General features: G+C 39.7%; 22 protein-coding genes and 1 long non-coding RNA gene across 46 annotated transcripts in view; 12 read left to right on the top strand and 11 right to left on the bottom strand.

The window, feature by feature from the left end:
• Window positions 1-1,004: 1,004 nt before the first annotated feature.
• On the bottom strand, window positions 1,005-42,593 carry LOC131130709 (transcriptional enhancer factor TEF-1-like). Its single transcript, XM_058074558.1, has 12 exons — window positions 42,307-42,593; window positions 24,443-24,798; window positions 15,533-15,597; window positions 13,495-13,557; window positions 12,013-12,144; window positions 10,615-10,664; window positions 10,172-10,233; window positions 8,452-8,579; window positions 7,909-8,082; window positions 5,456-5,596; window positions 4,509-4,661; window positions 1,005-2,686 (listed from the first exon to the last, which is right to left on the bottom strand). The coding sequence occupies exons 2-12, from the start codon at window positions 24,645-24,647 to the stop codon at window positions 2,573-2,575; spliced, it is 1,287 nt and encodes a 428-aa protein (XP_057930541.1). The 5' UTR covers window positions 24,648-24,798; window positions 42,307-42,593; the 3' UTR covers window positions 1,005-2,572.
• On the top strand, window positions 41,672-75,294 carry LOC131130712 (uncharacterized). The gene is made up of 5 exons (XR_009130072.1): window positions 41,672-41,985; window positions 70,675-70,778; window positions 71,059-71,134; window positions 71,351-71,457; window positions 74,506-75,294. It is a non-coding gene; the product is annotated as an uncharacterized LOC131130712 (long non-coding RNA).
• parvaa (parvin, alpha a) lies at window positions 51,264-69,319 on the bottom strand. The gene is made up of 13 exons (XM_058074559.1): window positions 68,989-69,319; window positions 66,746-66,835; window positions 65,205-65,275; window positions 65,017-65,119; window positions 63,331-63,471; window positions 62,095-62,210; window positions 61,909-61,967; window positions 60,015-60,034; window positions 59,845-59,906; window positions 58,161-58,229; window positions 57,803-57,904; window positions 54,676-54,748; window positions 51,264-53,780 (listed from the first exon to the last, which is right to left on the bottom strand). The coding sequence occupies exons 1-13, from the start codon at window positions 69,125-69,127 to the stop codon at window positions 53,704-53,706; spliced, it is 1,122 nt and encodes a 373-aa protein (XP_057930542.1). The 5' UTR covers window positions 69,128-69,319; the 3' UTR covers window positions 51,264-53,703.
• On the bottom strand, window positions 69,621-104,044 carry mical2b (microtubule associated monooxygenase, calponin and LIM domain containing 2b). 8 transcript variants are annotated; one of them, XM_058074551.1, is made up of 32 exons: window positions 103,845-104,044; window positions 96,473-96,826; window positions 96,117-96,324; window positions 92,977-93,093; window positions 92,392-92,493; window positions 92,061-92,216; window positions 91,825-91,925; window positions 90,928-91,185; window positions 90,740-90,855; window positions 90,401-90,527; window positions 89,940-90,024; window positions 89,089-89,236; window positions 87,936-88,135; window positions 86,743-86,822; window positions 86,604-86,672; window positions 86,348-86,473; window positions 85,868-86,032; window positions 82,207-82,378; window positions 81,983-82,056; window positions 79,269-79,350; window positions 74,871-75,032; window positions 74,652-74,702; window positions 74,060-74,172; window positions 73,781-73,969; window positions 73,512-73,690; window positions 73,105-73,436; window positions 72,772-72,845; window positions 72,608-72,691; window positions 71,321-71,414; window positions 71,006-71,114; window positions 70,650-70,723; window positions 69,621-70,575 (listed from the first exon to the last, which is right to left on the bottom strand). In XM_058074551.1, exons 2-32 carry the CDS (start codon window positions 96,734-96,736, stop codon window positions 70,352-70,354), a joined length of 4,335 nt encoding a protein of 1,444 aa, XP_057930534.1. In that variant the 5' UTR covers window positions 96,737-96,826; window positions 103,845-104,044; the 3' UTR covers window positions 69,621-70,351. The 8 variants fall into 8 exon arrangements, 6 of the variants coding, with proteins under 6 accessions (XP_057930534.1, XP_057930535.1, XP_057930536.1 ...); XM_058074552.1 differs by lacking the exon at window positions 74,652-74,702; XM_058074553.1 differs by lacking the exon at window positions 85,868-86,032 and having other exon boundaries at window positions 69,622-70,575.
• An 895-nt stretch (window positions 104,045-104,939) lies between these two features.
• LOC131131451 (dual specificity tyrosine-phosphorylation-regulated kinase 4-like) lies at window positions 104,940-111,488 on the top strand. The gene is made up of 8 exons (XM_058076168.1): window positions 104,940-105,111; window positions 106,642-106,836; window positions 106,912-106,975; window positions 107,058-107,227; window positions 109,280-109,416; window positions 109,723-109,863; window positions 109,974-110,112; window positions 111,405-111,488. The coding sequence occupies exons 1-8, from the start codon at window positions 104,980-104,982 to the stop codon at window positions 111,486-111,488; spliced, it is 1,062 nt and encodes a 353-aa protein (XP_057932151.1). The 5' UTR covers window positions 104,940-104,979.
• A 674-nt stretch (window positions 111,489-112,162) lies between these two features.
• On the top strand, window positions 112,163-116,611 carry LOC131131450 (dual specificity tyrosine-phosphorylation-regulated kinase 2-like). Its single transcript, XM_058076167.1, has 4 exons — window positions 112,163-112,265; window positions 112,985-113,087; window positions 114,657-114,757; window positions 116,207-116,611. The coding sequence occupies exons 1-4, from the start codon at window positions 112,163-112,165 to the stop codon at window positions 116,287-116,289; spliced, it is 390 nt and encodes a 129-aa protein (XP_057932150.1). The 3' UTR covers window positions 116,290-116,611.
• Window positions 116,612-124,303: 7,692 nt separating this feature from the next.
• On the top strand, window positions 124,304-151,839 carry LOC131130998 (synaptic vesicle glycoprotein 2B-like). Its single transcript, XM_058075245.1, has 17 exons — window positions 124,304-124,621; window positions 133,000-133,542; window positions 133,615-133,838; window positions 135,689-135,869; window positions 137,843-137,994; window positions 138,083-138,216; window positions 138,313-138,402; window positions 139,970-140,083; window positions 140,339-140,427; window positions 140,503-140,578; window positions 140,692-140,780; window positions 141,710-141,843; window positions 143,099-143,296; window positions 144,271-144,430; window positions 145,240-148,684; window positions 149,611-149,718; window positions 151,137-151,839. The coding sequence occupies exons 2-15, from the start codon at window positions 133,289-133,291 to the stop codon at window positions 145,421-145,423; spliced, it is 2,079 nt and encodes a 692-aa protein (XP_057931228.1). The 5' UTR covers window positions 124,304-124,621; window positions 133,000-133,288; the 3' UTR covers window positions 145,424-148,684; window positions 149,611-149,718; window positions 151,137-151,839.
• Window positions 151,840-151,969: 130 nt separating this feature from the next.
• LOC131130997 (aminopeptidase Ey-like) lies at window positions 151,970-205,715 on the bottom strand. Of its 6 annotated transcripts, none has more exons than XM_058075242.1 (25): window positions 205,501-205,715; window positions 202,923-203,706; window positions 201,821-201,875; window positions 196,431-196,539; window positions 192,442-192,637; window positions 164,290-164,596; window positions 164,002-164,144; window positions 163,780-163,916; window positions 162,944-163,070; window positions 161,998-162,152; window positions 161,788-161,901; window positions 160,517-160,660; window positions 160,361-160,426; window positions 159,936-160,001; window positions 158,719-158,891; window positions 157,568-157,644; window positions 157,314-157,447; window positions 157,178-157,233; window positions 155,674-155,821; window positions 155,425-155,516; window positions 154,161-154,268; window positions 153,911-154,078; window positions 153,691-153,831; window positions 153,400-153,481; window positions 151,974-152,509 (listed from the first exon to the last, which is right to left on the bottom strand). In XM_058075242.1, the coding sequence occupies exons 6-25, from the start codon at window positions 164,493-164,495 to the stop codon at window positions 152,357-152,359; spliced, it is 2,490 nt and encodes an 829-aa protein (XP_057931225.1). In that variant the 5' UTR covers window positions 164,496-164,596; window positions 192,442-192,637; window positions 196,431-196,539; window positions 201,821-201,875; window positions 202,923-203,706; window positions 205,501-205,715; the 3' UTR covers window positions 151,974-152,356. The 6 variants fall into 6 exon arrangements, with proteins under 6 accessions (XP_057931221.1, XP_057931225.1, XP_057931226.1 ...); XM_058075243.1 differs by having other exon boundaries at window positions 192,442-192,640; window positions 202,923-203,059; XM_058075240.1 differs by having other exon boundaries at window positions 202,923-203,059.
• dnaaf4 (dynein axonemal assembly factor 4) lies at window positions 168,996-175,816 on the top strand. 3 transcript variants are annotated; one of them, XM_058075248.1, is made up of 11 exons: window positions 168,996-169,144; window positions 169,264-169,393; window positions 170,217-170,364; window positions 171,442-171,575; window positions 171,669-171,885; window positions 172,650-172,795; window positions 172,867-172,976; window positions 173,053-173,206; window positions 173,313-173,418; window positions 174,250-174,362; window positions 175,660-175,814. In XM_058075248.1, the coding sequence occupies exons 2-10, from the start codon at window positions 169,277-169,279 to the stop codon at window positions 174,351-174,353; spliced, it is 1,236 nt and encodes a 411-aa protein (XP_057931231.1). In that variant the 5' UTR covers window positions 168,996-169,144; window positions 169,264-169,276; the 3' UTR covers window positions 174,354-174,362; window positions 175,660-175,814. The 3 variants fall into 3 exon arrangements, with proteins under 3 accessions (XP_057931231.1, XP_057931229.1, XP_057931230.1); XM_058075246.1 differs by having other exon boundaries at window positions 169,261-169,393; XM_058075247.1 differs by having other exon boundaries at window positions 169,261-169,393; window positions 174,250-175,816.
• LOC131131000 (homeobox protein DBX1-B-like) lies at window positions 198,840-204,978 on the top strand. The gene is made up of 4 exons (XM_058075250.1): window positions 198,840-199,209; window positions 199,960-200,061; window positions 202,931-203,136; window positions 204,157-204,978. The coding sequence occupies exons 1-4, from the start codon at window positions 198,840-198,842 to the stop codon at window positions 204,430-204,432; spliced, it is 954 nt and encodes a 317-aa protein (XP_057931233.1). The 3' UTR covers window positions 204,433-204,978.
• Window positions 205,716-208,311: 2,596 nt separating the features above from the next.
• ckap5 (cytoskeleton associated protein 5) lies at window positions 208,312-240,388 on the bottom strand. 3 transcript variants are annotated; one of them, XM_058075099.1, is made up of 45 exons: window positions 240,367-240,388; window positions 237,801-237,898; window positions 237,012-237,205; window positions 236,629-236,835; window positions 236,326-236,497; window positions 235,313-235,442; window positions 234,558-234,658; window positions 234,301-234,414; window positions 233,563-233,667; window positions 232,798-232,887; window positions 232,168-232,332; window positions 231,961-232,089; window positions 231,722-231,886; window positions 231,401-231,499; window positions 230,463-230,573; window positions 230,150-230,242; window positions 229,661-229,846; window positions 229,458-229,552; window positions 227,135-227,318; window positions 226,871-227,013; window positions 226,407-226,581; window positions 226,194-226,307; window positions 225,409-225,537; window positions 225,123-225,317; window positions 224,920-225,040; window positions 224,110-224,195; window positions 223,798-223,908; window positions 223,130-223,252; window positions 222,137-222,286; window positions 221,799-222,002; window positions 221,581-221,716; window positions 221,298-221,491; window positions 219,527-219,702; window positions 218,103-218,126; window positions 216,614-216,787; window positions 216,419-216,539; window positions 214,650-214,829; window positions 214,376-214,563; window positions 212,725-212,800; window positions 212,451-212,639; window positions 212,048-212,185; window positions 210,767-210,850; window positions 210,517-210,676; window positions 210,322-210,443; window positions 208,312-209,610 (listed from the first exon to the last, which is right to left on the bottom strand). In XM_058075099.1, the coding sequence occupies exons 2-45, from the start codon at window positions 237,855-237,857 to the stop codon at window positions 209,350-209,352; spliced, it is 6,171 nt and encodes a 2,056-aa protein (XP_057931082.1). In that variant the 5' UTR covers window positions 237,858-237,898; window positions 240,367-240,388; the 3' UTR covers window positions 208,312-209,349. The 3 variants fall into 3 exon arrangements, with proteins under 3 accessions (XP_057931082.1, XP_057931084.1, XP_057931083.1); XM_058075101.1 differs by lacking the exon at window positions 240,367-240,388 and adding an exon at window positions 239,273-239,413; XM_058075100.1 differs by lacking the exon at window positions 218,103-218,126.
• cstpp1 (centriolar satellite-associated tubulin polyglutamylase complex regulator 1) lies at window positions 239,948-247,791 on the top strand. Its single transcript, XM_058075102.1, has 9 exons — window positions 239,948-240,269; window positions 240,344-240,446; window positions 240,633-240,763; window positions 241,250-241,334; window positions 241,851-241,936; window positions 242,057-242,264; window positions 244,168-244,277; window positions 244,647-244,710; window positions 245,699-247,791. Exons 1-9 carry the CDS (start codon window positions 240,215-240,217, stop codon window positions 245,865-245,867), a joined length of 1,011 nt encoding a protein of 336 aa, XP_057931085.1. The 5' UTR covers window positions 239,948-240,214; the 3' UTR covers window positions 245,868-247,791.
• A 1,585-nt stretch (window positions 247,792-249,376) lies between these two features.
• LOC131131645 (C-Jun-amino-terminal kinase-interacting protein 1-like) lies at window positions 249,377-263,200 on the bottom strand. The gene is made up of 12 exons (XM_058076521.1): window positions 263,019-263,200; window positions 259,884-259,959; window positions 258,031-258,624; window positions 257,028-257,612; window positions 255,380-255,625; window positions 254,456-254,531; window positions 254,206-254,372; window positions 253,787-253,890; window positions 253,169-253,279; window positions 252,067-252,137; window positions 251,902-252,000; window positions 249,377-251,819 (listed from the first exon to the last, which is right to left on the bottom strand). Exons 1-12 carry the CDS (start codon window positions 263,088-263,090, stop codon window positions 251,747-251,749), a joined length of 2,274 nt encoding a protein of 757 aa, XP_057932504.1. The 5' UTR covers window positions 263,091-263,200; the 3' UTR covers window positions 249,377-251,746.
• Window positions 263,201-269,042: 5,842 nt separating this feature from the next.
• Window positions 269,043-284,771, top strand: cry2 (cryptochrome circadian regulator 2). Of its 2 annotated transcripts, XM_058075748.1 has the most exons (12): window positions 269,043-269,333; window positions 270,566-270,674; window positions 273,553-273,695; window positions 274,999-275,183; window positions 277,072-277,160; window positions 277,372-277,512; window positions 278,115-278,240; window positions 279,350-279,535; window positions 279,654-279,805; window positions 279,961-280,163; window positions 282,694-282,774; window positions 282,880-284,771. In XM_058075748.1, the coding sequence occupies exons 1-12, from the start codon at window positions 269,176-269,178 to the stop codon at window positions 283,443-283,445; spliced, it is 2,139 nt and encodes a 712-aa protein (XP_057931731.1). In that variant the 5' UTR covers window positions 269,043-269,175; the 3' UTR covers window positions 283,446-284,771. The 2 variants fall into 2 exon arrangements, with proteins under 2 accessions (XP_057931731.1, XP_057931732.1); XM_058075749.1 differs by lacking the exon at window positions 282,694-282,774.
• Window positions 284,772-285,480: 709 nt separating this feature from the next.
• Window positions 285,481-301,419, top strand: tango6 (transport and golgi organization 6 homolog (Drosophila)). Of its 3 annotated transcripts, none has more exons than XM_058075299.1 (19): window positions 285,481-285,600; window positions 285,835-286,493; window positions 287,023-287,139; window positions 287,864-288,011; window positions 288,089-288,195; window positions 288,301-288,463; window positions 289,132-289,196; window positions 289,328-289,440; window positions 289,642-289,815; window positions 289,893-290,019; window positions 290,761-290,967; window positions 291,070-291,213; window positions 291,759-292,202; window positions 293,980-294,037; window positions 294,216-294,374; window positions 295,749-295,900; window positions 296,073-296,186; window positions 298,061-298,242; window positions 301,401-301,419. In XM_058075299.1, the coding sequence occupies exons 1-18, from the start codon at window positions 285,549-285,551 to the stop codon at window positions 298,235-298,237; spliced, it is 3,180 nt and encodes a 1,059-aa protein (XP_057931282.1). In that variant the 5' UTR covers window positions 285,481-285,548; the 3' UTR covers window positions 298,238-298,242; window positions 301,401-301,419. The 3 variants fall into 3 exon arrangements, with proteins under 3 accessions (XP_057931282.1, XP_057931281.1, XP_057931280.1); XM_058075298.1 differs by lacking the exon at window positions 301,401-301,419 and adding an exon at window positions 298,373-299,515; XM_058075297.1 differs by lacking the exon at window positions 301,401-301,419 and having other exon boundaries at window positions 298,061-299,515.
• Window positions 301,420-303,821: 2,402 nt separating this feature from the next.
• Window positions 303,822-307,631, top strand: has3 (hyaluronan synthase 3). The gene is made up of 4 exons (XM_058075786.1): window positions 303,822-303,915; window positions 303,994-304,538; window positions 305,946-306,047; window positions 306,120-307,631. Exons 1-4 carry the CDS (start codon window positions 303,822-303,824, stop codon window positions 307,047-307,049), a joined length of 1,671 nt encoding a protein of 556 aa, XP_057931769.1. The 3' UTR covers window positions 307,050-307,631.
• Window positions 307,632-310,167: 2,536 nt separating this feature from the next.
• Window positions 310,168-312,121, bottom strand: tmem170a (transmembrane protein 170A). The gene is made up of 3 exons (XM_058075604.1): window positions 311,680-312,121; window positions 311,251-311,421; window positions 310,168-310,922 (listed from the first exon to the last, which is right to left on the bottom strand). Exons 1-3 carry the CDS (start codon window positions 311,789-311,791, stop codon window positions 310,792-310,794), a joined length of 414 nt encoding a protein of 137 aa, XP_057931587.1. The 5' UTR covers window positions 311,792-312,121; the 3' UTR covers window positions 310,168-310,791.
• Window positions 312,122-312,884: 763 nt separating this feature from the next.
• Window positions 312,885-313,885, bottom strand: chtf8 (CTF8, chromosome transmission fidelity factor 8 homolog (S. cerevisiae)). The gene is made up of 3 exons (XM_058075605.1): window positions 313,783-313,885; window positions 313,447-313,570; window positions 312,885-313,284 (listed from the first exon to the last, which is right to left on the bottom strand). The coding sequence occupies exons 1-3, from the start codon at window positions 313,800-313,802 to the stop codon at window positions 313,042-313,044; spliced, it is 387 nt and encodes a 128-aa protein (XP_057931588.1). The 5' UTR covers window positions 313,803-313,885; the 3' UTR covers window positions 312,885-313,041.
• A 544-nt stretch (window positions 313,886-314,429) lies between these two features.
• On the top strand, window positions 314,430-323,385 carry utp4 (UTP4 small subunit processome component). Its single transcript, XM_058075394.1, has 16 exons — window positions 314,430-314,854; window positions 315,642-315,830; window positions 315,927-316,011; window positions 316,968-317,057; window positions 317,151-317,365; window positions 317,452-317,623; window positions 317,874-317,965; window positions 318,481-318,577; window positions 319,482-319,546; window positions 320,584-320,703; window positions 320,800-320,956; window positions 321,213-321,319; window positions 321,407-321,502; window positions 321,589-321,774; window positions 321,869-321,979; window positions 323,040-323,385. Exons 1-16 carry the CDS (start codon window positions 314,696-314,698, stop codon window positions 323,154-323,156), a joined length of 2,058 nt encoding a protein of 685 aa, XP_057931377.1. The 5' UTR covers window positions 314,430-314,695; the 3' UTR covers window positions 323,157-323,385.
• Window positions 323,386-323,934: 549 nt separating this feature from the next.
• On the bottom strand, window positions 323,935-331,449 carry il17c (interleukin 17c). Its single transcript, XM_058075395.1, has 3 exons — window positions 331,289-331,449; window positions 330,950-331,206; window positions 323,935-324,590 (listed from the first exon to the last, which is right to left on the bottom strand). The coding sequence occupies exons 1-3, from the start codon at window positions 331,370-331,372 to the stop codon at window positions 324,344-324,346; spliced, it is 588 nt and encodes a 195-aa protein (XP_057931378.1). The 5' UTR covers window positions 331,373-331,449; the 3' UTR covers window positions 323,935-324,343.
• Window positions 331,450-336,342: 4,893 nt separating this feature from the next.
• Window positions 336,343-356,553, bottom strand: zc3h18 (zinc finger CCCH-type containing 18). Of its 4 annotated transcripts, none has more exons than XM_058076129.1 (21): window positions 356,365-356,553; window positions 354,665-355,615; window positions 352,443-352,527; window positions 351,938-352,086; window positions 351,567-351,662; window positions 350,835-350,977; window positions 350,531-350,560; window positions 350,275-350,389; window positions 349,673-349,944; window positions 347,779-347,961; window positions 347,420-347,545; window positions 346,530-346,622; window positions 345,358-345,630; window positions 345,070-345,111; window positions 343,611-343,727; window positions 342,787-342,795; window positions 342,176-342,396; window positions 341,828-342,090; window positions 341,661-341,751; window positions 339,004-339,100; window positions 336,343-337,388 (listed from the first exon to the last, which is right to left on the bottom strand). In XM_058076129.1, the coding sequence occupies exons 2-21, from the start codon at window positions 355,601-355,603 to the stop codon at window positions 337,184-337,186; spliced, it is 3,549 nt and encodes a 1,182-aa protein (XP_057932112.1). In that variant the 5' UTR covers window positions 355,604-355,615; window positions 356,365-356,553; the 3' UTR covers window positions 336,343-337,183. The 4 variants fall into 4 exon arrangements, with proteins under 4 accessions (XP_057932112.1, XP_057932114.1, XP_057932113.1 ...); XM_058076131.1 differs by having other exon boundaries at window positions 347,779-347,958; XM_058076130.1 differs by lacking the exon at window positions 356,365-356,553 and adding an exon at window positions 356,020-356,335.
• Window positions 356,554-357,668: 1,115 nt separating this feature from the next.
• trhr2 (thyrotropin releasing hormone receptor 2) overlaps window positions 357,669-412,733 on the top strand; it is an 89,851-nt gene continuing 34,786 nt past the window's right edge. The window contains exons 1-6 of one of the 2 annotated variants that reach the window (XM_058074594.1): window positions 357,669-358,475; window positions 362,157-362,937; window positions 364,764-364,896; window positions 365,315-365,466; window positions 366,652-366,772; window positions 371,966-375,620. In XM_058074594.1, coding sequence (XP_057930577.1) covers window positions 362,555-362,937; window positions 364,764-364,896; window positions 365,315-365,466; window positions 366,652-366,772; window positions 371,966-372,553 — 1,377 coding nt within the window. In that variant the 5' untranslated portion in view covers window positions 357,669-358,475; window positions 362,157-362,554 and the 3' untranslated portion in view covers window positions 372,554-375,620. Of the gene's footprint in view, window positions 358,476-362,156; window positions 362,938-364,763; window positions 364,897-365,314; window positions 365,467-366,651; window positions 366,773-371,965; window positions 375,621-412,733 lie in introns of those variants that run through there. The other variant, XM_058074595.1, reaches the window with a different exon arrangement.
• zfpm1 (zinc finger protein, FOG family member 1) overlaps window positions 394,706-412,733 on the bottom strand; it is a 92,139-nt gene continuing 74,111 nt past the window's right edge. Inside the window, exons 5-9 of the mRNA XM_058074593.1 lie at window positions 405,240-405,342; window positions 403,932-404,177; window positions 402,558-402,791; window positions 402,230-402,472; window positions 394,706-400,745 (exon numbers count right to left, since the gene is read on the bottom strand). Coding sequence (XP_057930576.1) covers window positions 398,191-400,745; window positions 402,230-402,472; window positions 402,558-402,791; window positions 403,932-404,177; window positions 405,240-405,342 — 3,381 coding nt within the window. The 3' untranslated portion in view covers window positions 394,706-398,190. The remainder of the gene's footprint in view (window positions 400,746-402,229; window positions 402,473-402,557; window positions 402,792-403,931; window positions 404,178-405,239; window positions 405,343-412,733) is intronic.

Here is a 412,733-nt window from a genome sequence, read left to right as displayed (position 1 = left end):
CTGCACGGTGGAGCAGGCCACACAGCTAAGAAACCTGGGTTCGATTCCACACTCTCTGTGTGGAGTTTGCATGTTCTCCCCATCCGTCTTACTCCCACATTCCAAAAAAATTCATTCATTTTCTACCGCTTATCCTCACAAGGGTCGCAGGGGTGCTGGAGCCTATCCCAGCTGTCTTCGGGCAAGAAGCGGGGTACACCCTGGACTGGTCGCCATATAGACAAACAACCATTCACACTCAGATGGCTGAGGGTGGAATTGAACTCGGGTCTCCTAGCTGTGAGGCCTGCTCGCTAACCACTTGACCAAAAATATGCTAGGTTAATTATTCATTCATTCATTTTCTACCTCTTATCCTCACGAGGGTCGCGGGGAGTGCTGGAGCCTATCCCAGTTGTCTTCGTGCGAGAAGCGGGGTATACTCTGGACTGGTCGCCAGCCAATCACAGGGCACATAGAGACAAACAACCATTCACACTCACATTCATACCTATGGACAATTTGAAGTCGCCAATTAACCTAGCATGTTTTTGGAATGGAGCTGCACGGTGATCGAATGGTTAGTGCGTAGGCCTCACAGCTAGGAGACCCGAGTTCAATTCCACCCTCAGCCATCTCTGAGTGTGAATGGTTGTTTGTCTATATGGCGACCAGTCCAGGGTGTACCCCGCTTCTTGCCCAAAGACAGCTGGGATAGGCTCCAGCACCAACCATTCACACTCACATTCATACCTATGGACAATTTGGAGTCGCCAATTAACCTAGCATGTTTTCGGAATGTGGGAGGAAACCGGAGTACCCGGGCAAAAACCCACGCATGCACGGGGGGGAACATGAAAACTCCACACAGAGATGGCCGAGTGTGGAATTGAACTCGGGTCTCCTAGCTGTGAGGAATGCGCGCTAACCACTTGACCAAAAACATGCTAGGTTAATTGGCGACTCCAAATTGTCCATAGGTATGAATGTGAGTGTGAATGGTTGTTTGTCTATATGTGCCCTGTGATTGGCTGGCCACCAGTCCAGGGTGTACCCCGCCTCCTGCCTGAAGACGGCTGGGATAGGCTCCAGCATGCCTACGAACCTCGTGAGGATAAGCGGTATAGAAAATGGATGGATGATTTGAAAAAAATTTGATCTGATATCACATTTATCACATTATGCTGACTTTATGCTAATAATTATCGGACATCCCTAATTAAAACACATCTTTTCACCTTAGATAAGGATGAGATCCCTTTACAAATCATGTAATAGTGAAAATGTATTACAGTATTTATATCTGTAATAACTCACAAGTTATTAGTTAATGTTAGGGGTCAACAACACATTAGTTAGAACAATGATGTGCATTGTTTTCAATGAGGTTTAGTCCCACATACGTGTAGTACACAGACTCAAACACATGCCAAATGACTCAACTTTTCATTTACATTCTGTGGGAACCAATTAAAAAAAATACAACAAATTACAACAAGACATTAAACGTTAAACATTAGTCCAGTATCGGAACGTGTGCAATTATCATTTTCAAACATTGACAAATAAGATGGTGAATTTGACAGGTGGGGGATTTGAGTAAAAGAGAGAAGACACTTGTTGTTTCCAGACAAAGGCACTTCATGCTGCCAAGCATGACACGGACAAACCAGAGAACGTCACCTGCTACAGTGCACAACGTTATTATTATTATTTTTATTTTTTTTTGGTATTTACTTCATTGATAATGGGTAACCGAAAAGAAAAAGTACTGTATTTCGCCTTTTTCAATGTGTTCCGCTCAACAAGTCGGAAACACAAAACACAGACTGTCAACTAAAGGAAACTTCATTTCTTAGAGTTCTCCCCTTTTTATTTTGCACTATGGTTCCGTTTATACAATTCACAGTGCTTTCACATACATCAAAATGAACATTGTTGCACATAAATGTACCTGAAATATTTGTACTTTTTGCGTATAACTTCTTATTAACATACATTTTAGATTGTGTTCCTGGAATTAAAATAGAGAATATATGTTATTAATAGTATTTTTTATTTTTTTTCCAAAATGTAGAGATATTTTTTTAAATTCTTGAATTGTACAAAAATGTTAAAAAAAAAAAAAAAAAGATTATTTTCTTTGGGAGACAAGTTTTTTTGTGCGCAAGACTACCACTCATACAATGAAAGCATTGCTATGAAGATACAAGTACAAGACCACTTCTGTATTGTACTGCTAAGTACTTAATCCAGTGTTTCTCTGCTTGTTGATGATACACAGGGTCTGACCTTTAGTGTGAATATGAATTTGACTTTGTTTTGAGTTCAAATAGCAATGCAACACAAAAAAAAAACATCAGAGCTGCAAATAAGAATTAAATGAAAGGTGACATCAGGTGTCAACATTTTGTTTTTCTTTTTTGGTGTTTTGGAGGTCTTATATGAAGTATGAATTTAAAAAAAAAACATCAGTGCCATAGTTGTGACCGTGCTGTTTTCTTCCTCATGTTGTTTGGTTGAAAGACACTTTTCTAGACATTTCAAAAAAAGGCCATAATTATGTGTATATGTGTGTGTATGTGTGTGTGTGTTATTCCTTGATAAGACGATAGATGTGGTGCTGTGCTCCGTGCTCATTGTTTGACACCTCAAACACGCAGGCCATGCACAGCAAGGTCTCCTGAGTGTCTCTGTTGCTCACCACCTGAAATACCAAAATATTCAGAATCATAATTATGATAATATGTATTTAACCCTCCTCTTGTGTTAGGGGTCGGCACTGACCCGTTTTATATTTTAATGCATAAAAAGAACATTTGTTTATTGCATCAAGGCTTTTTGACTTTGTCAGGAAACTCTATTTCAACAAAATAAAACAAAAAAAAAAGGTTTTACTACATTTTAAAATGCTCTTGTTACTGTATTGTTAGGGTCGGTATCGACCCGGTTATAATAATATGATTATAAAGCAATATTTTGAGCCATAATTGAAATCATAAGTGTACAATTAACCAACACATTGACAACCAGCTCCTTTTCTCATTATGTAAGCTTCTGGGGATTCTAATTTTGACCGTTTTTTTTTTCCCAGTATACATGTGAGGTGAATTCACTCATTTGTTTGGCTGATTTCACATTTACAATTTGGATCATGGAAAGAATGGCAAGAAGTACAGTGAACCAAGATCTGGACCTGTTCTGTTTTTTTTTTATTTCAGTTTATACTAAAAGTTCTGTAACTGAAAACAATAACTTTTTCTACCTTTTCTTGACATTAATATATATATGGGTCAAAATTGACCCAAACACCATAGATCAGGGGTCTCAAACACGCGGCCCGTGGGCCAAATGTGGCCCGCAGGACACTAGTTTGAGGCCCCCGCCTTGATATGAAAGTTTAATGTTAGTGCAGGCCCGCGCAAGTTTGATATGGATGCTGTATGGTATCATGTACCCAGAAAAAAATATTACCATTTGATTAATGTTCATGTTAAAGGTTAAATATCTGTTAATAGTTATCCTCCCTATCCGTGTGGAAGTGGTAAGTTTTTGGCTATTTAAGTTTAAAGGAAATAACTTGAAGGCTACCGTTTAGGTCGCTAGCTCTCTAGTTTGCGAGTTAGCATGTGTCTCAAGACCTTGCAGTTGCGCAATATGTTGTAAATAAAAAAAGTATAAATGTGACTATAGTCGTGTTTTGTCATGTCTACAGGGCTCTAATAATGCTTTGTTCATTTTAATCTGAAAAAAATAATTTGTCTACCCACCAACTATATGTGGTTTCTTAAGTTTTTATTATTTGCAGTTTTATTATTATTATTATATTTATTTATTACTGATTGATTTTCTTTATTCTTGATTTGTTTATTTATTTTTCATCTTATTTTGTGCAGAAAAATACAAATTAAGATATTTGAGAACAGTGGAATGTTTTATCAGAGCTTTTATTGTAGAAAATCGGAACCAAAGCACTGAAAAAGTTTGTATATTTTTCTGTTTTTAATAAATGCGTTTTTTTTTTTTGGAAAACCTGATGCAGCCCAGCCTTGCCCAGACCCTAGCTCCAGTGGCCCCCAGGTAAATTGAGTTTGAGACCCCTGCCATAGATGTTTCTTAAGTGATTAATACTAAAATTGATTTAAAAGATATGTTCTATATCCCTCAGTAATAGCCAGGTAACAAAAGAACCTTCAAATTATGAATATGATTCTTTTGAGGTTCAGTTTATCATTTTTGGAAATTTAAATTGAGGGGTATAGTGACAAAAAAAGGCCTACATGCCCACACCAAAAGTATTAAAAACAACATTTTCATGGATGGGGAAGCCTAAGAAGGTAACCAAGACATGAGAAGCAAATTTAATGGTAACTTATTGTTTTTAGTGTATTTTATAGCTGATTTAATACACGGGTCAAAACCGACCTGTTAACATAAGAGATGATACCAGAAAACTAACACAAGAGGAAGGTTAACAGCACACACACACACACACACATATATAGACTCAGACTATCTGACGTCCTCACCAGCAGAATAGTGAAGTTCTCTAGGACGCTGTTCATCATGTATTTCTCTGGCAGGTGCTTCAGCTTGTGGATGAAGTTGATCATGTATTCACACATCGGAGAACGACTGATTCTGTACACAAAACGTCCATTTTCAAACCTGGCATACTCCGTCTGAAGGAGAAGAGAAAAAAAACAGTATTACTTTACATCCGTAATGACTGATGGAATGATGACACCGCATCATACTAAGAATGCCTCATTGTGTTCAGGGTGGCCAGCCAATCCCAGGGCACATATAGACAAACAACCATTCACACTCACATTCATACCTATGGACAATTTGGGTGTCGCCAATTAACCTAGCATGTTTTTGGAATGTGGGAGGAAACCGGAGTACCCGGAGAAAACCCACGCATGCACGGGGAGAACATGCAAACTCCACACAGAGATGGCCGAGGGTGGAATTGAACTCCCATCTTTTAGCTGTGAGGCCTGCGTGCTAACATGACCTTAAGTTATCACAAACAAATTGAAACAAATTGAAATCAAACAAATTGAAATATTACTCAATGACAACACAATTGAACACAAAAGGGAGAAACCCATAGCAGCAACAACTGCAATCAAACGTTTGTGATAACTTGCAATGAGTGTCCTATAGCGCTGTGGAGGAATTATGGCCCACTCATCTTTGCAGAATTGTTGTAATTCAGTCACATTGTAGGCTTTTCTAGCATGAAGCGCCTTTTGTTTTTGGAATGTGGGAGGAAACCGGAGTCTCCAGAGAAAACCCACGCATGTACGACGGAGAACATGCAAACTCCACACAGAGATAGCCGAGGGTGGAATTGAACTCGGATCTCCTAGCTGTGTGGCCAATCAGAAGCCGTGCAGCTTATGAACGATTATTACCTTGAGTAAGACAAAACAAAGTAAGACATGAATCAAACTTCCATTCTACTTACCTCCACCTTCTCGACGACCTGCTTGCCAAAGGAGCACACCTTGGTAGAGCAGGTGATGGTCATGTTCTCTGAGCTCTCATACTGACTGGTGACCCCGTAGAAAGCAGCTGGGTCTTCCTGTATGTTGTAATTTAGATCCGCCTAGTGAGAAAATGCACAATTAATATATAAACACATTGACTTACAGTATGCATAATGCATTTTCCAAACCCATTTCCTATGCTTAATCATTGATGTCTATGTGGTCAAACGGATCATTTAGACTGGTCAAACTGTTACTGTTACACGTCTGCATTGTTGTTCTTTCCTAGAAAGAAACATTGGACATTATTATTATTGAAGTTATTTTATTTGAGAATTTTGTTTAATTTTTACAAAAAATTAACGGTATTATATATACCCCTAACTGTTTGAAAATATTTGCCCCCAATGAAAAACTGCATTAAAATGTGTTATATGTGTGTTTATCACATACTACAGTATTAATTGGCCCTGTACCCTAGAAACCGCCCCATGAACGATACGGGAAAAGGCCAAAAATGATACTGTGTCAAAGCCCAGGGCAGTGATACTGATAAAATATAGAGTTTAACCATGGCCAGTATCAGCCCCGGTATAGCTGTCCACTCAGAGCGCGCTGCTCTGGTATCGTGCCCGTGAAACAACCAATCAGAGAACAGCGCACGAGTGCTTAGTGCCTAGTGCTTCTCCAGTCACCAAAAAACCCAAACTTGATTAATGGAACTTTAATTGTCAGACATTGATAAGATAAGACTGTTGATAAAATATTATTGTTGAAATATTTTTGCAATTATTGTGTTTACACTGTTTAGATATAATACATGTAATAAACTGAACATTTTATGGAAACAAAATGGTCTTTTGATTAAATAGTACGTGATAATAAGCTCATGATTAAATAGTATGTGATAATAATAAGATCATCATATGGTTTGTCTGGTATCAGGCCCAGTATCATGCCTGAGACCGAAGGTCATGGGGGGCATGATACCTGGCCTGATACCAGACAAACCATGTGATAACCTATAAATATTAAATATTTTGTTTACAATTAGCCATAGAGTGATAGCTTTGAGAAAATGGGTGTTCTCTGAAAAATGTAATTGTTCAAATCTACAAGTCATATATAAGCAGTACTATTGGACATACCATGTACAATTCCCGTTCAATATCATTGGAATGTACCATTTTCAGTTGGGTACTATACATACAAATGTCTCAATATCACACATTCTGCCAAACAAGTCATGCAATAATGAAAAAAAATACTTTTTAACTGTATTTTTACTCAGTTAAATTGTAAATGGATAATTAGAACAGTGACACCCTGAGGTGCCGGAGATGTTTAAATTTAGACATTTTGCTATGTGGAAATGGTGTAATATATGACATAGTGGGCAGGTGTTCAAACAAAGCAAATGTGTGTTCATCACTCCGCCACTTCCATATCCCAGGTGGAACGACAGCACACAACGACACATGCACACATACACACTCGCAGCTGTCAACACAAAGACATGGTGTCAGTGGAAAAGTACAGGTTGATTTACAGGGTAGTGTGGATTTTTTTGACATGAAGTAGTAGTATGACAGCCCCCCCCGTCAGTACTGTAGGGCATCAGTAGTGACTTTTCCATCACTGTGAGCATTTTGGTCAGCAACTTTGAGGTATGTAATGCTTTGTAAGGCCAACTACTACAATTACTCATTTGAACGCATATTGTTTTGAGAAGCAATCTAGCTTTCTTCAACACCAAAAACTGACCAGACGAAATAGGAGAAAGGTCACTTTTGATGCACTACACTCAGGGTGATCCCTGGGATTTCTTAAAGCTGCATGGGAGGGCAGAACTGGTTCCTCATGAAAATGTGATTAATCATTCTGTTTCATTTCAAAATGTGCTGATTTGGATGAGCAAATGTGCCATATTTACATGCAAAAAATGATTTCTGGTTCTTTTGCCTTTATTGTCTTTGAAAATAGAGTCAAGAATGCTCCTACCACCCCTAATGCACAAATGGTTTGGTCTGATTAAGATGTTAAAAAACACAAAACACGACACTATTAGATCATCAAATAATAAGCTACATATGTATCTAGGCTGCACGGTGACCGAGTGGTGAGCACGTACGCCTCACAGCCAGGAGACCCGTGTTCAATTCCACCCTCGGCCATCTCTGTGTGGAGTTTGCATGTTCTCCCCGTGCATGCGTGGGTTTTATATATATACCCATTTATGCAATACATCACTCATTTTTAAGGTGTAGCGTCGCATTGCCACCATCAATTTCATGTAGCGGAAACACTAACACTGCTAATGGGAATGTCATTCGACTTCATGTAAAAAAAAAAAATCAGAACTATCCCTTTAACCATTTCCACCATATGTAACTTGAATTAAAATTGACGTCCAATTCCGCCATGTGCTCACCCAGAACTTGATGAGATAGAAAGCATTTTGAGGCCCCTTTCCAAAGAGCTCTTTGAGGCCACCCTTCTTCTCTGGGAACTTGTCGTAGATCTGCCTGATGTCCACACACTCCAGCAGGGGGTCGCTGTAGCTCGGATTGCTCTGACTGATGTGCACAAACAGGTGCTTGTTGTACTGGAGGGAGAAACATTTAAAGTTTGTTCATTAAAGATGATTTGGAGCAAAGCACACATATGAATGATATAGTAGTGAAATTATTATTCAATTAATCTTAAGCTTTATTACTCATATACATGGATTTGTGTGCTTATTGTTACTGACAAAATATATTATATGCAGTAAATAGTATTTGAGCACGAAAAAAAAACAACAAGATGAATGTCTGCTGTCTGTGTGTGCACGGCAGAAAAATGGCACTGAATGTATACTGTGGCAGTATGACGGATAGACTGAAGAGACGACGCTTCACCAAGGTTAGTCATACTTGTGAGACACACAACACGGGTTGTCTGCTGTTGTGTAGTATGTTTGTGTGATACTGACCGCCTCTTGGTCCCTTTGTGTTTCCAGGAAAGATGAGAACTCCACCAGTCGTAGTTTGGTGGTGCCGATGGAGCGGCCCTGCCATGCTGGCTCTCGGTGGGACTGGGCGGCTGGAGGACGCTCATAGCCTGGAAAACACACATAAAACTGTTGACCTAATGCCATTGTATTTAACTGTATTATATACAGGGGCTGCATGGCGGTCGAGTGGTTAGCGCACAGACCTCACAGCAAGGAGACCAGGGTTCAATTCCACCCTCGGCCATCTCTGTGTGGAGTTTGCATGCGTGAGTTTTCTCCGGATACTCCGGTTTCCTCCCACATTCCAAAAACATGCAAATTAATTGCCGACTCCAAATTGTCCATAGGTATGAATGTGAGTGTGAATGGTTCTTTGTCTATATGTGCCCTGTGATTGGCTGGCGACCAGTCCAGGGTGTACCCCGCCTCTCGCCCAAAGACTGCTGGGATAGGCTCCAGCAGTCCTTGCGACACTCGTGAGGATAACTGACCACTGTAATGGCATGTATAAACGCATCATACTTGCAGTGTTGATTTATATTGATTTATCATTAATGACAGACTTATATATTTTTTTACAAAAGGTATGATAATTTCAAAATCAATGAGCATCTGAAACACACATTTATAATGGTTTTAATGTTGTAACTGTTATAACTGCGCGTCACACTGCGGAGGAGCAGTCATCACATCGATGCTAAATAAAACTTCTTTTGAAAATGTTTGTTTTTAAAAATGTTTTGCGCATGGTTGAATATTTACTCCTTTTAAAATTGATAACGCTGTTTAAATGTGTGTTTAAGAAAGCTGAATCCTACTGTGTTCAGTGTTATCATTGTCATTTTTTCATGTAAATTGAAGGATCAAAAGCAGTATCGGCCACAAATATCGGTCCAAGCAAAATCGGCCATCGGCTGAAGGTGATGGAAAAAAAAATCGGTATCGGCATCGGCCCCAAAAAAACCATATCAGTCGATCCCTAGTCGTTATGTTATAGTTATGCAGTCGTTATGTTAGTTGTTATGTGGTAGAAGAGTTAGCTAAAATCAAAGGAAAGGTACACAAAGCTGTGGTCTAGACAGGAAGCAGAGATGAGGATGCTTAGGTTCTCATTGGGAGTGACCAGGATGGATAGGATCAGGAAGGAGTACATCAGAGGGACATTACATGTTAGAGGCCTTGGAGATAAAGTCAGAGAAGCCAGATTGAGATGGTTTGCACACGTCTCTCGGACATGAGAGATAGTGAATATATTGGTAGGAGGCGTAGAGGAAGACCAAAGAGGAGGTTTATGGATGTAGTGAAGGAGGACATGAGGGTAGTTGGTGTCAGAGAAGACAGGTTTGGATGGAGGAGATTGATTTGAGGGGACTGTGGCGACCCCTGAACGGAAATATGTTATTTACCGCCTCTGTTTAATTAATGTGATGGCAATTTGATAAAACCAAGCTTCTGGTGAATTACAATTCTATCCCTTTTTCACACATTAAAAGGTTAGAAAAAGAGTCTGTGGTGTCAGAACACCTTAAACCCCCATTTTTCTGCATAGGACCACCCCACAAGTCAAGCCTCATAGTGCCTCTGCCCAATCATAAATTAAAAAAAAAACTCTACAGAGAAGCTGCAGCCTAAAAGGCAAGAAAGAGGACCACCTGTTCGTTCCGAAGAAAAGAGATAATTGCCGTGTGGTCCCTCTCACCTGTGATTGTGGTGGTCCCTGCTGTCTGCACCGAGTAGGCTTGCTGCGAGAATGGCTTGATGCTGAGAGAAACAGGCAGACAGAAAAGGGCAGTATTAAAAAAGGATGAAAGGACCCACAGTATTGCCAGTCACATTGTACCTGCACTGTACTGAAAGGGATTACAGTGTGTTCTGTGACTTAACGGAACAACGACACACGCAAAGAGGTCAAGAGTGTCTAAAAGCTATAAGGGGGCCTCATTTTATTTCCACATTACAATCACATAGTCATGTGACTGACTCAAAAAAATTTTTTTAGCTGCAATATTTGTCAGGTTGCACATAGAGGTGTGAAGCAGAATGTCTGTGGTTGCAGTGTCTTAATAATTTCATTATTTCATTCGACCTTTCGACATATTGGAATCAATAACGAAGCTTAAAAGAGTACATCATGTGACTCACTCTTCTGAGGCGGAGCTGGACTGTCCTCCGGGGATCATCCCTTGCCAAAGCTGAAAATAAAGCACTCATTAATAAGCTGGAAAAGGGAGGCATGAAGACTCTACTGTCTTATGTTTACCAAATATACACAGTATACTTATATACAGTGCATGGTACTGTATGACAACCTTGTGCAAAAATATCAAGTTTCATAGTATGTGCTATATTATAAAATGTGCTATTTTGAAATATCTTTATTGAAAAGAAGACACTTGAACAGTCCTTTTTAAACAAGATAATAGAACATGATGGAAGTAGAACATATGTATGTTTGCATAAATAACAAAAAATAACAATTATTTACAATTTTTAAAAAAGTTTCTTAGTTCTTAATGCAATTAATCCTAGTTAGTCCTGCAATGCAACTCATTTCACAATTAATATTGCAATATTAATATTTTAATATAATTAAAAATAGTAGTTTTTATGACATTAATATTAATTAATACGAATACTAATATTTTATTAATAATATAAAATATTACCATTTATTGATATTAATATTTTGTTGATATTAATATGTTTTAATTATTTAATTAATATTTTTACAACAAAATATATATTAATAAGAAAAATATTAATAATAACAATACACAAAAAAGGTCACAAAAAAAATAAAACAATTGTAATATGAATGTGAGTGTGATTTTTTTTGTCTATATGTGCCCTGTGATTGGTTGGCAACCAGCCCAGGGTGTACCCCGCCTCTTGCCCGAAAACAGCTGGGATAGGCTCCAGCACCCGCTGCGACCCTCGTGAGGATAAGCGGTAGAAAATGAATGAATGAATGTTTTAATTATTTAATATTTTTACAACAAAAAATATATAATAATAAGAAAATAATATTGAAAAAATAATAATAATAACAATACACAACCGGTGGCTAAAAAGGTCACAAAAATAATAATAATAAAACAATTGTAATTTGAATGTGAGTGTGAATTTTTTTTGTCTATATGTGCCCTGTGATTGGTTGGCGATCAGTCCAGGGTGTACCCCGCCTCTAGTCCAAAGTCAGGTGGGATAGGCTCCAGCACCCGCCACGACCCTCGTGAGGATAAGCGGTAGAAAATTAATGAATAAATGTAATATTATTGTATATTCCACAAGCTGCGAGATGCAAAACTATACACATCGCACCGGCGCTGCTTGATACTACCAAGGCAGGAAACATCAATTCTGTCAATACGTCTCATTCCCGTGGTTTCAGCACATCCAGGCCCAGTTACAACTGCGATGAATAACGAGTATTCCAGGTATTTCCACACTGGCTGGACCTCCACTTTTTCTCACACCGTAGGATGGTATTGCGGACTATTTTTTACAAGGAGTAGATATGATTTGTGGTATGCATTTTACCTGTGTGTTACCAGGAAAGTTGGCCCGCACTATTCCAGGCAGCAGTTTGCTGTGTATAGCAGTGGCTGAGACAATCTGAGAAGAGGACATGGACGAAATGCTCTGCAAAGCTTTCTCCTTGGCATTATGATCCTATCAGGAAAGAAAAATAGATATTACTACTGCAGTGCCATTACAGGAGAACACAACAACAAACTATGTAATGGTAAGATCACACTTTGAAAGTAAAAAGCTTTGTTTGTACATCTCAATGGGTAAAAGGTAGACCTGGCTGTCCATAAATGAAAGCAGCTGAAGAGCTTAATGGTAAAGGACCAGACCAGATAGAAAAGACATTTTTTCAGTGAATGAAAACAAATGTATATATCTTATTTTGCCTTTTTTGTTTTGATTAAAGAAGACTGTATGAGTTTCAATGTGATATGTTTGTGCTTATTTGTTGTTTGTTTGTTGTATTCACACCATTAACACAAGATATATTTATCTCTAAGCTACTACTACTACAACTACTGTAGTTGTTATTGGATGCCCATCCTGTCTTATAATTTAGGACTGAATGAACACAATTAAAATCTGACTCAAAGAATGCTGGAAATCAATAAAATGTCATTTCTTTACAACAAAAGTGGGGCGGTCGAGCGGTTAGCATGCAGACCTCACAGCTAGGAGACCAGAGTTCAATTCCACGCTTGGCCATCTCTGTGTGGAGTTTGCATGTTCTCCCCGTGCATGTGTGGGTTTTCTACTCCGGTTTCCTCCCACATTCCAAAAACATGCTAGGTTAATTGGCGACTCCAAATTGTCCATAGGTATGAATGTGAGTGTGAATGGTTGTTTGTCTATATGTGCCCTGTGATTGGCTGGCGACCAGTCCAGGGTGTACCCCGCCTCTCGCCCAAAGACAGCTGGGATAGGCTCCAGCACCCCCCACAACCCTCGTGAGGAAAAAGCGGTAGAAAATGAATGAATGAACAACAAAAGTGTTGGTCTTGTTAATGTTACTAAATGAAATAATAATAATAATAATAATAATACATTTTATTTGTATAGTGCTTTTCAAAATACTCTAAGACACTTTACAGAAGAATGAAGTTGAATAAAGCAAGTAAACAGAATAGAAGACACACCAAAATACAACATTCATTGGTTAATACACAGTTAAAACGAATTTGAAAAAAATGAAGTTAAACTTAGCTTCTCTAAATGTGACATTATGGGTGGCTTTGCTGGAAATTATATTTAAATTATATTTACATTTGCTGGAAATTATATTTACTTACAAATTCAGTCAGAATAAAAATGAGCGTATAAGAGGATGTAAGTATGTGGATACCAAATCACCGTCACTTTATTTCACTATAAAAAGTTAACGTCCGAATGCATCAACATTATGATATGCTACTTGTGATATTAGTATGAAAAGCGGGGTCATACAACACAATGAATTTATTGTGCACCTCACAGCCCATTATTGATTCCTACCTTTATCTTGGACTGAAACTCCCTTGATTTTCTTCTGGCTAAGACTTGGATATGACTGGATACCTGGAGAAAGACAGTAGAGGCGAGGAGAGTAAATACAAGCAGAGCGGAGGAGATGACACGAGGGTAGTAGAACAGAGTAGCGTACAGCAGAGAGAGAGTGGAGTGCATCGACGAGAACAGAAAGATGGAAAGACGGGAGCAAACATCCAACGGCAGGTTACCATGGTTATGAAAGGACTCTTTACATGCATGCACACACATACTACTCGCACAGTACATCATGTGAAAATAGCAGAAATACACCAGGGGACAATGGGGAAATGACTGGGGGATTAATATAATATTGTCATCCCTCACTTCGAATTCCACGGTCTGTCGTGGTTTTTCAAAAATATTAATAAATCATGGTAGTTTGTGGTTGAAAGAAAATATGCATATTCAAGCAAATGTATTAAATTAAGAATTTTCAAGCATAAAAATATGTATATAAGGCATTCACAAGACGTATTCAAGGACGCTGTCATTATAAGCAGTATTCTACACTGGTCTCCAAGTGTAAGTGATGGTATTGTAATGTTCGGTGGGACACACAAGCACCAGACTCGATTGCTTTTACCAAACTAAAACTTAACTCTGAACTCCACAACATCACTTCCTGTCCACGCTACCGGAACACATTTACAGCAACAGACATGCGTACAAGTCTTATTTTCTGTTATTATGTCTGCTAGATTGGGTAATACGATCGCTGCAGGACGACCAGGTTCGGAGACAGCTACTTCCCCCTGGCCATCAGACTGCTGAATGCCAAATAAGCCCCTCTACCTTTACTTACATTATTATTATTTATTTAATTATTTAAATTATTTGGGCAATTTACTGTTCACGCTGCACTTTACATTACGTTGTTCATATTTGGTGTCTATTCTATCTATTTATTCTCCACATTATTATTATTATTATTTATTATTACTTATCTTCTTTTGTGTCTGTTATTATATGGGAGCCAGGCAACGACATTTCGTTGGCAATTTCACTACTGTGTTTTTGTGCAATGACAATAAAGGGAGTCTATCTAAAAAAAAAAAAAAAAAAAGGTGACTACATACGTGTCATTTCTTGTCTGGAGGGATCTAATAATATTAACAACCAGGTTTTCTACATTACAACTATGAATATATTTGATTTATGAATTAAGAATTCAATGGGTATGGACCCAATGAACCGCAATAAATCAGGGATTATTGTACATCTATACTGTACAGTATACAAAAACAAGCTACGTGCAATTTTACCAGATCGTTCATGAACTCATCCAATACCAAAGATGTAACTATATGTTTTTATGAACCCAAATGCACAATCCCAACAACATATTTAATAAGTCTTTAATACATATTTATATGATTTTTTTGCAAAATGAGGTGATGATGCAACTCCCCACTAATGGATTTCTCATCAAAGCATTTCAAAGACATAAAAACGGCTACAAAGTGGCAGAAGTGCATTTGATAAGCGTTTGGACGAAATCGTGGATGAAAAAAAACACGCATGACAGGAAGGTGGAAGTGATTTTAGTGATTTTAACACACACAGTTCAGTTTCCAAATGTGAAAATGATAAATAGTTCATGATGCTATATTTGTAAATAAAATATTTTGACGTAAAACAGCCCTTTTTGTGTTGTTTATGTTGGTTGTTTACATACTTCAGCTCTCACAAAAGCAACAAGTATCAAAGTGAAAGGTTTTCTTTGAATGTAGCTTTGAGCTAGTTTTCTCAATTTTTTTTAGTTGGGAGCTGATATTTCCCTGAAACTTACATATGTTCTACTGCTGATTACTTCAGAACAAAAAAAGGTAGAAGCAAACTTTTTTTTTGTGATGACATACAAGAGTCTAACCTTTCTTTTGTTATGTATTGTTATTGTAGCAATATATAATATAAACAATATTCTTGGTGATGTGAAAAATTTGTCAAAATTGTCTTTTCGAGTTAATATCATACAAATACATATGTATAACACCATTCATACCTGTTTTCTTGTCCGTGTTTTTCCTGTGCGGAGTTTGATGTATCTGGCTATCAACTCATTTCGACCTACACAGCAAAGACAAAACAAAGCACTTTGATGAAATGTCTTACAGGCTCAATTTGTCTGTATGCAAAAAAAAAAAAACACACGATCACATTTCAACTGTCTTTATTTCCCCCGATCAGAAATCACACGACTCTGGCAATGAATAACGCAATTTAGTACTATTGACCTAGTGACCTTGTGACATACCGCCTCACATAGTAGCCCTGTGATTACCGTACCCCTGTTGAGTCCTACACACACACACACACACTCACAATCAAACACGCCGTGGTTCTGAATACACATGACCCAACAATACAGGCATTCATGCAGACTGGCCATCTCCTGATTAAAGAAAGCAGCAGGCCAGCTGTAACCATGCTTACATGGGTGCACATGTGCGTACACACACACACACACACACACACACAGACACAGACACACACTCTTGACAATGCTGAATAATTCAACCCATTGAATAGGGAGCACAGCATGACCTGGCTAGTATAGATTAGTGCAGCCTAAAGAGCCAGAGACAATAAAGCATGTGTTCACATAGACGACACCTTTTAAAAAGTTCCCTTTTTTTTTAAATGGGGTGCTTAGATGTCATTTGTCACATAGTTTGCATGCTAGTCTTGTGTGTGGGTGTTTGCATGTCGTTTGGTCCGGTGTCCTAGTGTTCTTTTTTTTTATTCCAATCAAGTCGAAAACCAAAGTCAGGCCAGCTGGCTAACTGGTGGTCAAGATCAGCACAAAGCCAAACCTCAACACACAACCCAAATGGTACACAACAATAGGCCTAACTAACTAGCAGATGGTGTGTGTGCATGTGTGTGTGTGTGTGTGTGTGTGCATGTGTGTGTGTTCTGACCAATCACACTCTCACTGAGATAGGCAGCTTAGACTGATAAAATCTACAGCTCTCCATGCAGGTGTTTTCCTTCCAGCAGTCAAACGCTGCTGCCACTGACAACAACACCCACACACATACACATGTACATACATGCATGATTGCCAACACACACACATTCACACATACACGCGTGTGCACGTAGATACACACAGAGCAAGTCCTGGCCGTGGAGTCTGACATCTGACTCCAGAGGGGCCAGCTGGTCTTTCTAGGAGGCTTAACGGTGAATTATCATCCTTCACTAACCCTGCAGCATACATCTTTCTCTCTAGCCCCCCCCCCCCCCCCCCCCTTTTTTTTTAAAAACTCTCCAACACACACACACTCCCACCCTCGGTCCATCCATTCTCTGGTCTTGACTGTTCCCTTTCCCCTCCTATGTCCCTCTTGGAGTGAATAGGCTTCCCTTCTGCTCCCTCCCCTCTCCGTGTCTCTGCCTCCCGCTCTACTTGCCCAGTGAAAGACTTCAAGGCCAAAGTCAGATGGTCATTAACGGTGACAAACAGAAGCCCTGCAAGACACACACACACACACACACACACTATGTCCAACGACTGAGCAAGTATTTGAGAGCAAAGGAGACGTATGACTTTTAATGCTCTGATACAATCAAGAATATCATTTATAATTTGTATTTGTTGTTTACTGTAAGGGGGCTGCACAGTGATTAGTGTGCAGGCCTCACAGCTGGGAGACCCGAGATCGATTCCACCCTCGGCCATCTCTGTGTGGAGTTTGCATGTTCTCCCGGGAATTTCTCCGGGTACTCCGGTTTCCTCCCACATTCCAAAAACATGCAAGGTTAATTGGCGACTCCAAATTGTCCATAGGTATGAATGTGAGTGTGAATGGTTGTTTGTCTATATGTGCCCTGTGATTGGCTGGCGACCAGTCCAGGGTGTACCCCGCCTCTGTCCCGAAGACAGCTGGGATAGCACCCCTGCGACCCTCGTGAGGATAAGCGGTAGAAAATGAATGAATTATTGTTTACTGTAAGGGGGCTGCACAATGGACGAGTGGTTAGCGTGCAGGGCTCGCAGCTAGGAGACCCGAGATCGATTCCACCCTCGGCCATATCTGTGTGGAGTTTGCATGTTCTCCCCGTGCATGCGTGGGTTTTCTCCGGGTACTCCGGTTTCCTCCCACATTCCAAAAACATGCTAGGTTAATTGGCGACTCCAAATTGTCCATAGGTATGAATGTGAGTGTGAATGGTTGGTGCTGGAGCCTATCCCAGCTGTCTTTGGGCAAGAAGAGGGGTACACCCTGGACTGGTCGCCATATAGACAAACAACTATTCACACTCAGAGATGGCTGAGGGTGGAATTGAACTCGGGTCTCCTAGCTGTGAGGCTTGCGCACTAACCATTCGCCCACCGTGCAGCCCCATTCCAAAAACATGCTAGGTTAATTAGCGACTCCAAATTGTCCATAAGTATGAATGTGAGTGTGAATGGTTTGTCTATATGTGCCCTGTGATTGGCTGGCAACCAGTCCAGGGTGTATCCCGCCTCTCGCCCTAAGACATATGGGATAGGCTCCAGCACCCCCAATAACCCTTATGAGAATAAATGGTAGAAAATGAATATATGAATGAATTTTTACTGTAAGGTTCAATGGCGATTCAAATGCCTCTCATAATAAAAGCTACCAGCCGCAAAATCTGTTACTGTTAAATGAGAGCAAAGAAGTACCTGTCACATTTGCAGCTTTATTTACCGAGTAACTGAGTGCCTTCTACAAACTACACTTTGCACGTCGTCACCACCTTGACTGGACACTGCTTAAGGGCTTCAGCTGCTTCACAGAAGAGGTCTCAAACAAAAAGGTCAGAGCCTCAATGAACCTCTCTAACAAGCAGGCGCTACAGACATGTTTCTGTCCAGCGGGATCTACTGTTGACTTACATCCAAGAGGTCGACTTCACTCATGGGAATTTCTGCCCGTTTCGTACACACACGTTAATATGTTGAGATTTAGGCCATGTGAACACAGCTTTACCATGTATTTACATATAGACATGAATTTTTTTTCTATTTGACTTCTCTTGTGTTTACTAGTAATTATTTTGATAGCTTTGTCTTCAAGTGAAATGCATGTCCTCTAGGGCTCCAACTACCGATTAATCGGTCGATTATTTTGCCAATTTATCGATTAATCCGATTTAAAATCACAAAACACAAACATACTACAGAGGCACTTTTGCCAACTTTTCGGTAATAAAAGTAGCTATAGGCTGTCCTAGAAGTCGCTTTATTATGTAATTGTCTAATTTGCATATCAATTCAATATGATGTTGTAAAATGTTGTTGAAAAAAAAGCATTAAAAATGAGTAGAAACACCTTAATTCCGTTTAGAGCCACAAATGAACTTGATTCTTGGTTTAACTTAAAATTGTCCATAATTTCATAAAAAATAAAGTAACTCATTCATTCATACATCGCGGGGTGCTGGAGCCTATCCCAGCTGTCTTCGGGCGAGAGGCGGGGTACACCCTGGACTGGTCGCCAAGCCAATCACAGGGCACATATAGACAAACAACCATTCACACTCACATTCATACCTATGGACAATTTGGAGTCGCCAATTAACCTAGCATGTTTTTGGAATGTGGGAGGAAACCGGAGTACCCGGAGAAAACCCACGCATGCACGGGGGGAGAACATGGAAACTCCACACAGAGATGGCCGAGGGTGAAGCGTGGAATTGAACCCTGGTCTCCTAGCTTAAAGTAACTCATAACTAATAAAAAACACAGGTAGTACTATGTAATACCAATTGATTTGCACTTTCAATAGGTATTGAATATTCCACTGCTTCTGCTCAATGAGACCAACAAATACAGAACAATACGTCCTTTCACCATACTAGAAAACTCAACGTCAGAAAAAGTCGCAAGATATAGGTTGGAATGTCGCCAGATCCAGTGACAAAATAGCCAAATTGGCGACACTGTATAATGGACTGAAACCGTAACGTTTTCCTTCGATATACCTTGAAACTGGTAACTGTTTACATTATATTGAAAATTGTTGAATTCTACCAAAAATGTCTGGTGGAGGTGTGGATAATATACTGTGCAACGTTTATTTTTTGGTATTTTGTCAAAATTGTGTACCTGTGTACATGTGATAGCTTAATTTTTTAATTTCACTATATTTCTAAACATTAAAAATTAAAAAAAATTTCATGTTGTCATTATAAAAAATGAACCGTTCTGAATACTTTTCAGATGCAATCTGTGCTTTGAGCATATATGTGAGATTTATATGTAAAATGTCACACCATTTTTTTCAACAGTACTGTAAAGATGGGAAAAATGTATTATTGCTATAATATGTTGATGGTAAACGAATATGCAATTAATACAATTAATACTGTCCCTGATTTCTTGGGATTTTCTACTGCACAATAAGCCACGGTGTAAACCACATCGTGAGCATACTCCATTCACATATCGATCCATAGGATGTGTGTTAAACACGGTAAGCCTGCTGGTCATTACATCGAATCTCTGCAGGATAATGACACCATTATACACCTCCTTATTCTCTCCCCCCCTTTTACACACATCCATTTCTAATTTTTCCTGCACTTCTTCAACAAGTACATCGCCATCCTTGCACATCTTCTTCTTTTCTATTGCAGCCAATTTTCATGCAACCAGTGGGGGGTATCTTTTAGGCCCAGATACATCCGTCGCAGTAAGACATTATCTCTTTCATTTTTGCTCACCTGCAGCTTATTCTACTTTTACTGTGACACACATAAAAGCACCATTAATGGCAGTAAGGTGTGAAGAAAAATGTTTTTAAGTAGTCCCCAGATGGGATTCTTCATGATTTTTGCTTATGCAAAGCATTACAAATACAGTGTGTTTTGTGCTTGGGAAATTATCAATATGAATGTTTCTTTATGATGTGGCACCACCTGTGTGTGACTGAGGAGTAAATTAATAATCACTTTATTGTCATGCACTTTGGGTGCCTTGAAAATCGAATCCATTATTATAATGGTGAGCGTTCAATCATTAAACACATTTTAAATTCAGTTTTACAAAGGCATACAGTGTACAGTATCATACACTCAACATATTTATCATAGACAGTTATGCTGCACATTTTGGAGTGGCCTTTTATTGTGGCCAACATAAGGGACACCTGTGCAATAATCTTGTTGTCTAATCAGCTTGCCATACCTGTCAGGCGGATGGATTATCTTGCCAGAAAATAGACATTTTCTAATATCATAAGGTCACCAGAATTAACAAACGTGTTGGAATTTTATTATCAGCATCCGTGTAAGCATTTCAGACCTGTTGAGGCATACATTATTTATGCTGCTAGCTAAAACAACATTTGCATATTATCGCTATTGCAGTGAAAGGTGCAAAACTGACATATTGGAATAGCCACGTTTATTTGGATTGAGCAGATAAATGTGAGCGAGACATTCTATTCACGACCAGCTGCTAGCTGACGGTGTCTGGTGTTGAGCAGGTGGTATGCATTGGATTTATCACAGCATTTCAGTAAAACAGCTGGCTGCAGGGTTCACAGTTGAGAAGGGGAAGGGAACAAACCAAAAATAAAGCACGCTGGGTCCAAAATAACAAAAGAGAAATGGTAAAAGAGGGAGAAAAAAAATCCAAACAATAACCCTGTGTAAAAAGGGATAGAATTGGGTTTCGAGACAAACGTTTAGCCTTATGGAAGGTGTGTGTCCCATTTCATCTGCTGTAAAAGTAACGTTGCATTACAGAAAAAGAACATCACAACAGTAAAATATGGTGGAGGTAGTGTGATGGTCTGGGGCTGTTTTGCTGCTTGGTTCATAGAACCATGAATTCTGCTGTCTACCAAACCATCCTGAAGGAAAATGTGTCATGTGTGACCTCAAAATGAAACCAACTTTCAGTTGAAAAAAACCCCAAAATGAAGACTTTGGAGTGGCCTAGTCACAAGTCCTGACCCGAAACCTGTTGAGGTGCTTTGGCATCACCTTAAAAAATGCGATTCATGCTGGGAAACCATCGATGAAAACAACGATGAGTGGGCCAAATTCCTCAACAGTACTGTAAGAGACTCATTGCAAGTTATCACAAACCCTTGATTGTAGCTGATGGCCCAACCGGTTATTAGGTTTGGGGCATGAAGGGGCCTTAATCATGAAAAGTTTCATTAAAAAATGCATTTTGGGTTCAGTTGTGTTGAATTGAATAAAATGCTAATTTGTCTGATGATCTGAAACATAATGGAAATGGTAATGGTTTAATTTCATTTGAACATGCATCAGATTACAATTGAATGCATCACATAATCAGTTCACAGTTCCACATGTCCTAAAGGAGTAGGAAGAAGCAAAGCTTATTAAATCCTACCCCTCCATGTGGTACTTTTACAATCAGTAACTGTTACATTTGTTCACTTCCTGCTTTCCATAATACAGTTTACTTTTACAATCAGTAACTGTTTCATTTGTTCACTTCCTGCTTTCCATAATACAGTTTACTTCTACAATCAGTAACTGTTTCATTTGTTCACTTCCTGCTTTCCATAATACAGTTTACTTTTACGATCAGTAACTGTTTCATTTGTTCACTTCCTACTTTCCATAATACAGTTTACTTTTACAATCAGTAACTGTTTCATTTGTTCACTTCCTGCTTTCCATAATACAGTTAGTTTTTGTTTTTTTTTAATTTTCAATAATGTACCTCGTACCGAAGTGTGACAAATGTGCAAAAACTAACTGTAACTAAGGGTCGGTCTTGCACAATGGTCTTCATGACCAATGCATTTTAGCCATTTCCGTAGCGCTACATATGAGGGTCCCAAAGCAAGACTTCCTCAACTGAGTCATAGAAAAGTATTGTAGAATCAGGAATTCTAATTTATTACTCACAGGCCCCAAACTCAAGCAGTATCATAAAGAATTCACTAGAGAGCACTCTGCATGCAGAGAGAGCGGCAAGAGTGAGGCACAGCTGGTGGCAGCCAGAGGACCATCTGCTCATCATTTTATTAGTCACACACAAACACACAACCAAACACACGTACACGCATGCACACTGACAGTATTAAAGCCATTGTCACATCTTTAGTCTGCAAGTCTGCGAGATCCCATGCCCTCTAAAATAATCTGAGACAGACAGTCGACTGGTTTTGTTTTGAACACAAAACCTCTGGGTTCAGTTTTCATTTTCGGCTCATTTAAATGAAATACCGTTGTCCATTCCATCCCTGATAAATAATTCATCTGCTGGTAAACTTTTTCTGAATATAACTTATAACTAATTCTTGTCAAAGAACTTTAAAAGTAAAAATATTAAAAGGTTGATCTGTAAACGTTTATAACTTATTCAGCGGCTAAACAACATCTGGGATTTGAATGGAAACTTCAAAAGGAAATATGTTCAGGAAAAAAAATGTGAAATGAAATAACTGGATTATGGATAAAATGCAAAAGAACCGCAAAAACCTAGGATGGGTGGACGGTGGCAGATGGGGTGGAACTAATCAGAACATGAAAATGGATGGACACGACACTGCGGCGTGTGCACAGTGGGGACTTGAATGCTAATCGCCAAAATTTCCACCTAGCCTAAGATCATCTTTAATACTCCACAGATAAATTGTTTATGCCATCTAAAGAGGCAGCCAGTAAGACTCCTCCTTTGTACTGGACTATAAGTCACATTAACAACAGAATTATTAAGTATTGGATGACGATTACAATTACTCAGTCGCTGTAAAAGTCTACAGGTGAATACAAACTCAAATATATGAATATCATATATTAAAGACATAATATGTCATGCATTTTCAAGGTCTGATAGACCTGGATGTAAATATCATTCATTTATTTATTTTCTACCGCTTATCCTCATGTAGGTCGCGGGGGTGCTGGAGCCTATCCCAGCTGTCTTCGGGCGAGAGGCGGGGTACACCCGAGGGGGGAATCGAACCTGGGTCTCCTAGCTGTGTGGCCTGCACGCTATACACACTTCCACTGTGCAGCCTGGATGTAAATAACTACATCAAAATATGGAAATGTGGGCGGCACGGCGGTCGAGTGGTTAGCGCACAGATCTCACAGCTAGGAGACCAGGGTTCAATTCCACCCTCGGCCATCTCTGTGTGCATGCGTGGGTTTTCTCCGGGTACTCCGGTTTCCTCCCACATTCCAAAAACATGCTAGGTTAATTGGCGACTCCAAATTGTCCATAGGTATGAATGTGAGTGTGAATGGTTGTTTGTCTATATGTGCCCTGTGATTGGCTGGAGACCAGTCGAAAATGAAAATGAAATGAAAATATGTAAATGTGTATCAATTAGAGAGATTATGGACCATTTATTCATTCATTTTATACCGCTTATCCTCACAAGGGTTGCAGGGGTGCTGGAGCCTATCCCAGCAGGGTACACCCTGGACTGGCCGCCAGCCAATCACAGGAACAATTAACCTAGCATGTTTTTGGAATGTGGGAGGAAACCGGAGTACCCGGAGAAAACCCACACATGCACGGGAAGAACATGCAAACTCCACACAGAGATGCCAAGGGTGGAATCGAACTCAGGTCTCCTAGCTGTGTGGCCTGCGCTAACCACTCCTCCACCATGCAGCCTGGGCCATTATTATATTTAAAAAATCAATACAGTTATGTGTTTATGTTGTTCATTTAAAGGTCCTTGAACACACCATTGTTGTTGTGTATAGACTAATATACTGTATTTTTGGGAAGTATCTGGGAAATTTTGATGATGTTATTGTGCTACTGTGCATATTTGTTGGTTGTTTCATCAAGTTGATTCATGCGAGCACACACACCAAACAACAACATAATAACCTTCTTTCTGAAAAACAAAGGTTTCAAATAAAATCAAAAAATGTTGTCGTCGTCTTCGCGGACGGAAGCAAAACTGTGAATAAGAACGTTAACACTCACCGTACATCTTCCCTTCGTCCGACAATATAATCTTCCTTCTTCCACAGGGTGGGTAGATGGCAAGGGCTTCTTGGAAGCTCTGCTCGATGTCAGGGCTCCACACCCCTTCGGGGTCCCCTTCCATGGTCTTGTCTCCTCCAGAGTCACTCAATCTGTCCATGTCCTCCCCAGGACTCTCACTGCCGCTCCAGCTGCTACGCTCCATACTTGCAGCTAAAAGTTGACGACGTGTGTGTGATCAACACACAACTAGTTTGCTTTCTGGTAGGCCAAAAAATGCTAAATATTACCAAAAAAAATGGTTGGTAAAACGTAGAAAAGGTTGGACAGAAATCCCAAGGCAGTTGTCAGGAACCCTGTGGATGCAAAACAAAAGTGTTTAAGTCTGGGGTCTCAAACTCAATTTACTTGGGGGCCACTGGAGCTAGGGTCTGGGTGAGACTGGGCTGCATCAGGTTTTCCAAAAAAAAAAATAATGCATTTATTAAAAACTGAAAAATGAATAAACTTTGCTTTGGTTTCGATTTTCTACAAGAAAAGCTCTGATAAAACATTCCGCTGTTCTCAAATATCTTACTTTTTATTTTTCTACACAAAATAAGATGAAAAATAAATAAACAAATCAAGAATAAAGAAAATCAATCAATCAGTAATAAATAAATATAATAATAATAATAAAACGGCAAATAATAAAAACTTAAACCACATATAGTTGGTGGGTAGACAAATTATTTTTTTCAGATTAAAATGAACAAAGCATTATTAGAGCCCTGTAGACATGACAAAACACGACTATAGTCACATTTATACTCTTTATACTCTTTATTTACAACATATTGCGCAACTGCAGGGTCTTGAGACACATGCTAACTCGCAAACTAGAGAGCTAGCGACCTAAACGGTAGCCTTGAAGTTAGTTCCTTATAACTAAATAGCCAAAAACTTACCACTTCCACACGGCTGGGGAGGATAACTATTAACAGTTATTTAACCTTTAACATGAACATGAATAAAACGTAATAATTTTTTCTGAGTACATGATACCATACAGCATCCATATCAAACTTGCGCGGGCCGCACTAACATTAAACTTTCATATCATGGTGGGGGCCTCAAACTAGTGTCCTGCGTGCCACATTTAGCCCGCGGGCCTCGTGTTTGAGACCCCTGGTTTAAGTTGATAGCCCAGATCCTAATACACAAGATTATTTTCAAATTTTGGTGACAGTGAAGGGGTCATGGACACATCTGGTTTGAGTCACTGAAACATTCAAGTTCAAAATAAAAGGTTAGCTGTCGACATGGGTGTAGTCTCTGAGCCATAACTACAACATAATAATAATAATAATAATAATAACAGAGCTGACTCGTTGCAGTATGTTTTTGATTGTTCTCGAGTGTTATGGGATTGAATAAACACAATGTCACAACTTAACATGACGACAAAAAGCCATTTAACACAATCGCTGTGTTGTTGTTTTAAGGTCGTTATACTAAATCTGAATAAGAATAATCACGGCTGTTTTGGCTTGTCAAATCATAGGCATAAAGACACATATCGACAATGGCGCCATTCCTATTAAACGTCTCAGTAAAACTCCGCATGCACAACGCAGACCTTGGATCTGATTTTAGAATTCATTGCAGCCATAACTGATGCAATTACTATTATACAAATATGGGCTTCATATTTGGCTTTGTGGTTATTCTTCCCACTTAATGGGCTAACATATGGTTCATAGGGGTTCATAAAGAACTCATTTCATAGTAGAGGCCTGTCTGGTCACTGCTGGAGGCATATTATTGCTTCCTTTCATGAACACAAACAAATTGCTTCATTTTTTTTTTTTTAAGTAGAGCAACAAACACTCCACACAGCAACAAGCAGATTAAGGAGGCAGAGAAAAATTAAAAGGGGGTTGCCAGCTGCCTACAATTCTTCTAAAATCCCCTATGGTAAACAGCAGGGTTGGCATAATACATATCACACACACATGCAGACACACACAAAAAATCCAGTGCCAGTTCCTTAGGCAAACACATGTCATTTTGTTTGGGCTCACAACTGTTCACACTTCTCATGTCATGTACTGGCCCTTGACACTGCCTGAACAAACCTGTGATGTTGTTTAGGTGTGTGTGTTTATGCACACACATGCAACAGGAGCATGCAACAGATCAAGCTAAATTTGGCTGTATTATTACATCGTCTACACACTTGAGAACAGCGTAATATAACAACAAACAAAGCCACAAGGAGACATTAGCCATGTTTACATGAGGAGTTTTTCTCTTTCCGAATGAAATCTTTCCGAATGACGTTTCCGAAAGCAATGGTATACATGGAAAGGAATATTCCAATCGCGTGTCTACATGCGCCGCTATAATCAACCAGAATAGTCAATGGGGCATGCGCAGTAAAGCGTAAACACCAACATCACATGACTTCCTCGAGTTTTTCTTTCACTTGTTGGAATAACTCCGTATTGCCAGTTTTTCCTTCGTCCAGTCTTGACATTTAGTTTGAATCAAAAACAAACTTTCCGTAGCAGTCCAGTGCCGATTGGTGGCTTCCATTTTTTTAAATCATTTTTTTTAAGAACGTCTCGAGCTGCGTGTTACGTCATATGTCAGCATTCGCTGAAAGAACGCACCCGGGAACAGGAAAAGATAAAGTTCAATCTTGCTAATATTTTATAATTAAGCTCGGCACATGTTTTATATAGATATGTATTTTCTTTTTTAATAAAACTGGATTTGAGAATGACATATAGAAGCTTTAGATTCTGGTAATGCACACGAAAGCTGCTTGAAGAAAAACACCACGAAGAAGAACGCAGTCTGACAACTTTCCGATTGAGCGGGTACAAGATACCTCAATCGGATCGGGGAAAGGAATATTCCACCCCTGTGAACCTGATTATATATTCATTCGGATTGGCACGAGGTGTATACAAAGGTTATATTCTTTCAGTTTGAGCAAATAACCCGAATGGAATTGGAATATTTGGGTCCATGTATACGTGGCTATTGGCACAGGAAATATTCCTGTCCATGAACACTAAGGGCATACTTATCATACTAATCCTGATAGGCGTTTTCAAATAAACACAAACAGAAACACAAATGGATGCAAGGCTGAAACTGTAAAACCCTAAAAACATTTCCATGTGAAGAGGTCCTGAGACTCCCCACAACGTTCAATAAACAAGATGTGCTGTTTTTTACGAGTGTTTTCTCCTCGGGTGCCCCTTCCGTGCTCATTCTGTTCACTTCCATTTATGTTTCCTCTCTAAATTCCTGACCTTTACTTCCATCCTCGCTGCCCTCACTGCCCTAGTATTCCATTCAATCAACAATCCATTCATTCAGCTGCGTGCGAGTTGGAGCACCTTATTTCTGGTGCACTTACAGTGTGAATGACGCTGGGAACATACAGCTGCATGTCTTCAAGGGATAATACACCCAGTGGACATCATTTACCTACAGTGGTTCACAAATTCAACTAGTGTTGTCACAAGAATCAATGCTGGGATGCTAAGTCGATGCAACACACAATTTTTATTTTTTTTTACATATCAATATTGACTACACAGGGCCATGCAGTCAGCTTATTGTAAGCAACTTTGGACTAGGGCTGGGTTAAACGATTATTTCTGATTATTTCGATTAATCTAGAAAATCTTTTTTGCGAACAAATGAACCGCCCATAAAATACCCGTTCAGTCCGCCGGCCTTCTTGTTCATGACCGACACAGCACTAGTTGGTGAGCTGTTGAGTCGGAACGAACGTGAACATAAGTGAACGGACTGACTCGACAGGACTGACCGAATCTATGCACAGGGGGGAGAGCACAAGCTAACGACCAATTGACTGAAATGAACGGCACACCCTGGACTGGTCTCCAGCCAATCACAGGGCACATATAGACAAACAACCATTCACACTCACATTCATACCTATGGACAATTTGGAGTCGATAATTAACCTAGCATGTTTTTGGAATGTGGGAGGAAACCGGAGTACCCGGAGAAAACCCACGCATGCACGGGGAGAACATGCAAACTCTACACAGAGATGCCTGAGGGGGAATCGAACCTAGGTTTAGGTCTCCTAGCTGTGTGGCCTGCACGCTAAACACCCTACCACTGTGCAGCCTGGATGTAAATAACAACATCAAAATATGTAAATGTGGGCGGCAGGGCGGTCTAGTGGTTAGCGCACAGACCTCACAGCTAGGAGACCAGGGTTCAATTCCACCCTCGGCCATCTCTGTGTGGATGCGTGGGTTTTCTCCGGGTACTCCGGTTTCCTCCCACATTCCAAAAACATGCTAGGTTAATTGGCGACTCCAAATTGTCCATAGGTATGAATGTGAGTGTGAATGGTTGTTTGTCTATATGTGCCCTGTGATTGGCTGGTGACCAGTCCAGGGTGTACGCGACCCTCATGAGGATAAGCGGTAGAAAATGAATCAAAAGTTAGTAACTGTTGGTAACTGGCATGTTGAAAATAAAATACTGTTTAAAATGCTACACATCCGGTTGAGCTTTGATGCGGTTTTGTGTTTTGCAGTGAATATGGACTTGCTCATCATAACAGACGTCAGGGGTGAGTCGGTGAAGGGGACGAAAATAGTTTTCATGAGATGCTCACATGAGAGGGGCCCAGTAACAGATGGATGCTGGAGAGAAACATTAGTCACACCACAATCAACTCCGACTACTGGGCTCCGTAACCCTGAGTTACCCCTCCTTCCTTGTGCGGTGTGTATGCCGTCAGGCAGGCCCAGGCCACTCCAGCCAGGACAGCAGGCTCCGTGGTGTCAGTGCCAACCCTTCAGAACACACACAGGGCATCCAGCCACAATCCTCCAGCTGCTTTTGGACCCACATGATCCCCCTTGGTGTTTCTTTCCTTCCTTGTGTGCTACTTTCTTGCAGCATCCCTACACGCCAACTACACGTGTGTGTGTGTGCGCGCGTGTAATAGACATCGCTTAAACCCTCCACGGTCTCAAAAGCAAGCCAATGTTGTTTAAACTATGTGAAATTGGGCTTGTTTGCGCCTCACCGGAGGGTATAAACATATGAATTGCAGTGGGGGGTCTTAGTTGGTACTTGTATTATCACAAGCGAGTTGTTTCCCTCCACTAATTCTTTTTATTGGGCCATTCGATGGCATTTGTTTTAACTGATTCCAACATTTACACACACACACACACACACACACACACACACACTATGAAGACAGATTTTCACATAATCCACAAAGAAAACATTGTTCTGCTTTTGACATGCTTTAGGATAAAACCGAATTATCCTGCATATGTACTATTCTGTCCATATTCAAATCAAGGACACAATTATCTTCATTTTTACTGTGACTGAATATTTCAGTATGTGAGGTAGGTCAGGTGAACTTTCATTTCTCACATATAAAGAGTAGCAGGCTTCCTAACAGACTTGCAAGGCATAACTGCACCACTGCAGCTCATATTATGTATTTTATTTTAACTGATTTATTGGAGAATATTATCTTTGTCAAAAGCTAGTGTAGCTTCTGTCCCTGAACCTTATATTTGTCTCTATGGGAAGACATAATGTAAATTTCTCCTTTTTCTACAGCATGTGAAAATCTATTTTATTTCTCGAGACATTGTATTAAAAGATTACAAGGATGAAATAGTTACAATATTGCAATTAAATAGTCAATCAAAGCATCACAATTACTTTTACTGGAACTTTGAACATAAATGCATCATTGTTAAAATTTCGTCTTTGGTTGTGACACACTTGCATTTAATGGAGATTATTGTGGAGGAGAGAGGAATAATGTGGCGAAAGTAACTCATAAGGTACCAGTTGCCCCTAAACACTTTTCAATTAGCTCTCCAAAGGCTTTATTCATTTATTATCAACTCCTATATACATAAAATTAGAAAGTGGGTTTCGGCAGTAGTCTAGAAGTCCTCAGTAGCACTTGGGAATGTGACCAATCACAGCGGAGTGAGCGTGCTCGGAATGGCTCACAATGCCGCAGGCGCTATAAGGCACTTAAAAGCCTTATCCAAAATCTGTCTGATTTTTTAAAAGTTTAAAAAAATATCGTTATATCATCCAGCCATACTGCATTGTTAGCTGCCTCACAACACACAGAAAAGAGACACGTGTTCATGCCTTGTCTCAGAATTGTAGATAAAAGGCCAAAATTCCTAAAAGGGTTGCTTTCCTTTAAGGTAACTTGAGGCTAACTGCAATTTGCACCCCCCCCCCCCCCTTGTTATGGGTCAGACAGCAGCCATTAGCAATGGACATAAAACACATTATAAACCACACACTGAAAGAAGAAAACGTGTTGTTGCTGCTGGTAGTCTTGCATCAACACTACATCATTGGAAGGTGTGTGAAGTAAGAACAGGGTCATATGATGACATATGTCCTGGAAAACTGAAAGCGGAGAAGCCAAAATACAGGTAGTGTTCGGACTATTTTGTGCTATATAACAATTGTCTTGACTGCACGGTGGTTGAGTGGTTAGCGCGCAGACCTCACAGCTGGGAGACCAGGGTTCAATTCTACCCTCGACCATCTCTGTGTGGAGTTTGAATTGGCAGGTTAGTTGGCAACTCCAAATTGTCCATCGGTATGAATGTGAGTGTGAATGGTTGTTTGTCTATATCTGCCCTGTGATTGGCTCGCGACCAGTCCAGGGTGTACCCCACCTCTCTCAGTATGTGGAATCAAACTATGGAATGGATTGAGTAAGACCCTCAAACAATGCACAACGATGAGCCAATTCAAGAAACAATACAAGCAGTTGATGTTTGCTAAATACAAGGATGAAGAGTCTTGAACCAGTCATGATGTGCTATATATAGTATCACTATATTGACACTTACTATGGTACACATTATGTCGTTGGATGGTCATATCACCAAGTACTTCGGTATGAGGTACATTATTAAAAACAAAACAAACAAAAAAAACTTAAACTGTATTATGGAAAGCAGGAAGTGAACAAATGTAACAGTTACTGATTGTAAAAGTACCAGATGGAGGGGTAGGATTTAATAAGCTTGGCTTCTTCCTACTCCTTTTGGACATGTGGAACTGTGAACTGATTATGTGATGCATGAAATTAAATTGTTCAAATGAAATTAAACCGTTACCATTACCAAATAGTTAGGATCTTGGCTACACACAATAGACCAAATAGTTAGGATTTTGGAGAAACCCTTTTCACAATAGAAGATCTACTAACTTCCAAGTAGAGACCAACTCCATGTTTCTTAGATTTAATTTCCGGATGTCGTGGGCTGTGCTTAACAATATTTTTCCAATTACACAGTAGTTGCGTATATTTTGTTTTCAACCGTATGGGGTATAGCAATTTTTTTTCATCCTCCATGTCAGTGTTAGCCTGAACTTGTGAGGGAGATGTTTATTGGTGGTGTAGAGGCTTAGAGTCATAGCATACACTCATTATTCCACTATGTTTTCGTTAGCTTTGAAACATGGCAATTTCTCCAAGCCTTCACACTGATGAAGGACATTTTGTTGGAAAAATGTGGCGGGAAGTTTTAACTTTTTTTCTCTGCTCAACATCAAGAGTTTTGCGGAGTCATGGGAAGCCATTATCTGGCCGTTTCCTAATGGGTGGAGTGGAGGTGAACATGATGTCTCTCACACAGAGCCCCGCATGTACACACACACACACGCACACAGGCCAATATCTTCCTACAGATGAACGGGAGGCCAGGGGTGGTATACCAACACCATTTAATAAGTGTGAATTTAGGACTGTTGTCGAGTGTATGTGTGTGTCTGTGTGTGTACATAGAATATTTTTATCTCCATAACTACAACAGTGGCTGCACGGCTAGGAGACCAGAGTTCAATTCCACCCTCGGCCATCTCTGTGTGGAGTTTGCATGTTCTCCCCGTGCATGCGTGGGTTTTCTCCGGGGACTCCGGTTTCCTCCCACATTCCAAAAACATGCTAGGTTAATTGGCGACTCCAAATTGTCCATAGGTATGAATGTGAGTGTGAATGGTTGTTTGTCTATATGTGCCCTGTGATTGGCTGGCGACCAGTCTGGGATGTACCCTGCCTTTCCCCCAAGGACAGCTGGGATAGGTTCCAGCACCCCCGCAATAAGCGGTAGAGAATGAATGAATGAATACACACAAAACAATGTGATGATGTTGATTTAGAACAAATAATGTATATTTGGGGGCGGCACGGTGGTCTAGGGGTTAGCGCGCAGACCTCACAGCTAGGAGACTAGGGTTCAATCCCACCCTCGGGCATCTCTGTGTGGAGTTTGCATGTTCTCCCCGTGCATGCGTGGGTTTTCTCCGGGTACTCCGGTTTCCTCCCACATTCCAAAAACATGGTAGGTTAATTGGCGACTCTAAATTGTCCATAGGTATGAATGCGAGTGTGAATGGTTGTTTGTCTATATGTGCCCTGTGATTGGCTGGCGACCAGTCTGGGATGTACCCTGCCTTTCGCCCGAAGACAGCTGGGATAGGCTCCAGCACCCCCCGCGACCCTCGTGAGGAAAAGCGGTAGAAAATGAATGAATGAATGAATGTATCTTTGGGCTGAACGGTGGACGAGTGGTTTGCGTACAGGCCTCACATCTAGGAGACCCAAGTTCAATTCCACCCTCGGCCATCTCTGTGTGGAGTTTGCATGTTCTCCCCGTGCATGCGTGGGTTTTCTCCGGGTACTCCGGTTTCCTCCCACATTCCAAAAACATGCTAGGTTAATTGGCGACTCCAAATTGTCCATAGGTATGAATGTGAGTGTGAATGGTTGTTTGTCCCCCTCGACCTTTGTGAGGATAAGCAGTAGAAAATGAATGAATGAATGAACTACAAGAGAATCTCTATTGGGGTGGCAGACATGTGGTTTGTGACAGTAATTACGTGGTATTGGTATTTTCGTTAGAATGGACATTGAATGAAAATAGTTCAAAGTTGAGAAAATAATTTGTCAAATTCGCTCTGAAAACGTCGGGGATAAAAAAAAATGCACAGTTTACTAGAGTGGGGAAAAGCTCAACGCAAATGGCAAGCCACTCTGCCTTTTGTGTCAGGCGCCTTTATCGCATTTCAAAGCTCTAAATCTTCAGTGACACTTCAGCTCACTCCACACCAGCATCGAAGTGGAATTTACAATAAATCTGGCTGAGCAAAGGTATGTATGTAAGGAGGGAATGATGTCCATGTGTATGATGCGGCTCTTTGCAGCAACACAGTCAAAAATGTGGCTCTTCATCTCTGACTGGCTGACTTCCTCTGATCTATACAGTCGTCCCTAACCACTTTCAGGCTCTATTAGTATGTTACATTCAAAAGGACCTATTATGCTCATTTTAAGTGCTTTGTATTGAGTAGAGAGCAACTACACACGATAACCCGCAGAGAAAGCTTTCTAGATCTTCCAGATTCTGCACCTCTTTCTGCAGTGTTTCCATGGACTTCTGCTTCTGCTTCTAACCCATACGGTTTGTTTAATTTATTCCACCTTCGGCTCTCCTCTAGGTACGCCCACTCCGCTGGAATTGGTCACACTCCCAAGCGCTCCCGAGGACTTCCGGCTACATACTGGAGGTCTGTGTTTACTGTGTGCAGGCCATATAAAGGAGTCCGAATCGCATCGACATCAGTCAATGATGTTCATTCATTTATTCATTAATTTTCTAATGCTTATCTTCACGAGGGTCGCGGAGGGTGCTGGAGCCTATCCCAGCTGTCTTCGGGCGAGAAGCGGGGTACACCCTGGACTGGTCGCACAGCCAATCACAGGACACATATAGACAAACAACCATTCACACTCACATTCATACCTATGGACAATTTGGAGTCGGCAATGAACCTAGCATGTTTTTGGAATGTGGGAGGAAACCGGAGTCCCCGGAGAAAACCCACGCCTGCACAGGGAGAACATGGAAACTCCACACAGAGATGGCTGAGGGTGGAATCGAACTCAGGTCTCCTAGCTGTGTGGCCTGCACACTAGCCCCTCGTGCAGGTATTGCATCATGATGTATTGCATCAATAAATGTGAGGATTTTTGCATAATTGACTGACTTTTTATCACTTTTTTATCAAGTGTAGAAGGTAAAAAAAATAATTTGGGAAAAAATCTAAAATATTTCATAGAGCATGCCCATATTTAGCCTCCAGAAGATGCCATCTGATTTTCTTCCTATCTCATACATCTGACTCCTGAGACTCTTCTGTCTGTCCTCACATTTCAACCAGGTTCTGGGCCTCAATGTTCCTGTGTAATATTCCCATGAGGCATTCTGTTGCTAAGTAATTGCTTAAAAATTCACCTTGTTAGCGATGATTAGCTTGGCTTGCTAACAGCTAGTAGCAATTCTGCTCTTTTTTCCCTCATGAATCAGTACCTCATTACAGATGGTTTTCAGTCATGAGGGTATCAGCAAGCAAATCTGTGATTGTGATCGAGACCTAAGGTCAGTAAAAGCATCCGTACTAGATTCTTTATGTAGTACGGTTTTCCAATTTAATGAAAATACTAGTTTTTGTGGCCAACTTCCGGAATATCCGATATAGGCTTACTTTAACATGTTGCAAAAAAGTAAAATTAAATGTTTTGTTTACAGCATTTGAATTCTAGTAGTTTTTTACAAAGTGAAAACAACAAAAGCAACAAGTGATGCTTCTACTTGGGGTTCTGTCAAGTGTTTATCTTCCCTGCAGCACAAGAAGTCCTTTGTCAGGTGGGCATTGTGAACCGCAGCGTTGAATAACCCCGTCATTACCACACAAACAGTTATGAGAGATGCCCCCGTGCAACATCTGCCGAGCCATTTTACCGTTTGACGCCCCTGCACAACCTGCAGCTCCATTGTCCTAAAAACGTTCCACCTTTCAATATCCCATGTTTTGGTTGTCTTGTGTAAATTCCAAACCGGTAATTTTGTGGTGAGACGAGGCCTTTGAAGACCACTAACAACCTAGGATCATCCAGCATCTGGACAAACAGCCGACTATTCTCTACTGGTGGTTTAAACTGGACATTTTCCTTTCACCAGTTGGACATAGAGACGACACTCAGTAGTCTGGAAGGAATCAATCAACAGAGTAAGCTATTGCTGAGCTCGCACAGGCTCTATCATGGAAGCTCCTCCAGCTGGGAAAGTAAGCAAAATGGAGCTGAAATCCCTACTTCCTGTTCGCCTCCTACTGGGCTCAGGAAACAAGAGGTTGATTCAGGCGTCCCAGTGAGGAGTTAGTCACGCACATTCGTTTCATCTGCTGTCTGGAAGTTAGCAAAGCAACTGACTCGGGGCAATGTTAAGGCAGATAATGATTTAAATCCACAATGATTGAATAAATATGTACCTTATCTAATTGTCAAAACGAAAAGAGGTACTCTATTTTCTGTTAAATGTTAAATTGACAGCAATTATTGAGCAGTTAATTAAGTTATTAAGTCATAATAGCAAATTTGTTTAGCTATATCAAGTGCTTTATTCACTTAATAAGCACAACAGTCATTTCAACTTTAATAATATCACAAAATCAGTAAAACATACTTAGAATAAGTCATTAATTATTCAGGAGCTTTGAATCGTCGGTGACTTCGGCGCCAATAGAACATACAAAGCAAACAGCCAACAGAATAGCATTACAGATTAGAACACACACACACATAAAACATAAATAAACATGGGGAATTCTTAAGAGGCGATGGCCAATTAATCTGTGGCAGTCAAAATGAATGACTAATGTTAATTAATGTATAGAAAGTTTGTAAATTTTCAGTAAAAATGTGTCTGCATTCAAAGTGTTCAACTACCTTGATTGTTATTATGTCATTTCCAGCAAGACAGTATTTTTTTTCCCTTTGAAGCTGCCTCCGTGAATGCACCAATTAACATCCAATCAGATTTTAAGGACAAACAATGAATGTGTGGATTACATTTCTGTGCACTGACTAAATCCTGAATGCTACGTGAGAACTCTTGTTCTGCAGACGTCCGCTCATTTGCATATACAGCTTCACTTTTACCGACACTGTGTATTTCATATTCCAGGTATTCCTAAAAAAACACGTTTTTGATATCATGCCATTCACATTTTTAACTTACCTTTTAAACATTTTAAGAATTTTTTGTTTTTGTGTTACTACCCCAACCTTCCATAAGTGGGTCAAAAATGACCCGGTTAGGTTGTTTTCTTGAAATATCTTTGTAATTAAATTTTTTTATTATTTCATATTCCAGGTATTCCTAAAAAAACACGTTTTTGATATCATACCATTCACATTTTTAACTTACCTTTTATACATTTTAAGAATTTTTAGTTTTTGTGTTACTACCCCAACCTTCCATAAGTGGGGCAAAAATGACCCATATGCATTTTCTATGAAATCCAATAGGAACCTTTGATTCTTATCAACTTATCAACTCCTAATTATAATACTAAATATCATACAAGTGATTATTCCTAACCAAAATGGCAAAATTGGCATAAAAACACATTGATTCTAGTATGGGTCATTTTTGACCCACTTATGGAAGAGTGTAGGGTCCTGTCACTCATGCATCTAAGGGTTAAGAGAGGTGCCTGATCCTCCATATAGTTCCAATGATTGCTAGGTCAAAGTGTATACATGTATGAGGGAACTAGTTTCCAAATGCATAATCTATGTATTTTAAACAGCTCTTTAAAAAGTTGAACACAATCCAATTTTTTTTGCAGCCAAATTTATGCAATCATAAATGTACTGAGTGTCTTTTGTGCAAAATCATCCAAAAGATGCCAGCGTTGATATTGTGAAACTCGATTTTCCAAAGGGAGCCTAACAGAGGTGCATTGTGGGTCAAATTTCATTAGTGGCCATTGGAGACAGACTGAAAGACAGACGACTTACAGCAGAGGAGTGACAGGCTGCCGGAGCAGTCAAGACAAGCCACTACAGGCTCCGCTGGCCTCCTAGAGCCACAAACCACCCCCACCCCTTATCCCACCCAACCCTGGAGGATGCCTATTGTTCCCCCCTTCCCCTAAACAAAGCCTGCCAACCTCCCACACCATAACCCACCCTCTCTTTACTCCCCCCCACCTACTCCGGTTGCCCCTTGGTCCCCTTCAGAACTCAGCCCTCATTCTTTCAACATTGTTACTCTAATAAACTGGCTTTGCTGCTGTTTAAATTTAATTTTATATGCACTTTTGTTTTAAAATACAGTATTTATCCTCTTTCAAACCAGCAACCACAATGACAGCATACTAGGAGGCTCTTCCTGGAAAGCATAGCAAGAAAAGTATTATATTTTTGAAGTAAACAAGGTGATCATCCCAGATTTAAAGAGGACATGTTCTTTTTTTTTTAAATAAAGAGTCTCTAATTGGCACATCAGGGAACACCGGAGAGCACTTTGCTGCCAGAAATGTTAATACCCAGATTTACTGTATCACCTGTTGATTTGTGCTGACACAGAGCCGCACTGGGCACTAATTGAAAATGATTCCGCTCTAAGAGGGAGCTTTTAAAAAAGCAGGGCGGAATAAATCTGACGTCTTTAGAGGAAAATTGCAGAAGTCTGGATGCCAGATTTTTTGTCCTTGTGTCAAGCAATGAGACGACAGATGACACAAAAGGGAGGAAGGCGGCGAGCAGCTTGCAGCGAGCGACTCCACCATACTGACACCACATTGGTTTGGTACATGAACACACACACACACACACATAGAAGTACACACAGCGGTTGTGACTTGAGCACACAGCACACAGAGGCCATATGGTGCGTCCTCATCCACCGGCGCCTGTTGCTGCTGCAACAATAGACCTGCCTGGCCAGGACAGCAAGTGGCTAACACACACACATACACACACATACACACACACACCAAATGGTCGTTAGTCAGCCGGTCTGCATTGCTTAGTCCCGAAACAAACGCCTGGATTTGCATTCTGCGCCTCCCTTTATCGTCCTCCTCCCCTCTCTCGTACGCACACACACACACACACACACACACACTTCCATAGTCTACAGGTGCACACAGCACTCAAAACAGATGTCAACGGACTAAAGAGGGAGGGGGGGGGGGGGCACGAGGGGAGGCTGTTTGCCCAGGGTGATGAAAAGCTTTGTAAACTCCCAAGCCTGGATGCAGCAAAGACAATGACAGCTTACACACAATTACACTTTCATAACTAATGTATCAATTATTAGAGCACAGGAGATAAAAACGGTCCGTTGTTTATAAGTCATTGTGTGTACAAGTAAAGACCAAATGAAGTATTCCCATTAATAGGAATGTGTATCGTAATTTATTAACCAATGAAATTATTGCATTTTACGCATTCTGTTAATTGTGTTGTATTGTTTGCGTCTTGAAGCCATGAAGGTGCAATTTAATGGATTACTTGGCTGCAACCAGCAGAGGCTATTAGCCTATTAGTCAAAAAATATGCATACTTAAGCAAATTTAATGTATTTCTGGCCAAAACCGAGCATTAAAAATAGCTCAATTAACAACAATACAAAAATAAGACATTCAGAAGATGCATTCATATTTGATATGTATTCCACACTAGTCACTATTTATTTAGGTATTTTTTTTCTGTCTTTTGTGAATATTATATTGGGTAATATGAGTGTAAATGTGACTATAGGGGTGTTATTTCTTCCCAAGAGGGCTCTAATTGTAGCAAACAGTATTTAGAAGATCATAAACAGGTTTTCCATTAACTATGAAAATCTTCCATTTATGCCCTGTGCTGGAGCTTGGATAGGCTCCAGCACCCCCCCCCCCACCCTTGTGAGGAAAAGCGGTAGAAAATGAATGAATTAAGCAAATTTTACGTATTTCTGGCCAAAACCGAGCATAAAATTAGCTCAATTAACAACAATACAAAAATAAGACATTCAGAAGATGCATTCATTTTTGATATGTAGCATTCCACACTAGTCACTAGGTGTCAGTAATGTTACATCGCCATTGTACTCTTTTCTATTCCAACATGTATGAGTCTACATTATGTATTATTTAGGTCTTAACCATTTTATTTTCTGTCTTTTGTGAATATTATATTGGGTAATATGAGTGTAAAGGTGACTATAGGGGTGTTATTTTTTCCCCAAGAGGGCTCTAATTGTAGCAAACAGTATATAGAAGGTTATAAACAAGTTTTCTATTAACTATGAAAATCTTCCATTTATGCCCTGTGATTGGCTGGCGAATTTATAGATTTGAATATGGTTCTGAAAATAGCTCTTCAAAGCGTTAAAAATAATGCAACCAAAGTATTGCTGTTGCTGAATTTACTTTTTGATTACACAGCATGACTAACAATATTTTTTGACTTTTATAACAAATGTCTATGAGTCAGGTCCCTCATCCAATAAACGATAAAATTGGAAAATACTTTTAGGGTCGGACTAATCATTTAAGATGATTATTGATCAGTTTGTGGTGTGGCTTTTTTTTTAATTAAAAAACTAGTAATTTAAACATGACACAACTGCCCGGGCACAGTGAGGGGGAACTACCGCTGTACCTACGGAGCGCAAAGTGAAACTAACTTCACCAGCGTACATTGCATTACAATTCTCCATGGTCGTGTTGCGTTTTCTTCTTCTTGCAGGTAGCGGGAGTCAAGTGGCAACCAGATTTGAGGCACATTACCACATCTAACAAGTTAGTGTGTAGACCCATGTTACCAACGTGATACGGCAACCGGAGCAGCCCGATCTCGCGGGGGAAGCCATCTTCAAAAATACAGCGGATTCCTGAAGATCGGCCCAGGACATCCCTAATTTTTAACATGTTTTTTTTTTATATTTTGCAATATATATATATTTTTTTTAATATTTTGCAGCATTGCTTGGAGCGTTTGGATGTTCCTGTGCATATGTTCCTATCAGTCACAGTAAAAATAGCCCCTTTGCCACATTTTGGACACCCCTGATCACACATGAAGGCATCTTTTTATCGACTTTGAAGCACAAAAACATCTCTTTCATCATCGTCATCATGATCAGTTACACATATCACAGTCAGGTCATATCATCTTTTTTTTCACACTAGCGCCTCTGAATCGCAAGAGGTTGGCAGTGGTCATTTCAGCTTGTTTATCTACTGTATGTAGGGGAAAAGGATGCTACATGCTAATAGCTGTCACTTGCAGAAGGCATCAGTCTAACAGATTTACATTCACTTTCTGCAGGACTTCTGTGTTGTTTTCATGTGTGTTTCAATGATATCTGCTTTGGTCCTCGGAGAGGGGGGGGGGGGTGGACATCACCATTGTGATGGATTGCTTTGACTATTTTTATACACATGTTCTGCTACAAAATTGAATATTTTTTACTTATTTTATTACTTAATGTATAATTAAGAAATGTTTTTTTATGTTGTTATCTACCGCTATGTTTACTATCACTAACAACACACGTTTTGGGATTACAATAACGCCTTTTTAATACATTTCTACTCACCGGGGTCATGTCAAATACAGTATAAAAAGTGTCGTCTTCAAGAACAGTTAGGTTTTTATTGTATCCATACACTTTATGAATGAACTAGTTTCCATCCACATCATCATTGTGATGGATTGCTTTGACTATTTTTATACAAATGTTCTGCTACAAAATTGAATATTTTTTACTTAATGTACGATTAAGGATGTTGGATAGAAATGTTTTTTATGTTGTTATCGACTGCTATGTTTACTATCACTAACGACACACGTTTTGGGGTTACAATACACCTTTTTAATACATTTCTACTCACCGAGGTCATGTCAAATACAGTATAAAGTATGTGTCGTCTTCAAGAACAGATACAAAATTGAATATTTTTGATTTAATGTACAATTAAGGATGTTGGAGAGGAATGTTTTTTATGTTGTTTTTTTATCAGTTCACTTTTTCCTGTATGAATGATCTACTGCTATGTTTACTATCGCTAACGACACACGTTTTGGGATTACAGTAACACCTTTTTAATACATTTCTACTCACCGGGGTCATGTCAAATACATTATAAAAAGTGTCACCTTCAAGAACAGTTGGGTTTTTATTGTATCCATACACTTTATGAATGAGAGAACTGGTTTCCATTCATAAACTAGGTATTTTTATTCCAAACTTTAAAAAGTCAAACGCTATTGAAGGTGTTCATGTGTGTTTTCAACACAACACATTTAATTAGTGCATGTAAGTAAGCGTATGGAAGAACATTGTGCTGTAACATGTACTGTAGCTTTAAGGGGATAACTTTATGTGTACAATATGTCGACAAGATGACGGGCCAATTTGCATATCGGTGTTTCACCCTTCAGGTCTTTCTTGTATAGTAGTGTGTAATGTTTACGTGTGTGTGTGTGTTGGCTGTGGCCTATGTGGAGTGCTTGAGGCCTGCCTGCCTGCCTGCCTTCCTTCCACCCTCCTCCCTCCCTACCTCCCAGCCTGCCTGCCTGCCTACAGAGGAAGAGAAAAGCCGCCGATGCAACAAGTCCTCCATTGACTCCGCTTTGTTAAGCGGTATGTATGTTTTCATGCACTCTGCTTCTTCCGTCAATCAATCAGGATAACGCAAACGGATCAGGAAACAGTACTTCCATTTTGGTTGGAAAATGGTTTCTTTTCACGGTATCGTTCAACTAAAAGTGTAACGACAATCACTTATTGTTGTTGGTATTGTTATTTATACATGAAACACTCACGTTAATAGTCTATATTCATTTTCATTTGGACGAAAGTGTTTAAAAGCGGTAGTTAGTTAGCACTTAAAGGTAAAGCGTCCGGCGGTTTTACAAGCGAAAGAGAAGGAAAAGGGGGGTTGTTCCTGTTGGGAGAACTTACCTCGATTCATTCGCTTCTTTCTCGCTTAATTCCCACACTTTGGCGCCCACATGAGCCCTCGTGACATGTGGAAGTCTTCCGGCAACTGGAGAGTGTCCACTCGGCTTTGGTTTTTGATGGAGGACAGGACGCGCTGAGTGAGTAAAATACCCCGCTCTCTCCAAGGATGCGAAATATGCGCGGAATGGGAGCAGGAATGAAATGAACGCGGTGGACTGAGTTGAACGGGGCGGGGTGACTGGCGTCACCCTGGATGGATGAAATGGAGTGAGAGATGGGAGGATGGGTGGCAGAAAAGAAAGAGCTGAGCTGGGGAGGGGGGGAAGGGGGCCAGGCTGACTGGAGTGGAGCCTCACGGCAACAAAAGGAAAAGAGTGCAAACTCTTTTCTATAGGGAAAGAAAATAACTGCTAGCAGCTGACGGCAAATACACGCCGTTTAAGCACAAAAACACCGGAGAGTTGAAAATGAAACGTCGTGTGTATTTAGTCAGCCATTAAACTTAAAAGTAACAAAAAACACACAAAAATGTCAGTTTGTAATAGTGTTTTTAGCTATACTGTATTGGCTGTGATAACAGTCATTTTTATTTGCACTTTTAAATTAAGGCCACACTCAAAATTTTAAAACGATATCTGGTTATCTCAAATTCTTTATTCTTATTCTTTAAGATTATTATTATTTTTTGGATTGGGAAAAAAGTAGCATCCAGACTACATGACAGATGGAACCATGTGACACACCACACCATAGAAGAAGAAAGAACTGATGCACATACAAGTCTGTCTCTTCAGCTTTTCAAGGCTCCTCAAATTAATTACGAGAATGTCAACATCATCGTTTTTTAAAAAGTGGTGCATTTATTTTTCCATAGACAAGCCCGTGTTTTCAGATTTTCCCACTCTGGAAGCCATTTTCGGCTGCATGGCGGTTTCCTCTCACATTCCAAAAACATGCTAGGTTAATTAGCGACTCCAAATTGTCCATAGGTATGAATGTGAGTGTGAATGGTTATCCTCACGAAGGTCGCGGGGGTGCTGGAGCCTATCCCAGCTGTCTTCGGGTGAGAGGCAGGGTACACCCTGGACTGGTCGCCAGCCAATCACAGGGCACATATAGACAAACAACCATTCACACTCACACCTATGGACAATTAACCTAGCATGTTTTTGGAATGTGGGATGAGAACATGAAAACTCCACACAGAGACGGCCAAGAGTGGAATCGAACTCAGGTCTCCTAGCTGTGTGGCCTGCACGCTAACCACTCGTCTACCATGCAGCCGTGATATTAACCCATAAAGTATAAATTTACCACATTATGTATTCTAATACAATCAGATTGTATTATAAATGTATGTATTCCATCTGGTGTGTACATTATGTTCAAGTGCTACACAGCCTGCCAGTTACTGTAAAGAACTTACAATGAAATAAGTACTTATTTCTGTGCCGTGTGTCTATATGCGGCCCCAAACCACCACAGCAGGGAACCACTGCCCTAACCAGAAAATATTTAGTCTGTCTGTCACATCTTTGAATGCAGCAAGCAGCCGCTGCATAAAGGAGTTGTTGTTTACTACTAAGCCCTGCCTATCTCAGGTTTCATCCCCTCAGGCAAGGCTGGACTGTCATCTCCCTATAGGGAGTGGCTGTGACAGAAAACAAACACAGATATGCCAGGGTCACAGCCTGGAACACCCACTGAAACCCTACACCACGGCATACATACGACACACAGCACAGCAGCAGGCTACACTATTGCATTCCGTACTGCGCTGTTTGGAAGAAATATTCCCGCTTACACACATACCCGCGTACAGCTGAGCCACACGTGCACACATGTGTGTGGTGACACGTGCATCTCCTATCCCTTGACTCATAGCCATGCGGACACAAAGCAGGCCACTAAGATATTCAGCACAGTGACCTTAAGGTCACCGGTTTGACCTTAAATCTGACCTCACCTGGTTACTTAATGTTTTAGTAACAAACTTAACAAACCTCAAAGCTTAAACTGTTCATTGGAAGAGCAAAATGAAAGTGAAGGTTATTGCAAACCTGCCAACATGTAAGAATTTGTTGTAGTGACTCGTGAACGCTTCACTGCTCTCCATTTTGTTGCATTTGGTTTCAGTTTCTGGACACTTCTGTTTAATGCAAGGGTGGGCAAACTACGGCCCGGGGGCCCACATGAGGCCCAACAAGTGTTTGAATCCGGCCCGCCAGTTGCTTTCTAAGTATTTCAACTTTTAACATACAAACTGGCAACATGACTTGCAAGTCGGATGCAAGTCTTCATTCATTCATTTTCTACCGCTTTTCCTCACAAGGGTCGCGGGGGTGCTGGAGCCTATCCCAGCTGTCTTCAGGCTAGAGGCGGGGTACACCCTGGACTGGTCGCCAGCCAATCACAGGGCATATATAGACAAACAACCATTCACACAAAGTGTTCAGAAAATTAGAAAGTGGGTTTCGGCAGTAGTCTGGAAGTCCTCAGTAGCACTTGACTGTGACCAATCACAGCGGACTGGGTGTGCCCGGAGATGGGCCGTGAGTGGAATCAATTAAAACAGACTGTTTTGGAAAACAAAGGAAATACAGCTCGAATAGGTGCAGATTCTGGAAGATCTAGAAAGCTTTCTGTGTGTATTACCATGTGTAAGAATACATTTATAAAGAAACACTAGTGAAGTCAACATTGGCAGGATGTACAGTAAGTCTGCCTCAACAATAAAACTATATAATGTAAAACTATAATTATTCTCTGTATATTTTTTTGTTTACATACATTTTTAACTTTTTGGAACTAATTAATGACAAAAACCGAGGTACCACGGTGATTAATACAAGTAGACACGCGAACTGACTCAAATTTGATTCATGCTTTGTTGATACTTCAAGAATGCTGGATGCATCTGCAAATGAAACATAAGTCATTAAAAAAGCTCTTGAGATCATAAATTAATCAAGCTTTCATATTTAACAGAATGTTGGAAACTGGAGGAGAAATAAACTGGAAAAGTAAGGCATTCATAAGCGCTGTGGAGTCGTGTTCTTGTACTTCACTAAAACCTTGAGCTCTAGGACTGTGGAGGGCTTTATTATGTAGGATTATAACCTTCACTTAAGCACTTAGACATGTACAGTCCATGTACGTGTATTATACAAAATTCAGGGTAATTGTATTTGTCATAGTTGCGGCTGTAGTCTTGTCCTTCCAGTGGTAATGAAACATTTTTAGTATTAGCACACTTACGACTTTTTTATTCTCTGCACATTTCATCAGTTGCATGCAGTAATCATGGATGGTTTCATTGAAGAATTCCTTACAGGTTCAATAGCAGCCTAAGCCTCAAGGTCAAGTACGGCTTACCTGAGGACCTCAATTGTATACGTATGTATGTTACTATGTGAGACCTTTTGGGCTGAATGCAGGCATCAAAATGAGCCATATGAAACTGACAATAGTGAGATAATGAAGAGCTGCTGAATGCTCCATTAAGAAGCCTTCAGTTTGCTGTTGTTTACCAGCTGCAGTACCAACGCTTACTTGTTGCTTGTGGTCATCTGCAACTGTCAGAAAATTCTGGTAAGTTATTACATAAGTATGTCCAATCTTTGGGTGTTTGGATACTTTTTAACAGCTTTTTCCCTCCCTTAATTATCATTAATGATCAACATGTATTTGAATACCAATTCATTCATTTTCTACCGTTTATCCTCACGAGGGTCGTGCTGGAGCCTATCCCAGCTGTCTTCGGGTGAGAGGCGGGGTACACCCTGGACTGGTTGCCAGCCAATCACAGGGCACATATAGACAAACAACCATTCACACTCACATTCATACCTATGGACAATTTGGAGTCGCCAATTAACCTAGCATGTTTTTTTTTGGAATGTGGGAGGAAACCGGAGTACCCGGAGAAAACCCACGCATGCACGGGGAGAACATGCAAACTCCACACAGAGATGGCCGAGGGCGGTATTGAACTTGGGTCTCTTAAGTGTGAGGCCTGCATGCTAACTACTCGACCGCCATGTAGTCCTTGAATACCAATTAAAACAATTAAAATAAATGAATTACTTTAAACAGATACTTGGAATTTTTTGACATGACGTTGTATGACATCCCCATCAGCAGTGTAGTCCATCAACGGTAATTTACCCCCCGCCCACATCGTCCCCTGAGCAGAGTTCTGGTCAGATTTTGTTGATGTGGAAAATAGTTGGTGGGGCCACTTAACTCATTCCCAGAGGTGATGATGCAACTCCACAATAAAAGAAAACATGTTTGGTGCAGTTTTAAGCAGAAAATTCCCATTGAAATAAATGCTACATAGCAACCAGGAAGTGAAAAAGCATCTTGTCGTGTTGTGTGAAGGAGATTACGGATTGAAGGGAAATTTTAATGCGTGTAAAAAATTGTAAAAATTTCAAATAGTTCATGGTGTTATATTTGTAAAATCTAAAATATTTGTATGTAAATTAAATTATGTTGTGCCAACATTTTGGCACAATATTCTGTGTGCCAGGCTGCATGGTGACCAAGTGGTTCTCACACATGCCACAGCCAGGAGACCCGGGTTCGATTCCACTCTCGGCCATCTCTGTGTGGAGTTTGCATGTTCGTGGGTTTTCTCCGGGTACTCCGGTTTCCTCCCACATTCCAAAAACATGCTAGGTTAATTGGTGACTCTAAATTGTCCATAGGTATGAATGTGAGTGTGAATGGTTGTTTGTCTATATGTGCCCTGTGATTGGCTGGCGACCAGTCCAGGGTGTACCCCGCCTCTTGCCCATCGACAGCTGGGATAGGCTCCAGCATGCCCGCGACCTTCGTGTGGGTATGAAAAAAATAGGTCCAAATCACCAAAAATGGCCGCTACCAAGAGGGAGAGCTTTTGAAAACTGTCTGGGATTGAATGAGTTCAGTAAAGAGTTTGGCTTCTCATGCGTTCAAAAGAATAATACATTTCTATAAAAAAAAATTCCTCCTTGGAAAAAAAAAGATCGTTCTACGTTTTTTCTCCCTTCGTATCGCTGCCCGTTCAATGTTCTGTATGTGTTCCGTGGCGGTTAAAAAGACTGCGAGACTATCCCGTTGCAATGGCCGCCGCCCACACACCTCTTTTCCTGGACAAATACCATCTCAGTGAATCCTGCAAAGTGGAAAGTATTATAAAAGACGAGTACCACCAGTGGACCTGAAGGTCTACAAAGATTCTTCCAGCTTTTGTTCTCTTAAATGCTGCCTTTTACGGACAGTTCAGAGCAGCTCAGTCTGCTTCAGATTTCTGACATTTATTGAATGATAAAGCGCCATGCAGATGTGAAAGATAGCATTTACAGGATTGGCCTTCAGGCTGCATTTTCATGATGGCCATTGATTAAGCTGCTCGGAGGAGAAGATGGGACTGAATGAACTAGTCAAAAGAGGTCAGAAGATACCTCGCTCTTCTGCTGCGTCTCGGAGAGAACACTGCTGATCTAATCAGCTTTACCTTTCATGGCTTTATGTTCACCATCGGGGCTGCATTTTGTAAAGGGATCCGACCAAAATATTCTGGTCTGAAAGGTTTCAAACTGTAGAACATGTGTACTGGGGATTTGATCATTTAAAAAGATATGGCATGGATATGAAACTTGTTTACAACAGAAGTCATAATCACAGAAGCATTCATTCATTTTCTACCGCTTTTCCTCACGAGGGTCGCGGGGGGTGCTGGAGCCTATCCCAGCTGTCTTCGGGCGAGAGGCGGGGTACACCCTGGACTGGTCACCAGCCAATCACAGGGCACATATAGACAAACAACCATTCACACTCACATTCATGTTAAAAGTAGAAAGACTCAGAAAGCAACTGGCGGGCTGGATTCAAACGCTTGTTGTGCCTCATGTGGACCCCTGGGCCGCAGTTTCATTAAACTGAAGTGTCCAGAAACTGAAACCAAATGCAACAAAATGGAGAGCAGTGAAGCGTTCAAGAGTCACTACAACAAATTCTTACATGTTGCAGTTTCCAAAAAGCTCTCTCTCTCTGTAGCGGCCATTTTTGGTGATTTGGACCTATTTTTCTATACCCTCACGAGGGTCACGGGCATGCTGGAGCCTATCCCAGCAAGGGGTACAGCCAATCACAGGGCACATATAGACAAACAACCATTCACACTCACATTCATACCTATGGACAATTTGGAGTCGCCAATTAACCTAGCATGTTTTTGGAATGTGGGAGGAAACCGGAGTACCCGGAGAAAACCCACGCATGCACGGGGAGAACATGCAAACTCCACACAGAGATGGCCGAGGGTGGAATTGAACCCTGGTCTCCTAGCTGTGAGGTCTGCGCGCTAACCACTAGACCGCCGTGCTGCCTCACAGAAGCATTCATTCATTCATTTTCTACCTGGATGCTGCTGGAGCCTGGGGGTGCTGGAGCCTATCCCAGCTGTTTTCCGGCAACAGGCTGGGTACACCCTGGACTGGTCGCCAGCCAATCACAGGGCACATATAGACAAACAACCATTCACACTCACATTCATACCTATGGACAATTTGGAGTCGTCAAACATGCAAACTCCACACAGAGATGCCCGAGGGTGGAATTGAACCCTGGTCTCCTAGCTGTGAGGTCTGCGCGCTAACCACTAGACCGCCGTGCCACCTCACAGAAGCATAAATGCTGTAAATTAAATTGAAATAGTATCTTTTTTATCATCTCAATACAGAGCTTTTAAAGCTAAATCTGACAGCATTCAGCAACACATTGAAATGCTTGGGAGACCTTGTACAAAGTAATGAGTCTACTGAATGACTTGGCAGCTTATTCAGATACAATGGAGATATAAGTAGTTTAAACAGATCATGAAAAGTGCCCGGGAGAGGATATGAAAGAAGATTATAAGCGTATTCCAATGACAAGGTCTTACTTTTAACGCCCACAAACCGATGAATGGCAGCACATTGGCTGCGTTCAACTCGTTTTATGCAGCCTGTTTAACAAAATCATTGCCATCCTTAGAACGAGTTTGCGCCATTTGTCACAAACGTGGGTGGTTGTGTAGTAAAATAATGCTTTGAAGTCAACCCAGGAGACAATAATGAGTGTCCACTCTTAGGCAGCCACAAATGGAACATAATGGGATATTTTCTCTATGACAGACCCATAAAGTGGATATGTATCCTGTGATGACGTCTTCCTGTGACTTCCGATGAACCTGTTGGTCAATTGGTCAATCAGAAGCTGCATTTGGGTGCAACATGAGAATCATGATCATATGCCAATAGGTTACTTTAGCGTCAAATGTTTAGATTCCGATCATAATTCATGGTTGCCAATACAATATTGGTTCATTTAGTACAATATGATTCAAAACAACGCTGCACAGTGGCCGAGTGGTTAGCATGCAGGCATCACAATTAGGAAACCTAATTTTCAATTCCACCAATGTGAGGAGTTTGCATGTTCTCTCAGTGCATGCGTGGGTTTTCTCCGGGTACTCCGGTTTCCTCCCACATTCCAAAAACATGCTAGGTTAATTGGCGACTCCAAATTGTTCATAGGTATGAATGTGAGTGTGAATGGTTGTTTGTCTATATGTGCCCTGTGATTGGCTGGCGACCAGTCCAGGGTGTACCCCGCCTCTCGGCCGAAGACAGCTGGGATAGGCTCCAGCACCCACCGCGGCCCTTGTGAGGATAAGCGATAGAAAATGAATGAATGATTCAAAACAAGGCTGCACGGCGAACGAGTGGTTAGCGCGCAGGCATCACAACTAGGAAACCAGAGTTCAATTCCACCCTCGGCCATCTCTGTGTGGAGTTTGCATGTTCTCCCCGTGCATGCGTGGGTTTTCTCCGGGTACTCCGGTTTCCTCCCACATTCCAAAAACATGCTAGGTTAATTGGCCACTCCAAATATGTATATCATTATATTGACAGTTACTATGGTACCGATTATGTCATTGTATGGTCATATCACCTCGTACTTCGGTACATGACAAAAAAAAAAAATATATATATATATATATATATATATATATATATATATATATATATATATATATATATATATATATATATATATATATATATATATATATATATATATATATATATATATATATATATATATTGGGAAAGCAGGAAGTGAACAAATGTAACAGTTACTGATTGTAAAAGTACCAGATGGAGGGGTAGGATTTAATAAGCTTTGCTTCTTCCTACTCCTTTTGGACATGTGGAACTGTGAACTGATTATGTGATGCATTCAATTGTAATCTGATGCATGTTCAAATGAAATAAAACCATTACCATTACCCAATTGTCCATAGGTATGAATGTGAGTGTGAATGGGTGTTTGTCTATATGTGCCCTGTGATTGGCTGGCGACCAGTGCAGGGTGTACCCCGCCTCTTGCCCGAAGACAGCTGGGATAGGTTCCAGCAACCCCCCACAACCCTCATGAGGATAAACGGTAATTAAATGAAAATTGAAAATGAATGAAATAAATTGTAAGGGACAAGTTATGGGAGATTTTTCTGTCTCTAATAAAGTGTGTTATGTTTACAGTTAGTCTAATTCTGGTACCAGACCAACTGTTTCCCCGTCCTTGACAAGAAAGAACCATGTATTGCTACATTACTGAGTCTTCGGTCCCCATGTGACTCCCTGCAAAGAGCGCAGATGAAACAATAATGCAATAACATTAATGTAACAAAGTCATAACTAGCACTGCAGAATTGTTCCCCCGGGCGACGGAGAACAGCGGAAATGATCATAACATGGTTTCGAATCCCGGAGGATCCGTTCCATCTGACGTGGAAGCATTTTGAGCATCGGATACTGTTACTCAAGCAAAAATGTTCTCTCTTTGAAATCACTTTCACTATACACACCAATATTAATATATATTAATATTAACTGTGACTTTGACACAGTTTTCCAAACAAGTCACTCACCTGTTTATTTTGTGGATTAAACTATTTATTAAATGCCATAGATTAATACATAAATACAGTAGATACATCATAGACAGCATTGATAAGTTACCTTACCCATTCCATCTTTTGCTTAACATACAGTATATTACAAATTCAATCATTATGTTAAGAAATATGAAATGATGGTCAGATTATGATCAGGCCATGCACTCAGTCAAATGTCTACATCAGGGGTCACCAACGCTGTGCCCGCGGGCATCTTCTAAAAATAGCACCGGCCACAAATTATCATTGTTATTTTGTGCTTAAAATTTTTAATCAGAATTGCTTACATTAATGTATTTTTCTTAATCGTCTTATAACATCAAAAATTAAAACAAAATAAAAAATATATAAAAAAATTAAAAAATATTAAAAAAAAATTAAAATAAAATAAAACATATTTTATAACAAACTCTTACCTCAAGTCAAAGTTCATGTGTGCGCACGCGTCCGCTCACCGCTTTTTCGATATAGTGCAGCGATGATGAGGAGTTAGCTTACTCGAGCAGTTTAGACCCCAAAAACATGACAGAAAAGCAAAAAAAAGGACTTACATTTTCCACAGTGATTGGGAGGAAGAATTTTACTTTACGTATTTTAAAGAAAAATGTATGTGTCTTATTTTCGGGACGACTGTTGCAATATAGCAAAGCAGCACAATGTGGAAAGACACTTAAAAACTTGTCACGAAAGCTTCAATGCGAGCTACCCACCCGGCAGCGCATTAAGGACGGAAAAAGGCCCGTTTGTTAAAGGCAGCATTGGACAAACAAAGGACTTTTTTTCACTAAGCAGGTGAAAAAAAATCACAGAAAGGTGTTCCCTCTGACTTTCAAATATATGAGCACATAAATAAATGTTTCTTGTTAAAAAAAAATATGTTTTTGTTACCATTATTGTGGAAAATAATTAACATTGGAAGTTCACCTCAAACAGGTCATGTGGCCGTTCATACTATCCGTGCTCACAAAGTAGCCCCTTGGCCTCAAAAAGGTTGGTGACCCCTGATCTACATTATTATTTGTGAACATATACATACTGTTCTAGCGAGCGTCTTCACTATGCATGCACAGCTTTCATTGCTGATGGACAGAGCCAAAATAAGCCAGTTTTAAAATGAGACCGCTTCTTCGGTCATCAAATTTAAAAGCAAGGCAGATGTCGATATGTGTCAAAATGCCAGGTCGATAATCGCTCTATCAGGGGGTATGGAAGCAGTCAGAAAGACGTTTTAAGCAACTGCTTTGTAGTAAAGAAGCCCCGATGCAAGTGAACTTTGGTCAAATTTCAACTACTGTAAAAGCAAAGTTTATTTTCTGTTAAAATCCTGGAGTGTGTTCATCACATTATTAAGTAATGGAAGTAGAAACAAAGCAGGCACTTGTGTATCAAAATGTATAATAAATACAATGTGACATATTTATATTTATAGACAATTATTCATTGCTTAGGGTGTTTAGCTCATATTTTAAATTGTATCAGGTCTCTTGGCCACAAAAAAGTGATTTTGGATTTAGAATTTAGGGCAGTGGTGAGCAAACTGCGGCCCGTGGGCCACATCAGGTGCACCGAGTGTCTTTTTTCTAAACCTTTAACAATCAAAACTGTTTCAGGTAACATGACTTGCTGTACTATTGGGGCACGCTTGAGTTGTTTTTTGTACAAAAAAAATATCATCCAAAAACAGAACACGTCAACACATGACGCATAAAGTAACCTACCTATTGCAACATGTGGGCATACAAATGCAGTAAATACCCACATTAAAAAAAACGTTTATTTTGTGCTGCCGCAAGGCATGCTGGGTAGCTTGCGGTAGTCTTTCTCCTAACATTTTCCTTGAGTAGGTCATCAGAGAAATAAAAAAATGAGGAGTTCTGAGTGTACTGTTGTTTCATTGTTCATGGTTCATCGTGTTGTTCCCAGCATGCCTTGTGGGCATTCCGAAATAACAGTTTTAAGTTAAGTGTTATGTTTACTGCTTAGTTGCTGTTTATCACTCACGTAGTTATTGATTTATGTGATGTGGATGTGTAGTGTTTTCCTTTCGTTGCACCGTGAGCAAGTATGTTGTTCTGTTTGCTGGCCCCTCTGCCAAATTTTTTAACCCAATGTGGCCCATAAGTCAAAAAGTTTGCGCATCTCGGATTTGGTGTGTAAGCATTATTAAGTGTGTTGGTTTAGAATCTGCATAGCGTGATCACATTGCGGTCATTGTATGGATGTGCATGGAATCGTGACCAAACAAGTCAAACGTACCGCACAAGTGGCCTAGTGTGAGGATGCTCTAAGATGTATAATGCACAAATTCTGATAAATTTTGACAAAAAATATATATATATTTTTAAGCTTTAGAGTGTGGTCCATGGTTAAAAAGGGAAAAAAAAGTGTCCCTCTTGTTACTTGTGTCCTCAGTCTACATTCCTGTACCTGGTGAAGAGGTTGTAGAGGACACGCAGGGTTGACTTAAGGTCACAGTTCACTATATCTGCAAAGAAAAAAAAAAACACAAATGAATGGTAGAGTACCAGCAAAGGTTCATGTGGTCATTGTCTCCATGCTAAAGCTCACATATGCAGTACGCAGATGTCCAATAACCACTTAACTTAACCCAGTTTTCTGGACAGCCTGCAACATCTGGCACCTAAGCAGCTAATTAGCCCGCTAACTAGGTTGGTTACATCATGCTGATTAAGTATAGCTGTGCAGTGACAACAGATGAGATAATCAGCGGGCACAATAGCGGGTACACCCTGGACTGGTCGCCAGCCAATCACAGGGCACATACAGACAAACAACCATTCACACTCACATTCATACCTATGGACAATTTGGAGTCGCCAATTAACCTAGCATGTTTTTGGAATGTGGGAGGAAACCGGAGTACCCGGAGAAAACCCACGCACGCACGAGGAGAACATGCAAACTCCACATAGAGATGGCCGAGGAATTGAACTCAGGTCTTCTAGCTGTGAGGCCTGCGTGCTAACCACTCTTCCACCGTGCAGGCCCATGTGTTTACATTCATTCATTCATTTTCTACTGCTTATCCTCACGAGTGTCACGGGGGTGCTGGAGCCTATCCCAGCTGTCGTTGGGCAAGAGGCGGGGTACACCCTGGACTGGTCGCCAGCCAATCACAGGGCACATATAGACAAACAACCATTCACACTCACATTCATACCTATGTACAACTATAATTATCCTCTATAAAATGTGTTTTTGTCAATATTTTTGTGTGTGGATGGATTCAATGAAAACATTTCTTCAGTTGTTGTACATTTTTTGTACCAGTTTTCATCGGGTCCTTTGGAATGGGCTAATTACAAAAACATAGGTTCCCACTGTATTAAGTCAAAATGCGCATTGTAACATTGTCGTACCCTCTGGCCTTGGCTTTGGTCGCTCCAGACCTCCATCCTGCATCAGCTCAAAGGAGAAGGACACATTATGTACCTGAGGACAGAGAGAGAGGAGGTTGTTTACTATGTTGGTCTCATACAATAAAATGAACATGGAGCACTGAGCTGTGCCAAACGGGGAAACCTTGTGACCAAATCCCAAAATGCGGCGCTCTCTCCCTGAGATTTCTATTTCTGCCCGTCCACTTTTTTTTGCAAATATAGAACCTGAATCTGACCACAAACACTACTTATCCTTCTGCAGCTGCACAAACACACCACTTCCTCATTCATCATTTCTGTAAATATTAGTGAGGATTTTTGTCAATGATTTTCTTATTATACAGGAAACTGGCAGCGAGGTTGGTTAAAATACATCACTAACACTAACTCCTCTATCCATTTTCTACCGCTTATCCCATTAAGGGTGGCAAAGAACTGGAGCCTGTCCCAGCTAACTTCAGGCAAAAAGGCAGACTAATCCTGAACTGGTTGCCAGTCTTTAAAAGGGCACACATGGGGACAGACGACCATTCCCAATCACATTCACACCGTCGAGCGGGAATGAACACACGCCATCAAGGCCAATAATCGCTGAGATTTGTTGTAAGCTATTTACTGAGCCGGTATACAGAATAACCTCCATACACTAAAAAAGGAAAAAAAATAAATATAAAATATATAATATTTATTTATTCATTCATTCATTTTCTACCGCTTTTTCCTCACGAGGGTCGCAGGGATTGCTGGAGCCTATCCCAGTTGTCTTGTGGCGAGAGGCGGGGTACACCCTGGACTGGTCGCCAGCCAATCACAGGGCACATATAGACAAACAACCATTCACACTCACATTCATACCTATGGACAATTTGGAGTCACCAATTAACCTAGCATGTTTTTGGAATGTGGGAGGAAACCGGAGTACCCGGAGAAAACCCATATAATATTTAAAAATATTTAAATATTTATTAAAAATATTTAAATAATTATCAAAAATATTTAAATATTTAATATTTATTAAATATTTATTTAAATATGTATTTAAATATGTATTTAAATATTTCTTTAAATATTTCTTTAAAATATTTAAATATTTATTTAAAATATTTATTAAAATATTTATTATAAATATTTATTACAAATATTCACATATTAATTCAATATTTATTTAAATATTTATTAAAAATATTTAAATATTTAACCTTAAAAAAATATTTGTACAATTTATAGGCCATACCATTCTATGAATGTATGCAGGTATCCGCATTGTCTCGGTCCACTTGTAAGTGAACTCTGAGGTGATAAATTTCACTTGAGCCCAAATGTGAACGCTTCACGGACCGGCGTTATTACAGCAAACATGAATCAAAAGTGCAGTCTTTAATGCGGCTCTCTCTACTTTTTTTTTCATATAATAAACACAAAAAATTAAACATTGCAAATGTGAAATGTGCCCTTTATGGCCTTTGAAATGTACAATAATCAAAACTAAAGTTCTAAATTGAACATAAATGCATGAAACTACCCGAACAAACAGTGCCACAGTAACGGAAAATGTAATTATATTAAGGTTATACATGCTTTTGAAAACCTTAATGACAGTAAAGGAATAGGACGAGCTCAAAGATGTTTCATTACTATTGTGTATTGTGTGTGTGTGTGTGTGGCCAGCTAGTGCAGTAAAACAAGATTAGCCACATTAAAATGAGCATGTGCGGAGGTAGGGGAGTGGGGGGGTGGGGGGGGGCATGAACACACACACACACACACACACACACACACAAAACTGAGCCTCTAAGCCATCACTCCAGTGTTTCCCTGCGTAGAAGAGATTACAGATGCTATGGGGCTCATGCCTGTTCTTCCAGGCCAGGATTGTGTGTGTTTGTACACAAGAGTTGTGCACGTTGTATCAGGGATGGCCATTCTGCTTCACAGCTTGGCAGGGGTGGCTGGCCAAGACCCAAACAAAAGGCTACTGTGGTGTCTCCGTAGATTGCCTGTTCAGAATGCTGTGCTACTAGAGAGGCCAATGGAGAGGAGAGATGGCTGTGCTGTGAATGGGCTCTGGGGTAAACAGATGGCATTTGTCAAGCTTTGGAGGGCACACTGCTGGCCGTGTGTGCATGATGCTCCTCAGAAAATGGAGTACTGACTTAAAAATGTTCCCTAAATCTATGCCTTCAGAGTCAAAGATATGCGAGGGTTTGGTTGTGAATACACTTTACACTGATTTCAGTCTTACGCAGTCCATCGATGCAAGTTTATGGATTTTTGGTAAGATTTTTTTTTTTAAATAATAATAATTTACCTTTTAGGTTAGCGCGCAGACCTCACAGCTAGGAGACGAGGGTTCAATTCCACCCTCGGCCATCTCTGTGTGGAGTTACATTACAAAGTACTTGTTAAGCTAAGTAATGCTAAGAGTCCACTGGACGGGTACCGGTTGGTGCCGGTTCGCGTCAAGGCACACTATGGCGCCTAGTGTCACCAATAAGGTGCCTAGTGGCATGCAGTGGCTCAAACTACCTCCCAACTGGCTCGTGGTGGTCCGTAACCCGCAGCAAAAAATTGAATTTGGCGGCAAGAAAATTTCAAAATCTTTGTTGGCGACTCCAAATTGTCCATAGGTATGAATGTGAGTGTGAATGGTTGTTAGCCTATATGTGACATTTTATCTTATAAAATGTAGAAACTATCAAAAAAAGTTCAATATAGTAAAATACGGGCTGCACGGTGGTCGAGTGGTTAGCGCGCAGACATCACAGCAAGGAGACCCGAGTTCAATTCCACCCTCGGCCATCTCTGTGTGGAGTTTGCATGTTCTCCCCGTGCATGCGTGGGTTTTCTCCGGGTACTCCGGTTTCCTCCCACATTCCAAAAACATGCTAGGTTAATTGGCGACTCCAAATTGTCCATAGGTATGAATGTGAGTGTGAATGGTTGTTTGTCTATATGTGCCCTGTGATTGGCTGGCGACCAGTCCAGGGTGTACCCCGTCTCTCGCCCAAAGATGGCTGGGATAGGCTCCAGCACCCCCGCTACCCTCGTGAGGATAAGCGGTAGAGAATGAATGAATGAATTAATTTATCTTTTAATAATAACTTACCTTTTGGTCGAAATTTTCAGGTGTGAGGAAGAAGTTGTAGAGTGGCACAAAATATCCCTCCAGCAGCCCCATCAGTAACACCAGATAAACACCGTCTGCAAACTGAGAAAGTGCGCATGTGATTGATGGCATGGTCTTAAACTGCAGGGAGATGAAACAAGAAACAAGCCTTGACCTAATATAAAAATAAACAAGGAGAAAAGGTTAAGATCCTACTCAAGTAAACTCAAAAAGGTACCATAAAATTATACATTGATGCCCAACGATGTCCGATTACAAGAAGGCTGGTTGCTTTTATTTGAGTTTCTCCATTTTTAATAGCAGGATAGCAGTATTTATTTCTATGAGTGTCTCGTACCTGTGTTTCCAATTCCGACACCTCCAAGTTAAGCTTGTTCAAGTGTTTGTTCACAAATGTGATCAGCGTCTAAGAAAACAGAAAGACGCATAAACCACTCAAACACATTTATAAATAATTACACAATCATGGCACAAAATAGCGTGATTGACATAAGAGAGTTCCACAGCAATTGCGAAAATTGCAAACAGTCACAAGAAGTAGTAGTTGGAACAGTATAATTAAGTTATTAGTAAAAAAAAAATAAATTTAAAAGGTGACTGTTATATTAAAAGAATTGTGGAGTGTGATTTCCCGCTGACCCGTAGCTGTGTGCTCTGGTTTGCTCTCCCTCGGCGCCCCCGTACAGACCCGGTCTGTTAGCTTCATTTGGAACAAGGCACTTATCAAATGCCTTATGGGACTGGTTTTCACAGTTCAGGATGCTTTGCTTTGAAGAGATCAGGGATGACGAGCATATATTTGATGGAATGAATTCCAATTCCAATTGAAATATTGAAAATCCAATAAGGCATCTTTACTTGTGTTTAGGCAACTGGCCAAACAAATGTTAATTTTTATGTACGGTTGCAGTCAAATGATTACACCCTGGATCACAGGGCACATATAGACAAACAACCATTCACACTCACATTCATACCTATTGGAAAATTTAGAGTCGCCAATTAACCTAGCATGTTTTTTTTTGGAATGTGGGAGGAAGCCGGAGTCCTTGGAGAAAACCCACGCATGCACGGGGAGAACATGCAAACTCCACACAAAGATGCCAGAGGGTGGAATCGAACTCACGTCTCCTAGCTACGGCCTATACAGTATATGCACAAATCTTTTTTTTCCTCATTAAATTGAGTGGGTGTAGCCTCCACACTGGTGTACTCTAAAGTCTGGAAATGTACGGTATAAACTAAAAATTGCATCTCTGTGTGGAGTTTGCATGTTCTCCCCGTGCATGCGTGGGTTTTCTCCGGGTACTCCGGTTTCCTCCCACATTCCAAAAACATGCTAGGTTAATTGGCGACTCCAAATTGTCCATAGGTATGAATGTGAGTGTGAATGGTTGTTTGTCTATATGTGCCCTGTGATTGGCTGGCGACCAGTCCAGGGTGTACCCCGCCTTCCTCTCGCCCAAAGACAGCTGGGATAGGCTCCAGCACCCAAAGTTCATGTCCGAACCATCTCAGTCTGGCCTCTTTGACTTTATCTCCAAGGTCTCGAACATGTAATGTCCCTCTGATATACTCGTTCCTGATCCTGTCCATCCTGGTCACTCCCAATGAGAACCTCAGCATCCTCATCTCTGCTACCTCCAGTTTCACTTTAATAGTTTTTTGCTATAAATTGCTTGCTGAAATTCCACCCTCGGCCATCTCTGTGTGGAGTTTACATGTTCTCCCCGTGCATGCGTAAGGTTTTCTCCGGGTACTCCGGTTTCCTCCCATATTCCAAAAACATGCTAGGTTAATTGGCGACTCCAAATTGTCCATAGGTATGAATGTGAGTGTGAATGGTTGTTTGTCTATATGTGCCCTGTGATTGGCTGGCGACCAGTAACAGGGTGTACCCCGCCTCTCGCTCAAAGACAGCTGGGATAGGCTCCAGCACCCCCGCGACCCTCGTGAGGAAAGAAGCGGTAGAAAATAAATGAATGAATGAAACCAAGGTCAAAGAAAAAATGGCTGAGTACCTTTTTGACAACATTCAGTTTATCCGGAGCGTGGTCGAACAGGGTGTCGAAAGCATCGCGCTCTGTGGGAAAACATGGAACACATGACGATGACAACCCCAAAAAGGAAAACAATACATGTGGATCACTGGAATTAATGTGTTTGGTAATTTGTTACCCATACAACTTACCATGTCGTCCAGAGAAAGCCCTGAGAAAGAACAAACAATTGAAAAAAAAGGTAAAAAAAGAGGAAGAATAGATGTGTCAGATGTGTCAAAATGAAAAAAAAATCAGGTTATTTCATTTCATTCACAATTTCACACTTGAATCTCCACAGAAAAGAGGCGATAATAAAAGACAAGTGCTTCCAATTCAATCACAGAGGAATGTAGAGAATGATGGGATTAGAAATGATTCAACAATAGACGTATGTACGGCATCATGAGGAGAGAGAATCACAGGTACACCTCAGGTATTCCAATAACCAGGGTGAGAGATCCCCCGGCGACTACATACGATACCACAATGTAAAATCTCAACACCAGAGCGGTACTGCTGGGTATTGATACAATGAATGGCGATACAGCGTGCCATTTTTCTATTGGAAACAGAAGACCTCATGTATTATCACAATGTTAACCCTATGGAGGACAGTGTTGGCTTTGCCCTCCCGCAGTCGTGTGCTATTGGAGAGGAACAACGGAAGGGGTGGGGGGTATTACAACAGGGCAGACCAGCAAAAAATCATTCACATGCGCATATGCGGATAAATCTAATTAATTGTAGCCGTAGTAAACTGCTGGCAGAAGGTAAATTAAAATTCTCAGTCAGCAGCTGTCAAAACCAATAGGTACTAGTCTCTGTACAATGTGAATATTCACAGGTACTGGGTACTATGTGATTAAAGTATGCAATAAACAAAAACGTAAAAAAAAAAAACGCTTGCTCGGATGCTAATATCAGCGTTAGATCAGACTAAGCATTCATTTACGGTCCCATCTTTGTCATTTCAGGTAGACAGTTATTGTGTTTACTAAGAAAAACAACTTTCCACAAAAACATGATTGCGTTTGTTGAACAGACACTGAAAATTGCTTGATTTCAATTACCTGCACGCATGAGGGCAGAGTATTAGCGTAGGGTGAAACGATTCATTTTCTACCGCTTTTCCTGGAGCCTATCCCAGCTGTCTTCGGACGAGAGAGAGGCGGTGTACACCCTGGACTGGTGGCCAGCCAATCACAGGGCACATATAGACAAACAACCATTCACACTCACATTCATACCTATGGACAATTTGGAGTCGCCAATTAACCTAGCATGTTTTTTTTGGAATGTGGGAGGAAACCGGAGCACCCGGAAAAAACCCACACATGCACGGGGAGAACATGCAAACTCCACACAGAGAGGGCCGAGGGTGGACTTGAACCCTGGTCTCCTAGCTGTGAGGTCTGTGAGACAAACAACCATTCACACTCACATTCATACCTATGGACAATTTGGAGTCGCCAATTAACCTAGCATGTTGGCTTTGTTTTTTTTATATTCAGTATCGTTACTCCAGACTCCATTCACTGTGCAATATCTGATCTACCTCCACGTGCAATATTAAGGCTCTAAATGCAATATATTATGTTCTATGTGAAGTATTTCTATAATGCCTCATTTTAACTCACTAGCAAGATCTCATTCATATATGTCATCTTGTTTCATATTATCTGCATACTGTATTTGTATATAACTCTGCGTAAAACTGTTGATTTTGTTAATACTTGGGTTGTTTATATTGTTTATTCTTCTATATTGTGTATTTTGTACTGCTTAACTGATTCTGTACTCTTGCTGCTGTGCAATGCAAATTTCCCCACTGAGGGACGAATAAAGGCATATCTTATCTTATGTTTTTTGAATGTGGGAGGAAACCGGAGTACCCGGAGAAAACCCACGCATGCACAGGGAGAACATGCAAACTCCACACAGAGATGGCCGAGGGTGGAATTGAACCCTGTTCTGGCTGAAACAATATTTTGTGTAATTTCTAAATATTTATACCAACATAAGGTTCTAACAGACGGAACTTACTCTGTGTTGCCAGTGATTTCTTCTTGAATTTGTTTGGATTGGAGGATGCCCTCTCTTTTCTGCAAGCCAAAGAGGAAGGAAGGACTATCAGTGAAATGATTGAGGGAATGTTGTAAACATGAGAATGGTTCAAGCGAAATACATTTTGCAAGAACATAACGGCATCTATACTCATCTACGACTCACCTGGACCACGACTACGTGAATGGAAACATGGTCTGGCAATCTGATTGGTGCTCTGAAGTGTTGCGACAACGCCACCAGCAGGTGCAGAATGGCGACGATGCTCTTTGCGTGAACCGCTTGATGACAGAAAAAGATATTTATTGAAGTTATTGAGTTATGAGTTATTACGAGTGGATTTTGGTGTCTGGGTGATTGTTTCTTTATATCACTTACACCAGGGGTCTCAAACATGCGGCCTGCGGGCCACACACTAGTTTGAGGCCCCCGCCTTGATATGAAAGTTTAATGTTAGTGCGGCCCGCACAAGTTTGATATGGATGCTGTATGGTATCATGTACTCAGAAAAAATTATTACGTTTGATTAATGTTCATGTTAAAAGGTTAAATAACTGTTAATAGTTATCCTCCCTGTCCGTGTGGAAGTGGTAAGTTTTTGGCTATTTAAGTTTAAAGGAAATAACTTGAAGGCTACCGTTTAGGTCGCTAGCTCTCTAGTTTGCGAGTTAGCATGTGTCTCAAAACCCTGTAGTTGCGCAATATGTTGTAAATAAAAAAAAAAGAGTATAAATGTGACTATAGTCGTGTTTTGTCATGTCTACAGGGCTCTAATAATGCTTTGTTAATTTTTATCTGAAAAAAAATATTTGTCTACCCACCAACTATATGTGGTTTCTTAAGTTTTTATTATTTGCCGTTTTATTATTATATTTATTTATTACTGATTGATTGATTTTCTTTATTCTTGATTTGTTTATTTATTTTTCATCTTATTTTGTGTAGAAAAATTAAAATTAAGATATTTGAGAACAGTGGAATGTTTTATCAGAGCTTTTCTTGTAGAAAATTGGAACCAAAGCGAAGTTTGAAAAAATTTTTTTGTTTTTAATAAATGCGTTTTGGTTTTTTTTGGAAAACCTGATGCAGCCCAGTCTCACCCAGACCCGAGCTCCAGTGGCCCCCAAGTAAATTGAGTTTGAAACCCCTGACTTACACAAAACTGTGCATGTCATTTCTAAATTATCGTAAAGTGTATCTCCACTTCTGTACGTCAAGTCTCTGTCTTTAATTTCACATCTACCGAACTCAGGAGTCTCTTCTGAAAACAGACAGTAATTCTGGTGGTGTCAGCACTATTCCCCAATGGTTTGGGTTAACTGGCTTTACATCACAGATAGACAACGACTGTAATAAAATGTTGAAAGATAAAAGTAATGTACAACCATTATGGTGTCTTACAGTCAACATTCCAGCGTATGTTCCTGGTGGACAGTTTGAGGGAGTCGTTGATGCGTTCTAAAACTGTCTGCAGCTTCTGTTTTTGGGCAATCTCTGACTGGGTCACCTCTGCCACATTGAGTTTCTCCCCTTCCAGCTTTTCTGAAAAAGACACAAATAATCACAAGTAGAAACCAAATATAAAGAATTTAACAGCAGCTCATAATGTTAATGGATTGCATATACAAATGCAAACACAGTTGTGTATTTGCAGCAATGTTCATTTGTTCTCACAGATCCAATGACAAACTGATATGTTCTCTTTTCAAACAAATACTGGTAAAATGGTACTAAAATGGTACTCCAAAAACATGCTTGTTAAATTAATTGGTGACTCCAAATTGTCCATAGGTATGAATGTGACAGGGTACAACAGTGTTACAATGGGCATTATGACTTAGTACAACACAGAACCTATGTTTTTGTAATTAACGCATCCCAAAGGGCCCGATGAAAACTGGTACAAAAAATGTACAAAAACTGAAGCAATGTTTTCATTGAATCCATCTACACACAAAAATATTGACAAAAAACATTTTATAGAGGATAATTACAGTTTTACATGTAAAAAAAATGATGAATGAAATGTATAAATGAGGCTGCATGGTGGAGGAGTGGTTAGCGCACATGCCACACAGCTAGGAGACCCGGGTTCGATTCCACCCTCGGCCATCTGGGAACTCCGGCTTCCTCCCACATTCCAAAAACATGCTAGGTTAATTGGTGACTCCAAATTGTCCGTAGGTATGAATGTGAGTGTGAATGGTTGTTTGTCTATATGTGCCCTGTGATTGGCTGGCGACCAGTCCAGGGTGTACCCCGCCTCTCACCCGAAGACAGCTGGGATAGGCTCCAGCACCCCCGCAACCCTCGTGAGGAAAAAGCGGTAGAAAATGAATAAATGAGGCTGCATGGTGGACGAGTAGTTAGCACGCAGGCCACACAGCTAGGAGACCCGGGTTCGATTCCACCCTCGGCCATCTGGGAACTCCGGCTTCCTCCCACATTCCCAAAACATGCTAGGTTAATTGGCGACTCCAAATTGTCCATAGGTATGAATGTAAGTGTGAATGGTTGTTTGTCTATATGTGCCCTGTGATTGGCTGGCGACCAATACCCCGCCTCTCACCTGAAGACAGCTGGGATAGGCTCCCATATAAAATGAATGAAATGTTACTCTCCATCAGGTTTGTATAGCATATTGTTTCTCCAGCAGCATGTGAGCTGCTACCCATACAAGTATAACAAAACGTGGAGTTGAACCAAGGTTTAACTGCTGGCACGGATCTGCATGTTGTGTTGACAAGTGTAATTGGCGGCTTGGTGGTGAGCCGCTGTTAATGCTCCCATTCACGGGGTGAAAACATGTAATATACTTTATATATGTAAATGTGTGTTATCTATCTCATTAACATGCACATCCACATAGCTGAAATCTATTTGTGGTGCTTGTGGGATGTAGGACATGACCAAATGAATCACATCAAAGAGGAAAAGGAGACAGTGGTTTAGTAAAGCAGATGAAGGGTTCCAACAAAAACCTAAAGTTAGGACATCCAAAGAAATTACAATTATTGTTTTTGTTTCAGCTCATTAGAAAAATCTAAAAAAAAAATTAAAACAACACGGAATGGCTCCACTCCTCACCAAATAGTTTCTGAAGCACCTGTCCATCATATAGATCTTCAGCCAGATCCTTCACGATGATCCTCTCTCCAACAAGAACATCATTTATCCAGTCGATCAACACCTGCGAGAACATATGATAAAATATATCTTAAACTATAATATCACATTTTTTTTGCGTCTGCATGCATGTCTCCATCACGACTGACCTTCATCAACTCCTGCAGTTTGCGGTCGTTCTTGGAGTTTGGATCCACCATGGTCCTCACCTCGTTCTCCTCTAACAGATGAACATGATTTCAGTTAGGGCATAAAATGAAGCGTTTACACCCGACATTACTCGCTTTTTTTTTTTTTTTTTTTTTTTTTAAACATGCCGTGTGTTCAATTCCTCCCTCTGGCATCTCTGTGTGGAGTTTGCATGTTCTCCCCGTGCATGCGTGGGTTTCCTCCCACATTCCAAAACCATGCTAGGTTAATTGGCGACTCCAAATTGTCCATAGGTATGAATGTGAGTGTGAATGGTTGTTTGTCTATATGTGCCCTGTGATTGGCTGGCGACCAGTCCAGGGTGTACCCCGCCTCCAGCACCCGTGACACTCGTGAGGATAAGCGGTAGAAAATGAATGAATGAATGAATGTAAACACATGGGCCTGCACGGCGGTCGAGTGGTTAGCACGAAGGCCTCACAGCTAGAAGACCCGAGTTCAATTCCTCTGCTAGGTTAATTGGCCACTCCAAATTGTCCATAGGTATGAATGTGAGTGTGAATGGTTGTTTGTCTATATGTGCCCTGTGATTGGCTGGCAACCAGTCCAGGGTGTACCCCGCCTCTCGCCTGAAGACAGCTTGGATAGGCTCCAGCACCCCCGCGACCCTCTAAGCGGTAGAAAATTAATGAATGAATGAATATGCCGTGTGATTTATAGTCTCAATGAAGTTAGTCTTTAAGCTTCCGCAGTTTTCTGCCACCACGGGAAACTTGTGCATGACAAGTTTTGCACTGTGCTGCAATGTCTTTTTTCTGCAACATGATTAACATGCTGCATGCTGTTGTGATCACATGGGGCAGAGTCTGGAATCGACTGCTTGTGTCGAAGCGCCAATATTGGACATAGGAGATGCAGCCCAATATGATCCAATATTGTGTGCTCTCCTATCGGCGAAATATGTTTTGCTCCAACATCCATAAAATCCTTAGTGAAGACTCATTTGTACAATACTGTGCTGTAAATTAATGTGTTATGATTCTTGTAGATTTTTCATACTGGTTGCTAGTTTGAGAGCATTTCAGACAGAGCACTTTGGTACTGGATTCTGGAATAATGAACAAATACTGGTTTGTCGTTTCACTTTTTAAATGTTCCATCCATTTTGAAGATTAAGCGTCAAAGAAAATGGACAACTGGATGGTTGTCATTCAATCGGCAGGTAAACAAAGAATTTGATTGGCTCATTTTCAGTGACGTCACCATGTTTGCTGTCATGTTAATCGTAATAACTAAAGCCAATTACGCCCGCAAACTGCTGCTGAGATTGGTCCGCGAGCATGATTATATGTTATTATATTTCCCATGCACTTAAATTGGTCACAGGTCCGTAATGGGCCATCACTGGGTCCGAATCCAGACTGAGGTGCGCCATTTGGTGATCGCTGTTTTACTTTACCATTTGTTTTATCAGAGAAGGAAAAAGTGATATGGAAAAAAACAGTAATTTTTTTTCAATATGGAATATTGAAGGGATTACCTAGCATGGTGTCCTCAGGGTCCAGCTCATAGTAGGTGGGACTGAGAGGAAGGTTGATGGCATTTATTCCCTCTTCCTGAAGCTCCGACACTGGAGTAATGAGAAACAGACATTTTGTTTCATAAAGTAAAATCACACACACAATTTTGTCTACCCTGACTTAGGGGCCTTAGAGCTAATATTTAAGAAAATACAAAATAATATAATCATTTATTGTTTTATTTTTTTATTATTTTTATTTGTTATTTTTATTGTTTTATTTTTTTTAATTTCATAACACCAGGATGAAGTAGGATAATATAAATAATAATAGCTAATAAAAGCTGAAAATATATATTGTAATTGTAATGTATTATCCAAAGCGATGATACACACAAGAATAAGTGTTTAATTAATACATCTTTGTCACGTCTGTCAACATTAGCTTAGTAGTACATTTTTGGATATATATATATATATTTTTTTTAAGCTCACCAGACTTTCCTGAGAAGTAATAAACTAATAAACTTGATGTCATTAGTCAGGGTCATAAAAAAAACAGAACAGTGACGGTTCTTCCTTTCCAGCAGGTTTTCTAACATGCCCAGCATGCCTTTGTTCTCAGTTTGTCAGATACCTGAAGAAGCCGGACCCCTGCTGATAGGAGTGTTTGCTAGGTTCTGATCGTGTTAATGCATTGGCCGCACTGAGCGAACATCCTGTGAATTTTATATGCCTCACTGGAACAGCACCTGCATCACCAATCAACACTTGCGTACAACAATATGTTCCTGACAAGTGGATTTACACAGCATTAGAAACCTGAGGAATAAAACAAGGGAATTTCAGTTGGTTTATTAGTTAGGTCTGAAAGTATTTGGACAATGAGTGACAGTAAGTGGTTGCCTGAAAACAGTCCCTTAAACAGTACCTTAATATAATATAATATAATATAATATAATATAATATAATATAATATAATATAATATATTATAATATAATATAATATAATATATAATATAAAATAATAATTTGAAAAACATGTTATCTAGAAATTGTATGCATTTTTTGTTTTTGTTTACAGCCCAAAGATATATTATTACATATCACACTTGTTGTGTTCCAATACTTTTAACCGGTAGTGTATGCAACTTCACCATTCATACTGTAGTAGTATCACATACATATGGGATTTACAGCTACATACAAATAAGGCCTGAGTCACGTTTGAAAAAAAAAAAAAAAATCTAAATTGTGCTGTTCACAGACATGAAAAAAAATGAAAAAAGAAGCAAGTTACGGAATTGACCTGCTATGTGAACATACTCAAATAGACTGTATGGTCTCACTCCATTCATGACACTGTTCTATATAGAAAAAAACATGCCAAGGTGCTGAAATCAATGCAGCGTGAACCCTCTTCCTGCCTGTTTGGAGGTGAGAGACATGCATGCACATGGCAATTTTTTTTTTAAATAATATAAAATTATCGAGTTAATTTTTTTGTATGATTAATTAATTAGGCGGTGGTCGAGTGGTTAGCGCACAGGCCACACAGCTAGGAGACCCGAGTTTGATTCCACCCTCGGCCATCTGGGAACTCCGGTTTCCTCCCACATTCCAAAAACATGCTAGGTTAATTGGCCACTCCAAATTGTCCATAGGTATGAATGCGAGTGTGAATGGTTGTTTGTCTATATGTGCCCTGTGATTGGCTGGCGATCAGTCCAGGGTGTACCCTGCCTCTCGGAGCACACTGGATTGTTTTTAGTATATTTAATCAAAGCGGCATCGCTCAGTTCTGTATGGTGGAAACAGTTTGACACCCCTACAGTAGATGTTGTATGTGACCTCTGACCCGATGTTGATGACAAACATTCTTTTCCACTCTTCCGGTAGAGAATTAGTTAGTGACTGTAAAGAGTAAAGAGGCCTGTGCTGCAGTGATCGTTCCTTCTCGGGGGTTGACAAACGTCTCACTCTGTCAGCAGCACAAGTGAATTTTTTACCTTACATGGATAAAGGAACAGCCCGCCACAATACGAACACAAAAGTCAGCCATTACACAAAAGTGATTATTTATGCAGTGATGATATCCGCGGCAAATATACTTCTGTTTTAAAGTGTTAGCTAGTTATTTTGTCATTATTATCTGGTTGTCGGCTATGTTAAACACGTTGTTACAAAGCAATCATTCCCCGATATTAAAACAAGAGCTCAAAAATACTGATGTCGGTTAATGTGTCATTAAGTTAACAGCTTACCTTCTTTAGCTTTCTTTCTCCTTGCCAAAGTCCCACCAAGTTTTCCCAGGAAAGAGTCATCTTTCTTTCTGGAAGAGGGGGATTTAGGCGTCGTCGGGGATTTGGGAGAAGACGGTGACTTTTGAGGAGAAGAAGCCATTGTCGGAGAAAACTTTACTCCAGTGTGGCGTTAAAACTTTCCGAGTTGACGTGGAAATGAAAGTGAGTTGGAAGTGACGAAAACGTGGAGAAAAAAAAATCACAGTCCACTCCCTAAAACGGATATGGAATTCTAATACTTTTCTCCCGAAGTTGGGAGAAGCCTCGCCCCTTTAGAGCAACACCAGGAAAGAATCAGTGACGCAACCCTGCCATAGAAACTAATGCTACGGCAAGTCCACTGGGACAATCTAAAAAAGGATTCTAAAAATATTACTTTCATTGCAGACAAATTAAATACAAAACATTCCAGTATTATAATATTTATGTGCAGTATAGTTAGAATTTACTATTATGTACTGTATATGGAGTATTGTACTGTTAATGTGCTCTATACACAACTATGATGCCACAAGGTAAGTACTGTCCAACAACATGTAGCCATTTAACAGCAGTAAAACATTTAAATCAAATTTTATTACACTCTTCTTGTAAAAAGACAAGTAGCATAAAACCAAAACATGTTTAAAAAGTGCAGTCTTTACCACATAAACAGAAATAATCCCAAATTAAATAATACATAGAATCCAAGGAATTAACTAGTGCTTGTCTGGGAATAAAATATTCATTTAACAAGAGGCATTAAGGTGACCCTGAGTAGACATTCACAAAGAATTGGTACTGGATAGACGCACTCCATTGTCAACTATTTAACATGTAATGTGTCAATCATTCATGAGGACAGACGAAAGAGTGAAATAATATATTGCATTATATTACAACTGACTGAGGTGCACAACAAGAAAAACACACCTTATGATTATTTTCACACACAAATGACGTAGAATATATGAGTGAACGCTGCACATCTGTGAATTTATTTACACAATCACAACATTTGGTCTGTGCTAAATTGAAAACCCCAGGTAAATTGACTGGAAAATCCAAATCCAAAATCCAACTTTTCAGGTAACAAACAGAAGTTGTGGATATAAGCTTATGTGCAAAAAGGTTAAAGGTTAAATATCAATATCTGGTTTTAGCCTTTCATTTCACACTGTTAGCTGTAATTGGATTCTTAGCCTCAAGCCTCGTCAAGGTAAAAAAAATAATTCCATTTCCTAAAATCTCAGTCCAAGTATTTAGATCATTTTAAATAGAAATGTAAAGTTTACTTTTATTCGTTGCGTGTTGCCTTAAGGCACTTCTCTTGGCCTTTCATGCCTCAGCCCACCACCTCATCGGACCCCCAGCTGTCATTAGCCTGGGCCCAATGGAACTTGTAACCTTTGGATAACACAATGCTCTCCAGGTCCTGGTCCTCGGCCTTCTCCTTGAGCCTCTGTTCCTCAAGTATCGACACCAGCATGTCTCTTTTTTCCACAGTCCTCATGATTTCAGACAAGATAGCCTGTTCTTCCTGTAGCACGGACACACTCTTCTTTGTATCTACAGAAGAGAAAAGAAGTAGAAGCAAGAAATATTGCACTGTAATTTTTCCAGACTGGTAAAGACAGATGTACCTTCTTTTGTCATCCTGCATCGTAGATCTTGCTGAAGTCGCCCCTGGGTGTCCTCCAGTTCAAGCTCCTGAGCACTGAGAAGAAGAAAATGAGATGACCTCTACTGGCTGAAGATGGGAAGTTCCATCAGTGAGTAAGGCGGGGTTCACACTCAATCTGTTGCGGCTCCGGTCCTGATGCAGTCCGGCTTGCCGATAAGTGCAACTAACACTGACTTTGGTTATAATGGTGATAACCAGAGAGTTGATCTGTGGTTTCAGGGATTTTAATCTTGCGGAATGGAATGCTTCTGGTGGCCCGCAACAGATTCAGTTAAAATTTTTTCCTGTTTAAAACCACAGTCAAAAAAAACTTACAATATCATGAGCTCAGACTCATAGCGTGCTAATCTGTTCTTCTCCAAAACCAGTTTAAACCAGGACTGATAGAGCTGGGCATGGTGGCCTTCATCTGCCTGAGAGTCTCCTAGGAGCGAGGAGACAAAAGTAAGTATGATGATGCAGAGGTACAGCGTTAACAAATGGGTAACAGAGTTGGAGCAAAAATAATTAAACTGAAAAAAAAAAAAAAAGGTGAAGTGGGCTCTTCATCAAAAGTTAATTACAAAGCTACTAAAATTGTCTTTCCTAATCTGTCTCAGGTAGCCCATGTGAATATTAATGTACATTTACCTGCTTCTTCTCTTATAATCTTTTCTATAGCCACTCCTCTGTCCTCCACATCTCTTTGTTTCTCTCCGACCTCCTCCAGTTGTCGCTGAATCACCTGGATGGAGCACACATTGGTGAGATATCAGTCAAAAAAAAGGGTAAGATCATATCTAAAACACACATATATTGGTATTCTGATATAAGCAGTTCATTCCAGACTCCGCACCGGCACTTCTATAAAAGCAGCAAAACTTGCCATGCACAATATTCCTGTGGTGGAAAGTTTAACATGACCAATTTGTGAAAAAAGTATTTTCGCAACACCATGACTACCAGAATCATTTACCACCTTTGAAAAGAATAAAAAAAAAAACAACGGCTGGAACAGAAAAAAGACAGACCCTGTCGCTGGTGTTTAAATGCTTCATTGAGCATGACGAGCCTCGCTGTATTGTGCCTATTGTCGATAAAACTATATAGATCAGGGGTCTCAAACACGCGGCCCACGGGCCAATTGTGGCCCGCAGGACACTAGTTTGAGGCCCCCGCCTTGATATGAAAGTTTATTGTTAGTATGGATGCTGTATGGTATCATGTAACCAGAAAAAAATATTACGTTTGATTAATGTTCATGTTAAAGGTTAAATAACTGTTAATAGTTATCCTCCCTATCCGTGTGGAAGTGGTAAGTTTTTGGCTTTTTAAGTTTAAAGGAAATAACTTGGAGGCTACCGTTTAGGTCGCTAGCTCTCTTGTTTGCGAGTTAGCATGTGTCTCAAGACCCTGCAGTTGCGCAATATGTTGTAAATAAAAAGAGTATAAATGTGACTATAGTCGTGTTTTGTCATGTCTACAGGGCTCTAATAATGCTTTGTTCATTTTAATCTGAAAAAAATAATTTGTCTACCCACCAACTATATGCGGTTTCTTAATTTTTAATTATTTGCCGTTTTATTATCATTATATTTATTTATTTATTACTGATTGTTTTTCTTTATTCTTGATCTTATTTTGTGTAGAAAAATACAAAGAAAGATATTTGAGAACAGAGGAATGTTTTATCAGAGCTTTTCTTGTAGAAAATCGGAACCAAAGCAAAGTTTACTCATTTTTCTGTTTTTAATAAATGCGTTTTTTTGGGGGTTTTTTTGGAAAACCTGATGCGGCCCAGCCTCGCCCAGACCCTAGCTCCAGTGGCCCCCAGGTAAATTGAGTTTGAGACCCTTGATATAGATGCATCAACAGGTCAGTTTTTGTCATATCTACTGCTGCTGACTATTATTCTCTCTGAGTAATATCACTTGGTACCTGAGCCCGATGCAACCTCTTCAGTTGTTCCCGTTTGGCCAGCAAGGCCACAGTTGTCTCTTGCCTCCTCCTCTCAGACGACATCTAAGACCAGAAATATTAAATGCTTCAAAAGATGTGTACATTAAAATAATGTTTGGGTCATACTTTATAAGTATACAAACCTTGTGATTCGATGATGCACCGTCAAGTTCATCATCAGAAGAGCAGGGCTCCTCCAGCTTTTGCTGGCTGGATGCTACATGAAAGAACAATTTAATATTGTCAGGAAACTGAACTTCTTATTATTCTTATTATGAATTATTCTGTTCAAGTGAAACATTTACAAATAAAAGCAGGAATGCTAGCTAAACATGCTGTGTGGTAATACGACTGCAATAAAATTGCATGTTATTGGTATGTGGAAAGAAGTCGGAATACCCGGAGAAAACCCACGCAAACAAACTCAATAGGGATGTGCCAAGTTGGGATGGGATGTCCTACCACACCACACTGACCTTTGTTTCTAAGATTGGCGAGGATCATCCTGATTTCCTTTTGGAGCTCCTGGTCCTTCCCGTCAGCCTCTGATGCCTCCCTCTTCCTGAGCCTCAGGGATGAGAAGAGGCTGACTTTCCGTCTGGACAGTGACGACATGTCATCCTTGAAGACCCCGCCTGAGTTTCTACGGCTCTTTAGCGAGACTTGCTGCAACTGTGAGTGCATATCAGGCTTTCTTGCATGTGTCTCTTTGGAGGACTCTATTTCAGAGGTGCTACGGAGAGATATAACATTTAACGCTCCTTCTGACATAGGCCTCTGTCTGCGTGGTCCATGACGTACGGGCCTCCTGTCGGGATGCAAAGATATTTGAAATTCATTATAAAATGATGATACTGACAAGGTTTGCTATGTCTTTACTAACATGTGAGCTGTTCCGGAGCTGTTGGAAGCATTGGTGATACTAAACGTCCTCCTGAAGGCGTTGGCGAAAAGCTGGAAGGCTGAGGGGGATGAGGCGGAGTAGGAGGTTTGGCTCGGAATTGGTTCTCCATGCTGGCCCGAGTCTGTCTGAGGCGTATCACCTTCCGTCTTTGCTTGGATCTGATGAAAAATGACAATAGATGACGGAGATCATAAATTACTGTATTAAGATCATACTAGTACGAGAATGGAGATATTCATGTCCCCAACCTGGTGTCCATGTTGCTGCGTAGTTAGCGTGTCCTTTGAAGGGTCCAACATGTCCCATCGGCGGAGTCGCTCCTTCTCACTAACTGATGACATCAAGCGTTTCTTTGGGGTGGAGGAGTTGCAGGTTGGGTTCTTTTCACTTCCCTCTGAGGGATGTTTGTTTTCATAAGATGTCTTTCCTTTAGAGCTCTGAGTGAAGCAAAAAAAAAAAAATATTACAAAAATTACAAAAAATTAAATACAAATTTAACAGTTCTGCATAAAAAAAAAATAACATACAGTTTCTGTTGGAGTAATCTCCTCAAAGTCAGAGTCGGCTTCAGGGACCGTCGCAGGTCCTTTATCTTGAGACGAGCTCTGATGGAAATGTTTAACAAAAGCCAACGGGAATACTGAAAAAAACATGCACAATAGGAAGACATTTTATTTATTTAAAATAAAGCAAATACTTGATGAGGAATAAATAAAATAAGAGACAGAGACTTATCAGTTCTTCTGATAACATGCTAATGAGGCAAAGCACTTGTTGTGAAGTTGGTTGTTTGTTTTTTTTGGGGTAAAAATGACCAATACCAATAACTTTCTACAATGGCGTTAAGATTTTTGTGGTAGGAACACGCTTCTGTGGAGACCCACACACTTCAAACCAATCTAATATTGTACTCATGGTGAGTATTCATTTTGTAGTTTTCATCTCATATTGTGCTTTTCTTTTTCTACATCAGTAAATGACCATGCTGTGTTTCGGTCCAATGTGGCACCCAGCTGATGAGGAGGTTGATGTACGGACAAAAGGAAGTGAGGGACCAGATCATTACAAAACAAACAGTCTAAAATAAAAATGTAGAACTTAAAAGAAAGATGTACTCACTTGCTCTGATCTTATGTTTCCAGCAATGACGTTGTTTGGTTTTACAGTGACCTGCAGAAAAGTATGCAAAAAAACAAACAAACTTTGAGACAAAAAACAACAAACTGTAGACTTTTTCCTTAATCCTTCAATATATTGTAATTTTGTTATTGTTTTACATGCTTTGTGCCTATAAATAAAATATACGGTGCTCATTCTTGACCTCTCAGCCATACCGACCTTCGGCGCTGTCCTCCTTTCCCCCATTGGGCGCCATTGCATCCTGTGCTGCAGGTTTCAAATTGCAGTGAGCATTCAGTTTTTCCACAGTCATGTTTGCGTCTCCAAGATCACTTGTTAGACTTCTATCTGCATGTTCCGAATGAATTTTGAATTGTCGGTCTGAAAATGAGAAAAGTAAGTAGGTAGGGAGTGTGAATTGGCACTAAAGTACAATGAGGATGAACTGTTGTAGCCTCCTGTCTCAATGAAAAAACCTTTTATAGGTTACTAGTTACTGCACATATACAGTGCATATATATAGTATATAGTAAATATAGTATGACTCTAGAGCAGGGGTGGGCAAACCTTCTGACTCGTGGGACACATTGGATTAAGAAATTTGGGCAAATTAGACAAAAAAACCAGCATGCCTTGCGGCAAGAATTTTATTGGCATTGTGCATATATATTTGTTTGTACGCTAGCATGGTGCAGTAGGTAGGTGACTTTGTGTGTTATGTTGTTTGGATGACTTTTTTTGTACAAGCTACAGATTGAACCGGACTATTTTGGCGACTCAAGCGTGTCACAATAGCACTTTTCTATGTTAAAAGGTTTAAAAAATAAAATAAAAATAAAAAGAAATTTGGATTAAGAAGCTTGATGGGCCTGATGTGGCCCGTGTGCTGCAGTTTGCTCACCCCTGCGCTAGAGGGTCTAGTGATGTTGGCTACAACTGGATGCAAACTACTATGGCACTACGATAAAATGACATACAAGCACTGATACAAAACAATAGAGTACTCACATATAATGAAGTCAACAATATAACAGTATTTTTCCAAAGATGGTTCCACTTGATCATTGCAAAGACAAATTAAAAACATGTACAATAAAATATAAATGAGACTAGTTTGCTTGTGAAGTTACCACTTAAAATCTAAATCTACGTACATATCTGGAAGAAGACATTAAAAAAAAGATGTTGACAAAGTGTGAAATAGCATTATCACCGAAATAAAAGACTTAATAGAGCCCAGAATTATAGTCCAGCAGGAAGTTGATAGGAAATGTGATTCACTTCAGTTTTGGTCATGTGGACGCTATCAAATGTGGGTTCAGTTTGAATGAACATCCTCTAACTATATCATGTGTTTTTTTGCACACATTTTTAATGTTTCTACATTATTACCAAGCTCTCAAATGTGCTCCATGGTTCCAAATGGGGTAATTGAGTGACAAAAACAGTGACTGTTAACATGATTTGAGTAGGTGATGTTAGGTCAGCTACAGGTGTGAATACAAATGTGTGATTAATACAGAGAAAATATTAAAAGAAATGTAAAAACCTCACTTTAATTTGAATCTAAATTTAACTATGTGGAAATAAACCAAGAAACAAAAAGTATGGTATCAATGGTATTTATTTTTGGTTCAATTTTCATTGCATGAATGAAATAAATTAAGTAATTTTTACAGTACTTATGAAGGAGAAATTCAATTAAAACAATATATATATATACACTCACATAGTGGGTATAAAAGATATGAACCCCCCCTCTCCTTGAAATACCATATTTGATATCAAAAGAGATCATATGAATTATTTAAAATTTAAATATGACTCATAACCACAACAATTAAACTGAAAAATAACTACTTTGGGGGGATGTATTTTGCAAGAAGAGTAAGATTGATGCATTATGAATTATGAGGTAATGAAAAACGTTCAACATACAATTAGTTTGAAGGTGAGTGTGTGCACGCCGATGCAATCAGCTTATTGCTTTATATTAACTAATTTTTGTATTTCCCTTTGAATAATTGTTTTGTAATTTTTCTAAAAAAATATTTTCTTTAAAAAAAAAAAGTTATTGTAATGTCACTTTTTACATAAGAAAACTATTTTAAGGGGGTGTGTATAGCTATTATAGCATACTAAATTTAGAATTCTACACAATGGGAAAAAAAAACCAGCTATTGGGGCAAATTCTAGCAGGTACACGAAAGAGCTCTGGAGAGGGTTTCTGAAGGGAGGAGGTCTTCTTCTGTAACAGAGGGGAACCAAAAGACAGACCACAGACATGTTACTGCCAAAGTAGCCTGAAAGAAAGGCGACTGACAAGGACGCAATTGACTGAGGCAGGCAGATTTGTTGTTAGGAGGCGGTTTTGTAAAGAACACTGGCACACACCTAAGTTAGTTAGTGAGTGTCACATTCCTGCCTTGAAACTGACAAAGACATGATGCAATGAATGTGGCTACTGAAAAGGTGTCACATCAGCAGCAGAGAGTTAAATTGTGCATTTTTAATGTATTTGTTTAAAATATAAAGATCTTGTATGGACTAGTCTGTCAATTCCGGTTTACATGATTGTTACTTAACTAGGGTTTATATAATATCCTGGTAGTGTAAGTTTTAACAGTAAGGTGCCACACTTAAGGCCAATTGTAACTCAAACAGAGTGTCACATACGAGGAACTTGAAACAGTCTGAACAAAATGAAGTGAATTAACATAGAAGAAAAATAAGACAATGATTGATAGATGTGTGTACGGGGTGATAGGAGGTGATGAATGAATGAATAGAAATGGAAGTGCTGAAAAGATTACCCCAAAGAGCAGAATTCAATCAAAACAGTCAAAGCTGAATTTATCTCTTTTTTGAAACACAAAATAAACATTAAAGAAAAAACTTAATAGTGAACAGTGAATGAAAAAAAATACATATTTCAATGCATAAATAGAACATGAAAATAAAAGCAAATATGTCTTTAAATACTAAACAAGAATACAGGCGGTCCTCGTTTTACAATGTTTCGAACATTTTAAAAAATTCAAATTTTTAATACCGTAAAAATGAAAAGAAAAAAATCAAGTGTGGCTACACCGAAGAAGGACGCCATCAGTTTTGGTCTTTTTTGTGAACTTTTTACTGAGTAAAGCCATCACCATGGAAGTGAAATTAGACAGCGTGCAATGCTCAGAAAGGGAAAAGCATCAAAACGTTGACCAACTTCAAGGATAAAGATGGTATTGAACATGTGAAAGGATCTGCTCCCATGTAATCAACAGTGATAATAAAGCAACGTTGTGGACTTTCCATTCCCAATAAGCTTGCGTCTCCCTCGGGTGTTGCAAAGTGTGTAAGACAACCACAGATATACAAGTACCAAGTTGTTCTCGCTAATTATTGCATTTAATCTTTTGATGACTGTATTTTATATGTTCTGTATACAGGATGACTGACTTCTATGTTAGTTTAGATATAATTTAGGTATAAATTCTGACTTACACAAAAACCCGACATAGTATCAACCAAACTTGTATATACGTAGATCAAGGACCTCCTGTAGACATTTTTACTTCTTCACAATACTATACCATAGGTGTTCCACTGCATTAGATTAGATTTTAGAGCATGTTCTGGGTTGGCTGTATTGTAATTCAATGTTGCATTAAACAAAAGCCAGTCATTTAGCAAGGCTGCACATTTTACTCAACTGTTATGTGTCATTCATGAAAGGGACCGTATGCATTACTGCATTCTTGCTTTGTGCACCTATGACGACATACACACATGTGTATTAGTTACATTTTTTTGTCCGCTAATAATAATAATAATAATAAGCAATGTGGCTGAGTTTAGCTACTAATGCTAGCTATCATTGAATGGAGTCTACCGTGTACAGACAGTGTTCATGCAGTTTAATGCTCAGTTGTGAAAAATATAGACTTTAACAGTCTAATTTGGAGCTAATTGCATACAGTCCCTTTAATATTATGTTAGGTAATAACCAATCAAACGTCTGAAACAAACCATTGTGAGTAAGATGCATTCAACACTCTGCAACAACGTCTATTGCCCTTCACACATACTGTACATGACATATGAAGTCATGTATTATCCCGTACTTAATTAAAGTATGGATCGGATTAAAATGACATCAACGGCAGGGCCTTTAAAGCAGAAGGAAACAAAGAGTTTAAACTAGTCAGGTGATGTGTAACATTGTTTACTAAAATTACTAAATCAAAATGCACTTGGTATGTAGCTCTGAAAGACACTTAGTTGATCCCATAAGTATGAGTAAATGGAGCACACCATTCTTGTCAGGTGTACTGTGTGACAAAAGCCCTTGACTATTTTCCTAGAGGCCGATAAGCTGCTGCTGAAATAGCCAAGGCTCCTGGTTGATCTGTCCAAGCACCTCGTGCATCACACAGAGCAGAGGACAACCCAGGCTCAATAACTCATACAGGAACACATAGTCATGCGAGTAGCTTCGGAAGTGGCAACACACAGCTGATAGAGACTCACGCACACTTCCCAAAAGGTGTCGAGGTAACACACAAACAGCTCGGCTAGAACGTTGCGGCCAGCTCAAGCCTCGCCTAATCAAGGAAACCAGTGTACCTGCAGCTTTTGTCGGGATGCTACTTGTCGCTGAGCTGCTCCCACTTTCTGCCACCAAGGATGTGACATGGCTGTGGTTATCCTGCACAAAATAAATGACGGATATTAGTAGTGTAGGGCAATAACACTATGGGCATATTAAGACCGTTTTTATGGGTGTTCAAGCATCATCATGGAATCATACTGTATTTATACAGGGTCAGGTAAAATGATCTGACACATTTGTGGGTTAAATAAAAGGCAAATAAAGTAAAGTAACAAAATTTTGATTTTATTTTCTTTATAATGCCATTGTTTTTCGTTTCTTTTTCAGTTGCTGCCATGAATTAGACTGGTGAGCATCGTGCTTTCATTGTGGAAACGTTTATCAAAAACAAAAGAATCTGATTTAATTTTTAAAACATAATGAATGGCATTATATGTACTTTTCGAAAAAAAAAAACTTTTTGTTTCTTTACTTCATTTGCCTTTTATTTAACCTACAAATGTGTCACATCATTTTTGGCTGACCCTGTACATTCTAACATTGTCTTCTATTCGTGAGGAGCAAACAAATGGTGATTTGGACTGAAAATTATTGCTTAAAGTCCAAGCAGTGTGCCAGTTGCATCATCGTTGACAACTATAGTATGATAGAAGAAACTATTTTCTTAAATTTTCTTAATAATAATCATAACAGTAATAATGGTAATAATGATAAAGATTATAACAATAATGATAATAACAATAATAATATTACAATGATAATAATAACAGGGGAAAACAAGACTGTGGCATGAACATGATTATATCTTTCAAAAAGGGGTAGGCATTTATAAGCTTTTGCTTCAGCCTACTCCTTTTGGGCTTGTGATCAAATAGTTGAATACAAATGTAGATAATGGCTAGTTATATTTTGATTGATGTAAGAAATGCACTGAAATGTTTTATATATTTGCCCAAATAAAAAATAAATAAATAAATAAAAATAAAACACATCAGTACTTTCAATCTCATCCTTCCATTTTCTCCCACTTATCCTTTTCAGTGTTGCATGGAAGCTGGAACCTACGTATCACTGTTGACGCCATGAGTCACAATTTTCCTTTATTTTTTTCCGTTAAATATGACTTCTGTGTCTGATTTACTCAACCAGCATCTGATGACAAGATCATGGCTGATAAGTAGCACTTCACTCTCAAGCCTGAACATGCTGAGGCAGATTCACACAAACTTAATTGAACACTGTGTTACAGTAAATATTGCAGTTTCTCTGAGTTGGTAACATGCCTGACATATGGCCCTTGCAGGCTGGACTTGGCCAGGGTACTCAGGTTGGCTGCTCTGCACCGAATATTTGCGCTGTTGCAACAAGCATTGGCTGCGTATTTGACAGTATTGGAGAAGATTTTATCCAAACCGATATTAATATGTACAGATCAGATGACAAAAATAAGAATTACAGATGCTCCCTTTTGCTATATTTAACACGTTTGTAATATTACTATCACCAGGTATTCTTTTCTTTTCTTAATTTATTTCAGACATGCATACTATGTTATTATTATTATTCTTTCTCACATATACACTTACAATATATATTTATATATACACACACCCGTATATATATATATATATATACACACATAGATATATACATATACATACACACATATCTACACACATACATGCACACACACACACACACACACAACACCTCATTACTACACATGTCTGAAAAGGAGCAGGAAGAAGCAAAGCTTATTAAATCCTACCCCTTCTCCACGCCATAGCAGTTACCAATTCAATATGTGATTTTTTTTTCCACACATATAATCACAGAATCTTACATAAGACAAAACAACAAAAGAAGAGTGGGAACATCGGACACCCCAGCAAAACCCCAGGACATTGCTGAAGCACACCACCACAGTATTTGTGTAAACAAATTACTTCAGTGTTACTCTATAGCAGGGGTCGGGAACCTTTTTGGCTACAAGAGCCATGAAGACCAGATATTTTAAAATGTGTATCTGTGAGAGCCATATAACATTGAATGCAATAAAATGTGTGCATTTTTATGTAAGACCAACAGTTTTAGATATAATGGGCTCTAATTACGTAGACCAGGCAGACTAGACTAGACTAGACTACCCCACGCCAAGGGGGTGTGACCAGCACACTTTTGTGAGCAGCGCAGTGTCCAATAATAAATCAAATACTTGCTGCCATTAATGCAACTTCTGCTGCTGCATGGTTTTGCACCGTACTCAGTATATTTCATTCTTTTGGCCATCTTTGCCAGAAGGCTTGGTTCTGCAGCTTTAGCTAGGTGACTATTTGACTAAAGGAGGAAAGTTTACATTTACATCTTAATGACCGAGGTACACTACCGCATTACCCAGTAATAATCGAGTTTTGGTGTTTGACCTGGAAAATATCATCAGGAAAGATAGATATGGTCGGCCGTATTGCAGTAGAAAATAGATGGACGGATTAAAATGCATAAGAAAGTTGTTGATTTTTAATATTTTTAACAGTGATTTCTGTGATGTTTAATTTAAAATGTTAGCAAACATACATTTTTATTGTGGTAAATGCTTGAGAGCCAGACACAGTCATCAAAAGAGCCCTACCTGGCTCCTGAGCCATAGGTTCCCTACCTCTGCTCTATAGTAATGAAGATGTCATGTTATGCAATGTTAATTATGATGCTCAGAATGCAGGTTTCTTACCGTTCTTTTCCTGAATCTACCAAAGTGTGTACTGGATTGGTGTTGGGCATAATGCATTCGACAGTAGAACTTTGCTGTAAAAAAAGAACACAAACATAGAATAAAAGTGCATTAATATCTCCTCAAAATGACAACAACACACAACTTAATATGCGTTAATATCAAAAGTGATGTATATCCTAATTTAGGTAATGATTTATATATGCAGGTGAGTCAAAGCCTACCCTCATGTGAATCAAAGGTGTATCCACCCAGTCGGAGAGTGCAGTTACAGACATCACAGCGGAAACACACTCGGTGGAAGAAGTAGCCCTCAGCACTCAGTCTTTCCATCACGTACACCCGCTTGGAGCAGAAGTGGCAGATATCACTGCCTCCGAATCCGCGCCCCACACACTGAAAGTGAGAATAGAAAGACTTTGCTTAACTGATGCTTAGCTTCTTGTTCCAAAAGATACATGGTTAAAAAAAAACAATCATGTGTCTTATACTCCTACAAATAGAAATATATAGACATCCATTGAACACTGCAGACCATATCAGCATTCCAGTTGCATTGTTAGTAATGCGGAGAAAAAGCTATTGAACACAGATGATGAATGAAGTAAAGATGGACACATTCAAGTTAAATGTACGACAACCAAAAAAGAAAGTCTGTAAAAAAAACAACTTGTAGGAACTGTTGAAAAAGTGGAACACATCTTATGGAATGGGAGACAAATTGAGGAATGTGATGAATTATAATGCAAGTTGGAAATTCACAGTAGCGTCAGTGACACAAACAAAAGACATCACTATGACATATCCTTGTGAGAATTGAAGCCAAAAATGACATATCTACTATGCAATAAGACAAACGGTGCTCCAGCTACAGTACGAGTATGCCAATTCAACATTATCTTCTGATTTCCACAGTGCAGCACACATAACCACATAACTGCAGTGACAAAAGGTTGCTGTGTGTAAAGTGATTGGCAACCACTTTGTAACACACATTACTGCCACCCAGAGGACAGTGGCACAGCATCACAATATTAGTAACACTATGTTTATCATAGCATGTTCATTTGAATGACAGTGACAGGCATCAGTGAGCATCAAGCTGACCTTAGAATACAAAAGGTAGAAGACACTCTCAGACATATTTTTGTTCCAATTATCAAATGTATAGTTAGATGTAAAAGCATGCACAATACTATAAATGAGAGAAACTCTCATTTTGTTTTTGTTTAATTGTGCAAAATGTGTAGATTTGCCACAAAAGAGCGAAAAAAGCAATTTGAGGGTTAGATTTCAATCCACACACATCTTACCGGAGCGGCATTGGGCCTGTGATCTGTCTCATAAAGGATGGCCAGTATTTGGGCTTTAGCATTTATGGCTGATGACACCTTTCCAACTGTTCGCTAATATTGACACGAGAACCAAGAGAACCACAAGAACAACAGAAAAAAATAAGGAAAGTCAGAAAAAGGAAAAAAACAAATCTGGATTTTAGGCTGGGTTTTTATCTGGTACCTCTTTACTGTAGCTTGGCGCTACGGTTGGACAACTCTCAGAGCAAATAACTGATTTTGGAACAATTCCTTTAGGGGCTTCAAGGAGACAACGTCCATTGAGCTAAGATATACAACCAGAGGGAAGATGCATGTATTAGATACAATTTGACTGCCCTGTCCCAAGGTGTGTTACATGTTCACAATCTATCCATCTGTTACCTTCACATTTGCATCACATTTGTGGCTGTTGGATCTCTCGTGAGGACTTTTGTTGACATATTTATTTTCAAGCCTGTCCTGAGAACTGCATTCGGTATCGGCATTGTCCTCTGACAATGGACCTGTGGAGAAGCTGATTTCAGGGAGCGGAGATGCGATATCTTGGCTCTTGTGAGAGTCAGACATTTCAGTGGGGACGATGCTCTTAGAGGAGGAATCAGCGTGTGGATTTTCAGAGTCAGCATAAAACAATGGAAAGAAAGGTTCTTTCATATCCTTGTGGTCAAGAGGAAAAATGGGGGCAGGGGAAAAACCAGCCTGGACAGTGGGGTCAGGGACAGGGTGAACCACAGGGTAGATGGAGGTGCTCTTAGGCAGAGGTAGAGAGGTAAATTGTTCATCCTAGAGAAGAGTCAGAAAGACATAAATCCCAAGTACAAAAAGGTACCGTGCATATAAGTCAGGTTTTTGCAATTCACAACCTGTGCCGCAGAAAGAGAGGAAAGAGGAGGTGGTGTAGGTTTGCTGGAGCAAGTAAATGTGGAGGAAAGGAGGACAGAGGAGGACTCCTTGATAGTCTTTTTGGCAAGTTCTCTCGTAGATTGTCTCTCAGCTTTATTCTGCAATGTGGAGCAGTAAGAGGAAACATTGCTATAAAAAAAACACACTAATGTCAATTATTAAATATGGGTGGTACGGTTCAGGCTAATATAAGCTTGGTGAGTGCAATGGTCTGGAAGGGCGAGGCGCTGAAGGAGAACGACTGCCATGCTAAGATTTAGAGCATGTGGCGGAAAATGTTTTATGAAGTCACAATTTCCAGTAAACTGAGGTTTAAAGAAAACGTGTAAGATAATAAAAAGCCTCAATAGACCAAGTTGCAATCTTTCAAAATATCAAATTAATACTAAAAACGTTTTTTAACAACGCTGAAATGTATGTTTCTATGTTAGATATATTTAGCTGCTTTTTATACCTTTTTCTGCATTACATTATGAAAAAAAACATTATTTCAGATAATTATTGAGAACACAATTCTACATTCATTTTCTACCGCTTATCCTCACAAGGGTCGCGGGGGTGCTGGAGCCTATCCCAGCTGTCTTTGTGCGAGAGGCGGGGTACAACCTGGACTGGTCGCCAGCCAATCACAGGGCACATATAGACAAACAACCATTCACACTCACATTCATACCTATGGACAATTTGGAGTCGGCAATTAACCTAGCATGTTTTTGGAATGTGGGAGGAAACCGGAGTACCCGGAGAAAACCCACGCATGCACGGGGAGAACATGCAAACTCCACACAGAGATGGCCGAGGGTGGAATTGAACTCGGGTCTCCTAGCTGTAATGCCTGCGTGCTAACCACTCATCCGTGTTCAGCCGTGATGTGTTCCATGTTCTGTTGAAAAAACTAATATTTTGTCAAAAATATGGCACTCAAAGACTAATACTTTCTGCTGCTGGGTGTGATGGCCGAGGGTGGAATTGAACTCGGGTCTCCTAGCTGCGATGCCCGCGTGCTAACCACTCGTCCACGTTCAGCCGTGATGTGTTCCATGTTCTGTGAAAAAAAACCTAATATTTTGTCAAAAATATGGCACTCAAAGACTAATACTTTCTGCTGCTGGGTGTGATGGCTGAGGGCGGAATTGAACTCGGGTGTCCTAGCTGTGAGGCATGCGTGCTAACCACTCCCACGCCATGCAGCCCCTCTCTTTGATTATATGTAACACTAATTTTATGAATACATTTTCCAAGTTGTCATCCCTAAACTACAATGAATTGGTGTTAGCATGTTTAATAAACAGGTAAAGGGTTAAGAATATCAAAGTGGTTCTTAACATTCTTAACTTTGTTCTGTACATAGTAGGTCTCTGGGGAAAAAGGTTTGGACACGCCTACGATAAACACAGGTAGATGGAAGGCTAAGGAGGAGAGAGCTATAGTAAAAGGGGTTTCAGGATATAAATAGTAGTGAGTACTAAATTATATAAACCTCTCTGGTAAGAACCGCAAGTGGAAAGTTAATGAACATATGAACCATGAACGCATCTGCTGCATGACAAAAAGACATCAATTTGGACAAACAGTAACTCGATTTCTACTGTACATCACATTCCTGAGGGACAGATGCTGTCAATGTCTCAAAGGGGGGGCATACCTGCCACTTGGATTGAGGGGGGTGCAGAGGAGGATTAGGAGGAGGGATGTCATCCTTGGGCTTTGCAAAGCGGGGGTTTTCACTCTCTTCATTTGAGAGAGGAAGTGAGGTGGAGGAAAATGAAAGAGCTTGAGAAAAGGATGGGTTGGGGAGGTCATCCTCTGGCTAATTAAAAGAGGAAGGGGGGGAAATTGAAATGAAGGGAAAAAAGAAAAGGAAATGAAAGATGGGCGGGGAAATCTCAGATCATGAAACCATGTGCTATGTACAGTATGTACAGTGCATGTGTACACAAGCATACAGTATGTGTATAGTATAGAAAATACAGTATATTTTTCTGCAGAATTAGTCTGCTTTTGAATGGATTCCAAATCAATCCTCTGTTAAAACTGCAGAACCCCCCCACAAACATTAAACTTCATGCACTCAAAAGTTCTAACGTAAATGTGTGTACTTGAAAAGTTAGTGTGCATGTCCCACCTTGCCGTGGGTTTTTTCTGTGGAGTTCTCCTCAAATTTGGCCAGCAGCTGAGTCGCCATGGAGCGGACCTTGTTCTCTCGCAGTTCCCCGTCCTCACCAGCTGAGGGCGCACTGTGACAGGATAGCTGATGCCAGGGAACATGAGTCAGGTGACGTACACAACAAATCAAGTGTTAGACGTGAATCATGACTTCTATTTAAATAAATACAGCTTGGATATATGTACTTCATCATGACAGCATATGATTCATTTACCTCTGTGAGGTAGCAGTTACCCTTTCGTCGTCTCTTATTAATCGAATCATCATCCAGTTTTTTGTTATCCTGTGAGAACAAGCATAAAAGGCCTTAACAGTAAAAGTTAAAGGCTTAAAAAAAAAAAAGTCAGAAGTACCCTCGGTATCCTCTTCCTTGGATGGACCGAGTTGCTTCGCGCTGATTGTTCCTCACTATTCTCATCTGTTCTTTTTGCTCCTAAAATGTAGAGGAACAATTAAAAACAATGTTTAAACATTATGTACATCAAAATACTTAGAAGTAGGTTGTTTAGTTGTTTAGTCACGTTGACAGTCACGTCTATTGTAACATCATCTGACAATGGGGATTCCAGGGAAAAGTGCAAGCAAACCTGTACTTTAGCACAGAAGCCAGTCCCATAAATGTCAGTCTAATGAAAATCGCCGTTTATAATCTCAACAACAGCATCAACAAAAAAAAAATGGCAATGTATTGAAACTGTTTTTTCCACGCACACAAGCACGGGCGATGCAATTTGGAACTTGAACCAGCTGTCAACAAATCAGACTTGAAACTCGAAACTGAAACAAAAGGCGAGTGAGAGTGGAAACCTGAGGCTGCAAATGAAGAATGTTGACATTAAAAAGGTATCTGTCAGTTATAAGGAAATGAAATACTCAAACCTTGCTGGTTCTTGTTGAGGAATATATGCATGTCAATATGCCAATATGGGTGAGACACTAATGTAAACCAAAGCAGCAGAAACAGGTTCTGTCTGAGGTTTACATACACTCATTGTGGAAATTAATCGCCATTTTGGGTACTTAATAATAATTTCTCTCTCTTTTGCACAAAAGGTCAGGAATACCAATAATCTATCAATGTTCTAAACCACTTGACCTCTTTAGGGTCATGGGTATGCTGGAGCCTATCCTAGCTGACTTCTGGCAAGAGGCAGGGCACACCCTGAACTTGTCATCAGCCAATCACAGGACATATAGTGTATGGACAATTTAGAGTCTCCCACATTTTTGGAATTTGGAAGAAAGATGCAGTAAAGCACACACACTACAACAATCTCCTAACTATATTATATCCTAATTATATTCTATTAATTACTATTAATCATAATGGCAAGTGCAAGTTGCGACTAATAAGACAATATTCTGTGAATTTGCCATTCCTTCTCTCAAGTGGAGTCCCCAGTTATTTAATGAAAAAAAAAAATTCTGTATCATAATCATAAAATATCATTTGCATTAATTATATTTTACAGCTGATTCATCCTCAAAAGGCCAATAGTTGGTAATTGGAAGAGGAAAGGTTACAACACATGGCTGAGACTCTGACCTTTTTTGTTTCCAGGTGAGTTCCAGAAGGCTTCGTAAAACTTAGACAGGTATAAAACCATGAGAAGCTTGTCCGGTTCGGCCTCCAAAGCCATCTCCTTTCCAGTCGTCACTGGCTGAATACCAAGCTGATTCTCAGCAATGTCAAAGGCCAACTGATTGTTTGCTGCCACGTCCTCCTCATTAAGGGAGTCATAGTCACTGAGATGGAAAGATAATCACAAAGACATGGTTGACAATTAACACCCAGATCTGGCTTAATGAACGTCATTCATTTGTAATTATGTTGTCATTTGTACAGCTTCATAATATTGTTATAAACGCAGTTCATACTGTATTCCAGTTCACACAGCTTGCCATAATGAGTTGCCATATGCTGAATGGACTTTGCATTAGGGCAGTAGTTCCCAAACCTTTTTTTTTGACTATGACAGTCCACAAAGCAGTATATTTTTAAAGCCTAACCACATTCTGAGTCACAGGAAGTGACATCCCAGAGGATTCACGACGTACATTATATGTGTCACGGGTGGTCATAACATCCGCTATTAGGGGTCGGGGTAGCTGGAATGTCAAAAATAAATAAAATAAAAACTTGGAAGGAGCCACAGCCACGGGAGAATGTGCTGAAGACATTTCTAATTGTGTAGAAAGCATCAGTGTTCTATATCCTGCTGTAAATGATGATGTTTGTTTGCGTGAGAGATGAGGAAGACTATGACAAGTGGATCAGACATTTTGATGAGCTTGTTTAGTGTCGTGGAGACAGCGATCTGACCATTTCCGAGCCTGGTGACCTCATAATATGAAAATTTGATGAGTGAATTTAAAATACTGGCTTGGCTATTTCTATTCTGTTATTCTAGTTCAACCACCAAGAAAGGATTAACGTCTGGAGCCAGTATAAAGCAGCTTTTTGTGCACAAATGACTTACATTTTGATCCTCTGACTTGTGTTACCCATTTGAGTCTGATCGGTTTGTGCTGTTTGAACAAGAAGCAGTACTGAATAAAGACTTTGACCGTGACATTAATTTCTCACATTAGCTGCTTGTTATTCACCAAAATTTTGTCAAAAAAGGAGGGGGTAATATGATGTACTTATGTCAAAAATGCTCTGAATTATGAATTGGATATAAAAAGTGTGTTCTCACATGAGTTCGGGCCTCTGCTTGTGAATGAGGGCACATAGGGCTAAGCCGCTCCTCCAGGAAGATGTCAGGTTGCTGATGTTAACCCCTCTGTAGCCCTGAGTCTGTCTCTGACACCAGGTCAGCAGCCGGTCAGGGCGCACCTCAGATTCTGTATGAGAGGGAAAGTTACGCATACGATAGCCTATATATCATGCATTGAGGATAATGACTTGCATGACAAATAGAGGCCATGTATACTGGATATTATTACATATTACTTTGCGGTATTATACACTAGTGTGTTGTCATGCATGGAATGAATCCACGTAGCGCTCCCTTCCACGGAAGCACGCTTATGTACATCATCATTTTGTGAAATGGTAACCTATTACGCTATTACTATGCTTATTTCAACGGTAGCAATTACAACTGGCAGGAGGAATGATTACATGAATTTGACATGCCCAAGCACACCTTCTGCCACTGTGTTGGGCCAGGGAAGTAAACATACCCAATATACAGTATCAGAGCGAGTGCACCGCTCACAGCATCCATCCATTTTCTCTACCGCTTATCCTCATTTGGGCGTGAGGCGGGGTACACCCAGCCAATCACAGGGCTCATATAGACAAACAACCATTCACACTCACATTCATACCTCGGACATTCAGACTTTCATTCAGAATTAAAGAAGGTGTGGCTAGGACTTATTACCATTTATATGTAAATGTGTCTATAGTAGCATAAGCACTCAGTTAGTGCTGTTTTAAGAAAAAATATTTATGTCGGTGGACTTTTTATCCTAATGAGACAATACATACATTCTAAACTTATCACATTCACAGTTAGTATAAACAACTTATTGTTCTCACCTCCTCTGGAAAGGTTGACTGGTCTACCTATGGGGCGTTCATAGCGATTTGAGTCCCATTGGCCATCACAGAACAGGTGGCGCACCTTGGCGGGACAAAGTAAAGACAAGAAATTAGATCTCCTTTCATATGACAAAAAATATTTATTTAACTCTTTAAAATACATTTTAAAAAAAGAAAAAAAATGTATATTCAAAGTTCTTACATATTTGACATTTCAAAATTCCAGACTTGTTCCTTATGTTGTTTTCTTATATAATGCAATTAATCAACAGCTATTTTGGTATTTCATTAATCATTTCTTTAAGTTTAACATACAAATATTTTTTTCATTTCCCTAATCATCCATGACAGCAACCATATTATCTTTGCATTTTAGGCATAAGATATTCATACCCGTCAGCTCTGACCAGCGAGGCATGACAGAAAATACTAATTATGAACCAATGCATAAAACTGACCTGGTGGGGGCGTACACAGCTGGAATTTAGGTTGGGATAGCGGGTTGAGGGGTCAATGGTATACTGATCAAAGTTTTTACTGATGTTCTCTGTGGTGGTCTGTGGCAGCAACCGATAGATGCTTTCCCTGTGGAAGCATAGAACAAAAAGCGACAAATAAAAAAAAATATATACACACTTCAGGCTCTGCCACCATTCAAGGAGACATGGGGGTAGAGGGATATATTTGAGAGATGAATGGTACTTGGTTATGTCTCACTACATTTATTCTCCACATAAAAACACACTTGATCAGCCATATCTTGTTTCTTAGAGAAGGAAAAACAATCTCACACAAACCTCTCAGCCAGTATCTCTAGAGGGTTTTTGCCCTGTGCAAATCCCTTCACCATCCAAGCTGTGTCAAATGCTGCCAGAAAACCCCGAGCACAACCTGTACCCATTGGCCAGAAGGGCTGAAATATAATATGCAATATGAATATGATACACAATATCAAGTGAACACTCGATTCTACTGAAAATTATACCTCGAGCAGACTATCTCCCACCAGTGCAACCAGTAGCTGATGTCCGTGTTTCTCCCTGATCAGGGCAGCATTCTCTGAGGCATACATGCTGGTGAAGTCAAACATTGCTACATCTGGCTGCCCGTAGTGGTTGATGGCATAGTCCAGGGATGGTAGCTGGTAATTTGTACCAAAGTCAGCCGCCTCACGGGCATAAGAGAGTAATGCTTCGTGGTTTACATTGTCAGTACTTAGTAGACGCTCGGTTTCTATGTAGTCCTGGACCAAAAGAAAAAAAAGAATACAAAATTAAAGTGAAGAAAAAGCAATGCAATAGCAGCTAATAATTATAATTATGTCAGAGATTTCCAGCTTAATTTACTACCAGGTCAGAGCTGATTAGTAAATTAGTATTTGGAGTGTAATTCATCTTCCAGGTCTCAATGTCAAGCTTTAAAAAGACAGGAAAATGGTTTAGTAATGATTATGAAACGTTTAAAATAGCAAGCGTGTAATGGATAACCATCAGGAAGCAGTTTTATGTCTACTTGCTTATCTAATGCCAGCAGCAACAACATTGTGAGTTATCAGGGACAAGAGTCATGAGTGACGAGTTTTAACATGTCGCCTTGCATTAAGGAAACCATCTCCCTGAATCATTCAGGAAATAATTTAGGGTTGTTTGAACTTGTTACCAGCGTAATATGTTTGTACCATAATTCCAATCATTCACGACTATGGAATTCCTGTAAACCCAAATAGAGTGATATTACAAATTTCCCCACTGAGGGACGAATAAAGGCATATCTTAATGTGGAAAAGGAATACAGACCACATTGTTTACCACCTTCTGTGTTATAGTTTAAATAGTGAAATTCAGTGATGTTTATGTTATTGTGCATGCACATCTGAACTTACATTAATAATCACCCCTTTGTCCAGTAAACTCTGTTTCTTTGCAGTCATGACAAAGTAGTGGGTGTTGTCTTTGTAGTAAACTATATTCTCCAAGTCAATTCCTGAAATCATGAGTACAGAAGGACATGTAATACGTAACAATGCCTGCAAACTGCACTGTAATAAAATATTCAGGAGAAACAAACACTTCATTGTAAATGACTTTAAGGTAAAGGTGCTACAAGCTACTAATTTACCAGTTTCCTCCTTGAGTTCCAGGAAAAACTTTTGGTTGAAGATGAATGCCACTCCGCTGATTTCCTCCACTTTGGCCTCTGCTGTGGTGTTCCTGTTCACAAAGTTAGCCGTAATGGCAATGGCCAGCTTTCCTCGAAACTCCTTGCGGCCAAAACCTATCAAAAGTCAAAATTAATCTTAGTGAAGAAAACCAGGCGAAAAATCAAAAGGAATTTTATGAGGTTCTCATCCAAATTTCTACAGAATGCGTTGCTGGTTGGCAGTGGATCTAATACTTATTTCCCTCAATTAAACCTCATTTTTATTTTTTTTTTGTTGATTCAACTTTACCATCTAATGTGTTTTTGCGTCCATCAGCTCCAATCACCACATCAAAGTCAAAGTCAGAGATCGAGTGATATGATGGACGGACTTCTGCTCTCCAACGATGACCTAAGGAGAAGCATAAACAGTTTGATGAGCTTATTTCTCATTATATTAGATTCCAAGTCATGTACTTTAATAGTAAAAAAGCCTATCCCAGCTGACGGTGTACCCCCGCCTCTCGCCTGAAGTCAGCTGGGATAGGCTCCAGCATACCCCGCGACCCAAGTGTGGGTAAGCAACATAGAAAATGGATGGATGTACTCAACCTGTACTGTAATGTATGTTAAAAATAACTTTCAAACTAAAGATTTAAGTTAGTAGATGACTATGGTTTGACTGACTTCTGTGAAAATGGAACACAGATGATGATGAATAAAAACAATAATAGTCATATACATTTAAACTAACTCTTATGCAAATGCCTTCGCTCATGGAAAATTCTTCCACTTTATCGCAGTACATGCTGCCCATGGAGGTCCATATATAGCAGAGATATGCAGGCACTTATCATGGTGATAGAAACTTTCCGTCACACATTGTCACACTTACCGTCATCGGCCTGCTTTTCTGGTGGTTCTAAGAGTTTGACGAATTCCACACCGACGTGAACCTCAACTCCCAGAATGAGACAAACTTTCAGCAGCATCAGCTGGAGCTGACGGATACCTGAAATTGATACAAGCCACTTATTGTTGGTACCAAAAGGAGTTGTACAGCCCGTAACATACATAGATTGGATAATTTTTTTTATTTTTTGGGGGGCAAATATATGAAACATTACAGCGCATTTCTTACATCAATCAAAATATAACTTTTCATTATTTACATTTGTATTTGACTACCTGATCACAAGCCCAAAAGGAGTAGGCTGAAGCAAAAGCTTATAAATGCCTACCCCTTTTTGCAAGATATAATCATGTTCATGCCACAGTCTTGTTTTACCCTGTTATTATTACCATTGTAATATTATTATTGTTATTATCATTATCATTATTGTTATAACTCCGGTTTCCTCCCACATTCCAAAAACATGCTAGGTTAATTGGCCACTCCAAATTGTCCATAGGTATGAATGTGAGTGTGAATGGTTGTTTGTCTATATGTGCCCTGTGATTGGCTGGCGAACAGTCCAGGGTGTACCCTGCCTCTCGCCCGAAGACAGCTGGGATAGGCTCCAGCACCTCCCCGAATCTCATGAGGAAAAGCGGAAGAAAATGAATGAATGAATGAATTATTGTTATAATCTTTATCATTATTATTGTTGTTATTATCACCATTATTATAATCATCATTAATATTACCATTTTCATCATTACAGTTGTAACAATTATTTTTGATTTGTTTTTTAATTATTTAATTTTACAGACTTCAGTGCTTCTTGTAGAGTGCTGTATCATTCCATCAGTTGTTTTCTGAAATCCGCAGTATTTGTGCTTTTATTGTCAATTTATTAGCCCACTTTTCCCCCCTAAGTGTAACATTTACATATCATTTCCTGGATTGCATGTGTCTAATCTTGTGCATTAAAAAACAAAAACTTGAGACTCAAACTCAAACATCATGTTCTTGTGGAATGTGGATGTTTAGAATGTGTTCAATGGATTTTGTATCTCTCCATTAAAATAAACCTATCATAAACATATGGACTGCTCATATTTTGTGTAACTTACAAAATCAGCAGGGGATCAAATAATTACTGACCCCTGACAGTATATTATCTTCCTGAGAAGCAGGGATTATCCCACAAAAAAAATGTCTGAGGTCAGAAATGTGAATGTAAAACCATCATGCTGGTTTGCTATCATATGACCTTCATCCTTAATTGATTGTTGACATGCATAAAAGTGATATTATATTCCCGAATGTAAAAGAAATAAACCACATAGACAAATCCATGGGCTGGATCTCAGCAGGATACGCTAACAATGCTATCCCAAGACCCTTTGGTTCATGACAAACCATCAAGAGGTGATCTGACGTCAGGGATGGTGTACTGTTAGCCGAGATCAGCTCAACATGAGACTATTTGTAAGGGTGGATAAGCACCACCGATGGAATACTGCACATACCACACCAAAGATACTGACTGAGCAAGCAGAAGGCGCTTCACGCTAAGCTGCGGAGAAAAAATATCTTACAGGTTACAGTTTTACAGGGAGCGATTCCACACCGTTAAATATAGATGGGTGAAATGAAAGACACCGCTGTAAAGAGAGCTCGTGTTTTATGACCACTAAGTTTCACACAGAGTATCCTGCTTGGTTGATTTCATTTACAGAGACTTAAAGAAGGAAATTAAATTACACAGGATTACGCAGTGTTAAGACTGTTGTCTCTCCTTTTCTGTATAAGGATACACAATATTGTGATACCGATATGTGTAACAATATTCTAAAAACACCATATTGATTACTACCTGCAGGCAGTAGCATTCATTTATTGTAATGTCCACTTCACTGTGCATGTTGAAAATATTTACATGCAACATTTTATAATAGTGTAGATAATAAAAGCAGACCAGTGATTAAGGTAACACTGTGTAAAAAAAACAAACACATTAACATGACTTTGTGTCTAGCCATTCTGCTTCTAAATCGGTTATTTAGTGTTCGATTGTCTTTTACGTGAAACTGGCGAGTAATTAGCCAGTACTATTTAGTACATTGGCTGTTCTTCATACTGTGATCATGCGTTTGTATAAAAAACATGTTTGTATTTATTGTCCACCTTTAAGAGGAACTCTGTTGATTTCTATTATAAAAGGTTGTTATCAAGGAATCATTACAATACATTCATGCATGCATCTGTCTTGTATCATTAGCCACGTATACATGGACCCAAATATTCCAATTCCATTCGGGTTATTTGCTCAAACGGAAAGAATGTAACCTTTGTATACGCCTCATTCCAAAAGAAAAGTGCCAATTCGAATGAATATATAAATCGGATTCACAGGGTTTGGAATATTCCTTTCCCCAATCCGATTGAGGTATCTTGTACCCGCTCAATCGGAAAGTTGTCAGACTGCGTTCTTCTTCGTGGTGTTTTTCTTCTTCTGTTGTTTATTGGCGGTTGGCAAGCAGCTTTCGTGTGCATTAGCGCCATCTGTGGAACAGAATCTAAACCCTTCTATACGCCATTCACAAGTCCAGTTTTATTAAAAAAGAAAATACATATCTATATAAAACATGTGCCGAGATTAATTATAAAATATTAGCAAGATTGAATTTATCTTTTCCTGTTCCTGGGTGCGTTCTTTTAGTGAAGACTGAGATATGACGTAACATTCAGCTCGAGACGTTCTTCTATTTAAAAAAATGGAGGCGAGCAATCGGCACTGGACTGCTACGGAAAGTTTGTTTTTGATTCAAACTAAACTTCAAGACTGGACGAACGAAAAACTGTCAATACGGAGTTATTCCAACAAGTGAAAGGAAAACTCAAGGAAGTCGGTATCACGTGATGTTGGTGTTTACGTTTTACTGCGCATGCCCCATTGACTATTCTGGTTGATTATAGCGGCGCATGTAGACACGCGATTGGAATATTCCTTTCCATGGATACCATTGCTTTCGGAAAGGTCATTCGGAAAGAGAAAAACTCATGTAAACGTGGCTAACGTGTCAGACCCTTCCGTCTTTCAAACACCCCAAACCAATGACATTTCACAGCGGCAGGTTTCAACTCACTGATATGGTCGATGGAACCAGCACAGAACTTTCCAGAGAACTTCTTGGCCCCAAGGCCTCTGAGATCTTCGATGGTGAAAGGCCAGAGATGAAGTACATTGTTCCTGGAGAATGTGTCTCTCTTTTCGATCACAACCACCTTACAGCCCAACAGGGCCAGCTCGATGGCTGTCCGCAGACCACAAGGACCACCGCCAATGATCAGACACTGAAAATGGTAGAGGGGAGAACGAAGGATGGTTTTGTGCAAAATGTGAATGTGTGGATTTGAGTTGAGTTGGACTTAAAACAGGCTCCACTGTACACATTCGAAGGTTAAATGTGATAATACTTTTTATCAATAGTATTTCTCTTACCTTTGTTCCCTGACAGACTTTATTCTGGTTGTACACCTTTTGCTGTGCCCGATTGTCTAGTTTGGTCCACAGAGCCTTGACCTTCCAAGAGTTGACGGCAGCTTTCAGTGAGCTGTAGAAGTTTCTGTAGTCCAGCGGGTCCAGTTCTAGCTGCCTGCAAAGTATACTGAAGGCCTGAAGAGTTCCTTTACACGTGGACATTTGCACAAAGTTCTCAAAGAGCTGGCTGGCCTGAGCTGTGCGCTCATCTTCCGTCTCGCCCATCCTCTGTTACCAGTGTTTCTCTTCTCCTCCTGTTGATCCCTTGTACGCTGTCAGACCTCAGTCCTAGGATATCACCATGCATAGCCAGTTCTGAAAAACAAAACATTATTTATTTACAGACAGCAGCTTGAACATAAATTTGGAGGTCATCGTCTTTCTTCATGAACACTTGAGCATTTGACTTTACACAACCAAGATTTTGGAGGCTGATCACCATTTTGTAATTTTAATGAAACTACCGTAAATTCCGGACTATTTTTTCCCAAACTTTCAACCCTGTGGCTTATTCAGTGATGCAGCCAATTTATGTATTTTTTCTAACAGCCGCCAGGGGCTCTCGAGTAGAAAAGGTAAGATTAAGACCGTTGGAATATATGCGTCGAGGAAGACTGCAACTTCTTGTCTTGTGCATAAATTAAATTAGCGTGAACATACCCTCGTCATGGAAAATGCAAAAAGAAAAGGCATATGACGCAGCTTTCAAGCTAAAAGCAATGGAGCTGTCCGATAAAGAAGGAAACAGAGCTGCTGCATGTAAACTTGGCATAAACGAATCGATGGTGAGACGCTGGAAACGGCAGCGGGAAGAACTGGAGCAATGTAAAAAGACGAAAAAAGCTTTCAGAGGTAATGTTCTTTTACCAGACCTGTTATACTGTGTTGCTATTGTGTTGCTAGTGTGTTGTTACCACGTTACTACCGTTTGTGAAAAAAGTTATATTATTATTATTGTTAAGTTATATTATTAAAACTTTGAAAACTGTGTACCGTCTTTCTTTGTAAATATGTTTACATGTTTTAATGTGGGCACATGCGGCTTATATACAGGTGCGGCTTGTGTATGTACAAAATCGGTTTTCCTCTAAAAATGTAGTGGGTGAGGCTTATAATCAGGTGCGCTCTATAGTCCGGAAATTAAGGTAATAACTGTTGTTTGAATACTGCATTGTCAATATACAACAAAATATGCAAATTTTGGTGCTTGCACACCTTAATTTTGCGCATAGGATTAACAAAGTCAATCTACAATAATCTATATGACTGACCTTACACTGGTTTACAAATTACAAATTATTTAAAGTAAAGGTTAGATAAAAGGTGTGAAGTTTGCATGTTCTCTCTCGTGCGTGGGCTTTCTCCGGGTACTCTGTTTTTTCCACCCACATTGAAAAAATGTGCACGTTACGCTAATTGGCGACTTCGGCATAACCCCAGGATCCCAGTGAGGATGAGCGCCATAGAAGATGGATGGATGGATGGGTTAGATTCCAAAGGAAGTAACTTGCACTGAAAATAGCCTGCAGAGATCAGTTTGCTGCTGTTGGTCATGCCCTGCATTGTTTGTTTTTCAATATGCCGTTGCCCCAGAAATTATTCAAGTACATGTACTTCCAAAATGTCAAAACTATCAAACACTGGTTTCCATGTCCAAGCATTCGAATGCTGAAAGGCTCCTTGTGTTTATTTTCCATTTTATTAAAAAAAAAAGTATCATTTGGCAGGAGCTATCGCCAGAAATAACTAAACACCCTCCATCCATGCATTTTCTATACTGCTTATCGTCACTGGGGTCGCGGGTATGCTGGAGCCTATCCCAGCTGTCTTTGGGTGAGAGATGAGGTACACCCTTGACTAACTTTACCTTTAAGTCTTCTGTATTAAAAAGTATCCTTGTCAAATATAAAACCCTCTGTCCAATGTCTTAAGTTTGGACCTAAGTGGGTCATGCAACCAGACTGACATGATTATACTATTTTGTGTGAAAGCACAGCAAATGTTTAGTCATTATTTCCCCTTTGGTTTGTGAATCCAAATGACCGATAATTGCAGTTGTCTGGGGTTTTTCAGAGGCAAAGCTAAATATCAATAAGCCGCATCCGACTGAGTCAAAGTGGAGGGTGACACACCCTAACATGCAGATAAGAGGTTGAAACAGAACACGCCCGTCATCAGCGACATGATCTTTGTAAAATGGGAGAGCGTCATGGGTGGCTTAACAAACACTGACACAAGCATGCGTACAGTGTAGTGGACTGCTCACCAGTTACATTTGGGGCACACATACGTATATGAACACATACAGACGGAAATTACATACAAGTGTGTAAATAAGATAATTAATAATACTACTAAGAATGGAACGGAATGGAATGGCCTTTATTGTCATTATACAAGATGTACGATGAGATTGGAGGGCTTCTCCTTTCAGTGCAATAGTCAAGTTAAAAAAATAAAAATAAAAATAAAAATAAAAATAAAAATAAAAATAAAAATAAAAATAAAAATAAAAATAAAAATAAAAATAAAAACTTAATTGCATTATTCAAAAAAAGACAATTAATACAGGAGGCAACATAAAACAACAGGTGAGGTGTTTAGGGTTAAACAGCTACATCCTTTCATGTCCACAACATTTGCTTACTCAAATGGGAATATGAGTCAGAGGTTTGGGAAGGTGCCACAATGCCGCAGATAACCATGCCCTAAAGACTCTCCTGTTTACTGAAGTTGAACTAATATTAAAAAAAATGCTTGGGTCAATGATAAAATGTACATGCTTGTGTTACCAAATTGTATAACTCAATCAGTCAGTCACATCCTGCGACTGAATGACTGACTGACTGACTGCCGACCATGTCAGGGTGTAAAGTCAGCCAAAGCCACCCGGGATAGGCTCCAACTCACCCTTGCCCCTAATGAGGACAAGTGGTATAGAAAATAGATGCTACTTCCACTCTAGCTTATCATGCATGCTGTTACGACCAATGTAAAGAACAGGGCAAAAATAGCTTTAATTAAATTAAATTGAGATTATGCTCTTTGCTCTCTATTGCATGCTTCACTTCTCAGAATTCAATTCTAGTTGACTTCGGAGCAAAGAGATGTAAAGTTAGAACTTGGTTAGAACTAGAAAAACAAGATATATTTTGAGTTCACATGAGCCAAAATGCAAAACCTTACACAAACAAACCTGTTTTTGTATAAACAAGAAACACAAATACTTACCTAATCATACTAGTGACAAATTCATGTCTTTAATGAAATATTCAAAATATAAGTGTTCCTAAGTGTATGTCCTTAACTTAAATATAAGCTTATAATGATGAGTCCCTAAATAAAAATAACATTTAACCCCCCCACACAAAGGAAGTCCAACATGACTTCTGCGATACTGTATACCATAGCCCCTTTCAACACATGCTAATCTGAACACCATATGTTTGCATGTACAGACCAGCTTTGACTGTTGCATGCAAGGCCTTAAATCAAACTCCTAATCCTCGTAGCATTAACGCTCTATGCCGTAGATGCAGGAGTCTGGATTAAGCCTATAAACTTTTCAGCAGCTGATGTGACACAATACCCCATACTTCCATATTACACCACCATTCAATACCAGCAACTGTATTATATCACGGCCCCACGTACCCAGCTAGGGCTGCAGCTAACAATTATTTATAATAAACCTTATAATACATCTGAAACTCGATAAATTGATTAATTGGTTAGGCCCTATATGAACCAAATCAATGTGAACTAAACACAGTCAGGAGTTTGATCCGCAACATATCAGAAAAGAGGCAAAAATGTTGATAACAGTTTTCAAATATTGTGTATGAAAATCTTGTTTTGTCACTTTAATGAAGGGCTATGGAAATGGAAATGGAATAAAATCGCATTTGAGAGGCTGGACGAGTGGTTAGCGCACAGACCTCACAGCTAGGAGGACCAGGGTTCGATTCCCCCCTCAGCCATCTCTGTGTGGAGTTTGCATGTTCTCCCCGTGCATGCGTGGGTTTTCTCCGGGTACTCCGGTTTCCTCCCACATTCCAAAAACATGCTAGGTTAATTGTCCATAGGTATGAATGTGAGTGTGAATGGTTGTTTGACTATATGTGCCCTGTGATTGGCTGGCGACCAGTCCAGGGTGTACCCCGCCTCTTGCCCAAAGACAGCTGGGATAGGCTCCAGCACCCCCCCTCGCGACCCTCGTGAGGAAAAAGCGGTAGAAAATGAATGAATGAATGAATGTGTGCACTTTATGTGTATGTTAGCGGCGCCACTCCTCCATCCACAAGACAAAGATTTCCTACATCAATTGTTGCCATTTTTAATATTAAAAACATGAATGTTTCAAGTCACATTACGACTAAAATATTACCCATATTAATATAATTAATATTTTAACTATTGGTGAAGGCTACTCAATTGCTATGCAAAAGTTCCCCGTCCAAGGATACAATAATACATTTTAATTTTTGTTACCTAGTCAAGTCATTCAAGTAAAACCTAATCAAACTGACTGGAGTTCAACTTGGCATTTCTCATCTGACAGCAACCCATGTGGTCGGCTAGTGGCACTTAGCTCCCTGGTGTATTTTTGTCATCAGGTCTCTACACCCCATGCCTGATATGTGATGCCAGGAAGAAACAGCTTGTGCCCCATTGGCTGTTTTTTTTTTTGTTGCCCCATGTGTTGAATGACAGAGACACAAACCCAAATAACATAATAAATGTGATTCAGTGTCAACTGCAACACAGCACAATTAATGGAGTTAACCGTATAATATACACAGCATATACTGCATTTGTGTTCAGTTGTGTCATCATTGACTAATATTGAAATGTGTTTTTATGCATCATAGCGAGAGAAAACAAGTTAATGAGCTAGCTAACAATGCACGTCATTGCTAGCTATACATTTTGACTACAAAGCACTCTAAAGAAGGTTTTATAGCTGGATATACGTGCTATGATGATGCATTAACAAGTATATTGATAACATGTAATACTTAAGATATGCCTAAGATTAAGATATGCCTTTATTCGTCCCTCAGTGGGGAAATTTGTAACAGTATCTTACAGTATCTTGCTGTATTTTGATGATGAACAAAAATTACCCAAACTTCTTTACTAGGTGCATGGATTTAGCCCAGGAACTAATGCTATTTCTGTCAACAATAGCAGCATAAAAACCTCGACATGTCCGCTCTCATTGGGATGGCCGTGTCTTCCAGCACAAGACGTGTGCTCCAGTCTAAAACGCTGACAGCAAATTAGCATTTTGTTGAGCAAAATTAAGAGCGTGGTATCTACTACACCCTATGTTTGTATATATGACGCTGAGACAAGCGGCTAGCAAAGCACCGTATTACTCCGCCAGATAAAAATATTTTTTTGTGTTAGCTGCTAGAATAGAAAAAGAGCAATAAATATCACTGTAGCTTCTTGATTAGAATACAAGTTGCCGTTTTTAAAAAGGGCTTTAGCACCAAAATAGGTAGGTCCCAAAGACGTGAATGACATACATTGTTAGCTAGCTCATATTAACTTGTTTTGTCTCGGTAGAACACACAGAAAAGGGAAAGAAATGTGTGTTCATGTTTCATATAAATCCAATTTAGAACATTTTGGGATGGATGTCAAATGAAGTTTACAAAAAAATGGACATCTTTGAAGCCATCGTCACTATTTAGAACATTGCCTCCTGAAAACACGAGCATCAAGTATGCTCAAACTATTTTTTGGGAGGTGATTAACAAGAATAGAGCAGCTACTTGTCTTTTTTATTTCTATTTCAATTTTAGAGAGGTTTTTTAACTATTATTTAAATTATTTTTAGCTATGGTCTTGAACTTAATTCACTGATGAACAGCCTATTTCACAAAGTAAATTACTTCACAATTGCTTATTGCTAATTGAAGTATGGCTTGCTGTGAATTAATCACTTTAGTTAACCCGACATTTTTGACAACTCTACTAAAAAATAAAATCTGCTCATTGTTTTGCCATATTGAAACACTTTCCACGACTACCTTAGGACATTGCTACATTGGGACATGAGTGGGAGGATAGTATAGCATAGCATATATGTATACTGGATTTGAATTCGCCTTCAGCATTGTGACTTCGCAATTATGCTTTTTATTTCTATAGTATCCATCAGGTTTGTAGTTGTCTAAAATGGCCTCTCCGTTTAAGTGCCAAGTGTAAAGTGGAAGTTGAATGTTAACAAGTGACAAGAGAGCTAAAATAATTAGTATTAATTGGCTGTTTTTATGGGCCGCACAGTGGTTAGAATTAGGCCACCTTTAGCATTAAGAACAAGTATTTTAGGTTAATTGGTAACAGGGCGGGGGCGGCACGGTGGTCGAGTGGTTAGCGCTCAGACCTCATAGCTAGGAGACCAGGGTTCGATTCCCATGTCTGTGTGGAGTTTGCATGTTCTCCCCGTGCATGCGTGGGTTTCCTCCGGGTACTCCGGTTTCCTCCCATTTTCCAAAAAACATGCTAGGTTAATTGGCGAATGTGAGTGTGAATGGTTGTTTGTCTATATGTGCCCTGTGATTGGCTGGCGACCAGTCCAGGGTGTACCCTGCCTCTCGCCCGAAAACAGCTGGGATAGGCTCCAGCACCCCCCGCAACCCTCATGAGGAAAAGCGGTAGAAAATGAATGAATGAAAACAGGGCGACCAGTTCATAGTGTACTTGCAATGTGAGCTAGGATAGGCTCCAGCGTACCCCACTATCCTATTGAGCATAAGCATTATAGAAGCTTGATGGGTTGTTTTTACCTTAATTAAGTGTGGATAGTTTGGATGAACAAAAAGAGCTCATACTTAATTTTTTTTTAAAGGTGGGTTATTGACTATTTATAGTAGGTGAGAATACATTATCAGTAATGATATAGAGAATGGAGTATGATGAAAAAAGTACTGTTGAAACTTGTTAAGTGTTCAAAACTACATCAAATCTGAAAAAAAAAATAGAATCCTGTCTGTACAAAACGGCTATTGAGGCAAATGAAGGTTTTATTTGACTAATTGAAAACTTCCTGCCCATCTCTTATTTAATGAGAATACACCCACTCACTGTTCGCCATGATACGACTTGCCTGTATTAAGTCCATGAACACTACACCTTAGCTTGTGGCCTAATTTGGCTCACCTGTTGCGTTTCTTCAAGCATAAGAAATAACCTAAATGGCAGATAAAATAAAAATATATAACACTTTGTATGTACGTTCGGTGGCACTCGGGGAAATTAAAGTCAGGTGTGAAGTTCACCATAACATTACACGCAGCGTGACTGCCTGTCAGCTACTTACCTCGGAGTCCATTCCAGTAGGTCAGCGACCCGTCGCAGTACTTTTTATTCCACGACACCTGACCCAGACAATATTATCCTAGTATTTGTCACGACTCGGATTGAAAAACACGAGTATTCACGTCGAGGGGAACTGTTCGCTCCTCACATAACAGTTGCCTCTCGGAATTGAATAGCGGTATAAAGTTCACCCTCGCTAGGAACAGTACACTTCCGGCCTTTCAAAATAAAGCACAGATTTCAACACTATAAGAGATAAGATATGCCTTTATTCGTCCCTCAGTGGGGAAATTTGCAAAATATATAAAATTAAAATGCCCTAATACTATAAATTATAGCATTGTAGTGGTAAAAATAAGTAAAGGCCACACACACTCTATTTTATTACGGTAGAAAACTAGCATGATCACACACTTTACAGTTAAAAATACTGTAGATATCAATGAAAATGCCCATTAAGCCCATTCTTATGGGTACAATATGTATGGAAATATGACATATGAGCTCCGTATTTTAAGTGTTTTGTGATGATGTATGAATATGAACAATACTTTAAGTTACTTCAAACATTATTGCAGTTTTCATGTTTTACGCCTGGCAGATGTTTTGTCCTCTTCCGCCCTCAAGCGGCGAAGACCTGCCATGACAGCCCAAACACTAACGTTATACAGTACATAGAAACTATATATACATTTGATTTTTGAATGTAAAATCAACCGTTACAGTAAATATGCATAAATAAATGACACGGTTTTATATCAATTTCCCTTGGAGGTAATTAAAGTATATATATCTACCGATCTAACTATAAAGAAATCACATTTCATAAAGCGTATATTGTGCTAGAGTTGAAACTGAGTCCGTATCTTGAGAAGATTATGGAATTAATGTACAGATTTAACTAAAGTAACCGCACGCTATATAGACAGCTGCTCTCGAGCTGCGGACTGAACAGACGCCGTGACGTCACTTCTCTGCTGACGCTCAGAGGAGTTAATGTCCGGTTTGCTACATGAGTATTAAAAGAAACTGTGACGATGTAGACGACTTTAATACAGAGATCGGCCCTGTGGCATGACGAGGTCTTTTGACGCAATCGTGTGAGAGCATCAAACTCATGTTCGACCTCCACTCATATGTTTACTTTCAATCCACTCGATTTAAATCGACCCCTCGGGTCGAAATGCTTCGGATTTGAAAAGCCAACCCTTCTGAGGAGGTTACCAAATCGACAATGCATTTACAGTGCAATGTTACAGCCAAACAAGGTTAGTTTAAGTTAAGTTACTGGGGGAGGGATTATTATTATTATTATTATTACATTTGCTGCATGCAAAAACTATGATCAGATTGTCACCCTTGCTACTATGCAAGAGACTCATCTGCCAAATAATATTCATTCAAGTGCTGGAGCCTATCCCAGCTGTCTTTGGGTGAGAGGCGGGGTTACACCCTGGACTAGTCGCCAGCCAATCACAGGGCATAAATAAAAGATTTTTATAGTTAATAAAAAACCTGTTTATGACCTTCTGAATACTGTTTGCTACAATTAGAGCCTTCTCGAGAAGAAATAACACCCCTATAGTCACCTTTACACTCATATTACACACTCACATTCATACCTATGGAGAATTTGGAGCCGCCAGTTAGCCTAGCATGTTTTTGGAATGTGGGAGGAAAACGGAGTACCCGGAGAAAACACACTACACACGGGGAGAAAATGCAACCTCCACACAGAGATGGGAATCGAACCCGGGTCTCCTAGCTGTGTGGCCTGTATGCTAACTACTCGTCCGACGTGCAGACCTTCTCGCAAATATTGTATAATTTAATGCAAAATAACTAAATGCTGACATATGTGACAGGTGTTGGCCACAATAAAAGGCCCCTCCAAACTGCCAGCCAATCACAGGGCATAAATGGAAGATTTTTATAGTTAATAGAAAACCTGTTTGTGACCTTCTGAATACTGTTTGCTACAATTAGAGCCCTCTTGAGAAGAAATAACACCCCTATAGTCACCTTTACACTCATATTACACACTCACATTCATACCTATGGAAAATTTGGAGTCACCAGTTAGCCTAGCATGTCTTTGGAATGTGAGTGGAAACCGGAGTACCCGGAGAAAACCCACTACACACGGGGAGAACATGCAAACTCCACACAGAGATGGGAATCGAACCCGGGTCTCCTAGCTGTGTGGCCTGCGTGCTAACCGCTCCCAATGCCGTGCAGCCCTTCTCGCAAATATTGTATAAGTTAATACAAAATAACTCATCCACCTCACAGGTGGGGCATATCAAAATGCTAACAGGTGACAGGTGTTGGCCACAATAAAAGGCCCATCCAAACTGTGCAGTTCAACTTGGGGTCGGGGGACCTTATATTTGTGTTTAACTATGCTTGAAAATACTTAATTTAGTAAACAAAAATATGTAAAAATTTCTTGTTTTTAGAGTGTGAATGGTTGTTTGTCTATATGTGCCCTGTGATTGGCTGGCGACCAGTCCAGGGTGTACCCCGCCTCTTGCCCGAAGACAACTGGGATAGGCTCCAGCACCCCCCCCACCCCCTTGTGAGGATAAGCGGTAGAAAATGAATGAATGAAAATGAATGAATGCTTGTTTTTAATAATAATAATCAGTTATATTAAACCATTATTAATACATTTCTGGAAAACCTTGATAGTGAGACTGCAAAAATGTAAGCATAAAGTAGCGAGGGATTACTGTACACTTCATGAAAATGTACACAACAGCTTGAACGTGTACAAACCATACTTTTTCTACTTCTAGATCCAGCCTTCCTCAAGAAATAACAAGGACCGCTTAAAGTCAATAAAACGTGTTGAAAATGCTCGCAATTGCCCTCATCAGATATCACCGCCATCAAATCCTCCTCAGAAATCTGAATTTGGGTTGATATGTCAAAAGGTCAGCTACCCACAAAACTGTACTCATCGACGAGGAATGTCCAAACCTGCAATTCAGGTCAGTATTACACATTTATCTGTATTGTCTTATACTCTTATGTCAACCTTTACAATAAATGTGATCTTTATTCAGACATATAAAGCTACCATCAGGAACAAACTCTTCACTTTTACGTTGCCAAGCACGACTTGTGAAAGTAAGAGCTTTACAGGGTTTTTTTTTTTTTATTTGTTGTATGAGTATTTCTGTGAAACTTAATCTGCTACTCTTATGTGCAGGCGTTCTTAAAGATACCAAGCGATACCTGACACAGTATGAGCAGATGGAAATAAAAGACTACAGAAAAGTCTGGTACATAGGAAAAAAGGAGAGTAAAATTCATAGCCGGTCACAGACGATATCAGAGGAGGCCAAGTCCTTCGACGATGATCAAGGATTCTATAAAGCAGTAAGTCCAGATGTGCAATATCTACTGTTCCCAGCAGCTTTATATTTTGGGGTATTTTGTGCATTATTATTATAATTATTATATTATAATTATATAATAATAATAATAATAATAATAATAATAATAATAATAATAATAATAATAATAATAATAATAATAATAATAATTATTATTATTATTATTATTATTATTATTATTATTATTATTATTATTATTATAATTATTATTATTATTATTATTATTATAATAATAATAATTATAACTCCACACAGACTCCCATCTCTGTGTGGAGTTTGCAATAATAATTATTATTATTATTATTATTATTATTATTATTATTATTATTATCGATCGATCGAACAATACTCTCATTTTTTAATGAACACTGACACACTACAACTAATTAGAAAAGTCAGCGGAAGCTAACCCAGCCAACGCACGTAAGACGATTGTTCAACCAGCAGTTTTTTTTACTTCAGTCTCTGTTCAAACGTGTGGTGCTACATGGGGGTCTGAAAGAGTGGGGGTGTGTTTCAAACACTTACATATAATAATAATAATAATAATAATTATTATTATTATTATTATTATTATTATTATTATTATTATTATTATTATTATTATTATTATTATAACTAGCTCGACTAGAACCTCCATAAGATACAAGAGTGTAAAATAGTAGAGAAAATAGTAGAACTTTCATTTTGATGAGCAATGAGCTGTGTAACTCGAATTATAATATTATTATATTATATTATATTATATTATATTATATTATATTATATTATATTATATTATATTATATTATATTATATTATATTATATTATATTATATTATATTTTTATATTATTAATATTTTATTTTATTATATAATATTATAATAATGCCCAAAATACCCTGATTATATTAATTATGTAATTATATAATAATAATAATTATAATAATAATAATTATAATAATAATTATTATTATTATGCCACAGCGCTCTGCACCACACTGCTGATTTATAATAATAATAATAATTATAATAATTATTATAATAATAATAATTATTATTATTACCAATAATAATAATTATCATTAATTATTATTATTAATAATAATTATTATTATTATATAATATTTTTATATTATTAATATTTTTATTTTATTATATAATATAATAATGCCCAAAATACACTGATTATATTAATTATATAATTATAATAATAATTATTATTATTGTGCATTGTTGGATGCATTTTTACTTAGTTGTGTTTCTGAATCCATGTCCTTGTAAAATTGCTAGCTTGAGCATGAGTGCTGCCGTCACAGGAGCTGTGGTTCATTTAGGGAATGATTAATTCCAGCATGTTCTGTGACATTCTCAAGCAGAGCATGTATCCGCTCCCTGTTGCATAGTTTTCCAACATCATACTAACAAGTCCAAACACCTCAGACGGGTGAAGGTGATGAGGTGGTCAAGTATGTCTCCAGGCTTGAATCCAATTAAGTAATTGGAATATCTTCGGCTCTTGTGGCCCAAGAGGATTAAGGCAGTGCAAGATAACAATGGTGCACACACAAGATATTGATGCTTTGGACACACTGTTTACACAACGCTATACTAATGCCAATGTGGCGCAGGGTAGCGGTGTATGCACCCCGCGCAGTGCTAACAGCCAATTTGGTAATTTGGTGATGGGCGTGGCGGCGCACCAGGGGAGGTGTCTACATTTTCAACTTGGTGCAGTCAAAATTTCATGACAAAACAGTGAGCCAAATGTGCCCTGAAAGATCTACAGCTCTGACTTGGTTTATTCTTGGCGCAGGCGAAGTGCACCCTGCGCAGCGGTATATTGCCTGACTGGCACAAAGTGACAGGCACATTTTCATTGCAATAAACATTCCCATGTCTCCTTCGTCTTTGCCATTTACACTGGTTGGAGGGACAGAGGTGTGGGTGCGCCGCTCTGCGCCACACTGTGCTGATTTATACCAATCATCATAGTTTGTATTTTGAAACATGTAGTACTCACTAATCAGTGAATTAATGATTATTTCATCCACAGAGGGTCGGGGACCACTTGGCTTATCGCTTTGAGATATTGAGAGTGATTGGATCAGGATTTGCAGGAAAAGTCCTCAAGTGTAAAGACCACAAGACGACAATGCTCGTGGCAATCAAGGTGTTTCGAAATACAATCGAGTAAGATCTCACCGAACCGAGTGACACTAGAGCGAAGAGTTTTGTTTGGTAATTGTGTGTTGTTGACTTGAGCATGGAAATTGCAGTTTTGACCTTGAAGCCACTGCATGAGAAAGCAATATCTGAGGTTAAAGGTTAATTTTCAAAACTAATGTTGACAATATTCAATGCCAGTGAACGGTTTTGACAGTTTCTCATTTTATTCAATAGTTTTTTTCAGTAAATTAAACCTAATTAAACATGACTGGCAAGCAGGATTGTACTTTTAATACTGAATGACCGTTCTGCACACATCTTTGTTTTCAGGGGTCAAGAGTTTGCAGAGGCTGAACTGAAAATTTTAAAGTCCCTGCAAAAGTTGGACAAGAGTAACAAAGCCAATATGGTCCACATGGAGGAGTACTTTTACTTCCGCAATCACCTCTGCATCACCTTTCGCCTATTTGAGTGAGTTTTAAAACATCTTTATGGTTCCTCTTTGACTTAATGACAGTAAGAGTAAGCGTTGACTGCACTAGTGTGTATTTAACTTGCATGATTTTCTATGATTTTTCCAGAAAGGACCTCTTTAAAGCCTTAATACAGAGCAAAATGCGAAGACTCCATGACGGAGATATACGAAAATATGCAATAGATGTGCTTAAGTGTCTTCAGGTGCTCAAAGGCATGAAGATCGTCCATGGTGACCTGAAACCGGTGAGTAATGTTTAATATTTTTGAAACACAGTTGTTTCTAGTACTGAAAATACATAGAAACAACCTTGGGTAATACTTTTATACAAATAAAGAATACCTTCACTATTGTGGTTTTTCAAAAATGTGAGTGTGAATGGTTGTTTGTCTGTATGTGCCCTGTGATTGGCTGGCCACCAGTCCAGGGTGTACCCCGCCTCTCGCCCGAAAACAGCTGGGATAGGCTCCAGCACCCCTGCGACCCTCGTGAGGAAAAAGCGGTAGAAAATGAATGAATGAATGAATATACGGACTGTTAGTCAAAACACACACATTTAACCCAATGTTGTTAAATTAAGCATTTCAAGCATTAAAATGTCTATAAATAAAAATAAAAGGAATTTGGAAGGTGCGATTTTAGGTCAGTTTGTGTGAAAAACATTAGGAACTTTGGAATATTTGGAATTTGATCCCATTGATCAGGAAAACAATAACCAACAGGCTGCTTAATCTTGGATGGATGGATAGATGGATGGGTTGGATGGGTTGGATGGATGGATGGATGGATGGATGGTTGGATGAGTGGATGGGTTGGTTGATTGGTTGGTTATTTGGTTGGTTGGTGGGTTCATGGGTTGATTGATTGATGGGTTGATGGGTTTGTTTCATCTTCAAATTCTGGCACCAACAGTGGGGCCGCATGGTGGACCGAGTGGTTAGTGCACAGGCCACACTGGGTTCGACCCCCCCCCCCGGCATCTCTGTGTGGAGTTTGCATGTTCTCCCTGTGTGTAGTGGGTTTTTCTCCGGGTACTCCGGTTTCCTCCCACATTCCAAAAACATGCTAGGTTAATTGGCGACTCCAAATTGTCCATAGGTATGAATGTGAGTGTGAATGGTTGTTTGTCTATATGTGCCCTGTGATTGGCTTGCCACCAGTCCAGGGTGTACCCCGCCTTCCTCTCGCCTGAAGACAGCTGGGATAGGCTCCAGCTTGTGAGGATAAGCAGTATAGAAAATGGATGACCACCAACAGTGGTCTCTTTATGACATCTTCTTGCTGAAAGGGCAAGACAAATTTGTATGCTTCAAGTGAGCTGCGAGGGTCAGAATTCTTGCTGGTTGGCAGGGAGTCAAATACTTATTATATCCATTAAAATGCTAATTAATGTACTTTATATCTTTTTCCCCTGTTTTTTTATTGATATTCTGTCTAACCTACCCATAAAAATCTGGGTTTTAATATTGTGATGCTCAGAATATTAGAAAATGGTAACTGCCAGTGACTTTATTATTGGTTATTATTTCTTTTGCAGAAGAACATTCTGTTAGACAAGGAAAACAATGCTGCAGTGAGTGATTTCGGTGGCTGCATTTTTATGAAAGACAATGGCAAGTGAACTTTTATAAATAATATCACAGGTGAACATTCAAGAGTGTCTGCAAAGTCTACACACTACTGTTAGAAAAAAATAATAATTTCAGGTCAGCAGATTGAATGTAAAAGTCAAATACAGATTAGAGAAGTAAACATGTCATGCATATGCATTTTAAAGTAAATTTTTAAAATACAGTTTGGAGACATAAACTCATGCAAACCTCAATTATCATGGTCATATTCACATGAACACATTTTAGCATGATCACATGTCTATCTCGTGCAATGGAGAGCCGAGACACTGCAGGCCTTCCTACAAACTGAAGATGTTTATCATTAAAATCACCTTCCATGATATGAGTTTTCCACCTCTGAGTTGCATGCAGAATTTTGAGTAGATCATTGCTACCTACGTATATAAAGCATAGCTATAGCCCCAAAAGTCCATCCATACTGGACATGAAAAGGAAATGACACCATTGAGAAAGGGTGTAACGGTACAGTACAAGTTCCCACACAGTAAACATTGAGTGAGAGACAAAAAGCCTAACTGGCCAAAGCATGAAAAGCCTTTTTTCAGCCATGATTCTGACATACCGATGATACACCTTACACCAGATACTGCAACCATGACGGTAATGTATGTTTTTTCTATGATCTGCCACAGACAGGCCGACGGTTTACACTCTACCATACATGTCTCCAGAGCTGCTCCTTGGCAAAACATCATCCCCCGCCACGGACATGTGGAGCCTGGGTTGCATGTTGGCGGAGCTTGACAGAGGCTACGCTCTCTTTGGTGGCCATACCAAAGCAGACATGTTCTATTCAATAACAAAAGTAAGCATGGTTGAAAACAATTAGAAGTGTTAACCCGTTCATATTAAACTTATATTAAACTAAACACACAAGTTATTCAATGTGATTTTTTTTTATTTTAGGTGCTGGGTCTACCACCGACAGAAATGCAGATGGAAGCAAATGAAAAAAAATTCAGCATCGGTAAGAAATTTTTTTTTTTTTTCATTTTCTACCAAGGGTCGCGGCCTATCCCAGCTGTCTACGGGCGAGAGGCGGGGTACACCCTGGACTGGTCGCCAGCCAATCACAGGGCACATATAGACAAACAACCATTCACACTCACATTCATACCTATGGACAATTTGGAGTCGCCAATTAACCTAGCATGTTTTTGGAATATGGGAGTACCCGGAGAAAACCCACCCTAAAAAAACCCTACGTGGAGAACATGCAAACTCCACACAGAGATGGCCGAGGGTTGAATTGAACTCTGTGAGGCCTGTGTGCTAACCACTAGACCGCCGTACAGCTGTGATGTGTTACATGTTCTGTTAAAAAAAATTATATTTTGTAAAAAATATGGCACTCAAAGACTAACACTTTCTGCTGCTGGGTGTTCATAAAAACATGTGATAGCAATACAATACTTTTTATTTTGAGAACTGTTCCTGAATGAGGCCCGGTTATCATATAATCTTTTCACTTTTTGTCATGCAGGCAGCCCAGACAGTGATCCATCAAAGCAGCACAAAAATACTTTGGCCATGAGGATACGATCTAGCAATCCAAAGTTTCTCGATTTCATAATGTCCTGCCTAGAGTAGGTGCTCATACTCTGTATCCTCTACATATTTCAACACCTGAAAATGCAACATTAAGCTCATACAGTGATGCCTCTGTGTTATTACTCCCCTCTAAAGGGTCCATTTAAAACCAAATCACACAAAAATGGTAAAACAGTTTTAATGTACAGCAGGGGTCTCAAACTCAATTTACCTGGGGGCCACTGGAGCTAGGGTCTGCGCAAGGCTGGGCCGCATCAGGTTTTCCAAAAAAAAACCAAAAAAACGCATTTATTAAAAACAGAAAAGTATAAAAACTTTTTCAGTGCTTTGGTTCCGATTTTCTACAATAAAAGCTCTGATAAAACATTCCACTGTTCTCAAATATCTTAATTTTTATTTTTCTGCACAAAATAAGATGAAAAATAAATAAACAAATCAAGAAAAGAAAATCAATCAATCAGTAGTAAATAAATATAATAATAATAATAAAACGGCAAATAATAAGAAACCACATATAGTTGGTGGGTAGACAAATTATTTTTTTCAGATTAAAATTAACAAAGCATTATTAGAGCCCTGTAGACAAAACATGACTATAATCATATTTATACTTTTTTTATTTACAACATATTGCGCAACTGCAGGGTCTTGAGACACATGCTAACTCGCAAACTAGAGAGCTAGCGACCTAAACGGCAGCCTTCAAGTTATTTCCTTTAAACTTAAATAGCCAAAAACTTACCACTTCCACACGGATAGGGAGGATAACTATTAACAGTTATTTAACCTTTAACATGAACATTAATCAAACGTAATAATTTTTTCTGTGTACATGATACCATACAGCATCCATATCAAACTTGCGCGGGCCGCACTAACATTAAACTTTCATATCAAGGCGGGGTCCTCAAACTAGTGGGGCTGCATGTTTGAGACCCCTGATGTACAGCAATTACCGTATTTTCTGGACTATAAGTTGCATCCGGAGTATAAGTCGCACAAGGCCAAAAATGCATTATTAGGTAGAAAAAAACATACATAAGTCGCACTGGAGTATAAGTTGCATTTTTGTGGGTAATTTATTTTCCAAACTACTACTAACTACAGGCTGAATAGGTGTAAGATATGCTAACACAATGGTTATTCAGCTACACAAAAAATAAACATGAACAGAAAAGGTGTCCAGTGTTTATGTAACATAAACAGTTTTTTCATTTATAAGTTGCTCTGGAGTATAAGTCGCAGGAATAGCCAACCTATGAAAAAAAGTGCGACATAGTCCGGAAAATACTGTATAGTCTTATAGCAGAAAACGATGCAAAATGCATATATGACAAAAGAGTCGATGTGCCAAGGGATAAAATAAAACAGTTTGTTATGCACAATATTATAATATGTATGATAATCCAAACAGTATACAAGAACCAAAGCAAACATTTGGCAAAAAATTTAATTGAAAATTTGAAAACCGAGGTTCCACTGTAGTGTGCATTATCACTTCATCAATGTACAGGAAATCTATCTAATATTAAGAAATTATTTTATCCTATGATTTGAATGTCATTTAGAATCTGTCCATTAATTTCATGTATATCATTTATCAGATATGATGCAAAGAAGCGCCTAACACCAGAACATGCTTTGCGTCACCCATGGATCCTAAACACGGACGCAGCCAAGCCTGTGAAGTCTGCTATTAAAATGAGTGAGTCACTTATAATTTTCTATAATCGGTACTGGAATGCTGCGGAAAGTTTGTTTTTGATTCAAGCTAAATTTCAAGATTGGACGAACGAAAAACTGTCAATACGGAGTTATTCCAACAAGTGAAAGAAAAACTGGAGGAAGTCGGTATCACGTGATGTTGGTGTTTACGCTTTACTGCGCATGACCCATTGACTATTGTGGTTGATTATAGCGGCACATGTAGACACGCGATTGGAATATTCCTTTCCATGGATACCATTGCTTTCGGAAAGGTCATTCGGAAAGAGAAAAACTCCTCATGTAAATAAGATAAGATAAGATAAGATATGCCTTTATTCGTCCCTCAGTGGGGAAATTTGCATTGCACAGAATCAGTACAGAATCAGTTAAGCAGTACAAAATACACAATATAAAAAAATACAAAATATAAACAACCCAAGTATTAACAAAATCAACAGTTTTCCCCAGAGTTATATACAAATACAGTATGCAAATAATATGAAACGAGATGAGATATATGACCAGTCTATACACTGAGATCTTGAGTTAAAGTGACTTTAAAGTGACTTAATATGAGGCATCATGGAAATACTTCACATAGAACTTAGTATATTGCATTTAGAGCCTTAATACAGTAAACCTCGGATATATCGGATTCAATTGTTCCCACTGGTTTTGTCCGATATAAGCGAAATCCGTTATATGCGTATACCGGAAAATGTCCGTTTTACGCATATATCGGATTTATATCCGGTATATGCGTAAATCGGATTTTATCAGTTATAAAAAGGCACTTCCTTGACTATGTTTCCAATGTACCTGGACTGGGCAATGAAAAGAGACGTAAGGTAATGAGAATTTAACTTTATTTTAACTCTGAGCATAACAAATTGTTAATTAAGCTAGGCCCTGTTACGCCCGTCAGGCCTACGTTATTTCCAATAGTGAGGTTAACATCTCATTCACTGCTGTGCTAGTATTATTGACGTCACTCACTTTTATATTTGTCCTAAATCTGGAGCCAGGAGAAAGACAATAGCCAGTGACATCAACAAGATTAGCATAACGATGCGACCATCCGATATATGCGAGGGAAATTTAATGGAAATGCATTGGAACGGGACTGGAGATTTTGTCCGAAATAGGCGAAATCCATTATAAAAAATCTGATATATGCAATGAATTTTTATTGGAAATGCATTACAGAAAAATCGGTTCTTTTTTATCTGTCCGTTGTGAGCGAATTTCCGATATATCCGAGTCCGATATATCCGAGGTTTACTGTATTGCACATGGAGGTTGATCAGATATTGCACAGTGAATGGAGTCTGGAGTGCGGCTTCTGATTCAAAAGCTAGTGCCGTAAAAGTCCGCTTAGATCAACACCAACTTGTTACCGTGCATAATACCTTTCAGAAAGGCTGACTAGCATATCTCTTCTTTACAGGTGTCAAAGCTGCCAAAAACAGCTTACTAAAGAGAGAGAAAATTCCACCGCCGTTGTTGCAGCCACTGACTCAACATAAATGAGTGACCCCTGAACCCTTGACACTGGGCATACACACAGTATGTGCATGTGATAAAAATACATGCATGTTTATGCAAACTTGGCTGAGTCAGTAGCGGAGGAATGGAACCAATGGAACCAATGGAACCAAAGGGCCAAAGCATCAGCTGCTAGTCTGCACAGCCAGGACTCCTTAGGCGCCAAGGACCAAACTGAGCTGAGCCTGCATGAACAAAGCCTATTAACTATAAGTGTCCCCATACATGGATACTATAGTGTTTGGCATCATTTAAGACAGCAGCCTGCTCATCTTCATCAAGACCTCAGTGCTGTAACAACAGCCTATGGACAATGGACAAAGTGGAGTTTGCGTGTTCTCCCCGTGCATGCGTGGGTTTTCTTCCGGGTACTCCGGTTTCTTCCTCCCACATTCCAAAAACATGCTAGGTTAATTGGCGACTCTAAATTGTCCATAGGTATGAATGTGAGTGTGAATGGTTGTCTATATGTGCCCTGTGATTGGCTGGCGACCAGTCCAGGGTGTACCCCGCCTCTTGCTTAAAGACAGCTGGGATAGGCTCCAGCACCCCCCGTGACCCTTGTGAGGATAAGTGGTAGAAAATGAATTTCTTGAAAAAATAATTATATAATTATAAGCAGCTGGTGGCAAACTTCCTGATAATTTTGAAAATGAATGAAAATGAATGAATGAAAAATGAATTGGAAGATGAAGTTAAACTTGATGGTTATTTGTCTATATGTGCCCTGTGATTGGCTGGCGACCAGTCCAGGGTATACCCCGCCTCTCGCCCGAAGACAGCTGGGATAGGCTCCAGCACCCCCCGCAACCCTCGTGAGGATAAGCGGTAGAAAATGAATGAATGAATGAGTTAAACTTGAATCTTGGAATGTAAACAAAGAGGAAGGTAGCAAAAAACGTTTGAGTTTAAAGACATTGAATGGTACATACAAAACACAACCCTCATGAATACATACTCATTAGCGGTAGAAAATGAATGAATGAAAAATTAATAAATTTCTGGAGAGACTAGAAATACATGTTTTTGTGTTTTCTGGCACTAATCTTTTAGCAAGATTACTCAAAAGGTGTAACTTACTCTGCTTTTCACTGCATATAATAGTTATATTCTGGTTCTATATTTCAGATATTCAATATCAATTTAATATGATTTGAGCATATGATTTTAAAATTTTTTTAGAATGTAATGTATACATTAAAATAGAAAGCTGTTTATATGGCGGTAAAGTAAGTTTGTAAATACTGCATAAATTAGTACATTTTAATAAATATTTGAGTATTTCATTTGTAAAATATATCAGTAATATATATTCATATCATATCAGTATTTTTAGTATTTATTACAGGAAACAATGTTGTTTGCTCAGTGTTTTTTTCCATAGTGTTTAATAGTGTTTGATGTAAAATTAACAACAATTTTCTGCAAGTTTCTGACACATAATGGAATTCCATACTTTGCCATCCAATAGTAAGGATGAAATTTTCTCATGTGGATGAGGTGTATGAGGCTAATATTCTAAATGAGAATGAATGTGCACCTGTCGCTATAACACACCAGCAGCAAACCACACAGCTGATAAGTATTCAGACCTTGTCTAGACTGCATCAAGATACCTCTCTCTCTCTATGTCCCTTCTCTGCTTCATTGCTTTGAGATCTCCAGCAGCATTTAGGAAAAAAGCAAAGGGAAACCCCAATTCTTTCTTCAATGTGAGAGAAAAGGTAAGTAAACAGATTCAATGTTCAATGTTTTTTCTGCATTCCTGTGTTATATATAAAAAAAATTGTTGGTTATCCAATTAGGAGAACTATATAAACTACAGCATGATCAAAAACATCTGAAGGGATTCAGGATTGTTTTATGTTTGGGTCAACACAATATTTTATATTTGACCCTATATGTATACCATATATTCTAAACCAGGGGTCTCAAACTCAATTTACCTGGGGGCCACTGGAGCTAGGGTCTGGGCAAGGCTGGGCCGCATCAGGTTTTCCAAAAAAAAAACAAAAAAAAACGAATTTATTAAAAACAGAAAAATATACAAACTTTTTCAGTGCTTTGGTTCTGATTTTCTACAAGAGAAGCTCTGATAAAACATTCCACTGTTCTCAAATATCTTAATTTTTATATTTCTGCACAAAATAAGATGAAAAATAAATAAACAAATCAAGAATAAAGAAAATCAATCAGTAATAAATAAATAAATATAATAATAATAAAACACCAAATAATAAAAACTTAAGAAACCACATATAGTTGGTGGGTAGACAAATTATTTTTTTTCAGATTAAAATGAACAAAGCATTATTAGAGCCCTGTAGACATGACAAAACATGACTATAGTCACATTTATACTCTTTTTATTTACAACATATTGCGCAACTGCAGGGTCTTGAGACACATGCTAACTCGCAAACTAGAGAGCTAGCTAAACGGTAGCCTTCAAGTTATTTCCTTTAAACTTAAATAGCCAAAAACTTACCACTTCCACACGGACAGGGAGGATAACTATTAACAATTATTTAACCTTTAACATGAACATTAATCAAACGTAATAATTTTTTCTGGGTATGATACCATACAGCATCCATATCAAACTTGCGCGGGCCGCACTAACATTAAACTTTCATATCAAGGCGGGGGCCTCAAACTAGTGTCCTGCGGGCCACATTTGGCCCGCGGGCCGTGTGTTTGAGACCCTTGTTCTAAACTATTAGCCGCTTTTTCATAATGTGTACCTTAAACAATGATGCGGCTAATTTATGGCAAATAGAAGCATAGTTGACGTGGGCCTTTTGAGTGCAGACAACTGGGATAGGCTCCAGCACCCCCCACGATCCTCGTGAGGATAAGTGGTAGAAAATGAATGAATGTGTATTACTTCCGTTAAGACTTGGTCGTATAATGAGAAATGCATTCCATTTGGCAGACCCCTGTAATCCAATAATTTACTACTGCATATACTCATATACTGCATATACTCTACGTGCCAGATTATAGACACCCACCATTTTTTTGGATCTGTGTCAAATAGTCTTTTGCAAATGAGAACATTTTTGCTTATTTTGATGATGGGTGAACATTGCAAGCGTCAAATCAATGTACTGTGTGAAGTGCAGCACTGGCGGTGAAACAAAAATCGAACCTTATAGTGATGTTGGTAATTCAGTCAATGCAAGAATTTCACCCTTGCATTAGCTGATTAACATTGACTTTTTCCTTCTGGCTTTTAAATCACTGGCCCGTCTGCTACTTGCGGGGTTCGAGGTGGATTAATCATTTGGACAACAATGACTGTGCAGGTATTCAAAGGAACACTTTTAATTATCTACTATGCAGTCTAATTCATAATAATAATCATTTGTGTTAAAGAGAGATTGGTAATCCATTCTAATCTGTGTGGAGTTTTAGTCCGGTTTCCTCCCACATTCCAAAAACATGCCAGGTTAATTAGCGACTCCAAATTGTCCATAGGTATGAATGTGAGTGTGAATGGTTGTTTGTCTATATGTGCCCTGTGATTGGCTGGCGACCAGTCCAGGGTGTACCCCGCCTCTCGCTCGAAGACAGCTGGGATAGGCTCCAGCACCCCTACGACCCTCGTGAGGATAAGCGGTAGAAAATGAATGAATGAATTTCTTGGAAAACTACAAGGCAGATAATTATAAGCAGCTGGTGGCAAACTTACTGATAATTTTAAATTTAACTACATGTTCTCCCCGTGCATGTGTGGGTTTTCCAAAAACATGCTAGGTTAATTGGTGACTCCAAATGGTCCATAGGTATGAATGTGAGTGTGAATGGTGTGTCTATATGTGCCCTGTGATTGGCTGGCAGCCAGTCCAGGATGTACACCGCCTTTCGCTCGAAGACAGCTGGAATAGGCTCCAGCACCCCCCCCCCCCCCCCCCCCCCGCGAGCCTCGTGAGGATAAGCGGTAGAAAATGAATGAATGAATGAATGAATTTCTTGGAAACTACAAGGCAGATAATTATAAGCAGCTGGTGGAAAACCTCAGATAATTTTAAATTTAACTACAAATGCACTTCTGCTGGGGCTGCACGGTGATCGAGTGGTTAGCGCGCAGACCTCACAGGAGACCAGGGTTCAATTCCACCCTCGGCCATCTCTGTGTGGAGTTTGCATGTTCTAGGTTAACATGCTAGGTTAATTAGCGACTCTAAATTGTCCATAGGTATGAATGTGAGTGTGAATGGTTGTTAGTCTATATGTGCCCTGTGATTGGCTAGCGACCAGTCCAGGGTGTACCCCGCCTTCCACACGAAGACAGCTGGGATAGGCTCCAGCATACCTGAAACCCTAGTGAGGATAAGCGGCATTGAAAATGGATGGATGGACATTTTATCATTGGCAGCCATCCTCAGCAATGATAGAACAAACTGTTGCCGTGGCCTTTTAGAGATTCACTAAAAATGAAAATTTTGATTTTTAATGCATATTTCATCTCCCGGCAGACTGACTGTTCAGTTGACTGGCGACGACTGATGTAATCCTCTATCACCAGCTGTGTACTGCTCTGTCAAAGTGTGCCACAGGGATTAAGGATCCCTCCCCTCCTCTGCATGTTTGCTTGGCTCCATATTCAGCTTCCCTGCTTCAGATGGTCCACTGACTCCAAAGCACAGCAAAGCAACAGATATTGGACATGAGAGGAAAGGAATTGAGCTCACTCAAATGTCATTATAACATCGGATGATGTTTCAAGTATTATTCAAATGAATACACACCATTTTGAAAGTGCTGCAACTGTTTCTACTGCAAGAGATGAATGCATCTCGGATGGTTGGGTCGCTTGGAAGGAAGCAGGAAGTAAATGCTGCCTGACTTTAATCTTAAATAAATAATATCCTCAGTCCCTTCTGCAGAGTAGAACATTTTTTTACATTAAGGGCCACTCTCTCGTCACACTCCTTCAATGATCCTTTCAGTTACTTCCATCACACAACACATCAGTCGTACTTCAATATTGACTTTCATTCAACATAGCCCATGTTCGAGGCATGTTTTCCAATGATGTGTGTAGTTTTCTGCATTTCAGAGGATTATCTGTCAGATTTTAGGTCATACGGTGTTAGGCAAGTGAAAATCCCCAAATCCCAGTTTTGCTATTTCCAACAATTCATATTGTGTTTCATAGAAATATTTCAATATTGAACAAAGCAACATTTATTCTCAGTTAGAAATCACTCCACACTCCTTATTGCTCTCTGGTTCTACCATATCTTACTTATTGTGTGGAAATATGGTCTAATAACTATAAAAGCAATCTTCACTCGCTAAATGTACTGCAAAAAAGGTCAGTAAGGATAATTCATAATGCCGCCTTCAGAGAACATACTAACTCCTTATTTCTAAAATCACTAATACTTCAACTTGCTGATATAGTTCATCTTCAAACAGCTAAAATAAAGCATAAGGCTAAAAGTATCCAATTACCTAAAAATGTCATCCAATACTTCTCTACAAGAGAGGAGAAATATGATCTCAGGGAAGAACTACATTTGAAACACTTATATGCTAGGACTACGTTAAAAAGCCATAGCATTTCAGTATGTGGAATCAAACTATGGAATGGATTGAGTAAGACCCTCAAACAATGCACAATGATGAGCCAATTCAAGAAACAATACAAGCAGTTGATGTTTGCTAAATACAAGGATGAAGAGTCTTGAACCAGTCATGATGTGCTATATATATCACTATATTGACACTTACTATGGTACACATTATGTCATTGGATGCTCATATCACCGAGTACTTCGGTACGTGACAAAAAATGTAAAAAATTAAAAATTTAAAAAAATTATAAAAGCTTAAACTGAAAGAAAATGAATAAATGAATAAATACAAAATAATAATAAAAAAATAAAAAAATATTTTAATCTAATAATTTTACCTAATAATATTTTTAATCTATAATAACAATTAAAAATATGTAATTATATTAGGAAAGCAGGAAGTGAACAAATGTAACAGTTACTGATTGTAAAAGTACCAGATGGAGGGGTAGGATTTAATAAGCTTTGCTTCTTCCTACTCCTTTTGGACATGTGGAACTGTGAACTGATTATGTGATGCATTCAATTGTAATCTGATGCATGTTCAAATGAAATAAAACCATTACCATTACCATAGTACATAACAAAAATGAACATTTTGAGTAGACGTCACCTACACATGTGGTTGAAATTGTTGGCATCCTTACTGCAAAGAAACTGACAAGCATAATTGAAATAACTGAACGAAAAAAGAACAAATTGCATGAAAATGTAGTTCAGGAGAACATTTTTTTAAAATGAATGAATGTAACTGGCCATGACAAAAATGACCCTAAACCTAACATTTTGTTGCACAACCTTTTGAAGCAATTATTGCAATTAAGCACTGCCTTTAACTCTGACCCGTAGATAAACATTTCAGCCCACTTCTCAGGAGAAAACTGTACCAGCACCTTCAGATTTAATGGATGTTTAACCAGACTGCAAGGCCCCCATCATAATAGTCCAATGTCACTGATGCTTCACTACTTGCCTTTTATGTTTAATGATTGTTTGACAAGTCTGACAAATAACTAATCATACTGAAAGGCCTTTTGATATATTATCAAAATATTGCAATACTGCAGATTTTTTCCACAAAAAAGAAAAAGAAAGAAAAAAGACAGACAGCCTTGTGTTGGTTGTCAAACAGTGAACTTAATCATGAACAGCCCAAAGCAAACTAAACACCAGGTCACATCTGTGTGTGTGTGTGTGTGTGTGTGTGTGTCTATGTGTGTGTTTCATACCAGCCCGGACATCCTTCTAATGAGCACATGAGAGGTTTTCCTTATGTTCATGCCCTCGGTGGTGAACACGCAGGGATGGGACATGAGATAGAAAGTAGATCCCTGCTAAATTAATACAATAAAAAAATATACATGCAGGATTTTCTTTTGAGCATCACATGCTTACATTGGCATAATTCAGCATGTCTGATGTATAAAGCCATTTCTAATGCTTTGGGACTCTGGCAAACCACAGTGAGAGTCATTCATTCATTTTCTACCGCTTTTTCCTCACGAGGGTCGCGGGGGTGCTGGAGCCTATCCCAGCTGCCTTCGGGCGAGAGGCGGGGTACAGCCTGGACTGGTTGCCAGCCAATCACAGGGCACATATAGACAAACAACCATTCACACTCACATTCGTACCTATGGACAATTTGGAGTCGCCAATTAACCTAGCATGTTTTTGGAATGTGGGAGGAAATAATTTTGTAAATAATCTCACTTGTGGTGAACATCACCCAACTGACCTTTCCGGGATGTAGTTCTTGCTTTTTGTTACAGTTGTCGCTATCCAGAATAACATGAAATTCATTAATTCATTTTCTACCGCTTTTCCTCACGAGGGTCGTGGGGGTGCTGGAGCCTATCCCAGCTGTCTTCGGGCGAGAGGCAGGGTACACCCTGGACTGGTCGCCAGCCAATCACAGGGCACATTTAGACAAACAACCATTCACACTCACATTCATACCTATGGACAATTTGGAGTCGCTAATTAACCTAGCATGTTTTTGGAATGTGGGAGGAGAAAACCCACGCATGCACGGGTAGAACATAAAAACTTCACACAAAGATGGCGGAATTGAACCCTGTTCTCCTAGCTGTGAGACCTGCGTGCTAACCACTCATCCGCCGTGCAGCCCTCCAAGCTAGTTTTCCATCAATATGTAGAAAGCATCTCTGCTCTCACACTAAGTCAACACATCTGTCACTGGGCAGCCCCACTGGGTTACTCCACCTCCTCATCTATTCACCCCTCCCTACTTTCATCTACCCCCCCCCCCCCCCTCTCCAACCGCTCTCCCCACCCCACAAGCCACCCTCCATCTGCTTCTCTCAAACTAATAACCCCCGCTCTCCATCCCCTCATCTCACACACACACTCCATCCTCACATCACTTCTGGATCCTACCCTCCCACAAGACAAAATGGAATGGTCTTACATACAATACAGTAGCGAAGCGGGCTGTACCATTGTGCAGTAGATAGGCAGGTGGCATCGGGGAGGAGTGCTGCAGAGAAAGAGAGACAGATGATGGGGAGAGAAAGAGACTGGATCTATCTTGTCTAATCCCTCAGCTCTGTCTGCGTGCTGCCTGTGTTGACAAAGTGATGCTCGTCATCCATAGGCTACCATCGCTCCACACTCACGTTTGAGTCTGATTGACGCACTACGGGATAGTGTAGGTTTGCCGTGAGGCTGGGACATCACCGAGTACTCATAAACTTCTGTTTGACTCCATTCTGGTAAGTAAACTACTTGTAATGTATTTCAGTTTTAATAGCTTTTCAAATATGTAAAATTTAAAATAGTGTCAAAAATTAAAAAAAATAGGACAAATATGTATTGTGTTATGTAACAACACAGATTTTTTTTTTATTAGACACAGACCAAACTGAGTGTGTAATAATCATAACGTCTGCTTTAATTGTGGGTGATTTGTATGGCTGCAAGTAAACACATCGTGACCAAGACACATTTAGGGTCTTTCATATGCTGTTAGAGTAAGATATAAGTTGAATTTATTAATAACAGAAAGCAGAGTAGCATCTGTTCAGCACAGATTGCTTGCCAATGTTATATAATGAATGCTCACACATTTATCACACTTCCTGTTGCATTCCTTATCTTACAAGACTTGGTTGTTTTTTTGAGTTTTTTTTTTTTTTTGAGTTTTGTATTTATATGACAAAAATGATAACAGACCCTTTCAAATTGTTTAACATTCGTTTATTTTGTTTTTGTATGTACCATTCAATGTCTTTAAACTCAAACATTTTTTGCTACCTTCCTCTTTGTTTACATGGCAAGATTCAAGTTTAACTCATTCATTCATTCATTTTCTATCGCTTATCCTCACGAGTGTTGCGGGGGTGCTGGAGCCTATCCCAGCTGTCTTTGGGTGAGAGGCGGGGTACACCCTGGACTGGTCGCCAGCCAATCACACGGTACATATAGACAAATAACCTTCAAGTTTAACTTCATCTTCCAATTCATTTTTCATTAATTCATTCCTTTTCTACCGCTTATGCTCACGAGGGGTGCTGGAGCCTATCCCAGCTGTCTTCGGGCGAGAGGCGGGGTACACCCTGGACTGGTCGCCAGCCAATCACAGGGCACATATAAACAAACAACCATTCACACTCACATTCATACCTATGGACAATTTGGAGTCGCTAATTAACCTAGCATGTTTTTGGAATGTGGGAGGAAACCGGAGTACCCGGAGAAAACCCACGCATGCACGGGGAAAACTTGCGAACTCCACACAGAGATGGATGAGGGTGGAATTGAACTTGGGTCTCCTACTGCGCACTAACCACTAACCCCAAAATGGGTTGTTAACCAACAACAATTGACCAACAATTGGTTGTTAATGATTGTAATAAATAAATAAATTATCCCAGGCACGTAAAATGCATAGCATTCATAGCTTTCACATATACAAAATCGGTCTCATAGAATTGACCGCCAATTTGCAATCATTTTTTCGTTATAATAGACTACATTCAATGATCACTATATCATTAGTGATCAACGATGCCAAATTACTACCACTAGCTGTCAATAATCATAATAAATGACCATGCATGTGTTTATCACCTTTAAAGGGACAGTTCAGATTTTTTGACATGAAGTCGTATGGCATCCCCATCAGCAGTGTAGTGCATCAGCGGTGACTTGGTCCCGTGAGTCGGGTTGTGGTCAGATTTCAGTGATGAGGTTAGTAGGTGGGGGCAGGGGGCCATTTTGGCTTCTCAAAACAGTATGCGTTGAAATGAGTAAAAAACAAAAATGCCTCATCAAAAAAAAAATCTGACCTCACAATCACTTTAACTATCTCCTATCGTATATACTGCATGTCCATTGTTGTGTATGTGTTACACAGTATTTACATACGCGGATGCAACGCGAGAGTCTCGTAGTTTTCCATACACAATAATGGACGCAGAGAGAAAGTAACGCCGACTGATTTGTCATGTCTGAAGTATTTAAGTGATGCAAATGTATTACTCTTTTCAACGTATATTGTTTTGAGAAGCCAAACTCTTCCCTTAAACGACCCCACCAACAAACCAGAACTACAAAATCCAACCAGAACTCAGCTCACGGGACAAAAATGGGGTGGTAAGTCACCTTTGATGCACTACACTGTTGATGGGGATACCATACAACTTCATGTCAAAAACTCAGAACTATCCCTTTAAGATGAAACATACCAACAGTCAAAAATTCATTCATTCATTCATTCTCCACCGCTTTTTCCTCACGAGGGTCGCGGGGGTGCTGGAGCCTATCCCAGCTGTCCTCGGGCGAGAGGCGGGGCACACCCTGGACTGGTCGCCAGCCAATCACAGGGCACATATAGACAAACAACCATTCACACTCACATTCATACCTATGGACAATTTGGAGTCGCCAATTAACCTAGCATGTTTTTGGAATGTGGGAGGAAACCGGAGTACCCGGAGAAAACCCACGCATGCACGGGGAGAACATGCAAACTCCACACAGAGATGGCCAAGGGTGGAATTGAACCCTGGTTTCCTAGCTGTGAGGTCTGCACGCTAACCACTAGACCACCGTGCCGTCAAGAGTCAAAAATTAAAAAAAAAAAAAATCTGTCTTTGGCAAACAGAAGCTGTAGGAATGAAATAAATGAGATAAGTAATAAACGTGAAATACACACACGGGGAAGAACAGCTAAAAGCCTCAGTTAAAATCATGCTGAGATGCAAAAAGGGTGTGGACAGGAGACCGACTAAGAAGGGGCTCTTTTTTTTTTTTTTTTTTTTTTTAGCTCAATCATCACTAAAATAAAATCAATGTATTGAAGTAAGCATGGACAGACACCTTCACTGTCCTTCAAACCCAGCTGGCGTCAGATCTGATGATGTTGCTGTAATGTAGTGCAGGTTACTTCAGCTACAATTTGATTCAAAAGACCGACTGCACTGCTTCTGAAGTGTGTGTGTGTGTGTGTGTATGAAAGAGGGAGTTCTTCCTGCTGTAGATAGGAACACGATGCATTATTAATTGTGTCTAAATGACTGGGCCGACTCTTCGGCTTCCTCTGTTCACATCTTTCACAGGCCTAAGCAGGCTTGTTTTTTTGTCTCAGATCATCACTTGCTATTTGTCGTATTGTAAAGCGTACTATACGCCAAGCAAGGAGATTATAATGTGATACAGTACACATCTAGACGGGCTTTGAGCTTTCTGCGGTGGGAGTGTTATATAAACAGCAGCCCCCTCAATCTAAAACATCCCGCTGTTGTTTAGCTCAGTCTCAAACAGGCTGCTCTTCAGTAGCACAGCAGCAGTATTGCAATATTTTAAGTGGTCTAGTACCCATGCAGATAAACATTGAAGCCATTTTCACATGCCGGAGTTGTTGCTTGCAAAAAAATCAGCATTATTCTGCAAGGTATGTGAGTTAGCACAGAGTAAGGGTGCCAAATTATATTCCATGGGAATGGAATGGAATGGCCTTTATTGTCATTATACAAGATGTACAACGAGATTGGAGAGCTTCTCCTTTCAGTGCAGTAGTCAAGTAAAAAAAAAAGTATATAAAAGTAGAGTAAAAAAGACAATTTAACAAGAAATATACAAGATGTATACAAGATATCCAAAATAGTATATAGTATAAACATAGTATTGCACAGGAGGGGCGGCACGGTAGTCTAGTGGTTAGCGCGCAGACCTCACAGCTAGGAGACCAGGGTTCAATTCCACGCATGTTCTCCGCGTGCATGCATGGGCTTTCTCCGGGTACTCCGGCGACCAGTCCAGGGTGTACCCCGCCTTCCTCTCGCCCGAAGACAGCTGGGATAGGCTCCAGCACCCAAAGTTCATGTCTGAACCATCTCAGTCTGGCCTCTGTGACTTTATCTCCAAGGTCTCAAACATGTAATGTCCCTCTGATATACTCGTTCCTGATCCTATCCATCCTGGTCACTCCCAATGAGAACCTCAGCATTCTCATCTCTGCTACCTCCAGTTTCACTTTAATAGTTTTTTGCTATAAATTGCTTGCTAAATTCCACCCTCGGCCATGTCTGTGTGGAGTTTGCATGTTCTCCCCGTGCATGCGTGGGTTTTCTCCGGGTACTCCAGTTTCCTCCCACATTCCCAAAAACATGCTAGGTTAATTGGCCACTCCAAATTGTCCATAGGTATGAATGTGAGTGTGAATGGTTGTTTGTCTATATGTGCCCTGTGATTGGCTGGCGACCAGTCCAGGGTGTACCCCACCTCTCGCCCAAAGACAGCTGGGATAGGCTCCAGCACCCCCGCGACCCTCGTGAGGAAAAAGCGGTAGAAAATGAATGAATGAATGATATTACACAGGAGCATATTGCATATTGCAGATATATTAATTTTAGTGCAATGGTAAATGTGTCATAGTGCAAATAATGACTGGTGTATACAGATGAGTAAAGTCACATATGAGTGTATTGTATTGGGTTGTTAAATAAAATAAATATGATTGAGGTAGTAACAGAGGCAGTGATAGAAATATTGCACATTTGCATTATGCTAATGACCGGGTACGTTGTATGTCTGAGTTCAGGGTGGTGATGGCTCTTGGGAAGAAGAAATGCATTTAGTTAACTGGAAATGTGCAAAATTCCCACTTTGTTTATGACAGGGAACTTAAGAACCTCTTACCTTGGCCTGGTTAAAACATACAATTTTTCCACTCTGCACTACACAAGCCCTGCATGATTGATAATACTTCCTGCATGCAGTATGAGTCCTTTCTGAAATGCTGCTTTGTTCAGTATGTATACTGAAATGCATCTGGGGGAAAAAAAAAAGGATGGATGATCACAGAAGTTCATACTGCTTTCATACACATGTCACACTCAGAAGAATTCAGCTATCAAACCAGCAGTGTATTTATAGTTTTTTCAAACAGGACTGGGTCCTCCAATGGGCCAAGAAGTACATCTTTTCCAGCACCATGGCTGCTGTTTTTTTTTTTTTTTGGAAATACACTGAAAACAAAACAGCTGCACTCACATGGGGTCGATTGAAGTGTGCTTCTTGGTCTTTGGTGGCAACAGGGGGGGGTGTTACATTTACATGCCCCATGCACTATACAGGAAAATAACTCAATATGAGTATTTTTGGACAGTCTTTGTGAGAGAAATTGTGCATTATTGTGTACAATTCCTAACCAAGTTTAAAACCAGTCAACCATCAGATTCCAATCTGACCCAACATCTGTTCCAGAAGCCACATCTTTCTGTGCCACTAATTAAAGGATGAGGCAGACAAAATAGCAGGATTAACTGTAGCTTATTCATGCATTGTGAAGTGCAATTTATATAAGATATGATTCTTGTTTTTAGTTTACAAATAAACATTCATTCATTCATTTTCTACCGCTTATCCTCACAAGGGTTGCGGGGGTGCTGGAGCCTATCCCAGCTGTCTTCGGGCAAGAGGCGGGGTACACCCTGGACTGGTCGCCAGCCAATCACAGGGCACATATAGACAAACAACCATTCACACTCACATTCATACCTATGGACAATTTAGAGTCGCCAATTAACCTAGCATGTTTTTGGAATGTGGGAGGAAACCGGAGCACTCGGAGAAAACCCACTACACACGGGGAGAATCGAACCAAGGTCTTCCCCATTGTAACGACGCTGGCAACCTTCAGCATAATCGACAACATTCTAATCAACTACAAACAAAACAAAGCGCAAGTTTTTGCATGATTTGGATTTCAGCAAAACAAAAAATATTGGACTTAACAAACAAGCCCATTTGGCCAGTATGATTCTGTTAAATCCAACAAAGCATTTTCTATTGAGTGTGACTGCTATATAATCCACCATGGGGCCAAAGAAAGTTAAATGTGCCAGAATTTGACAAAGAGGATAAATGCTATTGAATTTGAACTCGTCAGGATGTACGCAAAATTTGCACCAGCAATACCTCCATACATTCATCATATAAAATGTATTTTTGTGCACAAGGAGAACATGCAAACTCTACACAGAGATGCCCAAGAGTGGAATCGAACTCAATGAAACTTAATGAACTCAATAAACTTAATGAAAAAGGTAAACACAACCTGGAATTTATTCACAATTTTAAGTAAATTCATTCCATTATATTCCAGATTTGGAATCTCAGTCTGATGTGATTGCATTGAAGCTGTTGAAACCCATAGACTGGCCTGCTGCTGACTCCGCTATCAGATTAATTATGTTTGTGTTATGAGAAGACAGAGGGCAGATACGCTTGTGCCAGGCTGTGTAACAATGGCGAACTGATGAGGCTGCCATCCAGAATTTAATTTCCTGCTGCCCATCTGTCAGTAGCAAAATAGCCTGTACAAGTTGTTGGAAGGTTGGATCAATACTGCGTAACTGTCAATCGAAAAAGTCATTATGACTTCCATAATTTTCTGTCCGTTTAAATCAGGGATACTGAAATAAAAGTTTCAGAGCTCCAGTTTGTCAGGACATTTTCTTTATCAACATCATAATAAAATCAAGCATTATGAGTCCAAAATATTCCCCCTAATTTTTGGGAGGACCAAAAAGATTTGCTGCCAGCAGGGACTGACAGCTGATCGGGTGAATTCTATCAGTTTCTTCTCTTAATCTGCTGTGTGTTGTGAATCACTGCAGCAACGAGTGTCAGATTACTTATCTCGTTTTTTTCCCCTCGCCTGCCTTGGGATGACTTGGTGTTTTATGCCTCATGGCTGCAATGTGCATCCTTTGCACATTTTGCCTAGAATGCTTCCCCTTGCATCAAATGGGCCCCACCACCAAGAAGCTCACACCTTAAGACAGCTAATCGCTAGCAGCTTACGATCATACAACCGGAAACAGGCGGTCCTGCATGAAGGAGATCGATTGAAAACGGTCTCCAGCCAATCAGAACACACAACATAATGGACGGGTTCTCCTTTAGCCAATGAGGACTGTTTGTGGCTCTATATTTAGCTGGCTACTTCAACTCTCACATGAGTATTAAACAGACTATAAAACACCCAAGAGAGCACGGATAGAACACTCTAATACACCACAAGGATGCACAACACAATGTGCATTCATATGCTGTTAAAGCGGGACCTATAACACTCAATTTCTAGATCTTCCAGAATCTGCACCTACTCCAGCTGTATTTCTTTGGCTTTCCAAAACGGTCTGTTTTAATTTATTACGCCTCCGGGCACGCCCCCACGCCGCTGTAACTGGTCACTCTCCCAAGACAAAACAGTGCAGCCGAGCAGGGAGGGGGGCAGGCCCACAGCTTGTACCCGGGTACGTGTGAAACTGAGCTTTCTGAGGCATCCCAAACATCTGTCATAGCTCCCTTCCAAATGCGCAAACCTCATTATGTTAAACTTTAGCATCGTTTAATACAAGAATACAACATTCTAACAATATTTATAGAAGTATGAAAAAGTATAAAGAACATAATAGGTGCCCTTTAAAATAAGACCAAAGGAACGCTGTAATAGTGAAAATGCAATTACCAAGTGTGCAATGGATTTTGACTTGGTCGATTTGTGAGTCTTTCTATTGTTTTCTATTATGAAAATACTGGTTGCCATATGGGGCGGCACGGCGGTCTAGTGGTTAGCGCGCAGACCTCACAGCTAGGGCTCAATTCCACCCTCGGCCATCTCTGTGTGGAGTTTGCATGTTCTCCCCGTGCATGCGTGAGTTTTCTCCGGGTACTCCAGTTTCCTCCCACATTCCAAAAACATGCTAGGTTAATTGGCGACTCCAAATTGTCCATAGGTATGAATGTGAGTGTGAATGGTTGTTTGTCTATATGTGCCCTGTGATTGGCGACCAGTGATTGGTGTAACCCGCCTCTCGCCCAAAGACAGCAGGGATAGGCTCCAGCACCCCCGCGACCCTCGTGAGGAAAAAGCGATAGAAAATGAATGAATGAATGGTTGCCATATGTGGCTGGCAAGGCGGGGGTATTGCATTTTACATTGTACCGGGCTGTCCACATGCTGTGCTTGTGTCGGTGTCCGTCTGCATATGAACGGGATCAATGAACACAACACAAACAGATCGATAAATCCATTCATGAATAAATGATTATGACAAACCCTCAGATAGACATGAATAGATAGATGGATCTTACTCTACACTGGACAGGAATTATTCATTCATTCAGTCCGTCGTTGTTTGCCGACTCATCACTCTCTGCTGTGTCATTCTTTAAGGAAAACTATGTAATGGTAATGGTTTATTTCATTTGAACATGCATCAGATTACAATTGAATGCATCACATAATCAGTTCACAGTTCCACATGTCCAAAAGGAGTAGGAAGAAGCAAAGCTTATTAAAACCTACCCCTCCATCTGGTACTTTTACAATCAGTAACTGTTACATTTGTTCACTTCCTGCTTTCCTAATTTTTTTTTTGGCACATACCGAAGTACGAGGTGATATGACCATACAACGACATAATGGGTACCATAGTAACTGTAAGGGAGGCTTTGTATATCTTATTGTAAAGTGAGATCATATTTTTTTACTAAATAAAAAGCATAATATATACATTAAAGTGTTTTTTTTTCATTGTGTTTGGAAAATTAACTAATTATGTTTCTGTATTTTCAGACTCCAGTCACGGATACCCAACTGCATTTTCCCATATCAGGCTATGAGACAGTCATGAGAGGAATGCATTATTCCACACTGAATACAACAAATCCACAATAAGTGCAATAAGAGTGAAAAGGGACTCCGATTGAAATCATTTCCTCATCATGCTCTAACTGAAGGTTCATTCCACACCTCCATTCCAAAGGGTCAAGCAACCTCATTAATCTCCCAAAACACACCAACACACAGATACGCCATTTGGTGTAAACTTTAGTCAGCCCGGAGAAGAACAGAAGCAGGCAACATGGCTGACCGTTACCAAAACAACGTATACCATCAAAGCGGTGGTGGTGGTGGTGGTGACAGCTATGGGACGTATGGAGAAGATGTTGGAGATGGTCATGATGGATATAGTTACCAGGCCGAATACCCTCCCCAGGAAGAGGATGCTGCTAGTGATGCGACTGAAGGTCATGATGAGGAGGACCAGATGTACGAAGGGGAATATCAAGGAATACCGCATCCGGATGAGGTGAAGGCTGCACAGAGAGCTTCGAGGTGAGACCCGTGGAAATTCAAATTTAGTTAGCCCTTCAAGTTAGGATTTAGGATGTCTAATGTTTTTTTTAGGGCTAAATCTCGAGCTAGCGGTGCAGTCTCGGAACTGCAGGAGTTATCGGAACAGTATGAGGACATTATGGAAGACTGTGGACACGGGAAGTTCCAATGGATGCTCTTCTTGGTGCTGGGTCTGGCTCTAATGGCTGATGGAGTCGAATGTTTTGTGGTTGCATTTGTTCTACCGTCTGCAGAGAAGGATCTATGCCTGTCCAATGCGGAGAAAGGGATGTTGGGTAAGTTGTTCCACTTCCTTTATGTAAACGGGAATGTGTTCATGTCAGTGGGAATGTGGAGTCACAGGATGTATGAGGTGTGCTAAGACGCTATCTGCTGTGTGGAAAAGGCAGTTAGTAATTGAGTATAATAGGTACCCCTTTAACAGCATATGAATGCGCATTGTGTTGTGCATCCTTGTGGTGTATTAGAGTGTTCTATTATTTGCAACGGGCAGCCAATCAGATCCTTCAGCTCAGGGCTTGGGACTTTTTGGGTCTCCCACTTGACATTTTTACATTAATAGTTCTTCTCTTTCGGCGTTTTAGGTATGAATGTGAGTGTGAATGGTTGTTTGTCTATATGTGCCCTGTGATTGGCTGGCGACCAGTCCAGGGTGTACCCCGCCTTCCTCTCGCCCAAAGACAGCTGGGATAGGCTCCAGCACCCAAAGTTCATGTCCGAACCATCTCAGTCTGGCCTCTGTGACTTTATCTCCAAGGTCTCGAACATGTAATGTCCCTCTGATGTACTCGTTCCTGATCCTATCCATCCTGGTCACTCCCAATGAGAACCTCAGCATCCTCATCTCTGCTACCTCCAGTTTCACTTTAATTTACTTTCACGTTTTTTTGCTATAAATTGCTTGCTAAATACCACCCTCGGCCATCTCTGTGTGGAGTTTTGTGCAGGGTGTACCCCGCCTCTCGCCGAAAGACAGCTGGGATAGGCTCCAGCACCCAACGCGACCCTAAAGCGGTAGAAAATGAATGAATGAATGCTTGCTAAATTTTTTGGGCTCATTCCAATTTCTTTTTTTACATGTTGAAGCTCTCCTTAGAATCTCCAATAGTGCAAAATTATAATTCTTGCAATTTTTCAACTGGACTTAAAATTTTGATCAGGAGTGTAATCGGTTATGAGCTTTTTTTTTTAATCATACAATAAATAATAGTAACACTTTACCACACATATAAATGAACCTTAGTAAATGTCAATAATTTGCAGTACTGATGAGGAATATTATCTCGTGGTCACAGAGGAAGCAAAAATGAATGAGTTTGCGACTGGAGATAGCTTGCTGTGACCGACAGGGCGTCTTTATTGCTCTGCATATTTATCATCCTGCATATATTCTAGCTGCTTATTTGTATGCTGCAGCTGAAAGTGCAAGAGCACATACTTGTAGGTTTTTCCCATGTAGAACTTTAATGCAAAATTGTGGTGTGGCGGAGAAAGGCAACTAAACAGGAAGACTAATAACATAGAAAATAGTACATTGCAGAAGGGGGAATGTCGGGAAAACAAGCACGGCACAGGATGAGGAGAAAGCAAATGGAATGGTGAAATATGGGTGGAGCTAAGAAAGTGCTGCAGTGCAGCCAACGTGATATGTAGATTAATATATTCATGAATTGTGTCTAGCTACTATTTCTATATTGATATTATCATTCGTATGAATTTGGGTGTTTTTGTACGGTCACATAATTCAATAACATGTATAGAAAATAAAAAAGGAGGCGACATTACATGAATAGTTATTCCCACTGCTCCCCCCCCGTTGTATAGCCATCTGCACACTGGTGTTTGCTCCGAAGCCGCCTTATGCTTTCATAACATATGTCACGGTGCAGTGCAACATTTCAACAATGACCTATAAAGAATATGGGATTGGAAAAAAAAAAATATATATATATATATACTATATATATATATATATATATATATATATATATATATATATATATATATATATATATATCTCAATGGGAAAAATGTCCGACTTCACACTTGATGTAATGGAATTGGTTAGAATAAGGTCAATGGATTTGTTGCTAGTAGTTTAAAGAGCGTTTGTTTCCTACTGCAGGTCTGGTTGTCTTCCTGAGTATGATGGTCGGAGCGTTCGTGTGGGGTGGACTGGCGGACAAAGTCGGCCGTCGGCGCTGTTTGGTTGTGGCGTTAGCTATAAACTGCATCTTTGTATTCCTGTCCTCGTTTGCACAAAGCTATGGCTTCTTCCTCTTCTTCAGGCTGCTGTCAGGCATCGGGTAACTATTTCCATTACCATTACTTTGCTTTTTCACCATCATTTTATACCCAATATGTCAAAAACACATTACATAGCCACATTTCAAGTTACGGTATTGTTGCAGTGGAAATCTGAGGTGAGGCTTGTTCCTTTATTTTGAATTTCTCCATTTTGACTATAAAAATGATCTGGACTCCTTTCACTTTGCAGTAGTAAAATACATGTAATGGAAATACACATGTAAATTAGGCACTACTGAGATCTCAGAGCTATAAAGTTTATGAAGTAAATAGCATGTTAATATCTGGGATGCAGTGCATTTGCTTTCATTTTTCCATGTACTGTGAAGCTCGTATCATTTATTTAAAAGTCCACGTGCACAGACTGATGTTCCACTGCAGGACCAAGCACAATGCTTAAGCTCAGAATAACACTATTCCACTGGGAGACACACACACACACACTCAGAAATCAGGTCACGGCACAATGTGTATGATTCCCAGCCACAAACAGCTTGAAACGCATCAATACATGTCTTGTGGGTGTCGATTGTCATGGCCTGCCTTGTCTTATTGTCATGGATCTTCATGTGTGTATATATATATATATTATATATATATATATATATATATATATATATATATCCAGGCAAGGGAGGGCAGGTTTATTTATAGAGCACAATTTCTACACAAGGTAATTCAAAGTGCATCATTCCCGAAAACATAAAATCATTCAATCCATCCTTTTTCTATGCTGATTATACTCACTAGGGTCATGGGGTTATGCTGGAGCCTATCCCCACGGACATCGGGTCGCCAGCCAATCACAGGGCACATATAGACAAACAACCATTCACACTCACATTCATACCTGGCGCCACCCATAATGAGCTAGCTCTCAGTGTTCAGTCTCTATTTAATGATAAATGATAAATCATGTCAGGGAGCCATTAACCCTGTGAGTTGTGGTAGCAAACTATTAAGCACAGACTTCATAAATCTGATGGGTAATTCATGAAGGCAGCACGTTGATGGACTCGAACTGCTGATGATCCCTTTGACTGTTTTGGCCCCAACATTGGATTTCTCAATAGCCACGTTTACATGAGGAGTTTTTCTCTTTCCGAATGACCTTTCCGAAAGCAATGGTATACATGGAAAGGAATATTCCAATCGTGTGTCTACATGCGCCGCTATAATCAACCAGAATAGTCAATGGGGCATGCCCAGTAAAACGTAAACACCAACATCACGTGATGCCGACTTCCTCGAGTTTTTCTTTCACTTGTTGGAATAACTCCGTATTGCCAGTTTTTCCTTCGTCCAGTCTTGAAATTTAGTTTGAATCAAAAACGAACTTTCCGTAGCAGTCCAGTGCTGATTGCTCGCCTCTATTTTTTTAAATCGAAGAACGTCTCGAGCTACGTGTTACGTCATATCTCAGCATTCGCTGAAAGAACGCACCCGGGAACAGGAAAAGATAAAAGTTCAATCTTGCTAATATTTTATAATTAAGTTTGGCACATGTTTTATATAGATATGTATTTTCTTTTTTAATAAAACTGGACTTGTGAATGGCGTATAGAAGGGTTTAGATTCTGTTCCACAGATGGCGCTAATGCACACGAAAGCTGCTTGCCAACCGCCAATAAACAACAGAAGAAGAACGGAGTCTGACAACTTTCCGATACAAGATACCTCAATCGGATTGGGGAAAGGAATATTCCACCCCTGTGAATCCGATTATATATTCATTCGGATTAGCACTTTTCTTTCGGAATGAGGCGTATACAAAGGTTACATTCTTTCCGTTTGAGCAAATAACTCGAATGGAATTGGAATATTTGGGTCCATGTAAACATGGCTAATGTTGTGTCCAAAAATCATATTTTAAAAGTAATTATGAGCTTCCATAGCCTAGCAAGACAACCATCCATCCATTTTCTATGCCACTTGTCCTCACTGTAATTGAACAACTGCATCTCTCTTTCAGTATCGGTGGCACAGTACCAATCGTCTACTCGTACTTCTCCGAGTTCCTTCAGATGGACAAGCGAGGAGAGCATCTGTCCTGGTTGTGTATGTTCTGGATGATAGGTGGGATTTACGCCTCTTTCACTGCCTGGGGAATTATTCCCAGATATGGTATGAACCTCATGTAATTGTATTAAATGTATTAAATTGTTTATGTTTTTTTCAGTGCATTCATATCTTCATAAATGTATTTGTGCAGGTTGGGGGTTCAGCATGGGCACAGAGTTCCAGTTTCACAGTTGGAGGTTATTTGTTCTGGTTGCAGCTCTTCCTGCCATAGCTTCTCTGATCGGACTTACTTTCATGCCTGAGAGCCCCCGTTTCCTGCTTGAGGTGAGACTCGCTTTTTCCTGAAATTCCGAGAATACAGTCGGAATCTGGTGTGATGGAGTGATTTTATATGATACTGGAAATGTTTGTTTGGAGCAGAATGCCAAGCACGATGAGGCATGGATGATTCTGAAGCAGGTCCACGACACCAACTGGAGGGCCAAAGGACAGCCAGAAAAAGTCTTCACTGTGAGTACATAGAGATATCCATCTCTAAGGAGCGTAGGGCTTAAAGTTCAGCGCCGCTACAATGAATTTCCGTCACTTGGCGTGCGTCCTTTTGCTATAGCCAGGCTGTTCTAACACAATGCCTCCATTATTATATTCTATTATAAGAATGTATTGACCCTTTAAGTGAATATTTCTTGCATGTTTGCAAATACTGTGCTTATTAAACTAAAGAAAACATACTATTGACATTTGACAGGGTACAGTATATCATATATGATCAGCATTTTCAAATATGATAAACTGGTCGGATGCATTTTTCGCACAGCGCCTCCATGATCTTTCCCACACCCATCGATGCAGATCAATGTCATCTTAAGTTCTGAAAGTAGCTAGTACTGCACTCACAGGCATATACATTACAGTAAGTCACTGTTTTTTTCCATGTAACTTTATGGAAAAAAGGAAAAATTTGTGTCAGAGATAAGTACAATGCTATTGCAATGAGGTAATTCTCAACTGGTGGGATTAGGTTGCGGCTCTTTGCCAAAAAAAATCATAAAAAAATATTGTACTTTTATTCTGAAAGGGTAAGAGGCCGTTATGACTGGATGCAGCAGCCCCCCTGTCACCCAAAAAGTGCAGTTTTCCGTTTTTCCATTAGGCTACAGGATCAATGCAGAGACATCAGAGAAGGCTGCTGCAAGCACAGCAAGCTACCAAGCTAACTCGTTAGCTTCTCCGATTTACTTATTCTGAACTTTGAAAAAGCATTTCAAAAAGGGAGTGCGGCAGAAGGACAAAGTAAAAAGACAAATGTTTTTACCACTTCCACACAGAATGGGAGAACTGTTTTTCCACTTTGTCACGCGGCGTGATTGTAATGTAATATAACGTCAATGTAGTTTTATCGGGCGGCACGGCGGACGCGTGGTTAGCGCGCAGACCTCACAGCTAGGAGACCAGGGTTCAATTCCACCCCCGGACATCTCTGTGTGGAGTTTGCATGTTCCCCCCCGTGCATGCGTGGGTTTTCTCCGGGTACTCCGGTTTCCTCCCACATTCCAAAAACATGCTAGGTTAATTGGCGACTCCAAATTGTCCATAGGTATGAATGTGATCTGGTCAGTATAGAAAGCTTGTTGATGTGTGGTGCATGTCATCACTTGCCGTCAATATTGTCGCGTCGTTGGGAGCACTTCCTGGTTCCCAGCATGCTTTGCAGGCACCGTCTATGCAAATAGCTCTTCAGTTGCTAGTTTAAAGTAATGGTAATGGTTTTATTTCATTTGAACATGCATCAGATTACAATTGAATGCATCACATAATCAGTTCCACATGTCCAAAAGGAGTAGGAAGAAGCAAAGCTTATTAAATCCTACCCCTCCATCTGGTACTTTTACAATCACTGTTACATTTGTTCACTTCCTGCTTTCCTAATATAGTTTACGTTCGAGTATGAGGTAATATAACCATACAATGACATAATGGGTCATTGTCACATAGTTGTTAGTGATTATAACATAATTTCCTTGTAATTAATGCATTTTGTTTCACGGCTGATTGTTTTTTTTCCCTTTTCCTTTAGGTTACACACATCAAGGCTCCTAAGACAGCAGAGGATGAGTTAATCGAGATTCAAAGTGCAACAGGAACGGCTGTGCAACGGTGGGCAGTGCGCTCCCTTACGCTCTGTAAACTGGTATGTACATCACAACCAGTATAGGAGAACAACATCAAGTCCCAAACATCTACCTTCTACAGTAAATATAGTAAATATATATCTAAAATATATATACATATATGGCTGTCTGATGTCATATGACATTTAGAAAGTGACGTTTACACGATCGACTCAAACTACTTTGGCGATCTGCTGGTAGCCCGCAGTTGACGTAATGGGCACCCCCGCTGTAATCAGATACATATGGAATGTGTACTTATGTTCTGGTCCCAGGTGGTGAAGAACGTTGTATCTCTCTTGTCTGCTGAACTGAGGTTGGCTACCCTCTTCATGGCCATTATCTGGTTCTGCATGGCTTTCAGGTTAGCTCACACTGTATTGTCTTTAAATTTAATAGCAACTCATATATGCCTTTATGTTACACTGTTTTGTCACAGTTACTATGGCCTTTCCGTGTGGTTCCCAGACATGATCAAGCACCTTCAGTATGAAGAGTATCAGTTAAAAGTCAAGGTAATGTTTGTGGTGTTATTACTTTCTGTAAATCATTAAAAAATATAATATATAATGTATTGAAATCCATGTACACATACAAAATAATGATGCCTATAGTCGATGTTTTTTAGGTGTTCCATAAAGAAAAAGTGGAGAACTTTCATTTCAACTTTTCCTTGGAGAACCAAGTCCATAAAGAAGGGGAATACATCCATGACAAGTAGGTGCCATTTTACCACTCTCTGGACACTAAACTCATTTCATTTCCTGATTCATACATATGCAAATAAAATCATACAATCATAGGACTATTCTGTTTACACTTAGTGGATGAATATTGAAATGTTGAACTTAATTTTGTTGCACGTTCTCTGCATAATCCTGAGCAGGCAATGTGCTGTAAATAATCTTACTGGGCTGCGTGCATCTGCTGCATTATGGATGCGGCGGTATCAGCATTTCCTGTCTCGGCATCCCTAGAACCTTGTGCTGATTACACAAGGACTAATGCGGCAATCATCCATTTCATTTGTTGGTATCACAATGTGCACGCTGTGATTATGTGTATGAGAAACATTAGCTACATGTTAGCGAGTTAGCATTTTGTTAGCCATATGTACTGCAGTTGTCAAAGTGATAGAGGCGCGATCATGTGGATTGGCATACATGGTGTTTAGGCTAATGGTGGTCACGCTAGATACTGACTGCACATTTTGGAGTGGCCTTTTATTGGGGCCAACCTAAGTCACACCTGTGCAATTAACATGCAGTATAATCATGCATCTTTAACACAGTTTTCCATATACAGTATGTAACCACTACTACTGTATAATACTTGACTTCTATGCTATCTGCAGAATCAAATAACCAGAATGGGACTTCACTTTAATACAGTAAAAGGTTTCAAACAAGTTTTCCGCTTGGAGGCTGTGTAGACCATCATGCTGCCATTTTTTTTAATTGTGACGTTCATGTCCGTACATGCGGCAAAGCTTGTTTTTCCGTAGCAGTACTATCCAGTAGAGATTGACTGCTATGTATTACTGAGACCATTCTGCTCATTCTGCAAAACCCCGGGCAATAGAAGTCAAGAGTCCCATGTTTTCTTTGTCTGTTGGCTTGTTTTTGTACCCCATCCCATGCCCATAGGTTCATCAAAATAGAGCTGAAGTCAGTCAAGTTTGAGGACTCATTGTTTGAAGACTGTCACTTTGAGGACATCAGGTCCACTGACACGGTGTTTGAGAACTGCACCATACGCAACACTTTCTTCACCAATACAGGTGGGTTCAGATGGAGCAGATCAGGTTCGTTCGAGCTCAACTTGATTGACGGTAGTAGAAAACGCCACTCCACTTGCTGTGTTGTTTAAAACACCCAAGTCATACTTGGATGTCATACTTTAAAGTAATAAAACATGATATTTATGTGTGTGTATCTGTAGGTAGACAATGCAATTACTGTCATTTTTGCTGTTGATCTAATACAGCGATGCGGGTAATTTATGGCTAAATTCTGTTCATCTTACAAAGAACACTAAACTCATCACACAGCAACTTAACCCTTAAAGCTCGCAAAAAAGTCGCAAAAATTGAGACAAGCAAAATTGCAGAATTTGACACGCCACAGAGACAAATATAATACCTTACTGGTAGCAGCCCACTGCCCACTATGACAGTCCACGAAACAGCATATTTTGGAGCTTCGCTGTGTTGTGGATTGCAGCAGGAATGTAAAAAAAAAAAAAAAACCACAGGAATAGCGACAGTTGTGGGAGATGAGCTTGTTGGGTATCGTTGAGACAGGGCTCTGACAATTTATGAGCCTGGTAACGTCACAGTATGCAAATTAGATGACTTAATTTACTCCCATCACAAACTTTGGGTCATACTGATGATTTTTCTCATTTACAGTATGCATTTATCTCTAACCGTTTTTAAGCTACTGTGTGAAATAGAAATATTGTGTTAACACTCAAACGCTGGAACAAAGAAATATACAAACAGGTATCAATATGAGTTTAACACAAAGTTTGCCCATTATGCATCCCTGAGCAAAGCAAAGCTGGGGCGCTGCAATGATGTCAGACTCCCTCTGGTGGACAGATGCAGCATTGCAGGACAATCCATCCATCCATTTCTACAATGAAATGCTTTAATAGTATTTTTCCTTTTCAACTCGTACTTGTACCTGTTTATATATTTCATATGTACAACTTTTGGCCATTAAGTTGCTGTATGATGAATTTAGTGTTCTGTGTAAGATGGCACCGTGATTCAGATTGATTGACAGGCTTGTTATTTTCAGAGCTCATGAATTTATGGTATAATACACCTACAAATCAAGGGTCGTGTTATGCCCCTTTGCAGGCCCTCTTGTCTAATATTTGTGACTTCTGCTACCTGTGTCCTTCTGGATAAAAGGACAGACCCATATATTTGTGTCATGACAAACTGCCATTTGTGTCAGTGATATGTATCGTATATAGCATGACAATATCTTCCACCTTACGTGTAATGGTCTTCCTATGCTCTGCAGACCTGAAGAAGAAGTTCATTGACTGTAAAATGGAAAACAACACCTTTGAGCACAATAAACATGGCTGCCACCTAGACACCGTTGAAGAGAATGATGTCCTGATATATTTGGTCAGCTTCCTCGGCAGTCTGGCTGTGTTGCCTGGCAACATCATCTCTGCCCTCTTCATGGAGAAGATTGGCAGAGTCAGGATTATAGGTGATGTTTATTGTACTGTATTTTGTATTTGTATCAACAAGATCCAAGGTTAATTTTATCATCACTATACCTCAATAATGTAACTGAATTGTCACTTCACCAACAACAAATTCAACTTTAAATTCACTATATTTCCTTTTCCTCAAGCTAATTTGTTTTGTTTGTCTCTCCTTATATTTAGTTTATTCTCGTAAAATTGTGATTCTTTTCTCTTTAGAATACTGTAATGTTTTTCCTTGTATTTTGTTTTACTTTAGACTTGTAAAATTACAGCTGTTTTTTTTTCCCATGTCTACTTTGGTATTTTTTTTGTATTTCAGTTATTTTCCTTAGAAGTTTGTTTTCATAATATTATCACTTTATCCCCATAGTATTTGTATTTTATTCCCATAACATCTTTTGCAACCTTATCTGCCAAAACGTACAACTTTTATTTTGTTTCTCATGTTATGATTTTTTAAAAAAAGTCTATTTTCTTGAATATTTCAACATTATACAAATAAAATGACATTATTATTCCTCAAATGACATTATTCTCATTAAATTACATTTTTTTCTCTTAGTAATTATTTTTTGTAAAATTACAGCTCTTTTTTAAGTTTTCTTTTTAAATTATATTTTTAGAATGTGCCATGGGCCAATGAAAAATGGCACCCAGGCCACACTTTGGACACCACTGGAGTAAAATATTCTTGTAATATTCAGAGAATATAATATTTTATTTCATACACATAAAACACTAATATTAACTACTATTATTAACTAGAAAAAGCTCAGTAGAGCACAAAAAGCGTAGTAGGTGTATCAAAATATGATTTGGATTGTGGGCCGACAAAAATGCTTTCATCGTAACTCAAATAGTAAAAAAAAAAAAAATTCTAGCTTGGGATGGGGCTGCAGTGATTAGCTTAGTAAAGTTGGATTTTCAAACATTCTTGTGATTTTTATTATTTTACTCATCCTTGTCTCCCCAGGTGGCTCCATGCTGATCTCTGCGGGCTGTACATTTTTATTGTTCCTGAGCTTCACCCAATCGGCAATCATCGCTTTACAGTGTCTCTTCTGTGGCGTCAGTGTGGCTGCATGGAACGGCATCGAGGTGGTGACGGTGGAACTGTACCCTGCTTCTAAAAGGTACCAGGATGTATCACAACTGTATGAATTCTATACATATTTAGTGGTAAACTGTTTTATATCACACTGATAATTTATTGGCCGCAAGATGGTCAACATGTCTGCCTCAGAGAACAGAGGTTCTGGGTTTGAATTGCAACCCGGACCTTTAGGTTGCTGTTGGGTTAAGTGTACTCTAAGTGGGGGGGGAATAAATATGGCGGAATTTGTTAAGTAAATAGTAAGAATTATTAAGTAATTTGTGTTGGACTGAGTTAAATAAACTATTTAATGCCCAATTTGTGTAATTGGTCAACCAAGAGGGATTTTGGCTCACTCCTCTTTACATACGCAGTCCAAATCTTCAATGTTTTGGGGCTGTCACTTGGCAACTCAAAGTCTCAGCTCCCTCAGAGATTTTCTGTGGGATTAAAGCCCGGAGACTGTGAGCAATGTGTTGGTTCTTCTTGCCTGAGCCATATGGTTTCGGTCTTTGCCAAACTGGAGGACTCACATCCACCACCCATCTTCAGTGTTCTCTGAATAGGCCAGGAGGATCTGATCCAAGATTCTATGATGGTGAATGTGGTGAAGTCTTCCTGTACCCTTAAATTGAGGAATCAAAAGCAGTATCGGCCACAAATATCGGCCCAAGCAAAATGGGCCATCGGCTAAGGGTGATGGAAAAAAATCGGTATCGGCATCGGCCCCCCAAAAAAAACATAATCGGTCCATCCCTACCTACTACCCCCACTATGGTGTGAACGGTTCTATGTACTATGTCTCTATGTACCCTATGATTGACATCCCAAATTCTGTCTATATCCCAGGGCTACAGCCTTCGGCGTCTTGAACGCTCTGTGTAAGCTAGCTGCAGTTCTTGGCAGCTCCATCTTTGCCAGTTTTGTGGGTATCACCAAGATCATCCCCATCCTGCTGTCCTTTGCCGCCTTGGTCTGCGGAGGTCTGGTTGCCCTCAAATTGCCCGACACACGAGAGAAGATCCTCCAGTGAGGTTTATTAAAAAGGGAGCGTTCCAAGACATGCGTACAATGTTTGCTTGATGTGGAGGTCTTTGCAGCACCACTGGACTTTTACTGCACTTTTCTTTCAAGAATGCAAACAGCTAACACCTTTAAAATGTAAAATGGCGTGTTATGATGTTTTTCATGTTGGTTAAGGCTGATTCATATTTGTGTGATAAACAGATGGATAGTTTGTAGTTTGTTTAAAAGGCTCAGGCATCAGGGATGATGTGTGAAAATCATATTCCACATGATGGTGTTACTTGAATGACCACAATTACTGTACATTTACATAACTAACATTTGGTTCTCATTCCACCTGCTCTGTGTTGAATGCATGATGGGGAATGACATCACCAACAGACCACCTTTTGGGGGAAAAGTCTGAAAATATATTAATATTTACAGTAGTGAACAACTAACAACCCCATGCTGTTTGTCCAAATATTTTTTAAAGGCGTCTATCTCTCTCTGAAATGGTGTAAACAATATCATATTTGACTTTCAGTATTGTTTTACAATTTTATGTGTATCTTAAAGCACTTTGTGGTTATAGTAACTGGCAAATTGTATTAATAGCAATGGCAGTGTATTATTATTAATAAACTTCACAATAATAATGTTATATAATTAGGATATTTCCAACATCTGCAGGCGTACCCAATGACATGATATACTGGGAACAAAAATTGGTCATTTTAGTTATAAACATAGTACATATTTACAGATGGGGGCTAGTGGTCAGCGTGCAGACCTCACAGCTAGGAGACCCGGGTTCAATTCCACCCTCTGCCATCTTTGTGTGGAGTTTGCACGTTCTCCCCGTGCATGCGTGGGTTTTCTCCGGTATCCTCCCACATTCCAAAAACATGCTAGGTTAATCGGCGACTCCAAATTGTCCATAGGTATGAATGTGAGTGTGAATGGTTGTTTGTCTATGTGTGCCCTGTGATTGGCTGGCGACCAGTCCAGGGTGTAACCCGCCTCTTGCCCAAAGTCAGCTGGGATAGGCTCCAGCACCCCCACGACCCTCATGAGAATAAACGGTAGAAAATGAATGAATGAAAATTTACAGATGTCCAACAGTATGCCTGACGTTTACATTCTCTATCAGGGAATATTAATATATTTTTGGAGGATCAGATGGTTAAATGGTGGGGATTGTAGCAAACATATAAAACAGTTGGGGCCTGATCTAGTAAGATCCCGAACCAATTTTGGGGTGCCAATCACCCTACATAAATGAAAATGTTGTGTCTGCTATGGGTCTGCTGGGGGTCGGCAACCTTTACCATCAAAACAGACATTTTACTTCTTCTTCCAGTAAAACATAAATAAATAAATGCCAGTAGCTGCAAAACATTACACCGCTTATTAACTTAAAATATTTTAATTTTTTTTTTTTACATTACTTGTTCTAACTACAAAATTTTTAAAATAATTTAGACACAGAACTGGCAGGCTTGTTGAGCGCTTTCCGTATTTGTGTAAAATGAAAATAGCCAACTTTAACATAAAAAAGCCCATCAGAGTTCAAATATCTGCAGTGTTTGCTCAATAGCGCTTACACCTGCGCCAAATTAAATGTCATCAGTTTGCCTACTTTTGATGTTTGCTGCCATTCTATTGATCCTGTCCTTGATTGCCTTTGCAGAGTGGCATTCTTTCATTTTCTGAATAATTTCCTGTTTTTTTTTTAATAAGATAAGAATAGATTTTCTGATATTTTATAAACAATTTCTTCACGTAGTCGACGTCTGTGAACAGCATCACCTTGCTTACAATCATCAGTGCAGCTCAGTATTGACAACTTGGCAACTTTCTCTCCAAATCTGTTGACTTATTTTTCATGGCGTCTGGAGACTTTCCTGGTATTTGGGGACTTAACAGTGAAAGCATGTATTGTTCTGTGATTGCTGCCAAAAGCAAAGCACTCCCAAGCCGTCAGCTCCCGGGTCACACTAACCATTCATGCGTGGTCATATACAAATACTGTTTGTATAGCAGTAACATACTCATACAACTACATAGAACACTGTGTGTGTACATGTGGATGATGCAGTCCAGTCATTTTTCTTGTACAGTTTTGACATTGATGTATTATTGGGTTGGTGGGCTACTTGTGTTGCGATGGATTGTTTAAGTGATTAAGTGCATGTCTGTCTGATGTTTTCTCTTGGCGTGTTTATGTCTGTCAACACTTATCCACACATACGGGCTTGTTTGTTGACTTGTCTTCCCAAAAACCAAAATATACATTCTGCTGTACAAATAACTCCTACTACACCGCTTTGTTTATATTCAGTCAACAGAAGGGTGGTGTAGCTGTGTCGTTTGAAAGCGATCATCCTTACACGGGTGCAACATGTACACGTATGACATCATGAAATCACTGCTGTGTAAGACGGGCCTCTGACAATAGCTGCCGCACTTTAAAACAATGCCAGTGATTATTACAGTTGATCAAAATACAAACCTCAGATCACAGTACTAGGTACTAAAGTCGAAGTCCAAGAAAAACTAAATAGTCCATATAATTTCTGTACAGGTCAAATGTTTTTTAAACATTATTTTTCATATTTTATACTCTCGCTTTTCTGTTGGCTGAGATGTCCAAAAGTGTTTACGTTATTATTTATTGTATTGTGTTGCTACAGTGCAGCTACAAAGTGTAAATCAAAGACACTGAGAGTCCTTCCTTTCCATTGACCATGTTTACATGCGCACATAGTCCAGATAAGGTTCATAAATAGGACTATTCCATGTGATTATATGTCTTGACATCAAAAAGCCAGACCCAAAGACAAAATGATTGCCTTCAGGAATATTGTGTGCATATAAACGTAGTGATTGTTTGATGTATTGTCAAGACACCGATAGTAACAATGAAAGAAAAAGAAAAATAACTAACCAATGGTTTATAGTATTTTGGTTTTCCCTGTGTCTTCAATTGTGTCTGACAACAGAGAGAGCAAAGGCCGCCATTTTGTCTTTGATTTGGGATTTCATAGGTGCTTTGATTTGGATACTAATGTATTTGTGGCAATGATAAATCAGACCATTAAATCAATATTGTCAGTGCAATATTTCTTTCATTTTTACAGAGTTAATTATCCATAAAATATAAGTAATTTTCAAAGTAACTCACATATCCGGCGGAAGTGTCGACCATGACTTCGAAGTTAAGACCACAAACAGCTTTTTGGTGTTGCTCGACTCCACAATGCGAGTGATGAGACCCAATGTGCAGGTAAATATATATTTTAATTATACTTATTCATGTTGAAACAGCGGCAGGAATCTACAACATAGAGCTGAAACATTCATAAATACTCCGACGACGGCTAGCGCTACAAATTGACAACAGGTGCGTGAGAACAGAAAGGTAAAACAAGAAAAACAGGACGGAGCAAAAACGGAAGTAATACAAAATAAGAGCATAAAACCCGGAAGTAAGGCATCAATAGGAACAGACCGTAACAACAACTAATTAAATAGATGTATTTGCATTTTTTTCTACCCAAAACAAATAACGTTTTCTTGTTATCCTTTTAATGTAGTTTATTGACAAGCTCAATATACTTATCAATAGTAATGCTCCCCCATCCACCTTTTAGGTGATTTACATTAAATAAATTGCACTCCTATAGAACTTAATTATTTGAAAATTAAATATATACTATTGAAAGTTGAAAAAAATCAATAAATCCTATAAATAAGCCCTCCTGTTTTTTGTCATTTCAAATTAAACCATCCAATTAACCTACTATTGACAAACAGCAAAGGATAAACAAGGCAATAATATTATGTTTATACAACACCATTAAAAGGAAAATGGGGGCATCATCAGGCTTTTGATTTAGTTTTGAATCATAATTGTTCCATTTCATGTTGGCAATCGTACTCTCAATGGATTGATCCACTGCCAAGATCCCAGAACCGAAACCAGCCTGGTTATTATCTTCTTTGAACTCGTCTTTCAGCTGTAATGACAAATAAGGCGCAATCTTATTTATAAGATTTATAATAATAATTCGTAATCATATTTATAGGTTTGCAGAATGTACAGTAGGGATTGATAGCTAATAAACTACTGAAAAAACAGCTCAGTAGATAATGATCCAGAACAGACATTTTCAAAGTTTTATACTGCCGATTCCAATCCTGGTCCTCCAGGACTGAAATTGGCCAAAATGTGTTGGATCCCGGATCCGATCCGGAAGTAGAGACAAGACAGTCCGAAGTTTCTCAAAAAAAGAGGTTACTTCAAGACGTCTCTCAATGGTAAGTAGCTTTAGCATTTTTGTGTTTTGTTTTTTTTTACAGCAGAGCGCTTATCTTGCTTACACTCACTCCCATATAAGGAAGTCTCCCTGTGACATCACAAAGGAACAATTTTACCACGCCTTTTGAAACCGAGCGTTTTGAACCATCCCAAACTTCTTTCAGGGCTCACTTCCAAATGCGGAAACCTCTTAATCTGAAACTTTGGCATAGTTTAACACAATAATACAATATTTTAACTACATTTATAGGTCAGAAAAGTGGAAAAAGCATAATAGGTTCCTCAAAGTATACAAGTTGTGTTAATTGATGTAATCACGACGTATTGAAGAGTGGTCTTATATCGTGGCCAACCTAAGAATCAAAGAAGTGCATTGTGCCCACTAACGCAGATTTAGGCAGATCTGTGAAACAATATTTCAGCGAAACAGACCTTTTGTGTATTTAAAAAAATAGTTTAGATCTTTTGAGTTCCGCTCATGAAAAATGGGAGAAAAAACAAAAGTGCGTTCTTTCAAAAGTGAAGCGACACACTGGGAATTTTCCCAATTGCCCCAATTGGACCTGGATGTGACTGACCTGTGAAACCAGAGTCAAAGTCCGAGCTGGGAGAAGTCCACACGGTACTGTTGTAAGAGGGAGGGGCCAAAGAAGTGGGGGGGCTGGACCTGAGGGAATAAAATATGAATGGATTTATACAGATTCAATATTCATTAATTCATTCATTTTCTACCGCTTATCCTCACTAGGGTCGCGGGGGTGCTGGAGCCTATCCCAGCTGTCTTCGGGCGAGAGGCGGGGTACACCCTGGACTGGTCGCCAGCCAATCACAGGGCACATATAGACAAACAACCATTCACACTCACATTCATACCTATGGACAATTTGGAGTCGCTAATTAACCTAGCATGTTTTTGGAATGTGGCAGGAAACCCACGTATGCACGGGGAGAACATGCAAGGGTGGAATCAAACTCAGGTCTCCTAGCTGTGTGGCCTGCACGCTAACCACTTGTAAAATATGTATTAAAAAAATAACAACAAAAACAATAACTGACTATTTTCTTAGCAAAAACACTTTTCACACTTTTCCACAAACTTGGATTTCGGTTTCGGAACCGGAGGGTCCAAGTTGGAGTCCCATTGTTGTCAAGGCTCATTCACACTCACATTCATACCTATGGACAATTTGGAGTCGCCAATTAACCTAGCATGTTTTTGGAATATGGGAGGAAACCGGAGTACCCGGAGAAAACCCACGCATGCACGGGGAGAACATGCAAACTCCACACAGAGATGGCCGAGTATGGAATCGAACTCGGGGTCTCCTAGCTATGTGGCCTCAATATGATCCATAAAAATCTATTATTTATAACTGTCTTCTTACCAAGTTACTTTTTTTCTTTTTTTTCTTTAAAGTTAAAAAAGGCGTGAGATAAACATCCTACCTGTCCCAAGAAGTTGTGACATCATCACTCTCATCTCCTCCAGTCAGGGCAATAGTCCACAGCGTGACAATGGTTGCTACAGAGATCAGTGCTAAGAACACACACACAATACACAACCTGCTGACTCTGCGTCTTTTCTCCATTGCCTAACAAACAACACAAGCAAACTGAATCAGTGAATCGGATACTGGACACAACGTAGGACCAAAAAAATAATAATCCCCTTTATCGTCCATTTAAGTTATAAATGCAATTTTATCCAAAGTATGCTTACGTTCTAGGGTCTCGGATCCAAAGTGACAAGAAGCTGTTAACTTCTTCTATAACTCTTCCTAAAAAATGGATGACGTATTAGGAAGTAGTATGCAGTTAAATTATGTGACATGGTGATAAGATATAAAAAAATATATTGCTCTTAGGTACTTAGAGTATCTATAACAATGTTCAGTGCATGTTCCCACAGCCCTCATAAAAAAAAAAACTGCATGAGTTCACACATGAATGCTACAAAGATTTATTACCTTTATGGCACGGTGATGATAATTCAAGCCTTTGTTGTTCTCATCGTAAACATTTGTTCATTTCCTACTGCAATCCTGTTCAGGTACATCATGTTTTTTTTTTTTATACTGTGGATAAAAAGGACACATTTTTTTAACAATGCAAAGTAAATTGATGTAACACAATACATTTATAAATATATAATATACAAAGTGAAATATTTCTGTACATAGTACCAGTATTTCAGCTGGGAAAAAAAACATCAACACAGACTAGTGAGTAAATGTAAATGCATTTATTGAAGAACATTGATAGTAGAAACTTTGACAAACTCAGAAACCTTTTCATAAACATTACATACAATAATAGAATAATAAATAATGGTATTCATTTTTAGACCATTTGTAATTTTAGGTTTATATTTTAATACTAAAAATTTTTTTATTTAAAAAAAAAACGCAATTTTTATTCATCAATACAAATTCTGTGGACAATAGGACCTAATATGTGTAAAGTACTTTGGTAAATTGTGATTGTAAATTTGTCATTTTTAATTAAAGCATCCAGTGTACTTACTTTTGACTGACGCAATATGTATATGATTATGTTTTCAAGGGGATTTAAACATTTTATTTACTTCTGTACACCTACTCATGTGTTTCTTTGTACATTAGAGAGAAATTGAAGGTATCATAAGGATTCATCTCGGAACCACTGCAGGACGCTGTTCTTGTTCTCTGCAATCCATTTCATGTTGGCAATGGTTCTCTCGATGGACTGGTCCACTGCTAAGGTCCCGGAGCCAAAACCAACCTCTGCATTATCCGCTTTGAACTGCTTCAGCTGGAAAGGAAAATAAAGAGCAATGATCAGATATGATTGTCATCATGTAATAAAGTACCGTATTTTCCGGTTGTAAAAGTCGCCCTTTTTTTCATAGGTTGGCTGCCTGTGACTTATACTCCAGAGCGATATAAATGAAAAAATTGGTTATGTTACAAAAACACTGGACACCTTTTCTGTTCATGTTTATTTTTCGTGTAGCTGAATAACCATTGTGTTAGCATATCGTACACCTATTCAGCCTGTTCTCTATTTGTTTATTAATGTTGTCTTGGTCAAGTAGTTTGTAAAATAAATTTTTAAAAAATTAAAAAAAAAAAATTTTTAATTACAAAAAAATTAAAAAAATTTTTTTTAAAAATACAAAAAAATTACAAAAGTTAAAAAATGCGACTTGTACTCCAGTGCGACTAATGTATGTTTTTTTCTACCTAATTATGCATTTTTTGCCTCGTGCGACTTATACTCGGGAGCAACTTATAGTCCAGAAAACACGATAAGTTTGAGCAAAATGACATAATATTGAATCTACTTCCACAAAAACACTCACACTAGTATACATCATTTGACATCAGCATTGTTGATATGTGTTCATAAGCTACAAATCAAATGAATACCAGAAACTAAACTGATAAAACAGTGAATAACGGGGGCCGTCAGGGTACTTCAGTTATGTTCTGAAATGGCAATGCATTGGCAATGAATATGCCATTGAAAATCTGTAGTTACGCCTCAGACCCGCCAGATGGCGACAAAGACCGGCAGTGTACAAAGTAGCTACACTGAACAATGGTGGGCAAATATATAAAAAATGTTATGATTAAAATTACTTTAATGCATCCAAAGTTCACCAAAACGGAAAAGGAAAACCCCTTCTAGTAAAATCTCACCTGCTGAAGCTCAAATTCTGTGGAAAAACGTTTAGTGACTCCATTGATGAGGTTGGAGAAGGAGAAGGAACCACCACCATACCTGAAGAAAACATGGACATGATGTTATTACGCTGTTATTAATTTGACACAATGAGTTTGTAAGGTAGTATTTTTGGGGGTCTACTACTTGAATTGTTTCTTCCATAACTCTAAGGATCTTTTAAGAAGTTTACAATTACAATCTCAATTAGTGTGGACTTTAAGAAGACAAACTTCATAAGAAAAAAACACAAACTAGTTTGTACTTACTGAGTAAAAATAAATGACCAATGAGCCCTGATAAAGTCCCAAGCCAGAGATTGACCAATCACATTATTGGCGATGTAGACAATGGTGGAGGTGGCATCTTGCTTTCGGATCTTTTCAGAATCCAGTGTGTACTCAAGATACCTGGGCAGATAATATATGATATATAAATCATAAATAATATTGTATTTATTTGAGTGAGTCCTGTTAAATAACGACTGACCTATTGAGTAGCCAAGGCTGCTTTGTGCAGGCCAGAGCGGCTCGGAGTTTTTCCGCTTCGATAGCAATGGTGGCATTCTCAAATTCCGACCAAGCAAACTCCCATTCTTTAGCGCCCCCTGCTGCAATGGCATTGCAGTACACGGTGGAACGCAGGTTGGGGTGTATCCTGAAAACAGATCAATGAAGCTTATCGCAACACAGGAGAAAAACACTGACCACTGTACTCCATCCTCTTAGTAATCACTTACGGGTTGATTTTGGAGTCCATCCATTGCTTGAACCAGGCCGTGGTCTGGTCTTGGCATTCCTGAAGGCCTGTCCTGCAAGCCAGACTGATGGCATTCACCTGGTTGTACCTGCAAGAGGAAACAATGTGACTGAGAATGCAAGCATGAACTGCACAAGTATATTATTTCTATATTAAGCACTTAAAGAGCAACAACTCATAAGCAAAATAATCCCAAAGTAGGGATTTGGGATTTTTGAGAGGACAATACATGGTCACATTGAAGATGGAACCGTTACTGGCAACGTTAGACTACAGTAAAATGGAATTATGGTAATGGTAATGGTTTAATTTCATTTGAACATGCATCAGATTACAATTGAATGCATCACATAATCAGTTCACAGTTCCACATGTCCAAAAGGAGTAGGAAGAAGCAAAGCTTATTAAATCCTACCCCTCTATCTGGTACTTTTACAATCAGTAACTGTTTTGTTTTATTTTATTTTATTTTATTTTATTTTATTTTATTTTATTTTATTTTATTTTATTTTATTTTATTTTATTTTATTTTATTTTATTTTATTTTATTTTATTTTATTTTATTTTATTTTAAATACTTCGCAATATTTCTAGACACCTTATGTTGTATATTTGTAATATACAATATAATTGTGGTCAAATTCTGAGTTTATTTAGTTTAGTTTAGGTAAATACAATTGTATTTTTGGATCCAAATATTTATTTTTTTTAATTATTTGTATGTCTTTAAGTTTCCCATTTTCGAGTTAGTTAGATGTAGGTCAGCTAAGGTGCTATAGCCTCTAGGGATCGTCAAAAATGAGGAAAAACTGGTTCAATGTAAAGCAATGGCCAATTATTGTTACTACAAATGATGACAAATAATAGAAATAAACACATAGTTTTGCATATAGGTATTTATATAGCGTTTATATAGAGAGTGTGATTATTTCAACTGTTTTAATGTTACTATTATAACGAGTTCACTTATTTACAGAATTTTTATTTTGTAGGTATTTATATTGTATTTGAGATGTTTTTGTATTTGTAAATTGACACGTTATCCTACAAAATGAACGCCATTCAATGTCTTTGGTAAGCGTTTGTAAACCGCCATATGACATCCATCACATGGCTTCTATGGCTCAAGTATAATACAATAGTTAACCATGATTTACCTCAAGCCTCATTTATCTGGTCACAGAGTAACAGGTTATATAATTTTATGACTCTCCACGGGGTCAAAACTATTTTGCTTTACTCACTGGTCCATGTGTCCTTCTGGTACTTTTGTCCATTGTGCTGTCATCTCCTTATAATAGTTAAACAAAGGAATAACCTGCTTCTTCAGGTAGTCCTAAAACAAGCAAGAAGCAGATTTTACAATGATATAAATACAAGGTGTGCAGAAACAGTATACTCTATGGCAAAAGTGTTGGGACATGTGGTTCTTAAATGAAGGGAAAATGGAAGAACATTGTTGTATTGTGTCTCTAATAACAAAGGAATCCCACCTGCATGGGGCCGTAAACCTCGCTACGGTCAAACATGAGGTAGAAGAAGTTGAGGTTGTTGAGGGCTGACTGCCAGGGCATATATTCCGTATCCTTACTCAGATATTTGGTGGTTTTAAGCGCCAACACCGTGGGGATGATCTTCGCCCTTTAGAATAAAAAAAAAAACATGAAACGTTATCACTTCTATTTTGTATATCTCAGCTGCATAATTTGGATAAGTACCATGGCAAGGTCTAAAGTTAGCGGTTAATGTGGTGACAAACATATTTTTGTTTACTTTTTATAGTGTGCTTATTGTTATACTATAGGCCTTAACTGTGGATTGCATAATATACTGGTATATTATGACAAGTCAAAACTGTCATTTTTATATATAAACTATAAACCATCTAATAAAACGCACTGAAAGTGGAATATATTCATTCATTTTCTACCGCTTATCCTCACGAGGGTCGCGGGGGTGCTGGAGCCTATCCCAGCTGTCTTCGGGCAACCGCCTCCCGGCCGAAAAGTCAGGTGGGGTTGGCTCCAGCATACCCCCGCGACCCTAGTGAGGATTAAATAGCTTCATAGATTAAATGGATGGATGTAGAACTACTATATTGAGTGTAAAGGTGATTATAGGGGTGTTATGTTTTGTCTAGGGTGCTCTAACAATTGTTCATTCATTTTCTATCGCTTATCCTCACGAGGGTCGTGGGGGTGCTGGAGCCTATCCCAGCTGTCTTCGGGCAACCGCCTCCCGGCCAAAAAGTCAGGTGGGGTTGGCTCCAGCATACCCCCGCAACCCTAGTGAGGATTAAATAGCTTCATAGATTAAATAGATGGATGTAGAACTACTATATTGAGTGTAAAGGTGATTATAGGGGTGTTATGTTTTGTCTAGGTGGCTCTAACAATTATTCATTCATTTTCTACCGCTTATCCTCACAAAGGTCGCGGGGGTGCTGGAGCCTATCCCAGCTGTCTTCGGGCAAGAGGCGGGGTCCACGCTGGACTGGTAGCCAGCCAATCACAGGGCACATATAGGCAAACAACCATTCACACTCACATTCAAATGGACAATTTGGAGTCGTCAATTAACCTAGCATGTTTTTTGGAATGTGGGAGGAAACCGGAGTACCCGGAGAAAATACAAGGGTGGAATCAAACTTGGGTGTCCTAGGTGTGTGGCCAGCACGCTAACCACTTGTCCGCCGTGCAGCCCAGTGGAACATATGTATTAAAAAAAATAACAACAAAAACAATAACTGACTATTTTCTTAGCAAAAACACTTTTCACACCTTTCCATAAACTTGGATTTCGGCTTCAGAACCAGAGGGCCCAAGTTGGAGTACCATTGTTGTCAAGGCCATTTAAGCACCCCCTCACTATGACTAACTCCAAGGAAAGATTCCTTGCATGCATGCATGTGTTATATATACTGTATACACCAGAATACACATTGAATATCTTATCAGTATAATACATGTAAACAATGAAAAAGTTCCATTCATGTACCTGGCCAAATTGAAGGCGTCATCCACTAACTGAGCTCTGTTGATCACTGGAATGGCCTGGAGAAAATATCAAATAAAACTAGCAACATTAGAAACATGCCATTACACATTACACATAATGTCACAAAATGTATTACTTTATGATTGGTATCCAGAGCACCCAACAGTCTGTCCCAGTTGCCTTGGTCATAGTTGACTCTGTAGTATCCCACCACATTGATGTTGGCCAGCAGCCACTCCGAGTCTGATGTCTGCATTTCCGATATTGTGGCTGCAGAGGAAAGCGGATTAACCCTTAACTAGTTTTTAATGTGTTAAAAAAAACAAATGTAGAGGAAGTTAGTAGTTACTGTATAGGATACATTCATGTTTATTGAAGTTTTGACACTACCTGTTTTTTTAGTTAGCCATTTTGCAGTTTGGTTGACCCCAGCCTTCATCCACTTGATGGGGACAATCCATTCATAGCTGCAAGACAAATACTATATTTATATGTTGTCGTATATTTCTTGTTATTTATGCTTTGTTTTGAAAAGTAGGAATTATAATATATTTACTTATTTTATTATCTTTGTAATATTTCAGTCTTAAGGCATCGAATCGGTTTCAACTGGACAGTTCTTGCTGTCTTAGAAGACATTTTTTGCCTCTCATCTAAGCAGGCTTCATCAGTTCATGCTCAATGACTAAGTAAGAAAGCTCTAGTCTGACTGGATAGGACAGCTCTAGTCTGAGGGATGGGTACAGTAAGTATTTATCCGCTAGGATCCGTTAAGAGCCGTTAAGATCCAATGACCACACTCCTTTGTCCTACCTAGTATTTGAGCATGAACCGACAAAGGTTGCTTGGCTGAGAGGCAAAGCGTCGTGTAGGACAACCTGAATAGTCTACGTTTGATGCCCTGAATCTAACAAAGTAGGCATCTTGGATTGGTCATCTGTCAATCACAGGGCACATATAGACAAACAACTATTCACACTCACATTCATACCTATGGACAATTTGGAGTCGCCAATTAACCTAGCATGTTTTTGGAATGTGGGAGGAAACCCACGTATGCACGGGGAGAACATGCAAGGGTGGAATCAAACTCAGGTCTCCTAGCTGTGTGGCCTGCACGCTAACCACTTTTTCACCGTGCAGCTCAGTGGAAAATTTGTACTAAAAAAATAACAACAAAAACAATAACTGACTATTTTCTTATTCACACTTTTCAACAAACTTGGATTTCGGCTTCGGAACCAGAGGGTCCAAGTTGGAGTCCCATTGTTGTCAAGGCTCATTCACACTCACATTCATACCTATGGACAATTTGGAGTCGCTAATCAACCTAGCACACAAACAAGCATTCACACTCACATTCACCCCTACAGTCACCTAATAGGAATCAATCAAATACTGGCAAGTTAATCACTACACTACCAGTTATCACTAAAAAAAACATGTCGCTGTAGATAGCATTTGAATTAGTAAATTACTATCAATATTAACAGGAAGGTACATGCAGTTCCCAATTTGTATACAGGCAATGTTGGTCTTACTTATAGGGAGAAGGAGTGGTCACTTCAGATTCTGGATCCAGGAGGAAATGCTCCTGGGACACAAGTCCATTTTTGGTGTTTATTGTCACCACTGGAAAGCCCATCTGCAGCACCCATGTGTTCATAATATTATGGACTGTGTCAGGAAGATCGGTGTGAGTGGCATCGACAGCCTGTGGAGGCAAAATCAGAGAATTAAATGTCATGTTAAACAAAACTACGGACTATGAAAGTAAAGTTCCTAAGACGCATTCAAAGACATGATGATTTTTAATGGTCTGCTCTGTTCACTAAGTGTCAGTAACATTAGTAAGTAATGATCGGTGAGACACACCGGCACCAGACTTTATAGTGGGAACAAAAGGCTTTTATTGCACGTTTGAATGATCTAACAACAGGCACAACAATCCCCAATAGAAATCCCTCTCAACCGCCGATGTCAACTCCTGTCCTCCCCTAGCACCGAAACACATTTATAGCAACACACATTATTTGTGTCTTAAATGGCTTATTTTCTACTATTATGTCTACTATATTGGCTAATACAAGTGTAAAAGTGACTTAAGGGGTGTTATTTCATATTTAGATGGTGCTAATAATGTTTAACAAAACATAAACATAACATCTTTTCTATGTTCTAACTACGGAAATATCAAATTTATAAATAACAAATCCTACTTCACAGAAATCCACCTATCACGGTCAGGTTTAGAACCAATTAACAGTGATAAATGAGGGATGACTGTATTTTGTTTGTGAACATGTTGACAACACTCACTGAATGGGCAGAATAAATACAAATGGTGTGTGTTTACAGTGAGTGTATAGTTTAATACGTTGCAAAACAAGTGCTGCTCTTTACTACAGTTGAAAAGCCAGCATTTCCAGAAATGCTGCAAACGTTTGGCAGACAGTGTGAATTGCCTGTGAGAAAATAAAAAGTGAGTGTCATCAACACCAATTCTGTAACCTTACAGAGTGAAAAGTTAAAGAAGTATTGCATGATTATGAGAAATTATTATTATTATTTTATATTTTAATAACAATGATTTATTTGGTTTAAAAAAAGTAACCATTTCAAAATGCACCTGCATTGTTATGTGACTTGGTTAAATAAAAAACTGTTTGACTTTGTGTTTGAGTGTTTGTGCTTTGTACTACTTATTGTTTAAAGTCATTAGAAATATTGGAAACATATTAGAAACAATAAGACTTGCCATTTGCAGATGCTTCCACAGGTCAGTGTAGACGGCATTTCCAAACGCAAATTCTGTCAAATACGTCTGAAGGAAAAAGAAAACAAACAAACAGAGATAATAAATAAATGTAAGGAATATTGTTTTCATCTGACAAGCTTATCGTTTTCTATTACTTGGGTTATCCGGGCTCCTGTGTGGGTTGCCATTTGCATTAGTTACTGTAGTTATCTCTTTTGCCATCATTATGCACATGGTACATTAAAATACTATACCTCATGATGGGTGATATGATGAGAGTTGACCATTATAACTAAATTAATTACATTAAATTAATTCTTATGTAACTTACATGTTAATATATTTGATGTACAGTACATTAATACCCAACTGATTCTTCAAATTCAACTTCTTCCTTAGGTACATATGATGCACACAATCCTTACCCTGAGTCCCATTGTGAACACTTCTTCAGACAGGAAATCTGACAACATCCTCAGAACAGATGCCCCCTGCAGACGAGAGAATAGTCACAGTCTGTTAATTACTCAAAAAAAAAATGCAAAGCTGATCATAATAATGATAATACAACCAGATGTCACCTTGCTGTATGAAATGGCGTCAAACAGCTCACTGATTTGAGCTGGTTTCTGGATATCTTCTTCTTTGGAGGACAAAGGGTGAGAAGAGGCCAATGCGTCAATAGCAAACACCCTGTGGATGTCGCTGAGCACAATGAGATCTTTCTGTTGGAGGAAACATGACCATCATTTAACCACTACTCATCACAGCCTTCACCATCCAATATATCAGTAATGATATTTTTCTGTTATCATGTTTTGTTTGTTTTTCAAAAATAGATTAACTAATAAACCATATTGTTTGATGGTTGATTATGGCCTGTTATTAGTGAAAACATTACATATTTTTGCCTAAATTCTGCATTTTCAAGCATAGAAGTGGCTCAATGAACTAAATTATAAATATAAGTATATATAAATGATACATAATATTCTATACTGGCCATCCATGTATTTTCTATGCCGCTTATCCTCACTATGGTCGCGGATCAGTGTCAGTAATGTTACTGGTAAGAAAGACTTAATTGCCACAGCAACAGGCTTTTATTGCAGGTTTGAATGATCTCATAATAGGCATATGGTATAGGTAGGAATGTATAGGTATGAATGTGTGAATGGTTGTGTGCCCTGCAATTGGCTGCCGACCAGTCCAGGGTGTCACCCACCTCCCGGCCAAAAAGTCAGGTCGGGTTGGCTCCAGCATACCCCCGCAACCCCAGTGAGGATTAAATAGCTTCATAGATTAAATAGATGGATGTAGAACTACTATATTGAGTGTAAAGGTGATTATAGGGGTGTTATGTTTTGTCTAGAGGGCTCTAACAATTATTCATTCATTTTCTACCGCTTATCCTCACAAAGGTCGCAGGGGTGCAGGAGCCTATCCCAGCTGTCTTCGGGCAAGAGGTCGGACTGGCCGCCAGCCAATCACAGGGCACATATAGACAAACAACCATTCACACTCACATTCATACCTATGGACAATTTGGAGTCGCCAATTAACCTAGCATGTTTTTGGAATGTGGGAGGAAACCGGAGTACCCGGAGAAAAACCCACGCATGCACGGGGAGAACATGCAAACTCCACACAGAGAAGGTCGAGGGTGGAATTGAACTAGGGTCTCCCAGCTGTGAGGTCTGCGCGCTAACCACACAGCCCTCTAACAATTATAAAAAACATATTTATTAGTGTCAGTGTCATTATGAGTGGGCAGTATTGGACTTGTATTTACTTGATATGGGATTGAAATTTATATTTGACCCACAACTAGTGATTGAATGGAAGTCCTTACCACACCCCATTCATCTTCAGCTTCATGTGCTCCAAGGTACTCAACGTAGGAGGCAAAACCTTCATTCAGCCACAAGTCATTCCACCACCTCAGGGTCACCAGATTCCCAAACCACTAAAGAAGCACAAGAACAAATATGTTAAAATAGCAGCATAGAGCAATTAATAGCAATCAGTACTATTAGATATTTTAATACTATGCAAAACTAACCATGTGAGCCAGTTCATGGGAGATGATAGCAGCTATCCTCTCTTTGTTGGAGTTGGAGGAGAAGTCTTTGTCATAGAGGAGTGCTGTCTCTCTGTAGGTGATCAGACCCCAGTTCTCCATGGCTCCAGCATTAAAGTCTGGCAGGGCTATCTGATCTGCATTCAGGAAGAGATTTTTTTTACATTTACAATAACAGTAGCAGTCTTATTTGCTTGGTTTAATGAAGAAACTTAAATTAAAGAAACCTATTATGCTAATTTTCAGCCCTTTGTATTGAGTTGCGGACTCCCATAAAGCAGCGACGCAGAAAAAAGCTTTCTAGATCTTTCAGAATCTGCACCTATTCCAGATGTACTTCCTTGGATTTGTAAAACTCCCACCTCCGGGCACGCCCACTCCACTGTGATTGGTCCCGCTCAGCTTGTACAACTTGTACCAAAAAAGACTCTAAAACCGAGCACTCAGAACCATCCCAAACTTCTTTCAGGGCTCACTTCCAAATGCGGAAACCTCTTTATCTGAAACTTTGGCATAGTTTAACACAATAATACAATATTCTTACTACATTCATAGGTCAGAAAAGTGGAAAAAGCATAGTAGGTCCCCTTTAAGAGGGCACGAGACTAGTGTGTGACCAAACCCTCCAATCCCACGCTCGTCTTTCCTTAAATTATTGTTCTTTTTGACGTTTTATTTCTCTTAACATTCTTACAACTCTCACCAGCCTAAAGCAGAGACAATCCCTCTCAGGAGAAACATTATCAAAGAGCTGGACCTTAATTGTACACACTTTGGGAACTATCTGTAAATACATTTTAGGTGTTTCTGAGAATACAAACTTCTTAAAAACATACTAGTGGTTTAAGCCCATTGTACTTTGTAGTTGTAGTAAAATAACACCTGAAGATTGTGATTTGCATTCTACCTTCATTTGCATTTGACTTACCAGACTTGGGCAGAGGATAGCTGGAATTGTAATACTCTTCAAAAAACTTCAAAATGGGTCCGGTTTTGTTCAGGGCATACTCTCCTTGGCCAGCAGCAATAGCGGACTTGCGAGCAAAGATCCGGATCTAAGCACAGAACAGAAGCATATGCACAAATGACAGGCTGTACAATCCAATTCCTTGAATAGTATGGATTTAATTCACTGTGTTGTGTGCTTCCTTGCTTATTCCTCTTATATTTTTTCCACTTTTCTGACGTATAAATGTTGTCCCAATGTTGTATTATCATGTTAAACTATGTCAAAGTTTCAGATAATGAGGTTTGCGCATTTGGAAGTGATACGCAAATACACAAAGAGGTGCAGAATCTGGAAGATCTTGAAAGCTTCATGTGTAGCTGCTCTACAGGAATCCGCAACTCAATTCAAAGGGATTTAAGATTTAACATTTCCAGGGATTTAATTTAAGAGATTGTTTCGGGTCGGAAGCAGGAAATCCATGGAAATTGAAATACACAAAGAGGTGCAGAATCTGGAAGATCTAGAAAGCTTCATGTGTAGCTGGCTCCACAGGAATCCGCAACTCAATACAAAGGGCCAAAATTAGTATAATAGGTCCCCTTTAAATTAGAAATGATTTTGTCTGGAAAATGGAAGTTGAGGAAGAGCAGTTCAAACTTCTACTTCTCGCATATTGTGCAATAATGATGACAAACACAATTCATTAACCGACTCGAGTTCCTATGAGCCAATCGCTCAGTCACTTCATTCACTTGAGTCACCCGGTTCTGAGCATTTCAGGAAAATAGCTGTCATGAATTAAATGCATAAATTACCTGAACACCACCAACTGTGTTGCTGATGTTGGCAAAGTCACTGACAATAAACGCCAACAGGTAGGTGGACATTTTCTCAGTTGGTTCAAAAACCGTCTGCTGCACAGACTGACCATCGATGACGACGTTCTTTGTTTCTGAAGAAAAAATAAAAAAAAAACATTAGCATGTAATATCACAAATATGTTATTTAGATGAATGATCACTGCTTTGTCTCTTAACCTTTTTCTTCGGCATTAGACAGCGCCACAGTTCCATGGTCATGTATGAGAGTAATGTGGAAAACGGCTTTCATCGCCGGCTCGTCAAAACAAGGGAAGGCCTTCCTGGCGTCTGTTGGCTGCATCTGAGTTGTGGCCACATATCTGGGTGACAAAACGAGTTACATTTACTTAGCATTTCACGACATCAAGTAATCAGTTATCTGAAAAAGTTGTAGAGTCATGCAAATGTGATCTTACATACATAAAGGGGTAACAAAATGATTATTTTTGCACCATACAAACATACTTTTTCACTCCATCTTCCATGTATTCACTTCTATAGAAGCCTCCGAGGTCATCAGCCAGCTCTCCGGTAAATTTAGTGTGGAGCCTGTACATGTGGTCCTTCTTCAGTTTCCCATCCAGTTCCAGGACCAGGTACTGAGTCTCTTTCTGGAGCCAGGATGACAGTATTGATGGTGCTTTGCTTCCACTATCCACAGAGACCAGCATCGCTAAGTGGTCATTTTCATATTTGGTGTAGTTCAGCTTGTTGGAGTGGATGAGAATCAGATTTGTCTCTTCGTCACACTTGAAATCGACACTGGACTCACCTGCAATGATACAATAGCACACTGGTTTCAACTTTTAAAAAGTCATTTTCAACTTCATTGTAGAATTAATGACTATTGATGGCTACACTCAAATTTATACTCCTTTTACCACATTTCAGCTGAGTCATGGTTCTCCACAAGTTTACAGTAAATCATGACTAGGGTGGAAGAAAATGACAATAATAATGACTGTACTCAAGAAATAGAACAGAAATAGCGGCAATTATTCACTTATACCGGGAAAGTATGTACACAGTGTTAACCTCATATGGACTACTGCACCAACTCGCAATAACCAATCAAGACATCACACTGAAATATAGAATTAATAGATATGTCAATCATATCCTGGCCATAATTTGAGCCTAAACTAATTTCCATCCATCCATTTTCTATATATCCATTTTCAATATAATTTCACGGGGTATGCTGGAGCCTATCCCAGCTGTCTTTGGGCGAGAGGCGGGGTACACCCTGGACTGGTCGCCAGCCAATCACAGGGCACATATAGACAAACAACCATTCACACTCACATTCATACCTATGGACAATTTGGAGTCGCCAATTAACCTAGCATGTTTTTGGAATGTGGGAGGAAACCGGAGTACCCGGAGAAAATGCAAAGGTGCAATCAAACTTGGGTCTCCTAGCTGTGTGGCCAGCACGCTAACCACTCTACCGCCGTGCAGCCCAGTGGAACATATGTATTAAAAAAAATAGCAACAAAAACAATAACTGACTATTACTACTACTAGTGTTTTTTTATGTGTTCTCCACGCATGTTCTACACGCACGGGGAGAACATGCAAACTCCACACAGAGAGAATCGAACCAAGGTCTTCCCCATTGTCACGACACTGGCAACCTCTAGCATAATCGACAACATTCTAATCAACTACAAATAAACCAAAGCCGAAGTTTTCCAATTATTTGTTTTTCGGCAAAACAAACAAGCCCTTTTGCCCTGTATCATTCCGTAAAATCCAACAAAGCATTGCTACATTTTTACTCTATGCATTTTTTATTGAGTGTGACTGTTATATAATCCACCATGGGGCCAAAGAAAGTTAAAAGCACCAGAAATTTGACAAAGAGTGAAACGCTATTGAATTTGAACTCGCCGGGATGTACGGAAAGTTTACACCAGCAATACTTCCATCAATTCATCGTTTATCCTATAAAATGTTTTGTAAAATGTTTTTGTTAATATTTTTGAGGGTATATGGAACGGATTAAGCTGATTTACTTATTTTTTTTGCTTCAGTTTTGGGTTTTTTTGGACGTTTTAGAACAAGGTTGTACTGTATACATTTACCTTCGATAAGCCTGTATTGCACTACAGAATACCCATTCACTACTATCTCAGTTTCACTTCCATCTAATGGTAACAGTGTGCAAGAAAATTAAGCAAAATATCAACATGAATCTTAAAAATCCAAACAATGCAAAACAGTATATGTGTCTAAATGTCTTCTCAAGACTCTAGAAACTCAAGACTGGACCTCTTCCCCAGGACTAACCTTGAGATGATTAGACGAATAAAGATTTACCTGTAAAGATAAAAAGTCCAGTGGTTTCATTTGCAGCAAGACGAGGCCACAGTGAGACATTATAGTGGTCAGGAATCAGGTTCTTAGGAAGCCGATATTTGTCCCAAGGATTGTTGGATGGGGCGATAGTCGTGGGCTTGGATGTAGTTCCTCCATTTGTTGGGGATATTTCATTGTCATTTTTAGCCTTTTCCTGGGAGTAAACCACACTCAGAGCTATAATAGTGGCCACTGCTGCAGCTCCAAGGATGATACAAACCACCCCAACGCCTTTGCTAATAAAGAACCCTTTCCCCATTTCCGGACCTGCAACTACACCCTGATCTGAAAGAGTGCATGCAACAGAAAAAGGTCAACTTTTATTTGAAGCCCTGCACGGGCTTTCTCCTCCCTTTTCCTGTGGCAGTGATGCATTAACAGTGACATTTAACCCAACCCACCCAAAATGGACTTCATCCCGAGGATCATTATTACTGACATTAGACACAATATACTGTATGTATATAGACACAAACGTTACAAAGGTTATCTAAATTTTAAAGAAGATTTTTCTAGCTTTTTTTAAGCCAAGATATTGGCGGGGCTCCTCATGTTTTTTTTTTTTACTTGCAGCAGAAAAACTAAAGAATGACTGAAAATCGAACCAGCAACAATCAGGTTCGGAGAAAATGTACAACCTGAGCCACGCCAACATGCACAGAATAAGCAGAACATTACTAATGTAATGTTCAATGTCAAATGAACAACACTGAAATTGTCCATTCATTTTCAATGGGAAAATGTCAATATAACAATCAGTCAAGGTAATTAATCATAGAAAATGTGAAAAGTTCTAATAAATAGCCAATGTGTCCTGAATGAGCTGAACATTTGGATGATGGAATGGTTCGAAGCAGTTGACAAATGCAAGAATAAATAGCGAACAAAAAAATAGTGGAACATAAAAACCTGTAGGATAAATTAAATATTACAGTAATTTAAATGATTTTTCACCTGTAGGGGGCACCATTTGATTTGTCAATTTTTTTTGTCCAGAATTTGAAATGTTGGAAAATAAATATGTTGACCTGTCGAGGATTATAATTTAATTTAATTTAATTTAATTTAATTTAATTTAATTTAATTTAATTTAATTTAATTTAATTTAATTTAATTTAATTTAATTTAATTTAATTTAATTTAATTTAATTTAATTTAATTTAATTTAATTTAATTTAATCAAGCAAACATTAATTAATTCAATTTAATTTAATTAATGTTTTTAATTCAATTTAATTTAATTAATGTTTTTAATTTAATTTAATTTAATTAATGTTTGCTTAATTTAATTTAATTTAATTTAATTAATGTTTGCTTAATTTAATTTAATTTAATTTAATTTAATTTAATTTAATTTAATTTAATTTAATTTAATTTAATTTAATTTAATTTAATTTAATTTAATTTAATTTAATTTAATTTAATTTAATTTAATTTAATTTAATTTAATTTAATTTAATTTAATTTAATTTAATTTAATTTAATTTAATTTAATTTAATTTAATTTAATTTAATTTAAAACAGTAAGTGCTGGGATTTTTTTTTAATTCCTAATGTGTCTTGAATGAACTAATAATTTTTGATGGATTGATTTGAATCGGTTGAGAAATGTAGGAGACGGAAAAAAAGAAGCACAGGAATAAATAGATGAAAAACAGTGTGCAATTGTATACCTACATGTTCTCCTGTCATTATAGGAAAAGGTAGATAAGGTTGAAGACAAGGTCGTATTATCAGCTCAGTTATTGTCTTACTATCTCCGACCTCTTATCTTCCTTACTACAATGACAAGCTAGAGGAAATAAAGAGTTTATATGTTACTTTCATACACCACAGTTAAAGTACATGGTTCTTATACATTGATGTGACTTTTTTAGGATGGAGAAATTAGGATGGAGAAATTGCACGAGTGTTGCATGGTTCAATACCAACCTGCTATATTACATCCAGTGTAACACCACAGCGGTCAAGAGCTTTTCTCCTGGTCTGACCATAATAATAAAAGCAAGTGAAAATCAATCATTTACTCTGTGTCTTACAATAGCGATTCTCAACAGATAAGGGCTTTCAAAGACTTATCTCCATCTGATTACACCAGTCACATGGTTGTACACATTTACGGAAAATGTTTTATAATACACATCATAAACTTTGCACAGAATATAAAATGGGCAACTGCCCTCGTCAAAAGTGACAACAGAAAGATGTAACGTGAGGAGTGTCATTACATAAAACTGAAGCGCAAAGTATCATATTATGTAAGCTCTTTCCACAATATCGTGCGTGCTGTTGATCATCATAGTCCTTCCAGTAATATAAGATGTGGAATAAAAAATGATGTGCACAATAACGTACAAATTAACTGCAGGTAAACTGTAAAGAAGGCAGCTATGTTAGTGAACAGAGTATGTAAAGTTGTGTATAGATAAATAATTGTCATTCTACTGGATTATAATGATGCAACTTTTTTGTATCAGCATTATAATGAGACATTATCTTTAAGGGATGGAAGTGATTGCATAAGTTGCATAAGGCTGTCATTCAAAAATCATTTGGCTTTTTGCCCACAAACACCTCCTGTGACTACTTATTTACTTTAGTTACTTAACAATATATTGTATACATATGACAATATAAGTAACACAAAATCACACATATTTGTGAAAATAACATAAATGAGAGTTGAAAAATATTGGTCTAATCTGCACGTGAGTATCGACTCGATACTGATACCACCATTGGTATCGAAAGCATCGATATTTGGATCAGTCCGCCCACTTTCAGTCTCCATAGCGACTGTACACAGTTAGCGGACGCCTGTTGTTGCTAGCAATGCTAATGCCCTCCGTTTACTAGTAACTGTGACTATATAACTATAACTAACTACAAATAACAAAATAACAACCAATGTCGCAGACTACTTTAGGGGTAACGTACTGAAAGAAGTGTTGGAATTCTGGTAAGAAAATATTTTTATGTGTCGTTTTTTTTTTGTAATCAAGAGCACATCTGCATCTCACCGAAATATGTCGTCAAGTTTTTATATGATTTATATGAGTGCTTTTTGTGTACTAGCAGCCCACCAAAGAAGATGCCTTTGCTAGTGACAGACCACTCCTGGACACAAACAGAGTCAATGGTTTATATTAGTGTTCCGCTGAAAGGAGCCACCAAGGTAGACATTTTGTCATCAGACGAGTACCTGAAGGTAGCGTGAAATTAAATATGTTATATGTTTACATGTATATTCCTCAATGGCTTTTTAGTACAATATAATTTCAGATTCAAATGAGTCATTTAAAATGTGTTTAATGCTAATTTAATTATAATTATCGGTAAGCAACTTCCGTGAAACGACGTCAGCGACATTGCTAGCAAGTGGTGATGGTGGTTTATTGACCGAGTCGTTCAAAACTCGCGAGTTAATTTTACTGAACCGGGACTCGCGGGTATAATGAAGTGGCAAAATACTGTGGATTCATACGGTAAAACCAGCCTCCAAATCTTTGCAAAAGGTGCTTTATTTAAAGTATGGTCATTTTTTTTGCATTTAAGGGCCTGTTACCGACATTCAGACGTATCTCAGCAACAGACCAACCAATCAATGCACTGTTTCCAACTTTAGATATTGGCTGTCGAGAAGTCTCTGGTTGAGCCCGTCGTCTAATTTGCATATGATTTGCATATGAGGTACAATGCTGTGGAAAAAAACATAACCTAGTAGGCAATAGGGTTTGGAAAAGTTGCCAGATTTAGCGACAAAATCGCAGAGTTGGCAACACTGGGAGTCTCTGTTTTTTTTAATCAGTAAAAGGAATCAAGTTTCCCATTACTACAAGTTAGACAGTATGAAAGTAAGCTTCAAAATAAAAACATTGATATACTAGCTTGGATTTGTTTATGTTGACAACCATAAACGTGTTAATTGCTTAATTGTTTTGTTCATTACTGAGTTGCCTGATACTGTCCATTTTGGATTCTATGGTTATCATTACTTTTATCTTTGTTTGATTCTTTGTTTTTGTGCACAGGTTCATTTCCCACCGTTTCTGTTGGAGGTCTTTCTGTCTGAGCTTGTTGATGACGAGCAAAGCTTAGCAAAGATTGGAAATGGAGTCGCAGTCATCAGTTTGTCAAAAAGGACCAACAAACTGTGGGAGCATCTGGCAATCAGCACATGTAGGACTGCAGTTTATTTAACTCATTCGATGCTAAAATGACAAAGTACAGTATAGACATCATGACTCTTGACGGTTCAAAACCTGAAATACTGTAGTACCTCGGTTTTATTGATTTATTTCCAAAAATAACAAAAACTGAAACATGAAAACCAAGGCAGTTTTTGCCATAGGAAATCATTTAAAGCCGTTTCAGGCATCCAAAAATACATTTAACAGGCAATAATTACAGAGTGACATCCAGAAATTAATTTGAAATTATTAGAAATGATGACGACCTCTCGCCCCAAAGTCAGCTGGGATAGGCTCCAGCATACCCCTGTGACTCTATTGAGTTAAGCAGTATAGAAAATGGATGAATTAGAAATGATGTAGGCATGTTTATATGGACTTTTTTGTACATCCAGGTGAGATCGAATGAATAGGTTTTCTCCCCTATTTTAATCACATTACTGACACACAGAACTTTCTTTGGCCCCATGGCGGGTTGTTTAGCAATTGCGCTCAATAAAAAATGCATGGATAGTGAGTCAGCATTGCATTGCTATGCTTTGTTTGGAAAGTTTGTTTGGATAGTCTTGCGGAACGATACAGTACAGGGCTAACTGACTGGATTCGTACATGCAATATTGTATAAAAACCGAGGCAAGATTTTATTTATGAATCTATATGAATACAACTTTAAAACCATTGTTTTATTCATTCATTCATTTTCTACCGCTTATCCTCACAAGGGTCGCGGAGGGTGCTGGAGCCTATCCCAGCTGTCTTGGGGCGAGAGGCGGGGTACACCCTGGACTGGTCGCCAGCCAATCACAGGGCACATATAGACAAACAACCATTCACACTCACATTCATACCTATGGACAATTTGGAGTGGCCAATTAACCTAGCATGTTTTTGGAATGTGGGAGGAAACCGGAGAAAACCCACGCATGCACAAGGAGAACATGCAACACAGAGATGGCCGAGGGTGGAATTGAACTTGGGTTTCCTAGCTGTGAGGTCTGCGCGCTAACCACTCGACCACCGTGCAGCCATATTGTTTTATGTATTGATATATTCTTATGTGTTCCAGATGATAAAGAAACAAAGAAGGAAATCCGAGTCAGGGCTCTGTCCAAAATGGAGGAAAAACTCGCTGCCGAAGCCCAAAGTAGATCGGAGAAAAAGCATAAAGAAAAGAAGTATGCTCTGAAGACAATGATGAATGTAAGACGCCCTGGAACTCTAACCATTTGTAATCTACACAGATATGGTAAAAGACAGTACATACACTATATGAATATGTGTATCTGTTGACAGATTGAAAAGGATGAGCGAGAAAAAATCCAGAAAATGAAGGATGACGAAAGAGCGGCAACCACCGCTGAACTCGAAGCGTGGCAACTGAAGGAGAAGAAGAAGAAGAAGGAAGAAGCCCAACTAAAAGTCCGGAGTCAGACATGCAATGCGAATAAAGGAAAAGATATTAAAGAGAACTTTGGCGGAGGCGGGTCAGGTGGAACAAAGGTCATATTTGGTGAGTAATTTCCCGTTGTCAAGTGGTTAGTGCGCAGACCTCAGAGCTAGGAGACCAGGGTTCAATTCCACCCTCGGCCATCTCTGTGTGGAGTTTGCATGTTCTTCCCGTGCATGCATGGGTTTTCTCCGGGTACTCCGGTTTCCTCCCACATTCCAAAAACATGCTAGGTTAATTGGCGACTCCAAATTGTCCATAGGTATGAATGTGAGTGTGTGGTTGTTTGTCTATATGTGCCCTGTGATTGGCTGGCGACCAGTCCAGGGTGTACACCGCCTCTCGCCCGAAGACAGCTGGGATAGGCTCCAACACCCCCGTGACCCTCGTGAGGATAAGCAATAGAAAATGAATAAATTAATTGTTAAGAGCCCCCAAGACAAAACATAACACCCCTATAATCACCTTTACACTCAATATGGTAGTTCTACATACATCTATTTTATCTATAAAGCTATTTAATCCTCACTAGGGTCGCGGGGGGTATGCTGGAGCCAACCCCACCTGACTTTTTGGCCGGGAGGCGGGTGACACCCTGGACTGGTCGGCAGCCAATTGCAGGGCACATGACTAGTCCAGGTCTAGGTTAATTGGCGACTCCAAATTGTCCATAGGTATGAATGTGAGTGTGAATGGTTGTTTGTCTATATGTGCCCTGTGATTGGCTGGCGACCAGTCCAGGGTGTACGCCACGGCTAGAAAATGAATGAATGAATGAATAATCATATTATTAGAGTTTGAATGAAGCGCTCTTTTCATGTATTTAGATAAAAGAAGTGCCAATGAAGATCAGCGCAAGAAGAAATGCACGGATCTCCCTGCTCCGAGACGTCTGGGAAACATTGAGGTCTCGTTCACTCCTCGAGTTTTCCCAACAGCCCTCAGAGAGTCAAGAGTCGCTGAGGAAGAGGAGGTAATATTTGAATCAGAGTTGGATTCAATCATAAAACGAACACTAACAATTTTTTTATTGACTAACTACAGTGGCTGAATAAACAAGCAGAGGCCAGACGTGCGGTCAATGCAGATGTCGAAGAACTGAACGACTTAACTGAGGAAGAGCGAAATCCGGATTGGTTGAAAGAGAAAGGAAAGTGAGTCAAATCCGCTCTCATCACTTCCTGCTTGGTGTCAGCAGAAATTATGAAATTAATTCCTATTGTCCTGTAGCAAATGTTTTGCAGCTGGAAACTACCTCAGCGCTCTGAACGCCTACAACTTGGCTATCAGACTCAACAGAAAGATCCCGGCTCTGTATTCAAACAGGGCTGCGTGTCATCTGAAGTTACGGAACCTTCACAAAGCCATTGAGGACTCCTCTAAGGTCAGAACGGTCTGGATTGTGTATGTCGTGTGGATGGACTCACAGTGAGTGATGGATACTCAGTATGTAGTATTTCTGAAGATACTAAAATCGTATACCTATGCAGGCCCTCGAACTGCTGACTCCAGCCGTCGCTGCCAATGCTGCTGCTCGAGCCAGAGCCCATGTGCGCCGAGGTTCTGCTTTCTGCCAGCTAGAGCTCTATACGGAAGGTCCGAAATGCATTGCAACACTCACCACATCTTAACCCAGCCTATCCCAGCTGTCTTCAGGCGAGAGGCGGGGTACACCCTGGACTGGTCGCCAGCCAATCACAGGGCACATATAGACAAACAACCATTCACACTCACATTCATACCTATGGACAATTTGGAGTCGCCAATTAACCTTGCATGTTTTTGGAATGTGGGAGGAAACCGGAATACCCGGAGAAAACCCACACATGCACGGGGAGAACATGCAAACTCCACACAGAGATGGCCGAGGGTGGAATTGAACCCCTGTCTCCTAGCTGTGAGGTTTGCGCGCTAACCACACGACCGCCATGCAGCCCCGCACAGACATGGCATGGTAAATTTTACACCTAACCCTAATTATATGCATTATTTCTCATAATATATAGTACAAAAGCAGCTGCACGGTGGACAAGTGGTTAGCGCGCAGGCCTCACAGCGATGAGACCTGAGTTTAATTCCACTCTCACCCATCTCTGTGTGGAGTTTGCATGTTCTCCCGTGCATGTGTGGGTTTTCTCCGGGTACTCCGGTTTCCTCCCACATTCCAAAAACATGCTAGGTTAATTGGCGACTCCAAATTGTCCATAGGTATGAATGTGAGTGTGAATGGTTGTTTGTCTATATGTGCCCTGTGATTGGCAGGCGACCAGTCCAGGGTTACCCCACGTCTTGCCCGAAGACAACTGGGATAGGCTCCAGCACTCTCCGCCACCCTCGTGAGGATAAGCGGTAGAAAATGAATAAATATAGTACGGAATTCTTGCAATTTGCCCATTACCTAATCCGCCTTCCGACTTGTTTTCACAGGACTCCAAGAATACCAAGCTGCCCTGAAGATTGACCCCAACAATGAGCCACTGCAAGCTGACACACAAAAGATCCGGGACATCATACAAGGCAGTGCATCATAGACTGTCATAGTGAGACAATTTTTGTTCTTGCAATTTTTTGACAATTTTTTTGATGTGACATAAGCTATGAAAATTACAGTTACAAAAATGAATAGCTTTATGACATTTTCATTTTGTAATAATAAGCTCTTACACGCAATAAAGTGGTGGAGACGCACTGCTTTATTGTAATCTATGTGAGTGATGACCAGCTATCAAATCTGCCACCAGGGGGCAGCAAATTATCACAAACAGTGGCTTACCCCTTCAGACATTTGACCTGAAGCCACCACTTACTCCTGCACACTTAACATTTATCTTCATTAATTTGAAATATTTAACATAATTAATTGTTTCATGGGCTGCATGGCTTACGAGTGGTTAGCGCACAGACCTCACAGCGAGGAGACCCGAGTTCAATCTCACCCTTGGCCATCTCTGTGTGGAGTTTGCATGTTCTCCCCGAGTTTTTTTCCCCGGGTACTCCGGTTTCCTCCCACATTCCAAAAACATGCTAGGTTAATTGGCGACTCCAAATCATCCATAGGTATGAATGTGAGTGTGAATGGTTGTTTGTCTATATGTGCCCTGTGATTGGCTGGCGACCAGTCCAGGGTGTACCCCGCCTCTTGCCCGAAGATGGCTGGGATAGGCTCCAGCACCCCCGCGACCCTCGTGAGCGGTAGAAAACGAATGAATGTTTACATGACCTTTGACACTGTATGACTACTGATGATACTTCCATGGTATGTCTGAGATTCCTCATTCTGTGTGGAAGTGGTAAGTTTTTTATGTGAGGATAAGTGGTAGAAAATGAATGAATGAATGAATTGTTTCATTAATTTTTATAGTAATTCCGTGGCATTTTGCATGGTTGCATTTTGGAATACATGATGTATGACATATGACAGTTCCACATGTCCAAAAGGAGTAGGAAGAAGCAAAGTTTATTTAATCCTACCCCCCCCCTAAAAAAAAAACAGTTTTAATGTAATGATGTGATAAATAGTAGAATAAATAGTAGTCAAGTTTCAAATTTAGTCACATTTTTTGTCACTGATTTGAAAATCCTAGTGAATAATATGAAATATATTACTTGTATGATGCGTTCAAATACTTCCAATCACTCAATTTAATTTGTTCAGGACTTTTTTTTCATATCCTTTCTCTGTTTAAAGTGTAGTGTTGTACAATGATTTCCTGCACTGTATGCATAATAATGGCTAGAGTGTTAACTACAGCCACATAATACCTATTCCACTCTTTGCATTATTATTTACAAATGAAGGGATTTGAAACGATTACTTTCCTTTGTTCTGTTCCCAAGGCACTCGTGTGTGCATCTGAAGTCAGGGATTGAGTTTTTGAACGATTAGGTCCCACAGAAGGTCGGTGAAAGAAACTTGATGGGACCCACCAGCTATAAATTGAGAAGAAAAAAAAAAGTGATGTATCACTTCATAATAGTTGTTTGTTCTGGCACTCTGGGGCCTTTTGAATTCCTTTTCCATGACATAATCTCTTGAGTCATTACAAAAATTTTAAATGCAGGTTCTTTCTTGTTACTGATCCAAGCAGATCCGATCCAATTCCAAAGATGTGAAGTACCACTTGAGGACCTCGACCACACACACACACACCCTGCCTTCTGTCAGCAGACACAATAGAAATTCTTCAACACCTTCTTATTTTTTTTTTTATCCCGCTACCAATTTTGTGCTTTTCCTAATCTTCTAATCAAATGTGCCGAAAGCTCCCGGTAAGAATCGCCAATCGTTGAAATTCAGTGTGTCAAAAGAATGCGGTCATTAAGAGGTGATGTGATTTGGATCGGAACTGCATTGTGGCGGCGGAGTTGGAAGTGAATGCTTGTCAGTGATTTACTTCTCAAAGCGTTTGAAAAGATAAACACAATCCCGGCACTCATGGACAAGCCAAAGGCTTGGAGTGTTATTACAAAAGATTAATGCAAAGGGGCATAGAAATGGAGCTAAAAGGAGGGCCGTGCATGGAGTGCTGCTGAGAATTCAATACAATACTTTCAAGTCTGACGTCTTCATCAGTTACAGACCTTTTATTAAGATTATATATATATTTTTTTAGTAAAATTCCTTCATAATTTTTGTGTGAAAAATAAGACTTAAAAATAATGGTGTGTGTTGACTACTGTGAAGTGTAATATATAATATGAGTGTAAAAATAAGGCTTTTTCCATGCCTAATGGTTGAGTTATACAATAAGCATGTCACTTTTTTGTCAATTTTGCTAGTAATTTTGCTCTTTGGTGGGTCATCCAAACAGAGAAACGATCCAAAACCAAAAACACAAGCACCATAAAACACATACAACGTTCATTGCATTTCAAACATTACGTTTTTTTCCTGAATTAATTTATAATCTGAATCATTGTTTGCTGTTTTTTTCTGTTTTGTGGTTGAATACAACCTACTGTTTACTGTGTCGAAAATAAAGCACAACTAAATGAACTAAAACACAAATACAGGACAGTATAAGGTAGTATTCTACACTGCATGGTCAGTAGGTGTCACTAGTAACACGCACATCAGATTTGATCGCCTGAACAACAGGCTTTTATTGCAGGTTTGAATTATCGCATTTTTATGATATAAAATTTATATCTGATATATAAAAAATGTATTCAGAAGGTCATGAACAGGTTTTCTATGCTTTAGAAATTAAAATATTTTATTGATTATTTTTTGTGTATCTTTAGGTATATTTATTCATTCATTCATTTATTCATTTTCTACCGCTTTTTCCTCAGGAGGGTCGTGGGGGGGGTGCTGGAGCCTATCCCAGCTGTCTTCGTGCGAGAGGTGTAGGGTACACCCTGGACTGGTCGCCAGCCAGCCAATCACAGGGCACATATAGACAAACAACCATTCACACTCACATTCATACCTATGGACAATTTGGAGTCGCTAATTAACCTAGCATGTTTTTGGAATGTGGGAGGAAACCAGAGTACCCGGAGAAAACCCACGCATGCACGGGGAGAACTCTACACAGAGATGGCCGAGGCTGGAATTGAACCCTGGTGTCCTAGGTATATTTATATTAATGTATATATTTACATACATTTACAGTCATTTATTGCGTTTAATTGACTCTACACCCGACTTGGATAAGCACATTGCTGCAAAGTGCGATTCCTTCTTTATAAATTGAATTTTTTTGTGTTTAAAGCATAGAAATCCTATTTATTAGAGCCCTCTAGACTTTAACTAACACCCCTATAGTCACCTTTCCACTCGTAGTACCTAATATAGATATAATATAAGCTCACACATCTTAGCATTGAGAAAGTTCCTTGTTGTTGTACTTCCTGTGTTGACTGAATGTGAATATGAGTGTGAATGGTTGTTTGTCTATATGTGCCCTGTGATTGGCTGACCACCAATCCAGGGTGTACCCCGCCTCTGTACTTGTGACCCAAGTGAGTATCAGCAGTATAATTAATGGATGGATGAGTTTACAATGAACCATGAACCAAATGCTCATTACTTTACTGACCAAATGTCCTACTTTCTGAGGACATTTGTTTTGTTTTTTTCTTTGAAAGTGACATAAATGTCCTTCGTTCATTGTGATTCATTGTGTGTCATTGAACCAGTAAGACTTAAAAAGAGAACTATTATTTTTATTTTATTATTTTTACATGCAGTTTGGAAAAGATATTAGTGTGTGTGTGTGTGTGTGCACACACAAGCTCAGGGTAACTTTTCCCCATTGTTGCTCGAACTCGGTGTGATTGGCAGCTGGACGGCCCCTCTGGCTGGCTACTGGAGCTGAGTGACCAGCACAATATGGAGGCCTTTATCCCTGCACCCTGGCCAGGACACACACTGCTGCTTCTGGACACCACAGCCTAACCCATTTAACACACTCATACAAAGGCAGAGGACCCCTATGTATACATGTTCCGGTCTCATAGTCTCACAGTGTGGAATTACATCAGCACCTGCTCTCCAAAGTTAACACTGGTAAAACGTTTTGTTTTTTTTTTTTTAATGGATGAAAGGGTGACATCGAGGGTGATAATCAGTGTCTCATTTTACTGTATATACATAACACTCATTTCTGGTTTTGATGACAAAACATAACATAGCGTTCAGACTACGCATCATCGCCAGAGTCACTTCCTCCAGTGGTGCCTTGTTTTTTTTTCCATTTTGCTTTGATATATATTTTTTACATTTTTGCAAATTTCTGTTGCAGCAAAATTATGTGTTTATTTATTCAATGTGTTATATTTAGTAATTGATGGATTTGTTCTTTTTTTCCCCCAACAAAAGTAGGTAAAAGTGATGTTAAATGTTAAGTTGCACATTCATTTGTAATGATTTTTGCACCATTTTCTGCAAGTAAAATTATAATTATTATAAATAAAATGTGTTTTGTGTTAACGCTTTTACCCATGTTTTAGCTGTGTATTAACGAATTAATGTTGTATTTTAATGTATTTTTTACTCTGTTTACTTGCTTTTATTCAACTCTATTTTTTCTGTAAAGCGTCTAAAAAATAAAATGTATTATGTATGTAAATGTATTAATAAAATGTATTATTAATTATTATTATTATTAACATTTTATTAACATTCTTAGGTTTCTAGAACAAATTAATTGAATTTACATTATTTTCTATGGGAAAAAAAATTGCTCTGGTTAGAGTCCATATTGGTTTGAGCCGGACCATTTATGATGTTAACCAAGACAACCACTGTATATCACTGTATAAAATATATTATTAATTATTATTATTATTATTATCATTTTATTAACATTCATTTGTAATGATTTTTGCACCATTTTCTGCAAGTAAAATTATAATTATTATCGATAAAATGTGTTTTGCGTTAACGCTTTTACCTTTGTTTTAGCTGTGCATTAACAAATGAATGTTGTATTTTAATGTATCTTTTACTCTGTTTACTTGCTTTTATTCAACTCTATTTTTTCTGTAAAGCGTCTAAAAAATAAAATGTATTATGTAAAAGTATTATGTATGTACACGTATTAATAAAATGTATTATAAATTATTATTATGATGATTATTATTAACATTTTATTAACATTCTTAGGCTTCTAGAACAAATAATTGTATTTACATTATTTTCTATGGAAAAGAAATTGCCCTGGTTAGAGTCCATTTTGGTTTGAGCCGGACCATTTATGATGTTAACCAAGACAACCACTGTATATCACTTTGGTCATGTTAGCTGAATAATTTGAATGGGGACACATTTTAGTATTTTTTTCAAGACATCAGACTAAAGTCGGAGTCACTGATGTCAAAGTTCATGTCGAGTTGCAATACTTTGATTAATTGAGTCCAAATTCATCAAAATTGTGACTCGAGTCTGACTCTAGTCGAGTCCGCACCTCTTATAAGAACAACTATTTAACTTATTATATAATACAAACATGGAGGCCGCAACCGATGATTTGTCTTCTCGCTTTCATCCCTTTTTTAGCTTCCTTCCTTCCAGTCTCATCCTTTCCCGCTTCCATCTCTCCTCCTTCCTCTCCCTGTCTGCCCAGCTGAATAACCACTAAAGGTAAATTAGATCATAATGAACCTGCGCCCTCCATACAAAACCTGATTTGACACGCAGCCCTCTGCCTAATGAGCTGAAAAACTCCTCTCTGTGTGTGTATCTGTGTGTATGTGTGTGTGTCAAATGTCTGTATTTTGCTCCTTTCGTCACAGCTCTGTGTGGTATCTGCTAACACACACACACATACACACACACACACACACACCAATTACCATATGTTGACATATGCAGTCAAGGTGTTGGCTAAATGTGTTGTTACAAACGAATGGAATAATTTAACGAATAATTTAAGTTTGTCCATTTTAGAGCATGCAGAAGTATCGATATTTGGGTATCGATTCGTACACCATTAGCACAATGTCAGTCTGACTTGTATGAATGAAATCACTAGCCAACTTGGTCCCAGTGCAAGTGGACTGCTACGGCGAAAAGTACAAATAAATTATAAACAAACACTTGTGATAATAATAATAATAATAATAACAAATAATAAAAAAATGTTAGAGTACCCAGCATGTGAAGAAAAGTCAGAAAAATAGTATAAAAATAATATAATATAATCTAAATAAATAATATATATATAATAATCACTAAATAATATTCATTCATTCATTCATTTTCTTGCTTTTCCTCACGAGGGTCGCGGGGGTGCTGGAGCCTATCCCAGCTGTCTTTGGGCGAGAGGCGCACTAAATAATAATTATATATAAATAATATAAATATAATACAATATATTTATTAATAATATATAAATAATAACAATATTATTATTATTATTATTATCACGAGTGTTTGTTTATAATTTATTTGTACTTTTCGTCATAGCAGTCGCACTGGGACCAAGTATATAATAATAATATAATAATAATAATTAATAATAATAATAATAATAAATAACTCGTGATAATAAATGAATGAATATTAATAATATTGTAATTAAAAAAAATAATATTATTATTACTTCGTACCCAGTGTGTGAAGAAAAGTCAGAAAAATAGTATAAAAAATAATATAATATAAATAAATGATATAATTTTTGTAATAATATATATAATAATCACTAAGTAATAATTATATATATAAATAATAGTAATAATTATTATTAATAATATTATTTGTTTTGTGTTTGTTTATAATGTATTTGTACTTTTTGCCGTAGCAGTCCACTTGCACTGGGACCAAGTGGGTAGTAATTTCATACAAGTCAGACTGACATTGTGCTAATGGTGTGCGAATCGATACCCAAATATCGACACTTCTGCATGCTCTAAAATCGACAAAATTTAATTATTCGTTAAATTATTACATTAGTTAATAATAATATTATTATTATTAATAATAATAATAATAAAAAAACATATTTATTTTTATTTTGCTTTTCTTTAATGTGACTTCCTCTTCCTGTCTTTTCTTCCCCCCTCCTTCATTGTCTTTCTGCTGTGTATCTGCTGAGTGTGTGTGGCAGTGCGAGTGTGTGAATGATGAACTAACCCCTTTTCTGAATCCTAGACTCCCAGGGATCACCCGGTAACCCCAGGAGCCAATTGTTAGTGCCCCACTCACCGCCTCAATAAGCTGCACTTGGCAGCCCTTTCCTTTTGAGCGTGTGTGTGGTGCGTGTGTACGTTTCCTCTCAGGTAGAAGAACCCTGCAGATCACCCTCTACACCCTCCAGTATGCCTCAGTGCCTCTTTTCTCCTCTTTATCTGACTCAAAGGGGTGTGGATGCCCGACTCCACAAATGTAACTTCTCACTGATTTTTCCTGGGAAGTGAGCAGCACCGTCAAGGAAAAATAGTTCTGGGGCCTGAATACAGTCATCCCTCGCCACATCGCACTTTGAATGACTATGTTCATTCATGAATCTGGCTTTTACATGGTTTACATGCTTGAAAGACCTGTGGGGGGAATACTCTGTGGTCTTTTTGGAAGCTGTGTTTCCAATTATATCTTTATACAACATAAGGTGGCCAGAAATATTTCAATATTAAAATTTGTTCTCAATCAGAAATCACTTTATTGCTCTCTGGTTCTACCATATCTTACTTGAAAAAAAAATTGTGTGGAAATATGGGGTAATAACTATAAAAGCAATCTTCACTCGCTAAATGTACTGCAAAAAAAGGTCAGTAAGGATAATTCATAATGCCGCCTACACAGAACATACTAACTCCTTATTTCTAAAATCACAAATACTTCAACTTGCTGATATAGTTCATCTTCAAACAGTTAAAATAATGCATAAGGCTAAAAAATAACCAATTACCTAAAAATGTAATTCAATACTTCTCTACAAGAGAGGAGAAATACGATATGGCAGCTCAAACTTCGGTACGTGACAAAAAAATTAAAAATTAAAAATTAATAAAAAAATAATTCATTCATTCATTTTCTACCGCTTTTCCTCACAAGGGTCACAGGGGGTGCTGGATAAAAAATTAAAATTAAAAATTAATTAAACTATATTTGGAAAGCAGGAGGTGAACAAATGTAACAGTTACTGATTGTAAAAGTACCAGATGGAGGGGTAGGATTTAATAAGCTTTGCTTCTTCCTACTCCTTTTGGACATGTGGAACTGTGAACTGATTATGTGATGCATTCAATTGTAATCTGATGCATGTTCAAATGAAATAAAACCATTAGCATATCTGGCAAAAAAATTACAGTAAAATATGGTGGTGGTAGTGTGATGGTCTGGGGCTGTCCAGCCAACAGTTTCTTTTTCTAAACCTCCCATGACCTTTAACATAAAGTTAATTAGACTTTTCATTAGCCTTGAATGAGTTAATTGATTAACGAGGAACCACAGTGGCTTTATCTGTAAACAGCCTCTCGTTTGCTTTCAGCACCTTCTTCTCTCAACTCCTCTCTCATTCCTCTTCTCCATTGTAGCCCAGACACATTAAGCCCTGCACTCACAGGAAGAAAGTTTAAAAAGGACTTGTTTAGAATTCCTCTGGTGAGTTTAATTAAAAGTCCAAAACTAAACACCCCCCCCCCCCCACCCTCTCCAGCCTTGCTTTTTCTTTCAGTCTTACTTCACTATTGCTCCCACAACTTTTTTTTTTCTTGATCACTTCTTATCCCTTCATGTTCTCGCTAAAGTGGCAGAAGGAATGCCCCGGTCCCGCCTGTGGAGAGTCCTTGTAACTAGACAGCTCTTACAATAAGAGCCACTAAAGTCGAGGAGAGAGAAAATTGGCGCTCTATTTAAAATGTCTTCCTCCTTCGATATTGTTATATTAGTCTTGAGCAACACCAAAACGAGAGAGATATGTGATTGGTGGTATGTACTGTATCGAGCTCGGTATGGCTTCCATATTTGGATTGGTTAGATTTTGGCTATAGTCAATCATATATCGTTTGCAACTTTTTAGGTTAAAACACTCAGGTAAACAAATAAACATGGTAGGTGTGCAACAACGGTACCTTTATTTACATATTTTGTGACACAGAAAGCAGAATATACATAAATGTGTTTCACATTGGTCTTGTCGATTTAAGCCCATAGTGTCTGGAGCTCAATAGCAGCTAGCTCAATAGCACTATCTGGTACAAAAATTATGATGTTGCAGTCCAAAAGTCACTAAAGACTGCACATTAGCGACCTCACCTCCTGTGTGGTGTGTGTAGACTACTGTAAAGTGTAATACTATATGAGTGTAGTAAAACGTGTTAAACTAGGCCCAATGTGAGCAATATAAGAACTACAAAACTGCAAATCTGGGTTTTGCAGTGTGTACGTTTCGCCATCTTGTATCAGTATCATTTGTTCAGTCATTCATTTTCTACCGCTTATCCTCACAAAGGTGGGAGGCGGGGTACACACTGGACTGGTCGCCAGCCAATCACAGGGAACATATAGACAAACAACCATTCACACTCACTCATTCATACCTATGGACAATTTGGAGTCGCTAATTAACCTAGCATGTTTTTGGAATGTGGGAGGAAACCAGATAAAACCCGCCCATGCACTGGGAGAACATGTAAACAGAGATTGCCGAGGGTGGAATTGAACTCGGGTCTCCTAGCTGTGAGGCTATTCACACTAAAATGACAAATTGAGTGTACTAATGATACTGTACGTACAGTACAGATGGCGCTGTGCAGTCTGTATCAGTATCAGTCTGTTAAAATCTGTTAAAACACACACGTAATTTTCAATTCTTTATTAACACAAATGACGCTAACATGATATTTTCATATGATTCAGCTGTGAGATTAATCGTGGAATCAGGTTTCCACTGAATCATATTGTCAAATAATCAACTATTCTAAGACACCCCGATCAGGGTTTTATGCTGCCGATTCCGATACTAATCGCCCATGATTGAAGTCGGCCAATACCGAAACCGATACCATCCATCCATCCATTTTTTTGTGCCGCTTGTCCTCACTGAGGTCGCTGTGGTATGCTGGAGCCTATTCAACTGACAGGAAGAGTTCACCCTGCACTGATCGCCGGCCAATCACACATTAATATTGACCAGGGCTGCCGTATAAGGCCATTTTTTTTTCCTCCCACGGGGCTCAGAATTCCTGGCTACACCCCTGCTATTGGGGATATGATATGAAAAAGGGAACTATAAAATCACGTCTATGTTTACTTTTCCAAGCAAATATAATATTTGTGACACTCAAGATGTTATGCAAGACGGGCATTGAAGGGCATCTATCGGCATATGCCAATCAAATGCTTTTCCCAGTTATCACAAATACTGATATCGATCTATCTGAGCATCCCTAACAAATAACACATTTCAAACTCTTTAATGAAATCACTCTTTTACTGTTCAAATGCAAACGACTGCAAGGCGTGCAACTTCAAAGCTGAAAAGCAACAATTATCTTGAAGAAAAAAAAAGGCGTGGATGGATGCGGGGGCGGATGAGAGAAAAGAATTAATACCAAGTAAGCGTTTCTTTGGGAAGAAAGGAGAAATTGTTTTGGGGCTGTAGCGCTCAAACGTACGCTTTAGTGGAAGACTTGAAGCCAATTCATGATCAACACTCAATTCAAGGGATTAAGGATGTTGGCAGGGCCCCCCCAGCCCCACCCCAAACACACACACACACACAAATGAATCAACATTAAATATTGTTTATATAAAAAAAAAACATTTACAAATATAAAATATAAAAAACTGTCACATAAATTTTGGTGCTAAATTTCCACCTTACAGAACCATTGATTTTTGTGAGCAGAGGCAACGAGACAAACCACAGGGACCGTCTACAAATGTTTATACCAAAACAAAACAATAAAAAATTGTTCTTTAACTGCATATGTCCTTTAACCAGAACTGTCTGGAATGTGTGAGGGTAGGGAGGAGGAGGTTTACTTTTATAATGTGTACTACATTGAATAATATAAATATAAAGGGAATGTAAATGTTAAAAAAAACATATTTAGAAGATTTTAAGGGTTTTGTTTATCTATGAAAATATTAAGTAAGTCATGGAAATTCACTTTTCACCAATTAACAGCGATAAACGAGGGATTACTGTATAGAGATATGTGAGGCAGGTCAAAGGTCAGGCCACTGGGTACATTGGATATTGGATAATATAAATGTAAAGGGAATGTAAATGTTAAAAAAAACATATTTAGAAGATTTTAAGGATTTTGTTTTTGTATAAAAATATTAAGTAAGTCATGGAAATTCACTTTTCACCAATTAACCGTGATAAACGAGGGATTACTGTATGGAGATATCTGAGGCAGGTCAAAGGTCAGGCTACTGGGTACATTGGATATTGGATAATATAAATGCAAAGGAATGTAAATGTTAAAAAAAACATATTTAGAAAATTGTAAGGGTTTTGTTTATCTATGAAAATATTAAGTAAGTCATGGAAATTCACTTTTCACCAATTAACCGCAATAATCGAGGGATTACTGTATAGAGATATGTGAGGCGGGTCAAAGGTCAGGCTACTGGGTATATTGGATAATATAAATATAAAGGGAATGTAAATGTTAAAAAACATATTTAGAAGATTTTAAGTGTTTTGTTTTTCTATGACAATATTAAGTAAGTCATGGAAATTCACTTTTCACCAATTAACAGCGATAAACGAGGGATTACTGTATAGAGATATGTGAGGCAGGTCAAAGGTCAGGCCACTGGGTACATTGGATATTGGATAATATAAATGTAAAGGGAATGTAAATGTTAAAAAAAACATATTTGGAAGATTTTAAGGGTTTTGTTTTTCAATGAAAATATTAAATAAGTCATGGAAATTCACTTTTCACCAATTAACCGCAATAAATGAGGGATTACTATATAGAGATATCTGAGGCAGGTCAAAGGTCAGGCCACTGGGTGCATGTTACATTGGAGTTACCTACTAAAAGGCCCGGTGACAGAAGGCAGCACAGCACAAAGAAAGGATCTGGCAATTTTCCTGGTTTTTCCATTAAGAATGGTCCTAATTGCTGACCGCCTCGTTGCTCCGTCCCGTGCTGGCAGGAGACGCACGAATGCATGTGTAATACTGACTTAAGTCGGCTATCATTTCCTTTTTTCTTTCTTATATTATTTCTTTTATTTCTTTCTTTCCCTCCGTCCTCCTTTCCGTTGGGGTGGTGTCTGAAAGGCCTAGCCATGTATAACAGATATGGTGGATTGTGAGTGGATCAGAGCAGATCATTGAGGTGAATGGCTTCAGGGAAATCTCTCATTCAGCTCAGAGTCAAAGCTTTCAAAGGAGTCCTGATATGGAAGAAATAAGGATATCCTTCCTAGCTGTTCCTTTCTTTTCAGGAAGGGGGGGGTGTCAGTCAATGTGTGTATGTGTGCACTTGCAGGATGTATCGCGTGGGCTGCTGACTTTGGTCCTTGTGAAATGATCAAACAAAGCAGAAGTAGGAAGTCAAATGAATGGTGTCATGCTGGGCGCCATGACCGTACCATAATGTGGGCTGTGTGCATTTGTGTCTGTACACGTTTGTCTGGATGAGAAAGTGAATTGGCGGAGAAATAAAATGGTCTTACAACCCTTTTGCTATATTTAAAAAAAAAAAACTGAAAAGTTTTTACATTTTCTACATTGAATAAATGTTAGTGTTATACATTTAAATGAGCGTTACCTTAAATAATGTGGTAACAATCTTGGCAACAATCTGCCGCTAATAGGATACAGAAAAGTCATCGTCCTGTGTGGTTTCTATGAACAGGTAAAACACACACACATCAAAATAATGATGATTGAAGGATTAGCTGGCCGGAATCTGTCTATAGTGTCCCTACTCCAAAAAAAACACCAAGCTACAAACATGTGGATGTTTTGTTTGGGTACTGTTTGGCTGTACGAGAACCAAGGCAAATTTCCGGGGTTCAAACCGCTACTCTTTGTCACACTTTGAATCCTGCGGAGATGGGATGTGGTTGTGTTCTGGTCTCGTTAACTCTTGTGTGTCTCCGGCAGGTTTCGGGAGACGGGACTGCTGCATGCTGAGGAAAACAGCACACTTTCAAGGGTTGATGACCTTGGTGCTGGGAGCGACAACAAAAAAAGAGTGAGCCTAGCGGAGTTTGTGGTGAGGGAATTGCGGAGCTGTTCGGTTCAGACAGTGAAGAAGACGACTTTAGTGGCGTTATTTCCCAGGAGGAGGACGCGGACAGTTATGAATTACTTTTACGGTAATTCGACACTGTTAGGAAATTAAAATTCATTCATTTATTAATTTTCTACCGCTTATCCTCACAAAAAAACTTACCACTTCCACACAGAATGAGGAATCTCAGACATAGATTGAAGTATCGTCAGTAGCCATGCAGTGTCAAAGGTAATGTAAACATTCATTCGTTTTCTACCGCTTATCTTCACAAGGGTCACATGGGGTGCTGGAGCCTATCCCAGCTGTCTTCGGGCGAGAGGCGGGGTACACCCTGGACTGGTCGCCAGCCAATCACAGGGCACATATAGACAAACAACCATTCACACTCACATTCATACCAATGGACAATTTGGAGTCGCTAATTAACCTAGCATGTTTTTGGAATGTGTTTTTGAAAAAAAACAGAGTACCCGTAGAAAACCCACGCATGCCTGGGGAGAACATGCCAAAATCCAAATTGTCCATAGGTATGAATGTGAGTGTGAATGGTTGTTTGTCTATATGTGCCCTGTGATTGGCTGGCGACCAGTCCAGGGTGTACCCCGCCTCTCGCCCGAAGACAGCTGGGATAGGCTCCAGCGGTAGAAAATGAATGAATGTTTTCAATGGTGAAGGGACCAGTATTTAAAGCTAAATGAGATATTACAGTTTTTCCAAATTCTTAAACAAATTTCTTCACCCCCTCCCTCCCATTTTCTCAAAAATGGGTTTGATACGACTGGATTAGCGGTTTCCGACTGGATTAGCTGCCCAGACATAATAATAGGGTCCTGTAGGAAACCAGATCACACCACACACGCATGTGTGGACTGTGCATCTAGAACGTGTGCCTGTGGGACTTGTGTGTCCGCATGCAGGGAGCAAAGAGGCAGGCTAAAAGGGCCGAAAGCCACCAAAGATCAAGAAGAGAGGAGCAGCAGGAAGCTGACTAGTCACTCTATCCCAGCCCTCTCTGTCTGTCTTGGGCAGACGTGGGATGAAGGGAGAGAGTTGAAGTTAAAAAAGAAAAATCAAAGGCTAAACCGGGGATTAGTCTTGGGTGGGGAGGGGGGGGGGCTGTATGTGAAGGGTGGTTTGAATTTAAAGAGTGTCAAAGAGGCACACCGAGGATGATTTTCAGTGCGAAGTAATGTAAGTGCAGTTTATGTGTTTGTCTCATTTGTGAACCTCGACCTTGATAGTAAAAAAACAGGTAAAAAAAATCAGGTACACAGTGGGGAAATGCCCCGCTGATTTTTGGAAGTTTGCCGTCGTACAAAAATGTGATTAGTCAAGAACCTTTATGGTTCTTGGTTCTTTAACTGATCTGCTTCTGAGATAAATGTGGCTAAATATAATTTATTTTGATAAGATTGACTGACTGACATTCCAAAAACATGCTAGGTTAATTGGCGACTCCAAATTGTCCATAGGTATGAATGTGAGTGTGAATGGTTGTTTGTCTACATGTGCCCTGTGATTAGCCGGCGACCAGTCCAGGGTGTACCCCGCCTCTCGCCTGAAGACAGCTGAATAAGAATCAATTAACTCTGCTGGTTAGCTAATGTATTAAATATATAAGATATTAAAGACTTCAGGAGGTTTGCCACCAACTGCTTATAATTATCTGCTTTGTAGTTTCCAAGAAAAGTCCATTTCTGATATCATTCATGAAATTACTCAACACGCATGCATTTTGTCCACTTCCAAGATAGAGTTTTGAAAATGAAAACAAAACATTTTATGTCAAAGCACTAGAAAAATGAATGCAGACAAAGACTTATAAATAAATAACCACTGGGACCGTATTGTAGACCTGCATGAGACAAGAATGGGCTTCAGAGCAATTTTAAGCCATAAAAACAGCCACTAGGTGGCAGCAGTGCAATTGAAAACACCTTGTCAGAGATCGTGCGGATGTAAGAAACACCTATGACAGGAAGGAGGAAGTTGGAGAGCATGGAGGAGTGTAGCGTGCAGAAGTTTACGCATTGTTACGCACATCATCACTAGAGTCGTGGGGGGTGCTGGAGCCTATCCCAGCTGTCTTCGAGCAAGAGGGGGGCGGGGGGGGTACACCCTGGACTGGTCGCCAGCCAATCACAGGGCACATATAGACAAACAACCATTCACACTCACATTCATACCTGTGGACAATTTGGAGTCGACAATTAACCTAGCATGCATATTTTTCAAATTCAATGAACATAATTTTTATGAGAGAATTAATTTGACTGTCAAGATGGCGTATACGCAAGCTCAAAAATCGGACTTTCAGACAAAACAGAAATGTGATCACTCTCACTTTATAATAAAAGGTACACAAAAATACAGTAGGAACTAATGAAGAACTAATGAGTAGATAGGTGCAGCAATCCTTATTAACTACTACAACTTTGTGTACCTTATTGTAAAGTGTTACCATGTGATCCAGTGGGCCACTTTCACATTTTTTTTAAATTTTGTTTTTATTTTACATTTTGCCTTGATGCTCTATTTTTCACATTTTTGCTGTTTTATTTATCCTGTGGGCCAATAAAATACAAGCTGCAGGCCGCAAATGGACACCCCTGGTCTAAGGTGTATTTTAAACTAAATAACGGATTATTTTTAGATCTCTTATAGAAATACCCGTTATTATTCAGCGGCCCTTGAATTAAATCTGGATGTTTTATACATATCCATATTTGCATGGTGCATGGTTTCCTTGTAAATTGTTGTTTATGTGTAAGTATTTTCAATGACCTAACCTAAAGTCCTTTAAACTCTCTTGTTTTTTTTGGATTTTCTAACTGCACACAAAATAATTCCGCTCCCAACATATGCTCTTTTGAGTACTTTGTGTGAAACCCGATGCCTCCGAGGCACAATATTGTATTTGTCACGGACTAAGTGGGAAACACCTGATTGAAATGCCATCGCAACAATGATGTCAATCAGTCAATAAACAGCAGCATGCATGAATGTACGGCAACAGAATCTCTCTGTTTGCTGATCCGTGTGAGAAAGCATGTTCCTCAGCGTATGCATATATAAGCCTGCTATACACTTTCAGTTACAACACTGTTCTCTCACACTCTCTCTCCCTCTCGCTCACACACACACCCACACCCACAGGGACACACTGAAAAGGCAGAGTCCCTTTTTTCCCTGTTATGCAAATAACATCAGCCCTTAAAATGGTTTGAGTGAGAATTAAACGTGAATTAAATGAGGCTTGGCTCTTTTCTCTCCATTCTATCTGAATAAGGCAAAGCCCCGTCACCATGGGAGATCCCCACGCTGTTGCCATGCCTGTTATGGGATTGACAAGACAAGAAGTGACATAAATACCGTAGCCAGTGTTCAATCCAATTATGTGGCGTGGTCCACTTCAATACCTGGTAGTCATGCAGAGTTGCGCTGGCGTCCTTGCATTCAGCCTAAGAAATTAGACTGCTTGTATTCAGCGTCAAGCCTCTTGCTAACCTTAGTCGCTTCACCTCCGTTATAGCTCAGAGTCTGTGCCCTCAACTCTGAGCTCAACCCATCAGGCGAATAAAAGCCTTTTGGGACAACTTGCTTCCCCTAGCTCACTCAAACTTTAGAGGCAAAAGAAAGTCTAGCGTCATCAAAGGGCCTACGTTGCCATCAAAATGAATAGCTATTGATGTATTTATATAGAGTGAAGAGAAGCAGAAAAGAAATGTTTATTTCGAGAAATGGACAATTTCTGTCTCGCGTCACTCAATGCTCTTGGACCTTGTACACGGGTACAGATTGGCGAGGTCATTTTCTTTTTCATTCATTTTCGGTGGGACAAGGTGATGGAGTCACCAAATATTATTAGAAAATAAAAAATTTGCAGTATTTGGCAAAAAAAAATCTGTTTTGTTTTCCACAGCCAACACACCCTATGTTGGTAAAAAAAATACCATTATTTTTACATGTTTATCCTTCACTTGTAATGTTTTTTGCCATGCATTGAAAGTTGTTGAGGCTGCACGGTGTGAAGCGGTTAGTCCACAGACCACACAGCTAGGAGACCCGGGTTCGATTCCACTCTCTGCCATCTCTGTGTGGAGTTTGCATGTTCTCCTCGTGCATGCATGATTTTCATGATTAAATGTTTATTTTCTCTGCAGCGCATCCTCTCGTGACTACTCTGTTGTATATGCCGCCTCAAGTTTAACTTCATTACAATATTAATAAATTACGTTTCATACTTTAATGAAATTAAATAAATGCAATAAAGAAATCCGATTTTTTTAATGTCATTTTTATTTTGAGGATTCGAAAATACAACAAAATAGAACGTGCATAATGTGCCCCTTATCTGGGCAATAAACTGAGTGCAATAAAACTGCATTTATAAAAAACAAAACAGCAGCCTTTTGAAAAGGTAAAGTATATAAAATCAAATTAATACAGTTTAAGTTTGATTTCTGTGCAAATGCCATGCAAGTCAGTGCAAGGGTAAAAGGCAGCAGCTGTCCTCTTCTCTTTTGACACGCAAACCAACGTAGCTATCCTGGTGTTAGCTTGTCAGGTAGGTAGATGAATAAAGTATCTACCTAAACAACGTAGCTATCCAAAAGCTGTTATTCAGCTCCGAACCTTAGTAAGGTCTACCTGACTTCCGAAGAGAAGGAAAATGTTACTTGTTGCTTCCAAACAAACATTATTTTAACATTCCACCCCACCACCGAGGCATTTCACACTGAACGAACTTCCTGGTTCAAAGGTCATGCACGTTCACCCTACATAGCTGTCCAAGGCATATGCCTGTAACACTGGGACCCGAGCAACAAAACACAGTAATATTTGAAATAATATTTGAAAGTGTCATTCCAAATATATACTGACGAAAATAAGAAATCACTTTATAAAAACAGCCACTTTGTTACTAAATATGTGCCTATAACAATATAGTGTTCTTACCCGTTTAATGTGACTTCTGTTTTCTGACTGGTCAGCTTCTCGACATCGGGCATGTAAGATGAATGCAATAAATGCAAATGATTCGGTCCAAGAAACGTTTAATCCTCTGTTCTCCTCAGTTATTTTTCTCTTTTTCCCTTTGGGATCCATGGCCCATCACACAGCCGCCGGTTTGTCACCTGCCTGGCATCCCGCCCTGCTGATAGAAAAGTGTGTCGCAGGTTATGACGTAAATCTTCGTTGACAGAAATGTTGAAATGTAATATTTACTCTACACATTTTTACAGCATTGGAAAACGTTAAGAATGTTTGTCCTCCTACAGAAACCATATTAAAACAAACAATATATTTCCTTACCCCATCTTTTTCCATTTTTAAACATTTTTCAAAAAGCTGCAGGGAGCCACTAGGGCGGCGCTAAAGAGCTAGGGGCATTAAGAAGGTGACCTCTCAACTGGTAGCCTCAGTATTGGATCACTCACAGCCAAAAAGCGAATAATCAAAAGTGAATAATCATCGACGCATACCCAGTCAGGCTGCAAAGTGTTGGATGTGAGCATATATGCCTCATATGTGGATGTTGGAGTCTTATACAAACCTCATGGAGCCCGTTTCTGACAGTTTGAGCAGAAACATTCACTTGTGGCATGCTGGAGGTCATTTGGCAGTGTACCACCTGTTCCTTCTTGCGAAAACAAGCAGAAAGCTTTCCTGCTGCTAAGTTGTTGTCCTTTGACAGCCCTCTACATACTGGCCTGTATACTGTCCCCTCCATGCTCTTGACACCACAATATCAATAATAGGATAAGAACAAAACATACAAAAAGAATACTGGATAATAAATGTCAACATAACAAGTCAATACATGTGGATGGTATTAGTGTAATCACAATCAAATGTCTTTGATGTCATTGTCACATCATTTATTTACATTACGTCATATAGACGGTGTATTTTGCATTGAAAGGGTGAAGGAAAATAAATTTTCTGGGGATCACAATAGATGAAAATATGAGCTGGAAACCTCATATTACAAATATACAACATAAGGTGGTCAGAAATATTTCAATATTGAACAAAACAAAATTTGTTAGAAATCAGAAATCACTCCACAATCTTTATTGCTCTCTAGCTCTACCATACCTTACTTATTGTGTGAAAATATGGGGTAATAACTATAAAAGCAATCTTCACTCGCTAAATGTACTGCAAAAAAAAGTCAGTAAGGATAATTCATAATGCCGCCTACAGAGAACATACTAACTCCTTATTTCTAAAATCACAAATACTTCAAGAAGAACTACATTTGAAACACTTATATGCTAGGACTAAGTTAAAAAGCCATAGCATTTCAGTATGTGGAATCAAACTATGGAATGGATTGAGTAAGACCCTCAAACAATGCACAACGATGAGCCAATTCAAGAAACAATACTAGCAGTTGATGTTTGCTAAATACAAGGATGAAGAGTCTTGAACCAGTCATGATGTGCTATATATATCACTATATTGACACTTACTATGGTACCCATTATGTCATTGGATGGTCATATCACCTCCTACTTTGGTACGTGACAAAAAAATAACTTAAATTATATTAGGAAAGCAGGAAGTGAACAAATGTAACAGTTACTGATTGTAAAAGTACCAGATGGAGGGGTAGGATTTAATAAGCTTTGCTTCTTCCTACTCCTTTTGGACATGTGGAACTGTGAACTGATTATGTGATGCATTCAATTGTAATCTGATGCATGTTCAAATGAAATAAAACCATTACCATTACATTGGTACTCACATTTTATTCTGAATGGGTTCAGTTCCAAATCCAAAAGGATGAGACTACAAGTGGTAAAAACTAATAATAAATAATAAATGTTTGGAATAGCAATGGTGTGACTATTAGTGTAGGACAGTCAGTTTTCCAGTGTACTGCGAACATGTCGTCTTCCCACAGGACAGCCAGTCAACAAGTGAATGTACTACAGCAACAAGTTGTGAGACCTGTGTCACTTCCCTCATTCTGTTGACAAACCCAAAATGAAAACCGAACTTGACAACCATATCGATGTCCTTCCTGGCGACTGTGCTGCACTTGGCATGTGTGTGAACCCCAGGATCCATTTTAACCACAGACATCTACAAGATCCCTTCTAAACAACCTGCCAGGTGCTTTAAGCCTCCTGCTAAACGGTATTGAACATTATGAGATTAGAGCAGAATGGCCATTGAATGGAAGAACGGAAGCTTTTAAATAGCAAAGATTGTAGAACAGTGATGCGATGCTCTTAGCTCCCATGACCAATTTACAACTAATGAGCATTCAATGAGCATGCCACATGTCACCAGCACTGCAATGATGGGGAACACAGAGTGCTTGTTATTTCTCATATCTATCTGCAACACAGTCTTAATTGCTTCGGTGCACTTTTATTTTGTTGTATGCATGAATTGAAAGGGCGAGGGACATTCTCACACTCTGACATTGATGAAAATTCATGGGGTTGATCAGAGACTAATGAGCATTTCACAGTTTGCTGTATCAACAATGGTTGCGTACAACAACTTCTTTGCTGAGGTGTGAGACTGTGAATAATCCTGTAAATTAAAAAACATATATATGTTGTTTTTTTTTAGATATTATACTGTAGTGTACACATAAACTGACAAAATAGTACCAGTGTTCCTAGTAATATTACTCGGCACATATTACCAACTTACAAACACGTCCCTCGTCTGGCACTTCCTCATTGTTACTAGATGACAGTGAGGGGCATTCACGGACACTCCGAACATCACAACGTCTTTATGTGCAGTATATGTGGTATAAATAAACAGAAATACAAAGAAAAAGAGTATGTGGATGTTCTTATCACTCACTAACCTAACTTACTGCAGAAGCTCAATTTGCTGCATTAAGTATGTGGAGTCTTTGAACGCAACCCATCATGGGGATTTCAATTTTCAGTTCATTTGCAGCTCTTACATACAAATAATGTATGTATAATACTGTCTTTGGGCATGTTGGCCTCACAGCTAGGAGACCCGAGTTCAATTCCACCCTCGGCCATCTCTGTGTGGAGTTTGCATGTTCTCCCCGTGCATACGTGGATTTTCTCCGGGTACTCCGGTTTCCTCACACATTCCAAAAACATGTTAGGTTAATTGGTGACTCCAAATTGTCCATAGGTATGAATGTGAGTGTGAATGGTTGTTTGTCTATATGTGCCCTTTGATTGGCTGGCGACCAGTCCAGGGTGTACCCCGCCTCTCGACTGAAGACAGCTGGGATAGGCTCCAGCATAACCCCAAAGTGGAAATCATGTCCTGTCATTTGTCTTTCAGTTCATAAAGTGCAGGAAAAATGGACATATTTCAAACATAATAGCAAATAATGATTAATTATGATTAATTTGTTTGAAAACTGTGATCCAGTCAATAACAATAACAACAGGGAGGAATGATTGCATTAATTGCAGAGCACTAAAACCTCACATAAGACATGATTTAAAGATAATTCAATGCTAACCCATGATTTTGATGTTCTGAGTCGTAATTTTATGAGGAATTTTAACAAAATTCTCTGCGTACATCCCCATGTCAGACAAAAGGTATCGTATTTGGTTTTCTTTTTCAGTGCACATTACACTGAGAAAACAGGTGCATTGTGGAGGACTCGCTCTCGCTCCATCTTTCTGTCTCTCTCTCTCTCTCTCTAAGCAGCTTTGTTGGTTGGCTTGTCTCCCTCTCAGCGAGGTGATGTTTAATGGAAAGTTAATATGGTTTTAATGCTTGTCGCTGCTCTTTGACACTCAGGGCCCCACTAATCCACTCTGTTCCACACTGCCTGGAAACAGATGCACTGGCGGAGAGTGAGAGAGAGAGCGCACAAAGAATAGAGAAAACATCACCTCATATATTGATTTACTGAGAAAGATATTGGGCGGAAATACTCTCATCTTACATTGTCTCTGACTAGTATGTGTACTTACAGTCAGCCTGACTGAAGAATATCCTGGATCACCCTTTAGTTGAGCTGCCACGGGGGCCTTTGATGGGTCTCCTTTGATGCACCGAGCTTCCGTTTCCTCCTCTCTGTCGCTACCAATCACACTGCAGGAGAAAGACAGTTCACAACGGTTTGAAAACAAAAATAGAAGTGATTTATTTTGTATTGCATTTTATACTGTATTTTTTTTATTTGGAAAAAGTCCTGGTGGTTGCCGATCCCAAGCTGGAATTGGAATAGGAATGCTGCGTCCGGAAGGTCATGCGGGGTATAAACTACACCAATTTGAGGAGCTATTCTACTTAGAAATATTGCAAAGCTGTATTGTGGATCATCATGAAAAGGATGTTATATTCAGCCATGTAGTTACGCCACCATGGTGGCACCCCTCGTCAAGGCCCGTCAAGGGTTAATGCATTGACATGAGTGTTAACTAGCTATTACTTCCCCAGAGACACAGCATCACTTGTCTGGCCCTCTTTGCATGCGTTATCAATTGAGGCGGTCGATGTTGTAGGACTTGTAGAGGCTAAGAGCTTTAAAAAGAGTCTTGACTGGTGTTTAATTCACTAACAGCTGTTACGTTGGTTAAGAATCGAGGAGCAGGCTGTTCTGTCTTTCGACCCAGGAGGAGAAATTAGTTCTGCCGATGCCCACTTTCCCTCCCAGACAACCATCTGCTCTACTTCAATACAAAAGAGGGATTTTCTGAAGGAATAAAATGCTTTGAAAGTAATAATTTCTCGTTCTCTCCCTTTGAAAGGAGTTTTAGTTAAAGTGTTGTATTTCCCAGCAGGGCAAGCGCTCAGCAAATCATCTGCACATTTAATTATATAGGCTCCTTTTGTTCAAGTGTGGATCCTTTCATCATGACGCCCTCATTATGAAGGTATGTGTAGAACTTAAAATCACATTTCAGTGTAAAAAGTCTTTGAAATACTGTATATCAGAAAAAGACACAGTATATGTCGTAATAGTGCTTACGATATTTGCCATTTTTATCATAATGTGCATTTTTTGGCCTTTTTCTGGCTTTCCCACTCTTTTTAGTTCATCATTAGTTTTATTTCTCTCCATGGTTATATTTTAGACTTTAAATCCACATGTTTCATATTGGGATTATTTTGTAATTGCAATAATGTTTTCATTTTATGTTCAATATGACATCATTTGGAAAACAACCCCAATGGAGCAAAGTGCTGTACAAAAAAGGAAATGACATTAAAACAGTGCCAATACAAAGTCAATTACATAAAATGGATCATAGAAAAATGAATATTTTTCTATCAAGATGCTGATTAGACAGCACAGCACAGGTGTGCCTTCAGTTGGCCACAATAAAAGGCCACACCTCCCCAAAAAGGCGACGATGTTAAAATAGTACCAATACAAAGTCAATGACATAAAATGTATGATAGAAAAATGAATATTTATATCAAGATGCTGATTAGACAGCACAGGACAGGTGTTCCTTGAGTTGGCCAAAATAAAAGGTCACCTGCCAAAAAAAGGATATGCCGTTAAAATGGTGCCAATACAAAGTCAATGACATAAAATGGATCATAGAAAAATGAATATTTCAATCAAGATGCTGATTAGACAGCACAACACAGGTGTTCCTTCAGTTGGCCACAATAAAAGGCCACTCCCGCCCCCAAAAAGGAAATGATGTTAAAATTGTGCCAATACAAAGTCAATTACATAAATTGGATCATAGAAAAATGAATATTTCTATCAAGATGCTGATTAGACAGCACAGTATAGGTGTGCCTTCAGTTGGCCACAATAAAAGCCCCCCCCAAAAAAAGGAAATGATGTTGAAATAGTGCCAATACAAAGTCAATTACATAAAATGGATGATAGAAAAATCAATATTTCTCTCAAGATGCTGATTAGACAGCACGGCACAGGTGTGCCTTCAGTTGGCCATAATAAAAGGCTACTCCAAAAGCAATAAATATGAAAAGCATACAGTAAGATTAATTAATTTATTAATTAATGTATTTATTTAAAGGTAAAACCGAATTAAAAGTTGTACTATGCTTTACTGTAGCAGGTGGTCAAATTGGGTATGTAAAATCATTTCCCTCAAAGTGTAACAATCTGGCAACTCTGGCAAGAGTCCCCGGCTTGTTCACTCCAAGTCCAATGAGACCAGGGACATGAGATGTGTTGACCAATCCGGGGTCCTGGACTTTTTCACAGCCCCAACACGAATGGGCTGGGCGATAAACTTGTGAGGGATGCATGAAATCTTTCTAACTTGTCACCAACAGCCAATAAGTTGCTGCCAGTAGTGCACAGCTGGCACAGTTAGCTAGCGTATGAGTGGGAGTCTGACCGCTCAAACTTTTTTACTTCACTTCAGTAGCTTTGTGAGCAGGCACCAGCCATGATGTTTCCTTGCAGCGCCTTACCGCCTCCTCTCTACCCGGACCTGCTGTGCCCTCCGGCCGCTCTGACCTCCCCTCTCTCCCGGTCACCCCCGTCCGGTTACCGCGTGGAGGATCTCCTGCGAATTAGCCAGCCAGCGTACAGCTACCTACAGCGGACGTTCTCGGTGGCAAACCCCGGAGAAGTCCTATCGCTGAGCCTGGGTCCGGGTGCCTCACCCCGGGCTTTGGGACCCAGCACAGCTCGCCCTGGGTTCCAGACCTCCGGCCAGGGGAACCACAACAGCGACCCTCCACAGTCTGCCTGCCCCGCCTCAAGCTGCCTCAAGTTCGGCGTTAGTGCCATACTGGCACCGTCCACACACAGTGGTGAGAAACTTTTTTATTTATTTTTTTATTTATTATTATTATTATTATTTATTATTATTTTTTATTTATTATTATTTTTTTCATTTTTTATTTATTATTTTTTTATTATATATTTTGTACATATTTGTGTTTTGTAAGATTGTAGATAGAGTGTGTCTGGACATACAGTATAATATATACACATTTCATTCATAATTAATAATAACTTACATAAGTAATCATTTTTAATATCTACATTATATATCCTAACAAAGAAATGTTTAATACATGACATTAAAATGAAGAATTATTTATATATTATATATAATTCTATGTCATAAATGATATGTTAATAAAGAATAAATACATGGGACTAAGAAATGAAAACAGTCAAAAAACATGTTTAACCTACTGTAAGTGAATTAGTCTATTCTTATAATGAGCAATCTGTATTAAAAAAAACCCTCAGTGCCTCACCAGCCATGAACCTCACCAGGTCACTGGCCCTCAGCATATTCAATGAGATATATTATATTAGATATTACGTTCATTCTTTTCACATAAAGCTAATATGAGGATGTTTCATTCATGTTTATCATACATTGACCTACACTGTATTTTGGCATCTTTAATGCACAGAATCTTGCTGTATGGAAATATTTTGGACCCCCTGTATTTATGCATGTCATAATAGTACATATATACTTAATAATGATATATGATCCATGATATCATTTACTAGTGTGTATCATGTTTATGTATGTTCCCTAGGTTGCTCTTCTCCTCCTGTCCACAATCTGCAGACCAAATCCTTTCCTCTACCATTCCTAGATGCAAGTCTCCATCCTTTCATCAGAGCTTCCTGTTTCACAGGTAGGTGGACTTTACTTTATTGCAAAAGGCACTGAGTCATAATAATGAGTGTAGTAATATTTTTAATTCTGGAAGAAAATATGATTTAAATTGCACAACAAGAAGTCGGAATGATGAAAAATGATAAGGCCATTAATTGATTAGAACATCCACATCTGGTCTGCACTTGAAGGCCCGCCCACTGCCTTGACAAGCAGCAAACTGGTCTGATACATGCATGTGTAGACTATTGTACATACTTCATTCTATTTCTGTGAATAACAGTATTTATAGTTATTGCTGATTACATAATCAATGAACACTGTTATACAAGTATCCATAATATGTATAGATGAAAGTGCTTTGCGCCGCATCTTATGAAGATGCATGTCTAATATCTCGGCTCTCTCATGTACCATAGCTTATGGTATATAAAACATAGCCCAGTGGCAAGTCATAATTATGAGACAAAAAGTTCAAATGATGCGATAAAAAGTCTGAATTATGAGATAAAAAGTTGAAATGATGCGATAAAAAGTCAGAATTATGAGATAAAAGTCAGATTTATGGCGTAAGTGAAAACTTTCGAGCTAGAAAGTCGTAATTATGAGATGCAAGTTGTAATTATGACATTAAAAAGTTTAAATTATGCAATAAAACGTCATAATTATGACATACAAAGTGAAACATCTGAGAAAACCATTCATAATTATGAGACAAAAAGATGAAAATATGAGATAGTCATAATTATGAAAAAGTATGTGATACAAATGTCCCGAGTACCCTGTGACAAAGGTTCACGCATGTGCAGTTGGTATCTCATAATTTTGACTTTTTATTTCATAATTGTGATTTTTGATCTAACAATTCCAACTGTTTATCTCATAATTATGGCATTTAATCTTACAATTTAGACTTTTTATCTCAGAATTTCAGCTTTTTACCTCATAATGGTGTCTTTTTATCTTGTCATTTTGACTTTATTCCATAATTATGACATTTTATCTCGGAATTTCAACTTTTGAGCTCATAATTATGACTTTTTATGTTATCATTTCGAATTTTTATCTTGTAATTATGACTTTTTATCTTATCATTTCAGCTTTTTACCTCATAATTGTGTCTTTTTACCTTGTCATTTTGACTTTTTTCCATAATTATGACAATTTCAACTTTTGATCTCATAATTATGACTTTTTATCTCATCATTTTGACTTTTTATCTCATAATTATGACTTTTTATCTCATCATTTCAGCTTTTTACCTCATAATTGTGTCTTTTTATCTTGTCATTTTGACTTTTTTCCATAATTATGACAATTTCAACTTTTGATCTCATGATTATGACTTTTTATCTCATAATTTTAGCTTCTTACCTCATAATTTTAGCTTTTTACCTCATAATTATGTTTTTTAATCTTGTAATTTAGACATTTTCCGTAATTATGACAATTTCAACTTTTGATCTCATAATTACGACATTTTATCTCATAATTTGAATTTTTGATCTCATAATTATGACTTTTCAGCTCATAATTCAACTTTTGTATCTCAAAATTGACTTTTTATCTCCTAATCATGACTTTTTAACTCATAATGTCAGCTTTTTATCTCATAATTGTGTCGTTTTATCTTGTCATTATGACTTCATCCCATACATCTGACATTTCTCAATATGATGTGTAAACTATGAAAGTATCAGTCAAAACAGAGCCTTTATTAATATTTGTAAAGGCAGAATTTCCATGAGACTGTAGCCATGAAAAGATAAGATACGTACATTTGGTTGGTGGTTGGTGTTCGGACCATGACTTGCACACTCGTGATTTGAGATGCTAAAAAAAAAAGAAAGAAATCACACAGTTCATCAACAATGTCGATGGCAACTTCTCTTTTTTTTCCAAGACATTGTCCGCCTTTCAGGCACGGAATACGCCAGGACAGCAAGGAATCAGCTCCGCCAATTTGAAGACCTATTTAAGGGGACACTCAGCCTGCTGACATTATCACCACTTGTTGTTATCTACAAATTAGTCCAGTTTGTCACGCTCAAAATATATTAGTGCCGTTTGTCATGCTTTAAATGTGAGGCGGGTATCTTCCCAGCTCGGGAACTTAGCGCCTCTTCACGCGCTGTCGTTTTCCCACCAAGCTCCTCTGCCAGCTCACAAAACTTCCAATACCGTGACCAATAGGAGCCACAACACCCTCCCAACCACACACACACACACACATACACACACTTTGTAGTTTTTATCTACAGCCATGCTGCAATGAGTGTTTTGTGTACACTTCATCACATCAGCATCCATTGACTGTGAAAATATGTATGATAAGGTTATTGATATGAAGCATATAACATCTGCATTAGCCTGTAGAAGGCAGGTACATAACCCGAGGCAACATCTCTAAGCTCCCAGCAGCTAAAGCCTTTTAACAGTGGCACATTATACTGACCTGCCTTTAATGGGCCTGTAATATACTGGCATGTCGACAGCCTTCTCCACTCAATTCTTTCAAACACAATCAGCTTTCTCTATGCATTTGCAGCCTATACAATCCCCCCTTCATGCTTCATTAGAGGTAGTGTGAGCGCAGCTTTGGAGAGCCGGTCTCATTAGCATCGGCTCTGTTTGCACCGCTTGACAAATTGGACTTTTAAACATCACATCTCAGGCAAGACAATTCTATTGGAGGCAGAGTCAAGACGATGAAGCGACGCGCTTGGTTCCGACTGACAGACAGACAGACGCAGCACTGCTGGAGCGTGAAGAGTAGTCGAAGAATCGCAATAAATATTTTCCAGACATATCAGCTTCTGAATATGTTACATTTTCCATGAAGACAAAACATTTACAACATGTTGTATTTTTTTTTTTTACCCTTTCAGCCTCCTCCTCCTCAGTCGTCCCTGTCCCTGGAACCTTTTCATGGCCCCTGGCCCCCAGAGGGAAGCCCAGGCGGGGTATGCTACGACGCGCCGTTTTCTCAGACCTCCAGAGAAAAGCCCTGGAGAGAACTTTCCAGAAGCAGAAGTACATCAGCAAGCCAGACCGGAAGAAGCTGGCCTCAAAACTGGCACTCAAAGACTCGCAGGTGTGCAACCATTTTGGGAAAAATTCAAACCTTCAGCAGTTAGATGAGCAAAGCTTATTGATCCGTTTTAATGCCTGGTACGACTAAAGGTGCATTTGTTTGGACACATATAATGATGCTAACAAAAATAGCTCATAAGGGTTTAATTTAAGAGATGACATCATGCTTTTCTCGATAATAACCAAAATCACTTAAGTTCTTACATCAATGGCTACGGCATTGTACTGCCAAAAAAAAACATTTTTTGTTATATTATATTCATTCATATTTTTTCTTCCATGACTGTATACTCAGTTTAACAACACAACAGTCTGACTCACAGTGTCATCTTTCAAAGCACACTTTACTAAGAGCACTAATTTCAGCACACAGCGACTTAATCCTCAATATTGTATATTAGACTAAACAAACATGTCCCAATATTTAGACTTAGAAAATAAAGAAAAAAACAACATTTTTAACATAAGGCATTGCGCCACAGAAATGCATTAATTGGGCGCTGCGATGACGTCGCCTTCCCTCTTTTTGCTTTGGGCTCCGGGTTCACTCCCACTCCTCACAAAGTTAAGCCTGTATGTAAAATGTGTAGTAAATATAAGTAGTAAACTGTGTAGGACACCGATGCCCACACGCTTGTGATGATAAGATTGAAGTACCATTTCATATTTTAAAAAAACATCACTTTATTGCCACCCCCCCCCCCCCCCCCCCACTATGGATTATGCAAGGAAAACATAAGGCATTGCGCCTCAGAAATGCATTAATTGGGTGCTGCGATGACGTCGCCTTCTCTCTTTTTGCTTTGGGCTCCGGGTCTTGTGGCTCACTCTGGTGGACCAGAAGCAGCACTGCAGCCATTTTCGATGCTTTCTATGCTCTATGACACAGTTTTCTCAAATTAAATGTTGTTTTTTTTCATTTGTTTCTATATTTATGAGGTTGAGTGTTAGTTGCTGTTGTTTTCGGAAGCAAGTATTCCATATAAGATGAATAATAATAGGTTTTGTTTATCCATTGTAGGTGAAGATCTGGTTTCAGAACCGTAGGATGAAATGGAGGAACTCTAAAGAAAGAGAGCTGCTGTCGACCGGGGGCTGCCGCCAGCAGACCCTTCCCACCAAAACCAACCCCCACCCAGACCTCACGGATGTGCGCAGCACATACTGCCCCAGCAGAAGAGAGAGGACTACAGCCACGGGCCAAGAACAGCTGGAGAGCCAGCAATCACATCTTCACCACCACCATCATGGTTCTTCACCATCACAGTCCAGCAGTGACGAAATCACAGTTTCATAAGAACTTTTTTAATTGGTATTTTTGAAGTCCTAAGTCTACATGGCTGTTATTTGGGAATGTTGATGAAGGTGTAAGAGATGCCTGACGAGGGCTCAATATCACAAGTGCTTCTGTTTCCTTTGGAAACGGCTGTGTTTTTTCTATCAGCATCTACTGAAAGTCGGTGCCATATTTCTGTACAGTGTTTTGTATATGACTTTCTTAAAAATGTAGTATAGCATACTGTGTACAATTTGTGAAATATGTACTGAACCATGGATTTCATATCTGTAGACTGATTGAACTAGGGATGTCCGATATTGGCTTTTTTTTCTGAAAATCTATATTGTCCATCTCTCAATTTCCAATTCCGATATCATACTGATTTGTATAGCATCACATATCTCCTGTGGTGGCGTTTTCATTATCAGGAAAAAAATCTGATACTAATATCAACTGATATCACATTTTTATACTGATATCGGGCATTCCTAGTTTTGACGTTTAAAGATGTAGTACATTTTTTGAATACTACAGACTATTTGTAATCTTTATTTTCTTAAATAAATCCTGGTGGGAAAAAAAAAAGTCTGAATCATCTCAAGATGTCATCATTCACCGATATCAATAATCCATAATCTGTGCATCAGTTTTTCTTACCTGAGTTCATTCATTCATTTTCTACCGCTTTTTCCTCACGAGGGTCGCGGGGGTGCTGGACCCTATCCCAGCTGTCTTGGGGCGAGAGGCGGGGTACACCCTGGACTGGTCGCCAGCCAATCACAGGGCACATATAGACAAACAACCATTCACACTCACATTCATACCTATGGAGCATGTTTTTGGAATGTGGGAGGAAACTGGAGTACCCGGCGAAAACCCACGCATGCACGTGGAGAACATGTAAACTCCACACAGAGATGGCCGAGGGTGGAATTGAACCCTGGTCTCCTAGCTGTGAGGCCTGCGCGCTAACCACTCGAACGCTGTGCAGCCCTTACCTGGGTTAAACACTTTAAAGGACTATATTAGAACTTCAGTTAAGAAATACAGACCCACAAAGAACACATTTACTTACTTTACACTTACTTCTTAGTGGAGTTCGAACTTGAAGGGTATGTGCTGCCATCCTGTGGATCATGACATCATTGCCGCTTTGTTGAATCAGCTTTGCTTGAAGATTGTGATCGTCAGTCTGGATAAGTACTAGCTAGGCAACCATATGTACATACAAAATGGAGGGCTCAAATACACATTAGCTATGATTTACATTAATATTTTTACTAGAGCAGTGGTTTTCAACCAATGTGTCGTGAGGAATTATCCAATATATTTTTTTAAATGTATATTAGTTAATAATTTTCTGCAAATATTATGTCATTGTCGAGTGTCCGTGGTGTAAAGACTAGCAGAGCAATGTAATATTCGTCCGTGTGGCAACACGTAGCCGATTGACTCGTTCCTCTAATAGATTTACTGATGCACGTGAGGTCGTGGTGACATTTTGTAACATTTTTGGTTAGTGGTATGCCGCTATGTATAAGATTTTTTTTCAATGTAAAAACCAAAAAAAACGTTCCGTGACTCAAAAAAGGTTAAACCTTTGTGTGATTTTGGATTGGGTATTTCCAATTTGAACAGAATTTCTGATTGGATCAGGTCTATTTATGAAACAATGGTGCCTTTTCCCACTCCTCACAAAGTTAAGTGTGTATGTAAAATGTGTAGTAAATGTAAGTAAACCATGTAGGACACTGATGCCCACACACTTGTGATGATGATGATAGAAGTACATCAGCAAGCCATACCGGAAGAAGCTGTCAAAACTGGCACTCAAAGACTCGCAGGTGTGCAACCATTTTGGGAAAATTTAAACCTCCAGCAGTTAGAAGTTCTTACATCAATGGCCATAGCATTGTACTGCCAATTTGTGTTATATTATATTCGTATTTTTTCCATGACTGTATACTCAGTTTAACAACATAACAGTGTGACTCACGGTGTCATCTTTCAAAGAACACTTTACTAAGAGTACTAATTTCAGCACACAGCGACTTAATCATCAATATTGTATATTAGACTATACAAACATGTCCCAATATGACTTAGAAAATAAAGAAAAACACAACATTTTTAACATAAGGCATTGCGCCTTAAAGAAATGCATTAATTGGGTGCTGCGATGACGTCGCCTTCCCTCTTTTTGCTTTGGGCTCCGGCTTCACTCCCACTCCTCACAAAGTTAAGCCTGTATGTAAAATGTGTAGTAAATATAAGTAAACTGTGTAGGACACTGATGCCCACACGTTTGTGACGATAAGATTGAAGTACCATTTCATATTTAAAAAAAAAACATCACTATATTGCCATCCCACTCCTCCCCCCCACTATGGATTATGCAAGGAAAACATAAGGCATTGCGCCTCATAAATGCATTAATTGGGTGCTGCGATGACGTCACCTTCCCTCTTTTTGCTTTGGGCTCCGGGTTCACTCCCACTCCTCACAAAGTTAAGCCTGTATGTAAAATGTGTAGTAAATGTAAGTAAACTGTATAGGACACTGATGCCCACACGCTTGGGATGATAAGATTGAAGTACCATTTCATATTTTTAAAAAAAACATCACTATATTGCCATCCCACCCCCCCCCCCCCCCCCCCCCCCACTATGGATTATGCAAGGAAAACATGAGGCATTTCGCCTCAGAAATGCATTAATTGGGTGCTGCGATGACGTTGCCTTCCCTCTTTTTGCTTTGGGCTCCGGGTTCACTCCCACTCCTCACAAAGTTAAGCCTGTATGTAAAATGTGTAGTAAATGTAAGTAAACTGTATAGGACACTGATGCCCACACGCTTGGGATGATAAGATTGAAGTACCATTTCATATTTTTAAAAAAAACATCACTATATTGCCATCCCACTCCCCCCCCACTATGGATTATGCAAGGAAAACATGAGGCATTTCGCCTCAGAAATGCATTAATTGGGTGCTGCGATGACGTTGCCTTCCCTCTTTTTGCTTTGGGCTCCGGGTTCACTCCCACTCCTCACAAAGTTAAGCCTGTATGTAAAATGTGTAGTAAATGTAAGTAAACTGTGTAGGACATTGATGCCCACATGCTTGTGATGATAAGATTGAAGTACCATTTCATATTTCATTGGCCATAGCATTGTACTGCCAATTTGTGTTATATTATATTCGTATTTTTTCCATGACTGAATACTCAGTTTAACAACAGAACAGTGTGACTCACGGTGTCATCTTTCAAAGAACACTTTACTAAGAGTACTAATTTCAGCACACAGCGACTTAATCCTCAATATTGTATATTAGGCTATACAAACATGTCCCAATATGACTTAGAAAATAAAGAAAAACACAACATTTTTAACATAAGGCATTGCGCCTTAAAGAAATGCATTAATTGGGTGCTGCGATGACATCGCCTTCCCTCTTTTTGCTTTGGGCTCCGGCTTCACTCCCACTCCTCACAAAGTTAAGCCTGTATGTAAAATGTGTAGTAAATGTAAGTAAACTGTGTAGGACACTGATGCCCACACGTTTGTGACGATAAGATTGAAGTACCATTTCATATTTTTTAAAAAACATCACTATATCGCCATCCCACTCCTCCCCCCCCACTATGGATTATGCAAGGAAAACATAAGGCATTGCGCCTCAGAAATGCATTAATTGGGTGCTGCGATGACGTCGCCTTCCCTCTTTTTGCTTTGGGCTCCGGCTTCACTCCCACTCCTCACAAAGTTAAGCCTGTATGTAAAATGTGTAGTAAATGTAAGTAAACTGTATAGGACACTGATGCCCACACGCTTGGGATGATAAGATTGAAGTACCATTTCATATTTTAAAAAAAAACATCACTTTATTGCCATCCCACTCCCCCCCACCCCCCCAACTATGGATTATGCAAGGAAAAATGGAGCAAGACAATGTTAAAAGACGACCAACATTGTAATACAAAAACAAAAATGTTATTTGTTGCAAAGGTTCAACGTTCAGCTACAGAACAAATATTTGAATCTTCAAAAAGAAGCCCTAACAAAATAACATTGTTGCAATTAAGCAGTGGGATTAACAAAGCAAATTATTATTTACATGGAAAATTACAAATCACTGACACCATGCCATGCTCTTTTCCAACTGGGGCCGAGAAAACATCCTCAAATGGGATGAAGAGCTGAACACATAGCTTTCAAAAGTGACACACACACACACACACTGCCTCTGGACCCATCTTCCAAAATAACTGTCCGGGTGTTACATGACAACATTACATACATTATTTACAGCCACTCCCGTGAAACATTACACATGCTATAGATTTGGGATCATGACACTTAAACCCCATTGACTGAATTTCTAAGCCCTTTGGCAGTGTATTATCTCCCATGTTTCTTCAATAGCAGCCTCATCTCAACATACAAGTTCCTGTAGGTCTTGACAGTGTTTGGCCACAAGGGGACAGTCACACACACACACAGCATCTTAACAGTAATCACAACTGTGTAGTCTAATATCAAGTTTCTCCACAACACATAGCAGGAAACCGTTTTCCTTGAACCAACAAATGAGTTCTGCTGTTAATGACCCTGCAATATTTACACATATTGTAATATGGCAAAGAAAACAAAAGATTTAGCCATGACACAGTGAGAGGAAGATGTGCGTTAGTACTAGGAGGGGGTGGCGCTAGAGGTGTGGACTGAATTCGAGTCATGGCTCAATCCCAATGCATCAAACTACAATGAAGCCAGTCATGTTTGATTTCGACTACTTGTAGAACTGATATTGTTTTTGTTGTGTTTAGGTTCCCAGTTCTTCTTCATTCTGAGGAAACAATGTGCTGTAATAGGAAGAGGCTGTTTTTTTCCGCACCAAAAGGGCTCTACAAATAAAACAGGGAAGTGTTGCTCCTACTGCCTGTTGCTCTTGATGCGCTCCAGACGTTTCTTCAGGTCATCCAGGTTGCCCGCTGGCGAGGTCGAGCGGGTGTGCATGTGTGACGGAGAGCGGGACTGAGCGTTGTTGTGTTCCTGCTGGCAGTGCTCTCGGGACTCCTTGAGCTGCGAGAGCTTGCTTTGGAGCATGTCGGTGGAAGAGGCCACCGATGGCTTGGATGCCAGCAGGGAGGAGATGGGCACTCGTTTGGTCTCGTCGTCAGTTCCGCTCATACTCTGCAGCAGGTGGGCAAACAATAAATAGCAGGTATGTACTGTCCTCCTATCAGAATGTATTACACTTGCACTTAACATTATTCGACTCCATGTTTGTCATCATTGGGCAAGTGCACATTTTATTATAAAAATCCAATATTGGAAATGAAACACACCATTGTTTACACATTTACTTTGAAGTGTGCACGAGTCCAGGGTACATGACTTTATGTCAAATGTATGAAGGGATTGTGATAAGTTTGGGAAACACTGCTTTATATTAAGCTTAAATGAACAGGCTCTATTGTAAACTGTATATTAAAAGCGCTATATAAATATGATAACTCTCATTGTCATTGTATTCATTTTCTACCGCTTTTCCTCACAAGAGTCGCGGGGGTGCTGGAGCCTATCCCAGCTGTCTTCGGGCGAGAGGCGGGGTACACCCTGGACTGGTCGCCAGCCAATCACAGGGCACATATAGACAAACAACCATTCACACTCACATTCATACCTATGGACAATTTGGAGTCGCCAATTACCCTAGCATGTTTTTGGAATGTGGAAGGAAACCGGAGTACCCGGAGAAAACGCATGCATGCACGGGAAGACCATGCAAACTGGAATTTAACTCAGGTCTCCAAGCTGTGAGACCTGTGCGCTAACCACTTGTCCACCATGCAGCCCGTTATTACTGTATGATAGTGAAAATAATGTTCTGTTAAAACTCACTCTTGAGGTGTTTTCCAGGCCTTGTCTCTGACGGAGGATCTTGAGTCTCTCGTAGTACATAGCAGGCTTCAGATCTTCATTGTTACTGCTCAGACTGTTGTCAGCACCATGCTGTGCAATCACTGTGGAACCACACATCATTTTGTAGCTACCAAAAAAAAAAAGTTGAGCAACACTTTTCGTCTCTAGTCTCACCTGTTGGGTTCTGGATGCGAGGCTTGCCCTCTCGCTCGGACTCTATCATTCGAAGTCCTCGCTCCACGTAGCTTTGGAAGAATGGGGATGAGTTCTTGAGGAATGGCTCCAGGTCTACATCTGTGTACTTCTGTTTGTACTCGTACAACTCTGTTAACCCCTGGAGGTCATTAGGATACAATATTTAAACACATTAGAAAGTCCCATTGTGTGAATGTCTGAGCAGTTTCATTATAGATGTGAAACTCACCTCCTTGGTGTTCTCCTTTGAGCCGATCTTCTTGAAGATTTCAGACAGAATGTCACTGACCTTTGCCTTTGACATCCGATCCTCCTGGGAAGAAAACATTGCAAACAAACGACAAGTGTTGTTACAATGAATAATCTTTAATAAAGTGATTTAAATAGACAGACAATCAAAACAATCGCACCACATTAATCTAATAAAACAAAACACGGAAACAAGAATAGCATAAACAATATAATCATCACATACCAGTCCTCTACTGATCCCCAATGCATTTATTACTCAAAAGTAACTGTTCATAAGATGGAAGTTCCACTTATGCATCGGCATTCTACAATAATCATTTCCTCCTCGATGGGGTGTGGCTCCACCCAAAAATAAAGTAAAGCTTGCTCTCCCAGCGCTGAGCTGTATGTCAATGTCACCGCCATATTGGATTGGGTCAAGGCTCTGATGTAAATGAATACAAGTCAATGTGCTTACTTCCATAAAGAAAGAAATTAAGTAATGAGTACATTGACTTGTATTCATAATCCATTCCTGGAGCCTATTCAAGCTGACTTCGGGCGAGAGGCGGGGTACACCCTGGACTGGTCGCTAGCCAATCACAGGGCACATATAGACAAACAACCATTCACACTCACATTCATACCTATGGACAATTTGGAGTCGCCAATTAACCTAGCATGTTTTTTGGAATGTGGGAGGAAACCCACGCATGCACGGGAAGAACGTGCAAACTGGAATTGAACTCGGGTCTCCTAGCTGTGAGGCCCACTAGTCCGCCGTGCAGCCTGTTATTACTGTATGATAGTGAAAAATTATCTGGAGGAAACTGGAGTACCCGGAGAAAACCCAAGCATGCACGGGGAGAACATGCAAACTCCACACAGAGATGGCCGAGGGTGGAATTGAACTCGGGTCTCCTAGCTGTGAGGCCTGCACGGTAACCACTCGGACCGTGCAGCCTGACTTGTATTCAGTTACAGCAAAGCATTGACCCATCCAATATGGCGCAGACCATCGATGTCTATGCCCTCACCCCCTCAGTTTGATCATCGCCCTCCCAGTCTGAAGGTGGCAGAGTTGAGTTCCCTGTGCAGTTTATTAATGGTTTATTAATATGTTTTACCATATCCATTCTGCAATGTTTACCATTTTGCTATGCAATAAAAAATTTTAATCAGTTGCCTTAGTTTTGGATATTATACCAACCCTTCTGTTACTGTAACTGAAAAGTCAAATTACATGAATTTGTTTTGTTTTTTTGTGTGTGTTTCTCACCGTGTGCAGACCAGTCTTCTCGTTACCACGGTCACTCTTGCTACCAGACAGGTTACCAGCGTGTTTGACAACCCGCCTCAAATAGGCCTCTAACTCCGACTCATTCCGGTTCTCAATCATTGACAGGTGGTCCAGGATCTGTGGTTATTTACAAAAAAATAATAAAAATTCAGGGCATATAAAAAACATGTACTGCATGTATAAACTGTGAATAACTTTAATTCTAACACAAATGAGATTCATTGTCTCATCTGTATTCGTCAGTTAATAAAATACATGTTTACAAATTATTACTACAGTATTTCACAGTGCTACAACTAAATTAGCTGTAACTGTTAGTAAGCCAAGAAACAGAACAAAATGTATTGTTTCTTCCAACTGTGCATTCATTGAGCTTTGTCACCTGAGCCCCAGTAAGCTTGCAGAGGGTATGCAATAGAGTTTTGAGTGTTCGGTGTGGGACGTCACTCTTCAGTTGCTTCCGTTTTTCTTTGGGGAAAACCTTCATGATGTTGTGGACATCGAATAGAATCCGATCAAGGTTGATACTGTTGATGGTTTCCGGGAGATGGCGGATAAGCCTCCACAGGCACTGCATATAAAAAACACACAAAAACATTAATTCAGGTTTCTAATAAAACTGGAAGAGGTTAAAGTCCTCAAGTTTGGAGACTTACCTTCATCACGAGTTCAGAGAACATAGGAGACCCTGCTGTTGAGACCAAAGTGTCTTGAAGCATCACCAACAGGGCACTGCAAAGAAAAGTCAACCACAATTATGAACATGTTAAGTCATGCAAGACTCATTTATCCAGCTTCCGAAGCACGGAAGCACAGTCTTCGCTCTTTCCGGCTACTTCGTCTATCTCCTCCTGTCAGATCTCAACCCTCCTAACGGTCAGATATGACCTTAACACTCCTCCAGTGATGTGTCTGGGAGCATCCTGACCAGACGCCCGCGCCACCTCATCTGGCTACTCAATACGGAGAAGCAGTGGATCTACTACATTTTACAGCCAACCTACATACAAAATTAATTTCAATGCAAAGTTCATGACTATTTGTAGGAGAGTAGGAACGCAGATTGATGGGTAACTTGAGAGCTTTGTATTTCAGTTCAGCTCCATCTTCATCACTGTGGATGGATGCAGACGCCGCACAAACCCGACTGCCGATCTCATAATCCATCCTTTCCTCACCCGTGAACAAGACCCTGATGTACTTACATTCTTCCCGAACACGGAGGTGGCACTGCACCCTTTCCCGAGTGTATGGTATATCATGTTATCACAACAAAATATCAGTGAATGTTATTAGTGTTAATAGCCACGTTTACATGAGGAGTTTTTCTCTTTCCGAAAGCAATGGTATACATGGAAAGGAATATTCCAATGGCGTGTCTACATGCGCCGCTATAATCAACCAGAATAGTCAATTGGGCATGCGCAGTAAAGCGTAAACACCAACATCATGTGATACCGATTTCCTCGAGTTTCTTTCACTTGTTGGAATAATTCCGTATTGCCAGTTTTTCGTTCATCCAGTCTTGAAATTTAGTTTGAATCCAAAACAAACTTTCCGTAGCAGTCCAGTGCCGATTGCTCGCCTCCATTTTTTTTTTATTTTTTATTTTTTAAAATCGAAGAACGTCTCAAGCTGCGTGTTACGTCATATCTCAGCATTCGCTGAAAGAACGCACCCAGGAACAGGAAAAGATAAAGTTCAATCTTGCTAATATGTTATAATTAAGCTCGGCACATGTTTTATATAGATATGCATTTTCTTTTTTAATAAAACTGGACTTGTGAATGGCGTATAGAAGGGTTTAGATTCTGTTCCACAGATGGCGCTAATGCACACGAAAGCTGCTTGCCAACCGCCAATAAACAACAGAACAGAAAAACACCACGAAGAAGAACGCAGTCTCACAACTTTCCGATTGAGCGGGTACAAGATACCTCAATCGGATTGGGGAAAGGAATATTCCACCTCTGTGAATCCCATTATATATTCATTCGGATTTGCACTTTTCTTTCGAAATGAGATGTATACAAAGGTTACATTCTTTCCGTTTGAGCAAATAACCCGAATAGAATTGGAATATTTGGGTCCATGTATACGTGGTGTCAGTATGACAAAAATGTTTTCAGTGGGTATTTCCTGTTGCTATTCTATTTTTTTTTTTTAAACTTTTTGGTGTCATGAGTACTTTAAGAAAGAGTTTAGTTTTAGCCTGGCATGGGTTACGGCCGCAACAATATATCCCTTATGTGCAATTGTACAGTTAGCATTCATTTTTCTTCTGGTTAACAATCAGGACACACGAACCTGGTAATGTTGGTCTGGTCAGACTTCTCCAGGACTCTGACTATGACCAAGTTGACAGATCTGATGACCTGCTGCCCTTCTTCTATGTCCTCTACCCTGCTGTCCAGCATCAGTGTTATGAGGCCATGTATCAGATCCTTCAGCACACCCATGGAAGCCTCTCTCGCCAAAGACTCCAAAGAGAACAACTAAGGACAGACAAGAAAAAGGTAGTCCATCAAGTGTTTCAAAGTCGGACTCTGCAGGTAAATGAATCACATAAAAGGAGACTCACAGACAGCATGTTGCCAAGGATGCAGCTATATAATTTAAATATGTCCTTCTTGTCCAGCCTGTCATCAGCCATGTGGGTATTATAGATGAGCCTGAGCTGCATGAAGGTAGCAATGAGGAACTGGTCTATGTGTCCTGACATGACCTCTGCTTTGTTCTCCTGCCACAACACCTCGTCAATCTGTGGGGACAAAAACATGTTTCACTTTTTTCAAACGCAGTCAGTCAAACATTTACTGGTGTGTATTGTAAGTAGTATGAAGTGTTACGGTTGTTAGGTGTCAGCAAAAGCATCATGCAATTTTTTTACAGAGCAACAATAGAGTCTATTTTACGGTACAGGATCACTAGCTGGTTTGGGAATCTAAACGTCAAATCAAAAACCCAGATTCTCAACCTGGTCAGAGTAGCAAGTAAGATTATGGGCAACTTCCCCCTGAACCCTCGGGAGCTATTCAATCAGGCCGCCATCACCCAAGCAAAAAACATCCTGATTAGCCACGTTTACATGAGGAGTTTTTTGTCTTTCCGAATGACCTTTCCGAAAGTAATGGTATACATGGAAAGGAATATTCCAATGGCGTGTCTACATGCGCCGCTATAATCAACCAGAATAGTCAATGGGGCATGCGCAGTAAAGTGTAAACACCAACATCACGTGATACCGACTTCTTTGAGTTTTTCTTTCACTTATTGGAATAACTCCGTATTGACAGTTTTTCCTTCGTTCAGTCCTGAAATTTAGTTTGAATCAAAAACAAACTTTCCTTAGCAGTCCAGTGCCGATTGCTCGCCTCCATTTTTTTTTTTAAATCAAAGAACATCTCGAGCTGCGTGTTACGTCATATCTCAGCATTCGCTGAAAGAACGCACCCGGGAACAGGAAAAGATAAAGTTCAATCTTGCTAATATTTTATAATTAAGCTCGGCACATGTTTTATATAGATATGTATTTTCTTTTTTAATAAAACTGGACTTGTGAATGGCGTATAGAAGGGTTTAGATTCTGTTCCACAGATGGCGCTAATGCACACGAAAGCTGCTTGCTAACCGCCAATAAACAACAGAAGAAGAAAAACACCACGAAGAAGAACGCAGTCTGATAACTTTCCGATTGAGCGGGTACAAGATACCTCAATCGGATTGGGGAAAGGAATATTCCACTCCTGTGAATCCGATTATATATATATTCATTTGGATTGGCACTTTTCTTTCGGAATGAGGTGTATACAAAGGTTAGATGAGCAAATAACCCCGAATGGAATTGGAATATTTGGGTCCATGTATACGTGGCTAATGACAGCTCCAATGTTCTATTCAACAAATACATATTAATGCACTCAGGGAGAAGGTACAGGGTTCCGCTATGTAAACACAACCGTTACTAACACTCATTTGTCCCTCTGTCAGTCAAGCTCATAAACGAGCAAATGTGAGGTCTGGTCTATATGTGAACTAACACTTTAAACTAGCATTTTAAATATCATGCACTTTAATTTACCAGCTTACCAGTTGTTAATTGCAGAGCTCAGATGATCCCCTTTTTGCACATTGATCCCTCTGGGAACCAGTATGGTTCTGGTGTTTTTTTATGCTTGTTGTATATGGTTTTACTATGTCTGTCATGTACTGTATGTCTATGTTGGTTGTATGCAACTGTACCCTGCCTCTAAACCAAATTTCTCCCAAGGTAGACAAATAAATTGAAGTATTGTTGTTGAGAAACAGGCTGAGATTACTACACAGAAAAAAAAATGCAGTACTTCGTACCTGTGCAAGTGCCTGTATGCTGGTGTTGATGTCCCCGCTGGCCACTTGAGAGATAACAAAGTTTATCGTGGAGGCTGTGCTGTTGTGGAGGTCATCAAAGTGTGGGGAGACAGCACGCATCCTTGCAAGACAAAACAAAGCGGCATTAAACCGTCTGCTTCCAGACATACACAGAGCGTGTCATTAGAGACTTACTTGGGCTCGGGAATGACAAAAGGCTCCAGAAGTTCGTCAAGTTTATGTTGAACGAGGTCTGGCAGCTCACCCACTCTGCTGTGGTCCATCTCGATCATGTCCAAGTCTAACTGGAACTCTTTGGGGATGGGCATGTGAGAGGACTCACTGTGCTGGGCATTCTGACGGGCTTGGCTGAGGTAGGTAGGGAAAGGGTAGAATATTTCAGTTAACTAATCAGTGCATTTCAGCTCCAAAGGAAATTATTTTGCTCCCAAATGACGCTACTTTTCAAGCAGTTAACGCCAAGAACCAATCAGCAACACCACTAACTTTTCTTTTTTCTCACAGTACCAAAAGGTTTGATACCGGATAAGATGGTACCATTTAGAAACAATCAGTATTAATTGTTTACATTTAATTTGGTTCCCCTGGAAAGCTGTGCAGGTGTGAGCTTCTGCCTTTTTCCCTAAATTCCTGCTGTTCATTCTCTCTATTCATTCATTTTCTACTGCTTTTTCCTCACAAGGGTCGCGGGGGTTGCTGGAGCCTATCCCAGCTGTCTTCGGGCGAAAGGCGGGGTACACCCTGGACTGGTCGGCAGCCAATCGCAGGGCACATATAGACAAACAACCATTCACACTCACATTCATACCTATGGACAATTTGGAGTCCATTCTCTCCATATAATGTGGAATTTGGCAGACATTCATGAATGCGCATACTGCCGCTCAATATTGAGTAATGACCTCCTGGGATTTCCGATGGGTTGACAAGTTTGTCGGGAGTTCCATTATATCTCGTGCTACCGTTTCTCTGCTGTCTTGCGAGCAGCAGCACAGTTTGTAAAAGATTAATAGTGTTCGGAAGTAAAGGAGGTTTCACAAGATTAGAAAGTGGCCATAAATTAGCCGCTGCCGTATAAGCCAAAAGGGTCAAAGTTGAAGAAAAAGTAGCAGCTAGTGGTGGGCAAAACTGTTCATTTCAGTGAACTGAATCGTTCAGTAAAAAGATCCGTTCATTTCGGTCAATTGGTTGTTAGCCTGTGATCTCTTCCTGTGCATAGACCCGATCAGCCGTCTCGAGTCAGTCCGTTCACTAATGTTCACGTTCGTTCAGACTCAAGCACAACAACACGTGATGACTAGTGGTGTGTCGGTCATGAACGAATGAATCAAAAGAACTAGTTCTTTTGACCCGTTCGTTCATGACCGACACACCACTAGTAGCAGCAATTACGGAATATAAACCTAGACATACAAAGCCTAAATTAACTATTTGAAAAGACGTTTTGATGCTCCTACACAGAGCAAATACAATCATGTGTGAGGACAGAATAAAATGGCACATCAAGGGAAGTACACACGGCACAGTATAAAAAAAAAAAAGAAAGAATGAAGAACATTCAAATGACACCGTGTTCATTTGAGATTTGATGATGAAATCGGCATTCTGAGCTTTTTTTTGCCATGGACACAAGAGTCACGAGAGAGGAAGAAGAAATACTCACATCCTATAAGTGCGATACATAATTCTGCTCCCGAAAGGAAGGCAGGAAGAACACAGAAAGGAGGAAATCACAAGAAAAAAAGACGAGGAGTTAAGAGACATGCAGGTAGCCATTCAGGCAGGTAAAAGTTGCCAAGTATGCCATATGGACAAACGCATTGGGGCATCTTGGAAGATAAGAAATTATGGGGGGGGCGGACTCAGGCGTTACGCCAAACCCATAACGGCTAAGTAAGTCGTCATGTTTGGTATGGTTAAAACAAACTGGTGTAATTGGTCTGCTAGTGTGGTTCATTTGGTCAAGTGTGAATGCCATCATCTGAAAGCTTCTGTGCACTAAACAAGCAGAACTGGACAGCTTGGAGAGCTCAACATATTATTATGTAATTGTATGGTCATATCACCTCGTACTTCGGTATGTGACAAAAATAAAATAAAAAAAACTATATTAGGAAAGCAGGAAGTGAACAAATGTAAGTTACTGATTGTAAAAGTACCAGATGGAGGGGTAGGATTTAATAAGCTTTGCTTCTTCCTACTCCTTTTGGACATGTGGAACTGTTAACTGATTATGTGATGCATTCAATTGTAATCTGATGCATGTTCAAATGAAATAAAACCATTACCATATTCAAGACAGCAGACCTTTTTTTTTGGGAATATTATATGGAGTTTCGTAATGTAATTAGGCTACACCTTCATGCATATGCATTCAAACATCATCATTTGGTATGGACCAGACCACCAAACTACAAACTGTAGCCTACCTAGAGTGCCTGAAATGGTTTTGTCCATGTAGCACATGTGTTAAGAGCATCCCAACATGCAAGACTATTAACAAAAGGATAAGAGGGAAAGGGAGACGCCGACAACAAATACCATTTCACCAAATTATCTGCCTGCATCTCAAATCTTTGGATATTGCCAGTTGGATACAAGCATAGATTCCCGACCCCCGTCAGTGGTGAGTAATGTCGGATTTAAATTTATGCATGTCATTGAGCCTCTCTATATTATGCGTAGCTGCCACTACATTACGGATATGACAATGCCTCATACCCCTAGTAGGCACACACTCCAAACTAATACAAATGAGCACTTAGACTTGAATTTATCCACAGATTAATAGTATTTAAATGTTTTTATGCTTTGCTTTGTCAGCTACGCATAAAATCCAATGTTTGTTAGTTTTACAAACTAATCACAATTTGAGTCATTCCTGATTATAATAAAACAAATTGCTATCATTGAGATATAATAGAACAGGTGTCAAACAAATATTTTTTCTTAATGATGATTTGTTTCAAATCTATAAGATCTGTGGTTCAACATGTCACCGATACCATCATGATAGAAAAATGAATATACTGTATATTTATGTGGAAATACAAAAATCCCCCACTCCCCTACAGAGCAACCACCTACTTGAGTTTATTGGGGTCTTCCTGTGGAGTAGACTTGCGTAGGAAAGTCCCATTGGGGTTAGCCGGGTGATCTCTTTGTGACCTCTCAGAAGTCTGCTTAGCTGGAGCCGCAGCAGTCTTCTTTGCTGAAGAACGTTTGATCCTCTCCTCCAACATGCTCATGTCTTTCTCTGATAACTGGAGAGGATGGAAGCGGGGTGAACACAGTCAATTTTGGGGTTGAGATTTAAATCCAGGAAATGATTCAATTTCACCAAATGAGTCTAACAATTATTATTTAATATGAATGTATTTCTTTATTATGTCAGCAACAAAGAGTGACAGGCAGAATAATCAAATCCTACTTTGGTTGCAAGTACACAATTAACTTGTTTTGTGTAGTGTGCTTTCAGTTGTCCCTCATTTATCGCACTTAATGGGTTCCAGACCTGATTGCAGTAAGTGAATTTCCACAAAGTAGAATTTAATATTAAACTGAATATTTTCTTCGAGCTCAGAAAACCTGTTCTAAATATTTTTTTACCTTCATTAGAGCCCTGCAGATGTTAAATAACACCCCTATAGTCACCCTCACATTGCACAGTTATAATGTGCAGGGTACGGGATCACTGCATGGTACACTGCTACGGCAAATGGCAAGCTAGCGAGCTAATGAGTTAGCCTCCAATTTATTTGTTCTGAATTTATGAAAGGTTTTCTTTTGGAGTGGTGAAGAAGAGACAAACTAAGAAGCCAAAAATGACCAAAAACCACTTCCACACTGAATGGGAGGAAAACTTTGGTTTTCCCTCTCTCATGTCGGACATGCCATGGCTGACTCCATGTGCACTGCTCAGGTAATGTCTCATCAACATAACAGTGATGCCTCATGCCCAGAATACGACTTATCAATCTATATGTCTTTCAATATATTTTGAATAATATGACATTTTTTTTTTTTTAAATATGCAATACCGCGAGGAAGCAAAGTAGCAAGGGACAACTGTATACACAACATTGTTGTTTGGTGGTGTACTGTGACATGACATTTTTTTCCATTTAAGAAAGGCTTTCTTTTGGAGTGGTGGAGAAGAGACAAACAAAGAAGCCAAAAACAACCAAAAACCACTTCCACATAAAATGGGAGGAAAACCTTTTCCCTCTCTCATGTCGGACATGCCATGGCTGACTCTATGCACTGCTCAGGTAATGTCTCATCAACATAACATTGATGCCTCATGCCCAAAATATGACATATCTATCTATATGTCTTTCAATATATTTTGACTAATAATATGACAATTTTTTTTAAATATGCAATACCGTGAGGAAGCAAAGTAGCAAGGGACAACTGTATACACAACATTGTTGTTTGGCGGTGTACTGTGACATGACATTTTTTTCATTTAAAAAAGGCTTTCTTTTGGAGTGGTGAAGAAGAGACAAACTAAGAAGCCAAAAACCACTTCCACACAGAATGGGAGGAAAACTTTGGTTTTTCCCTCTCTCATGTCGGACATGCCATGGCTGACTCCATGCACTGCTCAGGTAATGTCTCAACATAAAATTGATGCCTCATGCCCAGAATACGACATATCTATCTATATGTCTTTCAATATATTTTGACTAATAATATTACAATTTTTTTTTTAATATGCAATACCGTAATGAAGCAAAGTAGCAAGGGACAACTGTATACACAACATTGTTTGGTGGTGTACTGTGACATGACATTTTTTTCATGTAAAATATCTGCCTGCGCTCAAATAAGGTTGGGAAACCGTTAAACTTACATTTCCAATGAGTTTATAGACCTGGTCTCCACAGACATTGTAGACAGCCACTACTGTGTTCAGGGCAGCATTGCGGACAGATGTGTCTCTATCACCAATATGAACCGCAATCTCTTTTAGAGACTTGGCTGGAGTTGGTTGGCATACATTCATGCCATAGCCTTCTATCAAACAACCCAACTCTTCCAGACATTCTGAAAACATTAACACACAAAGACACCATAGAGTTAGAAAATGTATTTATAGTGGATCAGTGAAACGTTACGATTTAATGAGGACCTACCTGCTCTTTGTTTGGAGTTTTTGGACTTTGTACCATCCATGAGATAAGGGAAGACCTTGGAGGCAGGGTAAACCTTACACAGCATGGTGAGTATTGCCCGAACATCTTTACGCACCACATCCTTTGACTCACCAACCTAAATTTTTTTTTTTTAAATCAAAACAATAATTAAAGAGTATTCTAAGAGCAGGCTTATCTTAAGTGTCATGTCTGCTGACCTTGAGTATAAGGTACGGGATGAATGAGTTTGCCTCATACTCTGTGAGATGATAGTTCTCTCTGTTGAGCATGGCAAACAGGAGCTTCAAATACTCCAGCACTTTCATCAGGACTGTGGTGTTTGTGTCAAAGAAGCGCAGAGTGAACCACTTTAGAATCAGGTCCAGACAGCTTATGGCGGCATCACTCTCATTCTCCAACCTCTGTGCAAAATATAAGATATATAAATGCAGTGATTGTTTTGAATTGTTTTGTATATTTCCATATATCCATCAAAATAACGACTTGCATCTATATCAGTAATGTCACAGGAAAATACAACTACAAGAGTCCTCACCTCAATCATGACGCTAATGGCCTTTACATGTCTCTGGAAGTCCACGTGAAAGAGCTCATCCTGAAGCCACTTGGCAAAGCAGGTAGACATCTGTGTTTTGAGCTGCTCCACATACTCGTCTCGAGGAGTGATGAAGTTCCACTTCAAGATCTGAATATCAATAGTACTCAAATTTAGGTCATATGGCCATGTATACCCATCTTTCAACTGGACTGAGTGTATATTAAATACTATAAGTCAGCGTGTGAAGGCCCTTGTATCCCCCCCCCTCCACAGGGAGTCTTCCAGACCAGTGCTTGCGTGTTGTGGTGCGATGTGTTTTTACTAGGAATCGACCGATATGTTTTTTTCCGGGCCGATGCCGTTTTTTTTTCCCCCCCATCACCCTTAGCCAATGGCCGATTTTGCTTGGGCTGATACTGCTTTTGCTCCCTCAATTTACATGAATACAATTACAATGATAACAAATATTACAGGTCTCAAGTTTAAACATATTTATTGAAATGTAAACACTGAACACAGTAGTATTCGGCATTACAAACAGGAATAAATATTCAAAGTTTAAGTTTTATCTAGCATCGATGTGATGACTGGATCAGTCGATCCTTAGTTTTTACATTTGTTATTAGATAAATATTGATTCTGAACTGCTCGAGATGATGTTAGTGACGTTGAAGTTGTTTCGAGACCATGTATTTGAAGATAAAGGGTTAACTGGGTTTCTTGCTTTAGCAATAGTGTAATCATCCTCAATTCTATAATGCCACATTATTTTGTCTTTTTGTATATTGTTGATGGTTGGCATAATTATGATGTGATGGCGATACATTAAGAGGTGGATAATTGCTATTGATGTGACATGAAGAGTGGATAGGATTGATTAAGTTCTGCTTCTTCCAACTCCTTTCGGACATGTGAAATTGTGAATTGTAATGTATGCCATAAAATGTGATGTAAGCCAAAGTAAAACGCATTTAAACAAGAATTAGGTACCTTCAGTTGTTTCTCCTCTTTGATCCTCTGCTCCTTAGCATTGGGAATAAGAACAAAAAGTGGTCCAGACTTATCTTCCTCATCTTTTATGCCTTTGGCTGCAGGCTTCTTATTAGAAACACTCTGAAAAGGAAAGCAAAATTAAAATGTTAGATGTCTGCATACCATATAACAAGAAATAAGCACACTTGTGGTTCACATTGTGTAAAATTAATACAAAAAGTGACAGACAAAACAAGTAAAAATAAAATCATAGAGTGTTAAGATGATCCAAAACTTACAAACAGTCAAGCAGTGGAATGACAGGAAAACCATGTGAAGTGTTTGCCCGTGTTTCTATTTTTATAAGCATGCATGTACATCTTATGTCACCAGGTTATTTACCGAGCTAAAACGTGTGGATAGGTTAGTTAGATTTCACCTACAAGAGTGTGTTAGTTTGATTATACATTTAAATACTAACACCGTTAGTGACGAGACGGTTGCACAGTGTAAACTCTAGGGAAGTGGTCACGGCTCTAAAAGGGTGTCATTTATTTGCAATCAAAAGTCGTCCATGTGTGCTGGACTATTCCACAAACTAGAGCGCTCACGGCATTTCATTAGTAGTAGTAGTAGTAGTAGAAGTAACTATTGCCGTATTAGGAACCCATCTGTTCCACATCTACCTGTTGACTACCCGCAGCAGTCTTCCCTTTGTTGAGGGGCTTTTTACTAGTATTAATGTCCTTGTCCTTGGAGAGAAGGGAAGGGTCAGGTTCTTCAGGGGTAGAGGATTGCTGAGCGAACAGAAAAACCAAAAACTGACTGACAAGTAACAAATGATGTACACACACGTACAAGACTGGCAACTGAAATATGAACGTGAGATGAGTGCTGAAAACAGATATGACTCTCAGGGTAACGGACAGTATTTGGATTAAAAGTAACCATTGGAAATGCTCAGAATTAGTTTTAAGCATGTGTTGACACAGACGTACCTTCTTGGTGGCTAATCCCCCTTTGACCTTTTTAGGTTCAGGTTTACTATCCAAACACTCCTCAACGGATGGCTGAGTCCTGGAGGCTGGAGAAAATGGGACATTTGTCAAACTAAACATAAAAACTGTCAATTCACAATGTTAATCAATGCTAGTAGTGTTTTATAGGACTATGAACTTTGCATCCAATAACCATATTTTTTTTAAAAATTAAATAAAACTTAAGTAAAAATACTAATTGACAAAGCTGGAGTTTATATAACGAAATGACAGTATCTAATACTGTTATCACTCTTAAATTTAATTAATATTTTGCAAAATAATAATTTTGCAAGGTTGCATGGCGGTCAAGTGGTTAGCGCGCAGACCTCACAGCTAGGAGACAAGGGTTCAATTCCACCCTCGACCATCTCTGTGTGGAGTTTGCATGTTCTCCCCGTGCATGCGTGGGTTTTCTCCAAGTACTCCGGTTTCCTCCCACATTCCAAAAACATGCTAGGTTAATCGGTGACTCCAAATCGGTGAATCCACATTTAAATTGTAAACTACAAATTACTCCAACAGTGTGACTTTGTTTTTTTTGTCATTATTTAAAGTCAAAATCTGAATTCAACAGTTAGAATAATAAAAATAATTTTAAAAATACTAAGCGTTGGCGCAAACATTCTTGGAGCCTTTGTTCATTAAACAACCACACACAAATTGTGAGGAAAAAAGTGAAATTATCAAAAATGTACAGGGATGCAAATGCTAAATCATGGATATGACGATCTACTTTGTACAGTTTTATGGTCAGAGAGTAGTACAAACCTGAAGCAGATCTACTTGTGTCGCCTTTTGCTCCTCCACTTTTGGCAGGAGCAGCAGGTTTAGCTGGCATCACTGCCCTGGCCTTTTCTAAAATGGCTACCACTTGGTCCTTAGAAGCCGGCTACGAGGACACGAGCATCATTAACTATTGTAGAAAGAACTGTGATATATCCAGAGTAACACACAGTTGAACCAATTCATACCTTGACTTTGCCAGCAGCTTTGTTCATTTTGTCATAGCCAAGATGCATCATAAACATCGGGACGGCGTCCTGAGCTTTCTTCCTCACATCGCCGTTTCTATCTTCCAGGCAGGCATACAGATGGGGGACGCATAACATCAGATCCCCGGGTACAGTCCTCAGGGTGGGTAGCTTCTCAGCCAGCCAGCCTAATATCTTTAAGAAGAAGGTCTCATTTTAGAACATTGTATTATATTACACATAACCATTGAAATGTTTTTGATTAGGAATTTGTGCGTCTTTGTACCTCTTGTCGCTGGAAGGGATTCTCTCTCTTTAACTCCTCTGATAGCTCCTCACCTTCGAGCCATTCCTTCATCCCAGTCTGCTCCACCCAGGACTGCAGTGTGGCCATGGCAGCTGCCCTCACATTTGGCTATGGAGGAATAGTATTGTTAAAGGACACCTATTATGCTTTTTCCACTTTTCTGACCTATAAACGTTTTTAGAATGTTGTATTATATTGGGTTTTTTTGTTTGTTTTTTTCTCTTTTGTCTTTTTCTTTCTTTTCTTCTTTTCTATCCCCTTCTTTTTTTTCTCTTTTCTTTTATTGTTTCTTTTTCTCTATTGCATGGAAAACCTCTATCTATTCAAATTTAGTGTTTCCTCGCTACAACGCGGTTTACTTTTTCGCTGATTTTGCAGTGCTTTTATTTATTTATATATATATATATATATTTATTATATATATATTTATAGTCTTTGGAGAAGCCACGTGGCGTCTTAGCATTTTAGCGTCTTAGCACAATTTTTTTTTTTTTTTTTAATTGTTAAGGTATGCCAAAGTTTCACGAGGTTTGCATATTTGGAAGTTTTGGAAATCCAAGGAAATCCAGCTGGAATAGGTGCGGATTGTGGTTGATGACCACAATTAAAAAAAGGTAAGACTGTCTCTGGAGAAGATAAAATGGTTACTGAAATTTGAGAGGTGTACTCACTTTTAAGAGGTACAGTATCAAGTGATAAATCATAATTTTTGCTGCTGTTGTGGTATTGTTTTTCTTAACTTTGCACCGCTGCTTATTGTGTACCTTACTGTCTCCAAGCACTGTCATGATGGGAAATCCCAGTATTTTCACATGCTGTTTAAGTCCAGGCCCCATAGCTGTGGCCAGCTGCTGCAGTATGGTCAGGCTCTGCTGGACCTGGAAAACAAAAGTAGCCGGTATCGGCTTTATACAAGCCACAGGACAAAAAAAAAACGCCAAATATAGATACAACAGGCCAGGCTAATTCTGACTAACCAAGATCTTGTTGGAATCGCCAAGTCGTCCTTTCAAGGCCAGAGGGAGCTCTCCTATGTTGGCGGTGACGAATTTAGCTTCTGAGATGATAGCTGCAACTTCATCAAGACCCATTTTCCTGATCTTCCAGTTCTTATCTTCAATTTTAGAAACCAAGTCAGAAGTGACTTTGTCACTGAAATGTTGCGGAGAAAAAAAAAAAAAAACATGTAACATGTTTATTGATAATTAACTGCTATTATGAAAATTTGACTTGTAGTCCGACAACATTACAAAAAAACTGTCTCAGACAAAAATTACGATCCCCCATATTTTTTGAGCTAACTGCGATCTAAGAGCAATTTCGGTCATTCCTAATGACACTTCCAAAGGCAGTATATATAAAGTAAAAGTGTATGATATGACAGATTTAGTAAATTCTGTTTAAAAAAAATAAAACAGGTAGTCCCATCCCAAAATCTTACCAAATATCTGTTCTGGGCAGCAAGTCCACAATGTCCTGTCCTCCTCCATCGACTTCTTCTGGCTCCTCTACAATGTCCCCTTCTTCCTCATTCCTTGTCTTCTTGGTGAATCTTGTTGGAGCTGGAGGTGACTGACCCTGCATCTGTGATGTGGAACACAAAAAGAGAAAATGCTGAATTTACCATTTATATGCATACTTTATTATATATGTAGATATGTGTTACTCTGCTTTTCTTGCAAATGTAAAAAAAAAAAAAAATTACCTTCTCTAACTCGGTATCTATTTGTGCCAGGAGAGCTGGTTTCTCATCTTCAAAAAACATGCGGAGTGGCGCTCCCATGTAGAGATGCATCACTCCTAGCAGGGCAATAGCTGCGGTCCTTACAGCTGGGTTCGTCGCTCCCAGGGCGGTCTTGACATTGTTGATAAAACCTTTCACATTGATACTGAGAACGACAAAGTATGATAAAAGGTCAACAGATTTTTTTATGGTACTTTTATTCCTCTATATGTTATGTTTAATCAGTATAACACTGACTTCATTTCTGCTGAGTGCATTGTCCTGTCAACTTCTAACCCTTTCATCAGTTATTATGCTTATTGCTGTTATGTAATATACAGTCCCTGACAAAAGTCTTGTCGCTTATCCAAGTTGTAGGAACAACAAATAATAACTTGACTTGTAGTTGCTCAATTGGAATCAGGAATGACTTATATGAAAGGCAAAGCCCTCTAGATTATGCTTTTTATATAAAAATAAAGTTTTGTACCATTCATTGAGTTTTATCATTTAATTAGGACATAAAGGTCAGATTTTGCTTGGACAAAAGTCTTGTCGCATACAAAAAAATGTAGAAATAATACATATACTTAATGTTGAATACACAAATATGCTACAATAACATTAGAACATAAAGTCATTGTACCTTGGAAAAAAGAATTAATATTGTGTATGGCTTCCATGAGCTTGGAGGACTGCATCCATACGTCTTGGCAATGACTCAAATAACTCATCTGGAATGGCCAAGAAAGCAGTCTTGCAGGACTCCCAGAGTTCATCAGGATTTTTCGGCTTCATCTTCCAAGCCTCCTCCTTCATCTTACCCCAGACATGCTCAATAATGTTCATGTCTGGCGACTGGGCTGGCCAATCCTGGAGCACCTTGACCTTCTTGGCTTTCAGGAACTTGGATGTGGAGGCTGAAGTATGAGAAGGAGCGCCATCCTACTGCAGAATTTGCCCTTTCTTGTGGTTTGGAATGTAATGGACAGCGAGAATTTCTTCATATGATGTTGCCATCAACAGCCAACAAAAAAATCGTGTTGCATTTGCCAAGGCCCACAGCTTGCAGAAAGGATGGACAGTGGAAAAGTGGCAGAAGGTTGATTTTTCTGACGAATCATCCATTGAACTGCATCCCAATCGCCGCAAATACTGCAGAAGACCTGTTGGAACCCGCACGGACCCAAGATTCACCCAGAAAACAGTCAAGTTTGGTGGAGGAAAAATCATGGTTTGGGGATACATCCAGTATGGGGGTGTGCGACAGATCTGCAGAGTGGATGGCAACATCAACAGCCTGAAATATCAAGAAATTCTCGCTGCCCATTACATTCCAAACCACAAGAAAGGGCAAATTCTGCAGTAGGATGGCGCTCCTTCTCATACTTCAGCCTCCACATCCAAGTTCCTGAAAGCCAAGAAGGTCAAGGTGCTCCAGGATTGGCCAGCCCAGTCGCCAGACATGAACATTATTGAGCATGTCTGGGGTAAGATGAAGGAGGAGGCTTGGAAGATGAAGCCGAAAAATCCTGATGAACTCTGGGAGTCCTGCAAGACTGCTTTCTTGGCCATTCCAGATGAGTTATTTGAGTCATTGCCAAGACGTATGGCTGCAGTCCTCCAAGCTCATGGAAGCCATACACAATATTAATTCTTTTTTCCAAGGTACAATGACTTTATGTTCTAATGTTATTGTAGCATATTTGTGTATTCAACATTAAGTATATGTATTATTTCTACATTTTTTTGTATGCGACAAGACTTTTGTCCAAGCAAAATCTGACCTTTATGTCCTAATTAAATGATAAAACTCAATGAATGGTACAAAACTTTATTTTGATATAAAAAGCATAATCTAGAGGGCTTTGCCTTTCATATAAGTCATTTCTGATTCCAATTGAGCAACTACAAGTCAAGTTATTATTTGTTGTTCCTACAACTTGGATAAGCGACAAGACTTTTGTCAGGGACTGTATATGACTCCAATCTTGACTCCTATTTGATCACATTGTTATACTGTTATCATTTTCTTATGTATCTAAAATTGGCAAGGACTAAGTTTGGAATACAGGATGGGGATGAAAAGGATTGGGGTAAGATTAAATAAGCTTTGCTTCTTCCTACTCCTTTTTAGACTTGTACTCTGATAAATGACATCAGTACCATTACCATTTCTGAATAAATTTCATTTTTGTTGGTCTATAAATTATACACAGACTACTTTATCTAATATGTGTGATGAAGATGCTTTATAAAAAAATATATATGTATATATATAGCCTGAATAACAAAATGTTATTACCCAGCAAAGCCAAACTCCTTCATGGCATTAGCCAACCAGTTGAGAGTCTCTGCTTGGTTCTTTGGATTTTTTTGTGCAAACGCCAATGATACAACCTGCAAAACAAAAAATGATGCATTACATGTGAAATAATGAGCCTATATGATCATATGGATCACTTTCTGGGAATTAAGTGGTTGAAAATTTAAAAATAAAACAAAAACCTGTTCAGCAGTCCAGGGTAGCGAACACGCCTCCCCGATTGCAGTCATTCCCTCCTTTGCTTTTGTTCCACATTTGATATCTCCAACCTTATCCACCAAGCCATCCAAAACCACAGAGGCTGACGTCTTTGAAAACTGGCCCCTCTGAGCAATAAGAGCCACAATGTGGAGCTTCATCTGCATGACCTTAACAGGGAATACATGCAAGAAAGATTGTTATACTGGTTACTAATATTATGACACTTTGTCCGAGAAATTGTGTGCTTTATTCTATTACATACCGCAACTCACTTCACAGGATGCAGTTGATATCAGTAAACAAGAGACGACTGTACAACTAACAATTTCAAAATATACACAGAATAAAACATCCTTGTAAAGATCCATGCAGGTTCACAGCATGTATCCTACTATATACTGTACCTGTAGTTAAGTTCAATAAAAACGTTTCTTTCAGAATCAGACCAACATGAAGTTTAACCAAGTTACCTGAAAGTTTGTCTCTTTCCAGCCTGGTTTCTTGGCCAACATCCTGACTAAGGCCTGGCATGGCATTGCCGCAGTATCCATCGTCTCAACAGCCTGGGAGAAATTATGAAATAACATCAATTAAGCATTTCTTTCAGGCTCAAACAGCCTTAAAAATGAGGCAGTAATATTATAATTTAAATCCTCAGTATTTAATATGATAAGATTTGCCTCCTTTCTGGCATATTTGAGTAATCATTGTCTTTGATTAACCTACTCCAACTATCCAATGCCAAAAATGGTTAATATTTCCTAAATGAAACAAAGACACTACCTTTTGAAATTCTTCCATACTGGCGAGTCTCTCCTTCCAGTTAGCGGAGTCCAGTTGTTGAATGCAGGATGCAGGAAGTACGCTGGCTGCCTGCTCTTCACAAACCTCAGCCTGCCATGAAAATATGTTAATTATTTCAGGGTAAAATAGAAACAGTGCGAGGTGAGACAACTGTGCAGCTCAGCTCCAATATTTGGAAAATAGTTGTAGCACAGTGACAAGTAGTCCCGACACCTAAAACACACCCACTGCCACAATAAAACAAAAGTGAAGGAGATGTGATATGCCAACATCTCAACACTCCATAGATCCACATGGAGTATTTACATTATATTTGTTCATTGTTAGTTTGAAATCGAACTCGAGTCTCCTAGCTGTGTGGCCTGCACGCTAACCACTTGTGTGCCGTGCAGCTCTACAAAAGACTGTCAGCAAAAAAAAACCCATGATATTTAAAAATGTCCATGTTTGACTGCTGTAGCAGCTGTACCATTACACCACCAGGGTTAACAGCTGAATTCATTCATTCATTCATTTTCTACCGCTTATCCTCACGAGAGTCGCAGAGGGTACTGGAGCCTATCCCAGCTGTCTTCGGGCGAGAGGCGGGATAAACCCTGGACTGGTCGCCAGCCAATCACAGGGCACATATAGACAAACAACCATTCACACTCACATTCATACCTATGGACAATTTGGAGTCGCCAATTAACCTAGCATGTTTTTGGAATGTGGGAGGAAACCGGAGTACCCAGCCGAGGGTGGAATTGAACTCGGGTCTCCTAGCCGTGAGGCCTGCGTGCTAACCACTCAACCGCTGTGCAGCCTACATTATATTTGTATAATACATTTTACATTTTTGTCACTATATTATTATTACTACAATACAACTGCTCTAGGGCTGCATTGCCATAATGGCCCTAAAATGTTATACTTACCGACAGTTCACTTTCTGTTAATTCTTTACTCTCTGTGGTCTTCTTTGGCTTCCCAGGTGCAGCAGAGGCGACTTTGCCTTTCTTCGGTGCACCAGCAGACTGCAAAACAAAAAGTTTGAGGAGTAGACTTTAAATTATTAGAACATTACCATAAAGTAGCCGCACTGCTAATTAAGAAAATATTCAGTGACTGTTGCAGATCTGTTTTCTCAAATACTTGGCATGACAGACTGTTGCAGCAAGTGTATGCATTTATTTTGGGACACCCCGGATATCACTTTTGCTATCTGTACAGAAATGAGTTAACCAAGTTGTTTTTACCTTAGAGGAGGTTGCACCTGGTGCCTTCTTGGGTGGGGCAGAAGACTTAGATGGCGCTTCAGTAGGAGGTGGTGCTTTAGCCGCTGGCTTCTTATCTACATTTCCTCCCCCTCCAGCACCTTTCTTCCCTCCTGGAAGCTCCACTTTATCAGCACACTCTTTTATCTGTCAGTATACAATCACCGGACAGCAGTTAGCAAATGACTTGATTCTCACATTCAACAACGTTTTTTTTTTACCTTGTCAAGTTTCAGTTTATCCAAATCAGCAAGGTAAGGGTTCACTGCTTTTTCGCCCACCACTTTCATGGCAGTCCCTAAAGCTTCAAATGCAGCATCACGCACCTCTGGAGCAGAGTCATTCACTTGCTGATGAAGTAGGAAAGATGAACGTAGATGAGGAAACACATTTGTAACACTGGTTCCATATCAATTATTAATAAATACCTTGATGAGCGCAGCACAAAAGGGTTTGAGAACACCCTTGGGCAGTGTGGCTTGAGTGCTGTGTCTGAAGGAGCGGGCCAAAAACAGAGAGGCTTGCTGCTTTATGGAGGGGTTTTTATTATCCATCACAGCCAGGATGTCCTCTGACAAATTCTGCCACGTAGTCTAGAAAAGAGCCATATATATATTTTTTTTTAAAATATATCAATAAATCAGTTGTCTTAAGGGAATTTCTACTGCTCTAATAGACACTTGGGTGATTAAGTGAGGGGCATAACTGTCACTCATTGAGTTGGCTGCGGACTGAATGAAGTCAATGTAAGGTGATTCAACAGGAAGAGCTTATTTTTCCCTTTCCCTATGCGGTTTAATCCAATTAGAAGACAAGAAAATATTCTAAAAGAAAAGAAGTGTGTCACAGCCATATTCATGTCCTTTAACTTAAGTGACTTATTTTGCCATGCTATCAGAGAAATACATCAACCATCAATAGGAGGCACATTTGATTAAATTAGCAATCAATGGCTAGGGAAAAAAGTTTTATGACTCTAGTGCGCACTCGGAAAATTTGATAACTGAAATTGATCAAGTAAGATTACTAAATGAGGACTCTATTTGGCATAAACATACAGTGAAAAAGATGGCGTCAATGGCATCTTGCAGGGCCTGGACAACCTGAGGCTTTTTCTCTTTGAACTTCTCCAGAATAGTTGGAACAACCTGGGAAATCAAAAAAAAGGAATCAATTTTAATGCATTGCATAATTAAGGAACACATTTACGGATAATCGACCACTGGAATGAAGAATATGAAAATAGATTCTTGGGTCGTCTGCACATTTTTATTCCCATTTATACAAAAACTTGTGATTCACTTTTATAACAATGTAGGAAGAACCATTTCCTACAATGTTGAAAGCGTCAACCAGTAAAATATATATATGTAAAGGTGAAATGAATAAATAAAATGTAAACGAAAAATAAAAAAACAACAACACTGATGTAGCTTATAGCAAGTATGTCTTGGTATACAGTAGATCCACGCTATTCTCTGGGGATCTACTGTCTATTTTTGACACTAATAAAGCATTGACTATGATGCCTGCTGCTCGTCCCTACCCCTCCAAACCCTTGTTACGGTGACATTTTTGGATCAACATTGCTTATAAAAAGGTGACTGGTATTAATAATCTAACTTATGGGACCCCATCTCGCTCCGAAACCCTTCCCGGTCTGTATAGGTACACCACTACTAATCTAATGAATGAATAAATGGAATCGCAGTCCCGGCCTAGTCTACGTTACAACCACATTTCAGTCAGCTGTGGCGCCACATGGAGGTCTGTCAAAGTAGTCAAAATATCTGCTTCAAAATAAAGATATTCTTTCAACTTACATGTCCTGCATATGTTCCAAACTTCTTCCTGAGACCGGTGGCCAGTCCAGCCAAGCATTTAGCCGCCATTGAAACCAGCATGACATTGGCATCTTTGCCCACAATCTGCAAAACATGACAGTCAGTACTGTGACATCCTCTGCTAGTGTAATACCACTCTTCCAGGTAAAAACTAATATAAGTGGCAAAAAAAAACAATATTATCCAATCTTCCGAAATAAAGCGGATTGGCAGCAGATCCTGAAAATCAAATTGGGATATCCTAATAACATTCATTCATTTTCTACCGCTTATCCTCACGAGGTCGCGGGGGTGCTGGAGCCTATCCCAGCTGTCTTCGGGCGAGAGGCGGGGTACACCCTGGACTGGTGGCCAGTCAATCACAGGGCACATATAGACAAACAACCATTCACACTCACATTCATACCTATGGACAATTTGGAGTCGCCAATTAACCTAGCATGTTTTTTTGGAATGTGGGAGGAAACCGGAGTACCCGGAGAAAACCCACGCATGCATGGGGAGAACATGCAAACTCCACAAGGGTCTGGTCTCCTAGCTGTGAGGTCTGCGCGTTAACCACTTGTCCGCCGTGCAGCCATCCCAATAACAATTACAGCTAATTTAGGTTATAAACTTGACCGGACTAAACCCTTATTACTGCCCAGCTTTTATTCAATAAAAATTGGGAGCTACAATATATCAACGGTCACAGATGACCTGTACTTGACTAAGTACCTTCTTGAGTGCTCTAACGAGATCTCCATAGTCCCCACCCTCTAATTTGGGGTTCTTTGTTAGAGCATCAATAGCCTCAAGGGCTTCTTTTCGCTCCTGCCATTTTTTGGCTTCCTACAAAAAACAAAAAAGAAAGTTAACATGTTAAAATGTTGTGTTAAAAGTTACACCAATGATGCTAAACTGTACATGTAAACAGAATGTTCTGAGACACGCTTGTCTCAATAAAAATAAGACTTTCGCATACTGTAACTTACAATTTTCTCATAGAGGTCTTTAGGCAACTTTGAGAGAATATCCACAGCTTCCAGTAGTTCATAAGGATCCACTGCGGCCACAGTTTCCTCCTCGTCTTCTCCTGCATGACATGGGTAGGAGGAGACTCAACACGAGACTCAACATGCCATCAGTCAAAAGCCCTTTGACGAACACAAAGCTAACTGTCTGTCTGTAAAGGAGGTATATCATCCTTTTTTCCATATATTAAATCCGATGTCACCTACTTTTATATACCTCTAAACATCTGGGACTTGAATTTCTTGCAGGTGTCAGTGATATATAATGAATTTACTTATAGGAACTATATAGGGTTGTCACAAGAATTAATACTAAGTCAATATCAACATGCAAATTTTACACCGATACATGCTTTTTTATTTATTTATTTTTTAAGGTATCGTCAGTATCTGTAAGGACTCTTGATATGAGCAGTACCGTCAAAGAAAGAACACCTGCTATCTTAAAAAAAAAGGCTCAAACACATAATTTTGGTTTATCAATAAGCCATGTAGTAGGAGTCGCATATGGAGGTGGATGAATGCGGTGCAATTATACATCCACAGAAACCCACATGTAAATGGTGCCGTTGAGGTTTTCAAACTAAAAGCAGCAAACACTTTGACCCTAGCGAAACACAAGCACCCTGGGTATCGAATACTGAAATTCTGACATTGTGACAAACCTAGAACTATAGTACGGTAAGTACTTTGATATAAAGTTAACAAAAAAGTACCATCGGATTGTTCTCCTTGTGCTTGTTGCTGTTGAAACTTTGCCTTCATGTCATGCTGGGAGCGCAGAAACCGGCTCTGCTTCGGTGGGGTCGAAGGAATCTTCACCCACTCCTCTTCAAGCTCCTTCAACTGCACGACAGACACGGTTAATTTAAGGCAGGGGTCTCAAACACGCGGCCCGCAGGCCAAATGTGGCCCGCAGGACACTAATTTGAGGCCCCCGCCTTGATATGAAAGTTTAATGTTAGTGCGGCCCACGCAAGTTTGATATGGATGCTGTACGGTATCATGTACCCAGAAAAAATTATTACGTTTGATTACTGTTCATGTTAAAGGTTAAATAACTTAATAGTTATCCTACCTATCCGTGTGGAAGTGGTAAGTTTTTGCCTATTTAAGTTTAAAAGGAAATAACTTGAAGGCTACCGTTTAGGTCGCTAGCTCTCTACTTTGCGAGTTAGCATGTGTCTCAAGACCCTGCAGTTGCGCAATATGTTGTAAATAAAAAGAGTATAAATGTGACTATAGTCGTGTTTTGTCATGTCTACAGGGCTCTAATAATGCTTTGTTAATTATAATCTGAAAAAAAAAGAATTTGTCTACCCACCAACTATATGTGGTTTCTTAAGTTTTTATTATTTGCCTTTTTATTATTATTATTATTATATTTATTTATTTATTACTGATTGATTTTCTTTATTCTTGATTTGTTTATTTATTTTTCATCTTATTTTGTGTAGAAAAATAAAAAGATATTCGAGAACAGTGGAATGTTTTATCAGAGCTTTTCTTGTAGAAAATTGGAACCAAAGTGAAGTTTTTTTTTTTTTTTAAATTGTTTTTAATAAATGCTTTTTGTTTTTTTTTGGAAAACCTGATGCGGCCCAGTCTCACCCAGACCCGAGCTCCAGTGGCCCCCAAGTAAATTGAGTTTGAAACCCCTGATTTAAGGTTTATGAAGGATTGTATGTTTTCTTTAATATGAATTAATATGACAATTAATATGTCTCACCAGCACGGAGTTAATATTCTGTAGGGAAGGTTTCAAAGCATCTCGGATCCATTTGTAGATTTCTACAGCAAGCAGCTTGGCTTCATCTCTCACCGCCTTCTCTCGAGACTCAAATTGTTTGGGTAAAACCTTCACCACAGGCTTTAAAGTCACTATCTTCGATCCGAACTCACTGAAGGAAGGAAGTCAGCATGAACAGGATGTAATCCATTAGACTGGATTGTATGGCAAGGCATCTTTTCAATGCGTGATTTGTTTACGTTAGAATGATCATTCTTTATAAGGAAAATGTGTTGCACTGACCTTAGAGCCTTCCTGAGAGTCTCAATACACGCCACAACTATCTTGGGGTTTTTGTTGTCTAGTCCTTTCAGCAGCTCGTCCTGCACCACCTCAGCTTTTTCTATTTCAATATACATCAGACAAATGTCGGAGCCCAGTTCCTTAGCACGGGCCTTTGGCTGGTTAAATACTTTGGTCACCACCCCAGACACAACATCACCCGTTGTCCTGCAAAAATATACAAAAATACCCTTCAATCAGCACACAAGAGGATAAAAAGATGAGAATAATGTTGTGAAATATAGATGTGAAATAACTCTATTTGGAGAAACTACTTGTAGTGCATATGTTCAATTTTATAATGAAATATTGACTTTTTATCAACTGAGCTTCTCGTCACTTACTTCCCAGCAACATGTGCATTCTCAACATAGGCCAGGGCCGCCTCAAGGCCTTTAAGCTGAGCAATTGCATTGGAATCGGTGACAAACTTCTTGATCAGACCAAGGAACTTCCCCCACTCTGAACTCTTCTCATCATCTATCCTCTGGAACAACTGCAGAGCTTCTTCATAACCATTCAAACGGGCTTTCCAGACCTGGAAAAATTAAAAAAGGATAATGTTAGAAAGGTAAAGGATGTTGGGGGGCTGGCCTTGGTTTTGCCCACCCAGTGAAGCCGGTGGTTCTCTGGTTAGGGGGACTCGACTTGGCTATGTGGGGCGGGACTTACATTCTCAATGACAATTACATTCACACATACAGTATGCACACACTTATGCGAAAATGCACACTGTACAGAGATGCCTGTACACATACATATACACATTCCCAGCACATAAGTACTTCCCCAAAAAGCTCACTGACTTATCCATGGTGTTATTATGCCGTTTGTTTTATTACAGTGATGGTGATGTCATCAATAAGACTAAAAAATTAATTAAATTGAATTAAAAATTGTAATTAGCGACTCCAAATTGTCCATAGGTATGAATGCGAGTGTGAATGGTTGTTTGCCTATATGTGCCCTGTGATTGGCTGGCGACCAGGTATAAATGATGTGCCATGCGATTGGATGGCGATCGGTCCAGAGTGTACCCCGCCTCTCGCTAGAAGTCAGCTGGAATAGGGTCCAGCATAACCCTGCAACCCGAATGAAGATAAGCGGCATAGAAAATAGATGAATGAATGTACCTTATGTTCACATTTTTGGTCGATGGGAAGCTTCATCCACTCACTATCGTCCCCCATGATAGCCACTTGGGGGACAGGCTTCCTCAAAAGGTACTCAACTGGAAAACAAAACAGAACAATCAACATTTATGTTATGTCAAGTAGAGACAGGTTAATATGAAAAAACTAAACATATTTTTTAGTCAAAAGGTGGTAAACAGGTGAGTCAGTTTCATTCAAGACTTAAGCCATCAAAACCTTCCTTTTTACACTTTAGAATGCATAAATATCACCCAATCCTAGTCTGTTGTTGCTATGTGAAAACCAATGCACTCCGGAAAAAACGCCTGGTACTGAGTAAAAGGACCAAAATACTGCAAGTATTCTATTCACTTCTCGGGTCTACTTTACTTGTGATTGGGTGTGGAAATCAGGCTTGATCACCCTGTAGCTGGCCGCCACAGATTCAAAAGGTACACTACTGAAGTGTCCCAAAATGTACATCATTCCCATGGCTGAGAAAGTTCCCACGCCACTTTCAACATCCACACATCAGGGCATTTTCCATCAAGTACTGTGTATTTACAAACATATCAAGACAACCACACATTGGAACTTTGAACGAACCAAAAAAAGTAAAAAATAAAAACAGTGTTTTGCTAGCGTTCAATCTTGTATTTTTGTCAGAAATGTGACCGCCAAGTATCTTTTTCAAATTTAGTTCTAGACTTCAAATGTGAGAACATCCTCAGGTGGTCTCAGTGTGCTTGTTTGGTCCTCCAGGGTTTAGTGGGCTGGGTTCACACTTGACCAAAATAACCACACTAACAAAGCAAACTGATTAGAGTTTGTTTTAACCTGACCGACATTGAACACATCCTAAACAAACTGCAAAGCTCAAGTAAAGTTATAGTTGCTTCCACACGCAAGTATTAAATTAGTATTTTAAAAAGCAGGCCAATGCAGACATTTATATCAATTTCCCAATACAGTCTCATATGTCTGGAAAAAAGCATCAATATCACAGATTGTTAAATGACTTTTGTACATTACGAGGCAGCTAAAAAGACCCAATATCTTACATGGGGGTATTGTAAAATTTAGTGAAGATGGTTTGATAAAAGGCGGGGGAAACGTCATACATTTAGTAGCAGTGACATGCTACATTAGCGCCCAGCGCTAATTTGCGTGGCAGACACTTCCGTAGATCAAAGCAAGCACTATATACATTTAAATGACAATACAGAGTGAATGTCAAACATGCGTGAAGCAGCGTGTCATTAAGCTAGTTCCTTGGTTAACGCTGATTGTTTGACGGAGGACAGTAGCCGCCTTTAGCCGTTATGTGAGCTAACCGTCGGCGCCAACCCAAATAGGCCAACCAACGCAATGCACATCGTCATCTACTGATACACAGCAACCTAGCATGACCAGTATAGCTTGAATATGCATTTTAATCGAGACGAGACAATAAGTTTAGATGGATAGAATACCTGTTTTGGGCACTTAAAAGACAATACGATGCAAGCTGTCCGATGAGACGCAGGTGAAAATGCAATCACCAAGGAGGACCGAGATCAAATTATATACAATAGTCAACAGTACTACCAGGATACAATTTCCGGTACACAATAAAAGTGGAAGCTAAAATATCTGTTGATTAAGTCAATTCAGTTGTGTACAGTTCACATATTCTATTCATACATTAATATGTTATAGTTGAATGTAATTCGCATTTTTGAAAGAAATATCTACTGTTTTATGGGACTAAAAAAACATCACTTCCGGTCCTATCACCTGTTGTGGATGTCTGACTTGTTTCATGAATTTGAATTGTCGCCGAGGGCGGAGAAAGAGGGAGGGTCTGAAAGAGGGGTTTATTTTTACATGTTTATATTTATATTAAACGACGATATTTTACGGCATCAACCAACCACCTTTATATACGCCTCGCTTCTGGGTATAATTATAGTTATTCAGATATGCTGATACGAGCATTGTAATCGTCGTACGTCGTGACATTCGCACTGATTGGTCGAATTTTAAAATTAAACCCTGCCCTAAAGTGTAATAATCTCTGGGTGTTTTGGAGTCAGGACAGAACAGTAGTTCATTTTGTGAAATTTTTTACATCATATTTGTTTTTTTCCACCATGTTATTATAATATATCAGATTGAATAGTTAAGATAATTATCCGGAAATAAATATTTTCACATGACGTCACCGTGAACGACAGGAACCATTGTTCAGTTGTGTTGCTTAACGATAATGAAATATGTGACTCACAACATCCGGTTTGTCCTAGAAACCGCCATATCAGGGCAAGGCGGAATATTATAGCTCTCAAATCACAACGAATATTTACTATGTCTCGATAGCGAGTACATGATATTGCTTTTATTACTGTATTCATTTCGAGAGGTTTTATCCCTATATGACGTCAGAAATGAACCGTTTTAACCCAGCTGTCACGGTTGACGAGTACCTCGGTAGGTTGTGTTATCTTTACCCCTGCAGGTCTTTTAACACAATTCACTGAAATATCTTATTGTGTCATTCACAGCGGAGAGTAATGTGCTGTTTTACCTGAGTGATGCTTTAGCCCAGCTGCTGGAACATAAAGAAGAATACAGTAATTTTGGTGTGATACGCTACTTCGCTGAATAGTATGTCACATTCCATGTTGTATTATTTACCAAGAATGATACAAAGTAGTTCTAGAATATTGTTATATAATTAATACTATTATCACTTCAATGTGTAATATGTGTGGTACATCTATACATAATTCAGATATATTGTATGTACTGTGCTTTAAAGTTAACATTTGTCTAATGTCTGTGTATCTGCAGTTTCAGCAGCGTGAAGAATAGTAACCACATCCTCTTTAGGGAGTTTAACTACATCAGGGCCACTCCTCATAACAGAGCCTCATTCATCAAAGTCTTCTGGAGATGTTACAGACAGATTGGCAAGAGTGGAGGTGAGCCATTTTATGTTTTATGTCCTCTTTATGGCCCTGGAAGTGTTGTCAGTTGCACCGTTTCTTGCAAATGTTTGCATTTAGGTGTGGCAGATTATTGTATTTTTTTGTGGTTTGGTGTATTTGTTTCAGACATGCTTCACGACCTACATAGCGGAACATTCGGCTGTTAAATTTGCACAATTCTGCATGTTTGAAAATGAATAGGAAGTAACAATGTTGATTTAATTCTACCCCTTCTCCATATCTATTACTGATAATGCTTACATGTTCACCTTTACAATATTCTGTCATTTAAAGTTTGTTCACTTCCTGTGTTTAAGTGTCACCAAAGGTAGTTAAGGATTAAAACAGTAATAAGGAATTAGTTTTTTAAAAGAAGCTACTGAACATACCGTAACAGCCCTCTTGCAAACGGCCACAGCTTAGTTGCTTTGTACTCCTTGTGTGTTTTCCTTTAAAATGACTTTGTTGTTTGATATACAGATATGCTGTCTGTATTGGAGTATAGCTCCCTACTTCAGTTACTATGTCCAGACTTCCCATTGGACATAGCAAAGAGCGCTTCCAAGTGAGTCATCATCTTTCCCTTAGATTATTATTTTGTATTGTTTAACATTGCTTTGATACCGCACGGTGGAGTAGTGGTTTGTATGTCACAGTCAGGGGATTGAGGGTTCGGATTGCCGTTGGGAGCGTCGGCATGGAGTACTTTCAGTGTGCAGACCTGCCCGCGTGTATAAATTTATCATAGTCAACATGCAGTTTTACTCTTGAATGTGCTTGTGTGGTTCACTGCTCTCCATTTAGTTGCATGTTCCTGGTTTCAGTTTCGAGTTTAGTCTTTACAGTACAGATAAATTAATCAATATTATGATTTTCTTTATTTCAAATCGGGGGTGGGCGGCGAGAAAACTGAAAATGGTGTAGTAGGGTCAACCGCATTGGTAAATAACTACTCAGCAGGTTGTATGTAACTAACGACTGTATCCTTGACTCAAAATACATTCAGTATAAATATTAATACAGTGTAGATTTAGCTGCTCGTCTGGATATCTTTTTAAACTACTCTCTTCTCTCCCGATAGAATTGTTTTGATGGATGAGAGCGTAGACTCCTTGATGTCTTTCTCAGACTTCCTTTACGCCTTCCAACTACAGTTTTACTACCAAGGTACTGTTTCATGTTGTCTTGGTTTAATAGGAGTAATAAGGCACTTTGTGTCATCACGTCTACTTTTCACGTCTAATTTGTGTTTATCACATAAACACAAATTTCCAATTTTGTTTGTAGAATTCCTTGAGAGTGTGCTGCTGATTTACCAAGACCTGTTAGCTGGAAAGAGTCCAAACACTGTCATTGTTCCCACATCCGCTTCTGTGGAACAGCATCCCTGCTTGGTTATAGAGGAGAATAACAAGGAGGAAAAAAGAGATTTTGAGATGGAGGTTTCTACTCTGGCTGGGTGCATCGATGCCCTCTTTGACCGCTTCAAACACAGGTACGAGTCAACTTTCATCATTTATTTTGTATTGTGGAATGTTAGAAAATGTCAGATGAAGTCGTAGTACTCAGAGAGCAATAATCAGCAACAGTTGGTATGAGAAAAACTGACCTTTACTTCTTTGGGGTATATATTTTTACACAATGTAGTAGCAGCCTGGCATAATTTAGGGAGGTTTGAGGTGCTCAGTTAAGCATTTATTACTTACTCAGCATGGACAGGGGCTGGTCATCTTTCCTTGTTGTCCCAATGTGAGTTTCCCGTGTAACGCTCCTTCAAGTGCGTGATGATGGTCGTATTAAACTTCTCTGGTTCTGTGCCATCAGACTTTAACGAAAAATACACACAGCCAATATTACTCCTACTTCTTGCTTAACACGCATTTTCTTCCGCTTTTTCCTCACGAGGGTCGCGGGGGTGCTGGAGCCTATCTCAGCTGTCTTCGGGCGAGAGGCGGGGTACACCCTGGACTGGTCGCCAGCCAATCACAGGGCACATATAGACAAACAACCATTCACACTCACATTCATACCTATGGACAATTTGGAGTCGACAATTAGCCTAGCATGTTTTTGGAATGTGGGAGGAAACCGGAGTACCCGGAGAAAAAAACCCACACATGCACGGGGAGAACATGCAAACTCCACACAGAGATGGCCGAGAGTGGAATTGAACCCTGGTCTCCTAGCTGTGAGGTCTGCACGCTAACCACTATACCGCCGTGCCGCCCAGTGTTGTAATTATGTGGGATTATTATTCTGGAGAGACCTGCTTAGGGCATAGTCTGGAATCAACTGTCAATATTGTAGATTTTAGATGTAGGCCGATGTATCCCGATACTTTTTTAAAATCCATTTTTGCTGATGTCAGCCCAGTATTTGATATCAATATCGATTTGGGACACCACTAGCAACTAATTTTGAAGATGTGCTGAAATCCTTAAAAGTATTAATTTTTTAGATGTTTGAACTCCCTGACTGTAGTATATCTTTGTGTGATTACAGTTCTTTACATACACAGTTGGCAAGTTATAGCAGAGCATAAATATATGTCAAAAGTGCTGACTATAGAGCCTTGACTGGATTATGGCGACGCTACAAATCACTTTTACAGTTGTTAATGCAGTCCATCAGTCCATCAAACTGAACAAACATACCAAAAGATCTTCGAGAGGTGACCAAGAACCAAGATGCTCCTGAAGTCATCTACCAAGATGACTATTAAAGAGAACCTTTTTCCAATTTTCTGACCTATAAAAGTTGTTAGGTTATTGTATTATTTTGTCAAACAATGCCAAAGTTTCAGATAATGAGGTTTGCGCATTTGGAATTTGAGTCCTGAAAGAAGTTTGGGATGGCTCTGAATGGTCGGTTTTAGAGAATTTTTTTGCTCACACTGAGTTTTGTGATGTGAATGCGATCTGGACTTCCTTATATGGGCTGCAGATTGCCAGCACTCAGTAAACACAGACCTGCGTATCCAGAAGTCCTAAGGAGTGCTTGGGAGTGTCGCCACTGGGTCGGAAGCAGGAAATCTATGGAAACACTGCACAAACAGGTGCAGAATCTGGAAGCTCTAGAAAGCTTTCTGCACGGGTTATTATGTGTAGCTGCTCTATAGGAGTCTACAAGTCAATACAAAGGGTAGAAAATAGGTCCCATTTAAAATTGCAGTAGGACAACCACTTTTAAAGGTAATTTTTGGCTTTTGGGATGATGAGAGCAATGCATGTGATAAGAAAGTCTCCATACAGTCTGCAAAAAGGAAATTAATAACTTCAAGATTATGAGAAACATTAAAAAAGAAGCATAAAAAACAGGCCAAAATGGCCACAGCATTTATTATAAGTACTCACAACCTCAACTTCCAACAAAACATTGACCCCAAGCACCCCATGCAGTCTTCCTCCCAGGTCGTGTTTAAAAGAAGCAATGGAAGAAACTGACAAGATGTCGTGGTACAGCTTACTAAGGAGCCTGGCTAAACATGACATCATAAACCAAAGCATTGGTAAGGGCGGCATACACATCAAATTATTAATATACTCAATGTTCAATAATAAGAAATGGGTGTACAGGTTTGAATTTATTTAGGATTTTATCAAATGTACACAGCACATACAGTCTTACTTATACACTGTATGTACATAGGCCCTCATTCATCTTAAACTCCTCCACTTTGGGTAGGATCTGTGCCACATGTACACCCAATTCTTGTTTTTACAAATATTTTGAAGCTGGAAGTATTTTACAATGTACAATTTGGAAAATGAACGGTTAAAATTTGAATTGTGTGACATTTATATCCTTGATGAGTTATACATTTAGCCATATTACATTGAAACAACCTAAATCGTTTGTTTTTGCATGTTGGCTGTAGGAGCATTACCGAGTAAGACGGAGGTCCTGAATGACCCAGAGATGGACCAAGAACTGGACAAACTGTGAGAAATACATATAATTATTTTGATTCCCTGCTGATTGATGAATTTATGGTGGGTTTATTTTAATAGACAGAGACAGAATATTTACACTCCATAAACATTCATTCATTTTCTACCGTTTATCCTCACGAGGGTCGCGGGGGTGCTGGAGCCTATCCCAGCTGTCTTCAGGCGAGAGGCGGGGTACACCCTGGACTGGTCGCCAGCCAAACACAGGGCAAATATAGACAAACAACCATTCACACTCACATTCATACCTATGGACAATTTGGAGTCGCCAATTAACCTAGCATGTTTTTGGAATGTGGGAGGAAACCGGAAAACCCACGCATGCACGGTGAGAACATGCAAACTCCACACAGAGATGGCCGAGGGTGGAATTAAACCCTGGTCTCCTAGCTGTGAGGTTTGCGCGCTAAACACTCACCGCCCATTCCCCCCTCGGCCATCTCTGTGTGGAGTTTGCATGTTCTCTCCGTGCATGCGTGGGTTTTCTCCGGGTACTCCGGTTTCCTCCCACATTCCAAAAACATGCTAGGTTAATTGGCGACTCCAAATTGTCCATAGGTATGAATGTGAGTGTGAATGGTTGTTTGTCTATATGTGCCCTGTGATTGGCTGGCGACCAGTCCAGGGTGTACCCCGCCTCTCGCCCGAAGACAGCTGGGATAGGCTCCAGCATCCCCTGCGACCCTCGTGAGGAAAAGCGGTAGAAAATGAATGAAGGAATGAATGAGCAAAATATGTATTTGATCCCGTACCAGAAAACACAAATTCTAGACCTACGTTTGCTCATGCGGGGCTTGCAAATTGCTTCTGTCTCTCTGTCTCAGATAAAGATGAACACTACAGTGCATGTTTTCGTAAGGGGAATGCCACAAAATCCGCAGGGAATTAAAGCGATTAATCCCACTGTGTACAACACAGCTATCACATTTCTCTGCCATTGCCTCTTTTTTTCCCTAACTTGCTCCAAACGTCTCACCAGCATTGCTCAGATCTCCGTCAGTCCCAGCAGCAACAGTAGCGGCAGTGCGGTGGGGATGCTGAAAGAGGTGCAGAGGAAAGCATCCCCCAGGAGAAGCATCCACCACAGGAGGAAGATGGAGGTGGAGAGTGATGGCTCCACCGAGGAGACGGATTCCTCCGAGAACTGAGTCTTGAACACTTGAATTGTGACCTTTGAACTACCTGTGACACATCACACCTTCCATGGTGGACATTTTTTTTTTTACATACTATAAATGTTCTTGCCTGTGTAAACTCACACTTTAGTTTCAATTAGGTTAGAACGGTGGCAGATCAAGAGAAGTATTAGCTGTTCGACTTGACTGAACAAATGTATTAATATTATTTAATACTAGAAAACATATTAAACACTGTGAATCTTAATGCTGTCATGCACATGTCCATTAGCTATACACTGAACTGTTTACTGCATATATTTATTCATTTTCAGGTATTGAACAAAAAATGGGGTGTGGCCTGCTGCACATTATGAAAATTAACTTAACAGGAAAACTCAATCAGTGGTAATTTCACAAGAATTAAGTACAAATATTAGACAAAAAAGTCAGAATTTCACAGTATTATGAGGAAAAATATAATTTTAGTCGCATGAAGATGAAATGGTAAAGAAAAAAGTTAAGGAAACCGTTATTATTACATTGTTACAAATTCATAATATGAGAAGAGAACAAAAAGGGAGTAGAAATATTTGGAAAATTATGAATTTGTGTAAAAAAATGTTATTTCAGTACCATTTCACCAAAAGTGGCTGCACCCATAGAAAAACATGACGTGAATATAGATCATCACTTATACATATTTCTAATATTTGCTTAGAAATTGGTTCTTCTGACAGTTAACTGACAATAAGAGAAATAAATAATGTAACCATATGCTGTTGTAAATGTGATTTATTGACAAGAATAGCCATCATCAACACCAATCTGTGCATAATCAACATCTATATCATGCAGTGGTTCCTCCATATTTTGGTCAAACCTATATAGAATAATAGCTTCTATACATACATACAGCCTGTATACATGATGTTTATTAATTATGTACATTATATCCCTAAGATGTTGAAATTACAAGGGGTGAAATTAAAAAGCCACACAACCAATCTGGAATCACTGGCATGGAAAGCTTTGAATTTTTGCTATTATTAACTGAAATAAATATTCATGTCAGTCATCTTAAATGTACAAAGTAATCAAGCTGCAAGAACAACATAGAGACATCAGAAATAATTATACAAAAAAATAAATAAGTAGGCACTATTTTGTATAACACAGTGTGTATTACATGCTTAAAACTGATGATAAATACTTCTTTACCTTGGGAATATTAGCTGTTTTTACCTTCAATACTCATGACGCAGCATCAGGAGCAACTGAGGGTTTATCTTGCGATGTCCTATGTGAGGACAGAGGATCGCACCAGCAACCTCTAGGTGGGTAGGTAATTACTCTACCATCTGAGCCATGTCTCACCATGGGGCCAAAAATACAAATATCCAAGTTTAAATCTAGCGAATGTGATTTTTCATACATTAATATGAATTTGTATTCTAGTCAAGTAAATATTTCAACATTAACCCACAAGAACCCAGACTTGTTTCTGCTTATAAAATAACGAGGGGTGTGACATTCTCTAAAAAAATATTTTTTTGTTCATATTTTTTGGGTATCTGGAACATATTACATTATTTCCTATGGAAAAAAAATGACCTCAGTTTTAAAAAAAAACTGAGCTACCACTGTACTTTACTTTGGGTCTTCATGACTTAACAGGTAAAGACCAAAGCTGTACGGTGTAGGGATGATTTTAGTACATTTAAAGCAGGGGTCTCAAACACGCGGCCCGCGGGCCAAATGTGGCCCGCAGGACACTAGTTTGAGGCCCCCGCCTTGATATGAAAGTTTAATGTTAGTGCGGCCCGCGCAAGTTTGATATGGATGCTGTATGGTATCATGTACCCAGAAAAAATTATTACGTTTGATTAATGTTCATGTTAAAGGTTAAATAACTTTTAATAGTTATCCTCCCTATCCGTGTGGAAGTGGTGAGTTTTTGGCTATTTAAGTTTAAAGGAAATAACTTGAAGGCTACCGTTTAGGTCGCTAGCTCTCTAGTTTGCGAGTTAGCATGTGTCTCAAGACCCTGCAGTTGCGCAATATGTTGTAAATAGAAAGAGTATAAATGTGACTATAGTCGTGTTTTGTCATGTCTACAGGGCTCTAATAATTTTAATCTGAAAAAAATAATTTGTCTACCCACCAACTATATGTGGTTTCTTAAGTTTTTATCATTATTATTATTATATTTATTTATTACTGATTGATTGATTTTCTTTATTCTTGATTTGTTTATTTATTTTTCATCTTACTTTGTGCAGAAAAATAAAAATTAAGATATTTGAGAACAGTGGAATGTTTTATCAGAGCTTTTATTGTAGAAAATCGGAACCAAAGCACTGAAAAAGTTTGTATATTTTTCTGTTTTTAATAAATGCGTTTTTTTTTTGGGGGGGGGGGGGGAAACCTGATGCGGCCCAGCCTTGCCCAGACCCTAGCTCCAGTGGCCCCCAGGTAAATTGAGTTTCAGACCCCTGATTTAAAGTGTTGGTAACATGGGTTCTTATGGGTTTAAATACAGTGAGTGCTTCATGAGGTAACGCTGGCATAATCAGATATGAGCAGGCACCAACGAAATAAAGTGTGTGCTAAGGATGACGCAGACAGGTTGCAGTGTTCAACATTACATTAGATTGCACCGAGTCCCCTGGGGCCTTGTCATTGCACAAAATCTAAGGAAAAATCGACACGCAAGGAGCACGACTTAGAAATAAGTTAGACGACAGTCGATTGTCTTGGAGTTTTTTTGATAAAGAGATGTACACCGTTCTCATATGAGCAAAGAAACGTTATGAATTAAATTACTGCTTTAAACAACAGGGAAAAGAGGCGATGACAATTTAATAGCAGAAGAGCTACGAGACGTCATGCAAGCTTCTGAAAACCCACGAAAATGCAACTTAAAACTCCATGCCCTTATTAATCAAATTTAAAACTACTGCAAAGGTCATCTCATATTGTTTGATTTGAATAAAATATTCCGGCAAATACCATTTTAGTCCATAAAGAACAGTTCCTTAAAGAATCATCCATTCCTACGTTCTTACAGGGGGGTGTGCTAGTTTTACATTCACTCACTCATCCCTATGCATTAAAGGGACAATGTGCTCATATCGAAAGCGTCTCATCTCAACTCCATTATGTCTTGTTCTGCTGCTCTGCACATTTTATATCTTTGTTCTCATGTATTTCATTGATTGTGTTTCTCACTTACCTTTTAGATGATGCAAAGATGAAGTGTATAACTATTGCACAAATGGCAAATTGGAGCTTATGATATTACATAGGGAAGTAAAGGAACATACAGCACAGGACAGTTAAAAGTATTTTTTTTTATAAATGAGTCCATACCGGGGGTGGGCAAACTGTGGACACATGAGGACCACCAATGAAGCATTTCAAAATTCATTCATTTTCTTCCGCTTATCCTCACAAGGGTCACAGGGGTGCTGGAGCCTATCCCAGCTGTCTTCGGACAAGAGGCGGGGTACACCCTGGACTGGTCGCCAGCCAATCACAGGGCACATAGACAAACAACCATTCACACTCACATTCATACCTAGTATGGACAATTTGGAGTCGCCAATTAACCTAGCATGTTTTTGGAATGTGGGAGGAAACCGGAGTACCCGGAGAAAACCCACGCATGCACAGGGAGAACATGCAAACTCCACACAGAGATGGCCGAGGGTGGAATTGAACCCGGGTCTCCTAGTTGTGAGGCCAAAAGCCATCCACACCACAGATACAGATATAACAGATAGAAAATATGTGGAGGAGGTTGTCAGAGAAGTAAAAAAAGGAGGAGTTAATAGTTAAAAGTCATAGTTTATGTTGTTGTTGCAGCTGGACTACCCAGCATGCCTTGCGGGTATTTGGAAATAACAGTTTTGTTTATCACCCGTAGTAGTAGTAGTTGATTTGTTATGTGTTCATTTGCTGTGGAATGGTTGTTTGTCCTGTGATTGGCTGGCGACCAGTCCAGGGTATACCCCGCCTCTTGCCCGAAGACAGCTGGGATAGGCTCCAGCACCCCTGCGATCCTCGTGAGGATAAGCGGTAGAAAATGAATGAATGAATGAATGAATAATTTGCTGCAGATGCACCGTGAGCAATTATGTCATGTGACCTGCGAGTCAAAAGTTTGCCCACCCCGGTTCTATACGGTCAATTGGTGAGTTAATCAAAGGTTCTGTGTGTTGATATTCAGAAACATGATTTTTGTATTCCTCTGACCTTTACAGGTGTAAGAAAATACATTTGTATTAGATATGCATGTTCCAGGGCAGTTGTGCTATATGTTGACATGTGGTCACAATCAACAATCAAGACATTTCTATGGGAGAAATTGGACAGTAGATGACTCCATCCACATAAAGGTTGACTCAAAGCCAATTGGACTTCTTAGGAGTTGAAGACCTTTCAATCCAAAATCATGAGAGTCTGGTTTGTTTGAGATGTTGGTTATAAGGATTCATCGGATTTACATGATTTCCTTTAGGGAAAATTACCTTGTTTCGGTTTTTGGTACCTGTGTATAATTAAGACTGTAGCCGTATTATATTGAGTTATACTATAAGAATCGATGCCAGTATCAGAAACTTTGGTATCGGTTGAATTGATGGTGGTATGAATCCACCACCCATCACTAAGGGATGAACTCTACCCAGTGACGTGACCAGGAAAAAAAATTCCAACATTAATTAATGTTGCTGCTCATTAAATGTAATGTATGTCTATAATAACTGCTACTATTTTGTCCATATGCTTCCTCAGCGGTTTATTGATATTTACATCATTCCTGAGTTCTTTGCAATCGTTTTTCTATGGTAGAGCAGTTAGTTACTGTGCTTGCAGATCTGTGACACACTGGCTAAGTTCGGAAACAAAACATTAGGCACGTTTACATGAGGAGTTTTTCTCTTTCCGATTGGAATCTTTCCGAATGACCTTTCCGAAAGCAATGGTATACATGGAAAGGAATATTCCAATGGCGTGTCTACATGCACCGCTATAATCAACCAGAATAGTCAATGGGGCATGCGCAGTAAATTGTAAACACCAACATCACGTGATACCGACTTCCTCGAGTTTTTCTTTCATTTGTTGGAATAACTCCGTATTGCCAGTTTTTCGTTCATCCAGTCTTGAAATTTAGTTTGAATCAAAAACAAACTTTCCCTAGCAGTCCAGTGCCGATTGCTCGCCTTCATTTTTTTAAATCGAAGAACGTCTCGAGCTGCGTGTTACGTCATATCTCAGCATTCGCTGAAAGAACGCACCCAGGAACAGGAAAAGATAAAGTTCAATCTTGCTAATATTTTATAATTAAGCTCGGCACATGTTTTATATAGATGTATTTTCTTTTTTAATAAAACTGGACTTGTGAATGGCGTATAGAAGGGTTTAGATTCTGTTCCACAGATGGCGTTAATGCACACGAAAGCTGCTTGCCAACCGCCAATAAACAACAGAAGAAGAAAAACACCACGAAGAAGAACGCTGTCTGACAACTTTCCGATTGAGCGGGTACAAGATACCTCAATCGGATTGGGGAAAGGAATATTCCACCCCAGTGAATCCGATAATATATTCATTCGGATTGGCACTTTTTTTTCGGAATGAGGCGTATACAAAGGTTAGATTCTTTCCGTTTGAGCAAATAACCCAAATGGAATTGGAATACTTGGGTCCATGTATACGTGGCTAGTGTTATCTCTGTTTTTCTTGTCCACTACCTATTTTCTTTCATGACAAAGACAGTCAATTTGCCTTTGAATCAGCCTTTGTGGATTAAAGTGACCTGGATGATAAAGCTACACAAAAGGATGTTTCAGACATGCACATCACCAATATTTAGGACATTTTGTCACTACACTGGAAAAGCTGAGCTATTCAATGAAGATGTCTTCAGTAGGACAAGAGTAGCCAATGTGTTCCTTGTAATACTGTTGGAAGGCCTTCCTGTTAGAAGAGTCCAAGAGTTGGGGTATGTCATTCACATATAAGAGCTGTGAAAGTCAGAACAGAATAGAAGAAACCTTACCCTACTGACTTGGCCAGAGGGTGTAAACTTGTTTCTGCCATCATGACATGGCAGGCAAAGCGGTGTTGCTCGGGATGTTTGGTGATGAAACCAAAATACCTGCAACGCAATGAAATGTCACTGTGAGAATAAGTATTTGTGTAGGACATCAGTTGTTTAACTCACTTGCTGTGTTTTGGATGGCAGCCACAGAACGAGATGTTCTTCAAATGGAAGAAATGGAAACACTGTTCTCCCTGACAGAGAAAGAAGAATCTTATTATAAAGCCACCTATTTTTCTACCTCATATCCTATTCAGGGTCACAGGAAGTTGGAGTTTATATTGTGTAACTGCCTCTCAGTCAGTGTATGCTACCAGTCTAAGTTCCTACCTAGATGCATATAAGTTAATGAGGCGGAATAATTTTCCGTAAAATCGTTGTTTCCATACGTGCACGTTTAGTCGTTACACCCAAAATAAGATCCGTTGTTTGCCACGCTATTTAGAGCTCAAAGGCTAACAGGTGCTAAAGGTTAAAGATAATCTCTATAATTCCCTCCTAAGCTATCTGTGCAGCCATTAAGGTACAGTATATGTGTTATTTATAGTTATATATTTCTAGTTATATATTATAGTTATATGTATTATTTTCGTTTCAGTCTCTTAGTGTCTTAGTTTACAGTTTGCTGTACCAGCTAATGTTAATCATGAGTGTGTCGCACATGTGACTGCACAACAAAAAAAACACTTCTTTAAATCTGTTTTTAATGTCTAAACTTTTTTATATCTGACTGCTTTTCTCATGTTTTAACTGTGTATTAACGAATGAATGTTGTATTTTAATGTATCTTTTGCTCTGTTTACTTGCTTTTATTCAACTCCATTCTTCTGTAAAGCGCTATACAAATAAAATGTATTATTATTATTATGTGATGGTATTTGGTTGAGGGAAATGTATGTAATGCGGCAAGTTTATTTGCATGATTGTAAAGAAAAAGAGTTAATGAACACGAATTTGTAGACATAATGTTATTGTATATTTGTGTATTATGTGAAGAGTATTTTTTTTATTTTGTATCTGTTTGAACACCCTTTAGTTCTCACGTTGGTTTTGCAATAAATCCCTCTGTAAAACACAAGAACTAGTTGCTGTCTGATAGTTGCACATCCGAGGGAGTTACAAATTGCAATGTTAAGGCAAAAATGAACACAGTACTATGCAGAGAGTAATATGCAGATATATACTGCGAGTGTGTGTGTATATGTAGATGTAGTTTTACACTTACCCTGTGAGCAGAGTGACACTGGTCCTGCACACTGATCTTCACACCCCTCACACTGACCTCAAGCAAACAGGGCGAGGGAGGCTGCCCCGCTAACCGCCTATTATATGCAACCTGTTGACACGTGAGTTCATTGTTAAATCATTGTTATTTCATTGTCAAAATTGCTAGATTAACACTTTCTACTCAAATCATCAGATTATTCTCTTCAGTTGTTGATTTCTTGCTTTGCACTACTTCCCCACTCCGTTTAAATACTTAACTTTATCATAAGTAAACTGGAAAGGCTAACTACTTAGCTAGTAGCTCGCTATTCTTGCAGCGGCCGTCTTTTATGTCCCTGCAGTGATCCCGTAGCCTGCTCAATGTGGTGTAAACAGAATAATACGGGTGTACATGTGACTATAGGGGTGTTATTTAATATCTACATGGCTCCAATAATGTTAAAACTCATATTCAGAAAGTCAAAACAAATTATCTATGCTCTAACTATGAAAATATTGTGTTTATTAATATTGAATGCTACTTTACCGCAGTCAGGTCTGGAACCAATTAACCGTGATAAACAAGTTTATTAGTTTGTCAGATGATGTTGTTTGTTTACAACAAATGTTTGTTTACCTTCCTCATGGCGGCACACAGAACATCGTTGCCTTTGTGACTGGGGACTTGAACAGAACCCAGGAATCGTACCAGGAACTGTTCGATCCAACCATCCTTTTGCCCTGTAAGAGAGACAAGGAAATAAATGCTAGGTCTTCTGTTATTACTACCTAAGAGAGATACAGTCATGTTGACATATGGATAATTTAGTTCAATGAACCTCGTGAGGAAAAAGCGGTAGAAAATGAATGAATGAATCTCATATGCATATTTAGCATTGTGCAGCCATATTCTCAAGAGCACCATAAACTCCAAACTAAACATTCTAACTTTGTATGACCTTGCTGTACTGCTGATGGCACCAATGTCCAATTAAAAGTTCTCAAAAACTGACATCAAATATACAGTATACATCCTTTCAATCAGATTTTTTTTACCTTTGTTGGTATTTTTGGACACCCTGACGGCATAGAAAGCAGGGAAGATTCCAGTAGCCCCAGTCCTCATGTTGTAACCCTGACACCACAGGTCCTCGGACTGTTTGACAATTAAGACTGGGTCATCTGTCTCCAGGTATAACTCATCAGCATGGCGGGGAACAAACCTAAACACATGTAAAGAGCTGCATTTCAGTCTTGGTTGACACTAGTCAGTGGATAAATTGTTAACTCGTTAAAATGTATTGACCTGTATACAGCTCTATGGCTCTGCTGTCTCTCCACTCCATCCAGCACACAGGAAAACATACTGAAAGAGCCAGCACCTGAAACATTATGCAACAATTATTCATGGGCACCGCCACGTCAAAATAAAATTGTTTTGAATTGTGAGTTATTGAATTATATCAGGCTGCACGGCGGACGAGTGGTTAGCGCACAGACCTCACAGCTAGGAGACCAGGGTTCAATTCCACTCTCTGCCATCTCTGTGTGGAGTTTGCATGTTCTCCCTGTGCATGCGTGGGTTTTCTCCGGGTACTCCAGTTTCCTCCCACATTCCAAAAACATGCTAGGTTAATTGGTGACTCCAAATTGTCCATAGGTGTGAATGTGAGTGTGAATGGTTGTTTGTCTATATGTGCCCTGTGATTGGCTGGCAACCAGTCCAGGGTGTAGCCCGCCTCTCGCCCGAAGACAGCTGGGATAGGCTCCAGCACCCCCACAACCCTCGTGAGGATAAGCGGTAGAAATGAATGAATGAATGATATTGCTATTTTGATGACCTGTACATTTGGAAACTGTGAATGTAAAATACTAATCATTAGTATCGTAATTTCAAAGTTAGATTTGATATGTTTTTAAAGATAAATCATGAATTTCTAGTTCCTAATCCTAATGTTGACATTATTACCAAGACTAAATTAGGGGTGCCACCGATCAGTATCAGCCGATATCAGTGAAAAAGCAGGGTATCGATATCGGACGATAATTGTTTTCTAACGCCGATCCCATCCGCCGATCAGCTCCGCCGATCAGCTCCGCCCACTCTGCAGCATCCAGAACAAGCATGTCTGCCGTGTGTGGGACTTCCTGTCTTTGTGACAGTGATATACTGTACGTTTTGCACCTTGCAAAACATGCCACAAAAATATCAAATCAAAGTACAAAATACCAGTAGAACTGTAGTCGCCGTCAGTAGAAAACAGGTTAAGAAACTTCTTGCTTCTGGGTGCACTTGCTTTTCCTCCATTAGATTCCTCTTCTTCTGTTGTTTTGGCCGGTATTGCCTTGGGGTGCTTACAGACCCTTGCCACCACTTCCCGTCTCCTCTTCACCTCCTCTTCCCTCCGTCGCTTCAAGTCTTCATTCATTTTCTTCTCTTCCTCCTTTCTTCTGATTTCTTCTTCTTTCCTCAATTCTTTCTCAAGAAAAAAACAAACAAAAAGTGATATACAAATTCCAATAAATGACAGAATGACAGGATGGATGGACGGATTAATAGATAGATGGATGGATGGGTGGATGGAGGGAGGGATGAATGGATGGATAGATAGCTGGATAGATGGATGGATGGATAGATGGATGGATGGATGGATGGATAGATAGATAGCTGGAGGGATGGATGATAGATAGATAGCTGGAGGGATAGCTGGAGGGATGGCTGGATAGATGGATAGATAGATAGCTGGAGGGATGGATAGATGGATGGATAGATAGATAGCTGGAGGGATTGAGGGATGGATGGATGGATAGTTAGATAGCTGGAGGGATGGATGGATGGATAGATAGCTGGATGGATGGATGGATGGGTGGATGGATGGATAGATAGATAGATAGATAGATAGCTGGATGGATGGATGGATGGATGGATGGATGGATGGATGGATGGATGGATGGATGGATGAATGACAGAATGACAGGATGGATGGACGGATTAATAGATAGATGGATGGATGGGTGGATGGAGGGAGGGATGAATGGATGGATAGATAGCTGGATAGATGGATGGATGGATAGATGGATGGATGGATGGATGGATGGATAGATAGATAGCTGGAGGGATGGATGGATAGATAGATAGCTGGAGGGATAGCTGGAGGGATGGCTGGATAGATGGATAGATAGATAGCTGGAGGGATGGATGGAGGGATGGATAGATGGATGGATAGATAGATAGCTGGAGGGATTGAGGGATGGATGGATGGATAGTTAGATAGCTGGAGGGATGGATGGAGGGATGGATAGATAGCTGGAGGGATGGATGGATGGATAGATAGCTGGATGGATGGATGGATGGGTGGATGGATGGATAGATAGATAGATAGCTGGAGGGATGGATGGATGGATGGATGGATGGATGGATGGATGGATGGATGGATGGATGGATAGATAGATAGATAGATAGATAGATAGATAGATAGATAGATAGATAGATAGATAGATAGATAGATAGATAGATAGATAGATAGATAGATAGATAGATAGATAGATAGATAGATAGATAGATAGATAGATAGATAGATAGATAGATAGATAGATAGATAGATAGATAGATAGATAGATAGATAGATAGACTTCCTTTATTGTCATTGCACAATAACACAGCAGTGAAATTGCCAATGAAATGTCATTGCCTGGCTCCGGTATAATAATAAATAATAATAATAATAATAATGTGGAGAATAAATGGTACTTTGTGTTCAGTAATAACATGATGCCTGCACCACACTCATAGCTTTATGATCCTTAAAGAATATTAATACTCCAGAATCAGGAAATGTCCACTTCCTCATTGAAAATTTGCAATAAAAATGCCTCACCTTGTTTCTTTGCTTCCTCTTTTTTCTTCCTCTCCTCCTTATACTCTGGGTCTTCCTCCTCATTGGCTGATTGATAAACCGTCTCCGTATCACTATCTTCATTGTGTCCGCTCTTATTGTGCAAGGAGTCCTTGAGGCTGACCAGTTCCAACTGAGCGTGTTCATCAACCACCAAAGTGTATTTAACAGAATCATAATTCAACAATGCAGACGCTTCACTCTTTGGTATAATCTGTGGCGCTGACGGATTGCTCGGATTGGTAGATTTGGTGCTCTCACTGTTATTATCACCCTTTCCTTGCGTTGGCTCCACCTCTGACTGGGTACAGTGTGTCTCTGATTTAGTGTCGCCTTTAAGGGATGATTCTGGACCTTTAAGGAACGATTCTGGACTATCATGGGCTTTCCCGGTGGAAGATAGACCTCCTTCTGCTTCTTCTTCTCTGATATCAGGGTTAGCTCTGTTGGATAGAGGCGGAGGCAGGGGTTCTGGTGGGGGTCCCTCTGTGTCTGAGCTAATGGACATTCTGTTGGACCCCCCCTCGCTATTGGACCGGGAAGAACTTTTCCTGTCATGGTTTTGGCCTAGGGAACACACATGAACAGTAGTATTAGTTTTTGTGCAACTTTTGCAACAGAAACACAACCTTACAATAAAACTATATATATACCTACTCAAAGATTTACACTATTAAATACATGTAAACCAGGGGTCTCAAACACGCGGCCCGCGGGCCAAATGTCTTATTTTGTGTAGAAAAATAAAAATTAAGATATTTGAGAACAGTGGAATGTTTTATCAGAGTAGAAAATCGGAACCAAAGCACAGTTTATTCATTTTTCTGTTTTTAATAAATGCGTTTTTTGTTGGAAAACCTGATGCGGCCCAGTCTCGCCCAGACCCTAGCTCCAGTGGCCCCCAGGTAAATTGAGTTTGAGACCCCTGATGTAAACGTTTACATCTTGTGGCTGAAGTACACTTGCACCAAAGATGGTTTATTACCTTGAATCTTGGTCTTGTCCTCTTTTCTTGGTGCTACAGGCGTACGCGGGACCACCATGGCTGTCAGGTAAACCTGGTTAGAAATGGAGTGGTTGAGTTTCCCCCTCCCTGCTTTGTTTTCCCCTTTAGCACATAGTTTCCCCTTTCCATCCGCCCCGGAGCTTTTTAGTCGATTTGTTTCTTTAGCTCTGTGGTTTAATGTTCGCTCTTTCTCCTTGCCCTTGGATTCATCGCACAGTCTTCCTCCTCTTCTTTCTTCCTTCCCTGATGTGACTCCATCCTTTCCTCTGATGTCCCCCAAGCTTCTCTCTCTCATCGCAGCTGCTCCTCTCCCTCCTCCTCCTCCTCCTCTCCCTCTGCCTCCTCCCACCGCGCCCCCTCTCCGTTGGCTGCTCTGTGTGCTAAATGACTGTGTGTGCGTGGCCCCTGTTGGCTCTCTTTCCCGTGGACGGACATGAGTAGCGCCAGCTGCAGCTTGAGAGCTGGCTCTGCTGTTGGACCCACTGCTGGTTGGTGCTTTCGGGGCAGGGCGGCGGGTACAAGGTCTGACTTTGTCCTCTGCTTTTGGTTGACTATCGGATTGCGTTCGATCCCCTTAAAACACAAAGGAAAGTTTCACATTATTTGTTGTATATACTGGATATGGAAACAGGGATTCCAAACAAAAGAGAGACAAACGCAGACAATGATGGTTGTGTGTTGACTTATTATGAGAAGACAGTAGATTTACACTGTTATATAAAACTAAACTGACTCAAATTGCCATTTATTCCGTGTTGTCCAATTAAAATATATAATAAAATATTTACAGCAACGCAAGGGGTGTATGCGCAATTACTGTATATATACTCTATTACTTGGGTAATGCGCGGAACTCATCTGATGTACATAGCATTGGTCATGCATTGATAATGAACTAAGTTTAGATTAACATTCACAATTGTCCAATGTCGGTCCTGATTTGCTGCACAAAGCAAAATTTTTGCTGGCGCCCCCTTGCATTGCCCACAGCAAATGGCGAAATACACTATAATAAGGCAGGGGTGGGCAAATATTTTGACTTGTGGGCCGCATTGAGTTAACAAAATTATGCAGGGGGCCAGAACATATATTCAACACACACACACTATTTCATGCTTATCATTTTCCTTGAATTATTTGTCTAATTTTATCTGTAAACGTGTTATATTATCAGCTTTATTCAGGAGCACTTTAAACATCAGACCACATCAAACTATGTCATTTAATTTGACAGTTTTGTTTTTTTTTACTAAATAAGACATCCAACTAGGCTACACGGTGGCCTAGTGGTTAGCCGGCAGACCCCACAGCTAGGAGACCTGCGTTCGATCCTACCCTCGGCCATCTCTATGTGGAGTTTGCATGTTCTCCCTGTGCATGCGTGGGTTTTCTCCGGGTACTCCGGTTTCCTCCCACATTCCAAAAACATGCTAGGTTAATTGGCGACTCCAAATTGTCCATAGGTATGAATGTGAGTGTGAATGGTTGTTTGTCTATATGTGCCCTGTGATTGGTTGGTGACCAGTCCAGGGTGTACACCGCCCGAAGACAGCTGGGATAGGCTCCAGCACCCCCGCGACCCTTGTGAGGATAAGCGGTAGAAAATGAATGAATGAATAATAATATTAATACATATTAATAAAATATTACACATATTTTAAATAGGGATATGTAATAGGTACACACTACTATGAATAGTGATGAAAGATGATGTTCTTGTAATATTTGGTAATAGTAATGGTAATGGTTTTATTTCATTTGAACATGCATCATATTACAAATCACTTGACATTTATGTCTAATGTCCTTTCACCTTTTTCCACAGTTTGTACCTGTAATGTGTGGGGATGAAGATCGGGAGTCCTTCCAGCTGTCTTTCTTACCTAAAGAGTTGTTGTTGATGGTGTCCTAAAGGGGGATGCATAACAGGAGCAGTGAGAGAGTGAAAAACATAAAATGACTATTAATTCCACAGCACAGTTCAATGTAGTATGACTTGTATGTATATCATCTGTACTGTTCATGTGTGTACACGTCCTTCCTGACAGAATTTCAAAACATTTTACAACAGGGGTTCAACAAGCTGCATGTAGTATATCAACATTCAACACTCACTGCTTCTACAGCTCATAACGAGTAGATTCATTTACAGCCACAAGTCAGTGCCTGCACATATAGTACATGTTTATGCTCTCAGACTCCAAAGAAGTCAGTGCAGTATTACAGTAGTGATAAGTGCTTGTGCATGTGATCTGGCTAATGCAGGTCCTGGGGTGAGTCCAGCTGGCTATTTGGAAGGTCGGAGAGAACTCAGCAGCCAGTCAAAGATCTTGATCATGCAGGAAGGACCTTATATAGATAAATATGTCTGCCAACACTTTTATGCCTTTGAAATATGTATTTTACTTGAATAAGGAAACAGTGCTGATTGTTATATTAGAAAAGACATGATTGATTCCAGGCTGCACGGCGGTCGAGTGGTTAGTGCACAGACATCACAGCTAGGAGACCAGGGTTCAATTCCACCCTCGGCCATCTTTGTTTCTCCGGGTACTCCGGTTTCCTCCCACATTCCAAAAACATGCTAGGTTAATTGGCAACTCCAACTTGTCCATAGGTATGAATGTGAGTGTGAATGGTTGATTATATAGACATATGTGCCCTGTGATTGGCTAGCGACCAGTCCAGGGCGTACCCCGCTTCTCGCCCGAAGACAGCCTGTTACCCTTGTGAGGATAAGCGTTACAAAAATGGATGGATGGGTTTGGGCTTGCATCAAAGTGAAACCTAAGACAGATGTGGTACGTACATATTCATTTAGTCACTGCAATGCCAAATACAGTTGGCAATCAACAAGGATTGATATGGAATGACATAAGATGCCCGAGGTTGCTAAGGTCACAGGTCAACTATTTCAACTTCATCTCATCACCACACTCTTATTAACAATCCTCAACTGACCTAAACATCCCGGGACTGTTGTTCTATGTCAGTCCAAAAAAACATATTGATTTTGAATGATATGAACCCACGAAAAGACGACATCCGAGACAAGATGCTTAAAATGGCTGAAAATTTTTGCTTTCGTCTGCAGTTATACAAGCTTCAAATTTCAACCAATATTCTTCATGGGGACTTTAAAAAGACTTTGAAAGTTTGTTCTGCAAATGTACTGCTTTTTTTCCTTTGTTATGATGAATTTTCAGTCACATATAAGAAGCTTTGCAGAAGCATATGTCATTGTCAAATCATCCAGGATCACCAAAATGATAAATTGGAAGCAAAAAGTTGTTTACACGGTTAATGTAAACACGCTCAAATCATCAATACAAGCTAGCTTATGCTATGAGTAGGATTGTGATGTTCCTTTTCTTCTTTGTACTTTTCATTTTAAATCATTCAAATACACATTGACCTTGGTTTAATTTGTGCAAAGAATTTAATTCCAAAAGATGGGAGCCATATTGATGTTTTGTTTGTTTCTGCCGACTTAAAAAATCTCCCAAATGAATCAAAATTTAAATTTGAGGTACACTCAAAACTTATTATTATTATTAACTTATTATTTTCTGGTCAATCACCGCCACATCACCAAAATTTTTTTAAAAATTTAAAAAAAAATTGCAAATAAAACCTTGCACTCAAAAACGTCCATGAGAACAATCATGATGATGGGACACCACAATATTTTTTTTAGATATCTCTACATAATTAACTTTTTATTCAAGTGGAATAATTTGGCCCCATGACTATCAACTCGCTTCTTGCTTTGCAGCCGGTGTGTTAGAAGCAAAACAGAAAGCATTTAAGGTGATTCCCACACTAATTAGCATCTGATAGCGGCAGACACGAAATGTAACAATTGTTATCGGATTTCCAGAGTTCCTGCAGTTTGTCAATATTATCTGTGTAGCAGAAATTGTGCAAAGATCACATCAATAATGACTACTTCCACAATAATGCCATTTTTTTTTAGTTTCTTACTCAATCTTTTCTATAGTTTGATTCCACAAACTGAAATGCTGTGGCTTTTTAACATTGTTCTCGCATCTATACATCTATTGCCGTATCTGCTGTTGAAAATGTCAAGCTTGCATGTAACCTACACTTTTTCGTCTTCAACTGTTGACCTAATAATAGCCTCTCTGTGTTCTCTGACAACACAAAGTCGATTGAAAGTGTCAGGTTTTAGGCCCTATGGTCTCCGGTCAAGTCCGAACAGACTCAACTAAACTACCACCATCCCATACTATGTACATATTCATTAAACAATCAGTTTGTCTGGTATTGCTATTCTAGTATTTGAATGAATGACTTTCTAATATGTGATTTAAAGGTTGATGCTAAAGGGATGCTGGGCTCATATGAGATGACTGGCTCTGATCGGAACTGACACCATAAACAGGATGCAGCTCATTTAAAGGGACAGTACTCCTCCTTGGTCCAGTCTGACACCACTCGTCATTTAAAACTAATAAATACCACATAAAGGGTATATGTTTTTTTAACATTCATGCACATATGTAGTGTAGTATGAATTGTACTGTGTACATTTCTTGAGTAAAAAAAAACAAAAACGGCCCAGTCAGTATCAAACCCTCCATCCATTGTGACTGGTGGTGACTTTATCAGCCCTTGCAACAGATCTACTGCTCATGTGCTAAACAATACATAATTATAACACATAACACATTTAGAAGTGATACAATATCAGCACAGTTAGCCTATGTTATATGGATAAGTGTAAATAGTGTATATATACATCTGACCCCGACACACACACATTGCTGTATCATGCTGAAGGCAGGTTTACTCTCACACACACACACACACACACTCATAGAGCTAATGCTGCCTCCTTCTAAGCACAGGAGCCACCCATTTCTCACACACACACACACACACACACTGTATTTACTTCAATAACATGCAAATCACCAGGGTGGACCCCATCCCCGCTTCCTTACCTGGGTGCCGGCTTGTGCTCGCTGTGGCATTAAAGCTAGCGAGGTGGGCCTCTTTGGTCGATATTTGTCCATGACAACACAGATTGAACCCCCCGTGGAGAGGTGACAGCCTCCACCCTCCCTCCTCCTCCTCCACCTCCTCTCCTCCTTTTTTTACGCCTGTGTAGATGTTCCTTCTCCTCTGCCGCTCTTTTTTCCTCCTCCACCTCCTCCTCCTCCTCCTCTTTCTGACTCCTGAATCAGCCCCAAGCTAGGACTATGGACACGCCCCTTGCACGCCCTTCATGGCTGATGATTGGTTAGTTTCATTTTAACATCATCATCGTCACCATCAGCTTCATGGCAGGAGCAGAGCGGAGAGAGGACATACTGGAGGCAGAGAATGAGGGTGGACAGCTAGAAGAAGGCAGGCAAGGCAGGGAGGAGGAAAGATAAGTCATCACCAACCAATCATCACGAGGTATGACGTCATCAGCTCCTCCTTATGCTGCATCCTGTAGGAGAAAGCATAGTTGACCAATTCAACAAATCGTAATGCCTTTTAGAAACAAAGACAAAAAAATGTTCCTTCACAAAAAAAGATGCTACTAGAATGAGGATGTTTCTCAGCATCACTGCCAAACTACAAAGATGTCCGTGCAGATGTTTATAGAAAACTAATCCCAGGCTTCACCTGCCCTCTAAATGATCACGACTACCCCTCTGACCCCCACCTAACTGTCACACAATTACAATCTAATACTACCCTAACAGCAGGGGTGTCCTTTATTTTTTCAATGAGGACCACATATCCAAAATTAAATTTTTAACTACATTAAAAAACCATAGCATTTCAGTATGTGGAATCAAACTATGGAATGGATTGAGTAAGACCCTCAAACAATGCACAATGATGAGCCAATTCAAGAAATAATACAAGCAGTTGATGTTTGCTAAATACAAGGATGAAGAGTCTTGAACCAGTCATGATGTGCTATATATATCACTATATTGACACTTACTATGGTACCCATTATGGCATTGGATGGTCATATCACCTCCTACTTTGGTACGTGACAAAAATAATTAAAAAAACTTAAACTATATTAGAAAAGCAGGAAGTGAACAAATATAACAGTTACTGATTGTAAAAGTACCAGATGGAGGGGTAGGATTTAATAAGCTTTGCTTCTTCCTACTCCTTTTGGACATGTGGAACTGTGAACTGATTATGTGATGCATTTTGTACATTTTGTAAAGATGCTAAACCCAATCTAATGCAGGTTAAAAAAATGTTACTGTAAGTTATTGGAACAAAACATCCACATCTTAACTTTTAATACATGGCAAAGCAAATTGTTGTAATACAGCCCCCATTTTGGATGAAAATTTTGTTCCATTTTTCACTCACTGTCCCGGTTATCATACAACATTGTTTCCCTTGTATGGAATCATCTCACAAAATCATTCATTCATTCATTTTCGACCGCTTTTCCTCACGAGGGTCGCGGGGGTTGCTGGAGTCAATCCCAGCTGTCTTTGGGCGAGAGGCGGGGTACACCCTGGACTGGTTGCCAGCCAATCACAGGGCACATATAGACAAACAACCATTCACACTCACATTCATACCTATGGACAATTTGGAGTCGCCAATTAACCTAGCATGTTTTTGGAATGTGGGAGGAAACCGGAGTACCCGGAGAAAACCCACGCATGCACGGGGAGAACATGCAAACTCCACACAGAGATGGCCGAGGGTGGAATTGAACCCTGGTCTCCTAGCTGTGAGGTATGTGTGCTAACCACTCGTACACCATGCTGCCCGCATGCACAACATGTAAACTGGAAATGTACCACCACTTGAAGTCATAAAAATTCATTCAGACTGATGCCACTTTTTTCTGTCTCACGATACTGACCCTGCATTTACTTGGTACCGGATCGATACCAAATCTAGCGGTATTGCACACCAGTATCGCCATGTTCTGTGTGCCACAGGAGCAGACCGTGCACAGACAGCAAACAGTGACACCACAAAGAAAGTCATCCATTTGGTAATATTGTTTTGCTTACAGCTATCTTAACATACAAGTCACTTCAAGCATGGTCAAAATAAAAACCTGAACAAGAAGGTTGACAAACTCATATGGGGTATTGGACCAATGTTTAATATTTGACAAACCTATTGTACATAAATGTGGTTTATTAAAGACCACCTGTTTGAGACACCCTTGTTGCATTACACAAGAGAACGTGTTATGCGCCACCAGATGGCGATGCAAGCTGTTATGAATGCTGAATGCTGAGGTTGTTTCTGACATCATCTCTACCAGACTTTCAACTGAGGATGTACGGCAAGTCCATTTGGACAAGTGAATTGCTGCACCTCCAATGAAAGATTTTAAATTTGCAGGACTTGCATGTAGCAAGTCAACTATCAAACCTGACTGGACAAATAAATCACAGCAAGTCACATTAACCTTTGCACTTTCTTCCTGCAAATTGTACCTTATTTGCACATTTGGAAGGACTTGCACCATTTAAGTTTGTAGAGACTACAGATTGTACAACTACACACTCATTTCGAAAATCCCTATATATATATATATAGTTATATGCTAGGACTACATTAAAAAGCCATAGCATTTCAGTATGTGGAATCAAACTATGGAATGGATTGAGTAAGACCCTCAAACAATGCACAACGATGAGCCAATACAAGCAGTTGATGTTTGCCAAATAAAAGGATGAAGAGTCTTGAACCAGTCATGATGTGCTATATATATATATATCACAATATTGACCTTACTATGGTACCCATTATGTCATTGTATTGTCATATCACCTCATACTTTGGTATGTGAAAAAAAAACACCTTAAATTATATTAGGAAAGCAGGAAGTGAACAAATGTAACAGTTACTGATTGTAAAAGTACCAGATGGAAGGGGTAGGATTTAATAAGCTTTGTTTCTTCCTACTCCCTTTGGACATGTGGCACTGTGAACTGATTATGTGATGCATGTTCAAATTAAAAAAAAAAAAAACATTACCATATATACACATTTTTTTCAATATATATATATATATATATATATATATATATATATATATATATATATATATATATATATATATATATATATATATATATATATATATATATATATATATATATATCATACTGCAGTTCCTGTTGCCAGACAATACAAGCATAGGTCATCCAACTCAAGGCTACCACACCACTCAGTTCACCCTTTCAACTCCAGGTTGTCACGACAGAATGTTTACATGGAATTTTTAATAACGGAAAACTTCAAATTTCAATTTTTATTTTTTATTAGGGTGTAATGTACTGGTATTCCAAGAAAAACCTCAACAGAAGCTGCAGTCAGTCCTCTGAACACCAGACCTGCAAAACAAAAATGAACTTTGAGAGTCAGTACCATGTATTCGAGGTGAAGGACGTTTGTCCTACCTGCAGAATCTCAGAAGCCACCGGGATTCTTCCTATTAAATTTGCGTCCACGCTTTGGTACTGCCCAAAAGGGAAGAGTGGGTTCCCCGGGGATGTAATGAGTTTGTGCAAACACAACTCGTCCTCGCTGGTATCTTGAGCGAGAGTCAAAGGAATAGACCGGCGTCATATCCGAGACGTCACTGAAGACTGGATTTGAGCCCTCATCATTGGAACCGTAGCTGGTGACATGCCATTGTTCCTCCATAGAAGGGTGCACAAAGCCATCTGAACCATCACCGTCACCGGGTGGATGTGCGTGAAACCCCTTTGAGTCAGAGAAGCCATCAGAGCCCCAGTATTGCATATCCCCCACGCCAGCATTGCCACTTAGAAAATGATTTTCCTGATTTTCCATGTTGTGACTCTCATAACTGCCAGGGTCGTCAACGGCAAAACTTTGATGAGGATAAAACTGAGGTGGTTCAGAAAAGCCTTTATACCAATATCCCGGAGGAGCCTGGTGGGCTACTGGAGCAGCGGCACAAGAGTCATAATCTGGAACAGAGTTGCATTTAATACAAGGCAGCGACAGCCATGACATTTGAATATTTATGGCATACCCTTTTGTAAAAGATTACAGAATAGGCTTCCAATCAGCAAACATGGAATCCACATCCTGTAAAACAAAAAGCTGCATTAGTTTGATGTCAATTTGATATTCACATTATGGCAGCAAAGTCACTCACATGTTTGTTCAGGGGACGTTCTCGGGATATGCCTGTAAAAAAAGGAACACCATAAAAATCTGAACAAAAAGCAGCCCCAGTGTGACTTACACTCTATCCATTCCATGTGCCCATTTGCTTGTTCCGTCATTTCTATACTGCTGTATTATCACATACTACAGTATTAATTGGCCCTGTACCCTAGAAACCATGAATGATACGGGAAAAGGCCGAAATGATACTGTGTCAAATCCCAGAGCAGTGATACTGATAAAATATAGAGTTTAACCATGTCCAGTATCAGCCCCCGTAGCTGTCCACTCAGAGCGCGCTGCTCTGGTATCGTGCCCGTGAAACAACCAATCAGAGAACAGCGCACGAGCGTGAACACACACTATAAATATTCCTAGTGCTTCTCCAGTCACCAAAAAACCCAAACTTGATTAATGGAACTTTAATTGTCAGACATTGATAAGATAAGACTTGATAAAATATTGTTGAAATATTTTTGCAATTATTGTGTTTACACCGTTTAGATATAATACATGTAATAAACTGAAAATTTTCTGGAAACAAAACGGTCTTTTGATTAAATAGTACGTGATAATAAGCTCATGATTAAACATGTGATAATATCATGCCGCCAGTACCAGTATCTGATACTGGTACGGGGGGCATGATACTGGTCCTGATACCAGACAAACCATGTGATAACTTATAATTACGGCAATTTGCCCAATTAGTTCTATTGTGGAAGATGGTGGCAATCACATTAAACATCTTTATTATGCACACAAATGTACAGTAGTCAAGTGATCTTGACTTCTGGATCATTTTGAGTCCATTTCTTTTATGGAAAAATAAGGCATCAGGCCACCTCTGTACTGAACAGGACTATGGCTCACGGTGTTCACACTAGCAGAATGTGCCAGACTTCATGTATCAAGTAGTCCAAACAAAGTACTGACTTTTAGTCACAGTACTGAATAACTTCAATACAATTTTTCCTCTCACATTTGATTGACACAATAGTACAAATCAGAAAGTACTGTAATACAATATACTGTAGCAGGAAGGGAAAATCACACATGGTATGCATGTTCTAGCAAGAGTACACCATTAAAAAAACACAGCTATGTTTACCTGCTGGGAGACCACCAAGAAAATTCCACGGCAGCCTGTCTGCAATACTTTGGCAGACCCACGCAGCTTCTTTTAAAGGACTTTCATGCCTGTTAATTGGTTGTTAACTGAAAACAGCTGGTCGCAATCAACATGGAAGGTCCTCCATGATGGTAGTTCTTCTGTTCGCTCTCTGGTCAGTCAGGTTTCTGCTGTGTTTTTACCAAGTACACACCGGATTGAAAACAGATTGAAAACAGCCAAAAAATGGCAAGAATTTACATTTTGTACTGTGACATATTAAGAAGGTTCTAAGTTGATAGGGGTGCCCAATTTCATAGAGAATACAAAAAAGTGAAGTATAGGGAGCCCACTTTAGTATAGTATATTTTAAACAAAGGGTAAATAAAAAAATGGCCACCATTGACTGGACTTCGGATATACTTGACTTCTACTCTACACTACTCTAGGACCATCAGTTTCACCAAATGTAAAAGCTGGAACATTAAAAATGTCATATGTTAAAAATAGACGGTCACAAGTATGTGTAATTTACGTTCAGTGCACTGTAGTTTATTGAAAATATCCGACATTTTAAAGCATGACAATGCTTTTTCAACAGTTCGCCCATGTATTCTGACAAACCAATCAATTTTTCACATTTTTGTTGATGATTTACAGCCAGCCAATCAGCGAGGTCGGGAAAGACCTTCCCACCTCCTACGCTGTCCTGGCCCCGCCTCCTTCAGTGTCGCTTCTATTTTGACAGCTACTAAACTGCAAAGCAGTACTTTCGCCACGTATTTCCTTTTTTGGTGTCATTTCGACTGACCGCTCTGGATTTTACGCTTATGATGAAGTGAAAAGCAATTATGGTGGTTAATTCAGTGTACTGGTTTCGGAAATGTCTTCGTTTACACGATAATCCGGCGTTGCAAGAGGCCCTCAATGGAGCGAATACAGTGCGTTGTGTTTATATCCTGGACCCGTGGTTCGCTGGCGCCGCCAACGTGGGAATCAACCGATGGAGGTTTGTTACGCTGAAGTTTTTTTGTTGTTTTACATTTGTTGATTGAAATACCAATATCCCCATAATGTATAAACCCTGAATTAGAATGATTCATTGCGTTCTTGATATGAGACAACTAGAGTTTAGGACTTGGGCCTCCTTCTAACGTCAGTTAGCTAACGCTAGCTTAGTCAGTACTTCTCAAAGTAATTTAACGTTGTCTGTATTAATCGACTATTCATTAGTGCTTCGAATATATTTATTAATTAAATCCACACTTTCCACTCAATGACCTGAATTACGTAATAAACCCCCAAAATTAATTATCGTTAAACGTGTCTTAAGTTACATACCGGACTAAGCCTTTTATAAATGCGAGTATTTGTTTACATGCTAGTTGGTGCTAGTTCTGTTTTAAAGCAATACTACCGATTTCGGCAGGGTTTTTTTGTAACTGTATTGTATTGGACTGGGTCCTGCTGAATAGGTTATACAACTCACAACAGAGAAGAAGGGGAGAGTGTTGGAATTGAGTGTACCTTTACTGCTGACTAGCTAATAATATACTATCATCACATGTTATTAATGATGAACCACTAGGCGTTGGTGCACCGTAATTGTTCATTGTACTGCACTGTAAACACATAAAACGATGGTTTCATTATTTTGGGAAGGCGTCGTCAGTGATGCTTTCAAATATTAGTTGTAAGTGTGTTATTATACTATATGTATATGTATATATATATGACACAAGCACAGTGTAATTATTGGCGCATTTGCTTTTATGTGCAGCCATTGGCAAACATGTATTGCAGCTCCTTTTGAATATTATCAAAATGTTATCTAACTATAGAACTGCATTTGTTATGTAAATGTCTGCACGGGCACTTTTTGTGATCACAATAAATAAAAGAGCAGTACAGGCAATTCTCACTCAGGAAATGCTCCAAAGATGTAGTATAAGCAAAACAAAAACCTAGCAATTCACTCTGTTTACTGTTGACAATTCACCGCTTGATGAAGCAAGCACATTATATTACCGTAGTATCAAGCAGAGGTGGTGAAACGCACAGATGTCAGGTATTTTGTGTTTAAAATTGCATGTAAAAAGTAATGATTTCATTTTTAAAAACCTGGCAAGTGTAAAGAGGCATGCACAATACAATGTAGTTAAAGCAATAATCTGTCATCACTCTTTTTAATTTGTCTCTAAAGCACAGTTCTTGTGTAATGGTTCACTTATATGCCTGCAGGTTTCTGCTGGAGGCGCTGGAGGACTTGGACTGCAGTCTGAAGATGCTCAACTCCAGATTGTTTGTAGTCAGAGGGCAGCCTGCAGAGGTTTTCCCAAGGCTGTTTAAGGTCAGTACCATTAGAACTCACTGTTTGAACACGTAGCTTGCAGCATGGGACGTTGCTGAATGTTCGCATTACTTGCTGACAGTCTTGAAATGTATAAACAAACTTCTTTCTTAACGATTTAACTCCACAAATGTCAAGACCAGATGCATTTTGTTTGTTATTTCTTAGTTATCGGTGCATAAACTATGAGTAGAATTTCCATAACAGAACTAAAAATAGCACAACCCCTCACTGCTTTAATGATGATATTTTATGTTGCACCAGGAATGAACGGGCTTTGAGCAAGACAGATGCCCGTCTCTTGTGTTTCTGAATAAAGGCTAGTCATCCTACTGCCTTGTCAGAGCAAACAATGCTGATTGTAGCAACTGACTTATCATGTTGTGGTCAAAATAAACAAATATTGCATGGCGCAAAATTTTGGGCTTAAGTTGAACCATAGAGAATACAAAATCGTTTGAATGAAATGTACACATACTAATGTGATATTATAAGAAAACGATGCATTTAAGTTTTACATTTAAAAAAAGGTCTGAAGAGAGGAGCTAAAACTTTAATGTAGCAGCAATATTAATTATTTTGACACCTATTTTCTACTATTACCATCATTATCTTCATTCCAAGGCAGCAGGAAGGGGTGTGTGAGTAATTCCAATGTCAAAAGATGGACCTACTTTTCAGTAGCTTTAGATTCCGCAGCTGCAGTAGTTGCCATAATCTATTTTCACACTGTCCTCCTCCTCCATTCATTTTTTTTAGTATTTATTGTTATATAGGTGAAGGTTTTAGGTTCATAGTAAATATAAATGTGAATAGCCAAAGTATTTCTTTTAAATATTTCTTTGTTGTAAGAAGCATGACTTAACCAGTAAACAATTGCAGACAATCTTTTCGAGGCCCCCCTGCAACTCAGATGTTCATTTGAATCATGAGAAAAGAGACCTCAGCACAGCAGCTGTTTGCAGGACAGGACAATTATTCATTCATTCATTCATTTTCTACCGCTTTTCCTCTCGAGGGTCGCGGGGGGTGCTGGAGCCTATCCCAGCTGTCTTTGGGCGTAAGGCGGGGTACACCCTAGACTGGTTGCCAGCCAATCACAGGGCACACATAGACAAACAACCATTCACACTCACATTCATACCTATGGACAATTTGGAGTCGCTAATTAACCTAGCATGTTTTTGGAATGAGGGAGGAAACCGGAGTACCCGGAGAAAACCCACGCATGCACGGGGAGAACATGCAAACTCCACACAGAGATGCCCGAGGGTGGGATTGAACCCCTAGACCACCGTGCCGCCCACAGGACAATTAAATATTCCAAATTCTCTTCTGTTCTGCATTAGATGATGTAAAAGTATTGCAACGTAAACACACATATAGAGATTTAGAAAATATTCTATATAATCTCCTGTCTAGCAGATGAAAGAGAGCTGGTAGCAAGAATGGGAAAGAATTAGCGCTGCAGGCAGTGAATGAACTTTTCACCGTCTCCCGGCTACCTGCCCCATGAGGTCCTGTCTGTGAGCGTGTGCTTTTTTCTATACATGCATTGCGTTATTTTTGTTTTTTTTCTCAAGTGAAAACTCATTTTTTATTTTGAACAAATGAAATTCAGCCTTTATTGAATTTGACAGACCAGGTTTCTTAACATGCCAGAAGGTACGTGCTATCCTTTGTGAACCATTGTTTTTCTTTGGTGGAATCATTAGACAACTTATGGCCCAGATTTTAAGCATAGTGTGTATGGGTCTACTTTTGGCAATGTGGAGACGGATCCCCATAATTTGCACTGATTTACAATTTGAACTGTTGATGACTTTAAAGGAGGCGGGTTGACACTTGCAAATTAAATGTTATTGCTTTTCATACTGTATACTCGCATTATGTCATAGATTATCATTATATTAATGAAAATATGGTCTCAAAATAATGTTGACAATATAATATACATGTATTATCATTACATTAATGGAAAAATGTTCTCAAAATGATGTTGGCAATAATTTGTAGGACAATTATTGTGCAGCAAAATTTGTTATTATACCTAAAATGAAATTAATACCCAGGTCACTAACACTGTGCACAGGACACATGAAGGCTATAGTCATAAAACAATAAAGACAGTAACATTTTCATACAGAGAAGGTAATGATGGTAATTCTCTTCTATGTAAATATACAATTCTCAAATCCATCCATCCATTTTCTATGCCACTTATTCTCACTAGGGTTGTAGGGGTTTGCTGGAGCCTATCCCAGCTGACTTCGGACACCTTTTCATTTACTTTTAAGCAGTCCCTCACTTAAAAATATGTTCAGTGTGGGAAATAGGACATGCCTTTTTCGCCTGCGTGTACACACACATACGGGCGCGCATTATGTAATGTATCTCAAAACCACCAGTCCATACGATGGATTGTCCCTTCCCGGACAGACCGAACGCCTCATTCCTAGTGCATACTGTACGTAACCACGAAACGGTGAAACTTGGAACATTATGAACCAAAGCCTCCATGTCATAATTAATAATATATAACATGATAGATTTTTTTTAACAATAGAAATGATATTCTTACTTAGCATTCTTCCTTCATATAACATAATAATAATAATTGTAACAATAATGTTTATACTGTTTCTTAAATTGGTACATAATAGTTCATTTCAGTTTCAGCTTCTTCCCAAACCGATCCATAATTTTACTCCACTGATATGCTAAATATGTTTTAGTGTTGTGGGGCCATACTGATACTGTTTTAAATAAATGTTACCCTGAGGTTGCATTTCTCCTGCTGGCAGAAAATACCAAGCAAAGTGTGTTACCTATTCTTGTTAAGAAATTGAATTAAAATATATATCTTGTCTTGCTCTAGGAATGGAAAATGACAAGGTTGGCGTTTGAGTACGACCCAGAGCCATATGGGAAGGAGAGGGACAACGCCATTATCAAAATGGCCCAAGAGTTTGGCGTGGAGACTGTTGTCAGAAACTCTCATACTCTCTATAACCTGGACAGGTACAGTTTACAGTTGCACTCTTGCTCTTTTGTCACATCATATCCGAGACCAAGAACACAATTGAGGTGTTGGCTTTGTTACTCACACAATATTGTGATGATACAATGCTTAAACACCCAAAAAAAATGCATGTCATGGTGCTGTTAGGTCAACTTGCTCTTCAAATGCTGAGACTAGATTACAGAGAGAGAGTGCAGCATTATAAAATGATGTTTTTTTTCTCATGTGTGGTCTGTGGCATGGAGGGAACTCAGTTCAGCTCCGCATTGCATAATGATTTGGAATATACTACTGTACTAGATGAGGCAGAAGGAAGCTTATCTTTTGTGTGTGTGCGTACTGAGTTGGAGGATTTTACTGTGGCGCTTTTGTGGACATGTGCTTACTGTGTTCGTTCAGAGCGCTCACGGTCAAGTAACCAATAGGAAGCCTTGTCTGCCTGGATCAGCGCTGGATCCAACCTTGGATCCAGTGCTGGCAGTTATACACACAGGTTGTATAAGATAGAAACTAAAAATACAGAGCTTCGCTCTCAGCCCTAGTGGCAAGACAGAAATAAGCCAGGCATAGTGAAATGCAAATGACACCTTACATAAACCACACTTTGGACATTTTTAGAATACATTTACCAATTTTGATGCATCAGATTGATAAAACTGGGGAATTCTTTATAGTCATGCAGACTGGAGGACAATAATTGGAAATATTTTTGAATTCAAAAATGTGAAATAGTTCAAAGAAAATATAAAATTAATAAGTATTATAAATTAGGATCGGTAACCAGCTGTAGGGATGAACCTCATCTATTTTTGAAGCAGACAACATGCTTTGGGTTTTTTGCATTCTGAATAGTTTGAGGTGATTTTGCCTTGTTTTTGTACACTTCACAGTAGGAGTGTGAAGTGTCACATGTCGGTTAGATATATTGCAATCTTCTAATTTATTTTTTTCTACGTTCTAATTGCTACACCTCCAGTCACTGAGACAAAGAGAGAACAAACTCTCCAAGGTGCTGAAACCAATGCACAGAGTGAACTTTTTTCCTGTCTGTTTGGAGTCAGGAGGCGAGGCAAGAGACAGATATGCACATGGCAATGTATTGCCAGAAAATGTATCCTGTTCATTTTCATTTATTGTTTAATTAGTTAATTAATTGTGCTCATGAGACTTTTTTTTTTCTGAACGAGAAATCATGTCACAATCTCTCGAGGTCTTGTGACACCCATGTCTCACAGTATGAAGTTTTGCCTGTTAACATGACATAAAAACCAATCACAATATCTTTTTTTTGTTTCCTTGCAGGATAATAGAGATGAACAACAACAGTCCTCCGCTGACCTTTAAGCGTTTTCAGACTATTGTGAGCAGACTGGAGTTGCCCAGGCGACCACTGCCTCCCATCACGCAACAACAGATGGACAAATGTCATACTAAAATAGCTGACAACCATGATCAGCTATACAGTATACCTTCTCTCGAAGAATTAGGTACATAACAGACTTACTTACATACTTACGTACTTACTTACTTACTACTTTAGTTGAAAAATTTAAATAAATTCAAAATTCTGAACTGGAATGAAAGAAGAAATGGAGTGATACAAAAACATGTTTGATTAAGCAATTTATTGCAAACAACCATTAAACTGAAATAGCCTGTTCATCAGCTAATCAATACATTAAGACCATAGGTTAAAAAAAAACAAAAAGCCTCACATAGGGCTCAGTAATGAGTAGCTGCGCCATTCTGGTTAACCACCTCAAAAATGGGTTTGGGCCCTTGCCATCCATCCCCAAAGGTTCTCAATTGGATTTAGATCAGGGGAACACACAGGATGGTCCAAAAGAGAGATGTTATTCCTCTGGAAGAAGTCCTTTGGTAGGATTCGGAACTGCAATATTGTCCTGTTGAAAACCCCCCCAAAAACCTTACCTTCAGTCATAAGGAATGCCCCTTGCAACATCTCCACGTAGCCGTGTACCATTTGATGCCCCTTTGCAACCTGAAGTTCCATTGTTCCAATAAAGGAAAAAAAAACAAATCATGATCACCTTGCCGTAGGGGAAAATCTCAGATCAAGTCAAGTTTATTTATATAGCCTTTAATCACAAAAGAGCCTCAAAGGACTTTACAAGCTTGCAACAATAGACGACATCCCATGATCTGAACAAGGAAAAACTCAAAACCCATTTGGAAGAAAAAAAGAAACCTTGAGAAGGTTCCGCCAAAAGGGGGAATCCCTCTTCCAGGATGACCAGGCTGCAACGGATGCTGAGTTGGGCAACATATTACTCAAAATAAGTCCACTGTGTATACAAAGTAAATACAAATAGCATAATAATCCAGTTCATAGATGTGGTGACATCAGGAGAGTTGGTCAGCTGCCTGACCACCCCAGATCTGTCAGGGCGAGTTCCAAACAGCAGCAACCTGTGCTGACCCCCTCGGGAGAGACGGAGAAGGAGCGGCACTCAAAGAGGCCAGGAATACTATTAACTAAATGCTAAATCAGATGGAATCTCCTTGTCTTTGGAAGCTATCAGGACCATCAAGGGTTTTTTGTCCTATGAAAGAGTAAAACTTTCTTCAATCTTTTCCCTTGTTTGATGCCCTCATGCAAATTTAGCAAATTTGTTGCATTGAAGGAGATGAGGCCTTTGCAGCTGTTTTTTGTTTTTAAACCCCTTGAGATGCCTTTTGATGGTTATTGAACTGCACGTGGCACCCATAACAAGATTCATTTGGACTGAGAATGGGTCCCATGTCTCAAGAGACAGCTTTGGGCTGGTGACATTTTTGGGGGTTTGATTCCAGAATCCTCAGCGTCTTAGATGACATTTAATCTATTTAATGTAATTTAACATTTTATTTAAATATCTGTCTTAGTGTGACCAGTAGCAATGGCACACTGCGAGAGGACTTTCTTAAAGCAGCTCAACAATCCGACAGGTTCAAAAAGAAAGCTTTTTTGCCTTTGGCATCAAGAGGTCATGACAGTGTGAATACCTGCGAGAACATTACATTGAATTCACATTTTTGTGAAGTGGAGGCCTTTAATAGCTGTGTTCTTAAACACTTTAGTGGTTGTTTGCAATAAATTGCTTACTAATTTTTTTGTCTTACTCCTATTTCTTCTTTTTGCATTTTGATGCTCTAATAAGAACGTCCTTAAGATCCAACAGTACAAAATGCAAATTATTGCAATTTTTCACCTGAAAACTGAAACATTTTGACCAGGAGTGTGTGTCTTTTAAAACTCAATATACCACCCAACCCCAGTTTTAAGTCATCCTGTAGGATGTTTGCATAAGTCATGTTAAATTTAGATCCAAATATGCACTGTGTTGGAACTGATGTGTACAACTATATGTCCAGGTTTCAGGACCGAGGGTTTGCCTCAAGCTGTGTGGCGTGGAGGAGAGTCGGAGGCATTGGACCGACTAAACAAACACCTGGATAAAAAGGTAGCTTAGATACAGTCAATTACAATCATATTGTTGCAATATATTATCAGGATGACAATTAGACTAAATTTCCTTGATCAACTATATTGAAAGTTTTCTTAAATTTATAATTAATTGATGGCCTCTTTAAGTTGCAGCCAATTAGTCCACTCGATATTGCCTCAATTGCTGCCAGACATGTGTATGTGTGTGTGTGTTATTGTTTTTGTAGGTATGGGTGGCTAATCTTGAGCACCCTCGTGGCAACATGTGCTCTTTGTATGCCAGTCCAACCGGCCTGAGCCCATATTTGCGTTTCGGCTGCCTGTCCTGTAGAGTCCTCTACTACAACCTCAGGGAGCTCTACATGAAGGTACCACTGATATACACTCATACAACATTTTAAGACAGGGATTTACAAGCATTCACATTTTGTGGGTAGTGGATTGTATATAGAGCATCAAAATGAAGAAAGAACAACAAAACTGTATTTATGAGTATAAATGCAGATTTGTTAGGCCGTTTATCATCACAAACAACGCATTAATTTGTGACAAGTTATGTTGAGATGTTGCAGTGTTGTCCCATTGAGAGGCCTGACCATCGCTGCACAGTCCCAAAGATCTAACTCATACTATAAACATAGAAAACATATATTTACTATACTTTAGGGCTGGGTGATATGGACCCAAAGTCATATCCCGATATATTCAGGTTGACTACTGATATCTATCTATCCATCTATCCATCCAACTCTCGATCTCTCTTATTGTCTTTTGCACCTCTTTTTGCATTTTGATGCTCTCCTTACAGTCTGGTTCCATTTAGTCAGTGTAAAATATTAATTTCCTAAATACAAATTTGCCTCTGGGTTTAAGATTTTGTTAGGAACTGTACCTGGTGTGTGTTTTATTCTGCTTTGGGAAACATTCAGTTAACAATTGCTGTTGCTCATCTCTTGTGTTTCACTATTAGCTCCGGAAGCGTTGCAGTCCTCCTTTGTCCCTGTTTGGGCAACTCTTATGGAGGGAATTCTTCTACACTGCTGCCACTAATAATCCAAACTTTGACCGCATGGAAGGAAACCCCATTTGTGTTCAGGTGGGCATAGTGGATACTGTGTTTGACAGTGTGAATATGTGGATCAACAGTTTGAAATAATGAGTCAGAGGCCGGGGCAGGAGAGAAAAAAAAATCATCAAAATCGATCAGCAAATGACCTTAAAATAAACAGTTCAGGTAATGTGTTATATTGCACTAAAATCTTACTACTCTTCAACACCCAATGTGATTTTTATTTTCATGGCCATTTTGTAAAACTCTTTGATGGGGCCCGGACCTTATTCTACGCTGTAGTTGCTGTAGGGGAGAGGCGGAGAACTGCTGTGGGCTTATTAATAGCCCCCTGCGTCCTGTGGGTGGTACTCCCGGAGTACGAGATTTGTGGTGCGCTAGTAAGTGCCATTTGGTCCTTGTACAACCAGAGCATGAACTCGGTTTGCATTACCAGCAGTAATTGGAGCCTGTTTCTGGTGTTGGCGTACGCCAAGGCTGCCCTTTGTCACCGATTCTGTTTGTAATTTTCATGGACAGAATTTCTAGGCAAAGACTGCGATCCCGTGATGTGCACATCTTGCACCCACATATACCAGAGCCCCCCTCTGAAGGCACTGTAGTGGTCAGTGGTGCAGGTCTCCTGAGCTCTGTGTTTGTTGATGGTAATTAACAAACCGTTAATATCGTTTATTTCATGGTGTGAAACTGGACAACACCTCGAGGCTCGTATTACACACTCGGGTCACAGAGCTCATGAACTGACTGCACTATATAATACATTGCAATAAAATACAAAAACATTAAACATGTACCTGGTGTGAGACTATGGTTACTGGTCAACACTGTGAGGCTCATATTACACACTACAATGACAATGAGCTACATTGGAATCGCAGCTCGGGTTGCCAACTGTGGAAAAATATAATCTTCCCGTATGTTAAAAATAAAAGAATAAAACATGTTCCACAAGGGACACATTTTGTTCCTTATTTCTGTAAGAATTACAAACAGTCTGTCGCTGCAGCTATGGAATATTTTTGATAATCGAGCATTGCAGTAAAGATTTTTTTCCATCGGAAAAATTGGCAAATTGCTTAAAAAAGTTAAGCAGGACAAGGGTTAAAAATTATAACAATAAATACATTTGTCGTTAGATTCCATGGGACCAGAATCCAGAAGCACTCGCCAAATGGGCTGAGGGCCGGACCGGTTTCCCCTGGATCGATGCCATAATGACACAGCTCAGACAGGAGGGCTGGATCCACCACTTGGCTCGGCACGCTGTGGCTTGCTTCCTCACCAGGGGGGACCTGTGGATCAGCTGGGAAAGTGGCATGAAGGTAGGACAAAAAATATAATGAAATACATGTCTACCAGTTACTGTAAAATGAATTCACTGTGGTATACGAGATAGTCCACATGGAGAGACTCTTACAGCATGGGCTTCTGTTCCTTTAGGTGTTTGAGGAGCTGCTGTTGGATGCAGACTGGAGTGTAAATGCTGGCAGCTGGATGTGGCTGTCATGTAGTGCCTTCTTCCAGCAGTTCTTCCACTGCTACTGTCCTGTTGGCTTCGGAAAAAGAACTGACCCTACTGGAGACTATATTAGGTAGGGGAATGGATTGGTGGTCACGTTCTATGAATGTTGATTATTTTTTCCATATTTAATTACTGAATGTATTTTGGATGCTTCTTTCACAATAAAGGCTATATGTGCTTTAAAAATGACAAGAACAACATTTAATTTCAACAATCATCCTGCAGGCGTTATATACCCATCTTGAAGGACTATCCAAACCGGTACATCTATGAGCCGTGGAACGCCCCTGAGTCAGTCCAGAAGGCGGCAAACTGTGTGGTGGGAGTGGATTATCCGAAACCAATTATCAACCATGCCGAGAGCAGCAGACTCAACATTGAGAGGATGAAACAAGTTTACCAGCAACTCTCACATTACAGAGGACTCAGTAAGTCAGCTAACAACACACACACTGCTATCTTTAACACACATACTCTAATTTAGACCATTCCTAAATGGATAAGTCTCCCCTTTTGAGTGCTCCTAGTTTCCGTATACTCTCTAACCACATTCATCCACACATTACACATACGCTTGCACAACTCTTGACATTGACATGCTTATTTAGTAGGGTTCACAAAAATAATAAAAAATAATGCAACACAGTTTTATCACCAAGATATTGTTTGGAAATACTTCTCTAACACACTCATTTAAATTGACTCGCATGACCTCAGTCCACCAAGCTGTCAACTTTGTTATTTTTGTATTAAAACAATACAATAGGTGTTTCTCTGAGATCTTTACAAACTGATATTTAAAGTGCTCATGACCAAAAACACACGTTAAAAAGATAGTTGGGATATTTTCACATGAAGTTGTATGACATTCCCATTATCAACAGTGACCATTATTCACAAATGGCGCAAAGATGTAACAACCTTCCCAGGACTGTCATACCTTCACATTGTCTCCTCCAAACATTCTTGTCGCTGTGGCCAAATTGCTTCTTTGTCATGACTGAACATGCGAGTTTTGACCAGAAGGCATCCTGTTTGACCAACATTCCAACCAATTTTCCTGTAATAAGCGGTGACACATGCAAGTAACTTGTACTTACCAATCTGCATTTGGTTACATGGCTCCAAAAGACTTCCTTAGCGGAAATCTATACATTTCCTTGGACCTTCCCATTCACAAGTTAATAGAGCTTGGCTTTTTTAAGTTACAAAAGACCTTCAGCGCCACATTTTATAAGATTTAGGTGCATATGTTTAAGCTTGTATGTTTACTTGTAACCTTTTATAAATTAATGCAAATTGTACATAAATTCAAACTTGTCCACCCAAATGTTTTTAAAAATCACAGTAGATGTACATGGTGTTGCATCCTCGCAAAAGAACCGTCCAAATACATTCAAAAGACATCCTTTGGATTTTCATAGGTTTTATAAATGCAACTCTTTAGTGTTTGTTCACGTTTTTCACAAGCTGAACTCAAAGATGTCAAATATTTTCTATTTACACAAAAGGCATATCTCTTCTCAAATATTGTTGCAGTATTTGTATTGTCTAAATCTGTGTTAGTGAGCATTCATCATTCATGATTCATAATCTATTCGCCTCACATGTGAGACTGCATGATTATTACACTTCAGTTGGCCACAATAAAAGGCCACCCTAGAATGTGCAGTTTAACTATATTGGGGGTGGTCCGGCTTGATCTGAAAACTGTGACCACCATTTGCCCCATGTAGCATGTACAAAGATTACCAGGTGAGGTGTTGGCCACGCAAGTATTGTGCTGGAGTTGCTGGGCAGCTTCCAGGAATTGTGTACAGAACCTTGTAACATGGGGTCGGTCGTGCATTAACATGCTGCAACATGAGATGATGCTTGTTGATGAATGACACAACAACGGGCCTCTCTGTACATTGAAAATGCCATCATTGCAGTAAAATGTGCATTTTAAAAGATAGCGAGCATGTTCGGGATGCTCTCCACTGGCGTATATGGTATTGGCAGATGGTGATCACACCAGTTACTGACTGGTTTTCGGCTGGACAACCTTGTCGGGCACACATGTAAAACACAAGTATGTATTCAATTATTTTCAATGTACAGTACTTGCACATTCACACGTTCTCCCCTTTGTGCGGAGGCATGTTTTTCAGATAACAGTGCGTTTTTAAAAACCTCTGCTTTAAAGTGGCCATTACATCGACAATGTTTGAAAAAAGCTATAAAAAATGAAAGTATTCACTTTCGTTATACTGCTGTCATCCGCTAGTAAACTAATTATAAAATACGAGTGAAATGACATTGTGATTATCAAACAACCATCCAGCGAACTACCGCCATCTTGGTTGTGACACATGCTAAAGACACTTTCCAGCAAGCAGCGGTGTAGTGCATCAGTAGAGACTTTTCGTGGCAAAAATAACAAGATTAACGTATTTTAGTATACTGAACACTTAAAGATCCATTTTCAGAAGTTTGCCGTCCCATGTAATGCCCTCTAGACCAGTGTTTTTCAACCTTTTTTGAGCCACGGCACATTTTTTACATTGGAAAAATCTAGCGGCACAGCACTGACCAAAAATGTTACATGTCGCCACAACCTCTCACATGCATCTAATGGAGGAACAAGGCAATCAGCTACGTGTTGCCAGACGGACCAATATTACATTATTACATTACATTGCTCTGCCAGTCTTTACGCCATAGACATTCAGCAATGACATACGTAATATTTGCCGAAAATTATTAATAAATGTTCATTAAAAAAAAAAAAACAACAAGATTTTGGATAATTCCTCACGGCACACCTGATGATTTCTCAGTGGTTGAAAAATCACTCCTCTTGACCACCATCTGGCATGTCATATCAGCCTTTGCAGAAAGCTTTGTTTACATGTGTTTTTGTTTTTAATTTTAAATAAAATATAGAAACCAGTAGTGAGTTTCTGTGTCTGTCAGGTCTGCTCGCATCAGTACCAACAATCCAAGAGGAGGCCGAGCCACCAATGACTGATGAGTCTCAGACCAGCAGTGGCCCCGGTGGGAGGAAACACTATTCATGCTCATTGACAAAAACTACAGTGTAATCCTTATTGGCTTCATTAAACAAAGTGTGTTTATTTTTTTTTGCTTTTGTATTTCTAGACTCACCACCCAGAGTCATTGATGATGATGCAGCTCGTGGCTCTACAGCTCCCGATTCATCCACTGTCTGCACACCTTCCAACACGGTCCCAGACCAACAACTGGAAGCAGATGGAATGACTTGCCAATCCCAGGCACAAGTTAATTCCTTAGATTCTCACACACATCCTTTTGCAGCCATAACATCAACATGTGCAGGCTACTCCGCTACGGTAGGGTCCCCTCCTTCACCAGGTTTGACACCAGCCCAGACCTCCCCCATGTCAAGGTCCAAAACAACCTCACCTTCCTCATCAAGTTCCACATTACCCCCGTCCCCAAGTCCGGCTCCAGTCCAAACTCACACCTCTTCTTTGGGGTCAAGAAGAAAAAGCTTTACTCGTAAAGTGCACCGTGGCCAGAGACAACGAGGGCGACAGAACTGTCCTCGAGGGCCCAGAGAAGGAGAAAAAAGAGCCGATGAGGGAGAAACCGAGATAGCAGGAGGGGATGAGAAGATGGAAGAAGGTCTTGAGATAGACGAGGAGAGAATGGAAGAAGAGATGTATGCAGGACATACTCAGTAATACACAGTACAAAAGTACCTTCATTGCTGGAGGAAAACGCATCAAAGCATGATATCACATTTTGGAGAAAATGTCCCATTCTATCCATTATTCTTTTTTTATATTAATACCTGATGTAATGCTGCTAACGGTGTTTTTCTTAGTGACTCGCTTGAGTGAGCAAAAGTTAGTGGTCGGCGTTGTATATTTTTCTGAGGAAATGTTCACCCTTGAAAATTTCTCATTTAGACACGCACCAGACACAAGGTACACATGCACAATCTAATAATATGTAATATAAGAGCCATAATGTGAATGTAAATGGTTACTTGGTTGCTCACCCGTAGAAGGTAGAATATGGAGAACCAAATGTCATTTTACTGTGGCAAAGAACTGGATGTTCATATTGAGAGTTGCTTATTTAGCCTCTCATGTAGAAAATAATATAATAATAATAATATCAATTATTTATACATGCATACAGCTCCCAGTATGCAACTTTCAATCATAAATCAATAGCCTGATTGTGCAGCTGTACCTAATAAAAGTGTCTGGTGGGTTTGTGTAGCTGAAAGCGGAAGCAGTAAAACATTTTATTTGCATTATCATGTCATACACCAAAACAAATTGGATGACTGGAAATTAATTTGGTAAATCATAATTCAGGGATGGACATGAACGCAAATACCCGGCATCACCTTGTTTAACAATACAGTACAACCTTTTGTGAAGCCCCTCCCTTCGCCCTCCTGCTTTTATGAACAGCTCCATAGAGAACCGGACACCACAGTATGACCTGAATTATCAGTGCAGTACTGTTTAGTACATTAACAGCTGACAATTTTCATTAACTGACAATGTATATCTGTATTTTGACATGTTCTGTAATAATATTTGATACCGAAACCCAGATTGGCAAAAAGGTTTTTGTCTACATTGCAATCAGGCCAAAACTCAAAATTCAAATCTAAATCCAGTAAGCTCAACATTACACCGTACATCCGTCGGTGTTCAGTACACTTTGTTTGGTGGAACACATTTACAGTGGGGAAAAAGTATTTGATCTCCTGCTGATTTTCTAAGTTTAAACCCTTACAAAGACAAGGATTGTGTCCTCAAAAACTGGTTATGTTAAACCTATAAAATCAGCAGGGGATGAAATAATTATTCCCCCACTGTATATGCAATATAGATATAATAGATGAAGTTGGGTCCAGTTGAAATATTTACCACACTTTTCTCTGGTGTTTGAAAAATCCTGTGCTCAATTGAATGTAGAGAAAAGGGTGTGTTCACCCCCCATATACTGTATTTATCAGAATTTGTACATAAAAGAGTTTAAACCACTCCCTTTTACAAGTCTTATTTGAAAACCCCATTTTGTTTTGTAAACACATTGAGTTATTTATAGCTTGTCAGTTTGTATGAACAGTCATTTCTCAGTGTGCGTGTTATTCCTTGAACAAGGGTCAGACTAAGTGACTAAAAAGCTCTATACTGCAATTACAGTACATATATCAATTAAAGACAGATACTATAAAATGACTTGTAATGTAGTAATTTTTAATAATTTAATATTTTTTGTCAGGTCAAAGCAGCAATTATTTTGTGCACACAATTGCTCAATAAATACCAACTTAAAAATATATATATTTGTGGGGCGGCCGTCTGTCTCGACTAGTTGGGTTGCAATATAAAAAATAAATCCAAAAATAGAGTACGTATCAAAGAGATACTATTCACACCATCTGTATTGTATGAGGTTCCATGGCAGTGGCTTTCTACGTAAATCAATGTAAGACAAATGCCGCATAAAAATAACGATAAAACGATTGTTTTTATTTTAACGCGTACCTATAACCCAATAAACTCAAGTTTATCATTGAATTATTGTGCTGATTTTGAAGCCTATTTGCAATTACATGTCTTAAAAAAAATCCCAATACAGATTTTTTTTCAATCTGCTCGGTTCCATTTAGACAAATGTTGTTCCGACTGACGTCACTTCCGCTGAATATCGAGTGTCACACTTGTGTTGCCGTAGCATTTCCGCTGCGTATTAGTTCCGTGTAACACGCTCATGGAATTGTGTACATACTGCGTGACATAGTAGGGGTGTTAGAGATGACTGCGGCAATAATTTCGCTTTTGAATGTTCTCACGAAACCTATTGCTGGTAAGTAATGAACAGTTTTTGAGATTGACACGTTAGGTGAATGTGGCGGTAGTTTCCATAATTTAGTGAACCACTTTCAAAGTGAAAATGAAGTCATTCTTTCTCAAGTGTAATGCGAGTTGTGTTACATGCTAGTAGTAGCTCATGCTTTATTCAGTTGCTAATATGTGTAGACATGCTGCTTAGGTGGTTGTAATGAAAATAAACATATTCCATGTGTTTCAATGTCTACAGAGGTATCTGCTCCTGATGCAAAGTCCTCAAAGGAGGAGGCGTTTCAAGCGGCACTGCTAGCCAACAGAGATGCTCTCCTGGAGCAGCTGCACAATGACAACACCTTAAAGGATGTGAGGAAGCTTAGAGAGGAAGTGATGACAGGGGAAAGCTGGTTTTTAAATGACACGGAGGATATGATATGGAGCTTTGTCCAGGAGTGTCTTCTGATGCTCCTCACCTTAGCACGGCAGATTTCTGCTGATCTTCAACTTTTCAAACTGACACCTTCTATCTCTAGAGCCAAACTACACACCCCTGAAATGGCTCCACCATTACCCCCAGATGTCCTCAGTGTCACCCAACAGAAAACACTTGGCTCAGTTCTTCAGTTTGTGGTTTCGCTCGGGCTCTGCCCATACTTGGCTCCAGGAGTGGGTGTACCACTGGGTCACAGGTCAGCATTTGGCGCAATGGTGGAAAAAATGATTTGTGGCCAAACATCTTGTGTGGCGCACCACCGGCTTCTAACCACAACAAAAGTATTGTTGCACTTGGCTGAACTGTCGTCTCTTGCCACACTGGTGTTCACCCGGCACCTTGGAGATGTGATGGCAGCGCTCTGTCAGCTTGGCTACCAGCCACAACAGTCCGAGGGGACCACCTCAAAGGATGTTAAGGTAGCAAATCCTCATTTTAACTTGCTAAAATGTTATATTATTACTTTGTTGGAAGAGTACTGAGGCTGGTTATATTAGGTAGAAAAAACATACATAAGTCACACTGGAGTATAAGTCACATAAGGCCAAAAATGAATAATTAGGTAGAAAAAAACATACATAAGTCGCACTGGAGTATAAATCTCACAAGGCCAAAAATGCATAATTAGGTAGAAAAAAAAACATACATAAGTCGCACTGGAGTATAAGTCGGACAAGGCCAAAAATGCATAATTAGGTAGAAAAAAACATACATAAGTCGCACCGGAGTATAAGTCACACAAGGCCAAAAATGCATAATTAGATAGAAAAAAACATACATAAGTCGCACTGGAGTATAAGTCGCACAAGGCCAAAAATGCATAATTAGGTAGAAAAAAAACATGGCTGGTTATATTATATTTGTTTTAAATCCAGCTTCATATTGCATATTTTGTAGTATTATATATAATATCCAAGTGCAGGTTGATAGGAGTTTTTTTTATTGTAGGACCGCAGTCAAGAGGAACGTGGAACCTGCCAGGAAGCTCTCAAACACCTACTGGGAAAAGTCTATCAACCAGTCGTAATCAAGGAGCTCCTTATCTTACAAGGTGGAGCCAAACAGGTATGTGTGTCTTATATATGATATTGGTCATTAACTCAGAGACATAGTATAATTGTATTGAAGAGGTTACTCTTAAAGGGGCTGCATGGCGGTCGAGTGGTTAGCGAGGAGACCTGAGTTCAATTCCACCCTCGGCTGTCTCTGTGTGGAGTTTGCATGTTCTCCCCGTGCATGCGTGGGTTTTCTCCGGGTACTCCAGTTTCCTCCCACATTCCAAAAACATGTTAGTTTAATTGGCGACTCCAAATTGTCCATAGGTATGAATGTGAGTGTGAATGGTTGTTTGTCTATATGTGCCCTGTGATTGGCTGGCGACCAGTCCAGGGTGTACCCCGCCTTGCGCCCGAAGACAGCTGGGATAGGCTCCAGCACCCCTTGTGAGGATAAGCAGTAGAAAATGAATGAATGAAAGGTTCCTCTAAAAAATATTATCTCTGCTAACAAAAATGCCAGATCAGTGTTCAATAAAAGAAAATATTAAAAATACAAGCAAAAATTACAACAAGCATTTAACTCTCATTTTGAGGTTGAATATATACAAGTACAACATTTTGTACTTGGAAAAGTATATGCATTTCACTGCAGTGCTTTTTCCCTCCACTTATCTGTGCTCATACTATATACTGTATATTCATGTACGTATGTGTAATAAAAAAAGAAGATCATGTCCAGGTATTTGCAGTGTAATGTAATATTAAATGGCATAATTCTCTCACCCCCCCAGCCTGGGTCAGTAAGAAGATCCAGTGCTTCCAAAGACAGGACCGCTTCCAGCTGGCTAAGGAGACTATGTGGTCATTTGCTTTCTGAGCGTTTGATGCAGCCAAATGGGGTTCGGGCTGTAGTTAGAGCCATCCTGGAGGGAGGAACAGGTGGGCAAGAAAAGGGGACTGGGTGACGATGGAAACAAGGAAGGACAAAGGATTAATGGTTCTGTCATGTCTTCAAGGGGGTGAGTCAGACTGGAAGAAATGTGATGGTATTGCCAGGATCCTGGCAGCATGCCCCCAGCAGTCTGCGTCAGCAGATGCTTACTATAAGCAAATCTGTTCTCAGGTCAGGGACAAACACACAAGCATGTGACGGAAATAATTCACCATTGAACTAAATTTTTGGGTTGTTGTTGATCTTTTTCCGGTCTTATTGCTTGAATTCCTGCAGATCCTTGAGCTCCTTCACCTTAAGGACAAACTCACAGCCCAACAGTTCCAGCGTGTGGCCACTAGCACGACTCTGTACTTGGTGCAAGAGAAACCCAATTTTGCTGAGTCATACTTGCTGGTTCCTCTGTTGGATCCTCTCCACCGCTGCATCACTGCTGCTGGTTAGTAACCACCACAACACATTTGTATGTGATAGACTGTATATCTTAAATTCAAGGTACAATTATTATATGCAACAAATTATCTTTGCAAGGATGTTTCTTTCCAGAGTTGCATTAATTTCTTCCTAGTGGTGGGTTGAAATATATGATAGTTAATAAATATGTATTGTTTTAAACTTGATCATTGGTTGATGTTTGGTAGCATACATTGTTTCTACAACCATGCCTATTTATTTATTTTATTGTGCTTTTTTTTTTCGACTTATTGTGGGAAGGACATGCAAGATGCTTCAGATTGTTCTACCACACTCGGCCAGATACAATGATTTAAATCTGAAAATGCAATTATAATAGTTAAATTGAGAAATATTACTCTTTGTTTTATGTTATTTAAAAAAAAACACAAAAAAACTTAAACTGTATTAGGAAAGCAGGAAGTGAACAAATGTAACAGTTACTGATTGTAAAAGTACCAGATGGTGGGGTAGGATTTAATAAGCTTTGCTTCTTCCTACTCCTTTTGGACATGTGGAACTGTGAACTGATTATGTGATGCATTCAATTGTAATCTGATGCATGTTCAAATGAAATGAAACCATTACCATTACCATAAAATCCCGACGGGAGAGGCTCTGACTCCCTCTGGTGATACATGTGTGTTTTTCCAGACAATACCTGCCAAATTGTTGTGGAGGAATGGGAGCTGATGCAATGTGTGGAGGACATCAACAAGGTGTGTACACACTAAATTATGTATTTTAAAAAAATATACATACATACATATTCTCTGAAGGAAGAAAACTCTATTAATTGAGTCAAATGAGGTGGTTTGAATTTCCCGGTGTCTTCTTTTCTTGTGGTTAGATCTGGGTGGTGGGCAACAGATCGTCCACCCTCCTCCTCAAAACGTTAGAAGAGGTGCTTCCTGTTGTCTTTACAATCTTCTGTTTCACCAAGCAGAACGTCTCCAACCTACGGTACATTTTTGTCTTATAACCAAGGATTGAAGCACGTCAGGTTAATTTGAGACTCTATGTTGTCCATAGGTATGAATGTGAGTGTCAAAGGTTGTCTGCATGTATCTAGTGACCAGTCCAGGGTGTACCCCGCCTCTCGCCTAAAGTAAGCTGGGATAGGCTCCAGTATTGACCAAATTTTATCTTCTGTTTTCTCCACAGAGCGCCATGTTGTGAAATTTTGCTGTGGTATATCAGCCACGTTGAGACTTCAGCAGCCCTATCAGTACTCAGGCAACTCTCAGGTCTTCAGGTCCATTCTGATGTAGCACCAGGCTTCCATTTCACTCCTGGCAGCAGTGGTGGTGTCCAACTCAGTTGTAGAGACGGCTGCAGGTGCTAGAGTAGATCCACTTCAAAGTCTTGTCTTTGCTTATCGTAATCCTAACAATAGTTTGTCCCTCTTTGGCCAGTGATGAAGACAACACTTTGTATGAGAAGCTGTCAGGGGAGCAGTGGCGGTTGGAGTGTCTAATGAACCTGTTGGCTCAACTCAAAGACAACGATCTGCCAGGAGACTTCTTCCTGGACTTGTTACAGGTGATCAATCAAGCTGTAGTTGTATCTAATATCTAATAAATTATATTATATTGTGAAATCCCTTAACACACTATTTATGACACTATTCCATTTTATTAGGATTATTGTCTATCGCTATTTAGATTGCCATTTATTAGAGATGATGTTTGTGTTTAGGCCTCACAGCTAGGAGACCTGAGTTCAATTCCACCCTCGGCCATGTCTGTGTGGAGTTTGCGTGTTCTCCCCTTGCATGCGTGGGTTTTCTCCGGGTACTCTGGTTTCCTCCCACATTCCAAAAACATGCTAGGTTAATTGGCGACTCCAAATTGTCCATAGGTATGAATGTGAGTGTGAATGGTTGTTTGTCTATATGTGCCCTGTGATTGGCTGGCGACCACTCTAGGTGGTCCCCGCCTCTCGCCTGAAGACAGCTGGGATAGGCTCCAGCAAACCCGCGACCCTCGTGAGAATAGAAAATGAATGAATTCAGCTGTTAACCCTGGTGGTGTAATGGTATAGCTGCTACAGCAGTCAAACATGGACATTTTAAAATCTCATGATTCTTTTTTTATTTTGCTGAGAGTCTTTTGTAGAGCTGCACAGCTGAGTGGTTAGCGCGCAGGCCACACAGCTAGGAGACTCGAGTTCGATTCCACTCTTGGCCATCTCTGTGTGGAGTTTGCATGTTCTCCCTGTGCATGCGTAGGTTTTCTCTGGTAGCGGTAGAAAATGAATGAATGAATGAATGTTTGTGTTTAGGAGTTAACCAGGTGGACGACAGCAGGCGCTGAAGAGGAGGAGGAAGACAGACAGCAGTTAGACATATCGACAATGACGCTCCTGGAGGTGGAGCAGCAGCAGCAGAGCCGTGTCGCAAGGCAAGGCCACATGCTGGCTTTGCTTCAGGTTCTGGCTGTAATGGTGGAGTCCTTGCCGCATACGGTTCTGATGAGAAAAAACATACAGGTTTGTGTAGATTGTGTGGCATTTAAGAGGGTGTTTTTTTTTTTTTCATTTTTACACATAACATGCTTGGTTGTTTCTTTGTGTCACTGTCTTTATCTCCAGGTGGTTGGCTTTATAGTATCTCTGCTTCAGAGGGCCTCCGTGGGTCTGGATCAGGCCAAAGTTCTAAGTATTGGGAATCCAATAGAGAGCCAAACACTGACTATGGGGATGGGCCTGTTGGCTACTCTGCTCTCTGAACCCCAGGTACTAAATTACTTACATATATTTAACAAAATTGTTAAAATACATGAGGTGGCCTGGATGTTACTTCACCTATGCACCTATGCTAGGACTACGTTAAAAAGCCATAGCATTTCAGTATGTGGAATCAAACTATGGAATGGATTGAGTAAGACCCTCAAACAATGCACAACGATAAGCCAATTCAAGAAACAATACAAGCAGTTGATGTTTGCTAAATACAAGGATGAAGAGTCTTGAACCAGTCATGATGTGCTATATATATCACTATATTGACACTTACTATGGTACCCATTATGTCATTGGATGGTCATGTGACAAAAAAATACATAAACTATATTAGGAAAGCAGGAAGTGAACAAATGTAACAGTTACTGATTGTAAAAGTACCAGATGGAGGGGTAGGATTTAATAAGCTTTGCTTCTTCCTACTCCTTTTGGACATGTGGAACTGTCAACTGATTATGTGATGCATTCAATTGTAATCTGATGCATGCTCAAATGAAATAAAACCATTACCATTACCTAACACCTTCCTTTTTCCACAGCTCCCTGTGGAGGTCTACTCCTCTATGTCAAGACTGCTCCAGCCACTAGGGATTCTAACCCAGAAACATCCAGACGTTTTCATCCAAGAGCTCGCCTCAAACTTAAGAGCTGTCATTGCTACCCATGGTGCTTACCGACCAGATAACCTCTCAAACAGTGCTGCTCCAGACCCCAAAGACAGTGTGATGTCCCCCAAAAGCTATGCACCCTGTAAAAACAAAGCAACAAACAACATACACATAAATTCCAATACCAGACAGCCAGCATCCTTTGGGGACTCTGCAACAAGTGAAACGTCACCTCCCTCGAAGGGCCTTTCAGATTTGCTTCTTGAGGCATGTGATCCGGACATTCCCACCAAAGCATTCGCGCTAAGGACTTTGACCCAAAAAGTACAAAGCAAAGACCCTGAGACTCTACATGATTTGGAAAAAGTCCTTATTGTAAGTATTTTTTTCTTTGTTTTCTGCCATTTTGTTAGACTGATACACTGCGGAATTGTAAAACCTGTTGTGTTTGTGTGTAGCATAGACCAACATTTCTTTAGGCACCGATAAATCCCGGTACTGCAGATCCAAAACATGCATGTTCCGTTCATTGGAAACTGTACATTTCCCATAGATTTCATTGATTGTCTATATGTGTCCTGTCAGTGACTGCTGGGATAGGCTTGAACTCAATGTTATACTTAGTCCTATGATGTGGATATGATAGGTTGGTGGTTAAAGAGTGAAGATGTGTGGTGGTGGAGCTTGTCTGTGAGATAGAATTGTCCTTATTATTGAAGGAATAGTAGGTGAGGATGGGGATTTTAACCCCTGCTGTAGAAAAGGGAGGGGTAGATGAGGTTATGAAGGTCAATAGTAGAACGAAGTGCTGATCAGGGAGATCAATTTTAAGTGATCTTGCATCCATTATTTTATTTCTGTATACTTTACAGTCTTACTGACGTCATCATTTTAAGGGCCTTTCCAAGGTGGAAACGGCAGGAATATGTGTTGTATGTTTGGTATGTTATGAACACGTGTATAATAAATGACACACTTGAAACTTCCCCGCCGAGGGCCCCAGTGGTGTTACCTAGGGACTTGTTAGGTGGCTTGAGCATAACAAGAATAACTCATTTGGTATTCTCTATGCCCTCTTTGTCTGCACATTGAAAAGCTGTCCACCACAGTAAAACCCCCCCCATATTGATTTTTCTTGTCTTTGTCATATTTGGGGGAAGGTTTTTTTTTCTTTTACCCATATCATTACCGAAGGATCCCTTTGTACTTTTGGGGGCGTGGGGTACATTTTGAATTATTCCTTTTGATAGTCTCCGGTAGTGTTTTTAATGTATTGATCTCTTTGATTTTGATCATGCAATAAAGTAAAATATAAAAAAGTATATATAATATATTAAATATTTTAAAAGTAAAATATATATACAGTGAAGCCCCACACATTCGCAATGTAACATTCACAGCCTCACAAATTTGCGGACTTGTATCAAAACATTTTACTTTTTTTTCCCCCTCTAATTATGTATAAATAGGTGATAATACTGGTAAAAAAAAGTACAGCATGCAAGCACTACTGTTTAAAAGAAATCCCACAATTTTTACATTAATGTATTAATGCTGCACTGATAGTGTAATAATGTTTTTGCACTTGTATATCATTTCGACACTGTCATGCTGACGGTACATTTTTATTAGAGATGTCCGATATTGTCTTTTTTTTTTTTTTTGCGAGAAACCAATATTTTTCTCAATTTCTCTCAATTTCCGATACCGATATGTTTAACATGACATATCACCTGTGGTGGAATGAACACATATGTGTTGTATACAGCATTTTTTAAATAGCGGTTTTCATGGTCGGGGAAAAAATCAGATACCAATGTCGACTGATGTCACATTTTTATGCTGATACACCCTAATTATTATTCATTAGTGATGAGTACCTATATGTTTCATCATTTACAATGTATTTAATAAGGGTGTGAGCCATACTGAAGAAAGGCAAGTATCTCTTCTTGCAAATGTTGATCTGAAATCTGAGAAGAACATCAACATGAAGCTACTTAGAGGGTTTGGAGGGGGAAAAGAGCCGTGTGTTAAATACCAGGAGATTTTCACCATTTGTTGACAGTCCCCGGACCAAGCCCCCATGGAAAACTGTAATATCTTAGTGCACAGTATGCAATAATTAATAAATCTCTATTATGTACTCAAGCTCTTTCTGGAAAACCTGGAAAATGAGGACTCCTTCATCTACCTGTCAGCTATTCAAGGTAATGCAATGTAATATGCATGTTGAGCTATTTAGATTTGATAAAATCAAAGTGAAAATTGAACTGGCAACAAGGGTGGAGTCATTTTTAGTGCAATTGTGTATATTGTTATAACACCTTTGTATACTAATCGTTCTTGAGGATCAGAATCGGAGAACTGATTGTGTTCTCTTTGCAGGACTTGCTTCATTGGCCGATTCCTACCCTGAGAAGATCCTGGAAAGACTCCTAAGAGACTTTCAACATGGTCCTTCACACTCTACGTCCAACATGGAGCACTCCTTGGAGTTTCGCCTAAAGATGGGTGAAGTCCTTATGAGGGCAAGCAGAGCTATGGGTGAGCCTCGGAATAATGGATGCATTAGTGGCAATTATTCTACATAGTGCTCTTGAGAGATGGCCTTGTGTGAACCTTGAAGACCTTTGTTCTCATCTTCTCGATCGTTTCGAGGAGTCATTCTCTTACTTACTTACCTGGAGGTTGAATAGACCTTCAGTTTGTTGTCATTCTTGGAAACATTAAGCACAATTCATTCATTCATTCATTATGTCCCGCTTATCCACGTAGGGGTGCTGGAGCCTATTCCAGCTGTCTTCGGGTGAGAGGCGGGGTACACCCTGGACTGGTCGCCAGCCAATCACAGTGCACATATAGACAAACAAACATTCACACTCACATTCATACCTATGGACAATTTGAAGTCGGAAATTAACTTAGCATGTTTTTGGAATGTGGGAGGAAACCGGAGTACCCGGAGAAAATCCACGCATGCACGGGGAGAACACGCAAACTCCACACAGACATGGTCGAGGGTGGAATTGAACTCGGGTCTCGTAGCTGTGAGCCCTGCACGCTAACCACTCAACCCCTGTGCAGCTATAGCCAACTCTCTTTTTGTAATAACAATCACAGCTTGTTGAAAAGGCTCTCATGTGCAAAATAAAGATTGAACTGTCTTGGCAGGCTGCTTGTGTTGGCACTGTAGTCAAGTGTCAGATGTACACGATGGAGGAATAGAGTTCCTGCTGGATAGTTGTGGTCCGCTGATTAGTTAATAGGTCTCCTTCTCACACAAGCTCTTGGTGCACCACGTGTCTTTATGTGATCTAGAGGAAACCAGCAAGCATTCTGTGATGCTTTATGGCACTGGGAACTTCATATTTCCATGTCCGGATGTCATAGAGGTACAAAGAAACAAATCGACGGTTCCTAGTCAAATTTGAGAAACATTCGTAACAAATGGTTTGGCTGGTAGAACGCCACAGCTGCTATGAGCTCAAATGGAGAGACGGAAAAGCTCATTTTGCCAGGAAACGATTTGACACCAATGGGTAGTGTGAAATCATTACTTTGTTAGATCTACACACACAATACATGATACCAATTTCAATTTTTAGGCCATCTTCAATTATTGTTGTATTTTTTTATTTTTATTTATATTTATTTTTTTACTTTTTTTTTTACTTTTTTTTAGGACAATTTTGTGTCTATATTTCACAACCACAAACAAACTGTTGTCAATAGTTTATTTACACTCATGTGTTCCAATGCTCAACCAAGTGCATTTCTGAGCAAGTTTGAACACGTCACACCAAATCTTTCTGTGGCGGTCCAAATGTATGTATGGTGGGCCACCACAAATAAATGAATGTATGCGAAACAATGTATGCACTCTGACAGTATTTGACATGAACCTCATCTCGTCTGTAGGTGATTTAGCACCCCACTTGGGTCATCCCTTGGTGGCTGTGTTCCTGAGAGGAACCAGGGACTCGGACCCAAGTGTCCGTGCCAGCAGTCTGTCCAACCTGGGGGAACTCTGCCAGAGATTGGAGTATGCTCTCGGTCCGCTGGCTGAAGAGGTGAGTGGAAACACATGGATAGACACCATTAAACATGACTTCTTAATACTGCTACAATTATAATACATGCATCAAAGGTACTCTTGCTTCTGTTTTGGATAAGGCCTGACATTACCATAGCTACTTTTTGCATATATCCATTGCAGTAATGTCATCCTTGTGTGTTGTGCAGCTGAGCTCCTGTCTGACGGCTTTGATAAAGACGGAGAAGGAGGCAGAGGTGAGGCGAGCTGCTGTCCATGTTATTACGGTGCTGATCCGAGGCCTTCGTCACAAGACCACTCAGGTAACACATACAACCACGTGCATATGTGACAAGTGGAGTAAGTTGCCGTTAGTGCGAGTGAGTGACAGGATACATGTGGATAATCAGATAATACTGTTTAGTTTATATTAATATTACATTAATATAATAATAATGCATTAATAAATGCAGACTACTTGGATCAAATATATAATATATATATTTATATATAAATATATCCTATTGCTGCTTTTTTTACTTAATTAAAATCAGTCAAATAACCAAAGTGACTTATTATTGTTCTAGTGTGTTCACACTGGAAGCAGAACAGAGCTCTAAGGGTTGTGTTTTGGAGCGAGAGAGAGAGAGGGGTCGTCAGAGTGACAGGTCCTTTCATCTAACCCCAACGTCCCTGTGGTCTCTCCTGGGAAGGTTTGACTTAATGTCAGCTTCTCACCAAACAAAGGAAGGGGATACTCCCACCCTGTTTTACAATTACTCCGCTTCTCCTTGTTTCTCACTGACAGTTGAAAATGACTGTTATTCACACATGGGTCTTTGACCTCTGACCCTGACCAGTTGTATGTCCAGCCTAATGGAAACTACACTATATAGTACTTATCAAACGTTTTAGGTCACTATTAGTTTTAGTGATTTATGTGTGAAAAGAGTAATACAGACAATTAGCAAGATTACACTTAAAATAAAACAAAACGTCTACACGGCGGACAAGTAGTTAACACGCAGGCCTCACAGCTAGTAGCCCGGAAGTTCAATTCCACCCTCGGCCATCTCCGTCTGGAGTTTGCATGTTCTCCCCGTGCATGCATGGGTTTTCTCCGGGTACTCCGGTTTCCTCCCGCATTCCAAAAACATGCTAGGTTAATTGGCGACTCCAAATTGTCCATAGGTATGAATGTGAGTGTGAATGTTTGTCTATATGTGCCCTCTGATTGGCTGGCGACCAGTCCAGGGTGTACCTCGCCCGAAGACGGCTAGGATATGCTCCAGCACAAAAAAAAAAAAGAATCATGAGATTTAAATATGTCCATGTTTGACTGCTGTAGCAGCTGTACCATTACACCACCAGGGTTAATAGCTAAATTCATTAATTCATTTTCTATCGCTTATCCTCACGAGTGTCGCTGGGGTGCTGGAGCCTATCCCAGCTGTCTTCGGGCAAGAGGCGGGGTACACCCTGGACTGGTCACCAGCCAATCACAGGGTACATATAGACTGGCTTTTTACCAGCTCATTTTCACACACTTGCTCAAACGGAACCCTCACTCGCTCAACATTTTTGTGTCTGAGAAGCAAAATACTAGGACTTATAGTCTTAACCTAGCATGTTTTTGGAATGTGGGAGGAACCCGGAGTACCCGGAGAAAACCCACGCATGCACGGGGAGAACATGCAATCCACACAGAATTGAACTCGGGTCTCCTAGCTGTGAGGTCTGCTCGCTAACCACTCGACTGCCATGCAGCCCAATACTATACACAAAATAATAATTCTGAAATCACTAGCAGGTACAAAAAAAAGGTTGGTGTTCCAACCCAATGGCTCAGGTGTGCCTGTAAAGTCAGTCATCTGCTGATCTCAGACCAGGGCCTGTCATTACTTAACAGCTGCAGAAGGGCAGCAGTGGACCAGCTGTGCAGAGTTTAATGATACCTGCTGACATGAGAACACACACTGGTGGAACACATCACACAGGTTAGATGGGGGTCTGAGTGGAGGTTGACGGGTCACGCGGGGGAAGGGGGTGGGGGGTTTCTCATACTGTGTGAAAACGTTGTCCAGAATTGTTTTACTGTATTATGACCTCAGTATTAGCTCGTATGAACACATTTGCCGCCAGTCTTCAGTGTGACTTCTGCAATGTTGCTTTTGACAGCGCTCTCCGCCCCCACCAGGTCCTCAGCGATGTTTTATTGGACCTGTACCGAGCCCTAAAATGGGTGGTTCGCTCTGACCCAGATGAGGTTGCGGTACTCCATGCCCAGCTTGCTCTGGAGGAGCTGGATGCCGTTATGAGAAGCCTCATCTTCCCGAAGCAAAAGTTGGAGAAGAAGATTGTTGTCCTGCCTTAAAAAAGGTAATTTGCCATCCATCCCTGAATGTTCCCAATCGGATTTAGATCAGGGGAACACTCAGGATGGCCCAAAAGGAGTGAGCTTATTCCTCTAGAAGAAGTCCTTTTGTAAGGTGTGCATTGTGAACTGCAGCATTGTCCTGGTGAATAATCCAGTCATTACCACACAAACGAGGGCCTTCATTCATGAGGGATTCCCCCACCCCCTGCAATATCTCCACATAGCCATTTGACGCCCCTGAACAACCTGAACCTCCATTGTTCCATTGACGGAAAAAGCACTCCAGATATGATGGCGGCTTCTCGACTGTGCCGTGTGGAAAACAATCTCGGATAGGATCTCCTTGTATATAGTGCATATAATTCAGATTTGTATTACCCTATTTTTGCCCTTGTATGCTTTGTACCATAAACTGTACTTTTGCTGCTGTAAACCAGAAATTTAAGGTATATCTTATCCTGTCATGCTAGTAACATAACACCTTCTTATTGGCCCATTTTTGGTGCTCTTATGCAAATTCCAAACAGGCAATTTTGTGCATTGAAGGAAACAAGGTCTTTGACACGAACTACTGTAAGTACCGTATTTTCTGCACTATAAGTCGCTCCGGAGTATAAGTCGCACAAGGCCAAAAATGCATAATTAGGTAGAAATAAAACATACATAAGTCGCACTGGCGTATAAGTCGCACAAGGCCAAAAATGCATACCTATGTAGAAAAAAACATATATAAGTCGCACTGGAGTATAAGTCGCACAAGGCCAAAAATTGATAATTAGGTAGAAAAAAACGTACATAAGTCGCACAAGGCCAAAAATGCATTTAGGGAGAAAAAACATACATAAGTCGCACTGGAGTATAAGTCGCATATTTTCTGGTAATTTATTTTACAAACTACTTACAAATCAGACATTACGTCCTCTTGGAAGTCAAGTTCTAACAATAAAAGAATAGAGAACAGGCTGAATAGGTGTAAGATATGCTAACACAATGGTTATTCAGCTACACAAAAAATAAACATGAACAGAAAAGGTGTCCAGTGTTTATGTAATATAAATTGTTTTTTCATTTATCATAAGTCGCTCTGGAGTATAAGTGGCAGGAACAGCCAACCTATAAAAAAAGTGCGACTTATAGTCCGGAAAATACGGTATATCCAAGATTCATTTCTATAGGTGGTGTGATGATAAGATCCTGGGGGGTCTATTTCATGCTTAAGTAGAGGCCGACAGCACCGCGCTGAATAAACATACCCAAATGACTTTTGGGGTTTTGAACCGGCTCGTGTGACATTCCTTCTTTTGTCTTCCATCATCCCTCTCATCCAACCACTGAATGAAGCGCTACCTCGCCTCTTCTCCCTCACAGGGCAAACATGGCAGGCTTCAGCCTCGTTTCCATGGATTTTTTTCCTCAACACCGACTCAAGGCTTTACTGCTGGCAGATTTAGTCTTCTGTAAAATATCACCAAACCAGGTCCTTAAATCAAAGCTGTGTTCACACTGGGGGCGGGGGGGTGATTAAGTATTGTTCTACAGCTGACTAAATCCCCAGCTGTTTTGGTTTATTATTGCAACTAATGCAAATTAATTCAGTTTATGATGAGGGCTGAATCATTTAGAGAGTAAGCCAAAGTGAAAGTGTAACATAATAAGAGGTTAACTCATCCAAACACCGATGTTTGGGAGGTATAACACTAAAAATGAAACAAAACAAGATAATCCATAAACAGACTGATTTCCCATGTTCCTCTCCTAAAAAAAAGCCAAGAACATAACTGAAATGATTAGCATACAAATTAGCTGCTGTCATGTGTTTGTCACATCCTGACATGTTATGTTTTAATATAGACGTATATGAGCTGAGATGAAACATGCAAAAAAAAAAAATAAAAACCCCTAACCACCTTCTGAATTGAAATCTAATCTAATCCCAAATGCTGCAGTTTCCTGTGAGAAGGACCTAAGAAGCTAATCCTTTCTACTGATACGGTTTTAGCTGAAATGCGGCTAAACATTTCACCATTTGCCAAGAAAAATTGACAGCTTTTATTAGCCTTGGTACACCACTTTTTTGGAAAAACGGCACAAACTATGTATAAAATGTATAGAATATAAGAACTACTGAAATGAAGATATAATGTACTGATATGCAGCTATGGGTATATATTTTTTTTACTTTTTAATTAATGTTTCTTTACTATTATTAATATTACTATTAGTGTGTTATGTATGTGGACCAGTGGTTAGCACGCAGACCACACAGCTAGCTTTTTTTCTCTAATTTGTGACTTTTTTCCTCATACATTTCTGAATATTATGACTATTTTCCTTATTTTGTGACTTTTTCCTCATAGATTTATGACTTGATTTTCATTATATTTCAACTTTTTTGTTGAACATTTGACAACTTTTTTCTGATAAATTTAGGACTATTATGACTTTATTCTCATTATGTTATGACTTTTTTCTCATATTGTATGACTTTATTCTTGTAAATGTATGACTTTTTCTCTTAAATTTATGACGATATTCTTGCAATATTGCAACTTTTTTCTCATGAATTTACAACTTATTTACTGTAAATGAATGACATAATTATCGTAAATTTAGAACTTTATTCTTGTAAATTCACTACTCATAGATTTTCTGACTTTTTGTCTTGTAACATTGCAACTTTTTTCCTCATAAATTTACAACTTATTTATTGTAAACTTACAACATTGTGAATTTACAACTTTATTTTCATAGATTAAAAAAACATTTTCTCGTAATATTGCAACTTTTTTTTATTTATTCTCAAAATTTCCAATTTTTTATTTAATGTGGCCTAATACTAATATATTATACATAATAAATACTACATTTAAAAATTGTAATTATTTTTAAAATATTAATTCAGGATTTTTTTAAATAATATTATATGTCCAGACTATGCGAGGAACACTGCATATTTTCCCAAGCTATTAGGAACCATTCAGAGTCCTGCTGGGAAGTGTATGAATGTTAACTTCCAGTAAGCTGAACCCCTTCTGCCTCCCTCCCTAAAAGATATACAGTATGTGTTTCCCACACAGAATTGTACTTTAATGAAGTACCGTATATTTTAAGTGACAACCTGGTATCGATCCCAATGGGGCATATATGCTGTTTGTTTCAGGCTGTCATGGAACCTGCAGCATGTCAGCAACCCAGCCTCGGAGCAGGAGAGAGTCAAGGAGAGGGGTGGGGGAGGAAAGAGGGTGTGTAGATAAATAAGCCCATGAAAGATGCTTTGAGTCGGGCTGAGTGGAGGAGCGAGGTGGTTCCATGCAGTCAAACAGTCCCCTGGTTTGTTCCCGTCTGTTGGCTGCATTGCAGGGAGAAAGGAAAGGTGTAGCTACAGAGGGAGGGAGGAGGGGGGGGATTTGAAGGAGTCGGGAGAGAAAAGCTCAGCAGGCTGGACGGTGTAAGAACAGGTGAGGAGGATGAAGACTGTGCTGCACACCGCACGTTTAAAAGTGGAGTCGATCCTGCATCACAATGGATGACGCCCGGCCAACCTTCTTGACCTATTTGACCTCCTGGAGGGCAACCAGGGTTAACATACAAGAGGAGCTTCACGTGTAAGACTGCAGTGGGACAATCCATCTAAGCATCAAGGGCTACATCAGAGAAGGTCCTGGGAGACAGAAGGCGGGGTGGAGGAGGAGGAGAGGGAGGAGGAGCAGGCAGCGGTGGGGGGCTGGATCACTGAAGTGGTTTAGGTCCACGCAGTGGTTTTAAGCTGCCGGCTGTATTTTTGGGACCCTGCGAATGAAGCGAACAAGCTGGAATAAAGATGTAGTGTGAGCTGGTGGAAGGAGGGGGACTGAACAAGGAGCGCGCTGTGCTCAAGAAAGCGGAGGACGTCCTAGCTGGACCCGTGGACCAGGAGGACACATCTTTAGGGGGGGGAGACAAAGACAGCAGGACCACTGGATCAGGAAGGTAAGGTAATCATTCTATTTCCTATACACCAGGAGGCTGCAACGTGTCTTGTGATGTAAATTGATGCCCAGCAGGAGTTTAGCATTTCAGAGTCTCCAGGATTTCTGTTCAAGTAATCATTTGGTCCTAATGAGAACACTGCTTCATCTTCTCTTGGAGAAGCTTGAAAGGACAATGAATGAAAGTGTTAGGCCGTGAGTAAACATGTTCTGGAGGGGCAGACACGGAATGGAAAAGTTTTTGAAAGTTACAGGAAGTGACATTAAAGTTAGAGTCGGGACAAAGAAGCAAGTGTGTTCATGTTTGAGCGCAAAATGAGGTTGAGAAAACATTTTTTCTGTGTGTTCTTATTAGGGTGCAACCCATAGAAGACCAGAAATTGTATCGTAACATTTCAATGCTCATATTATATGTTTTATGTTTATGTCTTAATGGGACATATACAGACTAATTGAATGCGAAAACCAATCCTATAGAATCCAATATATACCTTTGCGGTATAGATGTTATAGATATTGTCCAGCACTTACTAAAAAGGTGATCATAAAAAAAAAACGCATTGAATAGTCAACTAAAATAACACTACAAGCAAATAAAACAGTAGTAATTGAATTACTGGCAACAACACAATTTGGAAAGCTGCACATTTCAATGCGGCACAAACATCCGTATCAGAACAACTTCTCTACCATTTATCCTCATGAGGGTCATGGGGGTGCTGGAGCCTATCCCAGCTGTCTTCAGGCTGGACTGGTCGCCAGCCAATCACAGGGCACATATAGACACACTCACATTCATACCTATGGACAATTTGGAGTCGCCAACCTAGCATGTTTTTTGGAATGTGGGAGGAAACCGGAGTACCCGGAGAAAACCCACGCATGCACAGGGAAAACATGCAAACTCCACACAAACATGGCCGAGAGTGGAATCGAACTCGAGTCTCCTAGCTGTGTGGCCTGTGCGCTAACCAGTCAGCCGTGCAGCTCTATAAAAGACTCTCAGCAAAAAAAAAATAATAATAATGAGATTTAAAAATGTCCATGTTTGACTGCTGTAGCAGCTGTACCATTACACCACCAGGGTTAACAGTTGAATTAATTCATTCATTTTCTACCGCTTATCCTCAAGAGGGTCGCGGGGGGTGCTGGAGCCTATACCAGCTGTCTTCAGGCGAGACGGAGGCGGGGTACACTCTGGACTGGTCGCCAGCCAATCACAGGGCACATATAGACAAACAACCATTCACACTCACATTCATACCTATGGACAATTTGGAGTCGCCAATTAACCTAGCATGTTTTTTGGAATGTGGGAGAAAACCGGAGTACCCGGAGAAAACCCACGCAAACTCCACACAGAGATGGCTGAGGGTGGGATTGAACTCGGGTCTCCTAGCTGTGAGGTCTGCATGCTAACCACTCAACCACCGTGCAGGACTTAAAACTAGAGTTGTGCGATTCGAAGTCCACGTATATTATGATTTGTAGCGCTTTGTAACTTCTGAAAATTACGTAATTATGGGAATTTTACAAGCCGAGATATGAATGCTGTAAATTCTGCTTCAAAAAGCATTGTCTTTCTGTCTAATCCTCATCTTGGTCACCCACAGATGCCCTCTCGCTTCAGGAATGCGTTGAACATTGTGGTCACCACGCTTTTTGCAGCGGTGGTCCTCTTCACCGTCCTGCTAGCCTATGTGACGGGTAAGCTTGTAGATAAGGATCACACATCTTTTGATAGCAACTAAAAATGTGATTTCATTTTGTTCCTGCGCTATAAAGGCTACCAGTTCATCCAGACTGAGCAGCACCACCTGTCCTTTGGCCTCTATGGTGCCTTCCTCTCCCTCCATCTTCTCCTCCAAAGCCTGTTTGCCTACCTGGAACATCGGCGAATGAAGGCCCCCACCCGTCCTCAACACTTACGTCGCTCTGTGGCGCTCTGTATCGCCGCCTACCAGGAGGACCCAGACTATTTGAGGAAGTGTTTGCGCAGTATCAGACGGATGTCTTTCCCTGGACTTAAAGTTGTGCTGGTGGTGGATGGGAACCGGCCAGAGGACCGTTACATGATGGACATTTTCCAGGAGGTCATGGGCGGGGCTGACCAGGCTGGCTGCATGGTTTGGAAGGGAAACTATCACAGTGACGGGAGCGGAGGAGGAAATGTCGGAGGGAGGAGTACGGTTCACATGGAGGAGACAGCGCGGGTGACTCGGCTGGTCAGAGGCTGTCGCTATTCCTGCGTCATGCAGGAGTGGGGAGGGAAGAGGGAGGTGATGTACACAGCCTTTAAAGCACTGGGGGACACTGTGGATTATGTACAGGTAAGGCCCACTCAAAATCCTGTCAGGTGTGATGGTGATGGACAGCACACAGCAGAATGAAAGATTTCAATGGCAGAATTCAGCTGTTAACCCTGGTGGTGTAATAGTACAGCTGCTACAGCAGTCAAACATGGACATTTAAAAAACATTTTTAAAAAGTTTCTTTTTTTTGCTGGAGAGTCTTTTGTAGAGTGTAGAGGATGGGTGGTTAGTACGCAGACCACACAGCTAGGTGACCTGAGTTCGAGTCCACCCTCGGCCATCTTCTGTGTAGAGTTTGCATGTTCTACCCATGCATGCGTGGGTTTTCTCCGGGTACTCCGGTTTCCTCCCACATTCCAAAAACATGCTAGGTTAATTGGCGACTCCAAATTGTCCATAGGTATGAATGTGAGTGTGAATGGTTGTTTGTCTATATGTGCCCTGTGATTGGCTGGCAACCAGTCCAGGGTGTACCCCGCCTCTCGCCCGAAGACAGCTGGGATAGGCTCCAGCATGCCCGCAACCCTCGTGAGGATAAGCAATAGAAAATGAATGAATGAATTCAGCTGTTAACCATGGTGGTGTAATGGTACAGCTGCTACAGCAGTCAAACATGGACATTTATAAAACTCTTTTTTTTTTGCTGAGAGTCTTTTGTAGAGCTGCACGGCCGAGTGGTTAGCGCGCAGGCCACATAGCTAGGAGACTCGAGTTCGGTTCCACTCTCGGCCATGTTTGTGTGGAGTTTGCATGTACAGTACAGTGCCCAGGTGGTTAAATTTATAACTTTTTTATAAATTTTATAAACAGTTCGATTCCACGCTCGGCCATCTCTGTGTGGAGTTTGCATGTTCTCCCCCGTGCATAAGTGGGTTTTTTCCGGGTATTCCGGTTTCCTCCCACATTCCAAAAACGTGCTAGGTTAATTGGCGACTCCAAATTGTCCATAGGTATGAATGTGAGTGTGAATGGTTGTTTGTCTATATGTGCCCTGTGATTGGCTGGCGACCAGTCCAGAGTGTACCTTGCCTCTCGTCTGAAGACAGCTGGGATAGGCTCCAGCACCTCCGCAACCCTCGTGAGGATAAGCGGTAGAAAATGAATGAATGAAAAGAGTCTTTTGTTTTACGTACAATTAAATAGAGGAAGTCCATATATTAAAGTATACCCATACTACTACCTCAGGGTCGATAATATTGATTTTTAGATATATGCAGCCACCTCCAGCTCTGACCCTTGCACTGACCCTATAGTGGATAAGCATAAAACTGATTGATGTATTAATTCCCAGGCTAACAGCCTCCATAGCCCAGCTGTTATCCACCCTTTGTTCCCTGGCGAATGGATCAGGCCATTAGCCACGGAGCACTCCACCAAGTCTACATAGGGACCCTCATTAGGATGTGTCTGTTTTGTATTTTCCAGGTATGTGATTCAGACACCGTTCTGGATCCAGCATGTACAATAGAGATGCTGAAGATCCTTGAGGATGACCCAACAGTAGGAGGCGTTGGTGGAGATGTGCAGGTAAGAGCATCCATCAAAGCTCACGACGAGAGTAGAATATCTGCTTGTTAACAGATCCTTTCTTTCTACCAGATCCTCAACAAGTACGACTCGTGGATCTCCTTCCTCAGCAGTGTCCGCTACTGGATGGCCTTCAACATTGAGCGTGCCTGCCAGTCCTACTTCGGATGTGTCCAGTGTATCAGCGGTCCTCTGGGGATGTACAGGAACTCCCTTCTTCAGCGTTTCCTGGAGGCGTGGTACCATCAGACTTTCCTGGGCTCCAAGTGCAGCTTCGGCGATGACCGCCATTTAACCAACCGCGTGCTCAGCTTTGGCTACAAGACCAAATACACAGCGCGATCGCAGTGCCAGACTGAAACGCCAACCCAGTACTTACGGTGGTTGAACCAGCAAACACGTTGGAGTAAGTCCTACTTCCGTGAGTGGCTCTATAACGCTCTGTGGTTTCACAAACACAGCCTATGGATGACGTACGAGTCGGTCGTCACCGGCTTCTTCCCGTTTTTCTTGGTCGCCACAGTCATCCATTTGTTCTACCGTGGAAGGCTGTGGAACATCTTGCTCTTCTTGCTGACCGTTCAGCTGGTCGGGATGCTGAAAGCCACCTACGCCTGTTTCTTGCGTGGTAGCCTGATCATGATCTTCATGTCGCTGTACTCTCTGCTCTATATGTCGAGCTTACTTCCTGCTAAAATATTCGCCTTGCTCACAATCAACAAAGCCGGATGGGGCACTTCAGGTCGGAGGAAGATTGTCGTCAACCTAATCGGTGCAGTTCCGGTCACAGTGTGGACGATGGTGCTGCTTGGAGGCGTGGTGTATACCATTTATTGTGAAACACAACATCCATTTAGTCAATCTGAAAAGGCATTGTTGATAGCGGGGACGATACTGTACGGCTGCTACTGGATCATCTTGCTGGTGCTTTACCTCGCAATTGTAGCCAAACGCTGCAACAAGAGAGAGGAACAGTACCACCTGCCGTATGCCGAGGCATAAAGCTGCACCACGGGTTAATCGCAATGGAGGCCAACTGCTGTATGAGACCTCTGAGAACTGCTGAAGCGCCTTAAGCTAATGCGGCCATGTCTGCATTGTTGGTGCTGAAAAAGTGAGGATGTGAAATCGGAGCAGCAGGGAGCTGATCCGGTATAACGTGGATCCATGAAGCTTTGGGATCAAATGGAACATTAGTATCCATACACTGTATATGAACATCATGTAGTTCATGGGTACAGGTTAGCTGTACAACCACAACAAAAGAGTCGGGTTTGGTGCTTGTGATGTAAAACAGGGAATGAATCCAATGCAAACGAGTGTAAGCATGATCATTTCAATTCCGTTTACAGTAGATTGCTGCGTATTTGCAGTTTGCAGCTTCTCTTATTGAAATTGTAAATAATTCACTTTTTTTAATGGCAACTTAAATAGAGGGCTGCACAGTGGAAAAGTGGTTAGCGCGGAGACCTCACAGCTAGGAGACCCGAGTTCAATCCCACCCTCGGCCATCTCTGTGTGGAGTTTGCATGTTCTCCCCCGTGCATGAGTGGGTTTTTTCCGGTTATTCCGGTTTCCTATTCCAAAAACATGCTAGGTTAATTGGCGACTCCAAATTGTCCATAGGTATGAATGTGAGTGTGAATGGTTGTTTGTCTATATGTGCCCTGTGATTGGCTGGCGACCAGTCCAGGGTGTACCCCGGCTCACATTTTTAAAACTCATGCTTCTTTTTTGGCTGAGAGTCTTTTGTAGAGCTGTACGCCCGAGTGGTTAGCAGGCAGGCCACACAGCTAGGAGACCCGAGTTCGATTCCACCCTCGGCCATCTCTGTGTGGAGTTTGCATGTTTCCTCCCACATTCCAAAAACATGCTAGGTTAATTGGCGACTCCAAATTGTCCATAGGTATGAATGTGAGTGTGAATGGTTGTTTGTCTATATGTGCCCTGTGATTGGCTGGCGACCAGTCCAGGGTGTACCCCGCCTCTCGCTTGAAGACGGCTGGGATAGGCTCCAGCACCCCACGACCCTCGTGAGGATAAGCGGTAGAAAATTAATGAATGAATTCAGCTGTTAACCCTGGTGGTGTAATGGTACAGCAGCTACAGCAGTCAAACATTGACATTTTTAAAACTCATGCTTCTTTTTGTTTGCTGAGAGTCTTTTGTAGAGCTGCACGGCCGAGTGGTTAGCGCGCAGGCCACACAGCTAGGAGACCCGAGTTTGATTCCACCCTCGGCCATCTTCTGTGTGGGTGTACCCCGCCTCTCGCCTGAAGACAGCTGGGACAGGATGAGGATAAGCGGCAGAAAATGAATGAATGAATGAACTTAAATAGAAGCTGGTTTCATGGCGCTACCTGCAGTAAAAAAAACATGTGCTGTAGCTTGAAACCTATAGACAGAGCAGTTTGCGATGGTTTCCCAGCTGGAAGATGCTTTCAAAAGATGCAATGTTGTATAACTGCACATTTTGTAAGTACAATACTGCATACTGTATACCTTTAATTGTTTCTTAATGTGTAAAACCGAATTGAAAATTAATTTAATAACTGGGAGAGATCAATTACAGCGAGTATCAAAAATAGGCACAGGGTTTTTAATGTGTGTCACCATGTCATTTGCAGGGATCTATTATTTATAACACGACAGGAAAAAAAATGCAATGGGTGCTTTTCTTCAACATTTCTGCCATATAACTATGTAGACTAACTGAGTAACATAATAGAAGAGTGTGTATATGCTGGTGGACCTGTCACATGAATGCATTGCTGATCCATGAACTTGATTATTTATACCCGCACCACTTTAAGGGGTTTAGGCAGGGGTATCCAAAGTGCGGCCAGGAGGACATTTGGGACCTAAAATTACAGTTACTTCAACACAAGAGTAGGAAAGAAAGAGCAGAAAACAGGTAATGTTTTCACATTGAAATTATGCTAATAACACAAAGCTTCATTAATATAACTCATTTCAATGCATGTTGGATTGGTTATAGTATTTTTTTTTCATAAAATGAGAACTGTCAACATGCTCCCTGAATCCCTTACATGTTTCAAGTATGTGGACATTGGCGGAAAAAGTCTGGACACCCCATGATTAAAGTGATTTTTTTAGGGCTGGAAATGAACACAAGAAAGTTGTGTGCTTTTCATTAAAAATATTCTCGTTTCCTTTTTTTTTTAATTATCCAGAATCAAATTATCGAGAATTGAGAGTGGTTTCAGAAGGAGCCTTCTAGCATAGTTGAAATCATTCTAATGATATTATAGACTCTGTACTGTTGAAGGGTTTTATTAATTTTGGAAACTGAACATTTTGATCAAATTGATGCTATTCCTCTACGATTCGGGGTTATCAACCTAACCTGAGAAGCTCCTATAAATAGATAAAAGTGTGAAATAAAACTTGAAAAAATCTACTGGAGTCGAGTCTCACCGATTTTCTCAGCCTTTTCGAGTGTAGTTTGTCTTAAAGGGGACTTATTAAGTGTTTTCCACTTTTCTGACCTATAAAAGTTATTAGAATATTATATAATTGTGGTATTATCGAGCCAAAGTTTCAGATAATGATATTTGCGTATTCTGAAGTGAGCTCTGAAAGGAGTTTAGGATGGCTCTGAACGCTTAAAACCGACCGTTTTGGAAATCCAAGGAAATACAGCTGGAATAGGTGCAGATTCTAGAAGATCTAGAAAGCATTCTGCGCGGGTTATTGTGTGTAGTGCTCTATAGGAATCCACAACTCCATACAAAGGGCCTAAAATTAACATAATAAGTCCCCTTTAAGTCCAAAAGAACTCGACAGTTGATAAGCAACGGAACTGCAGAGCAGACGGGTGAAAAACAAATTACTTAAAGGTTCTAACTCAAAACTACTGATAAAAAAAATGGAGTATTTCACACAGGTTCGGATCAGAGGCGACTGTCACGGACCCCCCCCCCCCTCCCCCAATAGTTCATGTTTGTGGGGAAACTGGCCCTAAATTAATCCACCACATAGTATATACAGCCTTCTAATAGGGTAAACAACTGATTTTGTGCCATTATTAGCGATAACACAATTACATTAAACAACTGTTGTTTATAAAAAACAACATGGAACATGTTCAAGATCCCCAATCATTTTTTTTATTTTCATGAAGACAATAAATACATTTTTGAATATTAAATCCTTAAAGCAGATTTTAATGATAAGTGGTAGCTATGAACCAGCATAATTAGAAATATTAAGAAATTCTGCTCCAGATGAAACAGAGACATATGTATTTTTAAGCTAAAATAATTACAAATAACAAAAGTAACACTTTTAGAATTGTCCTGCTTCATGTATAACAGCTGGCATACACCCATTTTTGTCCATCAAGAGGCTCTAAAAATCGTTAGATTATGAGTCCAGTCTGTATAAATGTGGGCCGTGAATAAACGAAGCAACAGCAACTAAACGGACAAACTGATATGAAAAATGACACCGGGTTTTCTCTTGGGTCTGGGGGTTTCACTCAGTGCCGCCATTTTCCAGTCTCTTCTATTGTTTTTTTTGTGCTGCTTCAACCGGCACCCAACCAGGACTGGTGCCTCCATTTTGTTTCTACAGTGATGTCCTATCAGGAGAAACTCCACATTCGGACTGCTCCATCAGCAGGAAATGACACATAAAAGGTCCGATTGGTCTCAAATTGTCCGACCAGCAGAAAAGTGTCACTTAAAATCACAAAAAAAAACAAAAAACGGCTTCAGCGCTGCTAAAGGGTGGCAAGCACTCGAAGAAAGGAAATAACAACAATACAGAAGGACTGTCCCACACCAAAAACCAGAGCCTCCAGAGAAATCATCCTTTTCCCTGCTGCCTTGTAAACTCCTGCGATAGCTGCACCTTCACAGAAATGGGATAAAACACATATTAGTGCTTTAGTTCATCAAAAACAAGTGTTTTATAGGTTAATACTTCTGTTGAGTGTAAGTGGCCTTAAGTCACTGACCATATGTCCAATTATTATGAAATTGTTGAAGATATTTGTATTATTGTAATCCCTCATTTATCGACTACCAGGGTAAAACTATGACTGTTAAACTACAGTACCTTACAAATGCTCCTATATACACAATTTTTATGGTGAGTTGGGCCATATAACAGGACATGACAGTATGGCTAACAATCGAATTATGATTTTATAAGGTTTATCAAAAGGTTGATAACCCACTGGTGAGGACTCCTCCACCCACTGGTCCAATGATTCCCATTAAGAGGATGGCAATGGGCATCAATCGGGCCATTTTGTGCTGCCGAAGGGCAATGAATGACAGGAGAGATGCAGGAAGGTGGAAGATCATCGAGGAGACTGCTGCCCACAGGAAAACCCCATACCACATCTCTGCAAACACCATCACATCAGTTCACAAAAGAATACAGTGAGTAAAATAGGACAGGAAGTAACTGACAGCCACTTTGTTGCGAGTTTGCTGTCGGCCACCATATTGTAAACAGAGCCACTTACTATTACAGAACGAAGCATTAATTTGTAGTTTAATCGAAAGACTACGAAACAACATTCAGTCAAATATGCTAACGAAGCGTATACGCAGTGACGACAGCTACAAAACTGTATAATAATCAACAAATATTAACCTACCTGAGAAATCGCCGAGTGATGTGTCGTTGTATCGTTGAGTGCCATTTTTTCTTGGCACTAAATTCATACCCAATAATTGTTGGAAAATGTCTGTTTCGCTATATTCGTCCATTTCTTGTTAGTAAACGATAGGAAGACCGAAATAACTCGAAGAAAACAGCGGACTTGTACTTGAAATACTTCCTGTTGTTGTTGTCGTCTTCTTCGTTGGCGGGTAGAAAATGACATGCAGGTGCAATACCGCCATCTTCTGATATGTAACGTAAAAGCACACCTTCTTTGCCACATTAACATAAAGAAACTTACAAAAAAGATTAAACGGAAATGAATTATTTTTTCTTTTCTGAAGAGGTAACATCAAACTCGTTCATAAATCATGTTGTTCATTGTATTGTAATGACCCTTAGGGGTATTATATGTTATGTGTTGTGTTTGCGCATGTGTTGCAGTGGAGATATATGTTCCGGGGTTGGGAAGGAAAAAGGGTGACGGACAGGAAGTGAGGTAGAAACCGCATTTTAGGTAGTTGTAGGCGTGGGTTACGGCCGCGACAGTAGCCCTTGTTTTTTTATTCAGGATTCAGAGGTCTTTATTTTTTATTTTTATTTTATTCAGAGGTCTTTAATTTTTTTCTTTATTTATTTTCTTTCTTTCTTTTTTATTTATTTATCATTTTAACATTTGATTACAAACTTCAATTGTACAAAACAATATAAGCAGAATTACAGGAACATAAAAGTGCAATCCTACAGAACAATATCAACATAAATAAGAAAAAGTAAATAAAGAAAGGAATGTGCGAGGGATATTGCTTGAAAATAAGAACAAAATAAAAATAGAAAACATGTCACTTAAGCTTGTTTTTCATATGAATTGTTTCTAGAACATTCTAGAATTGTTTCTAGAATGGTTTTATTTCTACATTGTAGAAATAAAACCATTTCCATTTTGATGTCAATAAGTGTATTGAAAGACATAAAAAGTAAAATAGAAACATTGACAGTAGCCCTTGTTAGGAATCTTGATTCTTTTGACCTTAATAAAAAATCGGCTGTTGTTCCGCCCGTCTGGTCTGGTGTTTGACTGAATGTAGAGTGCTACAGCATATTTACAATTATTATCATAAAATTATGCTATGCTAGTCTGAGCCACTACAAAGCACAACATATTAGTCTCTAGTAAACAAAAAAAATTCTATTAAGTCAGAAGAAAAATATAATTGCACTTTTATTTTTTTCTCTTATACGTTAATATAAACAATTACAATTAAGTATTGTACACAAACAGTCTCCTACATAGTAAACCATAAACAAATTATATGAGTTTGTTTACATCCTGCATAGCCTTTTATCCATTAACCATTTATACTTTCTTGGGTACATTAGTGATGATGGGTTTGGGCCGTGTCTTGAAAATAATCTTTCTCTTGATGAGTGCAGACACAGAGTAGGAGGTGGAGGCAACATGGGAGGCATCATGGTTGTCAGTGCTATCCACAGTGTCCTGTGATTGGGCGGAATGCTTCGTGAGGACAGCAAAGGGTTTCTCCAGTTTGACCTGCTTCCCATACAATATGTGATGTCCTACGATTAACACTGGCACCCCCTGGTGGATGGAGAATGAATCAATAATGAATAAATTTAAAAAAAAAGTGAGGTTATGCATTATTTTGATTCCATTGAAGTACTAACTGTACTGTAACAGAATTATACACGTAGATGGACTTTAATAAACGGGTTTATTAAATACTATAGGTTTGTTATTTACCTCTTTGGTATAAAGCAGGTCTCCCATCACACTTCCCGCCAGGCCAGAGTTCTGTCTGGACACCATCTCTCCTTGCAGCTCGATCAGCAGCCATTCGGGAGGACTGCTGCCATCCACACTTCCTCTACAAAAGGCATAAACAATCGTAAACTAGACATATACCTCAGTTTAAGTTGAATACCGCAATTTCCCATGTTTCTGAAGCAAATAAAAGGCTTGCTAAACAAAGTATCGCTGAGTTGAAAAGTCGAAAATTGCTTTTCTACAAACAAATACTCGACCTTAAAGCTCGCTTGTGATAGGAATATAAAGACATTATATAGTCGTTTATCTTACCGAATGACTATTTGAACCATTTGTCAAAGCAGCCAAAACGCAAACAGAACCAACAGAATCTGCCGCGGATATGCTACAGCTACGGCAAGTCCACTGAGACATTCCAAAGAGAGTAAAAGTGCCGTCACTTTCGAATTGGTGAGCATCGAGTGGGTTTGTCCACTGCTGCGATACGTCAACAACGCCGCCATATTGGATAAGTCAAGGCTGAGTTGTAAAATAAATACAAGTCCACGTACTTACTGTCATAAAACGCTTTTCTATACAAAAAATTAAGTTAATTAATCTCGTTTATACATTCACACAGGTACCAATATATTTAGGAAACAGTAATTACAGTCATACAATAATTTTCACATTGTACAAAAACAATCACACTGGTTATGGTGTATGTTTCCCAAGTATATTATTTCGTGTGTTAAAGTACAAACGAGAGGAATTAACTTAAAATATTGTATAAAAAGGCGCTTTATGACAGTTAAGTACATTGCCTTGTATTTATTTACAACGCAGCCCTGACTTAACCAATATGGCAGCCACTTTGACGTATGGCTCAGCACTCGATGCGGCATCTATCGATTTCTATGGACTCAAGCATATGGACTACAGACCCGGATGTAGACACAACCACTGTGAACTAAGATTATGTATTTCCGGGTCGTGGGTCTTCAATATGGCTGCCGGTGTTTTTCGGCGTGTGTAACGCGTGGAAATTTGTCTGCGCTAGATTTATAACACAAAGTAACGAAATTTGTGTGAATGGAGTGCGTGTGTTTCGCGTTGTTATTAAACAATTCGTCGTCCAAGATAGCGTTTGATATGTTAACTGCTTTACACACTAGCGAATATTAGCACCACGTGTTATTTGTTGGACCCTACCATTTACACATCGGCGACTCATCTGTTGAACAAAATGGGTGAGTTTAAGGTGCACCGGGTTCGATTTTTCGAATATATGCCCAGCGCTGTCAGAGCCATGGCGTTCAATAACCGAACTGAGCGGCTTGCTGTTGCCCGGGCTGACAGTACTGTGGAGATCTTCAATTTTGCTGACAACTACTACAAAGAGAAGGTAGGAAGCTCGCTCATTTCACAAATCACGTTTCATCAAACACGACATTTATTGTGTTGCATATCATCGGAAAGAAAACATTCAAATCTGATTGATTAGTGATTCTAGAAAGCTACAAGTAGACACACAGGGCAACTTATAATATTACGGGGAATGACAAATAACACAACTATTTACAGAACAGTCCTACAGCAGTGCTACAATATGTCAAGACACAATAATGTATTATCATTGTATTTTGGAACATAAGTTAAGATATTCCTTTATTCTTCCCTCAGTGGGGAAATTTGCATTGCACAGCAGCAAGAGTACAGAGTCAGTTAAGCAGTACAAAATACACAATATAAAAAAATAAACCGAAGTATTAACAAATCAACAATTTTACCCAGAGTTATATACAAATACAGTTTGCAGATAATATGAAATGAGATGAACTATATGGCCAGTCTATACACTATGAGATCTTGCTAGTGAATTAATATGAGGTATTATCGAAATACTTCACTAAGAACTTAATATATTGCACTTAGAGCCTTAATATTGCATATTGAGGTTGATCAGATATTGCACAGTGAATGGAGTCTGGAGCAACGATACTGAATATAAAAAACAAAAGTATTGCACAGATGTACATAGTGGTGTAGAAGTCTATTGGGATGTCTACGAAGTCTATGATGCTGCTTTACAATATTTGAATATTTGTACACTTAATCCTGGTATTTGTAAGCATAATATCCAAGTACTTACAAGGTGTCTAGTGATAATTTACACAATTTGGGTTGCACAGATCATCCCTGGATGTGAGGGTAAAGGCATTGCGACTCTGTGCTGGGTGGGCCAGCGCCTCTTCAGTGCTGGCTTCAGTGGCGAGATCACAGAGTATGACCTGGAGAACCTGCAGGCCAAGTATACAGTGGACGCCTACGGCGGACCGATCTGGGCTATAAGCTGCAATGGCGAGGGAACACTGTTGGCGGTCAGTCAAAAATATTGTGTATCATTTATTGTTTTTACTCTCACTTTTGCTATTTAGACTTTTTTTCTATGATTTCATGGTTGATTTTTTTATCAGGTTGCGTGTGAAGATGGGACGGTGAAGATTTTTGAAATACTGGAGGACAGGATTCAATTTCAAAGGAACTTTGACAGGCAAAAAAGTAGGACAATAAGCACACAATGTTTTGTGTTTTGTTTTGTTTTTAAACTTAAACTTTTAATCGTTTGCTGTCACATTCTTTTTAAATGTGCTGTGCTTCACCCATGTTTCATATTTAACCCAAAGAACTTAGTAATGGTAATGGTTATATTTCATTTGAACATGCATCAGATTACAATTGAATGCATCACATAATCAGTTCACAGTTCCACATGTCCAAAAGGAGTAGGAAGAAGCAAAGCTTATTAAATCCTACCCCTCCATCTGGTACTTTTACAATCAGTAACTGTTACATTTGTTCACTTCCTGCGTTCCTAATATAGTTTAATTTTTTTGTTTGTTTTTTTATTTTTGTATGTGACAAAAAAAAATAAAAAACAAACAAAAAACCTTTAAGTTTTTTTGGTTTGTTTGTTTTTATTTTATTTTTGTCACGTTATTTTATTTTTTTACAAAAATAAAATAAAAAACAAAGTTTTTTAAGTTTATTTTATTTTATTTTTATTTTTATTGTTATTTTTACAAAAATAAAATGAAAAAACAAACTTAAAAAACTTAAACTAAGTAAGTTTTTTTGTTTGTTTTTTTACAAAAATAAAATAAAAAACAAACACAAAAAACCTTAAACTTAGTTTAAGTTTTTATTTTTTTTTACAAAAAACCCCAAAAAATAACCTTTAAGTTTTAGTTTAAGTTATTTTTAAGTTGTTTTTTTTTTACAAAAAAAAAAACTTTAACTATATTAGGAAAGCAGGAAGTGAACAAATGTAACAGTTACTGATTGTAAAAGTACCAGATGGAGGGGTAGGATTTAATAAGCTTTGCTTCTTCCTACTCCTTTTGGACATGTGGAACTGTGAACTGATTATGTGATGCACTTTTAATGAGAGAACAGAAAAAGATGACCCCATGGCCATTATTGCATCTGTGTTACTTATACCTGTTCATATCTTCTAGGTCGTATCGTAAGTATTTCTTGGCACCCCTCCGGCACATGTTTGGCTGCTGGTATGATGGACATGATCAGAATATTTGATGCAGAAACGGGTAAAGTGATACAAAATCATCACTTCCTGCTCTGCTCTTTGCTTGAGTTAATTAACATCTTTGTGTGTGTGTGTGTGGTTATGCTCATATCAGGGCACAGTGCACACAGAATGCTGGTAGAAAGAGGCATTGGACCAAAAAAGGTCAGCAGCGGGGTGGTGGTTTGGGCTGTTGCCTTCTTATCAGACAACACCATCGTCAGTGGTGATTCCGAAGGAAAAGTTCAAATATGGGATGGAGTCACAGCAACGCTTGTTCAAACTCATCGAGTCACAGCGTGGGATGTTCTTGCACTCTCTGTAACCCAGGTGAGAGTCATTACGTGAAGCAACACATAAGAGGCCAGTTTCAGATGCATGAGTGGTGTTGAATATACTAATTGATTGACCAACAGGATGAAAGCAGCTTTATTGCCGGGACAACAGAGGGCACCGTGATCCAGTTCCAGTTTCTCTCCTGCAACACAGACCATCAGAGCAAGCGCTGGGTCCGAACCAGAACCTTTAAAAACAGTTCCCATGACGTGAAGGCATTGGTTCACACTGAGACAGCTGTTGTTTCTGGAGGTCGGTGTTAACTTCTAAAGTTCTGTGGTTGGTCTGATGGTTGTGATTTAATAGTACATTCACTTTTGACCATTACCATTGTATCTTAAAACTTTGTGAATTAGTTATGCCCCAAAATTATCTTTAAGTGTTCAGAGTCATGTACGTAGATGACCTTAAATGTGTTGTAGCTCTGGTCTTATTATGAAATCTAATTGTAACTTTGCTTTTGGAGAGGGTGCCATGTTTTTATTGTTGGATTCCCCCTTAGGTATGGATACTCAGGTGGTAGTACAACCGCTGCTGGACAAGGTGGAGAAGCTGAGCCAAGAAGCATCCCTTCGGAAGATTATGTTCCCACATGTGAGTACCGCATGAAAACCCGATTCTTCCGACGAGCCACTCAATCACATTTAGACAGTCAGCAATCTGCTATACTGTCAACACTTGTTTAGCGCGGTTAATTGGTTCTAGACCCAACTGCGATAAGTGAACGTCTGCAAAGTAGGATTCTGTATTAATACATGGAATAGCTTTGTAGTTGGAGCACAGAAAAACTTTTTTTTTTTTGCAATTATTTGAGCCCTGTAAACATAAAATAGCACCCCTATAGTCACTTTTCCACTTCTGTTATGCTTTATTTACACCACATTGTAAGAAACCATAAACTTGACACTTCCACAAGGAATGGGGAGAAGTTTTTTTTCACTATATCATGTCGGAAGGTTGACTTTAAAAGAGACAGCCTCAAAACAGCGATCATAAATTAATTTTTGAAAAACCACAACAGAGAGAGGGAGCAATGTTTGAACCGTGATGTAGCGAGGGACGACTGGAGTTGGATTGTTGCACACTAACACACGTTTTCTTCTGCGCAGAGGAGTCTGGTGTCTTGTGCCAAGAAGTTGGGGCTGCTGCTCTTCCAGTTCCCCGATCATCTGGAGCTGTGGAGACTAGGGGAGAGCGATGGGCACGGTGAGAAGACAACACGCACCAACATTGACACAGCATACAATTCACCACAAAGAACGTCCTGGCCACCACAATCCCTACATTTGTCTATTTGTATACTTTTTTTTAAATATACTTTATTTTTTAATTTTAATTTTTTAAACAAAACGTCAACATTAATAAGCGGGCGCTTAATAGTGTTAATAGTTCCATATTGTGTATTGTGTTCATCACACAAAGCCAGTCCTCCAGTACCGGGGGTCTTGGATTAAGCCATTTTTTGGTAATGGCTTTTTAGTAATGCTACCAACATGATTTTATATAAATACCTAGCATCCCTTAACACAAGGTCTCCCACCAGGTGGCCCACATACAATGTCTCGCATGAAAAAGTCACATTGTTAACCCAAAATCCTCTCCATGCCCTCTTCCAAAAAATGGTGATATTTGGGCAGAACCAAAACACAGGTGAATGGTTGACATTGACTATACCACACTGACTTTAAGTACATTTGTCTATTTTTAGCGGCACGGTGGTTGAGTGGTTAGCGTGCAGACCTCACAGCTAGGAGACCAGGGTTCAAATCCACCCTTGGCCATCTCTGTGTGGAGTTTGCATGTTCTCCCGGTACTTTTTCTCCGGGTACTCCGGTTTCCTCCCACATTCCAAAAACATGCTAGGTTAATTGGCGACTGTGAGTGTGAATGGTTGTTGGTCTATATGTGCCCTGTGATTGGCTGGCGACCAGTCCAGGGTGTACCCCGCCTCTCGCCCGAAGACAGCTGGGATAGGCTCCAGCACCCCCCGCGACCCTCGTGAGGAAAGCGAAAAAGCGGTAGAAAATGAATGAATGAATGTCTATTTTTATACTTTTGTTTTTATATTACCATGATGCAATTACAGTTTTCCTTGCTTTTTTTTTATCAGGGAAGCCAGGTGACCGTCTTCCTGTGAAAAAGAACCCAGAGAAATTGATTCACCTGAAAAAAAAGGTATGTACCGTAAAGTATTTGACTTGCACTGACCAATGTACAATGGTGCCAAAATCCCTATTTGACTTTATGTATCTTTAACTAAAATTTGGGCTGTCGTAAGGGGGTGGGGTCACCAACCTGTCAATCGCAAGCCACTAGTCAATCTTGGCGACTTTGCTGGTCGATTGTGAGAATATTGGGAAAAAATTGTATTATTACATTAGTAATCCCTCCTGGAGATTAACCCAACACGCCCGCACAACTCGTTCTCCAAGCCGCAACACGCAAGCTCCAGCCGGGAGTGACAGCAGTAGTTATTGCATTTTAATACGACTCAAAATTTGCATTGGCTTGCAAGGTTAGCACCCATCTCTAAACCCATGAAACCTTCCCATCTCCCACATACAGTGCTATCCTATCATTCATTCATTCATTCATTTTCTACCGCTTATCCTCACAAGGGTCGCGGGGGGTGCTGGAGCCTATCCCAGCTGTCTTAGGGCGAGAGGCGGGGTACACCCTGGACTGGTCGCCAGCCAATCACAGGGCACTTATAGACAAACAACCATTCACACTCACATTCATACCTATGGACAATTTGGAGTCGCCAATTAACCTAGCATGTTTTTGGAATGTGGGAGGAAACCGGAGTACCCGGAGAAAACCCACACATGCACGGGGAGAACATGCAAACTCCACACAGAAGATGGCCGAGGGTGGAATTGAACCCTGGTCTCCTAGCTGTGAGGTCTGCGCGCTAACCACTAGACCGCCCTCTATCCTATCGTTTCTTCCTAAAATATTCAATAATTAAACCTCTCAGGAAATAACATACACAACACAACCACTTTTCCTTTTGGTTTACCTTCGTCCTCCACACTACAAAATAAATCCTGCACCATGCTGTCCTGTCTAACCTTTGAGGATCAACTGAAGCCTGCTCAGATGAGAGGCAGAACATAAAGACAGCCGGAAGCAAAATAACTGATCTGTACAGAAACACTTGTTGACACTATCAGGGTACCAGTTGTTCTGATTGGCTGGCGTATTTGCAGGGAGAAGATAACATCTGGTTCAGTGCTCTCTCTCCAAGCGGAGAATGGCTGGCATTCTCCACCTTCTCCAGCATTCGTCTCTATAAGATCCAGATCCAAAACAGCATCATCGTCACAAAGGTGTGTACTTCATGTTTGGTCATGTGACATTTTGCCATTGAAGTGAAATGTACAATGTTGTTGACGCTTTATGCCGTCCTTTGGGGGTCACCATAGGTGTCGAAACTGCCCAAGATCCTTCACACTGCCCAGCAGCTCTGCTTTTCCTCCGACTCCTCCAAACTCTTTGCATCCTGCGGCCGCTCGTCAGTCATCGTGGTTTCTCTCAGCCAGTCGGAGTGCAAATATGTTCACACCTTTAAACCTAAATCAGGTGAGAGCGTGGATTTTTTTTTTTCTATAAATGAATCATAGAAACGTGACCAGATTCGGGTACAGACCTACAAAACCGGTCTGGAATTTTTTTTTTTTTTTTCGGAATTCAGCGTCAGCGCCCTGGAGGCTTTAACGGCACACTGTTTATGTTGAACGGGTTTTTTTTTTTTTTTTTACACGCTCCGTTTCATTGACATGTGGCGTAACAATAGCATCATTAGCTTTGTTTTCCAATATCCTTCACGTGTGGCCAGGCTCCAGAAACCCCGTCCATCTGTTGCACGCCAGTGATGATGGCAAGTGGCTCGCAACCGCCAACACGGGTTGTGAAGTGCACGTCTACGACCTTCAAAAGATGAAGGTGAATTGAGTTGTGTTTATTTTTGTGTTGATTCACACAATTTCCCCCCACTTTTATGCCACTTCCTGTCTGTGTGTGCAAATATAGCTTCACTGCACGGTGCCGGTATACAGCTCTTGTCCCACTGCCTTGGCCATCCACCCCACCACCCAGAACCTCATCACGGTACACGCTGATCAGCAGGTGAACACTTGAGTCACATCCTTCCATCCTTTTTTCTTCCGGACTTTGGTCTTTGGAATTTAACATCACCTTTCTTCCATTATTAGATATTTGAGTTCTCTCTCAAGCAAAAAGAGTACAGTGAGTGGAGCCGCAAGCTGCAGAAACAAGGGCTCCACCCTCGGTGGCTGAAGAGGGACACGCCAATCACCCACGTCACCTTCAACCCCAAGAACACCGCTCACATTTTTCTGCATGACACTTTCATGTTCTGCATCCTGGATAAGAGTCTGGTACGTGAAGCAGACCACATATATTGCTTTATTATTATTATTATTATTTTGTTGTGTGATAAATCAATGAGGCCTTTGTTGTTTTTCCACGCAGCCACTTCCTGACGCAAAATCTCAGCTATCCAATCAGACAACACTTCAAAGTCTTCCAGAGCGTGAGAGGATAAAACACAGACACTCGTTCAAGATAAGCAGGACCTTTCAGGTACCCCCCCTCCCTCCCATACAAGTCCTAAACTCATGTTTAGCATTATTTGCTGAGGGGGTTGCCATCCTTGGGTCCCTTCGACCCGGCCAGCTGGGGGTTACTCCCTTTTGATGTGGGGGTCCGCCCATCTGTCGGGGGGGGGGGGGGGGGGGGGGGGCGGGTGCTGGTGCCCCGATGGCACGACCTGCGGCTCCTCCCAGTGTGGACGGCCCCAAAGGTGGCGTTTCCTTGATCCCTCAGTGCCATGGCATGTCTCCCTACTGTGTGTGTGTGTGTGTGTGTGTGTGTGTAGTATGGAGGGTGGGAGCGAGGGGCTTTCTTAGTATTTGTTTTCCTTTTAATTGTGGTAATTGTTTTTAATTCTGTAAAGCACTTTGTGGGGCGGCACGGTGATCTAGTGGTTAGCGCGCAGACCTCACAACTAGGAGACCAGGGTTCAATTCCCAAAACCCCAACCAGGAATCAAACCTGGTGTAAACCCCTAAGTGTATACTATTCCCAAGTGGCCAATAATCTTTACATATTTTCCTCATCTTTATTTGAAATGGACAGTGCATATTAATTGAGAAAAGTACATAGATAATATTCATTTTTACTATAAAACATAGACCAGGGTTCAATTCCACCCTCGGGCATCTCTGTGTGGAGTTTGCATGTTCTCCCCGTGCATGCGTGGGGTTTCTCCGGGTACTCCGGTTTCCTCCCACATTCCAAAAACATGCTAGGTTAATTGGCGACTCCAAATTGTCCATAGGTATGAATGTGAGTGTGAATGGTTGTTTGTCTACATGTGCCCTGTGATTGGCTGGCGACCAGTCCAGGGTGTACCCCGCCTCTCGCCCAAAGACAGCTGGGATAGGCTCCAGCACCCCCGCGACCCTCGTGAGGAAAAAGCGGTAGAAAATGAATGAATGAATAAAGCACTTTGTGTTACATGTATTTGCAGGAAAAGTGTGATACAAATAAAGTTGATTTGATTTATTATTGCATTGCAATGATATTGAAATGTTTTAATAAGTGAGCGAAATAACAATATTGCAACTTCTTCTTCCCACAGCACCTCTTGTTTGCCACTCTCCTGGATGACCAGTCCCTAGTGGTAGTGGAGCGCCCCCTCCAGGACATCCAGTGTCAACTACCTCCACCTGTACAACAGAAGAAGTTTGCCACATAAAACAAACATTCTGTGTGTCATCCAAGATGGCCGATTCCAACAAAGGAATCAATTGGGCAAGAGCTGAACCTGGGACGTTGCCGCTTTGTAAAGATCGTTTTGATAAATAAAACAAATATTTACCGTAGAGTACTATTGTTTTTGTTTCATCAAGCTCATTATTATATCAGTGTTTTCTGTGCTAACACATTAGCTCTGTATTGAGGATGGAGCCTATAAATGTTTTGGTTTTTCCATGTGCATCAAGTAATGCATTATGTCACACCTAGTTATGATGATGATGATGGGACAATGGTGGATTTACAGGAAGTCGGATGTGGGCGGTTACCATTCCGAATGGATTCATCAAACTTTTAATAATTATATGAATTCTGCCATGTGATCAACAACAATACAACCACTACGCATGAACCTGAATATGGGTTAACGCATTTCTCCATTGGGGGTTGCTTTTAAGTTTGAGTAGCACAGAGCTAATGGTCTTGAACCCAACATCTGATGCTCTAATCTAAATATACAGTAGGTGCTTATTGATAAATTAGAATATGGTACAAAAGAGGCTTGATTTCATACAAAGATGACAATTTAAAGCTCAGTTTATTTGCTTACAATGGAAATGTGTTTACAATATGGACTTTTTTTCCAAAGTTAACAGATACTGTATTTGGAGCTTATATTATAAAAATTCATTCTTGAAATGTTTCACTCTGTGTAGTGAATCTATACAAAAGTTTCATTTTTTTTTTCATACTGAGATACTAAAACGGTGACGTGCATTTGGAAATAAACATAAAGCATCACAATGTTTATTTTGCTTCAAAGAAGCTAACCTTACAAGTCCTGTTTGACAGGAACGATTCAATGTCAGATCTTCTTCATTCACTCGAGAATCAGCTAAACCTTGCCGAATAGAATAAATGAAAATATATATCATTGCAATTTCAACATGAAAAATTGCTCAAATTGAAACACACACTGCATTCCATACAATGCAGCATTGTAAACATAACATAAATAAATAAATAAGCCAATAAATAAAGGATGATGCAACTTTTGAGCTTCGGAAGTCTGACTAATGTTTGCAAAAAAAAAAAAAAGGGCGATGCCTACAAGACAACACAGTTCTGGAAGCCTATCCGGTCATACTGTGATTGTAGGGTGGTCCCATACACGGGGGGGGGGGTCCCCTAGAAAGAGATGCGGGGTCTGGCACATGTGCAGCCCACTACTACATCCACAGAGACAGGCTTCAGATAGTACCCGTGGCCTTCACTGCACAGCTCCCTCTTCAGGAACACTCGACTCTGTGAAATGGGGATGGAGTTGTAGTCGTGGCTCAATCTGGGGGCCCCGTTTTTCATCATGATGCAGCCTGAGCACAGACACTGAGCTTCGACGTAGCTGGAGGGGTAGTGATCCTCCATGTTTTTCCGCCTGGACACAAACGACATGGCAGCAAAAAACAATCAGGACTAAGGACTGTATGAGTGCTGAAACTGTAGCATGGAGTGCTGTCAATGTTGCCAACATGTACACATTTATAGTACAGTGCCCAGGTGGTTAATTTTACAACTGTATATAACTTTATAACTTTTTTATAAATTTAAACAAGTTCGATTCCATGCTCTGCCATCTCTGTATGTAGTTTGCATGTTCTCCCCCGTGCATGAGTGTTTTTTTTTTCCGGGTATTCCAGTTTCATCCCACATTCCAAAAACATGCTAGGTTAATTGGCGACTCCAAATTGTCCATAGGTATGAATGTGAGTGTGAATGGTTGTTTGTCTATATGTGCCCTGTGATTGGCTGGCGACCAGTCCAGGGTGTACCCCGCCTCTCACCCGAAGACAGCTGGGATAGGCTCCAGCACCCTCCGCGACCCTTGTGAGGATAAGCGGTAGAAAATGAATGAATGAATTCAGCTGTTAACCCTGGTGGTGTAATGGTACAGCTGCTACATACATAGATGGTATAATGGTACAGCTGCTACAGCGGTCAAACAAGGATGGTTGTTTGTCTATATGTGCCCTGTGATTGGCTGGCGACCAGTCCAGGATGTACCCCGCTTCTCACCCGAAGACAGCTGGGATAAGCTCCAGCATACCCCACGACCCTTGTGAGGATAAGCAATAGAAAATGAATGAATGAATTCAGCTGTTGACCCTGGTGGTGTAATGGTACAGCTGCTACAGCAGTCAAAAATGGATGGTTGTTTGTCTATATGTGCCTGTGTTTGGCTGGCAACCAGTCCAGGGTGTACCCCGCCTCTTGCCCGAAGACAGCTGGGATAGGCTCGAGCATACCCCGTGACCCTTGTGAGGATAAGCAATAGAAAATGAATGAATGAATTCAGCTGTTAACCCTGGTGGTGTTATGGTACAGCTGCTACAGCAGTCATGCATGGATGGCTGTTTGTCTATATGTGACCTTTGATTGGCTGGCGACTAGTCCAGGGTGTACCCCGCCTTTCGCCCGAAGACAGCTGGGATAGGCTCCAGCATACTCCGCAACCCTTGTGAGGATAAGCAATAGAAAATGAATGAATGAATTCAGCTGTTAACCCTGGTGGTGTAATAGTACAGCTGCTAGAGTAGTCAAACATGGATGGTTGATTGGGAAGTTTTACTCATACTTTTGCTTGCTATACAAAATACATATATCATCACTTTTATTACTAAAGTCAAGTCATTTTTTAATAGCCCCACATTTACATACGTATTTCCTCGGAAATGGTTGACTTTATTTTTTAAGTCTACGATTTTTTTTATGTGCCTAAATACTCTACTAAATACTCATTGTAATGTGTAATCCATGCAGTAATTCATGCTGTAAGTCATAATCATAACTGCTTCATAAGCAGTCACGCCTACTTGCAATGAGTCCCAAAATAGCACAGCGGTTCTATTTATGTACATGACAGAATTTGGCAGCCATTGGTGTGCATTTCAAAGTCCTAACAGAGGAGTGTTGATAACAATAAATCGAGTATTCCCAAGTATTTTGCTAGTATCCATGATCACATTTCATTTTGGTGTGAGTGAAAGTAGTCTGGAGATGATGAAAGCCTGGGAACGCCGTGACTAATTAAAAAAAGCTCTCCGAGAGTTGACATGACACAATATGGTGATGCAACTGAAAGATTGCGCAAGAGCCTGCGGGACTTTCCCTGTGGCGTGCGCTCGCCCATCACCTGACTGTCTCGACAGATCCTTCCCAGCAAATTTAGATGGCGAACGCTTCACGTCGAGCGTGTGTTTTGTCACGACCTGATGATGCCCCAAGCGATGAAGTGTCAAAGTTCAATGCTTTGTAAGAAGGTGTGGAAGTGAAGCTTATAATAACACAACGTGTCATAAGATGCTAGCGGTTATCAGATCACGTTTAAACGTGTCAAGTGGGATTTTCCTGCAAGTGTTAGTTTGTAATCCAGATCCTCACCAAAATGTTGTCTCAAAGCATCACTGGAAAAGTACTAGCAATTTTTTTTTAAAGTCAACGTTGACAAAACTTAGTTTGACGTTTGTAGAGAATCTTAGCCAACCAGTCCAGGGTGTAGACAGCTGGGATAGGCTCCAGCATGCCTGCAACCTAAGCGGTATGGATGGATAGAATGTTAGCTTTAACCCTTAGATGCATCAGTGGGTCAAAAACGACCCGGTCAGGTTGTTTTCTTGAAATATCTTCGGAATGAATTTTTTTATCATTTCATATTCCAAGTATTCCTCAAAAAACATGTTTTTGATATCATGCCATTCACATTTTTAACTTAACTTTTATACATTTTAAGAAATTTTAGTTTTTGTGTTACTACCCCAACCTTACATAAGTGGGGCAAAAATGACCCGGTCAGGTTGTTTTCTTGAAATATCTTTGTGGTGAAACTTTTTTTTATCATTTCATACTCCAGGTATTCCTAAAAAAAACATGTTTTTGATATCATGCCATTCACATTTTTAACTTACCTTTTATACATTTTAAGAAGTTTTAGTTTTTGTGTTACTACCCCAACCTTCCATAAGTGGGGCAAAAATGACCCGGTCAGGTTGTTTTCTTGAAATATATTTGTAATAAAAAATTTTTATCATTTCATATTCCAGGTATTCCTCAAAAAACATGTTTCTGATATCATGCCATTCACGTTTTAAACTTACATTTTATACATTTTAAGAATTTTTGGTTTTTGTGTTACTACCCCAACCTTCGTAAATATCTTCGTAATGAAAATTTTTATCATGTCATATTCCAGGTATTCATCAAAAAACATGTTTTTGATATCATGCCATTCACATTTTTAACTCATATTTTATATATTTTAAGAAATTTTAGTTTTTGTGTTACTACCCCAACCTTCCATAAGTGGGGCAAAAATGACCCGGTCAGGTTGTTTTCTTGAAATATCTTTGTGGTGAAACTTTTTTTTTATCATTTCATATTCCAGGTATTCCTAAAAAAAAACATGTTTTTGATATCATGCCATTCACATTTTTAACTTACCTTTTATACATTTTAAGAAATTTTAGTTTTTGTGTTACTACCCCAACCTTCCATAAGTGGGGCAAAAATGACCCGGTTAGGTTGTTTTCTTGAAATATATTTGTAATGAAATTTTTTCATCATTTCATATTTCAGGTATTCCTCAAAAAACATGTTTTTGATATCATGCCATTCACATTTTTAACTTACCTTTTATACATTTTAAGAATGTTTAGTTTTTGTGTTACTACCCCAACCTTCCATAAGTGGATCAAAAAATGAAATATCTTTGTAATTAAATTTTTTTTATCATTTCATATTCCAGGTATTCCTCAAAAAACATGTTTTTGATATCATGCCATTCACATTTTTAACTCACATTTTATATATTTTAAGAAATTTTAGTTTTTGTGTTACGACCCCAACCTTCCATAAGTGGGTAAAAAAATGAAATATCTTTGTAATGACATTTTTTTATCATTTCATATTCCAGGTATTCCTCAAAAAACATGTTTTTGATATCATGCCATTCACATTTTTAACTCATATTTTATACATTTTAAGATTTTTTTGTTTTTGTGTTACGACCCCAACCTTCCATAAGTGGGTAAAAAAATTAAATATCTTTGTAATGAAAATTTTGTATCATTTCATATTCCAGGTATTCCTCAAAAAACATGTTTTGATATCATGCCATTCACATTTTTAACTTATATTTGATACATTTTAAGAAATTTTAGTTTTTGTGTTACTACCCCAACCTTCCATAAGTGGGTCAAAAAATGAAATATTTTTGTAATGAATTTATTTTTATCATTTCATATTCCAGGTATTCCTCAAAAAACATGTTTTTGATATCATGCCATTCACATTTTTAACTCACATTTTATATATTTTAAGAAATTTTAGTTTTTGTGTTACTACCCCAACCTTCCATAAGTGGGTAAAAAAATGAAATATCTTTGTAATGAATTTTTTTTATCATTTCATATTCCAGATATTCCTCAAAAAACATGTTTTTGATATCATGCCATTCACATTTTTAACTCATATTTTATACATTTTAAGAAATTTTAGTTTTTGTGTTACGACCCCAACCTTCCATAAGTGGGTAAAAAAATTTAATATCTTTGTAATGAAAATTTTTTATCATTTCATATTCCAGGTATTCCTCAAAAAACATGTTTTTGATATCATGCCATTCACATCTTTAACTTATATTTTATACATTTTAAGAAATTTTAGTTTTTGTGTTACTACCCCAACCTTCCATAAGTGGGTAAAAAAATTAAATATCTTTGTAATGAAAATTATTTATTATTTCATATTCCAGGTATTCCTCAAAAAACATGTTTTTGATATCATGCCATTCATATTTTTAACTCATATTTTATACATTTTAAGAAATTTTAGTTTTTGTGTTACTACCCCAACCTTCCATAAGTGGCTCAAAAATGACCCGGTCAGGTTGTTTTCTTGAAATATCTTCGTAATGAAAATTTTTTATCATTTCATATTCTAGGTATTCCTCAAAAACATGTTTTTGATATCATGCCATTCACATTTTTAACTCATATTTTATACATTTTAAGAAATTTTAGTTTTTGTGTTACGACCCCAACCTTCCATAAGTGGGTAAAAAAATTAAATATCTTTGTAACGAACATTTTTTTTATCATTTCATATTCCAGGTATTCCTCAAAAAACATGTTTTTGATATCATGCCATTCACATTTTAAACTCATATTTTATATATTTTAAGAAATTTTAGTTTTTGTGTTACTACCCCAACCTTCCATAAGTGGGTAAAAAATTGAAATATCTTGGTAATGAAAATTTTGTATCATTTCATATTCCAGGTATTCCTAAAAAAACATGTTTTTGATATCATGCCATTCACATTTTAACTTACCTTTTATACATTTTAAGAAATGTTTGTTTTTGTGTTACTACCCCAACCAGAGTGGGTAAAAAAAATTAAATATCTTTGTAATGAATTTTTTTTATCATTTCATATTCTAGGTATTCCTCAAAAAACATGTTTTTGATATCATGCCATTCACATTTTTTACTTAACTTTTATACATTTTAAGAAATTTTTGTTTTTGTGTTACTACCCCAACCTTCCATAAGTGGGTAAAAAAAATGAAATATCTTTGTAATGATTTTTTTTTATCATTTCATATTCCAGATATTCCTCAAAAAACATGTTTTTGATATCATGCCATTCACATTTTTAACTCATATTTTATACATTTTAAGAAATTTTAGTTTTTGTGTTACGACCCCAACCTTCCATAAGTGGGTAAAAAAATGTAATATCTTTGTAATGAAAATTTTTTATCATTTCATATTCCAGGTATTCCTCAAAAAACATGTTTTTGATATCATGCCATTCACATCTTTAACTTATATTTTATACATTTTAAGAAATTTTAGTTTTTGTGTTACTACCCCAACCTTCCATAAGTGGCTCAAAAATGACCCGGTCAGGTTGTTTTCTTGAAATATCTTCGGAATGAAAATTTTTTATCATTTCATATTCTAGGTATTCCTCAAAAACATATTTTTAAGATCATGCCATTCACATTTTTAACTTATATTTTATACATTTTAAGAAATTTTAGTTTTTGTGTTACTACCCCAACCTTCCATAAGTGGGTAAAAAAATTAAATATCTTTGTAATGAAAATTATTTATTATTTCATATTCCAGGTATTCCTCAAAAAACATGTTTTTGATATCGTGCCATTCATATTTTTAACTCATATTTTATACATTTTAAGAAATTTTAGTTTTTGTGTTACTACCCCAACCTTCCATAAGTGGCTCAAAAATGACCCGGTCAGGTTGTTTTCTTGAAATATCTTCGTAATGAAAATTTTTTATCATTTCATATTCTAGGTATTCCTCAAAAACATGTTTTTGATATCATGCCATTCACATTTTTAACTTATATTTTATACATTTTAAGACATTTTTGTTTTTGTGTTACTACCCCAACCTTCCATAAGTGAGTAAAAAAAATTAAATATCTTTGTAATGAACATTTTTTATCATTTCATATTCTAGGTATTCCTCAAAAAACACATTTTTGATATCATGCCATTCACATTTTTAACTCATATTTTATACATTTTAAGAAATGGCAAAATTGGCATAAAAACACATTGATTCTAGTATGGGTCATTTTTGAGTGTAGGGTCCTGTCACTCATGCATCTAAGGGTTAAGAGCACAATGGAACCCACCAGCCCAAACATCTACATGAGTGGTTTGGAGTCTGCAAGCAAAATAGATGCTAAATATGAATGAAGCTTACACGTATCGCCATGGCGACAGGGACCTGGCGTTCGTGGGGTCGTTCGGTGCTGGTTTCCCAGCGTAGTTCATGCAAAGATCCACAGTGCTGGAGGAACCGGTGTCATGGACCACCACGTCTTGGGGCCCGGGAAACTGCGGGTAATCCGCCAGCTTCTGATTGGCTATCTCACTCAGCTCTCCCTCCTCGTAGCAGGGGATGTTGCGAGTCCACGCGGGTCCCAGCAGAAGGCCCACGATCACCACGGTGGCCACGATCTACGTGCGGACGGAGAAGCACGTGAAGGATGACTTGGCTCGAGAAGCGGAAAGGACCCACGTGCGACCCGGACCAACTCACCTGCATGATGATGATGATGATAATGATGCACGTTTCCTCTCTTGGCTCGCTTGTCTGATCTCCGGCAGGGCAGACATGCTCCATGCTTTTAACAGCCGTGGCATGAGGAAATGGGACGTGGGCCACCTTCCCACTCAAACACGGATGCAGGTGAGGTCACGTGAAGCGTCTATTTTTATCTCATGATCGGCTCTTTTCTTTTTTTAACCCCAAGTGAACACACTGCTGAGATAACAATGCGTGCGGATGACGTCATTGGCAGGGAGCTTATGTTGTCATCATGCTTTGTTGCCTTGAATACACCGGGGGACAAAAATAGATCTGGCAACCCGGACCATGAAACGGGCTGTACACTTTTATTGACATTTTTACAGAAGACGATTATGTATTTTATTTATGAAATAAATACATTATTTTTTATTTATTTTTATCATTGTGTATTTTAGACAGCTTTTAGAAATCCGATCATCTTAAGTTGCTAGTTACATACCCCTCCAAAACAACTCAAATGATTTTAAATGTAATTTTTTAGCGAATTTTCCTATTTCCTTAGCTACATAAATTCCTCAAAATCATCCTGGGAAATTATTATGATTAATATATTATTATTATTATTATTATTATTATTATTATTATTATTATTATTATTATTATTATTATTATTATTATTATTATTATTATTATTATTATTATTATTATTATTATTATTATTATTATTATTATTATTATTATTATTATTATTATTATTATCATTATTAATGTCCCCTTGACAATAACAACAATAACAATAGGAGATCATTTTGTTTTTAACTGTAATATAAACTGACATGGTATAGGTACACATATGTAAAAGTAACAGCAACTTTAAACTTAAAATCAAACTTAAAATTATTATTATTACCAAACAAGTGAATCATTAAGCAACATACTCACATCTTCACTCTCAGTTCCATCCCTAAAATAATGCAATTAGCCAGTTAGCTTCTGAGCAAACGATGGCAGATGGTTCTGGAGATGAAACTGAATTATTGCAAATGTTGATTTGGAGTGGGAGGCGTGAACTGTGTGTCAAAAATAGACGTTTTTTCTTTAGTGGCTGCACGGCGACCGAGTGGTTAACACGCACGCCTCACAGCAAGGAGACCCGAGTTCAATTCCACCCTCGGCCATCTCTGTGTGGAGTTTGCATGTTCTCCCCGTGCATGCGTGGGTTTTCTCCGGGTACTCCGGTTTCCTCCCACATTCCAAAAACATGCTAGGTTAATTGGCGACTCCAAATTGTCCATAGGTATGAATGTGAGTGTGAATGGTTGTTTGTCTATATGTGCCCTGTGATTGGCTGGCGACCAGTCCAGGGTGTACCCTGCCTCTCACCCGAAGACAGCTGGGATAGGCTCCAGCACCCCCGCGACCCTAGTGAGGATAAGCGGTAGAAAATGAATGAATGAATGAGCCAGCAGAGTCGAGCTGACATTCCATGGTATGTCGGAGATTCCTCATTCTGTGTGGAAGTGGTAACAAAGTTTTTGGAGTTATACACTTCTTCACCATATATCATATAGCAGACAAACACTGGGATAGATGAGATTTGAAATGAAGTTGTTCTCCTTTTTGCATCTTTTCTGAACTGTCAAATGACTTGAAAGCAAAGATTGTTCAACATCATGGTCTAGGGGAAGGATACAAAAGTTACGTCAGAGATTTCGAGTGTCAGGTTCCACTCTGAGGAGCATAGTTAGGAAATTGAAGACAGTCCTAGTTAGTGGGCCAAACCATTTCATGTAGCAGGGGATATGGGGGGGTGGGGGGGTCAGTCCAATGTGGAAGTTTACGTTTGGTCAATGTGGATATTTAACTGTTACTACCAAATACAAGAAGTTGTTGATCGTTTTCTGACTGTATATTTAAAAAATATATTACAACATTATTTTTCCTATTTTTGGGGGGTCCCTGTGTGTCAGTCCTTTCATGTTCTCCTACATTACAACTTATGGAATGATAATTTGCACCAAACTCAGTTGAAAGCATTGTTTCCTGGTAAGAAATTGATTCCAGTTGAAGCCAAACACAATTATTATTATTTTTTTTAACAGAGAAAATTTTTTTTAAATCTCTAAAAATCTTTACAATTTTCATAGATGACTTGAATTTTGCCCTATAACATTAAAAACAATCTACAACTTAAAAGTTGAGTGGACCTTGCCAAGGTATTACAGTATTTTTGCAAATGTCTTAAAGTTACGGTACAGAGTACCAGGTTGGTTGGTTTCTATGTACTGGATGTAGCTCTCACCTACCTGTGTTCAAGAAGAGCTGTGATAAAATACACTAAGAATGTACTCTCATAATGTACAAACAATGTACTACGATGACGACTTTAATGTGTTTAAACAAGACCAACTTGTTGACTTTGTTTGTTGTCGTGTGTTAATGAACTGAGTCATTTCACATTTGTTGACAAGCGTTGCTCAAGTGACAATTGTTGTGTCATTTAAGCTCCTGTCTGTTGTGAATTCAACCATGAATGAATTAAAAAATATTTTAAAAAAATATTTTAATTTTTTTTGTAATTGTAAAGTAGTATATTAACACTTTTGTCTGGGATTGGCTGGCGACCAGTCCAGGATGTACCCCGCCTCTCATCCGAAGTCAGCTGGGATAGGCTCCAGCATACCCCAGCGACACTAGTGAGGATAAGTGGCATAGAAAATGGATGGCTGGTGTTCATGTTGCTGTAAAATTATGCAATAAGAGTTAATGAATGACCACAACACCTCACACTAGCGTTAAAAGAATATGTAACACAGGTCACTGTGAAGGAGTGTTACATTTTAACTGTACTTGGTAGATGATATCAACTCTACAATGGTGTAAAAATGGCAACACAACGCAGGGTGGACGCCATGGAGCACTTTGAAAGGGTTGAAATTAACTGTGGGCACAGTTATAAAAACATTATAAAAACATACAATATATAACATGTGAAATATGCATTTTTTTATTTTTTGCATTTATATTTTCTATTTAAAAAATGCTTACAATATTATTTAATTTGGGGCTGCACGGTGGGTTTACGGGCAGACCTCACAGCTAAAGACCCGAGTTCGATTTCACACTCGGCTATCTCTGTATGGAGTTTGCATGTTCTCCCCGTGCATGCGTGGGTTTTCTCCGGGTACTCCGGTTTCCTCCCACATTCCAAAAACATGCTAGGTTAATTGGCGACTCCAAATGTGCCCTGTGATTGGCTGGCGACCAGTCCAGGGTGTACCCCGCCTCTTGCCTGAAGACAGCTGGGATAGGCTCCAGCACCCTCGCGACCCTCGTGAGGATAAGCGGTAGAAAATGAATGTTTACATTACCTTTGACACTGCATGGCTACTGATGATACTTCCATGGTATTTCTGAGATTCCTCATTCTGTGTGGAAGTGGTAAGTTTTCGGCTACCCCGCAACCATAGATGAGGAGCATAGTTAGGAAATTGAAGACAGTCCTAGTTAGTGGGCCAAACCATTTCATGTAGCAGGGGTTATGGGGGGGGTGGGGGGGGATGGGTTCAGTCCAATATGGAGATTTATGTTTGGTCAATGTGGATATTTAACTGTTTTGATCGTTTTCTGACTGTATATTCCAAAAAAAATCACAACCAGTTAACATTCATTCATTTTCTACCACTTTTCCTCACGAGGGTCGCGGGGGTGCTGGAGCCTATCCCATTTTTTCCTATTTTTTGGGGGGGGTCCCTGTCAGTCAGCTGTCCCGAAGACAGCTGGGATAGGCTCCAGCACCCCTCGCAAGGATAAGCGGTAGAAAATGAATGAATGAATGTTTAAATAAATATAAATATGTTCGAATATTGCTCCCCCACTATATATATATATATATATATCACGGTTTTCATGAAATCATTAATAAATGGTCACTGTTTAGTTTGTGCTTGACTATGTCCTATTATTTGTTGTTTATTTTCCTCTATCCCCCACAGAATGACAACATAGTATCGATCATTACTTCTGTCAGACTGTCTCTACTATCTTTGACGCATGATGTAATCTTCTGCATTCCTTCTCCAACAAATGAATCATCACCGGGTTCCTCCGTGGGATGACAACCCCAACGCTGACTAAAACGATAATACAGCTGAAAAGGTCAACCCCGAGAAGTTAGAAATTCCTCAGTGTTTGAGGAACACTTCCACTTCCTGATGATAAATTTTCTGTAAAAATGCCAAAAGGGAAATTCAATTAAAATGGCCAACCTGTCAGAAGTTCTCTATTTAAACACACTGTAAAGAAGGCAACAAAATCATATGGGAAGTACATTATACTCATTTTTTAAAAGTGTTGACAACAAGCAGGCTCTAACTTTTAGAATAACTGAATTCATACTTTAAAAAAAGAAGTACTCTGCATAAAATGGCTGCAATTCCTCATTGGTAACATCAGCCATTAAAAGTGAAAGTCTCCACTTTATTTTCATTATTCTATTTCTGTCCTTTCCCCTAAAATATGGCACTGGCTTTAATTTGTACCTTACTTGCAGAGGCGGGGCTCAACAAGAGTGAGGCAATGACAATGAATCACCTGTCAGTCGGCCCATATCCAGTGCTTGTGCAATAGTGTCACCTGTGCTGTGTGAGCTCTTTGATTGGCGGCAACAAACACACACCAATGCGCGTGACGAATAAAATCATCACACACAAATACACATGCATTTTAATCAGCTGGCTTATAAATAGCCTAAGTATTGTAAAAATAGCTCAGACAAAACGGTAATTAAATGTTTGAAGTAAATATTTCTGTATGCAACCAGCTAATTATACATTCATGGTGTGATTTTTTTTTTTTTTTTAATGTTCCAGTTGACTTTTGTTATAAGAAATAATTTCACAACAGAAAAATTTACAAAGCACCTTCAAACATATCAACAAATACCAATGTTGTATTTTAGGGCAACATTTGGTGCTGTGTGCCTCATGCCAGCAATGCACCCCCCCGATTACACAAAATGTGGCCCTGAGTTTAGGCCCTTGACAAAAATGCCAACTGTGCTCTTTATCAAAATAGTTTATTTAGAAGGCTTTTGTCACAAAAGCAGGATTTTGTGTCTCTAAATGTCCCCGTTACAACCTTGCTCTCCCCTAAGTAGAAACGACACAAATTAAAACATTGGTTTATAACTTGAGAAGAGCTAACAAGAAAATAAAATGCTGTAGATTTATGTTAAAAAAAAACAAAAACAAACATTACCACTGTTGTGTATAATTCTCTAGAGAGCACCTGATGACTTGCTTGTATTGTACAAGTGGTGACAGTGTCAAAAAGTTAGTTTTCTATACTGTACAAGCTGTAGCATCACTTTCAATGGCGCACTAGAGACGTGCAATGGATTGTTCCGAAGGAATAAGAAGTCCTGCAGACCGGGTTCACTTAAACGCGTCATACAGAAAACAAAAGAAGAAAATTGACAAGGGGTAGTCAAATTTATAGCCTAAATATGTAGAAATCTGCAAGTCATCAGGTGGACAACATAGATATTATTCTCTTTTTTTTTCCACTGACAGACCAGCGTGATCAAGCACACTTTCTCTTTCGGAAATGTCATTAGAGAAATTCCTGCCTTCTTCCCAGCATGCCTGTGTTCTGTAGTGTTTGTCAACCACGAGCAACTCAGCAGAATGTGGGCATAAGGGAGTGAAAAAACTCTTACGGAGGCCGCTTGTTCACTTACACCATGTACACAAGAACCATACAGCATTTGTGCATGTCCATTGGAGGCAGCAGACTAAAGCAGGAGTCACTGGGAAAAGAGTTCCGACCTCCAAAGTTGCCTCGGTTCTCAATGGCGTGCAGTCGGGGCGGCCGGATGAACAAGGCGAGGGAGTTCACTCGTGTTTATTTGCCGGGGATCTTTGCTCTTTTACGAGCAATGGCATCTTCTACGGCCTTCAGCTGTTTTAGGAGCTCCTCGCGGCGAGACAGTGTGTTGCTGGGTTTGCTGGAACCGGCAGCTGGAGCCGAGCCGGGAGCTTCAGGTTTACCAGACTGCACCGCAGGGCCTTTTCCAGATGATTTTGGGGGCGGTGACAGGGGACGTTTTCTGCAAAACAAGAACAATTATTCATAAGCAAAACCCCGGCATTGAGAGCTAATCAAATGGGTATAATCATAATAATAACATCAATCATAATAATCATACACTACTTGGCTGCAAACAGAAGAACACAGTTATTCAGTCTCGCTGTTAGTGGCCTCATGACATTCATTCATTCATTTTCTGCCGCTTTTCCTCACGAGGGTCGCGGGGGTGCTGGAGCCTATCCCAGCTGGCCTCATGACATTAATAATAAAATAATACATTTTATTTGTATAGCGCTTTTCAGACTAAAAGATGCTTTACAGTAGAGAAAAAAGAAATAAAAATAGAGTTGCATAAAAACAGAGTAAAAGATGCATTAAAATACAACATCCATACATTCATTCAGAGCTAAAACAAGGCTAAAAGCGGGGTGGGGCGGGGCGGAGCGGGGCACAGCAGTCAGGTATAAAAAGTTAGACATTAAAAACGGATTTAAACAGGTGATTTTGAGTTGTTTTTTGAAGGTGGGAAAGTTGGGACAAGCATGGAGTGAATGGGGCAAAGAGTTCCAGAGGGTGGGGGCAGCGATGGAGAAGGCTAGGTCTCTTTGTATACATCTCATTCCGAAAGAAAAGTGCCAATCCGAATGAATATATAATCGGATTCACAGGGGTGGAATATTCCTTTCCCCAATCCTAATTGAGGTATCTTGTACCCGCTCAAACGGAAAGTTGTCAGACTGCGTTCTTCTTCTGTTGTTTATCGGCGGTTGGGAAGCAGCTTTCGTGTGCATTAGCGCCATCTGTGGAACAGAATCTAAACCCTTCTATACGCCATTCACAAGTCCAGTTTTATTAAAAAAGAAAATACATATCTATATAAAACATGTGCCGAGCTTAATTATCAAATATTAGCAAGATTGAACTTTATCTTTTCCTGTTCCCGGGTGCGTTCTTTCAGCGAATGCTGAGATATGACGTAACACGCAGCTCGAGACGTTCTTCGATTTAAAAAAAAAAAATGGAGGCGAGCAATTGGCACTGGACTGCTACGGAAAGTTTGTTTTGGATTCAAACTAAATTTCAAGACTGGACGAAGGAAAAACTGTCAATACGGAGTTATTCCAATAAGTGAAAGAAAAACTCGAGGAAGTCGGTATCACGTGATGTTGGTGTTTATGCTTTACTGCGCATGCCCCATTGACTATTCTGGTTGATTATAGCGGCGCATGTAGACACGCGATTGGAATATTCCTTTCCATGTATACCATTGCTTTCGGAAAGAGAAAACCTCCTCATGTAAACGTGGCTAATGTGAATCTGCTTATTCACCGCATATACGTTTGAGTATCAACATAATGGAATATTCATACATTCATTCATAATGCCTTGAAAACTGAATTACATCAGCAAACAGAGTGAATCACTCCGCTGTGGCAGGTTCCTCATTTAGACCAAACATTTGAGCCCAGAGCAAACATACCTGCTGCTGATAAGCATGACGTATATGCAAGGTGCTAAATAACTATGAAATTTCCACACTTCTCGTAGAACAGTCATTCCCGACTACGTCCATGTATGCAGCGTAACGGCTTACATAATCCTAGTCCTACTGAGGCGCTGACAGTGTCACTAACCTGTCGCCCTGGGGGGGCATTGGTCGCGCTGCTTGGCCTCTGTGTCGATCCATTCGAGGGGATAGTGGGGGTCGTCCTGGTATCCTCTTATCACGAGCTGAAAAGAGATTGGGGAAAGTGTTACACGATTCTTGGCCATAAAACCTTACTTAGGTTGAAAATAGGTGTATCGTTTATGTATTTGCCATCTGCACAGTGTGGCCAACTTGGAGGTTTTCTCGCTAAATCTGGTGCCTTTTCCAAACCATTTGGGCGACTTATGTTCTGAAAAGACAACTATAGGGACCGGTAGTTGGAGACCTAAAAGTGAGAGGTCCATAGATCCATCCCGCCTCACAACATTCCGTCTCCAGATGCACACTACCTCTCCAAGAGTCACCACTTGGACAATTAGTATGACATTACAGAGGACATACTAACTCCTTATTTCTAAAATCACAAATACTTCAACTTGCCGATATAGTTCATCTTCAAACAGCTAAAATAATGCATAAGGCTGAAAATAACCAATTATCTAAAAATGACATCCAATACTTCTCTACAAGAGAGGAGAAATATGATCTCAGGGAAGAACTACATTTGAAACACTTATATGCTAGGACTACGTTAAAAAGCCATAGCATTTCAGTATGTGGAATCAAACTATGGAATGGATTGAGTAAGACCCTCAAACAATGCACAACGATGAGCCAATTCAAGAAACAATACAAGCAGTTGATGTTTGCTAAATACAAGGATGAAGAGTCTTGAACCAGTCATGATGTGCTATATATATCACTATATTGACACTTACTATGGTACCCATTATGTCATTGGATGCTCATATCACCTCCTATTTCGGTATGTGACAAAAAATAAAAAAAAAATAAGAACTTAAATTATATAAAGAAAGCAGGAAGTGAACAAATGTAACAGTTACTGATTGTAAAAGTACCAGATGGAGGGGTAGGATTTAATAAGCTTTGCTTCTTCCTACTCCTTTTGGACATGTGGAACTGTGAACTGATTATGTGATGCATTCAATTGTAATCTAATGTCTGCTCAAATGAAATTAAACCATTACCATTACCGTATTTCCACTACTTAGGTCTTTAAAAAAATGACCAAACTCAGCGAAGGAAGCTACAACAAGGAAAGTTGACGACCTCCCCGCCTCTCGCCTCAGGGGACTGATAAGAAAACATTGATTTGTATATAAACGCCTACATTAAACTTCCGTCTTTTATGGGCTTTGCTAAACAATCTTGACAGTCCTCAGGCTAGGACCTGTGGGTTAGCTATCGTGTTAATACAAATGTAACCTTGTTCAAATGCCACGTTTTTGTCGTGTAAAAAAAAAAAGACATCAGAATTTTTGCCACCTGTAATGAGAACTGTAATGTGTAACTTTTGTCCTTTCTATAAATGGAGACGTGGCCGTGTACAGAATTGACAAACTATCCAAAATAATTCCCCAGACATTAAATATACAGTGGGTGGGGTTGGAGGTGGGGACTATTATTTGATCCCCTGTTGATTCTGTAAGTTGATACCTTACAAAGACAGGGAAAATCCAATTTTTTGTATGTTTCTTTGAACAAAGAGAGAGATGATGCAATATCAACAAGACCAGAAAAACATTAAATAAAAGGTTATAAATTATATTATTATAATAATTATTAAAATTATAATATTTATTGAATTATGTTTAATTATTTTTTATTTTTAATTATTATTACCTATAATTATTTAAATTACATTTTATCAGAAAGGCAGGAAGTGAACAAATGTAACAGTTACTGACTGTAAAAGTACCAGATGGAGGGGTAGGATTTAATAAGCTTTGCTTCTTCCTCCTCCTTTTGGACATGTGGAACTGTGAACTGATTATGGGATGCACTCAATTGTAATCTGATGCGTGTTCAAATTAAATTAAACCATTACCATTTATTTAAGTGCTGTAATAAAATCAAAAGCTATTCATATTCTTAGTTTGCGAAGAAACAATATCAATAAAATGCTGGGTTTGTTCAAAATGCAGCAGACTATTGTGTTTACATGAAACAAAACGGAAAGGAAAAAGGTAGCGTTCATCGTATGGGTTGACGATCTTCAGCGAGTGATGGTTAAACACTAAAAAAATGTTGGGAGTTAAATTCAAAATTTTGGAAAACTTAAATATTTCCTGGGCATCAATTTTGTACAGGAGGAAGATGAAATAAAAACGAGCCAGAAAAGACACAAAGATTCTGGACTGGATCAACGACTGCACATGAAAGCCTGTACTAATCTGATCTGTACTGAGTGCTGGAAAAATAACTCTTCATTATTGTCCAACTGTGGATATGGTAGCTAATATTTTATTTTTGGTATGTAAATGGTTAATGATCTGATAGGAAAAAATGTGTGAAATGCACTCTTGTATTCTGTCCAACCAAGAACAAACCTGTTGATTAATTAGGTGTGGGAGGAGTTAATACGCTGGTGTGCTGAATGGTAATTATAAATAAATGCCCGCAGATTGGTGCTATGAGTGTACTGTGTGCATTTGTTTTGTTGTCCTCCAGTGTTTCCAAAGCTTGTCAACATGACCACACCCACCAGGATGCAGAGTGGTCCACAATAATGAGCTCGACCCAAACGAGCCTGTGGAAACTGAACTTTAGAATGTTACTCACCTCTGTCTGGAGACATGGCCATTCTCTTGCTGAGGGGGGAACCGGGTCGGTTGTCGGAGGGGAGGTACCTCTTTCTACTGCCCTTATCGCCCTGTTGTGGGAAAGCCACCACATTGAAATAAACCATAACGGATAAAATGGCAATATCGAGCATCTGTGCAACTAACCTTATTTAGAAGCGTGAGTTTGATATCTTTATGGGAACCTGAGCCTCCATAGTTTCCAGGGGGCTGCATAGTCCCACCAAGGTGGTGTGCAGGATGGTGTGTAGGATGGTGTGTGTGGTGGTGTGCAGGGTGGTGTGCAGGGTGACCACCTCTACTTCCAGGAACTGGCCTGGACATTGGGTTGCCTCCTCTCGGTGGACCAAGAGATGGGTTCCCCTTTCTGCGATCTTCTCTTAAGGGTTCATCTTTCTTTAAGGGTCTCTCTGTGGTAACGGAGAACATAAGAGCTGATTAAACATTTTTTTTTAAATCAGCTTGTTTAGTGTGACTGCATGTGTTGGATTCCACCTGCACACTGATTCCTGTTTTTTTCTCGGTTCTGTGGAGGTCGCTCCCGGGGCGGCGCCGCTCTCTCTTTACGAGGGTGACCTGGTGTGGGGGAACGAGTGCTGGCTGAAGACACCGGGCTTGCTAGGTCGGCATACATGTCCTCAGAGTCTGCACTGCGCACGGAACTGCTGCTTGAAGATGCTGACGACACAGATGACACACTGCTCACACTCAGAGACCTGCAGAAAGAGGAAACAGGTTAGCAATACCCGCATCACAGTGGTGTGAAAATGACAAGCATCCAGGGCTCCAGACCAACGTTTTTAAGCACAGTGGCCCCTAATAAACTTTTTAGAAGCGCTAGCAGAAAATTTAGGCCAGAAACCAAAATCAACTGGCAAAGTAAATACATTTCCTCTCATTTTCACTGCATTACTTATAAATACTTAAACAATATACGACAACCGTCCTCTCTAATCACCCTGATTCTGTCCCTATCGTCTGGAAGGCCTCATTAGGGGCATCAGGTACACGCCGACGTCAGTCTGGAGCCCGGGCATTTGCGCATTGCTCAACTCGGGCACATTGCAGGAAAACACTTCCATTTGTCACATCTCAAATAATCTTACCTGGACTTTCTGGAAGGTTTCCCAACAGCAAGCCCATGGAAGCAAGAAAGATTAGAGAATTAATTAAATTAAAACAAAAATAGTCAAACAGAGAACATCGTAGATATATATACCGTATTTTCCGGACTATAAGTTGCACTTTTTTTCATAAGTTGGCTGTTCCTGCAACTTATAAATGAAAAACTGTTGCCGTTACATAAAAGAAATAAATTACCCACAAAAAATGCAACTTATACCCCAGTGTGACTTATGTTTTTTTCCACCTAATTATGCATTTTTGGCCTTGTGTGACTTATACTCCGGAGCGACTTATAGTCCAGAAAATACGGTATATTTTTTAAACGTTTGTAACTCAAATTAATAGGCAGTCATGTATGTTGTCACTTGTTACCACTGTTAAGTGTGGTCTTTCTGGTGATCACATTTGGATGATAGGATCAGAACAGGAAGACAGGTGACAGTAAAGCAGTGTTTACACTGCACGTTTTTAGTTATTTTAGTTTGGTAAACTATTAACCCATGAATCAGTTATTTTATATTTATTATTTATTTTTAATGTGTGTGACAATTTACAGTAACTACAAACATCTTTCACCACATACAGCCTTATCATTTTCCAATGTATCTAAAATTGGCAAAGATTACATTTCAAAACACAGGAAGTGTACAAATGTATTGACAGTGTGAAATATATGGGGATATGATTAAATAAGCTTCTTCCTACTCCTTTTAGGACATGTGGAAGTGTGAATTGTACTATGTGATGTATTCCAATGCAACTTGCATGCATGTTCAAAATAAATTAAACCAAAGTGTTCATGTACCTCGATTTTCTGGATCCGGAACGTGAATGTGACAGGGAATTTGAAGAGGACCTGGACCTGGAGCTTGAACCAGAGTAACTGCTACCACTTCCACTAACACTCCCGCTTACTGTCCGCCTAAAGGCAAGAAGGAACAGTCAAGAAAAAAATGGGGAACATGGTGAATAGGAGGAGGGGACCTTGGACACCGGTCCTAACACACGGTATACACACTAAGTCATTAGGCTTACATTAGCTCTATTACTGTAATCATTCATTGTTAGGTAAAACATTATTGCACTTTCTATTATCACATGTTACAAGAAAGAAAACAGGCCTACAAAGTCAGATCTGTGTCAAGACATTTTTGTTTTGTTAAGATTCAAATCTATGTAGTTGCTCCCATTACCAAAAAGTGCCGCTTTTATCTGCGTAATGCGAGTGTGATACACTCGGGAAGTGACGCAAATGAGCATCAACAAGTCACACATGAGTGAATGTTACTGAAATAAACATGGGATCTCCTGGCACGTTTGTCAACACTAAGTAAAACTAACTATTTTACGTAGGTTACTGACAAAGAGGGCAAGAATTTTAGCGATGGCAGTTCGTTGGAATCTTGCTGCAATGTTTGCCAGGGAAGTGGGGGTGGATGTCAGAGCAAGGAGTGGTGGGGCAGCCATCTCTGACTGGGTGGGGGCGGAGTGAGAGCCTTGTGGGTGAGTTGGTGGTTTTCGGGTGGGGAAGCGTCTAAGACAGGGGTGGGCAAACTACGGCCTGGGGGCCCACATGCAGCCCACCAAGTTTGAATCCGGCCCGCCAGTTGCTTTCTAAGTATTTCAACTTTTAAACATACAAACTGGCAACATGAATTGAAAGTCGGATGTCTTATTTAGTAAAAAAACAACAAAACTGTGAAATTCAATTACATAGTTTGATGTGGTCTGATGTTTAAAGTGCTCCTGAAAAAAGGGACATGAGAACACACAGCTGATATATGTATATATTTTTAAAGATAAAATTAGACAAATAATTCAAGGAAAACTACAAGCATAAAATAGTGTGTGTGTGTGTGTGTGTGTGTGTGTAAAATATATGTTCTGGCCGCCCGGACAATTTTGTTAACTCAACGCGGCCCACGAGTCAAAATATTTGCCCACCCCTGGTCTTGCTAACCCATGTTTTCCCTAGTCCAGAAGACTCTCTACAAAGAAGCATAACTAGCTAACTTATATAGAAATGTATATATAACTTTTGGTTCTTGAATTTTCTTTTCATGAATGCTGATTTACAAAAACCTTAAATTGAAATACAAAGCGTTCTTTTTCAGCGTCAAAGAGCAATATTTACATCTAAGTGAACAGTTGGATTTTAATTGGATATTTCATTAAAAAAACAACAAAAAAAAACAACAACAAATGCAACACTTGGGCCAATTTGGCGCAATACTTTCAAAATATAACGTTGGTACGTCACACACCTGTGCGCCCGTGGCTCTGGAGGCTGAAATGTCTTTGGAGCCCTACTCGGAAACAAACATTATTAAAATTGTACAGCTCTGGTGTCGTCACTTGGGTATGCAGTATAATGAAAATTATGCAGGTTTTATGCAGCTGGCTCCAACATTGTTCTGAAGAATGTACTGTACAAGCATTACATTTAGGGAGATTTTAAGCTTTAAAATTATATCATTTTGTGTGTAGGGCAGTGACAAAATCCTTTGGCTTTGGATTCCTATTGGCTTCAAATTGAAACTATCCACACTTACCTCCGAGGAGGATGCTGTTGCCGCTCTTTCTGCCTTCCTTCCCTCTGGTTGGGAGGTTTAACAGGTTCCCGTGAAGGAAGATGTCTACCCATTCCACCACTTCCACCAATAACCATCCCTCCGGACTCCCGAAGATTGATGGGAGGCTTTCCACCCTCTGCCAAGGGCTTTACAGGCTTGCCAACTGCTCCGCCAGGTGGCGGACTCTGGGCTTTCTTTATGGGAGGCTTATCCCTGCGTGGAGGCGGCGCAGTAGCTTGCTTCAATGGCAATCTAAGATTATGAGAAATTCAGATTTTTAAAACATGCTGCACATGGCTGACAATGATTTGTCAAACAGATTGGCTATATTAACAAACAAAACCTTTGTGTTTTTAAGAATTGAATTACAAAGTGAACACAAAGGAAGGCAATGAAGTGAGCGGATCAGTTACGAAAAGCACAGTTTTATGTGGCTTTATGTGTTATGTATATTCATTAAATATACTGCCAAGTTTGTAGGATGACACCTTCAAAATCACGGGAGCACCTTAGCGATGGACAACTTGAAGGGGAAATACGCTGGTGCTGTGAAATGATAGCTTCAGCTCATTATTGCCAAGAATACTGGACGTCTTAAACTGCGTGATGTCATAGTTCAGGGGTTCCAGAGTAAAACGGTAAAATGAAAGACGTCACACCTTGGAAATTATTATTTTTTTATATGAAAAAAAGGGAGTGTGGGTCATATGACATTAAGCCCCCTCCTCGCTCTTGTGCTCCGACAGCAAAAAAAAAGTGGAGAACAGATATTGGCAGCCACACACAGATAATGAAAAACATGCACTGCTGTGGCCTGTCTGCCCGATTGGGACAGTTACGGAGAGGAAGAAAAGGCAGAGAGAAAGCTATTTAAAGTCATTTAATGCATTTGTTGTTTAAGCCTGTGAAAACAACCCCAATGTTGACATTATTATTATTATCCCATGCAGCTTGAAAAAAATCATAGGGGAAACCCTGTTATCTCATGAATGTTGAAAATGTTGGCTACATCTACTTGATGCAAAGATTCCAAAAGTTGATAATGACAAAAAAAAATGTTGTCCTAATCAAAATTCAGCTGTTACAGGGAATAATAACCAGGCACCGGGGTAATAATAAAAGTAAAGTATGATTTGAACAAAATTATTTACCCTTTAGCAAGCACGGGAGGAAGGTCTGGCTTGTTTTTGGCATTCCTTGGTGCCGCTGGAGTCGGCGAGGGAGATGTGGAGAATGATCTTGACCTGATTGAAGAATAAAAAAAAGTTAAATTTGGGACACAAGCTTATGATCTGACAGGACACAATTATGCTTTTATATTCTTTTAGATTGCTGACGTAGAAATGTTTTGTCAGGTTCTTGCCTGGCTCCAGACGTTTGTTGGGCAAACTCTTGTGCATGATGAAGTGCAGGTAGAGTTACGTCCTGACAGTATTGGACAGTGGGGGGGGTAGGTGGAAGTATCCGGCTCATCCCTAATATCCATCTAACACTGACTGCTGAAAAATCGCCGACCGGATGTACAAGAGTTGTTGTTTTTGTTTATGACGCATCGTAACCAACATTTAGGTGCATACCGCCACCTACTGAACAAGAATATAGACGTGTTGTGCACATACACTCTTCATCATAGAGGGTTGCACGGATGTAGACATGTTCTGCACACGCACAGCGACGTCCCGGTTGTCACAATCTTACATCATAGAAAACACGCAAAGAAATGGATATGATGCAGTTTTCAAGTTAAAGACAATAAAACATGGCTGCTCTGTGGAAGCTTAGCATTAATGTACAGTATGGTGAGACATTGGAGACGGCCACATGAAAAGCTGACGCTGCGGTTTATAGTCCAGGTACGTCTTATATATGTACAAACCTTTTTTTTCCTCTCTAGATTTAGTGGGTGCGGCTTACAAGCCAGTTAAATTATGGTAGTCAAAGATTGTGCGTGGATTTCAACAGGTTTGCAAGTTTAAAAACTGTAATAAAAAACAAAATACCCACTATAAGTGAGATACAAGTAGTGGAAAAACAAACACACCTAGAGCGGCTCCCACTGAACGAACTGCGATGGGAAGAGTGGCTGGAGTAGGAGCTGAATGAGGAGGAGCGGCTGCGGGAACGAGATGATCCAGAGCCTGTGTAGGATGATGAGTGAGATGAAGACCTGCAACACAGAATATTGATAGTAGACACCCACAATTAATGAAATGCCTATTAAAAATATACATACAGTATAAAGTATACAGTATCAATACTACATAGATCCACAACTCAAAACGTTAAGAAGAAGAAGCGCAAGATCATTAATTGTAAATGGCAAAAAAATAAATGAGCGATTTCCACATTTCAAAGTCATTTGTTTGACAACCTTTCATCATAAATACACCAATTTCCTACCTGGAAGAGTTTGACAGAGAAACAGAAGAACCCGAATGCCTATTTCTCCGACGACCTCGTGGTGGGGAACCCAGTCCAGCTCTTCTCCGGGGGGATTTTGATCGACGCCAAGGGTCCTTCCATTCATCTGGTTGTCTCATTACTGGAACAAGATCTTTCTTTGTGGGGGGTTCCAATGGTCTGCTGAAAGGGTGTAAGACATCTAGTTAGGTGCAGAATTATCTGGAAAGTGACAGAAATAAATTAACCACTAAAGTGTAGACTACAACTGTCATTTTAAAATACATCATATGGCATTTACCATTTAGAAAATGCGCAGATGGTTTTGATTTTTTTTTTTATGCAATGCAAAGGTGACTGTCCACCTCCCATGCAGCTCACCACCACGGCTTCAAAAATATCCGAGGGGAAACCCCAGTGCTTATTTTCCAGTGAGAGAACAGATAAAGCAGCATATCTTGCCTTTGCCAAAAATAATCAGTCTTGAGGGGACAACATTAATTAGTTTTTACAAATCAGAGTGATTTCATCCAATATCCAAAGGACAGAGAGGTTTCTTGATTTCAGTTTATTAAGAAAAACTACTCAAATATCTGACGTTATTTTCGGGTAAAGATTTCAACAAGCGTGAATGTAAATATTGACAGGCGGAAATGAAAACATAAGGGGTAATTCCCCACTGTTCGATTTCAGATTTGAGTATTCAATGAAAGCGATACAATTGTTTTTTTTTTAATATTTTGTTTGCCTACTATAATATGCTTCAAACAAAATAATGAACCAAAAACGAGGAAGAATTAATTAGGCAAGTGGACGAGATTATGTCATGCTCAGCACATGAGAGGGCATCTGTTTAAAGAAAGAAAATGACTTCTTGTACATGACAAATTCCACAGGGGTGATTGGAAGCGCAAACAGATGACTCAACTTAATAGCACACTAGTGCTAAAAATAGAATCTTCCGAGCTATTTTTAGCCCCAAAGTAATTAACAGCGCATTTAGTCTTTCAGGGCTTGTGAAATGAAATAATTGATTGACAGGTAACAAGGATGTGTTCAATGTAGTCGATGTTGTCTGTGCATCCATGGTTACCCTTGAATTGTTTTTCCCGCTTTAATTTACAATCAATCACGAATCAATCTTGACAGACAAAAGTGTAAAATATATTTTTGTAGTATCACTCTCAAATTCAAGCGGTGTTTCTAATCCATATCACCAAACTAGTTATTTTCATTAAAAAAATAATTGATTTTTCACATATACATTGATATGTGCATATTGATATATGCATGCAGATTTGTGAACTTTGATGGGCTTTATGTTAAAGTTGGTTTCATTTCTTTTTAATTTTACACAAATGCGGAAATGACTCAAAAAAAAAGTCCACATAGTTCTGTTTAAAGTCTTTCAAAGTAGACGTCCTGACTATTTTTCTTTACTGGAAGAGGCAAAATAGCTCTTTTGATGCTAAAGGTTGCTGACCCCTAGCCTAAGAGATGGACAAGTCACACATGGGGCATACATAGTTATAGTTATCACAACTAAAAAAGTAATAAAATATGAAACAAAAGAATCAAACAATGAATGGGGTCAAATTGAAGAATCAGTTTAGGGTCTTTCTACTGGCTCGACTTCACCTACAAAATAGCCCGTCAAGGTCGCTATATTACCCAGCAAAAATCTAAACAAAACATAAGTTTATATAAAAACGTCTGCCCTCAAAACTAATATAAAATAGAATTTTTTTTTACATTAGAATTTAGTCATATATTGGTTATTTTCATCAATCGCCTCTCCCCATTTAGACATCTGTAACAGATTACAAGGGCTGGACACATTTTGCAGTGCTTATGTATATGAAGGTGAGAAGTCAATCATTGAAATTTGACTTACTTAGGTGGCAGAATTAAAGGTGACTGTGGTTTGAGTTTGTTTTCATCTTTCTTCTCTCGGATGTCTCGAGGAGGACGCATCTTCGGCCTCTCCTTGTCATCGCGCTTCATCCTGTCTCTCTCCCACTCCTCTTTCCGCCTCAATCTCTCCTTCTCCCTCTCCCGCTCTCTCTCCCGCTCTCGTTCCCTCTGTCGGCGCTCCCTCTCACGGTGATCTCTCTCCCGCTCTCGATCTCGGTGCCGCTCTCGAGGGTCCCTTTCTCGTTCACGCTCCTGTGAGATTGAGAGAATAAACATGTTAATCAATAGCAGGACACCCCGGTATACCCAAGCGCATTTGTGGTTCAACAACAGTAATCTTATTTCTTTCAAGGGTTATTGTCTTTATTAAGTATAAATGTGGTACATTGCTTCACACTTGCTGCCTCAGTGTATGAATCAAGTGTGCAACTGAGTGCAAACAATGCAGCCATGGGTGTTTTTTGGGTGACGAACGAATACCTACACAATTACATGCCCACATGCACCATAGACTATAATGCAATTGTTTCCGACTGCAGCGCAAAAGTCTGTACTCTAAGTACAATTGTATGAATGACTTACACTATAATGGTAAGGAAGAGGGGCTTCTGTATACTGCACTCTGAAGTTTTCATACTGCCCACCTCGCCATAGGGCCTCCATTTCATAATCATAGTATGGTTCAGCATATGCATCACTGCAGAGCAAACAGCAAAAACGTTAAGAAAATCAACAGGAACATTTACTTCAGACTTTAAGGTTCAATTGTGGCTCAAGCCTTCTGGTGACTGACAACACCATGTGGGATGATGAAGGTTTATACAGAGTCAGGGCTTACCCATATATTGGCTCACGTAAGTCCATTTCACTGAAAGAACAATTCACAAATTAATAAATTAAAACATGTCATTGTTTACTTGATATTAACTGTACTTCAATGTACTCATAATTGAGATTAATTTTAACAACTTTGTTGCATCTCATCATCATTGAAAAATACATTAATCATGGAAATCATTTGGAAAAGGAAAATATATTAGCCAATATAGAACCACGATCTTGGCGATATTAAATTACACTTTAAACATGCATAACTGTTACATGTGAAGGACCAGAGCATTCTGATTTCTAATAAGCCATACTCTCTGATGATGCGATAGCTGCGTTCCCTGAAGAAATCATTTTCTTTGTCAAATTCCCTCTCATCCTCTCCAATAGTCACATTAAAACGCTTCTCCTCAAAGTCTGGCTCCTGCTCCTTACGGATGGTGGCCTTCTTCAACATCTACAAGGACACACAAAAAAACATATTTGCCAAAACTGTAACGTATGTAAAGTATAAAATGTAATGTAAGTGAAAGCAGTTAAGTCAACATTTCTGTTCACATTTGTGCTTAACTGGATCAAACAGCCTTTGGTCAAGTGTGAACACAGGTTCACTTGATTTGAGCTCAAATGTGAATGTGATAATGCAGTGTTAAAACAACAACAACAAGCACTCACTAATTACAAATATGTAAGAGAAAAAGCACCACCCTTTTGTCTATGTGGCAGAGTGCTTCTTGCAAATGGGTGCTAATGGGGTCTGAGTGGTATTTTGAATAACCTTTTTGTGAAATCCGATATAAAGATAAAGAAAGATAAAAAAAAATAACCAGTGCATTCAAACCAACAGACAGTAGGTCTGGGTGATATGGACCAAAACCCATCTTTCAATATCTAGGTGGCTGGTGACTGGGAAGTCTGACCTTCCGTAACACAGCAGAGTTGGGTAAGAGTAGGCGAATGTATGGTTTGATGGACATTTAGGGTCAAAACATGCATGTCACCTGACAGCTCGCAAGTAAACATTTTTCCAGCTGTGAGGAAAATACCTCTTTGGCATGCCTGAGGCCTCTCTCCCATGCACTTTCCACAGGAGGTTCGACAGGAGGAGGTGGTGGAGGGAGCTCCTCTACAGCAGGTGCAGCCTGAAAGATGGAAAGACAAATCAAAACTGCTCACTCGCTGGCTTAAAAAAAAAAGATAATTTGGACAATATTTTTTTTCTTTGTTTATTTTATTGTATTAAATGTTTGTTGTTCTACTTGTTAATGTTTTTATTCTATTTAAACCTCTACTTTGGTTATTTTATACAATTTTCTAGCATTTTATTTGATCTGTTTTTAAATGTGCTTTATGACTAAACCTTGACCACTGAAAATGAGTTTTACCAGCACGAAACAATTCAGTGATAGAGACATACCCAGGGGTTGGTGGGTAGAAGTGGGAGGGGTCCTGCAGGTTGTGCTCCATTTGGTGAAAAGAGGTCCTGTTTACTGATGAGGGAATAGTTCCCTTTGTCATTGACGCCAGGGTGGATAAACCGACAGTTCATACCCCAAGTACAATTTCCTGGTGAAACACAACAGATCTTGTTTGCATGAAAATAGATAGTCATAGTCAGATAGAATATATCCTGATGCAGACACTTGATTTTCATGCCTCTGTGTTTAATATATTTTCAACTGATGTTATTGAGTGCAAGTGCATTCAGATTTTCTATAATGAGAATTCCAAATGATATGACCTGGTCATCTCAAGTAAAATCTTTAAATTCCAATTCTTTAAATATTCACAAATTAACTCTCATAATGACAGAAAGCTACCAGGCAAAAATATGGCCAAACATTCAATTTCCAACCCCGGTTTCCAGTGTAAAACATTCCACCAACCCCAATTAAACAGCAGTCTGTTTCCCCATCACATACCTTTGATGAAGAACCTGCAAATAGGACGTGGTCTGATCTTCCTATCCGTGGGATCTTTCACCTCTCCCTCCTCCAAATCATCATCCTGTACATGTATACACATAAAACAAAAAAAACATCAAAATTCACAACATACTCTTTCAACCACTTTGGGGGAAAAATGATATGCTTCCCTGCTAATTATTTCTAAGGACACCACCTTACAAAGACATAACCAGTCCAGAATGTTAATTGTAGGTGTATTGTAACAGAGAGATTCATTAAAATGAATTAACCCACGGCTATGAATGAAAAGGAAAAAGAATACTTCATCCTTCAGCAAAACCTGACTTAGTACTTCGAGGAAACCCTACTTGTTTTTTGTAGTTGGTCACCAGAGGCCTGTACAAAAAAGCAATTTGCATATGCAGTAGTGCAGGTGATCGAATCTGGCCATTAGGGGCGATGTCAACAGTAGATCACCAATCTCAAATTTGAACAAGTGGATCAGTTGGCAACAACAATCAGTCGGGATGAAGAATATCAGTATTTCCCATACATTCATCTGTGGCAGGCTATCACAGAAATATCCAACGCTATATATATATATTTTTTTTTAATTTAGCACTATCTGTACACCTTGGCTGACATTTACATTGTAACCATGTAAATGATAAGCAATGATGAGCTTGTCGTTACCAGTCAAATGGCATTGTGCCACTGCATGGTCAATACTAGCAGGGGTCACCAACATGGGACCCAGGCAGCCACCTACAACCGCAAGGCACCCAAGAGCTTTGTTTTCATTCATGTTTTTAGTTAATAATGTGGGATACACTAGAAAGAAATGTTTCCAAATTTCATTCCGTTTACTTTTTTTTTTTTTTTTTTTAGAATTCCACTTGTTTACATTTTACACTTATTTTACCAGCCTAGAGTGTGTGCTTTTTGGGTTAGTGAATACATGGCCATTAAGTAAATGCAAAAGTCCTTATTGATGCACTACATCATTGGCCTGTTTAGCCAACTCGGCTAGGACGGAGCGGGTTCGTGTTTGTGATGCGATTCCGCCAGGATTGAGCCATCTGCTGGGGAAATACTTCCACACACAAATGTTCCTTCTCCTCACAATCGCAGCATTTCGTTCACATTAAGTCAATTTCTATAGGATTCCGCATTTTATTTTTCATCAGCCAATTCCGTGATTCCGTTAACATGGTAATCATAGGGCTCTACAAATGAATGTTGAAATACAAAATGCAGATGGACTTTTTGTTGTTGATGTTTTAATACAAGATGTGAGTTGCGGATACCAACATTTTGTTAATGTTCCACAAAAAAAAAAAAGCATTTGGCCATTTTCATTTTGTAAAAGCAAAAGGATGGAGACCCCAAAAGCAAAATAACTTGCATTAGATTCTCTCCCGTTTGCAAGCAATAGCATCAATGAGCTTGACTTACACCTTCAAACCAATAAATTGAGGGCAGTGAGTGATGTTATGAGATGCAGAGGCTTTGAGGCTTGTGTCACTGGCTGGCAGTACCACATGACCGCTTCAGGTAGTGATTTGTGGCTTTGAGGGACATTGTGCCCACCAAACAAACAATGAACGCCTCCTGTTTTGCAAAAGTGGAACTGATCAATGCTTCGACACAGTAAATATACAAGTATAGCTGAAATCTGACGAGGAAGGTGTTCATGGAGGTGGGATGTCCACTCCTTGAATGAGTCGCATACTACAATGTACTACAACATGAGCAACCCTAGCTTTAATAACCCTAGCTTTTTTTGTGTTGCCGCAGATGAAGGATTTTTTTTTGGAAGCGCACATCATGTTAAATGCAGAGACTGAACTAAAAAAATAGGAACCGTAAAAGTGCAACAAAATGCGTAGTAGTGATTTGTGACACTTACAAAAAAATGTTGGCAGGTTTGCTGCCACATCATTACTGAACAAATATGATACTGTACATATGCAGTGCAGTACATCAATAATTGATGCTGTCGTTGATTGATTGCGTGATCTCATTGGTTGAGGTTTGGAAACTGGCTGGGCCAATCCAGGACCTTAATTTTGTCCTATTTTTCTAAGTAAGATAATACTGACTCATGTGTTTTGCAGAATTTGCAGCTGCACTTTTAACCATTTCTACTTTTCCTTAAAATATTTCCAACAGAAACATAACCACTGGCATGCATCCAACATATATAAAGCGAGGCGACCAGAACCATTAATACTTACATCAATCTCGCCTTCATCAATCTCTCCATCATCCTCTTTCCTCTTGTCCCTGAATGAATCACGGCGCACTTTGGAGTCTTCGGTCTTTCTAGTTTCGCCATCTTTGGGAGACGGGGGAAGGATAGGTTTCTTCTCACTCTTTAAAATCTTGTCATCACGGTCCTCCTCTTCTAAGGCTTTTGCATCATCTTCCTCATCCTCATGTGTTGGGATGTTGGGCTCCTCTGGGACCTCCTCATCATAATCCAGTTCATGTTCATCCAGCTCTCGAGAAACTGACGCAGAGTCTTCCTTAATCTCTCTCACGACAGCAGCTCTCCCCGCTCGAAGAGTCAAAATTTCTTCCTCATCTGCAGTGCTGTTTACCTGTTCATCATCATCATCATCCTCCTCCTCCCCCTTTACACCAGTCTCTCCTGACACAGTTCTGCAGTTTCCATAAGCTTGCGATACATCTCTGTCTTTCTTAGTGATGATATTCCTGCCTTGTTCTGGCTCGGAGTCTGGAGACTGAGGGGTGTAAATTACTTGATCATCTACGTCCTCTCCTTCCACATCATCCTCTCCATCCAAGTCACCAGCTTGTGCCCTATCGTCGTCATCATCATCATCATCCCCTTCCATCAGCACAATGGTCTCATTATCCTGCCCCATTACAGAAGCTTCAGCTACAGGTTCCTCGTCCTCCGGCTCAGAAACAAAATCAGGCACAACCTCATCATCTTCTCCCACTTCCTGTAATGTCAGACCTCCTGCTCTGATTTCCACTGTATCCTCCTCCTCATCCGCATCAGCCAAATCTCCATTCTCTTCATAGAGTATTTCACTGTCTGAGATGACCCTATCCTCTTCCTCCGGAGAATCCAGTAGCTCACTGTCAGAAAGATCCTTCTCCAATGGAGACTGAGGCGACTGGGTAGGGCTTTCAGGCGTATCCATTGTGAGATTTTACTGTAATCAGAGTAACAGAGACAACTTAATATCAACAAGCAATTGTCTGTAGTTGAATATAAAAACATGCCTTAAAATTAACTCTGTCTCTTAACATTTTCTTAGCAATGGTGTGAATGTGACACCCAAATGAACCATATCAAATTGACTGTGGCAAATACTTGAAAACTGACTTAGAAAATTACTTATTGAAAATAATATATGCTAAGATAAAAAAACTCGATTGGTTGCTGATTATCAACACCACTGTGCTTGTAAAAGACCACACGAATTGTCGCAAGATCTGCCTTACGCTTAAAGTAAAACCTCCCCTTAGCATTAGCAAGTTAGCTGAGTTTTTAGGCTTGAGTCTAAGGCATCTTAAGTCAAACGTACACTACATAGTGACACCATAATATACCTACTTGTATGTACAGTATTAGACAAAACTCCAAAGTACGTAAACACCTGCAGGGTCATTGACTGGTAACCATGCTAATAGCCGGGTCGTGCTAGTCTGCAACAAGGCCCACGACGCGAGGGAGCTAAGACAGCAAGCTAACCATCGATCAATAAGAACTACCTTTCATAAATCATCGAATAACTCGGATATCTTAAATGTCTGCAGTTGCGTCCATAATCACTTAAGCGTCAAGGTTACACTGGCAGCATCTGCAGTAATTCACAAACAATGAATTACTGCCCCGAATGTAAGCTAACAGCGTTAGCAACATCCTGCTAACTACTAACAAGCCCTGGCTGCAATTCACCTTGCTGGCCGGAGCTCTTTAAACACGGCGCCGTTGCGTTAACAGCTAGCCTTTCACACTGTACTTGTGTTTGTAATCGATAATTCCTCATGTAGCGTTTAATTAACAGGTATGGTGGAGAAAATAAAACACCCCGCTCCGCACAGCGAGGGTGGCCGTTAGGTGACGTCATAAAGACACGCCGTGGAAACGCAAAAAGACCGCGCCGGAAAATCCAATTCAGAGTTGTTGATACTCGGGTTACTAAGTTTTAATTTTAAATGGCATAGTTAGATTGTGTACGAGTTATAATGAAGTGAATGACAATTGTGTATTTTAAAAGAATCAAGTTGCCAATATTGCCAATATTCTGTGGGATTGTGCCTGAATTGACTCATTGTACGGTATGCCGCAGTCATTTAAAAAATAGAATAGGTTCTGTTCAGTTAAGACGAGTGACCATATGTCAAATGTTACATGTTGCGAATTTGTCGATATAACAAAGGTGCTCGAAGACTTGTCATTTTATTATTTTCATAAAAGAGCTAAAACAATTGCAAATATCACCCAAACTATTACAATGTTTAAACACTTCGTAGTATACCAAGTGGAACCTCGGTTATAGTTATTACTTCCGGAAGGTCCGACTCTAACCGAAACATACTCTCACCGAATCAATTGCCCCAAATAGAAATCATGTAAATCCAATTGGTCCGTTCTAGAAAGCTAAACATATTAACACAAAACACGGTTTTATAATTTTACAATTACAGCACGTACTGTAGTCGCAAGGTTTCTTATAATTCTACACTATCATCAAATTGTCACTAGATGGCAGTAGTACTCCATTTTTATTTACCGCACAACAAACCAGCTCAAAATGTCAAGTAGAGCTCTTGAAACAATGGGATGTTGTGTTATGCATCGATATTGCACCAGTCACAAATTCTATCAATCAAAATTAGCTAAAAAGGACCAAATCCTTTCTAAGAAACAAAACATGTTTATAAATCTACCCAATATATCTAAAACCTGCTGTTGTTTAAAGTTGCTGGTACTTTTCATACGTGTACCTATACCATGTCAGTTTATATTACAGTTAAAAACCAAAATAATCTCCTATTGTTATTGTTGTTATTGTCAACGAGACATTAATAATAATAATAATAATAATAATAATAATAATAATAATAATAATAATAATAATAATAATAATAATAATAATAATAATAATAATAATAATAATGTATTACGCTTGGTTGATTTTAATGGAATGCAACCAAATCATTAATTTAAATTATTTAATTTGTAAAATGTTTATTTTTAATAAACAACTCGCTCCCCCTCCACGCCAAACCATCCTGCTTGCTCGACAGTCATGTTGTCCTCCAATTTTGGATCAACATTTGCAATAAGACTGTTGTAGTTATGACATTAAATTCCACATCACAACCTTCCATTCCCTCTCGTCAATACGTATTAAACACACTTTAAATGCTAAAAATTATAAGTACTCACCACTAATGAATGAAGTTCTGAAGTTATATGCTGTATAAGTTTCACTTTTACATATCCCAGCAACTGGGGTGCGTTCAGGGACGCAGAATAAAGTGCAAAATCCCAACTCAAAAAAAGTGTACAATGTGCACATTCATGTATTATGTAGCAGATTTATAAATTATTACCAATTTAAGATGAATGATATGATTTTTGTGAAAATAATGGTCTGTCTTTTTTTTTTTTTTTTACTAAAATCTGCAAATTTGAGGGGATGGGAATTTGAATGGGAATGCGTGAGGATCCACTACAATTGATCATGTGACCTAAACAACAACAACAAAAAAAACTCAGTACCGACACGATACTAATACCGCCATCGGTATCATAATACCAATATTTGGATCGATCCGCCCACCGGGAGCACTGAGTGATGACGGATCTTCTAGTGACGAAGCAGGACACCGGCTTACGCAGCAGGTGAACGGCTGAATGTGCTTCATTGGAATGTTATCCGAGCTCCCACCAGCAAGCAGACACACGTGGGTGAAGAATAAGAGTTTGAATTCCCGACGAGAGATGGAACTCTTTGCAAGGATTTAATATCAAGATGACACGTTTCAGGAACGCACAAGGTAAATAACTTTTTTCTGCAATGTTAAATTAAGAGAAGTTCAGCAATCGTTTTGCATGACAAAGATTTGACTGATAAATGATTAAATTAATGTGAGAAAGACAAAACATGTTATTATTCCTGTGATATGCAGCCGTTTCATTGATTGGTTGAGTCTACTCATGTGCAGGTTTGAATAGCCTGTATAACATCTGCTTTTTTTCACACAGCATTTGATGCTTGATGCTTTTACAAGGGCGGCTTGACATTTCATCACATATATTTTCACTGCTTATCTCGCCTTCTGATTTATTTCTCCCTAGTGTATGTATGGCAAAGGGTGCATAGGAATAATACCACTGCGGAGGTCACTCAGTTTCTGATAGCTGATGTCTTTGGGGGTAAGGTTGCTGTCAAAAACATTGACATTTTGTCAACTCTTTTTAAGAATATGATAAGTTTTTGGACTTTGACGGGTCTGTAACATATCAGAAAAGAGGCAAAAATACTCATGACTGTTTTCCAAAGTCAAAGCTGATGCAGTTTGTGTGGATATCATGTTTTGGCTAAAACACAACAATAATAGTTTTGCTTTTATGGATGACTAAGGAACTTAAAGAATATTCACATTTGAGGAGCGGAAATATCTGAGGATATTTACATATTTAGATAAAAAACAGGGCTGCACGGTGGACGAGTGGTTAGCACACAGACCTCACAGCTAGGATACAAGGGTTCAATTCCACCCTCGGCCATCTCTGTGTGGAGTTTGCATCTCCGGTACTCCGGTTTCCTCCCACATTCCAAAAACATGCTAGGTTAATTGGCGACTCCAAATTGTCCCTAGGTATGAATGTGAGTGTGAATGGTGGTTTGTCTATATGTGCCCTGTGATTGGCTGGCGACCAGTCCAGGGTGTACCCCGCCTCTTGCCCGAAAACAGCTGGGATAGGCTCCAGCACCCCCGCGAACCTTGTGATGATAAGCGTTAGAAAATGAATGAATGAATGAATGATCAAAAATGATTAATCGATTACCAAAATAGTTGTTGATTAATTGGGTAATCGATTAACCATTGATTAATGGGTGTCTCTATAAAATAAGATGCACAAAAATACTGTACTTACTGAGGAACTAATGAGTAGAGTAGTTACTGAGTTACCAAGGAGTGACTAAAGAACTAAGATAGATTAATTCCTCATTAATTAGTGTAATTTTGTGTACCTTATTTCAAAGTGTTACAGATTAATTTATTTATTGTTGAAACTCTAATTATTATGTATACCCGGACATTGTAAGGATGACAAGGAGGTGGTCGATCAACAATCTGGTTTATTGCAAAAATAGAACAAGCTACTATCGGTGGCAGCCAAAACAACATCAGCAAACTCAGCTGTCCTCACTGGGAAGCAGCTGTCCCTCACGCACACACAGGACCTGCATTCACAGACGTTCCGAAATTGTGAAACTCTTTAACAGTACACATAACTAGCAGGTCGCTAAGTCTCTGAAAATGAAAGTAATAATCTAGCAGTGTAGGGGTCTCATTACTGAGATGGAAAGGTCGCTAGTGCTCTGGCTTTTTTTTTAATGCTTTATTACTGTTTCTGGCGGCACTGCGGTCGAGTGGTTAGTGCGCAGACCTCACAGCTACGAGACCAGGGTTCAATTCCACCCTCGGCCATCTTTGTGTGGAGTTTACATGTTCTCCCCGTGCATGCGTGGGTTTTCTCTGGATACTCCGGTTTCCTCCCACATTCCAAAAACATGCTAGGTTAATTGGCGACTCCAAATTGTCCATAGGTATGAATGTGAGTGTGAATGGTTGTTTGTCTATATGTGCCCTGTAATTGGCTGGCCACCAGTCCAGGGTGTACCCTGCCTCTCGCCCAAAGACAGCTGGGATAGGCTCCAGCACCCCCGCGAATGAATGAATTACTGTTTCTGGACTGTGTTTGGTGTACAGTTCAAGTACCTTGCAATGAGCATTGTTCCCTGTACTTTTCCAAGTGTCTAAGCATACACACAGACCACATGAGCGTTCCATGGGTCCTCCGTGGATTCCATCACATGTGCACAGTGTAATGTTTGCCATTCCACATATTAAATAATATCTATCCAATGTGGAAATAACGGCAAATAATTGTTATGTTGTCTGTCAGCAACAAGCCAAAAGCTCTGTTTTCGCCATCCACATGCGTTCACTGAAGTTGGAATTTTCGAAAAGATCAGTTTTTACTAACAAAGAACACGGACATAGAAAATAGAGATGTTCCGATCAGGATTTTACGCTGCCGATCCCGATCCCGATAATCCATCCAATTCATAGATCCATATGCTTTTCTGTTTACATGTCAGCCCTGTGATTGACGAGTGATCTGTCCAGGGTGTATTTTGCCTCTCACACCGAGTCAGCTACTAAAGGCTCCATTTCGTTGCTACCTTGCTCAAGCTAAGTGGCACACCTAATGGAATGATGGATAACACGCAAGGAAGACACGTCAGCTTGAATTTTTGATGAGAGGTATATGGGAATATCATTGCAAGGAGATAGAAAGATGCAGACGGTCAGCAATTTGTTTCTTTTTTTTCCACCGATGCAGCCTTCTTAATGGCAGAATATTTGAAGTAAATTACTTTTCATTTCATGTCCACCTCAATTTATTAGAGGCAGCCCTCAGGAGGGAATATGTGCTTGTGGTCTGTCTGAGAGATGAGCCAGGGGAGCAACGTATGCCTCCTTCAGTTTGGTGGTGTTGCACAATGATTAATTAATTTTCAGCGGGATGCACAATGTCAAAATAAACCTAAGAATTTAGAGCTTTAATAAACTGATGCTGGGCTGCATGGTGGTTAGCGCGTTGACCTCACAGCTAGGAGACCAGGGTTCAATTCCACCCTTGGCCATCTCCGTGCATGCGTGGGTTTTCTCCAGGTTTTCCAAAAACATGTTAGGTTAATTGGCGACTCCAAATTGTCCATAGGTATGAATGTGAGTGTGAATGGTTGTTTGTCTATATGTGGCCTGTGATTGGCTGGCGACCAGTCTAGGGTGTACCCTGCCCAAAGACAGCTGGGATAGGCTCCAGCACCCCCCGCGACCATCGTGAGGAAAAAGCAGTCGAAAATGAATGAATGAATGAATAAACAGATGCTGGGCTGCACGGTGGTAGAGTGGTTAGCGTGCAGACCTCACAGCTAGGAGACCAGGGTTCAATTCCACCCCTCGGTGGTAGTTTGCATGTTCTCCCCGTGCATGCGTGGGTTTTCTCCGGGTACTCCGGTTTCCTCCCACATTCCAAAAACATGCTAGGTTAATTGGCGACTCCAAATTGTCCATAGGTATGAATGTGAGTGTGAATGGTTGTTTGTCTATATGTGCCCTGTGATTGGCTGGCGACCAGTCCAGGGTGTACGCCGCCTCTTGCCTGAAGACAGCTGGGATAGGCTCCAGCACCCCCTGCGACCCTCATGAGGATAAGCGGTAGAAAATGAATGAATGAATGAATAAACTGATGTGAATTTTTAAGAATAGGTGATTTGAATATCACTGGGCAACAATTTATCTCTTTTTAATGTAGACATTTCAAAATAAATGTCTTTTCTCATCATTTTGCTCCACACTTTAAAGTTGGTAACATCATTGTTCCCTCTACTGACAAATGATACTATTCTCTTTCTTCTATTTTCTTTCCATTTATAGGGGACTGATTTGGAGCACGTCGGTGGCCAGAAAATCCAGAGACAATCACCTTCAACGTCAGATTTGTAACTCTACTCTTATTCTGTTGTTCTCCATTAGTTTAGAACAGCAGAGTGAGAAAAATACTGAAGGAAATGCAAAAGACCACAAAAGAAGGACAGTTTCTCTTTGTTTTTCATTAAACCAGATAATCAAAGCAATGGCAGGCTAAAGAAGATAATGAGTTTGTTGTAATGAATGGGTTGCCATTCTGGTAAATCAACTGGCACAAACTAAGAATCGAAGCCAACAATGCAGGGGGAAAGAACATGTCCCTCACCCATTAATTTTAATCAAATGATTCCAGGATTGGATTGACTCACAATTGGAGAGATAGACCGGACAGCTATTTAGTAAACATGACTGACAACGTGAGCTCCAGAGTTGACACCCCAACCAACATTTCTCTTAGCCCCAGTATTACCATTTCCCAATCCCTGGAGTACAAGACAGTGTCTGTGTTTTTGGTCCTGCTTGTGTGTGGTGTCGGCATTGTGGGAAACATTATGGTGGTTCTTGTGGTCCTGACGACACGCTACATGAGGACACCTACCAATTGTTACCTGGTGAGCTTGGCAGTAGCTGACCTGACAGTTTTGGTAGCAGCAGGACTTCCCAACATTTCAGACAGTCTCACAGGTACCTGGGTATTCGGACACGCCGGTTGCCTGGGGATCACCTACTTGCAATATCTGGGCATCAATGTGTCATCCTGCTCCATCACCGCCTTCACTGTTGAAAGGTGAGGACTGATAAACGTTATTGGAACATTTCCGTGGTTTTTAACGGGTTTGGTCGTGGGAACCACCATCACCTATGAATGACAAGCATTGGATTATTATGCTTATTATGCTTATGTCTCCAAGCAACAGAAATGAATACAGTATATTCTCTCATGTGGCTTTGAAAATTATGTGTACTCACAAGGGTACTTCAGGTTAAGTACAAATGTTATTAGGTAATATACAAAGTTTTGAATTCAAATCTATACAGTAAGGATCGACCGATACATCGGCTGGCCGATATTTGCGTTCTTTAATTGAATCGGTATCGGCCGATACGCATGTGGGTTCACCGATATATTTTTCCGCGCTCGGTTTACAGACAGGCATCCGCCGGGCAGCTTTGTGTTGCCGGAGAACCCAGCAACACACGCAGTCTCGGCACCCGCCACCGCATCATAACAAGAGTAAGGCTTTCAACTTTTAATTAGCCTCTAACAGTTAGGCTTTGTTGAAATATTGTCACCTGCTAAATAAATTTATAATAATAAATTTATGCTAAATAAAATTACGACAGAAATATTTTGCACATGGTTGAATAGTTACTCCTTTTAAAATTGATAATACTGTTTAAATGTGTGTTTAAGAAAGCTGAATCCTACTGTTTTCAGTGTTTACATTTCAATAAATATTTGTTTAAACTTGAGACCTGTAATATTTGTTATCATTGTCATTTTTTTCATGTAAATTGAGAGAGCAAAAGCAGTATCGGCCACAAATATCGGCCCAAGCAAATTCGGCCATCGGCTAAGGGTGATATCTGTCAGAAAAAAAACCCATATCGGTCGATCCCTACTATACAGGAACAACCTGTTAATTCGCCATTAAAAAAAACCTAAACAATGATTCAATCATTTGTGATTGTGTATTCAGATGGGACCTCACAAAAATATGAACAATTTTATATGCATGGATGATATTGGTTGGTAATTATAGGTTATCACATGGTTTGTCTGGTATGCGGGGGCATGATACTGGGCCTGATACCAGACAAACCATGTGATGATCTTATTATCACATACTATTTAATCATGAGCTTATTATCACCTACTATTTAATGAAAAGACCATTTTGTTTCCAGAAAATGTTCAGTTTATTACATGTATTATATCTAAACAGTGTAAACACAATAATTGCAAAAATATTTCAACAATAATATTTTATCAACAGTCTTATCAATGTCTGACAATTAAAGTTCCATTAATCAAGTTTGGGCAGCAAAACAAACGCTGTGTGTTCACGCTCGTGCGCTGTTCTCTGATTGGTTGTTTCACGGGCACGATACCAGAACAGCGCGCTCTGAGTGGACAGCTACGGGGGGCTGATACTGGACATGGTTAAACTCTATATTTTATCAGTATCACTGCCCTGGGCTTTGACACAGTATCATTTCGGCATTTTCCCGTATCATTCATGGGCGGTTTCTAGGGTACAGGGCCAATTAATACTGTAGTATGTGATAATATTTGTTATCATTGTCATTTTTTCATGTAAATTGGGAGAGCAAAAGCAGTATCGGCCACAATTATCGGCCCAAGCAAAATCGGCTATCGGGTAAGGGTGATGGAAAAAAATCGATCCCTACTATACAGGAACAACCTGTTAATTAGACATTTAAAAAACCTAAACAATGATTCAATCATTCGTGGTTGTTTATTCAGATGGGACCTCACAAAAATATGAAGAATTTTATATGCATGGATGACATTGGGTGGTAATACAAATTATGAGACGTGAGAGATTGTGTCTAAAAATACTGTATTCCTTTTTTTCCATCAATGTGCAGATACATTGCTATATGCCATCCAATGAAGGCTCAGACGGTGTGCACAGTGTCCAGGGCTAAGAAGATTATTACCGGGGTTTGGATATTCACCTGTGTGTACTGCATATTATGGTTTTTCCTTGTGGATATCCAGGTAAGAAGAACGTACTTCAGTATCAGTGTTGCAAGGCGGTTATTAATTGGCTAAAGGAAACAACAACAAAAAAAAACAAGCCTTAAGTAGTAATGGAAATGTAAAATGGGCAAAGGACAAGTGTAGGGGCTTGAACAAAATAATAGATGAGTAAGGTTACATTATGTTTTGAAAATGTGCTGCACTCTGAGCACACTTAGCTGTGCTCCAATCAATAGTGGTAACCTTTACTAGGCATACAATGTTAAACAGATCCCTTTTTGTACAAAAGCTGCCTCCACAATCAGAAGATGTTAAAAGCTTTTGAAGAGAGTGCTGTTTCTGAGAATCATCATAATGAGCATGATTTAAAAAAAAAAAAAACGAATGTAAATGTGTCTTGAAGTCTATGTTATTTTTCCAATATATTTGTGATCAGGTGAGCATGGATGGACATGTTCAGTGTGGGTACAGGGTGAAGCGGGAGCTCTACCTGCCCATCTACCTCATCGACTTTGCCATTTTTTACGTCGTCCCGTTGCTTCTAGCCATCGTGCTGTATGGGCTCATAGCACGGATTCTCTACCTTGGGTAACTACAGTTTCATCATTTCAGGACTATACTAGTGGACTTTTTGCATAACTTATATAGATTTCATCAATGTCTGTCTGTTCAAGAACTGTCAAACAAAGTGGGACAAGTCGCCACTCACTTTAAATATGATTTCTAACTGTATATATTTTTTTGAGTCAAATAATGGTCCATATTTCCAATCCATCAACAAGCGTAACCGTCAAATTGTATCGTCTGTGGGCTGCACGGTGGTCGAGTGGTTAGCGTGCAGACCTCGCAGCTTGGAGACACGAGTTCAATCCCACCCTCGGCCATCTCTGTGTGGAGTTAGCATGTTCTCCCCGTGCATGCGTGGGTTTTCTCCGGGTACTCCGGTTTCCTCCCACATTCCAAAAACATGCTAGGTTAATTAGCGACTCCAAATTGTCCATAGGTATGAATGTGAGTGTGAATGGTTGTTTGTCTATATGTGCCCTGTGATTGGCTGGCGACCAGTCCAGGGTGTACCCTGCCTCTCCCCACGACCCTCATGAGGATAAGCGGTAGAAAATGAATGAATGAATGCGCTTTAATGTATCTTTGTTGTCGTAAATAATTTATTATTACTGCACACCATAAACAAGAGGTCAGATACTAAGTTTTGGTGTAAAGGAAAAGGAAAATAGTTAATATACTGTGCATTAATCTGTGTCAAAAAGTATGACAGATTGGTATTGGTAGATCGTATTGGTACATTTTTTTTAATGTTTCTTAGTTTACTATGACGGGCGGCACACCCTCGGCCATCTCTGTGTGGAGTTTCCATGTTCTCCCCGTGCATGTGTGGGTTTTCTCCGGGTACTCCGGTTTCCTCCCACATTCCAAAAACATGCTAGGTTAATTGGCGACTCCAAATTGTCCATAGGTATGAATGTGAGTGTGAATGGTTGTTTGTCTATATGTGTGATTGGCTGGCCACCAGTCCAGGGTGTACCCCGCCTCTCGCCCAAAGACAGCTGGGATAGGCTCCAGCACCCCCGCGACCCTCGTGAGGAAAAGCGGGAGAAAATGAATGAAAGAATGAGTTTACTATGACATAGTATAATCAATAGTAGAAGTCTATTCTATAAACATTGCTGTACATTAAAACAAAACAAAAAACAAGACCAACAAGTATTTCCTTCTCTTGGATAAGTGCACTAAAATATTCATGTGTTCCTCCAGACCTCTGCCAAACCAACCAGACACCTGTACCACATTGCGTCGAAGCTGCCGAGAAGTCACAGAAGTTGAAACAGGAGCTCGCCCACGCCGTCCAAAGGGTGCACTCTCCTCCAGGAAACAGGTCTGTGCCTCTTTTCCATTTTGTGCTCAGCAAAGCTGGATGAAAGACAAATACAAAGCAAGTGCAAGCAAGCGTCATCTTGTGGGTTTTCAGACAGAGTGGTAGAAATTAATGGTCTGTTTTCAACAGATTTCTGTTTTTTTTCATGCCCCCTGTCAATGTCCTCACCGTCAATTTCTATTTGCGCATATGTATCATTTTTGCAATTACCAAATACAATTATTTTAGTTTTAATTAGGTTCAGGGTTACTCTGTTTTTAACAAACCATTGTCTGCTAATAATACTAGCTTTAGGGTCTTTCATGACTTTACAAATGTTGTTTATATATAGCTTGAACAGTTTTGGTCCCCGGCTGCACGGCGGTGGAGTGGTTCGTGCGTCACAAACATTTTTAGAAACATTTCTTCTGAAAATGTGTCAGTACCAGCTAGTTAAATATGGCTGAGTATAGTAAATAAATGACAAATTCACCTTTGGGTAAATTACCTTTATAAAAGTAATTAGTACTAGGTACTGGGCTGCACGGTGGACGAGTGGTTAGTGCGCAGACCTCACAGCCAGGAGACCCGAGTTCAATTCCACCCTCGGCCATCTCTGTGTGGAGTTTGCATGTTCTTTCCGTGCATGCGTGTTGGTTTTCTCCGGGTACTCCGGTGTCCTTCCACATCCCAAAAACCTGTCCAAATTGTCCATAGGTATAAATGTGAGTGTGAATGGTTGTTTGTCTATATGTGTCCTGTGATTGGCTGGCGACCAGTCCAGGGTGTACCCTGCCTCTCGCCCGAAGACAGCTGGGATAGGCTCCAGCATCCCCCGCGACCCTCATGAGGATAAGCGGTAAAAAATTAATGAATGAATAAATGAGTTTTGGTTCCAGCATTGACCCCTGGGGTACGCCCGTACTATATGTTGAAGATTGCAAGTGTATATTCTCCTAGTTTCACATATTGCCGCCTGTTTGCTATCGTAGACCAGGAACCAAAGAATAAGCACAACCCAAAGTCCAACCAATGAGTCTTACCAATGAAGCATAGCATCGCATATATTTCTGGCAGTGTAAACATCTGTCTCATTGTTTGTCTGCAGATGCTGTCTAGTATTCATTTATGTCAAAACATTCACTCTTTTTTGCCTATACAATTGCTCTGATTATACAGGCTGCTATTATAATATCATGCCTCAACTCTGCTAATAATACCACTGACATTGATGAATATGTCTGGGTATACTGTCTGATCCTAAAGATTTACTATGTTACTTTATGTTTGAAATCCAGGAAAGTTATTTCTATATTTCAATGGTCTGAATTAAAAATGTATCAACAAAATGATTATTACTCACAGTGCAAGCAATAGGAGGCAGTCAAATATATTGACATGCGCGCCAACAAAAAAAGCTAAGTTGTAGGATACCGGTGTTCAAAATATAAACACAGACTAAGACACAAAAATACTACCAAATTGTACTACTGAACAACACAGTATTAGTAATATGTCACCATCTGTCTTCCTTGCTATTAAATATTCAGCAAATGAAGCTTGAAAGGGAAAAGGCCTTGCGTTGTCAATGGCAACAACTTGTTAGATAATGTCACTCTCATCCAACTGCTTAGCAACTGTCAAGTGTCATCATATTATGACATTTCGAAGCTGAAATTACAACATTTACGGTGCAAGCGTGCATAAAATTTCTTTTTCTGTTTTTTGACGTGAGAGATGACTGTTAACGAGTAACTGGTAACTGAGTAGTGTAGTAATGGTTGGGGAAAAATTTTGTACATTTTGTCGGTTCTATGTAATTTGTAACTATTAGAAATGTATTTATTTATCAAATGACTAGAAGTGACCAGCAGACTCGAATCCCAATCATATCATATTCAGTAATCCAGTAGGTTCAGGCATTGAGCGCTTAAATTTCCAAGCAAGTCTCAGTCATTGTGTCCATATCTCAGCATGGGCCTCGCTTTTGCCCGAGGTCTGAGATTTAAAAGATTATAATCTTCTGTAAATGAGGGCTTCCATCTAAGAACAGAAGATTTGCATTTGCATGTGATTTTGGCTTTTGTACAAAGAAGTATCCTTAATACTACTGATGATTTTACCCCTTCTTCAACAGACACTTCATGCTCTTTCATTCATCTCTTGATAGGCCGGCGTAATCTGCTAAAATATTGATAAACTTGTGTGCCGAGGAATTGCACTTTTATGAATAAAGATGAAAGATGAGCAATTTCTTAACAGTTTTTCATCTCTCACAGTTTCCAACAAATGCGTTCTTCTAAAGTGCATCTTGAAAATAGATTAGGTCATTGCTGCTTGTGGCTATTTGATAACACAGCAGGCGGAATATATTTCATATTTTGTTTCAGGGCCAGAGCCATTCTTCAATTCCTGAATTAATAATATTGTTTTTTTTATTGTACTTGAGTAGTCTGCTATCACATTATTATAGCCTTAAAGGGGACCTATTATGCTTTTTCCACTTTTTTGACCTAAAAATGCAGTTAGAATGTTGTATTCTCATTCTCATCATGAGATTTGTGCATTTGGAAGTAAGTTCTAAAAGAAGTTCGGGATGGCTCAAAACGCTTGGTTTCAAAAGGCATGGTAAAACTGCCCCTTTGTGATGTCACAGAGGGTCACATTATTATAGCCTTAAAGGGGACCTATTATACTTTTTCCACTTTTTTGACCTAAAAATGCAGTTATAATGTTGTATTCTCATTCTCATAATGAGGTTTGCGCATTTGGACATGAGCCCTAAAAAAGTTTGGGATGGCTCAAAACGCTTGGTTTCAAAAGGCGTGGTAAAACTACCCCTTTGTGATGTCACAGAGGGTCACATTATTATAGCCTTAAAGGGGACCTATTATACTTTTTCCACTTTTTTGACCTAAAAATGCAGTTAGAATGTTGTATTCTCACTCTCATAATGAGGTTTGTGCATTTGGAAGTGAGCTCTAAAAGAAGTTTGGGATGGCTCAAAACGCTTGATTTCAAAAGGCGTGGTAAGACTGTCCCTTTGTGATGTCACAGAGGGTCACATTATTATAGCCTTAAAGGGGACCTATTATGCTTTTTCCACTTTTTTTTACCTAAAAATGCAGTTAGAATGTTGTATTCTCATTCTCATAATGAGGTTTGCGCATTTGGAAGTGAGTTCTAAAAGAAGTTTGGGATGGCTCAAAACGCTTGGTTTCAAAAGGCGTGGTAAAACTGCCCCTTTGTGATGTCACAGAGGGTCACATTATTATAGCCTTAAAGGGGACCTATTGTGCTTTTTCTACTTTTCTGGCCAACAAATGAAGTTAGAATGTTGTATTCTCATTCTCATAATGGGGTTTGCGCATTTGGACATGAGCTCTAAAAAAGTTTGGGATGGCTCAAAACGCTTCATTTCAAAAGGCATGGTAAAACTGCCCCTTTGTGATGTCACAGAGGGTCACATTATTATAGCCTTAAAGGGGACCTATTATGCTTTCTCCACTTTTTTGACCTACAAATGCAGTTACAATGTTGTATTCTCATGTTAAATGATGAAAAAGTATCAGATAATGAGGTTTGCGCATTTGGAAGTGAGTTCTAAAAGAAGTTTGGGATGGCTCAAAACGCTTGGTTTCAAAAGGCGTGGTAAAACTGCCCCTTTGTGATGTCACAGAGGGGCGGACACCCTTATATGGGCGTTGCTGTAAGCCAGCGAAGCTCTCTGCCCTTTCCGAAGCTCTGCTCCTCTGTTTACGTACGAGCAATGGCTCGGACGGGGGTTCCCGATTCCTGTGACAAACTTTCCAATGTTACTCGTCGTAATGTCGTGTGGAAGAGTCAGAAGAACAAGAAGTAAATTTTGTCATGGAGCAAAAATGCTTGAATACAGGAAGCGGGGTTGCTAATAGCCGTTTCCACAAATAGTGGCCACATTAGACGTTACCGATGCTGGAGAACACTAAAATGCTAAAGCCACTTAGCATCGAGAGACGTATAAAGTAACCTCTCTTCTTGAGAAAAGTCGGACTGTCCAGTCTCTACTTCCACATCGGATTTGGAATACAATGCACTCTGAAGTTCGCTTACCACAAAATTGTGCTTGGTTTTGCATTTTGTGATGCATTAAAAGGAAGCCATGCATTTGGTTTCAAAGTCATGGCACAACAAAGATGGTGTGAAAGCTCTCACAACAGAAAATTATGGCTAGAGCACTGAGGCAAGGAAAGGTAGGAGGTTAAAGGTGCGTAGTATTATTAGAGACTGATAACACTAATCACTGGAGGCTGACACACTGACTTTTTCCCCCCACCTTTGGCTTGCAGGGGTTCAGTCATGTCTGAGCTGTTACCATGGTCACTGTGGTGGTGTGGCAGGGTTGGGGAGAGACAAGCTGAGCGAATGTTTACACACACAGACACACACACAGCCCTCGGACATGAAATTGAACGGGCTATTGTGTGTCTAGGGGACCCCTTTTGCAATTACAATCAACGATTTTCAGTTATCTTAATCTGTGATTTTTAAAAGGTCAGAAAACCCAACTCAATCGCGTTGTTGTTTTTCAGCAACAGTTAAACTAATTAGTTACTATTCTAATAATTATCGTTACCGTTCCCAAAAATGAACTGTGGTGCTCGGCACAGAGTCTGATGCTTTCGGTTTAACTTTATTCTGACCATAAAGAGGACCTGTTATGTTTTTTCCACTTTTCTGATCTATAAATGTTATTAGAATGTAACATTATTGCGTTACACAATGCCCAAGTTTCAGATTATGAGTTTTGCGCATTTGGAAGTGAGCCCTGAAAGAAGTTTTGGATGGCTCGGAATACCCGTAGGTTTTTCTAACACTTGGACTTCCTTGTATGGGCGTTCCTGGGTACAAGTTGAAGGCCTGCCCTCCTCCCCGGTCTGCGGTACTGTTTCGTCTTGGGAGTGTGACCAGCGTACTCGGAGGCGTGGGTGGAATAAATTAAAACAGATCGTTTTGGAAATCCAAGGAAATACGGCTGGAATAGGTGCAGATCCTAGATGATCTAGAAAGCTGTTTGTCGCTGCTGTACAGGAGTCCACAACTCAATACAAAGGACTGAAAATTAGCATAATAGGGCCCCTTTAACACCAATCACACAAGCTGCGTTCACAGACAACAGAACTTAGTTTTAGAAGCTGAATCAAAGTACTAATGGCTTCCGTTTTCTTCTTCCAGGTGACGAAGATGCTAGCAGTAGTGGTGATCCTATTCGCTCTGCTGTGGATGCCATACCGATCATTGGTTTTAATCAACTCTTTCGTGTCTACACCTTATCTCGATGCCTGGTTTTTGTTGTTTTGTCGGACGTGCATTTACGCCAACAGTGCAATCAACCCGGTGATATACAACGCCATGTCTCAGAAGTTCCGCTCAGCATTTCGTGGGTTGTACCACTGCAAGCAGCCAGAAGGAACTCAGAGGACATTGTCAGCAATTCCGGCAGGCTTCAGCATAGTCCGTGACCCACGTACCTCGCTGTCTAATATCTGTGGAACCAGTGAAGAAGTCCAAAGAGCCATTCCAAAGACTACAACAGATGTTAACTCAAGATGTAAACAAAATGGTAACGGTCATCAAGAGATGAAGATTTTAAATGGCAACAAAGGAGACGATTTTAGCAGATCGGTTGCTTATGCTGGTAGCTTAGATGTGAGTTCGGTTGACACATCTCTACTGAATGATATGAAGGCGGATGGTTCTCCTTCCACAGATGACACCGATCCTTTTCCCGACCCAGGTATAGCACATACAATACATAAATAACTGTACGTAATGATTTTTTAGGAATTTGGAAAACAATAAAATAAGGTGTATGATCTACTAATACTTATTTTTATTATAGGGAAATTGAAAATGAAAGCAGTACATTTTAGAACAGATTCCTATAGCGCTAAAACAATGTTTTTCTCACACATTATTGTTTTTACTTAAATCTTAGAACATAATGACATAAGAGTTTGAGAAAGCTTTTTCCATCAATGCGCTGATCTGTTCAGCATAATTTCTGTAGATTTGAAAGAATTACAGTAAAGTTATCGCTTGTTTAGCACATTTAATTGGTTCCAGATGTGACCGTGATAAGTAAATTTCCACCAAGTAGGATTCCTTATTTATAAACTGAATATTTTTCTAGTTAGAGCATAGAAAACCTATTAAAACCTTACGAATAGTATCCAGACCCGACAGCGATAAATGAATTTCCGCAATATGCTAGTACATTTACTATTTTTTATAGTTACAGCATAGAAAACCCGTTTATGACGTTCTAAATGTGTTTTTCAACATTATTAGAGCCATGTAGACATGAAATATCACTAATATAATCACCTCTACACTCCTGTTACTTTTTGTTTACAACACATTGCTCAGCTCTTACGCTGTAGGGACTCCAGACGGCCGCTAGCTAGTGAGCTAACAAGCTAGCAAGCTAATGAGCTAGTGAGCTAACAAGCTAACAAGCTAGCGAGCTAACCAGTTAGCCTGGAATTTATTTTTTTGTCAACTAAAGCCAAAAAACTTGAACACAGTTCTTTTCTGTTTCCGCAACGACTTTGTGAATGAATTGATTACATCTGGAAATAATCCAATCCTTTTTGAATAACAAACTAGCGAGCTAACAAGCTAGCGAGCTAACAAGCTAACCAGTTAGCCTGGAATTTATTATTTTTTGTCAACTAAAGCCAAAAAACTTTAACACAGTTCTTTTCTGTTTCCGCATCGACTTTGTGAATGAATTCATTACATCTGGAAATAATCCAATCCTTTTTGAATAACAAGCTAGCGAGCTAATAAGTTAGCGAGCTAACCAGTTAGCCTGGAATTAATTTTTTTTGTCAACTAAAGCCAAAAAACTTTAACACAGTTCTTTTCTGTTTCTACATCGACTTTGTGAATGAATTGATTACATCTGGAAATAATCCAATCCTTTTTGAATAACAAGCTAGCGAGCTAATACGCTAGCAAGCTAACGAGCTAATAAGCTAGCGAGCTAACCAGTTAACAAGCTAGCGAGCTAACCAGTTAGCCTGGATTTTTTTTTGTCAACTAAAGCCAAAAAAGTTGAACACAGTTCTTTTCTGATTCTGCATCGACTTTGTGATTGAATTCATTACATTTGGAAATAATCCAATCCTTTTTGAATAACAAACTAGCGAGCTAACAAGCTAGAGAGCTAATAAGCTAGCCAGCTAACGAGTTAACAAGCTAACGAGCTAGTGAGCTAACCAGTTAGCCTGGAATTTATTTTTTTGTCAACTAAAGCCAAAAAACTTTAACACAGTTCTTTTCTGTTTCCGCATCAACTTTGTGAATGAATTGATTACTGATGTGGAAATAATCCAATCCTTTTTGAATAATGCACTTTGACAAGCTTTTTTTTTATCATCCACAAATGTTGGACTTAAATTGGAGCACAAGTTTTTGATTTATTTGTTGTGCATTTTATTGGTTTCTGTCAAAGATTACCGCACATGGTGTGATAATATGGACGTAGTTGGCAACAATACCGAAATAGCAACAGCAGGACATTTAATGTCTGTTTTACTTGAATCAACAATTGCATTTACGAGGCAGATGCTGAAGGCAGATGCTGAAGGCAGATCTCCATGTTCTGTGTGACTGGGGACCCTTGGGGGATATGATCACAGTGTGCTATAAATTACTTTTAGTAAAGTAGTCAATGCATCCCTGTTGGGTTTTCATCCTGTTTAAAACCAAATCAATGATGCTGAATGCTGACTAAATCATCCTCCGAGGTGTTGTTGGGATGCGGATGTTGGGATCGTTGGGAAAGCCTGGCCCAGTCGGGTGGTACCCAGTGCCAATTTTGAAACTTTGCATTGCAAACACCTGAGCAATCCAAAAACTACATAAAATGGTGTGTTATATCTGAATGATCTTAAATTATTGGTATGTTCGTTGCATGATGCTTATTAGTCAGTATAATAATTTTAAAAACGTTTTGAGTGCAGTTAAGTAATCCTTATGAAGTTGTGACATCAAATTCACAGGAGCAGAAATGTGTCAAAACAATTTAAGCAGTATTTTAGTACTGCAAGTGAAGTAAAAAAATGTACTGTAATTGTTATTTTTTTGCCCGTTCTTGTTGATATTGTGCTATAACACCAGTGAGAGTCACATGACTGATATAAGGAAATATACGTGAAATATAAATATACGTTTTGTACAGCAATGACGTGTTAATACTCGTGTTAAATGAAGTAAAACTGCTAAATACTGACTTTTGATTGTAACTTTGTCTCGCTGCTATTTTGTTTTCTGTGGACTGATGTTTGGCATGCAGTTATTGTATTGCACAAATGTACTTTTTGACAGTTGGTGACTACTTTGAAGGTTTTGATTGGGTCTTGGACTTTTGTGTCAAATTACTTACCTTTAAAATGAAGTATTTTGAAGGAAAGTTGGGGAAAATGTTTCTAATATGAAATATTGACATTTTTGACATCAGATTTGTAATGAAATGACTGCGGTCAGTGCATGGTATATGAATGTTTTACAGTGAGTGGAATATATACTGTTTTATTCGTACTTTTTGGAGTTTGAAGTGTTATTTTCATGGTGTGAATGCCAATGTCAGTAGAGATGATATTTACAACAAAAGGTAGTTTAATATGTGTGATAATCCAGCCCTGGAAAGCTGCTTTGTTGTACCGTGCTTTCAGTGTATAATCATATATTTTAGAAATTTGGGGTTCTTTGTTTCTTGTTTTTTTTTTGTTGCTTGGTTCTCTCTTGGTCTCTCTAATGTGCTTGTAAAGTACAGTGACTTATTTTTTTATCATTAAATCATGTGTAACAATAAATAGTCTACAAAGAGTATTTTGGTCCCATCTTTAATTGGTTACATACTATCAAAAAAATAAAACAGATTGATGGATAGAGTATATGATATTACACATATTTGTATCGGGTGATATCAGGATCGGAAATTGAGAGTCAGACAATATCAGAATATTGAATATCGCCAAAAAAGCCAATATCGGACATCCCTGACATAAATAAATATGATCCAAACAGAATAGAATTTGCCATGTGCACTACTAATAACCAAATAAATTCCATAAGTATTGCTCAAAAAAGGAGTGTAATAATTTAGACTTTATCATCACATAATTTAGATTTTCATCAAATTATTTTGACTTTTTATTTCATTATTTTGACTTTTTATATCATAATTATGGCTCCTTATCTCATAACTTTGATTTTTTTAGCTAATTATTTTGAGTTTTTATCTCATAATTATGACTTTATCTCATAATTTTACCTTTTAACTCATTATTTTGACTTTCTATCTAATAATTTTGACTTTTTATCTCATAATTTAGAATTTTATCTCATAATTATGACTTTTTATCTCCTAATTTTGATTTTCCTTATCTCAAAATTTTGATTTTTTTCTCTTACCATTGGGATAACATAAGCAATCTAATTATTTTGAGTTTTTATCTCATAATTATGACTTTTTATCTTGTAACTTTACCTTTTAACTCATTATTTTGACTTTTTATCTCATAATAATGACTTTTTATCTAATAATTTTGACTTTTTATCCCATCATTTTACCTTTTAAGTCATTATTTTGACTTTTTATCTAATAATTTTGACTTTTTATCCCATCATTTTACCTTTTAAGTCATTATTTTGACTTTTTATCTAATAATTTAGACTTTTTATCTAATAATTTAGACTTTTTATCTAATAATTTTGACTTTCTCATTTAATTTTTTTTTTCCGCACTTGTTTTTGTAGTATGACTACTCTGGGGTAGCAATGAACACGAAAGATAGATCCATAAAATATTCCATAATGGCAGTTTGTATTGTGAAAATTTATGAGATGATATCTGGCTCGGTATCTGGAGTGTGCATGTGCGAAAGCGTTTGTGGTTATTAAGCCACCTCTAACACATCTGCTGCTATCCGCCCATATCTCTATCACGGCCAGTCATCTTATCTCTCCAGACTGCAGTCAACACCGAGACCAGAGACAGAAAACACACAATCAGGATTAGATTGGATATTTGTATTCACAAAATCACCTCCAAGTGAACAGAAGTGACCTAAGGGTCGTGTGGTTGTGGCACTGAAATAGCTTTCAGTAACAGTTGTCATAATGGCCGTTAACTATTTCATGTCTGCTCAAAAAGGATGTTTTTTTTCCCCAAAAATCACATGTAGGTGTTTTACATACCCTTACGAAAAGAAAATATATTTATCAATATATTACTTTAAATATATTGTATTATATTATAATATATTATTTTTCCATTATATTTTCCAATACATTATATATTATAAATACATGGAATAATATATTTTTGTACATATATTATACAATATATTATATATTCATGTAATATATGGCAATATATTGCAGAATATACAAATGATTGCCACTTTCAATATATTGAAATATATTAAATCCAAATATATAATATATGAGTTTATATATCCCAAATTATATGCAATTTTATATATGTAAAAATATAGTCCTTTTTTGGTCTTGATCGCAAGATATTTTTCATATGTATCAATATATACACATATATGATCTATGCATATATTGCAATATATTGGAAAATATTAACATAAGATCCCATGGAAATATATTTCCTAATACATTGCATTATATATTTGCCAATATACCGCAAAATTTTTTTTTCCATAAGGGTACAGATACATAATGCTCCAAATACATTCACATTCAGTGACTGATGTCTTTGACCTGAGGTGAAATGTAACATACTTCATACATGTCTACGAAAAAAGAACATGCCAGCAAATAACAGCTACTAACCGCAGAAACACCATCAATCAACGATGCGTAAGTGTGTGCTTAGAGACATGCCTGTGGGGACATTTGACTCGCTATCAACAGCGCCGGTGGTACCTGAGATGATGCATAATGTATGTGCCTTATATATACGCTACATGGGTATGAATATTGCATGCGGATGATGTATGTGTACCCATGTTCTTTCCCTACGTTACGGCAATGCGTGATTGCTTTAAGATGAAAGCCACTATTGATCCTTGAATGTATAGAAACTAACAAACTCAAGTCATCTTCAAGTCATGAATCATGTTCAATATTTCAAGTTAATTAAGACAATAAGGTATTTATTAAAGTGTGCAGGAGTGGAATGCCTGAAGGGGTACGTGACTGTAATAAGTTTGGTAACCACTGCCCTAGAAGGAGTACTAGAAAGCTCCCTCAGGGGATTGCCTTGTTAAAATTTGTGAACTATGAATTATTAGAAACCAGGTGATGTGTATTAGAAGCTAAATTCATTTCAGCTAAAATGAAAGGAAAGGTAAACAAAACTGTGGTGAGACCAACCAGTCATGTTGTTTGTTCTAGAGACAGTGCCACTGAGGAAAAGACAGGAAGCAGAACTGGAGGTAGCAGAGATGAGGATGCTGAGGTTCTCATTGGGAGTGACCAGGATGGATAGGATCAGGAACAAGTACATGAGAGGGACATTACATGTTAGAGGCCTTGGAGATAAAGTCAGTTATCGGCCAGACTGAGATGGTTGGGACATGTCCAGAGGAGAGATAGTGAATAGATTGGTAGAAGGATGCTGCCTTTAGAGCTGCCAGGTAGGATGCTGAGGTTCTCATTGGGAGTGACCAGGATGAATAGGATCAGGAATGACTACATGTTAGAGGCCTTGGAGATGAAGTCAGAGAGGCCAGACTGAGATAGTTTGGACATGTCCAGAGGAGAGATACGAGTGAATATATTGGTAGAAGGATGCTGCGTTTAGAGCTGCCAGGTAGGATGCTGAGGTTCTCATTGGGAGTGACTAGGATGGATAGGATCAGGAACAAGTACATCAGAGGGACATTACAGGCCTTGGAGATGAAGTCAGTTACCGGCCAGACTGAGATGGTTGGGACATATCCAGAGGAGAGATAGTGAATAGATTGGTAGAAGGATGCTGCCTTTAGAGCTGCCAGGTAGGATGCTGAGGTTCTCATTGGGAGTGACCAGGATGAATAGGATCAGGAACCGAGGAAACCGGAGTACCCGGACAAAAACCCACGCATGCACGGGGAGAACATGCAAACTCCACACAGAGATGGCCGAGGGTGGGATTGAACTCGGGTTTGCACGCTAACCACTCGTCCACCGTGCAGTCTACTTTTCATTTCATTTCAGATAAATTTAGTGCCAATTTGCCATTTCATCTGACCCAATATTTAAGCCTGTTTGTGCTGTGGGCTCAGATAAATATGCACAACACTTACTCACACATGCACACACACGAATGCACAAAAGCACCCTCCCTCCCTCCATCACTCACTCACTCACACAGATTGATGTCTAATTGCCCTGGAATCACATTTTATTAAATTGCATAATGCTCAAGAATTAACATTATCTAGCTTGTGTGCAATATTTTGCCCAAGATTGTCATGTCATATGACAAATCATCCCACGTACATTAAAACATGGAATTAGGGTGACACCTTCACAGATGCAAAGAGAATGTTAACCAGGTTGCAGTGCTTCATCCTGACAGGAAGTGACTCATAAATGCTTGTTAATGGCAACGTTTAAGCAGATTCAGTCCATATTTATTTAGCTGCCAAAGGTCAGATTTCACAAATTTGCCTTCAGGATATGTATGGTGAAAGATACCTGAGATGTGTGGATGGTTAGGACATTTAGTTCACAGGGGTGATTGATGCAGCAAGGCACAAAGGATGGAGAACGTAACAAGCAATATGCAGCAGGACTTGGTTGGGAAAAAACAGGTCATGTCGTTATGAATTTGCTTAACAAATAAATATTAAGCTTAAACACACAGACCTCCTGTAGGTGGACATGCCATAAGAGTGATAATACACAATAATAATAATAACACACACACATATCTATATATATATATACGTATATATTAGGGCTGTCAATCAATTTCAATGTTTCATCACCATTAATCCCATTTTGTCCATAATTCCAAAGGCGTATTTTTGTACTAGAGTCAAAAAGAGGTGATGACGCAACTCCACAATAAAACAGCATTTTTGGTGGAATTTTAAGTTTGAAAAACAACAGCAAGTTGGTAGAAGTTCCTTTTATAAGAACTCTGCCTGCAATACTAATACACATTGCACAGCAACCAGGAAGTGAAACGCTACTGAGTCTTCTAGTATTGAAGAGATTATGGACTATGGATTATGGATTATTGAGGGGAAATTTGAACGCATTCGCCTGCACAAACGCATGCACAAACATGTGACCTAACAACACAAACAAACGATAATGAATATATGCACAAATAGACAATCATTTTGAAGAAAAAAGTCATATCTCCCTATATTGTGGTTCATATACCCTCATATTCCCTCACTTTAACACATATAAAAATATTAATACAAAATGATAGTTGTTTTGTGGTTGACTTTAACCTATTATTAGTCAAAAGGTATTGTAATATTCTGTAGTATTCTGGTCACTAGGCATCAGTAATTTTAGAAGATTACATTACCTTTTACACTACATGGAGACCAGCGATTGGGTCATGCCATGCCATGTCGGTTCGGATGTTATCCTCCCAATCCATGTGGAAGTGGTTTTTGGCTTTTTTTTTCCTCCTTCTCTTCTTCTTCTTTTCACTCCCTTTGAAACACTTTCTTAAGTTTAAAAGTAAATTGGAGGTCTCACTTTACAATTTGGTACACCAAAATACAGTAGTTACTGAGGTACTAATGAAAAAGTAGATTAATGAAGAACTAATGAGCAGTGGCTAGGGTTAGGTAGGTTCGTTCCACATTAACTACTGTAATTTTGTGCACCGTATTGCTTCCTAAGCCAGCGGTAGCCATCTTTGTCCCCGCAGTGATCCGATAACCTGCGCAACGTGAAGTAAACAAAGAATAAAAGTGACTATAGGGTGTTATTTAATGTCCACAGGGCTTTAATAACGTTAAAACCCCCACCTGGAAAGTCCTAAACAGGTTTTCTATGCTCTAACTAAGAAATTATTGATATTCATTCATCACAGTTGGCTCTACAACCAATGAACCGTGATAAATGACAAACCTGGTCTGGACCCACTGCTATTTATTCCTTTCATTACCGAATACACAATCCATAAACTAGATTTATTGTCTTTACTATTACACATTATTATCGTCTTATTTCCCCATTGGGAAATGGTAACATGTTGAAGACAGGAAGTGAACTGCTAAGACTCGGAGAAGGGGTAGGATTAAATAAGATTATTTAAATAAAGTGTAAACATGATGTTGTGTAATGTTACTTACAACTAAAAATGTTCCTGTTCTTTTTGTGGTCATCATTACAGTTCTTCTTTGCGTCGCCTTCTGTGGTGGCAGAACAAAGAACACAAAATATGAAAGAAATAGCACAACACACACAGGAGTTAATCTTTTCAGCTGCTTTTCAATTTTTGAGGTAATTTGAGGGGGGGCAGTAAGAGCTTGACAAATGAGTCAAGTTGCTTGAAGGACAATGAGTCAGTGTGGATAGTGCAGAAAGCTTTTTATTAAATCTGCTTATTGCAACTTCGGTATGGTTTTTGCAAGTCCAAGTTAAGTTTCAAGTCTTTGGTCAGTAGTCCGACTCAAGTCTTGTTCCTCTTCCTGTTTCAATGATCTTCAATGATCATCTGCTGCTATTCGGTCTACTGAAAATACTAACAGGGCTAATTACCATGTCAAAAAGGAAGGACTGAAATTAAGCTTGTCAGATGTTTCAGTTTCCCCAATGTTAATATGCTGAAAGAAGGAAAAAAACATAAAAAAAACATAATGACTGCTCAAACCTGTTTTTTTTAACATTAGTAAAACTCTGTAGACATGCATGAAACATCCCGTAGTCACCTATTGTCTTATAAACCACATTGCGTAATACCAATGCACAGGCAACGAGATCACTGCAGAGACATAAGTTAAGCCAAAAACGCACCACTTCCACATGGAATGCAGGGCTCGACAATAACGATGTACCGATGGCCCGGGGCAAGTTAAAACAAAATTCGGGCAAGTAAATCCAATCATTAATATTCCCGTCGGGCAAGTGCACTTTAGCATGCCGTACTGCCAAGAGTTTTTTTTAAAGCGGTTCTTGTTGGGTGTTGGTAAAACACGGACTGCGTAATTCCGGTGGTAATTTGCAAACCAATCCTTGCAAATCTTGAAATGGACCAATCAGAATCGTTTATTTAGACCGCGGTCCGTAATCCACAATCCGCGTTTTACCCACACCCGTTCTTGTTCGCGATCAACCAATCAGCGATCGTTTTACTAGGAAAACATCTATCATGGCGTCCCTGCCAACATCGTCTAATTCTTCAACAACTTCTGAAGGAAAACACCAAAAAGTGATGAAACAGTGCCTCCTAAACAAGTATTTTATTAGCGGCAGAAAATCTAATGATGGCAAAGGTGAGTGAATCACATTGCTGTGACAATTTGAAGTGGTCACAATGAAACACCGCCCATTAGATCCAATACCAAGTGCTGATTTTGCACAAGCTGCAAAATCTAGCGGTTCAATTTCTCTGTGGATTTTTCTCACCTTTGCTTCACAAATTATTGTTTGACCATTGAGCATTTTTTTCTGGATTAAAAACACTTTACTAGTACACAAATGTGTCTATTCAATAATGTTTAATTGTGGTGCACAACTTATAAATATCACTGATTACTACGACTACCATGTGTAAGGTAGCATGTCTGAAAATTTGTGGAGATGTACATGTTAAATACATCTCCACAAATTTTCAGACATTCCTCCAAATACAATGCATCAGTACTATTATCTGATGAATTATCAGCATATATTGATATATGATATCATTATGGCACTTTTCATTTTACATGGGGCAAGTTCGGGCAAGTAGTTCTCACCTTAAGGATTCCCCATGGGCAAGTCATTTTTGTTTTTAACGTAGAGCCCTGGAATGGGAGGAGAACTTTTGTGTTAAGGTAATGTAATCTTAAGGTAATATCTCATCAATGTAACATTACTGGCTGCATGGTGTAAAGTGTTTAGCGTGCAGGGCTCACAGCTAGGAAACCCAAGTTTGATTACACCCTCGGCTATCTCTGTGCAGCCCAACCAAGTTGCCTCCATGTTGAATACACATTGGCAACTCTTTGGGGATAATCAGTCTTGCACTCGCTTCATGCACTTCATGATGAAATAACACCTTGTTGTTCTGATCGCAAGCCACACAGCTAGGAGAACAGAGTTCGATTCCACCCTCGGCCATCTCTGTGTAGAGTTTGCATGTTCTCGCCGTGCATGTGTGGGTTTTCTCCGGGTACTCCGGTTTCCTCTCACATTCCAAAAACATGCTAAGTTAATTGGCGACTCCAAATTGTCCATAGGTATGAATGTCATTCAACATCATCATTAGGTATATACGGTATTCAAGCCAGTGGTGTCAGCAAACACATCTGATTTTCCATACTACTACTAATGGTTTCACAGGGACCTCTGCAAACTAAACATGTGCAATCCCACCAGGAGAGATATATTGGTCATATTGGTCAGGTCTACACAAAACTTTAAAGGCCATGTGAACTACATAGCCTGTACTTTACCAGCCTATGATATTTTTAACAGCAAAGGACACCAAAAGGACAACATCAAACATTGGGGAATCCGGCTTCCTTTTGATAGGTTAGTGCTGTGTACTCTGTGGAGCTACAGTGTGGGATACATTCAACAGTGGACCAAATACAGTGATGTGGTAAATAATAGGTATGAGCGAGTACACCACTATCTGTATCTAGATATGTTTACTCCTCAAAGTTATCTGTATCCATACTCGCAGTGGGCGGGGCATAAACCAGAGGTGGGTTTAACAGGAAATGGCCAGGGCTAATCTGTACATTATTTTAAGTCTGAAATTGACATGAATTAATGTATTGTTTATTATTCAGCTATATATGTGTACTGTGTATCTGTGTAAGTGATTCTTGAGATTTTTTAATTATTCTTTAATTATTTTTAAGAAGCTTTGTGAAGTTGGGAGGTCTGCATGGCGGTCTAGTGGTTAGTGTGCAGACCTCACAGTTAGGAGACCAGAGTTCAATCCCACCCTCGGCCATCTCTGTGTGGAGTTTGCATGTTCTCCCCGTGGACGCGTGGGTTTTCTCCGGATACTCCGGTTTCCTCCCACATTCCAAAAACATGCTAGGTTAATTGGCGACTCCAAATTGTCCATAGGTATGAATGTGAGTGTGAATGGTTGTTTGTCTATATGTGCCCTGTAATTGGCTGGCGACCGGTCCAGGGTGTACCCCGCCTCTCGCCCGAAGACACCCACGCATGCACAGGGAGAACATACAAACTCCACACAGAGATGGCCGAGTGTGGAATTGAACCCTGGTCTCCTAGCTGTGAGGTCTGCACGCTAACCACTAGCTTAATTAAAATAAAAATATAACATGTTTATTGCATTATCGTCTGAATAAACTTTATTTGAGTTGACAATTCTCCCCGTGTTTGTGGAATGTGGCCAAATAATCACAAGAGTGTGTTACTGTCACACAAGTGACACCTTTTTTTGTTCCTGACACAGACATAAGTTCTGCCTCGACAGGTTTCCTATCACACACCTGAATGCAGCACACACTTTGTGGGCGCAATCCAATCCTATCGTCGCCTCCTTCTCTTAACTATGAAATGGTTTGAAAGCTTGAGAGTACAGGCACGTAGCAAAGCCTTGATGAAATCCATTTCTCTACAATTCTACCGTACTGCCATGTATGTAGCAGTAAAAGAGTAAGAAATGCCAAGGGAAAGCCATACATCAGACTGGCCAATGAAAGCAAAAGGCTGAGCACAGACATTGGACACTGGAAGATGGCTCTCTGAGGAGTGTAGTCCTCAATATAACATCATACTGTGTTTTTTTTCTTAATGCCGTCGTGTTCTTTGTTCTTTGTTGAAGATAAGATAATATATGCCTTTATTCGTCCCTCAGTGGGGAAATTTGCATTGCACAGCAGCAAGAGTATAGAATCAGTTAAGCAGTACAAAATACACAATATAGAAAAATAAACAATATAAACAACCCAAGTATTAACAAAAATCGACAGTTTTTTCCCAGAGTTATATACAAATACAGCATGCAGATAATATGAAACAAGATATATGACCAAAAACATGCTAGGTTAATTAGCGACTCCAAATTGTCCATAGGTATGAATGTGAGTGTGAATGGTTGTTTGTTTATATGTGCCCTGTGATTGGCTGGCGACCAGTCTAGGGTGTACGCCGCTTCTTGCACGAAGACATCTGGGATAGGCTCCAGCACCCCCGTGACCATCGTGAGGATATGCGGTAGAAAATGAATGTTTACATTACCTTTGACACTGGTATTTCTGAGATTCCTCATTCTGTGTGGAAGTGGTACGTTTTGCTGTCTTTGTCCTGCTTCCCCCTCTTTCTTTGAAACACTTTCCTTTGTATGAAAAATATGAAAAAATTAACATTTTGTATTTTTATGTATGAGGAAAAGCGGTAGAAAATGAATGAATGAACCCTTAATATTGCCCATGGAGGTTGATCAGATATTGGCCTCCATGGCAGCAATATTCGAATAAGACAAAGACAAGCAACGTAGGTCGTTCAAACATTATTTGCGTCAGGTTGAGAAATTACTATTTTGTGTTTGAAAGTTTAACATGAGGCTCAGTGTGACATCATGCCAGCAGTAACTTTACGAGGGTTAGGGGAGGTTAATTGAGTGGAAACTCTGGGCCGACCTTGTTGAAGGGTATGCAAGCTGAGCACGTAATAGTCTGGTTTTCAATGTAATTATAACCATTCTTGAGTGAAGTAGTACACACCCTATTGTTGATTTGTTAAGTTTGTTTAAGTGTTTAAGTTTAAATGACAAACATAGTAAGCACACCTACTATATGTATATTTAAAAGGGGTCCTTTTGTGCTTTTTGTACTTTTGTGACCGATAAATGTAGTTCGAATGTTGTATTCTCGTGTTAAATGATACCAAAGTTTCAGATAATGAGGTTTTAAACATTTGGAAGTGAGCCTTGAAAGAAGTTTGGGATGGCTCAAAACGCTCGGTTTAAGAGGGCGTTTTAACACTGGCAGTTTGTGATGTCACAGAGTACCGGGCCACCTTATATGACTGTAGGCCGCCCGCCTTTCCCCAAGCTGTGCTTCTGTGTTTATGTTGTAAGCAATGTCTCCCAGGAAGCTAAATTTGTTTACAATTCATAATGAGGCAAACATCAGGCAGAAGTGGTTGGAGTTCCTGATTCCCTCCCAGCAAAAGAAAAAAAAGGCATTTCACACTGGACACTTTTGCAGCTGGACTAGCCGACAAACTGTTGCTGACGACTGCCGCCTTTCCAACGTTACTTGGTCGTGTCCAAGAGTTAGAAGAGAAAGTAGTATCAGTGTCCTACTGTGTTTATATTGTGTAAGTAATCAAACAAAAGCAGTTGTCCGAGTAGCATTATAGAGTGCGCATACACGGAGTGGGATTGTTAATAGCCATTTCCCAACGAAATCAGTGCGTCTACCAACAAAAAATGTGTAATGACCACATTAGACGTTACCAATGTTGTGTAAAACCTAATGCTAAAATGCTAAAGCTACTTACTATTGAGCGATGTCCTGAGAAACTTTAGACTGTCTAGTCTCTATTTCTGGATCGGATTTGGGATGCAACACATATGGTTGTATGTGAAAAGTTGACCTTTAAAAAAAGATAAATCGCCATTTATTATCAACTCCTATACTGTTTATAAACTCCTATAAAGTTGGGTGCGGCAGCTATCCGGAAGTCCTCGTGAGCACATACGAGTGAGACCAACCAAAGCAGAGTGGGCGTGCCTGGAGGCGAACCGTGTGTGGAATAAATTAATACAGACTGTTTTTGCGGGAAGCACAAAATCCAAACAAATACAGAGGTATAGGTGCAGATTCTGGAAGATCTAGAAAGCTTTAAACTTCAGCAGACTATTTCAGTTTAACGGTTGCTTCCTCCACAGATGTTTTGTCTCACTTTCATTTCTTCTTTATGCATTTTGAACCTCGACTTAGAAGCTTAAGATCTAAAAATACAAAATGTTAATTTTTTCACATTTTTCAACTGGTCTTATAATTTTGATGACAAGTGAATAAATCCTCTCATGTGGTTTGAATGTCTCCTGACAAACTGGCATGGCCTGCTGGTTTGTGAACACCTGATGATGGAACACTGAATGCCTTTGCCTTTCGTTCACATGAGACATGATGTGGAAAATAGATGGCGTTGACATTTGGAAGTGTCAGAGAAACAATTGCGATGACACTAAGCGGTATGTCTCGCTGCCAGTGGGTGGGGGTCAAAACAGCAAATATGTGTGAAGGCATGTCAAATACATAATGGTAGTTAAAAGTGTGGAAAATACACCAGGAAATACATATCTCAGGCTTTAACATGACATTACTGGATATATTTAAAATTTTCAAGGCAATAGAATGATGCATTTTTCCATTTTTCATATTTCTGAGGGTTTTTTTGTGATTGTTGTGTCTAAAAATGCCTTATTTCATGACCTCCATCCATTTTTCCATCAAGTACCAGTTATCCTCACGAGGGTCACGGCATGCTGGAACCTATCCAGACTGGAGACTGTCACAGTACCAATCACAGTATTTCATGACCGTTTTCAATTCCAATAACATTACATCAGCTTGTGTTTTTATAAAGTAGTTATCAATGTTTTAAGTTGTTTTTGTAACATTAATCCTAAAACGCACACTTCCAGCCCGGAGGATGCAATCAAGCCTTTTTCGACCGAGAACCATGTGGTCAGATTTGAGTCTCATCCCAGAAGCTTCAACCACCCAGTCAACGTTGAAGGTCGCAGCCCGATGAGGACATCAGGACCACATTGTCTGAAAATAGGGTAGACAAGATCCAAGCCCCCCCCCAAAAAAACTGGACTCCCTCAACACCTTGGCTATGCCAAGAAATTTTATCCATGGAAATTTTGAACAGAATCAGGAACAAAGGGCAGTTTTGGCGGAGGTCAACGTTCACCGGAAACAGGCTCGACTTACAGCAGAACAGATTGTATTTGACTTTTGAGGTTCCCCTTCAGAAGCCTTTTTCATTCATTCATTAATTTTCTAGGGTGGCGGGTGCTGGAGCCTATCCCAGCTGTCTTCAGGCGAGAGGCGGGTTACACCTTGGACTAGTCGCCAGCCAATCACAGGGCACATATAGACAAACAACCATTCACACTCACATTCATACCTATGGACAGTTTCGAGTCGTCAATTAGCCTAGCATGTTTTTGGAATATGGGAGGAAACCGGAGTACCCGCAGAAAAAACCCACGCATGCACGGGGAGAACATGCAAACTCCACACAGAGATGGCCGAGGGTGAAATTGAACTCTGGTCTCCTAGCAGTGAGTCCTGCACGCTAACCACTCATGCGCCTTTTTTGCATTATCAAATGAAAGGCATGCATTGAGTGTAGTTTTATGGTGTTTACATAGGCGCTAATGAGAATAAGATGCAGATCTGTGCTCACTGACACGTAGCTTCTTGTTCCAACAGACTACTAATCCCTTTGCACCTCCTTGATGCCACCGTCATGTATAAGTCATCCAAAAATCACCTTCACTGACAGACAAATGTATTTCGTTGTTCTTGATGGTTCTGTGTGAAAGGAGAAAAGGTCTGTGAGAAAGCCGTGTTCGTCAGCGGAGGTGGGTGCAAGTGACAGAACGTGTGGGCGTTGGTGAAGAACGCCTGATTGACCTATGACGACTGATGCTTGAGCTGATTAAATGATTAAATACAGAAAAGGATTTACAAATTTACAGTTACATTCTTCATGTTAACACATTGTCGGCGGCATGGCGGTCTAGTGGTTAGTGCGCAGACCTCACAGCTAGGAGACCAGGGTTCAATTCCACCCTCGGCCATCTCTGTGTGGAGTTTGCATGTTCTCCCCGTGCATGCGTGGGTTTCCTCCAGGTACTCCGGTTTCCTCCCACATTCCAAAAACATGCTAGGTTAATTGGCGACTCCAAATTGTCCATAGGTATGAATGTGAGTGTGAATGGTTGTTTGTCTATATGTGCCCTGTGATTGGCTGGCGACCGGTCCAGGGTGTACCCCGCCAGCACCCCCGCGACCCTCGTGAGGAAAAGTGGTAGAAAATGAATGAATGAATGAATGTTAACACATTGTGTTAACATATCATATACAGGGTTAGGCAAAATGATGTGACACATTTGTAGGTTAAATAAAAGGCAAATAAAGTAAAGATACAAAAAAGTGTTTTTATTTTCGAAAAGTAGATAAAATGCCATTTTGCTTTGTTTCTTTATAATGCCATTGTTTTTCCTTTCTTTTTCAATTGCTGCCATGAATTGGACTGGTGAGCATCGTGCTTTCATTGTGGAAACGTTCATCAAAACAAACAAATCTGTAACTGCAACACAACAAGTGTTCCGTACCAGCTCGAAACACCATCTTGTTATGGGTTACCAACTTCAGAGCTACTGGATCTGCATTGAAACGAAAATCAAATCGCACCGCCAGAACTGATTTAATTTTTAAAACAGAATGGCATTATATGTACTTTTCAAAAATAAAAACAGTTTTCTGTTTCTTTACTTTATTTGCGTTTTATTTAACCTACAAATGTGTCACATCATTTTGCCTGACCCTGTACATACAATGCTATTGGACCACTGGTTTATGCTAAATTACCTGGTAAGCCAAAAGCTTTACACATAAATACTAGTGCTAACTTAGTGCTAATTAGTTTGTTGTGCTAGCATCAATTCATTCGCTCATGTGTATGTTACTATGTGACTGGTCAAAGCCTCCCTCCAATCTCATCTCTGGCATCATCCACTTCTCACGAAAACTCTGGAATTGCAGGTTTAGACCCCAACAACTCCAATAACCGAACCCAGTTCAAACCTCCCATTCATTGCCTCTCAGCTCCATGCTCATCTAACCCATAATGGCCTCCATGATCACTTCCAGTCTGGATTCTCCCAGCTCCTTCGCTATATTGCCATTTTTCTAAAAATATCTGTGGTGATTATGGCATATTATTAGTCCAAAAATATTGAAAGACAAGGTCACCAGGCATCAGTAATGTTATGAGATATGATGTTTACATTACCGGCGACCGAGTGGTTAGCGCACAGGCCTCACAGCGAGGAGACCCAGTTCGATTCCACCCTTGGCCATCTTTGTGTGGAGTTTGCATATTCTCCCCGTCATGTTTGCGTGGGTTTTCTCCAGGTACTCCGGTTTCCTCCCACATTCCAAAAACATGCTAGGTTAATTGGCGACTACAAATTGTCCATAGGTATGAATGTGAGTGTGAATGGTTGTTTGTCTATATGTGCCCTGTGATTGGCTGGCAACCAGTCCAGGGTGTACCCCGCCTCTTGCACGAAGACATCTGGGATAAGCTCCAGCACCCCCGTGACCCTAGTGAGTATATGCGGTAGAAAATGAATGAATGTTTACATTACCTTTGACACTGGTATTTCTGAGATTCCTCATTCTGTGTGGAAGTGGTATGTTTTTGCTGTCTTTGTCCTTCTTTTCCCTCTTTCTTTGAAACACTTTCCTATGTGTGAATGGTTGCTTGTCTATATGTGCCCTGTGATTGGCTGGCGACCAGTCCAGGGTGTATCCCGCCTCTTGCACGAAGACATCTGGGATAGGCTCCAGCACCCCCGCAACCCTAGTGAGCATATGCGGTAGAAAATTAATGTTTACATTACCTTTGACACTGGTATTTCTGAGATTCCTCATTTTGTGTGGAAGTGGTAGGTTTTGCTGTCTTTGTCCTTCTTCCCCCTCTTTCTTTGAAACACTTTCCTATGTTTAGAATAAGTAAATTAGAGAGGTTATCTCAGTAGCTCCGTCTGAGGCTCTAATAATGTTAAAACCCGTATTTACGTATGGTTAGCACTTCATTTTATTTGCGTTTCCTTTTATTTGTGTCTATAATGGACATGAACATCCTATTTTCAAGGTTCAAGGTTGTAGAAAAAAAATCCCCAGTTTACCACAAACCTTTTAAGAAAAAAGAAGCGGCGGTCTTCAGAGTGAAGAAAAAGACGTTCTTTAAGGCCGACGAACTCACAGCATGAAAAGCGTTTGGATTAGTACTTTGTTCTTTAAGACTTTATATAGCACCCAAGGTCCTGCTGTAAAAGTCAATTAACAAGCCTTTCATTACATTTGAATTGATTTTCCTATGCATGTTTTGAATTGGGCGGCACGGCGGTCGAGTGGTTAGCGCGCAGACCTCACAGCTAGGAGACCCGAGTTCAATTCCACCCTCGGCCATCTCTGTATGGAGTTTGCATGTTCTCCCCGTGCATGCGTGGGTACTCCGGTTTCCTCCCACATTCCAAAAACATGCTAGGTTAATTGGCGACTCCAAATTGTCCATAGGTATGAATGTGAGTGTGAATGGTTGTTTGTCTATATGTGCCCTGTGATTGGCTGGCAACCAGTCAAGGGTGTACCCCGCCTCTCGCCCAAAGACAGCTGGGATAGGCTCCAGCACCCCCCCCCCCCCGACCCTCGTGAGGATAAGCGGTAGAAAATGAATGAATGAATGTTTTGAATTGAATTCAGAGGTATAGATTGGATCATTAGTAATACAAAGATAGGATGGTGGCAGTATAGTTATAAACACAGTACAGTATTACTATTAAACATAAAAAATACATAATGTATGATGCAAAGAACCTGCAAACCTGTTCATAGAGAGTCTGTTGTTTCAAATCCGAGATCACGTGGACGGCTGGTATTGGCTTGTCAGTCAACGTCCAACTCGGATGCTGTGAAAGCATTTGAGTGAGGGGTTATTTTACTTTTCTTACATTAGAGTTTAGAAAGTATGCCTCGCTCTCTCTATGTCTCCATCACTGCGGTCTCCGCTGACCTTGTGCTCCATTCCTCCATCTTCCATCGGCTACATTAGTGCAGACAACACTGTCTGCGTTAACTGACCTTTTAGTGGTGAAATGAAAGACAGATTGCAAAGCCGAGAGTCTTTGATAGAAACCAGGCACAGGCTGACCTCCGTGAAGATCTCGTCTAGTTCATCATTGCAAACACATACAGACAAATACACATTTTCAGACCTGTGTGTGTTTTTAAGTCTCCTGTACCGAATGTCATCCTTCAAATGGAACCTGGCGCCACAGTGTGTCAGTAGCCACGTTTACATGAGGAGTTTTTCCTCTTTCCGGATGACTTTTCATGATAACAATGATACACATGGAAAGGAATATTCCAATCTCTCGTCGACATGCGCCGCTATAATCAAACAGCATAGTCAATGGGGCATGCGCAGTAAAGTGTAAACATCACCGTCACGTGATACCGACTTCCCGGAGTTTTTCTTTCACTTGTTGGAATAACTCCGTATTGCGAGTATTTTTTCGTTCGTCCCACCTTGAAATTTAGTTTGGATCAAAAACAAACTTTCCGCAGCAGTCCAGTGTCGATTGTTCGCCTCCATTTTTAAAACTGAAGAACGTCTCGAGCTGCGTTTTAGGTCATATCTGCGCATGCGTCGATAAACGTAAACAGGGAAAGTTCAAATTCAATCTTGCTAATATTTTATAATTAAACTCGGGACATGTTTTATATCGATAAATATTTTCGATATATATTTTATTTTATTTGTTTATTCAAGAAAAAGCTGGACTTCAATAAAAGAAAAGAAGGGTTTAGATTCTGTCAAACAGATACCGGTAACGCACACCGAAAGCTGCTTGCCAACCGCCAATAAACAACAGAAGAAGAAAAACACCACGAAGAAGAACGCAGCCTGACAACTCAATCAGATTGGGGAAAGGATTTGTTTTCCACCCCTGTGAATCTGATTATATATTAATTTGGATTGGCACTTTTCTTTCGAGGTGCATGAGGTGTATACAAAGGTTACATTATTTCCATTTGAGTAAATAAACCGAATGCAATTGAAGTATTTGGGTCCATGTATACGTGGCTAGTGTTGGCGATTGCATCCATGAGAAAAACAAAAAGGCCAGAAAGACAAAAGACTGTTAGACATGAATTATTAGGACATGATGCCAATGGAAATGGTGACAACTTCACACCAAAATTACCAGATTGACCAAATGAACCCAAATCCCAACCATGACGTTTTCTGTTGGTGGAACTACAATTATTCTTTATACAAGATTTTTTTGTTTTACAATTTTTGGGTGTCTAAAAAAAATTGACTTTTTAATTCTTAAGAATGGCAGACCTACCGACACGTACAAATTTATAGTACTCAACATGCAATTTGTCTTATGCTAATATGCTTGTATGAGCTCCATTTTGTTGCCTTTTTCTGGTTTAAGTTCAGTCTGTACAGTACAGATAAGTGAAGTATTTCAAAAAATAAATAATTGAAATTATCACAAATAATCGATATAATAATCTTATTTTTTTCAGCCTTATCTGTGAAAGGTAATCCTGTGAAATCTTGTTCGGACTGTAAACCGACTGGTATCATTTTATTCAGAACATGAACTAGGCCTCTTCCCTGTTCTGTTTTGCCACAACCAATATGGCAGTGAGAAACTCGTACATGCGCAACAAGTCCACCTACCCGACACACTAAACTTGTGAGAGTTTAGATTTAGTTTAGATTAGATTTGCGGGAATTAAGAGTATAAAAGAGATAATTAGTTCCGGTACCAAAACATGATGATTCACTCCCAGTTACATCTTAGGTATGTTTGCTGGCACATGTCAAAGCCAAATATATGAGCGTGATTTAAACAACATAATGCCATGCCATGGAAGAAAGTAAGAAAAACAAATAATGTCTCCTCGTCAACATAAATAAGCAAAAACAAAAAGTATGGAAACTGGGACAAAGTATGATCCAGACTACTCATTGCTGATATCAGTCGAGGATGAAATCTTATTCTGGAACCGATGGAATGGCCTTTATTGTCATTATACAAGATGTACAACGAGATTGGAGAGCTTCTCCTTTCAGTGCAGTAGTCAAGTTTAAAAAAAGTATATAAAAGTAGAGTAAAAAAGACAATTAACAAGATATCTTATATATATATATATATATATATATATATATATATATATATATATATATATATATATATATATATATATATTCTCTTGGCAGCTTCCCGTTTTGTCTGATATACAAAATACACTACACAACCCTACTCAACTGACTTCGACCTGCATGTCAGCTTGACATTTCAGACAGCGTATTATTAAATCTCCAAGTTTGGTTGAAGTGGGTATGGTATTTTTAGTATGTCTATCCTACTATTTACCGTGTCAAAATAATTGCTGTGAAAAGTCCATTAAAACGATCATTTGTGGTAGCCTAAGACTTTAAACCTGAGCTGGCTTTGCAATGTAGAACCGATTCAACTGGATCTATCGACCAAATTAGGCCACGTGTACTGAGCTGTTAGGACAAATACCTCCAGTATTTGCAATAAAAAATACAATGGGTATTCTGTCATAGATTTACAGTAAAGACTGAATGGTGTTTGACTCATTCAAAACAAGGACATAGTCATTTGGAATTGTGCGTTACACTGAAGATTTGAAAGCGTGAAACATCCACTCGCCGCCTCTTTTACAGCATCATTAACAGCGTCTATATGATTCGAAAAAGGTAGGCTTGATGAGTCATTCAAGGTCCCTTCACAAGTCGTCAGGATGAGTTTTTTTTCCTTTTGAAAAGGAAGATATTTTCCACTGACGAAAGTACTAACACTTTTCAAACGTAACCGTCAACCAAATTCAAGGTCTGACACTCGTGTTTGTGATGAAAAGTACAAGTAGGAATTGACGCAAACAGAATGTTTTTTTTTTCAGAACTGTTTTTTTTTTATTTTTCCATGCATAGTTTGGACAAGCTTGTAGTGGAAATGAAATATATGAAAAATAAAAAATAGAGGTTTTTGACATTCATTGTTTTCTACATCAGAGAAATTCAAATGAACTCGGAGGGTCCTTCATGATAAAACAATATATTTTTTTTGGGAGGGGGAGGGGTGAAAGTGCTGTATCAAATAAATACAGTTGCATGAGAATTCGCTAAAAATAAAACATTCAGCACATTTAATACAACAGTGCAATAACATGAGGGTGGGGGGGGGGGGTGGGGGCACAAAAACAATATTCCAGCATACCGTCTGACCAGAACTTCAGTTTGTTTCGGTTCTGTTTCACATTAATTGGAAACACTTAGAGCCTGATCTACTTATGGTTTGCGTGTATAAAAAACATGTGCGCCAAATAAACAAAATAACACCGCCGTTCCATTTTGTGTGTTTGCCTTCATGAATATGCAGATCGGAACATGCAAAATACCGAGAGGAGGAGCTGCGGTCACTGTGGTGAGAAGGAGGTGCAATGACAGAAGCGACTGTCAGAAATAAAAAGAGAGACCATTGATTTGATTTGGGAGTCGGTCATTTTTGTTGTACAACATCGCAGTACAAGTACAATTTCTGATATGTTGACATAAATATCATAACCTAACAAATAAGTTGTGGTGTAAAACATGACAAAATACACTAACGCAATGTTCAACAGTGTGTTTATTTGCATCCTCCATCAAGACCTCCAACTCCATGGCTTCAAAACATTCTATCCCAAACTATCCATAGTGACAGCTCGTAACAGACACCCGCACCAGTTTTGAACCTGTTTAAATCTGTGCAAGCCATCATAGCGGATCAAATGCAACATGCTCACTTATTATAGCAGGTGCTTACGCAATTTAACACTTGTGATGTGGAATCTTGGTAGATCAGGCCCTTAGTTTTTTTGGATGGGGTTCCACTTTTAGTGTGAGAAATATCAGACCAACTTAAAACTTCTAATATGTTCAAAAATGAGGACGAAACAGAGCCACGGGAAAATATAGATAGATACATCACGGAGAATTTAGCAGGTTTGGATTCATTCTCAGCTAGCATCTTCACACTATGAGAAGAAGTTTTATTCATTCATTCATTTTCTACTGCTTATCCTTGCGAGGGGTGCTGGAGCCTATCCCAGCTGTCTTGGGGCGAGAGGCGGGGTACACCCTGGACTAGTTGCCAGCCAATCACAGGGCACATATAGACAAACAACCATTCACACTCACATTCATACCTATGGACAATTTGGAGTCGCCAATTAACCTAGCATGTTTTTGGAATGTGGGAGGAAACCGGAGTACCTGGAGAAAACCCACACATGCACGGGGAGAACATGCAAACTCCATACAGAGATGGCCGAAGATGGGATTGAATTAGGACTGTTTGCTAACCACTCACCACCGTGCAGCCCCGGCAGAAGTGCATTTGTAGTTAAATTTAAAATTATCAGGAGGTTTGCCACCAGCTGCTTATAATTATCTGCCTTGTAGTTTCCAAGAAATTAATTAATTCATTCATTCACTACCGCTTATCCTCACAAGGGTCGCGGGGGGTGCTGGAGCCTATCCCAGCTGTCTTCAGGCGAGAGGCGGGGTACACCCTGGACTGGTTGCCAGCCAATCACAGGGCACATATAGACAAACAACCATTCACACTCACATTCATACCTATGGACAATTTGGAGTCGCCAATTAACCTAGCATGTTTTTGGAATGTGGGAGGAAACTGGAGTACCCGAAGAAAACCCACGCATGCACGGAGGGAACATGCAAACTCCACACAGAAATGGCCAAGGGTGGAATTGAATTCATGTCTCCTAGCTGTGAGGCCTGCGCGCTAACCACTCTACCGACGTGCAGCCCTAGCATTATTAATGGTTTTAATTCAACAACAGTTGTCTTGGGGCGAGAGGCGGGGTACACCCTGGACTGGTCGCCAGCCAATCACAGGGCACATATAGACAAACAACCATTCACACTCACATTCATACCTATGGACAATTTGGAGTCGCCAATTAACCTAGCATGTTTTTGGAATGTGGGAGGAAACCGGAGTACCCGGTGAAAACCCACGCATGCACGGGGAGAACATGCAAACTCCACACAGAGATGGCCGAGGGCGGAATCGAACTCGGGGCTCCTAGCTGTGTGGCCAGCGGTCAGAACAACAAGGTGTTATTCCATCATGAAGTGCATGAAGTGAGTGCAAGACTGTATTGTATTCAGCTTGGAGGCGTGGTTGGGTTTGTGGCTGTCTCTTCATGTTCTACTCAAAAAGACAACAGAATATGATGCAGGTACATAAAGCCAGATTTGTCGGGTCGGGAAGGTGTCATGACCCCAACTCTGAGGTCATTTGAGACGACTGCTTGTTGTGGTGCGGCTAATTCATCCAATATTCGGATGACTGCATGAGGAAAACCAAATAACGCTTCTATGATAAGAAGATTGAATGTCGTCCCAGGGAGAAGATATTGGATACCTACACTAGAAATACTTCAACATACCGAGAGCCACACGGTTCCTTCTAACAGCATGGAAATAAGCAAATACAAAATAAAAAATACTCTTACACAATATGTAGGTAGTTTTCTGTTGACATGAAATCAGTGAGGACTAGAAGATAAATATTTCACATTTGCCTCTCCCTTGCATTTTATGAGAAAATAAAAAAAAATGTTTATATGAAAAAGCAATGACAATTTTGAAATATCCTTCAGTAATTAGTAACGTTTCATACCACATATTTTTTCTTTATTTTTTTTTTTTAACTAAAAATGCTTCAGCTTTTTCTAGTGAGCATAAAAGAGCCAGTGTTGAAACCAATTATAGAATTATTCTGTAGACATCATAGACTATACACAGATAATAAAAACATGAAACGTGATCAAGTCTTTCCATACAAGAGATAGTATTCCTCTGACTGGGGAAGGAATGGGGGATGGGGACGGGGGGTATACGATCACATCAGTCAATTGTTGGAATTCCAATTCAACAACTCAGTTTAACAGGACCGGACAAAAATGAAGTTGTTCACATAAAACTTTTTAACGTCCCACAATGCGACATATTGAGAAGTTGGTAGCGGTTAATGTGAAAAAAAACAAACACAAAAAATGACCTAGGGGGACGAGGGCACACTTTAGTGTGCAGGTAGACAAAGATCTCAGCTCATAGTGTACATGTAGACCCATGGGAGAGAGGAAAAAAAATAATCACATAGTAACACCACACTGGCTGCTCAGGAGCAAATGGACAACAGGTCCTGCCGACAGGTAACAGCCATTCATTCAGATAACGGTCATGCCCAGATCTGTGCAACTTTGGCACCGTGTCTGGGATGCACTGACAGCCGAAAAAAAGGGGCGCACGGGGGGCTTCTTGGAGCTGACTGAGGAGTAGCATCTCAGTCAGAATAGAAGACAAAAAGCGAAATACTCAACTCACTTGACATGTTCAGCACTGTGGGAGGAACAGTAGTACTTTTTATGAGCTATGAATGTGGAAAGGCTGCTGAATTTAATGTTACACAGCCGACAGTAGCGGGAGTTACCGTTTTGGACCGAAGACACGACTTGGCTTTTAGGGCCGGGGACGGAGCCGGTGGGTGAAGCCTTGTCTGGAAGGACGGATGTACCGACTGTGTCTCTTCGGGGGTCAGGCACGGGTGACAAAGTCAGACGGGGAGCCCCCGAGGGGGATACGGGTGGAGGTAAACTTGCTGACGGGGATTCACATTCACCTGAGGGGCTCCCATTTTCCAGAGGAGAGGAGGGAGAAGTGGTACCACTTCTTGCCTGCCCGTTAGTACTATTTCTGTGAATGCGGGGACCCGATCTGGGTGCGCCAGTTGGGGTACTGGAGGTGGTGGCGGTGCCATCTCTGGGACTAAGGCTGGGGCTGGGACTAACTCGGCTGCTTGGCTGAGGTTGAGCTTCTCGGGGCGACTGCATCGATACAACCAAGCCGTGTATAGTCTTGAAGTGCTCCATTAGGTCACATGTGATGGTTCTGTTTGGACAATACGGACAGATCATCTGAGAAGAAGCCGCGCTAACGCCTTTGGCACCCGCGGCCGGGGTAGCTGCGAGCGCGTTTGCGGTGTCAGGGGGAGACGTAGCATCCGAGGCGGGTAATGCTGAGATGTGCGGACTCGGCGATGAACCTTGAGCTTGTCTCATCCACTCTGCGGGGAGCGCTTTTGCTTCGATTGGATGCAGAAGCTCTTGGCGTTCCTGGTGACACTTGGTTTTCGGAGAGGTAGAGGCTGATCTTTTGAGCCTGTGGAGCTGCTCTAAGGTATGCTGCTGGAGCGTGGTGGCGGGGCAGTAGTAGGTCTTATGAGCCAAGTAATTCTCGATGCTATTGAAGCTGATACTACAGGCGGTGCATTTATGGTAATCGGTGAGTGGCAAGATGGGGAGAATACTGTTGGTTCCATCCCGTGGAACCTCTATGAGTCGAGGCCTTTTACTCAGATCAATTGGACCATCTCCTTCGGGACTGGAGGTGCCTGTTCCACTGGGGGAGACTTCACGTTTCACCGCCAGGCCAAGTACCGAAGGAGACGGAGCGGAGGCGGTGGCGGCTGCAGAAAGAGTGGCGGCGGCAGCGGCGGCGGCAGCTAGGGCTTCGGTTCTCGCCATGTGGATTTCATACATCTTCTTCCTCTTGCGTGTGCGGATCGGCTGCGGGTGGAAGGCTGCTGTGGTGGTCGCCTTGGCCATGTGGACGGCTCGCTGGTTGGTTGGGTCATGGCGTGAAGCACAGTAGAAGCGTTTGTGAACGGTGTAGTTCTCATGGCGACTGAAGCGAATGTTGCAGGCCTCGCAAAAGGTTCGGTTGGGATCCTCATCCACGTCTTCAGCAGACCCGCTGACGGGACTCCGGCTATCCTCGCTTGCTCTTCCTCCTCCACTTACTACACCCTCACCTTCAGAAGCAGACGACATTCCTTCCTTGCCTGACGGTGTTTCGGTCTTCACTTCCAATGCTCTCCTCGCTTCTGCTGCGGTGTCAGATTCAGGAGGAGAAGCCGAAGCCGCTCTGCTCACTGCTCCATCCCGAGGAGATCCTGATGAATCTTGTGCCTTTCTGGAAGGCACAGCGGTTGGAGAAGTATCCCTTGTTGATCCTGGACCTGAAGCTGATGTTGCACCTTCTCCGTGGTGTCTACTGGAGCAGTAAAGCCTCTTGTGTGCATAGAAATTGTTTATATTGTTGAATGTGATATCACACTCAAAGCAGGTGGCTCCTTTTTGAGGTGGCGTCGCCGTCGTTGTGGGTACGGTTGGTGCCGACGAGAAGAAGGTGGCTGGGGTGTTCGGAGGAAGTGCCTGACCCTGCTTCAGACGGCTGTGAACCATCTCAGACATTTTAGCTAGAATCTCTGAGGCCTGGGGTAAAATGGCTGTTTCGGGGTTAAACATGTACTGAGGCAAAAACATCGATCCGCCAGGGAAAACCGAGCCGGCACCACCGATATGAGTTGGGCTGCAACCGGGAGTTGGACTCGTTGGTTCCGCTTTCACGACTGTGCTAGCGGGGCTTTTTGGAGAATTTGATGTCTGACAAATCATGTTTGTAGTTTGAATCTCATTTGACTTCCCTTCTGCTTTTAGGTCAGCATCTTCACCACTCTCTTTAACATCCATCTGCTGCTCTTCTACCTCAGATTCCGATTGAGGCTCCTCTTTGATTTGAAGGTTTATGTTGGTTTGGGCGTCAGGGGGACTGCAGCCTCGTGGAGTAGCAGAGCCACCATTAGCGCCTGGGCTGGAGGAATCTGGCTTAGGGACGCAGCCTAAAGGCTCACTGTCTGGTTTGGATGATTGGAGCTGGTCAAGTGGGGTACTTTGACGAGGGGTGGGGCTCCTTTCAGCCGGGACTCTCACCTCTAAATGGGTTTGGACATGCTGCTGCAGCTGGGACGGGGACTCAGAGTTGTGGCCGCAGATTTGGCACTTTAGCACCACGCCGGAGTCTCCTGGACTGAGAACTGCAAGAGAGAAAAGACGTCATGTCAGCCACTCTTATACATGTAATAGTAATGGTAATGGTTTTATTTCATTTGAACATGCATCATATTACACTTGAATGCATCACATAATCAGTTCACAGTTCCACATGTCCAAAAGGAGTAGGAAGAAGCAAAGCTTATTAAATCCTACCCCTCCATCTGGTACTTTTACAATCAGTAACTGTTACATTTGTTCACTTCCTGCTTTCCTAATATAATTCAAGTTGTTTTTTGTCACGTACCGAAGTTCGAGGTACCTTATGGGTACCATAGTAAGTGTCAATATAGTGATATATATAGCACATCATGACTGGTTCAAGACTCTTCATCCTTGTATTTAGCAAACATCAACTGCTTGTATTGTTTCTTGAATTGGCTCATCGTTGTGCATTGTTTGAGGGTCTTACTCAATCCATTCCATAGTTTGATTCCACATACTGAAATGCTATGGCTTTTTAACTTAGTCCTAGCATATAAGTGTTTCAAATGTAGTTCTTCCCTGAGATCATATTTCTCCTCTCTTGTAGAGAAGTATTGGATGACATTTTTAGCTAATTGGTTATTTTTAGCCTTATGCATTATTTTAGCTGTTTGAAGATGAACTATATCAGCAAGTTGAAGTATTTGTGATTTTAGAAATAAGGAGTTAGTATGTTGTATATACATGTATGTTGTATATGTACATATATGCACAATGTACTGTGGTGGAAAAACCATAAATGTAATTATAGTTGAATATTTTTAGTAGAATATTTGTCTGAACTCTTGTTTTAACACTATTGTTGTACGGAGTGGAATAATACTTTATGGAGTTTACACTATGTCATGTCGGAGGTTTTTGTGAATGGACCTGAACTTTCCAGAGTTGATTCTTCTAAGACAGCAAACTAGTTAAGAATTAACCAAGAGTTAATTTCGTTTTTTTTAGCTAGGGTCTCAAACTTTTAATCAGCTTATGAATAGCCTGTTTTGTTCACAATGCATTATGCATACAATACAATGTAAACATGGTCTTGTACGGCTATCTCGTATGGTTATAGTACGTCTAAACATAGTCGTCCGCAGAATCGAGTGCCCAAACAAAGCATACATACATTGGTGACTCAGTCTCTGAAGAATGGACAGTTGTTCTTATAGAGTTGGGACACTATAGACAGATCCCGACCAAAGAATCCTTAAATCACCTTTACTATGTGTGTGTGGGTAGTTCAATTGTTCATAGAATGTACACAAATTGCTTGTAGTGAAATAGTGTCAGGGTGGCTCTTCCATCCCCATGGTCTCCCCCCTCCACCAACAAGTCTTCAACTAAGGTTAACATGATGTTAAATGTTCATTTAGCAATTTCATTTGTCCTTTATATGTATTTTTCTTTCATTTTGAATCAGTACAGAGATGCAACACATGAAATCATACATGTCCAACACATCATTCAAATGTTGGCCATCGATCATGTGACTCACCAACGGTCGAGGGTAACTTCGGAAGGCCTGGGCCTGGTGAGTAGACCTCGCTACGAGATCCAGGCTGGCAAACCATGTGGCTTGTGACTAAATGGCTGTAAAGAATATCCCTCGTCGTGGAGACGAAGCCACAGCCGTGACACACACCATTCAGTGTGTCAGTGTGGACCTTCAGGTGGCGCTCGCAATTTGCTTTAGTGGTGAAGGCTGACAGACAGATGAGGCAGACAAACGGACGCTCACCTGAAGGACAGATGAGAAAGTGAAATTAGTCAGAGCAAGAAGAACGTTGCGAGGATCTCTGCAGTCAATATATACTTTTTCTTACCACTGTGTGTGCGCATGTGAATTTCCAGTGAACTTGCACTGGGGCAGCTCTTGTTGCACTGAGGAAAGGGGCATACGCGTTCGTTGGGGTAGGACTCCTTGGGTTTGTCTTGTGGCGGGGTTGAGGATGCAGCTGGCTGTTTCTGTCGGCTGGCGCAGTAGTACATGAGATGGGCTTGCAGGTTCCTTTCACTTCGGTACCAAATCCCGCAATCTTTGCATGGGAAAATATCCTCTGTTGCAGACAACACAATCGACATTCAGAGTTGAGTCCAAATACAACAAAAATGTACTAATACAGTAAACCTCGGATATATCGGATTCAATTGTTCCCACTGGTTTTGTCCGATATAAGCGAAATCCGTTATATGCGTATACCGGATTTTATCCGTTATAAAAAGGCACTTCCTTGACTATGTTTCCAATGTACCTGGACGCGCAGGCAACGCTGCAAACGCTGCAAATGACGTTGTATAGCGGCCTGTCACGATTCAGCGAATCAGAGCGCCACGATGCGGCCATCCGATATATGCGAGGGAAATTTAATGGAAATGCATTGGAACGGGACTGGAGATTTTGTCCGAAATAGGCGAAATCCGTTATAAAAAATCCGATATATGCAATGAATTTTTATTGGAAATGCATTACAGAAAAATCGGTTCTTTTTTATCTGTCCGTTGTGAGCGAATTCCCGATATATCCGAGTCCGATATAGCCGAGGTTTACTGTACAATCATCACAAAGCATTATTATTGACAGTAAATTTGGCTATTTTGAGAATATATTGTTAAAAATATATATTATATGCTAAAAATGTGTGTCTTTCGAACCTCTGATATAAATGTGATGCAAAATCGACTTGTTTGAAATGTATACATATGCATGATATAAGGCTAGGTGGTTGCACAGAGTAAATAATTGGTTAATTTAGTACGACTTATAGGATTGTAAAAAGAGTATATAGCAACTATTATTGTTCCGATGTTACAACTGTGTTTAGTCGTATAATTTGATGCTATCCCTCGTCGATTCAAGGTTACCCACCTAACCTGACCAGCTGCTGTAAATAGCTGAAGTGTGAAATAAAGCTCAAGAAAATCTACTGGATGATCTTCTTGGCCTTTTTTTGCCTTAAGTCCAAAAGAACTTGACACAGGTGGATGGTCTGAATTAATTTCCAAAGCCCTGCATTGCCATCATGTGGCCAAACAGGATACTACTATTAAAAATACTTGTATTAAAATTGCAATTTAGAGATATGTATTCACACTTAAATAAGATGCTGCTGCACTATATTCTATGTTGTTGTTCTATTCTGGTACGGTTAGCATTCCACTTCTCGCTACATTTGTAATTCCTTTAAAACAACACTCACTATTGACAACAGCAGTGGCCAAAATCGCAGCCATGCCCGCTTGTTGTGGGAGGAGTTGGATGTCTGTGTGAAGCGCGGCGGGGTAAAGCGGCTCCTCCTTCACCACAGACGTTTTCTGGGTAACAAGGTTGAGTAGAGGCGAACCCCTCGCCACAGGAGAGGACGGTTTTGGAGGAAGCAACGGTGTGGCAAGGAGTCTTTCCCCCACTGAAATTTCTCTGGTCACCTTGCAGAATAGCTCCTCACCTGAACAGTTTCACAACACACAAAAAAGAAACAATACAAAACATTGTCACCATTGTTGTTATGTAAGTTGTTATGCAAGTCCCTGAATGGATGAAGAGTGAATATTCAGACCCATAACCAAAAAAAAAAATCTTGAAAGAAAATATGGACATACTGTATTCTTTTGCCTGCAAGTGACTATGGCTCAACAGTATGTTTGATATGTGGCAGGAAATTATCAAACAATAAACAATTTCAAGTGTGAAGACGTTTTCAAAACAAGCACTCGGCTTCTTCTGAAAAAGTATCCAACTGCAGATTGACGTAAGAGAGCGATTTCTGAACTTCTACAAAACTTCTAAAGCTGCTACAGTGGTTGCACTGGAGATCATAATGAGGGGGGAGCCATTTATAAATCAAGAATATGTCTTAAGAAAAGTATCAGAGCTTCTAGTCTCCAAATTAAAAAATAACAGAAAATTATTCAAAAAATGAAAGAAATGCGGCTGCATGGTGGTCGAGTGGTTAGCGCGCAGACCAGGGTTCAATTCCACCCTCGGCCATCTATGTGTGGAGTTTGCATGTTCTCCCCGTGCATGCGTGGGTTTTCTCCGGGTACTCCGGTTTCCTCCCACATTCCAAAAACATGCTAGGTTAATTAGCGACTCCAAATTGTCCATAGGTATGAATGCGAGTGTGAATGGTTGTTTGTCGATATGTGCCCTGTGATTGGCTGGCCACCAGTCCAGGGTGTACCCCGCCTCTTGCCCGAAGACAGCTGGGATAGGCTCCAGCATACCCCCGCGACCCTTGTGAGGATAAGCGGTAGAAAATGAATGAATGAAAGAAATGCCTCTCTCAGCAAAAACAGTCAATAAAATGACCAATAGAATTGCCTCAAACACCAAAATAATAGGTCTGCTTCCATGGATGACTATGACATTAAAAACATCCACATTTTTAAATAAAAAAAATCTAATCAAATACCAAATAGCTGTCCATTAATTGGGTGATAAATTAATAGACTGACTAATAATCAATTGTTGCAGCTCTAAATGAAACGAAAACCTTTTTGCATCTCACCTTGGCTGTAGATAGTACAGTTGGCATCATATGGATCAGTTGTCAAAGCAAGACAGGTAATCCAGCAATCTGGATCGTCACACACCAAGGCCCACCTTGAGTTCTATACAAGCGGAACAAAGCAGAGGATGACGTGTGAAGAAACGGCGCTTCTTAATTATGAGCGGTGTCAGACTTGGACATGGTTAGCACTTTATAAAAAAAAAACATTTCAATTTATAAATGTAAATTGCAAAAAATGATTGAGTAATCAACACAAGCTAAATAAAAGAGAGACATTAGGAAATGCAATAAAAAGACTTTCATGGTGTGATCACTGGATACAATGAACATAATCATTTCATACACCCACTCCAGCATATTCATTCATAAACAGCACACATGATGCATGGCATGTGCAATGCATTTTAATGTCCAGTTGGAGGCAGCAACTATTCATTTTCAATGCCACTTCATCCTTTTCCCTTCTTGAGTAAGCTGCTGCCCACCACAGCTGACTGCAGGTCACATTCAAAACACATGTACAGTATATAAACAACCATTCACATCACAGTCACAACTACTGTCAATGGTTAGAATCCATGCAACAACTGCCTGCATGAAAGTCATCCACGTGAACCACTACATTACCACTAATAGTGACCAGAAATAGTTCATATGACACATTTTAATTTAGAAATTCAGTTTCACTAGTTGGGCGGCACGGCGGGCGAGTGGTTAGTGCGCAGACCTCACAGCTAGGAAACCAGGGTTCAATTCCACCCTGTGGAGTTTGCATGTTCGTGGGTTTTCTCCGGGTACTCCGGTTTCCTCCCACATTCCAAAAACATGCTAGGTTAATTGGTCACTCCAAATTGTCCATAGGTATGAATGTGAGTGTGAATGGTTGTTTGTCTATATTTTCCCTGTGATTGCCCTGTCTATATGTACCCCGCCTCTCGCCCGAAGACAGCTGGGATAGGCTCCAGCACCCCCGTGACCCTTGTGAGGAAAAGCGGTAGAAAATGAATGAATGAATGACTTTCACTAGTTCAAACTGCAAAATGCATTTTTCTATATGTATTGATTATTGTTTTGGTTAATGGACTCCCATTTTACCTGATGTGACATAGCCATAATTAAACAACAACAGAACAGCACTGAGCTGAAACACCTGACAAAGATGTGTGGGGGATTGTTTAGGAAAGGAAGATGAGTGGGAGAAAGCATGTCTGTCTGTTCTCCACTAGAAATGGAGGCAGAGTGTATTGTATTTCACAGGGAACTGAAGCTGATGGGAAGATACGACTGCTTTTGTTTTAATTTGTAACTCAATGCTGGAGCCGTCTGAGCTGTAAGTACTTCTAATTTGTTTCAGGCTAATTCATCATGGCCATGACTTTAGAATTCACCATGATAGGGCAATTGGGAGAGCCAACTGGCACGCCAGTGGAAAACACAAACATCTACATCACACACACGCATTAAAAGCTACCAAACATGGCTGTAATGAGACAAAAATTAGAATATTTTTTATTTGGTGAATCTTTGACCATATTATGAGTGAAAAAATGTAATTACAAAATGATTCCATACTGGAAAATTCCAGAATGTTGCATATTGCAATCAAACTTATGGCTGCTCTTAATTTCTCATAGCACAATTAATAAATAAAATAGCAGAATTACAATTCAAAGTCTGTCAAGAATAACAAACACCTGATTGTGGTTTTACTCCTTAAAGGGACAGTCACTATTCGCCAATATTCAAATGTGCTGAAATCATTATATCCCGCCTTCTTTCTGCTTTGAGTTTGCCCAACGTACCACACCCAAGGGCATTACTTGTTTCTTGCCAGGTAATGATAGCAATTTGGCAAAGTTTAGCTACTAACATTAGCTGACATTGAACGTATAGCCAATGGTAACAATAGGATAACGATTAACATGAATGTTAAGACTATATTGTGTTGTATTAGCGGTACTACATTCACACTAAGGCTGCTCTCCTTTAAAAACTCTATTCTTGGGAACTTTTATACCAGAAAATTTGCACTTACTGAGAATATTACCTTAGCACAGGGGTCTCAAAACATGCGGCCCGCGGGCCAAATGTGGCCCGCAGGACACTAGTTTGAGGCCCCCGCCTTGATATGAACGTTTAATGTTTGATATGGATGCTGTATGGTATCATGTAATAAAAAAATATTACGTTTGATTAATGTTCATGTCAAAGGTTAAATAACTGTTAATAGTTATCCTCCCTATCCGTGTGGAAGTGGTAAGTTTTTGGCTATTTAAGTTTAAAGGAAATAACTTGAAGGCTACCGTTTAGGTCGCTAGCTCTCTAGTTTGTGAGTTAGCATGTGTCTCAAGACCCTGCAGTTGCGCAATATGTTGTAAATAAAAAGAAAAGTATAAATGTGACTATAGTCGTGTTTTGTCATGTCTACAGGGCTCTAATAATGCTTTGTTCATTTTAATCTGAAAAAAATAATTTGTCTACCCACCAACTATGTTATATGTGATTTCTTAAGTTTTTATTATTTGCCGTTTTATTATTATTATTATATTTATTACTGATTGATTGATTTTCTTTATTCTTGATTTGTTTCTTGATTTTTCATCTTATTTTGTGCAGAAAAATAAAAATTAAGATATTTAAGAACAGTGGAATGTTTTATCAGAACTTTTCTTGTAGAAAATCGGAACCAAAGCACTGAAAAAGTTTGTATATTTTTCTGTTTTTAATAAATGCGTTTGTTTTTTTTTTTTTTTGAAAACCTGATGCGGCCCAGCCTTGCCCAGACCCTAGCTCCAGTGACCCCCAGGTAAATTGAGTTTGAGACCCCTGCCTTAACATGAGCAAATTATATTTAAATTGCATTATAACAGCCGCAAGTGGTAAACAATGTGTGTTTCACACCTCATGGCTTCAGCTATATACAGTAGATATACTCTTGAAGGGTACTTAAAAGACTACAAGGTACCGTGTTATTACCTCAAGTAAAATCACGAGTACAAAATAAATACTTAAACACATCATAAAGGGTGAGAAGCTGTCAATGAAGTTGTCTCATGATCAAAAATGTGAGACTAATAACTACACTAATACTAATAACTACAACATTAAAGACGATTAAAGAAGGTAAAAGAAAAGGAAACAGGAAGACTTTTGGACAGACTACCACGTCATGTAGGTGTCAGTCTTTGCCACATTCAGTATTGATCCATAAACCCGCAGAGAAGAAGATGCACTCAACACGTCGGCTTTTCTTCCCCGTCACTCTGTCTAACTATCAATCCGGTCCTCGATCTATCAGTCACACCTTCCCGCTACAGCTCCATCTTGGTGGAGAGCGCTGCATTTAAGCCCCATCAGCCGAAGGAGAGTCTTTGAGCTGCAGTCTAAGCCCCTCGCCCGGACCCCGGTCCCCTCATGAATATTAACTAGCCTCAAGCCTGGCTTTAATCTGCCTGATCCCCGCACTGCTGCTGCCGAGACGATAGCGAATCTAATTATTTGGTCTGATATTAACCCCCCGCTCCCACAGCCCCACCACACACACACACACACACACACACACAAACACACACACACACTGTTCTTGCTATTACTGCTGTAACATTCAAATGTGTATGTCGGTGCAAACACACACATTGACTGAACTCTAAGCCACCTTCTCTGACTAAAGTCAATTCATATATCACATTCGTAAACACACTCAAGCTTGCACATCTCTCCACCAACCCCCCCCTCCACCTCCAGCACAGCCTACGACACCCTCTCCTTATCAGGCCCAAAAACACCCTCCTCCTATGCTGATAAAACGTGAATGCAAATGATGCCAGGCTGATTTCATTTCTTCATTTTCTTCCTCCATTCTCTTGTTCAGTATCAGAATGCCTCCTTGCTCTTCTATCCCTTTCTCGCTCCTTCGGTGGGAGGCCAAACTGCAGTGACGACGATGTCGACCGGATGAGAACTTTCTTCTCACATGCAGATTGAGATTTTATTTACAAAATTGTAGCTATTCCTAGATTAAAGCAACAAAAGCCCACCAGCGTCACTGAAATAAAGTCAAAGTGACAAAAGCAAAAAAAATTACAAAAAAATTCCTGAAAGTGGTTAGTGCGCAGACCTCACAGCTAGGAGACCAGGGTTCAATTCCGCCCTCGGCCATCTCTGTGTGGAGTTTGCATGTTCTCCCTGTGCGTGCGTGGGTTTTCTACGGATACTCCGGTTTCCTCCCACATTCCAAAAACATGCTAGGTTAATTGGCGACTCCAAATTGTCCATAGGTATGAATGTGAGTGTGAATGGTTGTTTGTCTATATGTGCCCTGTGATTGGCTGGCCACCAGTCCAGGGCGTACCCCGCCTCTCGCCCCAAGACAGCTGTTGTTGAATTAAAACCATTAATAATGCTCGGGCTGCACGTCGGTCGAGTGGTTAGCGCGCAGGCCTCACAGCTAGGAGACATGAGTTCGATTCCACCCTTAGCCATTTCCGTGTGGAGTTTGCATGTTCTTCCCATGCATGCGTGGGTTTTCTCTGGATACTCCGGTTTCCTCCCACATTCCAAAAACATGCTAGGTTAATTGTCGACTCCAAATTGTCCATAGGTATGAATGTGAGTGTGAATGGTTGTTTGTCTATATGTGCCCTGTGATTGGCTGGCGACCAGTCCAGGGCGTACCCCACCTCTCGGCCGAAGACAGCTGGGATAGGCTCCAGCACTCCCGCGACCCTCGTGAGGAAAAGCGGTAGTGAATGAATGAATGAATGAAAATTTATTTGGTTAGAGTACGTTTTGGTTTGAGCCGGACTTTCTAGAAAGGATTAATGACGCCAACCAAGGTTACATTGTATATGCTGCAGATTATGATGTTCCAGACATTGCAACAATGGAAACGTTTTGGTCCCCTTTAAATTTCAATTGGATATCCTATTCCACTTGAAATGCATCATCTTGAAAATGTAACTATCCCTAAAAATACAACTTCGGCTGCCAAAATAAGGTAGAACTTGGAGCTAGTGCTAATTTCCTCACTTTCTTTCCCAGCCTTATCAGTTTGCAACATTTAGAGGTCATCTAACTGGGTCTCTACTAAGCTACCTTGGTCCTGTTCTGACCTTTTCAACCATTGTTCATTCATTGACTCCCTCACAAAACCATTCACTCAATCACCCGATTTGCTCACTTCCTCCCATCTCTTCTTTCACGGTTCCTCCTGTGAAGACTTCTATGTTCACTCGTTTCTTTTTTCATTCTCTTCCTCTGTCAGACTCTCAGTTGTTCCCTTCTGTCCACCATCCTCTTCATCTCCATCAAACCACTCTCTTCTCTCTCTTTTCTCCTTCCATCTCTTGGCTACAGGAAATAGTCTCTTTCCCTGTGCAGGGGGTTGCAGGGTTATGCTCACTGTCCCAAACAAAGAGGTCACTGTGTGAATCCTCAAAAAATACAAAAAAGAAAGGAAGGCAGATAAAAATCAGAAACCGACTCTCATCCGCTTCTCTCAAAGAAACACACACAAGCACACAAACACACACACACACTTTTGCTGCTGTGCACGGAACACACGTTGTTAATTCCTGTTACTCCTGCACACGCAGAACGACTGTATTCATACACAGTCAGCTATGATTAATGACAGGCAAATTGCATGGAAAAATATACAAGTGTGATACTTAAATCAGCGACTCGGATAACAGATTGGAAAATGAGGAACTGCTTTTCCGATTGGAGAGCACGCTCCTGAACAGCCAGAAAATGTGAAGGCAGGCTTTCCCAACTGCTTCACTTGCCTTCTTCCTCCACTAATCACGAGCCGGAGGAGATGACAGGGAGAGGAAGATACCAGTCAGTCACAGCACTAACTTCCCCCGTTACAATTGCATCACCTTTCTCCCAGCATTCCTTCTCATACATGTGTTTGTTTTTTTTTAATCTTAGATGCTTTGTTCCAGTTCACCAGTAGACCTTTCCTTCCTATCTTCATGTGAGTTCTCCTTCATGCGCCTCTTCAACTGCTAACCATCATGGATTATTCAAGGATCAAGGATTATTAGCACTTCAGTATGTAAAGAAGTGGTAAAGTTTTAATACAGGTAAAAGACTAAACTGACACTGTACATTCATTCATTTTCTACCGCTTTTCCTCACGAGGGTCGCGGGGGGTGCTGGAGCCTATCCCAGCTGTCTTTGGGCGAGACTTCGGGTACACTCTGGACTGGTCGCCAGCCAATCACAGGGCACATATAGACAAACAACCATTCACACTCACATTCATACCTATGGACAATTTGGAGTCGCCAATTAACCTAGCATGTTTTTGGAATGTGGGAGGAAACCGGAGTACCCGCAGAAAACCCACGCATGCACGGGAGAGAACATGCAAACTCCACACAGAGATGGCCGAGGGTGGAATTTAACCCTGGTCTCCTAGCTGTGAGGTCTGTGCGCTAACCACTCGACCGCCGTGCCGCCCTGACACTGTACATGCAATTTCAAATGGACGGTTCGTTTACCATTTTCCAAAGTGATTGGAATGTTTTTCACCCACAAGCCATAAAATGATAATCTGGATCTTCATGCCAAATTGCTTTTCATGAGGTAAAAGTGGCGGCACGGTGGTCTAGTGTTTAGCGCGCAGACCTTGACCAGGGTTCAATTCCACCCTCGGGCATCACTGTGTGGAGTTTGCATGTTCTCCCCGTGCATGCGTGGGTTTTCTCCGGGTACTCCGGTTTCCTCCCACATTCCAAAAACATGCTAGGTTAATTGGCGACTCCAAATTGTCCATAGGTATGAATGTGAGTGTGAATGGTTGTTTGTCTATATGTGCCCTGTGATTGGCTGGCGACCAGTCCAGGGTGTACCCCGCCTCTCGCCCGAAGACAGCTGGGATAACGGCTTGTTTCTTAGGCTTCTGTTTCCTTATAGAATAGAAGTTGTATATCTGGCTTATTCTCGGGGGGCCGTAACAGAAGGTGTCGCGCCGTAAACATCAATTTGCCTTCTTATGAAGAAGCATAAATATTAATTAACATTCTAATTTGATGGGCGGGGGAGGAAGATGGCTAAAGAGGAATAAACTGCTGATGAGTCCAGATAAAATCCAAGATGGCAATCAGGATGTAAACAAATTGGCTCAGACAACAAAAAAAAAAGGGGGAGAAAAGAAAAGACGACCGCATCGTGGGAGGATAAGTAGGTGTTCACCTTCACCCGTCCTTGAGGAAGTGATGATGGGGAAGTGGAGGGATGAGGAAAGTATAGAGGAGGTAGAGCGGAGCAGAGATAGAGTGAGAAGAGACTACCCCAAAAGTGTTTGAAAAGCCGTGGGTGGCGCGCCTTATCGCCCAAGTTCTCCTGGAGAGATTATTGGGGGATTAGTGCGAACGCTTGTTTCTAAAACATGATGAAAAGACGTTCGCGTGTGATAACGCTTTGAACTCCACTACTCTGCTTCTTCTAGGATCGTGCCTTCAGGCTGCCTTTCCAAGAAAG

Source organism: Doryrhamphus excisus, chromosome 6 (assembly GCF_030265055.1).
Source record: "Doryrhamphus excisus isolate RoL2022-K1 chromosome 6, RoL_Dexc_1.0, whole genome shotgun sequence".
Lineage (NCBI taxonomy): Eukaryota > Metazoa > Chordata > Actinopteri > Syngnathiformes > Syngnathidae > Doryrhamphus > Doryrhamphus excisus.
The sequence above is the reverse complement of the archived record's forward strand: the minus strand, read 5'-3'. Positions and strand labels throughout refer to the sequence as shown.

Bases quoted from the DNA above. Each gene is read 5' to 3' on its own strand.
- LOC131130709 (XM_058074558.1), bottom strand. From the start codon at position 24,647: ATGGAGCGTAGCAGCTGGAGCGGCAGTGAGAGTCCTGGGGAGGACATG. The intron at 8,083-8,451 runs GTCAGTATCACA...TTCTCCCTCCAG, and splicing joins CACAAAGGGACCAAGAGGCG to TACAACAAGCACCTGTTTGT. The intron at 2,687-4,508 runs GTGAGGACGTCA...TTGGTATTTCAG, and splicing joins AGAACTTCACTATTCTGCTG to GTGGTGAGCAACAGAGACAC.
- parvaa (XM_058074559.1), bottom strand. From the start codon at position 69,127: ATGGCTTCTTCTCCTCAAAAGTCACCGTCTTCTCCCAAATCCCCGACG. The intron at 60,035-61,908 runs GTAAGTTCCGTC...GTTCTTTCTCAG, and splicing joins GAAATCACTGGCAACACAGA to GGCTTTCTCTGGACGACATG. The intron at 54,749-57,802 runs GTAAGTTATTAT...CTCTGTCCTCAG, and splicing joins CTGAAAATTTCGACCAAAAG to GTACATAATGTGTCCTTCTC.
- mical2b (XM_058074551.1), bottom strand. From the start codon at position 96,736: ATGGGCGAGACGGAAGATGAGCGCACAGCTCAGGCCAGCCAGCTCTTT. The intron at 74,703-74,870 runs GTCGGTATGGCT...ACTTTTCTGCAG, and splicing joins AAAGGAGGACAGCGCCGAAG to GTCACTGTAAAACCAAACAA. The intron at 70,724-71,005 runs GTAAGTTTTTTT...TCTTCTTCTCAG, and splicing joins GAGTCTGAGCTCATGATATT to TGCTCAGGAGCTTGAACTGG.
- LOC131131451 (XM_058076168.1), top strand. From the start codon at position 104,980: ATGTTTACTTTCAATCCACTCGATTTAAATCGACCCCTCGGGTCGAAA. The intron at 106,976-107,057 runs GTAAGAGCTTTA...TCTTATGTGCAG, and splicing joins GCCAAGCACGACTTGTGAAA to GCGTTCTTAAAGATACCAAG. The intron at 107,228-109,279 runs GTAAGTCCAGAT...TTTCATCCACAG, and splicing joins ATCAAGGATTCTATAAAGCA to AGGGTCGGGGACCACTTGGC.
- LOC131131450 (XM_058076167.1), top strand. From the start codon at position 112,163: ATGTCTCCAGAGCTGCTCCTTGGCAAAACATCATCCCCCGCCACGGAC. The intron at 113,088-114,656 runs GTAGGTGCTCAT...ATCATTTATCAG, and splicing joins TTCATAATGTCCTGCCTAGA to ATATGATGCAAAGAAGCGCC. The intron at 114,758-116,206 runs GTGAGTCACTTA...TCTTCTTTACAG, and splicing joins GAAGTCTGCTATTAAAATGA to GTGTCAAAGCTGCCAAAAAC.
- LOC131130998 (XM_058075245.1), top strand. From the start codon at position 133,289: ATGGCTGACCGTTACCAAAACAACGTATACCATCAAAGCGGTGGTGGT. The intron at 137,995-138,082 runs GTATGAACCTCA...GTATTTGTGCAG, and splicing joins GGGAATTATTCCCAGATATG to GTTGGGGGTTCAGCATGGGC. The intron at 144,431-145,239 runs GTACCAGGATGT...TCTATATCCCAG, and splicing joins CTGTACCCTGCTTCTAAAAG to GGCTACAGCCTTCGGCGTCT.
- LOC131130997 (XM_058075238.1), bottom strand. From the start codon at position 166,444: ATGGGGAAAGGGTTCTTTATTAGCAAAGGCGTTGGGGTGGTTTGTATC. The intron at 164,145-164,289 runs GTATGTTTGTAT...TTTGTCACCCAG, and splicing joins ATGGAAGATGGAGTGAAAAA to ATATGTGGCCACAACTCAGA. The intron at 152,510-153,399 runs GTGAGATTTTAC...TTTCCTTTCCAG, and splicing joins CAGAATTTGAGCTTCAGCAG to CTGAAGCAGTTCAAAGCGGA.
- dnaaf4 (XM_058075247.1), top strand. From the start codon at position 169,277: ATGCCTTTGCTAGTGACAGACCACTCCTGGACACAAACAGAGTCAATG. The intron at 171,576-171,668 runs GTAAGACGCCCT...ATCTGTTGACAG, and splicing joins CTCTGAAGACAATGATGAAT to ATTGAAAAGGATGAGCGAGA. The intron at 173,419-174,249 runs GTCCGAAATGCA...TTGTTTTCACAG, and splicing joins GCTAGAGCTCTATACGGAAG to GACTCCAAGAATACCAAGCT.
- LOC131131000 (XM_058075250.1), top strand. From the start codon at position 198,840: ATGATGTTTCCTTGCAGCGCCTTACCGCCTCCTCTCTACCCGGACCTG. The intron at 199,210-199,959 runs GTGAGAAACTTT...TATGTTCCCTAG, and splicing joins GGCACCGTCCACACACAGTG to GTTGCTCTTCTCCTCCTGTC. The intron at 203,137-204,156 runs GTGTGCAACCAT...TATCCATTGTAG, and splicing joins TGGCACTCAAAGACTCGCAG to GTGAAGATCTGGTTTCAGAA.
- ckap5 (XM_058075099.1), bottom strand. From the start codon at position 237,857: ATGGGGGACGATAGTGAGTGGATGAAGCTTCCCATCGACCAAAAATGT. The intron at 225,538-226,193 runs GTACACAATAAG...ATTCCTCCATAG, and splicing joins CAGTGCTTGGAGACAGTAAG to CCAAATGTGAGGGCAGCTGC. The intron at 212,640-212,724 runs GTAAGTCTCCAA...TTTTATATGCAG, and splicing joins TCTCTGAACTCGTGATGAAG to TGCCTGTGGAGGCTTATCCG.
- cstpp1 (XM_058075102.1), top strand. From the start codon at position 240,215: ATGACGTCAGAAATGAACCGTTTTAACCCAGCTGTCACGGTTGACGAG. The intron at 240,764-241,249 runs GTGAGCCATTTT...TTTGATATACAG, and splicing joins ACAGATTGGCAAGAGTGGAG to ATATGCTGTCTGTATTGGAG. The intron at 241,335-241,850 runs GTGAGTCATCAT...CTCTCCCGATAG, and splicing joins ATAGCAAAGAGCGCTTCCAA to AATTGTTTTGATGGATGAGA.
- LOC131131645 (XM_058076521.1), bottom strand. From the start codon at position 263,090: ATGGACAAATATCGACCAAAGAGGCCCACCTCGCTAGCTTTAATGCCA. The intron at 259,960-263,018 runs GTAAGGAAGCGG...ATCCCCCTTTAG, and splicing joins GAGCACAAGCCGGCACCCAG to GACACCATCAACAACAACTC. The intron at 253,280-253,786 runs GTAAACAAACAT...ACGTGTCAACAG, and splicing joins TGTGTGCCGCCATGAGGAAG to GTTGCATATAATAGGCGGTT.
- cry2 (XM_058075748.1), top strand. From the start codon at position 269,176: ATGGTGGTTAATTCAGTGTACTGGTTTCGGAAATGTCTTCGTTTACAC. The intron at 275,184-277,071 runs GTACATAACAGA...CTATATGTCCAG, and splicing joins ACCTTCTCTCGAAGAATTAG to GTTTCAGGACCGAGGGTTTG. The intron at 278,241-279,349 runs GTGGGCATAGTG...ATTTGTCGTTAG, and splicing joins GAAACCCCATTTGTGTTCAG to ATTCCATGGGACCAGAATCC.
- tango6 (XM_058075299.1), top strand. From the start codon at position 285,549: ATGACTGCGGCAATAATTTCGCTTTTGAATGTTCTCACGAAACCTATT. The intron at 288,464-289,131 runs GTTAGTAACCAC...GTGTTTTTCCAG, and splicing joins CCGCTGCATCACTGCTGCTG to ACAATACCTGCCAAATTGTT. The intron at 294,375-295,748 runs GTGAGCCTCGGA...TCTCGTCTGTAG, and splicing joins GAGGGCAAGCAGAGCTATGG to GTGATTTAGCACCCCACTTG.
- has3 (XM_058075786.1), top strand. From the start codon at position 303,822: ATGCCCTCTCGCTTCAGGAATGCGTTGAACATTGTGGTCACCACGCTT. The intron at 303,916-303,993 runs GTAAGCTTGTAG...TGCGCTATAAAG, and splicing joins CCTGCTAGCCTATGTGACGG to GCTACCAGTTCATCCAGACT. The intron at 306,048-306,119 runs GTAAGAGCATCC...TCTTTCTACCAG, and splicing joins GCGTTGGTGGAGATGTGCAG to ATCCTCAACAAGTACGACTC.
- tmem170a (XM_058075604.1), bottom strand. From the start codon at position 311,791: ATGGACGAATATAGCGAAACAGACATTTTCCAACAATTATTGGGTATG. The intron at 311,422-311,679 runs GTAGGTTAATAT...TGGTGTTTGCAG, and splicing joins ATCACTCGGCGATTTCTCAG to AGATGTGGTATGGGGTTTTC. The intron at 310,923-311,250 runs GTGGGTTATCAA...ATTTCTGTGAAG, and splicing joins GGGTGGAGGAGTCCTCACCA to GTGCAGCTATCGCAGGAGTT.
- chtf8 (XM_058075605.1), bottom strand. From the start codon at position 313,802: ATGGTTCAAATAGTCATTCG. The intron at 313,571-313,782 runs GTAAGATAAACG...TGCCTTTTGTAG, and splicing joins ATGGTTCAAATAGTCATTCG to AGGAAGTGTGGATGGCAGCA. The intron at 313,285-313,446 runs GTAAATAACAAA...TCCATCCACCAG, and splicing joins ACCTGCTTTATACCAAAGAG to GGGGTGCCAGTGTTAATCGT.
- utp4 (XM_058075394.1), top strand. From the start codon at position 314,696: ATGGGTGAGTTTAAGGTGCACCGGGTTCGATTTTTCGAATATATGCCC. The intron at 315,831-315,926 runs GTCAGTCAAAAA...TTTTTTTATCAG, and splicing joins GCGAGGGAACACTGTTGGCG to GTTGCGTGTGAAGATGGGAC. The intron at 321,320-321,406 runs GTGAATTGAGTT...GTGCAAATATAG, and splicing joins ACGACCTTCAAAAGATGAAG to CTTCACTGCACGGTGCCGGT.
- il17c (XM_058075395.1), bottom strand. From the start codon at position 331,372: ATGGAGCATGTCTGCCCTGCCGGAGATCAGACAAGCGAGCCAAGAGAG. The intron at 331,207-331,288 runs GTGAGTTGGTCC...GTCCGCACGTAG, and splicing joins TCATCATCATCATCATGCAG to ATCGTGGCCACCGTGGTGAT. The intron at 324,591-330,949 runs GTAAGCTTCATT...GTTTGTGTCCAG, and splicing joins CTGTCGCCATGGCGATACGT to GCGGAAAAACATGGAGGATC.
- zc3h18 (XM_058076129.1), bottom strand. From the start codon at position 355,603: ATGGATACGCCTGAAAGCCCTACCCAGTCGCCTCAGTCTCCATTGGAG. The intron at 350,561-350,834 runs GTATGGCTTATT...TTGTTCTTTCAG, and splicing joins AGCTATCGCATCATCAGAGA to TGAAATGGACTTACGTGAGC. The intron at 343,728-345,069 runs GTGTGTGACGTA...TCTTGCCTTTAG, and splicing joins CCAGAGCCACGGGCGCACAG to GCGGACAGTAAGCGGGAGTG.